The sequence below is a fragment of the Vidua chalybeata genome, chromosome 2 (genome assembly GCF_026979565.1).
Source record: "Vidua chalybeata isolate OUT-0048 chromosome 2, bVidCha1 merged haplotype, whole genome shotgun sequence".
NCBI classification, from domain to species: domain Eukaryota; kingdom Metazoa; phylum Chordata; class Aves; order Passeriformes; family Viduidae; genus Vidua; species Vidua chalybeata.
This window is the reverse complement of record NC_071531.1, coordinates 26,474,352-26,905,215: the sequence shown is the minus strand read 5'-3', so window position 1 is coordinate 26,905,215 and position 430,864 is coordinate 26,474,352. Positions and strand designations below refer to the sequence as shown.

General features: G+C 41.1%; 6 protein-coding genes and 2 long non-coding RNA genes across 16 annotated transcripts; 2 read left to right on the top strand and 6 right to left on the bottom strand.

Annotated features, from left to right (window-relative positions):
* The first annotated feature begins 26,566 nt into the window (after positions 1-26,566).
* Positions 26,567-272,665, top strand: SH3RF3 (SH3 domain containing ring finger 3). Of its 2 annotated transcripts, none has more exons than XM_053935671.1 (10): positions 26,567-26,962; positions 180,363-180,638; positions 187,320-187,415; positions 209,987-210,355; positions 225,295-225,395; positions 229,460-229,630; positions 232,825-233,075; positions 237,184-237,488; positions 259,384-259,721; positions 269,428-272,665. In XM_053935671.1, exons 1-10 carry the CDS (start codon positions 26,567-26,569, stop codon positions 269,594-269,596), a joined length of 2,472 nt encoding a protein of 823 aa, XP_053791646.1. In that variant the 3' UTR covers positions 269,597-272,665. The 2 variants fall into 2 exon arrangements, with proteins under 2 accessions (XP_053791646.1, XP_053791647.1); XM_053935672.1 differs by lacking the exon at positions 26,567-26,962 and adding an exon at positions 151,867-152,691.
* LOC128784254 (uncharacterized) lies at positions 236,122-237,440 on the bottom strand. Its single transcript, XR_008429409.1, has 2 exons — positions 237,356-237,440; positions 236,122-236,747 (listed from the first exon to the last, which is right to left on the bottom strand). It is a non-coding gene; the product is annotated as an uncharacterized LOC128784254 (long non-coding RNA).
* Positions 272,666-293,133: 20,468 nt separating the features above from the next.
* Positions 293,134-317,009, bottom strand: SEPTIN10 (septin 10). The gene is given in 12 exon segments (XM_053934149.1): positions 293,134-294,953; positions 295,174-295,362; positions 297,708-297,840; positions 304,859-305,021; positions 305,580-305,676; positions 307,174-307,335; positions 310,892-311,078; positions 312,151-312,346; positions 313,037-313,154; positions 316,669-316,709; positions 316,712-316,811; positions 316,813-317,009. Coding segments are annotated over 12 exon segments (1,626 nt in total). The 5' UTR covers positions 316,909-317,009; the 3' UTR covers positions 293,134-294,809.
* SOWAHC (sosondowah ankyrin repeat domain family member C) lies at positions 316,953-333,478 on the top strand. 2 transcript variants are annotated; one of them, XR_008429165.1, is made up of 2 exons: positions 316,953-318,617; positions 331,827-333,478. XR_008429165.1 is itself a non-coding variant. In XM_053934150.1 (1 exon), the coding sequence occupies exon 1, from the start codon at positions 317,033-317,035 to the stop codon at positions 318,539-318,541; it is 1,509 nt and encodes a 502-aa protein (XP_053790125.1). In that variant the 5' UTR covers positions 316,954-317,032; the 3' UTR covers positions 318,542-321,928. The 2 variants fall into 2 exon arrangements, 1 of the variants encoding a protein (XP_053790125.1); XM_053934150.1 differs by lacking the exon at positions 331,827-333,478 and having other exon boundaries at positions 316,954-321,928.
* A 2,791-nt stretch (positions 333,479-336,269) lies between these two features.
* On the bottom strand, positions 336,270-352,928 carry LOC128783451 (uncharacterized). Of its 2 annotated transcripts, none has more exons than XR_008429166.1 (3): positions 352,775-352,928; positions 344,799-344,947; positions 336,270-336,375 (listed from the first exon to the last, which is right to left on the bottom strand). It is a non-coding gene; the product is annotated as an uncharacterized LOC128783451 (long non-coding RNA). The 2 variants fall into 2 exon arrangements; XR_008429167.1 differs by lacking the exon at positions 336,270-336,375 and adding an exon at positions 342,600-342,665.
* An 8,573-nt stretch (positions 352,929-361,501) lies between these two features.
* On the bottom strand, positions 361,502-373,197 carry CHAMP1 (chromosome alignment maintaining phosphoprotein 1). Of its 2 annotated transcripts, none has more exons than XM_053935970.1 (2): positions 373,141-373,197; positions 361,502-365,179 (listed from the first exon to the last, which is right to left on the bottom strand). In XM_053935970.1, the coding sequence occupies exon 2, from the start codon at positions 365,116-365,118 to the stop codon at positions 362,281-362,283; it is 2,838 nt and encodes a 945-aa protein (XP_053791945.1). In that variant the 5' UTR covers positions 365,119-365,179; positions 373,141-373,197; the 3' UTR covers positions 361,502-362,280. The 2 variants fall into 2 exon arrangements, with proteins under 2 accessions (XP_053791945.1, XP_053791944.1); XM_053935969.1 differs by lacking the exon at positions 373,141-373,197 and adding an exon at positions 372,252-372,851.
* A 6,989-nt stretch (positions 373,198-380,186) lies between these two features.
* Positions 380,187-406,717, bottom strand: UPF3A (UPF3A regulator of nonsense mediated mRNA decay). Of its 5 annotated transcripts, none has more exons than XM_053935515.1 (10): positions 406,493-406,657; positions 404,195-404,301; positions 395,600-395,706; positions 393,692-393,790; positions 393,495-393,605; positions 390,046-390,101; positions 389,795-389,953; positions 387,945-388,105; positions 384,803-384,877; positions 380,187-381,681 (listed from the first exon to the last, which is right to left on the bottom strand). In XM_053935515.1, the coding sequence occupies exons 1-10, from the start codon at positions 406,631-406,633 to the stop codon at positions 381,396-381,398; spliced, it is 1,302 nt and encodes a 433-aa protein (XP_053791490.1). In that variant the 5' UTR covers positions 406,634-406,657; the 3' UTR covers positions 380,187-381,395. The 5 variants fall into 5 exon arrangements, with proteins under 5 accessions (XP_053791490.1, XP_053791495.1, XP_053791493.1 ...); XM_053935520.1 differs by having other exon boundaries at positions 381,410-381,681; positions 384,583-384,877; positions 406,493-406,717; XM_053935516.1 differs by having other exon boundaries at positions 381,515-381,681; positions 384,639-384,877.
* A 3,774-nt stretch (positions 406,718-410,491) lies between these two features.
* CDC16 (cell division cycle 16) lies at positions 410,492-430,548 on the bottom strand. The gene is made up of 18 exons (XM_053935813.1): positions 430,453-430,548; positions 427,755-427,809; positions 426,773-426,870; positions 426,221-426,259; positions 425,262-425,402; positions 423,730-423,889; positions 422,964-423,058; positions 422,204-422,337; positions 421,091-421,170; positions 419,468-419,517; positions 418,723-418,796; positions 416,785-416,910; positions 415,867-416,019; positions 415,223-415,286; positions 414,717-414,778; positions 412,532-412,667; positions 411,879-411,969; positions 410,492-410,781 (listed from the first exon to the last, which is right to left on the bottom strand). The coding sequence occupies exons 1-18, from the start codon at positions 430,498-430,500 to the stop codon at positions 410,516-410,518; spliced, it is 1,872 nt and encodes a 623-aa protein (XP_053791788.1). The 5' UTR covers positions 430,501-430,548; the 3' UTR covers positions 410,492-410,515.
* Between the last annotated feature and the right edge of the window lie 316 nt (positions 430,549-430,864).

The following is a 430,864-nucleotide window of genomic DNA, read 5'->3' as shown; positions in this document are numbered from 1 at the left end:
AAACTAAAGGGTGAAGACAGAGAAAAATGGATCCAGGTGTTGGCAGCCGCCAAAGATTTTGTTTTAAACTGATGCATTTTCCTGTACGTTCTCTGGCCCAGGGTACTGACTGCTGGCAAGACTCCTCAGTAACATCAGTGAGCATGCACAGAGTGTCTGTGAAGTCAATGAGCCACTGTTGGAGCAGCTCCTGTTCAACAACAGTGGAAAGCATCTCTGTGCAGGAGGCTTGTATGGATGTTTTAAGAGCTTGTGCCTTCAGAGAAAGATATGGGAGCCAAATGAGTTGAATTGACTTTAAAGTTATATTCACATTGGAGATACATTTGCCACAGCAAACTCACACCAGCACTTAGGTGTACCTAACGAAGATCCTCCGACAGCTGAAGAGACTATGCAAAGTGCAGGGAGAGCAGCAGGAATGGAGATAGTGGCCAGGATGTGCTGTGGAGGTGCCTCACCCTACACGCCCACAGCAACAGCACAGCCTGGTCTGTAAAAACACAAACTTGTCTCTAAAATTACAAATAATTGAAAACTTTTAAAACTTTTTTTTTCTCTCCCCTCTGCTAATACCACTTTTGCTTCTATAATGCATCCAGATGATCTTAATTTGTAATTTAGGAGAGACTTAATTACTGTAATTGTTAAGAAAAGTTAATATAAATGCTTACAGAGTCAGTGACCCAACATGCTCAATGAACTGCTAAGGTTGGGCAAAGAAGAATGTAATCTTAGTGTACTGAATTCCTTTCCTTCAGGCAAATACAGGACCAAATGTTCAAAGCTGCTTCTTAAATTACACATGCAACATCTGAGGAGACTTCTGCCTACGTGTAAGAAACATGATTTGCATGCACAAATACAGAATTTAATTTAAACATATCTATATATTATATTCACACTAAGGGAACAAGCAAAAAAAAAACACCCAGGTAAACACTGCAGGCAGTTTTCTCTGCTCTTTCACATGAATAAAAATACTAAGTACTGTACCATAATATTTCTGAGTTAATCCTTTAGAGTACCCTGTGAAATACAAACTTTGGTTTCTGCATCTATCTCTGCAGCTTGTGATCTGCTAGTTTGATGGAGCCTGTGCTTTCCTTCCAGCAGTGCTGTTAGGCTTATTGACTGGCATATTTTGAGATTCTTGATTCCTAGGAATATTTGGAACATTGCTCCTTCTTTAAATGCAGTTACAAATCACTCCCAGTCTGTGAATTTTCTTAAAATCTTAGGAGCCTTCTTTGGTCTTGGCTTTTTTGGTCTTCCTGTATATTTTTTACCTTCTTTCTTTATGCTAAAGTAGGCATTTCCATCCCCTCCAGGGCAACACACTTCAAATCCTGTTCTCCAGGTGGGTAATAAGAATAAGAGTGTTCCGGCACCAGAAGACCACACTTAGCAATTTCAACAACTTTACCAGTTCTTGGGAAGACTAGAAAAAGAATTGTTTGAATTCAAAGTGGGCAAGGGGTAGGCATGCCAAGCAGATTAGGAGAAAAACCTTGTGAGGACACCTTGGAGTCCAAGGAGGAAGATAAAAACTGGGACTAGGAGCTGGATAGTGAGACTGCGAACTGAAGTTGTGAAGCAAGACGAAAACTGAACAAGATTGCAGTGGAGGGGACAGGGGGGCAAGACATTGGCTGCAGGTACTCGTTGTGGGGTGGGGGTAGGGGACTAGGGAGGTGCAGGGGTTTGGGAAGGGGTGCAGAGGGCTGTGCTGAAGACTGAAATTCAGTAAGTCGTTCAGATAATGACTGCAGACAATGCCAAAAGAGGGAGAACTGAGGTGGCACTGGGAACTGTAATGCTGGCCCAGCATCAGCAGAGTTCACAGCAGAATTGGGTTGTCTCTGTAGGTTTTATCTACATATTACCAGAAGCAAAAATGGTGTTACAAGACACATAAAAGCCCCAGAAGTCCTAGTTTATATTGTGAGCAGTTTGAACTGCCCTTAATGTCTCTATTTTATCAGAGTTATACTGTAGTACAACAAGCTGAAATGTAAACAGTTTGAATACAAGTAGCAATGATTAATTAGTCATTTTCTCAGAAGTGCCTCATCCAAACAGCACGAGCTGTATTCCCATTAAATGCACAAAGAAATCTACTCTTCATTTAAAAAGCTGAATTTTCCAAAAAGCTCCCTGAATTTTCCCCAGAGATCTAAATATCCTCCCTTCCCTCACATCACAAATGCAGCAGACACAGCTACTCCAATGAAATTCATGAACCATCAGAGGATTGTCCAAGAAAGTGAATTTGGTGAAAGCAAGACTGATGGGCACCAGCTATTGGGGCTGCCTGGGCCTGGGCCAGGCTGTGTAGCTGTGAAGGTGCCCTGACACCCTGGGGCTGTGCAAGGCACTCAAAAGGGGCATGGCAGACCCTACATTCTGGCAGTAAATCAGCTTCTGCATGGTAAGGTTTTGACATACATGTATAGCCACTTGGAACTGTGAAGAGACTTCTCCTGCCTGACAAGTGGTAAATACTTGATGCTTTAAACATGCCTTAAAGAACTTGATATTATCAAACACAAGGTATTTTTCTCAGTTTTCCGTACATGCTGTTCACTGACATCAGCTAGACTCTTATCTTCACGCAGGCAGAAAGGACAGCTAGCATCACCCATGTTTCTTGATCTCTAGTCACTGATGGGTCGGTCTTTTTTAGCCTTTGCAAATTTCTACATGTTCTTATTATCTCTTAAACACTATTTCCACCACATTTATTCAAGGTGAAATTACCACAAGCAGCAAATCTTAATTTTTTTCCCTTACCACGCTAAAGGTATAGACTGATAAATACACAGCCACATTAAGTCCCTGCTCCACATAGGCTGATGATTAAAACACTCTTGGGACCTTTCCCAGTGACCAAAACACCTGGGTCCTTTAGCTGGCACTGGATCAAACTGTGCAGCTCAATAACCCTGCAAGGAAAAAAACCAAATTACTAAATCCTGATGAGTCTAGAGTAATTTCAGACCTTGCTATGCCCCCTGCCTTCAGCTGCTCTTTCATGGAGGAGCAGACCTCTCACAAGTCTTGTGTCGTTCCTGCCAGCCCCACTCAGAAGCCCCAGATATTGAGGGCATGTCTGATGGCAGTAAGCCACCTATTGTTAGACAAGATAAACCCACAATCAGTCCCATTCTTTCCTTGTGAACTTGTGGTAAATTTAAAAATAGATACAGTTTGTAGACTTGCAATTCCATGGTGAGTGCTGGAGGCAAAGTCTGGGCCATACATACAATATTATGTCACTGTGACCCATCTCTATTTGTAAAGATGAAAACATTAGTCAGTGTGGACAGATTTCATATCTAAAGAAATGCAGATGTTTTACTGGTGAGTGGCTAAAAGTCAAGGTTCTGTGAAATACCTGCTAATTTCCTGTACTTTAAATTGGTATTTCATTGTATGACATTAGCTTCATCTGTAAATCTGCCGGTCTGTTGGTAGATAGGTTGCCCTTTTTCACTTGGTGTGATTTATTTATTCACTCTCCAGAGTCTAATTACATCTCCACTTTTATATGGTAAGTTTGAACTCTTTCCCTGCAGACTTAACCTGCAAGATCTGGGGGCATAAAACTTAATAATCTTTGATAATTACATGATGGCACCCCTGAAAATTAAGTTAGAGCAGCTGCAAAACATGTGAAACAATGAGACTTATCTATATTATAGTCCTGATGAAATCTTGTAGAAACTTTACAATATGCTTTATTGACCTTCTCTAGGGTACTATAATGATACATCCTATGTCAGATCCACACCACTGTAATTGAATTTTAGAGAATTTCTATGATGACTCAAAAATTGAATCTGCTCCCCGATGCCTTTTCTTTCAATAAAATCTAAATCCTTTTTTCATTCCTCCTTTTAATTATGAAGGTGGGGAGACTAGAGAAAGTGTTATCAGTCTTCCTTGGCTTAGAGCCCTTTGCTTGTGCCAACATTTTCCCATCAGAGACCAAATAGTGACTGCATTTTGTGCAGGATGGGCTCAGGAAGTTTTATACTACTTTACATACAGCAGGCAGGAGACTGGTACCAGCACACAGATAATTTCAACATTCAAGCCCTAGCACTGCTCTGTATTATCCAATTGTCTGTCCCTAGCTGGACTCCATTGTGCCTTATGCAGCACATTCCTGTGAGGCGACATGGATGGTCATCCTCCCTGTGCAATGCCAGGGAGGGCTGACTTCCACAGGGCAGCCTCTCCTGGCATGGCTTAGCCCAGGTGCATATCTGTGAATTAACTTTAGACATATCTACTGGACTTGGAACATATCAGAGGTTTTGGGACAGCCTGCAATACACCTTCAGTTTTGGCACATCTCTACTTTGAGGAATGTCATAAAGATGTTTGAACTTGGTGGTGTTCTACAAGTGGCTGTTGCAGCTCCCTCTCTCTTCATCTCAATATACTTGTTAATGTATTTTGTTAATAAGTACAGACACAAAAAGATGAAGAGGGAGTACCAATATGGCTCTTAGAAAGCCAACTTCAAGAACCTAATTGACTGGAGTTCATGCCGAAATGTGCAGCCAAACCACTTGCTCTCTCCAGGTTAATAATGCCTTTCCGTAACAGCGAGTGAGAGCACATTCAACAATGAGTACATGGCATTTCTCCTGCTGGCACATCAAGTTAGATAGCTTTCTCTGAACAATGACTCGAGATGCCATCTTCTTTCCTGTCTCCAGCTATGCTGGGTTTCTCCTTACTTCTCCACATTCAAGAACACTCTAAGTGTATTTATAAAATGACTTTGCATGATAGGAAGAAATTGCCTCAGTAGGATTCTTTAACTGGAGCAAATGTGTGTTACTCGTCTCCTATGCAGTGAAATCATTCAAAGGCACAAGCTCTTCCTCCTTCCCTCTGTGTGAAATCCTCAAGGGACAGTGCCACTGCCAGGGCTGTGGCATTTCCCAGCAGTGCACACACTATTTACTTTCAAGGCTCTCCACTAAAATCCATTTACTTCTGGTGTAGAGCACAACAGATCTGTACAGAATAAAACATAAGGAGAACAGTTGCTTAATATGGTGGGATATTGGACTTTTCCTTGCACTCTTGTGCCCTGGTTCTGTTGTTCCACAGAGTCTATTTTGTACCTGTTCGTGTCAAATCAATATTCAGTGGCCTTGTGAATTCCCATACATGCTCAGGAACTGTCTGGCTGCAAGTTAGTCTGCTCACTTATCTCTCCTCTCTCATGAAGAGTGGCAGAACTGTGTAATAAAACCTTTAAAACTGGATCTGGTTGAATTAATTTGCAACAATTCTTAAGTGAAACTAGAGTCCTCCTCTTTCTGCCTTTCTGATTTTTCCTTTCCTCTGGACCTGTAAAGACAAATAATGATACTAAAATCTGTCACTTTCTATAAACTTTTTACTTTATACAGAACCACAATAACACAATAACAATGTTGGGGGAAAAAAAAATCTCTATTTAAAACAATACCATTTTTTGCACTCTTTTGGGCACCTCTGATCCTCTGCAGGCTACTTTTCCTCAGACCTCCTCTTCCCTTTTTTGTTCTTAAAATGCAAAACACAGAAGCCTTTGTCATCTCTGTATTTGAAGGAAAAGATCCTATTTCTGAGAAGAAGAGCTATTTCTGTAGCTGAACAAAGCATGGTTATGTCTTGAGTAGAGTGGGAAATGGCAGCTGGCAAAGGAAACCAGAAAGGGTATGGCAAGTTTATTTGCAAAAGCAGTAAATACAGGCCAAAAATGCACATGGTAATTATAAACAATTTTTAAAGAAGCTGTGTTTTCACTTCATTCTCATCCTAAACAGTTTGTGATAGCTATAATTATGCTACGGATCTATTCATTGCAACTATAACCATATACACTATGCCAAAATGTATGACTTAAGTAAATGTTCAGTACATTTGATAAAATCAGGCACTTGGAGTACCTGCTGGTCTTCCACCATGAAAAGCAAATTTCTACATGTTCCAGAAATGAAGCAAATACCTCATTTCATAAATATTTCAGTGAATTTTACATTGTACATATTGTATCAGAGTTTGCCCACATGAGGACTGCCTTTGCCTCTGGTAAAGGCAGATTATCAGTCATTAAAATGATTGATAAAGAACTTCAAATAAATAAATAAATCTTTGATGAAGGTTGCATAATCAATCTTCAAACTAGAAATCAAATTAAATAACTATTTCTAAACCAGTTCATTCTACTGTTCTATTATAAGTAAGCCAGCACTGTAATCTATATTAATTTTCTTGGCCTTTTATCCAAGACAAATCAAGAGAAGTTAATGTGCTAGATAATGGGTTTCAGCAGTCTGGCTTTTGATTTTGGTTGGTTTGGTTTTAATTGGTCTGTTGATACCTTCCAGAGGCTAAGGATTCTGGCAGTATAAAATAAGCATTTTGTGCACTTTAGGTTTGCATCTTGTTAAGGATTTAGTGGGCTTAGAAATTAAGAATCAGAGAACAATATGTTCATGTGGCCTAAGGCTTGTATTAGTACAAAGAAATAATGTTGGGTGTGTGGTTATGCATCGTGTTAACCAGTGACAAGTTCTGTGGTACCCACACTAGATAGCTCCTTGTAGGTCTCTGCTCTTCCATATCATCACAGTGCCTGCAGGAAGGGCAGGAATATGGGGCAGGATAAAGGGCAGGCTTTTGGTTAGACCAGCTGTCCAAAACTCTGTCCTAAGTGGTTCTGGAGTAGGAGCTGCTTAAGGGGAAAACAGTGTGGATACTCACTGTGGATGCTGTGCCATTTCTCTGAGCCTCTTCCCATGGGAAGTTGCCCTGTGTGCAAAGAGTCAAACAAGCACGACATGAGCTATACATCCCCTGCTGTTGTCAAGGCACTTCCATGCTCAGAAGGGGATATGGGAAAGAGAAGTGTGGCTGGTGCTCAGAGGCAACTTCTTCCCTCACTCTCTGGGGCATTTCCAGTGGCCTTTTAGCTGTTACTTTTAACAAGAGCACACCATAATACTGTGGTACAGTAATGTGTTTTTCCAGTTTCATGGATTACTTTTTGTGAAAACTGCTTCCATAGGTATGGAAATGGGCTGAAACCGCTCTGCCAAATCCAATGCCCTGAGTGATGGGAAAGCTGATTAGTGCTCTAGCTTTCATATTCATGATTCAGGCCATCCCTCATTAACCAAATGAAATAAAGAAAATATCTGTTCTGGGAGAAGGCAACAGTATTGTGCAGTACTTCAGCAATAAAGTGCAAACCAGCTTGGTGGCCAACTAAACATCTCTATGTTTCTAAACATATTCTATAGAGGGAATATGTGCTATTGCAAAGTTCATTGATGGCATACATGGACTTCCTGGGATGCACTCTATTTCTGGGTCATGCTGGAATGCAGGATTTTGGCCCATACCACAGTTTCTTATGATCCCTTCTCAGTATTTCTTTAGAGAGGAAAATGGGTTTACCGTCATTTGTTGAGTTTCAGTGCAAGAGATGGCTGTGAAAACAAACAAGCCATATTCTGTAATAGTATTTAGGTTGGTTTTGTGATACTTGACTAAAATACTACCCAATGTCCTATTTCTATAAATCATTCATAGCTTGATTTCAGCAGATTCCATGCAGGATGAAAAAAAAATCAGGATTAGGGCCTGAAAGTACATTTTCTCTAGGTTAACATTTTAGGTTGATTTTGCTTAAATAAGTATCAGAATTACTAGATTACTGCATTAGGTCTAGCCTATGGAAACGGCTCATAATAATGATTTTGCCTTTCATAATGATTTTCTCCCAAGCACAGAGTTATTAAAAGGCAGGCAAAGTATATTACAAGTCTCATTACATTTCCTGTAAAGCCAGCATTATATATCAGATATGGAGAGATAGACTGTAATATAATTTGCTACGGGTAGCCTCAGTAAGAATTTGCTGGATCTGCTCCTCTCTCCAGAGAGCCCTGCCTGCACAGCAGCAGCCGTACACGACGGCTGCCACTCAGAAGTCCGTTCCCTCTGTGATTAGACTTTTTACCTTGCAATTCCTACTCTTACAATATTAGCTGGAAAGGCATTTATAATGCATAACAAGATTTAATTAGGTTACTTCAATAAATCTTCATTGCCTCCCATAATTCTAGTAGATCCAAGTCTTCTGAAATCATTAGTGTTTTTCAGAAAGAGGTCGATGTATTTATTAATTTGCCATGTAGGAGCCAGTGAATGATAAAATAAGAAATTAGAGGTACAAATTCTACATTCTTTAGATGATGTTGTGATTGTTCTTTTCCTGATGAACTCTAAGATTTTTAGAATATCAAATATGTATGAAAAGAAGGGTGGGAGGCTTTTAAACAGAAAAGTAGAGAAATTTCCAGATTCTCATAAAAGGCATACTTTTCATCAAGTTTTTTTTTAATTACATAAATAATTTTCAATTATACAGCTTTTTTATTACCTCATCCAACCATGGAAAGATTTCTTGTTAAATTAAATAATCTCCTTTGCAGGATGTAAATTTAGTCTCCTTTACTAAATGAAATACCCAACTATGGGGAAAAGGTAGACCATAATTTGAACAGTAAAAAATGTATTAATGTCACTAATTCTAGTTCAGGAGACACTAATTTCAGAATGGATTACTGAAAGAAATAACTGTAGAAGAAAGAAGACATAACTTAAATTATGAAGAATTCTTAATGTCACTAATTCTTTTGCAATCGCTTTTTGTGTAACAAGCCATTTATCATTAGGATCATTTCAGTCAGCTGTGGTGATACATGGGTGCTGATTAAATGAGTGGATAAAGCAAGGTTTCTAGTACTGGGTGTAAAAACAGGAACTAAAACCATCAATGTTCCTTTTGAGTTTGGGGGCCAAAAATGGTGTTCTTTTTCTTTCTTAGATGTTAGTTCCTTGAGCATGTGGAAGTCTGAAGTCTCCTGGCAAACACAGGTCTCTCATGCAAACTCAGGGACTCTCTTCACCAGCAGTGTACTCTGTGTCTGCACTTGTAGATGCTGTTTAATTCCACTGGAGGATATATTTTCATATATAAGGAATAATCTAAGTACTGTGTCCTACTTCAGAGGAGAAGAAGTATTAAGTTATTTTCTATTGTTTGGCATATCAAGTGTGTCAGGAATTTTTTTTTTTTTCTGTCTAAAAGCTATGTGTAGAGAGGGCTTTGCAATACAGGTTCCAGCCCATGAAAGCTGGGTGTGGTTTACCTCAGCCTATATCACATCTCTGAAAGATGCAGGGCCAATTTCTCTTCTCTCAAAATAAGATGGAGGAGACGTGTACAAGTTCATTTCCCTGAAGTCTGGCATCTGATGGAGTCCTCTGAGTCTGAAAGGAGAGGGGTTTGTCAAGACTCAGCTATTACAAGCATTGAGAGCTTTTTTGAACTACTCAGAGCTCTCAGGTTTGTTCTTCTTCAAAGAGCTCCACATTCCTCCTAGCCAATTCTCACAGCAAGAACTGCAAAAAGAAAGGGAGAATGACTGGAGACAGGTCTGTGATACACTGATAGCGGAAGAGGAGCTGATGCTTTTCTGCTGCTTCTCTGCACCATCACTTCACCTAATATTATTCCCTTCTGGGTGTCCACTGATCATCTGTAAGGCATAAGGAGGAACTCCTTTCTATAATCTAAATGCCTAATTTGCCACCAGCGGTTTCCTACACACACTTTTCTTTGAGTGGCTGGAAGAGAGGGCACAGACAGTTCTTGATGATGTAAAATCCTCAGGTAAAACATTAGCAAGTACATCCACATCAGCATTTTAACCCAGACCAGGACTGTAGTTTTGAAGTGGTGGTCTTGGTGGTCCCCACTCACTGCAGTGTGGGTTGTGTCACAGCAATGCCACTGGGTATGTGGATGGGGTTCCCTGAAAGAGATTAAACCAAGTGTGTCTCAGTTGCACACCCAACATGCCCCAATGTGGTCGTGGGGATCAGACTAGCTATTATCACCCCTAAATTGTGTAACATCAATGGCAGGTTTCCAACATCAGTGGTTTTGCTCTAGAAATCCATATTTATTGAGTTTCTTACTTGTTAAGGTAGACATAGTCTGTCCAGTTCACATATTGAAAGTTAAGGCAGTTTGTGATCTGCAGTCAGAAAGATATTATCCTGCTGGGTGGTTTGGCAGGGAGGAGCAGAATGTGACCCTCATTCACAATACAGTGATCTACCTTGAAGCATCTGTGGGATATCCTATGACTGCGGGAATTGAAAATCACAGAATCACAGAATAGGCTGAGTTGGAAAGAACCCATGAGAATCATAGAGTCCAACACCTGGCTCTGCACAGCACCATTCCCAAGAATTACACCCTGTGCCCAAGACATTGTCCAAATGGCTCCTTGAACTCTGTCAGGCTGGTGCTGTGACCACTTCTCTGGGGTGAAAAATCCTTTTCTAATATCCAACCCAAACCTTCCCTGACACAACTTCAGGCCATTCCCTTGGGTCCTGTCACTGGTCACCACAGAGAAGGGATCAGTGTCTGCCCCTCCTTTTCCCCTCATGAGGAAGTTGTAACTGCAATGAGGTCTCTCCTCAGTCTCCTCCAAGCTGAACAGACCAAGTGACCTCAGCTGTTCCTCAAAAGACTTCCTATTAAGGCTCTTCACCATCTTTGTTGCCCTTCTTTGGACTCTCTCTAATACTTTAGTATCTTTTTTTATATTGTGGTGACCAAAACGTTCTCAATTTCTCCTAATTTTTCCTCTGCTGCATTAAAGATATCACAGCTGGTCTTTCTGTGGCAGGAGAAATGGCACTTTGATTGAAGCCTCTGTTGCAGACAACGGGGACTGGATTCAATGACCCTGCAGATCCCATCCAGCTCTGTTCTTCTCCGCCTACACCTGGCCAAATGTTAGAGAAGAGCAGATGAAAACACTCTGGGAGCATAGATCAAGAAGTAATGTTGAGGCAGGGTGCTGGATTCCCAATCAATTCAATACCCTTTTTCACAAATTTCTTTGTATGGTTGTCTTCAGCTACCTTAGAAAGCAGACACTGCTGACATGAACTCTGCTTTGCTGGCATTTTAAGGAGCTGATCTTGAGACATGATCAGTCCATCTCCCTGGTGCTTGGGGCATTTAACAAGTTTGTAGCTCTGCAATTTCCATGAATTTTGTCGAAAAAAAAAAAAAATGCCACTCCGACTCAATGCTACTGGGTTGTTACTCTTACTGTCTTCAGCCTCATGATTTTCACCAGTACCATATAATATATCACAAAGAGATTTTTTTTAGCCAGCAAAGATACTTCTGGAATTTAGCTCCCCACAAAATGCTGCCTGAAGAGAGTAGCATTTGCTAGTGTTATGAAATGGCTTTCCCCCTGCACTTTTTGAAAGTGGAAAACAAAGCCCTGTCTCCATCAACTGTAATGACTTAATTTCTCTCTTCCTTAAAAAAAGCCTTATTTCTCCATCAAAGCACAGCTGTATTTTTATGCAACACGACAAAACACATTGATGGATCTTAAGTGATACAATATTGCTAGAAACTTTCATAGACCTTCTGTATTTATCTGACTTTATAGGATAGAAATTACATTCAATTTCCCTCAACATGAACATTCCCTCAGCTATGAACATGCCAATCAGCTATGGGATGTCCCTGTGAGCCCCTGGTGGCACTCAGCCATACTTTGAGAATCCATGGAGATGCCCAGATGGCTCAGAAGCCACCCATCCCACTTAGTTTGTCCCCAGGTACACCCCTGCCCCAAAGCCTGCTGGTTCTGGCTCTGACACCACTTGAATTGGGGTATATCCAGCCTGGTAGGTTCAATCTCCCTTTACAAACCAGTCCTGCAAGTTGGGGAATTGAAATGGGGCCATTTCCAACAACTTTCTGGTGACAGCAACCCAAGGATAATTTTGCATCTTTCAGTTCCTCCCCACAGCTTTTGCAGCATGCATGTGTGGGTCTGCCCCTCAGATGTGGATCTGTGGTGATTTCTTTCCAAAATTCTTGATTGTCATCCAATAGTTGCATCTTGCCTGTCCTGCAGTGGGGTACTCTCCAGTCTGACTACAAACCAGCTCCTCCCATCTAGAGCAGACCATCCTGTCCACTTGCTGGTGTGATAAACAGGTCTCCTCAATGCAGTGCAATGGCAGAACATTGTTCCCTTCTCTCTATTTGCTTCTATTTCTGCTAGTGCAAACCCACTCTTGCTTCCTTAGTATTTATCTAGGAAACCTCCATCTATTTTCCTTTTATTCTCCACAGCCCTGTGGATATTATAAACTTTCAAAATTCTATCATTTCATTATTTAGCTGGGTATTAACACAGAAAACAAGACCAGACTAGGCCTTGGGAGGTGATTTACTCCATCACTCTGCCTGAGGCAGGATGATCTGTACTCATGTTGTTCCTGGGATATATTTGTCTAACCTGTTCTTAAAGGAAACTTTTATTCTCCTGGGACCTTATTCCTCAGCATATGGGAGATTGCCAGTAGCCATATCACCCTGCCTGTATTTAGCCCTGTGGTGTGCTGACAACTGTACCTAATTCCCCTGACAGCCCTGAAACCCAGGTTTACATAGCACACCTAAGACATCACAGTTTTGTCACTGCTGGGTTTTGCACTGGTGGATGCATCCTGTGTTTCCCTGGGCTATGGTACCTCTGAGATCCTACCTCCCCATTTGGCACACTCTTTGCACTGAGATTTGCTAACACAAAATTGATTTTGACAAAATGGTGTCTCCGACCATGCCCCTGCCTCTTTTCTTTGGGCTGTGGAAAGAGGTCCCACCTAAGCTGAGTTCTGCTCTTCTCCTCCCTGGCAGATGCTCCTCTCTTCTTGTCTGCCATTTAAAAAATGTGGCAAATTTAGCTTTGAGGAGTGAAATAATAAAGCTGCTTTAGTCTCTCCATGTGATGGTGATTCCTTCTTATGCAAGGTTTTTAAATAACCCTCATTTCTCTTTTTGTACAAGGGAGTTTACCCCAAAACCTTACTGATGTCTCTTTCAGCAAGCAACAGACAGCACTTACTAGCCTTCAAAAGTCTCATAGTTGTTTTCTAAGTCAGAATGCACTTGATTCTGATTAAGAAAAAAATACTTGGACTTTGCCTGTATCAGCTGTTCACAGGGATACACAAACATTCCCTTCTCCATAGCAGGGAATTTATTCAAGTTGTTGTTGTTGTTGTTGTACATGTTGGAAAACATCCCTCTTTCTCACTGTTGTGGGAACTGGTTACATAGGTGTCCATAGCATCTTTTGACAGGATGCTTCCAAAGGAGCATCAGACTGTGCTGCTTAAGCCGTTGATTTAGCCAAAGTAGATGGAACTGCTGCAGACCTTCTCTTTGATTTTTCTTGGCATCCAAGTCCTCTTAATAAGTTTTCTCTATTACACAATGCCACAAAAGACAGTTTAAAAAATCCCAACAACACAAATCTGTTTCTGTGAAAGTAGACACCAATGCTTTCTTCAAATTTGAAGCTCCCAGGCATCTGGAATTAAAATAGGTAACAGAAGGACACAAATTGAACCCCACTTGTCATGGAAAGCCCTTCCTGGACGCATATATCTTGTTCTGCCTTTGCCAGGAAGAAATTCAACTGTTTAGACCTCTTTTTCAAAGACAGGTGGAAGCTGATTTGTCAGTCTACTTCAGGCACTTATGATGTATTGATGGCAGTGTCAGTCCATGCTGTTATTCAACACCTCTCCACAGCTAAGAATTCATGTTCGAGTGCCTGCTTGGGAGAAATGCCTCGCTGGTGTGCCCAGTCAGCATTTCAGGAATGTTTACTGATTTCTGTGTGAACATAAACTAGGCTGGAATAGCTGCATGCTTGAAATGCCTCCTTTTCATCTCTACTTCTAAAGGTTTGTGCCAGTAGCTCCTGAGATCTGTTTTAGCTACTGCCTCCTGCCTTCAGACTCTGCAGTGGTGAAGGATGCAGTTCATGAATCACAGAATTGTTTGGTTTGAAAGGGACCTTAAAGACTATCTAGTTCCAACTCCACTGCCATGGGCAGGGATACCTTCCACCAGACCAGGTTGCTCAAAGCCCCATCCAAGTCTCCTTGCATTTTCTCTCACAGGCCTGGAGATCATCAGCATATACACATATGTGGACAGTGCATCTTCAAGAGTCACAGTCTTTGATAGAAAATTGTCCTTCTCCTGTCTATTAGAGAGCTAATAGAACACCTTTATATTTCAAGATCTGCATTCTGGCATATTAACATTTGTTAGCATGTTAAAGTCAAAGGAAAATCAAGAAGCAGTAAAGCTTTATATCTTTTCCTGGCTCATTTTTTAAAAATAATTATGGTAATTTGGTCCATGTTATTAATATTACAAGTCTTGGTGATCCATTTGCACAAACAGGAAGTGATTAAATCAGTCTTAGCCCCATTGTCATGGAGGTCACATTACACTGCCTTCCCAACTTTTTGTTGTGTCACTTACTAAAAAAGCATTTGACAGTATTGCTTCTTAACTGCCCGACTTTTGGCCAAAATGTATAATTTTCCAGTAATCTTTATTAGTTGCTATTACTTACATGGCCATTGTAAACTAGCATTTGGTTATAAAAACCTCTATTTTGTCCTGCATTACCCCAGGATAGGTGAGTTCCTAGACAATTTTTTTCTGAGAAAAGAGTTTATGATATATTTTGTCTGGGGAAAAGAAGATCTCATCTCAAATTTATTTGCATCAGCATTTCTTCTGTGTGCAGATTTTTACAATACACAGTAGTCCTGACATCATGCAAACATAGTCTGGAAGGGCAACACTGTAGAGTCTGTAGTTTTATTGATTATGTTCAGTTTTAAATTATGGGGTGAAAAACCTAATGTGCAATACCCTGGACTATATAATTTACACTCTGCAAATGGGTTATAAATGCTATTCTGCTGGGCCACATTAATGATTTTTGCACAAGGGTGAATTATTACAGAAGGGTCAAGACACCATGAGCTGGCCTTCCAGTTATAGGCTATTAAAATTTGGTTTCTCAGCTGGGAAATAAAGAGAGGAAAATTAGCACAGGAGAAAGAAATACATAATTTTTGTAGTTTTTTTTTTTTTAATAGGATAAATAGGAAGCTGGGTACGTATTAGCATTTCTGCAAATAAAGAAAATGTGCTTTGATTATATTCTTATATTCAAGACCTTTTGTGTTTCCTTTCCATAAGTGGTCTAGCAGATAAACACTCTGATTGTAACGCTCATGAGGAAGGTAAATCCCAGAGAAGTGTATGAAGACTGCAACTGATTTGTGGAGGGGTACTCACACAGAAAACCCTGCGTGGAGATTGCTCTTCTCTGTCCAAAAATACACAAATGTCTCCACATAAGCATTGCCCATAGGAAAAACACCCTGAATGCTGGTTGAATAATTGAGCACTGAATAATTGATTAATTAGTGATTTCCAGGCAATGCATTTTTTACATATTTTCTCCAGCTAACATTTCTGATGAAAGAGAAATAGCATTTTTAAGATTGTGCTATTAGTGCCTTTGGAAGCATACTGCTCTGACAAAACCCCAAACCCTTCATATGTATCCTGGATTGTTTAATGGTGAAAATTGCAATATTTCAATTTGGCAAGTCACTTGAAGCTTAACAATGATATCTAAATTGGTATCAAAACTAATTTAAAGTTAAAAAAATAAGCACAGGTCACATGAACAAAAGTGGAAAATTCTATTGCCTCTTTTGTTGAATCCTACAAATCTCAGAATCTGCAATTGTGCTTTCTGTAGAAGCAAAAGCTAAAGATACAAAATCTGAAATACTTCCTAATACATTTTCTATATACAGAGGCAGAAGTGCACCCCTCCTGTTTACTGAGGCCAGAGGTGATTTGGAGCTGCCACAACAAAGCACCTCCTCTTTGGCAGCTATTTGTGAGGCAAGAAGCGGAAGCTGCACCAAAACTGAACTTCAGGATCATTTTTGGCTCCTTGCCTTCCGCAAAACGTGTAGGCAGCATCTCACTACTGCTGAGGGTGACTTTCTCTTCATGGCTTAAGTGTGTATTGGGGAATAGGTATTGTTCTACAGGGAATTTCATTGCAGTGGTCTCTGCTAGGGGGAAAAAACCTCCTTTTTCCACTTTATTGAGACGGCTCAAGTTGGATGAATTTACTATTTCCTCAAGAGAGACTGTGCCCTTTCACCATGTGATTAATTTCCTCTGCCATTTTTGTGGAGTTTGTTGGCTTCTGCAACCTCATTTACAAATTGCAGTAGACCCCAGCAAAACTATGAAGTGTTCAGCTTTTCTAAAGAAAAATACAAAGCAGGTAATTAGAGGGCATTATGAGGACAGATTATGTCTTGCCACCAAATTTTGCATGCAACGGGATGTATCAAACTGGGTTATCATATCTGGCTGAGTTCTCATATTTATTATTTCTGTGTAGAATCTTTGCTGCTTTGCTTTAGAGAGCAAATCCGCCTGTTTAATTTTGTATGCATCCAGAGAAGTGGATAGTTAGTGAAATAGAAGTAAATAACTAATTTTCTACCTAGACTGAATTTGGAAAAAGTATTTCTTCAGAAAACTTGGCAACCTATAAAGAGGGTTATTTTTTTTTTCTTTCTTTCCTTCTTTCCTCTCCTCCTAGTTCCACCTGGTGTTTCTGTGTGGTATTGTTTTCCTCAGCTACCCTCAATGTTAAATAATTCATAAATTATATCTATGGTGCTAGATACTTACAGGCCTCCCCTCAGACCAGTTTTCTTTGAATATTTCAGACTGACTTTTTCCGTCCACACAGCTAGAAAATATGAGTTAGTCTGTAGAAGCGCCTAATGTTGGAGCATGATGTATAAGATTGGCATCAGGAGGACTAGGGCACAAGGTTCCCTGGGAAGGTGAATCCTAGCGTGAACTGGAAACATTGCTGCATTTCTTGAGCCATTTCTTGGTATTTCCAAACTTAAGGATACCATTTATGTTATTTTAAAAAATCTTGTTTCGTGCATTAAATAACAGCACTTCTTTATATATTGATTTTTTCCTTTTACAACTTCTCAATATTTGCCTACTACAAACTTAGTGTTGATGTGTTAGAACTGTTATTACCAGGCACTTAGAGAATGCAAATACTACAGCTTTTCTAGAGAGAGGAGTCTGACTTTTAAAGATAAATATACAGAGGAGAAGCATAAAAACATAGGAAGAAACTAAATACCATGTTTCTTATTCCTCTTTTCTGGTGCTGGGGAAGCAGTTATGCTAAATTTCAGAGAGGAAGAGTTATAGCTGCAGTGAGTGAAATTCTGAAAGCTCCTCTGCAGGACATAATGTGGCTTTGGAGACCTGGCTGATTCCTTCTCTTCCTTGATGTGACATTAAAGTGAAGACACCACAAAACCGGTTTTGGTCACATCAAAATGGACTGTGGAGACAGACATTGAACTGTGGAGAAGAAAATGTTAAGCCATGCCTACTGTCCTTCCAAGAAATAAGTGCTGTACAAATCTTTTAAGTCCTGTATTGAAGGCTGGCTGATACTTATTCTAGAAATCAAGTCCTCACAAGGTGTCCAAATGCTTCCTATGATAGAAACATCAAAAGCTGTCTCCCTATGTAACAGACTACAGTATAATCCTGACAAGCGTGCCCTTATTATAGCAGAATTTACCTATTTATTTATTATTCATGATTACATTAGAGCATCTTCAGAAATATATTCTGCAGCAGGTAATCCAGTATGGAAAAACAAAAATGCGTACGTCTAATTATAAGTGACATTGAAAAGATCCTGTAGCAGCATACTTCCTTGGCACTGGCAAAGTACTGCATTATAGATTAAAACAACACAAACATATTACAGTTTGTATAGTGTTTCACTGTTGCTGGATGTATGTTGCTAAGAAACAAAATTGAAACATCTCTTTTGAACCTGAGCCTCTTGTGAGTGTGGTGTTGTGTATGTCGTAAATGTTTTTCACTTTAGGATGGATTAAATGCCAGACCAGGAAAAATAGGGAGGGTTCATTAGTCTTGCATGTTTTCCAATCTACTGCCAATGAACCCAACTATTACAGTAGTAAAAACTATGTAAGGAGCTTCAGTGTGTTCTGAGATGAAGTGTTGACAGCTGCTTGTTTGAATATTAATAAAGTCTATTGAGCTATTCCTCGCCTGTATTGTCTGTAGCTTGAAACTGTGAAGATTTCTCTGTATATTACATCTCTACATTTCTAAGTACATGCCTGTCTGTGGAGATGGTACCCATTTCATCCCTATAAAGAAAATTACAACTTTGTGCTCCATTAAACATTTATTTTGGCAGCATTGTTGGTTGCTGTTTCCCCTCTTCAATGTAAAGAAGTCAATGACTGATTGAAAGAACACATGTCCTCTCTCACATATGGTAATTAATCCTCATTCTTCCAAAGTTTTACAAATAAAAGTCAAAGTTATTCCTAAACCACTTGCAAGAAAAGTTAATCCTTTAAAAAAAATAAAATTACAAAGTCAAAAGTGTGATAGAGAAAGGAAGAATTTTACAGTGCACAGTATTGTTCCATGTGTTAACTGCAGATGGTTTGTTAAGTCGATCATGCATTGATTAGCTGATAGTGAAGCAGCAGTTTCTGCTGGCTGGATGTGCTGGTTAAAGTTTAAGGAAAACACTGACAACACAATGGCTCAGTTCCTGCTGAGGAGGGGAGTCCTGGGTTTTTCATTTGCAGAGCTGAGAACCAGCCACCCGAGGACATGAACACAACTGCTGTGCCTACGCAGCACAGGGCAGATAGGCAAATGGGCCTCCAGGAAAAAAACTGGACTCCTGGAAAATAAGTTTTCTTGGCTGGTTGCTGCAAGTGGAGTAATCTTGATTAAATATTCATGGAGTAGTGTTTGACTAAAATTAGAAGTACTGACTATCCCCAGTTGAACACAACCCAGTCCCTATGAGGGCACACAAATTCAAGGAATTCAGGTGTCAAGTGCAAGTTTACTTCAACTTAGCTTTTCAAAACAACTGCAACACAAGAAGATTAAACAGCAAATTTTAAACTGTTAAAAACCTGGCAATTTGAAATGCGTAGGTTAACCACAGCAATCCCTTCTTACTCCCTGCAAGGGATTTCTCTAAAGCAACATTGCAGGCACCTCATTAGTGGCAGGACAGTGATGAAATAGTTTATCCTCTCACAGTTAGGACAAGTAAAACATAACAGAGGATTAACCATGATGCAGCAGGGAGAAAATACAAGGAAAGGCTCATGAGCTGAGATAAGGACAGAAGGAAATCATTCACCAGTTACCATCATGGACAAAACAGACCTGACTGGGGGAAATTAATTAGATTTCTTACCAATCAAATCAGAGTAAGATAATGAGAAATAAAATCAAATCTTAAAACCATCTTCCCCTCGCCCCTCTCTTCTTCCTGGCCTTAACTTCATCCCCAGTTTTCTCCTTTCCCCCTTCAAATGATGCAGGGGGACAAGGAATGGGGTCTGTGGTCAGTTCATCACATCTCTGCCTCTCCCTCCTCTGGGAGATGACTCTTCACATTCTTCCCTGCTCCAGTGTGGGTGTCTTCCAGAGGGTGCAGTCCTTCAGGAACAGGCTGTTGCAGCATGAGTCTCCTGTAGGTTCACAAATCCTGCCTGCAAACCTGCTCCAATGTGAGCTCCTCTCTCCACATGTCCACGGGATCTGCCAGAAGCATGCTCCAATGTGGGCTTCCCACAGGGTCACACACTCCTTCAGACATCCACTAGCTCTGACATGGATTCCTCCAGGGATATCTTCTATCTGTAAGTGGATAACTTCTCCACTGTGGATCAAAATCAGCTGCAGGGGTCTAGCCTGTCTCTCCACAGTGTTCTCCAGGAGCTCCAGGAGCACCTCCTCCCCTTCCTTATCCACTGACCTTGGTGTCTGCAAGGCTGCCCCTCTCCCATAATCTCACTCTCCTCTCCAGCTGCAGTGTCTCCCAGGCCAGGGTCTCTCCCTTCCCCTTCTTAAATGTTATCCCAAAAGCTCTGCCACCCTTGCCTTGGCCAGCAGTGGGTCCATCTTGGAGCCCAGTGGCAATGACTTCACGAGACAGAGGGGAGCCGTCTAGCAGCCTCTCACAGGAGGCACCCCTGTAGCCCCCCTGCTACCAAAACCTGGCCATGCAAGCCCAATACAGAGACTTTGTCAGATATCCTCAAAGCTGCTGTTAATTTTACATGTGATTTAGTGGGAAGAAATCAACTACATGGAAAAAGTATTTTGATAAATGGGGTAAACTAATTAATCACTAACTGAAGTATCTTCCTCTCCGTGGTTTTTTTTTTTTTTTTTTTGGTTTTTTTTTTTTTTTTTTTTTTTAATCTGTTTTGCTACAGGAAGAAAATTCAATAATTGACAAAAACAAAAGAAATAGAATTTGGGGGGTTATCATCTTACATCTGACTCCTAGAGAGGGCAAGGAAATATAGTTCTGTATACTGTATTCATGACTGGAAAAAGTTCCTCAGGACTAGGATAATATTCCTCTTCAGCCTTTGATGCCATCAAGCTCATTCCCACAAAGATTGAAAGCTCCTTGCAGCATTCATGTCAAATTCACTGCAAAGAAGGTAGTATCATAAATGCTCGAGGCCCTAAAAAAAGTTGCAGAAAAAGTTGAAGTTTATTCTTTATAAAAGCCCAAAGTGCATCTTGAAAGCCATGCCCAAGGAAGGTTCTGCAATCACATTGGAAGGGATATGCCTTCCAGAAGGGCTGGATGTGTTGTAAGAGCTACACAACAGACAATGTCTCTGTCCATATCTTTAAAAAAGTCTTGAACTACCAGGAATGAGATAAACTTGTCAGAAAACTGCAGTGATTTGATAGGCTGTCATACTGAGACTGGTCATGGACATGTATTGTCAGAGGACATGCCATTTTAATTCATAAGTTCATTGAAACAAAACCACAGTATAATGCAGGAATTTTCCTAATGTCTAGAGTATTAACATTTATTTATCATTTTTATGGTCAAAATTATTTGATTTTTTTTTCTGGGTTATTTTTTGCCTGTAGGAGTTTCATAAAGACACACATTATACAGGCAAGGTGCAAGGGAGGGGACAGAAGAGCCAGTCAGGGCTGTTGGGGAAGATAAGGCAGGACAGCTGATGTGTCTGCTTGAACATCTGCTGCCATTCCACTGCACTGCCACACACATATCTCAGTGACCTGTGGCCTACATGACCAACATACATGTAAGGAGACAGTAGAGGTACATGGATATCATTCTCTTTCCTGCTGTCAGTGTTGTGGTCAAACACAAGGCGAGGAACTATTTTCTCCTCAGTATTAAAATACTTTCAAGAGCAATTAAAGTAACATGTCCTCCTTAAAGAGTCTTTTAAGTTGGCACTGAAAATAATCCAGAGCCCAAATGAGTGGATTTTCTGTGACTGTCTCATATGGGGGAATCTCAGCTACCCTCTCCAGACCTTGATGCTAGGGCAGGCTGTCACACACATGCTGCCAGGACAGGTATTGTAACAGGCAATGTACTTTGGGGCAGTGGTCCTGCTGTAGCTTCTGTAAGCATTTTCAGCCACCAGTTTTGTACGGTCTGGTTTTTGACACGTTACCCTCTCCACATCTAAGAAAAAACTCTTTACAGTTGTCCTGGTTTTGGACAAATTAGGGGAAAACACCTCCAAAGGAGCCCCCTATAGGAAACCAAACCCTCCGCAACCTCCCCCCCACCACCGGGTTCGGGAGGAATTCCGTCAGAGGGGAAAGTGGAAAAAACTTGTTTATTAAGGCACAACAAAAAAACACTCCCCAGCACAAGAGAGATAGCCCAAGACGACCACAGATGTTTTCACCAGTCCAAGGGGGTTGAGCTCTATCTCTCTTCGCCGCAGAGGGTACGCAGCTTCTTTCGCAGACCCCGGGGGAGCTCCTGCCCGGAGTAGGTCCGATGTCTTCGGGGGGGGGGGGGGGAAGGGAACAACGGAAACTGGGAAAAAGGGAAAAAAAAATGGCCAAAAAGCAAGCCAGCGAAAAGCAGAGGAAAAAGAGAGGAAAGCAGAGCCAGCAAAGCATGCAGCCAGCAGCAAGCAAAGCAGCAAGCAAGCTAAGCGGCAAGCCAGCAGCCAGCCGGGGGGGGGGGGGGGGGAAGGAAGACAAAACAAACTGAGGACAGGGAACAAAAACCACGATTGGGATAATGAGCATGAAAATGTCCTGTCCCCACGACAACAGTATTTATTGCTAGGTTTCTACACTGGAGGGGAATATATGTGTATATGCACATGGAGGGATGGATGGATGGATGGATGGATGGATGGATGGATGGATGGATGGATGGATGGATGGATGAAAAGATCAGCTGATCTTGACCAAAAATCTTATCTCCAGTCAAAGGAGCAGAGAGAAGATCCCATAATCAAATTTGTCTGTTTTGCAGTATTATTACCATGGTCTGAAATTTGGTATTTTTTGTTAGATATACCTGATTTTTTTAGGTCAAATAAATGGAAGAAAAGGCAGAGTTGACAGGTTCCCCTCTTTCCCCATGCTCGGTATTAATAGAACTCACTTCAGAAATCCAAGAATGCTTTAACTTTTTGAATATAGGTGTAAATAAAGTAAGCAATGTAAGTATAACTGAATGATCATTTAAACATATAGAGAAAATGTAGTAGTAAAAATGAACTGCTGTGAATTTCACCATAAGTTTAATCACATTGAATAATCTAAAATAATAATGCCTATCATTCATATAATGTTTTCCAGGTTTGGGAAGAACCATAAAAATAGAGCAACTCGTTATTTAGTAGGCAAATGTTCCCTCACTATGCAAATTGATAGTTATTGTGCTGTTGACTCTTAAAGCAGAGCAAGCATACAAGCAAGAATTGAGAACGATTTCTGTATAATCAAATCCCATTTGGCAGAAGACTGCAAAAGAGTTGGGCATTTTCAAGAGCAGCATGCAAATACATGAAGGCAATGCTGAAGGTGTAATGTTCATTTTCTGTCCTGAGAAAATGCCTTCAAAACCAACATAGATATAGCTGCAGACAGAAAAATCTGTCAAGTCTCTCCCGATCTGAATGAAATAGCAAGAGAGATCGTGCAGGAAAAAGAACCAGGAAAGCAGAACAACTTTTTTAATTTTGAATTGAGACACCAAGTAATACTTAGTACATTGTAATTTAAGGACAACTACAAATGAACTCTTGGAATGCTTCAGCATCACCCTACTCTCCTGTAACAGTATTTTCCTTTTTTGAATCTCTTCTTGTCTCTGGGTACTTCTTCACTCCTATCCACCATGGGAGTGAAGCCACTTCCACAGCCTGAAACAGAAGTTGCTTATCGACTGCCTTGTCAAACATATTCACCAAGGAATGTGCGGCAAAATGTGCAGCTACATCCCTGTGTGTAAAGCAGCACCTCTGCTTGAGAACTGTGTTAATCACATTACTTAATTAGTTCACAAATAATCACTTCACACTTATAATCTGTAGCTAGATGTTTTGGCAGCTGAGACAGGGAAATTAATCAAATCCACATTTGTTTAAAGTAAACCTGTTACATCTTCTTTACCTTTTTCCTTTTTTTCCATATGTTTTATCTCAGGCTTCTGAGAATTTAATCTTTTTTTCTATTTTCAAACATAATACTCTGAGTATTTAATTTCCTAATATCTAATGCAATTTTTCCCATGGTCTCTTTGGCAAGAAGAAAAAAGTGTGATGATATTTTTTTCTTTCATTTCCTTTAGGCCTGGCCTGGCCTGGCCTAACTTTCATTAAGTCCCAGGTACAGGGAGGTGCACAAACACACACTAAACTTGTAAGTCTGAAAATGCTTCTCTTGACATCAAAGAATTCGAAGCTGTTTTTTCTAGTTGGAGCCCAACCTGCAAGTGTCTTCCTCCTTTCATAATAATGTGCTTTTATTGTCTCCTGTCCTTTGTGCCATTTCTGTATAAACCTTTCACTCTCCTAATCTTTGCTTCCCTTCCTTTTTCATCTCATGTCTCCTTTTCTCTCTCCTTCTCTGGTTCCCCATTTCTTCCATCCTCCTCAGTGTCTCTCATCAATTCCTTCCCTCACTTGCAGTCCTCTGGGGTGGTCGGAGAGCTCCCTGACTTCCTCTCCCTTGCAGGGACCTGATGTAGCTTTGCTTCTGCTTCTGTGATGGCACTCAGCTCCAGTTTAAGAGGGAATTTTTCAGGTGGATTACAGCAGATTCTCATTTTAAGTGCGTCAGCAATTTCTTCTATTGAATAATAAGTGCTTTGCACACCTGCACCTATTTTAAGCCGTCCCAATATCAAGGCACTCTCTCATCACCTTTGGGTGCTGGCTCTCCAGAGTGCTTTGCCTGCTCTGGGGCTGTGTAACCAGGCAACTCTGGTGACAGGGTAGTTTGGTGGTAACTCTGGAGCAACCAGAAGGAAGGAGTGATGAAAAGTGCCCCTCTAATCACTGAAGGCATTCTGGTGTGCAACACAGCACTTTTGGCTTTTATGTTTTGATGGTGATATTTAAGTTTCCACCTCTGAAGGAAGCAATATGAGGTGCTGAAACAATTAGGCAGTTCATTGCAGACTTTCCAGTATTTCTCTCTCTTTGCTGAAACAACACCTTTTATCATTAAAGGTTCTCCACTACTTCTTTTTCTTAAATTAACAGTTTTACTCCAGAGAAAGTCAAAGTCCTTGATACTATGTTCCACATTTCTCCAGGAATCGGTATTATTTATAGTTTAAAACTGTTGTGCTTGGTATTTCTTTCTGCAAGGGCATAGGTTGTAACCTTACTGGACATTACTCAGCAACAAATAATGATCTGAGTTCTGCTTTTATTTGGCTTTACACATATTCCTTCGAGAGTAGCAAAAGAGTGGCAAGAGATTAGTTGCTTTTCACACACTGAAATTTAGTAAATTTTATTATACAGTGTCTAGATTACCCTTATCACAACAGGTTCAACTCTGTGTGCATTGGAAGTTAACTGTAGAGTCATGAAGCTGACAGAAAGATTTTGTGCAGTCATTATGACATGGCTATCACAAAAACCCAATTTTAAAAGTGTCACTTAAGAGAAGGATGGGAGGGCTTCTGCAAACACTTGGATTGCAATCCTCAATTCCAAAAGTGCTGTGTTGCAGCACAGGCACAGGTATAGAAAAAAAAAGACTCAGTTAGGGGTTGGACCACAAATGAAGAATCTCTTTGGCAAGACTACAACGTATTTCAGTTGTAGTGTCTGGGTTAAGCAGGGCTCTAAATCGTATTAATAGTCGGAAGTTAGACAAAAAGGGACTTGTCAAATGAAATATTTATATGAAGAATAGAGTTTCGTCGGCAGCTTCTCTTAGGAGAAACTCTGTGCATAGTCCACACGTGAAACGGCTGTATGTCATATTTTTAAACTTCCTGCGGTTAATAAACACCACGGATGTCTAACTCCAAAATGACAGGGTCTCTCCCCTTACCGCAGGGATTGACCACCAGCTCACACAAGACCCGGGCACATCCTGCTGCAGCCTTCGGGACACGGGTACCACGACAGACTGGACGGCAGGCAGCTGGCTGGAGCACAGGACACCCGGCAGGAAGAGAAGGGGCGATCTTCGCTCTTATTTTCACCCCTTCGGACCCCTCAGGGGTTGGGTACGATACGTTAATAATTAAATTACAATTATTTGGGGACGCCCTGGGGCACCGGGGGTGACGGGCTGAGGCCCCGCGCCGCCTCCAGCCGCGCCCGCCAGGGGGCGCCGCGCCGCCAGGGATGGCGCGGCCCGCGGGCCGAGCGCTGCTCCCCGCGGGGATGCCGTGCCCGCCGGCCCTGCCCGCCCGGCCGCCACCACCCAGACCGCTCTCCGCAGGTCGCCGGGCCCTCAGGGGCTCCCCTCTGCCCCCGCCTTGGTGCCTTTGGCTTCCCCGAAGGGTCTCCTCCGCCTGTACCCGCCTGTCCAGGAGCCTCCGCCGGGAGGAGAAGGAGGAGGGAGTAGCGGCGGCGGCAAGCGGGCGGCGAGCCCTGGTGGGTCGGGTTACAGGGAGCCACGGAGCGGCGGCGAGGCGGGCGGGGACCGCCTGCGGGGCGGCCGCCGTGCTGCGGGCGCCCCCCCGGGGCTCCCCGCCGCTCCCCGCCCCGCGCGGAGGCGCGGCGGGCGCCTCGCCGGGCCCCGCCGTAGCTGCCGAGCCGCGCCGGGCGGCGGGAGGAGGCGCGGGCAGACAGGTGCCCTCCTCCCGAACCGCTGCGCTCCCCGCCGCTGGCATCGCCGCCGCGCCGCACGGCGCTGGGCAGCGTCGCCCAGGCAGCCCCCGAGGTCGCCGCCGCCCGCCGCCGGGGGCAGACCCGCCGCCCCGATGGCCCCCGCCGCCCCGCCGCCGCCCCTCCCTCGCCGCCGCCGGCCGCGGCGGCCCTAGGGGCGTCGGGGCCCTGCGCTGCCCCGCGGAGGGGAGGCGGAGGCGGCGGCGGCGGGGCGGGGGCGGAGGCGGAGGCGAAGGGGCGGCGGAGCGGCGGCGGAACGCCGGCGGAGCGGGAGCCGGCGGCGGCGATGGACGAGTCGTCGCTGCTGGATCTTCTGGAGTGCTCCGTGTGCCTGGAGCGTCTGGACACCACGGCCAAGGTGCTGCCGTGCCAGCACACCTTCTGCCGCCGTTGTCTGGAGAGCATCGTCAGCTCCCGCCACGAGCTGCGCTGCCCCGAGTGCCGCATCCTGGTGGGCTGCGGCGTGGACGAGCTGCCCGCCAACATCCTCCTCGTCCGCCTCCTGGACGGCATCCGGCAGCGGCCCCGCGCCGCCGGGGGCGCCAGCGGCAGCCCCAGCTCCGCGGCCCCCACGTACCCCCAGCCCGCAGCCGCCCCCAGCGCCGTCGCCGCCGCCGCCGCCTCGGCCGCCGCCAGCCTGCGGGAACTGGCGGCCGCCAGCCGCAGCGCCCTGCTGGGAAAGGTGGGTGCCGGGCCGGGGGAGGACGGGCCGGGAGGGCGGCCGGGCGAGCGCGCGTCCCCGCGGAGCGCCGGGCGGCCCCGGTTTGGCGGCGGGACGTCCCGCGGCTGGTGGAGGGTGCCTGCCCGCGGGCACCGGCGTGAGCCTGCTCCGCACTTGCGGCCCGCTGTTGTGGTAGCTCCCTCGATCTAACGACGGGAGGATTGGACGGGGATGTCCTCAAAGTACTCTGGGCGGCCGCGGGCGGCGGGAGCGGCCGGGACCGCCCCGGGACACCCCCCTTTGGGTGGGTTTATACCGGCTGTGGGGCAGCTGCTGCACCGGCGGGACCCGGGGCCGCCCCCGGTGTAGGAGAGCTGGACGTGGAGTTACGAACCACAGAGTGCCTCGAAAGCGCTCTTAGCCGGCGTGTCGGGCTGCGCCAGGTGCCTGTCAGGTGCGGGCAGGAGCCGGCTCCCACTCCCGCGCTGCCTGCGGGGGGAAGTCTCTGGGAACGCTCGGCCGGTCCGAGCCCGACGAGTTCCTCCAACCCTGGAATTCTCCCTCCGCTCTCCGGGCGCCGCCGGTGCTGCTACAACCGCGCAGAGCCCTCCTGACAGGCGGAACGGAGCGGGGTTTGAAGCTGAAGCTTCCCCCTCTCAAGGGAACGTAATTACATTTTTATGTATAAGGTGTGTGATTTATCGAAGGCGAGTACTGCAGCGTGTGCATTTATTTATTGAACTCTTCAATGGAGTGCCCCATCTTGTGCCCTTTAAAGTCCATGACAAAGGTTTTCTTGGCTCGGATGGGACAAGATCAGTTCCTTCCACTGTTCTGTATTGCTCTTTCATGCGATCTGATAAAATATACTATTGGACCTCTTCAGGAAACTTGGGAATGGAGACAGTCTTAAAACTGTGAACTTAATCTCACTTTTAATGTCATATATATGCTGGATATGTTTAATTGTCTTTGATTTTTTACTTGAGCTGTAATCCACTTGAGCTGTAGTTTAGTGTACAGGCTTTTGATTTTAAAAGGTCAGTGTAGAGATTCCTTGTGATGTTGTATTGCTATAGTAAATGTTTCAATTAATTAATTTTCTACTTTTTTTCCTTTTTTTTTTTTTTTCCCTGAAAAAAAGGAATTGATCTGTACCGCTGTTTTGAAGTTTTCCATACAGGAAATGATGGCAAATGCCATACATTGTTCCATAAAATTCTGTCCTGGAGTTGGAATTGAAATATGCTAGGCAGTATTTCTGGAAGTGTAGATCCTTTATTATTGAGCCATAGTCTTCAATGAGCTTCAGGTATTTAATAATGACTTGTCCAATTTAAAGAAGAAAGGCAATGGAATTCTGCCTTCTGCTTTTTTTCCTTGTTTTTCAGCTAAGCTTAGTGCTGTAGCTTGGTCACAGCAGACAACCCCTGTCTTCTTAGTTTCAGCATTATAGAAATGGAAGTTTGCATTCATTAGGTAAAGTACAATATCCCATGGTCTGGTTTGAAGTCCAGTCAGGCAGTCTCTTGTGGGAGGCAGGGTCTGCTGATTACACCTGCAGTGCAAGACCTGCAGGGTCTTGCACCCTCACTAGGCTTTTGTGACCATCCAACAAGAAGACAATCTCTGGTTATCAAATCTTTAAGTCCTAGTCAAGCTTGTATATTACAGTGGTGTGCATATGTAACAAAATGCTTGATAGGGAAAGCTATTTGCAAATTTTTAGGGAAATTGAATTTTTGTTATTTTACCATAAATTGTCAGGCTTTTAAAAGGTTGCTTCCCTAGCCATTATTGCAGATATCACATAGTAAATAAAAACACATTGCACTTTATCATTTTTTGTCTTTGATTGCATAGCACTTTGGTGAGCGTTGGCAGTTCTGTTGTCCATTTCTGTGAGGGTTGTTACCCATCTGAATTTGACAGAAAGCAAAATTAAACAACTTGATAATCACGTTTTGGCTATTATGGTTAACAACTGCGATTCTTTTCCCTTTGCTGGGGTTAATGGGTAATTCTGGGGCAGTGGGTCTGCTGGGACAGAGTGGGTCTGTGGAAGTGTTTGCTTGGCCTTTTGACTGATGGCACAATTTTATCCTGGAAATCAATGCAATGTGCTTGATCCTTACAAGGTTCATTACAGTGAAAGAAAGTCTGAACTAATCTGCTTTTTAAAAAAGCAGCAGGGGAGAATAATCCTCCTTGGAGCTGCTGATACAGCTGATTGCTGAGCAGTCCTGGAGACAAGAGTGCAGAACCTCTCTCTGTACTAAACAATAGATGGTACAATCCAGGCTAGAATCAAGCTTTTTGAGGCTGATACGGAAAAGAAGAATTACACCCCTTTCTCTCTTGCATTGGTCTTTGACAGCTCAGCTGCCTTGAAGAAAGCAGAAGTGATTCTTTGTGATATATATATTTCAGAAATTGCTGTAGATTTGCTGCCTGGGGCTTAAATGCAAATTACACTATTTTACTAATTATTACCTTTCATTTTAGATAATGCAGTATATAAAATAGGACATACCATTACGGGCTTTTTGGTTAGGAAGGAAACTGCTGATTGTGAAGTATAATGGCAGAGAGCCAAGGTCACTTCTATCAGACTTCAATCTTGCCCAGTTCCTTGGACCAATATGTTAGAATCACACCAGGGATCTGTTTCTGTGAGAGTTTTAATTAACCTTAGAAGACAGAGCAGGTTCAGCCTCTTTGTTGATATCATGCCTGTATTTTGCTTCTGCACCTTATACTTTGGAGAAATCTTCTTTGCATAGATGCTATTTTCTGAAATCAACACATGTTGTTTATCTCTTGGGCAAAACTCTGTGGGGTTTGTATTTCTTTATTGGGTCTCTGGCCTTTCTTTTTCCATAATTTTCACAGACTTGGTCTGTACAGACTGCTGAAAGACCACATAAGAGGGGCTGAGCTGGGGGTGAACTGGCACTGGTGCTGTTTCTAAAGTTGTCCAAGACCATTCTTCAGAAACATTCCTGAAATACTGTAGGTGTTTGGAGATACATGGTACAGTATGAGAGATGTGGAAGTGGCACATACCTACTAATATATGATTGAACAATATTTGGGATTCTATGAATGTATAATGGTGTAACCCAATGCCTCTGTTTCAGCCTATTAAAAAAAAAAAAAACCCAAACAGTCCTGTTCTAAATGATATTGCATATTTTGAGATGTTCACATTAAAGCTGTTTAAATGCAGAGTATGGTATTAAACATTATAAAAGGGTCCAACTACTGAAAGAGCACACTGGAAGAATGGAGGAAAGGAAATCCAACAACTGTGTGCCCTCCCGCTCCGGGAATAGACAGGAGGCTAAGAGTGGTTTATAATGGTAGGCACATTACTCACAAGGTTATAATTTATTGGCTCCTCTGTTTCCATTACCACTGACGAATTGCTTGGGGATTTCAGGTTCTGTCAAAGTAAATGGCTCCTTTAGATTGTTGAGGCATTATGGTAAATCTGCTTTCTTTACTGAGTGTGGAGTTTGGGGGCTTTTTTTAACAATTATTGCAGTTTATCACTTAATTTTTTTTTCAGGAATTCTTAAGATCTAATAGCCAGCTAAGTGCATGAAGTCTTCAGTAATTTCCTCCCAAACCAGGTGTCTTCCACTCCAGGTGCAAGGCTTATTGCTTGTTTGCTCATAATACAAACTGAGAACAACATTTGCATGAAAAAGAAACAACCCAGTAAAACAAAACATGTCCTTTTTCCCAGAAGAGAGAACATGGCTGAAGTGATGGATAGGGATGTGGTGTGTTACCAGATGGGTTGTAGGTACTGGTGAAGAGTAAGATGTGCACATAAGGAAAATGATGTGTCAGCGTGCCTGAGCAAAGTGACGGATGGGCTGCACGCCCATGTTGCACGGGATGCATCTCATGTGTGTCAGCTTTGCAGAGCTATTTCCCTGTTTCAGGAGGAAGGCTGCCATTTGCTAGCCCTTGGCTTCACGCAGGCAAAGGGAACAGCGCTAATTTGCTAAATAAGCTTTTCAGCTACTCTGCAGAAATTCTCCAAAAGAGACATTCTGTCACTTTTTTAAGAGTTCCACCTCATCCTAGACTGGGTACTGTGGATTAAAGGAGTAGGCCTCACAGTATTTATCTGCTCCCCTGTTTCTTTCCTTTGTGGTTACATTGTCTATCAGGTGAAGATCCGACCCTGGGTTACGCAAGAGGAAGCAGACAGAGTCTGGCGTTTATATGCATTTCTATATATTACAGCAGGAGAGGACTGTGTAGGGGACACACTTTGTCTTGGGCAGAGGGTAGTGTTCAGCTTGCCTTTTTAATGGTCAGGCTTGCACAGATTGGAGTGCTGTTCAGCAGTGTGCCATGTACATAAACCCAGGGACTTACCTTACTTTTGTTCATTCTCTTTGATTTATTTGCTTCTGATGCTGTAGTTTCACTGATCAGCACTTGAACTTTGTCATAAAGCTATCCAAAAAGGAGTGATGTTCCACGTGTCAAAGGCTCTGATCTTGAGGATTTCCTTTTTGTCTGGCAGATGGCTAAAAATGTGTTTTGACACAGGAGATTAACTACCATACTAAAGGGTATTGTGAAGAATATAGCCAGAAGTATTTAAAACCCCAGCAGCTGAAGCTGTCTCCACAGAAATGAGTGAGCAAAGGAGAAGGGATTGCTGAGGGGCTGTGTCAGAAAAATTCATCATTCACTGAGCACTTAGACTTTCCAGAAAGTGTGCTATTTGAAGGTGTCATCTTTATGTCCATCATGTTTTCCAGAAACAGAGTATTTTTACTCATGATTTTTTTCTGTGTGATGATGTTATTTTACTTGCAAGCTAGAAAAATGTGTGATGGACCTGGTGTGACCAAAGGGTGCCAGTGCTGTCAGTGGACTTTTTCTTCTGAATTGGGGTGGCCAGCAGTGGCTCAGTCACACCTAAAACAGTTGTGGGACAGTGGAGAGGGCTTTGTGTCATTAGCCCCAAACCCTCCCTATTAGTTTGTGTCAGTGTGACATGCCTCTGTAGGACTCCTCTTGATGTCAAATGTGAATGCTAAGTTTAATCCCTGCTCGTCATCCTTCTGAATGATTCATGAAGAATGCTGGTAACGTTTAGCATATGACAGGGTTCTGTGCTCGGTAGCTGGCTACTCAAAGACAGATGGATAGGCTTGCTCAACTCAGCCCTAAAGATCTTGTGCACATTTCAACCCTGGCAATTTTTGCCCAGCTGCCCTAAAGCTCTGCTGTGGTTTCAAGTCATATGCAGAACATGGTCCTCGGTGTCTAGCAAGCTGCATGACCTTTCTGGGCTTCACATTTCTCAGCTGGAAATCTGCCCCAGTAGCACTAGCCCACCCTCATCTGCTTCTTAGCCTTGCAAAGGAAGCTGCCCTACGAACACAGAATTATTACTAGAGAAGCTGGGTTTTGGGAAAATTGAAAAGTGCTGGCTGTATACATTGAAGTTACGATGGTTGTTTTCTGCTGTTGTGTGGGGTTTGGCAGAGATGCTGCATTTGGTTTGCAGGGAGCGTCGGCGCAGGGATGCAGCGATGTATGCTGCACATGGACTGTAATAGTACACTGTATTCCTTGTTTCTAATCTTATCACTTCATGTTCAGGCAGACTCCTGGTTCTGGCTGGGTGCCCAACAGGTCAGACAGGCTGCAGGCACTGGTTGGTGATGCTGGGTGCCTGTACTTGCAGGTCAGGGGGAGGCTACACATGCTCCTTCTAGATGAAGCTGTGTCCATACGGTCAATAAGCTGCCCCATAAAGTGCTGCAACATTTTTTTATTTATGCCATAGAGGATTTCTTTCTCTGAGAAGGTATTTTCTTATACTTATTTTTTTTCTGCTGTCTCATAATTTTGGTTTAGTAATCCCATTGCAATTTCATCTTGAAAAGGATGGGTAGTTCTTGAGTTTTGCACTGTTGTCTTTATACTGTCCTCTCTAATCTCACAATTCTGTTCAATATTTCATGTTGTTTCTCTTAAGAAACAGTGCTTAAATTTCAGCTAAAAACCATAGTTTACTCTTGCACTTCAATGACCCACCTGAAATATCTTCAGCTGTGAGATGACGCTTGTTTTCAAAGCTGTAGATCATTCTTTCTTGGAAGCCTTTCCTTGAGCTTCAGGAGGCATTATAACTAATATTTCACTCTGGTTAATGTCTTTAAGCATTGCAACATTGTAATTGATGACCTCTAGAGCACTGGATTCATTCAGTGTTCAGGGACTTTGTGACTTCTACAGACCAAAACTGCTGGGGGTGAACATGGTTTCAGCTTTCCTGCGTTCATTCATCACATATCAAGCTAAATTTTGCAAACCTGTTCATTGCAGTCCTGTTAAAATCTGATATTTTACAGCAGGTTTTCCCAATCTGCCATGAGCTGTCATGGGAGAACCCAAGATTAGTTCTAATAGGACATGAGCGCCTGGACACAGATAAACTACAGGATTTGAGAAAGTTGCGTGACCTTGGCATTGCCCAGCTCCCACAGCAGCTGTGCTTCTGCAGCAGGGGAGGGAGTGACAGGGAAATATAGTGCCAGCTGAAAGCTACCTATTTATCCCTAGTCTTGCACCAAAACAAACTGCTCCTAATGACAGAAACCTCTTGCTTGGAGCAGCCTGGTACTTTGGCTAGAAAATTACTGGTCTGACCATTATGCACCACAAAAGAAAAAAAAAAAAAGAAAAAAAAATTAATGAGAAAAATTTCTTTCTAGTGCATGATGCAGATGAGCATGGTAACGGGTTCTCCCCATATACCAGCCCCATATCCTCTTTCTTTTGCTAATTTGGAGTCCTCTGACAGCTTGAGCCATGCCTTTTCCTGACTGTTTGTGGTGGTGGGGGGGTTGCTGATGTGCTAGTTTTACTCACTTGGCTCCATTACTGTCTTCCTCAGCAGTAATGTTAAACTTGTTACCTCCTCTTTGTGGGAAGTTTTGCTTATGTTGCTAGAGGATAGCTGAAAAACCTTTAAAATTATTTGAATAGCTTTGAAAAGAAAAACCCAGAGCATGCACCTAATAATTTAATCTAATTGTCTTTGTATGTAATTTGAATGGTTTTATTCCGTTAGACAGAACAAACATTAATTTAATGATGCATGTACATGAGATGGCTCTTAGGGGAAGAACAGAAAGAGAGAGTATTACTTTTGGTATTAAAAAGACATTTTGTTTTCAAAAGCAGAGACAAAAATGTAAAACATCTGGAATCAAGAGCACTTTGTGACCAGTGTTTTGTGCATATGTTCCACTGGTTCCACAGAACTTGCTGCTCACTGATTGCTATCAGCTGGGGTGACCTGTGAGCTCAGGTGATGGGCAGCTGAATATCTGCCCAAAGGAGCTGATGGAGCTCTTTGGGTGTCAGTGGAAGGACTCATCGCCTGGCACTGGGCTAAGTCTTTCACATCTACAGGCCAGCTATTGAGGGGTTAAACAGTGAAAAACTTGCTTGGCTTTGTCTTACAACTGGTTTCTGGCACTTTCAAAGCATGGATTTACCCCTGCTGAATTTTGGCTTCTTGTCCTGTCGGAGTGGTTGGAATTTTTGGTGTGACTGGTCTGTTTGCATGTGGTTGACCGAGGCCAGGGGTTTCTGAGGGACACAGATCCTCATGAACAATTTAAAGCTGTTTCTGCAGCAGGTCTCCATCTTGTCCCATTTTGGAAACAGGAGGGCTTAGCTGTCTGGTTCACGGCACTGGGTGCCAGGAGGAGAAGGAAGGCTGTGGGATTTGCTAATTTAAAAAAGGGAGAGATGGAACTGTTTTCTTTCACCATGGTGTTTGCATAATATAATTTGACTCAGGAATGCTGAGGAATTTTTGTCCACTTGCAGTGGCAATGGGAAAAAGGTGCAAAACTCTTTCCTGCTTTGCAGCATTCAGCCTTTTTCTTTTCTTTTTTTTTTTTTTTTTTTGAAGATACCTAAAGGATTTATGGTAGGGAGGAATTTGTCCCTCATGTTGGCTGTCAGCAGGAATATGATTTATCAGACAAGCGAAACTAGTGCTGTATATGGTTAAGGAGTGCTTTTCTGCTTTTCTGTGCACAAAAATGGTATTTATGGGAAGAGATTGCTTCTTAGTCAGTGCTTAGAGTGTCTTTCCACTGCTACAGCAACCAGCACAAGAGTCTGATTATTCAGGCAAGTTAGCATTCATTTTTTTCCAAGTTTTTTTAAAATCTGATGCAAACCAATATGAATTGCATTGCTAATTTTAGAGTGGTCTGCTTGTATAAGATAACAAATCCCAGTTTTACTTTAAAGAGAAAGTATTTTACCAGAAGGCTGGCAAGATTTTTATCAAAATGCTAATGATAATTTCTCCTACAGTCTCAGTTATTTTCAGAGGGAGGACTAGAATAGATACATAATCTGAATAATATTGATTTTAATATGTATTACTGTCTCATTAAGCTGTTACAGTCTTTCCCCTTCTGGACAAAGATTCATTAATTGCTGCAGTTGATGTGTCATTGAAGTGGGTTTAGGTGCAAGAAGCATAGAGGGAAAGAGAGATCTCAAATGTTGACAGTGCAGTACTGGATGGACCTTTGGGTTAAGATATTACAGCCCTAACCAAAGGAAGGGGACACTGCTGTGTTTGATGTGCTGCCTCCTGATTGCCTTCCCTGCAACAGCCAAGGAGTCAGCCAAACACAGGCACTATTGTATTTATTTTCCTAAATGATCATTTCAGTAAATATTATTGGACATGTTTATTTGTGGATTACTTTCAGGCCAATACCAATTAAAAACTCCTCTGTGACTTACTATAAAAAGACATGATTTTATAAATTTACTTTTTAATTTCTGAATTAATTTTGAAACAGCTTTAACAGCTTTTAGTAGGCTTCCTCTTTACTGGCTGCCTTCATATGTGTTTTGAAATGCTTTTATTTCAGCTTGTACCAGGTTTACAATATTGTTGTCCTTATAAACAAATCAATATGTTTCATTTCCAATAACAGCAATAATTTATGAATTTGTAATTATTTTAATGCAGTGAAGTAGAAGGAATTAGAAAGAAGTAGAAGGAAGATTTTGTTTTGATTGTTTTGATTGACTTCAACTTAGTTGTCTGTAAACACTCAAATATATGTATGTATACTATACATATCTATATCTATCTGTATATCTATCTCCCTGAATGTATATTTTCTTGTCAGGTTGGCCTGTTCCGTGCATGCTCATGTCCATATGTAGTAAACTGTGCATTATTGTCAGAGACAGGTGTGGCTGTTCCGGCCACATCTCTCGACATGTGCTCATGGGTAACCCCTGTTGCAGAGTACATGTCCTCAAGGGATCATAGGAGTGCACACACACAGCCTCCTGTTGCACCCCGAAAACACTGACCTGTGCTTGTTGTGTGAGGGAGAAGGGATGTCCAGCAAGGGAGAGGAGGAGGGGGAATGGGTCCTGGTGTGCTGCAAGGTGCCTGTTCCTCGAGGATGCTGGGACAAGTTGTGACGGGCTCTTCTGATGCTCATTGTGAGCCTCCTTGTAATTTCGTGCTAAAATGTCACGAGATGAGGCACAGAAATAGCACAGACTTTCCTGACAGAAGTGGGATCTGTAGCATGTTGAGTGGGCATGTTGAAGAGGCAGGCGAGGACATCTTTGTGTTCAGTCCAGAACATCTTGCATTTCAACCAAGAGTTTTTGTGTGGAGAGCCTCATTCCTTTGCATATGCTCTTTCTAAAACAAATCATAACCCCCCCGGGAGAATACAGTCATACAGTCATAAAATACAGTAAAATAGTAGCTGACAACCATGAGATGAAATTTTTTGCTTAGTCTCTTCTTCTGTATAGGTAATTATGGTGTTAGATCTTAGTGGGAAACATCTGACTATTTATATTTCACAGTCATGCAGCAATGTAAAATCTGAACCAATTACACCATTTAAAAAATTAGTAATTTTTTTATAAAAGGAAAGCCTGTTACCTTTGATCTGTATTGCAGAAGAGAAAATTCATTTTTTCCTAGAGTTTTATCTATTCTTTTGATAAACACAGGACTTCCTTTTATGTGCAGTTAGTCTCACTTCTGTCTGAGTGTAAACTTCCATGATGGTTGCTACTGTTAAAAATAATTCAGCACATTTTAAAGAAGGGACTGTGGAGGTTTCATCATCTGTAATTATACTGTTCAGCCAGGGAGAGGTCATTTTCTGCTTCCTAATAAACAAGAACTCAATGTCCAGGATTGAATGGCCATCTCCCCTTCATCCCTGGCTTCTAAAATCAAGAAGCAAGTAGCTAAAGGGAAGGTTGGTGCCTTCCTCCCTTTGTCTTGTCAGCAGCACACTACAAGAAGTACAGAGGTGTTCAGAGCCACAAGATGGTCAAAAGCCAGTCCTTTTCCTTTTCCTTTTCCTTTTCCTTTTCCTTTTCCTTTTCCTTTTCCTTTTCCTTTTCCTTTTCCTTTCCTTTCCCTTTCCCTTTTCCCTTTCCCTTTCCCTTTCCCTTTCCCTTCCCTTCCTTTTCCTTTTCCTTTCCTCCTTCCGAACTTCCTTCCAAGAGCCAGTTTGCTTTCCCATTTCTCCACTTGTGATGTTCATTTCATATGAGTTTTATTCTGTTAAATCGCCGTTGCTAAGAATTGGGTTTACCTTTTGTATTAAAAAAAAACCCACAAAACAACAACATATAGCATTTAATTTGCTGCCTTGTGCAGTGTGTAGAGCAGAGAAACAAGCCCTGTCTACCACCATAAATGAGAGCAGGAAATAGGTTTGGTGCCTCAAGCACTGTGATTATCTGGGGGACTGGGGGGGGTTTGTTGTGCTGTTTAATGCATCTCCTCTGCCAACTGTTTCACCCACCTTTAAAAAGATACAAAAAAATAGGAATACCAGAAGCAAAGTGCTTTGTTGGTAGTGGTAACAGAAGATCCAGCAAAGGATCTGTGTCGTTGTGTCCTTCCTGCAGTTCTTCATCACATTTGAAGGCATCCAGCAGTCAGTAGTGTGCAGGAACAGTCTGTCCAGGAGCTGGGCTCTGGTTCTCCTGTCCTCTTTCTCTACATGAATCCTCACTTTTCATTGGGCTAGGGCATCTGCCTGTGCCTTCACTCCTGCTTGTTGAATTTTTAACCTTCCAAATTAGCACATCCTCTCTAGTCTATATTGCAGAACCCAGCTTTCAGGATGAGCATCCTCACTTTTTTTTCTGTGTGATGAGCTCAGAGAAGGACCCAGAAGATGAGCTCCTTGATGTGGGTGATTAAGTGCTTCATGAGTCACTGGTGGTGCTAGTGGTCAGGGGCCCTGGGAGAGGGGGATGCCTGGTGGTAGCTAATGATAGAATGACTGTACCAAGTAGAGTCATACTGAAAGGCAGCACGGGGCTGGGCAGAAAATGAGAGAGGAACATTTTGGATGCTCCGTTTCCTGTGGGAGTAGAGCTTGTGTAATAGCCTAATCTTAAAAAAAATATGACGGGATTATTTAGGGAGAGTTTGCCCTGACAGCATTGTAGGTTGGTTTTCAAGTGCAGTCAATAATAAGATTTGGAGACCACACTGAACTTTCTAAGTCTTTGTACCCTGTTCTCTGAGCTCAGAAACCTGTGCTGCACCGAGGACGTGATCAGCTGTTGCTGATGAGCAACTTCCTCATTGCTACAGCAAGAAAGGAGTTGGTGGGCTTGTGTTTTGTCATCAAATTAACACTCCCAAGACTCAGCTTGCTTTGACCACTCTTCACATAGGCCACCACCAACTTAGAAAACAGAGGCAGGGGCAGCTGTCTCTGGCCAGTGAACATGGGAGGAGAATTCAGGGTGCACAGAGGTGACAATAAAAGGGGCACAGTACCGAGGAAAAGAGGGGATGTTCCCAATGGCTGATGTTCTTCAATTCTTTGTAGTTCTTTGTTCTTCATCAAATGAGGCTTAAAAATTCCAGGAGGTGTTCCATTTGTTCCAGCCTCATTTATGTGTTTTGGCTTTTTGTTAGTTTGATTTTATACAAAATAGAAGTTTAAATTCTTCCTTTCTCAAGTGAAGAGATTAAAGGAAATTACCTTAAGTTGCACTAGGAGAGGTTCAGATTAGATATTAGAAAAAAAAAATCACTGAAAGAGTGGTTAGGCATTGGAGTGAATGGAGTCACCATCTCTGGAAGTGTTCAAGAAGCATCTGAATGTGTCACTTGGGAATATGGTTTAGGGGTGATTATGGTGGTGCTGGGTGGATAATCTTGAAGGTCCCTTCTAACCTTGATGATTCTGTGATTCCCTCAGCAATATTCTTCATATAGTGAGTAGTTTGTACGCTAGAATGCTGCCCTGACAGACAGGGTTTTCCTATTTATCATTTGAGAATTAATTAATCTGGTTCTGAAAATTGTGGTGAAAGAGGGGTGGTTTTTTTAGGATCTTGGATGTAGGAGAAGTGTATTTCCTTTATACTCTCCATAGTTAATATTTGGTAGGCTTTTTGTTGATGCAGGGGTGAAAAAATTCTGAGCTCATTCTGAGTTGAATTAATAGATAGCAGGAAATAGGATAGATTTGAGGTTCCTCAGCTGGTCTGATGCTTTTGATGAATATGTGCTTCTTTGATTGAGTCAGCTCATGAGTTTTGGGTAGTGTTGCCGATTCCCCAAATCAGTGATTTCTGTTCAGTGCTGGTGAAATAAATAGAAGCTAAATACTGAGCACAAACTGTGGTCAGCCTGCAGTTGTCTCATTAGTGTGTAAACTCAGAGCAATTGGCAGCGAGCAGATAAGGACCAGAATGAATCTCAGGTAAAACAGTAAAGGTTACTTCATGTTTTTTTTTTGGTATTTTTTTTTTGGTGGGGTTTTTTCCCTCCCCTGAAGGGTTTAAAAGAGCATTAAATGATGTCTCTATAGCAGTATTTCATTTTTTGATGCCATGCAGCTGCAGACCCAAGAAAGTAATAGTATGAGGAGATTCTGATCCTTGTAATGTTCAGTATCCTAGCTGTTTAGTAGCTTTGTCTGAGTGAGCTTAAATATACACTCTTCTGGTTTTTGTGGCTTTTTTCAGTAATTAATGAAGGAATGTGAGTAATCTGCTACTTGACAGATCTGCTCTTTAGGACTCTGACTCTGTTTGGTGGGAGGTGTGAGAAATCACTACATAGTAAGTAGCAGTATCGTAGCACCTCAGTAGAACCATTTTGGAGAGTGTTGCTGGAAGGCAATAGTGTCCTTCCTAGGAATAGAAGCTTGAGAAACATCATTCAAATAGCTTTGCTTCATTGACTTGGTGAAAATATTCAAGATAATGGTTTGCACAGATGGAGTTGCTGTATTACTTCACTGTAGGTCTGTCAGGTGTTACTATTTTCTGCTCTGCATGACATGAATAGATTTGCTTTTTCCCTCTTATTTAATGTATTTTCTTCCTTAGCACATGCAAGAAGCAAAAGGAAACAATATTGCCAGGAATAAAGGTCTCATATGGAGGCTGTGTCGTCCTCACCAAGTTCCCCATGGGTTCAGGCCACGGAGGGGTTTGCTTCTGTTGGGGTGTGGGAGGATGCATTATGTTTTCACTCAGGCTTGGTGGGAGATGACAGCTCAGGAAGCCCCCATGGCCCACCCCGTGCCCCTGTCACGTCCCGTGCTTCTAGTGGCCCTTGCTGCTTACAGCTGCCTGGGCAGCAGCAGCTCAATGTCCCCATTGCCATCTCCCTTTGACATTGTCTCTGCCCCGTTGCCATCACCCCTTTGTCCCAGGATCCTCTCTGTGTGGGGTAGCAGACAGCCTGTGGAGCAGATCTGTTTCTGAGCTTTGACACTCCCTATTCATTTTGCATGTGAGCAGCATTGGAGCAGAGATGGACCAAACGAATGGCTGATGTCCAAATGGAGATGTGGACACCATGTGGTGTTCCTTAGGTTCTTTACTGGGACCAGTACTGTTCAGTATCTTTATTAATAGCATAGACATAGGATTTGAGTTCACCCTCAGCAAACGTGCTGATGACACGTGTCAAGTGGTGCCATTGATATGCTTGAGAGAAGGAAACATGGCAGGTTTAAGGACTGGGTCCATGTGAACCTCATGGAGTTCAGCCAGGCCAGGTGCAAGGTGCTGCCCCTCTGGCAAATACCACTATCACTACAGACCAGGTTACAAATAGACTGGGAACCACTCTGCCTAGAAGGACTTCAGGATACTGGTGCATGGAAAGCTAGGCACGAGCTGACCATGTGCGCTCGCAGCCTGGAAGTTCAGATGTGTCCTGGCCTGCATCCAAAGCAGCATGGCCAGCAGATTGAGGGAGGTCATTCTACCCTACTTGACTCTCAAAAGACCCCACCTTGAGTACTCCAGCTCTGGGGTGCCCCATACAAGACAGATGTGGACCTGTTAGAGTGGGTCCAGAGGAAGGCTGGAGCACTTCTCTTAGCAAGACAGGCTGAGAGACTTGGGTTTGTTCAGCCTGGAGAAGAGAACATTCCAAGGAGACCTTATTACAGTCCTACAGTACTTAAAAGGGGCTTATAAGAAATATGTATAGAGGTTTTTTTTTACCAGGGCCTGCAGTTACAGGACAAGGGTTAACAGCTTTTAAGTGAAAGAGGGTAGATTTAGATTAGATATAAGGAACAAATTCTTTGCTGTGAGGGCTGATGAGGCACTGGAACAGGTTTCCCTGAGAAGTTGTGGATACCCCATCCCTGGAAGTGTTCAAGGCCGGATTGGATGGGGCCTGGAGCAATCTGGTCAGTAGAAGGTGTCCCTGCCATTGGTAGGGGGGTTGGAACTAGATGATCTTTAAGGTCTCTTCCATCTCAAACTGTTCTGTGATTTTGTGACTCCATGCCCAGAGAATGAGCTCAGAAAATAGGACATGGCAGACACAGCTGTGACAGCCACTCTCTGGCCACAGAGAGCAACACATAATTTTCCCAGGCCTTTCTGGGAAAGGCTGTGAGAAGATCAGAGAAAAGAATGAGAAACAATTCTTATCTTCACTTGCTGCACCTGTTATTGTGAACATGTGGAATGTGTTATGGAGATTTGTTTACCAAAGGATGGTTTCTTAATTAGCCAATGGTGATGGTGTTTGGACTGATGGACCAGTTAGGTCCAGGTGTATCATAACTGTCTATAAAAGCTTTGGGTTTCTTAATAATGATATAATATAGTAAAGGGACTGATCAGCCTTCTGTGAATCGTGGAGTCAATGCTAATTATTACCCGGCCAGGGGCTGGTTGCAGCGACGCACCGCTATAGACAGTGAAAAGTAAATATTGTAAAATGCATGTGTATGTGTTTCGTGAGGTTGAGTAGTTCACATTTCTACCATTGATTCTTTAAACATCGTGATGTAGTATGAAGATGCTACAAGGAAAATTGTATTTTTGTGCTGAAAGGTTTCTTTGGATGTAATGCTTCCAAATTGAATATAGAATTGAATAAAAATAGAGTCATTCTCTTATCTTTATTCCATCACAGCTTTGCTGGAGGAATTCCTTTGATTTGCAGAAAAAAATTATAGTGGAAAAATCATTTGACATTCATAACAAATATAGTCTCATCTTTAATGGCTTGTTTATATTTTGCAATGGGTGTTCTTTTTCTGAACAATAACAATAAATTCTTGACCTTATGTTACAGTTTCCAGTTCTTCAATAAATACAGGAATCTTTAGTTAGTGTTTCTTAACTCCATAGAATCCTTCATAGAAAACAGTAAATATCAGTGCTTCCTTTGTGGATGAGAAGTGAAAGCACAACCAAAGGGACCCACTACCAGCACGGCAGAACCAGGGAGTGATCACACGCCTCCAGACTTGAGCACTGTGCTGTTGTGGCACTTGATTCACTCAAGGTCTTGTCATCATCCTCATGTTTGGAAGGAGCGTGACAGACATTTCACAGGAGTTCCACCTCCTTTGCTGTGTGCTACAGCTCTGTTTGGCTTATAGTCAAGTTTAGTTACTTTAGTTGCTGAAATTGTTTTCCTGTTCTATTTCCTAGTATTAAATTGCTGTAAAATTAACTGGAAAAGTGCTATTATGTACCCTGTTTCTTTCTTTTGTCTTCACATTCTGTTTTTTTTTTTTTTTTGTTTGCATATGTTTAGTTTTCCTTTATTTTCTCTTTTATTGCATCTGTGAAGCTTTTGTTCTCAATTTTCATGTCATTTGACATATGAGAGAAGCCAAATAAAATATTTCCCTTTTCTGTTTCAAGTTAAAAACCAGTTTTTATGCTGAACAATAACTGTATTACAAGGAAGCCTGATATGCCCTCAGTGCCATTACAATATGCTGAATAAAAGGTAATTTAATGGAAACAGCGGAGTATTTGAAAGTTCACTGCATGAAAATTGGATTTTTTCCTTTTATTATTTACATAGCACCTTATTCATATTTAAGGCCACAGGGATTATCATCCTTCTTAATGGCTTTATTTAATAAAGACTTTGCATTTCACAGTATAGGATCGAGCACAGGCTTCAATCTGTTATCAGGATTTCAATTAACTAGCTTTAGCTTCAGTTGACCTATAAATCCGATAAATATATCTAAATAATTAATTTGCTTTCACTGGCTGATAATGGCTACTTTTAAATACAGCTGCTATGTACTTAGCTGCTGAATGGTACAACAGTGCTCATAACTTGCTTTTATTCTTATGATTCTAAACATGACATATATCTGTTAAAGCAACTGGCTAGGCCAGGGCTGGTCTCTCAGTTTAAAAGACCTTGTAGAGGGGCTGCAGTTATGGCTGAGGACCATTGCAGCTGGGATGCTAGTGCACCTTGAATTTTGGAAACAGAGGCTAGGAACGAGTAGATGTTATGGATCAACACATCCCTTAACTGGACTGAATCATCCTCTGGCTGTGATTATGTATTTTGTAAACGAAGGGTTGGATGTAGTCAATTCCAGGGTGGAGGAGTGGTGATAAATACAGGAGACTGAATGAAATTCTGTTGCTCTTACATTTGAATTCTGTTGCTCTTCACCTAAGAAGAGTCATACACCCATGTAATTTTGCAGTCAAGGTTGGGTTTTTTTTTTTTTTTGAGTGACATTTAAATCTTGGTAAGCACAGAAAACAAATAATGATGTTAATTCTTTACTGCACCCTTTTGGGTATTGAGAGAGGCTGAAATTTGACTTTAAATGAGCATTAGACAGGCTTGCAAAGGAGTGCCTCAAAAGTACAGAGAGAGGGTCTATCACTTCCAATATTTCCTCTTGTAAATTCACTCCCTGCTGATACCCTGAAATGAGGAATCAGCCTTGTGCCAAGCTCTGGGCACAGAACAAGTACCAAATAATTAGTTTGGTGGGACTCATGAAGCATGCCCACTAAAGCTGCCACCCTCCCCAGAAGAGAGGAGCAGTCCATACCCCTGAGCTCGATGCTGCACTGGGGGGCTCAGCCATTCACCCACGAGCAGCAGGATGGCATCCAGATTGGCAGCTGTGGAAAAGCACTGCTGATGTAAGGTTCTTGGTCTTTTCAAAGTTTTTCCAGCTGGCTCATGTCTTGAGGACCAAAGATTTGAGCCCTTCAGGAACCTGCAAAGACCAGAACACCAGTCAAATTGAAAATGCTTAAATTACAATACCTCAAGCTTTAAAGATATTTTCTGCCTATCAATGCATGTTTAACTGAGTGTATGTACTCAAAGAGAAATGTAATATTTATTAAACACTGTTAATTTAGGTATTTTGGCATTTGGTATGCAAAGATGATGCATTTTCCCCAGGAGTTATGTTAATTATTCCACCATGCTAAGTTTAATTTTAAAAGGGTTTTTTGTTGCTAAAGGGAGGGTTATATGTGCATGTGTACAAGGAGAACTTTAATTAAAATTTCTGTTCTCCATTGTTTCAGGAGTTTAGAATGCACTTTCTCCTCTGTGAGTCAAAAAGACTGCTTAAATTTACAGAGCTCAAAGGGTTAATGTATGAAAATGAAGACATTCAAGGTTATATTGCTGACAGTGCCGTTGTGTTGGCAAAGGAAAAAGATGAAACACAGCCTCAATTTACTTCTCATGCTAAATAGTATTTTGTTCTGTATTGTTAGAAGAAATCATTCCATATCTGGAGAAGATGGAAAACATGGAAATCATGATGCTGCCTCTGCTGACCTTAATATGATTTTATTTTTAACTATTTCTCTCCCAGACATCCTGAAAGGCTTGAAATAAAACCAGATCTGTTTTTCTGAGGAAGGTCTAAGAATTTGAAATATGATCTTCATTTTTGGTGCCTGCTGCAACAGATAAAATATGGGAAGTTCTCCTAATGTTTGTCAGTAAATCTGGACACCGGTAAACTGATGCTCTTAGAAACATATTCCATGGGAAAATAGGATATGTTCAGTAATATTGTAAAATATTAATCAGTTGGTTCATTTAATTTAGCCATGGTATAGGAGATTGTTGCTAATGTTAGAGAATTGATTAATAAACTGGGGTGGAGGGGGGCAGGATGGGGAAAAAGGCAAGGTAAGAGTTTGTGTCAAAGCTGTCTATTTCTTGTAGGTTCCTAAAAGTTCTTCTGAAAACCTCTATGAATTTCAATGGAAAACGAGAAATCCTTAAAAAAAAAATCAATTTATTTTCTCTTAGCGGATGTTGTTTATAAGACAATTCTAATAAAATTACAGCTGCTGTAAATCAGTACTTGTCCAGAGCAAGCTCCAGCCATGGGGTACAACAGAGAATCCAGAAGGGATCCAGAGAATCCAGAAAGGACACCAAGGGTAGCTTCTCTCCTTGAAACCTATGATCAAGAGGCTGTAATCATTCACTGGGAGACGTTCACTTGTGCCTGCACCGCCCTCTCCTGTTGAAATTCTCCCAGAAAAGTCAGGAGAGAGTCATAAATGCCTCTGCTGCTGCAGCTGTCACAGGTTTCCTTTGGTGGTGCTCTTGACAGGGTTGTCACCTGTCCTGAAAGGATTTGTCACCCAGATGTTATTTGCTGAACCAGTAGCCCTTAAATATCATGTACATCAGCAACACCGGTCAGAGAACCACATCACTGGAACCTGCTCATCTGCTAACCACCATCTGGCAAAGCAGCTCCTGTAACAACAAGAAAATCAAATAAAGAAGAATATAAATGTTTTGATTCAGGAGCTGTATTTTCCCTTGAAGGTTGATAGCAAGGGGTCAGTCTATTAAGAAGGAAACTTTGGTCCCACTTCAACTCACTGCCTCAGTGAACCTTTGTTTTGTTATTTTATTTCAAAATAAACGTTGCTATTTTTACCTTAAAAATAACAAATGTTACTGATTGAAAATGGTTTGCTAAGACAAATGTTCATCTGTAGCTTGTAGAGCACTGTCGTTCCTTCTGTACAACACACACACTTGGGTGTTGTGATCAATCTGTTTTTCTGCTATTTGTCAGTGGAAAGGCCCTGGCTCATTTCTTTCTAGTGAATCATATTTTGATTGTCTCATTTCCTACTGAAGTGAGTGAAGTTGATTTGGGCATACACAGACTGTAACTTCTACACATACCTCTGCTAAGCTGCAATGCATATCAATAACATTTCTAAAATTATCTTCTACTATGAACTTATTTAATGCACTAAAGCCTTCTAAATTACTTCAGAATAAATGATAGGGTTATCCACATTCAATACTTCTTACCAGATGGAGGAAACATGCCCTGGGTTTTTAGCCCAGGCTGTGGGCCAGGGGACCAGGACTCCCAGGTGCACAGAGGAACAAGCACACCTGGTAGGATGAAAACAGCCCAAAGGGTCATTAACAGGTACCTCCAAAGAAGTACTGAAACAGGGCTGATGTGCCTCACGGGCTGTGTAGAATAGTCTGGGTCTGAATATGAGGAGTGTGTCCTTGCACATTACTGGTAGATCACAGAGTGACGGTGTGTTCGGCAGGGCCCTCTGCAGGGAATCTAATCCAACTCCCCATCTCCCCTGCCACTAGCTGTCAAGGAACATGAACAGAGGTACTGAACAGCACATGAATGATGCAGAGACTGTGCCAAGTCATGGCAGTGAGGATCGTGGATTTGGAAGTAAGCAGTGCTTAAAACTGTAGACCTGTGGTTCTTGCATTGTTAGGCTCCCTCTTTGTTAATCTTTAAAGGATGCTTTTGGCTAGTTTCTTGACTGGGTGTGTGTTTTAATGTTCATATATGTGCTATCACCAATTGGAAGCAGAGCTGGAAGGTGCAGCCACTTCAGATATTTAGATGTGAGAGTCCTTCTTTCCTTCAGACTTTAGAAATTGTCACCTGTCCTGAAAATTTACAGTTTGTCTTTGCTTTGGTGGCTACTGTGAGTTAATCTGAAGTATTTATAGTTATTATAGTTATTTGATAAACAGGTTCTGCCTAATAAGAGAGAAATCAGAAGGGCAGATTAGTAGCAGGCAGTCCTTTGTTTAACTTGGCAAGGCTCATAACAAGCCATCAAAGGAAGCAGTCACTTTTTCAGCAGTATTGAATGGATGAATATTATAAACAAAGAGGTCACCAAGTCTTACAGCCTAGTTTTTCTAAGAAACAGAAGGGCTTGCCAAACAGCTTTAAGACTAGAATATAGGTGGTTTATATATTCAAAGCATATGGGGTTCATAACTGCTGTTCCCTTTGGTATTGGTGAGTTTTCTGAAAATACAGGAAGGAAACAGGTTTTGAAGGAGCCCAGACGTGACATGCAACCCATCTGTTTTTCTGAACCATTTCTCTAAATTAATTCCATTGCTTCCCAAGTAGAGTTGATAATAGGATGTTGAAAACAAGAGTATGTCAGAACCAATTTTGAAAGGAGTTCCCAGTAGCCTGTTAGAGATGCAGGTATTCTGACAATAATTCCCCATTCCCAAGTGAGGTATTCACTTAAGGCCCTAGTTCAACAGAGGCTTTAAAAGTATGCTTGTGTTAATCTCTGTTACTACAGTTTTGCCTGTGGTTAGCTCTAGTAGTGTGTTCTCAATTAAACATGTTTCTGATGTGTCCTCTGCAGAAATAAAGGGCTGACTTGAGGTTAGAGATAATTTCCTCTAAGTAGCTACTGAACTCTGTTCAGGCTGTACCTGTCTGCATCTATTTAGCGCAAGGCAAGGTGGTGACTTACATCCTCCTATCAAGAATTGTTTAAGAAAACAGCTGAAATCTTCCACTTGATTAATTCATAAGAGAGGAGCTGAAGGAGCTATGCAAAAAGCAGGACAATAAAATGTAGTTTTGGGGTTACTGCTCTTTGTCAGTTGTTGCAGGAACAATGAGCATTGCAAGTGTCATAGGCATCTTTAATTATATATGGCCTACTTCCTGAAATATTCATAAGGAATGGAGATACAAAGTGACAGTTCTGGTTGGAAGGTATAAAGGTTATTCTTAAGTATCAACAAGGTGATTTCCCCTACCAAGTTCTCCATCTAGCAAAATAACTGAATTGCTGTGTTTACAGGAAAAAATGCCAAAGCTGTTCTTTCACCCATGCCTTCTTTGCCATTCCACAGTAATGATTGATGTAGATGTGTCTGAAAGTCCTAAGCATTTCAGATGTGAAAAAATCCTGGCTCCTGATGAGGAGCCAGGGAGTGAAGACAGTGATTTATAGGACAAGATAAGCATTGCAGAATTCAGAAGCAAGTATACTCTTCAGTTTTAGGTTTGATGAATCCTGTGAGCCCTGCAGGACTGGTGAGCCCCATAAACCATATGGTTAGCAAGTTGTGCGGATTCCAGTCTGAAACAAATGCAAAACCAGAAGAATGGGTTTAGCACTTTGTTTTTTACTGCCTGTGCTTACATTAGGATTGTGTTAGAAACAGAAGCGCAAACTTTTACAGCTGGCAACAGGTGGAGGAGGATGAACAGAAGGACTGTGTTCTGGATGTGCAAGATGCAGATTGTGGGACTTAAAGGTGCTGCTGTTTTAACGACATAACTCATTTAAGTGTGGCCCAGCAGTAACCCCCTAGGGGCAGTCATCAGTCATTTCTGCACACTTGAGACTGCCACCGGCTCGATGTCTGTCCCACTCCCATCCCTCACTCTGCTGGTCACAAGTCTGTGCTGGAAGGGGAGGAAGGGTGAAACAGACAACTGCAGTGTCATCCTAGTCTCCCTCATCTCTCAAAGGGGAGTGCCTTTCACTGAATTTCGTTTCTCATCTCTTATGCAAGCAGGGAACAACCTCTCTGCACTGCACACTAGCTGTTCAGACATGGCAGCATTTGTCTGAACCACTGCTGCCCTGTCCCCTGCTGTCTCTGCAGGTTGCTAATGTGTTTCTCTGTCCCTGACACTGGCTCAGCTATATGTGACCCTGCAGTGCTTCCTCCCTGTCTGCTCAATTATGTTGTGCACTGCAGGTGCCCTTATTCACAGACACATTTAGCTGCAGTCATACCAAGCCTCATTTGGCCCTCTTGACTGGTATTTTGAGCCAGTTAATGGCGATTTTCAGGAGAAGATCCCAAACTTAAGCCTTGCTTTAACCAGATTACTTGCTTGGAAATCTACTTGCAGGATGCCCGGTGTTTACTAATTCTGCCTAGTGGCTGCTGTTGTCTTACCAGCAAATACCTTGGTGCATGTGATGCTTTGGATGGTCTTAGAGACCACTCCTTCCTCAGGGGTGACACACCGTGACCCAGCAGGACCCTGATCACTTTTGGTGCCTCCTACTAATTCACATGACCCTCCTAAAAGTGGGGCAAGGCAGTAGAGCACTCTTGGCCTATGCTTGCCAGCACTATATACGTGAATGGAACCATGTGGTCGTTGCCTTCAGCCTTCTCTTATGGGACACAACTGCAACAAAGAAGTCATTCTGGAAAGATCCACAAAGCACCTGTCTCCTGATGGCTGGATTCAGCACAGCCTACAAGTCACTTACCAGCATTTTTTAAATTAAGAATAAGATCAAAACTCAAAGGAAACAGTAGGAGCAAGATGAGCCCTGCTAGTGTTTCTAGATCTCTAGGATAGAATGGAAAAATCTAGTACAATATACCCAGATATCCAGGAAAACATCTCCCCCAGCTGGGACTCCATTGGACGTGAGCATGGGAACAGAGCATGTCAGCCCAACATGTGAGGGGTTTTAGTGCCAGGGTGTGCTGAGCTGTGCCCTGCCCAGCACCATCACTCCAGCTGTGATCCGTATTTTAAAAAATCCGTATTTTAAAATTGTCGCAAGCTGGCATTTTGAGAGTTGCCTCCTCCCATGACTTGGAAGAGCAGCTGATTCCTGAGCAAGCCTCAGCACTAGGCAAATTGCTGCTTTCTTACCCATTTGCAGCCCTTGGAGGTCAAATTGCTCAACCACACTCTTCCTCCTGCACCTCCCCCAGGCCTCATTTTAGGTAAGTCCTTGCTGGCATGAAGGGCTGCAGAAGTAGTCTCAGGAAAAGAGTAATCCTGAGCATAGGTCCTGCCTGGCTGCATGGCATGTGAGCACTTGGTTACAGCTCTTAATTAAAGCCTGGATGATGATGAGCCATAAGGGATTTTTAGTAGGCCTCTTGGGATTTTTTTTTTTTTTTTTTTTTTAATGACAAGGACAATAGGAAATAATTGCCAGTAATCCACATCAACAAAGTCTGGAACAGATGATAGGGACAAGCTGCTGGATCTCTAATTTGTTCTTTATCTCAGCAGTGCTCCAGGCGTCTGGTAATGGAGCAGTCAACATATTAAGTGTTGTCTGATCAGCAAAATGTGAAGGAATGCTGGTGGTTTATCCCAGATATCATTCTTCTGCCTGCTTTATGTGGCTTTAAGTATATATGTACATATATAGGGACAATATAGTTAAAATAATTTTAAAAGGTATGAATTCTCTGACCTACCATGAAAGTTCAGCCTGGAGTCTGGCTGTTTCATTTGTACAGATACATTTAAGGTGAGGGAGGCTGATGTTATTTTCAGGTAAATGGGGTGCTCTGCTGTTGTTGGTACCAGGTAGTTTGACAAGGGATAAAGGGCTTTTAATTTTGTGACCAAAGCTATGCTTCATAGAGAAGTTGAGATGAGTTGTGGAGCCAGAAAAGATTGTGATCCTTCTATATGCTTCTGCAGTAGTGAGTGTTTAACATTTATGCTGGTAAGTAAATCTCTCTTACAAAAAGCAAGCTTTGAAGGAAAAAGAAAAGTCTAACTGTTTGCAGCCTCAGACCTGACAGCACTTTGGTTTTCATTATTATTTATCTGCAGGCACCAGTCTCTGTAAGAGATCCGAGTTTCTCTCACACCTGGCAACACGACACTGTCAGGAGTCTGTAGGATATGTGTGTTTTAAAAAATTATGTGTATTGAAGTTTTACAGTAAAAGCATCACGTGTTGTATTTCAGAGGTATCAACCAAGGGGAAAAACATTAAAAAGAAGGAAGGAAGAAAAAATTACATCAGAGCTGAATAATTTTTGTACTCGATTGTTTCACATTAAAATGTACTACAGCGAGTGTGCGTAATTTACCTCTTCTTGTTGACTCCCTTTGCAGAACTGTATCTGAATCATTTCCTGTTAGTGAATAAAATCAAGAGGTTTTCAGGGTTGTTTAGTCTGGGCAACTGGGAGTTGGTGTAGCTAATGTGTTCCAGGAGGTTAACCACTGTGAACTCTCTTGTCTGAGCTGTTTCCCTTTTTCGGCTAGTTTTCTACCCATACAGTTGCCTTTCAGGTAGCAAGTTATCAGCTGTCTCGCCTGTAATGTGAAATAAATGAATCTGTGGCAATGTAAAATCTCAAAAACATGTATTGTCTGTCTCTGCTATAGCCAGGGAGGGCGTGAAAGGAGAGAGATTCTTCTGCAGCAATGATTTTTACTCCCAGAATAAAGACATTCATGCTTTATGTGCAGTAGTTTTTGAAAGCCTCATTTTGTATTCACATAAAATCATGGTAACAGGCAGGGTATTTATCTGTGATTCACATCTTTAACTCATGGGAATGTGTTTCCTCTGAGGCATTTTAATGGAAATTTTTATTTACAGATAGAATCCAAAAATGAATAGAATTTTAGGTGATGCCAACAATGGGGACTAATTAATACAGACTCCTTCTGACCTCTGTGGTGCTCTTGCTGTGGAAAACTGGGTGCAAGAAGTGTGGCTTTATGCTTTCAGGACCATCTGGAACGGGTGATTACACAGTTTGCATTTGGCTCCTGGTGTCAAGATCCTCAGGTCAGAGGGTTTCTTCAGCAGAGCAGTTTCTGTGGCATCAAGTCGCTAATCACGCGCGGGATGCCTGCGGGCGACTGCTGCTGGTAATGCTTTCTTCAGCATTTAACCTGGGCGGTGTGCAACACCAGTGCTTCTTGTACTTTTTTATTAGCTGCACTTGTAAGCTTTTCATTGATTTCCCCCCTCCCTTCCTTTTTTTTTTTTTTTTTCTTTTAACTGCAACTGATGTGTTTGTAATTAATTATTTAGTGGGCATAGTATGACATAAAAGGGAATATTGTACAAATGATTATATTTTTCTCCTTCGTGTGGCTTTTTTCCCTGCTCTCTTGTGATCTCCCCACAGCTGATCTCATGGATGATGACAGTAACTGCTAATGGGCTTCCACTTGTCCGCAGTTATAGGTGTGCTACATTTCAGTCCCTGTATGAAGAATAAATTCTCAGGTTCCTTAACAGATATTTGGAGAGTATTTTTCATGTGTAACAGAAACATGCTAATGGATAGCAAAAGCTGATTCTACTCTTGAGTTTCAAATTAATTTGTATAAAAGCTCTAGGTTTAATTCAGTTCAGAATGTAGTCTTAAATCAAAAGAGGAAGAATAGTGAATATGGTGAATACTAGAAAGCTGATGTTCATTATATTAATGTTTAGCAAAGAAATGCATTCTTATTTGTCATACAGTTCACACTAACAGGATGGCTGCAAACCATGGAACTCCATTCTAAGTACCTTCCAAACAATTTCTTTACAAATTTCTCTTTGACTTAAAACAGTAATCAACCTTTTTGCAGCCTTTTAACAATGCTACATAAACCCATCCAGTGGTAGGCTCTTTTAATTAGGCTCAAAGTGGACCTTAGATCTGTAGAACTAAATGAAGGTGAAAACCTCTTAAAAATTTTGTTATTTGTGTGTTTAACTAATATTGTACCAGGTTTTACTAGCCTGAGAGTCCAAAAGAAGCACTGACTGAATAATTTTATTTCTAAATACATGTACCTTGACAATGACAGTTTTTAATGGCAAAGTTTCATTCTTTATGTATGCTGGTATGATATAAGAGTGCTTCAAAGCACTCTTAACCTAGCTTAACAAAGGTTAATGAAAATATGCTGACAGTGATCTGTCTGTGGTGTTTACAGAAATTTTCAGTTAGCTTCTGTACTAATTTGCACCCTGTAAAGCCGGAGAGGTCATTGGATTTGAATAATATATTGGATTTTATTAACACATCTTCTATGAGTTTACTTTCGCATGTAGGATTTACATGCACCCAACAGGCAAAAGAAAACATGGGAAGTTGTGTGGCAAATGGCTGTCTCTCATCATTGCTTAGGAGTCGATGGTCTCGGTGGGAGGGTGAGGTTGCAAGGTGGGACCATGCTGTCCATCACATGGGGCTGTGGCCATACCTGTTCCTGGGACCTCTGCCATCTCTGTTTGCTTCTCCCCACTTCAGATGAATTGAAAGTGGATGCCTACAGCTTCAGATAGAGGCAGAATTTATTGCAGGAGTTGAGCAGGTTGTCTGGGGGAAAGGGAGGAATGAGAAGAGACCCCAAAGCCTCCTGGTGCAACTGCCTTCTGTTGTTTCCCTTCTGTAACTTCTGGTTAGGCTGGGAAAAAGGAGACATCAATAGCATTACTTCAGCTTTGAGAACCCTACCTGAATGTTTATTAATTAGAGCTCCTCTAATACCTTCTGTTTTCTCTGAACATCTTTGGACAGTAGTAAGGGAGATGCATCCTCACTCAAAATCTTGTTGTCTTGTGTGCTGTTTCTAAAAGTTTGCTTTGACTGCCTTTTTTGGGCTCTTGCAAAAAACCCAAATGAAGAGCACTTCACAATTATGTGAAGTGTATTTCTGAGAAATAAGTTTTAAAATTGGTCTGTTTTAATGATTGAGAAATGTACCTAGTGATGATTCTCCAGAAGCAGAACGTGGTGTGTCCTTTGCTGGCTGTGCTGAGGGCTCTGCTCATCAGCTTTCCAGTGTTTACAGGACACATACCATTTTTTCTTGCAACTTAGACCATAAATTCCTGAAAGCCAGGTTTCTGATTTAACCTGCAATGTCCCCTGTTAGAAGGCTGTTTGCAAAAAAGTATTACCAGTAACAACAGCTAGTTGTAGTGCAGTTGTGCTGTTTCCCAGTGCTGCCAGGTCATTCAGGTGACCTCGCCTTACCTCAGTTTCTCTGTCTGTGAAGTTAATATTACTTTGCTTTCTTATCAAGAGGAGATTCTCTGAAGGTTTCTTCATGTTTGCAGCTTTCCATGTAACATTTTTCTATCATGGTCTTGCTACTTGTGGGTTGGGCTTTTTGAGAAGTCTCTAAAAAAAAAGTGGGCATATGGTTCTAAATGAGCTTTTCCTGCAATAGTGTTTGGTTTTTTTTGTTTTTGTTTTTGTTTTGTTTTGTTTTTGTTTTGTTTCTTTGCTTTGTTTTTGTTTGTTTATTTAGGTTTTTTAGTGGTGTGGTGGTTTTTTTTTTTCTCTAGGTAATTTTTTTGTTCAGAAATTGGCTTAAAAACCAGAAAAACAGCAGGCATGGGGACAGAGTTTTTTTTTTTTTCCTTTTACTTATGTAACCACTGCTTTCCAGAAACCTGTCATAGGATGTTTTTAGGAAGCAGTTAAGACTTCAGATTTTCACTCTTCTGCCATGTTTGTTTCATACAGGCTCATAGGATTCCCTGGGAATAGTTACAAATTCAGGTGTGAAGTTAGGTATATTGTTGAAAATATGCAGACGGGTGTTCATGCAGTCTCGAGGGAGCAGGCCTGCCTGCTCTGTTTGCAGTGCACAGAGCACTTCAGCAGCCAGAGTTTTGCAGCAAACTGATGACACATTGGGTAAGGCTAATGGAATCACTCTTGCATGAACACACCTGCTTCAGGTATGCTGGGGGTCAAGGAATACAGTGTATTGCAAAGATGCATCAACAGGATTACATCAGTAGATAGAAAACATGATTTTTTCAAATGCTTATTCTTAGGTTTGTAAGATGAAATTTTGTTCTTCCAGCCATGACATACTATTGATTTCCTAAGGTCTTAAAAGAATATGAGAAGTGGAAGTGTACTGAATACTGCCAGGTCCTGCAGTTGTTTTCCAGATTGTTCTCTAGCCCTCTTCATTTTCTGTGATACTTTAACACAGCTCTTAATCTCTGGTACCTATGAATCTGGGAAGTGGTGGAGCTTGAATTAGAGCTTTAAAGGTGAATAGTTTTTTTACTGTCTACTGTAAATGCTCAGCAATTTAATGATGGGAACACTACTATTTGGGGACTTGTGGGTATGCTGCAGTTAGCTGGAGCTAAATTCCTTTGACACCTATGGAAAACACATGATGTTGCTAACACTCAAGGAATGTGGAGTGTTTAAATTAGCTGTAAAGGGAGCTCAGTGCTCAGCACACTTGCAGGCTGTAGTCAGAATCAACAGGTTTCCATGTGTGTCACCACAGAAAGGTGCACTGTTGGGTTCTGGGGTGCTGCAGCCTTTGGGGGTCTGACCTGACTGTAGTGCAGCCTCCTGCAGTGGGAGTGGGCATGCCATGATTAGAGACACACAGGAAAAGGTCTTCAGGTCCCTGGGACCTGGCATTTCATTCCTTGGCACCAAATTCCCAGGTAGCCAAGAAGGCCAGCGACATCTTGACTTGTGTTAGATGAAGTGTGGCCAGCAGGACAACCGATGTGGTTGGTCCCCTGTCTGCACTGCTCTGCACTGATGAGGCCACACCTCAAATACCAGGTTCAGTTTAGGGCCCTTCACTACAAGAAAGACATTGAGCTGCTGGGATGTGTTCAGAGAAGGAGCTGGTGAAGGGTTTGGAGCATGAGTTTGCTGAGGAGGAGATGAGGGAGCTGGGATTGTTTAGCCTGGAGAAAAGAAGGCTCAGGGGAGACCCATCAGTCTCTACAATCACTTGAAAGGAGGTGTATTGAGGTCGATCTTTCTCCCAAGTAACAAGTGATAGGACAAGAGGAAATAGCCTCAAGCTGTGCCAGGGAAGGTTTATTTTAGATATTAGGAAAGACTTCTTCACTGAAAGGGTTGCCAGGCATTGTAACCAGGGAAGTGGTGGAGTTGCCCTTCCTGAAAGTGTTCAAAAAATGTGTAGATGTGGCACTTGAGGACATGGATTCATGATTAACATGGTGGTGGTGGTAGGCTGACAACTGGACTTGATGACCTTAAAGGTCTTTTTCTGTCTTAATGATTGTATGATTCAACAATCTGTCCCCTCCTGCCTGGGCAGTGACAACAGCACTTGAGCCAGATACTAGAAACTGCTGCTTTGCAGTGTTAGAAGACATGGATTTTGTTTTCTGTTCTGCATCAAATCATGGTGAGGGCCATGTTTATTATTTTGTGTCATGGCCTTTGTTAATCCTGATGTGCAGTTTCAACAGAAAAAAGCATGTATGAAACATCAGTAGTTTCAACAGATGTTTTAAACATGGAAATGGTGTATCAGAGAGATTATAGAATCACAGAATGGTTTGGTGGGGACCTTGGAAGTGGCCTCAAAGATCATCTAGTTCCACATTCCCTGCCATGGGTGCCAGGGATACCTTCCATTAGACCAGGTTTCTCAGAGACTCATCCAGCCTGGTGTTGAACACTGCTGCTGCTGCTGGGGACCTCAAGCCTTGCAAGGGTACATTGAGGTACCTTCCATTTCAAACTGCATTGTTGAAAACTGGAGCAGTAAGATGCTTAATGAATGGTTCATTCAAACCACTTCAGCAATTACAGATTGGCAATGGCATGTCTAAGTGATTGCTTTGTTAGTAGGAGCAAAAGTTTACAAAGTGTTCTTTTGGTTGTGGAAACTTGCATTGCTGACTTACAGAACAGGCTGGCCAGGTTTTTGTGCTCTGCAGACTGGATTAAATGGTAGAAGATTGCTCAAAGGTTACTCATTACCTTGTAATGTTACATGATGGTGGAAAATACTTTAAGGGTTAGATAAAATTGTCTTGTGGTCTTGAAGGCTGCAGGAATTGTGGAAGAAAGAAGTAAAGTGAATGAAATTTGATATAGTTCTTGTGTGTTTGGTGTAAAAGGCATTTTTAGTGTACAGTGAATTGTTGTACCATTCATCTTTCCAGAGGTATAGATGGAATTTCTATAGAAAGGATAATGTTGATGCCAACAACATGTACATTCACTAACCCATGTACTGTGATCCTTGTTAAATAAGCCTGAGGAATAGTGGGAATTCTTCTGTGTAAAAGTAGACGCACTTTTCCTCATCTGTTCTGTTTTCTCTGGAAGACACAGTTGGGCTCTGTAGCATAATGTGGTTATCAGTATCACTGTGCTGCCAGGACTAGAAATTAGTCTTGTGGTGTGCTTTAAATAGGACTTAATTCAAGTTTGAAGCAAGCTGTTTGTGTTTGCTTTTGGTGAGAATGTTTTTGTTTTTAAATAAATGGAAGCAAATAAAAGAAAAAATAAGTAAACAATTTATGTCTTTGTGCTTGGAACTGGTTTTACAAAGACTGCTGTGATTTTAGAACAAAGCCATATAGAAAGCAAATGTGCATTCAGCTTCAGTTAAACTTATCTTTTCCAACTATAGTAGGCATTATAACAGAAGGAATACTTATAATGAAATTTATGATACAGTCAAACCTTATGGAAATGCTTTTTCTTCAGATAGAATTAAAAAAATGAAAATCACAGAAGCAGAATCTAAACATACCTCATCTGTCGAACATCTCTTGGAGGCTATTAGAAGTAATGAGAATAATTCTTGCAAACAGCTCTGTCTACTTCAGGCTATTTAAAAAGACTCGGCTTTTCCTACAGTCTTTATGTTTCGATATCCGTTACGGGATAAGATGCTTTTCTTCTCTTCACTGCCCTTAACTTGTGTGCTGTGGGTTTCTCTTCACAGTACACATCATGCCAACACATTCACACCATTCTTGTAGGGATCTCCAGTGACAACCTCTCAGCTATGTCATGCCAAAGCTGCCTCGACCAGACAGATTATTTACCAGAAAGACATGGGGATCAGCTTGAGGTCTGCAGTTGTGTATGCACTGCTTTGTGTGAGCAGCCATGGAAAGGGGCCCAGTGCCAACCTTGTCTCTTATCTATGTTGTTGTTCCTTGGGAGGGCACTGGTGGGAACACTGTGGGTGATGTAGCCAGAGTGTGGGGCTCCTTGCCTCTTCCAGCTGTCCCCTTGTATTCCATCCTTCTTAAATGGGTACCACAAGACTTGAGTTTTAGCACACAGAACAGCACAGGATCCTCCCCAGAAGGATCTGTCTTTCTTAAAGCAAAGATAGATGGTATTTGTGATTATCTGGAGCACAAGCTAAATTGTGTTCAAAGTGTCAGTGCAGAAAAACATAAGCCTGCAGCTCAGGTAAGTTGAGATGTTGCCATTGAGACTAATGAAACAGTGCAACTCAGAGCCACTGACGTGGAAATGTGTGTTAAGAGAGATGTGCCTCAGAGGCTTGCATGCAGCAGAGGTGAGATATGCAGTAAGCAGCTTTTGAGAAATAAAATTTCCAGTTCAGTTGCTGCAGTCCTAACTTTCTTATCAGGATGGCAACATGCCACACTCACACCTCAGCGTGGATGGGAACAGCAGCCCTGCCAGTGGAGATGAGAGGGAGTGAAACTGAAGTCCCAACACAGAAAGCAAAAGCACAACAGATATAGTGTTGTAAACTGCTGTTGTCCTGGAAATAACTGTGTAAAGCCGTAGTTATGACAGTGCATTATGTTACTTTGTCAATAGAAGTTCCTGATACAGGATCATTTGTAAATGTTGGGTTGAGTCCCTGCTTAAATAGCAAGGAGCTTGGAAACACCTCCATGTGCCTTCTTGGAAATACCTCCATGTATTCTTCTGACCTGCATGACAGTTGTAGAAAGCTGAAGTCTCGCTGCCATGGAACTCTGCAGAGCATCATCCCATACAGGTGTATTTTGAAGGTCAGTAAACATGGCTTTCCATCAGTTCTGCTGGCTTAAGTAATTGTGATTTGATAGTACACTATGTTAAGATTTCTCCAAATTTAGAGAAGCATTTTCTTGCAAAAAGGAACATGGACTGTGATCTTGTGGTGCACTGGTGACAGTATAGACAAAACTTTCAGTGCTGGGAACTTTCTGTACTGAGACCGCACCTCTGTTAAAGGTAGTACCAGGCTTCACCTTTTGCATATGGCACCTGTGTGGAGGGAAAGAAAAAAGCAAGCAACTGCGATGTCTTCAACCAGAAAACTATTAAAAAGCGCCATTTTGATAACAAGCCCACCATTATGTAGTAAAGCAGGCATCACACTTCTCTTTTGCCCAGTATACTTGTTCCCGAACTTCTTCTGTCCATTCCCATGTCATGCTCCGTGAGAGATTTCACAGCATCAGCTTTAGAGTCACCAGGTTAGAGCTCACCTTATCTCCTTTCCTATGTCATAAATCTCATTTCTATGGGAATTCACTTTTTTTGTTTTAACTGCTGGCACTTTAGGATGATTTGATAGGAATATTTGTGAGATAAATGTTCCTCCTGCAGATAAGGATAAATGTAGGTGTGTTACGGAAATAACTAATAGTGAGCATTGTAAAGCAGTGGGGAAGGAGTGAGGACAGATGGGTTTGTTTTTCCGCAGGGAATCTAAAATAAACTTGATCTGTCTTCTTTAAATCCTTACACTCAGTTGACAAAAATATAGGAAGTGATGTTTATTCATGTAATAGAAATATCTTTAAAAACAGTTTACATGGGCTAAGGAGTCAGGGATTTATTTATGTATGTATATATGTAACTGGGTTTAAGGGAGGGCTGATGCTTCCCTGTACTCTCTCTGATAGTAACATAATCTGTTTTATTTTCATAGATGAATCCAAAATCTGTATTTGGCATTCTGTGTGTTCTGCAAAGGATATTTCTCTCTCAATTTAGGTCAGAGATTTTCAAAGGCATGTACAGCAGATAGGCACTTAATTTGCACTCATGTTAATAGAATTTGACCAATTTCTTCTTTCTTGCTTTTTGGCATTTTTCATGTCACAGTTTTTATCTCAATTGCATCTGCCTAGTAAAAAGGTGTAGGCAAAAGAGGCACATGTCTGCCAGCTCTGCTGCTTCTTGTACTCTTGATAGACTATTGCTTTACACAATGCTTTTACACATTACTGTACCTTTTTTGTTGTTGTTTTTGTCTTGTTTTGTTTTTTGTTACTTGCCACATTTCTGGGTGCCCAGTAAGTAGGGTGAGCAGTTGCTCAGACTGGCAAACTGGAAATCCAACAACCCAGAGCCAACAGCTGCTGGGTGCTGGCTGCCAGTCTGAGAGGCTCCAGACACATCATGCTCCCTGCATCTGCAGGATGAATTGCTCCTGACCCACATGATAAATCTGACATGTGCAATGCATGGCAGGACCTGTTGTGCATGTGTGGATCAGGTACACAGAATACCAAAGACATTGCCATGATTTTGAATTTATGGTAGAACACAGACCAGCTATCACCTAAGTCTTCCTTGCTCTCTTTAGATAGATTTTTCTTGTACACGTGTAAGGGTTCATATCTAAAATTGCCATAAAAGCCTACATTGTAGTTAAGTTTCTTAACCACACTTTTCCTTTAGATGTGCTACTTGCAGAGATACCAAATTACTCACACCGTTTTTATCTTTTTTTTTTGGCTATTTTAGTTTAAAAAATAATTTCTGTGGTTGTCCAGATTGTGGTTAGCCATCATGCCTGTCAGCAGTGTGCTGTGGCGATCAGCGCTATGCCTTGCCTGAGGGAGTGTTCATTTGGATGTGCAACTTTGGCAGTATGGAACACATTCTGGGCAGGATGCGAGCTCCCAGCCCCAGGGCCACGGCAGATGTCTCAATTGCTTTGGACTGAAATTGGCTCATTATTGCCAGTGTCCTATTTAGACCAGTTAGAAATAAGCAGTAAAAGAGTAAATTGCTTGAACTGTGTTGCAGTGAGGGTAAGTGAATTTTTACAGACATTGGTGTTAATAATGCATTGTTTAATAATTAATAATTTTGATGCACAAGTAGACATTGCATGGCTATAAGTGATTAAATGCTTTTCACATATGCTTACTTTATGTGACAAAACACTCAATTAGCTGCCTCAGTCATGTGTCATTGTTACTAACATGCGGATCATATATCAGCATATGGGAAAACACAAAGTATTTTCAGTGAGAACCAAAGCTTCTCATCTATCAAATGCTGCACTTGTGTATTTATGGTGCAATTTTCCAGTAGTTATTCCATAAAGGACGTGTCATAATCTCAGACCAAATTAGTAAATTAGTTCACTTCAAATATATCTGTCATGTCTTCAAAAATAATAAAAAAGTCAAGAGTTCGACAGGCACTGTTGTTTGCCCTTAAAGGAAAATTAGGAAAATGGAAAATAGATGCATTTAAAGGCGTAGTATGTGCAGATTTGCGTAAGGATATACAGGTATTACCCGCAGTTAACTCTGGCTCTTGCTAGAGCATGAGAAGCCCAGTGCAGAGGAGCTCAATGGTTGCACTTGCTGCCAGTGGCCAAGTCCCCTCGCTGCAGACAAGGTTTGCTGTGTGGTTGGTCTCTGGTGGCTTCTGACATGCTGAGCACCACTTGTACATCGCAAAGGATTTGAGATGAAATTCCTATTCTTATCCATTGAATAAGCTGAGTGTCCAATAGCCTTTCTGTGAGGCCAGTACAGCAGTAACCTGGGTCACTGTCCTCTTCTGTGTGAGGGGCTGGGGCAACTCACCTCAGGCTGGACCTCTTGTCATCCCAGCGTCCTTCCCAGAGTCCATCCCAGAGAGGACAGCACTTGCTTTGACTTACATCCACAAAATGGTAGTGCCCACCCTGGAGCCAGTCACTAGGCACAGGCTGTCCTTCCTCCTGTCCTTCCTTGGAAACCTGCCTGCTGTCCTGCCTGCAGCCTCAGAGATGCTTGGGCAGATCTCCTGGAATGGTCAGACTTCAAGCAAACCTTTTTGTTAACTCATTGCAAAACACTGCTGGATTCCTTTTCCTGTGGGTAAGATGGAAATGATACAAAAATTGCCCTCTCACATCATATTCCTTTTTTTCTGCTTCAAATTGAACACAAAACAAAGGGTTAACAGTGAAGAAGGCTATGGTTGCTTTTGGAAATCCAGCCAACAAACAAAGATGCAAACTGCATTTGCTTACATTATTGTTTAATATACAAAGGTTCAATTCTCTGTGTCCTTAGCCTGAAACCCAATAATAGGCTAAATCTGATTTGAACTGAACATGTTGTCTCCAGTTTATTTGTCCATTAAAGTTTACTGATAAATTGATCTTTCTGTAATGGTTTTAGTGTAAGAGGTAGCCTATAAATCACTATTTTAATGGAAACAAATACAATATTGATGCTAAGTTCTTACAAGCAAAGCAATGGAAGATAATTATCACAATTTATTAATAAACCAAAACAAACAAGGATCTGGTGTACTATCCAAGAAACTTGATTTCTTTTGTTTAATCAGACGTTTAAATATGTTTTCATCATTGTTTTATAATAAGGTTTTGTATTTCTGAAATAGTTTTCCGTTTGATGTATTCATCAAGCAAGCCAATATACAGCTTGACTCCTATGCTGCCTTTTTAACTTTGGCTTTTGTGCCCAAGAACAGAAAATTACGTCATTTTTTAAAGATACATTTGCGCCAAAAGTAACAAGGTGTCTGGGTTGGAGCAGACTGTACTGGGCAAGTGAGGGACCCTCCCTGCCCATGCTCTTAGCAGGTCCCCCTGCAGTGCTGCCTGGGAGGTAAGGGTGGCTCCCCAGCCAGAGTGAGCCCAGGGGCAGCAAAAGGAGCAGAACTATGTAAAAGAGTGATTCAGACCCCATAAGGCACTTTTTGTCTTCCTACCCTGGGAGGTTTCAGTGCCTTACCTGAGTTTCTTATGTATATTTGAACCTCACACATATATAATGTGTGGGATAGCAGAGCCTTTATTATAAAGGACCAGTAAGTCAATGGATTTTGTTTCTGTTATAGCAGAGCTTGTACTTCAGATTGCAACTCCACTATTCAGTTTTACAAATGCTTTACAGCTTCCATCTTGTTGTCTGAAAGTATCAGGAATTTTCTCATGATTCTTTCATGTTACCCAAAGTGTACTAGAAAGGCTTGTCCTCTCTCAGAAACAGATATGAGTGTCAAAATCACATCCACTTGCCTGATAATAGCTTTTTGAGGAAGCCTGCATAACCAAAGAAAAATATGTTTAATAATTTCCATCTTTACACAATAGCAGTTGAGTTAAGCTATTTTCCACATTTGTGGAAGTTACTCAGAATTTCTGTTTTGTTAAATGCAATTCAAAATTCCTGTTTGTCTTGACTGCATAGTCCCCAATGTTGTACTTTAACCAACCCAGACTGGTGTGTTATAGTACACAAATGATTAAAAAATGGGGTTTGTAGCCATAGCCACACATAAATGTGCACAGAAACCAGAGAAAAATGTCAAGCTTTGTTTCTTCTGCATCAAACTACATTGCATCCCTCATTAACTTTAATTGCTGTTTTTCCTCTTCTGTCTTTGCTTTTCTTGAAACACCTTTTCTGAGCTCATGTAGCTCTCAGCCTCTCATTTACAGATGTACTCTGTGTGTGGAAAAAGGAAGATAGGAACTTACACTGCTAAATCTAAAAGAAACTGATAAAGCCTGAAAGAAGAGATGACTTTGGAAGGGGATAGAATCCTTAAGTTTCCACCACTGCCATAAATGAATTAAGAAGATGATGCTTAAAAGTCATGAAAGCAGATTGCAAAACGTCCAAAGAAAGTAACCAGGGCGGTCAGCATGAGTCTGGAGCTGATGTCCATTGCAGTTCCCACTAGCAGCTGTCTCTGCTGGGTGGTGGTGCTTTCAGGGACACTGGAGCTGGGGTGGTGACCAATACTGCACACTGGCACAACCCTCTACCCCAGATACCCACTCTTGCCCTGTCATTCCCAGTAGCTGGGTGGGTTGCAGGTTTAGGTTTCAAAGCTGCTAAAATGCCTAGGAAAAAATTAAAAAGAAGTCCCCCACTTTTTGCTTCCTCTTTCTTCCCCCAACTTAATATGGTCTGGAATATCCCTCTGGTCAGTTGGGGCCAGCTGTCCTGCCTGTCTACTCCCAACTCTCTGTGCACCCCCAGCCCCCTCACTGGTGGGGTGGGGTGAGAGGCAGAACAAGTCTTGACTCTGCAATAAGCCCTGCTCATCCATAGCTAAAACATCCCCGAGTTATGCCCATAGTTTCCAGCACAAATAATAAAAAAAAATTAACTCTATCCCTGCCAAAAACCAGCACAGGGTGGTTGTGGGTTTTAATGCTGTGACACAAAACAAATAGTTTTTTAACAAATAGTTAAGGCACTCTAGAAGTGAGTTTGATGATTTGGATACTGGGAAAGGGCATCTCCTTGCTTTTTTTTACCTCCATTTTTGGAGTGAAGTTCTTTAATTTTTTATTAGTGTAGGACTTCTCATTTCCAAACTCAGCAAGTCTTTAACAGTGTTTGGTTACGCTACAAGTCCTCCATTTCTGAATTACAGCTGTTTTTTTTCAGTGACATTAATACATCAACAGGGTGTAGCAAAGCTGTCTGGCAAGGGTGAGACGCTGTCTTTGTACCCACTGCTCTCCTATTGTAGAGTTTATGATGTCTGTTGTAAGTCCCTTGAAAACTAAAAGCTTTTGAGAAATGTTGAAATGTCTGTTCTTTTCTTTTGTACCCTGCACACAAATCACCCACCCTAAGATAAAACTGGAGTCTAAGGAATCATAATGTAATCTTCTCTTGAGATGGCAATCTGCTTCAGCAAGTCCTTCAAATGTCTCTTGCAGGAGCCTGCTAACCTTCTCTGAATGACATATTAAAGAACAATAGAGCCAGCAACGATACCTCTGGAGCTGCTGCAACTTTGAGGTCAATTAATTGTCACTTAGGATGATATATCTGAATTCACCATTAGTTTCTCAGCCTGCAAGGGATTGGGGGCAGGCATGCTTGCCTTGCACACGGCTTAAAGGCCTTGATGTCCTTGGTGCTGAAGCAAAGACGAAGGACAGTATCACACAGTCAACTTTATAAACAGAGTCTCTTATTGATTTCAAGGAACTTTATGCTTCTTTCCTGATGGTGAGAGAGCCTGTTCATGGTGCTGTGTGGGCAAGCAGCAGTCTGTTGTCCTGACCATTTAGCCAGGTAATGGGCTGCAAGCTATAAATTGAGGATCCAACTAAAGATGGCCATTTCCCCCAGGTTTTCCTTAGCAAGTGTTTAGAAACTCAAAAAAGCAAATACACAGCCCAGTCTGAACAAATAAGTTTGTTCTCAGGGATTTCTCAATGCTGGTTAATGCCTAAAAATGGTTGAAAAACACTTCTTGGAGACACAGGCTCATATATAAATAAGCTGAGGGGTTGGTGATTTTTTTTCCCCACAAGAAAAGTAGAATTTATTAGGTCCATAGAGCAAATGGGTGAACCTGCACTGTCTCACAGCTTGTCTCCCTAAACTGCTTCTGGGTTCTGTCTCTAGACAGAGAGGGGCTGCTCCATGTGTACTGTTCTTCTTCTAAGCTGCCTGACTGACCCAGCTGGCTTCCTTTGAGAAAAGAGCTTTAACATGGCCTGGGTACAGGCCCCCAAGGCTGTTTGCCTGCTGGCAGCTGTACACTTGGGCTCTGGCATCCTCCTTTTTGTGCTGTGCCATCACCTTTCTCTGCAGCTCTTGAAGCCTGCCATGAGCCCAGGTCCTGGCTGAGCCTTGCTGACTTTCCCAGTAAACGTAGCAGAGGAAAAGTAGACATTACTGTGATTTGGAGACTCCTATGTAGGAACTGAGTTGGGAGGACGAGATACAGAATCCAGTCAGCTGTGTCCCCCAAAGGTTTATCCATCTGACTACTTGCTATGCAGAAGGAGCCTGAAAGAAATTTTACCTTTACTCAGCTGTTTAATTTCTGTGGAATGCTGGGACACTGATGCTGGAGTAACAGCTCTGGAAGTTTCAGCGACTACTTACAGCTTTTCTTCAGAGGGTTTATTTAATTACATCAGGTTTTTAACTGCTATATTTTCAATACTTGTAATGTCTTAGTATCACAGTGTATATATATTGAAGAAAAAAGCCCAAGTTTTATGGGGTGCAGAAAAATGGAGAAGGATCTAGGAGCCATCTGCTTGTTGGAAGTCAATCAGTTATTTTTAACATTATTTTGGAGTAGATGTAGATTATCTAATACAGAAGGGGATTGCAATGGTGATTGACTGAAATGTGACAATAGGCATTGCAGAGGAATTCACAGTTCACTGTCCATGGTGTCTCTGCAGTGGTGGGTACTGCAGCCTGTGGCAACTCCAAGAGGCTGCTGGGGACCAGCGGCATTGGATTAGCCATCCCTTAGGGTTTCCTCTCCTTACTGCCTTACCAGAGGCCAGCAGCTCAGCCAGCTCTCTCTGACACAGAAGTACTTCCAGGCTTCAAAATTGTCACTAACAGTTTGTTGTCACACGCTTGTCTCATCTGCTGCTACAGCCTTCAGAGGTTAGACTGGGGAGAGCCAGAAAACAAAGCATCTGCTTCACTAACTAGTGAGTAAATGGCTCATGGTGGAGCTGTGCCAGATACATCTATTTTTCCTACCCCCAGAAGTGCTGTGGCTGCTCGGTTACCCTCCAGGTCAAGAAGAGGAAAACTGGCTTAATGGCCACTGATCCCTTGCTGCCCCAGGGAGGGGCGTGACACCAGGGATGCCACCCATCAGGCAGGAGGTCATGCTTGTGTTCTGTAACCAACACCAGATAACTATCTCTGATTGTGAGACTTGTTCTGGTTGTCCAATGAAACAGGCAGTGGATGGTGATTTTGTCAATATTGATGCAAAATGATATTTTGAGACATTTGGCAAGAGCTAAGTGCCACTTGTGAAGGGTGTATCAAAATGAAAGATGAGAAACCTTTGGGCTTTTATTTTTTAAAAAAGTGGTGAAATAGAGCAGTTGGAGTTCTCTGAAATATTTTGCAATGTAACACATATCAAATATTTACCAGATTTTTTTTTAAATTCAAGTGGAAGTTGTGAATCCTACTAATGCTTCTGAAACTGCTTGTTTGACAAATAAACTCTTCATCCAAAAACTTCACTTGACCATCTTGTTAGCACTGTAGTATGTTTGCACTGCTAACAAAATCATCCCACTCACTAATCCTGATACTTGCACTCTGCCATTTTCTAAAGTGGCAGCTCAGTTTGAGAGAGGAGCAGAAGTGAACATAGTTCAAGTTAAATCTGCAGCAAGGACAGAGCTGCACAAAACCAAATCCAGGCTAGAGCTCTGCAAAAATTTGCTGTCCTACCAGCTTGTTATTCTCCAGAAGTCTTAGGGCATCTGAATCTGCTTGCTGAACCATTTTGGCGGAATATAAAATAAAAGTAATAATTTTGCATTGCTTGAAACATTTCCTTTTGACATTTTCAAAACAAGATCAACTTAAATTCTTATTTTGAAAACGACATTCTAATTGAATTAATGTGAGTTTAAACTGAAGCCAAGTCAACACCCCCAGATAAATTTCTATAACTGGAAGATACCCATCCTTGCTCCCTGCCTGGGGAATCTGAAGGGTTATTACTGTCTCGATGGGACATCTGATGGCAGCATATCCCTCCCTGGTGTGATGATGTTGCTGTTCCCACAGCTGCTCCTTATCAGTGTGGACAGGTGGGGCAGGTGTCATTTGTGGGCCCTGGGGAAGGGTCAAACAAACCCCAAGCAGTAGCTGGACCAGAGCTTGTGTTTTCAGCCAGCATACTTACGCAAAGGGAGCTTCCAATTTCCTGAGGAAACACAAGGGTGAGGATGCTGAGGGTGCCCACACAACCTGGGCAAGCCTCTGTAGGTGGCGGTGTCACCCAGGTGCTCAAGAGGAAAAGGTTTGAAGAGGTTCCACCACAAGAGGTGCCCTCAGGAGAAGTTCTGACTTAGAAGGGCCTTTCTCCCCCTGGAGCCAGATTGGGCAGGGGGGAGCTGCATCTGACAGTGTCTTCCTGCATTTTGTAGCTTTTTTTCCTGTATCTTATTGTAGCACTAGTGCTGCTGCAGCATTCAATGTTGGAAACAAACCCACCAGCCTCCCAAGCCCTGTCCCTGGGTACTCCTGCCTTTCCCAGAGAGCAGGATCACTCTCTGGGATGTGATGTGACATATGTGATCATATCCATTAATCACATGTTCAGAGGCCAATCATCTTTCCTTAATGTCATTCTTTCTGCAGATATTTCTCCATGCTGTTCCATAGTGGTTTCAGCCAGGCCACAGCACAACAAGGAGTCAAAAAATATAGCTGTTCTCACTCAAAAATTTCCATTTTTGAGTAGTAGGACCATTTAAAATTCATATGCAAGCAGACATGATATGGGAAAGATTTTTTATGCAACACCACACTGAAATTTTTGTGGTGTTTGCCCAGACACGATCGTAATTCAAGGAAACAGATGGGACCTGTACTGGGTGCAGGAGCCTCTCTATCCACTGCTGCCAGCCACCAACCCGTGTCCCTTTGCCCTCAGCCTGCAAAACAGGTACAAGTTCAGTTGCAACTACCCCAGCAAACCTTTGCATTGGAATTAAGAAAATTTTCTAAGGAGCTGTACAAATTTTTCCCCAGTCTCTGTGTTAGGAATAATGGGAATACCATGGTAACAGCTTTCCCTTTCAAGAAGGAAGTGATGTTTTGATGAGGACTGCTATAGAAAATGGAAACAAAACTGATACAAAGGCTGTGATTTTGAAATGAACTTAGTAAATTATAGATAAATCTTCTCTGGAATGCATTATATAGTTATCTCTCTGCAACATATTTTATCCTTTTATAGATTTTTATAAAAGGAATGAAAAAGTCAGGATTCATGGGACAAATATAACAGGTAAAGCAATAATAAAAAATAGTCGTTGATAATTTTCATCTACAGAAGAACCAGATTCAAGGATTCTGCAAAAGACACTGAGATTGTTAAAAAGAAATTAAGAACAACCCAATCTTACTGTAATCCCTAGCTATTGTAAATCTCTTGCAGTTTGAGAAAATAGATGACAAAGTCTCTTCACAGATAAGAAAAGCTTATTTGAAAACAAAGAATACAGACAAATGACAGACATTAAAGGTTTTTAATTATTCTGGTACCCAACTAAAGAAAATAACTGAGAAAAAATATAAAGGAGGTTTATTTTCTGTAAAAACAGTGAAGAACTGTTTTCCTACGTAATTTGAATAAAAATCCTGCAGAGGCTAGCGAAGACATCATTGAAGGAAGTAACAAAGCTCCAGTTACTAATGGTTCCTCACCGTTCTGGCACAAACTTCTCATTCTCATTCATACTGAGCTCTTTTACCATCTGTAATTCTTCCCTCCCAGTTGAGGGCTTAGGACTATCTACTTTGCAGCTGGAAGGACTGAAGAGTGGAGACATGTTGTCACTGGGGTACATGGTGACAGTTCTAGGGGTGTATGAAGTCAGGCCCACAAAGCTGTGTCCAGTTTTGGTACGTGTTCTCATCGTAATGTATAAAAAGGGAAGGGATGCAGATGTTTTCATCCTCAGAATCTTTGTGAGTAATGGAGTATATTAAGAGAATAGTTGTTTAGGTATTTTTTTCACTTTCATACCTAATGAACTGAGGCACAGACAGGCTTTCACAAAACCTGAAAGTTGGCCTGCTGTGCTAACCATTGCGTTCTCTGCAGAGAAAAGGATTTTACAGTTGCTTTGTAAGGGTTGGTATTGTTAAAAGTTCAGTGTTAGCGACAAAGAAGTACTAGAAGAGGTCAGATAAGAAAGGCAATGCAGTCTGGAGTTGCTACAGGACTCCTGACAAGCAGCAAGGAACAATGCTTTCCAAGAAGTATGAAAAAGGATGCTAGGAGTTACTAGCTGGACAGTGTGCTTTGAAATACTGAATGTCTGTCTTGCTGGCAGACAAAACAAAGGAGTCTTTTATCTCTTAAACCCACTGGACTAATGTAGAAGAAAGACAGGGACTGACCTTTAGCCCTGAGGCCAAGTCACAGATTGGTTTGCACCTGTATTGCTTATGGTGAGCTCTACCCAGAGCATGCCCAGTGCATCCAGCCCACATAAAACTTAACCATTAATCTCTTTGGGGCCCCTTGTGGTGTTCTAGTAGCCCTGAGGTATAAGCATAGTGGGTTTTATGTTTTTCTTTTCTATTTGGAGTTTTTTTTCTTTTCTCTCGGAGAGATGGTTTTATTTCATGAAGCTGAAGGTGCATGTTGCATGACCTGGGGCATGGCATGAGGCTGTAAGACCCAAACTGAGCATACAAAAACTGTTGGGATAACATTACAAAACTGGATGGAGCATAGACAGCCATGCCTGTTGTCTTCTCCATTCTTTGGGGGAGAACTCCCCAGAGTGAGTTATTCCCAGGAGGGTGCTGAGGCACTGGCTCAGGAAGAGCTTACTGGAGCAAACAAAGCCAGAACCAGACAGAGCAAAAAGTAAGCACTGGGGATCAAGACTCTCATGACTGACTTCACTCTAAGTTAATCCAGAAAAAGGGGGAATAGATTGTAAATAGTTAAACATACATGATCAGGAAAGAACAGCTGCCTTCATCAGATAATTTGCTTCTTTATCACAGAAGTGGTAAAGAAGTGCTTCTCATCAGAAGAGGCTGGGATCACTCAGTGCTGGTCTGGAAGCATCTGATATGTACTAGGGATGACCACTGCCACGCCAGCCCCAGCCTCAAGCCTCAGAGCCCAGCCCCAGCTAGTTTTGCAGGGAAAGAGTGGGGCTGCCATCACCCCAGGGCTGAGTACAGATCCCAGATTGAGACCTGTGAAAACACATGTGAGCACATGAGCCTTGGACAGGCAGCACGTGGGTGCAAGGGGCATCCTGGGGGTGCGAGTGGGAGGTGGAGTCAGCCCAGTCCACCAACACGTGCCTTCACCACCCAGTCTCACCCTGGGCCTGCATTTACACCTGCTTTGGGAAAGGGAATGGCTAGAAATGGCTGTTGGGTGCCTGACATGGATTATCCCTATGGCTGCTTCCTGACAACTTGGAAAATACCCCTGCTCTAGGCAGACAAGTGGTCGTGGGGCCAACACAGCCAGCTGGCCTCTCTGTCTTCTTCTCAGTGCCCAAGTCAGGCTTTGAGGATTAGGAGATTGCAAGATAGAAATAAAATTTCTGATGGAATGCCAGTTATTTGTGCATTCCTATGCAGCTCTTAAATTTATACTTGCCCTGGTTTGGTATGGTTGCAATGCAATGAGAAAGTACAATGTCCAACACAATGAGAAGGTACAATGTCCAACAATTTTCTTCCTTCTTTGCTTCAAATACAGTGCTGTGAGCTTCATGGCAGAAAAGCAAAAGCCAGAAGGAAAGCAAATCCACTACCTTAAGAATTAAAAAAAAAAAATAAAAAAAAAGAAAAAAAGGATCGATAAATTATAAACAGCCTTAAAGCAGATTTCTAGTGAGCAGATGGTAAGAGACAGTTTTTGTCACTCAGAATGGTAGTGGTTAATTGAACACAAAAGATAAGAAAATAACAGATGCATTTATCAGTTAATTTGCTTTTCTATTCAAAGGCAAGAAAAATTATAGTGACTTTAAGTAGGAGTTGTATCCCTCTTACAATAGGAAAGGGCTTATTTAGAAGACAGCAAGAATAGAAGGAGGTATTAAAGGTGTCTCTTAAGTGGATGTCAGAAAGCAATAACTGGCTATATCTGCTGAAGTTTCCATTTTTGTTGTTCTATCATGAAAAGTCAGATCCCTGTTGATGCAAGAGGATGAAATGTGTTTGTTGATTATGTTTGAATAAGATAACAAACTGTGATCTCAAAGCCATCTGTAAATGTAAAACCAGGTGGCTGAGCAGCAGAATGAAGATCACAAATAGAGGATCATAAAAATTTGGGGTGTAAGAACCACTTGTATATCTGGTCTGTTTATGAAAAAATGCAGCAAAGAGTTTCTATATTTGTAGGCTCTACCTTGAGAACAGAATTTCTCAGGAGTCCCTTTTGCTCTTTGGCCCTTCTTTTTATTGAGAAAATTAAGTTTTGTGCCGGCTGCACTATGAGCGAATTCTCCCTGAGCTGACCTTTCTTCAGTACAGCCAGGTATGTTATTACCCCCACGTGACCTCCCGTGCTTCACCAAAGATGCCACTTGAGCCCCTTTGTGGAACATTCCTGTGGCTCCTCTCCCAAGTAGTGGCACATAGGCACAAGTGTGCCAGGAGATGAGACCTTCACACAATCAGTTGTGAGGCTCATGAAAAACGGTGCTTCATATTTCTCTGGTTTCTTCCTCTGACCTAGATTTTAAGATTTACTCCCCCTCCCGCTTTGGTTTGTTTTACTTGTTCCTGGAAACCTGCTGCGATGATCTGAGCTACGGAGGAATGCTTGTCCTTCCAAATCTGAAGTCAAAACTCCTTTTCTGCACTGAGTGTGTCTTTTCAGTGTTTACCTGTCCCTCTTTTTAAAGACACCAAAATTAACTAATTGAGATGAGACTTTACACACCATAGTCTTTCATAATACAGAATTCTTTTCTGGAACAAGTGGGCAAATCACATAGAATGGGAAGAAGTACTTAAAAAAGTGAAAAAGACTGTTTTTCAGGAACATTTGTATATTTTTTAATATGAAGTACAGATTCACATTTTTTAGAAATCCATAAATCTTGACCCTAGATATTTCTAGTAAGCAAAAACCATTTCCATACACTTGCCAAACTTGCATTCAGTTGATATGTGCTTAAGGCATGGATATGTGAAGTATAAGAATGCTACCAAAATAAGTGTATACATGTTCCCCTTGTGAATATGATGTGCATGTCTGTTAAAGATCTGTTATCTTTGTTACATGAAGTATGTTGCTGCAAACCTTTCCTCAGGGTTATTACTTTAACTAGTAAACAAACGTGTAAAACTAGGTAAAATTGTGTTGCAGTCAGAGCAGAATAAGATAGAAGTCAGTGTCATTTAATTGAACTTCTTGGCTTTGGAAACAAAAAGCGTTCCTCTGCAGCATTTTAACACATGCTTTGGAAAATAATCTGTCTTCATGAGTGCTGAGAGGCAGTGATATCCAGACATAACTTGCAAGAATCTTGCTCTGTGAATTGCAGGCATCTGCAAAGCTTATATTATTGCAGCCTCTCCCTGAAATGAGGAGACATTTAACATTGCCATGGTTAATGTTAAATAAACAGTGCTGGAAAGCAGCTTTCAGAGTGAGCTCTGGAGTTTGATATGGAGGAGTTGTAACTCTGTAGGAAACTTCAGGTCATTTCTAATATAGCATTCATTGTACTCTTAACCACAGTGGGAGCATGTATCACTGGATCATGTACATGGCTTTAGCTCTGTGTCAAAAGTAACCAGAAAATTGGAGCTAATTGCATCATCATGTGAAAGGGTTACAGGAAAAGCGTGAAGGTTTGAGATGGAGTAAAACATGAAACTTTGGAGAGATTTGATTTTTGCCTCATTGTGGAAAGTCTAGCCTTTCCAAAATTTATCATAGTTTCTTGGAGTTATATAAGGTGTTTTCCCTTCTGAAATGCATGAATTAATTGATCAACCCAAATTTCAGTTTAATTAAGCTTTCACTTGTGACTTACTCTTTGATGTGTATAAATATATGCTGTATAATATCAGCTTTTTTTCATGCTGATTTGGAAGTCCTTTTAAAGTGAGATGGGGATGCCTCTAATTGAGGCATTGGCTCTGTATCTCCAAAGTATCCTGCCTCCTAATTATTTATTACTTCCCTCTAGAGAACTATCAAAGTGATATTTTGAAATTCTGAAATTCTGAATTCTCAGAATACACACTTTATAAAAAAAAGTTGGAAAGCTATTTTGCAAGATTTCTTAAGCAATCAGAGCCCTTTAGGATGATTTCTGAGTTGGCCATTACAGTACACGACATGCACAATGAAGTTAAATTGTCATTATTAAAAATTAGCAAGTAAAAATGAGGCAGAAGCATCTATGTGGAGTGTCTCATTGCTGCAGATTCAGAATCTGAAATGCCTGTCACATCTGCAGCTCATTATGACCCGAAATGGGAGAATGCCTGGTACATCTGCGAGAACAATGCCTGGTGACTGCTGGCGCAAGTGGACATAGCTGGTGCAGGGTGTGCAGGGTGCCAGCAAGTCTTTATCCTTGATGTCACGTCCCACATTGCCTCCTGACAGCTGGCACAGAAGGTCATCATTGCCTTTGCAGCACTATGTTTCCATTTGTATTGAAAGCACTGAGAAGCCCCATTATTTTTGAGGAGGGCATTTTCACGGGCGGCTGGTTGTTGCCCACGCGCTGCCTGTGGGACCAGGGTCTTGTTTTTCATGCCTGTGGCCAGTAGCTGCTTAGTGTCTGCATCAGGAAGGCGTGGGCACAAGGCCAGGGAGCATCTAGCATTGTTAGGGATGTGTGCAGTGTCTTGGTGGGACCCCTTTCCCTGGGTTTTCATTCCAGTGTCACAGACGTCGTGCGCGTGTTAGCATCCACCAGTATGGGTGATGGTCTTCATTCCATGTGGGTGGTGGGGCTTGGAGGGATTTGAATACTCAAACTCAGTGGAAAGTTCACAGGAACAAAGAGAGGTACATCTTACTCATACAAACACATATGCCCCTTTCCTCCTGTTTTCAACTCTGAAACAAAGAAAAATTGTGAAGATCTTGGGTTTAGTACCCACAAAAATGGTATTTTCCCCAGCCTTGTTTTCAGGAGTAGAAGAATCATTTTAACGAGCACATCCAATGAAACCAAAGTGCTTCCTTGGTATAAGCCAAACACCTGGCAGGGACACTGAAAGCCTGTTAATTTAAGTTTGGCACAGCACTAAGCAACTGAGGGCGGGTGGGAGGCAGCACCCGGCTGCTTTTCCCAGGAAGGACTTGTGCCAGACCCGGTCCACAAACCTCCTGCAGCCGAGGTGATGCTTGCAAGACAAGTAAAACTTCTGTGAAGGTTTCCACTTACCTGGGTTACAAATCCCAGACCTTGCTTCTCTTGTCTGTAGTGTGCCACATGTGAAAGGCTGCCTACAGGACACAGGTATTTACTTCAACCTGTTGCTCACCAGACAATTTAGGACTCAGCAGTACAGGTGGACTCAAACTGAGCTCACCTCCATTCATCCGTGCACATGTAAACAGGAAAATAATGGCTAAATGGAACAAAAAATACCACCCAGCTTGACTTGACAGAGTTTGCCTGAGCATGTGTAGGGAAGTGGAGGTGGAGGAGAGGATAGGGGGGTTGTTTTGCAGGGATGATACTGGGCAGAAAGCAGACAGCCTATTTGCAGCAGCTCACATCAGTGAGCACAATGCACACAATTGTACACTGCAAAATGCACGCTGAAGTAAGAGATGTCAGTGAACAAATGCACTTGGCAAACTATTTGTGCTTAATGTATGCTGATCGGTGAAGTCTCTGGTGGTTTTCTTTGTCCCTTGGGAAAAAGGAGGGGGGGAAGAGAGAAAGTGTCCGGTTGCCATGACAACAGAGCAGTGCTGAGGAGAGATGAGACTTATCATATTTTCATTTTTGATGCTCTGTATAAAACTATGTAGGTAATTACACATTTACTTATTTGCCATGCAGCAGAGCAACTTCTTTTTAGGACACTGCATATCATGCAACACCATGCTGATCTCCTTTTAGAGCAGAGACACAAATTTATTGACATTTTGCTGGGAATATTGCTGGAGAAATTACAGCAGCAGGAATGAAAGAGGGCGTGACAGCAGCCCTGCTTTCCTTTAAGAAACAGAATAAGAATCAATTAACAAGTTGCCACTGGAAACCTGGCTATAATTATAGCTCTATTATGCTGGTCGTGTTGTTTTCCCATAGAAAATACAATTTTTAATTAACTTGTGGATTTGGCACTGACACCTACGCACTCCCTGGCAGGAACAAAGTCGGTGTTTCCCTGCTCAGGATTGGCACTTTGTCGTAACTGAAGGTGCCAGTAGCACCCACAGAGCTGCCCTGAAGCTGGATGATCTGGGTATGGTTTTTCCCAGTCTGGAGGGAAGCAGGTGTAACTCTTTTCCCCACATTGTATTGTGCAGATAAGAAAGCAAAAGATGTTTTCCTCCATGGAAATGTTATCCTTCCAGGAGGGTACCTGAACTGACTGGTCAGTGGAGGGATGGAGGGAAGGAGCAGCTGGTGATCCTGGGGGAAGAGTGGGGTGGAAGTGGATCTCTCAGTGCCCAAAGGCCGTGTCCTTCATGCAGTCCGTGAGATGCTTGGTGCAGGAGCTGGGGACTACAAATTCTGGCCAATAACCTGAACAGGACTGATTTTGCATTGTCAGGAGAGGTAGGGAGGAAGCCTCTGCCACCTAGACCTCACCAAGATACCCATAGGTTAAGTCTGTTGGGATTTTTTTTCTTCCACTTCTTTGCTTGCCACTTTTTCTTAAAGGCAATGCTGAATTACTTGAGGGAAGTAAGAATATTTTGGCTGTGGCAAACATACTGCTTTTAAAATGCAAATGTGTTATACATGTATACACCAGGCACTGCTGCTGCTTTTCTTCTGGCACAATTGCCTTGAGAGCAGTTCAGTTTTTGAGTGTAATGCAAAACCAGGAGGGGTTTTCCTACAGAAATACATTTCACTGAGTAGCGTGTTTCTAACGGTGACCTGTGTGGGGTGCTCAGGGAATGAGTCTAAAATGGAGGATGTTTTTAAAGCAATTTTTCTCAGTGGTATATTCTGCCTGCTGCTGGCAGCCAGCAGCTTGGGAGTTTCCCAAGCTGGGTGTTGTGTGTAGTTTGGAGGTCAGTAATGGATTTCTCTCTGAAACCCTCTGAGAAACCTTTTATTTTTTTTTTTTCTACTTTTCACATACAATTTTGGCTATTACCACATCCTGTAGCATTCAGATTCAGTTCTAATTATGCTTTCAGGAAAAATATAATCCTCTGATTTATATCAGGCCTGCTGACTGATAATTTTTCACTGAACAATTTTTGTGCAGTAAGAAACTGTGAATACTCATGCTGCCCAGGCTGAGTCTGTTCTGTGTCTTCTTGTGTGGAAGGATTTCCAAACCCCAGCCTGTCCTTATTCTTCTCAGCCCTTTTCTCATTCCACTGTGTCCTGTCATTGCTTGGAAGCTCAGTAAACTCTGACTCACCATGCAGGAATTAATGGAACCAAAACGTATTTTGAATTGTGTGATGCTTAGATGGCATTTTTAAGTGAAGTTAGAGGAAGCAGGTTTATCCATGTATATACAGTTTGAAACAGCAAGCTAAGAAGGATAATAAATGATACTGTAAAAATAGTTCCTGAAACATTTCCTCAGTTTTCTTTGTGTGGCCAGTGAACTACAAAATCATGAGTCAGAGCAAGCCAGTAGATATAAAAGGTGATATGGAACTAGATGATCTTCAAGATGCCTTCCAATCCAGACCATTCTGGGATAAAAAAGCTGATGGGTAACTTACTCTGTATTGAATGTTTCTCCACCTGGAAACCATTGTTTTCTTAATTTAATATGTTTTCACCACGTGTCTTTGAGTTGTTGGTGTTACTTTATCATCTGTCTGTGAAAGAGATTACAGCACTAATAAACAATAACATGAATATTGAGCTGTGGCCACACAGCAGGGAGATCCCTGTGTCCCTGCGGACTCATAAACAGTCCAAGGGTGTTTTTCCCTTTTGTAGAATCAGAAAACATGCAAAATGCAGAATATGCACCATGGTCATTCTAGGCAGGCGGAAGCTGTACTGTGCTTAAGGGATTCTCTGAAGCACTCACAAGCCTTGAGCCTTGAATGAGCAATGAGGATGGCCTGGAAAGAGGCAGAGACACTGCTCTAGCTACCTTCCTGATTCTGGAGTGGGTGGGTAATCAGACCAGCCCAGGAATAAAATGCAGTAGGATGAAATAATGCAAGTTTATTTTCCCTCCTTCAGAATATCTCAGGAAGAAGTCCTTGCAAGGTGAACCTCAGCTGCACTAGACCACTGCCTTTCCTGTCAAGGCTTTGAGATTTGCTGTTTACAAACCTGGATGTGCTGTTGCTGGGTCAGGACTGGCCAGGGAAGGAACATACTGTGGAGCGCTTTTATGGGACTCCATGTGGGATCACAGGACATCACCAGGAGTGCCAAGTGACAATTTCAGGTGTTACTTCTTCTGATTTCAAGTTAATAGTTGGGGCAGCCCTGAGAGACGTCCCTCTAGCACGGGAAAGGAGTCCTGGGGAAAAAACGCCTTGGGTTTCGGTTTCATTGGGGGTTTTTTGGGTTGGTTGTTGGTTTTTTGTTTTTTTTTTTTGGTTTTTTTTTTTTTTCTCTTTTTCATTCTAGTACCTGGAAATGAAAACTCACATTTTACAAGCAGCTAGCTGCCTGTAGATTGCATTTTGGTAAACCACCTGTAGCGCTGTATTTATCATACTTTTGCTGTGCTGATTTTTGTTCTCACAAAGGTCAGAGGTGCTTTCAGAGCCTCAAGGTGATTTGTGAGCAGCAGGGTTGGGGTGCTTGGCCTCAGCAGCTCCCCAGGTTTTTCTGAGCCTGGCAAGGCTCATGAGAGTGATGGCAGCATGCTGCTGAAGGTCTGTTTTCTTAAGGCATGCCATCGCCCTGATGCTGTTTGGATGGGAATGGAAAATTGTGGTGAATGAAGTGACTGTGGCTGGGAGGAATGGGTCGGGTTTTTATTTACAGCAGTCAAAGAAATTAAAAAGGAAAAAAGTTTCCTGGTTCTGATCACCTTGTTAGGGTAAATGCAGTGTGCCAGAGCAAAATACAGAGCTTTTGCAGAAATTGTTTTCCACCTGGTAGAATCACTTCAATTCTTTTAAGCCAAGGAAATCCTGTGTTTCCTCAGCAACTGCTGCAGTAAAGATGACTGGTCACTTTGCATATATATTTATATTGCTGGAGGTTCTTTTTCACTTTATCACTGAATGGCCCTTTACAAATAACAGATATTCAACTGCTTTAAGTGGCTGGACATTTGATATCATGTTTCCTGAAATCTTGCATGAAAAGATATTTTCATCAGAGATGCATGACCATTATTACATGGCTAGAAAATTTACTAAAACAGCAGAAATGGTGAATAGAAATGGCAGCATAGAGGCTGTAAGAAAAGAGACTAGGATTCCAGAAAAGTTTGATGTCTGGGACATTTTGGCATAAGACATAGAAGCAGTCTAAAAACAGACCACACGTTCTTACTCTGAAACAAGGCACTAAAGAGGGTGATCACAAATATACCAATAATGTTACAAAAGTGTATAAAAAAGAACAATCCTAATTTTGCTTGGAATATGGAAAAGTGGGATGAGGCTTAGAAAGGAAGGGAAGGGAAATAATATGAAAGAAAAGAAAAGAAAAATACTGAGAGGTGGAAGAATTAGCCTAGTGATTTTACGTTTTAAAGTTGCAAAATCCTCCCTCTCTCCTGTGTCTCTGGAGGGTACATGTCAGCAGATCTGTGTTTGTCACATGGTGGGGGACATGTGACATGTTGTGCATGACAGGCACAACCTTTACGTTAAGCATCAGTAGAGAAACTGTTTTGGCTGTAAGGTGTTCGCTGTATTTTTTAAATCCTGTTGATAACAAGAAAAAGGGCAAAGTAGACCTTGTCTTTTGGGCAGTATGTCTTTTTAACAGGAATGGCACTGACAGAGTTCGTGTACTTTTCTGCCATTAAACAGGGCCATTAATTCTGAGCTTCTGCTTCAGACCTTTTGTTAAATTTGAGATGCTCCAGCCCTTGTGTGTTGTACAGTTGTGAAGAAAGCTTGTGCTTTGCTTGTCGTTTTTCTGAACTTTTGACTCCAGATAAGTGATTTCTAGAGACATGCCTTAGTGCTTGTTATTGTATTTACCATGGGCCAGTGAGCTTTAGGGCTGCCAGTGATTTTCAAAGTTATTTCTGTCCTCATATTTGACACTTTTCCAAAGGCTTTGGAGACTAAGCAAAGGTGACCCACCACTTTTGTAATTCCACTTCAGGAATAGAAGATGATCTACTAGTAAAATACCTAGTAATTATCTAAGCAGCTGTGTAATTCATCTTGCTTGTCTTCATATGACAGAACTACATTTTTGTGGGATTTTTTTTGTTGCATGGATTTTTTTGTTGTTGTTGTGGTTTTTTGTTTTGTTTGGTTTGGTTTTTTGTTTGTTTTTTTTTAATTGGTTCTTTGTTTTGGGTTTTTTTTTGGGTTTTTTTGTTGTGTTTGGTTTGGTTTGGTTTTGTTGTGGATTTTGTTTGTTTATTTTTGTTTGGTTGGGGTTTTGGGGGGTTTCTTGGGATTTTTTTTGTTTTTTGGGGTTTTTTTAGCAGTGAATGATAAAAGTTCAAATTTTCTTGTGGTTCCTTGCGTGAGATTTCTGCCTTTTGACACGCAGTTTCAGGTGTTACCATAATAAGGTATAGGAAAGTTACTTAATTACTGTCATTTAATTTGAAATTGTCAAGGTTTTTTGCTCTTCATTGCCTCTTTAGTTGGTGTACTTTAATGAACTTCAATGGTAGGATAAATGTCTTTTGGGTCATTGCAATATTAAGTGTGTGAACCCTGTATGCAGTAAGGTACGTTGTAATTATTTTTTGCTCCTGTTATGTGATGGATTTTGTACCTTCAATTAGGAAACAGAAGAAGCTGAATTACATCTGTGACCAGATGGAATTAGAGCTCCTCAAGCTGCTGTGTTCTCTGGGAAGACACAGCAACAACATACCAGAGAGAAGAGGGTTGGTGAAAAAGTGCCTTTCAAGGAGACAGGAGAGATAAATGCCAGGAAAGAAGGCAGCTAGCCTTTTTACTCTGGGGGATTTTCCAAATGGGTCAAGTTTGCAATGATCATCCAGAAATTTAGACATCAAGCTCAAGTAAATTGGTTTAGTTCATTATTTACCAAAACCTGCAGCTCAAGGTAAGACAGAGCTACAGAACTGGTTCAGTGTTTTCAAAACTGTTTATGTGGCTATAAACAAAATTATGCAAAAAGGTAAAAATATAAAAAGAAAGTAAATAGAATAATTTTTTTATTCAAATGAAGGACTTGAATAACGTGGAAATTTCTTTTTTTTACTTCTTTTTTTTTTTATTTGGTTGATTGGTTGGTTGGGTTGGTTTTGTGGGTTTTTTGGGGGTTTGTTTTTTTTTGTTTGTTTTTTTGGGTTTTTTTTGTTGGGGTTTTTTTTGGTTGGTTTGTTTTGGGGTTTTTTTGGTTTTTTTTTTGTTGTTTTTTTTTTTTTTTTTTTTTTTTTTTTGTTTGGTTTTTTTGTTTTTTTCTGTTTGTTTTAGTTCGATTTGGTTTGCCTGTTTGTTTGGGCAGGGAAGGTTCAGCCAGAAAAGAAGACAGTAAGACTCCGTTTAGCTGTTTTGGTTTCTTTTTCCCCCAAGATATTCTCCCTTTCAGGAGAAGGTTGGGTAACCTGTCTACCTGGAAGACCAATGAACACAAATGTATTACAAATGTAGTACCTGGATCCATCAGTCTTATTCCACTCTGGCACTTTGTTGTTGTTAAGGGAAGGGCTCATGATCTCGTTCTTTCTGCCTGTCTTCTGACTTTTCTTTCTCAGTTGAAATAGCCTTTCTCAAATCATACTAATATCAAAATTGAGACATTCTGTTGCTTTACATGTATAGTACTGTCAGCTGATCAACATGAAATTTTCTTCTATAAATCTAGCTACAAGTAAATGTATAGGAATTCCTGGAAAACACTGTACTGTAACAGTGGAGCACTGTAACACACCATGAAAGTTCCTCAGGACTGTGCAAACTAGAGGAGGGACGCTGTCTTAGACTGAAGCTGTCTGATCTGGATGTTATCAGAAAAAAAAGTTGTTAACAAATGGCTAACCAGAGATATGGAGATACAGAGATATGGTATTTTGCTGTGCAGAGAGGTACTTTGTATGCATTCTTCTCAAAAATCTGGCTCAGGGTCAAAATACCTTCCTGCTCTTTCGTAATAGAAACTCAAACAGGAGTAGCACAAGTCTGTGACAATCTCTTGGAGGCTTTACTCCTAGGAAATGTTTTGCTCTCCAAAGGTTAGTAGTTACTTCTGAGGTAGGGCGCTGTTTCAGAGGTCCTTGTATACCCTTTCTCTGCTCAAGTGATGTTCAGAGTCAGGAGCCCAGTGATCTCTAACATGATTCTGATTGTGAACAATTGGTTGTGCTGCAAGTTTTAAACATTTCATGTAAGCAATCAGCTGCTGAAAAACAAGCTTCTATTTTCCATATCACAAAATTAAAGAGTAGTTGGCTTTCTGTCCTATTTTTGTTTTCCTTTCCACAGTTATGTATTTGTGTTTTGTCCACAGGCCAAGTCTGTGTGGTTCTTGGCAGGCTGCTTGGACATTTTTCTACTGAGCTTTTATCAGAGCATCTTAGTCTGGGTTATACATGAAATAATGCAGAAAGGCTCAAAAAAGGAAACCGGTACTACAGCCTTTAATTAACGCTGTGTGCGTGTGATCGGCGATAGGCGAGCCACAGATGCAGTTTCATTTTGATGCTCTATTGCTTTTTGCTCTGCAGTGACATTAATAAATAGATGCAGGCGAGCATTTTAGATTTCATTACTGCCTGAAACGCCTTTACTTTTTGGCTTGCCCGAGTTCTTTTATGAGGCATCATCGTGCTCAAATTAGAAAGAAACTAAGCTGTATGTCGCTGCTGAGAATGATTGGATTATTCAATTACTGTGAACGGTGCTCACAGAATAAAATATTCAAGAAATATTGAAGGAAAAATCCCTAGATAACCTAGCTACATAAAGGTTACATGGTCAGGCATGGTTATAGTCCAAATGTAAGGCGGGGGGCGAGATTAGGGCAAGGGACAGCTGCAGGGTTGTGCATTGTGGCTGGTGTTACTTGGAGTGACGAATGCTGCCCTGGCTCTTCTGGTGAACTGTCAGTGTGATTTAACAGAGGAGGGAAAAGAGGTTCGTGAGGCATTTGGGGCTGAGATCTCCCCAACAGTTTACAGGGATGCTGATGGGTGCAAGGTGGTGTTCCCAGCCAGCCAGGCCTGGGGACCAGGAAAAATCCCATAAGACTACACTGATTTCTTTGTCACCTGGCAGTTCAGGGAATTGGAAAACAAATGGCATGTGTATACCTTCACTGTGCTTCTCTTTAGAAAATGAACCTTTTTCTTTAGCTGAATTACTTAAGGCAGGAGCTATTCACAGTTGCCATGATGAACTGAGCTCTGGGATACCTAAAGATGAATATCTAAATTATTTATATTGCCAAGCCTGCATTGGCATCAAGCATGGGATTAGGCTGTTTTGTTCATGTGTAGGGTAGAGTCACTGGTTTGAACCAAACATAACCTTATTAGGATTATGTCTGTACTTGCACTTCAAACTCTGGCCATCTTTCTCCCAGGAAATCTGTGTTTGTTTTATTTTAACCACAACTCCTTCATGGTAATAAACATTCCTATTTAGTGAAGAATTTTAGATAACTGAGAATATTCTGGATGGTGAAAATTTGCTTTCTGTTGTCTAATGGACAGTACAGAAGTAGATAAGTCAGTCAACAGCAAAATAAGTATTACAAAAAAACAAAGCATGAATTCATTAATTTTAACGATAATGTTGCTGTTTTACACCAAGCTTAAGTGAATATAAATGTAACTTATTGAAGAGTCACTGGCAAAAACCATCTGTGCAGGTTTTTTGAATCACATCTGTGCTTAAACTAGCTCTGCATTCTAAGAAGAAGCAGCAGCAGCAGCAGCAGCAGCCGCCGACCTTCAGCTGACTCCCAGCAGCATTTCCCCTTTCAGCAGCAGCAAGGAGCGGCCAGCAGCTCTGCCGTGGTGATTTGGGATGGTGGTAAAAAGTCAGACCTTTTATTTTTACCACTAACATGGTCTTCCATGTTTGTTATCAGCAGGTGGTTTGGCAGGACAGTTCAGATTTGATGCTTTGAGCAGAGAAATGGTGAATTGAGCTAATTCTTAATAAGGCTAGTTATCCCTTCACTGTTATTTGCAGTACTGTGGTTAATAGGGCATCAGGACTCAGTCCAAGAAGTTGAAAGAATGAAACAAAAAGCCCATTGTCTCTGTAGTGATGAAGGTAATTAAAAGAGAGTGGGACTGAGGGGTTGTGTATGATACAAATCATCATTTTTGAGCTTTTCTTACACCTCACACCTTTTGACTCAGATGAAGTTGACAAGTATTTCTGCTCTATAAATTTGGTTATCACATCTCAGTGATGGCTTTCTTGCTCATCAAGGGATGCAAAAGGGTTTTGTTATGGTCATTGATTTTCCAAGAAATCTTAATAATTTGCAGAAATCTGCATTCATTTAGATGCACAGAAGGAAAAAAGACGATTTCATCTTGCTTCTTTATTTGTGACAGATCTCTGGTTTTGTTTAAAAAAAAATGCACCCAGGGAACAGATCCTTAGGGAAATCACCGGAAACAGTTCCATATTACATTTATAGATCAAAATATGTTATCCTTGGCCTTTCTTGAAATGCTCCAGTGGGATGTCTACATGAATATCTCAAAGGCAACAATATTGATGAAGTTAAAGTGATATGGAAAACTGGCTGGTGTAATTATTCATTAAAAAAATTTAAAGCTGCTGTGAGCATCGAATCCCGAGTCATGCTAGCAGCTGCAAGACAAAGCAGGAGACATGCCAGTTTCCAGAGGTATTGTATAAATTTATTTATATTGACTGAGATATTTGACTGGCATTTATTTGACTGAGAATGACATAAGTCAGAGCTGTCAGCATCTTCTGAAGGATCTTGAAGTCATACCACTTGTAATTTTTGTTGCAGTTATTACTAAACTTGACTCAAAGGGGAAAAGATCATTAAATATGTTTTTAATGCTGCTCCCACCCCCACACACTTCCAAGCCAAGGTCAGAGGCCAGCCAGATAGCTGATTATTTCATCTCCTACCCTGCTGCACAGACAGCGTATTAGAGCGGCACTAATGTCTGTGCTAAGATTAGTAGCAAGCCACTTTTAATCTTAACTTGCAGTTGGACACATCTGACCTATAAAGTGTAGGTGATGAGAAGTGATGTCAGATTTAGTGGCTTTCCTCTGCTAGAGTGGAGATTGTCAATTTTGTGGCATTTAAAACTGTTTCTTCTCTGCTGGGAGCGATGACTTAAGGCAGCAACTAAAATCTATGAAAATGCAAACTGACCTGCAAATACTCGTCAGCAACCTGGCAGTTCCCAGCCTTAGAAGTGAGCACATTAAAGGAGGAGGCAGTCCACATTCTCCAGGGCAAGGAAGTGACTTTCTCTACATGTAAGGATTAAGTTTCTCAGGGTCATTAAATTCTGATGTCAAATGTGACTTTTAAGACATGATTTTTTGAATCAGCATGTCTGTGGAAAACTTTAAAGCTTTTTTTTTTTTCTAGTTTCATACCACTTTCATAACACATTTCTTTGCTCAAATGGTTACACAAAATAGTACATTTGAGGCCAATGAGATCTTTAGATTAATGCTTTCTTTTATATTCTTTGTGTCCATAAACTCCAGGCTGCAGCATCTCAGATTCAAGAAAAAATGCAGAAAGTGTGTTTTGACATGACTGGCTTACAAAAGTCATGTGTCACCAAAGTAATAATTACATTAGATACAATTTTTAATGTTCATTTTGCAAAATATTGCTGTATATTCCTACTACCTTGCTTCTTTTCCAAAATACCACCATGGAACACATGATAGAATTTCATCCTGTTACTTGTTTATTGGCATCACTTGAGTGATATGGGAATGTTTCTCAGTGTGCTACTGGGACTGAATAGTTTGCCAATAATATATCCACTCTTTAGTTCAATCTTGCAGTGATCTTAATCTTGTTACATTCTGATTTTGAGGTAGCTTCAAGATTCACAGCCCAGGCCTCTCTGTAGTGAGATGTGTGTTAGTGCAGATACACCTTTCACAGGTATGCACAAGTCTGCACATGTGTTATTGAGAATTTTACACAGGAAGCCTTTTAAGTTGTCAGTGGCTCACATGGTATCATCCACTAAAAGATGGTCTCCTGTCAAATACTTATCTTGCCTTTTTTAAAGCCTGAATATAGAGTCAGATTCCTAGCCTGTCTCAAACGTGATCCTGGTTCCCATGTAAAGATGCTGGCTGCAGGTAATCCCCTTCTGAGCAAGGAATTCCAGAGCATGTGGTGCTGGAAAGGTCAAACTCATTTGCAGGGAGTTGTGTTTAACTGTGCGATGCAGAAGTGAGCTTCATTACTCGTAATTAATCCTCACGGTTCCTGTATGTCAGTTTACAGACACAGCCATGAAGGTAGTCTGTGGAAGATAATTAATATTTGTTATTCCTGACTTTGAAAAGACTCTGGATAGCAGTGTTTATAAGTCCTTCCTACTGGGAGAGCCTATGAGGAAATTCCCTGATTAAATCATCAGTGCAGTTGTCTCTGCCTTAAACTGTTGTTTTACAGTAATTACTGCCCTTTCACAACAGAAGGGCATGGGGTGATATGGTGGAAGACACACATTGGCAGATTTTCACAGTTTCAGAAAAAATGTCCTTTGGGGAAAGGTTAATGCAGTTATTGGGCAGGTTAATGCTCTGGCGCTCCCTGAGGGCTGTTCACTGATATGAGTATGGGGGGGGGGTGGTGTTCCTTTATAGTATTTTTATTTTAAAACTATTAGGCTGCTCAAAGAGAGTGAATGAAATCTAAAAATACATGTTTTATTAAAAGAAGAAATTTCTTTTAGAAAATATAGGTCAAATTCTCCACAGTTGTCAGTGGGAAGTTAGAACTGCTAGTTGTAGCTGAAAGTAGAAAATATTCTCAATTCTGTGAATTTCACCTTGGGTTCAGACGAGATTTTGGCTCCCTATTTGCATAGCAGCCTCTGCATACAATCTTACAATTCTTTTTCTGTATTGTATTGTAGAGTTAACTGAAAGATTAAAGAGGAGTGATTTTTGTGCTTTGTAGGTCCATTATCAAACAGAATACATAATCTTATTTTGTGTTTTGATGTTGATGTGAAGCATTTTTCAATTTTGTGTAAACTCTGCATCTTAAAAATATGAAGACAAAAATATGATTTTTATGCAATTTGTGGTCTGCAAACTGAGAGATTATTTAATACCTCATACAAAATTTTACTCTCTACAATCCAGCTCTTTCATTTCTTCCTTTTTGCCATTTCTGTAGGAGAAACAAATACACAAAAGGCTTCTTCACATGCTAGAGTTTTTAGAAAATATTTCTAGATTAATGTAGGTACTCACTGGTTTTTGGCCAGTTCTTAAAATGTAGAGTTTTCTGGTTTGAATCACAACTTTCTCTCATTAGAGTGACTCTAAATTACTGTGGAAAGAAGGAAATTAAGTTTTGGGAAAATACTTCTGTTAGTGAAAGGGCTTCTTGAATATGAAATAGTCTATTTGATATATGCTGGTATTTTATTGGTTTATGAACTAGGGTCAAACTTCTTGGCTATGAATTAGAAAACTTAACTGCCTGGATTTTAGTGCCATCTTTCTGGCAAGTGTTCAGTGATCCAGTGAAAAAATTTAATCTTTTTTCTACTTCACTGGTTTGGCCATCATAAGCAATGTTATTATGGACTCTAAAGTAGCAGCTTTTTGTCTTTTGTGACCTAGTATTCACATTGTGAGAAGTGCTGCATTTGCCACCTTCATGGTACTAATTAGTATGTTTATAATGAGCCTCCAGTACTGTAATCCTCATCAGTCTGCACACCTGACAGCAGCTTGCATATCTCAATGGCAGACAAAGTCAAGGAGTTAAATTCTCTGCCATATGGAAGTTGGCTATGAAAATCCACTTCTCTCTAATTCTATCTCAAATGTATTGGTGTTTTGGAATGTACCCTTTCTTTGTGGATAATGGGTTACAAACATTGGAGAGTTTTTATGCAGAGGTTTTAAGAAGAAAGGAATAATATTTTAGAGCAAGAAAATAAATAAATGGATAGATAGGATTATAGTCCTAAAAGCTAGTGAATGGAAGGATTTGATTTTCAAGGTTTGCTGTAAAGTTTGCTTTCAGAGTCATATGACAGCCATAAATGGCACAGGGTGCAGAGCTGTAATTTCTGCAGGGAAGTCATGTTTATCGGGAGTGGCTTGTTTGCCAAAGTGTCAAAAAAAGCTGACAAACTAAAACATCATGTTGTCACACAAGGGATATGGTTGGGAAAAGTGCGTGGTGGAAAGTGACTGAAAAGCAGAGGAGAGAGAAGGAAAAATGTTTTACCTGCAGTATACTGGGGTACTTCCATCCAGTGGTAGCATTATGGCTTTGACAGTCCTCGTTACAGGGTGGGTTGTTTTGCAATGAATGCAGCATCACCCAAGCAAGGTGGAGCAGGTGTGCTGAGCATTTGGGATCAAACAACAGTTGAACTTCTGGGGTCCCCCTGGGTGTTGACACATGCCACTGGCTCTCCCAAGTGCTGTGGTGGTGTGGTGCTGTGTCCTCTGTGTCAGCAGGATTTTTTTGGATCCACAGAGGTGACTTGACTAGTCCTACTCACCACCAGCCTCCCTTCTCCTGCTACCTATCAGAAATTTGTTTCCGCTAAGTTTGGGGCAGTGATGTAAAAGATAAACTTCTCATCCGATTTATTTCTGTCTAAGGATTTAGAGGCATAGGACTTGAATATTTTTTTGCCTCTGGCTTAAACATGTTTATGCTTGTCCCACCAGACTGCTTCTAGGCAGGGGGTCCCCATCTCCTTACCCCATGTATTGCTCTCAGTGCTTTTTCTCCCTCTCCTTTCCCTCTCCTGCCACTGCTGGGGTTTGCCCAGCTGCATGAAGGAGCAAAACCAAAGGAAAATAAATTGTACTTCATCTTGGGTTAATTTTCCTATGGGTTAGTTCCTTGACCCAGCTCACTGCACAGCATCCAAATATTCATGCTGGCAGGAGCAGACGGGAGAGGAAAGAGCAGGTGCAGGTGATGAAGGCCAGAACATCCTCTCCAGCAGCAACGCTGCTTTACACTGGGGCTTTGTGCTCCTCTGTCACAGCATGTTGGACAGAACTACCTCAGGAGGGGTGTTTGTCACTGGGATGTTGCACCGAGGACTGGGACAGCCAAGCCACAGAGGTGACAACTGTTCACAGAAGGCTGGCACTGTCCCAGCCTACCTCACCAAGGATTGCCATGATCACCTTCCTTCCCAATTTACACTGATTTCTGGTGTTTTGAGTCATGGAAGGTATAGATAAATTCTTACTCTCACGGATTTTTAAAAGGAGCTGCACTTGGGAGAAACTTTTCTTAATAAGGTCCTGTCACTTTTCAGAATTTTCCAAATCCATAGTAAAAAGAAAATCTGTGATTTCCCCTAACAATAACTTCTATATGTACTTAATACTTGGTTATTATTCATGGTTTTATGTTCTTATACTGTGTGAATTACACTTTACTGTGTGTCACCTTTTATAAGAAAAACTACTTTTTCCTTCCTTTTTTTGTGAAATAACGCACTGTAGTTCTTGAGTTTTATAATTCCCCGGGGACTTTTTGAATATTTAAAAGATGAGCTTGCTGTCAACCTTCATACCTCTGCCTTTTTATTTGAAGAAGCTATTGGCATCTTTATGTCTAAGCTCAGGTAGAGGAATACATTCATACAAATTTCATACAAAGGTTATGTTAATGTACATTGGATATGTAATAGTAATACAATTTCTTTAGGTAAATAATACATTTACCACTTGCAAAGCACAGACTTTGGGGGAGTTTCTTAAGGAATAGCTATAATATTGAGTTCTTGGGATTAGCTTGCTATTTTTATTCCTGTCAAAAAAGTAGGGTGTTTTGTTTCAGCACCAGGGATGCAATGTGCACGAGGTGCTGTGCCTGTTTTATGTGCTGGACCCAGCACTCTGATATGTGGGGTCTGCCCCAGAGCACTCTTCAGTTTTGACTGGTTGCCAGCCCCAGCACTGGTAAATGATCACCCTGGGGCAATGGAGGAGAGCAGAGGGCTCTCAGAAGTCCCAGTGCCCAGTGAACTGGGGATGGGTTTATGCAGTGGCTGGTGGGGCAGGGAGCTGGAATGAGCTTGTGTAGCAACTTGGTGGGCATGGCTGGAGTGGAAGGAGGACCCCCAGGAGAAGGGACTGTGTTGGCCACCTCCTGTTGCTTCTAATGGGTGGCGCCTCTTTGCTAGTCCTCCTGCAATCTGTGTTTGTGCTATCTCCTCATGGGTTTGTGTACACACACACCTTAAAGCCAGACTGGTTTCATGGAACTCTCTAACTTATTATTTCCTGACCAGCAGTTCGTTAATGCAAAGTGCATGCGTGGGAACGCAGAGGGCTCTTGACCTGCCTGGTGCCTGGCAGCGAAGTTAAGCGAGCATGAAATCATTAACACAAGACTGCATTTGTTTGGAATTGCAGTATAACACAACCCTCTTGCAGTGACCATAATGTTAGTGGACATAAAGAGGTTGCAAGTGCTCAGTGGAGTGGCATTTTTGGGTACGTGTTATGCCCAGTGCAGGCAGGGCTGGTCCCTCAAACCAGGGCAGTTGGTATCAGAGGATTTTTATGATGAATCTCCTTTTCACCCACATCCACCCTGGCAGTTTTTCACTAGGTCTTTGCTGCTTTTATTCACAGATGAATTTGAAACTGACTTTTTGTTGAGAATCCACTTTTTTATGCAATTAAAAATAATGCCATTAAAATAAAAAGTCTTCATCATGTTTTCTGTTGGTGTTTGCTCTGGGAGAAGCCTCGTTTAAAGCAAATCCTACAGAGGGTTTTGCAGAGGTTTGAAGAATTAAAAGTACTTAGTGAATGTTTTCCTCATTTAAAAAAAAAATTCTGTTGGCTAGGTATAACTCTGTGACTTGGCGTGAAAACTCTGAATTTATTTGGCTCTGTTGGTCTTGGCTACGGTGTGCATCTTCTGCTAATCTTGGAGAGTTAATGAATTAAGTGCAGTTACTTATTAAAGCAGCTGCACGGTGCTGACTTTGCAGGGTGCCTTGCAACCCTGATGCTGGCCTCAGGAGCCTGTGGGGCAGGGGGAGCTGGTGCTGGGGTTGCAGGAGCCAGTGTGGGGCAAGGGGAAGCTGTACCAAGGCCAGTGAGGACCATTCCCTGGCATCCATCTCTTTTTCACCACCACCACCTCCTTTTTCATCATTATTCCTCTGGTTTTCATCCTGTTCAACTTGCACCTGTGAAAGGGGGTTGTGTGTGCCCAAAAGTGTGCATGCTTTTTTCCCAAAGGTGCATCTCTCTACCAATCCTGCCTGCCCCATATCCTTAGATGGTCATGATTACAAACAGATGTGTTAGTACTCAAAAAGATAATAATTAAAAAAGATTAATAATTAAAAAAGATAATTTACCTGCAAGTCTTGTATTACAACTGATGAGGTTTTGCAGGAGCAGCAGCTGAGGGCTGCAGGACATCCCCCTGCATGCCTTTTTTATCTCTGCTGTACCCCTTCAAGGCCTTACTATATGATGCTTGCTTGTTCTTAGGAAATTGATCTTTCAGCGGGATGGTTTAGTCAGCATTGTCTCTTCAGTGAAGCCTCAAAGAACTTTGTATGTCTATAGAAGGGGATTTGGTTTATTTTTAATTTTAGTATCAGTTTTTTCATGTCTAACAGATATGTGCCCCCTGTATTGGTGCAGCCCCCCCATTTTTGTTGATAACAGCAAAGCAAACAAGAAATTCTTTTACCTAGGAAAAGGTCTTGATATGTTAAATACAGCCTTTTAGTCTGAATCTAGATTTGCCATTAGATATTTCTATGTCTTTTCCCCCTAGGTTAAAGTACACTTTGTGACTGTAAACCTCTTTCCTCTGTAACAACCTAAATGTTGTTAACAAGTCACCTCTGAGCTCTCTTGGCCAAATAAGAAAGTCTTTTGGTACTGTTTCATTTCCTCAATCTCAGATAAATTTTCTATCATTTTTCTGAATCCCAGCCCTCTCTAATCTGTCAGTGTTTTCCCCTGATGGATGGGCAGCTGTTGGGACAGGGTACAGTACCTGCCTAAGGACTTCACTGCTGCCACAGACCCTCATCCTTTATTCCTTAATCCTTGTCAGTACACCTGTGCTTTTTCGTTGAGCTGCAGGGGTTTACTGTAGTTCAGAAGAACCTTCTTGTCAGGCAAGATGACTTAAATAATTGGCAGATCCACAGTTGTGTTTATCCACCCCCTCCAACCCCAAATTTTGACTCTTCTCCAGCTGTTACTGAAAATTGATTGGTATTTTCTTTCAGATCATTCATGAAGACATGAAGCAGTTTTGTAACCAGATCCCTGTAGGCCCCATTAAAAAAGCTACTCTCAGATGATGAAGCCCATTTATGATTAGAGGGGTTTCATTCATGTGTATGAACTCATTGTCAGCTTCTTTTTAATCGATTTGGCATCAGCTGCATTGATTTTGTGTAAGTGCTTTTAAAAACAGTCAGGGTTGCTAGTTATGCATGAGTCTGGGTGCTGCACAGAAGTCTGTCCTGGGATTGTAGATTGCTTCTGTCAGAAAACAGCAGCAAGTTTGCTTGACCAGACCTGTTTTCTGTAAAACCATGTTGATTAGTGTTAATTAATGTTGCTATCATCTTTTCATTATGTATATAACTTGGACTGCTGTGTTTAGAAAGTAATGTTTCATTTGTTTTACAAAATACTTAGGATCCTGAGTCCAGCCTGCAATTTTTATATATAGGAAATACAGTTTATTTGTTTCTCACAGGCTTTCATCCGTAAATTCAAGAGTGTGTGGAATGATGAGCTGTGATTTGCCAGCCGGGCCATTCCCGTGTGTCTGTCTTTTCTTTATTTCTCAATTCATGTCCTAAAAAAAAAAAAAAAAAAAAAGTCATGATACATTATGGGTTTTAAAAGGGTGGTTTCGTGTGTTCGTTCCCCTTAGTTCTCTCTGCTGTCATCTCTCTACTTGAGAGCTTGACAGACTGTTTTGGCATTACTGATTGCAATAACACACCAACCAGAATTCATCCATGAAACAGAACTATAGTGCTGATTTCAAAAGCTTTAACAAAAGCATCCCATCTGGATCATTTAAAGCTCTCGTATGGTTTGTTTCAGAGTGTGAAAATTGAAATGCTCCATTCTGAGGACCCAGAAGTAAAATTGGGTTTGATGTATAGCGAACTCAACAGTTGTTTTCCAACATGCTTGTTTTTTCTGTTCTTCCTCATTTTGTTTAGTGTTATAATTCATAAACAATTGAAGATGCCATTCCATTCCCTGCAATTTTTATTTTTGTTACCTTGTTTATGCTGTATTAAACCTTGAATGAGACCAACATTTATGTGGTGACGATAACACTGGATTTGATACTGCTCCAGACTATTTTATTTTATTGATTGAGGCATTTATTGTTTCTATTTCTTTGATAGTTTTTATGATTACCAAAGATATTTTCTTTTTAAAAGGCTAACAAAGCGCATTGGTATGGCACTTTCCATCCACTGATATGGAAGAACTTTCCTGACATTCCTCATGGATGGAGGAGACATTGTTTTCCTGATCCTAGCACAAGTGAAAATTAGGCACAGATAGGATAGATATGGGACTCAGCAGCAGAGGAAAGTGCTTCAGTACCCTTGCTCTTACCTTACTTATCCAAGTCTGTGACCTAGCACAGGGGAGCTGGAGAGAACAGACCTTGCATCACACTAATGTCAGATAATTTTTTATATATTTTTTACCATAGAAAATATTTAAACAATTGGATTTTCTGTGCTTTATTCAGTCCAATGGCATGTATTTCAACCTGAAGGAGTAACTCCCTGAGCTAAAACAAATCAGGGATGTTGCTGCAGGCTGAAATGGTGTTTTGGTCATTGAGTGGTATGCTTTGTGACTTTGGTTGACAGTAAAACACAACAAAAAGAACAGTTTTATATTTGAAGTGTTCCAAGCTTGTGTTCCCAGCATGTGGATACATTGAAATGGCAGCCACCCTTCTCTCCCTAAGTTTACAGGGTCTGTTTTGGGAAATAGTCACGAGAACACTGAAAGAGCCAGTCAGTGATGTTTAGTAGAGAAGTCTCAGATGGCTCAAATTCAGGTGACAGTAAAGAACGTGAATATTGAAACAATTAAATAGTTGTACATTTTTGTTAAACTTACAGTAGCAAAACGCTTCACCAGTCTGGGACATGAACCCTGTAATTTAGTTTTCAGAGAGAAGAGAAATGGGAAGGTCACTTGACAGTGCAAAACTATCTAAAAGCTAATTTTTTGGGTTCTATGTGCTTGTAATGAGTGAGTTTCCTTTAAAGCTCTGCTTAAGGCAGGGGCTTGGGGACGATGTAATTGGGCAGCATGGCTTGTCCCAGAACCGATGAAGGTAAGCAACAGCAAGGCACTAGCATTTTCCTACAGCCAGTGCTGCAGCAACTCAATCTCAGAGCAAATTTGTGCTGTGTCTCTCATTTCTTAATGCAGCCCCAAAACAGAGGGAAGAGACCTGTGATGTGGCAAATGTAGACCTGGTATGAGTGGGAACAGCACTCATTTCAGCAGTACAGAAGTATTTCTGCCAGCTCCACATCTTTCCCTGCTGAGCTTTACAGTTTTGTTTTGCTGTGCACGTGGCTTCATGCCCTGTTGAAAAGCTTTTCTCCCTGCAGAAACATCCTCCCTGCTGATGCTTGCTGGAAGCATATTGTGGTGCCTTAGGGACACCCTTGCTTTTCAGTATGGTGGTAATGCACAGATAGCACAGGAAAGCAGGAAAGAGTTTATCTGAGTGTGCATTGCTGACTAGTTTTCTTGTCCAGTTTCTTCTTTGCCACTACAAAAGAGGTATGGTGACAGTAGTTTCTAAATTTTTTGCTCTCATTCTAAAAGGAGAACATTAGGTAAATTTGTGTCAATATGCAATCCTCCTGTGCATATCTCCTTTTTAAAATGTTAAGAGCACAGATTCCCTTAAACAATGCATCTAGTTCTATTAAGGCAGAATTTCAAGGTATTTTATCTTGGACAACACTGAGGGAAGTGTGCCCAAAGAAGAGATGACTTGCAGTGTCATTTGCATTGATGTCTGTCTTAGTAGACACCCTGAAGAGAATATCTTTTTTGTGTTAAGGATAGTTGCTCCCATATAGTGACATGGTGAGTTCAGTGTTTTTCATGTTTTCTGCAAATACAGCAATGTTGTTAATACCATTCTTGATTAAGGAAGAAGCTGGTATTACTCACTTATGCACAGATGACTCTCCTTTCTTCACCTCATGTTTACCAGAAGAAGTATATGAAGTACCACCTGGGTGTTTTTTAAATACAAACTTTCACATGGTCTTAAAAGGTGGGGTATTTCAAATTGATATCTTTTCATCTATGGATATCAATGAAAGGATAACACTGTGGGTTTTTCCCTAGCAGCTAGCAGAGAAAAGAAATTGAGGGGAAGAAAGGTCAGCGATTAGAGAGGAATGCCTTGACCTCTATTCCAAACTTAAGTGGAAAAATATGAGAAACATCCCCTAAATGGCCAAAACCACCTGTGGATAAGTGGTGGCTGTGGTAGTTAAGCTGTCATTCATGAAAACTGAAGAAAAGCAGAGAGATGGCTGTTTACTTTAAACATCTTGGGGAAGAGAGGATTTCCATGACAACACAGAGTTAAATGCTAGCACTGTATAATAGCAACAAAAAAGTCTCTTTCAAGATATTTTGCCGAGTCTCCTGATGGAGTTCCTCTGTCACCTAAACAGTTTAAGTTTAGGATGCTGAACAGGGCATGTATGAAAGGAGTTAGCAGAAAATCTTTGAACCTGTGGAAATGTGCTACGGCATGAGTACCTTGCCTTTACGGTTAACTGCTAGTACAGAAAGATCAAGAATTTTTGCCAATGATTTACTGTCTGATGTGGGCATTTCTGTTCTAAGATTTAGCCCTCTGCAGAATGTGTTAAATGCTTCTTTACAGAGATGTTGTGCAAGCGGTGATCAGGCATTGGAACAGGGAACAGGCTTCCCAGGGAAGTGGTGGAATCACTGCCCCTGGAAGTGTTCAAAAAGCATGTAGATGGCACTAGCTGCACTAGGGAATGGTGTACTGCTGGACTTGGCAGTGTTAGGTTAATGACTGGACTTTATGGATCTTAGAGGTCATTTCAACTCGTAATGATGAATGATTCTCTGATTTGTGTCCCACACAAATCATAGGCACTCTGTGAAATGACCACTGTTTTAAAAAGTAAGAAATTCCCAGACATTTTTGTATAGTGGTTTTGAAGACATCAAAGCCATATCTTTGGGGGCAAATAATGCTGAGATAGGCAAGGGAGTTAAAATCCACACAGTGCAAAGTAGTCTGTACATGCTGTCCCTCCTGTGTCATTCCAGCTGTATCTATCATGAGCTGTATGGGAACAGTTCCTTTATAGAGAGTGACAATAGCCTGACCTGTGACATATAGCTTCATTTTCCTATGACAAATTTAATTATCAACATGGTAAGTTTGGTGCATTTACATGTTTTGGAATCCTGGTAAGAAAAAGGCAAGATATGGCTATTACTGATCAAGGCAAAAGAGTTTTCCTGCCAATATTTTTGCATGCTGTTGTTGTCAGGTCCCAGAGTGAAGGAGTTAGGGAAAAGATCTGTATTAGACCTTGATGAACATCTTTCATTCACATATTAGCTGTGGGAGAGGTAGTGAGACCTAGAGACTTTGGACGAATATGTGTGTGATCAAACTTCATCCATGTGCAGGGTACCTTCCTCCTTCCCAGCGATCCCAGGCTCTGTCTGTAGAGCCCTTTACCCTGCAGTTGCTCTCCTGACACAACCATGGTTTCAGCTTCCCATCTGTGAAGATGAAGACTGTTAAGCTGGGTCAAATACATCAGAGAACTGCTCTTTTGTAACGCATTTAACCACCACCATACCATTACAGTGTTTGGACAACTGGATATTAAAAATATTGTCAGCTGCGAGTTTTTCTGTCTGCCAGTTGTTCTGGTCCCCTTTTTCTTAGAGAAAGATTTCCTGGAGAGTGAGGGGTGGTTTTACTTTTGCAGGTGGTTGTGGGGCTGTACAGCCACTTAACTCCTTTTTTGCCTGTCAGATGGATGCTGCATCTGACCCTGTTCTCTGCTCTCTTCTTCTCCTCTTTTTTTTCCTCTCCTCTTTCCTATTTGCTACTTTATTTTAATAGTCCGGTGTAACTTGCCAAGACCAGCAATGTGACTGGAATACAAGGACAAATTAGAAGCAGTGCTTTCAACTTTCTGCTCGTGAAGTTTGCCAGGTCTTGCTGAGACAGATAAGGCCATATTAACTCTCTTTAATGACATTTGCTAAATAGTAATTTTCAAGAGAGAAAGGTGCTCAAGGAAAAGCAAGTATTCCTCTTCCTGGGGATTTTTTCCCCTTTGTGCTTTAACTTAAAGGACTTTCAAAAACAACCTAAGATCAACTACAACTCTTTATTTGTTCCCCAAAAGAATCGTAATATCCTTAAACACCACTTGAACTAACTGTGGTCAATGGATACGTAGATATATGGATATATGATTTCTCCATTTAAAACAGTGTCATTAAAAAGAAGATATTTAGCATTTTAACTTGTGCTTTTAATAGAATATACTTATTTTATGTGACATTTATTTGTTAATATACTAAAAGTTTTGTGTGTGCATTGCTAGTTTAGTAGTGGAAAAAAAAACCAAAGAGAGCTTGGTATAAAATTCCAAACTGCGATTAATAGCATATTTTTTATGCTATTAATACATTTATGCTATTTATACATTCGTTAGTTCTCTGACAAAGAGCAATCAGTTGTGAAAAAAATGGTTTAAATCAAGACAAAGAAATTCTTTCTTGCCCCAAAAGAAAGAAAAAAACCCCATGCATCTTGTTCCAGTGTTTTCTCTTTCTCTGTGTCACATTTCATCTTTAAGCTCTGAAATAAAATCAGATGAGATAAAAGCCTGGATTAGAAAACCAAAGAGGAAGGGTGAACCCATTGCCTTTTTACTCAGTTGAAGATAATTATACCACTAACCCAAGACATGAGAGGCTCAATTCCCTTTACTGCCTGGGGGAACTTGAACCCATTTCCAGGAACAGTTCCTATAAACGTGAATGGGAGCGGCTGATCCCAGAATACCTTTTTGCTTTGCCAATGGTGTTCCCACTTCACACAGCTTACTTAAATATTCATTAAATGAGGAAAAAAGCAAGCTCTCTGCAGCAGAGGCGGATGTAGAGAGGTGCTCAGGGATCTGTGGTCCTTGGCTCACCAGCTGCTGCCAAACAGCCACCACTATTGCATGGGGGCTGCAGCATCACCCAGACCCCAAAGCTGTCCCACTCTGGGGACTGGAGGTAATGCACTTCCCTGTGCCCACAGACTGCTCTATTCCATCCAAGAAAATCTGTGGTCTGTAGCACACAACCATATTCCTGTGAAAGGATACTGCAGGAGTAGTGGTCATGTATTCACCCATTTCCTGTCAAGAGGGGCAGCGGTGCTTTGGTGACGTGCAGCAGGCTCTGCAGATGGAGAAGGCTGAGGTCTGCTCCCTGCCCAAGAGCTTCCTCCCGTGTGCTGCCAGGCCATAGGGCCTTCAGCACGGGGATGGAAGGTCCTGACCAAGTCCTGCTCAAAGGCGCGACATTTGCCATTGCTGCTGAGAAACCCAGCTCTTGTATAGAAAGTGCATTTCCCTCTCTGGCCTTTTCCCACAGCATTTCAGGAATCTGTATCTTTGCTGTCTTTGTTTTTATTAAATGTATCTGAACATCAAAGCATTCTAGAAACAGTGCTGTGAAAACTTGGGTGGGTTTTTTTGTAATTTTAGGTACAGCACCTTGAAACTTCATTTCTCAGTAAATTGCTGCATGTCCCAACACTAATTAACTGGCTAGTATTGCAGCAGTGGTCAAGGGCTTTAAAACACTCTGGGTAGGAAACATCTCATCTCTCCCAGCTTTATCAGCACATTATATCATCCAAGTCTAACCTTATCTTTGCACTGCTCTTATTAACTTATCTGCTTTACCCATAAATACACAACCCTTTCGATTTATACAGTCCCTTTTACTTGAAAAAAAAAAAAAAAAACCAGTGAAAGTAGCATGTTGTTACTTTGTAAGTCCTTAATGGGAGTGAGACCTGCAAATTATTAAAGCTGGCTTCTCTCTCGATCTGGACAGGTGGTCTCTTCTGGGTCCAGGGAATGCAATTCTATATGGGTACCTTGTCTCACCATATCATTTTCCTCATCTCTGTCCATTTGCCTCCTGCTTTCCTTGACATATTTTAATCTTGCTTCTTGCTCTGATTCTGTAGCTAAGAGGAACTCAATGCCTCCTTTGGAGTTCCAGATGTTACATCAGTAAAAATATTTTCTAATGTGTTTTCTATTCTGAGAACACAGGGAGTTGTTTCTTAGCTTTGTGTTTACATGCAATCTGTAATCCCTCTGGAAATAACAATGGCTGCTAATGTCATTTATAGATAAAATGAAAGCATTACCAAAGTTCATAAGCAGTTTTGCTAGTATAAATTATGTAAATTCATTATTTACATGCAAATATCATGGGGATGTTTCTGTTTCTTATAGTACTATCAGTACTATGTATACTTCCAGGTGTCCTATCCTCTGTTTTATCATTGCTGTCTTGGTGATGTTAAAAAAAATAACTATTGCAAAGCATTTTGTGATTTTTTTGCAAACAAAATGTATTGTTTACATCTAGAACTTTTTTATCTTCTTTTGAAACCCATAGAATCAAAAACCTGGTACAGAAACAAAAATCTAGTCTACGGCAATCCATACTGTATACAATGATGCTTTTAAAATAAGTTTGATACTGGATTCAAGTCAGATGAATGTAAACTAAATGCACCAGCTCATAAAATAAGTAATTAGCAGTTCTCTGTGAAGTGAAACATTTTAGTTCAATAGAGTCACTCTCCTCTCAGTCAGCTGTATTTAAAATAAAATATATCAAAATCAGATTTAGGATCTTTGGAAACTGAAGTCGATTTATTCAAGTCAATAGAGCCACCTACAGATTTGACCCTGAATATCTGATGAGATATACAACCCAAATTTTCACAAGCACGTATATAAGAAATGTGTGTGCAGTACAAATAACGTTTTGTAATAAAATTTATTTACTGGTAGAGTGGATTTTTATAAATGCAACTTTCAAGGACGTAATACCTACTCCTATGTTTTGTCACCCTTCACTTCTCAGAGCTGGCTCTTTTACAGCCACAGGCCTTTATACGCAGTACTTGGCTTGACAGTGAAAGGTGGCACTGAGACAAACCTGGACCTGTCACACCTGAAGGCATTTCACTCACTAAGAAATAAGTTCTATTGCTTTTCCTGATACCTGGCTGCAGGTAGGATACTCTTTAAAAAAAGCAAACAGCCAAAAAAAGCCAGACCCGAAAACCAACCAACCAACCAACCAACCAACCAAGTTAATGTTCTAACAGCTTTGTGGAGTGTAGAGATTGACATGATAATTCACTCTGGAGGTTAAAAACTCGGGGATAGCCATGGAGAGGTAAGTGTAGATTTAAAAAGCCTTAGCTGCTTTTTGCAATTACAGATGTGAACAAATAATTGCTGCTCATTTTTATGAGGAATCTGTGGATCTACGGAGACTCCTGGTTATCAGCAGATGAAATCAGAGCTAAACCTACCCAGCAGCCATCTCAGACTGATGTCCTGCCCTTCATCTCTTCAGACTGGCTCCTCTATCGTGTGCCAGAGGCAGTTTGAGCACTTTGGGACTTTGATGAATCCTAAATACATAGTCAATACACTAACTCTGCTCAGCCACCAGCACTATGTTTTCATTAGAAAGAGCTTTCTTAGCCAAAAGTGTGATGCTTTGACAGTGCATCACCTAATCAATTTCTCGTTTTTCAAAGTAAAACATGCAGGCTATGTTCTTAGTTGCTTCCCACTTTGCATAAATACTGTCAGTTGTCAAAAAAAAAAAAAAAGAAAAGAAAAAGAGAAAGCTATAAAATGCTAATGCCTTGATTAGCGTTTTTCACTGACCTATCTCTAGTGGCATGAACAGCAGAGGAGCTGAGGAGTGGAGATCAGGGCTCAGTGTGCTCACCTCCTGGAGCACCTCCTCTCCATTGTGCTTGAATTCTTTCCACTGAGCCCCAACAGGGTTTTGCTCTTTAGTACAGTTTAGGCTTCTGTCCAATCGGTCCAGATTGGCAGATTTCAGTCCAGATGGTTATGATAGATATGGTACCCTCTCTTTTAATCTCAACTAAGAAGTTTTGACAAAGGCCTGTGAATTAAGTGGGCTATGAGTAGCAATGACTGAGTGAATTTCACATTTTTGCCTAGTCCATCTGCCAGGATAAAAAGAGGGAAGGCAAGCAAGTGGTTTCAGTATAAATTAGTGTGCCTGAATTGCACAAATCCAATTAGTTAACAGGCAGGAGATTTCTCTGCTATTACTACTATTTAAAAAAAAAAAATCTCCTTGGCAAAATGCACACTGAGTAGTAAATCTTTCCTTTTCAGTCTTGCCATCCATTTGGTACCTTTGTCCCACATTTACATGGAAATTTACTCCCCTTGAACACAAAGCTTCTCCTCTCAGCATGCAAGCTGCATTAATTGTCAGTAATGTGGGCAGAAATATATTCCATAGCATTATATCATCAAAACTGAATGTGATTAATAGCCTGTCCTGTTGTTATAAGGAGTTTGGCACCATGTGTTTTATCTGTCAGCGAGATGACTATTTATATTGTTTTGGGGTAACTGGCATAATAGCCTTTAGTATAATTGCTTATCTGAATGCACACAATTAAAACTATTTTCTGAGGGGACTTTGTGCATGAAACTCACTAGGGTGGACGCTTTTTTTGCCAGGAGGGAGAGGACAGCAAATTGCGCTTCATGTGACGCCTTTGCACAGCTCTGCCTTCTGAATGTGACCCTTTCTCAGTGACAGTTGCCTTTCATAATAACAGGTTGCCTTTCTTTTAACACTGCCCTACCAGTCCTTCCTTCTTCCTCATGAGGAGCTGGTTTGCAGCCCTCTAAGCTGGTGAAGTTCCCATGTCTTTGAGTCACGCCAGGAGCCCCGATCCTTCACTTCTTGCTGCCTCCTCTTAAGCACAAACATCCAGAGCCCCTAGTCTTATCCCCCAAAAGATTTTGGCACTTGGTTCCCAGAAGCACTACTATGGACCTTCACTTTTGTTCTTCTGATGTCATTTTATTTAACTTCTTTCATAGAACTGTAAGGGCTGATGGAAGTGTTTTCTTCAGGCATGGTCTGTGTGTGGATCCTCCTCCATGAAAACATGTAGAATCTGAGTTTCAGCAGATGAATTCAACTGGCCTCTGCATGGTGGAGAAAAAAAATCAGTAATACATTCTGGTATTTATGCATATTTAAAAACATTAGTTCAAATGGGTATATAATAAGTTGTAAGTGCTTCATTAGGAGAATGAAAGCAGGGAAGCAATTTACATTCTGCATTCAGCAGTAACATTGCAGCTGAAATGCCAAAGAGATTTCATGTTGGAGGTCCATTTTCACACTTCAGGAATACTGAGGTCATACTAATAAAGCATGAAGTTGGATATGCTGTAAATATGATAAGTTTATTGCAAGTCTTCAAAAATTCATGTGTGTCCCAGTGTCCGTACTGAAGCTTATTTACCATATAAGGGTTTTCAAATAGAGAGTGAATTAATTTGACTGCTTAAAATTTCTTAATCCCCTTCCATCAAATGCTTTAAGAAAGTATCAACTTGAAAATATCTACATTCAAAAACGTGTATTTTGTCAGCCCTTAAGATGAACTGTTGGTTTTAAATAACTGAATCTCCTAGTTTGACAAATATTGTCTAATGGAGATTATTTTTAGTTTCAAAGAGAAAAATATTGATTCTTTGTTGTCTCCTCTATTCCTCAGTCATGCACAAAAATCACAGAAATATGAGTATTAAATAGTCTTTTAAGCTGTCACACATTAATACAGAGCTTTTTAAAATTAAATTGGAGATCAATAAGAAACTTAATTTTAAGAACATTTCTTGGCCATGTCAAACTATTTGAGTTTGTTGATATCTTAATGGACCTTAATGGAGACATTTAAAAAAAAAATAACTTGCTGAAGTAGTTGGTTATTTTTAACGCACACATGCACTAGTTGCAATTGTTTTTTATTCCTATGGGAATAACAGACAACAGTAACAACAATAAAAGATCAAGATTCAATGTATTTGTTAAAAAAGGAGGTCATTTTGAAAATAGAATTAGGAGATGGCAGAGTCTAACTATACATTTCCTGTAGAGTAATTATTCTTCAATTACTTAATGCAGTTTTGTTTCTCTGAATGTTTTTTGTTGAAAGCACATGATTATCTTTTTGAATTAAAGTTGATAAAAGTTTTAGAACATGTAATTATTTGTTCTTGATACTGCATGCTGCTTTCATGTGTAGTTTCTAATAGTAAGGTACTATTTACTATGTTTACAAATCCACGCTTGGAAAAGCATCCAAATGAGTGGATAGGTTTTCAGAAGGATTTACAGACAAGCCAAGGTGTGTTCTTGGACCGTGACATTTCTGCTCACAGGAGAGCCTCTCCTTTCACAGAAATGGTGACTGATGTGGGTTTCTGCAAGTGTCAAGCCAGGCGAGGCAGTGCTGGGTCAGTGGTGTGGGGACACTCAGCTTTACGGACCAGTGGCAGCATCTGCATGAGCCAAACACCTTCAGTTTAGAGAGTGCTTGCTCTCTCTTGTCCCCTGTCCCCCAAACCTGAGCGGTCCTTTAGAAGCAGACTGGCCACACTGACAACACACAGCCCTCAGCCCTAAATCTCCTTGAGCCCCAAATAGTTGGTGGTAGTCCTGAAACACAATTATTATTTGTTGTGCATGTTTTTAGTTCCAGATTTCTGGAAGCATCAGAATGCTGGTTTGCTAACATGGAATTGAGGACCTGTGTTCAGTACCTGGGGACATGGAAGGAAAGCACATGCAGCTCCTACCACGATGATGTGCTGATATAATGTTGGATGGGGGATGCTATAAGAAAGACACAGAAAAATGTAGGGTAGTCTTCATCATGTCAGCCGTAGGGGATGAATCAACGTATCCCAGGACCACGTCCAGAGACTGTCTTGAGGAAGCAAAACAGCAGGCAGCAAAGGGAAGTAAGCCATCAGGAGCCAGCAGGCACCAAAGGGGAGTGAGGCATCAGGAGCCATCTCTTGGCCTCACTCCCTGGCCTGATTTTCTTTAAAATTATAGTCAGACAGCTCTGAACGACAGCAAAGCAAATGTACGTAAGTTCTACTCTCTACAAAGAGGGAAGCAGGAGAGTGCAAGAAGCAGAGGACGTTTGACATCTGCATGTTTAGGTAGTGGAAAAGTTTGAGTAAATGTGTGACAGGTTAAATTAATTTAGGTTTCTTCTATCAACATGTCTGGTCAAAATTGCTGAGCTAATGAGGCTAGTTCTTTTATCTCTGGTTAAAGTAAAGAATCACATGGTTGACAGCTGGGTATTGCTTTAATGTTGTATTGCAAGGTGAATGTGTGCACTTAATTAAAAAGGCTGAAAAAGTGCCTTCAGAATGATTTTAATGAAAACAATTGAATTTGTAAGGATAACATTTGCTTTCACAAGAAAATGAAGAAAGATGGGAAAATTGGAGCTCTGCAATGCTGCAGAGCAGTGGTAGTTTGGGTGCTTCATGTTCCCAACCCCTTGGTGAGCTTTATTCCTGGCAGGGCTGTATTTCCCAAGAGGTAGCACAACTCTTACGATGTGCAGGATTACACTTCTTTTAAGGACAGGACTTCTTTTGAATACCAGGTGATAATGATGGTGTGAGGTGAGTTTTGGTGCTCTCAGTCCACAAAGACTAGTCAATTCACAAGTTTTAGTGCTTTTAAGCACCCGAGATATACAGTCTAATAGCACAACTCCCTAACAAGACTTGGCCCGTTCTACCCTGGGACTTTGTGCCAGCATAACTTTGTTGAGCTGAGCCATGATAAGGTACATGTAGCTGGCAGGTCTTTGCCAGCCAGAGCTCCTGGAGAGGGCACAGCAACCCTGCCAAACCAGCTGTTGGAGGAAGCTTGCCTGGCACTAAGGCAGCTTGGCCCCAGTGCTGACCGCATCTGGGAGAGAAGGTTGTTAGTTTGGGAGAACAGTGCATTCTACACCCAGCTTTCCACACAGTACTGCAGAGACCCTGATCTGTTGTATTTAATTTATCACATCAAATCATGGGCTGTTCTGGCCTCCTTGATCATACTCCCTTTTAAGACATCACCAGCACTAGCTAGTGCAACACCCAAGTGCAGTACTTGAGGTAGAGGCAGGAACGTTAACAACTTGGTTGTAATTTGCAGTCTTATAATGCTTTTTTGGCTCAGCAGTGTTCCTGACAGGTCCCATACACTGTGTACAGCTGGCCATTTTGGTTCTATGCCAAATGAGAATTTTCTGGTGTTAAGAGAATTCTCAGTTGTCTACTTTCTGGGTTTCCAGAATAGAACAAATCATGTTTAACTTGGCTGTAGAGCTTAACACTGAATACCTTGAAACAAACCCATAAATTAGTAAGTGAAAACTGGGTCTTATTGTCCACAAAATACAAAATTTCAATTCAAATTACTCTTTAATTGAGCCATATTGCAAGGATGATCACTATTCCTGAATGGGGTGCTAACATATTTTTTTCCTCAGGCACAAAATGGTCATGCTTCCCTATCTAATTCCCTCAGTGGAAGAGCAGAAACAGGTGAGAATCTCTCTCCTGCATCACTGTAAATCCGAACAAACTTCATTTGCTGGAGCAGAATTAATCTACTCTGTACTGACTCAACCCTAGTCATGGTCCAGCCTCTTATCTACAATAAAAGCTACTATGTAATAGCTTGTGGAGAAGTAGAATAGAGGAAGAGGGCTTGACAAACAAAACCTCAAATCAGAAAAGTCTTTGTTTATGTCCTTCTAAAACCTTCCCTGCACCTGTGCTGGGGAAAAAAAAAAAAAAGTAAACTGGTTTGCAAGCACAATTTTCCAATTGCAGCAGTTCAGAGGCACTTCCACATTGGATTTTGCTCCTCCATTACATTTTGGCAGCATCTCTGAGCAAAGGTGCCTATTTCCTAAACAGATAAAGCTGTACTGCCAACTACAGGGTTTGTGGCTTGGCAAGTCCCATTCTGGCTGCAAGCTGCCCTAATGAAACTAATTGGAGGTTCATTTGCAAGGTGGAGAGTCCTGTGATGGGAGAAGTTTTTCCTTTAAATGTTGACTTGCAGCAGGCTGAATTTAGATGGCTCTTAGGCATTATTAAGTGCTTTTTGTTGACTGTGTTGTACTGTCATGTCCTGTATCCATGATGCTGTATATCCCCCTGCACTGGAAGATGTCCCATCTTTACAAAGGATGTGCCACTAGGCAGCCTTGCCAGTGTGAAGTCTTGGTCACAGATTATGTCATACAGGAGTCTGTGTTACACCTGCTGAGGGGCCATGAAACAACAGCAGCAAGCCCAGACATCCCTGAATTTAAATATTTTGGATACAAAATCAAAAACCATCTATGGTTTCCTTGATGCTTGAAAGGTGAATGTGAGCCCAGCTGCACCTCAGCCCCACTGCACCTCAGCCCCGCTCCTTGATAAGCACTTCACAAAGTGCTTTGTGGTCTGTGTCAGAGCACCTGGACCCCTGCCAAACAGGTGCTTTCAGGGGTATTCTGTAATCCCTGCAGCCATCTGACCAAGGTGATTAAATGTTGTCATTTATCCTTTCATTACCATTATACAGATCAGCAAGGGGAAAGCAGAACATTTTTCTCCCGGCACCCAGTGTTGCATCAAACCTTTCTTTAGGATTGCCTTACAGTCAGACTGGCATGTTCTGCTTGTGAATGAAATAGAAAGTGAGTACTGGGAGGCCCTGCTGTGCACCCTGGCCTTGTCTAGAATGGCCAGCAAACCCTTCAATTTTCCCAATCTGAAATCCTGTAGCTGGAAAAGTACTGCCAGTCACTGAAACATCTTACTACAAACAGAGAGAGAGTGTCACAGTAATGATGCTAAGGGAGAACTTGTGGATAAAGGAGACAATGTCCAGACCCACCTGTTAGAAGGGGTGGAACAACATGCCATAGTCTGATGAGTGAGATTTGAAAGACCTGACTTTTCACCCTCTTTTTAAGGCCTTCATTCCTTAATCCATCTCTCTAGATCTCCTTCAAATGGCATCCCAGACTACACTGCTAGATATCAAAACACTTCAATGTGATCTGGAGTCCTGAAGGTCCCTATCATCACTTCTTTGTGTGAGAGGGTACCGCATGCTTGCCTGTAATGACCACTGCTGGATGATACAGACAGGTGGGTCCTGATGGAACAGCATGGTTAAAGGAGACAGCACAGTCAGCTGCTATGGGAAAATGGTTAAGGGATTGGCAAATCATATAGGATTATCATACTCAGGAGATGTCTGTTGATTCATACTTTCTCCCCCACTCCCCATGATCAATATGCTGTTCCTCTTCAGATGTCTTTTCAGTGTCTTCTGCTGCAGCTCTTCCACTTCTTTCTAAGGTATTATATTCTCCTGGCCTGAACCACGAGGTTTGATCTCCCAGGGTCCTGTGTGGGTCCTGTCTCCACAACGTAATGCTGGACTCACCTTAGCACAGCCAATATCAGGTTTTATAGAACACTAAACAGTTTGGTAAGAAACAGTTTGGAAATTTTTTGGTAGTATATTATGTTTAGGACCCTTCCTCACACCTGGGAGACTGATACTCAAATGCCTGGGCTGAGTTAGTCAATGCAGGCAACTATACCTGGCTGTCCCTGTTCTGACTTAACACCCTGACTACTGAGTTGTGGAAAACACAAAGCTCCTCAGTTTTGCTTTAAAACAGCATGGAGGGAAAGGTAGATGCTGCCTGCTTTCCTAAAGAGGCAGAGTTTCCCCAACAGCACTCTGCTGATCTTACTGTGAGCAAGGGTGGGAACATTTGCTTCCAAGTTGGCTCCTGTGCTCAGATCCCTGAAGATTTTAGACAGCCCTTACTATGCATAAACAAAATTTGCCTAAACATAATCCCTCCCTCGTCATCCTAACTTCATCTACACATGCAGCTTTAGCAGTGTGACTTTTCTCTTGGCTATAGCAGAAAAAAATGTTACCTGTGTCCTTGGACAGAACAGAGAAATGTTTTGAAATTTATTGATCAGCATGGAGTATTTGAGATCTCTGCAGTGATTTTTCATGTGTGTGTATATGCACAGAACTTTAGAGATCATGAAAATAAACAAAATGAGAAAGGATCTAGAGGCATCAAGCAAAAGGTACATAAGCTGCAAAATTTCTCACACCAAGCCTCATGACATGGATTTCCTTGTTGCAGTCCTTTCTCCCAATACATTTTAAGTGATGAGTGGATAATGTTTCCAGCTGGTGACAGGGGCATTTTTTCATCATAAACCAATACGCATTTAGTTTCAGGCCACCTTATGTTTTTACGAGATACAGTTTTTCTTCTCAGAAGTCTATTTGATAGTGAATTTGAATAAGGGTGTTTTAATAGTACATGAAGCATGTGGTTGGCTTTGCTTGCTGTGTTTTAGGAGAAGTTGCACCTTCAATTTAAGGGACAATGCTGCGCTTCAGTAGACCATTAGATTAGTCCACTATTCCTAACATAGCAGTCATATTGAAATTGTATTGCTACATTATACAGGTATGGTTAATTAAACCCAGTTATCAGCCCAAGTTCACACAATAGCTGTGAGTGGGTAAAGGAGAAGCAATGAGTAAGAAAAAGAAGTATATGTTCTAGTGAAAAATAGAGCGAAAAAGAGAGGGAAGGAATGGGCACAGTTGAAGAGAGACCATGGATGTCAGGAGAGCAATTGGATGGTGGCTGCCTGTGCTGCAGCCTGACCTGTGCTCTCTGCCCTGCAGCCATGCTGAGTAATTAGGGAGTCTGTTAATTTTTTGTATCATTATTACAGTAAAAGACATACCTTACCACATGGAACTAAAGAGGGATAGTACAAATGAAGTGTAACTGACAGTTTTTAAAATAGATGTTCATCAAAGGCTTACTTAATGTCTCTGAAGTACAAAGCATAATAAGGCTGTGGGTTTAATGTGTCTGGAGTAAAAAATATGTATATCCTCTGCACTATCCTTCTTTCCTGCTCCAGCTGGCTTTTAATGCACTGTTGAAAACAATCAAGTATAAATAGTAGTGCTGGAAAGAAAAGCTGATATTCAGACTGTGACTGTGTGGGACTACAAAAATTACTTGTTGGGTTTTTGGTCATATTCCAGGGAGGCATGAGAAACCACAGCAACAGTGCCTCTTCCTGTTGAGCAGGGCACCCTCAAACATAAGAAGGGCAAAGCAATGTGGGAATCCTCTGCAAACCTTTGCAGTAATCAGGGTCCCAGTATGTTGCCTGATGTGGAGTTGCCTGCTGTCGATCAGCACACTGTTGTCATTTGAGTTTTCTTTTTATTTGACTCATTTAAGTCTAGTACCTGAGCTTCAGGGAATAGCTGATACTTTTAAGTGGCAGTTAAAAAAAACCACATTCTTTTGTACTCTTTTTATTTGGGCCTGTTGACCATAAACCTAAAAGGGAGAGTTTGGTTTTCCACCAGTCTGTTCTTTAATACCCTATTCCTAGCATGACATATTCATACTGAAAATGAATCCAAAGAAATCCCAAAGGCACAGATAATCTTTTTGGGGGAAGAAAAAAAAAAAAGCTTTAGTATACTGAACTGTTTCATGAAAGGACTAACGTCGGCTGAATCATAAAACCAAATGAGTGTAGCTGTGATGCCAGCAGTTAGCATTGAAGTGCATTTATTCATGGCAGGCACTGCCAATTTAAACTCAGCTGTAGGTTGGTGGGCTTTCATTTACTGCAAAAGGCTTGTCATTGTTTACATGGCATTAATCCTTGAACTTCTGTCTTTGGAGTACCTGTTTAATGTAAGTTTTACTAATACACCGAGGAGGTGAGTTTATAAATGAACTTGTTGCTGCATGACCTGTCTAGTTTGCTCAAGTGGGTGCTGGGCATTGTGTGGGGTGAGCTGTGGGTGTGCAGGGAGGAGGCTGTGCAAGTAGGAGCCATCATGTCTAGCATAGCTTGGACCTGGGCCATGCTGCTTCATGTCCTCTGTGGGGCTGGGTCTCCTTGTTCCAGTAGCCTGCATTGATGTACCTCTTCGTAGGTCATGTCGTATGGGTGTGGCAAGAAACAAAAGGGAAGAAACTCATTTTTAAGGAAGGACACTGTATTTTGCAGCCTGGTTGCCTCAAAGGCAGACCACAGGATAGACGATTTTCAATGTCTGTTCATAGGTTTTAGACAACAGGGCAAAAATGAGCAGTTAAAACTTACATGGATGGCAAAGACCTGTAAAAGATATTGCTAAGCATGTTGGGAAACTCTCATGGGTTAATTTCACCTGTTACCAAGAACATTGCAGTCTTTGATTAGCTGGATTTTGGTTTTTTCATTAATTACCTTCCAAAGTAGGACACATGCAAAGTAGGCTATGCATTTTTATTTTAGAAAAAGCTTTTTCTGACTTCTAGTTTTCTTTAAAACATGAATATGGGACTATTTTATATTTTATATTTTTTATATTTTCTTGTTCATTAAGTGCTCCCCACTAAATTGTTGATGATGTTAACCACTGATGACAGATTCATTTCTTACTTTCTTTTGTTCATAACGGAAAATCTTTTTACTAGGCAAAGTTTCAGAAATTCACTAGCAAATTTGCTTGTCACAAAGGCTTCCAGATAAATTAAGAAACTTCACACACAGGATACATCAAAATACACTAAATAAAAGGTTCTTCCACAATAATTCTATCAACCTTTATAAAACATGTACCACATCCTGGGTAATTCAATACATGTCTATATTTTGTCAAAGCAGGTGTAATTTAAACAATTTTTGTGATAAATTCTCTCTGCTTTTCTTAATTCCACTGACAGAACAATAACCTCTGACATAAATATCCTGAATCCTGGAATAAGTGCCTTATAGATAGAGCCTATAGCAACATGTTTTGTGCTCAGATCTCAGCTTACCTGACAGTAAAATTGTTCAGATTCACATTTGAATTTAATTTTCATTGATTGAGACACTCTCCAAATTTTTTTTACAGTATTTGGATCAAAGTAATATTTTTTCTACTCTTCAGCTTCACTTCCCCTCTTCTCCCCACCTCCCTGCCCCCCCCCTCAGTTTATTTTCTTTTCCTTCTGTATCAAAAATTCAAAAGTACAGTAGATTTTAGTGCATTTCTTTATATACCTGTCCAGCATGCTTTTTGACTAGCCTATACTGATTGGTGAACTACTTGGAACCAAGCAGTCAGCAGTTCTGTCTTGCTCCCCACAAGTCCTGAAGTTGTTTTTATTCCCTCTGTGAAAATGGCTAGGTCAGCAGGGAGTACAAAAGGAATCAAATTTTACTTCATCTTATTAGAAAACCACCTGGAAGCCAATGGAGACATCCCACTCCTCTTTGCCTTCCAGGTCTTTGATCCACTTGAAAAGCCTCATCCACTGTCAGGAGGGCTTACCTCCCTGCATACTCAGCACTACATGGAAGTGTATTTAAACTGAAGGCTGGTATTGAAAATGCCTAAGAGAGTTTTCCCCACATTTCACCTTTTCCCCAACGCTTGATTTGGTTCTTCTAGTCATGGTCCTAATATTGCCAACTTCAAGTCTTGTGAATCCAAGATGCAGCTTCCTTCTTCCTTCCTCCTCTCTAGAAAAACCTACAAGATTTACTTAAATTACAGGGGTCAGCAAGCAACCAGTATCGCTCCATCACTGGATCTCAAAAAAATCTCCATAACTGGGAGGGTTGGTACCACTGCTATTTCTAACGTGTCACGTTGCTTGTAGGACTTAGGGGCTTGGACTCCTTCTGGAGCAAGTCCAGAGGAGGGTCATAAGGGTGATCAGAGGGATGTCCTTCTATGAGGACAGGCTGGGAGAACTGGAGCTGTTCAGCCTGGAGAAGATTCCAGGGAGAACCTCATTGAGGCCTTTTAGTACCAAAAGGGGGTCTAGAGAAGAGGTGGAGAGTGACTTTTTGCAAGGGCTTGTACTGATAAGAATGCCTTTAAACCAAAAGAAGGTAGATTTAGATTAGATATTAGGAATAAATATAAATATTTACTGTGAGGGTGGTGAGGCACTGGAAAATGATGCTCAGACAAGTTGTGGATGTCCCATCCCAAGAAGTGTTGAAGGCTGGGTCAGAGCTACCTGGGCTGGTGGCAGATGTCCCTGCCCATAGCATTGGAACTAGATGGTCTTTGAGGTCCCTTCCAAACCCAAATAATTCTTTCATTCTGTGATAAACAGCCCATCCCTGACAGTTCCTTTACTTCATCAGCAGAGTGGCTGCAAACAGCGCTTGACCCAATTCTTTCCCCTCCTGCTTCAGGCTCCTTACTCCTGGGGCAACTGGGAATGATGGGAATGTAACACAGGGAGAGGAGCTGTATGGGTTTATTTACTGACCTTCAGGATGCACCCTGCTGTGAAGAGTCTCTTGCTCACATACACAGAGGCACATGCACGCACACGTGCACATTAAGGCTGCCGCGCAGTGATCATACAACCCCCTTTCAGAGCCCGTGCTCATCTCTTTAATATTTGATAGCTATTTGGCAGTCAGCAGAGAGGAGCAGAGCTTTGTGTTATGTAACTCCTATTAGAAGTTTGGGGTTGATAAAGCATAAGTCGCATTTCTCATTATGAGAAATAAAGTGCGTTTCTCACTTCTGTGCATCCAAATGCCAGCCTTTGATGTTTGTACTTGGCCCTCACTGCAGCTAGAATCTCTTGTGGCATGTACTTCACAGCCATGTAAAATAGCAGTGTGTTCTTTGCCCCGCTAGTTAAGGAGATGCCAAATGATGTCAAGTTTAGGCTGAAAGTGCTTTTCCGCTCTACAGTCAAATAGCTGAGCTCTGGAAGCTTATTACTGCTTTTTTAAGGATCTCCAACCCCAGTTGCAATGAGATTACTCCATTCCTATTTCTTCTTCTGCCTCCCTCATAAACTTACAACTCGCTGTTTTCTTGCTCTTAGTGCAGTGCAACAGAGGGATTAAATAGACTTCATCTTCCCTTTTTGCCTTCATGCTTTAGTGCATTTCAAAATGAAATAGGACTGTGATAAATTGCACCTTGAAGAAACCAGAAGCTTAGAAGGAGGTTTAAGTTTTAGGAAAAAATTAAAGTGGCTAAAGCAGCAGGCAAATAAAACACAATTTGAAAGCTTATAACTCCCTCTACTTCTGCACATCTGAGATTGTCTCCTGGACCTTTCCCCCTCCTCATCTATGTTCTTAAAGAAAATCTCTTGACAGCTATTATGCCCTGTGTTACCACAACACTACATTCGGTGCTTTAAGCTTTACAGGGTAGGAGAAATGTCTAGTATGACCTTCAATCTTAGATGTGTCCTTCTTTCTTTATCTTTTAGAATTACTTCCCCAAGTAGTCTTTATTTAAGCTCTTTGTTTCATGTGGTGTTGAAGCCAATGATTTTACATAAATATGTGATTTCACATATTTTTAAGTTGATAGATTGAAGTGCAGATGATAAAATCTCTACTTTATCCTGTAAACCAAACTGCTTTTATTAATACCCCAAGCTTATCATGAGGTCCCATACTTTTTTTTCTTCCCTCCTAGAAGTGAGCCTCTTGTTTGAGAGAAGCAGCTAATTGATGGTGGAAAATGTCTGTCTCTCCCCTTGCCGGGTCGAGCCCAGATGTGCTCAGGAGGAAGGGGCTTCCTGGGAGAAGGGGGCAGCTGGCTCTTCCTGCCCATGCAGCACTCAGTGGTTTCTGTGACGTGGCCACCTGTGCTGAGTGAACCGAGCTGAGACCATGCAATCATTGCCTAAAGGCCGCTGCACAGCAATTACCTACGCTAATGGCTTTTTGTGTTATTGATGTAGGCTGGAGTGAACCCTTTATGGGTGTTGTGTCTGGGGATAATGGATAAGTGTGGCAACCAGTTTCCAGCTTACCCAATTTAAAGGTCTTGCTATATCAGCAAGTGCTTGCTTTTTACAAACCTGCTTGGTGGAGCTTCTGTTTGCCAAGAGCCATTCTCACTTAGCTCTATGAGGAAGACTGTGAAGACACATAATTTTGAATAGCTATTACCAATATTGCAAAGTGCATAACCTGTTGTACACTGGGGAAGTTTACGTCCTTGTTTGGACTTGGTGGAGGATGTAATTTTGGAAAATAGAAAGGCAATATTATTTTAAGGTACTACATTAGATATGAGATGTGCCTAATTTTATGTGTTAATAAGCATTAACTAATCAAAACTGAAATTAATTTGTTCATAAGAATAACATTTCTACAACTTCTCTTTTCAGGTGCCAAATTACAAATGTCTTAAATTGTCAGATCTCTGGAGGTTTCTTGTTGCCTAATCTTTGAAAATCAGTGTTGAGATACCCTAAAAGTGAGGCTTTTAAAAACCAATTTTGACACATTACTGATTATGCATTAGAAAATAAAGCTATATTTTGAAGAGGTAGGAGTTGATACATCCCCCCTCCGCCATTCATTGCAAATCAAAACTACATGCAAGATAATTAATTTCTAGTTTCTACAGCTAAGAGAATTTTTTCACAACAAAAAGCCCATTTTTTCCAAGAATATGACAATACTGTGCTTTTAGAAGTGGCAGTTTTTGTGACTTACAAACATAGGTAGAGGTTGTTTTGAAGGTAGTGTCATACACAGTGGGTTATGATACAGGATTGGTGTCACAAAGAATAAACCCATGCAATTTGTCATGGGATATAATTGAAACCATGTCTTTAGCAACATCAAAAAGGGGATTAGAAGTTTATAAGAAATCCAGCAAGATCAATCCAGAATTTTTGTAGTACCTGCCAAAACAGGTCTGAAGTTCTTGTTGAACTGCATCCTAAGACCTCAAGGAATATAATACCAAACTAGTTAAAAGTACTAAAGTTCTCAAAATTGTAGTAACCTATTTTGCATGATTTGCAGAATATACCAGTATCAGGCATAAAAAGCCACCATAAATTAGGTACATATTTTTATGTGGTGTCTAATATATTAGGCAGAATATGCTTTATCAATTACATTAAACATCTCCAGCATCAAAAATTTAAGCTTAAGCTGAAAGATGAAAGTGGCCCACATGTGCACTTCCTACGCTGCTCTCATGAGAATAGGTGAGCCACCAAGTCAGGCACAGCAATTCCTCTCCCCCTAAAGATTGCAGGATTCTACTAAAGATTTTAAGATGAATTAATGGATATTTTAAGGGTAGTCTTGGGTATTCAAACTAACAACGCAACTGATGAATATGCACTTGACTCAAGTCAAGCGAGCAATAACACAAAAAATGTAATGACTCCAAAATCATCTTGTAATCTCTGGGAGTGGGTGATGTTTGGATATAGAAACCTGGAAGGAAACCCCATCTGGGATACCATCCTCCTCTGAATAAGTGAAATTGAATAAACATTCATAGCATATAACATGGAGTGGGTGGAAAAACAGATGAATGTCATAAGACTAAATTTCTGAAAGAAATAAGAAAAATACAGATGTGGCAAAAGGTTATTGAAAAGCAAGTGATTGTTAAAATAAGCCATGAAGAGACTGCCTCGGTCAGGTCTTTGTAGCTCTGACTCTCTGAAGAGGTAAGAAAGGAGGTAAAAAGTCTATAGCAAAATATTTTTTTAAAAAAAAAGTTAAAATTATGTCCATCCCTTTCAATTCTATCTGGGAGTCTAATAAAAGATATTATCTCTCAATACAAACCTTGTCTTTTGTGGCAAGATTTACATGCCTCTGTGACATGAAATCCATTAAGCAGATCTAATTAGACATCCATGCCAGAATGTCCTTTGAATTAATGAAATACATTGCAGTCAAAAGGAAATCTCAGAGGAGCACCTAAACGGGAATAATGCCTGCCAAGTTATCTTTGGTTACCTCCTTTTCCTCTGATAATGAAAATGTTCAGGCAGCCAGAATTAATAACATTGTGAATGGCAAATAATGAGTCCCAGAATGCTGCAAGTAAAAAGAGAGTTGGACTTGTAGTCCTTTTACAAAGCAACTAAAGGAGTAAAACTGAGCATCTCAACCAAAATGATTGAAACCTAACTGTCTGGTACATAAATATCATCCTTCTATTTTCCTATAGCTTTATTTTTTCTCCAGTATTTTAATATTCAAGGTTATAGCATGTCAAATATAACTAATGTAGCAATTTAATCAGGAGTTGCATCTCATTTAAGGCTGAGTTATTTCTTCATTTGTGGGAGATAGATGGATGGATAGATAGATAGATAGATAGATAGATAGATAGATGGCTTTTTATAGATGTTATCCTCCTATGCCGTATAGAAAATTAATGTCAAAGCAGTTAACAAACCAGACATCACTTCCTCTTGAAATAATGAAAGGAGGGACAGGTGGGAGAAAAAGCATTCAGCACTGGAGAGTGGAACATGGGTTGGACAGGTACAGTGTTCACTGGTACAAACTGGCTGGATAGCCAGGCCCAGAGAACAGGGGTAATGCAGTTGCATCCAGCTGGTGACCAGTCACTAGTGGACTTGCCCAGGGCTCAAAACTGGGGCCAGTCTGGATTAATATATTTATCAATGATTTGGATGAGGGGATTGAGCCCACTCTCAGTCAGATGACACCAGGCTGGGCAGGAGTGTTGATCTGCTGGAAGGCTCTGCAGAGGGATCTGGATAGGCTGGGTTGATGGGACAAAGCCAATTGCATAAGGTTCATCAAGACAAAGTGCTAGGTCCTGCCTTTAGATCGCAATAACCCCAAGTGTTTCTACTGGCTGGGGGCAGAGTGCCTGGGAAGCTGCCCAGGGACATTCTGATTCTCTTAGAGCAATCATAAAGGAGGTTGCATCCAGGTGGGTATCAGTCTCCTCCACAGTGACAGGACATGGGACAAGAGGAAATGGCCTCAAGTTACACCAGAGGAGGTTTAGATTGAATATTAGGAAAAATTTCTTCACTGAAAGCGTTGTCAAGCATTTGGACAGGCTGCCCAGAGAAGTGGTGGAGTCACCATCCTTGAGATAATCAAAAGATGTGTGGATATGGGGATATGGTTTAGTGTTGAACTTTGGCAGTGACAGGTTAATGCTTAGACTTGATAATCTGAAAGGCCTTTCCAAATCAAATGATTCTATGAAAATCAGTGTGATGAGGAACAGAAGAATCATGAGGAAGATTCCTCTCTGTTTGGTGCACACATAAGCCCCTCTGCATTGAGGTCCTTGCACTTGAGGACAATGCTGTCCCTGGGACCTGCCACCCCAGTCTGAGCCAGCAGCTCCTTCACCCCATATTCAGTGCGTGTCCCTGGGGGAACAAGTCTGCCTTGGATCTGCCTTGCTTACTTTCACCTGTCTACTGCATTGCAGTGGGCTGTTCTAGAGCTGGTTTGGAGATGTGAGCCCTGAGGAGCACAGAGGGGGAGTCCCTACTGCCCCAAGGGGCTCAGTGCCATGGGTGACAGCCTCTGTGCAGACACGTGGATGGTTTGCAAGGCTGGCTTCCAGTCACAAGCACCCACAGGTTTTCATCGCTCGCTCAGTTGGTCATGCTCCTGACCATAGCCAGCACCCTGCTGTGTATGGTTGTGGACATTTATTTAAGAGCTCCTGTTCTGAGTTTAACTTTCCTGCGCATGATGAAAGAGGAGTTTCTGCCAGATACTATAGCAACACAGAACACAATCTGTATTGCTTTGATTATTTTTTTTATTCCTGTCAGAAGAAGCCACATCTGCTCTAGCATCAACAAATATGCAGTTTTTTATGGCTTTATTCCCTTGTAATATTTGACCTAGATAAGGTCTGGTTGCTAATTATTCTGGCCCTGGTCCTTCCTTCCTCACCCCTGCTGAAACATCCCCCCGGTCACAGCTTTAGTCAGCACACAGAAAAGAAGCAGTGTCAGACCTTCTACCACTTCCATTATTTTTGACTGACAGCCTAAATTAAAATCCTTTACTTTGCTGACTTTCATTAAAAAGCAACAACAATTGGTGTTTGGGTGGAGGAGAGGAGTAAAAAAAAAATAAAGTCAGCCTCCAAACATGAACTTTGCCATGCTTTTTACACTGCATAAATAGCATTGTCCCTTCAAATCTGTGGCTTATGCTGCAGAGATTACAGCACAGACAGAACTACACCATTGCATGCCAGCTGCCCCATCCTTCCCAGTTTGCACTGCCTCTGGCCACCAGGACTATGATGCCTGTCGGATAAGCAAAATAGCTAAGCCTGGGGAATGTTAGTCTTTAGGGACTCATGCCATTTAATTTTATTTTACCATGGGAAGCAGGAGATGAAGACCATACTTTGAAGTTTTCTGCGTAACTCTATGTGTGCGTGTGCAAGCGAGCATCTGGGTATGTGCTTTTTCTGTGCAGTTCTCAACCAAATACAATGCCAGCTTTCCCTGACCCTTCAGAAGTCTCCAGAAGGACCTGGTTAAAAGATCCCACAGCAGCATCTGGCCTTAGCCAAGGTCTTTTCTTTGAGAAAGTTATTTTTCTGCCTAAAAATATTCAAAAGGGACAAAATTGCTTCTTGCTATCAAAAATAATCCATAAAGCAAAATGCCTAGCATGCACAATTAGTTGCAATGTGCAAGGCTTCATATACATTTCTGTTGTTAAACTAGGGGGTTAATTTAGGCTTGGCATGTAATGAATGGAGGAGATTTATAAATAATTGCCTTCGAGATAAGTCATACAAAATCTTACATCTGCTTCTTTGTTAGTGCTTCTGGAGTGTAGTCATTTTGGGAAAGACTAAAACTAGCTGATATAGATATATTCCCCCCTCCATAACTGATCTTGTTCTGGGCAGTTTGTTTCAGAGCAGAGAATGCAGGAATTAGGATTTGCATGTGATCCTGTTGTCTGAGGGATGTCCAGCCCCTATGATTCACTATTGGGGTTTCCCTTGAAGTACTGGCAACTGTGGATCTGGCTTTGAAGGCCAACCCTGTCCTGACATTAGAAAATAACTTGCTTCCAACTCCCAGAACTGGGTAGCATTCTCCAAGCCCAGTTTGTAAGGGCAATAAATGCACCTATAGCAAATTTTCAGTGTCTGATAAGAATATTTTTCCCTTCAAACTAGAAGCATGGGCTAACAGGCACTGACTGTCCCTACTTCTCTCCAGAGTGAAGTGACTGTAGCTGGAGCAAAACCCTGGCTGGAGGGTGGAGGAGTGGCTGTAAATGCACCAAATTCTTTGTTCTCCTCCTGGGCATGTTCTGAGGTCTCTGCAGAGTCTCTCATAAATCCTAAGCAGCAGCCCCAGGGCCATGAGGGACCCATTGACATGAAGCCTTTTAAATCTGCCCTTTGGAGATGTAGGAGGGACAACAGGAAAACCACCAGAATAATAGAGCCACCAGAAACTGCTAATGTTTGCTCAGTCCAGCTTCTGCTCATTCCAGATGAGACTAAGGTGTTTTCCTTTCTATTTTTATTTAATTATTTTTTCTTGGTTCTCAGTGTTTCCAGAGATTACTTTGTCCTTTTTTCATAAGCCATCAATTCACACTGTGATCTGAAACACCGAGGGAACAGAGGATCTGATGCCAAAATGTTAACAGATTTAAGGTATCAAGAGGCAAGTCACAGGAAATAACTCATTTGTTCAGGCATTCAGAGCAAATATTTATAAATTTCTTCAGAAATAATTCCCACTTCCCAAAGCCAAAAGGCAAAAGGCAGTTTTTTTTCTGGATGTATTGAGACTCGTATGGGTAACTAAGAATAGCCTGGAGAGCAGGAAAGGAAAAAGCAATCTGCTTTGAATTTGTAAAATATCTACCTTAGACATTAAGTAAAGTAGGATGCATTATGTCTAGGCAGAAGGACCTGGATTATAAGGACTCTGGAAAAAAATATGAGGGCCTTTTTTGACTGGGTAAGTTTACACTGAAGTGAATGAAATGCCAGAATCAGGAAATGGAAAGCTGAATGCTTTGGAAATAGTCTTCATCATAGATCTCTTAGGAAACACTGGTTCCTAGGCCTAATCAAAAAATATTTGTTCTGCTGGAAAGGTGTGATAAGAAAGAGAAATGTTTAACTGAAAACAGGAAATCAACATTTTTTTTTTCTATAACAGTTGAGATTGTCATGAGTTTAAATCTTATTGCACTAACTGTCGTCTGTCAGAAGTATTTGAAATCAGGTGTTTAAACTTTTGTTTTGATTGGTGCAATTACATTTATTAAATGAAGTTAGGCCTGATTTGCACAGATGCAAATGACAGCTGAACCACTCACATTCTTTTTATAGTGACTGTTATATTGATCAGTATACAATGGGAGTAAACTTCAAGCACTCTTAGACAAAAATAGTAAAAAAGCAAACCTAATCAACTTATTTTTATGCAAAAGTTGTTTGGGGTCTTTCTCAGTTTGGAACAAGAGTGGGTGGAATTGACAAAAGCTCAGCGAATTTACACTAAATCCAGCACACAGCTTGTGTGCCATTTGTGAATGGACTAGGAGACTCCATGGGAAATGGACATTTTGCAGCTCCCATCCTGTCCTGTGGTGTCTGGCTGTAGCTGACTGGTTGGAGCTGTGATGTGCTGGCAAGGTGCACCTTGCACTGAGGTTCTGGGGAGAGAGGGACCCAGTGGTAGGGTGTGGGCTGTCCCTAGAGCCCTATCATTTAGTGTACCCCTGCTCCTCTTGGTTCGTGCAATCAGACAAATACCCATTACATTGTCCCATGTATGGGACATGCAGACACTCACCATCAGAAGGGACTTGAATGCCATGCATGAAGGAAGCTGAGAGACTTGAATGACAGGTTAAGACAATGATTTATCTAGGTCATCATGGGTCTTTCCATCAGCATTCATCTTTTCCTGGAGGAGCCATTTGTTTTGGTGTAGCTGGGTCCTGAAGAAAAACCCAAACACTATCCACTAGTCTCTCTGATGGCATTGCACAAAAATAAGCTGCTTCCAGATTGCATTAATTTTTTCCTAAAACCAATTTGGAGTAAATATGGTTAAATCAATGCATGTATTGATGAAGCATTATTGTCTTGCAATTGACAGGATTTAGGCCAGTTTCTCACGTATTTCCAGTTTGAATTACTTTTGCATTTCTGGATTAGCAAAGGCACACTCTTTGCCAGTTTCAAACTAGGTAGGATCCTGGTGCTGGGGTCTTTTTGAGCAATTAATGCTGAGGTACTTTAAATTTGCCCTGCTGAAGGCAAGCTTAGGTTAATGCCTTAATGTGGTTTTGAGTATTGCTGTCTTATGCTTTTGGCATGGATTATGGTGGTTATTTTAGCAGTGTGGAGGGACATAAAATGATAGTTAAGGGCAGAAAAGTAATGAAGTTACAATACTCTGTTGAAACTGCTGTAGAAGTAGAGGTAGCAGACAGGGTCTGACTGTTTGCACTGAAATCTGGCCAAACAACCAGAAGCTGAGCAGAGGCAAACATGTAGTTTGGTCCTCTGGGCAGAGCTGCATGGTGACCCCAGGAACAGGCTGAGGTGTGCGTGTGCTGCTGACTCAGAGGCAGAGGTGCCAGGAACATTTTGGGCATCACGTTTGGTTTCATTTCAACGCTTCCTGTTCAAAGACCGCACCGCCTCAATGTGCTTATGTTCTCAGATGTGATACAGTCACAGTCCAATGTGGATGGCTCCAGGCAGTGAAAGCTGTAACTGCTTTGCTGGTGAAGTGGAAAGTATGTATAACGCACATGGTATCAGTGACTAGTGTTTTATTCATTAAAGGCATCCTAGTTTTGTACCGCTATGTCCTCGGCAGAGCAGGCAGAACATACTCTTTGAATTGTGATGCAGAGGTTTAGCATCTATTTCAGAAGGTCTGACATCATCTCCAACTGCACAGAGTATTAAAATATTTTACAATTGGTGCACAGTATCAATAGCCATGTGCATGAAAATAATTCCATCATTTAGAGGCACTTGTACTCTATTGAGATGCTAATTAAGGGAAGAATACAGTACACACCCAGTGTCAGAGGTTATGACATTACTGAGATTTTGCTGATCAAGTTGCTGGTCTTGAAAAAGCTTCACGGTGCTTCCCATTTCTTTCACAACCAGTTCTGCTGTCAGTGGCAATACTTGACAATAGTAAACATGCCTTTACCAAGTCAAGTTCATATATATTAAAGTATCTGTCTCTCTCCATCCTAGCCTTTCTGGAAGCCTGAGTCTGCAATGTCAGCAGATAAAATAGAGATGGAAAACTAGAAACAAAACAGAAAAACACAAATGCTTTCCAAAAATCCTCTCTTACTGCTGCTAGCATTTCTATTTTGCCTATGATCACTTTAAAAATAACCAAATTGAACTGTTTGTGCTTTCCCTGTATATTTTGGTGCAACCTTTTCCATGGTTTCCTTTGAAACCATATCTCCAGCTACAGAGGCTCCAACCACATCTGAGCTCTTGAAGCCCAGACTATCTTTTTGTTTAACCCTTTTATTTTTCCCTCCAGCCTTTTATTTTTCCCTCCAGCTTCGCTGGCCAGTATTTGTATAGCATGTTGCTAGGCATATGTGTAATTGTATCCTTTATGATACTTGATATCTGAGTGCTAAAGAAGGACTACACTATAGTTAAGTACTGTAAATATTATTATGATCAAATAGTAATACCTGGTTTAGATCCAAATCTTTTAGGTCCCACCTGTGTTGCTGCCCCCTTTCCAGCCCATGTTGGTGGGATAGGTCCTGCTAGCAGAGCCAAACCTATTGCAGAAGTGTGATGGTCTGATTCAGAACTTGCAAATAAACTTGTCACACCTTCACTGAGTCCCAAAGGAATATTGCTCCTGGAAGAACTGATGGCATGCTGGCTCTGTGCATACAGGGAGGAAATTTCTGTGGATTGTTTCTCCAGGTGCTCTTTCAGTTTGGGGAGAAAAGTAATTGAGGCAGAATGTAATGTATGGATGTGATTCCTTTTTTTGTAATGACCAAAGCTCTTCCTTCCTGCAATCCACCAAGGCAACCAGCCTTATATATTGTTCTCAACACTGAGGCATTTGAAGAAAAAGTTTTCCTGACAGATCACAAAGATAAATGCTGTCTGTTTACTTTCAGTATGCCTTTAAGACAGAGTACCTCAAGTGCCAGAGCAAGCTGTGGGAGGTCTCCTTCATTGGTTTTAATTAACATTACTTTGCATCATTAACATTGCTAAGCACTTTGTTCCACCTAAACAAAATGTGCATTTCCAAAAAGGAATTAGCACAAATTTTAAATGAAAGTTATGCAAATCTGTATTAAATTTAGATATTCTAACTTGACTGTGTAACAAAAGTCTGACGTTACCCTTGTAGATGTCCGCTTTGTAGACTTTTCTGCCTCCATACTTGCATTTAGGAATAATATTATCTCTTTTTGTTGTCACTTATAACTCCCCAGACATCCTTCTTACCTCATCTCACCTGCCTTGTGGCTGGTCTCTAAGAGTGGCCTTTTCTCTCCCCACCCACTTACTCTAATACCCATTCCAGCTCTCAGTGGCTGAAGAATGTCTCCTGGACATAATCTTTACGTACCTTCCTTAGAGGACAAAGTACAATTTTTCCCCAAAAATGTGTAGAGTGATTTATGTGGTGAACTGCCAAACAATTGCTTCCAGTTCACCATTAGCAAGGGACTTTGCTTTCATGTTTTTAACACGTGATCTCCACATATGAAAATAACCTTTTCAGACATTGGAAAGCTCAACAAGATGTGAAAAGAAGTCAAAGGGAAAGCCCAGGAGTCTGTCATAATGACACTTAAAAACTGGCCTCATTGCAGTGCTCCTCAGGAAAAGCAGATTGAGATGGGAACACCACACATCCTCAACATTTGTACAACGTTACAACATTTTGTAATCTTAACTTCCTTTAGTACTACTGAGGTGTCATTAATGTATGGTATCACTGGTTGTTTCTGAACAGGAACAGAAATGCTGCCTGTTAGAAAAATTCACAACTAAAATAGCTCTTTGGAAGGAAGCTGACCCATCTATTTTGGGAAAATACTGTAATTAAAAGGAAGCAAATATTGTCAATTTTGTTTGGTATTTGCTAGCCATTGACCTTTGTGAGGGACTAGCACACCTAACTCTTGTTGCAGAGGCATCCTCCATACAGTGAGGGGAGAGGAATAATTAGTTTCTGGAAGGCAGTTTGATTTCAAGAGAAACTCAATCCATCTATCATTCTTCATTGCCTAAATATGGAGTCAAAGGTGACTGTGCTTTCTGTTTGGGAGCCTCAAGTAGGTTTCTGAAGTCAGGAGGGATGATTCTAAGCCCATGTACATAACTGTAGCTAGACCCCTTGTGGTTTTTTCCCTTTTGACTGCTGAAGTTGTGAATCCAGACATAGTTTACCATGACATATCTGTGCTAATCTGCATAAATCTTCACATAATAACCCAAATGAAGTATCATTTATTCTCCAGCAGTCCTAAATGAACAAGTTGTGGTCTCACAGGGTGATACAGTTTATAAAGGAGAATGGTCAAAGACTACGTAAAATGCAGGCAGGGATGTGACAGTGGTTATGCAAAGGAGAGCTCACCTGGACATGGTAGAAATTGCAGGCTGCTTCTGAGTGAAGAGGTGAAAAGGTCTGTCTGGTGTTTTGCCAAAACATTTGCATTTGTACCTTTTCCTTATTCTTTGTTCAGTCGTTTCTATTGGACAGGGCTTGCTGTTCTCTCCGTGATTGGCTAAGCAAGGTTCTTTTGAGCCTGCTGAAGACAGCTGAATGTTTTTGCAGTGACAGGTTCAGTGGCCCTCTGGTGATACTCAGAGTTTGGAGTTACTTTGGACTGAGTTTTCTTGATAAAAAATGAAATTTCTGGTATATGAGTGCCAGCTAATAATCAGCAAAGGAGAACCTATGTGACTTTACAATCTTGGGTTCTGATAATGAGCAGTATTTGAAAGAAACACACTTGGACAACCAGATGTTGTTGAAATACCAAAGGGAGGGATGTGTGAAAAGGAGAAAAAGAAAAAATTAGAAATCTAAGAAATATGATGAGGTGATGGAAGCAAACCAGAAGACATGCAGCCTTGCTAGAAATTTTCAGATACCCACTGAAAAAAAATTGCGGGAGAAACTTCCTCTTGTAGAGCAGAAGTGAGAGCCACTGAAGGGATACTTGAGGGGTTACAGCTTGTGGAATTGAGGATTTAGTCTGCTGCTATGAGGTTCTTCAATCATCCTAAAATTCAAGTAATACAAGCAGCGCTATGTTTAGGCTATGAATAGAGAATTCAGCAAGAAATCTGTCAGCTGTCTCCCTAGCAGAAAAAAGTTGAATGAAACTGTAAGATTGGCAAGTTTCCACCAATGGTTACTAGCAATAGAGGAAATTATTTAGATAAATGTAGAATTAGGCAAATTATAGAAGATTTTGGGGAAGGACATGGAGAAAAGCCAGTTTAATTTTCTTAGATATCATTTCAAGAGGAGGGGAAAAAACACAGAAGTTAGGAGACCCAGGGTTTGGATAGATCAGACTGCCCTTCTGATGTGAAACTGGAAGTTAAGGTTATATGGAAAATTATGCATCATTTCCCACCCAAATCATAGATTCCTATACATACAAAGTGCAAGGAAAAGGAACTAGATAATTCATCAAAGGAGACATAAAACAAAAGAGAGAGCAGTAAAGAATTCAAACTTAGACATTTTTTTGCAAAATGAGTCAATGTGATATAGAATGTCAGATAAAGAGATAATCTTAGTGCTTAGAAATTACATTCATACTTCAGATAAGGAAGTATGGAATGAAACATTATCCCTAAAGAAAACATGCAATTATGGTACAAATGCCATTTTTAAAAACTAATGGGTTGGTTTCCAACACTGAAATATTAAGGTCATTGGTTTCTATCTTGCTTATAAAAGACAGAGAAGGCAAGAAGGGTGAGGAGAGAGTGGGGTGAATCTACAGTACAGTCTGCATAAAGGCAGTGCTGCATGTTGTATGAATATGGATAACATTGGGATCTTGAAAGCATGTGGGTCAATGTTAATCAGCAGAGCCTCAGTGAACAGTGTGGTGGTGGATGTCCTCAGATCGCTCACAAGGTTAACAGAAAGGGTGAAATCTGTAAGGTGCTGCTTACATTTCTGTCTGTGATGGGTGGAAGGAAGAATGGCAGGGATGTAGGGCATCACAGTGGGAGACATGCTGCCTCCTGAAGACAATGCTAACACGTTATTAAAGTTTGAATAAAAGATGGATGAGAATGTCCTACCTCAGGAAGCAACTGCTTTCTAAAATTTTCTTACAATGGATAAAGAAGTTTTGCCTGAGTGACTGGTGAGGACCCTGTGATCACAGCCTGGTTACATTCAATATGGGCCTACAAGGTGCCTGGCACTAAAGAACAAGTAATATATCTGCTTTGCTCCTCAAAAGGATCAATACACAAAGATGAGGAAAACTAGTAGTAAAATAAACGGTGGGAAAATCTTTTGCTATAAAAATGCAAAGAGTTTTTAAAATGGATTTTATTGGATGAGGGGGTATAGATTCTCTTACAGAGTAAGACATTTTTTGTCTAAAAGCCCATTCTGTTTCAGGATTATGAAAAAGGCAGTAATTAGAAATGAAGAAGCAATATTATAGCTAAATTTTAAAAAAAGCTTAGGAGATGGTAATCAATATAAGTTAGAAGTTACAATGTGTAGATAATTGATGGGGGAAGCTAAAGATATCAGGGAAAAAATCAATGGTTAGCAGAGCTGGGGACAGTAAAGATTATTTAAGTATTTTAGAAAAAAAAAAGATATCCTAGCAACAGTATAAGGCGTTACTTGATGGAGATGGCAAAATTGTTAATGATGCAGAAAAGAGAGTTCATCAATAAACATGAATGTTCTGTTTTTTCTGGAAAAAAGCAAGGTTACCTGTATGAAGCAGATGATGATGGTAAAGTACTTTCCAGCTCAGTGGTGACAAAAAAGAACATAATATGCCTTCTGGGTTTGGGTTAGGGCAGACTTTCAAAGCAATTACTATGACTTGCTGAACTGGCCCATTCATTAGGAAAGCCTCCTCATTCAAAGAAACTATGTAAATTAAGGTAGCGAATTCCCTATATGAGTGGAATTTTAGGGTATCAACAGTATTTTAGATTATGTAGGAGGTAATAGTTACTAGATTGCAAGACATTTAGGAAAGGACTGACTTCCAGATTCCATACTGAGTTCTCATGCTTAGTGTGTTTGTATCATCTTGAAGGTGTCCTTTTTGTGTTGCAAGAGCAGTGAGAAGTGGACATGCTGTGCCTGAGGACCAGTCTGGAGGAGCACAGCCTCTGATAGCCTTACCTTGGTTGAGTTATATGAGTAGAGGTAGAAAAGGGCTTTGCTCTGAGTGTGGGAGATGTACACACGGCCACATCAGAATAGTTAAGGGGCCAGATTATACTGAGAAGTTATGTGAAGAATAAGATGACATAAAACTCTGAGATGGCATTATCAGAAGTTCTCAGTTTTTGTCTTTTTCACCCACTGGTTTTCACATGAATAATGGTTTCAACAGTGAATATAATATATTGCATAAGCTCATCAGTACTAATGCTCTTGTTTTGATAACATTTAGGAAGGTGAAATAGTGGTAACAGAGATGAAAACTACTAGCAACAATCCCTTTTCAGTGATAGATCTCTTCAACTTTCTCATAATCATCTGTACTTCACCAGAGAGCTCTTGATATCGTAGCACGGAGGGAAATTCTCTTTCCTGGTTGTGAAGGTGGCACAAAAAACTCGGCTGCCTTTGTTGTGTTTCATATTAAATAATGTCAGGACAAAAATAAAAACCTGTTAATAGCTGAGGTAAATTAACAGGTATGAATATTTATAGTTTTTGACCCTCCTAGGGGCTCCATTTTAGAAGAATTATTTTGTGAGAAGAAAATTGTTCTTTTGCTGGGTCTTTTCATATCCTGCAGCAAACCATGAAGAGCCAACACTGGCTTCCCAGCTCCTCCTTCTGTTTGATATGGCTTTGCAGCCACCAAAACCTTATGGCTTTCTCTTCTGAACCTGTTTCCAGCAGAGCCTTATTCCAGAAGGACACTGCATATTGCACACCTGCCTTGCAGGCCTTGTGCTTTTGCTAACCCCACCCTTTGGAACTCAAGATGACTTGTGAATTCTTGAATCAAGACACCATCATGGCAAGATCTATTGTAAAGTCTTCTGATTTGGGGTTTTTGGTCTTCTTGTTTGGGGATATTAGTGTGCAATTACATCATGTTCTGAAGCTCTGTTGTTCAGTGACAGCTTCTAAAAATTAATTTATATGATTCTTTATCCATAACTGCTGTTTATTATATATAAAGGAAGCAATTAAAGTAAAGTGGTTATTTCAGGTAGCTCTCATTAACCTTAAACCCCATATTATAACTACACGTAGCTTAAATTGTTGGGGCTTTCCCCTTAACTTAGCTTCCTTTTCTGTTATTTTGCACTCTTCTTGTAGACATTTCTTATATAAATCCATGTTCTGCCAATACACAGAAGGATTTTCTGATCAAGATTCAATTGTAATGCCATTTACATATGTATTCCTAAAGTAATTATGAAAAGGATTGCTACCTTTTATGTCTCCACAACTGAGTGTGTCTTACCAGTGAATGAGTAATTTTCAAATTGTACAAATGGGTGGTCTGGAAGATTATTTCCCATATTGACACGTTATTTCAGTCTTTTCCCTCCATATGTGTTTTCTTTTTATGCATTTTCAAAACATTTTATTCCCCTTCAAAATGGGTATAGTCTTGATGAGTCTCAAGATCTCAGAAATTGATAGACTTTTCACGTGGAGCTCTCTCATTTGCATGTCATGTGGTGATAGTAATGAGAGCAGTGGTGAAATGCCAGTGTGACAGCTGTGGGTGACTCTGAGGAGGCTGGACAGGCACATGCCATTCCTTTGCAGCAGGTACAGCATCTGCAGAGAAAATGAGCATAGAGCTAATAATACCTGTGATCTGAAATAAGACAAGCATTACCTATCGATTGACAAATCAGAATGAGTCTGCTTGTGCTCCTGCTAATTTCATGCCCATGCGTTTACAGTTAGACACAAATTATAAATCTTCTGGGCTGGTTTTTATTCATTCTTTCATATTATATTGTGAACTCCACTAAAAGGTGATTTTATGCCTGGGATACAAACATGTGGAAAATTAACAGAGCTTGAGAAAGGCACTAAAGCTCTGCCAGTGCATTAATTATCTGGCAAGTGTATCTAAAATCTGGTAAATCACCCATAACATCAGCAGACAGAAGAGGGATTCAGACTAAATTAGCAACTAACATTTTAGATGTGATTCTTACTTAGACACATAAGTAAGGAGAATAATTTCTGTACTAATCATCAGAATTCTGCTAGCTGACAATTAGTCCCAAAAGAGATGGTTCTGTTTGCTGCAGCTTGTCCTCTTTGACACACTACTCAGAATGTATGTAAAGTGCAGAACATAGAATGACTTGACTCTTCTCAGCAAACTGTACATCTGTTCAATAAAATAAACCCCTGCATTTTAGTGTACTTCCCTAAAAGGAAATTCGAACATCATAAAAAATTTCTAGAATATACCATGTATAAATGACACAGAATATATGTTTTCTAGTAGAAGATAGAACTTAGACGAGATCTTTCCCAGTGCCTTCATTTCAGTTATTTTTCTTGCTTCAGCTTACAGAGAAGTCATTGTAGTGGTTGGGTGACAGCACAATTTTCTTGGAGAGCACTGGATCCAGCGCAATTCTGTGTAGAATTCTGAGTATACTCTGGTAAAAACACAGAAGAATGAGAATTAGACACAAATAATCCACAATAATACTACTGAAAATAAGAGGAAAACAGAAAAAGTATTTTACTTCACAGTAATGGTCTTTTTATTCAAGTTTTCCACGAACTAAGATTCTTCTCTAAGTGACGTATTAGGATGATTTTTCTTTACAGAAGAACATATTCCTTGCTCATCTTTGGCTCTAGAAAAACAATTTTCTCTATATTTCTTTTAGTAAATGGAATTGTGCACAGACACACTCTCAGTGAGAAAGCACTAAGTAATATATGCATTTTTTTTTTTACTAAAGTGTCCTGCAGTCAGGCTGGATGATACTATTCTGCCTCGTGCCAAGGTTTAAATCACTGGAATGTCTAAAGATAAGCCAATAGGGAAAAAAAAATCTCAGAAGTAATAATTTGTTAGGAAAACTGTCCTCAGGGAGACAGTGGATAACATGTCAGTGTCTGGTAATATGGCTCCTCCTTGCCTGGTTCTAGATGGCCCTGGTGGTGTTTCTTTTCCCCAGGCTTGATGATGGAATGGAAGGGATTCTAACCATGAGCAGACTCCCAGGTGGGTTGTCAAGAACAAGCATGGGTACCTGTCAGGCAGGTGCAAGACCTTTTGGCATTTTGGTGCATGCAGGCAGGGCAGCAGGCAGGCAGGCTTGCCCCCACAGACATCAGAAGTGGCCAGCACCCTTGGAAGAGGTGTGCTTGCAGACAAACACAAATATCTTCTCTCCTGTTGCTTCTGCTCTACTTCTTGAAGACAGTGGTGGTGAGGAGGTTTATTGAGATTTCTTGCTCAGGTTTTGGGAGGGGAGGAAAGTTGGCTGTTCAGCAGGAACATACTGTGAATATGGAGGGTGTGGGGCAGGCAAACTCTGTTATACAGACTAACAGACTTCATTGCACAGCCTTTAAATGCTCTGTGAAAGGCGACTAAGAAAAACAAGCAATAGCTGCAGGAACATCTGCTCCTCAGGTAGAAAACCGGAGGTGAAGCACAGAGAGCTTGATAACTGCTCCTTTTGCTGAGCTTTGGCTGGGAACAAGTACTGTGTTTAAGGCTTTGGGACTCAGACACACAAAAATAAATGCAATTCTTCTTGTCTGGATTCTTCTGGTGTTCATGATGGAGACAAGGGTGAGGAGCTATAGTAAATCAACATTTCGATGGTGATGCTCACTTGGCCATGAAATGGGAGCTGCTTCTCTGTGGGGACTTGAGGATGATGCACAGAGCTGGCAAAGTACAATGCAGATATGGCCAGTGTTTCCCAGTTAAGGGCTATGCGAGTTTTTGGTCTGTGCTGGCTGCCAGGGCCAGACTCATTTTAAAACTAGACGTCTACCCTGAAATGCAGCCAGCAAACACTCCCTTATAGTCACTTGCTGGTGGTAGAACTTCCAGGGGTCTGTTCTCCTCCTTGTTTGAAACTCCTCTTTCTCTCCATTGCCTAGAGTGGAAGCCCCTACACTGCCAGAAAAGCCAGATGCCTGCTTTTCAGGGTGGATGAGATACTTCTGGTGTTCAGAATCTGCATTATGCTGAAAAATCACCCTATGTGATGATACCACAGCTGCTACAACTCTGAATTTGGGTGATTTTAAAGGCTCGTTGAATCCCATTGTTATTCATGAATTAACACGATAAAGGCTGAGTTCCTAGGCCTTGGAGTAAGGGTTTCTAAGGAAGCTTTTCTAAATTGGAAGAAAACATGATCTGGGTATTTCTGTTGCTATTACACTGGGTTTTATACTTACCAGTAAAAAAGTATTTGAAGTACTGAGTACACCTTCCCTATATTAAAAGCATTTTGTAGAAGCGTGGATGCTGAATATGAAAAATGCCCACTGAGCAGAGGATGGAGAACAACAGGCATTTATGTTTCACAGTGCCAGTGAGGAAAAAAGGATGGTTTCATGTCAGAGTGAGAGTGAATTAGATGAAAATTTCAGTGAATTGAGAGCTAATAACCACTGTACCCCACAGATTCCGAAATGCTTTGAGTTGAGTGAAACATTTTGTTCGACGTGGAATGGAAGATTTTATTTTGGTTTCAAACAAATTCAAATATTCTATGAAATAAGGAAAATTTGTATATGGAAGTAACTTCAAATGAGAAAATCAAAACCTTTCATTTTCAAAATGTCAAAATGAAGCCTTTCCATTTTTCACTGATTTCTTTTGTCTGAAGCTAACAATTCAGCAAATTTGATACGAATTCATGAAATATTTATGTGATGATGAGTCTTCATTTTATTTCAATAAATAGCTTACAGTTAAAAACTATGCACAGCCTAAGCATTGCCTCATGTTGTCCAGCCAGCCCTTTAACAACACCAGGTTCTTCTCTCAAATGTTTTAAAACCTAAATAGAGGCTGTTACAAACACTAATAAAAATGACAAATATGTATCTTTCCTCATAAAAATATAGATTCTCTGTTAAAATGTAGAGTAAGATACCTTAACTCATTGTAAAAGACTTAAATTACAAAAATGGGTGAAATAAATAATTGAAATTATGGGGCATGTCACATAAAGCTTAATCCATTTACTGATAACTCAGTATTTTTAAAATCTGCTTCTGAATGTATTTCTTTACAGCTTTTTCTGCAGTTTCACTATGTATGTCCTTTGATTTGGTCCTGCTTTGCTAGAGCTCTTCTACCACAGTTTCACCAAAGAGGCTGGCTAAACACTGAGCACATAAATTGCAAATATATATGCATGACTTGCCCTCAATTTGCATGATTATTGCAGCAAATATAAACCTGACATAAGGCAAAGCAACAACCTTTTGACAAGGCTGGTTGAGGCAGGCTTGGGTGCCTAACTCTTTTTGGACAGCGTCTTGATTTATGCTATAAATAATCTGGTTAGGATTTGATGTTGAAGCCTTTGTGTGGGAGTTAAATGAGATGTCCTAACCCTTGAACTATCTTTGGGCTCCAGTTCAGAGGGATGGCACTGTGTTCAATGTCACAGAAAACATGAAAGGGACTCCAAGGGATAGGAAGAGTGATGCAGTACACCCCTATTCCTGTTGATTTTTCTTTGGGGATCCTTCTCACGTTTCTTTTTGCTGATAGGCTTCAACTTTTTTGTGAAGCATTTTCAGAAAAAGATTGGGAGAGCATATGCACATACAAAATTTATAAGTAGCAAAGAACATTTTCAGGAGGGGGAGAAGAGGCGCTGTTAACATAATACATGCTGGTTTTGTTTGTACATGCATAGTCATACACAGAAAGAGGAAATGTTATTTGTTCATAGCATAGGTGGAGTACCTATGTGGAAACTTTATGTTATGGTTGGAGGGCAGATTTAATACCTAATGCAATTAAATAAGTAGAATCTATAGAGAGTGTAAGATAGTATTACAGTAATTGGAGCACTTTTTCTCTTTGCTAAAAAGGTTACACGAGAAGCGTGTCTGTGCCAAATCTAACATGTTTTTCATCTGTGTAATCCTACTTGGTTTTGGGGACAGTTTGAAGGAGTCCCTTTGTATATGTCTGCCACATCATTCTGAGTACTGAGGAGAAAACCTCAGTATGAAGCATGTGCTTCTGTGGTTTCTGATAAAATTGCACTGCAGCCATGGCTTTGGTCTTTTTGTTTCCCCTTCTGGCTTCCTTAATACACTGGGAATTCTGGCTTTGCAGTATTAAAAATAAGCACAATATAGAAAGCACCTACAAGACTCAATGCATATTGTTCTTGGACTTTACAAGTGGCATCAAAATGCAGTCAGAATTCACTCATCCCATAATTGGAACAAGAAAAAAGCAAGGTACACAAGTAACTCCTCTCCATTGATGGACAAGGTCTGAGCTGGGGGGAGGGATGGCAAAACATGGAAAGTAGATACATGGAGCAAAGCCTTCTGGACTTGGCATGCCTCTTGGTCCTTCTGTGGACTGATGAGGTCTCTCAAATGTGGATGCAAATTTTGATGTCACACCTTGCTACCGAGTGCAAATTGAGTCTTATGTGAGGGTGGCTAAAATAAACAGTTAGAAGGTGTATTAAATAGTCTTTGGGTTCCATATCACATCTGGGGAAGACAGGCATACTAATGCTTTCTTTGGAATTAAACCACATGCAGCTGATAGTCTTCAAATTTTCATTTTGGTGGCTTGCTTTTTTCTTTTTCCCTTAGAAATGTAAAGCTATAATCAGCTGGAATAGTAGGTCACAGGGTTTCATTTTCATGGAGGAGGAAAAGGGTGATAAAGACATTTTTTATTCACAGAGAATGTTATCATGCAGCATGAATGGGGACTTGGAGCTCATTTAGCCTTTCTCTGCAGCCTCTCAGAGCTGTGCTTTACAGAAGAACACGTTAGAATTTATGAAAGTTTCATTACTAGATTTGTCAAGCAACATTTGTCTGTTGTGAAAAAGACAAACCCACTTAAATTCTGGAGATCAAAAGTCATGTCTCCTTACTCTTAGGTGACAGACCTTTGTGTCTGCAGTCTGCTTGAGGTAACAGACTCAGGCCTCACTTCTGAAATTAGGTGTGGATTTCCTGCTGGCTGTGGGGAAACAGGGCTGAGGTCTCCTACACAGGGATGTATCGCCTGATGCATACTCCCTGTGTGGAGCTGCCTACCATAGATAGCAGAACCCTGAGTTTTAGCTTTTCTTGCCTTTTTTTCACACTACCAGAGACGTTGCCTGCTGCCACCGTGTAAGAAATGCAGCAACTTGAGGTGTCAGCCCTGTGGCAGATGTTTCTTGCTCCCCTGGCTTTGGAGATGCCACTAACTAAACCAAGAGTATCAATTCTCAGGTGGCAGCCTGACAAGAAGTTTTAGGGTGTAACTCAGAGGGCCTTGTACAGCAAAAGTGTCCAAGGCTTAGCCCCAGTTTCCAAATCCTAACCCTCAAAGCCAAAGCCAGTGTGCCCAAATGTCAATGGGTACGTTAACATGCCCCAGAGGATTGGAGGAACTCCAGTGGCTGGTGAAATAGGTTCTTCACCTGGTAAAGGAAAAACTCACCAATTTTTACCTTGCTTAGAAAATAATGTATGTCAAAAATAAGATAAAATCTTGCCTTTGCTCAGCAGCTGACATTTTGAAATTAGGTCTTTCATTCTCTTGGGGAAAAAAAGAAAGGTTTGCAAGAGGAGTTGTGGAGAGATCTGCCTCTAAGTGATGAATGGGTCAGAGTGCTGAGGCAGCTTGAACTCCTGAAGAAATTTAGGAGGCTACACTCAATGCAGGGGGTATGAACACAACTTCCAGTAATTTGGCTCCTGTTGTGTTCCCTCTGGAAGTGATACTGAAAGATGGGGTCAAAGCAGGAATATAGGACACACTGAAAGACTGAGGAACAGGAAAGAGGTACTCATTTTCCCCAGTTTCCCACATGCCCACATTTGAAAAATTCTATTGTGGTCCCCATATAATTATGTCTCTACTCTCTGTGAGATATATGATGTAGGATCCATGAAGTATTTGAGAACCTCCCAGTAGAGACCATTCTGTGGGCACACAGGATTAGGCCTATATTAGATTTCTGCACCATTTGGAAGATGGCATTTGAGCTAAATGTATTGCATTTAGGTCTCTGTTGAGACTGCAGGATGTTTTTCCCCTGCGGTGCGACGATGTCTGCAGTGGCTACACTCTGCAGCTCTGCAGCCTGAGCCCACCAGTAAAACTGGGTCCCAGGATGGCTGCACACCAGTGAATCCTGTGTACATCCTCCTAACATGATCATCGGGTTGGTATGCACAAGCCACCAGTTAAATTTAAATGTGTCAATCAGGAAAATTCTAGAAGTGTAAGATACAAGCAAGGGCAAGCTTTATTTAAAAAACATGTAGGTTGGCTGTGGTTAGATCACTGGGGAAGCCTGTGGCTTGTCCACATTTAATGTTAAGTCAGGCTTAAAATCACATTAGTTAAAACAAGTTAGCTAACACATTTGCACATGGAAACACTTTGCCTATTCTGATGTGTCTAGAGGAAACAGTTTCTTGTCTGCAGTAGTGAATAATGCTTTGCATTTATTTGCTCATGCTACTTATTCTTATAATAAGAATAAGCATCTTGGGTTATCACATAACTGGGTTATCACATCCCTGTGAGGCACTTGCACTCAGATGATCAGGTTAATCACTGCAACAAAACAAAACTGAGGGGAGAAAAAGGGTTATGTTTTCAGAATACCTAAACCCTTGAATGAACTGATTGCACTTGTGTCCCATATGGGACATTCACTTGAGGGTTGGACTCAATGATCCTTGTGGGTCCCTTCCAACTCAGAATATTCTCTCTCTCTCTCTCTCTCTCTCTCTGTGTGTGTGTGTGTGTGTGTGTGTGTGTGTGTGTGTGTGTATGTGTGTATGAAAGAGACAAGGCTGGAGGAAAGAAAGACGGTCCGTCAGGAAGGTGGGGACCATCTCCTTTGGCACAGACATAGATGGCTTTTGGCAAGCATGAACCTGGCCAGGTGCACCAGGTCTGCCCAGCTGGCATCAGTCTCCTGGGCCTGGTCCTCTGCTGAGCCTGGGGGACCGTTCCCAGGAGGGAGCTGGTGTGCAAAAGTATGGCTGCAATCCTCTGCAGCTGCCATTTTTATGGTGTACTTTGAGATGGCTCTTTTCAAGTTTGATCTCTTGGGTGATCCGTGTAGCTTGGCAGCACTGTAAAACCTGGAGGGGCAGCAACTGGCAGTGCAAGGGGGCAGTGGTGGTTGTGGGTCACAGAGTGAGGTTGTGGGTCAGCAGAGTGAGCTTCTGCAGCCAGCACTGTCCCAAAGGTAGTGTGTTCTCCAGCGGTTCCTATCCATTCTTCTGTCACACTGTATAATAAACAGCACAGACATTAGGGAAATTATGTTGCCTAAGTCAAAAAATTACTAGGGTTTTCCAATCAATTAAGCAAAGCATGTGTTAAACTACTTATCTGGGGAATTGAATTGCCTTTCTTAGCCTTTCTTTTTAAAAGGACTTGATCTATGTCTAGCACAAGAAAAAGAAATGGCCTAGCAATATAAAGCAAAAAGGTATTGGGAAGCTGGAAGCCAATAAGCATATGTAAGAACTCTCACCAGTTTGAATTACCTGTATATCATACTGATGAGAAATTTGGAGAAGCTTTCAAATTTTACCATAAAGTCCTGTCTATGTCTTAATGCATTGGCTGCCCAGACAGGGGCACCATTTTCTCTAATCTGATTTGCACAGACAATGTTTATATGAGTATATTCAGATGGTACACTGAAAATCTTACTTCCCAGAGAGTAGTGGGATCTTTTCTTGCTATAATCTTACTTGTACCATTGCTTGCCTGGATTTTGTTCTCAGGAATATACTCCATGTGTTTTTTATGTCTTTGTTTTCCCCTTCCCAACTGTTTGATTTGTGTGTTGATAGCAAATTATTCTTATTTTCAGGTTACACGGTTTATCAAGTGGGGAAACTCTGTTGTTTCAGGAGGCTAAGATGACATTAAAAAACAAGTACTGGCGATAAACATGCATGTCATACCAACTTATGTGTACAATATTCAAAGCTTGAAAACTAAGCCAGTACATGCACAGCATCAACATTTGGGTCAGCTGTTTCAGGGCTGATATCTGCTGGAGCAAAATGGGGTTATTCTTGAGATAGGCATTGTCTAACCACTGCCTCTGCCTCTCCAGCCAAGGTGTCATGAGAGTTTACAAAGGACTAAAAATGATCCAGGCTCCTCTGTAAGCAGGCAAGTGGAGCAGGGCTGTGGTGGTGCTAGTGCTGCAGGGCAGGAGGGAGGCTCTGTGACTGACACACATGGAGTCCCTAGATCCTGCAAGTTTTTTTGTGTGTGGCACTTCTGGGCACTCGGCAGGGTGCCAATAACCGGCTCTTCTGTTATATTTAAATATAAGTTAAACTGAGCTGCCCCTGAAGGTACCCTCTTAACTGCAGGCATCGATTGTATGGTTGGAAGATGCTGTGGTGACTGCTTCACCTTTAAAATGAGGCTGCTTATAAACCATTCATAAATTTTTTGGTATTTGTTAAAAGTAGTTTGCAGCATCTCCATAGCTCAGGGCAGTTGTGTTTCCATCTGTTCTGCCTGCTGTAAGTTGTCAGTTCTGGATTTGGCACTGTGGAGGAAAACTGGCATAGGACAAAGAGGAAGCAGGACCCACGTTGATTGACAGAATATTTTCTCAGTGGGAATGTGCAGTGAACTCAGGCATAAAAACGGGTAATCCAAAAAATATTTATCTCTAGGGATCTAAATTATATTAGAAAGTATACAAACAAAAATCTCATTTCTCTCTAGATGCTGTGGGCTCTACACATTCTTGTGCTATCCTTTAAGATAGATCATTGCTAAAGGAATGAATAAGAGAAAAAGCCTTTGTTGATAAATTCCCTGGGAATTCATTATAATTCTGTTTTGAGCCTTTGCATGCATTCCTGGAGGCATCACGTATCACATTACCCTTATGTGTAGTTGTGAAAATGTGGAATTTAAACACAGTTTGTCCAAGAAAATTTGGACTGTTGTAATTGTACCATTGAACCAGTATGTGCTGGAGGGTGCGCAGTCCTTGCTCAGGAGGTTTTGGTTTTTTCTTCTGGTCCTTAGTTTAGGTAAACACTATATAAAGTAGGTAAATAGGTAGAGAAACCTTTGGGATGAAGAAGCAGATGGTCCAAAGCTATAAGGAAGTTTAATGGCTAAGTGCTTTACTGGCCTTCTGGAAGCTGTAATGCCTGTACATGGCAAAACAGATGGTGGCACTGTACAAGTGACTGGCACTTCTGCATGCAAAGCTTGGGATATGGCATTTTTTCCTCTCAACTTTGTCTTTGGATACATTGATGAACTTGCCATGGACTTACCAAGGGCATAAAGAAAATTATTCTGAGTGGCAAATGGTGGTGTTATTGTTTGTGTCAATGCCATCCTGGGTTATGGAAAGCTCATTGAATTGCTGTTAAATTGCACTGTAGCAAAATAACTTTCATAAGGCTGTGGGGGATTTTCTGAACCATCGTAAAAAGTGGAAATGTGAAAACTAAAATTACTGAGTCCATTTAATATCACTGAGAGAACATACCCAGTGAGTGCACTCTGAGCTGACACACATGGCACACTGCTCTCGTCTTATCTTCATAGACTGAGAAAAGAACCTCTTAGAAACAATCATTGTCTCTCCTTTCCCCCTGCCCCCACCCTCAGTGTTAGTTTCTGCTGGAGTGTTTCATTGCTGTCACTGTAAACACACTGGGAGCTCAGCACCACCAGTCCTGCTCAACACTGAACCAGTGTAGCTTCTGAGGGATTTGGAGAGTGGACACAATCAACCTCTGTCCCACGTGATAAACAAAAGGGACCCAATTGGCAGGATGAACAGAAAGTTATGATTCTTTTTTGTGGTCATCTGCCTCTGGTCACCCTTCAGGGCTTTTTGAAAAGGTTCCTGGGATTTTATTTGGTGTTTTCATTGACTGACAGACATTTATTTACCTCTCCTGAGGTCTTACACTGAATGTTCATTCTTTGCCCTCTATCATATAGCTCTCTGCTTGGTCATGTTGTCCAGGCTGGCAGGTTTCCCCATGGCAGGAAGACAGTAAACTTGGTGTTCCACTTTCTGTCCATCACCTTTCTCCTGAATCTCATGGTGCTCGGGAGCTGTCTTCACCTGCTTCTTGGAAGGATGCAGGGCTTTGCAGCACCTCTGACATGGAGGGCTATCACCTAAGAGTGCCTCTCTCCCTCCAGCTGGACCTTTTGCTCTGCTGACACCAGACTGGCTTTGCTGCTCACTTTTGGGTTGTGGTTGCATGACACAGCTGAGCCAGTGCACTCCTCTGAACACTCACCCAAAGCACAGCCAGTAGTTTTCCAGTGGGATTCAAGCTCCCAGTCCCATACTAAGATGGCTACAGAGGAGGCAAGGGTTAAAAGAGAGGTAGAGCAGCTGAGGAGGAAGGGGACTGTGCCTGGCCACAACACTGAGACATAGCATGACCAGCAGGTTGAGTGGGATGATTCTCCCCCTCATTTCCACTCTCATGAGACTACACCTGAGTGCTGCATGCAGCTCTGGGAGCCCTGACATACGGATGTGGATATGGAACTGTTGAAGTGAGTCCAGAGGAGGGCCATGAAGGTGATCAGAAGGATGGAACACCTCTCCTATCAGGACAGGTTGAGAGAGCTGAGGGTGTTCAGACTGGAGAAGGCTCCAGGGAGACCTTATAGCAACTTCCTGTACCTGAAAGGAGCCCACAGAAAATCTTGGGCTTTTGGGGGATTTTTCCAAGGGCATGTAGTGACAGGACAAGGGACTAATGGCTTTAAACTGAAAGAGGGCAGGTTTAGATTAGATACTAGGAAGAAATTCTTTACTGTGAGGGTGGTGAGGCACAGGAGCAGGGTGCCCAGAGAAGCTGTGGATGCCACATCCCTGGAGGTGTTCAAGGCCAGGCTGGATGGGGCTCAGAGCAACCTGGTCTAGTGGAAGGTGTTTTTTTTAAAGGTCCAGGAATTAATTTCAGGGAGTGGAAATATCCATACTCATAAATAAAGCACTGGCCTGAATTTGTGCCCAAATTTAATCAGAACCAAACCCATGTTTCTAAGATGAAATACCTTTACAGCGGAGGAGGAAATACCATAATGTCCCAGTATTCACTGACTCATGACATTCTAGCTCAGCTTTGTATACTGAAAAAATTCAAAGTGTTTGACATAGACTTAAATAAACATTTACCCTTTTGGTGCTCCATCCAAGTACAGCCCAAGGCAGTACTTGAGACTTACCCATTCATAACTGTGAGAGGAATGTGGGACCGTCCTTCAGTCATTCCAGTTTGATCAGCTGTGGTTTGTAGTGCTAGGAATAAAAAAGGCTTTTTTTTTTTTAACTTGCTTTCAGGTTTTTACCTTCCAAAATATTTCTGTCATTCTGGCTTTTTTTTTTTTCCTCCATTTTCAAGGTTTTTAAGCTTAGTAATGTGAAAACCAAGCAAATGTCTCAGCTAGACATGAACTTGTGCATGAGCTTTTCTGTTACAACCCAAAGTGCAGCTTGGTCTTGATGATTTCAAATTCCTGAAGTATGAGAAATTCAGATTGAGCTACGTGCTTGCATATATGCAAGTCATATTTTGCCAAGAGGAAAGGAGATTTCCCTCAGCAATGTATAGCTGAATATCTGAATTTCTCAGGCTAAACCTCTGTAATTTCTAAATTAGAAACTTTGGCAACTTGGAGGAGTTAGTGAGTGCTAGGCATACAGTGTGCTCCAGGGGGGAAAAACCATTGTTTTATCATGAGCTTTTGCTGCACTCTTAGAGAACAAAGCTGGGGAAACAAAGAGGCTTGTTTATGGTTGCACTGAGTAACCAGTTATCAGGGAACACTGTATTATCTGCACAGAAAGTATTGCTGTGGATATTTAGGTTCCCTTCATAATGTTTGTTGATGCTTTCAGACTTTAATAAAGTTATGATTCATTTGTGGAAACAGATCTCCCATGTTTCTCACAGCTGCGCTAATTTCTCTGTCTAATGTTTAAAGTCATCTCCCCCACTGATTTTAAGGGTAGATTTTACTTTCTTAAAATACCTTCCCGTATGCATATTTGTGTAGAGAGTGCTCTATCAATTTTTAATCTGAAAGGACCAGATCCCTATTCTTTGCAAATTTTTAGAGTTCTTTACTTCTGCTAAGAAGTTTGAAATTATAAAGGACTGAAGTTAATTTCAGTTAACTTCACCAGAAGCTTCACTAGAAGTACAGTCTGTCTGTGAACCTTAGAACAGAGAAAGGTTAGACAAAATGAGATGCTGGAGTATAAATTTCCCTTGTGTAAAAAAAAAGGTGGTTTAAATATAAATCAACATACTAATATCTTTAAAGTGAGCAATTAAAATCCAGTTCATATAACTCCTGCAATTGCCTGTGCATCAGTATTAGAAGCAGAACAGAAAATACTTTATTTTTATTTTTAAGAAATCCTTAAAAGGCCTTTAACATTGTACTATAAAGCATTGGCAGATAAAATCCCATAACTTAAACACTGAGACATTAAATTAAGCTTTTAATGGTGATTTTTTCAGAAATCAGATGGTATTTAGAACCCTGCAAAACAGAAAAAATACATTTTTGCATGGAAAAGGAAGATGCAGATGCCTTATATTTGGGTTTTATTTTTTTGGCACAGTGAACTAGATGAGTTCAGTTTTTGGCTTGTGAAGTCAACTCTTCCCACTATTGTTTCATTTCAGTTTTAATTGTGGAAAAGACATACTAAATTTGTAGTCTTCTACTCATTATATTTGCTTCTCAGGTTATGCTTTCCTACTAACCCTAAGTGTCCCCATATTCTGTTTCAAGTTGGATTAATTTTTCCCTCAGTGTACCATTGAGAGAGGTGCTGTCTCAGCTAATAAGCAAATTGCTCCACGAGCAGCCAAAGTAACAATGCCTGCTTTCCAATGGATGGCTGTCTCTTGGTTGATTGACTTTTAACTGAATTAAGCTGCAGCTGCAATGTGTGTACATCCCTTGGTGGGCTCTCCAGCCAAAGTTGTTCCCCCATGAGGTTGCTCTGTTGTTTAGAAATACATTGTCCAACTGTAGCTTTTCCACTATGCAAGAGCCCAGACTGTTGCTCTCTTCTCTTTCCTCTCTCCGGCTCTCCTGGCTGGTGTGGATTTACCACCATCTCCTCTGCGTGGCCATCGTGCTACCTTGGAACTCTACTCTGCTGCCTCAGGTTTGGCTGAAAGTGCCCAGCAGGCTCCAAGTCCCTAGGGCAGCTGGAGAAGCAGGCAATTTGTAGCATCACACAATCTTAGAAAACCAGGCTAAAAACTGAAAAAAGCTCCAAGAAAATTGGGTTGGGGAAATACTGGGAATAGTTCCTGTTTGGGTTTTTTTTCCTGAGAGTGGGTGCTTTATGGGACTTAAGCACTGTTTGCCAACCCAGCAGAGAAGGCAATGAGTGTGACAGCAGGAACAGGAAGACATCCATGTCTGCTTAATTCAAGGCAAGTTTACACCCCAACTAGGACTATGCCTTAAGCATCAGCATGGTTGCTTTCAGCCATTAGTCCTGAAGGTGTTTTTTTATGAAGTACGAAATGTACTCACCAGAGCAGAAACAGTATTCATCCTGCCAGTAGTAGAGCTGGGAAGGGAGCAATGTGGATTCCTGCTCCAGTGAGCATGTGCCTTATAGAAAAGTGGAACTGTTCCAGTACATAAGCAAATAAATAAATAGCATCCACCTCTGTGTGCTCACAATTATCCAGAGACAGGGGAGATGTGAACTTGGGTCATCTGATTTTCAAACATATGTTCTGCTCTGGAGCGATTTAACCCTCCGTCTCTTTTCATTCTGGAAGTGATGCCCAATTTCCCCCCTGAATATGGCCTTTTGCTTAAGTATGCCACAAATAAAATTAAAAACTATGTATTTGATCCTAAAAATGGTACATGTACTTGCTGGAATTTCTCCACAGCCTCACTCTCAGAGAAGAATGTATTTTTTATGCATATATATATATATATATACACATACATATAAAAGCAAACCAAAAAGCCTCCTTGATTTTGGTGGGTTTTCTTCCTTTTAAAATCCTTTTGAACCAAGTTCTTACATAGTTATTATATACCATTTCAGGACACATTTTTCCCTGCTGTTTTGAGAAGAAAGAAATTTTTAAATATTAGCATTAATGGCATTCAAGTTTCATAATGCATACAATGTTAATATTGCTGAACACGCCCTGGATTTCATAAGTGATTTGCACAAGACTAAAGTGCAAAAAAAAAAAAAAAAAAAAAAAAAAAAAAAAAAAAAAAAAAAAAAGAATGTAGTGGTGAAGCCAATATATAGCTATTAGGCATAGAATCACAGAATCAAACAATGGTTTGAGTTGGAAGGGACTTTAAAGACCACCTAATTCCAACTCCCCTGCCACAGCAGGGATACTTCCCCCAGACCAGGTTGCTCAGAGCCTCATTTGTCCTGGCCTTGAACCCTGAGAGGGTTGGGGCATCCACAGCTTCTCTGGGCAACTTGTTCCAGTACCTCACCTACCTCACAGTAAATCATTTTTTCTTGCTATCTATTCAAAACCTACCCTGTTTCAGTTTAAAGCCATTAGTCCCTTGTCCCGGCATGCCCTTGTGAGAAGCTCCTCTCCAGATTTCCTGTAGCCCCCTTGTAGGTATGGAAGGTGTTATAAGGTGCCTATGGAGCCTTTTTCCTCCCAGCAGAACAACACCAGTTTTTTCAGCCTGTCTTCAGTAGGATGTTATCAATTGTGGTCCTACCCTTTTTGTGACAGTTCCTAAGAATGCAGTTAATTTTCAGCTCACTTGTTTGAACAACTGCTGAGTTTAGAAAGGTTGTTGTTGTTCTTTTAAATGCGCACTGCTCTGGCAGAACTTCTCCTAACCCATAAACTGGAATAATACCTTTGAGATCAGCAAGCTTCTTTAGATTTACAATCAGACAACCGAGTCTGGCCCAAATACTCAGTCCCCCAGGACTTTACAAACCAGATAGTAACCATGCAGTGAACTACTTTAGGAAGAAGGAAAACATTGAGCACAGTTTAAGTTTTGAGCTAAGGAGTGTATGAGCACTGTATATCTTCTTTTAGGACTACATTTTTACCTATTTTGGTCCACTACTATTTCATTTACTGTTTTTACATGCTCAGATATTAGTGAATGAGACTGCTAGGGAAATTGTTTAAATTGTGGTTTACTTACCAAAAGGCTGTAGGAGAAAATTATACTTTGTAAATGCCATAAATTCAGATTTTTTTTTCAGATTGCCATGATAAAATTGCTGTTAGTAGGTCTGGTAGCTCTTTTAATTATATATTTTAAAGAAAGCATTTTAAATGACCAGTATCTCATAATTTCTTCCTCTAGTTTATAATTTGAATAATATAAAGGAATTAAATTCCTCTGAGGTTACAGGCAGACAAGGATTTGAAATATTGCCTGGAGATCGGTTGGGCTTTCCTGTTAATGGGACTCATTTTTATGCAGGGAATTGCCACATTCAAACAGACACCCTTTCATTTTAATGCTCCTTTTTGTTCTTCAGTCTCTGAGTGACAACATCCTAAAAGAGCAATGTGTGGCAGATGATTAAAAAGGACAAATATTCCAGACAGCATCCTGAATTACCTTCTGAGCAGCACTGATGGTTGCCTGAGCCCTCTCTGTGGCTGCAGAGAATTCAATAAGCTGTAATTGAAACAAATATGTGAAAAAGAAAAAAATACGCTTTGTTGATTATCGTTACTTAGAGCTGGATCCAAAGCCTTGCTTTCCTGTGGGCATTTCTGGATGCATGTGCTCACCTGATGGTGGCTTAGTAGAGGAATTTCCTTTTGCTGTCAAGAATCAGCAGACACATGCAGACAGAGTGAGTGGGTGGCAGCAGAGGAGATGCACCAAGACACGTTGGTCTAATGTGTTGCATTATCTAGATCACATTTTGAAAGGCCATTACAAAGTAATTCTGTATGGTCTGTGCATTGTGGATAACAAAAAAATGGCTACTAGTGGGATTCATTAAGGAGCAACTAAATTTCTTCCTTTGTGAAAACAGTCAAGAAAATTTTTAATAAAATATTTCCCCTAAAAATCTGGAAGAGATCTGCAGAGATAAGGAAGAGATGTGCAAGAAGGCATTGTGTGACTTACATCTATTTAGTGCTTGTTTTTATCTCATTTTTTCCTTGCTCAAAAAAAAATTGTCCCCTATGAATTTCAGTGGAATCACTCCTGGAGCAAAGTATTATGGTGAATGGCGTCCAGCAGAATTCGACCATCCCAGCATGAAATTTTATCAGGCCTGTCATATCTGTTAATCTTTTTTGCCTATTACAGAAGGCATCAGGAAGTTGACCTGTGGTGCAGGGGTGGGGGCACCTTGGCCTGTTTTGACCACTGAGAAAAACTGTCCTTGAGAGCAAATTCACAGAAGACAAGAACAGTAATTCTTCAGATGGTGCAAGCCCTGTGCCACCATCACTGCTGGTTTCTGAAGGCTGGTAGAGGGTTCTGTATCCCTCTCTCTTCACAATGGATTTGTTTCAATTATTAGGTCTGCAATGTCTGTGTTATGTGAAAGAAAGGACAAACTTGTTTTGGGAGTCAAGCTTGGTATTGCTGCCTGTTCCTCTGTGTTGTACGTGTATACAGTCCCCTGGGATCTCCCAGGTGATGCTTGGCAGGCCACAGGGATGTAGTAAATGGCTCAGGAAGTACATTCAGGAGGCACAACATGCCCTGGTAGGGATTTTTACCTGCAGGAGAACAATTGTGTTTGGATGGGGCAACATTGATGCTTTACAGGCTTTTACCCTGACTTTGATGGGAAAATGCTTTAATGTGGAGATGTAACTGTAATTTTATCTGAGCACTTAAATTAAAAAGGCAAACGTACCCTGAAGCCTTTTGCAAATATTTGAGGCACCTGGGATATAATCTGAAAATTCCCCCATCAAAAGTGGCACTTAGGCAATTGAAGCGCAGAAGTGACCTTTGCAATAACTCAGCAAACGAGACAAATAGAAAGCTAAAACTCCTGTCTTGCTGGCAACTCACCTCTCTCTCCACAAATAAACTATTCATAAAATGCTGCCGGGAGGATAAATTGTGTGGCACATATTTAATTTCCTCTGTCTTCAGTATATCTTACCAGATGCCCTGTAGTTTCAAATAGATAATTTTTTTTCAGATTAAGCACTTCTAAAAGTAATGGTCCTTCATAGCAAAACTGAAGAATGATTTGCTGCTTGATTAGGGACCAAGTCCATGAAAATAACCCTTTTGATAGATGTACTGTGTTACAGTGAGTGATCCTTCCCTGCCTGGTCTTTGCATTACTTGATTTGGCAAATAACACTGATTGTGGGTGGACTATGACAGTCCAACAAGTGGCACATCCACTAGAATAAATCATAGCCCAGAAGCATAAGTTTAGCTAAAACCCACTTGACCAATTCTGATATTTTCTATCTTTCTTACATTTCTTTACATTAATTGCCTTGCCTGCAAAATCCTTTTATTTTGTAATGGGTTATAAGTAGGAAATGTTGATGTAGTTCTTCTTGGGTTATGAAAGTCCTTGCTTTCAGCTTTAGTAGATTTCTGGTCTCTTCCAGACTTTCAGTATATTGCTGTTCATTAGTGGCAGTCAAATTAAATGGGGTGTTTGGCCCTTGAGAATTCAAAATATGGGCAATTTAAGTAAATCACTTTATTAAACTCTGACTCTTGGAACTTAAGATGTGTGCACTTCAAAGAGTCAGGCTGGATGTACAACTAGTAGTTCAGCAACCTACGCAATATTCTTTAAGCTGCCAAAGGCAGCTGGAAATACTGTGAGATCAAGCTTTCTTTTATGCAATTTCCATATTTTCCTTTTTTTCACCTTACCTTGCAGTAACCTAGAGAAATTTATGTATTGGGGGAAAAGAGAAGGAAATATTTCTTTCAGTATTTCTGAAACTCAGCATTAGTTCATATCTACCTTGAATCTAGCAGTGTCTGAAGAAATCTTTATTTTTCCTAACCTTTCTTATTTAGACCTTTCTTATTTAGATCTTTCAAGTTTCTGGATCTCAATAAATCCGAGGGAAATTGCTGAAAGGCACGGCTGCAGGACTTACAAACACCAATCCAAGCCAATGTTCTTGCTATCTCCAGGCTTCTCCCAGCAGAGCCAGGACTTGGAGATGGCCAGTCATTAGATGCTGACTGAAATAGATAAGTCTCTGGGGGGAGAAGCCCCAAATCTGCTTCGGTTGATAAGTCCTGAGATGGAACATTTTCCTTTTGAGGGTGAGAAGGATTTAATCTTTTGTGGCCTGTAGCAATCTGGCACAAATCCATTCCACAATTCCCATACACCAAACACACCTTCTTTTCTCTCCACCCCAGCCAAAGAGTTTTGCTCAGCTCCATTAAACAATTCATTATAAATTGCCATATTGACATACTTCTCATTTATGTCAGCTGGAGTTTTTTATTTGAGCTATATATTTGGAAGAACTCAGGTCTTCTCAAAAGTATTGGTCACCCGGATTGAGTGATTCTTTGGGCACTGTCTGATGAGCAGGATAGTAAGTTAATTTTCATGCTGTCGGCTCACAATGTTTGATAACCTAACCTGTGACAATTTCAGAAGCCTAATAAATGGTGCTTCAGTTTTATTTACTGATATTTCACTCAAATATGAATGGAATCTGACCATGGAAATATTAAATTAGCTCTATCATGCCCTTCTCTGTCAGAAGGAGGTGAATTATGAACAATAAATAAGTGCTGAATGAAATACTCTCAGAGCACTTTGCACTATGCCTATGGTTTATTAAAAATTAAGCAATTCCACTTCATCTGCCCTGTCCAGGTTCTCCAGGTCCCTGAGACATTATTAAGGGAAAATTGGTCTTCGGTATATCAAATGAATGACACACAAAACAGAAGGTTTTTAAAAAACATGAGGTTTTTAAAGATCAAGTTCCCTCTCTTAGTTCCTTAGGACACAAGAGGCAGATAAATATTTGTTATATAAAAGACACAGATAAATTCAAAACATTATATTGGCAAAACTGGAAGATGTAGATCTGCATGAACTGGAACAGTCTTTTTGGAAGAGAAACTGGACAGGAGGAGGAGGGGCTGATAAAAAAAGCACTGCTTTGAGTAGATTGCGGTTAATAGGGGAATGGAATTCAAGCAGCTGAAGGATAAACAAGCCAGAGGGTTGTGTATTCATTCATTCATTCATTCATTCATTCATTCATTCATTCATTCATTCATTCAGGAGTTTGGGGCAGAGAGGCTATTATGCTGGAGGCTATATATGCAGCTTTTCTGCTGGAGATAAGGAAGCACATGGCAGGAAGATGTCTGGTCTGAACAGACTTTACTGCAGTGCTTCTGTTGCCCAGGTAGGAGGTGCCTCAGGGCCTGCTGTCCTCCCCATCTTGCAATAGCTCTGCCTCCCACTGCAGGAAAAATCAGCTTGGCTTGCGGCTTCCCCTAAAGTGACCAAATCTCCATGGCTCTTCAAAAAGGACCAGGTTCCTCATCTCCATTTGTCAAAGGCAGTCAGATTGGTGAGTCAGATGAGTCAGTCCTCTGGTTCTTCTCTACATTGTTCTGCATCAGGGTAGTTATAACATTTCATGGGGCAGCATAAATGGTGAGGAAAGCATGATGAACTGCTGCTCATGTTACAAGGGGTGTGAGGGTGGCAGAATGAGTGCTGGTGGGGGAAATGCTGGACTTGATATGGGGCAACCCCAGCTGACTCCAGAAGGTCTCTCATCAATGGGGCACTGTTGACACAGTGGCTCACACACGCCTTGTTCACACTGTTCTAAATCTACCAATCCTGTTTCACCTATGTCCAGTGCAAGTTACCAGAATTTAAAGACTATGAGCTTTGTGAATGACTAGTTCTTTCATATAGTGGGCCCATACTACCTCTTTTTAAGCCAACTGATGCAAGTACAGAAGAAAGAACGCCAGGGAAAGAAGAGGTGTGACAGCCTCCTTCCGCTACACGAGGGTAGAAAGTTGCAATAGGGCTGTGGAGAGGTGACACTTTGTTCTGTCACGTTTCCTGGGGCAGAAGGAGATGCCACTCATTGGCTTTGTCTGGTCACCGTCCATTTGTCTCCATAGGTGTTGTTTGGACCAGGAGCGTATGTTTGAAATGTTTCATCCAAGCATCCTGTTTGACTGTGCTTCGGCTCTGTCACAGGGTGGTTTTGAAGCACACAAATTTGGTACTTTTCAGAGGAAACTCAGTGGGAAGATGCAGCCCACCACATGTCATGCCCCCCAGCTGGTAATGGACATTTAGTACATGGCTGTGGAGTAGAGACTTGTGTGAGGTAAGGCTCACAAAGCTCCTACAGCATGGTCCTTAGGTCCTCAGCACCTGCTCTTCCACTCTGACAATCCACTTCTGTGACTCCAAGCCACGTGCTGATGTAGGCAAACACATCCTCTTGCAAAGTGTCCCCATGAACTTTTGGATCATGCAACAGAGTAGGCTGAGTCTTGCTTTTCCACGGGGTGAAAATTAGTTCCTTCCAACTTCTTGAAGAGTCAGAGAATTATAAACCCAGGAATGGGGAAGTTGATCTGCATTTTTCAAAACCCTTTGGTTTCTCCTGTTGAATTTTTTTTAATCACCCAAATATATACATGTGACATTCGAGACTACAAAGTAGAATTGATGGGTACATAGCCCTTGTCTGTTACTTTTCAAAAGCCTGTGCTATTTAATTCTTCTTAAAATAAAAATAGAAGTGGCAAATTTTGCACTAGCTGACAGAGACTATTTTTTCTGTCCAAGTCAAGTCAAGAACATAAATGTTAATTGCATTCATGTATGTTTCCCTGCTATGACGTTAAGTGAGGGCGGAATAGGAAGAACTTCTCTGGCAGAAAGAGAATTTTAAGCCTGTGATTAACATAAATCAGGAATTCAAATCTGGGTGGCTCCCAAGTGAACCAATTAAAGCATCAGAGAGCCCTAGATCACCCTGTCTTTCAGACTTCCAAATGGAAATGCAAATAAAACCGTAGTTGGTTGTATGGGTTAAGGCACAGCTTTTAGGAGAGGACTGAACAAGAGAGATTGGCATTTTGGTCCAGCTGAAGAGCTAATTCTTGTCACTGTCACACTGAGCTTCACCTCACTTCCTCAGTAAAGCTCCCTTCGAATGTCTTGGCCTACTTCCATGAGGACAGCCAAGTCAACCCTGCTCTGATGAGCAGATCACCAGCTAGTCCTCTTTGCCAGGGAATGTCCATCATTCTGAAAATGTCTTTACTGTTTTGATTTCCCCTACCTCTCCCTAACTTTTGTGATACACTTCAAAACTTATGTTGGAAATCCATCCTGTCCAAAAGAGTGGCTTTCTAAACCAAGTCTCATTCAGCATGGAAAATTGAGTGTACTCTCAAAGAAGTATTTTAAGTTCAGCTCTGATGGAAATGGATCATGGTGAAGGTCATCACCTTAAGGAGATTTTAAACCTCAAATTGGTTGAAAATATGTTGTAAATGTTTCCTTAAAGTGGAGAGATCTACTGCAGTGTGAGTGAAAACAACACTTAAAACCTTGAGTCTGATTTCAAAATTAGGACAAATGTGTTTGCTGTATCCCCGAATTAATGCTGTGTGGAAGTAAGAAGTAACTTTGAAACTGAAACAGAGCCAAGGCTGGCTTTGGAGTAATTTTATTCCAAAGCTAGCTATAGGCCTTCCAGTTACTGAAAAACAAATGTGGCATGCTTACCACCTTTTATGTGATCGGGAAAGTGACCACCAGGAGGAATCTAAAGCTGGAAGCACTCAAAGATGTGGAAATAATTACTGAAGTAAAAAAAAAACAAAAAAAAAAACCAAAAAAACAAAAAAAAAAAAAAAAAAAAAACCCAACAACAACAAAAAAAAAAACAAACCAAAAAAAAAAAAACAAAAAAAAACAAAAAAAAAAAAAAAAAAAAAAAGAAAGCTTGGAATACTCTCAAGGAATTAATATAATCTTTCTCAAAACTACAACAACAACCAAAAGAACCAGGAATGAGGAAAATTTGGATCCTACATATCAAGAGACAGCCAAAGCCCTCCAAGCACATTGGCTGCCCTGAAAACATATTTATTCAGCTTTCAGCAGATGATTAGCAGAAATGAGACTTAATAGGGCAAAGATCCTCTATGTAGGATCTGCCAGGAGAGTTTGGAATTTGATGTTAAACTGGAATAAAAGGAACTATGCTTGGTTTAGTATGTCATTGAACCATTAAAAAGTTCGTGCTTTGAGATATGTTGAAATTTTTCAGATTTTGAATCTGAAAAACATTTGCTATTCTTTTAGTATGACTCATAAGAACAAGTCAGATGGATAAAGAGGAGTTGATTTCATATTAGTGTGTTGGTTTTGTGCGGAAGTGTATTCAGTAGATTAAATTCTTGGAATGGATACAATAACTCCATACCCTTTTTATTTTAGGCTTGTAGTGTTATCTTCAGAAAAACAAGATTACTTTATTCCCTGGGAAAATGTCTCTACTATCATCTTAGACTGGTACAAATATTTCTAGGAAAGGAACAAGGAGTTCCTTTTTGCTTGACTGCAGAGTGCTCCTTTGTTCAGCTAATTGTATTTTTTGTGCTGCATTTGAGATTTTTTTCTTGCTGCTGCTCATGGGATGTGCTGTGCCTATGGTAGTGCAGGGCTGGCAGTTCTGGGGAGCACCTGCTCCACCAAAGCAGAAGCCAGCCTGTTGTCCTCCTTGGGATGCTCCTACTGTCTCAGCTTGCATGTAGCGATGGGAAAGGTAAGCCAGCAAATCTCCATAGAGAAGTAGCAGTTAAAAGTACTTATTGATGGCTGCTTTATTTACAAGTGCCTTCAATGCCACAGGTTAAATATCAAAATTAATTTTAGGAGAGGGAAAATCTTAAATTTTAAAATTTTAGGAGATGGAATTTTAAAATTCTTTACGTTCAAAATTTAAAGAATTTTAGTGAGAGTATTGCTTGCTGTAGTCATTTTAACTATTTTTCAGACAGTTCATGTAATCTGGGGCCTCTAAAGTGGTTAATTTGGTTTTGTGATGTTCTCCACTCTGTACACATACCAAATTCTTAAATTGTTCCAATCTGTACCTCATAGCTCTTCTTTTTTGTCATTGCTGCTGGTCTTGTGTTTAGGAGAAGTGGTGATGCGCACTACAGAAGTGCAGCACTGTTGCCAATGTTGTTAAAAAGCTCCACAGCCTCGCCATGTCACACGTGGCATCTCACAAGGCTCTGGCTGGGCATTAGCACGTCCTTTCAGGTGCACTCTTCTGAAAGCCCTTGCAGTGGACAATTCCAACCAGCAACTGACAATGCCTGTCCTCACTGCTTCCCAGAAAGGGGTGTGACCATGTTCACAAGTGAGCCCTCACGCTTGAATTTCTTGTGAGCAGTACAGGCAAACTGCTTTCTTTTTAGAAAAAGGATGTGTGGCTGTGAAGTTGTCAGTTTTATCATCCTGACAGAGCCAGCTGCCTCGCAGATATCAGTAATGTGAAGTAGAAATGAGAAAACCAAGGTAAACAAACACAAAGGAGCAAAGAATTTCCTCTGTGGAAATGTAGAGTCTGCTATGGATAATACAGCTAGGAAAGGTCTGTCACAGGATTCATAGTCCCTGGGCGTATTTCATTCATATGAGTGGTGCTTACACAGCAGATAATTCGAGCTGGTTTTACCTTCACAGCGTTGACAGAGAAATATTTTCATCCCCTAAAACAGGTCTTAAACAATAGCCCGATCACATTTCGTGCACAGGGTGATCTGCTCAGGGCTCTGCGGGGTTTCTCGGGTTTCTTGCTGCCATACGTGTTTGTTATCACAGCAGACGACAGAGTCTCTAATGTAATGGGTACATGACTCCATTCCATCTACAGACACATTTTTGAATTTGTACATTTTTCCTTTCCCTCTTCCTGCTAGTAAAATAACCACAGATGAATAATAATACAGGGCATTTAGTATGTGGAAGCAGAAGGCGGGTAACATTTCTTCGCTGGGTACAAAATCTTGTTTTGCTTTCAAGGAAATGCAAACCCAAGCCTGATAATTTTAGACCATTTCTATAGCATGAAGAGGCTTCCTGAAAAGTGCCACTAATAGGAGGTGTTGATCTGTAAACCACAGGCCTTGCCCTCAGTGTTCTCTCTGTGAAGTGCTGAAGCCCTGGTATCAAGTGCTCCTTACATCCACCACATTTTTGCTCACTGCTGTTGTACTTAGAGTATTCCTTAAAAAAAACAAACAAACAAACAAACAAACAAAAAAAACACACATACACACACACCCCAAATTAACAAAAAACAAAACCAAATTGCCCAAAACAAACAAAAAACCATCACCACACCACAGTATAGTTAGATCAAAGGGGAAAAAAGTCTAAACTTTAAATTCATGTTACTTGAAAAACAGATTACAGAAGTGCCCCAGTTATGATTATCATCTGCCTCACAATGTGCTTTCTTTTGGAACTATTCTAAGCCTCTCTTCCCACATAAGGGCTCTCTTCCCCATCCTCCTCTTTGCCATTTAATTTAATAAATCATCAGAGCAAATGTGCCATGTAAATTGAAATATGCAGGAGAGTCATATAGGATGAGAAATGATGGGGATTATCACAAGAGAAGGAAATTCTGTAAGTAAATACTGGCCTCTCTAATACTGACCATTTTTGGTGTGTTTTGAAAAATCAGATTGTGCTTTTTTCTTTCAGTAAAGAGAATCTCTTGGACTGAAAATGAAAATTGTTTACTTCATGGGATGAGACTTATTAGCACTTATAAATAGTAAACAGCAATATTTATCTCCCAGTATTTTCTTGATTAGAGCATAAGATGAGTAGCTGGGGTTTTTAACTATTTCTGTTAACCAAATAAATTTTTACAATTAATGCATGCACTGCTATATAATTTATTTTTCAGCAAAATTTGCCTTCTTGTTAGACAGGAAAATAACCTGGTGGTGTTTCACCACTAAAGCAGATAAGCTTTATCTACTCATATCCCTGAAGATGTGAGTTAAAACCTTCTTGATTTGTAAAACTACGTTTGTATTTTTAAAATTACACTTAAAAAATTAATTTGATTAAAGAGGGAATTTGCCACTGGCTTTTGCCTGTGCCTGTGGAGAAGAAATGGCCAATGGACATACCTGTGTCATGGCCTGCACTGGATTTTCCTCTTCACCAGAGCAGGAGCAGAAGGCTGCACTAGCCTCCAAGAGCTTAGTCTTTTATGGAAGTTGAAAACCTGGAGACTCCTGATGGATTTATGAGACATGGCACTAGCTGGGAGGAGGGTAGCATTTATGTGAGGAATAGTTTGCACTATCAATCTCGTAATTTTCAGATTTTCAGATATGTGTGAGCAAAATGCACACTGTGCTAATCTGTTTCTAAGTGGATAAGGAGGCATGGGGGCTTGGCATGTGGTCAAATCATATCATCTCAGCAAGTGATTGCCCTTCCTTGAGATGTCAAATGGTGCCTTAATCCCATGACTGGGTGGGCTTGGAGCTGGCAGGGAGGACCAGGGAGGCTTCACCAACCCAACTGACTCTTCAGCACCAGCCCCTGGCAGCACCTGGTCCAGTCCCATAGCTGTACCTCAAGGAACCAAGAGCAGCTCATTTTCTTAAGCAAGTCAGAAAGCTGATGTCTAACCAGTTATGAAAGGTGAAGCAAAATAGTCCTTCTTCCTTGGGCGACAATTTAGGGAAACAAAAGGGTCTAAAAGGACTTGTCCTCTGTGCATTTCCCTTTTTAAATAAAACTTGTGTTCAATGGCATACCCATGGCATAAACAAAAGACGGTGGTAAAGATTTATAACCGATTTTTACAAACATTATTAAAAAATTATTGCTAGATACTGTACACAGAACATTGAAAAGGAAATCTATTTTTATTAAAGTTTGGAATTTGAAAGTGGGAGATGCTGCCAATAATTTTTCTAAAGCCTGATTTATAAATGAAGTGTTAATGAATAATTCCACAAATTGAACTACATGGAGTAAACCAATGAGGCAGATTTTCGCTGCTGCTGGTACAAGAATAAATCTGAGTGAGTAAATCTGCTGTGCATTGCCAATTTTTATCATAGCTGGATGTGGAAATATAATTTTGTGCAGTATTTAAAGAATGTAAAAACTCAGTACACAAGGGCCAAGTGCTCTCCCAGTTGTAGGAGCATCCTTGACAGTGCCAGTCCTCCAGGCAGAGTCTCACAGGGCATGCAGTGGTCTACACTCTGCTGCTGGAGAGCCTTATTAGCATTCAGTATTAGCAGGGCATAGCAAAATTGTACCTAAATTCCCTTTCCCAGCCCTATGGAAGAGATGTTTGTACGAGTGCCTCTCCCTCTGTCTTTGCTCCTGGAGAAGGTTAGAGCTGCCTGGCCTTGAAGGTAGCAGGTATAGGCAGTGCTGGCTGCCACAGAGGAACCAGGGCTGGAGGACAGCACCTTTCTGACACACAGAGGGGCCAGAAGGTATCTCCTCTTAATGCCAATTAGAGCTACACAGTGTTTGCTGTGGGAGGGGTTTATTACCATTGGTTAGGTTGTTAGCTTAATGAGATTAGACAAGATCTAATGGAAGAAGACAAGTACCTAACGAGTTTGAAGTAGTTAAACTGCTCTGCTCTGGGATTTTCTGGGACTGTGACATAGCATGCTCTAATAGCCTCTTCCCTGTCACATTGTCCCATTCCCACAGGTGCCTGACTGAAAGCTGTCATATTGTCAGCACTGGTATTTCCCCTTGTACTGAGCTGGCAACGGGTTGTCAATCCGATTTAACAGGGAGTCCTACACATACATGATCAAATGATGGAATCCTTTAATAAATCCTGAGCTGTGCAGCCAGTGATTCATTCCTGGCAAATGGGTCAGCACAGCCCCACTACCCAGTTTACCCAACTCAGCTGCCTACCAGGGCTGTTTAGCCAGGGAAGGGGCAGCAGCAAAGTGACAACTGCCCATCACACAAATAACAGTGGGAAAAACTCAATGGAAACCTGTATGGCTAATGATGGCAGAAATGCTGCCTGGGAGGGGTAGGCAAAATTCTGCAGCTGAGATGGGGGATTGGTTAGGAAGTCCAAAAAACAGCAAATGCCTCCTGGATAACTGAGCATTTGCCACCACATTGTGGAGGACAAGAAAAAAAACTTGCTCATCTTCAGCATCTCCAATGCACTTATCAAATAATCTTCCAGACTTGGCTTCCTGAGACATTTAAAAAAGAGGGAAGGTGAAGCTGTAACTGTGGCGTTCTGTTGTAACTATAGAGATTGGGAATAATTTGGTAGCTATGAGAATTCTAGAGCAGGTTACCCTGAGTTGCTGTATTTTTAGGGAGTTTGGTCTCAAAGGCACCTCTGGTTTATGACTAGATGATGACAGAATCACAGAATCATTCAGATTGGTAAAGACCTCTAAGATCATCAAGTCCAACCATTTTCGTAGTACTACCATGTTCACCACTAAACCATATTCCCCAGTGCCACATCCAATTCTAATTCTAATATTTGACCACACTTTCAGTGAAGACCTTTTTCCTAATATCTAATCTAAACCTCCCTTGGCACAACTTGAGGCCATTTCCTCTCATTCTGGAGGAATTCACAATAAATTAAAACTAAATGCAGAGGGGAGTTTTAATATCGTTATGTATTTCTTTTTTCAGGAGGAACAAATCATTACTGTGTTGGGCCAACCAAAGATAGAATTCTTTGAACCTTTTTTAAAAGAGACTGGGGAACTGATAGGTGCCCCATGTGCTTAGAATCCCTTGGAGAACTGCATTAAAATAGTGACAAGACATTGCAAGAAGATAGAGTATTTTCTGCTATGCCGAGGGATCACCACAGCTTAATTAATTAGAGTTTCTCATTTCTCAAACACAGAGTGTCCAGCTGTCTCATGCCCTCCCCTCTGCAGATGTCATATGTGTCATGTACTCAGAATTTATGTCAACATTTGTCATCTCATTGAGTGCCTCCATCCTCTAGCCATGTGATAGGCCATTGTTATTTGCTGCCTCATATTACCAGTCTTTCCCATTAGCACTATTAACACAAGAGCAGGGGGAGATTTTGTTTTGCATAAACACCTTGTGCTGACCTTCCTTGGAGAATTTTTCCATCAAGGAAAGACTCTTACAGATGTCACACTACTGTAAGGATGTATGTTGAGGAAGTGGGGAAAGGATGTGAATCATCTAGGCATTCACACTGTACAAAATCTTTTATTTTTCTTCCTTTCAATGTGCAGTCCTTTATCTTTTTCCTTAATGGTATTTTTGCTGGAATACTTTTTGCAGAACAGAAGACTGGAACTCTTCAAAGCTGCAGTGCCAAGTGTCTCCTCTCCCTCCTATTTCAAAATAAATCATTCTCTGGTGGTAACGAGCAATACAGAAAATTGCAGGCAGTAAGGATTTTGCCAGGGAGAGAGATTTGTAGTGCTGTGCTTTGGCTTCTATGCAAAGTTCTATTTAATGACACTGCCACAGAAGGAGTATTATATTATCAGTCCCACTGCTCAAGCCTTCAGTCTCAGCATTGTATAAGCACACTACTTTTTTACATTTATAAGCAGCAAGTGATTCCAGAGAAATTCCTGTTCCAGCTACACAACTCAACAGACCACAACTGTGTCATTACCTCACCCTGCCAGGGCAAGTCCTGCTTCTGCAGCTGCAGAGGGTCTCTGCCAGCTGCCCTGGGAGGCTCCAGCTGCCCAGCTCACAGAACGAGGGAGCTGTTCCTCCCGCTCGCAGCAAACTCAGCATCATGGGGGCAGCAGCAGGGCTACAGGCACTCTTCAGCATCTCTGGAAGCCCTACAGGGAAGAGGAATTGTGGGGACATGGCTGGCCCTTGGCTCTCAGTGGGTTCAGGGGGAACCTAGACCCATTAAACTGTCACTACTGATACAGTGAGACAACCTGCACCCAAAGCAGTCTGCTGATCCCTAATGTTTGGTGTGTTTTCCTACTAAATTTTTCTTGATTTTGGAGGGAAAGTTAGGGGATTGCTTTTTCTGTGGGATTAACCAGGTTATTTTGACATTCAGACACAGTATAAACAGGTTTTTACCTTGGAAATCTGGAGCTTAGTAGAGCTAAGCTGTTGTTTGAACAAAATTAATTTTACTGTCAGAACAAAATATTTCTGAAGATTTCTGTTTCTCACAAATTGCTTGAAAATGTCAGCTTTCATTTGGGCGGACTGTGCTGAACTAGTAATTTTCATAAATAATCTCTAAAGCCCCGTCTAGTTAGAAGAACGCCATGCCTGTCCCACCAGTATACCTTGACCTCATTCTGGGGGACAGATGAGACCATTTAACTGCGTTCCCAGCAGTCTCTCCCTGGTAAGATAACCAAGCTGTGCTGGGCTTTACTTCCATGGTGCAGAAGCACATCTGCTGGGAGCACAAGGAGAGCACATCAGCTGTGTCCCACTCTTGGCACAGCCATTCATTCACAAAAATCAGTGTAAACCTGGGCTGAACTGCAGCCAGGAGTGGGGATGGAAGTGCCTCTATCCTGTTACCAAGTTCCTGAGCTGCTTAATCCCTCCAGCTGAAAGCTGACCTGCAGCAGATGCTGTCTCAGCAGCTTCCAAGAGTCAGAGATGTCCAGGCATGGTATATTCAACTTATAGGGCCACTTTCTCTGCTGCTGTTAAGTAGCCCCAGCTCTAGTGACAGCACCAGCATTATACTGAATCATGCCATGAATAAGATCAGGCCCTAATTATCTGAATTTGCCACGGCTCATGTTTCGTGTGACACAGAGGCAGATTTTTGAGTCAAGAGGCCCTTTGTTAACACATTCCTGCATTTCTCAGTATCTGATGTGCCAAAAGTAAAGTGGCTCTTGACAATTATTTCCTCTGAGCTGCCTTTTCAACAATGGCTTAACCTTGATTTACAGTACTGTCAGTGGATCACAAAGCCCATCTACCTGGGAGTTTCAGGGTGCTGTTATTTTTTGAGAAAATTGCCAGCTCTGTTCTTGGTCAAGTGTCTGTGGTTGACACTGTAGTGACTAACATGTTTATTCTGGGGACACTTGCCTGAGGCTGTGGCAGGACAGAGGGATTCTTTCAGCCTTATTCACAGTGCCCAGGAGAAGATACTGGCCAATGTGGCCTCACAGCGCCCCCCCCCCCGCCCCCATCTCAAATGAATATTCACATTTCTCCCACCATTATAATTTTGGACTTTTTAGCAGATGGAGATGAATGCACCTTAATGCTCTAATAAATGAATATACTATCCTTAGAATCTGGCAGGAGGGAGGACAGCTTTATACGTGAGGAAAGTGGTGTTTATATTAATGGTCTTCCAATTAGCAAAAAGCAATTGTAGTTGTCCTTGATTTTTGCAATTCCTCATTTGGGATTAAAGGCGCTTCATTTTCCCAGCAGGAGACCTGGAAAATGTGGCTTGCTTTGGCATTTCAGCAGCACTTTCTGGCACATGTGGGATTTATGGCTGGTTTGATGAAGTTAAAGCTGGCACAGCTTTTCTGCAGGTGGAACATTTGAGCAGACAGGTTTATACAACTATGAAGAAGTGCATCAGACTGGAGCAGAACTTGATTTAGAGGAAATCTGGGGAAGGTGGAGTGTTATGAGAGAAGAGAGAAAAATAAATATAAAACAAATTCAAGCACTAGATTAGATGCCATCCTCTCTTTGCTGCTTGCTCACACTTTGGGAGTCTCTGGCATCCCCTAAATAGAAGGCAGGCACTCTAAATCAAAGCAAATGTTTTATCTGTCATTTCTGACACGACTCAATGTTTTCTTGGATGGGCTGGCAAATCAGGTGGGCTGTAACCATCCTTCTCACCCACAGTGCTGTACTGAGGTTCCTGCAGTGTGGTGGCTGCTCGTGTTTCAGAGGCACTGCCAGAAGGTGGGGGCGGCGTGAGGGAGACCCATGTTCTCACCAGCATGAGACATCACTCTCACATCCACCTTCCATGATAGCTCAGATGTTATCAGTGTCCAGACCTTCCCTGAAAGCTGGAAGAGTGCCATTGCATTATTTCCAGTGTAAATGGGAGCTCTTTAATTGTTGGCTGCGTGTCCCAGGGCATGGTGAACATAAACTGACTGGTGTTTGTTTATGAGTAACATCATGCTCTACCATGGCTTCTCTTCAATGAAGTTTTATTCATAAGCTTTCTTGGTTGTGGCAGGGAGAGTTTTCTGGTTTTCTGTGATTCATAGCAAGTGAACTTTATCTTTTTATTCATAAAATTCCCAAATGATCACACAGAAATGCCTCATTCCTGCCACTATCCCCCCCCAAGAGGTCTATGTGCCAAAAAAAAAACCTTGGAATTGGCTGACAAGTAATTTCCTGATTTGCAACCATTCCAGATTTACTCAGCTACCAGTCATCCCCACAATGAGAGTTGTTCTGTTGGAATGGCAGCAGAGTTACTTCTTTTGTGGGTTTTTTTTTTATTCTTCTGTTCTACAGGTTTAAACCTGCCAGGTGCTGAACATTAATTCCTGCAAAAGCTATCAATGAATTCTGACTTTTGTCATACAACTGGGTGATGAAGTGACATCTGGATTTCCTATTTTCTGGAAATGTTAACCCCTTTTGAACCTTAATCTGTAGCAGATGGCTATAGCCCATGAATCAGGTTTATTTCTACTGGAATATGTCAAGGAAAGGATCCAGATTGCTTTCTATCCCTTACCTAAATGATGTAGACACCTCAGCCCAGAAAATAATGAAGAACACCTTTTGTCCTTAAGAATCTAAATCTCCTGATACACCTCAGTGTTTTGGCCCCAGATTTCCAAGATCCATAGGTGCAGGAGTGCACAACCAATCCTGCCTGCTTGGGCTCTGGGTGTATAGCACCCACACGTGCTATCCTAATGCAGAGACAAGGCAAAGTCTGCTTTTCTCTTCCCAAATCCTGGGATGCACACTGTGTTCAGAGCTCATAGATCTATTAGACAGAGGCCCAGGGGAAGGAGATTGCCAGACTTGTAAAAATATCATAGCAGTTATATACCCACCTACAGGTATCATCCATGAAAGACCCAATCTGGTCTTCACGTGGTTGTGCCACCAGTCTAGAGGACATCTATAGAATCTTGCCTGTGCCTCCTGTTGAATCTGAGGCACAGTCAGCTAAATTAGGGTGAAAAGAAGATCAGCTGGCAGTAGCCTTAGGATAAGTGACTATTTTTGCCAAATCCACCCATTGCAAGAAGTTCAAGCCTGAAATTTTTAGCCAGTGTGACATAGCAGTGTTACTGGTACTTGCAATGGGTAACATACTTTTTTTATGGAGTTTTGTGAACATACAAGTTTCAATTGTCATTTTGTTTAAATGAGACTTTGTAAGCATTGTGTTTGCATAGAAAGCCCTAGCAATGCCAACCCTGTAGTGTTTCATGTCAATAGGTAAGCAAAAGTTACTACTATGTAACTTTTTATATATATATAAAGTTATATACATACATATATATATATATAAATATATATTTTTCTATATATAAGCTATATATATATTTTATGTCCCTTTTTTCCCCCCAGCTTTAATTGTGTTTTATTATTTCTTGGGTACAATAAGTACTGAAAAAGTATGCATTAAAGTACTGATTAAAGTAGCCTTGAATTGTGTGCTGAGTTTGAGAGCAGGGACATAGGTTGTGTTTCTTTGTGTGTCTGCAGGTTCAGATTGCACCTGCATGGCTGTGCACTGGGCTGTGTCAGTACAGACAGTGGAATGGACAGGCTGAAAAACCTGCACGGTTCTCCTGACCTCCAGCAGAACTGCACAAAGGAGGGGTTTGGTGCAGTGATGTGCGGGAGGCTGCATTGTGTCAGTCATTTGAGCAATTGGCCCCTGGTCTTATCCTTAGCACATACTTAACACATCTTGCCAAATTATGCGGTTGCTTAGTAATGCGAACAAATATCCCCTGGAGATTCAATAACCAAACTCATTATCACTTGTCCTGCAGGCCAGGAACTGAATCCAGATCTCCAGGAGTGAATGACTGGTGTGTTAACCTAGTCTCCTACTGCTAAAATAGGAGAATGAATATATGCAAAGTCAGCTCCACACAGTGGGTAAAAATATGTCCATGGTAGAAACACAGAGAATGTCTATTAAAAATTATTCTCATTACGTAGATTCCATTATCAGAAATAAGTAGGGAGGAATTTAGTGTTTGTTAATGTTCTGAAGAGAGACATAAATGAAGACTGATTTTTTTTTTTAATTTATTTACTTTAAATTTTTGCAAACTAAGCAATAGCTGCTCTGGTTAAGTGTTACAAAGGAAGAGGTTGTTGCACGTGCCATCTTCTGCACCTCAAGAGGCCACTAAACCCCTTTGGAAGCAAGAACTTCATCCAGTGTCACTTGTGGATGCAGTTAGGTGGATCTACAACACTCACCTCAGCTATGTGCAGAGGCCCCTGATCTTGCTCCACAGAGGTTGCTTTGCAAGAATATGGCCACACTATCAGGGCTCATCAGAATGTTGCTGACACTTCCCCAGGACCTACGTTCATATCCCAGTCAGAAATTGCTCTGCTGCAGGGACATACCTGCTCATCTGGGACTAGCTGGATCACACTGCATTGTCCACACTATAAATCCATGATCTGAAATTTTTGCAAGTACTCTACCTTTCTTCAGCAAGTTCCTTCTGGTTCATCAGGAAAATGCAGCGAGTCAGCCAGTTTGCTTAACAATGATTTTTGGCAGTGAATCCAATATTTGTAGATCTGCATACTGAATACATATGCTGTTGGCTATAAAGATACCACATTTTTTCACTCATAAGCAATCCCAGCTGCATATATGGTTTTTGGACATTAAAAAAAAAAAAATTATTCCGGAGTAAATTTCAGGCCAGCTGCTCAATGTACAAATGCAAATTGGTTTAATTCATGTGGATAATGTATGCACGTCAGACACTGAGGGTGTGTGTGCACTCATAATGATGGAAGTTCAGAGGAGATGCAGACTGATAATTTGCCTGAACAAGGTCGATACTGGCAAACATGGAAGGGAAAATCATAAACTTTTGTTGTCCTTTCATGTAGTATCTACTCAAAGGTAAAATGGGCATGATCTCCCTTAAAAAGCATTTTCTGTCACTTCTGCTGAACATTGTTAGTGTAGATAAATTATTTTCTAGAGTTCGTTCTACAGGATCTTTCCACAGACATCAGCACTTTTCAACTTCTACTGAAATAACCCTGTGAGACAGCAAGTTTGCAAAGTTCTGTGCAATTTTTTGTGGTAAAATAGCCAACAATTGTTATAATAGAGACCAAATTGAGGGGATGACAGCCTCACAGTAGAATGTTTTGGAACTGGGTTTGATTTTTCCCCCCTTTTTGTTCTATGGAGAAATTTGTGTCTTTGAACTATGGAACACATAATTTTTCATTTCCTACCTGTGTGAGAAGACATTGATCTAGTAGCTACAGGATCATATTGGCTGAACAGTCCTTCTATAAATCTGAGGATTTTTACAGTTACCAGGTTCTTGCAGGAGTAATGGCATGTTTAGTGCTCTAGAAGTATGAATCACTAGGTATGTGCTACACTGATATGCCCAAAGGGCTTTTAAAGCTACTGTCACACTGCATCATGCTTACATTTGCCTTCATCTCACGCCGTAGAACTTTTGCAGGTTGCGTGAAAAAGCTTAATTGGGGTTGGAATTCTTGCAAGGATTTGGGTGTTGTCCATATCCAGATCCGGAACGCAGGTCAGGGTGCACTGGGGCACAGAGTCATACCAAGGATCATTCTTTGCATCTGTGGACAGAAAGAAGTTTTCTCTTCCACTCAGCTTACAAGGTACATTGGTGATAAGTTTTTCAATTCTTCTTGGTACTTATCATCTCGTGGTGACCCAGCACTCTGACTACAATTCGCTGAGCTCCCTTCTTTATCAGGAGTGGGACACTGACATTGCTTCTGCTATGTCCTGCTGTCTTCATTTACCATGTGAAAGTTGCAGGTTCTGGTCATTCCTGCTTGGTGTTTAGTTCACAAGAGGGATTTGAAGGTGCTTTGCTGCCTGTGGTGAAGTGCAGCATGTAGAAAAAAAATGGCTGAGAACCTGAGAAATAAATCTATTACAACATTTCTTTTTGATTGCAGAGGACTAGACTCAGAGGCCATGTGGGAGTCCAGCAGTCTCAAAGAGGTCTCTGTCCATCATTTCTTGACTTTTCTCATATTTGCTCAGATTCTGGATTTGCTCACACTTGCTTTGTTCCAGCCTGCACTGCTAGGCAATTACAGCTGAGTTATTGTTGTGCTGTAATGGACTTATGCATAATTTCTGAGCACAGATATAATCTTTCAAGTTCTAAATCCATAGAAACATTCAAACGAGGATATGGACAATTCCTTAGTTGAGATTCTGGCAGGCAGGGGGATAAGGTGGTGAAAAGAAAGCACTGCATGATATGGAAATTAAATTCCCATCCTTTGAAATACAGCATGGTAATTCCCATCTGCCCAAGTGAAAGATCCAGTGCGCTTTCCCAGACTTGGAGCTATCATTTACTATCATACTGAAACTGTGTGTTTAGGGTAGCAATGAGCCTATGGAGCCCATCTGGGGGCTGCTGCTCTAAAAGGATGCTCTGGTTCCCTTCTGAGCCCTCCCATTAGATGTGAAGTCCCATTACACTCCTTGTGCAGCAGCACATTGTCCTCATCTCGGAGCTGGAGGAGGCAGCTCAGGGAGCTAAATCCAGGCACACTAACCAACAAGGATTTGCCTGAAGATGGGCTCACATATCATAAAATTGCACCCTTGGCCACTTCTTTCTCAAAGTCTTTCTTCTAGGTCCCACTGCTGAGAGAGTCCAGGGAGTTGCAGCTTTCTCCAGCAGTTCAGAGAGAGACGACTTGACCATAGAGCACTCACTGCTGTTTCACAGAATGCACTTGCAAACCCTTGGTCTTCAGATGTGCTGAGGTCATATGTCACACATAACTATAGGTAGCTTTTTGAAGACAGTATGATGGAATAATTAGGCATAATGAGCAGAGAAACAAAGCTGAATTGGTTTTGACGTCATGGAAATACAAGATGTAGTCTTTTTCAGAGTATCTTTATATTTTTTCCAAGCAACACTGAACTCCATACTTCACCTGTGTTTTGCAGATGGAAATACCAGAGTCACTGTCCTGAAATAGGGACCTAATCCCAGTGAGAAGAGTTAGGGCAGGCTGGGAGCCTGAGGTGCTAGCTGAAGGTGGGGTGAGGTAAAGCTAGTGTGCTGATTTAGTTTCTAGGGAAGTGTTGAGGATTGTATGTCTTACTTCTGTCCCTCTCAGGGGCCAAAGTCTCTTCTTCCTTTTGTGAGATATACCCTAATCCTTCCCAAAGTTGTGTCTAAAACCTGTCTTTGAAAAGCAAAATACTTTTCAGTTTTATAACACAGACAGACAAGAAGCCTGTTTCATACAATATCTCTGCGATTGTAGCATTAACCCAAGGCAGAGGCACAGGGGTTCAATTCTATTCTGAAGGGATTTGAAACCATACAGAGATGAATAAATAATAAAAAATGTATACACTACACTATTTTACTTTGTTGTTAAGTTTTTAAGTCTTTTTCTATTGCTAATATGCAGTGTGTCTAATTGAAAATAGTTTCTTTATCAGTAGAGAAAACTATTTCAGTAAAAGCAGTTTCTTTCACCAAGTTAGACAGTTACCTTCTTAAACCTGAAAAAGAAATGCCCAGACATCCTGTTATTATTGGTTTGAATTATTTACAACCTATAGCATTTCACAAGACACTGGAAAAGCAAATGGATCCCATATTTTAAGTATTATTTGGTGGTAAAACATGCATGCAATACAGTATAGGATTGCTATCATAGCATTTCCCCTGGTGTCATTTGCCACAGAACTTGAGTGTTCTGCCACAACAGTGACAATCAGGAATACTGTCATTATGAGCAGTGGGAGAGCACTTGATTTATTTACATTCATGTAAGCAAAGTCAAAAGCTGGCCTTGGAAAAAAGTAAGGTCATTGCATCTAGCAAGGTGTAGCTGCAGTTTTCAAAATGACTGCACAGCTTGGCAAGATCGGGTTTATGAGCTGACTTTGTATCAATAACACACCTATGTGAAATATTTTCCCCTCTGAGCTTTACAGCCCCATATCTTCTCACGGAAAAGCAGGGGTATTAGCTTTGTTGTGCAGCCTTGTTGATGTCAAATGCAGGTGCTGATGATGCAGATGTCTAACTAACTGGGGTGAGATTTCAGCACTGGTTGTCTCCCCCCTGGTGCTTGGGTCCCGAGATTTCCTGAGGCAGGTAAAGGTGACCAACATCTCAAAAATTGTACCTGAAGTGAAGCAGTTTTATCCAGGAATCAAGTATTTATCACCAAGACACAGAGAGACCAGAAAACTGGGAGGGAAATGGTGGGTAGGGAAGTGTGGGAATAGTGCTGACACTCATGTACCTGTGCCTTTTTCCTCAAAAATCTCTGAGCATCAGGCAGCCCTGATTATGATGGGGGTTTTCTAGCTGGTTTTTCTTTTTTATTTATTGTACTTCATTAGTGCCAGTGCTAAACACTGGATACTATATACTCTAGGTTAGCCAGAAATTCAAACACTTCTGTCATTAATATCAATCTCTCTGCCAGAGGGCTGGTTACAGCACTGGCCTTTTCTTTTCCCTTTCCTAATGACATTTTTCACCCAGATCAACGACTGGTGATTATCCAGTCTAAATCAGGATCCTATTATGTGAGGTAGAGGAGACTCTTTTGACTACTGCTGAAATGTATGTAATAATAATAGCCTTAGAGAGGAGTGAAATGTAGCACAAGCATCCTGTGTGTGTCTCTTTAATTAGAAACCATGCAGAGTTTGAAATCTGAGGTGCTTCCTAACATGTGCAGTATTCATTTTAATCATTCCTCAGAGTGCAGGAGGAAGCATCAATTAAGTTCAGCATGAGAGAAACTCCTGGGAGTGGGTGCAGGAAATTAATTTTTTTAGTAATATTATGAAATTGAGGATGATGATGATGATGATGCCCAGGGACAGCACTTCGAAAGCATTAACCTGAAAAGGCAGCGAGGAGCCCCATACTATGTCAGCAAGCAGCCAAAGCACTGAAAGATCCTTAAGGCATAAATTTGACCCATATTCTGTAGATAATCAACTTTCCTCTCCCCAAAGGGGATATGGGAGAATGATATAAAAGCATGATTTGCATTACGAAGCCTTGTATCTTCCTTGATGTTTTCCTTGTCTCCTCCAACTGCTATTGCTTCCGAACATCAAAGTGCACAGAGGTTTGCTCCATGCAGGGGAGAAGCTGAACTGCTCCTAATGGGAGCCCAGCACAGCAGTGGAGGGGCCTTTTCTACACCAGAGGAGATGAGGACTGGCAGCACTAGAGTGCAAAGTGCTCTTTGACCTCTTCAGCACAGTGGGCACCCCTGCCCAGAGTGCCCAGCACACGTCAAAGTCAGAGCTGATTAAAGCCCCCCTGGCAGTCAGCTGGCTGATGTGCAGGAAGGTGCCAGCCTGTTCTGGCAGCGGGACTGAGGCCTGAAAACAATTCCTAATCATCTGCATGAAGAAAGCGTGCGTCAGTAAATTGTAGCTAATGAATCATTTCAGGGCACGGGATCTGGGTAGGAGAACAAAGTGGAAGCAGGGTGTGGGATGTCAGGGAGCCTGCAGTCCCACCAAAGAGTGGGCAGGGATTCTGAAAAATAAGGTCCTCTTTGAGGGAGAATAACAACCACGGGGATACTTCTGATAAACAGGGATGAAATGCTGTGATTTAAAAAGCACACCTTTTTTATTTTTACTGCATAGCAGATATTTTCATCTTGCTAATCACAGCAAACAGAGGGGAAATAATCTCTCCAAATTCCTGGCAGTTGGTCATCATGTAGGTTTCTTCAGACAATGAGAGGATGGACACTCCCGAAGGGCTCTCACTTGAGAAGTTCTCCACCAGCAAGGGGACGAGGAGGCTGCTCACACAGTGCAGATGTGCATGAGCTAGCTCCTCTCACACTGACATTTTGTGCCAAGAATATTTCAACATTAGCATCGCCTAATGCAGTTTTTTCTCACTGGCTATAAAACCTGTCCTGGTGCAAAAGAAACCTCTGTGATTTTCATTTAACTATGAGAAAAGAGCCATAGCCATTTTTGTATAACAGGATTTGTGTGGGCTGTTGGTAAGGGCACGCTGCTGATAAATAAGGTTCAGTTGTAAATATTCTCTAGTGACATGGGAATTTATCCACCTATTGAAGTTTACAACTGAGCTACCAAGGAAACATGTTCTTTAGCTCCACTGTGTATGCAGTCCACGGTGCATTTATCAAACGCCCTGTCAGTTCAGGGAAGGCACAGTTCAGGTAATACAGTATTTATGAAACTGTGAATGCCACCTCAGAAAGTTCTCTTAGAGTACATTTTTAAAAGCTGTCTTACGAAAACTTTGGACAAGTGGAAAGCAGAGGATATATTTTCGGTTTTATAGTGCAAAAATCTGTTCTGTGGTCACATGCAGTGAAAAAGATACAACAGAAAGAGGTGCTTCCTAGGCACCACAGTTATTTATCATAAAGCAAAAAGTAAAAGCTGCATAAGTAAATCAAATGTGATCTTTTTGCAAAGTTGGGGCTTAAATAGGAATTTCAGATCCTCCCCTTCATCAGAAATAAAAATCAAGGCTGGCTTCTCATCCTTCACCCGTTTATCCATTTCAGTTTAGAGGCCACCCTGACACCACAGGCAGGTTCTTTGGGTGGGCACTTTTCATTCCCTTCCCATATCAGAGGGCCTTAATGATCTTTTATCTTATACTGCCTCTCCCATACTCCTTTGAAACCCTGGCAGTGACCCTGCTCAATCCCCTGCAAAAAACCATCCCTGCTTCACCCTTCAGGCCTTGCAATACTCTGCCTCAGAGACTCCTCAGTAAATGCAGGCGTCCATATGGAGAAGTAATCCCCACATGTGTCACCTCAGAAAGCTAATTTTTAAAAATCCTTAATTTTAAATTTTTTCTAGGTTGTTTTCTTTGGGCGCTGCAGCCTGTGAGCTGAGGCTGCCAAAGTGGCTTTTGTTGTTTGAGGCGCCAGTTTTCTTGATTCTCAGTGGTTGAAATTATGGAAGAAGCTTTTGTGTAATCTTTAAATTAACATTTGTGGGAAGGGAGGGAGAAAGAGAGGAGAAATATTTGCCTGGTGTGAATTTATTTATGCTAAAAAAAAGAAAGGGGAAAAAAAAAAGAAATAATGAAGTATCTTCTCTACTGGTAGCAATCCCGGCAAGATTCACCGGAGTGGGGCTCCCTCTGTTGAGCTATGGGAGCTTTGCCAGATGGTAAATAACAGCTGCCCACTCCATTTTTGGGGCAGCTTCATCTCCAGGCCCTTTCTTACCCCTCTCCCCTGCTTGTGGTCCAGCTGAGAGAGAAAAAATTGCAATAGAAAAGTCCCAAAAAAAGCAGGGTCTGGGAGTAGAACCTCTGAGCTGTGACCTGCCTGGTCTCTGTCAGGAGGAAATCCAGCTCTGATGAGTTGTAGCAGGACTGCACCATAAAGTCTCTTCTGGGGTGGGAGAGGGTTTCTGCTTAGGAAACACTTGAGTCACAAGGCAAAGAGCCAAAAAGAAAGATGTGGAAGGGCTGGAAAGTAAACCAGAGGTATTGGGCTGGCTAGCAGAGTTACAAAGACACTGCTGGAAAATGTAAGCTACCCCGTGCTTCATCAGCTTCCACCAGGAAAGATCAAATGAAGCAGTTACAGCAGAGATTCATGTTATGGGCTTTTATGCAATACTTCTTGTATTTTCCCCAAAGTGTTCTTTTTTTTTTTTTTTCTTGCTGTGACCTACAGCAGAAGGAATTGTGGAAAATTCCAGAGCTGTAAATGCTTCATTGTGGAAATGAAGAAGCCTGAAAAAACTTCAGGCTCTCAAAATTGCACAGGGAACTGACTTTCAACTCATCTCTTTTATTAAAAAGCAAGCAAGGACTGTTTCTGTAAGGTGGCTGGGAAAACTGGGTCATGCTTCCAACCAAAGTGGTATCATCTGGGGAGTAATCAATGAGAGATTTCATGTTTATTTAAAGGTTTTAAGACACTTTGAATTGAGAACACAAGGCAACCTTAAAGATATAATGTTGTAGTGCCTCGAATATAAGTAGGTTTTTTTGTGTTTCTCTGCAGTTTCAAGGGAGCTGCTATTTGATTTGTCTCTATTGGTGGCTCTGGCAGGCTAAATGTAGCCAACTGTGCTGTCTTTCCTCTTTGAACTGCTCAAATAGCACATGGCTGTCAGTTTGCTTAGTAGAGTTGCACTGGAAAAATTTTGTACTGTTTGTGTTTTTTTCTGTGTTAACCCACCAACAGTTCCTGAAGCTCAGGAAGTGTTTGGTTGCTCTTGCCCTTGTGAGGCAGTCATCTGAAGCATATTTTGTCTGATGGTTTCTCAGGAAGCCACACTGCATACTTGGGTTAGAACTTGTGTCGGTTATTTGTTGGGATGTTTTGTAGACCAGCTTCTGCTCTCAAGTGTCTGTGCACGACAGCCAGTCCTTTCACTGAGATCCCTGAACAGGATTATAAGGGTCATATTTGGCCCTTAGGATCCAGTGAATGTTTTCTGCCTGAAAGGTGAAGGACAGACTCTTAGAACATACCTAGCTCTTGTAAAGGCTATGGCCAGCACAAGACATCACTAAATATTTTCCTCGGTAGAGGCTGCCAGACATTCAGCTTTGTTTCAGAGAAGATTACTTGTAAGGTAAAGCTTTATATCAGGTAGGAATTTTCTATACATCCACACCACTTCATGAAGATCAATGGAATTAAAGCGGTTCAACTGAAACCAGAAACTGACCTACAATTTCAGCAGTGTGTTCGTGGTACCACATATTAAAGAGCAGAGAGTTTGGAAGCATTTGGGTTTTGCAGAACTGCAAGGATTTTGCACTGACATGGTTAAACAGCTGGCTGGTGTTACACACTAATTCTCTGGGCAGCCGTAGCTGTGAACTCACTGCTGGAAATCCAACCTGACCCTGCATATCACATGTTTAATAGGAGAGCATGTAGTTTGAAAATACTTCATTTAAACAACAGGTTACTAAGAAATAGAGATCTTTGAATGTATAAATACTGATAGATAGTGAGTGAGGGGCTGAAGCAATGTGAGCTGTGCAGAGGACATGAAGCTATTAGCTGCAATTATGAGATCAGATGCACTCTTCCATTCAAGTTGTGGATCTTTCTAAGAGAAATGGCATTGGACTGTAAAACTAACTCAGCTCTAATATTGGTAAAGTGGAGAATCCCAGACAGACCTATGTGAAAAGCTGTGCAGTGGAAAGCCTGCTGTTTTTTTCTCAGTTGTGCTGCATGCATCAACTGCATTTGCTAGGAGAAACTTTGAAACATTCATTAATATTGCTATGTACAAAAATGGACCTTATACGGTGAAATGCAAGTTGTGCCTGTTTGCCAGATAAACTGCAAGATAACTTTGGCAGACAGTGTTCTCTTGGAAGATCAGTTTGTGCTCCATTGGCCTATTGCTGAAGAGGATGAACACCATCCTGTGCTGTTCTGGGGTGGTGAGCACTGTTGTTCCCTGTTCATTGGAGAGCAATGTCAGTGTGCTAGAATGATGCTGTACCTGCCTGCCTTCATGCTCCATCTGTTGAGCAATTCCCCTGGTATCTTCATGCTAATTGCAGAAGTCATTTCTGGAAATGGCAGATAAGGTCCTAATCTATTTGGACACTTCCTCTCCATGTATAAAGGCTACCTCTTTCAAATGTGTAGAGACATTCCCCAGACCTTTTAGTTTTGGAAAAGCGTTTTCCCTTCTACTCCAGGTGGGAGCCATGTGCACCTCAAGCGTGCATTGTCTGCATGTGTCTTCAGGTGTCACAAGGACTGCAGCCAGTCTGCAGCACCATCAGCGATGGTCAGGGCCTAAATATAATGTAACCATTTCATCAAATAAAACAGGAAAGCTTTAGTTAAGAACTTTTATTTTTATTGTGATTAATTAATACCTATATGGCACTATCAATAAACATGCCACTTTCCAAAGTATATAAATGATTACATTCAGTTTTCATTCCCCATGTTGCTGTTTCTATTGTCATCTCAAATATTTTTCTTCTTGAAGTTGATTTCAAAAAGGTTGTACATGCAAAGCATGACTTCTTAGGCTTTTACTGATGTCACATAGAGCTGACTAATAGCATATATCCAGGTTTTGTCTTTGCTTCTTTGTGCAAATTTAGATTGATTAATTTTCCTGTAATCAACTTTCTGTGAAAGCAAATGCTGCAGTGTCACCATTGAGATATGTTGGACAGGTGACCTGTACTTCTGAATCACTGCACATAAGACAAACCATCTTTCACAGAAGACAAAGCACTTTTGAGAGTTTTTGCTGTGAGATATGATGATGATTTACGATCTGTCACCCTGAAAGTTCCTGTTGAGGACAAAAGCGACTGAAAACTCTGCAGGTCACAGATCTGGTGGTAGTATACATTTTTTGTTTTAAATGCAACAGCTAAAGTTTGCCTCCACCCCTTCTGCTGAAGAAACATGTGCAAGTGCTCTCTCCTGCTTCCTAGGGCTGACTATGCAACATGTTTTAATTTAGGTTTAATTTTGCTCTGGAAAGGTGTTAAATAGAGCGAGTGCAGCAGGCAGGGTGGCGAGGAGCAAGCAGGCAGTGCACAGTCCCTGCTGCCCTGCCAAGTCCGGCAGACATGGCTGTCACTGCCACCACAATGGAGTAGTTTGTTGTGCCAGACTGCCTTCCACTTTTCTGTCTTAAAGGGATCCGAGCAGGCTTGTGATTTAAATTGCTCTCAGCTGATTTGAATGGGAGTTTTAGATGCCATGATCCCAGTAATAGGGTAGTTATAGGAAGTAGCCCGTCTCCTCCTCAGCAGTCCTGCTGATGGATGCTCCATCACGCAGCCCTTGTCCTCTCCAGCGCAGCTGCTGGGATTTCTGCAGAGCTCTTATGGGTGTCAGGAAACCATATGCTGAAGTGCTACCCAGCCTGCTTGTGGGGAATTTCCTACCAGTTGGAAAACGTAAATTCAGTCCAAACTGTCGCTGCTGAATCTTTGCTTGTGTAGACTGGGAAATTCAGAGTAATGTGTGATGCTTCAGAGTAATGGAGCAAAAAATTAGCAGTATGTGTTTTAATTATTATTTATGCTCTATAGTAATAGCTTGTGTTTAACTGTATTTTACCACTGAGATGTGCATGCTTTTAATTACTTTTCATTACTTTTTCCTTTTCTTCTTTATCGACTTTTAATTTACTTAGGATGTTTATACTTGATAGTGTTTGATGAAAGAGATAAATGTATATACATTCACGCTGAGGAACAGACTCTTCAGAAATATATTTAGAGTATGGGGGTTATGAAGATGGATCTTGGAGAATTTTGAAGGACTGCAACAAGCAACATGCCAGTGTGTTTTGCTAGTAACTTATTACAGGCTTTAAAAAAAAAAAATTATTGTCCCTAGCAGTGGTCTTATCAGGCTGTTCCAGCAGTGTGTTCTGAGGTTGTTTGGCTTTATCCCCTCCTGCTTCACCTCTAGCTCAGATGATGATCAAGACTCATGGAGAAAAGGGAAAGAGGAGTTAAATACTCCTCCACCTTTTGCATTTCTCCACTTCTTTGATTCTTTCATCCCCCTGGCATAGGAGTCAGGTGACGCTGCTGCCCCATGGGGCAGGCAGCATCACACCTGCCTTTTGTGGGGGATTTCCATGTGCAAGGGAACCCCTTGAAGCAGTGAAGTTGAGGTTCTTGCACAGCTTGAGCTGCACAAGGCAAGAGCTTGGGCAAGAGAAATTGCCCTTCAGCATTAACATGGCTTTCACACTGCAGAAAAACAATCTTCTGCTTTGCTGTTGTAGAGAGGAGTTGTAGCTGGAGCCTCAACAGGTTTCTTGGCTTTCAAGGATCTAAACACAAACTTAGTTTGAGAGAAGGGTTGGATCATAGCATTTCTGTCTGGGTTTAGTAGATGTATGCCTTGCCCTATTTATTTTATTTTTGATTTCTTGTTTTATAGGTACCTGCATGGTACTTTGGGCAAGCATTAGACTTTTTTTTGAATTAGTGACTTCCTACACCAAGTCCTGCATGCAAAAGGACTGCTGGGCAGGCTCTGACCCCTCCTGGAGCCTGTGTTGCTTTTGAGCACATTGGGAAACTGTTTATTTTCTATAACTTTTGAAAACTGAAGACCTACTCTATCTGGGCAGCTCACATTCTACTAAGCTTTCTACAGGGAGAATTTATTGGAAGCAAGCATGTTTGGGTTTTTTTCCCATTCCTTTTGTTCTTCAGGATACATAATGAAGAATGCTCCAGCTTTGCCAGTTAATTGCTTCATGGCTGTTATTTGTCAATTTGCCAGCAGGTTTCTGCTTAACTGCTGCTATTTGACATTGCTGAAACACAAATGCAGAATGATTGAGTTGCCAACATATCATTGAGTCTTCTGCAAGGGGGATTTTCAGCATATTAACGCTTCAGGCTTTCACGTCAGTATTGGTTGCTGAAATAGAAAAGAAACCTTTGGCAGTATTCAGCATCGTGCCAGCATGGATTTAGTGGCAGGAAAAAGAAACTGGCTGTTGCCATTGATGGTGACTTCATCCCTTCCTTTCTTCCTTTCTTAATTTTTTGTATTTCTATACACACCCACACGGAGTTTTGAAATTTAGTACACATCATAGGTAAATGCCAGTTAGCCTCACAATAAACCAGCAGGGCAAATCAACTACTGATGCAGTCAGATGTCGAGGCTGTTTAATTTTGCAGTCACCTGCATTATGCTCAACCAGATTTCATGGCAGCTGGGGAGGGGGTTGATGGCAGGGGTTCCTCACAGTGAAGCACAGGTCAAGAGCTGACTTGGAGGAAGGCAGTGGGGTGATGGTCTCTGCTGAGCTTCTCATGGGACAGCCAGGCTGCCACCACATTGGTCCCTGGATGCAGGAGTGGCCATTGTGAAGCTGAGTGGCATGGGGAGAGAAGCAGCATGATGCTGCTGGGGACAGGCTTGGAAAGGGAGTTCCCCTCCATGAATGTAGTGAGGCAGAAGATGCCAAAATGGGGCCCCACGGATGATCAGGGACTTAGGTGGTGGAGCAGGGGATGAAGTACATGCTGAGGGTGTAGTGCAGAGGCTCAGTGTTGTCCACCAGCAGTTGCTGTGGCAGTTCTCATGCATGGCATGGGCACAGGAGGGGTAAGGAGGTTTTGCTCTGCTGAAGCAGGGAGCAAGAAGAACGTGTGAGCCTCCTGCAGTTGCTGGAGAAACACCTCTAGGTGCTTTGCCTCGCCTGAACCTTGCCTGTCTCTGCTTTGCTGTAGTCTGATCTCTGGGATGATACTTTGTATCCTGGTTTAGATTAGAAGGTTTTGTAGGAAGGACCACCGAGGCATTCTGAAGGTGATGATTTCTGACTGAAATGCTGCTGCATGGAACAAAGACCTGAGAGGAAATAGGACAGGGCATGAGCCGAGGTTTTGAACATAAAATGGGAAGGACATGCTCACCAGCAGGGCTTGGGGAGTTTGAAAGTCAGTCGGATATCAGTCCTGGCCGACCTCTTTTCCTTTGAATTGGGAAAGCCAAGTGAGGAAGAGGGGAGTGGATAGGCCAGAATTGTCTGCACAAAGATTGGCAGTGAGGAAGATAATCAGGATCAGAAGAAGATTTCTAAGAACCACATTACAACTAGCAACAGCAGCAGAGATTGTTTTTATTCTATTTCTGAAAGATGCTTAATGATCTCTCCTTTCAGATGTAGTTCAGAGGAACTTTGTGAATCTGATCTGCTTCTCACTTATGAATTAACCAAAAATAGGAATAATAAAGGGAAACTTCCAAAAATATGCTTCTTAGGAGCTATTAATAAAATATGACCATGAAAAGTCCACTGAAAGCTAGATCTTTTGGCCAGAATATATAATCAAAGAAGCTTCAAGAGTTTATCTTGAGTGTTTGGGGTTGGTTGGTTGGTTGGTTAGGGATATTTTGGTTTCTTTGTGTTTTGTTTTGTTGGGGTTTTTTAATTGTAATTGTGATATTAATTGTCTCTCTTTGATTGATTTGAGCAGACAGTTAATGCTTTAGAACGGCACAAGTAGTTTTATTTGAAAATTATTAGAGTACACTGGTACCTGGGCCACAGTAAATGCAAGGTTTACATAGGATGCTCAAATCAAAATGGGTACACAGAGCCTTACAGAAAGGCTGGCAAATGTCTTGATTTTTTCAGTAGGAGAGTATCTTTTCCAGTAAATAACAAGTTCACCTTAAAAATGCCTCTACAGAGTTTTTACTTTAAAAGCTGTGATTGAGAATTAGAAAAGCTGTAGCTGATAATTGGAACAGTTTGTTTTAGAGGTTCTTCCCACTGTCAGTTGCCCAGATCTCTGTGTAGGACAGCTCCTAGATGGTCCACAGAAAAGCCCATGAAAGAGAAGCGAACACAAGCACCTAAACTGCAAATTCCCATATTAAGGTCTCCAGATAAAACAGTGCCAGATTTCAAATTTATGTCTGGCAGTTGGTTGGTTTTTCTCAAAAGTATTCATTTGCATCAGGTGAAGGTAAAAACAGGGACCTGATTCATCTTCTAGCCAGACCAGTTAATTATCAATAAAAACCCAGCTTGTATTGCAGAAGAATTACATTGATGAAGTGTGCAATGGAGTAAAATCCACTTTCTTTTCTGTAGCACTGGGGGCTGTTGCCTTTTTACACAGTAAAATGAGGCTTGGGAAGAGAAAGTGGCTAAAAAGTAAAGAAAGTAATCTGGCCTTGAATTGCTACAAAGGTCTTGGGAATAGGAAGGTCCCATCTAGGGTAAGTGATACAGAGCGTGTTTGCCAGGCATGTTTCTGGATCAGCAGTGTGCACCTGGCAGAAGTCTTGCTCTTACTTTGATAAATTGTCTTCTCCCATCATGAATTAAAGTAATGGTTCTTTTATTTCTAAATTACTACAAGGCTCTGTAGTCTTTCAGCTTAGTGTGGGGTTTTTTTCCTAGTTTCAAATGAGTAATGCAATCTATGCCTTACCTAAGGAGTTTGATGGTACTGTATGCTTAATCTTTAAAATGCTGTGTAGGGGGGCAAAGCTTTGCTTTCAAGGGAAATAACCATCCTGGCAGAGAGAAAAATATCTGTAGGATGCTGCCACTGATTTGGCAGAGACTGTTTGATGCTTTGTTAGCTGGCTGTTTATTGTATGCTTTTTTAGTTATGTTTGAAAGAGCTTCCAAAATAACTTGTCTTTTAAGCGGGTAGCTCCATTCATATACAGCAAAATCCAGAAGAATACAGAGGATTTGCAGAGGAACTGCAAATTGCTAATGAAAAAAGTTAGAACTGGGGACACATCTGAATGAAATGAAATCCCCCTCCAGACAACATGGATAGTGCTCTGAAGAGCTGTGCCTCTTTGCCTGTCTCCTTCACTGTGTGCTGTAGGCAAAAAGATCTGTCACACGGCATTCCAAGACCTGCACAGCTACTAAAGCCTTTCCTAATAAAAATGAGTAAGTTAACGCCTGTGTGTGAAGGTGCATTGAAGAAAGTTACTCTTTGATCAGTGTGGAGTGTGCCTGCCGCAGTGACCATCTGGCGCCCAGAAGCGGGTGGAGGCACCGGCAGGCAGTGCTGGCAGCGGGCTGTGCTTCACCTCCTGCCGAAAGATGCAGGTGTAAGAGCATGAAACCCACCCCACCAGAGCAGATCCATTTAATACACCCATCAGAATTGAAAAATGCCTCTGCTTGTGGCTTTAACGAATACCATGAAAAGTCATCCCAGCATCTCATTTTCTGGAAGTGCAGTGTTTCTGCCGGGCCACTCCACCTTCCCCCTGGGGAAAGCATCTGAGTGTTATTGGAGGCACAGGAATGTCATCCAGAAGTACAGACATCAGAAGCACCTGGGGGAATACCAAGGTGTTTTATTAAATATAGCTTTACTTTTTCCTTGTCTCTATAGGACACCCCATTGACAAGCATGATGCACAGCAGCGAACAGACTACTCAAAGGCATGTGTATGCAAAGAAAAATGTGTCATTTTTGTAACTACAAATCTGGAAAAAAAAGATTCTTACAGAAAGTTAATTTTAAAGGACCCCTCTAACACCCCTTGTGTTATGTGCTGCTATATATTTGCAAGCTGACTCTTAGTCAAGTTAATAAAATGAAAAATGGTATAGGATAATACAGCAATACACCTTTCCACTCCAGTATGGGTTAAAGAACTGTTCTAGGACCAAAGCAGCAGGAAGCTGTGTCCAACACAAATACCCTCTGCTCTGTGGGACTCAGCAAGGAGATGGGGAGGACAGGGGCTGCATAAACCAGTACTTCCACCAAAACGTTGTCCAGCTGTTCCACAGAGTCCCAGCCTGGATGAGATAACCTATCTTTCACTGGGACAAAATGAACTCTGGGAAGAATTCTTCACACTCACAAACCTATTTGACTTCCATCAAATAGGTTTCACTCTTTTATCATACCAAACAATGAACTTCTTAGGCTTTTTTTTTTTTTTTTCTCATGGGCCATGATTTTTTATTAAGTTTGTTTAATTTTTTTAATGACAGTGAAAGGTTCAGAGTTCTTTTTAGTTCTAAAAGAAAAATTTAGGGCATTCTACCTATTCCACTTTTCCACAAGGACATTAATTCATAAGCAACAAAGAATATTATAACTGTTTACAGTAGCCCTCAGTGACTAGCATGAGACTGGGGGATTTTGAAAGACATAAGATTATTTGGTTACAGAATCAAAAGCTAAATAAAAGGATTCAAACTCAAAAATGTTTGGAGTTGCTCAAACAAATGCAATGAAAAATTACCAATTTGCCACCAGTGAATGATCAAGCATGTATTGTTTTGTCTCTCTTCTGAACTTCAGAAACCAAAGCAACCCTGAAGGTCAAAGTGTCTAATATTTTACCTTTTGACATGTCTAAGTTTAGTTGTTCAAACATATAGTTCTGCTTGCACAGAATATTTTGCAAATTAAGCAAGACTGCTTGGTGGTGTAAGAAGTACTGCAGGTTTCATCTGAGCTACATGAGATGGACAGTGCCTGCTCTGATGTAACACACCTACCTTCTCAGGCTTATCATCACATGCATCCTAGGTTTCCTGAGATCCAGGGTATAGCATTATGTGGCAGTCATTAGGGTAATTTGGTAAATGATTGTGGTGATCAGTTTTCTTGCAGCTCAATAATGACTCTAAGAATGATATTGGTGCTGGCTGGAGATTGCTTAAAGGTGTTTGTTTTGTTTCCCCAGAGTGTTTCTCAGCTTCCCTATGGCAAAGCCCTGTACACGTATGAGGGAAAGGAGCCTGGTGACCTCAAGTTTAACAAGGGGGACATCATCATCCTGCGGCGCAAGGTGGATGAGAACTGGTACCATGGGGAGCTCAATGGCAACCACGGCTTCTTCCCCGCCAGCTACATCCAGTGCATCAAGCCCCTCCCACAAGCTCCACCTCAGGGCAAAGCACTTTACGACTTTGAAATAAAGGATAAAGATCAAGACAAGGATTGTCTGACCTTCACCAAGGTAGGGGAATAGGTTTTTAAAAAATGTTCAGAAGTCTGCTTTGGTAGGGAGCGATGGGGCACGTGCCGTGCTGGCAGCTGAGCCAGGAGCACAGGGGTGGTGGGACTGGTGGGACACCTTCCTGGTCTGCCTGGCCTCCCTGGCCTATCCTGCACTCTGTGAGATTGTGCCATGAATAGCAAGGCTGGTGTAAAGCTAGTGAAGCTCAACAAGTAGAACTGGCTACACGCTTTCTGAGAATATTTTTCCCTCTAAAAAGCATGCATTTCATCTGCATTGAAATGTTCCCCAAGAATTACTCAAATTTCAGAAAAAAAACCCTAATGGAAAAGTGTCTTTTAATGTTCCTTATTGAATCAGATGTTCCAGTGTTTTAAAATTGCATTCAGCTTCAAAATGTGTATTGCATCATACCATATACCAATTAGCAGTTGAAATACACTATCATCATAATAGTATTTCCTATTTTAAGAACATAAGGACAGTAAAAAGCAGACATTTAAAAAACAGTCTTTGGTGTTTTTTTTAAACCAAAATGTTTAATAAATTCGCATTGGAATGAGAGAAAACCAAGATATTGTAATTTCCTTTGGATTTAAAATGTCACATTTTCCCTTTCACCCTCACCTCCCCACCTGCTTTTTGCCTCTCACTCCCCTCCCTAGTAATTTGTGTTGACCTTAGATGGGTTTCATGGATATCAAGAAACTCACAGTAAAATAAAGCCTATCCTCTATTGTTAATTTATGGCAGTGAATGCCATGGAGAACCTGTTCATTGTCATTTTCTGTTTTATTTCAGCTGTCTGCGGCTGTTACAGTATCACATAAAGTAATAACAGTTATGCTGCAAATGAATATGAAATAGACGATAAAAATATCCTTCACCAGGATTTTACTGACCTCCTCTTTTAAAGCTACTTATTATAGCTGAATGAATTATTTGCAGCATATAATTTTCTCACCGAATGTAACATCTTTTTCCCTCATGCAGTGTTTCTCAGCAGAATGCAATTTCCTAGACTGTATACTTTCTCATATTTATTTAACAAAGGATTTGTAAGCACTTTTGTTCCATAGCAAGTGAAGTGTTTGATTGCAAACACTGCAAACCCTGCGACTAGCCAGCCTCCCTGGAGCCATGAATCTCTGCGAGAAAGTGGGCTGCTTAGTGAGAAGTAACAGCCCTGCACTAACAGAAAGTTAGCCAGAAGTTACCTCTGAGACCTTATCAGTAAATGTATATTTTCTGGTGCGTTGTTTTTCTCACTGCCTGCCCAGAGGTACACTGGTGACTTCTCTGAGATGCAGTCTTCCTTGTCTGCTTAAAGTATTCTTTGCTTGCTCAGTCTTAAGAAATTTAATAGGTATGCCAGGCAGTTGTGGTCTTTTTTGTTACAGCTGGTTCTTTCCTAGACACTTTTTTATTTGGTATATTTGGTGCCATATATTAGAAAACCTCCTTTATAATAACTGTCTTTGTATAGTGATAGTTCTCATTTTCTCGGCTGTCCAATATCATTCTCACATGGAGCATTTCTTCCTGCTGTACAGCTCTACTCTCAATCTCTCAATTTTCCTTGTTTTCACCTCTCATGTTACCATCGGCATCTTTTATCCCTGATGACTGTGTTTTCCCCAAGGGGGTTTGGTTTCTCTCCTGTTGCTATTTTCTTCTTTAGCTCCTTCCACTACACACACTGTCACCTTGTAACAGTTTTTATGTCCTGCCTATTGTTCTCCCTGACAGTGAATAATCTATTTTTCATCCTGGGACTTCACCATCATGTTTTCATCAGTTTTCTCAATGCTAATTTTAGCTGTCACCTGTGCTGATGAAGGTTCCTGTTTAGCCCAGATTATAGATCATCTGCTGATGCAGTCAGTTCCTCTGCACAGAGTCCTGAGCACTGCAGTGCTGTAGATGTGATTTGTCACTTTGAGCAATATGCATCACTTGAATGTCTCAGTTTGCATCTGAAGATGCTGGACCAGGTCTCAGTTTCATTTACACTATTTGTTCTTTCCTCTGGCAGAGGGGTTACATTGGCATAACATTTATACAAACTAATATAACCTCTTTGTGTACTGCAACTCATTTAAGGCTACCAGACACTTGTGATTGGATTTTACCTATAAACATATAATAAAGAAGAGTTTTCCTCCAAAGAGAAGCTATAAGAAGGAAACTCAAACATAGGGATATTCTGTATCATTTTGGTTTGTTGTTCGATTGCTGGGCTTTGCTTTTTCCCATCCCCCTTGTCACTATGCACTCAGAATATCTACTGGTACAGTAAAAGAAAACAAAAGAAGGATATTTGGTGTTTCCTCTTACTAATTTGTTTTGTTGCATTTTTCAAAATGAAAATGTTTCATTGTTCCAGATGTGTATTGCAAGGAAATGAAGACTACACAAATCTTCATGAGGAGTGCTGCAGGGTGTTTCTGCCATTTACGTATTTTCATCTCCTATAGATAAAACACTCTCCAAATAAAAGGCCAAAGATGTAAATGTAATCATTTTTATGTGTAAGAATAAAATCAGGAGGGGCAGAGAAAAATCTGTCTTGAGTACCCAGTGCAAAAAAACAAAGCTCCCACATTCTTTTACACCACTTGGACTGCTCCCTCAAGTCCTCTTCCCAGAGAAGCCATACATACAGGCATAGGGTCTCACCTCTGTTCTCTCCTCTGTGCTGTCTGTAATATGATAGAACTTACCCAGATTTCCTACTTAATATGTTTTCCCTCAGTGTTTGGTAGTGATTAGCCAAATCAGGCAGTTATTTTTTCTCTGTAACAACTATGTTCCAGCCTTGCATCAACTGTGCACCAATTTAATGCCAGTAGTTTCAGAAGTTCTACTCCTAATGTTCTCTGGTGTGCTTGGGATCATGCTGTGGCCTACAGAGCCTAATTGCATGCTCTTGGGATATACTTACTGGCTCAGCTTTCTAATCTCTCCTAACGTGGTACCACAGTATGGACATGGGATCCTGCTGTCTCTGTTTTAAAAAATAATCTATCCTTCTCTGGGCTGTGAATGCTGGTACAAACCAGCATTCTGCAAGAGGATTCTGCTCTCAGGTATAGCAGTGCAAATCTGAAGTAGTTGCATGGTTGTCTGTGTAGCTGCTCCAGACTTACACAGAGTCCAGTTTCAGCCCACATGTTTGTTTTGGCGTTCGACCACCCTTTGCATGCATCTTCACATGGCCATCGGAAGGCTGAGTGATGCTGGTCGATGAGTCTCAAACCTGTCAAGGTAGCATCAACTGTTCCCCATGCTTCATTGCTCATCACATTTTTAATAACATCAACTGTTTCCATCATTTTCCACCACTTTCGTTCACAGCCCACAGTGGTGTTTAACAAGAACCGTGCCAATCTTAGAACCATCACATCCAATACTTGTTCCTGGCTGTGGAGCAGCCCCTTAGCACTCAGTTCCAGCAGCATTTGCTGTTCACAGAGGGACCATCCCAGCAATAGCCGGTGACAGGGATTCTCGTGCCAGCTGGCAAGCGCTGTCGCAGGACTCAACAAGCACCACGTGGTGCCATCCTGCCATCGCTGCGATCTCCCCAGTGCTCTAGATGGAGTAGTTATCTCTGCAGAATAGCAGGCACAGCTGCTCTGTATTGCTTCGTTAATGGCCATTAATGACTGGAATAAAAATCAGGCTGTGAATCATGACTGTTATTGGATACAATTTTGTGCTGTTTTCTCAGCAAAAGGATTCATTTCTCTGCCCATCAGACAGCTTTCTACATGATTTATCTTTGACTTCTTTTCTGATAATGATTATAAACTGGAACTGCAGGTCCCACATGCCTGTTGCAAGGCTGATCCAGCCCTGATGAATAGAGAGAAACTCAAGCGAAAAGGAGAGAGCAAATAATTAAAGGGTCTAGCAACAGGCATAAAAGGAGCATGACATATCTTTGTCCAAACTACAGTGGATACCATTGCCTTTTGAAATGAGTTTTGAGGCTTGGATTCTTTTTTGCTGCCTGGAAATCAATTTAGTCAATTTGAAATAGTGAAGTGGTATGCCAAGAGATCTGTGGTATTTTGCTATTCATGATCCTTTTGGGAACCTTTCTAGGAATTTATAAGTAGCACGGCTATCCAACTAATATAAGGTTCTAAAATAGTTCATGCTGAAGCTTTCACCCGTTCACAGTATAGAATGATGTCGTTGGCTGCAAATTCAAAGAAACTTTCTAGTAATTAAAAAATTTTAAAAGATTTTTTGGGATTTGCTATAATTCTGAAGATTTTCAACACCCTTCTTAAAACTAATTATGTAATGGAATTCTCAAGAATTTGCACTTTGCTCTCCCACAAAGATACTAATTTTGAATGTCAGCATATCTCAGGATGCATTTCTCATATATGACCATATTCAGCAGCCAGACTTCGCTGAGCTGAACGAAGTTCAGTGTATGGAAATGCTTCCAGATTTCATACATCCATGGAAGGTAAAGTTGAAAGGGATCTTCAAAGGTCAGATATTCCCCACCCCATTCTTGAGCAAAGTCAACATAGGATAAACCTTTCCTGCCAGGTGTCTGTGCAGCCTGCTCCAGAGATGCGATTGCACAGTGCCTCTAGCAAAATCTGGTCAAAACCTTCTGGAGTTTTACAATTTAAATTTTTTTCTTAATTTCTTACATGTGTAAATAGTTGCAAATATATATACATTTATATGCAGTGCTGGGTTAACGGTTGGACTCAGTTGTCTTAGAGGTCCTTTGTAACCTGAGCAAACTATGACTCTATTCATACCCATGTGTATGCACTTACACACACAAAGGATTATATATGTGCATGTAGTGTAGACTGCATCACATCTTGTGTTCTTAAAAAACTCTTTTAGGGAAATAGCTGAGCAAATATAAAAAGTAGGAACACTCATAGCAGGTCCCTGAAGTGATGCAGTCTTTTCTTTTCCTCGTTTGCACCCTTTACCTAGATTCTAAATTTATGCTAATCGGTCTTTTGTAAGAGTGTGGGGAAGCTTTGCAGAGATGCGTTACTGTCAGTTCTTTAAACAGATCAAAAATAGTCTGTGCAGACAGGGCTTTGGAAGGGAATGATATCTGTTTCTTCAGGAAATTAAATGCACAAATTCTTTTTGCATCCTTCCAGCTGTAATAAATAGCTGAAGGACTCAGTTTGTAGCCATTTCTATGAGCTTTCCCCTAATGGATCATTCAGATGAATAATGCAAAGGAAACATTTAAACTATTTCAGAGTGCATGTATTCAAAATGCACATGTTCAAAATCTACAAAGTACATCACATCACATGTCTGTTCTGGTCATTTTTCTATCAAGGCAAGTCCGTGGTCTGAACATCCTGGATCAGGAATTTGTGGGACTTTTTTCTATGTGAGAAGTATCTGCAAGAAAAAACAGCTGCCCATTGCCTGGCCATTTGACATCAGTATCTTGTTACATGGAGTGTAGTAGACCATACATAGCTCTTATTTTCACAGAGCGAGTAGTGGAAATAAAGCAAGACCAGCAGGGAACTCTGTCTCAGCTTTCTGGAGGAAGAGATTTTCTTCTTTTTTGTAAATTTCTGCACAGGAGCAGAGGAAGAATGGATGCCATGAGGGAACAAAGTTGATTTCCCAGCTTCTCTCAGCCGACTCCTTCCTTTTCTCATAGGAGATCTGGGCATCCAGACAGAGCCCCGTTGAGAGGGTCACCTTCCACAGCTGTTGTAGAAAGTGGTGCTGGTTTAAGCCTGGGTTTAGTATGATGACCCCAGAAGAAAGGGATGGTAGCAGAAATCCATTGACAAACTGAGTACTTCAAACTGGGAAGTCAGGGTTTTGTTCTACTCACTTGAGCTTTCCTAATGACTTGTACATTCTGGGTGTGAACTATACCAAGTGAAAATTTGAGCAATATGAATCTGGTTTGTACTTTGCTTTATCTCTTGCTTTATAATCACATCTGCTGAAATTCTTATAAGGTCCCCTAGATTAAATATAATATCAAAATGCCATTGGTTTTAGGAGATTAACTTGTATCTAAACTGAATCTGATCCAACAGGTGAATGCAATTTGTTTTTTTGATGTGTTATCTTTGGCTTTTTATTTGCTTTGCAGTTTTACCTTATAATATTTTTTTAAAGAAAAACTGACATTCGGTGTGCCAGCAGTGTAGGCTTGTTGCTGAGCACCTTGTACTATTCCTCGTTGGAAGTGTTTCCAGGACTACCTGTGCTGTACTGTGCTTCCCTTTGAATTGTGTTCCAGAGGAGACAAGCATCACAACAGACTCTTGGATGCACAGGGACAACTTCATGCTGAGGAGTTTTCATCTATGATTTGTAGGTGACCTCTTGGGTCAGACATTCTTCTCTCCCCCTAATGAAGCCAGGAGTTACCTATTCCCACCTGCTGTGCCCAGACCCTTGCAGCTGCTGACAGCCAGCATGAGCTGCACCAGTCTGCAGGGTGCTTCAGTGCACTTTGAGTGGGATACCTGGGATAAGATGCTGGGCCAGGGATGCTGCTAGCCCAGGATTCAGGAAACACTTTCACCTGGCTTATGACCTCCTCTGTGTACTCACTCTCTAAGCTATCGTGTGGGTATACAAAAATTGGCATCTTTCTATTGAAAATATTTGATTATGTATTTTCTCTATCTCTGATTTTAGGATGAAATTTTGACAGTCATCAGGAGGGTGGATGACAACTGGGCAGAAGGAATGCTGGGTGACAAGATTGGCATTTTCCCTATCCTCTATGTTGAGGTAAGTTTATAACACATGGTGGTGGATGCTGGTCTTGAAATCTTGTGGGGGTTTTGTGGCTACAAGGGTAGGATAACCTGAAACATTCTTATATGAGAAGGATAAACTAAAACACAATTACTGAAAAGGGAGTGTTTTGGTTGCTGTCTGCTAAGGCACTATGGGGGTACACCCAATTCAATTTAAAGTGGTCAGCAAAATATGCTCCATGAACTCCTTCTCAAGGCTTCCCCTTTGGTGTAATCTCCACAGTGCACAGGGGAAATACGGGAGGATGATTGTAGTTGGGATACCTTGCACACACCTGTGGAGAGATGTGAGTTTTGGGCTGGTGGAGAGAAGCAGTGCAGGTTCAGCTGTGATCTAAATGCATAGACCTTCAGAGTGGTGCTGAGGGTGTCCTCTGCCTCAGCAGGGACTCAGGCACCTCTACCCATGTGCCAAAGGGCTCTCATTTCATGTCTGCCAGACCCATCTTTATCTTGAGCTCTTTCCTGTTGTAATTTCCACAGGATTCTTATTTCAGAGTAAATGCTGAGACTTCACTTCCTCTGTGCACACCTGTGGTTCCACCTCTTCCCACTGCTGCCCTCCTCCTGCTGGTGGTGCCCTTCCCGTTAGATGTTGCTTGAGACCAGGGCTGCAGCCAGCAGTGGTGGCCTTCCTGGTGCAGCTCTGTTATCCAGGTGCCAGGCAGTGTCTTTGAGGCTCTTTCCTCCCTCATGGGTGAACCAGGGGTGCAAGGGGCAGATGGGCACCACATGCATGTGTATTTTTCCAAGGTGCTGCCCCTCTGCACCCAGTACTCAGAGCAGTATCATCCTAACTCTGCTTCCAGACGTTGTCTGGTGCCTCTCTGCAGTGAAGAATCTCTGTGCCCACAGCAGAGCCTGCTTTACTGTGTGTGGTTCTGGTGCCTGCCTCTGAAATTACTTCTCCAGTTTTCTTAGTTAGTGACTGGAGACAAAATAGAGATAATTAGTGCCTGACTACCTAATTATTAACTCTGACAATGACCAATTTGGAATAAACGGTCATTAATATACATTGCGTTCCCACAGTTGACAAGAACAATAATATTAACACCAGAATGTGTAGGAGCCATTATTGGGAAACCAGCTGCCTCACATAAGTTAATGACTAGTTTTCTTCTGTTCTGAATGTGTGAGACGTGTTCAGTTTGTTGTGATTAAATGAGAAAGCTGGGTTTCTCCCAGATTTCATCCTTTTCCCCTTCTTTTTCTTGTCCCGGGAAAGTGCAATGTTACTGTCCTGAATTTTGCTGCAGAAGGAGTGAACTGGGGATCTCTGCACAGCCAGCCACCATTGCACCTCACCACCTTTCCCCCCTCTAGTTCCACCTGTAGGCTGGCACTGCCTACGCACTGTGCAACATCCTGATCCTTCTCCCACTCCTAGGTATCTGTTCTCCATAATTACTGCTCTTGAAGGGTGAAGGGCTCATAGCCTCACACGAACAGTCTGTAGGGAAGACTTGCTGAAGTCTTGCTGAAGTTCTCCAAGCACTAGCACATCCTGAGTGGCCATGGAGGAGCAGGAGGTAGAGCTGTACAGGGTCAGAACAGTGATGCTTGCAGATTCTAAAGAGGTGCAAACAGCCAGGGAGCCAGCACCAGGGGCCAAGAACACGTGTAGGAAGGTCTGCATGCATATACACTCATACCAGACACACACACAGAGTAGGTAAAATAAGTACAATTGTATACAGTTATATATATATATTCATGTGTATACACACATGAATATTCTATCTGTAGAATCACATTCAAACATATTTCACATTCAAATTTGAAATCTGGAGACTTGAAAGGCCTATTCAAATGAGATGTTTGGGTGCCATGGCCATAATATTTGTGCAGTGGTTTGTAAAACCAAAGGGAAGTGATCCTCCAGACTACAATATTGGACACCTATTTCATCCACATAGTGGATGAAGGCCTTGTTCTGTGAGATGAGCTTATGCAAGCATTCAAGTTATACAATTATGTTGTTGTTGCCAGCTTCAGATGTTACTTTGCATTAAAAATTAAAAGGAATCAGCAGGTCAAGTCCCAAAGAAGTTTTGAAAATCTCAGTGCTGAAATTTATAAAATAAATCCATTAAACAAGTAGTACTTGAATCTAAAAACACTCCTCAAGTCTGTCTAAATCCATTAAGTGGTTTTCAAAATCTTGGCAAAATGTGTAGAATAAGCAAAGTTTAATTCTCACAGTAGCCTTCCATTTGTGTCAGTTGATATGCTGAAGTGTGTGGGATTTCACATGGCATCCTAAGCCCTGCACTCTGGACAGAGTGAATTCCAGCTTGGCAGGCTCTGATGTCCCCAGTTGCTCCCACGGCCCAGACAAGAGCTCTTACCCTTGCTATGCAAGCCAGAGCTTTGGAAAACAAGCCGGTCACTTTGAGATCTCAGGGTTTAGCATGCCAGGGCTACAAACAGTGCATATAATCCTTGTTGTAGCTCCCTGTGGCAACACTTTGTCCTGGCAATGTGCTGCCATACCCTTCACACAGGTGCTTACACAAAAGGCTTTTGCAGGGCTTACAAATCTTTTGCAATGGATGGTGAGGAGGGGTGGTTAGCAAATTCCTCATCAGGATCACCTCTTTCTGTAAAGGAAGCCCAGAATGACAGCTTTTAGAGCCAGACCGTGGTGGCAGAAAGAGTCACAAAAAACAGGAGACATCAAAATATACCTTGCCCCTGCAGTGTTTTAGAAAGTCTCTATCTCAGCATTGTGCTTGGTTGTCTGTACAGCCATATGAGTGTAATGTAGCATGGATCTTATTCTTGATTCCTTACAAGTGTTTAACAAAAGTGCTTGCACATCTGCAGAGAGGCTTTTTCCTGCCTCTGTAGTATCATCTCTGACCCAACCTCAGAGCAGCTACAAGTGGATAAGGAACAAATATTCACAGCTCACAATGATTACTTTTACAGCACGAGTCACAAACAATATGTTCTGTCAGGGAGAGTTGGCACTATTGTTTCTTCTTACTTTGTTGCTGTCCTTCTTCTTCAGTAGAAGGCATTTGGGCTGATAACTTATGTTTTAATTTGCCTACAGAAAAAGCCCCACAACATAATGAAATTGATCCTCGATGTACCTTCTGTCCTGAAATAAACATCTTGTTAATGTATGGTTTGAAGTCATATTCTTGCTATGAGGAGTTTTGGACCTCTAAGGAATTCAAACCTTTACAAAATTTATTTTATTTTACTGTTTTCAAGCTAGCTCCTTCATTCTTAATAACTTCTGTTATTATCTCTGATTGAAAGTTGTGTTCTGCTGCTATGTGTAAAATTGATAATAATGAAGAATAAAGTGTATCCTAATAGATTTAAGTATCTGGGAGTGAAATTTGAGGGCAATGGTGTGCCGAGCATTTGGAGAGAGGCATCCTTCTTGGATGGGCAGGGACTAGAAATTCAAAAATCTGAGCTGTTAGAGCAAAATTTCTACCTGCAACCCCCAGAGCAAAGAAGAAGATTGACCAAGATCAAGAAGCCTTATGAGTCAGTGGTAGAGCACGGCAATTATGTTGGGTGCTACTGTGACTGTAATATCAGCAAATTACAATTGATGAAGTGCCAACCCATTGTTATAATGTTTTATGGCAGCAGGAGCACTGAAAGCTGTGATTAAGTAATATTAGGAGCTTTAAAATTCTTTTTACAGAGCAGTGAAGCAGGGTAATGAGGATCTTCTCCTGTTCTTCACAGTCAAAAAGGAAAGAAAAAAGTAGAAAGGAGGTCTAGGAGAAAGAGGGAGGAGGGGAATGGGCAGAGTCGATGGTTTCAATGTCCTGCAGCATAGGTCCAGAAGACTCCCCAGGGAAAATAATTCTTGCAAGTCAGTGTTTAAAAACAGTTCAAGAAGTGAAAATAAAATCCAAAGGCAAATGCATTTCTTAAAGAAAACAATTATTTTTCATTCCAAAATTATCTTTGCAGAGCAAACTATCCATTTAGGTTTTGTGCTGTACTGCAGGATCTAGCAGGCATCCTAAAACAGCTTAACCCCTACAGGGCAACCCAAGCACATTTACCAGGATGCCAGCTGAAGTTGTTGAGTAGTGTCACAGAGGCCCATCTCCCAGCAGAAGAAGGTCCTTCGCTGTGTAACCATGAACTGTGCTGAGGGTAGCCTTTAGCTGGCTGCAAATGAATGCAGACGGTTTACCCTTTCAGTCTGGATGGCAGCTTGTGTCCTTTTTTTCTCTGTATACAGATTCCCATCAGCAATTTCCCACTGTGCTGGTGTCCCCAGTGACAGTCATCACAGTTACATTATTGAAAACTCAGATGTGTCTGTGTGTGTGTTTCTAGCTCTAATAACCATTTTAGCTATTTTTTTGACCATTTTCAACACATAATTGTTGCCCGGTCCACTTGTTGTCTATGTTTTTTCCTCTCCTCAATCTGTTTGGTTTCTCCTTTCAGCTGCAGGACAGATGGGTCCCTATGGGACTCTCATAATTAATTCAACCTTGATGTCTGACCCATCATTTATTTTTGTGTGGTCTTGGTGGCAGCACACTCTGAATCTTTCTGAGTATCTTTTATGAAAGCCTTCCAAAAAACCTGAAGCATTAGATGTTCATTAAATACTAACATTTGTTTGGTGCCCTTTTCAAAAAGAATGTGCAATCTCTGTTTTTAAGGACTGTGAAAATGGTCACTTTAGCCTGGCAAGTATCATTTAATGTGAATTAAAATGGAAGCTTTTGGAAGGTGGGTAGATGGAAAGTAATGTAGATTATTTTAGAAAAGCTGACTTACTAAATCTCAGAGGAGCAAATTCATCCCAGTAGTAAGTAGGTGTAACACTAATGAGTTAAGAATTATACCCATTAACATCACAATTGATTTTTTTCTGTTCTCTCTCCTTTTGTATGTCAGATAAAAATGGAATAAGAACCTTGTAAAGCTGACAATAATGTAAGCTCTAAGACATGTTCAGCCAATTTCTGTTGAAAAGCTTTATTGATATGCATTTTCAAGTTTTGTGCATATATTGTTTTAAGAATTTCATTCCTGCACCTTCATAGCTTCTAAAAAGTTGGTCCCACTTGTTTTTATCCTGTATAGAATATTATAGAATATTCCAAGATACTTCTTGGAATGGAGTGTCCGTGTGAATGGAGTACAAAATACAGTTCTCATATTTCACATTCAAACTAAAACATGCAGGATTTGTGTTGTAGGCTGCAAGAGGGACCTCTATTTTCACATCAATCCATGAATAAAACTTATTGATTTTACTTTGTATGCGTGTAAGAGTACATGCATACAAAGTAAAATTATCTATGGAAGTTCAAATAAAAATTATGTTAGTCAGGAAAACTAAGAGTATTAGCTGTCAGAGGTGAGAAAAAGATTAAATATACAACATATTACAATATATAAATATGTATTTGTCTATTATGTATATATTATTTATATATATACACATTATTTTTAATCTGTGGCCCATTTTTCTGCATAACAGCTTGATTTCTTATGTTCTCTTGCCTCTAAAAATAAAGAACCTTGTGCTCTTTGATTTAATTTTCTATGTAAAATGTAAATTAGCATGACATTGGGCAGAAAATTTGTTTTCTTTAAATTTGACTAGTTTCTTTTAAGTTCTCTTGATTTCTAGCACCCTTCATAAAGTGATTGTTCATACAGATTCTCTAACACTTTCCTCCATCTTCAGGATACAAAACTGAGTTGCACTCTCACCTTTTGACTTAAATGTCAGGTTTCCCCTGGACTAGCTGAGCACCTCAGCTCTGTAGACCTTTTTGTGTCACTCAGTCCCCTCAGGCTGTGTCTGGACAAGTCAAAGCAGGGCTGGTTTCTGGTTTCTTTGTCAGGGAACACCACGTTTACACTGAAGTTCATCTCAGGTGGGTGCCACAGAGGGGAAGCCTGCATACAGAAATAGGTAGGAGTACTATCATATTTGAGTCATCCTCCAGCCCAGACAATTATGAGATCTGTGTGAGCCTTGGTGAGAGCCAGCATGTAAATTTAGACACAGCTGTAGGTTGTGAAAATTTGCCTTTTGAGAACTGACAGTTTTAGTTACAGGTCTTCTCTTGATTTTACTCTTGCCTACTTCCATTTGAATGAACTCAAAATTATTTGGATTTATATATTATGACCAATATTTCTATTCATCAAAACCAGATCCAAGTTGTTATCACCTCTTATTGTTTCAGGGCCTGTTAAACCAGAGATTTGTCAGCTGTCATATCCAAAAATATCTTTCCCACCCACCCCTCCTAATTACAAGTAACATCTGAATTTCCTAGACTGTCTTGTAAAAATAACTCTCTGGAGCAATTTATAGCAAAAAAAAAAAAAAAAAAAAAAAAAAAAAAAAAAAAAAAGGTTTCCTGCACAACCAACTTAAGCACACAACCTTTGCAAATAAGCCAGTTTCCTGAATCTTTCAGAGTCATATATATCAATTCTATATCTGTACATGGCATTTTTGAAGTGCTGCTTCCTAGATGCCAAAAATTAGGTTCCTTAGGTATCTAAGCTGATCTGATAACAAGACGTTGGTCTTTAGCCACAATCTACTGAAGGACTTCTGGCACTTCCCCTGCAAAATCCTGTTTGTCATCCTGCCTGGTGCAAATTGAATGGGGTCTGGCCTACTGTGTTTTCCATCTGCTGCCACTTCCCCATGCTCTCAGCACATCAGCCCTTCCCTTCACCTCCAGATCACCTGAACCATGCTTGTGCTTTAATACATGTTTTCTGGGCCTGGGTGCAATTCTCTCTCATTTCTGTTACTTCCATACTGAGTTTTGGGTTGTGCCTCAAAGCTTTTGTTCTTCTGTTACAGTTGCAGGGTTGCTTGTGTTACTAAACAATCACTATTGATGATCTCTGAAGGACAAAGTAAATAGATAGCACATCTCTTAGAGAGAACTTCTGCCTGTGCAACAAATGTGCTGGACTTGCCAGCGGTGCTCAGAAGCCTCACAGCACACAACCATGTTGGACAAACTCCAGCAATGGTGCAGTTTTCCAGGCACTAGAAATTAGCATTCCCATTTGAACATACCCACTGTCCCACAGGGCTTTGAGTGGGGTCTAGAGCATATCATCAGTAGTCCATGCTCTCTAGAGAACATACTGAAGAGATCTTTTGTCTTTTCCAGACATTGATCACCTCTGAAAGCTTCTAAAGATTGTTTCAGCACTAATTACTTCCTGGGATCTTTTTCCTTTTGAAAAGAAAGTATATCTCAGTCTAACTTACCTAGAGCTAATGCATGAATGTATATTAAGAAGCTATATGTCAACAAATACACTGCCTAGAAGTTAATTAAACATAAAATCCTAGAGGATTTCATTCTTTCTCACACAAGCATTCTTCATCTTTTTTTCGTAGTGTCCTTAGTTAGTGCATGTTGCACATCTTAATTAGCTTCATTCTTGGGAAATTAGCTCCCTTCTTGGAGAGCTTTCCTAATGCCTTAAAACTCTGAGTGGGGATCTTAAATCCAAATATAGACACGGAGAGTCAGTAGGAGGGTTTTGGGAGATGCCCCTGGCAAACTGGCTGCCTTCTCTGCCCCTTTACTGGTGGCCACAGCCCCATGAGCAAAGAGCAAAATGTTTCTATGTGTCTGCCACAGCACTGATGCTGGGAGTGATGAAGAAAAGTGGGTCCTAAATTAAAATCCCAGACTGTGAAAGGACCTGGCAGAGTTGGAAGCACATGTTATCCTTTGTGCCAGTGGTGGGTAAGATGCTCTCCATCAGAGGGACAGTAGGGACAGTTGATGAGAGTGACACCAAAAAGGAATTACCAAGGAGTGCTTGTTAGAGCCCCCTCTGATCTTTGTTTTCAGAAAATAGCATGTTGCATAAGTATGATGGAGAGACATAGATTTGACAGATGAACCGTTCAGTGGATAAGGAATGGCCTGGGTGGTCACATTCAAAGAGTGACAGTCAACATCTTGATGTCGAAGTGGAGAGCAGTGGCATTCCTTAGGGGCCAGTTTTGGGACCAATGCTGTTTAAAATGTTTGTTGGTGACATGGAGAGTGGAATCAAGTTCACCCTCTGTAAGTTTGCTGGTGACACCAAGCTCTTTGGTGTGATCAACACACTGGAGGGAAGGGATGGCATCCAGAGGGGCCTGGAAAGGCCTGAGAGGTGGGACCATGCAAACCTCAGGAAGGTCAACAAGGCCAAGTGCCAAGGTCCTGCACCTGGGTCAGGGCAATCCCAAGCACAGGTACAGATTGCATGAAGAATGGATTGAGAGCAGCCCTTAAAAGAAAGTCTTGGAGGTGCTGGTGGGTGAGAAGCTCAACATGACTCTGTAGCCCAGAAATCCAGACACATTCCTGGGCTGCATCCAAAGCAGCATGGCAGGTGGGGCAAGGAAAATGAGTCTCCCCCTCTACTCTGCTCTCATGAGGCCCCCACCTGCAGTGCTGCATCCAGCTCTGGGGACCCGAACATAAGGAAGATGTGAACCTGCCAGAACAAGTCCACAGAAGGGCCACAAAGTTGATCAGAGGGCTGGGACACCTCTCCTGTGACAGGGGGGCTGGAACTAAATCATGTTTAAGGTCCTTTCTAACCCAAACCATTCTGTGCTTTCATGATTATTCTACCATGGTAAATAGTCACAAATATGTCTGAGCTTGACCTTTTGAACTTTTAAAGAAGAGTAGTGTGAAGAATAACAGTTTCCTGATAGAATGTAGTGATGAATCGGTTTTACCTCTTTTTTTTACTTCTTATTGTCGCACATGCTGGAATGGTCAAACTGTTTTTATTCTAGGCACAAAAGGATCTGTTAGTGTATGTTTATGTTGAATGCATGCTTCAAATAATAAAAATAACAGATGAAGTTGGTTTTTTGCCTAAAAATGTCATTAACTGTGCCAAAACCAGATGCTGAAGTCTGAAATCCTCTGACATTTTGTTAGGTGTTAGGGCTGAACATTGAAAAAACCAAATTCAAAGGACTAGAGGAAGAATCTGCAAATTAAAAACAAAAATCAGAAACAGGGGAAGATAGTTGGAATTAATTTGGGAATCTCTATCTTTTCCAGATTTTCTCTAGAACACACAGGACTCTTGAAGGCTGACCCTTTTGTGTTTAGTCTATCCTGTAGAAGAAATTGCATTGGTTTTGGTTACTTTATTCCTTTACATAGTAGACCAGCCATTGTTTAGTTTATCTCCTGCTGCACCGTTTTTTGAGTGTAATACTGGCATTATTTTAATCTGACAAAAGCAAGGGCTGCTGCCAAAGGGATTGTCCTGCTTTTACCTCATGTGTGACAATTCTTTCCTTCTGCCCTCCATGTTCCAGGACTACCAGATATATCTACGTGCCGAGATGAATCAGGGAAGTCACTCTGTTGAAAGCTATTCCTTTAAGTTGTTTTAGTTTCCAGTTGTATCTGTTACTTTTACTGCATAGTCACATGATGTAGGGCAGAAAGAGGGAAGATGGGAAAAGAGGCCGTGTGGTACCTCACACTTCAGGAAAACACATCTATGAGGGCAGCAATTCCCACCCACAGTTACCCTGCAGCAATTGCTGCCATTGCAGTGTGCTGTAAGCCAGCACGCAAAAATGGTGAGGTGAGGAATGTGGGGCTTTGTGCAAGCAACCTCTTCCACCTCCTGGTTGTCCCTTGACTTATCTAATTATTTTATTAAGTTATAATTTTATGACAAGCATACTAGCTACTACATAAACCAGGTTAATAGTATTAGTTTTTGCTTAAGTGAGGCTGGAGGGAGTGTCCTGCTCTAAATCTGACTTTGAAGTCTTCCGATCTGTTTGGACACAATTGAATCAAATTGACAGGAAATTTCATGAGAGAGCTTTCTATAATAGAATTTTTCTGGAAACCTTGGGACAAAGCAGCAGACCTGCCAGACCATTGAGACAGTGATAGACTCATGCTAGAGATATTCTTCTCTTACCACATGGCTAAAGGGATAGCACTGAGGGAACAGGCAGCTCTGTTTCTCAAGAAGAAAGCAGCTTTGCAGAAGGAGGGAGAGCACTCCCTGATGGTCATCTCCTTGATCCCTTTCTCTGATCTGCTTCAGCCCCAAAAACATAGTAAGGAATTTACAGTCATGACTTCCTCTTGTATCCTTTTTCTTTTCTTTTCCTAGCCGAGGAGGAAGGACTATGACTGTAATCTTTGAGAAATAATTTCCTCAGCATCTTCCCTCCTTGCTTCAGTCTAGTGCTTAGATTTCCCTCTTCCCAGCCAAAGCCTTTCACTTCCATAAGTGCATGGCTTAGGAAAGAGATGTGTGTGATTATATTGATTTGGTGGATGCAAGATTTTACTCTCCGTTAATATATGGACTATGGGAGTGGAAGAAGAGCTATAGAGATGATTAATACTGAATTCCTGGAAATCTCCCAGGCCAAATGAGATCTGAGAGCTCCTGGCACTGAGCTTCTCTGCCTTAAAGCACCTGGGAGGCTGCCATGGTTTAACCCTGGCCGGTTACTGCTTAGGGTCATACTCTGTCTCAGGCACAAGGTTTTGTCCTATGGGGGCCCTTGAAGGCACAAAAGCTCTCCTGAGGGATGAGTTTAAGGTCAAAGCAAAGGCAGCTCCACACCATTCCAGTGACACAAAGGTCTGCCTTTGCTGGAGGAACTCTCACTAAGCACATACCTGAGTTTTCAGTGCAGTACACAGTACACAGTTAAGTGTGTTACTTTCTCTTTGGTTAAAGACAGAAAAATGAGCTTTCTTGGCAAGTAATAAAGACATTGCCGGTGGGAATCACATCCCCATGAGTGGTTTCATTCATTTGGCTGGCAGTTCTACCAGTCTTTGTCCAACCTGATTGCTGAACCTTCACAAAGATCAAACTCTCATCAGGTCAATGCCCTGATTTTGGCTACATCCTTTTTGAATCCTTAGCAAATGCAGACTTGCCTCATTCTTGACAGTCTGATGCTGTGTCTGATGACATCTGTTGCTACCCCTTTCTTTCCCTCTGGAGACTTTTTCTGTTCCCTAGAGCTCATACAACTCACCCTTACCTGCAGCCCTTTGCTTACTCATTACTCTCTCTGCCTATTGGCCTTTATTTATTACTGAATGCCAGCTATGACAATCACTTTGTCAGTTTTTTAAATCCCAATTTTCTTCCATAGTGCTCTGTTCTTCACTGTTGAGATGAATGCTTCAAACACCTGCATCAGAACTGCTCCTCCAGATTCTTCTCTAAAATTTCTCTTGGCTGTGATGGCTAGAGAAGATGTATGTTGTGCAATCCTCTGTCCATCTTGCTGATTAGACTATTGCATTGAATATTTTCTCTATAACTATACACTGTCTCTTGTCCCCATCCTAAACTGTACTTTCTTTGGGCCAAGAGCTGTCTTGTTTTTTTATGTTTACATGATGCTTCTCACAATGGAGTTCTGTGGTAGGAGCTTTTCAGCATTTAATGGCAAAAATAAGTATAAATAAATGTCTCTGTGTGACTGCATCACACAATGTGGTCACAGTTTACAAAATTTCAGTTTCCTTGGGACAACTTGTCTCTCTGCCTACGGAATGTAGGTGCAATGCAGGGAAGACTGTTTTCAGAAAGGAATGTGTTAGGAAAATATTTGCAGTTGAGTAATTCCACAAACAGGAAAAAAACCCAGTGTTCTGCAGTTTCAGAAAGATATCCTACTGTGCAGATTTTTTTGCTAGCCCATTCCTTTTGCCATCTCAGAGCTCAAACAGCATGGCCTAGAGCAGTGGTTTTCCAAATTCCTTCCACTTGTAGCATACTAGCATAAACAGTATTTGCATATGGATGTCATAAAAGTGACTAATGCTGGCAATCATCATACTTTATTGCAGTAATGTGACACATGTGCCTAAGCATCCTAAATTATCTGCTCCAAGCTCATTGGGGCTGAAGAAATGGCACACCTCTTATCTATCAGTGACACCTGTGGGAGAGCAGGCTTGGACAGAAACCAGAACATTGATCCAGCTCCAGATGAGTGTACAAGAGGCAAAGGCACTAGCTGCTTCACTGGATGATTCCATTGCACTGGGTATGTGTCCTTTACCCGAAACCAGAAATTAAACTGAAAAAGTTGAACAAGTAGCATTTCTAGTTTGACAGCCAGAGAGCTCAGTGTACTTTTGACTGCAGCTGTTGGCAAGTCAATGAAGAGACCTCCCACTCTGAACTCAACCTTGCCCCCAATCATGTTTTAACATCTCAGATTCTCCAAAGAAGTCTATAAATGGTTCTTTGAGGTGAGGGGCAGTGAGTCATGCCATGAGTGTGAGGTTGAGTGCTGCCATTTTCAGTCAAGAATTTGAGGAGTTTAGGGAATTTATCGCAGTTCACCCTTGTCAGATTTTTCTTCCACAAGGCGAGGGGGGAGGGTTGTGAACCCAATTGCATCATAATATAGCACAGAAAGCTTATTTTCACATCTTACAAACTGGCTTTCAGTTACTGGTCAGGCTTCCAAAAAAACTGAGATGTGCCTGTTGTGCAGTGTGCAATATGCCATGTGCACCCGTAATGCCATCCCAATCCATTGTCTTCCTTTTAGCAGTATGACAGAAGTATAGAGGTCTCCAAGGTGAGACAGGGCTATGTAAAAATCATTTTAAAATAACTGGTCACTGCATAGAGCAAAAAAGGATGCAAATTAATGTTCCCACTGAGGACAAAGAGCCATGCTGCTGTACCAGGCATCAGCACATCTATGAGGGAAGAAGGTGCTTTAAATGTATAGATTATTCAAAGCAGAGTTTGCACTGTAATAACCACAGGGGACACAAACTCAGTCTGTCAAGTCTCCCTCAGCCCAATTCCTTTTTTTTCATCTGTGTGCATAGTTAAGAGGACCAGTCTCCCTGTCACATAAACGATTCATGTATCCTGGTGCAGCTGCCCTTTTCAAACACATATAATTCATCTCCCATTTCAGAGAAACTCTCAGAACTCTCCTTCTAGGGAGTCATCCCATAATTTGGTGAAACACCAGCACAATCTCTCCTGACTCATATTTTCACCCCAACTGGCAAATAGGAAACCCAAAGGCTGGATGCATCTCTCCAAAGATGCAGCAGTGACAGATGGCTGACATCCATTGGCTGCTTCCAGAGAAACATGCAGTGTGACCCTGGAGCTGGAGCAGGAACCCTCCACCACAACCAGCAACCCTGCTTTATAGCCAGCTGTAGCAGGAGCTCCATGCACACAGAATCTAACTATACAGCCACATGGGATGTCACACTATTGCAAATGCCCTGTACCACATCCAGCAGTCTTTTTCTTTCTTGTATTTGGGAAGCAGAAGCCAGAACACTATATAGAAAAAAGGTCTCTAAATATCGTACACACAGGGCAAAGGCTGTTTATCACAACCCTTTAGTGCTAATATCTGCTTGAATTGTGCATGCCTTGGTTCCTTTTTCAAGCAATTGAACCAAAACATTTTCTTGGCATTTGCTTTCATTCTTCATTTCGGCTTTATCAGAGATAGAGAGTACAGTGCATTTATTTGTATGTGATTCCCCACAGGTAATCTTCAGTTGCAGAACATAAAACTTAATTTTCCTTCATTGCACAAGATTTCTTATTCTACACAAAGTTGTAAATCACTGCAACAAAGCCTCCTTGCTTGCTCAGTGTAGACAAAGCCTTGCATTACTTGAAAAATTACTTTGGCTTTCCCATGGGCTCCTTGTGCTGCAATTCCAAGAGCTTCCAAGACCTCCAAAGATTTATCCAACTTCATGCTTTCTGCAGGTAGCATTGATCATATGAGGTGATGGCGTAGGTCTTTTTCTCATTACCCACCAGAACACTTTTCTTACCAAATTTATAAAGGACTTCAGCAAATACATGTCTTTTTTGTTTCCTCCTTATGTCTCATTAAGCTGGAAGCAAGTGTTTTCCCTAAAAAAATGATGTGGTATTGTTGCTTCTTTCACACAACTCTGATCATTCCAAAACTAGCCTTTTCAAGAACTATATTTCCAGGAACAAATCTGAGAGTATGAGCAAAAGGGTACAATGTGTTGTCTGGTAGCATGTGTGCACAGTGCAGCTATCAGGAAGAGAAGGGCCTCTGCAACAACATGAGCATGATGTTCCTGGTTCACGGTCCCATTTATAGTTACTCGGGGCCACACACTGTAATTTGGAAGCCATTTGCTTTAAGACTCCCAGGCTTGATGTATGCATTAACTCTGAAGACATCCTCTGCCCTTAGCTGGTGGTATTTAACTTCCTTAGTTGGTGGTATTTAACTTGTCAATTTTCAGTTAATTCATGATTTTATGGCTATTGTTGATCACTTGAGTAAGCAATAGCACCAGGAGCCTTGTGAAATATTAAGGAAGGAAGGAGGAGAAAATTGCCTGAAAACTCTGAAAACACAAAACTTGTCTGTTTTTAAAGATACTGCATAGAGTTTACATGTGATCTGTACAGGTCTGCTCCAGGATCTAAACAATCTTTCCTAGCCTGTGCTGAAGTTTTTAGGTACAGCTGGCTCACAGTGGAAGTTTTCACAAGTGAAGGGCTTTGTAGATTCAGCACAAAGCTCCTTCAGAGGGCTTCCCTTCTTTGCAGTAACTGGCTGTAATGATACAGAGCTCATAGAGCTGCCAAGTTTTGGTAAGGAATGAGGCCATCATCTGAACTGATTCTGAAAGCCTCCTGATACATCCAGGTCCCTAGCCAAGGCTGCTGCCCAGCGTAAGGCTGCTCACACTTCTGCTAGCACCAACCACTTTCCTCATGATGCAGGCAGACACTTGGACTCAGGAGGGGAGTCACAAAGGTTTTCCAGTTTACAAGAACAAGTGAAGGATACTCAGCATAGCCAGAAAGCTGGTGGCTTTCTATTTGGAAAGTGTGTTAACACACTTTAGTGTGTTAGTGTTGTTTCAGGTCTCCCATGGCTATTCCCCCACACAGGGACATTCAGCCAGGAGTCCAAGTACCCTGTTGAACTCCTAAACCATGGTGGCTTTGGTAAGTTCTTGTCTTAGCTGAGAAACATCATCTGCAAAACAATTTCCTGATGGACATCTTGTCAAAACAAGCAAGTTCCTGGGAAATACTTAAGTTCCAATATGTTTCATCTTTTGATGAAAAAATAGTTTGTCAGCAAAATCTACACAAGCTTCAACAGGGACTTTTCTGGTACTGAAATTGGTGCCAGATGGGCACCAGTCCTTCCACTGTTGAAGGCAGCTGGAGTTTTGCCACTGACTTCAAAGGAATTAGGATCAAGCCCATGAATTCATGACTGCACTTTTTATTTAGCATTCTGAATAATTTATAAGTAAAAATAGGCTGTATTCTCCCACTCTTTCTGATGTTGAGCAAAGCTGTATTTGGTTACATTCCTTGCTTTCAAAGTAGCTTTGGTGTAGTCATGAGTGTCTCATTATGGAAAAAGGTGTCCATAGGGGACAGATAGAAGGAAAAAGGAAATCCTTAGGCATACCAAAGGCACACAGCAGATCAGACATTCAGAGTTGACAGATCAGAGCAAGAGAGTCCTCATACTTGGAGCTGAAGGCTAAATAGATAGCATTGTTTCAGGAAGTGGAGGGAGATCTAGAAGGCATACTTCTTTTTGGTGAGGTAATCTATTTTTAACAATATTGCATTTAGTTTTATTTTCTTTCTTCTCAGTTCTTCAGACATTAGTTTCCATAAGATTTCCTGCCGTGCTTAACTCCTGAACAGACTTTGCAGCAGATAATGCATTTCTCTGGGATACACCAAACTTGTTCTCCACCACTGCAAGCCATTTTTCTTCTTAAAACTATTTGGAAAAAAAGGGGAAAGAAAAAAAATTCCCAGTTCACCACCCAGGGCTTAGTGTTTACTTCTGCTGCACGCATCATTTATTTTCATTCTGCAAGATCATGATGACACGCTCGTCCAAGCACATGCTGTTCTAATATGCTACATTCCTTCAGCCCCTCAGTGCGTTAGAAGTGACATTGCTGCTAAATGAGAAAGATCTTGTAGGACAGGCAAATAAATTGCTAAGTACTGCTGCCTTTCAAAGACCCATGTTGTAGACAAAAATTATTGGCTTGCTTTTTCCAGACTATACATTGTTGTGTATGTGGATGACCCTGGTTAGGAAGGCTGTCTGCTGTAGGGTTTTAGGGACTTTGTTCCTTGAGAACATGCTGACATATTTAGCATGCTTTTGGAAAAGAGAATGACACATATGCCTCGACCTATGGCTGGAGGAACAGAACACTTGAAGTTTGAGATGTGTCCTAGGAAAGTATTTCTGCAGCTATCATTTCATTTGAATCTGTTCAAGCAAGCACATGTACTGCACTTCTTCTATTTTCTGGGTGCATGGAACAACTCTGCTCTCAATCACAGTGTGGGTTTCAGAAATCTATCTTCCATGATGGATAAACCACTTGCAGAAAATCTGTTCCAAATTTGCTTGTTCCTCTCTGGCAATAAATTAGAAAAGGCAATAGTGGATTGTTAGAGATTAACACAAAACCATTAAGTACTGCTTTGGTTTGTCTATAATATTTTCTTCTAAACTGTGCCTTACTAATTACTCTTCATAAGATGGTGCCTAAATGAATAATTGAGGTAGGACTTTGTAGGTTTTGCCAAATGAATTTAAATTGTCCATGGAGAACTTTGGAGGTTTTCTCTAAACACTTTTATATCTGAATTAACAAAACATATAAAAGATTAAAATTCTAGATACATTCAATACGACTTGGTTAAAGAGCCTTTGGCACAAATTTGTCTGCTAATATCCCACTAGTAAGCTCTAGGAATTGCTGTGTGTTCTCTGTACTAACCTACCAAAGAACATGTAAAGTATTAGGCAAAGAAAGTATTACGTACTTCCTCCTGATGTCCATTTGAGTCAAAGGCTGTCTTGTTACTTGGCTACAGCAGAAGAAAATTGTATCCTGCATTTGCCAATAGGGATAATAGTAAGAAAAAGCTGTTTTAGCTTTCTGAAAGACTACTTTTTGGGTCTGAAAATGCTTTTACAGATGCAGTCCTCTCAGGAACCCAGCAGAGACAGAAGAATCTTGTATAGTTATGCCCTTAGTTACTTAATAATCTCACTGTGCTTCAGAACATAAATTACAATACTAGCAAACTAGTTTAATGAGGGCATATGAACTTAATATTTCTTGAAAGTACCTACTCTGAAGTGAAAATTTAGTAATAAATTCATACTGTTTATTTTAATCACACAATCAGATATGGAACTGCAAGTTGCCAAAATCTCCGCAAGGCATAAAATAGGGATGTGCATGATCTTCTCAATATTTATGAACAATAAAGTATAAAAATCAGCAGTCCCTAGGTGAAAATATTTTCAGTCTTTCAGGGGGACATTGTGAAGATGTTTTATTAATAATTTTAATTTTGTTTTCTGCTCTACTCAGTGGTTCCTTTCTAAAAACTTGAGCATTACATTTTTTTTCTTTCCAATTTGTTCTTTTGTATTAGATATGTAGAGATTTGAAGGGATTTTTGCTTTTAAAACTGGTTTGAGTCTTATACCTGTATTTGAACAGCACCATTCTTTAGCTAATAGTTTCCATAAAGACAGAAAAAAAAGATTTTGTAAGAAGTGAAAGTCTTGATGAAGTGTACTTTCTGGTCCAAATTGGCTCCAATTTATCAAAATACTGAATCACATGTGCAAAACTGAGAATTTAAGCAATCTTTTCTTATTTAGAGAAGAATGACATTTTAGTCACACATTAGTAACACTTTGGTCTGCACAGTATCAAGTACATACTGAAGTATATTTGTAAGCCACGCAGTGAGGTCCTGTCTTTGGTAGGGCAGATGCCAGTCAGAAATTAATCCCTTACCCAGACCTAAATTACTAGAACGTAAGAGTATTCAATAGCAGAATAGTCCTCCTTCTTACAGAAGACAGTACTATCAGGGAAACGCCACAACCCAGGAGCTGCTGTTGTGACCATGGTGTATCAAAGTGTCCCTTGCAAGTCTAAACTGGGATAGAATAATTTTGCCACTAACATGGATTAGTAAATGCACCGGCATATTTGTCAAGGGAGATGTAGTAAGGATTAATTATTTAAATCTAACCTAAATTTCCCATGTTTCTCTCTTGTTCCATAATAATAACAACAATAAATTACAAAGTAATAATTTGCTCTTTGAATTAAACCTGAGTTAATTGTCACCCACACTGGACAAGAAGTAGATTTTCCTTACTCTTCATTCCATCTGGGGTATGTAAGTAGGTGCATAACGTTGCCCATTGAAACTGTAGTTCATTAAGTCATATTGGGATATAAAGAACATATTTGGTCCCACATGGGACAGTCAATGTATATGACAGTTTCTCTCCTGTACTCGTTCATTCTTAAAAGAGAAATGTGTTGAAAGCATTTACAGGTGGTCCCTTTTAAATCCACATGTATTAGAAATTAGAAGTGTGTGTGTGTGTGTGTGTGTATCTGTGCATGCAAGCACATGCAACAGAGACTGAGAGAAACTCACCATAATATATTCTGCAGAAAAAAAAAGAGATTTATGTGGAGACTAATAATAAATAATTTTGGAAGTGGAGAAATCCTGTATGATGTAGCTTAATATTTGTCACCTATGTGGTAAAGTCACAAGTAAAGTATCTAAGACAGTCATATCTAAAAGCGAGAAGAAAGAAAAAACCTCTCCTTTAGTTCATATTGCATGGGCTCTCTGCTTGGACACTAATGTCATGTCAGCTTGCATTGTGGCAGGGTGGAGAGTATAGCTTCCTGATCAAGGCCACCAAATTTTTAATGAAGAGCACTTGATTACTGCTCCCATTGTAGGAAAAGGTTGTTTGGAGGTGAACAAGGCTCTGTGCACAGAGGTATTCTGCTCCCACCCTTCTTCACTCCCGAAACCAGATGAGCTGGAGCTGTCTCCAGTATGATTACTCACAGCTGAGGAAGGGCTTCCTGAGAAATAGGCACAGTAGCTCCATGAACTGAGACTGGTGCATCCTTACCTCAGCCTGCAGAGCCTCACAGCCAATAGTCACTGAGACACTGTGAACAGTTTTACTGCACCATCTCAACACATCTCTTGCATGATAAAGTCCCTCAGATTAAGGCTTGCTGTTGCAAGATTTTGCATTTCTAGACAGGATTTCAGGGCTGCTGGGAATGTTTGACTGGTTTGGCATTCAAATCCAAGCCTTATCCCTCTAAATCCTATGTCAAGTTTCCTAGGACATCCCCTTCATAAAGAATGGATTTGGGGTAAAATCAGTCTCTCAGCATAAGTCAGTCTCAAGGGCATAAGTCTCATGTCACTTTGGGCTTAGCAGGACCACATATTCAAATATAGGATCTTTCTAGAGAAGGGATCAAAACTGAGTGAGAAAGTTGAGTTCTGGTATTCGAGATTGTCATAAGAGCTACAGGCTTCCAGAAATGTCAAATTCCTGACACTGACTGTGGGTCAGAACTTTCCATTAAACTTCTCATCTGGAAGCAAATCTGCCTGAAGATCAGATGACAGACACCAGAAAGCAATGCTTGTTTACATATTCAGAGTTTAAAATAAGAAATTTGCAATCGTGTTTATGTTTAAAAAAGGGTTTCTAGAAGTTTTTTTGTGAAGAGGAAGAGCTGTTTGCTTTTACAAAGTAATAAGCAGACTTTTCTCTGCATTCATAGCCTGTTTGGGAAGTACTTTCCAGCATCTGTGGGCAAAGCTGTTTAAAAACAATTCTCTACAAAAATAAAATTGTAAGGCTGTAATGCATTTTTTATCTTGGCAGACCAAAATAGTTTTTCCCCAGTATTTCAAGAAGCCTCTGACATTCTCAAAAGTTCATTAGCTTGACTGTTTGGGGGGGAGTTTTCTTTCTGTCTTCAATCTTCTACTGATATAGATATTTACTTTGTTTATATCAATACAGGGTTATTTTTTATCACTTCATGTTTAGATGCTTGCTTTCTTATTGACATTTCAACTAGGTGCCACTTTGAACAAAAAAGTAAGGGATTTTGTTGTTTTAAAAAGAACAGCTGCAGTGTTAAATTGGATTCCAGACAGTGGGATTTATAATCTAATTCTTACAAGAGATTCAGAGCTTGATATCAAGAGCTGGAGCACTTCACTGTCCACATGTAGCATGTTGTAAAATCAGAAGTTCTAAATTCTTTTTTTTAAACTCTATTTTTTCCTATCTCAGAGAGTTAAAATATATTGTTTTTCTTCTTGCTGTTGATTAAAAATTTCCTCACCCTCTGCTGTCAGAGAGTCATACATATTTGATAGCTTTATCCTTTTCTCCTTAATATTTCAAGTAATTCAGCTAGACTATCTTCATCAATGGGGTAAGCAGAGCTGTAACACCTACTTAAGGGAGGGAAGCCATCTGGTTTCCTTGCAACTTGGAGCCTGCTGGCAAATATTAGGTTGTACCAATTTAGAGCATGATGAAGTGGGAAATAATGGACGTTTCTGAACAATCTGAAATAGGATCAGCTGTTATCGGCAAAAATTGGCAGGTGCAGTGCACTACACTGGCTGTAAGCGTGGTCTCAAGTTGGACAGTGCAGCTGGGAAAATGACTTGCTAATTGAATGGTTGCAGGACTCCCAGCAGCTCTGAAAGCAGTGGAGCATCATTAATTGGAGGCTCTTGGTTGACTTAGTGGAAGCTGTCACAGAAAGAAGGATCCTGCAAGTTGAAGTTTACTTCATAGGTGTTAGTGTGGTTTTTGCCTGTTACACTGAATGAGTCCTCGTGGAGTCAGGAGTGCTTTCAAACTTAGAAGGACTGGCCTAAGGCTAGCAACATCTATTCTTTTATTTACAGCATGGTGACAGTGGTTGGGAATTATAAAAGCTACACAATTACATATTTGTTTAGCTGTATGTTTCTGTTGTTATCTTTCCTTTCCCTCTCTTTTTCCCTTTTATTTCCACTTGTGCTAGGTTTCAAAATTGGCTTGACTTGGAGCAGAAATAATTCTTTATTTTAATTTAGAGCCTTGGAAGACCTTGTCCTCAACTGTTTCTTGGATGCTGCCATAATTCATAAAAATAATTATATTTTTAAAAATGGCCTAACTTTGGTCCAGAATAGTATTACATACCCCTCTGGTTTATGTGGGTCTCAGAATAGCAGTGAATGCAAAAGCACGTGTTCATTAGCTGTGGCTCCCTTTTTCATATGTTGTTTTTATTCATTAAATGCAAACATATTGCGATGCATCCTCATTTAATATAAAGGTCTGATGGCAAAATGTGGAATTTTCCATCAGCTGTTAACATCCCTTGAGGGAAGATATATTGGCAATGAGTGCTGTGCAGAAAGCCCTGCTGACTTCAGAGTGCACTTCACGTATCATTAGTGACGGTAGCATCCCTGTGTGCCTGAAATCTCTGCAGCCGTGTACAGTGTAGCTTTCCTGGATGAGTTACGAAGGCTGGGAGGTAAGAGACTTCAGTGACAGGGTTGTGCCACCCAGCATGCCTCTGGCCTGCATAGACACGAGGTTATTTGTGAATGTGGATTGGATGAGGAACAGTGGGCTGAAAGCTGGCCTGAGCCTCCTAGTGCAGTGTTCATGGGTGGTAGGTCAAGTGTTAAACCCTTCAAAAGAACTGATGAAACCATGTTTTTAAACTGGACCCTGAGCAAATCTTCCAGTGGCCATCAAGCTCTTCCAAAGTTTAGGTGATACAGCTAGGGAAAATGCATTCAGTTTGCATCTGCATTTGGATAACCTGTGTTAGGTGGGAAGCAGGGAGATGAAACTGGGAAGATTTGGAAGCTGTAGCCTTGGATCAAAACCCTGTCTGGCAAACATCAAGCACAAGCCTGTGATGGAACTGAGAATAGCAAAACATTGATGAAGAGGCTCCTCCCTCCTTCCCCAGGCTCTGACTCAGCAGACTGGAACAAGCTGTTTTGGGGAATGCTGTGTTTTTAAAAGTTGTAGCTTCATGTGGACCAATTAATGGTGCCTAGTTCTAGCTTAACTCTTCTGGATGATTACTTTGCCTCTTTTGATTTTCCTGGCATTAACAAGTGGATGGAAATAATTCATCTGGCCTCATAAATCAAACAAAATCATAGAATCATAGAATCATTTATGTTGGAAAATACCTCTAAGGCCATCCAGTCCAACTGTTAGTTCAGCACTGCTAAGCCCACCCCTAAACCACGGCCTTGAAGTGCCATGTCTTTTAAGTCTTTGAAATATCTCCAGGGGCAGTGATTCCACCACTTTCCTGTTCCAGTGCTTGACAATCCTTTCAGTGAAGAAATTTTTCCTAATATCCTATTCTAAACCTCCCCTGGCACAACATGAGGCTATTTCCTCTTGTCCTGTCAGTTGTTACCTGGAGGAGAGGCTAAATCTCATCATGCTACAACCTCCTTTCAGGTGGTTGTAGAGAGAGATGAGGTCCCACTGAGCCTCCTTTTCTGCAGTGGAGGGAACCTCATCACTCTCTACAACATTTTTATCTTTCCCTTTTCCTCCCCACGCAGCTGAATGAATCTGCCAAGCAGCTCATGGAGATGGACAAGACGTGCTCGGCTGCCGCCTCTGGCTGTGACATGCCGCTGGCGACGGAGACGGTGGCAGTGGCAGCGGCAGCGGCGGTGGGTCTGGCTCCGTGCTCCACGCTGGCCGGTGCGGGGGCTGCCGGAGCGGCCCAGAGGCAGGTGGAAGGCAAGAAGAACGCCAAGAAGCGCCACTCCTTCACCGCCCTCAGCATGACACACAAGTCCTCCCAGGCCGCCAGCAACCGGCACTCCATGGAGATCAGTGCCCCTGTCCTCATCAGCTCCAGTGACCCACGGGCAGCTGCCAGGATCGGGGACCTGACCCACCTCTCCTCCAGTGCCCCAGCCCAGGTAAGGTGGGGTGCGAGGTGGGGGGGGTTGGGCATCCTTAGCAGGTGGCATGCCCTTGGGTCACCTCTTCCAAAATGGCTCACCCTCACATGAAGCAGTCACATGGTGCTGTCATCCTGGTGTGACAGTACTTGGCATCTGCCATTCCTATCCTTGCATTAATCACTGGGCAGGGATGGGAAGCCAGAGGATAAGGCTAAATTAGATTCACAGTACTTTTTGTTAAGAAACAAAAAGTAATCCTACAATTTGTTAGAAGCAATGCAACTGTTGCACCAGTTTCTGTTGTAGAAAGGAATAATTTTGAGTGATCCTGTTACCATGAACGCATCTGTTACTCTGCAGGGTAGCAATGTCAGTATGAAATTCACACACTGGGGATAAAAAAAGATTTTTTGAATAATTATTTCTGTACAAATCGCTGGAGGATGAGCAAATGTGCTGCACTTTGACAAGTGCTGTACCCAGCAAGTAGCTGCTGGGTTCAGAAAAACCTAAGGAATTTTTAAACCATCACACATGCTGAGGGTGCATCCCTCTCCATCCTTCCCCCTCTCAAAGGAGGATGCAGAAAAGCATCCTCCCAGACATCCCCAGAGGTCCCAAAAGGAGCTTCCAAGAGGCTACTTCTGGAGCCCTGGCAGAAACAGGAGCCAAACTCACTAGGGGTACACTGAAACCCTTTGCAATTGCCCACTGTTTTTATGGATAATGAAATCCAACTGGCAATTTGAAGTTTGAAGGTGTGGAAGAGACGGGAGAATAGTCACAGTCCCAAAGCTCTTCTGCCTCAGCCTTCCTGCCCAGTCATCCACACAGTGTGTGTGCAGATTAGCACCCACTGGTGGTTTATAGACCAGTTCCTCATAGTCTGTGCTGCTTCTTAGTGCCAAGATAACCTCAGCATGACAGGGTCTTCCCACACATCATGTCTCTGCTGAAAAAAGCCATCCTTGCCCTTTTCCTCTCCCTGGACATGCCTTCTGGCCCCTCACATCCACATCCCCATACAGGGACAAACATAGATCACTTGCCAACCTTGTGGTAGCCCAGAGCAGGAAGCAATCCATGTTACAGCCACTGCCCATGCTGGTATGCATGTAGATGGCTGGGAGAGGGACAAGCAGCAAACTGTAGGGGCTGCTTTGGGCAGAAATGCCTGTTTATGGCCATCTGTAGTGCTGGTGGGTCTCCCCTGTGAGGCCAGTGTGCTGCACCAGACCATGGGGTCACTCCTGATAGCTGTGCCCTGCTGTGACCCATGATATGAGCCCAGGCCCCTGCAGCACAGGTTTGCAAGGACTCTGGGGGAGGCAAGGGGCCTGAATGTACACCATGTGCAATGCAGGGCCAGCCAAAACTGTACTGAGAAGACACTGCCACAGTGGAGCAGTACTCTCTATTCCTGCCTCAGCTGCTCACCTCCCTCCACTGCCCATCCACATGTAGGAGTCAGAGAGGCAGCTCAGTCCAGCTGTAATAGCACTTGGTTTCTTCCACATGCCTTGTCCAGGAAGGGTTTCTGTGCTGTAAGGTCTTCCCCCCCTTTCAGTCCCCAGCAGGAGGGTGAAGGTGAGGATATGGCTCCCACACAAAGCAGCAGTGTGTCAAGATGTACTGGGATATCTGTGAAGTACTACAAGCACTACACATGAGGGAGGGTCTCAAACTTGTCAAGTAAATGACACCCAGGTTTTTGGCACTGAGAGTGACACATTTGGACTCTACAGAGATGTGATAGTGGCTTTTCTGGTCCTGTGCTAGTCAAGAGAAACACAACACACACCCTTTTTTGTTAGAGTCATGTTGAAGACTCATTCTGACCTAGGAAACCACAAAAGTTATACCACGAAATAAAAAGTGCCTTGATTATTCTCCCCTGTTTTAACAGAACAACTGGTATGCGAGACCCCACTCATTTCTCAAACATTTTTGTCATTTGCACACCAGTGGTAGAGGACAATAAGGGCCTGATGTTCCCGGTGACAAGATATGATTATCAAAATCCAGCCCACAGGAAGCTTGGTTGGGCCCTTTGCAGCAGATGGGAAGACATGTACTTGGTGCCATGGTCAAAAACTCATCCAAGGCTGGGGTGTAATGAAACCCACGGTGGGAACAGGTTTGGGGAGTGGTTCTGCCTCAGGGTATAGAGCCAGTTTGGAGAGAAGGCAGCTGAGCACATGCCTCTATCACTGATGGTCAAAAGTGTCTTGGCCAAAATCCAGGCAGGGAAGTAGAGTCTTGGTGTCAGATCAACCTAAGTGAAAAGAGGCTTCCCTCTGTCAAAAAGTGTCATTGCACACTGTCACCCCAAGTGTGGCATTTACATGTATTAATATGTATCTCTGCTTTTGGGAACCTTGCTTTCTTATTTGAGGGATTTAAACATTTTCCTTTGAAAACTTTCAATGAATGTGGATCTATAGGGGGAAAAAACGTGGGGCTGAAATTTTCACTGCATTCTCTTGACTGTAGGAGCAACCTTCAGAAAAATGCTTGTAAGATTAGCAATGAAATCACAGGAGAAACAAACATGCATTCACCTGTTTTTAAGCCTTCTTAGGTCTACAAAAAGTACAGAATTTGGCTCTTACCAAATGTCTATTAAAATTGCACAGCTATATAACTATTAATCCCATAATAATACAGGTTACATGTTAATTAAAAATGTCAGAAATTCAGTCTCTTCTCTGCCATCTGCTAAGACCTGACATGGCTCTGAAGCAATTAATGATGCTTCAGCCTTAGACAGACTATCAGTTCAGCACTTTTCTTTTATTCACATGGCTGAATGCCAGCCAGAGTAGCATAAACAATGGTCCCCATGAGCTCTTACATCAAGGCATTCAGGGCAGTGAGAATCTTGTCTTCAGATTTTTTTGCTCTAAAATGCATTTGGCATTTCTAAGGTAAATGCCCTGTATGTCTTGTTCAGCATTTGACATCTTGGCAAATCTGCAAACTGATTCTACTGCTGCTTCAGAAGTGCTCAGGGGCGTTGCTGAGAGCATGGGCAGGTTGTAGGAAGGCTGTGCATGTAGCTGCTGCATGCAAAATGCCTCACCTTGTCTTTCCTCACTTGAAGAGGAACCTCTCTGTCCTGCATGTCATTGTCACAGCCCTTGAGTGGTTGTCTCTGTAACCATCTCAGGCCCTTACTGGTTTGCAAGAGCAAATTCAGCCAAAGCTTATTTCTTATAAGGGAAACAACAAATTTACAGTTTCAGTATCAAGCAAATTTATGCCATTTTTAAACTAGAATGTAAATTTGGTTTATTGTGTCATTATATCCTGTCCTTGAAATTTCCAGGCACTTTTTCATTGCTTAGATCTCTTAATAAAAAGAAATAAAGTAATTTTGTTCAGTTTAGTAGGTATGAGTTTCTCTGGAACGTATCAGGATTGGTATTTAGCTTGCAGGGGGATTCTACATTTTGAAAAAGTTCAACAGAGTTTTTCTTATAGCCTGTCCTTTGAACAAGCAGAATTCAATTACAGGAGTTCTTGAATGGCATCCAGTCCCCTACCTCAAGGCAACCGGCTGGTGCCCAGCGAAACAGTCTCCTCTAAACAAGCATCAGTTTTCCCTGTAGACCTGAGGCACCTACATCTGGAGCATCTGCTTTCTCTCTGCTGACATGGGAAGAAACAGAGACATCTAGGGCTTACTGCCTAAGTTACTGCAGGAACTTAAAATTTAGGTGCAAATTTTACATGTTACAGTAAATGTAGCATATATTCCACCCCTTAGAAGTTTTTTCATGCGTAGTGCTTTATTCTTGTAGCTTTTGTCAATTCTTGTGAATTAAAACCAGACTTCCACACTGAACTGACATGCGTTTTTTTTTTTGTTTGTTTTTATGAGTCGTTAGACTATTATAAGCCTCCAGGAGGGCACAGATTTCTACATATTGTGCACTGACATGCAGACCAGACTATGAAATCACATGTTTTGAAAGCAGCTCTGCATATCATTAATTTAATAATCAAAGACTGCTGGTCTTCCATAGTGTGTTCGTTGTTCTTTAAGCAGAACCAACTCAGCTGTTTTCCAAAAGCCAAGATGTATTTTGAAATGAATGATTGTCTTAAAAAATGTCTTCACTGACTACAAACTTTGGGATGCTTGAAAGGTAAAAGAATCAACTTGAAGTCACCTCAGCTGGATAAAATATAGTGACTGGAATTCCACAACAGCCAGGATATAAAGCATTTAATTTAAAAGAGGCAATGCTGGAATCCTAGTTTTGCCTGCAACTAAACTTGCTTGTATGCTTTTTGCTGCATGCTGAGCATCACTCATTAAATGTAAGATCTCCATCTGAAAGGTAATAGTGTCTTTCCATCATGCAGAATGTCCTATCATACTGGCAAAATGGATTTTTATTGAAGATGTGAGTGGTGCTTCAGGCCTGTGATGGAGCTGAAGCTGAATTAGGTTACGGGTGCAGAGGAGTGGTTCGTAACTGACACTCCTTGGGGAATGGGGAAGGTCCCCCTGGAAAGTAATCATGCCCAGGCCTCAGATGGCTTGTCTTGCTTCCATTTTCACCCCTTATGAATTATTCGTCCCTGCTAGTTGAAAAGGTCATGGGTCAGGACTGCTCCAAATCCCCTGGTTTTTGACAGAAAAAGCATCTCATGAATAATGAAGCATGGCTTTGTGCACACCAGGGTAACAGCTGAGTGAGGAAAAAAGGACCCTCCCCACAGAAGGAACTTCTGTGTGTGTTTTGAACAACTCATCACCATGCACAAGAAGTCAATTTGTATCTGCAAGTATTAGTTCAAGCTCCTAACCAGAAGACACATGTTCAGGAAAAGCTGAGAACAATGTCCTGCACGCTCCCAATCCCAAAGAGTGACAGTATTTGAAATGAAAAATGTTCCTTGAAGTGTCTTGCTATATAAATCATTTGGAAGTGTGTCCTTATCAGTTATTTAGAAGTGCTGAATTTTAGCTGGGAAAATATAATAGCAGAACCCTAGTTGAGCCTTGGCTGATAACCTAAATGTGCTGACCATGAGAGGCATACCTAAAATGCAGAGACTAAAAATAAATCTTGAATTTTCAAGTGCACAGCAAGCTCTGAGAAAATAAGTCAAATTCAAGTATTTTTCAGCTTTGGCTGGGAGTCCAAATTCTATCCAACCTGCTCTGTTGCTGACTGTGAATGACAACTGACTGGATATAAGCGTGAGACAGGTGAAACCAAGGGCAGCTATTTCAGGAGGTTGCACCAGTCAAAATGGCAAAAAAAGAGAAATACTCGTCCAACCTGTCTTTAGAGCAAATTTGTAATTTAGAGCAAATTATGTCACAAAAAAATGCATAAGAGCTTTTGCTAAGGTCTAAACAAATTATTTGTCTTTGTACATTTCCAGTTCTATTCATAGTTATTTATAATTGATTCCAGACATTGCCTATTCTAAATAACTTTATCTTGTTGGTGGGGGGGTGGTTGTAGGTGGGAAGGAGTTAACTTCTTTTAAACAGAAAGTTTTAGGCAGGAATCTAAGCAGCTTTGTTTGGGGGGGCTACCAATAGGTCTCTGAATATACTCTGTGCATATTGGGATATATTACATTATTTGTCAAAACTGTTGCAAATGAGGCTCATGAGCTGACTCAATCTATGGACTGATTACATAAGCTACCAGGAATCCAGGTCAAGGCAAAATTGCCTTCAGGGAACTACCAGGTTAGAGACGGTGTCTTCTCTTTTTCCTACAATATGCCTTATCACAAGTATATTTTGAAAGATTTTTCAAGAACCACATAAAACTTAATTTTTTACAGGATCTAGGAAGAGAAAGTTGTGCTTTAAAAGGGTTATTCAGCTGTGCATGAAATCCCATTGCCAGTAAAAGAAAAACAATATCTTTTTTTTCCAAATGCTCCTCAGGGTAGTAACCTGAAAACATTTTGCCACTAAAATAATTTTTGCACACAGCTAATCTTGAGGCTTTGCAGTAGCTGCCAGTCAACTACTGGTTTGGAAGTCTCAGGAGCAAGTGAGACACTGTCTTGGTATTTGCCCCATACATTTGCCCCATACTGTAAAATCCTGTTCATCCAGCACACACTATGTGTACATGCATGACATTTGAGCAGAAATTACTAAAGTGTATGGGTTTTTTTTTTCCTTTTTTTTTCTTTTTTTTCTTTTTTTTTTTTTTTTTGCTTGGAGGGTTTGTTTATTTGTTTACCACTATTTTCTCCCTGGAGGGGAACTTCCTACAGGAGGCATTGCACAGGATCCTGATGAGTTTGTTGTATAGTTATCAAAAGGACAATTATGAGTGTGGGATTAAATTAACATCTTTTACAGGTCTTTCACTTGAAGCTTTCTTGTGTTTCTGTGTTTGATTTTTCGTGTTCTTTGATCCCAGAATTTCAAGAAACTATTTACTGCAATCCTATTTAAAACCTTGTGATGGAGAGCTATACCCTGAGTATAGTCTGAGAGAAACAAGGCTGAATAAAATATAATTCTCATGATGCTCATCCACATGATGCTTAATTAGTCGTCATTTGGGAGAGCTGAGAAGCTGTGAGCCAGAATAATCAGTGCTTTTATGGATGGTAATGTCAGATGAATCTTCAGAAGAAAATGACAAAAATATTTGGTTTTTTTTTTTCTTCTACCTTTCAGGCATCATTAGATTGCAGGATAGGGGAAATAGAAGCTCAGGAAATTAATTTACTTGACTTCTCCAGCTCTCTGCATAGCTCTATCAGGTACTGACAGAAGACATGATCTAGAGTTTTTTGTCTATTACAAACCAAAAATAATCAGGGCCAACCTGGTCCTAGAAAAAGCTGGCATAATACTCTGCCTCAGCTTCATCCACAGCCACAGATACTTCCAGGTTGTAAGAACTCCTCAGTAAATCGTATAAATTTATCTCCAGTCCTTGCAGGAAGGAACTGGATATTTATGCAGCTATTTATGCAGCTGCAGCTGTTATCCTGCACGTTTGTTTGTTTTTCTCACACACCATTATGGAAAAAAAATTCTTCCTTTAGAATTGATAAGTCCATTTCAGCCCCCACTTTGATAATTAGCATTTGATGTGGCTACTTGATCTTGCATGTAACACTTTTCATCAATACTTGGTGTCACTACCATGCATTAAGTGCTAATACATTATTTCTAGGAACATTAAGGTTCAGAATGATTGCCACAGTCATTGTTTTATGGAGTCAGCAAATTAGAGAAACGAGTCACAGGAATCTTAAAGACCATTAGCCTGTTTTTATGATTTTTCCAGAGGATGGTATGTCAACTTATGTGAGCTGAATGCATGTTTTTCTCTTATTTTCAAGTAATATTAAAGAGAAATTTAAAGTAAGCTGTAAATATGCATTCAAGACATTAAAAGAATTTTTCCTGAGAATTAATGAATGTGATAAGTGCCCTGTGGTGAGAGAGGATTTTCTTTGAAGTCAAAACTGAGAATTTTGGTTGGTGATTTTCTAGATGATAAGAACATTCATCTGATAGCAACAATTATTTTTCAGTGAAGGCTACTGCAGCCTGCAATATCATTGTACTCTGCTCCTAGTTTTATCACTGTCTTCTAGACTTCTATTCTGCTCGAAGACTGAGTCCCTTGCTTTTGCAAGGCACTTCACTAATCCCTACAGGCACCATGTCTTTTCAAATTAAACCACAAATGTGGCTTTAAAGTACTGGTGAAAATCTAAAGTAAATCTGCAAGGGAAAGAAAAATGTAATTTATGCTGGAAGTCTAAACAAGTCATTCTTATGCTTCCATAAAGATGTGGATGGGAAAAGAGAAAGGGAATGAATTTAAAAAGATGTTTCAGCACAGCTGAGTAGTTGTTACCTTTAATTGCCTAATGTCTCTGGGCTTGTCAGTAATATTGGGGGGGGGGCAGTAGTGTTTCAGTGGTCATAAGGAAGCTGTTGTGTTTACAGGAAAAAAAAAAGCAAAAAGTCCTTTTAATATTATTCTCCAGTCCATGAGTACATAATCACCTACTACACCAGAGTAGCTGGTGATAAAAACAGAGGGCACAGCATGAGCTGGGAGTGAAATACCTGTCATGCAGCACCGTTGTGCCTATGTGTATAGTCTGGGAGTTTTACTCAAGATTTAGCCTTGCACAGTACAGGTGGTGCTGCTGTGCTACCAATGGTCACAAAGAAGCAGAAATTAGTACAGAAAGATCTGGAGGTGGTTTTCAGCACGCCTTTGTGCAGCTGCTTTTCCCTGCTAGCTGGCATCTGGATCTGTAGTGTCCAGAGGAAAAGAGCTGGTGCTGTTGAGCTGAAACAGTGGTAAGTGGTGCTTGGAGGATGCCAAATTGAAGTGGGAGCATGAAGAAGTTGGATTTGGCAGTTCACGGCCCTAAGTAAATGGGATCAGAGCTGGCAGTGTCTGGTTCAGAAAACTGCATGCCACCTTTAAACAGCCTCCTCATCAAGAGGTATGCACGTGTGATCACCCAGGAGATCACGTCTGGAAATTCAATGGCCAAATGTTTAAAGGCATTAGAGGCTCATAAGGATAGAGAGAAGCACCAAATGGTATTTTCAGAAGTGACTCCTATTACTTAAATTGCAATAAAATCTGTGGGAATCAGGCAGTGAAGTACTTAATGCCACCCTGAGAAAACTCTGCAAGGTGCCTGTTTTTATCAGTAAGTGCCTATGTGCCTCTTAAAATCCTGCCTGTCAGTGACATCTCCTACCCGTAAGGCTTTAGCAATGCTGAGTAGCAGAGATTGAAGAATGATTAAGACACAAATGCTGCAGTGTTTGAGCCCTCCCTGTGTAATGTCTGTGCATGGCTCTATTTGTGTGTCTGGTGCCACACAAGGAAGATGGATCATGTAGGGACGTGCTATCAGAAAGCAAGGATGTGGCACACAGACTTCCTAAAAGGTATCAAAGCAGAGAACAAGAAAATCAGAGCATTGTATTGGATCCCATTCCCCTGAGCAGATGAAGAGGAAAGGAGGACATGTTTAGTACCTTGTTCTTTAGATCACAGTAGCAAAAGTACAACCTGGCTCCAGGGCTAAATAAAGAAGGAAAATGTCCTAAGTCCTGCTACCAGCTGTGATGGAGAAAGGCCTGCTATGTTCTCCAGGAGGATTATTGGTATTACTGGTAACTGGAGAGATGCACATAAAATTGAGTGAAGAGTAGAAAGATAAACTTCCAACACAGGTAATCAGAAGTATAAAGAAATAGGAGATTATTCTTTTGCAAAAAACAGTCTCTTCAAAATCTTATTGCAAATACTATCTTGAAAAATAATCTTAGCAAGACTGTATTTTATAATTTGAGCTAATAAATGATACATACAGAACACAACAAGTCCTTGAAAGAGTCAACTTAGAAGAGTTCACCAACTGTGTCAGGGACTGTAGTTTAAATGCAAAACTGGTGAACATTCAGATGCATAGTAGCAATCAAGCAGCCACCACGATAATACAGCAAGGAGCACAAGAGACACATGAAGCTGAAGAGCAGAATACTTCTATGACAGTAAATGACAAGATGTGAACAGAGGAGCTGAATTCAATGTGTGGAAGGCCAGCAGGTCCTGTGGAGTAAAACCTGATGATGAAAAGCAGGGTCATAGATAGACTGGAAAGTACACAGTCATGTCAAAGCCTGTAGGGAGACCAGCTAAAGAAAAATCAGAGCACAATCAGGAAGCAGTCACTGATTTAGAGTTTGGATGTATAGGATACTAAGCTGTACAAAGTGGCAAAAATTAATGGTTTGTAGGTGCCAGGCTGGCACCAGATGCAGTAATATTGGAGTAACCAGATACAGACAAGAAACTGCATGTCAGGTAGATAGATATATACAGAACTGTGGAGACATCTTTGGGATTATTCAAGGGAAGAAAGCAAAATTTTCATCCAGCAATGGTGAATGGCAGTTACATGATTTCTTAATCCCTTGGACTTTATGTTAGTACAAGCCTAATAGAAAGCACTTGAGATCATGCTTTCAGTAATACAGAAGACACAGAAGGCCCCATTGTCAGTGGAAACAGGCAAATAGTTGATGCTTTGACTGCTGCTCTGCTCTCTTGGCTTGAACTCATCACTCTGCAGTCAGTCAGGCTCAGCCCAGGATGCCTGCAGTGGCCACTTCAGGCTGGGGTAGCTGCACCTCTGCAAACTGACTTTGCTGCAGCGTGCAGAGGGAGGATCATAGGAGCTAACGAAGGCTTAGCATGTGTCTTACAAGAAAGATGAAGCATTGGTCAGCTCCCAGAGCTGGATATCACTGCTACTGGTGGAATGAGTCCTGTGATTTGGAGTGCTGGCACCAAGGGCTACAGGCTTCAGGAGTAGGCTGGACAGGTGAGGGGGAGGTGTGGCACTGTAAGTAAGGGAGAAGTTTGCACAGCCCTTAGAGTTAGTGATGATGTAGTGAAAAGCCTCTGGATGAAGGCTGGGGGGAAGGAAAACAAAGCAGGTATTGTAGAGGCTGTTTATTACTGATTGCCCAGTCAGGATGTAAGCACCAATGAGTTATTCTGTAGGCAATTAGAACTCTGGATCAGTAGCCCTTGTCCTTATGGGAGATTTCAACTTCCCAGACATCAACTGGAAATATCATACTTCTGTGACAAGTCTTGGAAATTCTTGAGGCTTTTAGGAGGAAACTGCTTGTCATTCATACTTAGTGAGATAGCTAGGAAAGATGCCCTCCTGGACTTGCTATTTGTGAATAGAGAAGGACTACTCATGAGGGATGTGACAGTAGGTGGCTGTCTTGGATACAGTGTTCATGAAATGGCTGAGTTTAGGATTTTCACTGTAAAGACAAAAAAGGATGGCAGAGTTGCTTCCCTGGACTTCATGAGAGCAACCTTTATGCTGTTCAGGGCATTACTTAGCAGAGTGCCCTGGGAATCTGCTTTTAAGGACTTTGGAGTCCACATGTGCTTGTCAGTATTTTAGATTCACCTTTCAGAAGCACAGGAGCAGACAACTTCACCATGCTGTGAGTAAAGCAAGCAGAGCAGAAGACCAGCTTGTCTGAACAGGGAACTCCTTGTGTAGGTCAGGAGGAAAAAGAATGACCTCTGGAAGCAAGGTGAGGCTTCTCAGGAACCTGAGTACAGAGCTGTGGTTCATTTACACAGAGAGAAGACATGAAAAGCCAAAGCTCAATTAGAGTTGAAACTGACCAGTGTTGTTTCAAATAACAAGAAGGGCTCCTTTTTTCAGATGAGGTCTAAAGAAAGTATTGGGCTGATACTTGGTGAAGGTGGTGAATACTTGATAGTACTTGGTCAATCTGACTAACAGGAACGAAGAAAAAGCAGATGCATTCTATGTACTTTTTGTCTCAGTCTTTATTAGATCTTCAGCTTCCCAGTCCCCTGAGTTGGAGGACCACAAATGTGGGAACAGTGACTTTCTATTTGTGGACACTGGAATTGTAAGGGACCAGCTGTATCAGTTAAATGTTCACAAGTCCATGGGGCCTCATGGGATTCATCCAAGTGTTCTGAAGGAGCCAATGAATGTTATGGCAGAACCCCTCTCAATCATCTGTCAAAGATCTTGCAGGTTCAGGGAGGTCCTGCTATTGGAAGCTTGACAATGTTACTCTAGTCTCCAAAAAAACCAGCATGAGGAAAGACCCACAGAATTACAGACCTGTTAGTTTAGCCTCAGTTGCTGGAAAAATTATGGAGATTATTATACTGAGTACTACTGAAAGGCATTTAAAAAATGATACAGTCATAAGGAACAGTCAATATGGGTTCATAAAAGGGAAGTCCCATTTAACTGATTTGATATCCTTCTATAATAAGGTCACCTGCTTAGTGGATGAAGGGAAAGAAGTGAATACAGTTTTTTTCAGGATTTTAGTAGGCTTTTGATACTGTACCTCAGCATCTTTCTGGACAGGTTGCTCAGCCATGGAATGAGTGGAATTGTGATGCACTGGGTGAAGAACTGGCCAAAGGCCAGATCTCAAAGGATTGCAGTGAATGGGGCTACAGCTGGCTGTTGACAGGTCAGCAGTGATGTTCTTTGGGGCTCAGTTTTAGGGCCAGTTCTGTCATATATATATATGTGTGTATATATATATACACATATGCATATATATCAATGATCAGGATGCAGGAGTTGAATGCACCACTGGCAAGTTTGCTGATGATACCAAAGTGGGAGGTGCTTTTGACTCTCTTGAGGTGGGACAAGATGCCTTGCAGAGCATTAGATACACTGGAGCATTGGCCAATGAGTAGCAGGAAGAAATGTAAGATTCAAAATGTTGGATTCTCATCCCCCTGGGATGGGGTAATGTCAAGCATAAATATGGATTAGGAGAGGAGTGGCTGAAGAGCAGCCCCGCAGAGAGGGATCTGGGGGTGCTGGTGGACAGCAAGATCAGTGTGGGTCGCCAGAGGGCAAACCCCATCCTGGGGTGCATCAAACAGAGCATCACCAATCACTCAAAATTATCCTGCTGTATTCAGTGCTGGTGTGGCCTCTCCTGGAGCACAGTGTGCAGTTCTGGGCCCCACCATGGAAGGAGGATGTGAAAATCCTTGAATGCATCCAGAGGAGGACAACAAATCTTGTGAAAGGACTGCAAGGAATGTCCTAAAAGGAGCAGCTGAGGACACTGTGCTTCTCTAGTTTGGAGAGAAGGAGGCTGAGGGGTGACCTCATTGCTCTCTACAGTTTCCTGAGGAGGGGAAACTGAGAGGGAGGTGCTGAGCTCTTCTCCATGGTGTCCACTGACAGGATGCATGGGAGTGGTCCTGTGGGAATGCCCCACAGGACATTCAGACCGGACATTAGGAAGCATTTTACTGAGAGGGTGGTTGAACTCTGGAACAGGCTTCATAGAAAAGTGGTTGATGCCCCAAACCTGTCAGTGTTTAAGAGGCATTTGGACAATATCCTTAATTGGTCAACCTTGAAGTGGTCAGGCAGTTGGATTACATACTTGTTGCAGGTCACTTCCAATATAAATATTCTATTCTACTCTACTCCATTCTGTCCTATTCTATCCTTTCCTGCTGTGATCTTCTCTGCCTTTACAGTTGCACCCTGAGGCTGTTCATTAAGGTCTGTTTTTTCATGAGATAAAATCTAACTTTTTTTTCCTAGCAAGGAAGGGTGGGGACTGATGCATTTTCTGTTTTCTTAGAGACAGTTTCTCTAGTCCAGAGCAGGCATACAGTGGTAGAACAACATGAAGAAGTTTGAACTGGTTGATTTCTCACTTACTTCTTGGAGAAGGCAGCTGCCAGGTGTCTCAGCCCAATATCTTCCACAATCCCTAGCCCCATTAACCAGCTCAACATAACAAATGAAGGATCATTCTCCAGCTATCTCTAAATTTTTTAGTGGGCTGGTGTGTTTTCCTGTTAGTTGATACTAGCTCACTGACGTGACAGGCAGTATTAATAAAGTCTTAGTCACAGAGCTGAAAAGAATGCTTTTTACACATAGGACCAAGAGCTGCCTGGATCCTTCTTTGTTTGAGCAGGCAGCCAGAAAGTTTGAGGAAATAATGAGAAAAAGGAGATGTACTTGTCAATACATTTTAATGATTGAGTGTAGATGTTGGTGAGAGATGAGACATCTTGCTGCTTTTTGCCAAAAGCTATGGAATCACAGTGCAGTGTTTCCATGTTTTGCTGCATGATTTCCTAATGATAATGTGTTCATACACAACAAAGCAACATAGCCCAGCAATGCTATTCTGTCAAGACAGAACACTAATAATTATGTGGATTCTTTGGAATGAGGTAACCTTGAAATCCAGTAATTAAGTAACAATGTGTGTCTTGGTTTAACTTTGTGTCTTAGTTTTATTCAGTGTCATTTTTAAGTGCAAAAATTGTCCCCATGTTTGTGTTCCAAAAATCAATATTTACTGTTTGTTAGATAGAATTTTGAAACAGAAAAGCTGTAGTGGATGCCTGTGAATTGCTCAGAATCTTTGCTGATTATAACACACCCTGCCTGAACCTGCAATTTGTGGGTATTGGTTCCTACTTTGTAGAGCCATTCTGCATATGCACGTGCAAACAGCATATGGTTAGACTTATTAAAAAACTTTTTTTTTTGTTCAAGTAAACCACTACAAGTCCCATCAGCCCAGCTCTGCCCTGTCTGCAATAAAGATCTGTTGCTACAGGCTTTGGCATTAGTTCAGGAGACGTTTCCAGTCAGGATTCATTTTTGACATAGATGAATGAGGACTTTGGTGAGACTACTCAAAAAGAGATTGCCCTATATAATTTGGCTGAGCATTAGGCTTTGAGAAATGAATGATTACATTTAGAATTGCCTTTCACATGAATAGCTGGAGAAGATCTGTCCACCTGTCTATATGAGAGTGGAGATTTATTCTCTGAGGTAAAAGTGGAGTGAACTACTTTCTCCATTCAGAGAAAGTTTTGGGTTGGGTAGTCACCTTCTTTTGAAGGAGAAGAATATTCCTGATGATAAAAAGAGTACATAGAAATGAGACTGCATTTTGGAAATTGAATAGTATCTTCTTCTCCAGAGATCCATAACCACATAACCAAAAGAGTACCAATTTAAAAACAAGTTTTTGAGGGGAAAAGGTTACTTTTATCAGAGAAGGTACTATTGCAGATGCACATGCTGAGCTGACTTTACAAAGCAGTTAAGTAGTTTTACATTGTAAAACTTTTAGTTGCATACAACTAAAATTTCTCTGACAGGTACATGGAAATTCTGCTAATCCTTTGTGTCAGAAATGTATTTTTGGAATGTGTAAGGTTAGAATAAGCCTTTTTTTAAGGCAATATAATGAAGTTAGAAAATCTAAGAATTTAAAAAATATGTGGTTAATTCTTATATGCCTTCACCCCATACCAATTTAGGAAATGATGGGTTTCATCTTAAATCCTTGTATGTTCTTTGTGTATTTTCAGGATTCCTCTTTGATTGGAACAGCCACAGTGGCTGGTCCCAGGACAAGTGCAATAATTGGAGATCAGGGAACACCATCGAAGGTCCAGCTCCCCCTCAATATGTAAGCAGCTCATTTCAGTCACTGTGTATTCTTTGTTTCCAATTGTGTGTGTACGTGCATGTGTATGCTTGAAACCTGAATGCCCAAATCTCAGCTCAGGTGCATTCTGAGAGATTGCAATTTCAAACATGAGGCAGCCCCTCCTAAAACTGAAAAATTAATAGAGAAGGGCAAGACTTCTCCCTTTCTTTGTGAGCCCTTTTAGACTTTGTTTATGATAGCTGTATGGATCACTGTGAAGCAAACTGAGTACCTCTGAGAAAATCTTCTTTCATTTAAAGCTTTTAAAAGGTGTAGTCCCACGCAATCAAACACCTGATACATTCACCAGTTGCACCAAAAAATGGCCCAGTCACACTTTTTTGGTGCCATCAACAATGAATGAGCAAGGCAATGAATGAACTTCACACCTTTGGCATATGGTCGTGTTGAAGAGTGCGTAGAATAACAGAAAGAGTAGATTTCATTTTAGCAAGTCTCTTCTAGCCTGGTTGGTTTATCCGATACTTGTCTAATTAAGTACTGAATCCTTTCCTCTTAACACATATACCTCATAAAAGCAGGACAACTACACACACACACACACACATGCACATCCATATTTTTGGGTTTTATGATATGGCTAAAACAAAGTCTGAATTCACAAAATCCTAAAGAGACCTTAAAGAGATCTCCTTTAAGAACAATAGGGGTGTTGGATCAGAACCAAACAAATTTTTTCTTAGCTATTTATTTGAGATCTTTATACCTGAGGGATGCCACACATCACTGAGTGCCCCACAGAGAGGTCTCATCATCACCCTGTGTGCACTCTGCATGGACTGTGTGGCACATAGTGGGGCACACGTTTATTTCAAGCCTTGCCCTGACTAGGAAGTGGTAACTGGCAATATTTGAAGTACCTGGTTGTTGAATTAGGACATTTTCCAGCTCTCTGGCAATGTCCCGACTCCATGCCTCAGCAAGCCTCCCCTTCTCCCTCCCATGCTTCTCCTGTCATCTCCCTTGTGAAGCAGCCTTGTAATCCAGTCTGTCATTCTGCATTTGCGAGCCAAGTTCCAGTCAAAGAGGATGCATTATTTGAAAGCTGTAGCAGTAGTGGGGAGGTGAAACTCTAGACAAAGCCCTGGGGCTTCTGTGTTGTAAGCAGAGTCACGGGCAGCTACCCAAGGCCAAGAACACTTCACACTTCAACCTTTTTTCAGGGAACTTCTAATAAACATTTTGGGTTCTTCTAGGTCCCAGTTCCAAGCCTTAGCTTCACTGTTTCACATAGCCCAGAATAATCTGATACTACATTTTGCAAGATTTCAGATTGTTGTTTTAACACTTTCTTCTAGGCTGTACAGAGTTAGCTGGTGAAGTTTCACACCTAAAATCTAGAGAACAGTGAAATGTGTCCAAATCCAAAGACTTTGCCTTAAGGCAAATCATCCTCAGCAAATGGGACCACTAGACCTGTTTTTCTGCCAGAGGAAAAACCAAGAAACAAATTCTGGGGAGGGAAGCCACCTGCAATCAAATTGTTTTCAGCTATGGATGAGAGCAGGCATCCCCCCCAGCTCTCCCACAACCACCTCCCTGCCAAGAATGGAGTTTATGCCTGGCCACAGGGTGGGCTGCAGACCCAGGCTGGGCCTATCACTGGGTTTGGAGAACCCTGTGCTTCTGGAACAAAAGAGAAGACCCCCAGGGATGGGCATCCTCACTACCCTCCCACACAGGAGGTGGGATTGCTGGTCCACAAAGAAAGTGCTGATCACATGTGTTTTGCCAGGGTCACCCTACATGGTTGTCACACACAAGCTTTCATCACTTTAGCTATACAGAGATTGGTCTTTTTGGTGTGGCGTCTGCGCTGGGCTGTTGTACACCTTCTTTTAGTCTCTGCAAGGATTTCAATACTCTATCCAGAGGATGTTTAGGCTCATTGTGATATTGGATATTCAGACTTACTGGTAGCTGGTCTGGGTGAATTTGCTGGGTGAAGCTAGTAGGAGAGAACAAAAAGAAACTAATAGAAGATCTGGAGATAGCTGCAAGGCACAACAGCCTATGATCCACTTAGGGTAATTTTCCTTGCACCTGCTTCCAGAATCTCCATCTGTAAGTTACATTATTACATGTAGCCTACTGGGGGAAAAGGCTAAGTGAGTCTATCTAAAATGCTCTATCCCTGACCCCCTGTTTTACCCATAGCTTCTGAATCTGAACCCTGTGTAAGCAGCAATTTCAAAAGGGACAGTCAAAGCCACACGTTCTGCTCCCTCAAGTGAGTGCAGTCTGGCACTTTCTGTTATGTCCTTGCAGAGCACAGTGCTGAAGGATTAGCACTGAAGCATGAAACCTTATTTCTTGTCAGGTTGACGCATTTTAATGTTCTTCAGATCATATGTAGCCTCATGTTTTCTGTCAGGTGAACAGCTACAGACCTACTCAAGACCACCCGATTATATAGGCTAAAAAAAGGATGCACAGGGTGGTTTCTCCCATCTGTTGACTAATGAATTACAGTTTCTGATTAGGTCTTTGTACCCCATGCACGTGGTAAACAGAGCCAGGCACATCAGCCTAAGATTCCCCAAGGGGCTGTTACCAAATATTTCGTATTCTGCTCATTACTGCTCTTCATTTACTACCTTCAGAACAAAAATAAGGAAATCTACGGTACAATAAAGAAATAGAATCAAGAAAAATAACAGGATTTATTCCTCAATTATATTTCCTGGAGAGCAGAAGTAAAAAGTCATGTATCATTTTTACTGGCTGAAAATCTACAATTACAACTGCTATAGTTTTGGGTTTTTCTCTTGTTCACTGCTATAAGGTGGGCAGCAAGCCTCTTCTCACTCACCCCTGAGCCTAAGAGCATTCTGCTGCACTTTGTAGTGTAAATGCACCTTCTCTGTTTTCCCATTTCTCTCAGTCTATGTTCACTGCCTGTAAATCACAAATAAATAAAAAAACGCAGGAAGACAGAACCTTGATCAAGAATTACCAGAAATCCCTTTTTATATCTGGAGAAAAGCGACAATACAAAAAAAATCTGGTATTTACAAAGTGTTGTTCTGTGTGTGCACTCTTGCTATTCTATCCCGACTTTCCATTATTTCCCAAAGTGCAAGCAATCATTCTTAATTTTCAACAAGAATCTCTCTCTGTTTAGAGAGTCTCTGTAGGGATTTTAAGCTGTAGTCATTTCACAACACTAGACACATCCCTAAAGTCGTAACAGAAGAAGAAAAGACAGATAAATAGAAAGATTCTAAACAAAGGGAATAAATAAAAGCTGTAATTAAATAAATAAAATGTTCTACATGTTGGATCCTGTATTAAAGATTTATTAGAATACTTGCATGCAAAACATACATGCATGCAAAACATTAGAATACTTGCATGCAAACCAAATTCTACCACTTCACTTACTTAAGTAAAAAACCCCTTGCAGAATGTGGCCCTTTCTCACTTTTTGTTTTACCAACATAGTACAAGAGTTACTGTACCAGATCAGAACAGTTTGGTGTGTTGTTTCTAAATTTGGCCAGCATAAATAGCATTGAGAAAGCTGTAAGAAAAGCTCTTGAAATAGCCTACCTACCCGCAAGAAAATTTTCTTCTTAAACTCCACAACAGAGGTGGATCCCACCCTGAAGCATATGAATGTATACTTCTTCCAGATGTCAGGATTTGCAAAGCCCTCTTACTCGAGCCCTTGTTACTCTGGCTGTCACTGTAATTGTCATGTTTTTCTGAAACTGCTGCTACGTCCCTAACTTCAGTGCTGCTTTGGGGCACTGCTTTGCTTTGGTTATGCCCTCTGTGAGAAGCACGTCTCATCAACTTCTAAATTACCTTTTACTCTGATTAGTTATCCCCTTATTGTCTTAGAATCCAGTCTCTGCCCTTCCTTGTTTGTGAAGCAGCCTGTAATGATGTACCTTTTTAACTACAACTTCTGAACAGTGCTTCTGGTCGCTTTCTGCTCTTTGGGGCTGAAGTTGGAGCATGACAGGTGATGGTTGATGTCATTTGTTTGCTTTCTCCTGTGTGACCTCTGCCCACAGCTACCTAGCCCTGTATGCCTACAAGCCTCAGAAGAATGACGAGCTGGAGCTGCGCAAAGGGGAGATGTACCGGGTCATTGAGAAGTGCCAGGACGGCTGGTTCAAGGGCACGTCTCTGAGGAGTGGGATGTCCGGTGTCTTCCCAGGCAACTACGTGACACCTGTTTCAAGGTGAGGACCACTGGTCTGTACTGGGGCTGAGAGGGATTCTGGATGGCACTGAAAACAATGTAGCTCTGCTTTTAAATCACATTCCCCTTCCAGAAATTCTCTGGTAGCACTGTGGACTTCAGTAATGAGACTTGCTGGTTGCAGCATTTGAGTTAACCATGTCCTCAGGAGATTGCACTAGTTGTATTAGACGATGGCATTTATAACCTCTGATAGGCCCAGGTTTTACAATTGTAAAGAATCTGTTGGCTAATGATTTTATTGCTATACTACTGGACATGTAACAAAATAAGAAATGCTTGTGTCTTGCTTTTCAGTAGCTCCTCATGTCAATTTTGTTCTTAAAGCAGAGATCTGGGATGGTTTGGATCTGGACTAACGTTTGAATAGTTAAAATTCTGAAGTGGTAGGAGAGTTAAGTAAATTGTCTGATTTTACCTACCCTCACCTCAGTTGCAGCAGAAAAGGAAAAAAAGGCATTTTGGGGAGAGGAATGCCCTTTGTCTGAGTTCAGTATTGGACAAAGCTGAGAAGAAAGTCCATCTCTGTGTCCCAGACTGTTTGCCCTACGTGTTCCTTGCAGGTGAATGGTGGCATATGTATGCCCATATCTCCTTTAGAGCAACTGTGGATTTACAAACTGAATTCATTCCTTCTCATGTGGTCTCAGTCTCTCCTCCCACATGCACACTGTCTCCACCATCTTTGACTCCTCTCCAGAAAAGGGCACTTCACAATTCAGACACTGTTGGTCTTGAAAAATTGATCCAGCTTTGTTGCATCTAAAGTTTATGTCAAGTCTGTAGCATGTGTTCTGAGTAACACCAGAAGTTAAGAACAGATCAGAAGGCAATATCTAAGCCTGCTGACAGTCCTAATATTGCATTTCAGTAAGGAAACCTCAAATATTAATTCATTGGTTCTTCACTGTTCATCAACCTAATGTATTTATTTTATAGAGCCCCTTGGCTGCCTTCACTCCTTACCTCTTCAGCTCTTAATTAGTAAGGAGGCTTGTGCTGAAGGGTCGGTTATCTGAATCAGCAAGACTTTATTAAATGCAGCATGTCACAGCTAGAACAAGACACAGAAGTGCTAAAGGGCAAAAGTTCTTTCCACAAAACCTGAAAGCAGCATTATGATTATATTTATGATCCTGTGGGCTAATTAAGTTCCTCTATAAATCACCCTCAGTGAGAATAGCAATAAAAATCTGATAGCAACAAAATCTCCTATTTGCATTACATTCAACATACTTTGTTCCCCTTTGACAGAAAAGCAGAGGATTAGATTCATACATGTTTTTCTGCCACACCCTACAAAACCCAAGGAAAAGAAGTTGTGAATTTAATAACACTGAACTAGATTTATATGCTGCCAAAACACGTGTGTGAGTGGAGCATTACGGAAAAAGAACAAAACTCTTTAGATGGGCAGACAAGCACAGGGCAGCAGAGAATATTTGCCACATCCAACATCTATGCATCATCTGCATGGAGTCACTGTTGGAGTCACAGATAGTTGCTGTACTTGTTGGTGTGCATGTTTGCCTGAACACAGCTCTCAGTGGACTGTTAGATACGCTTTTCTGGCAAACTGAATCTAGTGCAGATGGCCAAGCCAGCTCCAGCTGAACCTTCCTGCCACCCTGCCAGCTCTTCACAGCAGATGACAGACAGGCAAGATTTCCATCTGGTGGGATTCCCAGCTTTTCCCAACCTGGGGACTTATTAAAAAAAATGAAGAAAATTAAAAAATCAGATTTATTTAGCAAAATGTAATCCAGGCAAACCTTGCACCATGAGACAAGTCAAGTCAATGACACCACAGTGTTGTCTTTCCTCTTGTGACTTTAGGGGGAGGGAGGATTGGGCAGAAGGAATAGCTATTTTTTGCCCTTTTGGACCATATCCTCCAGCCTGTGCTTTGGTCTTTTTCCATCAGAATTCCACTCTTTTGGCTTTTCACTCTTTTCTTAGGGTTATTTCTTCTGTCACCCATGTCCTTTGAACCAAACCAGGCTGTTCATACTCCTTTCTGCTCTTCTCCTCTCTGTCTTCCCAAACAATCTTGGAGGCCCAGAGTTTCTCCCAGCTCCATTCCCCACAGCTGACTCTTACACTTTTTCTGTTATTCTCTCCTCTCTTGCTAAACTCTTGCACTGTCTCATTTCTATTTCCTCCACCTTACTCTGTTCTGCCACATATTCCTGTGCTGTTCTTTCCTGGAAGAGCACCTTAGTGCAAGAAGCAGCCCAGGAGAAGAAAACAGCACAAAATGATCCGTTTCATGGCATCTACAGCTAGGGAAGGAAATTATTCAGGAACTTGAGTAAGAAACACAGAGAAAGGCTGCTCAACAGAAGCTGAGTTTGTCATTGATGTCTTTCTGTCTTCCTAAGTGTCCTTCTGTCCTAGTCAGAGTTTTACCTGAGTGGTAAGAGGATCAAGACATGCTGTAATCTGAATTCATAGGAGAAAAAGCCTTGTCCCTTCCCTCTGAGGTCTACTTGGCCACTCAGGTGAAATACAAATTATGTGTGCACTTAAAAGTGAGGAGTGAGAGAGGTGTCAACAACTGTTTGGACTTCTTTTCATTCAGGTCAGCTGCACTCCTGTCCCTGTTGCATTCCCTTAGCAAGACTAAGCTGGTTATATCATAGGATGAGTGTTAGCTAAGCCAAGCCTAGTCAAGTCTGCAGCTTCTCAGTCCCCTTCCATAGCCACACACAGATTTAGTGTTATCCACCTCTGTTTCTCCCCGTAGGGCTGTATGCAGGTTTGGTCCAAAGAAAAGATCTCTGAGTCTGTTTTAATTATCACTCCATGTGAAATAGCCTCTGGCACACAAAATGACATCTGAGAGATACCCATTTTCTCTGAATTAAGATTTGTGATTTTACTAGAAACTATTCAGACAGAAATGTAGGGTAATAAAAGACATGATGAGAAAAATTATCTTTTCTATTTTTACCCTGCACTCCTTCCTGTAGAATAAAGGGGTGAAAATATCCCCCAGTGTGCTTATAAATGGGTCCTATAAAGATAGGTATCTATCAATACCTCAGTTCACTTTAACAACTGATAGGGTATCATGTTAAACCCCCTAAGTAACTGGGGGTACTTATCACCACTGTGGTTGGGTATTGGGGTCTCTGCAGCATGCTAACACAGCACTTGTCTGTCTCCATGCAGGGTGCCAGTAGGAGCTGGGCAGCCCAGGAACAGCGGAGCTGTAGGAGCTCCAACAACAAAAGTAGCCCCAGGAGCCATCCACCCCATTGTGGCTGGTCACAGCAACGCCACCACGGCTGTCAGACCAGTTGTTCCCATCACTGCTCCCCCGACGCATCCCCAGCTGCAGGCGGCCTCTCCGCAGCTGAGTAACTGCCTGCGGTACTCGGCTCAGCAAGCAGCCAGCCAGCCCCGCAGCGCCATGCAGATGGGTAAGTGCTCACCCTGGGCCTCCTGCACCGGCAGGATTGATGGGTACCCTTCCAGTACAGCCCTCTAGAATGTGCCCGTCCCCACAGCTTTCTTTTTCTTTCTCACTTTAACCCAGTCATTGTGGAGCTTGTCCATTGGTGATAGAGTATGTTTTCTTTGCTTGTAATATTTATGGGTTTCTATTGATCTCTGGGAACCATGTTGTGTTTATCAGATTGTTCTGTTGCTACAGCTGAAATAGATTGTAGTGTTTACAAATATTTATTCAATTTATCTGAGTGAAAGCAAGCACTCTATATACTAAGGAGATTAACAGTTCTGAGTCCGGTTGGCTTCCTCATAAAAAAATACTGCTCTTATTGCAGAGCAAGTAATACATGCCTTGAAATTAAGAAGCATTTCATTGGGCTTCAGGGATGAAAGGTATTTATTAGGCAGAATGGGACCCCATGTTAGTGGTAAAGCAAAAGATCTGAAAAATGCTGCCACCTTTTTGAAGTGAGAATAAGAGCTTCTTGCACCAGGGGGCCTCTGTTCTTTCTAGGTTCCCTTTCTGATGTACAGCACAATTTTCTAGAGTACAATTTATTCCCCCTTTCCCTGATGTTAAACAGCTTCTGATGTTGAATAAAGTAAAAGTAAATCGTGTGGTGGAACTCCATAGAGCAAAATTTAAAACATTTTGTTTCTGATATTTTATAGGGATGTAAGCCATTGTATTTACAAATATCAGTAATGACTGTGACTGCTCAAAACTGAGGTCTTAGATACAAAACAGAGCAAACACAAAGGAGAAATAGCCTGCAGAGTAAGTCATGAATTCATACCTTTTGAAGCCAGAAGGCACAATGATGACCATCTAATCTCACCTCCTACACAGTCCAGACCAAAGGGAAGAAGACGTAATCAAATACTTGAGAATCTCAGTCTCAAACAGTGGAGACTCCTCTGCTCAACAAACAGTGCAGGGCTTTACATGGCATCCATGTCACACTGGGGAATAATCAGTTTATCCTCTTTTTCTCTACTTCAGAAAGTCCTGCTTTCCTCTCAAGTCACACCCTTCCAAAAGGTCTCCTGCTCCCACAGTGCAAAGGCAAAAATGTCCCCCTTTGGGTGCAGTGCTCAGGAAGTGTTCAGGTGCTCCTGGTGCCTCCTGTGCCCATGTCAACAGGCAGGTGACTCCCCTGAAACTAAGGTGACAGATTGCTCTGCCCCACAGGCCTGGCATGCCCCACACCTTCTTTTCACACCTCCAGCAGCTTCCCTGATTTAAGATTGTTCCTTAGGTCACTCTGACATCTCTAAAGTGCCAAAGTGTTGGCAGGCAGGGTGATCCAGGGACCACAGAGCTGTTCCAAAACCTCCCAAGCAGAGAGTTTTCCAACCTTTCCAGAAGGTTCATGAGACTGTTGTTTTAATTTAATAAATCTTTGCCAGGATAAATAAAGGAAGTTTTCACAATTATCAGTAATTATCTCCATAATGGCTGTCCTCACCAGCTTCCTGTGGACCAGAGCCCATGCAGGATAGGTCAATGCACTGACTTTTGAAAAAGCTTTCCAAGAGAGGCAAGCTGGCACAGTATTCAAATCACGTTTCTGTTGGCTTGCAATATACATGAGTAACAAATCAATTTTCTACAAGGCCACTAATGTAGGAATACACCCAGAATGAAATACGAGTAGTGTAAAATAAAAATAGCCTTCAGTGAGCATTGCTAATTAATAGCACGTTTGATGCAGCACAGTCCAGATCCAGAGATCCCAGAGCAAAGGCATACATTGTAACAGTAAGCAGATGAAACTACAGAATAAAATGTGAGAGCTCTGCTCAGAGTTGATTTTTCCCAGGCCATTTCTTTTACTCTATCTCATGTTTTATGTTTCCTTTGTATCTGGAAACACCAAGTCCTACATGAAAGAGGTGATGTACCTAGTATGATTATCAAACTGGTGTTCTGCATCCAGGCACGTGCAGAGAAATTCCATTAGTATGCTTTCTCTCTAAATGTAGGAAAGCCATTGCTCCCTACAGTAGTTCAAAACCTAGATCCTAGAAGCTTAACCATCCCCAAAAAATTAGATTTCTCATAGCAAAATTGCTTACCACTCAGGTTCCAAATGGGAAAATCAGGAGGGAATAATTTCCAGGTAACTAGTGGGTACCTTGCCTGGCTTTCTGGAAGTGAATTGCACTTTCATTGCATGTTCTTGGTAGTCCTGGGAGGGGATGATGATTAACTAATAGTAAAAATAGTCTTGAAGGCATCTGTAATAACAACTTTTAGGGCCTTCCTCATGCTACGTGGTAAAGTGGTATCATTACAGACTGGCTAAAGATAGTGTAGCTGATTTGCTATAAACATGAGTAAAAAAAAATATGTTCTAGAGTCAAGGAGCTTCTGTAAGGGAGAATCATATAAACTTTGGAGGTGCTAGTCTGATGATGACTGGCCCATCATGTTTATTATCACATCAGACAATAGGGCAGAAGGCTGGGAGATGAAATCCCCTCCTGGCAGGAGTGCTCAGCTGGTGTAGTGAGTGTGATTAATGGCACTCTATCAATCTAATCCCTATAATGGGTGCCATTGATAACCATAAGAATAGAAACTAGTGGTTTGAGTTGTTCTAGCATTGTTGTTTAGTTATAGATTGAACTCCAGCTGCATAAAAGTTTGTCCTTCAGATGAATTTGTCAGAAAATGACAGATCAAAGTCAGTCAGAAATTTTCCAGAAAAATGCAACTTGGTCAAAGAAAAGCTGATTTGCTGGACTCAAGGTTTTTTTGTCAGGAATGGATGTACTTCAACCAGACCAACCATGAAGCTGTACTGGCTCATGTTGCTAAGGGAATTGATGGCTTTCCAGAGCTGTTCTCCACATAAGAGAACAATGCAATGATCACATTCTATGTTTTCACATCCCAGGTGAATAACCAGACCAAAATAGAGTCTATTGTGGGGTGAGTGAGCATGTTGTGCTCAGAAAAATGTTCAGAGGTTCAAATTTTGCACCGAGACAGAACTAAACAAGATCATGAAACCTTGAAACCATTTATGAAATGGGCACTTTCCAGCCAGTCCTATTATTGAATCATTTATGTGAGGGAATGTCTGAGTATGGACTCTGCTTTTAGGCTGCACATACTTTAAGTGGAGCTGTATTTAGGCAACACCTAAGTAATCAACCAAGCTGGAAGTCATAGACAACATCATTGTGGAAATGGACCCAGAGCTTTGTCACATGTTTTGCATCCTGAAGCATGCAACATGCTCTGGAATCCCTGGGGAGCAGACCTCATCAGTGTGTCACAGTCACCGTTAAATGGGCAAGCTTTAATTCCTGGTTCCCACTGCTTGCAGGCAGGGTTTGCTTAGCAGGAGCAGCCAGACTAAAAGGCACTGCATAGTCCCTTAGGGACTTTGCTGGCAGAGAGGAGGCTGAGCTCAGAAATCCTCCGGTGAATTTCTGCTTAATTTATCCTGTGCAGCACAGTGATGTGATGTTGATGATTTTGTTAGGGCTGAAACAAGACACCTCCTTTTGTAATTGCTGTCTGCAGGGTCAGCGTGGATCATCTGGGCTAACCCCTTAGGTCCCGTGTCGCATTGCTCCAGAACCGATCACCTTAGGAGGAGGGCCCGGGGGTGCAGGAAACAGCTGAGCTGGAACGAGATAATGTATTTTTAAAAGGCAGCAGGTTAGGTATTTATTTCCAGGCATGGGCAGGGATAGTGAATGCCATTCCCCAGTGGCATCACTGGGGGGAACAAGCCAATTTTGGTAACTTCGGACAGAGCTTTGCAGCCAGGAGAGGAATTAGCCAGAAAACACTTGCAGGGTGAGATATCCTGAGCAAAGGCTCAGAGCTTATATCCCCATCGGGCCCTTGGCACCTTCACAGACAGAATCACAGAACATTCAGACTTGGAAGGGACCCACAAGGATCATCGACGCCAACCCTTCAAGTGAACGGTCCCTAAGGGGATCGAACCCACGGTGTTGTTGACACCGTGCTCTGCCCAAGTGAGCTATGGCCACTGAAGGGCCCATCAAGGCAGTGCGAGGGCAATTTAACCGTGCTCTGTGCTCTTCCCGCAGCGCACCCGGCAGTGCCGGGCCCGGAGCGACCCACGGCCACGGTCTCGCCTCTGCGGACGCCCAGCTCGCCCTCCCGCCTGCCCGCCGCGGCCATTCGGCCTCACCCCGCCGTGTCCCCGCAGCACGGCCACCAGCCGCCCGCCCCGGGGGCCCGGCCCCTCATCCCGCTCACCTCCGCCGCCGCCGCCATCACCCCGCCCAACGTCAGCGCCGCGCACCTCAACGGCGACGTGGGCGGCGGGCCCCTGGGCGGCCCCGCCGCGCCCGGGCCTGCCGGCAAGCCCGAGGAGAGGAAGAACGAGAAGGTAAGGGCCGCCGTGCCTCTGCTGTGCCTCTGCTGCTGCCGCGTCGCCCTCCCGCAGGGCTGTTGAGGAGGCACCCTGCGAAAACTGGTTTCCATCGCCAGACAGCTTGGGCATCCTCATCTCACACTATTTCCACGCTTCATCTTTCCTCCCCCCCGCCCCCACCATATTCAACGCTGCTCTCGTGTTACCTGCTCGCGGATGGGAAACGAGGCTGGATGGGCTGAATTTTTGTGTTTCTGCCAATGATCAGCGCCGAGATCTGCAAATTTGCAGTGGTGCGGCAAGATGTTGTAGCGGGCTCTTGGCCATCAGAGCCGGATGGCCAAGTCAGAATCCGTCTGCCTCCCTACGTCAAAGAGGCTGATGGTGGCACCAGCCACACAGCGGGTGCCTCGGGCACAGTAAAACGTTGGCTCCTGAGTGGTAGGAGCTGTTTTGCTCTTCCAGAAACATCTCAATTTCTTCAAGAAACTTCCATTGCAGTGGCACAGCCAAAAGAGGAGAAGGCAGTGGGATACTGCTCGATGGGATGTAGGTACAGTGTACTTTAGGGTCAATTTTTTAGGAGCCAGCAGTGGGACTGATAGCTGGCTACGTGTTCTCTGGCACACCTTGCTAAGGAAAGCCAGCGAGGAGAGCTGCTTTAAGCACCCAGCCTTTTAGGTTCTTGGCAGATATTTTGCTTTTACCAAATGTTTACATTTTGTCAGCAGTTCCCATATATCAGTGCTGAAGATTATCTCTGTACTGGCTAGCAGAGCAAGATCCTGGTTTGTATCTGAGTAGGAGGAAGAGATGTGGGGGCCTGCTTTTCCTTTGAACCTGAAAAAAAATCCTTTCCATATGTTCCCATGGTGACAGACACATATGGAGTAAACAGTTTCTTTGTACATGGTAATACTGAGGTGGCAGGACTCATGTGTCCTCAGGGCCACAGACAACCCCTAGTTGCACAAAATGAGGAATACAAGTTTTAAAATGCTTTCCTTAATCCTGTCTTGAATTTTCTCTGAATGCATTTTGGTGAAAGAAGAAGAGTGCAGAAATTCTGCCCTGGATGTGACATTTAGGTACTTGATTACAAAGAACAACTCTCAGGTGTGCATCAAGAAGCAGAACACCTACTAGTTCTGCAAGTCCAAGGAAGGGAACAGCATTAGGCAGGAGGTGGTAGAGCTGCACATTGCCTCAGAGCATTGTGTACTGGCTTATTTATTGCTTCCTAAAATGCATTAAGTGATAGGTCCATATATTTTAATTCATGTGATACTGCACACTGAAAGTCTGTAGACAAAATTATATTGAGCACAGTCCTAAGATACTGGTTAATCTTTCCCAAGCTGTTACAGCTTAAAGTGACTGTATTGGGATGCAAAGAAGTCAAGTTAAGAGGTTTTTGATCTCCGTGCATGAAGGGGAGAAGGAAATAATATACAACATCATTGCAATGGGCATTGCCAAAGACCAGTTCACTATCAGGGAAGTATCAGAAACTGACAGTAAAAATTGTCATTTCTGACTCGATTGAGTAATATATAAATGCCTGGGCTGAATAACATATTCCTGAATCTTGTCCATGTTATAGTTCACTTTCATTTTAGAAAGATCTGAATTAGCAATGTTTCCCTTCCTTTTAGAATAGTAACTGATGTTTGGCCAGATAAGTTGTGTTTTTACTCTTTGCCAAGCCCAAATATTTCTTTGAAGCAATTGAGAGCTTAGATAATGCCAGAATGAAAGCCATATAACTATTCAGAAAGGCATCTGTGAGTCAGAACTGGAACCATATCTGTAATAGAGCTTGATATTTTCAGAGTGAATGCTGTTTGGGCAGTTTTTTTGGTAAATAGGAAAGTGTCATAACAGTCAGAGGAAATATCAGTGGAGAAAGGCACTATCTGTTATCAGTACACGTAGTAGGAAAAAATCAGACAAAATTGAGGAGCAAAAAACAGGAGGGACATAACTAGCAAGCTGCCAGATAAGCAAAGATCAGAAGCAATTTTTCTGAGTTTAGTTTCATTATATTAATCAATCAGGTATTTTGAGATGAAAGGAACAGAGGGGAAGTTAGTAAGAGGAGAGGTAATAAGGTCTTCAGCTCTATTGAACACAGGATGGAAGAAATGCACAGGTAATTATCTCCTGAGAAACTGAGATTAGCAAGTCATATGTGATGTAAGTTGTAGTGTGTCATAAAATTAGCGTTGTCGTTAGAATCAGCAATTTTTGATGTTCCATGAAATTGTTAACTTTAATCTTAGTCTTTCCAGTGTCTTTTGTAGGATACCGTTGAGGAAAAAGGCTGAATGATCAGAGAATAACAGTTTTAGGAGACATTTTCTTGTTATTAGCCATGGTTTTCTTTCATGCAGGAATTGTCAGTGTGAGTTCACTATGGTACAGAGGGCACATAGTTCATAAGAAGTAGTTTGCATTCAGGGATGGACATGATGAGGATCCATTGTTTTCCATGGTTCTTTTGAGGGCCGTGGAGATAAATTGCATTTTTTGCATTTATCATTCTAATATGGTGAGATACATTGATCCTTGGGGAATTTTCTTCAGATTATAACTTTAATAATGTTGATTGTCTGCTTGAAGGCTGGGTTGGGAGATAGTGGGGAAAAGTGTTTTAAGATATGATCTTCTAAAAAATTTATGATTTCCCATGTTGATTCCACTCAGGGATACTAAATGTGACACCAAGGGGCAGCTTCTGCAGTGAGTCCATGTATGCTATTTGTGTAGCTTCTTCCAAGATGGACTGGACTTCACCTCAGGAATAGCCTAGCTGAGTGTATGTTGCAGTCATCACTGTTAATGCTTTCCTCTGTGCAAACATTTATATGCCAATGTCACAGGTTCCTGTTGGTGTGCAGCAGTCACATATAGGCAAATCCCAAGATTTCTCTAAAATCAAGGGACTCCAATTCCAACTTTCACTCATCTCCTTGCGGTTTAAAGGCAACTGGCAGAAATAATCCTAAGGATTATGGTTTTCAGATGAGCATGAATGATTTTCTTGCTCACTTTCTATTTATATAGCAAAAAAGTCCTTAGGTCTATTTTTTGACATCTCTAGTTCTTTGCTTCAGCTTATTTCTTGAAGATCTTGATCTAAATTTCCAAAGCTGCAGTTGAACCTTGGTACTTATATTCATTTAGGTACCCTAATAATAGTGTCTTACTGTCATATTCCTGCTGACTTAATCAGAAGGTAAAATTCTGCCTCCGTGCCAGTCTTCACTTATTGGTATGCATCTAATCCTAATGGAGTATGCCATCTGCAGCTGGGCTTGGGCTCCACATCTCAGCTCCTTGACCAGCCTCCTGTCTGCTTAAGGAACAGTTTTGAGCATGGTCTCCTTTGCCAGCTGCTGATAGTAGCTGATGAAAAACTGTGCCATAGACAGTGCTGAAATCCACTGTGTAACAGTACTTAGAAAGTACTAGTAGCCAAGCAGGCTGAGAAGTAGAGCACTTGAAAATCAAAGACGTTTCAGTGCTCTACGGGCGCAGTAGGAAGCAGCAGGAAAGGCGGCTCCCGCAGGGGCAGCACAGACACTGCAGGAATGACAAGTGGCCTGAATAAAGGTGAGGGAGCACGGCAGAAGTCAAAGAGGTAAAGGTGGTCAGGGCAGCATAGGAGAGAGAAGAGCATTGGCAGCTGCTGGGAGATAGAGCAGGGAGCACCAGAGAAGGGGTGCCAGTGGGGGATCCAGGTGAAGGGTGCTGTGCAAAGCTCAGAGGAAAGGGTCTTGAAACAAGGAAATTGAAATATAGGGTGTGAAATGTATCTAAAGAAGGCAGTGGAAGTGAGGGAAGTGTGAAGGAGACTCTTTCTTCTTTTTCTCAAATACTTCCCACTTGAGGCATTTTTTTTTCTTTTTCCAAAAAGGAGGTTCCATTCCCCAGAAGTAAAATGCTATTTTTTCCTCAGAGTCGCTGTATGCCAGGTTAGGGATGGGAGCATCCCTAAGATATCACAGAGTCGGGAGAGAGATAAAACAAAGAGCAAATGGACAACATCCATTTCCTTTAGGGGTGTAGAGTGGTAGCAGGGTTCCTTTGAACTCTTCGTCATTTGTTACTAATATCTGCACGTGTAGTGCAGATCTGAAAGACAAAAAATTCAGACCCACTTCCCAAATCTTCCAAACATCTGAAAGAAAAAGATGGAGATCTCAGCTGTTGAATTGGAGCAAAACTGTTTGGTTTGGGGGCTTTTAAAAATAGGGATCCTGCTTTTTTGGGCAGGAATACTACCCGGTTCAACTGGTAGATTACAGTTGAGTGCTTGTAATTATGGTATGACTACTGCTTTGACCTTGCTCAATTTTTGCTATAATAATTTCTGCTGTACATAATCTGGGTTGATGCTTAATACCACTGATAAAACCACTTGTTTGAATGAATTAATGCATTTCTCATTAAATGAGCTCCTCATTATGTTAATCAAATCAAGCTGGGTGGTTTGACCACTGTAATTAAACTTTCTTTAAAATCCAGTCATTTGGCTTTTGATGAGGATTTTGATTAAACTCTTCCAAAATGTCTGGCCCAAGAGCTCACAGAGAGGAAAATAAGAGCTTGCACTATCAAGCAAGTCATTAATTCGTCACTGTGTTACAGCAATGCCTTACTGTTTTACCTAGCCAGAATATATTGAAATGTTTGAAAATTGGCAATGTAAAATTAAACATTTCTTACAAGTATGCTGAGAGAACAAGTCTGTTTGCAGCTTTAAATTTAGGAGCTGTGTCCCTGGAATATGTAGTGGATCTAGATTAACAAGTCACAAGAAATACACTAGGCTGCTGTTTCCTGATGTTAAGATAAGAAGAGATACATCTTCAGAAAATTACTTTGAACACACACCAACAGTTCTGCATGTGAAGACTAAATCAGTAAACATCTGTCTGTTTTCACCAGTGTCACTCACTTTGTCAAGTATCAGTCCTGCTCAAAATAAATGCATTCCTCAAATGATACAGTATGTTTGGCATGATGCTGGTGTGAAAACTACATTGCAAAACAAAACAAGCCAAGGCCTGTTTTCTGGCCCTGCAAATGTCCCTGCATGACTTGTATCCATGCTTCTAAGCTTTTTTTTTTTTTCTGCCCAAAATAGGATGGCTACATCCAGACTGCTCATTAAGAACAGTCCTGGTAAGTGGTGTGGCACCACCATGCTCCTGTGTTGTCCTGGGAGAGTGTTAGTTCATAGGATCATAAAATACCCTGAGTTGGAAGGGACCCATAAGGATCATCAAGTTCAACTCCTGGCCCTGCACAGGACATCCCCAAGATGCACACCATGTACTCGGTAGCATTGTCCAAATGCTTCTTGAACTCTGTCATGCTGGTTCTGTGACCAGTTCCCTGGGGAGCCTGTTCCAGTGCCCAGCCACTCTCTGGGTGAAGAACTTTTTCCTGATATCCAACCTAGACCTCTCCTGGCACAACTTCAGGCCATTGCCTCAGGTCCTGTCACTGGGCACCAGAGAGAAGAGATCAGTGCCCCTGCACTGCTCCTCATGAGGAAGTTGTAGATTGCTGTGAGGTCTCCTCTCATTCTCTAGGATGAGATAAGTTACTTCAGCAGCTCCTCACATGACTTCCCCTCAAGGCTCTTTACCATCTTCATAGCCCTTCTTTGGATGCTCTCTAATAGCTTTACATGTTTCTTATATTTTGGGCCCAAAACTGCACACAGGACTTCAGGTGAGGCTGCCCCAGTGGAGCGTAGAGAAGGAAGTCAATATAAGCCAAAGCCACAGAGGTTAATGGATGCACACATAGGTTTGTTGCTAAATCCTGACATTGTCTTTTATGCCAGAGTAGACATGACCAGAGAGACTTCCCTCTCCACCACTCCCTCTTCCTGTCAGTGCCTTTCTCATCTTCCTCCTAAATTGTAGCCCAGTGCCCAGTCCTACCTGGCAGTATCCCTCGGTACAGGCCTCCTGCCTACACACTTAGTTGCCCACCCTGGCTTTATGAAGCGTTGGAGACTAGATCAAAGGCCCTTTAGAAATTTGGCTTCATAAACTCTTGAGATGCTCTTTGACCTTGGTTCCCATTACAGCTGTCCAGTTAAGCTATCAGATGGTCAACCTGAAACTGCCTGAAGAACCAGATCCCACACAGTTATGCGCTTTCAGTTTTTACTTACACTTAGTCTCTGCATTGCAGCTTCTCATATTAACTTATCCCTGACTGAAAGGGATTTGTTATCACTTCATATCCCCAAAGACATTTTAATTCCTTATCCAGAAAATGAAAGATCCGTCTAAAAGCGAAGTGTTGAGCGCTTGCAAGGACTTTGTAGATATAGAATTGTGTGACAAAAATAGTGGTCACCTGTGACAAGTAGAGGAAGCTAAGGACAGAGTTGATGCAAGCAGGTTTTTTAGATACCAAATCTGTAAGGCTGACCCCGAGTTTCTGGAAGAGCAATTCAGTCTTCCTAGCAGATATGAAATTATTTAACATTTTTCAGTTTGGGAAAAGCCCACTAAGTTGCACAGGTATGAAATGGAACGATAACAACCAAGTGATTAAATGAAAACAGTGCAAGACATAGCAATAAAAAAATTACACAAGACCAGAAGAGCCTGATTTGAATTCTTAGAATAAATGTAGGATGCATTAAGAGGGAGCAATATTGGAATAGTAATCTAAAGGTTTGCATCAAAAAAAAAAAAAAAAAAAAAACCAAAAAAAAAAAACTTCTGTGACACTAATTTTCCTGAGTACTCTGTCAGACATCTGAATTGATCCAGGAGCCACCAACACCAGCATTTCATTGATCATTTTCAGAATCAGCTATGACTTTTCAGTGTAACATGTCCCAGCCTGGAATATTTTCATTCAGTTCTCTCAAGATTTGTGCACAGAATACGTACTGTTAATCCATTTCCTCTCAACAAAGGCAAGGGGACTGTCTTCATCACAAATGAGCCACTGCTTCCTATGCTCCAGAAAGTGAATCTTGGCTCAGTGACCAGCAAGTGATTCACCAGAAACTTGGCCAGGGAGTGGAAACCTCTTTTTCTGGTCATGTGAACTCAGGCCACAAAGTTCTGTTTTAGGGAGAAAACTCATGCTTAAAATCTTTCCAGCACCTTCTCCTTTATCGTTAGAGCTCAGTTTTAAAGGACAAAAACCTGGCAACTCAGTGATGAATATTTTAAAGCTGGCAAATTACCCAGCCAAAAGCATGAGCCACAGCTGTCAAAACATAGAAAACTTAAGCTTTACAATAAAACAGATTTCTGTTATTTCTGACTGGCTAGGATTCTTTTGCTTAGATCAAGGGCAATAAGTCATTGATCAAAATTTCTTTTTCTTCTTCACATTTTTGATGTTAGGAAATGCTTTCAAACTCCCCACAGATATTTCAGGCGCTGACTTTGCTGCCAAGCAGTCTCCGAAAGCTATTCCTTTTTTCTCTCCTCTCCCCCCGCCTCTTCTTATCTGCCTCACAGTGCTGTCACAGGATTTCTCAAGTGTCCGCAGTGGATTTCTCTAACACTCTTTTGAGTGGTTCTGTGCTGCATTCTACAGCCTTAAGGGGAAGTGGATCCCAGGGAAGAGAAGATGGAGAGTGCTTTAACTTCAAGAGGAAATTCAGTTTATCTACTAACTGGAGATGAAGCTGTTTGGATGCCAAGGCACAAAATTCTCCTGGTACCTGTAGAGACCTAATTTTGCAGCACAGAGGACCCATGAGCTTTTGCTAAATCCTTAGCACGGCTTGAGGAAGAAAGTAGAACTGACAAAAGAAAGAGCATGCAAGGGAGCACTGGAAGCAGAAGGCTGGAGGCGTATGTGTGTGCGAGTGTGTGTCTGCGTGTGAGCATCCCGGCACTGGCGTTCCCATGGCATTCCCCTGCCTGCAGAAGAAATCATGCAGGACCAGATGGCTGGATGGGGCCAGGCTGTGGGTGAGGATGGCAAGTACGTCCTTGGATTAGTTGGGTGAAATATAAGTGCTCTTGTGCTCTAAGTGGGAGACATTGACACATTCTGCCTGTTGTGGGATCATAGGGGCCAACCCCAGACCACACAGCTCTGCAGCTGAGCCTCCCATCATGGCTTCTGCCCTCTCTCTGTCCTGTTCCTGAAGACCATGTTTTGGTCTCTCATTCTCTCATGGCATCAAGGTCCCAGTCCCCATGCATGGGTTAAAAAGCCCAGAGTGTGAATGTTCTTCCTGTCCCCATAGTTCTCCTTTCTGTTTGAAGCAGTAACACACAGAGCTGACATGAGCTGACACTACCCCACCACTCCCGGGAAGGAAGAAATGCAGGATGAAACCATTCCGGCAGAAAAACAGAGTAGGAAGCTGGATGCCTTGAAAACAATTAAACAACTCGCAGTGTGTCAGAGTTGGTGGCATCTTGGTATCCCACACATTCAAGACTCGTTTGTTTTCTTCAGTGGTTTTCCAACTGTGAATTCACAAGCCACTAAGTCTTAAACCACCAAGAGGCAACAGAGATTACTCACTGAGCTACAAGAAATTTAAGTGCCAATGCAGTTTTTAAATGGAGACAAAGCCTGAACTTTCCTGTGAAAATTGTCTCTACTCAACTTTTCAGTGCCCAGGTTTCTGTTTCCTAGGTGGGTTAAAATACCTACAATCAATGCAGAAATCTTTCAGCAAGCTCTACTAAAAGAATTACGTAAACTGAAAGAAATTGCTGTTTCTGACAAAACATCAATACTGTGGGAATAGCATGTTGAAATAGTCAACAAATATCTGTGGCATGTTTCTATTTTTGTTATGTAACTCAATGGCATAACCAAGTTATAGCAAAGGGATATTTATTTTATTTTGTACAGTTTTGTTTATTATTCATATTGCAGAAGCAGCATAAAAATGCACAACCCCTTGGCATTTCTTTTGCCAAATGGTAAAGCTACTTTCATTAAAAAAAAAACCAACCCAGACTGACTCTAATGTCTTAAGCATCTAGTAATTCTCTTTGGACCAAGTGAAGATGTGGAGTCAGTGATCGTCTCTGAAGGACTGAAAAAAAAAGTTACTATTTTGCCCTCTGGAGAAAAGATCAGTCTCAGGAATTCAAAAAGTACAGCATGCAAAAGTCACTTTTCTGACACTACATCTGCAGGCTGCCCGTAATTGATTAATATAGTGTGTCAAGCAGTCAACCTTCTAAAAAGCAATTTATTATAAAGGCAGAACTCAACCTGTTGCTTTGCCTTTTTTGCATATATTTTGTTTGGTTCATATTCACTGACATGTTTCTGTAAGTTAATACTACAGAAGCTGTAATGCTAACCTTCAGTCTCAGATCACTGTATTCAGCAGACTAGAAGCAGATTGGCATTGGGCTTCATCACCAGATGCCTCAGGGAGAGAAGAAGTAATTTAATGCAAGTCCATGGCCAACTTATTTTGCAGTAAAGTAGATTTCCTGTGCTTTAGTTTTTTTGTCCCAATTCATGATCAGTCGAGAACTAGTATATTTTTAAATGGAACTAGGTGGCTTTTTTTATGACCTCAGAGATCTCTATTCCCTCCTGTACAACGTCATGTTATTTTTCATATCCTTAGTTTTGAAACAGAAAAGGGAGGAGGTCAGGCAGGCAGATCCTATCAACACAATGGTCCCTGCTGTGGCAAGGGAAATGCATAAGCTAGGTTTTGACCAGGACATAAAACAGGGAGCTGATTTTCCAACTTTTAAAATTTTTCTGGACAGGTTTTATATCTAAGCCAGATACTCCTTGTTGGCAGACTTAGAGTGAACCTGGCTGAGAGATAGAACTGGCCAGCAGAGACAATGGCACAGGAGAGGTAGTAAGGATGGTGGCCCCGAAACCTGGAATGGATTTCCATTCATCAGCCATGAGGAAGTCAGGTGGATGCCAACTTCCCACCACAGATGTCTAACTTTTCTTGAAATTGTTCCATTAAGACAGTTCCGTAACTTCCCTGAACAATCCATTCCTGTCCTTTCATATTCCTCAGGTCAGGAAATTCCCTATTACCCCTCACAAATCTTTCATGGTTATAACTCAATCTTGCTTCTTCATGTCTTGCTCCAGATGGAACTGCTGAGCAGCTTTCTCTTGACAGCCTTTCACATGTTAGAGAACTTATAATGTGTTTAGTCCTTGAGAATTCTCTTCTTTCAACCTCACTGAGCCCAGTTCCTTCCCTTTCTTCACAGTAATGTTTTCTAGACCTCTGATTACACTTTCCTCTCTCCTCTGGGCAGTCTTCAGCTTGCTGGAGTCTTTTTAAAGAGTAGTGTCCCAGAATGCAGTTGTGCTGAGATCTTGTTAGTGCAAATTAGGGTGGAATAAGCACTTCCCATTACTTATATCTACATTGTATATGGATAAAGCTTGTCTTTTTCACAACAGCATCTTGACTCACTCCCACTTTGTGACCCAGTGTAACTGCTATGTCCCTTTGGAGAACTGCTGGCTGGCCAGTCACTTCTCATATTGCACTGTGCATTTGATTTCTCATTCCTAGCAGTTGCATATCATGCTTGTCTTTGCATATTTCATTATGGTGATTTGGGATAATTTCTCCATTTTAGGAAAATTGTTTTGAATTCTTACCCTGTTAATCGTGCTGTTATGGATGAACCCTGGCAGGCAGCTTAGCCTTACACAGCCACTCATTCACCCCCTGCCACAGTGGGAAGGGGGAAAGAATCAGTAAAAGTGAGAAAACTCATGGAATGAAATAAAGACACTTCAATAGGTACAAAAGCAAAAACTGCACACACAAGCAAAGCGAAACAGGGAATTCACTCACCATTTCCCACTAACAGGCAGATCTTCAGCTCTGTTACAGTAATGGTGACTGGGGATGACAAACACCATCACCCTGAATGTGCCCCACTTTCTACCTCTTCCCCAGGCTTTTAATTGCTGATCATGACACCATATGGTCTGGGGTATCCCTTTGGTCACTTAGGGTCAGCTGCCCTGGCTGTGTCCCTTCCCAACTCCTTATGCACCCCGAGTTCCCTTGTTGGTAGGGTGAGTGAGAGACAGAAAAGGCCTTAACAATGTGCAAGGGCTGCTTGTTAACTGAAACAGGTGTGTTATTATGATTGTGTGGTCACAAATCCAAAATACAGCACCATACAAGCCACTATGAAGAAAATTAACTCTGTCCCAGGTAAAACCAGGACACTGTTTGTGGACTCAATCATCTCAGTGCCTGCTGCTGCTGCTTTTAGAAGTACACTCAGTAGCTCACATAGCAAGTAATTAATGGAAAGATTGACTAGCACTGGGACTGAGACCAGCCCTGGTGGTACATACTTGAAATGTCCTCATGGTTTGACAGAAAATCATTAACTGGAAAACATTGCAAAGCAACTGGTAGCATCTGGTTATCTGTAGTTGGAATTCTGAAGCAGCATGAATACTGCTGAGTTAAAAAGAGGGAGACTGGAAGGGGGTCTTCAAACACATTGCTGTTCTGGCAGGAAGAGGAGTGCAAGATATTCATCATATTGCCTACTCTGCTCTGGGAAGATTGTCAGATACAGCAAAGTAATCATAGTACAGGACCTTGAATAGAAGTCTTGATTGCTTAACTGATGGGCTACTAATTCTGTTATCTTTATAGGCAGAGACATTCCAATCAACCAGGATCAAATTGAGAATAGGACAATTATAAGTTGATGTTTGCCCACTCTGTTCTGCTAAAATGAAAATCAGAAAACCTGCCAGTCTGTCGATCAACCCCTGCAGTTTTGCACCATTATCTGACTTGTGTAAAGGGTTTTTCGTCTTCATCTGTGGTAGGCAGACTCAGAGATGGAATGACAAAGCTGTCATTTCTGCTCCAGTGCAGTAGTGATTTTATCTTTATATAGTTTCCATCATTTTCAGATGTGAGATACATTTGCCCAACATCTTCACAGAAGCATTTTTAACTTACATGTTAAAATTGACCATTTCTTTCTATTGGTTGGCAGGATTCACCATTTATTTCAGGTCATGCTGGCCTCTTCTGCATCAGTCAACTAGCTGGCAGAGTGAAAAGGAATATGCTGTATTTGTGCTGTCATTGGTAATTATTTCTGCAGTAGTTGCAGATGAAAACACCAACCAGATGTCACTGCCTTATTGCATAGCACAATCCAGACATGCAACAAATTTGTGTTCAGAGAGCACTTGAGGTTACAGATGTGAGTCTGTGTGCAGTCTGTGTGAGATGCTTCTCACTGGCTGCATCACTGATATTACCCTATTTCAGCTCTGGCATAAAGCATATCCTCACACATCTTGGGTTACCCAGATCAGTTTAAGGCTGACGTTTGAGCTAACATGTTTTATCTCACAGTTGGGACAGAATGACACAATGGAGAACATTGGCTTGGGTAGCACACGTGACAAGTGGTAATTAGTTAAATCAGTGTAACTCAGTTGCATTTCATTACATGGTCATATCTGCAGGTCATGTGGCAGGGAAAAAGAAGAGGGCTAAACAGACAAATGAAGGGAAGGTAAATGGAGGGTCAGGATAGCAAAGTAAAACCAGGGTTAGTATAAAAGTGGAGAAAAAAAAGCCACAGCACTATTGGCTCCCCTTCCCTGCTTATGCCCTAGTTACTCCCTTCAGTTAGCCCTGTTTCTCATTGCTGATCCTTCTTGCTCTGCACTTTAATTTAACAAAGAGGAATTTTATATTCCTAAAGACCTGTCTTTAGCATAGGGTATTTTAAGCAAATGGGGGAGGGTGTAATTTTTAAGCAGAAAAAAGATGAAACTAGTAAAAAAATGAAATATTATGAAATATTTTTGCTGAAGAGAGGGTTCTCTTACGACATGTGCTGCCAAGACTTGAGAAAGCAAGTTTTTGCCATAGCAAAGTTCTCTAGTAATTAAAACCCAAGTGTTGTGGCATTTGGAAAGTGACAGTTCCTTGGTGACTTTACCAAAGAAATTGTCATTTGCATGCCTGGTCATTCCTCTGACACTGACAGCCACTTTCTTTGCAATACTTTAAAATTATTCTGTTTCTTTCTTCATTTTTTTAAAGAGTATACTTGATCAATTGATCTTCATAAGAGAAAATTACTTCAACCATCTTAGTGTGTGCTAGGAGTAATTCACAGGGCTGCTTGGAAATACAGTAAGAGTGAAAATGCCTGTAACACTGCTGACAGGGGAGGTTACAGAAATGTCAGCTGCTTTGCCTGCAAAGCTTATGCACTTCAGTAATTGATCAGACATCAATGTGCAGTTCTGTCCCTGTGCAAAAGACATCCCAGCAGGGCCTGTGATGCCCATGGAAAAGTAGCACCTGTGACTCCCTGCACGCCCCTGTGTGTTCAGAGGCTGAGCTTCTCTTACACCCAGAACAGAAGCCATCAGCTTGAGCGTGTTAGTAGTATCACTTGCTTTGTTTGAAATATGCTGTCATGATGGTAGGAGGGAGTAGGGACAAGGCCTGATGTTTTTAATGCATGAAATAAATCAGAAATGTTTGGGGAATGGTCAGATTTGATGCTGTGATAGCTGACAAAACTGGAGGTCAGCCTTCAGAGAGAGCAAAATTTTCATGGTTGTGGCTTTGATGGTGTCAGGGACCTGTTTCTAAAATGTCAGACCCTCTGAGGACCATCTGGGTCCCTCTCATTCCTGTCCCTCACTCAGTCCAGGCTGCCCAAGCAGCAGTGCAAAGCCCAGATAATTTTCAGAAATACAGGCAAGAGGAGCTTCTGCTTTGATCCCCTCTAGGCCGTAGTCCATGCAAGTGTGATGTATTCTGTCAGTCTCAGCTGACTACTCTGTCTCTCACTAAATGCATCTTTTAGGAGCTGTTTAATCCTTGGAAGGAATTATTTCACCATAATAGTATACACACAAATTCTGGTAATTTTGTACTGTCCACTGACAGGCCTTTTTTTTTCTTCCAATGAGGAATTGATTTTGAGAGAAGAATATACCTCCTGTGTTACCTGATTTTTCCACAAGCAGTCTTCCCACTTAGTGCAGGCCAGCCCAATACCCTGTGGTTTATTGGAAGTGCTGAAATTACAGCCTGAGGTGACACAGCTGCTGGAACAAGATCAACCAAGCGGGAATAGATACATCAGGGATAAAACATAAGATGGCCTCCACTAATCCAAACCATTTACCCTCATGTTTCTGCTTTCCATAAAAGTACAAGTGTCACTTGCCTGTCATTTAACAAGATTACAAAGGAAGGCCAAGCAATTTTAACTGTTTGCTTCTGAAACAAAATCTATCCCTTATGAATGGGTAGAGCCAGAGCCAACTACGTGTAAGACTAAAGTATGTCGAAGCACATTGTGACTTCTGTCATTGATTCTCTTCCATACAGGTGTTCGATGAGTGAGGTTGCTCTGGCTTACTGCAGAATCTGAGTGTTGCTCCCAATGCTTCTCAGGACCCATAAATCGTTTTCACTTCCTTCCAAGGAGCAGCAAGCTAACCAGTCAGTCTAAATCATCTTATTTAGAAACATTAATTTTAAGTAGTTCATCTAGCAGTTAGTTTAATTGTACATCTTTTTCTCATTTAAGAATCCTGTGCTGTCAGTCAAGCTGTGATAGATTATCCTCTAGCTTGAATAAATGAACCTAAAGTTTCACAAGAACACTCATGCTCTGTCCAGCTGTTTTGCTTCAATTCTTAAGAAAATACAGTTAGTCCACCACAGTTGCCTAAATCATTTAGGCACCCTGATTTGTATTAAAACAAAGGTGTAACATTTCTAGGCTCCAGATTAGGTTAGGTCCTCAAGACACAGTGTATCATAGTGTAGGAGACCCCCAGGGTAGCTGCAAGGAAGCCCTTGGCATGTACAAAGACTGTGCAGTGTCAGATTAGGAAGCAAACTGGTATCCAAGAAGGAATAGGACCTTGTCAGCCCTGTCACCAGTCCTTTTGTTGCTCTTTGGTGCAGTGTGAGTGCAACAGCCATTGATCGTTGGTTTGCACAGCAGAGATGGAGCTGAGGAATCCAAATAGCAGATGCAGGGCTGTGAAAGTGCTCTGGGGCTGTGGTTCCCAACCCTCTGTGTCTGTTCCTTGGCTGACACTGCATCCTGATGGCTGCCTTTTGCCCTCTCTCAGACCCTTGCAGCTGAGGAAGTCCCTAAAACAGCTGATTTCCCAAAGCTGAGAGGGCACAGGGGAGGGCTCATTCCTGGTTTTGTCCTGTTTCCTAAGCTTTTGCCAAAATACCTATTTTTTTACCATAGCAGTAATTCTGAGAATGTTACTGTTTTTACAGTCTCTTTATAGCGAGGTGGAGTTACCCTTTGTATGCTCTAAGTACTGTTTCATTTACCTGTTGGGATTTACTGAAGCAGAGTTTGGATTCATACCACTTTTTAGTAGCCCTTGCTAGGTCTGTTCTCCATTAATTTGTCTAATCCCCTTTGAACCTCTTCATACTTTTGGCTTCCATAATACTATGTGCATGAAGTCTCCATTTAATTATGTGTTGTGTGAAAAAGTGCTTCCTATTTTTTCGTTTCAACCATTTGCCTGATAATCTCATTTAGGTTCCCCCTAATTCCTGTACTGTGGGAAAAAAAACCAATCCCTTTCCCAAGTACCATCTCCACAGGAAGGGATTTTGTGGGTCAGTGTTTCCTGTCAATTTTCTGCTTTCCAAGCATGCCCAAAGTATATACTTAACGCCTCTCTATGTAGACAGTGTGGTGAGCAGGAGACTGGAGCAGAGAGAGGAGATCTCCATGCTTTGAACTGAATTTCCTTTACTTGTTGTAGGATAATTAAAATCCAGTAGATTGCTGAGCAAAGAAAGAAGCTGAATGTCAAATGTACAAGGATATCAGGCCTACTCCTTTATTTTGTGTACCAAAGAGGTTGCTCACACTTCAAAGGAAGAGGTGGACTAAAATTAGGACTAAAACACATCCATCTGACCTTAGTTCTAGAGAGGATGGCTGCTTGGAAGTAAGTGGAAATGTCACAGTCTTCTTGAGAATCCTGTTTCATCACTTCTTTGATGGTGTTCTTGCATTTCAGTTTATCTGTACACAATTTTGAGTTAACTCATCACAGCAGTAGTTTTCAACTCCCTGTGCTGTTTCAGCTGTTCCCATGAAAAAGTAGCGCTAAAACTGCTACAGTATCAGTGGAGCAGGTCATCCATCCCTCATTCACCCTTAACCCTGTCAGAGTCCCTTACCTTGTACCTCTTCTGAATTCGCCAGCCTCCAGGAAGCTTTAATGATAGCTGAGACTCTCTGCTTCCTCTTCAGTTGGTTTTGGGATTTTTTTTTTTTTCTTTGAGCTAGCCTTTAACTTTGCTTCAGTGTTTGAAAGATCTAATATTCCATCTAAATTGAATATTGAAATATATTTTTAGATTCCCTCTTTATCTCTTTTTGTAGTCTCTAGAGCCTTGCGTCTGCCTCAGTTCCACAGAAGCACATGATGAAGTGCCTATGTGCTTTGCTGTACTGGGACCTGAACACTAATTTCTTATTCTCAGTTTTGTTTTCAAAACATTTCAAATTCCCAGTCAGGTCTAGCAAGACATTTTACTTATTTTCCCCTGTTTTTAATAGTATCTATCTTCACATTAATTATAAATAAATATAGTATTTTGTGCACATCTGTATGCATGTTACTGTCACTGGAATTTAAAAACTAAAGATATTATGATCCTAAAATCCTTTTTGCTTCTTGGCATGTAACATGTATACTGAGATTATAATAAAAGACTTGTGGCCAGGAGCAGTTGTCTCCATTAAAAACTAAGTCTTTGGCAAATATTTCCATACTATATATGATACCAGACTAGTCTTTCCCTAAAATTAGAAGAAAGTGTGTAGTAAGTAATTGCTATTGTCTTGTTCAGTATGTCATCAAAGCCTCATGAGAAATAGTGGCAAATTGCACATGATAAATACATATCCAAAGATATTTCAGACCTGAAGCTTCCCTTTGAGATTATATTTGTTTGGGGGTTTTGGCAGGGCTTTTTGAATGATTATCAAAATCTCAACTCAAATAATTTTACAGATTTTAAAAACCCAGGTAGCTTTTTTCCTCAGAGACATAATCTAAAATATGACCTACTGTTTCAATGCAAGCATCAATCACCAGAAGCCACGTTGGAATCAGAATAAAAATGCACTGTTCTCCAGCCACTAACTTACATTTACTCAATAGGCACTGACCAAGTTAAACGAGCAATAAAAGTGGTGTTTTTTACTGACTGATACATGAGTTCCTGATTTGTGAGGGCTTTTGAGCCCTCGCAGGGCTCAGGGCAGCATTTAAGTAGTCTTGTTTCTTTTTTCTTCATTTTTAAATGAAACCTCTTCTTCTCCCTCTGGCTGTCTTATCTATTGATGTAACTGGTGTTGCATGAGAAATTACCTCATTTCAATGACCGGAGACAGCTTTTCTATCAGCTGCAGTAAGGTTTCTTCATTTGTTTAATGAACCTGGATAGGCAGAAAATTAAGTATCAGGAGCTGCAGAGGAAGAAAACTAAACCAGAATGTTCTGTGTATTTGGGTGGCTTAAAAAAATATATCTGTATTAATATAGCCAGTACATGTAATTGGTATTTAGATTATGGCATGATTATTGCTTTGCAGACAGGGGACTATGTTATCACTCAGTCATCAATGAGGTAGCTGCATTCTGTGCTCATCTCATCTCTGAAGCTGAAAGAAGAGCTAGTTATTATCTTCAAGTGAGTTATTAATGAGGGGAAAAATCATCCCCAATTACTGTGAAGCAAAATATTTCAACATTTACATATCTCAGACTTTAATTTTGATCTGATCCTTCGTGAGTTCTTAAGCTCAGACAGTATTCACTTTCCCAAAAATTCTCACACTGGCATATCAAGAGGAACTTACACCTGTCCAAGTGCTGGCTTCCCTAAGGGTATGCTCCAGGGTCACAGAAGTGCTGCCCATCCCATCCTTGTGCTGCTAGAGACTGATATCCTCTGAGATTCCTTCATACTACACCATAGGAACAGAGCTTCCACTGTCAGCTGTGCCAGAGAAAAAATTCTGAGTTGTCTTATACTGTCTGTATTCCCAGTCAGGTTTTTTTTTTTCCTTAACTAGAAACAGCCTGGAATTTATTTGTAAGGGCTAATTTTGTTCTTCTGCTTTCCTTTGAATCCTTTTGAGATTAATGGTTTGGAAGTTTTGACTCTGAACGTCCTAGACAACACAAAGGTGATGATTTAAATTCATATAAACATGTGGGGAGTAACCAGGAGATGGGAGAAGTGCTGTCCACACTGTGAATCCATCTATCAACACAGATGTGAAGGTCTGACCTTGGCAGATTCAGGGGGTAGGGATGTCAAACACAGTTTGCAGTCAATTGGAAATGTAGCTACTAGACAAAGAAAACTCAGTAATTGCACAGCTGTTTCAGTAGATTACAGATTTCCTAGAAAACAATAAAACAACCATCTGTGAATGGAAAATAAACTATTTTTATTTAATTCAAAAACATTTCTGAAAGTCATCAGATATCTCCCCTGTAAACTTCTTACCTCTTTTCAAAAGCGACAGTCTATAACCAATCGGTGTAGATTTCTCTACAGCATTTATGTCTGTTAATACTTCATTGATTTACAGTGAAACTGCTGAAGGACTGTCTTGAATAGACATATAAATATTAATTTCTTGTGAAGGATGGCTGCTATTACACTAAATATTAAATGAATTCATAATACTTGGACATTTTCAATAAATCACTGCTGGGACTGCATACTAACATCCCATTCCCTTTTTTTTAATATTAAAGCCAAGGAAAAGAGCTGGTAGAGCTTTGTAACACTAGAATCATGAACGAATTCCCACAGCACAAGGAGGAGTTTCAACTTAGTCCCATTTTACAGACAGAGGGAGGCATGAAGTGGTTTAGGTTGAACTGCTGATCACAGAAGGTTCAAACCAAATCTGTTTCTCATGGGTGACATCACTGTAAATTATCAGTTCCTGACAGTGCTTCTTCTGCTTGAAATGCTGTGAGCAGCGTCAGCAGAGGATCTGGCCATGTGATACCAGAAGGCTGAGAGCCAGACTCAAAGGGAGAAAGAGCTGGGCATATAGTCTAATCTCTACACACACGAAATGGTTGGTATCAGGTCACCTCTAGGTATCTTTCCCAAGGCCACTACTGGAAGGGTGGTACTGCTCAGGTTTTCACTAGGCTTAGCAATTGAATTAAGTCATCTTCTCTCTTCCAAGACCACAGATCTTAGTTTCAAAAGTTTAGTAAAATGCTCAGCAGGGGCTAAAAATCAATTCTTTATTTTTCCTTTTATTAAAGTAGAACAAATGATAGATCAGCAAATTCATTATAGCTTTCTGTTTTCTAAGGGATAGTAGCTTAAGAGTAGAAATTTATGCCAGGGCTAACCCTGTAGAGTGGAAGCTGTTCTTGAAAACAAAACTGAATAACTGTCAGGCTCATCTGCTTTTTAATGTGTAGATGGGTGTGAGTATATGCACCTCTTTCATTCCAAATATTTTTGTTTCTGGGCCTCAAATGGTCTAAGTTGCATGAGGTTTTTCTAATGAAATTTTGCCAAGGTGTTTAAATTAGAAGCAAAAATTAGAAATGCTGCCACATAGGAATATTAATTGTTTGTTATACAGGGCTTTAGTTCACATGGTTACTTTGCATTTGCAGACTGCCAATTAAAGAGGCTCAAAGTGCTCACTGCTGCATAATAGCCATTTCTCCAGAGCCCCACAATGGCTATTGTATTCTGTCACTGACCTTTGGACACCTTCAAATGCATATTGACACAGGATGCTGGGATCATTAGAGCTATTGTTTCAGTGTGCCACAGGGAAAGAAGAGTTTTGCAATTTCATGAAGAGCTTTAAAATTTTATATAATGATGACAGCAACAATATTTCTTAATTAGACAGCAAGAGAAAAACTGAAGCATTTTTTTCTGGTGTTTCAGGTGAATTCCAAAATGCACACTTTCCATACAGTCCCTACCCATCAGGAAAAAAAAGATATTTATCAGGGGCATTTGGTCTGCTTTTTTATTGTTTCCAGGGGAATTGATTTAATTTTTTTGACCTGGTGGTGCCATATGGCCAACCTCCCTTAGCTTCCATGGATTCTGCCTGGGTGAACATCTTGACAGGATGGATCCTTTCATCCTGTAAGTGCAAAACACTTTTTTAAAACATGACCAGTGGTATGCAGGAGACCAGGATCTGGATGCACAGATCACCCTAGGGCAACAGTTCAGACTCTGCTCTTCAAAAATCAGTGGACGTTGGCTCTATGACAACAACTGTGCTTCGTTTTAAGTCTTCTGTGTCTTGACATCTAAGGAATTTCTGTTTTCTTACCAATCCATGACAATTAAAGTGTGCAAACAAGAATTTTGGAAGCAGAGATACCAGGTACTCCCAAGTACATTTACTGTAGTAAACCCAAGCATCTTCTAAAATCTTATATTTATTTTATTGTAGCCTTTCTATTCTTTAAAGCTGCTTTGAGAAATTACTTCAGCAGTCAGAACATAAAAGAACATCATTTTAAACCCTGCATGGGACATTTTGTCTACAGAGAATAAATAAATTACTGGCTTGTACTTCCAAGTGTTCCTACTTGAATATATAGAGAGAGTTTCTGTTCCATAAGTCTTGCTGTTTCTGGGTTTGATTTTATCCCCTGGGATCCTATTATTGAACAAATTATCAAATAAAGCTAAACTTCACAGCCATGAGCCTCTGAAGATAGTTTGGGTAATGGCTTGCACTTCTGACAAAAGAGGAAGAAATTTAATAAACCTTTGCAAAACTTCTTGTATCATTTTTTAAAAATTGAAAAATTTACTGCACAGCACTGCTGGTTGCAACTCTAACCTAGTGTTGTGGAGCATGTGCCAGAGGATGGCTGGTTTCTACATATAAACCTCTAGCCAAAAAACTTCCAAGATGAAGGACATAGTATTTGGTATTTGTGTGTGCTTGAGGTAAATGTGCAGTAGGATTTCTCACACTGTTACAAAATCCAAAAGGTCAGATGTAGTTCCTCAGGAATGCAGACTAAACTTTTTTCTTCCCATTAATTGAAAGGATGCTATTATCATCTTTTGATTTCTCTGTGTCAGAAACCCTTGTAGAACATTGAAACCTCCCATGCACTACCACTGCAATTGCCAGTTGTGAATTTTGTGGTCTATCTTCAAACATCAAGGTGATACCTTTACCTTAACACATGAGGGGAAGTGACCCCCTTATAGGAGGGAGACATGAATAGTTATTGCTGTGTGATGCAGGATGTGAAGGGGAACATGTTCTGGAAAGAGCTGTTAAACCAGATTCTCATGCCTTCATTCTCCCTACTGTAAATCTGCATCAGGTAGTAAAAGAGGCAGTAATGGTGAATGCTTCTCTTGCAGTGGGCTCGGATCTGAAACCTCTCCTAAGCCCATTGTGCTTCCCAGCAGAGGTTTTTAGCCGTAAGAGGTATCGCTGTTGAGGGACAAGATTCTCCTTGAATAGAGAGGGCAGCACTCTGCTTGCTGTCTTCTCTGCACGGAAAGTTTGTATCTTTGCTGTACCAGTGTAGCTGCACTCTTTCTTTGAAAAGGCACATGATCACTGCCTGAATAGATTTGAAAATGGGGATAATCTTTGCAGTATGTTTGGTCCTTACTCTACTGAATTAGTTGAAGCCCTTCTCAATGGAAAGAGATTTTCATAGGATCTTTATTGTAGAAAGTTCAAGTTCTACCTGGATCCACCTCTGTGGCAGTTTTGAGAGGTTTCCTGCCTCACACATTGAGGTTTTCCAAAATAAAAGCAAAGGGACTTGGTATGTCTGCTCACTGCCCATGTTTTGTTTGGTTCCTTTGCAGAAGGAGAAGAAGAGCGGGCTGTTGAAACTTCTAGCAGGAGCATCAACAAAAAAGAAGTCACGCTCCCCACCATCTGTGTCCCCCACGCACGACCCCCAGGCAGCCATTGAAGGAGTTCTGCAAGGGGCAGTGGGGCCTGAGCTGTCCTCCCTCTCCAGTCACGGCAGAGCCGGCTCATGCCCCATCGAGAGTGAAATGCAAGGAGCCATGGGGCTGGAGCCTCTGCACAGGAAAACGGGCTCCTTGGATTTGAATTTTTCCATCCCTTCACCTGCCAGGCCACCCCTCTCTTCTATGGCAGCTATTCGGCCAGAGCCCAAGCCTTTGCCCCGGGAAAGGTAAGTTGTGTTTCTCCTGAGGTTGCCTGCATCTACAGGGAGCAATTGGAGGAGGGATGAAAGTTTAGCTTGTTCAAGAGTTGTTGCAGTTTTGGTGTTCTGTGGATTGACTGTACGTGGCTCAGCTGTCTTTTAGGAAGACAGGGCTTATATGCATCTGCCCATTGAAAATCATTTGGTACACCGTGTAGGTTTAAAGTGTTTAAGAGCACCTGTCCATGACACTCCACAGCTCTAGTCTAAATATGGAGAACAGCAGTGCTTTCTCAGCCCAAATGATGTAAATGCTGTTGGCATATGTCACATTTTAAATGAGATTCCAGTATTTTCACTTAAGTAATAAGTTAAAGGAATTGGCATATTATGTCCCATCTGGACATGTCCTGTTCTGCAATACCAAAGACTATTGCAAATTCCTCTTGTTTAGAATACATACAGATACGGCCATCTTCATTGACCTGTTACCAAAAATGTAGCTCGTTTCTAGAGAGGGATGTACTGGTGATTCTGGAGTTCATTTCAGCAGCCTGCTCTCCACCTTGGTACCTCAGAGTAACTGACTTCACAAACCTGAAAAAAGAAGAATAGGAATACCAAAATACAAAGCAGGTTGAGAGAGAGATAACTGACCAGAAAAGAGCTGGGGGTTGCAGAAAAGAGATAGGTCTCCATGTGCAGAGTCACACTGGCTTCAGGTAAATTTTTTCTACAAGTCTGCAGCTTGAGAACTGGGAAAGGAATAAATAATACACAGCTACAGTGCTGTTGAAATGCTTTCCACTCAGAAGGTGATTGAGAAAAACAGGTTTTTTACAAAAGCATTGAAGAATTTTCAAAAAGCTGTTCAGGGACAAACACTCTTGAATTGGTATTTAAAACAATTTTGAAATAACATTAAAATCAGAAGTTGAAAAGAAACTAGTTTTATCTGAGTGTATGAAAGAGGCTGAAGGGAATGGATTGGCACGGCACCTGACCCTGAATCCTGTTGGGATCATGAAACAGATGTGTAATAAGGGACACTACAGGACCATCCATACCTTATACAGTGTTTTACTGAATGCAGGTTGGAATTCAGTTGAGAAGGTGACAGTGACACCATAACAAACTTTTCTAAGGCATCTGGTTTGTTACCATAAAACCCCTTGTTGAGTAAACTGTACATAACCAACCCAGCAGATACTAAGTGGACTGAAAACTGGCATCAAATCTAACTCTACATAAGAAATCACTAGAAAATGGGGATTAATATATGTAGTGCAGCCCAACAGGAGTGGGGTCCTGAACCTAAACGGTTTACATAAAACCTTTGCTGTTGCAGAATGAGGACTGAAGTGGAAGGTGGTGATGGGTAGGGCAAATCCGTTAGTGCAGAACTAAATCAGCTCCTGGTCAGGTGAAAACAGTAACAATATATTTCAGAAGAGGCAAATCTGATGCAAAGTGAAGTGGACTCAGAGAAACATCATAAGAAAAAATGGAAGATTTAAAACTATACACTTGCAATGAGAGACACAGGGAGCTCTGGCACACCTGGTAAAGGGTGTAGGGATGGCATGGCAACAGTTTGTAAGAGACTGCAGTCAGGACAGACATGGGAATATTTTTACATTAGATTTGGCATTTTTTCTAAGAGAGATGCTTTCGTTCAGGTGCAGCTGTTAGACTTGAAGCAGAAATAAATACAGGCAAGTCCTTCAGCATTGTAATGAAGGCAGTGGGAACAGACTATCACAGTAGTCTCTTGCCCTTAAAATCCATGAAAAAGTAATTTAGTAAAAGGAGTGAAAAACCAATCCCTATTTAGGCACACTTAATTTGGTCTACATCAGTTCAGATTAATGCTATAAGAAAAGTTAAATCAATATAAACCAGATTTAGCACCAGTGTAACTGAATCAGTGGGCTGCTACACCTTTAGTTAAATGTAACCATGAAGAGAAGCTAGGGAGTACAGCCCCTGATGTCTCCAGAGCTGGATGTTAATGTGCTGCTCTCAAAGCTTTACTACAGAGAACTCCAGACGCATTATGTAATATGCCAGGGCTAGTCCCGTACCCTACAACTTTCTCAGTCCACTTCAGGGTGGTCTAGGTAGGGAAACATTTAACTGATGACTAAGTTGCAGAATAGAACCAAAGAGACAAAGATTACCTGAATCCTCTTAGCTGTGCTGGAATCAGGAGCAAATAGATTTAGAGTGCTAAAACTAAGTAAATACTTCCAGCTGCAGTATATGGTGATAAGGAACGTTCTCTGATTTTACGTATTTTAATTCCTGAGTCTTAAATCTGAAAATAAGCTGTAATTGAAGTAACCATAATTATACACAGCAGGCAAGATTCTTTAATTGATTTATGAATTAAATTCCATATCATTGGTGTATCTGCATTCCTTAACTGATCATATGGGTTTTTTCATGTCCATAATGGGAAATATTAATTACCTTCATGCACTAGGAAGGATAATACTTAGTCCTGGAATAATCTGAGCAGATACATTAAACACTTGTCTGCTAGAAATTCATCCCACATCCATCTGTGCTCATTAAATCATCAGATTTCTCAGAAGTACCAAATTATTTTTTTTTTAAAGAAATTATGGTTTTTCAAACCACTTGTTCTTTTCACATCTGGCAGTGGAGCAACTTGCATTCAACGTCACTCAGCTCCATATTTTGCTTGTTTGCATTTTGGTGCATTTCATACACACAGTAGGAGCAATTCTCTGAGAAAGAAAAGGGAGGAGAGGAAAAAAAAGGTTAGATAAACAGATTCAGATGCTGGAAGAAATTTTAAAAAGCTGCAAAGCATTTCAGTACACTTAGCTGTACTTGGCTTTCTGTCTCCCAACGCCCATCTGTGCACACAGAAACAGAGCACTGAAAGGTTGGAAGAAGTAGCACATTCCTTAATATTTACGGCATTCAAAAATAGGCTCATGCAGGCAGCAAAGCACCGCTACTTTTCCTATAGAGGTTGGCTTGCAGCTCCAGCACTCACCACATCCAGGTTACTGATCAAACCCAGTGCACCAAGAGGTGCATTAAAGGGCTCTGATTGCTTGCAGCTCACTCACTATTTAAGGGATGAATTGCCTATTCTGCTACCTGACAGTGCAGACCTTTCTGGGAGTTGCAGCCAGACAGCAGGTAAACAGAAACATGAAGCAAGCTTCACCCTCTTGGAGGTGCTGTTAATGTTTATACTCTTAGTGGTTTTTTTTTTTTTGTTTTGTTTTGTTTTATTGTTTGTTTATTTGTTTGTTGTGTTTTTTTTGTTTTTTGGGGTTTTTTTGTACATAGAGAGGAAAACAATTATCTTCTTCTTGATATTCCGAAGCCTGGCTATGGATGACTGGATTAGGAAGGAAATTGCTCTTAGCTTGCCTGTATTTAGCCTTCATATTTGTCTAGTTTGCTAGGATAGTCAGAGCCCATCTCTGCCTTCTTGGTGTAGTTTCCACTACCAGTTTATAAAACCACATTCCTTCAGATGCTCTTTGCCATAAAGCATCCAGCAATCCAAGCAGCAGAGCAGAGAAATTTCCCAGGTGGTGTCCTTGTCACTTCATGTGGTAGTGATTGACTGCCAAGTGAATACCCCATCAGGCTGTGTGTGCCCCACACACACTTTTCCACCTAATGCTCCATCCAGTTTCTGCTGGTATGCTGAACAGGACCAGTACAAGGACACGCTGTGGTGAGGCAGGCACTGGGCCAGAGCCTTGCCCACATCCCACCACGCTGTTGGCTTACAGGAGGGATGTGCTGTATGCCTGGCAGCACCAAAACAAAATACTTCCCTTGCCACCCCCTTCAAGAAAATGTGACTGTACATTAAGCAAAACGGGAGAGTTGAGTGTGCATGTGTGTGTGCGTGAGTCATGTTCCCCTCGCTGCCTGGCACTGTTCCCAGAGGCAAACCTGAGTAAAACATGTCACGCGTTGTTGACTCTTTTATAGTAGCTGGCACTAACTCTGCTATGTTATATTGTGATAAAGCAGCTGTGGCCAGACTTATTGTCACGACTGGCATATCTATGCTGTGTTTCTATGGTTTTTGTGCAGCCTTCAACCAAGTTATAACCACAACAGTGCTGCAGAATAAGATGGGAGCAGTAAGTTTGACCTTTAAAATAGATCCCTCCATGTTTCCATGTATCTTTCTACAAATCACTGCCACATTAGAAATTGAGCTCCCAATTCAAGGAAGCATTCAAGCATGTGCTTAACGCCCATTGACTTCAATTTTGCTGTGCTCATATGTCTTCTTTGCCAAAAAGGGAAGCAGAAGAAGGGTTCTTTTCATTCCTAGAAAGTGATACTAGAGAAATGGCCCAAGGAGTAATTTCTAACTGAACAGTGACATGTATTCACATGGTTAAGTGCTTCTTTGAGCAGGGATACCTGCCTTAGGACTGGGAACCAACCATCAACCATCTCAGAAATTGAATCCTGAGGTATTTCCAGCAGAAAGGTAAAAGACCCAACTGAGACTTGTTCTTCTAAGGCTGCTGATTCAGTCACCATACTATGGAGAAGCAGGTTTTGGCTTGTAGTGTGCAGAGGTGCCTTGCCTTTCCCTGCAATTTGCCAGTGAAAGGATGAAAAAACAGAGCTCCACTGGTAAACAAGAGCAATGGTTAACTGGGCTAGATGGTCCATCGGCAGTGATGATCCATTGCCTCCAAAACTGCGTATCCCTAATGCAAAAGAGACCTGTTGGAGTCACAGGACTGCAACCTGTCCCTACTGCATGATACTTTGAGAAACAGGAACTTGCATTAAGCATCAATATTCAAGCACTCTAAATGGGATCAGATTGGAGGTTAGCCCTGCAGACCTAATTTGCGTCATTGCACATTTTCTTAATTTGCTCTAGTTCCATCAGTGTCCTGGATACACATATTTACTCAGTGAGTATTTTTGGGATTTTTTAGAGTGTCCATGGCTGTCCATGTCATTCAGACCAGACAGGACTCCTACACAGCCAGTGTGCGTGAGATGAGTCTCTCTGTGGAAAGTGTGGCATGAGGCTTTACAGCTGAAGGAGTCAGAGAAGCCACTTTCCCCACATCTGCACTACTCAGTGCATTTCATCATGGTCACTTGCTAGAGATATTCCAATCTCTGCAAAAGGTGGGGTGGCTCCTATGTCAGAGCCTTGACTCACATCCAGAGCAGCATCTTGTGCACTAAATGAGGCAGGCATCCTACAAGAAAAATAGTATGCACTCATATAATGAAAGATTATATTGCAAGACAGCAGAAGTAAAGTCATGGACAATTTTATTTGCCTTTTTCTTCATCTCAGATGCATAGGTGTGAAGCACTTGTGTTCTTTTAAGGTTGTAGATGTCTTTATGTGTATGTACACATGATATTTTTAATCATTTTGCTTCTTTGAAAGAAGCGAGACCAGAACTTCCATCATGTGACATCTGTTTGAGGTTAGGAGTCTTACTTGCACCTTCCAGATTTCAGTAGGAGGAGCAAAGGGAGGGCTGGGTGGGAGAGGTGTTTCTTTTGGCTGTGAAAACAAGTGCTATGAAGACAGGGGACAGGGGGATTGCAAGGTCTTTGCTGACAGCAGAGGATGGACCTATTCCCAGCTCAGTGAGATAACTGCTGCCAGGGTGCCCATCCCACCCTCAGCACCAGTGCCAGCCTCTACCAATGCAGTCTCCTACTTCTTGGGAGATGCCCAAGGCTCCTTCCCACCAAGGCTTTTTGCTCTCCCAGACTCAGCTCAGCAGAACTTTCCCCCTCAGCAGCCATACCCACACCTTCTATCAGGGCTTCCAGTTTTCATCACAGTCGCATTTCTTCCTCTGCTCCCAGTTTTTCTCTCATCAGCTTCCCTCTTCCTCCACCTCTTCTCTTACTTTACCCCACTCTCCAGTTCCCTGGGGTTTCCCTGCCCAGGAAAAGCTCATTCCCTGTCTTTGCTGATATTACTTGAAGCCTCTCCTCATGTATTATCTCTTGTGCACCAAGGGCCCTTCCCAGGCCACTGCCCATCCTGGACAGTAGCCTCCAGGGATGAAGTGCCCAATCCAAGGATGCCACAGCAGCCAGCAGTGGGGATGTCCAACATCAAGTCTGTCCTCTAAGAGAAAAATACAAGAGGGGCCCAGTACTAAGAAAGAAAGAGAAATGCAACCTCTGAGGTCCCACAGAGCTAGGACAGCTTGGGGCATGAATCAGCAGAGATTTTACTTTCAGTGCTCATACAAGCCTAAACATGTGCTATTTTGGGGGGGTTTGAATGTTTTTAAACCTGGCTGTGAGTGATTTGCTGAAGGAACACCATCCCTTACAGAGCAGTGGGACTACAGGATAGGTCTTCGCTCTCAAATATAGGACCTGAGAGCAGTTTATAGAAGTGCTCATATGGGTCCTGCTGGTGCTGCAAAACCCCTCATGTTATTCTTGGAAGTGATGAAGCCATTGGGCTGTATGTTGGACCGTCAGCCTGATACAGCCAACTGCTGTGGAGAATTTGGGCCAAAATTATTAATATTTGTCAGAATTGTAACGTATGTAAGACAGATTTACACAATTTACAACAGAAAATACCAGATATTGTTAATGATGGTCAGAGGTGCCTGCCACACTTGTCACCATAATTGTTGCCCAGCTAATTAGCATTTTTGAAAGTTGGTAATTTAGAGGTGGAATGTGACACAGACAAAATTGAGAAGACTGAGATCCATCTAAAATGCCAAGCGACAGTTTGGTATAGGAAAACCTACAATTTTATAGCATCTTCTCGAGAAGGGGAAATTAAAAGTGAAGATATAAATGAAAGTATCCCGGACTGCCTTTTTGGGAGTGAGGGAGCATGTCTGGGAAAAGAGACCCTTTCTGCCAACAAAATACGGCTAATAGCTATCCTTACGAGTCCATTCCAGAGGATAAGCGAGGCTGAGGTGCCACCTGGAGGTGTGGAGGGGCGGCACAGCTCCCTGTGCCAGCGCAGCGCCGGGATGCTGCCCCTGCAGCCCCCACCGGGCTGCCTTTCCCTGCTTCAAACCTCTCGTGGGAAAAGGCATCACATCTTTTTCCATCTCTCACAGAGGAGTTCTTAACTGTTTGCAAGGTCTTTCGTAGATAGTATTTTGTTATTCTATCAAAAACCTCTTTGGTACTATCTTGTGAGGTACTGTAGTTAATTAAATTTAAACCATAGCATTTAGCATTTACAGTTTCCCGAATGGGGAAAAGTGCCTCATTTTTGTAATGCAATGATTAAGATTTATTTCTCTAAATTGCTAAGAAGATGCTGTGTAGAACCCCTTTTATGACAGTGGGCGCATTCTTGTTGAGTGTGGTCACCTGCCTCCTCATGTGAACCATTTAGGGACTAGCAGCTCATCACTCTGAGGACGTAGTTTTGCTTTAAAAGGAAATCTCTGTGCTTTTGGTATAACATGAGGTGCTGGCAGTCCCAGCTGGGTCTTCAGAGTGACCCTGCCCAAGACACCACCTTTTTCCGACTTTCTGTTTCCTGACTTGCCAGAACTGTCTGTGAGTACCTCCACAGGACTCAACTAATGTTGAGGTCCAACCTTTTTTCATTTGAGTTCTTGATGCAGAGCTCCAGTGTGTTGTGATTGTGTGTAAGAGTAGTGAGATCTGAAACTTGGCATCATCTTAGCTGAAATTGTTCCACTCTGATAATTTAATTAATCAACACTGCAGCAGAGTGTTTGAAATAATGTGTGCATTCATTTGCATAATGAGTGTAATTGGCAAAGCTTCATATTATAAGTGTAGCAGTTCCACAGATGATAGCTTGATAGACCGTTTTCCTGCACACGTTTCAACCCCTGTTATTTGCTTTTCCACAGAGGAAGGAAGTGACAACTAGATTTATTAACCAAGGTACAGAGAGAATCAGCAAATTTTTGATGGCTCTTGAACACATATATTTTCCACAACCGTGTTGCTCTGTCAAGATAAAAAAGCCATAGTCAGGTATTAGAACAGAACCCCTGCTTCAAATGGAGTTTAATGCTTTTCCAGGCAATGGGCTGTTTGGCTGCGGAGAGGTCCAAATATAGAGTCAAAGCTGATATTTCCAGTGTCATGCCAAAGTGGAGTGCCCAGTTTGAGAGCTGAAGTCACTAGGCACCTGAGCAAAATCTGCAAAGAAAATGGGTGACTGCCACTGGAGACCCCCTGGCTTTAGTACTGTGTCACTGGGGATGGCCTCAGGGCATGGTCCACAGCCTCCAGGGCATGTTAAAGTCCCCAGGGACGGGATATTATCTTAGATAAGTACTCACCTTGTTACAAACAGGACTCAGGCATTGGTGGCCAGGCAGCAGTTGTGAATATGTTCTCAGGAGATGGGCTTTAGGTAATCAATTGGCAACTTTTAACTATCTTACTATATTCATTACTTTGCAATTAGCAAGACAGTTACTGACTGTTAACCAAATGCCAGATGACTGCAGAAGTGCTGAAGGAAAAACAACCGTGCAGTAGAAATCTATGCCCTGCTCTGCGCACAAGTGTGTTGATATAAAATGGTCTGTGCTCTCAGAAGGACGCCTGCTGATAAGCTCTGAGTGCAGAATAGCTGTATCAGGCTCAGACACATCATTAGTTCATTGAAATGAAGTGACACTTGACAACAAAGTTCCCAGAGAGCCCTGGGAATGGTTCAGGACTGGGGCTCCCCGTTGGTTTGGAGAGTGCTTTGCAAGTCACTTGATACCTCTCCATTTTAGCTTCTCTTCCAGGTTTGAGGGACTCAAAGTACATTCTCAAGACACATTATAAGAAGAAAAATGTGAACTGCTTTAGCTAACATCTGCTGGTGTCACAGGCAGTGGGAGCATTGCAAACCCCATTTTTCATCATCAGTGGGCAAGGGAAGAGACCCTCTCATATATCTGGACTTCTGTAAGGTCTTTGACATGGTCCCTCACAATATCTCTCTTTAAACTGGAGAAGGATGGACTTCATGGACTGTTTGGTGGATCAGGAATTGGTCCAGAGAGTAGTGGTCAATGGCTCAATGTCCTATTGGACACTGGTGACAAGTGGTGTCCCTCAGGGGTCCACACTGAGACCAGTGCTGTTTAATATCTTCATCAATAATATAGATGGTGGGATTGAGGGCACCCTCAGGAAGTTTGCAGATGACACCAAGATGATTTATGCAGTTGACACATGGGCTCTGAGCAACTTGCTTGAGTTGAAAATGTCCCTGCCTCTGGCAGAGGGGTTGAACCAGATGACCTTTTAAAGTCCCTTCCAGCCCAAACTGTTCTATCATTCTATGATGCTATGATTTTTGGATGGAGCAAATGCAGAGCTGAATAAGACATGTTACAGCAAAGATGCAGCACTAGGATAAAGCAGCCAAGTCCTGGCACAGGCTCAGCACACAGCTGGGAGCAGAGATAACATGAGTGGTCCATCCATTAGACAACACACGTTTCTGCTTTCAAGGACTGGCTCCAGAGTACATCCTGGTCAATTGTCCAGCCATGCTGGCCAGAAATTTCTGTCTTACTCAGTTTTAGTAGAAAATGTAGCTGCATTGTGGAGCTACATTTTCATACAACTAGTGTGTGAAAATGTAACTGATTGATATTTCCAAAAGATTTTTCCCAAGATCTCTGATACTGGTTCCCAGCTGCTGCCATCAAGTGCAGATTAACCAAGTCTTTTCACATTTTTCTCTCCAAAGGTACCGCGTTGTGGTCCCATACCCACCGCAGAGCGAGGCGGAGATCGAACTGAAGGAAGGTGACATTGTGTTTGTGCACAAGAAACGGGAGGACGGCTGGTACAAAGGGACGTTGCAGAGGAACGGCAGGACGGGCCTCTTCCCCGGGAGCTTTGTCGAAAGCTTCTGAGGACGAATCGCCGCTCTCTCAACTGAGGAGCTTTCAGGGGAAACTGCATAGCACAAGAAGAGACAGCAAAGAGAAACTGGACTGATAACCACTGCCATTTTTATTTCCAAAGACTTCCCCCAGGCCCTTCAGTCTGCAGCTCCGGAGACACAGTGTCCTGCTGTGCTCCTGAGACCATGTGCGGTGCATACAGTGGTATGTTGAAGTAGTGCCTTCCACCTGGAATCACAGACTGAAAGGATGCCCATCTGGACTGTAGTAACCTAAACTCTGGCTGTTAATCTTTTGTGTAAATTATAGAGAAGATATCTTTAAAAAAAATTAAGAGGAAAGCTGTTATATTGCTGTAACTTATTTGTCAGAGCTGCAGTGTTCTTATTACTGGCCTATGCAAGATGGATTTGAGAGTTCAAGGAGGTGTGCTAGAAGCTCTTAAACTGGGATTTTGATTTTACCAAGGGAAGAAGAGGGGAGGGTGGAGAAAACCCCAGCTAAAGATCAGTGCATCATTTTGCAAGTAAGAATGAGGAGTCAAAATGTTAATGTCATGCTTTCTATATACCTCAAAGATATGCTGCGCAGGTTTGTTAGTGCGTGTCGGTGTTCAGTACTCAGAGTGCCACACCACCCCGTGTCCTGGCACTGCTGCCAGGGAGGTCCTGGAGGAAGCACGGCTCCACCATTAAACTGTGGTTATTTGAGGAGAATCCCTTTTGCCTGTCTTCTGCCCGTATTATATGCAGCATGGATTTTTGTCCTTTGGTATCACTTTCCATTGCTTTTTTGTACAACGTACCTTTTTACTGTAATAATTGCTCTACTTTATATATATTCCTACTAGATCAGACATTTCCTCTTTTTCATACATCTGGTGCTATTTTTTTTAATTGTTAAAGATTTGGTTAAACAGAGAGGCTGCAACAAGATTTGCATTCAACATATGAAATTAGAAACGTACCTGAAGATTGAGATCAGACTGCTTGTTCTTGCATCATAGAGGAAAAGAGAAAAAGCTGCATGGTCACCGATAAATATACCTGGGGGGGCTGCCTGTGGAACACACACATGCTTGCTCTCTCCTACATATTTAGAGTGGCTGAAGACCCATGCTGAAGCACAGCGTTCTGTCTGGAGAGTGATAATGACTCCAGAATTGGAAGTAATTCCCAGAGGAGTCATTTTAATTGACTTTTTCATGGCAATAAGAAGAACACTGCAGGTTCTAGCACACACAGGGACCATGGAGTTTTCCTCTGTTGTTGCATGACGGAGACAAGAGCTGATCTGCGACAGCAGTAATTAGTGTTATGGAAATGTGATTTCTTACTGTAGAAATGTACAGTTCTGGAGACTGTTGGATTTCTTAACGTCGTCAAGCTACAATACAAACTGTATCAGGCAATATAAGCTTCCATCTACCAGGGACTTAAAGGTGCAATAAATGTGAGTTTAGCCAGTAATTTGTACGAAAAAGAATGAGAAAAAAAGTCATAATGCAGTTGTTGAGAGTATTTAAAAAGACATCGGTTCTTGAGGAGTGAATTGTGTTGAAAGGCCTTTCATAGCTGTATCCATACCTTGCCTCTGACAGCAGCTGGCTGTTTGCCAAAGCCCACATGTGGTGGGTGTTTAGAAGCATGTCAGAGGCACTGTAACCTGGAGATGATCTTACTAAAACAAAGAGGCCTGGTGGGTGAACATCATCACTGCGTTACCAGTATTTCATATGCGAAGGTGTAAGTTTTGTTTTCATTCAAGCCGTGTGTACTAGTACATATCAAACCCATGTAAGTGAGCATTCATGTTTAAGTTCAGCTCTGTGACTTTGTTCTCTGTAAAATAAGTTATTCTTGCTGTCACTTGTTAACAAACAAATTCCAGAAACACAGTTCATGGCCAAGTATAGCACCTTCAAACCAGGAAGCGTCACTTTCAGGGTGTTTCTTTTTATACTTGATGTTGCCGCATTTGTTGATATTCCAGATTGTAATGAGTCAGTCACTAAAAATTTAGTTACTGTCAGGAGGAAATTGCCTTTTTATAACCAATAAGAGACTGAAGAAACGTCTTCTGGAAAGACTTGCTTGAGATTAGAGCCATATCTGTTCCACTTATTTGGTCCAGGTCAGAACTGGTGTCACTGCACTTCAAACAGTAAACTGCACAGTTAGGCAGTCAGCAATGCCAAAATGTGTGTTATTGATTCCAATAAAAATTCTGGGTGAGATCTGTCAGAGATGAGATTTTTTCTGACAACTTACAGTGGTTAAAACGCTCTTAAAATTCTGTTCCATGGTGCATTTACTACACTCAGAAAAACAAAACAGGATGACAACTTGCATGCTGCTTATTCTGTTTAGCCAGATCTAAAATGGTTCCAGATTTCCACCGTTTTATGCTTAACTCTAAGAGGACAAAAGTTGGTGTGTGAGAGGATCAAGAAAAACGTGCAGATGTCATATCATTAAATCAGTGCTTTAAAATATATTTTGCAAGGAGGATGATGGTTTTTTGAATGGCCGACAACCCTTCCAGTCATATTTTTCTTCTAGGAAAAATATGGGGGGAAGGAGGAGGAGGTGTTCTATTTTGATAGCAGCTGTTTCTGGGCCCGCTTTATTGCTTATCACAGTTTGGGTTACTGAGTAATCTTCTTGGACAAATCACTTCCATGCCAGGAGCACAAGTATTAAGGTGAACTTAATACAGCCCAGTGATACAAAAACATGACCCAGTGCCATTCAGAAAGTCCTAGACTGAGAGAGGTTTGACTAGTACTGTGGTCTAGTTTTGACCTGTCATGCCAGGAAAAGAGGGAGTAGAGGGCATCTCCATCTCCTGCAACAGGGCGGGGAAAAGATTCCTTCTGGTGGCCTCAGTTTGTAAAATGCCAGGTTTGTTCTTCTAGAAATGGGTTCAAGTAATTGAACAGTTCCTTTGAACTTTGCACAGCTCAGAAAATGTTTTTGTTATACATGAATGTTAACGTGGTTTAGGAAATGTTGGCAGATATGAGTACAAATGAACTACAATGACTGTGTTTCTGATTCTTTAAATAAAATAAGTATTAAGGCAACTTGACTAAGGTTTCTCTCTCTATTAGACAACAAGGTGAACAAGCAGTGTAGGCAGCTCTGAGGCTTGCAAAGAAAATAGGGAAGACTGGTCTGCAAACCCTGTAGTAATTCCCACATAAATAAAAACCTGTTAGGGGTAAGAAATACCTGAACAGGAGTCAGAATCTCTGGTCTTCTTTTGGCATATCTGGGATTTCTTCAAAATCTTGAGAAGTTAACAACTTAGCTGTGGAGAAGAGGTGTGTAGGTCCAGAGGAAGAGAGTGGGTACAGGCCAGGAAGAGGCAGCAAGGTGGCAAGGGTAAGGCTGTGGCAGAGAGGCTAGGAGGGGATGTGGAAGCAAAAAATGGCAAGGAAAAGAGCAGCCTCTAATAGGGTGCTCTGAGGTCACCTGGTGGATTGTAGGCAGAGGAGAACCCCTTTCCTCATGCCCTGGGTAGGCTTGGGTGTGGTGTCAGCAGGGTCCATGTGTGCTCTAGGCAGCATACAGCCAAGGAACTGCCAGAGAGGGAAGGAGCAGGTTGTACCCTGGGCAACTGAATGCCCTTTAACTCAGGTGAGGGGGGTAAGCCTGTTTTTGGACAAGGCTTGAGATTCCCATTCAGCAGCACAGTGCAGAGCATCTGGAGGGGGAACATGAGTGCATGAGTGAATCTGGATGTGTTTGCCTTGATTTGGCTGAGAGACACCTCTGGAAAAGGTGCCTACTGGTGGTGGTGATTCTTTGCACAGTTAGGGAGCACATAGGGCAGGGATGAGTGAGGCACAGATAACTCACCAGGTCATCTCCATGGGAGGTGACACCAGTCTCTTCTTGCTCCAGCTGGATCCTGAGTCAAAATTCTGAAATGTGGGATACACTAGAATTTAAATGTGGGCAGGCAACACCTCTCCCTCTGCTGAGCCTTGCTGGCTGTCTGACAAGTAGCATGGTGCAAAACGCTGCACAGAGGAGCCTGCCAGCTACTTCCAAGCTGGTCTGGCGTGCCAGTCCCCTCCACACTTTGCCAGGTCCTGCTCCTCTGGCATTTCTCTGTGCCCTGCTGCCAGCATATACCACATACCTCACACTGCCTTCATACTGCATGTCACCCTGTGCTTCTGCTCCAGTGCCTGATAGAAATTTAGGCCACGTTTTGAAAGAAAAATAATCATTGTAAAATTGTTACACAGTTTGACTGTTTCTAAATGCTCATGGAGAGCAGAACCACCTGGACAACATCAGCAGGGCTTTCCTGCAGCCAAAAGCTCTTCCTGACATCAGCAGCTCCTTATACATGGTGAACCTGGCAGCTACATGGCTTGGTTAGTTGGTGCCAAACCAAATAAATGAGCTGTACTGGAAGGAAAGCCAAGAGGTGCTACAGTCTGGAGAAGGCCCTGTCCTCACACCCCAGCCTTTCATGTGGCAAAAATAACTTTCTTAGTGGTCACAGATGTATTTCCAGTCACTGGGGCATGGGTGTCTATCCTCCCTTCAGAAAACCACTTGATTTTTCTCAGCCACTAAGCAGCACCACCTGTCCCACGGTGCCACAAAGGGGCCACGAGCCAGAACACTGAAGAGCTTGTACCAAGGTGGTCCCCTTGCAGCATGTGCCTGACAGCCTGTGTGAGTCCCCTACGTTTACAGTACATCTCAGTTGCAGGTGAGCCCACCTCTACTTGGGTCTCTTCTTTACTCCCTGTGGAGACCCCAGCAGCCCCAGGGAAGGACAGCCAGCATCCTACTGACTTGGCCAGAGAGTCACTGAAAGCTGTTTCCAACACAAATGGCTCTTTTGCACCAGGCAAGATGCAATGCAGTGTTTTTGCAAAGGCAACAGGAATAGTCTTGTGCACAGGATTCTGAGCTTGTGACCTCCTGTGTGACACACACGTGTGTGTGCAGAAAAGCCCATGAGCAAGGAGTGCTGCCAGGGAGTGGGGCTGCACCAGTGCTACCTGCCCACCCCTCTGAGAAAGGGCACTGGAAAGGAGAGGACTGGCTTCTTAGTTAAGGGTGAGCATCCTTGGGGGAAATGCCTGGCCTGGAGAAACCTTGGGTTGGTCAATGCCATCCATGCTGTGCTCCAGTCAACAACAGGGGTGAGCCATGGGGGAGCTGCCTTTGGTGGAGGGGTTGCTGTCATGCATGGAATCCTCATGGGGAACACAGGACTGATGGGGGCACAGCTAAGTAAGGGGGCAGAGGAAAAATGAAGTCATTAAGACAGGAGGGAAGGGAGAAGCGTCTTTAACTTACTGTCAGAGAAGGAAAGCATATTACATTTGTCTTCTGCATCTGCACAAGGGCTTGGTGGAGCTGCTGTCAGTCATGCCAGTGTGTGCAACCCCTGCTGGCCCCAGGAGTGCAGCTGTGGGGTGTGCGTGGCAGGAGTGCAGGGCGATCCCATCGCCAGGAGGGCATGTCCTCTGCCATCCCACCTGGCCAAGGAGGACCACAATGAGTGCTTAAGGGCCAGGGTCCCCAGGGATGGCACTGGCACAGGACTCTGGAGACAGGGCAGTGTCTGACAGTGCATCTCCAGCTGCTGAGTGGACACATGCCCAAGGAAACCCACAGGGACCCCCGGCTTTGCCATTGAATCAGGCTGGGAGTCAAAGTCCGACACATCCCTGGCCCAGGGCTGGCGACCCTGCCCCACATCGCTGCTGCCTCCATGAGGCACTTGGCTCTCATGTGTGATACTGCACAGCCAAGGGAGCTACCCCCCCACCTTTCTCCCCAGCAACAGCAGAAAGGCATTCCCTTTCTCCTCCTCATGGGTGTGTCAAACTTGCCCTACAGCTGCCCACTGGAAAATCAGCCTTGAAGACAGGAGGGCAATTTGTTAAGGTTCTTCCCTCTCCCCTCCCCAGATAATTGTCTGGGATCTGCGTTAATGGAAACATAAATTGACTGCCACTCTGCTAAATGACAATCAGGTTTTGTTTGACAGAGCTAGGAAGTATCTTATCCTGAACATTGGCATCAAACAATCTAAATGCAAATTGCAAAGTGTTTGGGGGTAAGGAGGCTGTTTATCTTCTGATGAGGTTATATAATAATGCAGAGCGGGGAGAGAACTGCCTTTCAATTCCTAAAGGCTATCAAAAAGCATGATGGTTAAACCGTGGGGCTAGTGTTTACATTTTTTTTTTAATGGAGCAGATTCAGTTATTTGGCATGGATTTTCTTTTAACAAATCACTTTTTAAACAAGATGCATCACGGCAGCATTTCAACCACATTTCAGCAATTCTCAGGCACCCAGGTTAGCGTGGAAAATGACAGAGCAGCCATCATTTTAATCCTGTTATGTCTATTGCTCCCAGCTTGTTCTCCTCTGATGAAACACACTGCTGTGCCTCAGAGAGATAGGAAAACATTTGCTGCACTCATGGCCTGTTTCTCTTGTTAGATTACCAGGTTTACACATGCCAGGACTGCCCAGGTATCTCCAACGCTCCTACACAGGAACAGTTACAGGACACAGCTGAAAACATGAAATGCAACCATGACCAGCTGCTTCCTGAGACACCACCATGTGCTGGGGTTACTTCTCATGCTGGATGCCCCACGCTGGATGTGCAGCAGCTTTTGTCCCAGTTGGTTGTGAAAAAAAGTTACTGCAAAAGTCAAAACTTTCAGACCTGCTCAGCACAGCACTCCAGCACAACGCTCCGCAGTACCAGAGCACTGTGCCACGCAGGCAGTGTGCCAGGCTGGCATCTGCAGCAGTGCCTGTGCTGGAATCTGTGCCCTGTGGCATTTTCCACAGGGAAATAGTTTTCTTTAGTCTTGTCCTGGGAGGGAAGAGGTGTCCACGGCAGCTCAGGGGGCTCAATAACTCGAAGCTTTCAGCAGCTTGTGGAACTGGTCTCCTTGAAGTTTTTCCACTCCAAGTTTGTAATCTAATCTTCTTGGAGCTTGATTTAGACTTCTGCATTTCTCCATAAATTAAGAAGCAGGCTTGAGTTTACTCCAAGAGTTTTGCTCATCTGGGAGGCAAAGGAAGGAAAGGATTAATGTGTCATTTTTGTTTTCCCATTTAAATATGTCTCGTACAGAAAAATGAACATGAATCTCTGCAAGGCAGGAAAAAAGCAATAGATCTGTGAAAGTGACACAAGCTGTGTGTGTATAAATTGTTGGGCCTTTAGACCACTTGGTGTAGACCAGCCAAATAACTCACACAAATCTATGAATAAAAGGACATTTGAATATAAGATACCACTGGAAAGGCCACGATAATCTGGAATTGTAGAAAGGGAAATCAGTGAGTAGTGATTGTAGCCCCATTTAGGAGGGGGATGTTGGTTTCACCCACTGCCTCTGTGATGGAGACCTTTAGGGACCAGCCAGGGCATCCCTTGAAAGGGACCCACTGAACCACAGGAGAAGAAGAACCATGGGCAGTTTAGCATATTAAATCAATTTTAGAACACCTGTTTAACTTACTGCTGTTAGAAAACACAGCAGGTGTTTTTCCAAAGGCTTTGATGACGTGGCTGACAACCTGCAGCTCTTGGGAGCGGCCGAGATGAGGGTTATTGCTCCAGATGGTGGTTATTGCTCCACAAGTTGAGCACAGGGTGTGACTCTTGGGGTGTCCTGTGCAGGGCCTGGAGTTGGACTCGATGATCCTTATGGGTCCCTTCCAACTCAGCTTATTCTGTGAACTTATGACAGACTTTGCCTTCACTACTGTGATAAATAAATATATATAATACATAAACCACACACATGTATATATGCATTTACATACAAATCTCTTTATGCATATCACCACCACTCCTTTAGTATCAGAAAAGAGCCAAGTGTTCTTACTGAGCTGCATGCCATCTTGATTGATGTCATTTAAGCAGGTCCAGGGCTACCTGTGCTTGCAACTAGAGCATGGGATACATCAGAACAGTTTTAGATGTCAGCTGTAAAGCAACACCAGGAAGTTGAGGAAAACCACCCTGAGGTCTGAGCTCTGACTCCCTTGTCTGAAGGGCATGGCCAAATTCTGGCAGTTTCTGAATTTCCTCTGATGACCTCCCACCAGATTGGAAATGCAGCAATAGGATCCATTAAAGAAATGATCCAATGCCCAAACTTTCTATTATAGTCAGAGGACTCTCGAAACAGGTATTTTAAAAGGAAACTGAAGCAAAAAATGAAGTCCTCCTTCCTTCAATTCTCCAATCCTCACAGAAGAGCCCTTAATTAAATAGAGCAGCACTCATTCAGATTTAAAGGCAGTAAAACGCATTCTTGAGCATTTCCCATGGCTTAATAAGAAGAGCAGCTGCCATATTGTAACTCCATCCATGTACCCTGACCATAGGACAGTAAATTACTCTGGAAACTCATATGAAATTAATGCTAGATTTTGCCCAAGACAGTTTGCTAAAAGCACTGTTTTGCTTTGTCTAAATAAATATTCACCAGCTGAGAGAGGGGAATGACTCTCCGCCTACGCTGCGGGTCTGCTGGCCATGGCCTCATGTTGGGCGCCACCTGCGACGATGCGTTATTTTTCCTGGTCCTGGGCAGCTCCGAAGTTCCTAGCTTGAGCGCTCCTTCTTGGCGGGACCAAGGCTTGTCGCGATTCCTGGGCGCTTCTGCTGCCGTGCACCGGGGCGGGCTGGCCACATTCTGCTGTCAGAGTGAGGGACAAGACAAAGAGGCGAAGGAATTGTCCACCTCGTCCGTGTGGATGGCTGGAAAGCTTTAATGGCCGTGGGAGCTGTGGTGGAGAAGCTGCGAACCGCTCCCAACACCGCGTGGACGAAAATGGCGCTGGGACCGGGAAGGCGCAGGATGTTATAGGGGGCGGGACAAGGAGGGCAGGAGCCCTCCCGCACAATGGGGACAGGCGTCGTGGCAGCGACGTGGACCACGGCAACCAACGGGAACGTGACAGGGGCAGACATGGGCTCCGGGGCAAATGGGGTTGCGGGAACGGGGTGACGGGCACAGAACTCTCCAGGGTGGACAGGGGGGTGGTTACAGGACTGGCAGGGTGAGCTCCAATGGTAAGAGACCCGGAGCGGGTCACCGCGGGGAGGGAAAACACGGGGGGTGCACAGGGGTACACAGAACCGGCTAACTAACACATATCAGAACCCCTAATCTGAACACAGCCCGAGATGCAACAGGGGAGCACAAGAAAGCCAGGGAGAGTAACTAGGGCAGGGAGGATCGGGTCTGGCAGTGTCTGGTTATTGATATGAAGCAGAGAGCTGGTGAGTGCTCCAAGGCACCTCCCAGCCCCCACATTCCCCATCCTGGGGGTCAGACACTGTGCTGGGAGGGGAGCCAGCAGCTCCAGAGGTTGTCCCAAGGATATGGAAAATCATGTAACAGCCTCAATACTGGCTGGTGCCTGAAGCAAAGACACCTTAGACATGGCTGGATACTCCAGCAGCGGGTGGGGCAGCATCTCCCACCACCCCTTGTGCACTGCCAGGCAACTCCTGAGGTTCAGTACAAGCAGGAAGGGATGAAGCAACCCACAGCATTTTGGCCCAGCCCCAGGAGTGCTGGGATGGCGCTCATCTATCAGTAATATGACCCCTTCCCTGTGCCAGCTCAGGCAGCAGCAGCATGCAGGTCAGGTCAGGTCAGTGTTTGAGACCCCTGGGCAGTGCTGGGTCAGACACCAACCTGCTGGCACCCGCCAGCCCAGGCACAGCCGCCACTGCTACTGAACCATGTGATCCCTGGGGGGCTCAGGCCAAAATTAGGACTGCTAAATGTGGGCATCCAAACCCCCTCTGGGCTTTAGGGTGGGTGTGGGCAAGGGCCACTGCTGGCATGGCTGAAGCTTGAGAAGGAGCTCCCCAGGTCAGCCAATTTTCTCATCAACTACTTCAGGTTCACATAGGTGCAGAGAAGCTTTTATTGTGCTGCTCTTCTCAGCAGTGAGGAGAGGAAACTGCACTCTGGAACCCCTCTACTGAAGTGTCCTGCTGATTTCAGTGCTGGTGAGGCTGGCAGCAGTGCAGACTGGTCCTGCAGCAATGCAGGCTGGTCCCACAGCCCTGCAGCCTGCAGCTGATGATGCCCAGCACTGCATCCCCCCTTTTCAGCACAGCCCTAGCAGGATGCAAAGATGCAAACTCACTGGGTGATGGTGGGACAAGGGAGCTGCTGCTCCACCCTTGCAGGGGCCGGGGCACAGCTCAGAAAGGGACACACACCTAGTACCTCATTAGTCATGAGCCACTCTTGGTAGACGGTTATAAAGTGATTTATTTTGTCATTAGCCTTATCTTACTTTCTAAAGCTTAATTTCTAAACTATATCCATTTTTGCACTTCCATTAATCTCCTTGGTTTGATAGTCTAAATTAACCGTTTTGAGGACAAATCAAATTTCTTTAACTTTTTTTTGTGGTCAAACAAATTCAGAGGATTTTTTCCCCTCAGTTATATTTTACTGAAATATCAGAATTATACTTGTGTGTGTCACTGTAACCCAAGCACTGGGGATTTTTTTTGCTGAGGCCTCTGCTAATTTTTATACTGAAGCCTTCCTGCCACATCCCAGATGTTAATAAAATTGGAAATGAGCTGCACCAAGAATGCAAGGGAGACAGAAAAAACATGATGAGGGACGGTCCCTCATATCAATAAAATCTGCCGCATTTCTCCAGGCAGTGTGTAAAATATAGCGGGCACATAATCCACGCGGCAATAAAAGGCTGCCACATGCCTCCCAGCACCCGGGGAGCTATCATTTTCAATTAGGAACAAAAGCCTCTGGCATGTGACAGCAGCAGCAGCAAAAGAACTGAACACAGTTAAGGCAAAATTTAGTTTCATTACAGCTTGACGCCGATTACAGTTTTTTCTTTGTTTTCTCATTGAGTCCCTCTGTCATCGTATGGGAGGTAGCATGGCAGTACAGGCTTTTCTAGTGGCTTGAGCACAACAAGAAGTGGGTCGAGGAGACCCCAAAATGATATTTTTAAGACGACTGCAGCTTTGATTTTAGCTCCTTTAAGCCATCACTTTTCCTTGGGCCAAACTGTGATAATATGCATTTGAAAATCCACTCTTGGTGCCTGCTCCTTTCCCTCTGTTGACAGCATCAAGTGCTCATATGATGCAGCAATAAAATGAAGGAAGGCACACTGCCAGGCATGCCCCAGACTTAATAAAATCACAGCAAATCCAATATATTAGTCAGAACATATCTCTTTCATGTCTCACTTAAACCTCCATTGTACACTAATAAGTATAACTCAGTTTTTACCTCAGGTTTTCAGAAGCTGATCAGTTACAATATTGTTTTGCATTTATTAAAGTATTTCTTATGTTTTTAAATTAATACATTCTGCAACCTAGTTCTATATAGTTCAATTTTTTAAGTGTGTCAAATTCATATTTTCTCCTTCTCTTTTCCTTTTTCCAAATATTTAAAAAGTCTTTTCAACACAGGGAGAGAGATGTGAACTCAGATCAGCCTGACCCTGGCTGAGGCCACCCCATAGTTTTGTATGCTTTTCTTGGGTTTTAGTCTGGGCTCAGCAGGAGCTGAGGGACACAGGGAGAAATGGATTGGCTGGCAGGGCTGCTCCAGCACCTGGGGGATGCCCAGTGAGGGTGCAGCTCTGGCCCAAGGCCAACGCACTGGCAACCACAGAACCATGAGTGCCAGCCATGGGGAGGGCAGAGGCCACCCCTCTGCCACCAGACCCAGAGCCCCAACAAGGTCTGCAAGTAAGCCCATGGTTATTCTTCATCCACTGGTGGGTCCTGCTGTGCTCTGCTTCTGCACCACTGGATTTTTCCTTCCTCCTGTTCAGCACATTTCTATCCCCCATCCCTTGTGGTCCCAAAGTTACTGCAACTCCAAGCCTTATTGAAGACCATGGGACCTGTGAAGCCTGTACAGACACAAAGCAGACCAGCATGTCCACCAGAAACAAGGACAGAAGAGCTCCTGGCTGCTAATGTTTTTACCCAGCTCTTGTGAAAATATAAGGATAGAAAAACATTAAATAAGTGCTCTTCCTGCTCTAATCTGCCATTTGGAGAATGATAATATTTTATGCATCCAGTGCAAAATGCTTTACCTCTGAAGCAATGGATATGTATGCACAGACTCACCCATGTAAAATTGCCCACAGCCCTGGCTCTTATCACCTGCTCAATTTTTGTGCAAGCCTAAAGGGAGCTCCAGCCCTGAGACAGCAATTACCATACTTATCCCATGGCTTACAAAATGACAGAAATTGAGTTTTTGATAGGTGCTCACATTAGGCCCAGAAAGATTATTTTCTAGCACTCCTGGCCACAGGGAAATGTCCTTGTTTCACAGCTAAACCATGAACAGAGATCCCAGGGCCCATGTGGATCATAGAATCACAAAATATCCTGAGTTGGAAGACACCCATAGGAATCATCAAATCCACCTCCTGGCCTCACATAGGACAGCCCAAGAATGACTCCCTGTGCTTGAAAGTGTTGTCCAGTAACTCTGTCAGGCTAGGTGCTGTAACCACTTCCCTGGGAAGCCTATTCCAGTGCCCAACCATCCTCTGGGTGAAGAACCTTTTTCTAACATCCAACCTAAACCTCCCCTGACATAATTTCAGGTCATTCCCTCAGATCCTGTCACTGATCACCAGAGAGAAAAGATCAATGCCTGCCCCTCTGCTTCCCCTTGTGAACATGCTGCAGGAAGCTATCAGGTCTCCCCTCAGTCTCCTCTTCACTAGGCTGAACAAACCAAGTGACCTCAGCCAGGGAAGAGCAGGGAATAAGGTTTAAATCCCCTCCCCCTCCATACTACAGCTTCTTCCACTTTGAAGTTTTAATCACTGAGGCTTTTTGGTAAGTGTCCCTGGCTGGGCTGTTACCATGCCACTAAATAAATACACTACCATACAGATAGTCTGGAATCTCCAAGCACCAGAAAAGGCTAAAAGTTCTCTCTGATATCAACAGTTCCAGTAGAGCTCTCTACCCATTGCATCAGGGTTCCAGGCTGGGTCAGGAGGGATTGGAGAGCCCCCATTCCTCAGGGGTCCATGGGGCTAATCCAGCTGTTCACACCAGTGGCATGCAGAATGAGCCAGCTGTGCCACACTCACCAGCAGGAGCACAAGGCACAACCTCGCACCCTTGGCTGTCAGACAAGCACCCGCCACTTGTCACTGCTTCATTCCTTCAGGGCACACAGCAGAGGAGCAGTCTAGTGGAGAGCACGTGCCCTGGCGCACATCCGAGCTGATGTCAAGCTGGTGTCTTCTCATTAGTCTTTATAGGAAACAGCATGCTGCATTTGGAGCCAATATGGAGCCAGGAGGTGTTACAGCCACGAGCACAGAGAAATGATACAACGGGGCCTGAAAAGTTTACAAATCCTGCACAGTCAAAAGATAAGAATAACATGGAGAAGGTGCAAGCCAGTATTCCTGAGGAAAATAATCAAACCTCAAGACATTTCATGGAAGAGGCACTCAGAAAGCAAGGGCCAAAAAAGCAAGAAATTAAGAATGAGCATGTGCATGTGTGAAAGAGACCAAACAGAAGCCTGGAAGAGCTTTTCTCAGTGGGAATTACACAGCACTAAAAGCATGGGGTCATATTGCAGTTTTAAGGACACTCAGAGCCATATTTAATTTCCTCACAGTTGATCCTGGGATAGCACTGTCTGTGGGGATGGATGAAGAAATCCCTCCCTGCCCCCGGGCAAGAGCCTCTGCCTTGCTAAGGACCGCTGTGCAGGGGGCCACAGGCAGCCTCATCACAGCCACGTACCCCCAGAAAGGTGCCACTAGCACTGCAGAGCTTCCACCCTCCTGCTGCTTTCCTTTGGGTGCCATGGCACACAGTCCTGTGCTGCAGATATGACAGACTGTGCAGCAGTGCCTAAAAAAGTTGTGATTTGATAAAATAATGAGCAAACCCTCCCAAGCAGGACTCAGCAAACTCTTATGTTCAAAACTTTTGCAAAAGGATGGCAAATGTTACTTCTTGTCCAGGCTGCATTTGCATTACATGAACCAAAAGCTTGCAGTTAATCACCATGAGCCTGCACTGCATTCCCAGGGAAGAGGCCCACCCCTCCAGGGCAGACTGCACAGCTGCATCAGCCCTGCTGCCAGCAGCTCCCTGGCAGGCTGCAGACACTAAGGCAAGGGGATAAGACCCTTATGACCTACAAAAGAAATCACAGAGAAGCATGGAAATAAAAAGCAAGCTGGTGCTGGAATGGGAACCAACAGAGAAAGAGACACAGGTTATTTTTCTCTTTGCTAAAATGCTCAGGTTTAATCCCCAAATTCTCTGAAAATTAGCCCCAAAGTAAAAGCATCCTTTGAAAATCAGCCCATTCCCTGCTACCACCAGCTGAGCAATTGGGGCATTTATCTGAAGAGCAGAGAGGTAGTGACAGCCCTCATTTCTTTCCGTGTGAAGATGGACCAGTTCCATCAGGTCTGAAGAGGTTCCTCCAGCCACTAAGCACAGCTGAGGCTCAGGCATCCTGCAGAGCACTTGGCATGAGCAGGATGCCTTGCTGCCTAGCCCAGATCCTGTTCAGCCCAGAGCACCATCAGGATGCCCCAGGCATTAACACACAAGCCCTGAACAAATCCTCCCCAGCAGTTTGAAGGATAAACTTCACACAGCAGATGAGTGTTGAGACCACACTGACCCTCTTGTGCCAGAGAACAAAATGTTTCATTGTGTCCAGAGGAGCAGTTTGTAAAGAATGAAATGAAATTACATGTTTTATTTCACTGCGTTTTCTTCAGAAAGGAGAAAAAAAAGCTTTCTCTTCAGGGCTCTGTAGGAGCCAGGACTCAAGTCTTGCCTTTGACAGAAAGAGGAAATACTATTCCTGCCACTGCTGAATCTCAGCTGGTGAACTTTTTTCTTCCATTGTCTCTAATATTCACTGCAACAGAACTACTCTTGTCCTACTGTCCCTCCTCAAGAGGATCAGACATCACCCACTCCAATACCAAAAGAAATCACATCGGAAATCCCAGATGGAAGTTCTTTCTTTTAAATAGGGAGTTTCTTGTTGTCTTACCTGGTTATAGCTGCACTTTTAATCTCTACTTTGATCTACTTCCAAACCCATCCTCAGACACCACAGGAAGCAGTGAGCATCTGCACAGTGCCTGACAGAGCCAAGGTGCCTTCCAGCTCTAGTGTCAACACAGCAGGACAGGGACATCAGCTGTGCACTTTTTACTTTGAAGGGTACTTTTTGGATGTAAACCACTGAGTATATTACCAAAGAGCATTCTTTTCAACCTAGGTAATGCACATTTTCAGCTTTAAGGCTGAGAACCTTCACCAGATTTAGTGAGCAAGCGGCTAAAATCAAAGAGGAAGGATATACTGTTATGTCTAGAATTAAAAGAAAACAAAAATCTGCAACGATAAAATACACTGTTAAACTGGTTTAAATCAAAATAATCTCTTGTGTGTTTGACAACTAAGATGAGACAGAAAAATCTCAAGTCTTCTACATCCAAGCTTTAGAACATACTGTATCAAACTCCCCACCTTAGGAAGGTCAGGGTTTTCCACGCCCACCCCAGCCGCTCTCCTCTTTGCCCCTGGGTTGCTCATGCTGAAAACCTCATCCCTGCCAGACAGCTTTTACATCCCACGCTGCTGAATCCTTCCTGCCACTCCACTCTCACGGAGTACAAACTGCCTGAGGATTTCCATTCTGGCTGCTTCTGAGGAGTAAAATCCTGACAATCCTTTAATGTTCGCTTTATAAAGTGAGGCTTTCACAGCTTTCCTTTGCTTGGGGGTTTGTTTTTATGGTTAAACATAATTTTTGGCTGGCAGCAGGACATACATTCAGGAGCTCCATCATCTCTGGGGTGATCACGTAGCACCCCTCACTGGCAGCCTCCATAAAAGAGCCTGTAAAATACAAAGAGAAGAAATAAACCCAAAAATGTACCAAATAGAAGATCCAGAGAAACCCAGACTGACAGCAACCACAATATACCTTCCCCTCCTAATTTCAAAGAAATTACATTTCCAAGACAATTGTAATCTTTTTTAAAAACCATTCTTTCCTGCAAACAGATCTGGTTTTTCAAAACACAGAAGTCCCAAATATCTTATCTACTTTTTTTTTTCTGTGAAGCTACATGAAAACACTTTATTTAAAGAATCCTTTTAGTAAGTCATTAACTGGGTTCCAACTATCAAAGGTGAGCAGATTAAGGATGATACGAAAATACACATTCAGAGGACACTTCAGTTGGTATGTCTCTTACATTTGCCATATTTACAAGATGAGGGATAATTTTGTAGTCTTCGTGCAGTCTTGACTAAATGCTGGCCAGAGTAAAATTAATTTTTTTGAAATCACACACATCTGTAAATTCCTCTGCAGTTTTGGATGGCCTGCTTGCCATTTTTAGTAATTTCAACTTCATGTCATATCAAGCACGAAATACTTTCTTTTTCCTATCCAGTTAAAATCACCGATGCACCTGCAACCTCCGAGGCTGCACAAGGCAGCGCCCAGAAACTTCTGCATGTGGGTTTTGTCTTTCTTTTAAGAGAGCAGAGAATTTATTGCTTCAGGTATTACATTCTGAGATATGACATCTGTATTATTGCACCTTATAAAAATTTTAAAGCTATAAATAATCTTTTAGAAGTACATAGGGATTCTATGGGCTTTTTTTAAAAACATCCTATCCAGGCAAATTTCCAAACAAGGCTTTCAGCAACAGGCATATTAGGCTGTAATTCCTTTATCTGCCTACTTAAAGTGACAGCAACCTCAACCAACCGTTTGCAGCAATTGTTAACTCACAGCTTGCAATACACTATCTTTACTTTTTGATCCAGTAAGTTCTGCCAATATACAAACTCCACTACATCATCCCACAGAACTCTCAAGGAACACTCCTGACCTTGCAGGCACAGAACAGCACATTCAAAACGCACAACTGACATGCAAGCCCTTACTGGGGCAATCTGCTGTGCCACCCACCATAACTGCATTTCACTTACCAAGAATGTTATCAGCAGTGCCCTTTAGTTTCTGTGATCATATTTTCAATTACTAGATTAATAAACTGAACTATTTTTAGCCCTACCAAAACCAGAGCAGTGAGGTCAAAGATGAGCCTGAGGTCTGATTGAGACAGGAGGTTACAAAAGGCTTTCTGGCAAGCACCAGTTCCCAGGGCCAGAGTTCTGCCTCCCAGAAACAGAGGTTTGCGGTGGAGTTTGTTAGAAGTGTTTTTTCTATTGTATTTTTTTAACTTCTGACTACTCCAGAGCCTCCAAGAAGTCACACATAAAACAATTGCCTTCCCAAAGATCACTGTCATTCAGCAACCAGAGAAAGCCCTGACCTGTAGGAAACTACAGGAAATATATTCACAAATTATTTCAGAATGTGAAGAGTTTTAAACCCAGCCCCTTGCTCTGCCAAACTTGGAGAAGCAATTTGAAATGAGCTTTCTCACATTTCAGCCAATGAACTTGTCCACCAGGCTAAGGAATTTTTGAGAAACTATATTCATACTGGAGCAATGGAGCAAAATCTGACATGAACTTAAACTTGGAATTTTTTTTTTCTTTCACAATCTTTTTTTTTTCTTTACCATCTCAATAAAGCTGGAGAAGGCCAGCAAGATGGACTGACAACTCAGTACAAATTACGTATCAGGGAAGCCTCTCCTCTGATGAGGGCACACCCATATACTTCAGGTTTTGAAGATGTTAAATATGTATGTGAGCTCCTCTCTAAAACCCAAATGGCTGGGAAATCAAGATGCTACAGCATAGAGCATTGAAATTTTGCATTTAGGGAAACCAAGGTCTCATATAAACCTAATCCAAAGTAGTCAGAATTCAGAATGCATTCTCTTCCTAATGTAGATCACTTTCCACAAAAGCTCTTTTGTTTTATTTATCAGTCAAAACAACAGTAGGATTGAGATCCATGTATAAGTTTGGTGAGCAGAGGCTTGTGCTTTTCACCAGCAAAGGATGTTAGCCCAAGTACCTAGTCCATCATAGATTTCCTGCAGGACTGTAATTACACATTAAAAACTATGATGTATTTACTTCCATGGCTTATCTTCACTGAGTGGGTCCAAATTAAAAAAAAAAAAAAAATCTAAATATGCTTAAAAATCTGAGCCCTACCCACTGTGGATCTCATTTTCCAATGCAGTATCTTTTAACTTCTTAGTGTATTTTGTAAGAATAAATACAATGAAGATTGAGAAGCAGTCAGAAGATATTCTGACTTGTCTAAGAGATTTTTTCCCTTGAGAAGTAAGCATAGGCAAGAAGAACTTTGGAGACAAAATACACATGCCAATCTCAAACTCCACCAGGAGAGGCAATGGAATTATTTCTCACATGTAGGTATTCACACTGCATATTTGTACATTTTAAATTATTAGGGGTATATATTGATTTGACCTTGGGGCAAAGCTTGGATGTCATTCATCTGCTGTGAACACAGCCATAAAGCAGCACTGGTATTTTGCATTCCTCTGCACAGTGCATCAGTACTGCCTGCTGTGTTTCTAACCTGGTATGCATTCTTCAGCAGAGCCTGCAAGTCAAATGAGTCCTGTCATGTCCCATGATGTGATGGGGGTAACAAACACTTAAGGAAAGCCTGTGACAGAGTTCTGTGTGTCCTGTCTGCCTGCACACCTTGTCAGCTGGATTGGCCAAAATGCACAGGGATCGTTGTTTCCCCAGAAGCTCAAAGGACTGACCATCTTCACACTGCCAACACAAGTGGGAATGGAAGTCAGTCTCTGACTTTCCCCAGACTTACCAATGAAACCGAAGTAGAAGCCATGAAAAACAGCTGTGCAGACACCAGCACCTTCTCATCATCTTTCTAAACATGCCAATTATTCTCTCTTCTCTCCAAAGGGGTGACAACTGCTGCTTTTAAGTCGCGGGTGAAGGAGTTAAACATCTTCCAAAGAAAGGAGTAGGTCCACATCTCCACTCTGCGAGGGCACAGGTGTAAAATCTGCAGAGAGCTCTGCCCTGCTGCCTCTTCTCAGCAGGAACAATCATCCCCCCAGAAGTACGTGGACTAGTGGGGTAGTAAAGATTTCCGACTCCCAGCACAAGGGAATGCAGACACTGCAGGCAGGCACCCAGACCAAGTGATAAGCACTGAAAGAGTCTCCTGAACTGATCAGGAACCACACAGCCCAAGGCCCACTCTTAGCTAGCCTCTGTCACTTGCCATGAGTGATCTATATATCCATAGGCACCAGCAGGTGTGAGACACATCTCTCTACACTTACAAAAAAGTATGGATTTGTATATAGGAATATATCAAAATCCTTCACACTTGGATATGAAAATCAGAGAAAGGCAAATGTCTGCCAGAAGCCAGAATTTAATTTTAAAATAATTGGTTTGGTGGGCTGCTCATTTATGAAAATTGCACTTATAAACTGTGATACCCTTAAGTGCCCAGAGAGATTATTTCTTAATGATTGCAAGTACAGGTATGCCCAAAATAAAGAGATACTTAGAGATCTGTTCCCAAGACATTTGTGTAGCTCCATAAATAGTCTTTTTCAGAAAGTCTAAAGCTCACATAGTAGTCACCCAGAAATCATCCTGACACATCTCACTTGTAGTTCTCAAGAAGAAAAATATGCTATTTTCTCACACCTTTCCAGGAAGTCATTTAAAAAGACTTTGGCTCAGAATGAGGTGCAATGGTACTCTTAGGTTTTCAAATTATAAAGACTGATTCCAGCATTTTAATGCCCTAGCACATAATCAACCACATCAGCTCAGAGCTCTCACTGCACTTACTTTAATGCTGCCTTCTGTGCTTTCACCTTTGTTTCTACAGAAAATAAGTTAGTATTTTCATAATATTTGAAGAAAAAAAAAATTGTTTCTGACAAAAGAGCTACAGAATTATGGAACTGCTGATGTTGGAAGGGGCCTCTGGAGCCCACCTACACCAACCCCTCGACAAAACCAGGTTTAACTGGATGGGGCTGTTCAGGGCCAGTGACAGCTGCTCCGTGCCACGGTCCTGTCCCCAAAAGCAAGCACCACGTGCTTCGAGCGCACCCTAGCGAACATCCTGTTGAAGCTTTTTTTGTCCGCTTTAAGATCCTGCACGTTTCTGTATTAACTATCAGGGCTTTGCTGCCTTGATGCTGGGGTCTGGATTTTTAAAAATACATTTATTAAAGAAAACGTGGAGACGTAGATACCTCAGTACTTCATAAATATGCAGCTGAGTATTTTAATCATCCATGAATTACACTAAAATACTTTTTGCAGTGATTCACTGAATGTGAATTACAGAAGTCTTCACAAAGGTCTTGAAAAATTACTCATTTTTCTTTTGAGTATTCTTCCTTCTATATAAATATTATGTTGCTGCTGTTACAAGAGACTTGTGTTTCCATAAGTTAAAATCATAGATCACAGAATATCTCAAGTTGGAAGGGATCCATAAGGACTGAGCCCAAGTCTCTGCTCCTTGTAAGACTACCTAAAATTAAACTATATGACTAAGATCATATTCCAGATGCTTCTTGAACTCTGACAGGCTTGGTGCTGTTACCACTGTCCTGGGGAGCCTGTTCCAACCATGCTCCCAGCGAAGTCTTTTCCTAATATCCAATCTGAACTTCCTCTGAATTTCTGGCACTTGCTCCTGTTAATTTCCATCAGCTGGGGACTCCACAGCTCTGTAGCATATCCAGATGTCTCTGTAAGGCCTCTCTATCCTAGAGGGAGTTCACAGCTTCCCAAATTTAGTATAATCAGTAAACTTCCTTAATGTGCATTCAACTCCTACCTACGGTTCATTTATAAAAATATTAAAGAGCACTGACCCTAAAAGTGAGCCTTGGGGTGACTGACTGCCAGTCTGATGTAACCCCATTCACTGCAACTCTGTGAGCCCAACCTGTCAGCCAGATTTAAGATAAAACTCCTTACTGGTTGTGTCTTGTTACTGACAAAGTAACTTCAAATATACAGTTGTGAATAAATATAAAAAATAACCTAAAGGATTCAAAAAAACCAAAGCCTTCAGATTTGTACAGGGCATAAGTAATCTTGCAGCAGCCACTTGCAGAAAGTACCGTAACAATAAAAAGACCTTAATAAGTGGTCCTGAAACCATTACACATGTAGGATAAACCTCTCTGAAGTGTCCAATTGAAAAGCACATGGCTAAGGTAAACCACAAGGAGGCATACATGTTTTTATTTACCACCATTATTAATTCTCCACTTCCAGACAATATTGTTAGTTGCTCCTTTATAATTCTTTGAATTACATTTGACTGTCAGGCTGTGATGTGCACTTGTGCTCTTAGCTGGTATCTCATCAGTTGAGCAAACTTAAACAAAATAACAGTGGAATCTTCCCCACTGTTGATGATGATTCTCCACTGCTTAAAGGAAGCGAAAAGGAAAACCCACCTGCTCTCTTACTTTGTGCTACGTTGTTTTTGTGCTACAACTGAACAATCCCCCTTTGACTGTCACCTGCTCCAAAGACCTGCACAGGTGCCTGAACCAGTTTTGTTTTCCTGCTGAATCCTGTAGGGCCAGCACGTGCAAGTGCACAGAAACCCATCTGACCAAGACATGTGGTACCACATGTCCCTATTCATGGTTCCCAGCTGTCAAAGCACAGCACATCCTCTAGCACTAGCCAGGCACAGAGCTATCTAGGTCAAACAGTACTTAACTATTCTCAGTCTTTGTCCTCAAAGTGGCCAGACTATAGACAGCTAAATCTGTCTTTTGATGCAGTTTTGTAACACTCATCAAGAGCTGTGCTTGAGCTAACTAACATCAGCAGCTGGGATAGGACACTGGGAGATAACTGAGTGCTGACAACACGCATCATTCAATTATTACTACATTCTGTTCAAGATCACTTCATAACACTTCCAAATCACTGTAAAAATATCTTTTCCTTTCGCTATTACCTCCTTTAAGAAAAGCATATCCGTGCTTTCTAATCCAGCAAATGCAAAAAGCCCAGTCAACGGTACAAAGTCAAACAAAAAATAGTCATTCATCAAGCTACAGTTTGGTCAGGAAGAAGCAATCACAGAGCCTGGCCCTGTCTCATTTTCTTCTCTTGAACAAAGTCATATGTTGCCTGAGTGTGTGTGCTAAATGAGTGTCTCCTCTTAACCCTTTCCCTCCTATGTAACAGCTTGTTCTGTCTGTAGGGACAACTGAATTAGCAGTTTGACTCTTTCCTGGTCAATGAAGGGTTTATGTCTCACTATCTATTCCTTCTCACTGCTACTGAAGGAAAACAATCTTTTATGTATAGGTTGGGCAGAGAATTGATTGAGAGCAGCCCTGCAGAAGACTTGGGGGTGATGGTACATGGAAAATTCAACACGAGCAGGCAATGTGCACTTGAGTTCAGAAAGCCAACCACGTCCTGGGCTGCATCCCAAGCAGGGCAAGGGAGGGGATTCTGCCCCTCTACTCTGCTCTTGTGAGACCCCACCCAGAGTCCTGCATCCAGCTCTGGATGGAACATGGAACTGCTGGAACAAGTCCAAAGGAGGGCCACAAAATTGATAAGGGGACTGGAACACCTACCCTACAAAGACAGGCTGAGAAAGTTGGGGCTGTTCAGTCCAGAGAAGAGAAGGTTGTGTGGAACAAACCTTCCAGTATTTGGAGGAGGCCTACAGGGAAGCCAGAGAGGGACTCTGTCAGGAACTGTAGTAATAGGAAAAGGAGCAATGGGTACAAATTAAAAGAGGGGAAATTTAGGTTAGATATTAGGAAGAAATTCTTTACTGTGAGGGTGGTGAGGACTGGAAGAGGTTGCCCCCAGGGAGGTTGTGGATGTCCCATCCCCAGCAGTGTTCAAAGCCAGGGTGGATGAAACGTTGAGCAGCCTGGTGTAATAGGAGGTGTCCTTGTCCATGTCAGGGGCTTGGGACTAGATGATCTTTAAGGTCTATTCCACCCCTCTAAAACTATATGGTATGCATCACTGTGTGAGTATAATAGAAGGTGAGGTTGGTGATGGAACAGCTCCCCAGGGCAGTGGTCATGACACCAGGTCTGTCAGAGTTCAAGGAGTGTCTGGACAATGTTCTTAGTCACAGTTTGGATTTTATGGTAGTCCTGCAAGGAACAGAGAGCTGGAATTAATGAATCTAAGGGTCTCCAACTTCTTCAGTTCTTAGACCTTGACTTCTTAGACCTTAAGGGTCTTCCAACTCCTTATGGTCTTCTTCCAACTTGAGATATTCCATGACTATATGGTAAGTACAGTAGTATAAGACAAGTGTATCACAAGTCACACTGCCCTTCTGGTACAGTTCACACAAATCAACTATTTTTTCCAATCAATAAATTACTTAAGATATTTAAAACAGATGTAAAACCTTTGTATTTTTCAGTTAGATGTGAAATCTTACTCCTTTTTTAATAGCATATGAGAGACAAGAAGCAGAACAAGAGTAATACTTAAGCAAAACCAATCTATTTTATTTCTGTCAAATTAGTATTTCATTTTTAAACAGTCAAACAACACAACTCCAGAGAATTGTACCTCTTATAGTTTCCCATTAGTTATCATGACTACTGAAAACATACAAAGCACTTAGAACTTGTTTTAACCAACCTGGAGTTTTCATAAATCTTCAACTGTAACTAAATACCACACTCAAAACCATCAAATATAGGTACTTTCCATACTGAGTTAGTAGTATCAGATTAACTATCCTGCAACAGTACAGCATTGCAAAAATATCTCAGTAAATTTTGATTAAAGACTGTATCTGAAATTCAGAACACTGCTTGTACATAAAAGCCTATAAGCAAAAATCTATTAGCAAAATGAGTAAATGGTTCAAATATGTCAATAGCTGTATTAAATAACACTTAATGGTCTAATAAACAATACCATTTGAAAAGAACTCTTCAGGAAGCTTGCAGTGGATATATTCCCAGAATACTTTTATACTAAACTGTTCATTGTCTGAATAGAACTGTTTATGGCAGGGACACCTTCTTTGGCATAATGCATTTAAAATTAAAGCAAGTTGACCATACTTATGTAAGGCAAATATATATCAAGGCAGAGCTGTAACAGAAACCCTGTGATGACAATGACAGTAACCACCACACTGTGTGGCATACAGATCATGCTTAAAAATTATTATTTTGCAGAATGCAGCAACAAGAGATATTAGCCAAACATTTTAGTAAGAAACTGGAACTCCTATACCTTCAAGAGTACACCATGAATCACTGCTTCCTCATGAGAAATTACCAATATTGTGTCTTCTGTCATCAGTACTACATAAAGCTGGAACTGAAAAACCACAGCAAGGATATAAACTTAGCATACTCTGAAGAAATAAAACTAAACCAGAGGAGTTACTCGTAGTAGTGCAGATAATGACTTCTGTTACCAAGAATTCCACTTTCATATGCAAATCCAGAAAGAAAGGAATCTAGGAAATGGAATTTGGTAACAGTAGTTGAAATGCAATAAACTTTGGCCAAATTAGGCTTCTAGCATACACCCCAAAAATGTCAAAGCTTGATGATATCTGTAGAAATATGTGCACCAAGGTAGCTTCTAAAATTCTTCAGAATATAGCCGTTATAAATAAATTCAGAACCAAGAAATCTGTTTTCAACTGCAGGAAGTTATTAATTAACAAAATGTTACATAGATAACAAAAGTTAGTTAGTTATCATAGATAACAAAATGTTATCTGCAGTAAATTTGTAAATTATCAGGAAAGAAAATTAGTAAGTTAATTGACTTACGGTTTTGGAGGAGAAAAACATTTAAGTCACTTTAATTTAATATATGAGTATTTAATTCAATGTTTTTAATATAAATCAGTTGAGCATGTTATTCTGGACACTACTTTTGAAAGTATTTCTGAATTTTCACAATTTTTCAAGTTTTTATTTTGAGAGTGGTGAAAGAAAGAAGTGTGTGGTTGGGAAGAAATTGAAATCTTTATTGGGTCATATTCTGCACTTCATGTTTTTACAGCCAATTTTATTAATCTCTTCTCTCAAAAACCTGTACTAGGAAGACACATCTAGTAAGTGCCAACAGCAGTTAGACCGCTTCATAAAACTTCTAACATACCCTAGCATTCAAAACCTGAGTGCTGCAATCAAATACTATTCCTGAAATTCCCTGGGTGAATTTCTCTCTCTAACTCCTCCTTCTCACTCGCCCTCTCGCTCTGCTCTCCAACATTCATAGTTCCTTCATCTCTGGTATGAAAGCATTGGACTTCAAGTTGAAAATCTTGGTTCTTTCATGGAAAAAAGAAAAGAAAGATAAAACAATGCTCATAGAACATACAGCAATTACTCTAAAAGTAAATCCAAGCATGAGGGTATTTTATACACTTCTGTCTTCTTATCACAGAATAGGAGCATCTGTCTTTTCTAAAAGATTACTGAAATTTGAGTTATAAAAGTGAATGTGAAGAACTTTCTCTTTGCTCTCTGATGACTGGCATCAGCACTTACTTTTCGCAGACCTTGTGTCTTCAAACTAACACCAGGGGTAAAGACAGACACTTGTGACTGAATAGATTCAGTGACAGTTTTCTTCTCAATAAACTGAGCTATTTCATCTTCTAGAAGTTTTTTCTTTTCCCCTAATTTCAGCTCCTCTTCTTGATGCATTAGCATAAGATGTTCAAATTTAGTCAGTACCTATTCAAAGAAAGCACAAAAACTAAAATTTCCAACTGGCAACACAAGGTGGTGATATTACAATATAAGAACCCTCAGCAAAATAACACTAAAACCCATGTCAGCTTGTGTTAATGGTCATTAGAAATTGCAGTGATTTCCCTGAACTGTTAAGATTAAAAAGCAGCAACACAGAAAAACAATAACTTTTATCAGACTGTTCTCATGATCCTGGCTACTACACTCAAAGTACAGGTGGGAAACATGGAAGGCACTAAGTGAATACTAGATTCCCTACTACATTTTATTATATCTTTATTGTCTCAAAAAAGGAAGCCTTTAGAGACAAACCAATTATCAACAGACAGATTAAATCAAGATGACTCAAGTAGAATATAGTGGGGAAGTGTATATTTAAATATTAGTAAGTACACAGAGTTAGTCTGGCTGGGGAGTTACTAGTGGGCTGCAATAAGCTACCTACTTTTCAGCTCTTTGATTGGTTTTTTTGACATATTAATGCATTTTAGTTTCCAGATCTATTTTAACCAGTTTAAACCTACTGTAAGGTTGTATGTGACAACAATCACCCTTCCTCATCTCCCATTTTCCCCAGGATTCTCCTAGAATCCTGCTTTTGCAAAGAAACTAAGACTATAAACATAACAGTACACCTGCTGTACACAGCAGATCTGACAAATTTTATAGGTGCACCTGCAAGTTTCCTCTAAATGAAGGATGTGAAAGAAATCTGAAGTTGAACAGAAATTCCTGGTTTTCTTTAGTTTCCAGATACAAATACAGCAGTAAGACTACATGACAAATGTTCTTTAGGAGTGATTGCATGATCCCTTTCCCACATCAGGAACTTGGAAAACTAATATCCGTAATTCTGCAATATGCAGAGTTAACAAACCACTTGGTATAAATTATACAAGGAAAATATCAAAGGGTTAGCACAGATACTGTGTAAGACCTTGCTGAACCTGCTTTGAACATGGCTAAGCATTCTTCCAACTGGACAGCCTCATACTGAGAAGGACTAAATTTGATTATTTCTCTACAAGTAGCATGGGGGTCTTAACAGATTCAGAAAACAAATATTAAGCTGCCTTCTTATTTAAAACATACACCTGAACACCTCAAAAAAACCTGCTACAGCTTTGCTGGGGGACTGACATACAGAAAAGAAAATTCATAAAAATACACAGGTTTCCAATTTCAAATAAACCAGTGTTTGAATATAAATACGCATGACCATGATAAGAGCCTGGCAGAAAGCAGATGAGAAGATCCTATCTTGCTAGTCCATCTTGACAGGACTAAATCTTCAAAAACAGAGCTGAGATACAGTCTACATTTTCAAACAGTCTTAAGGCAGCTGGGAATAGATGAGATTTTGAAAGCAGAACCAAAACAAACCAACAGAATACCAGACATACACACGTTCAAACCTCTCAGCATGAGGGCTAAGTTTAGATTTAATAATTTAATCTGGAAGTCATGCAAATCCACATGGCCCACTCTGAAAAGCCTCAGGAAAGACTTTTTCCTAAAATCTTGGTTTTTACAGCACAATCTATGCACGAAAAGCACCTGCTGTGTTGTTATGGCATGCCAATGTTTCTCAGCACGCTGCTAGAGAAGACAAAGGAACACAACCATTATATTCATCACTCTCTTACTTCACCATATCAACTCCTACTCAACAGGTGCTTACCAAGCCACCCATTAAAGCTTTTAGACCATAAGCTCCTGCCTTCCCAAAACAAGATCCATTTATAGAATCACAGAATCATGCACACTGGGAAACATCTTTAAGATCATCAAGTCCAAGCATGAATCCAGTACTGCCAAGTCCACCACTAAACCATGTCCCCAAGCGCCACATCTACACATATTTTATATACCTCAAGGCATGGTGACTCATGGCAGGGCAGTCTGTTCTCCAACACTTAACAACCCTTTCAGTGAAGATGTTTTTCTAATATCCAGTCTAAACTTCCCATGACACAACTTTAAGTCCACTTCCTCTCATGCTGTCACTTTGCACTTGGGAGAAAATACAAGCCCCAAATCACTATACTCCTTTCAGGTAGTTGTAGAGAGCAATAAAGTCTCTCTCCCCTGAGTCTTCTTTACTTCAGGCCAAACAACCCCAGCTCTGTCAGCTGCTCCTCATAAGACATATTCTCTTGTTTGCTGGTGTCTAATTAATCTGCTAATCCAATCAACTTGTGTAATCAAACTGCTTTTGATTTAAAGCATTACTTTCCTCGAAATATTAGGAAATTAAAAATATCAACCGGTGATTTTGTTAAGAACTTAGCTCAGAAAACAAACTCAAGACAGACAGGCATGCTTGCCTGTTGCTCTGCCTCTTCCAACATTGCTGCTTTCTCCTTCACTCTCTGCACAAATCGTTGCTTAATCTCCTCTTCTTTTCTTTCCACTTCAAGGCAGAACTCGAGCCTCTTTGCCTCAACGACTTCCTGTAGACTGAAGTCCAAAAATGTAAGCAACTCTGCAACACGCTGCTTTATTCAGTGTGGAAAACCAACAATCTAGAAAATCATTGAAACAATTAATACTCATCTGAAATATTAATTTCTACAGCTTTCCACATAAAAATTCAAGCAGAAACCTAAACAGAAGCAAGCATCTTATCTTTCTATTTTTTTATTTACATAAACAACCCTGAGTAAAATTACTTATGCTAACAGCTCCTGGGCAATTTATATTTCAAAGTAAATACAACACTTTAGGCATCTCACATTCTAAAGACTTGATTTATACCTGACTCCAACATGCATAAGCTTCTTCTTTAAGTTGCTTACTACTGAGACACTGAAATTGCCAGAAAAATCTCCCCAAATTTCCACACTGTGAAACCTTAGTCTTCAAGTAGGACCACACAAAAACAATTAATCTGGAGCACTAATGTAACAAAAAACTGATTGTTCCTATATAAAAATGGAAGAAAATAACAGGATCTTCAAAACATATAGCACTCTTTTTTTAATGTCAAAATTTAAATATAGCAGAATTATATTAATATAGAATGAATTCAATTTCCTTAATAGTTCAACATCCAAAACACAGGGTTACTTTCCAACATGCAACAGCCAAAACCTCAAGACTGCTTGTTTTTTCCTGAACCCTCTTTTCCAGAAGTAAATAAACTGCACATATACTGTCTTATATTTGAAACTATATAGGAGGAGCAAATTAGTTCAGATCACTGAGCAAATCTCTGGCAAAAAAAAAAAACAAGTCAGCAGGTAAATCAAACATTATTTTTAAATCTATGCCTCCCTTCTCTTTTCAGTACACAAGATAATTTTTTTTCCCTCCAAACAACAGGTACTTGAAATTGAAATACTTCTTTCATGCCAAAGCATATCATGGCAAATTAAAAGATGCTAGTAATTTATTCATATGAATAAACTACTAGAGGTTTGACATTTTCAGAGCCTATACTACCACTGCCAGGCAGTGCTGGTGGGAAATGTTGCGCTTTTCAAGAAATACAAATGGAGCTTGTACACAGACGTACCTCATACACCAAACTTCTTTTGAAAAGAAAACCTGCTTAATGACACGAGTTCTTCCATCAAAACATTTACCATAAAACTAAGTCACATGATTTCAGAGAGCACAACTGGAGGACCACAGCTGTTTTAATGGTTACTGGAAACTCAAAAGCATTGTCTTCTACGACATTTGGCTTAAGAACAGATAAAACTGTGGATAATATTCTAGCCTTTTTTCTGGGCTGTTCTTTACACTTTTCATCTCTTCTAGCACTTGCTGAGTGCTGACTGGTCAACCTTTCCCAGCTGAGTTACTGTCCCTTTGCCAGGTAACTCAGGCCTTCCACTCTCATGAAAAACAAAATAGGTATGTATATTAAGTATTTCATTTTGATTTCTATTTTTAATATACATACACACTTATGTTTTTGTCCTATCTTTTACTGTTTCTATTTAAACCATTTATAAATGAAAAAACTTACCAAAAAAACATAAAGAGTTAATTATTTAGAGCAACACTAAGCTTAAAAAGCTGTATCTTTAAATTTATGGTGACTGTGCAGTTTCTCAATCCTAAAGTTTCTAATTTGTATTCAAAATATCATGTAAAGAGAGAAGAAACATCTTGAAATTGCACATGCAGACAATGTTCTTAAGATATCAAGGTCAGAGCACTCCTCCTATTCTATCTTATTTGAGCACTACATGGCAACAAAATTAATTCAGAACAATTACCCTTTTTTGTTTGGGTTTGTTTTGGGGGCTTTTAATCAGCTGTGAAATAATTTAGATCACCCTGAAATTGTAAATCCCTAAATCCACAAGAAACAGGGGCATGATTTTCACACAGATGTATTAATTCACACTATCTCTAAGTTTAGATAATAATGCTACAGCACAGGTTTTTCAACTGCTGGCAATCTCACACTATACACACTTCTGCACACACTGTAAGTTCTGATGGATAAAATGCTGCCTTTGGGAATGATAAAGCTGCTAGAGCAAATGCTAGACTAAGTTAACATGCTACAGTCACACCTTCATTTCTTTATGTGGACATCTTTAGACCCAGACTAGGTTACTTTATCAGGCAAAAGCAATTTTGTGTTGAAATTTAAAATATTAACTCTGAAGACACTCAACTCAGTAAATAATCATATTACACATAAAAATAAGAGGATAAATAAAAGTGTATTTTTTAAATTTACTTTGCAGGTGGTTGTGGATGCCAGTACATGTTCAAGTGGAAGTGTGGAAGTGTTCAAGGTCAGGCTGGATGGGGCTTTGAACAACCTGGTCTGGTGGAAGTTGTTCCTGTCCATGGTAAGTGGGCTGGAACTAGATGGTCTTTAAGGTCCTTTCAATCCCAGCCATTCTATGACTCCATGAAATACCCCCTCCCCCTGGACTGAATTGTTCTGGGAATCACCAAGAAAGAACTAAACCAAAATTTCCTCTTCTGCATGCAGCATACCAGCAACACAATAACCCAAACACTCTTAAGTGTTAGGAGATTTGGGGAGGAAGGAAAAACATTTCACCACATCTTAAGCCAATCCTTTCAACATTACTTCATCCACTGCTCATAGCAAAATATTTTTTGGTTTATCTGAAGACTGGTTTCGCTGCTTTTCTTTTAGCACATTATGAAAATCAAGTTCACAGGTACTCTCATTCTTCTGGCTTAGACATCCAGAATGTAATACTCTGTACAAAGACACAAAATTTAAATGTCATAACTAATTATTTAAATAATGTATTCTTACTGAGGTTTTGTAGTAAGGGATTGTGAAGAAAGTCTAAACTAATCATACATACCAGCACTACCACATGCCTTTCTACAGAAGCACAGCTGTGACAGTTTTTTCTGTCTGCATGAGACTGAAAGCATGGAAGCCTAAAATTGCAAATTAGACACATTATGTTCATAAATAAAGACTCTTCAGTTAAATTCACTCTGAAGTGAATTTAACTCTCAGTGGAACACAATGTGCACTTTGAACAAAACAAGTATTTAAAGTTCATTAAATTATACTTTTAAAAGCTTTCAAATTTGAAAGTAACACTTGTAACTTTTTGCAGAACATTTGACTATTAATTAAGGTATATCAGAAAACAAACAAAAAAAATTAACTAGTGGCAGGTATTTCTAGCACTGTGCTTCGACTCAGTTATCTAACTCAGTTGATATTGAGCAATAATAAGGATGTGGTAGACCTCAAGAATTATCAATTTTTCAGTAGGGGCAAGAAAACCAGGTATTTTGGGTGTGGTCCAATCTCATTCTAAGATGGTTAAAATATTTAGCTCAAATGCAAAGGTCTGCAGCTGGTCAGATGAATCCATTGCCAAGGACTTCTTAAGGAAAAGGTCTAACAGGTTTTCAAATGTTAGGTTTATTTTCCTAGACATGACAAGCGTCACATCAACCTTTCTCTACATATAAACTTCTTCATGTCACTGAATCCTTCCTGGTTTTATGTAATCATCTTCAAAACAGACTGAAAAATAAACAAGTTCAAGAACTGCAAGGTCTGAATATCCCAGTTTCGGGGACGAAAAAAGCAAGGAATTAATCCCCACATACTGAGAAACCAAGATGCTTATGCTACAACAATGTTTAATTGCAATTATAATGGAGAACAAACTGTAATCACAGTGACAGAAAAACAACTAACCCAGAGAATTATTAACATCAGCAAATCTAAACACACAAGCATATGGCCTGAATATCAATCCTCAGCTTTTTTCAACAGACTCTGGTCTTCCAGTTTTCTTCTTTCAAAACAAAAATGTGCCCATAGGCAACAACTTAAATTGAAAAATGGACTTAACAAAATGTTCAACTTCAAAACACTAGCAATCCTCTCCTCCCTTGCAAATGCTTAGGCTAACTAGGTATGTGTGTGTGTATATTTAGAAGTTTGTTTTCCTGGAAGCACTCTTCATGTCTAGATTTCTGTTTTCAACTATTCCAAATTTTACCATTCAAAACATCTCATCAATTATCTCTTGCTGAGAATGACCTGAGACTAGGAATTCCTGTTCCTAACGAACATAATTGGACCATCAAAAAGGCAGGACCAGACTATCTGCACAGACACACACAAAAGCTTATATTTACTTTTCAACAACAAAGAAATACAAATGCCAATTTTAAGCAGCAAAAATTGAAAAAAAATTTAAAAATTCACTTCTGAATTTTATATCCAACAGATACTGCATAAAATGTATAAACCACACTCTAAATACTCTGCTATCCATTGACTTCATTACTTCATTCTTAGAATGCAATTGCAAACTAAAAAATTTAAAAAGTTATTATGAAATAGCTTCACCAAAAATACAGAAATAGGTGTTTTTAAAAGTGTGCACAAGACAGTCACTTCAGACTACCTTTCTTTTCCCTTCTCAGCCCCAGTAATAAAGATGCAAATATATTTTTCTGTTGTATGCTGAAACCACATCTCCCATAAAAAAAGTAAAACTTGCCAACAGGTTTTTACACACATGTAAAAGCTTAAGTGTTTTACACACATAGAAGAGTGAAAGACTTTACAGATGTCTGCCCACAACCTAAGGTAGCTGGACATCCAAGAATTACTGGTTTTGCCTTGCAGTGGCATACAATTTTGGATGAATAAACTACTGTCCTACTTCTAAATCCAAAAGGGTAGTACAGGAACTTCACAGGCAGCTTCTTCCCAATATGCCAAAAGGCAGGGCACTTTGCTACTCAAGTGTCAGTGTTCAAATGCTACAAACAGCCAATTACTCAAGTCTAGCAAAGGTTTTCTAAATTTACATTATTATCAAATTTAATATGTAGACAGCTACATCACAGGCACAAAATATGAATTCTCAACATGCATTTTGATCATTATTTATACAAATAGCATGAAATTTTAATCTTCAGGCAAATACTGCTATGCAATATTAATTATAGTCTAAAACTACAGCTCTTAGAATCCGCAAGAATATATTGTAAACATCTTTAAGGACAAAGAGGATGACAATTTAATAACACATTTTTGCCCAAAACAACTGGATAGTCCCTATTCTAAAAATTATTTAAATGTACAAGCAAACTGGGAAGCACTGAACTTCCTCGATGTAAATAGACACTTTCTATCACATTGCTGAGGATGACACTTTTCATTGTTTCCTCAGTAACTTGATAAAACATCTTATGGGTAAGGCTGCATTAGTCTGCTAATTACACTGCATACACATCCTCTAAATTCTCTTCCTTTTTTATAGTATCATAAAATGTCTCTCAAAACACCAAACACCTTCTCTCGCAGACATCAGCGTCATTCACTATGCCACATTACTGCGGGACAGCCACATCCTAGTCTTGCTTTTCTCTTCCTGTTGCAGTAAATCTGGGAAAAAGTTCATTTTTCTAGATTCTTATGGGATATCTATTCTTACCCTTCCAAAACAAAGACATTTTCAATAAAACTGATTTACCAAAACTAATTACTAAGTGTACTTTCTTGCCAGAACTCTCTCAATAAAACTGACATCTAGCGGGCCATACGTAAAATCTACACACCAGAGAGAACTCAGCTCTTCTGTATAACCAAGAAGCAGACAACTTCTAAATGAGCTCTGAAGTGTAAAATACTGGGACAGTCTGATGTGAACCTGCCACTTCAGGCTGTTTACAAAACACTAACAGTGTAGGGGTTTTACAAAGATAATTCCTTTGTTTGTAAAAGAAAGCACTTCTGTGGATGATGGTTTTTATAATTTAACTCTTATCCTGAGATGGCTGTACACCATGAAACAGAGCTTCAGAAAAGCTGAAGGAACTGGAGTCAATATTGTCATGAAAAAATCTCTAAAAAAAAAAATCTTCCCTAGACAAGGATAACAAGACATCAGCTATTAACACACGTTCTTAAACTTAAATGTAAACCAAATGAAAATGCTACGGTTAATTTCAGTTGGTTTTAAACCTCTTTCACCTTTGGTTCTCTTTTTATGAAAAGGATGGATTACATTCTTGTTAAGTGAAGAGAAATGTCAAGAGACCACTGATTCAAGGTCAGCTCAACATCATCTCAGTGAATTAATCTGCAAATGTGCCTCGGTTCAAACAATGAAAAACTGGTTTTAATGCAAAGTCTTATTCTGTTTTTATGCCTGGTTTAAGTCAGTATTTCCCACCATGACTATGCAGTAATGGTGCTTCACTAACACTAACAATTCACAAAGCATCAGATCTTCCCCAGCAGGATTCTGACCAGTTAAAAGTACAGTCCCATGCATTAAAAAAACAAAACAAAAACAAGGGAAGCTGGAAGAGGGAGATGAGAGAACTGGAAATAAATGATTAAACAAAATAGATATAAAATTTTAAATGCTTCCAGTAGAAAGCAGCTTCACTACATGAAACAACTGAGTGTCTATAACCTTCTGTTTAACTTTCCTTTGGAAGCCTTTTTTAACTCCCTACAGTCCAGCAAGAGATTTCTTAACCTGAAAATGCTAAGACATTTGTTATTATGGCAGATAATGTGGGAAGTCAACAGTGTAACCACTTATTTTATAAAAGTTTTTGTTTCAGTTCCTTCTGAACCTGGAGTCCAACCAAATTATTATTTAGAATCAGATATTCTTAGGAAAGAAAGTAAAACATAATACTAATATACAATGAAAATAATTTAGAAGTTCATAAAGCACAAGTATCTAAAGAAAACAGACATGCTTCCTGAGAAAAATTAAAATCCTCAGGTGTATTATAGAAGAGAAAGATTTCAGAAAAAAACCTGGCTTTCATGTTTTTAAAAAGAATGCTCATTTAAACTCACAGACTTCTCCATGAAGGTAACTGAATGAAGAGCTACATCCTTCGATTAAAAAAAAATATTCTTTCCTTCTCAGAAAATTTATTTTATGTATCAAAGCTGCTCTGCACTGGGATGATGTGAAGTGAATGGATGCTGAAAGCAAGCACTGCACACCAAGTCCTTTACCTGACCGGTTTGTTCTCAGGGCCAATGTCTCTGCAACCCAACTTTTCGAGCCTGCAGCGTCTGTATGACTCATAATATGCTCGAGTCTTCTCCTTTAAGTCTTCCATATTTGTGCAAAGCATCCTGCGAAGTTTTATAGTGTCACAGTGGTTCTCATTTTCCACTAATCAGTAAAAAGGAGATTTTATTATTATGCAGAAGTAGCAAAATAGTCAAAATACTTTTTCAACATCATCACTTACTTTGTTCACTAAATATACTTCTAGGAAAAGGTATCTTGTTGTTTATTATACCTCTTATGCTTCCTTATAATTTCTAATATACACACTGAAGTACTGAAGACCTGTAAGTACTGGTGAACATATTTCAACTGTGCTAATTTCCTGATTGAGCTGAACACAACCACATTTCTCTCCTTTTTAACCCTCTTTACTGACAATCACAAATGTTTGAAATTTGGTAATGCTAGAGGTACTGCCACTATCCTAACCTGCCCAAATACTACACACACAATGTCATACCTTGATCCCAAGAATGCATCAGTGTGGATGATACTACAGGTTAGTGCATGCCTCAAGTATTAATTGCTAAATTCCTTATAAGTGTTGATCCAAAATATAATCAGCCTGGCATCAGTGAAATAGCCCCTTTTATTACTGGTGAATTTTATACTTCAACAACTGCAAAAATCTCATAAAAATACTTTTAAGAATTCTTTTACCTTTTACAATGCCCCAAGGGTATTGACGAGCTCTCACCATTTTGTTTCCAATTTTCACCTTCTCCATACTTCCTACCACAGCAAATGGCAAATAACCCTGTCGGAGTGGTACCAGTTAAGTCTTATCTGTCAGCACTCTTATGTAAAAACATAAAAACACTTCAGAAATAAATTAGGGAGGAAAACACCATTTCAGAAACAGCCAACAGGCAGTTTAAAACCAGGTATCACCCCCCAGGAGATCAGCAGCTGGGTAGTATCTACTGATAAAAAAAATCAAACTACAATAGAAGAAGAAGGAGCAGTTGACAGACCCAGATGGGTGTGTTGACAACTCAGAGGAACCTCAACAGGCTGGAGAAATGGGCCAACAGGCACCTCATGAAACAGAAATGAGAGCAATGCTAAGTCCTGCATGTCAGGAGGAATAAGCCCGTGCCCCAGCACATGCTGGGAGCCAACTGTCTGGAAAGGGACTTTGCAGAATAAGACATGGGGGCAATAACTTGGTGAACAGCAGGTTGTTCCTGATTCAGCAGGTCTGTCCCAGTGGCAAAGGCAGACAACTACATCCTGAGCTGCACTAGGAAATGCCAGCCCCAAACAGAAAACTGCTCTACAACATATGACTCACATTCAATCAGAGCTCAGATCCCAGTAACACATGACAATCACATGTTGGAACCTGTGCTGTGGTTACTGCTGTGGGCTTGGCACAAAGATAGCCTGGGCACTGAATGCCTGTGTGCTGACCCACAACAGCTGACCAAATAAAGAAACGCCATTACCTGGAAAATAAATCACTAGCAGAGCATGGAAGTGGTAAGTAACAAACCACCACATTTCCCCACAGCAAAAGGTCCTGCTACTGATGGACAGCTGCACATTCTCACTCCTTGGTCAGGTAACACAGGTTGGGAATGCACAGCCATGGGTTCCAGCACCCTGGCGCCTGTTCCCTACTTTCAAACCCCCGTACACACAAACATGTACCTACAAACATGTGCACGAGAGCAGCAAATACAGAGTGCTCAAGGCAAAGCCATCTAGCTTCACAGCCTTAGCTGAGAGCTGGCAGCTACCACTGGGACAGTCAGAAGGACAACAGAAAATGAGACAGAGTTGCATCTGACTTCTTCATCCTCAGAGAAAATCTGTCCTAATTTCAAAAGAAATTACTAAATAAAAGAAAAAAAGCAGGCGCAAGACTTGCTGTTGTAGAAAGTTGTAGACATGAGGCACCTAAATAGCTTTGCTACCAGATGTAAAATTCTATCTGTTGAGGAAAAGATCAAAGTCAATTTCTCCATCTATAATAGTAATTTTGTATTAATTAACCAGGTACTAGAAAAACCATTTATGCAAGAGAACCTCTTTTCTGGTATCAACAGGTATCAACAGCAGAGGGGCAGGAAGATTTGCAAATAGGGAAAAAAAGCCCCCAACACATAAGAGCTTTTTAAGGAGAAGAATAAACAAAATCATGACATGCAAACTTGCAAACTTAAAGACAATGGTGGCAGCAGTGACATTAATCAGCATTAGAGAATGATGCTTTAGTACTGAAATATCAATATTTCTGTCATTTACTTACATTTGTGATGGCATTTATCTCAGATACAGTTTCATCATCAGTAGGAAACTGGTATATCCGGATGCCATTGCTAACTAATTCACTCATTATTTTCTTCTTGAACTCTTGTAGCTCAGATTTAGAAATGCTGTCCGCTTTGCCTATAACTGGTATAATGTTCACCTGTGAATGACATAAATTATATGAAATGTGTGAGACTTTTGAGAATTTTGAGGTGGCAACTTTTGTAAATCAAATTGTTTTTTAATTAGCTGTTTAAAGCCTCCTCCACAGTCCAAATCTTTCCATCAATTGATAACAATTTTTGACAAACAATGAAAAATATTCTCATGGGCATCATTTAACTAACTAGCAGGCAATTATTTAATATACTCCCTTAAAAGTAATTGATTCCAAGAACAAGGAAGGAGGTCTCATAGAGCAAAGTACTCAAACACAAGCAATGCCTACTTATTAACTAAACGCCATTAAGTATTTATATCTCTGTTAAAAAAAAAAAATAGATTGTTTAGGTTATATCAGCAGAGGACATGGCTCAGGTGTTAAATGAAAGCTGTCAGTCTAAATACAGAAAGAAAAGGAAGCTGACTACCAAACCCTGCCTACCCCTGAGCCTCTTCCTTGGGTTCCTTTCAGCTACATCTTCTCCACCTCACCACTGCAGCACAGTTTCTCCAGTATCTGACATGAGCAGAGAAATAACAAAGGCTAAAGCTTCTTGCTTACCAGTTTTTACACTAATTATTCAGAACACAGAATTCAGTTCTATTAAACTGCCCTATTTCCTAAAACAGTGATGGCAGTAACTTGGAAGCAATAGATGCCAATTTTTTCTTACAAATATTATCACCACTCCCAAAACACACATTTTTCAGAACTAAATGGAAATAATGAATGCCCAAATGGAACAAAATGGAAATAATGAATATCCAAATATTTTGAAAGAACAACATAAATAATTCTTCCAGATTTCAGAAGATGAAGTGTTTTACAGAGTTCCTTGATCACAGATGCAAAAAGGAAGGAGAGGAAAAGAAAAAAAAAACAAAACAACATACACACTTTCTATTCCTCTGAATATTCTGCCTGAATGGCAGAATGCCTAAATGTCACTAAGAGATTCAAAATGGATATTTTTCAAATAAGACTTCTGTCTTAAACAAAATGTCCCAAATAAAAAGAAGCAAGCCGGCTCTGAAGTATGACTTCCAAGATTACCTGATGATAGTCCTTAATTGTGCAGCATACATGATCTAAGCATATATGGGGTAAAATATCTAAAATCAAATAGAATTATGAAATATATTTTTCTAATAATTGAACTCATTTAGAATTGTATAAACAATCTGTTGCAATAGGAGTAATTAATGCCTTCAATCAAATGAGCTGAGGGACAACATAGGTTTTCTCCAATATAGGTCTAAAAATGGATGGAATACAGAGTCCTCAGAATTAAATTAACCTCTACTCTTTTTCAACATGAAAGTTGTCTTTTCAACGTGAATGTTTTTCAAGCACTCACTGATTAGGAGAGAACTTCTTAGAAAACAAATAGCAGAGAGAGTCTACCAAGAAGAAGAGTAAAACGCAAAATCAGAAACTGAGATTACAGCTATCAACATTGACATTAAACCACCACAACTGCATAAAAATTGAAAAACATAAAATTAACTCTGGCTTTAGATAAGCAACAAAGAAGGAAAAGAAATACATGTAATTGAAATCACTGTTGGTTGCAAGAGCAGGCTGATTTAAGTGTACCTCTGTGAATCAGTATAAACATTTCTGAAGATTCTTTCTGAAGGGAAAAAATCCAAACTAAATCCCCATGATACTTTACTGACTTGGCCATAAGCTGCATACAATTCTGTGAGAAGGAATTAGAACTGCAGAGCTCTTAGTTGAATAATCACTATTTCCAGCAAGAAAGAGTACAGGAAAACATCCCCTTTGTCTGTGAATGAAACCTGGCTGGTCTGTAGTGATGCCATCCTAAGCAAAACTAGAGGATTTTCCAGTGTCTAAATGCTAGAGTCCAAATTCTTAGCTAGTCATCCAATTCATAATAGAGAAAAGTAAATTGACCATAGATACTCTGTTTTTTTCTTCAAGGCCTGCAAAGTACAGGATGAACCTAATCTATTCCCAGAACCCTCTCTACCTCTGAGCTGTATAATCTGCTATTGTTTTGTAGCAGCAGACTGTAACAAGAGTACACAGTGTACACTGCAGTGGATTTAGGAAGAAACTCAAGACAGCTTTTGACATAGATTTACACATTTGATGGATGCATGTGGCTGTACCATCTTCTCTTTATGGAATCCTGTACTCAGGGAATACACCCAGGGACTCCCACATCCTGGGAAATTTCAAGTTCTTAATTGCCACTAGGAGAATGCAGTACTACTAAAAGCACCACAAACATGCTCCACAACAAGATGGAAACAAAACTACAGTTAAAGCATACAACTCTTTCTGTGTGTACATGGATATTTCTGTAGTAAGAGTAGAAAGAAGCCATTGCAAAGGGATAAAACACCAGAGTTACATGTGGTTTATGCTCTCTGTGCCAAAGCAGAATTAAAAATTTTTGCAGTAGATGGCTAGAAGCCAAAATTCCCCAAAGCAGAATTATTTTTTGTTTATCCTGATGGAAGTATTTTCTTAGGATGCTGGAATTTGAAGATCTGTATCTTTTTCTTTTGAAAGAAACACCGTTTTAAAGAAAGTTCAGTGAAGAGCAGGCACAACCCAGAAACCAACGACATAGCACACAGAAATCTGCTCTCCCCTACCTTTGTACCACCATACCTTCCCTTCTCTGCTATTGAGAATTTCAGAATGCAAAATACATCCACAAAGTAACAAAAACTCCAAATGTGCTTATCAACCACAAATGTTGGTTTGATCCTTGCTATCTTGGAAAAACTTCTCAGAAACAAGAAAATGCAGGAAGAAAATGTAGCGGGAGGGGCTCTAGTACAGCACAAAGAAAAAGCTGAAAAGCACAGCAAATACATTTAAGTTTTCAAAATGCTCAACATTTCAACAAATTAAATCCAAATAATATAAGGTTTCTTAAAATAGGTTAAACATTTAGCTTCACACAGCCCTATTACAGGAAGAAAGTTAAGGATTTAGAAAATGCAAGTAATTTCACTAGAAACTGTTATTTGAAAGCTTTCTAAACAAATAAATATGTTAAAACACTACTGCAGCCTATCACAGAAAAAGCCACATTTGGCAGGGTCTTCTGTTCATAGCTCTTCATGCTTCTTCAGTTATCTATAACGAAGATCTTCACAGTGTTGCAGAGCTTTTTATATGCCAGCAGTCCCAAAACTAGAAACAATCATAATTAAAAATAGTACAGAACTTATAGAAGGTTACCCTATCCAATCTCACTACAATGTTTAGGGTTTAATAAAAGTAAAGTTGGTGTGGTTCTACTTTTTTTAGTATTTTTTTTAACTTTGTTGTGCTTCTTTTTTCAACATTCTTGCTATAAGTCTCTCTCTTTTTAATTTTTAAATAAACAAGTGATGAACTGCAAACTACTTGCAGAGCCCATTTATTCTGACCTTAAAGTATATCAGTACCAAAAAAACACTGCAAAACCAAATGCATCAATATAGAACTGAAAGATGGTCGTGGACCTAAAAGCTACAAGATGCTTTAGAAAGTAAGACAAATTCTTGGAACTGTTTCCAAGTCTTACCTTACTGTCTAGGCTTCTCATAGTTAACAAATCTATGGTTTTTAGAGAACGGCCTGTAGGTGAAATGAAATAGAGGCAGACATGGATGCGAGTATCATGGTAGTTAAATAAAGAACGTATAACTTTCAGTTCTTCCTCAAGATAGGCTTCAAATTGTGCATCTACATAATCCACTATTGGCTGATAGCTGTAGGAAATAAAATTTAACAACCAGATATTAGCTACTCCTAAACAGAGACAGGCTAAGAAGGGAATTCTCTTGGATTGTTCTACAGATTTTTGCTTTACATGTCAAAAGGCTGCTCAAGTAGGGCAGAAAATTACATGTACAAACTAATCCTAATTTCTGAAAAGCAACTCAAAAAAGAATTGTGCATCTAATACAAACAAAATATTTCCTAGCTACCATCAGTGAAAAAAGCTACATAAATTTAATTATGATTATAACCAAACTTCCCAAGTGATGTTTTTAAATTTTTGCAATTAAGTTGTGCAAATGCAGAACTCTTAAATATAAGGAAGATACAACAACCTCTTAGGTACAATACAGGAAAAGAAAGAATATGCAACTAAGAGTACCAAGAAACAGGATGAACTTTATCTTCTGAAGTACTGTACGTGAGAGAGCTCTTAAACAATAGACAAAAACTAACATGAGAAATGTTAGAGAATAAAAATCCAATTTATACTAAGTATAGTTTAAGTATACTTTATCCTACTTAAAACCAAATTCTAATGTGCTTTCAAAAAGAAAGTTTTGCTAGATGTAGAAGCAGTGCTTAGGGAGGACTCTTACATTTCTCCTGCTCCACAAAGTTTACAAACCAGATCAAATGCTTCGGTAATCCACATGATGTTATTTCCAGTTTAAGGTCTTCAACAAGTTACAATCAAATTGTTAAAAACCCTGTAGATCTAATCTATATAATACAGTACTTTATAATGTGCTTGACTGTTTAAAAACCTGCCTGTTGAACTCCCTGCTTTTCTCCACCCCAAAAGAAACTACTGCATGTACACACATTTATAAAAGATTAAGAAAGAAAAGATTTCATAAAGAAAGGAGCAGAGTTCATCTGAATTATAAAATAATTTCTTACAAGAGAAGAACAATGTGTTTACTTTGGCACACAGGGAAAACAGTTAACCATCTATTTGGAATACATGTAAGACAATCACTTACTACAAAGCCCAAAATAAAATCAACTTGCACTTAAGACCAAAACTCCAGCATAACATAGTGACAAGAGGACACTTACCTATCTGCTTTGTTGACCTGGTCACCAAATCCCACTGTTTTTACAACTGTCAGCTTTAAAAGAACATTACTTTCCTGGAGTTCAAAAGTCTGGGCTCTAAGTCGCACACTTGACAGAAAATGTGTTGACGGAGAGTCCGCAAAATCAGTGTTAAACAAACTGCTCACCAAGGCTGATTTCCCAATTCCAGTTTCCCCTAAAGTTAAACAGAAGGGTTGGAGAAGACACTTTTCACATCAAATAAATACATAATAATCACAGAAAGTGTACACAAAAACTCAACTGATTTTTTCTGTGTAAAATTGTGCATTTGTGCATTATTTTAGTGAACACTAAATATATTTTCATTATTTTTTTCATCCTAAATATAAGGGTAAATTATCAGCTAATGAGTAATGAGCAGAACAGTGTCTTGACACTTTGGTTTCTTTAAAAGTCTGAATTAAATTCCTACAGATTTTTAAAAGTTAAGTGGCTAGCTGTGAAACCAGAGATTCAACAAACATCTTTTAAGAATAAGGGTAAAATACTGAGCAAAACATTTGATAAGTATAGAAACACTTCAGTAATACCAACATGGAATTTTAGAATTATTTTAATCTGAAGCTCTTTGTTACAGGTGTAAGCCCCATTTACTCAAAAAAATCCAAAAGGCTGCTGATAAATGAATAAATGACTGGCATACATTTTCAACATTTTTTGGTCTTCACATTGTTTATGAAAATGCTACATACAAACCCTAATAAACAAAGCTGGGAGAAGGGGTGGAATTACAGTTCATGTTTAACATTAAAGAACTGTTTAACACCACAAATGTATTTAAATTCCAGTCACTTCCTAAGATGGGTATACCACTAAAGCCTTTAGGCATCCAGATATTACTCACCAATGCAAAGAATGTTGAAGCAGAAGCCATGCTTGATGGATTTCCTAATCAGTTGGTCAGGTAAGCTGTCAAACCCAACATGCGCAGACAAGGACAAAGTTCGACAGCCAACATTTTGCTACAGAAAAATAATTTCAAAATATCAGTTAACAATGGCAATAAAAATTCTACTAGAAAGCTAGAACTCATTCCTTATGATTTCACACACAATGAGGAAAAGCCAAAGTCTGAAAGAAAAACCTGTCAAATGAGCTTTATTCCATGATTTGAGAAAACAAAAAAAGCCCCAAACCAAACAACCTTATGAAATGTGAATGAAATAAAGTTGACTAGTCCAACTGAAAATGTAAACTGAAAACTGTAGGGAGAAAATAGACCACAGTTGGTTCGCTCTTAGAAAATAGGAAAAAATACTAAAAAAAGATCTAAGCATCAGAATTCAAAATAGAAAGCATAATCAGAGGAAGGTGTGCGTTACCGAACGGAACTCACTCTGAGGAGCTGGAACTGAAATTGCTATTTATGTCAACTAAAACATTATCTACACTCATTTTATGCACCAGAACTCTGAGATAGCATTACATCTATTTCATTACAAATATCTAAAGGTGCACATTCCTTTTCAAACATCAGCTAGCAATCTAGAATCATGACATCATGGCAATGAGCACACTAAAATGCATAAGGCTAAAAGAAAATATCTTGATTCATACAAATGAACTGTATTTTTAAACAAACATTACCTATCAGAAGTAGAAATGGTGACAGGTCCATGCTATTCTTTCTCTTATATTTCCAATCCACACGGAATTGGAAATTATTATTGTTTCCCACGAACATGCACATGGTCAACAGCAGGAATTTTTTTTAATTTAACACTTAAAAGCCCATTAAAGTGACACCTTTTTTAATAGGTATGCATAGCAAGTCTCAGAATTCTTGTAGCTAGAAGGATATGGATATTCCTCATGGCATATACTCATCCTCTTCTTTATTTGCACAGGACTTCCTGGTATGGATTTACAGACTGCACTGCACTAACTGCACCAACTCTCATTTTACACTCCTCTAATTAGATAATTCCATTTTAGACTAATATGAGGGAAAATGCATATGCAAAGTGAACAATTTAAAGAGAAAATATGACATCTTTGGGCTATTAAAAAAATGTACATTCAAAGCATGTCAGAAAACAAAATTTCTCAAGGCATTCTACCAGAAGAAAATTACTATTAAAAAGTGCTGAGAAACATTGAGACCTGTCAGTTTCCTGTCCATTTAAAGACAAGTGGCTGCAGCCTAAGAACTCTAGAACATCTAAGAACTCTAGCTACTCAGTCTGATACTCAAAGGACCTCTATTACCACTAGGATAAGACAGTTACCAAAGACAAACCATTCAGCTTCCACACCAAAAGCCAGTGCAAGCGGCTCAGCGTGACTGAAGAAAGGAGGCCTTTCACCTTCACGTCACCAGCCTAAATCCCAACCTCTGCACTGCCATTTGTAACTCTCCAACCAAAAAAAACCCTCACAGGAATAAATTTATTTCCTTCTGATGTCCAGATGTTAGAAAGATAAATTATTTTGTCAGCAGAGTTGCCTTGTTAGGGCTTGACATGCCTCGATGATCTCAGACCTGGAGGAGGTTAACAAAGCCTTGGGAGAAGGATGTGCTAATGATAGTGGACACAAAAAAATTAAAATTTACAGGCCACAAGGACATTTGGCAGAACACCCAATATAAGGAAGAAACTAACAAAGCCAACTCAGCAACTATGCTGAAACCAACTGACTCAGCTCCAAGGAAATTTTAGCAGGAGGAGATTGTGACCACCAACTCACAGACCACCAACTCAAGAAACCCACAGACTCAAAAGAAGAGAAAAACTGTGAATGTGGACTAATTAGCATGACAAATGAGAGAATCACTAACCAACAGAAGGTAGAACACTAATTAAGAAAATTATGCAACTAGTAGCCAATGACCCTTGATCTCCTTATTTGCTAAAATCTATAAACGTAGTTTTGATGACTAGGCAGCTAGCATTTTGTGGCTTATCACCTAGCACCCCACTTTGCACGAACTAGAATAAAGAAATAGAGGTAGCTTGTCTTAGTGTGTAAATTGCTGCTGCCTACCAAGCAGAAAGCCCTCTTTCAGGACAACACCTTCCTTCCTTACACAAGAATCACTGTCTAAACCTATTCCACCTGACAGCAACTGAAGCATTCTCTTAATAGAAAAGCAGTAGCTTACATTTTTCCTTCTGAAATTTTCCAAGGACATTGGGTGTTTGTCCCTCTGCTATTGTCTAACAAATAAGCAGAGAAATTAAGTCCACAAAATGACCATATGGTATCTGCATTCTTACTACTTCTAAAAGAAGTATCACCTCCTTGATTACCTAATTGATATCACCTAAATATCACCTAACTCACAGCTCATTCCTTCCCTCAACCCCATTTTTAAAGGTTGGTGGCATAACTCATGTGTCTGGATTTCTCCAGATTCGTTACATTGGATGCGGCTCTGAGCAACACAATCTAATGAAAACTGTCCCTGCTCAGAGCAAGAGGGTTGGAACCAATCTTTTTGAGATCCCTTCCAACCCAAACCATTCTAAGATTCTATTATTTAATAAAATATTTTGGTTTATATAAAGTTGTCTTGACCATTAAAAACAGCATGAAAAAAAACTATAGCCTGAGATGGTGTAACATTTAAAAATTATTATTTCTTTCAGAAAGAAACTTGAAAAAATAGTAGTCTTTTAAATTTACCACATATTTTTGACCAAAACTGCACAACGCCATGCTATACCAAAGCAAAAGCTAAGTCTCAGGCTACATGCATTACTTTGCATAAACCTCGGCAGAACGAGATTAGTAGTCTAAGCAAGAAACTAGCTGGCTGCTGGATTTGAAGATGTGACTGAAATTTGCCCTCCAAAACTCGAAGAAAACCGTAACCAGTGTTTGATTATGCAGGGAGTGAGGGTCCCGCCAGCCCCAGGCGGCTACGCGGAGGTCCTGGGAAGGATGCCGCGCCCCCAGCCGCGAGGGGGGGCATCCCATTAACGCGCCCATAGGCACCCCAAATCTGACTCTTCCTGAGCCCGAGTCTTCCACTGCTATCTCCAGGCATAGGAACTACGCCCAGCACCGTCGTGTGGAGGGGTTCAATCTTCAGAATAAAAAGCTGACAGCTTTGCCATTACACAGAAGTAATTCTTCAGTAGAGAAGATTCAACTTATTACCTGAAATACGCGATACGCCATGGGAGCGCTAGGAAGAGTGACATCTGAAAACAAGTTCCTTTAACAAGTTCTAAAAGCCTGGCAGTTCAGGGGACCAGACGGCGTGAGGAAGGAGCCTTCATCTCCCCCGCTAACTCGACCTTACCCTGACGCGGCCCTCACCGGCGCCCGGCACAGAGCGGGGGCAGCGCCCGGTGCCCCGCAGCGAGGGCAGCGAGGTACAGGCGGCATTTCCACCTCTTTGCACGGTGCAACCGCCACCCTCCTTCCCCTCCCGGTGCCGGAGCTGCCGGGCCCCTCCGTCCCCTCAGCCGCGCCTCAGGCACAGGGGGCTGCTGACCAGCCGCTCCCTGCACCGCGGAGGGGACTTACCAGGTGCCCGTCGGCATCGGAAGCGGCCATAGCCCCGCCAGAGAGATACAGAAGGATGGAGGAGAGCCGGGAGAGAAGGACACAACCAAAACTGCCGCCGAAGGGGAGAGCCACGCGGCGGGGAGGAGCGCGGGGAGGGGACGCGGCCGTGGCTCCGCCGACGGGGCGGGCGCTGTTGGCAGGCGCCTCCCGGCCGGAGGGCGGCGCGGTGCCGCCGCCGCGGCAGTGATTGCTGGGCATGCTGCCGCCGGGAGGAGGGGCTCGGGCAGCGGCGGCTCTACCGCGCCCGCACCACCACTGCCACCACCATCACCAGCAGCGGCAGTAGCAGTAGCGCCGGCGGCGCGATGGGGTAGCGGCGGCGATGGCGGAGCCGGCGGAGCTGCAGCAGGAATCAGTGGTGCGATTCCTGGCGGCGCGGGGCGGGCGGGCACGCAACGCGGAGCTGCTGGAGCATTTCCGGGACTGGCTGAACCCCTCGGAGCCCTCCCGCCGCGCCGCCGCCCGGCATCGCTTCAAGGAGCTGGTCAACGCAGTGGCCACCGTGCGCCAGGAGCCCGGCACCGGCGTCAAGTACGTGCACCTCCGCCGCCGGTACTGCGCCCCCGAGCCCCCCGCCGCCGCCCCCCTGACCCCCGGGGAGCAGGAGCCGGCGGCGGAGAACAGCGCGAAGCAGCTGAGTCCGCCGCCCTCCCCACGGGCAGGCGCTGAGGAGACGCCGCTGGCAACAGGCGAGGATGCCGGCAGCCGCCCGCAGCCCCCGGGGCAGCGGGGCGAGCCGCCCCGGCCGAGCCCGGCGGTGGCTGGAGGCCAGCGGAGGGGCTCCCGGCGGGGGCCACCGCCCGGGCGCGGCGAAAGCGGCGGCGGAGGCGAGGAGACCGCGATAGCGACGGGCCCGGGGCGGCCCCCGGCGACGGACGAGGCGGGGGCGCCGGAGGGAGCGCCCGGGGCGGCCGCGCAGGGCGGCGGCCGGCGGAGCCTGCGGGAGGCGGCGCGGGGCAGCTCCCCCCAGCTGAAGCGCGGCGCCCTCCCCGGCGGGAGCCGCGGCCGGGACTCGGACAGCGCCTCGGTGGCCTCGTCCTCCGCCGAGGAGGAGGGGAGTACCACCGGCTCCGTGGCACTGGACCCCCTGGAGCACGCCTGGATGCTGTCGGCCTCGGACGGGCGGTGGGAGAGCCTGGAGGGGCTGCTGAGCTGCGAGCCGGCGCTGCTCTGCAAGCGGGACTTTATCACCGGCTTCACAGTGCTGCACTGGGCCGCCAAGCACGGGCGGCAGGAGCTGCTGGCCACGCTGGTCAACTTCGCCCAGCGGCACGGGCTGCCCGTGGACATCAACGCCCGCACGAGCGGCGGGCACACGGCGCTGCACATCGCCGCCATGCACGGCCACGCCGAGGTCGTGAAGCTGCTGGTGGGAGCCTACGACGCCGACGTGGACATCCGCGACTACAGCGGGCGTAAGGCTGCGCAGTACCTGCAGCAGGGCACCTCGGGGGACATGCGGAACCTCGTGGGGGCCCTGGAGGAGGAGGAGGAGGAGGAAGGGAATGCTGGCAATGGGAGCGGGCGCTGGAGGCTCTCCAAGGTGTTGCCATCAAATCTCATGAACTACCGGCTCTCCCACCACCATCACGGCACTGGGGAGGAAGCTGAAGGTACGGATGGGGCAGCGGTGCCGGGCAAAGGCAAGGAGATGACCAGGAAAGCATCTGGCAGCGGACGGATGAAGCCTCGGCTTAATAAGATCCGCTTCAGGACTCAGATCATCCACAACACGCCCTCCTTTCGTGGTGACGCTGAGGAGGAAGAGCATGAGGAGAAATCCCTGAAATCATCATTCAAGCTCAGGCCGAAATCCAATGTGTTTGGATAAGGCCAGGGAGCAGGAGGTCTGGGAGGTGGATGCACGGACCAAAGTGCCCTCAGGTGTAGCACGGAAGGTGAGGCAGGTACGAGTGGGTGCTCATCTACACTCGTGGACTCTGGCCAGAAGGGTCCTGAGTATCTTGCTTCAACTCCCAGCTCGGTGTGGTCAGTGAGCCCAGCAGGTCAGCAGGGCTCTGGGAGCTCACAGCTCCTGGGAGCAGCTGCTTCAGCCGGGCCCTCAGTGCTGAAATGGGAGGCGGTGGGTGTGTTGAGAAACACTGTTTAAAAGCTGTGCTCCTTTCTCTCTAAAAGCAGGCTTTGGGATCGTAAACCTGTGTTAGTGGATCTACTAGGATTAGTGAGGTGAGTGGGGGAAAGAAAAGTGCAAATGCTTTACTCTTACGTTATTAACTGGTACAATAAACTATCAGCAAACAACTTGCTATGTCAGAAGAACACCTCAGTAATATACAAGTATACCTTAAGTTTCTCTTTAACAGCAATACCACTTGGCACAATGTGGATTTGGGTACACAAAATCGGTACAGAACAGTTTCCTGTCAGAATCCAAGCTTCAGTCCATCAAAGAGTTGAGCCTGTGTTGACTTTATGCATTGAAAATTGCTTGATTTGACAACATAACTATATTACTAAAAAAAAAAAAAATCCATTGCACTGCAAGCAATGAATAAAGTTAACCATGTGCAGAAGTCTTTGCTGTCTGAGTACTACTGAGCTTGCTTATCGCTGTTGGAATACTAATACAAGATAATAGAAACAAAGCGTTTTTATATATATTTGGTATCTTATGTTTTGTCTTAGGCAAAGCAATTTTATTTTAATCACTGTGAATTCTCAAGTGCCAGACCTAGCACAGTTCCCATTACTAAGTCTGGTCAATTCTTGTTAATGTTCTTTGTGTAACTCACTGCATTTAAAATCAGAAGATTGTGTTGTATGTTACCTGTGAAAGTTCTATTTTAGAATAAAAGAGCACAGACACCACTGCATGAAATCTTCATGAAACTCTAATATGGTTCTGTAATGTAATAGCTACAGGTCTGTATTCACTGGTAACTTGTATGCCAATCCCTTCAACTTACACTGTGTGGAAACAGAAAAAATAAAAGGGGAAGAAAAAAAAAAGGCAGGTTTGTGAATTCATAGGTAGAGTGAAAAACTAGAACTCCAAAACTCAATCCCTGTTTATCATTCTGAATGAAGCAGCATAATTACATATCTAGTTAAGTGGTGGCAGTGGTGTTTGAGTTCTTTTAAACCTGTATTTCTAGAGAAGTGATAGCCAAGGCTTTGAACTGTTGTTTGACAGCCTAGTAAGTCTTAATCTGATTGATGAGCCTATCCGTCTGCTAAAGCTTTCGGGAACCTTGAATCTTGTTTCTCTACTTTAAAGGCAGCAGTTCCAGTCAAATCTAGGAGGCAGATTTATATCCATATTCAGCTTTCCTTAAGAGCTGAGGTATTGAACTGACCCTGGATCCTGAATGCTACTCAGTGTAGCAGCTCATCTGTGTAAAGTATGGCCAGTTTCAATGCAGCATCTGTCAAAGCATGCTTCGAGTTGGCTTCCTTAAGATGCATGTGCGTGCCTGGCCTGTAGCTAACCAAAAGTAGATAGGCTTTGACATGTTAAAATCCGAATTTGAGACACTGATTAAATGCATGCCACAAGCTGTAAAACACCTCACAGGAAAACTGCTGCTGGGAGTGTGCACTTTTGAGGTAACAGCCAGGTCTCTCTGGCTGTTGCTAGTGACTTGTATTTCTTGTAGCAACGGGAAGGAAGTGCTACTGATGTATTGGCATCAGACTTTCCATGCAGATAAACAACCAGTTTCTGCACTTCATGTCAAAACCTAATAAATAACAATGTTTTCACAGGCATGCAAGTGACACTTAACTATTTCTGGAAAAAGCTGCATTAAAAATAATAAAGAACCTCTGCGTAGGTGCTGGTCATTACTTCTGTGCAAAAAGACTAGAAATTATAGAGAGGTTCAGCTTTAGTTTACAATTTATAAGCTATAATGTTATAGATTTCATGTGCCTTCATTTTGGGTTGGTTGCCACAAATGCAATGAATAAAATCAGTCTTGCAAAGTGCTTCTTTTTTATGTCTGTGGGACAGGACCATAAATTTTCCCTCAGTCCTCCCTGTTTAAACTGTACACCTGTACAGTGGGGTGTCTGAAAAAGGGAGGATTAATCACACATATTATGATGTAGAGCTAATTCTGTTGTAACGGAAAAGATAATTAGATGCCGAAGTCTTAAACTTTTCTCTGCAAGATACTTAGGTTTTTAGACTTCTGTAGGAGGGAAGTTTTCTGACTGAACACTTAAAACATGAGTATTCTTCAGTATGGGCACATCTGAATTGAGCACATATTCCATGCGACTACTGATGTCCAAACCTTATTAATGTTGTTTTCTGCTTTGAGAGTTTATAGTTCTTTCATACAGGCTGTTGGGTGAAGTGTTTCTCTCTTCACATGCAAATAGCGAGGAATTGCACAAAAATACCAAGTCTTAGACAGCTGTTGGGTTACAGGGAAATAATTTTAGGGTTTTGAATAGAGCGTACCTTGGATTTTAAGAGATTAACTGGAATATAATGTTACATAATACAGTAGAACTTTGCAAATTATTAAGGGAACTTGAAAAATGATGAAAAGATGCCTCATATATAACTCATTTGAAGTATTAAAGTGAAATTGCTGGTCCACTGATACTGTTTAGCTGTCAGTTAATGAAATTCACCATAATGGTCCAAAGGTTTTTGCAAGGTGGAGTGCAACAGAGCAAATATCTCTTTTGGTGTTTGAAATGTACAAAAGAATGGCTGGATAACCACTTGTGTCTCTCTGCATTATGGAGTAAAGCACTTTGATTTCACATTATGACTTGTCACATTCCACATGGTTACTTTTTATAATATGACCTAAAACTTAATGGGTTTTTTTTTTTTTGAGGTAGGAAAGACTTGATGCCCTATTTCAGTATATTTGCAGTCTAAAGGTATGCTTGAGTCAAATATTCTGGATACGTTGCCTAGAAAGACGTGACTGAAATGTGACTGAAATAAAGTTGTATGGTACAGAAAACTGGAGCACTTACTGGTATCTTTTTAATGGTATGCCTGAAGTTACTGAATGTGTTTGTTCACTTTTTATGATGGTGTGTAAGGCAGCAAGACTATAATGTAACATATGGTATCTTTTTTTTTGTACTTTATGTTCGAAAAATTTTAGAGGCCTGGAAGCCTGTTGGGTTTTATTAATACACTTTTTGTGGTTGTCTCTCTGAATGGTTATGAGTTGAGAATCTGTAAGCTTTAGTTTTACAAAATAAAAAGAGCCCATGAATGCTCTGACTTGGCTCCTGTATGCTACATACTTAGGTGCATATTGGCTGTTAAAACTATCTACTGGTTTGTGTTGGGTTTTTTTCATTATCAGGATCTTTGATGCTGTCTAGCACTCAAGCAATAAGACATGGAAAAAATATAGTAAAGTTGTTTGCAAGACAGTAACATTTTTCTTTGGCAGCTACTTTGTAATCACTCATGTCAATTTAAATGAAGACACAACAGTTTTTGTTGTAGACAAATATGTCTAAATAAGGGCCTGGAAGAGCCCTGGCATTGCTTAACTTAAAATAGTATACTGACCTTACTTCTGTGCAGCTTAATATCTCTGACTCTGGAAAGACTAATACTAGTTTTAGTCACTGTGTAAAGGTCAACACCTAATTAAAAAGGGTTTAGGATTAAGGTATTTTGTAATGCATGTTAAATACAGCTGGTGGCTACTGAAAAGGGAAGTTTCATCAGCAAGCTAGACTGTGGGATTTTGGTGTATCTAAAAATTGTTTGAAGCTGTTGCCTTACCAGAAGATATGTTAAAACCTCATGTGGCCAGTAGCTCCTAACAGACATCCAGATTTTTGCTTAAACTGAAAAAAGTCTCAGCTGTTACCATGCTTGTGGATCAGGATGCATGCAGCTCCAAGCCAAGCAAACCTAAATCAGTAGTATGGTGACACAAGTGAGAGAAGGGAGGAGGAAGTGTTCTTGGAAACTTAGGAAAGAACGGAGGCATGTGAAAGCAGCTGAGGTTATGGAGGAAGTGGAGAATTTTGTAGAAGAGCAGTCTCCATGAGGCTTGCTGATCATGCAATGGCTTGACTAGTTCTTTAGAAAATTGTATCTCAACATACATCCCTTCTCCTAAAGAGTAATAGTTGACAGAGACAGCTTGCTGAGAGCTCTTAACATAAATTAATGTCTGATGCTAAGTATTTTAGTTGGACCTCTTACCAACATTTCTTTGTGTGGCTAGTACTGTTTGCAAAAGCACAAACAACTCTTGTGTTTGCATGTAGCTACAGCTGTTGCAGCACAGTCCTGGTACATCAGAATAGCCCAACTTCAGGCTTCTCACTGGAAGAGAAGCTGTTCAGTATTGCATTGCTAACTTTATTTTTCCATTAGCTAGAAATGAGGGCTAAGGAGATTACTGTCCTGACTTAATACACCTTGAGTTATATGGAATGCATGTGAACCTGAAGGCAATGGGCTAAACTTCAGACACTTCATCTAGAAAAAAAGTAGTTGAGTTATGCATTTTGTTTCCTTGTTGGCATTGGAGATAAAAAAATATACGTGCTTTCATTTTTTCATGTCCTCATCTGAGTGTGCAAAGGAAGAAGAAGTCTGAGATTAATAGAAGGGATTAGGAGAGGGGCTAACTTTTTCGTTTGGGCTAAACTGTGAACAGTTTGACAGAAAAAATGAAACATTATTTTGAATTCCTAGTTTTGTTATAACGAAACATCATTTTACAGCTGTTCACAATTTATCTTCTATGATTTTTCAGTTTAGCCAAATTTAGTGTTGACATGTCCTAATGTGCACTCATTATTGGAAAAACTGACCCAACCTACCAGGTTTTGTGTCTGCTTTTAATACAACTGTGTTACAAGTTAGGTACTTCATTTCCTGTGGTAAAACCTTGAAGAAGCCATATTCTGAGACTTTCACAAGGAGTGAAGCTTTTAGTGGCGCATGAGATGCCCTTAGAGCAGGTAATACTTAGGTCAAGGTGCAAAAGCATTCTGTGTTCTTTCAGCTAGAGTAGCCATGCCAAATGAATCACTGTAGTGTATTTAGGTGCACCTGCCCTTCTGCATAAACAGCTGTAAACTGTCCCCTCCCCTGGGCTGCTGGGGGCAAGTCACATTAATCGATTTTAACCTGCCCTTATTTAATTAAGAGGCATTTGGCAAACCCACAGTGGGACTGGTGAGAGTGACGGAAGTGAACAGATCCATGTCCATGCATGGCTTGGCATCCATTTCACAGCTGGAAAATTATTGAAGCTGACTGCTATCAGTCTAAAGCAGAAAGCCTTAGGATGTATTCTTGCATCAACCCTTGGCCATGAAAAGAGACTTTGTAAACCTAATCTCAAATGCTACTAACTACCAGAATAATTCAGTCATGTGGGTTGTATCTGGGCATTTCCTCAGTACTCTGCTGAAGCCAGAAGCCTTTCACTTTTTCTGGTTGGCTGTTGAGCTCTCCCAGTTATTTCACTTTGCAGTTCCTTAAGAGCGCCTGAGAAACTGGTAGTAGGGTGGGCATAAATAATGTCTTTTTTAAAGCTGGGTGGGGTGATGGTTGTTTGGGTGGAGTGGTTGACTATTCTGGAAGTGTGTCAGGGGGGTTTCCTTTTAAAAGAGAGATAAAGTATGTCTGCAATATATGTTGAGGCACAGAAATCCCTTGGGACTTTTCATACTAAAGAGGTGCTGTCCCTTTTACTGCTTTAAATACAGAAAGACAAAATTAACTGTACAGACTTAGGAAGGTGTCTCTGTTCTCTGGACATACACTTGGACGATATAAAGCATCCAATTACCAGAAAACATGTTTGTAACACTTGAATATATAAGGACATCTGTATTTGCTATTTCTTTACCTTGTTACCTGTGGCATAGTATCTTACTATAGATCTATCTTATGGAAATGTCTGTGACAGTTTGGAACAGTATAATTAAAAGAATGCAGGTATGTCCTGCTGGTTCAGCTGCTTCCCACAGCAGGACCATTAGCTACCAACCTCACACTTGTCTTCTGCATCTTGAAACATCCCCTTCTGCCACAGCTGGGCTGAGTGAAACAGACTGTGGGTGTCATAGATGCCACCCCTGCAGTCTACACAGCTGCACAGTGTGGGCTCCAGCACTGGTAAGCCTGAGGCCTTTTGAAGCTGCTGGCAGTTCTTTGGATGGGGATGGAAGCAGAGATGCTACATCATTTCGACATTTACACAGCTATTATGCTTTCACATGTGAATAAATGACATGAACTGAACTATGGGTGAAACTGGAGGGCTGAGAAGACTTTTGGTGTTAAATGGTGCCAAGCACCTCATATAGCTGACATTGCTAATTAACAGTCTGTTATTTATCTCTAGCTACTGACAGAAATCAACTGGATCAACACTGAACAGTAGCTACAGGAAACTAAAGAGTTGCTGCAAGATTATCATATCTGCTCATAAGATACATCATTGTTCTTAAAGATATTAAGGATATTTTTCCTTTGCAAAATGAATTACTTGTAGCATGGGTAAGAGCTTGCAGTGCTACATCCCTAGTATGTCTTTTAAGGGCTGTATAGTAAGTCACTGACAGCTGTCAGCATGCTTGGCAGTGTTAGGCTTTTGGGTATTAACTTGAAATTTTCTCAACTTTGAAAGTCTGCTTCAAGTTCCTGCAGTAATCTCAACTTCCTTGTGGCCAATTTTTTTTCCTGGCATAATTAAAGAGCTGGGCAGTTCTTGAACTTGTGTATGCAAGAGAAATGTGGTAGTGGCCTTTATCCAGTGTTTACATTTGTGGGGCTTAAACAAAATGAGAACCCAAACCTTTTCCCGGATCTGGAGTAAATTTATCTGAAGCAATGTTTGCAAACAGGCAAATATTTGAGCAGAGACTTCTGCTTGTATGCACTGAGGGACTGCTTTTTTCTCTCTGATATATCAGTGGTACAGAATAGCAGTTATTATTTTTTACATCATTGCAAAGTTTATGTTTTAGCTCAGAAGAGATAACAAATCAGAGAATTCTAAATTAAAGTGTGATTCCTTCTAGACTGAAACCTTGGCTAAAAACAAAGCAACTGATTTTCCACTAGGTAGCAAAGTCCTGCTATGAAAAAGTCTGCTGATGGTGCTTGGCAAAGCATAGAGCTCTTGGGATCACAGTGCTATGCATCTTTATCCTCTTCTTTCCTAGCTACTTCCCATACATCCCCTTTTTTTTTCTCTCTATTTTTAGTGGGTTGAATTCTATAAATATTGATTAATAGATCTATAAAGCTCAGAAAATGGGAATGCTTCAAATAAAGAAATCTCTATATTAGGAATTAAATTGAAAAAGTAAATATAAGCTTTCCTTTTCCACTTGAAATTTTAGGAGTGGAAAGAACAAAAATTGTGTTGATGATAAAGGTCTCCACATGCATCATTTTAATTATAACAGAGACAAAACTAATAGTTGGTGGGCAAATGTGGGAAAAGACCACATTTCTCCTTGAGGTTTTAGTGTTGTGTACCTTAAAGTCAACACTGTGAATCATATTCTGCTTTGAATAAGAAACACTGCACATAATTCACAGGATTTCCAATGATTATTTCATTAATCATATCAAAAGTAGTATCTTTTACAGGGGTCCTTAATGGGATTTCTGGCTAACTGGAATGCCCACATCATTCTCTTACAGATGAGTCCCTTTTGATCCCTGTGTAACTGAATCTACATTCTGGAAAACTTTTCTTCACATCCTGTTGAAAGTAAAATACTGTAACTTTTCAGATGACTAACATTTTGAAAGTTCACTTTCCTACACACCCTTCAAACTGAAATGCCTATTGTAAAGACAATGGAAAAAAAAAGCAACCCAACTCAGACGTGCCAGTACACACAGTGAGAAAGCAGTACAGGGCAACAGCTCCTGTCTTTGTAACTACTGAATGATTTTAATATTCCACATTCCACACTAGTGCTTTTCTGGTTTAAATCACTCTGACCTGTTACAGTAGTAGGTCAGTAATGAAGAATTACCTACTCTCAGAATACTGCTTTTTCACCAATGTTCTTTTTGGAAAGGAACTGTTGCCGTAAGCTGTGGAGTTCTTGTTGCCAATGTTGCCAGTGTGGCTTTTTTTAGTGGTCCTTTGCAGGTTTATGAAAGTTTGCCTTCTTGTTTGACTTGAGATTGAATGAAACAACAGAGAAATGATACTGAACAAGTGAAAATTGATTGACTGGGAGAGGAGGAGGAAATGCATTAAGCTGTCAAAACTTGTGCTGATGATGTTGTACAGTCAGTATCCCAAAATATCAGATGTTGTTCAAATACAGGAAAGGATGTAGCTCCTCACCTACAGTCCCTAGAATTTTTGTAGCCAGCTTAAATGGTGGCAGCCAGGCAGGGATCACACCTGCAATATAGAGAAAATGTATGCAGACACATACAAAAAGAAAAAAAAACACAGTCATAACGCTTTTGGCTAGATGCTTTCCTACTTAGCACCTCACTATGACTTTCCTGGGAGCCAGTCAACTAATTTCAAAATGAGAACACTTCTAGAACATTTGACATTCATGAAATTTCAAATAAGATCAAAGGGATATCATCAAATCTTCAAATCTTTATCCTTAAAACTCAGTTTAAAGGACACAGTTGCATTCAGGCTTAACTGATAAAATATTCTTAGGAAGGAACTTAAGCCCAGCCTAGTCAATGGATGTTTGTGGAAATCAGTGTGTGACTGCGACTGGCTGCAAGGCTTTAGCTGACAACTTGCATTTATTTCCTGGCATGGATAGCTAACTGCCCTAATGATGAGTGCTACAGAAAACCTACTATGTGTGTCTAAGAAACTAATTGTTGAAAAAAATACCTCTGTTGAAAAATTGGTTTTTGAAATTTTGTCTAATTTTTCAGTGTAATTTTAACTATCCACCAGTTAAGAATCAAATTAACCCTGCTGTTCCCTGCAATCTGTTTTCTTGTGTGAAGAAAAAGAAGCCAATTGTTATGACAGGATCTTCAGGTTCCCATGTTTCATCCAAACAGCAGAATTTCCCTACCCATACAGAGCATCTGTAAATTCTCTGCAGACACTACTAAACTGCTTCCAATAAGAATGGGAAATGCTGCCTAAAATATACCCCAAAAATTAAAAGCCTGAGAAAATATGAGTCACACAAATACCGTGTAAGTTGCCTAAGTTAACACAGGAAGACTGTGAATAAGAAGTACTGTACCCAAAAAAAACCTCTTTCACCAAATTCTCATTAAATGTTCAATCCTACAATCTTAAATATGGAATTTTGGTGTAATTCAAATATTTCCTCATTTTAGAGTTTTTGTCTAGCATCTTTAAATAGTCACAGTTTCTTCACTCCCACAAATGATAACTTTGCATTTGCTGGTTGTCTCCTTTTTTTTCCCTCCACCCTGTGGCTTGCTGTGACAATGTGGCAATTCACAAATGAGTGGGTGACATAAAAATGTCACTGTTAATCCTCACTGGTATTGATGCAAAAGGTCTATTTATGTTTGCTGGCTAAATCCTGCATCTAACAGAAGGCATTTATTAGTCTGTTCTTAGAATAATTGTTTCTTTAATGATATGTGATGTTATATCTGATTATGCACAGAAGCAGAAAAGACAGCTGATGGAATTATAGTGCAAATTGCAAATTGCAGTCTCACAGGGAGATAATAATAAAATCTGAGGGTTTCTTTTCCTGCTAATTGCTCTGCATTACACTAATTTATGTCCATTGCTTCTACTTCACTCCAGAACTGTGATTAACTAGAACTTCCTTATGTTTGACCTTAGCTACACTTTGTTCATGTCAAGTGCAGGAATAAATTTGGGGCAGGTGTCTATCAGACAATTTGTATTTTATCAGCAGCAGTATCAGCATCTTGATTGAGCAGGATCTACAGGACTGATATGGTCATCAAGAAGTTAAATTACAGTGTCAGTTACTCTTTTTAATCTCTGTAAAGTCAAAAGAGGGAACAAGGACTGAGGATAAGTACTTTTAAGCCAAAATAAATTCTTATGGTAATTATGCAATAGAGAGCCAGGGTTCTCCATTATTTGAATACCACAAGCTATGTTACAGCAAATTATGGCATTGCAAACCAATTGTAAGTCCACAGATTAGGGTAAGTTCAAGGAGTTACTCCATCCAACTTTTATTTCTTTCGTTATGTTCTGGTAATTAGCTTCAAAAAAGCCACATTAATGTACAAGCTACATTAATGTACACTGTGTGAATAACCAGCTGCTTCTCTGAGCTCTGCCACAGAATGCTCTGTGCTTCAAAGCTTAAGAGCTGCTGCTCTGGGGTAAAAAGTGTTTCCTCATTTTGGAAACGCTAAAATAGTCAATAAGCAAGTTGGTGGTTTGGAATCCTGGCCATCAGAAAAGCTCTGGAGTAGCAAACCAGCACCTGGAGGTGACTTTCTGCAGGATTCTTGATCCTATACTGTGGTTTGATGTTACACCTCTGCAGGCCCACCTGGCTTACACAGGAAAGACTTTGATTCCCCCTGTTCCATCCCCAGCCCACTCCCAGATATATGCACCCACACCTCTTAGAAGGGACCATGGAGGGAGAGGTCCTTTAGCCTGCTACTGCAGCTGAAAGCTGAGCTGCCATTGCCATTAGAATTAATTATATTCTCCCTGAGGACTTTGATGCTTGGGGACTTTAGTTTTGCCTCAGGATGAAAACCAGATGAAGAAGGATTTTATGAAAGAACTTTTTGATTTGGACAGTGGGGAATATTTCAAAACCAAAAGCTACAAAGGTAATTGGTTTTTACTTGTTTTCTCGAAGGGACTTGGTTCGTACTCATTTCCTCAAAAGATATTGGGAAGGTTGCAGGCAAGGATATAGAGCCTGTTCTTTCAGTGGGGGCAGCAGGCTGATGGATCTTGTATGACTAGCTAAATTAATTTTCTATGTAACTCTGCAATAATTCTCATTGGATCTCTTTTCAGATCAATTCCTTTTTCCTCTTCTAAGAGTTCTACAGATTTGCTTCCTCACCTCCTATTACAGTATAACCTGTTAGGCTCTCTGTACAGATAGGTAATGGTGTTCACACCAGGGAGCTTCCACAGGCAGAGGAATGGAACACTTTGCAGCACACAAGACTGGTCATCTGCAACATTCTTTGCAAACCATTCAGCAGTCATTAATGTGGGAAAAAAAAAAAAAAGGAACATTGACAAACAGAAGAGATGACTTAAAAAGAAATCTAATACCTTCCTAGTTTTTAGTTTGAGTATTATATCAAGCTGCAGTTCTCCCATTTTTGGATTGTCAAAGAATGGGACCTTAAGCTCCAAACTCATCAAGCTATCTCTGCTTATGTAAGATTTAAAAGAAACAATGGCCAGAAAGCGAGCAATGGAAATTTGCACTGAACTGATCAAGTCCTCCTTAACAAATTTTTGTGGGTTTGACAAAAAAAAAAAAATGAAACCAGAAGTAGTCAGAAGTTTAAGAGAACAACATAATAAGAGCTCCCTTTAAATAAATAGGATAAACTCTAGCACAACTGGCTCCTGCTTTACCAGAAAAAGAATAATAGCAATAACCTTTGGTTAGTGCTCCTTTTCCTGCCAAGCTTCCTAGATTGTTGTAGCCCCTAAATGCCAGCTTGAATTTAAGAACTTGTTGGGTTTTGGGGTTTTTTTTAATCATCATGGAAAGTATTAAATTTTTCAGCATTTTTGTATGTGTAACAGCTTCTCTGTGTTTGTTTTCTGTCATTATATTCTCTGAGCTTGGTACTTATAAAGGGTCAGAGCTGGAACTAGTACTGCTCAGGAAGACTCTGTCATTCTGCAACTAAGTAATTTATATCAAAATTTTCCAAGCTGGACATGGGGATTTCCTCATACTATTTAATGAAAGATATGTGGTGAAATCTCCTTTCCTATTCTAAGAGTCTCAAATTAATCTTTTCTACAGAATCTTGACCTCCCAAATACATTTGCAGTTTAAGCTGTTCTCCTTACAAGCTTTACTTGGACTCCAGAAAGTCCCTTCCCATCCACATTCCTCAGCCTTTCAGTTCTGCTGCTGTTTAGCAGCACTGGCTGTCAAGTTGGGATAGCAGCACAAGAGGCAGGAACTGCAACTGGTGTTGTAGTGTTCTTAGGAATAGGCTGTGTACTGAAACCAACTCAAAACCAAAACACTTACACAGAGAAAAAGAAATTATGCCAGCAATAACCTGTACTGATGTGATTGCATCTGAATGATGCTTTCAGCTCTCTTCACATTATTTATCTTTTTGGACTTTGTTGGTAGGGACAAACTCTGGGTATTTGATTTGTCGACATGATAAGAAACAATGATGCTGTAAATTCACAGGAACTAGGAGGGGAGAAACAAGACAAACTTTGAGCAATCCTAAGTCCAAAGCCATAGCTTTCTCTGGCACTGTTTAGAACATGCCTACTAACTACTCAAGGCTTCTGCTTCTCAGAGTAAAGGTTACATACTCCATGCCCCCAAACAAACTGGTTTTTCGTCTAAGCTCAGAAGCTCTACACAGAGAAAAAGATATTGCAGCACTGTGAATCCTGGAGAAAGGTGGTGGGCTCTTATAGCCCAGGAACAGACTCCTTAGAGTTTTACAGAGTACAGTTGAAGTACATGAGCTCTAAGGTGCTGCAATCTGAGCTCTGTCCTGCTCACACTTGGTGAGAGACCTTGATCTCTTCCAAGTGCTGGAATGAAGCACCAACTGAAACTGCTTGTCCTGACCAAAAATAACCCTACCAAAAGTAAAAGGTGAGCAGTTCCTGCCAAGTGAGAATTGGTTCACAGGTTCTCATCTGAGGGACAGGGATGGGGCAAAGCTAAGTCTAGTGGAGAATGGCTGGGCTGCCACTTCTGGCAGTGGCAAACTGCTGGTAACCCTCAGATGTGCTGTGTGGGTACACCCCGATGATTGCACATGTCCTTGGTGCATCCTAAACACCACATCATGTAGTTCAGTTTAAACCTGCTTTACTGTCATTCCCAGGCTAATGGCAGTTATTTTCTTTGTGGTTTCCAGGGTTCCCTTAATGCCAGAATTCACAGAGGTGTATTTTGCAATTACAATTTCTGCACCTTAAATTTTTAATCTTACTTATTCTAATGCATTTTTCATCTAGCTTGACTTTTCCTGCCTGTGAGGACTTCTGTCTTCTTCTTCCCAACACAATGAGGCATCACCTCTCCTGAGACCAGCAAATGCTTCCAAATGCAGTACTTGGCAAATGGCAACTCACAGAAGAGTGACCTGATGAAAAAATTATTGTGCAACTGAATATGCAGATTAAGGGGTTGGTCCCTTAAGTGTGCTCAGAGAGAATGAGTACAAGGAGACCAGCCAAATCAGAACAAAATGGAATGAAGATATCCTAACCACTTAAATATGCTTGCTTGTAAATGACAATGGAGTCTCACTAGCCAGAACCTGCTGTACCAGAAGACTGGTTTAGCTGAATACAAGCCCCCTGCTGTGCAGGGTGATTACCATCAGAATTTGTGCTGTGTTTTATAGTTACTGTATACTTTGCTTTGTCTTATGCCAAAATACTTTTTTTTTTTTTTTTTTTAAATCCGTGGAGTACATAGTGTATGCAGAAAGCAAACAAACACTACATTGCAGCAATTTGTCCTTTCAAATAATGACATAGAGCCAAAATAGTCCAGTTGGGAAGTTTCCACTGAGTTATATATGAAGATGAGGCTTTATCCTTACAGGTTCACTTATGCCTCACACACCTTACAGTCCCATCTTCCATCAGATTAATATAAATATGCCTCTGCAGATGGATTCTTCTTCCTAGAAATAAGCACTTCCACCTCAAGATGGTTAAGCCATTATCAGGCAGTACAGTTCACGTGCAGATTGGGTTTTAGAGCTGAGACATCCTGCCCTTAGCAGTAGGAATCTCTCTCATGTTTTTGGCAGAAATGTTTTTCCCTTCTCTGTATTAGCAGCAGGAAATAGCTGTTTAATAATGCCTTTGCAAATACAGCAAATACAACTTTTAGGAAGATCAAGAAGAAGACATAAATTGAAAATCAGACAGAAAGTGATTTGAAAATTTGGGGTGAAATTGAAGGGCAAACAACAGAGCTGCACTGGGCTACCAATTCCAAGGCAATATTCATGTTTTCCCAGCAGAATCACTCAAAGTGTGAACTCAGGGTGTCCCTCTGTCCCACTGCCTTTGCTTGTAGCAGCGAGGGGCTGGTGCATCAACAGCTGACCCAGAGGGAGGGAGAGAGGAGGGCTCCTCCCTCTGGAATCTCCTCTGAGTCAGGATGGCATCTCAGGTGCCACACACAAACAGGGAAGGGGGTCACAAAGATCAGTGTTCTAGTGTCTTCCTCAAATCCGTATATACAGGAAATCTAAATGGGTTACACTGTCAGTAAGAATTTCTGTTTCTTTTAGCATCCATATGGAGGTCTCTCACCAGATTAAAGTCGTTTCAGAACAAGAGGTTTTGATTTTCTTCCATTGGCTCAAGACTTCTCCATCTGTGCAGAGTGTAGGCTGGGAGTCCCAGGCAGATTAGTTTTCTCTGAGTCCTGCCAGCAAACCGGGACTGGGGCCCTCAGGACGCTCAGCAGAGGAGATGGGCAGCAGGGGCTGCACCTCCTGTCTCCCTATGGCTGTTTGCATCCCCCTCCTCTTGTCTCCTCTTCCCACCTGGAAAGCAACTTACATGCACAAATGTGGGATTATTTCTCAGAAGCTTCACTAATGCTGTGAGCTTTTGTGATTTGATGCTGGGCTATAATTATCTGTTAAGAGAAAAAAATAAAATTCTTTTTAAGAAAATGGTTTGTTTCACTTCTACTTTTTTCAAAATGAAATTGATTTCTTTTGAACTTCCTGCCTTGGTAGCTCCTTGAAGTTACTTTCTACTATGTTTCATATGTGTGGAAGTGCTCAAAGCAGAAAGAATAATGCCTTTTACTCAAATCAAGTATTTAATTTATCCTGAAATTATTTTTCTGAAACCTTTTAATTTCACCAGCCATTTCTGAAAGGTTTCTGTTTTGATTGAATTCAAAATTATTTTTCCCTGTAATTTCTTTCAGAACTAGCTGTGATTCAAAATAGCCATTATCTTCATTATCCTATTTCTAGGTAACATGAATAACCAGGACCTGGTTTCAGAGAAAGATATTTTCCTTATTGATAATTTTATGCAGAAATTCTTAACTTTCTCATAAAAGAAATGGAAATATTTGAGATCCCTCATAATAATAGCCAGAACAAACTGCTTGTGATAAGTTCTGTAGAAACTGTGGCTCCTACATATTGTCTGAAGCTGAGCCAGAAAGCAAAAGGACATGAGAAGAGATGAGGCATCTTGATAAATGCATTCATTTCAGATCTGGCTTCAGAGCATTTTCTCTGTCTGTTAAAGAGTATTGGAATTTGTGTTTCAGAAATCCTTAGTAGACAAATTTTAGACATCCAAATTCATGGCATTCCACGTGGATTTAATGTTTAGCTTATTTAATTTTTTTTCTATGAACTCAGTCCTTGTCACTATGCAGGTCTGATACTCCAGTCCTTCCAGCTATTTAAAAAAAATCTGTTAATCAGAGACAACATATCTTCCTCACATGGTTCCTTTCTCTCATAAAGTTCATAGAGACACAGGATTTGTGCTGTCCCTAGGCTGGCCACAGGAGATGGTGGTTGATCCAGCATAAAGCTCGAGCAGCACAAACAGATGATACTAAAGCTCCTATAAAAAAAAAAAACCCAACCCTGCCAGCACAACAGATTAACAGCAAAAACTTGACTCAGCAGCAAGGGTTTGGTGTAAGTCAGCACTTTACATTGTGTGGCTGCAGTGATTTTGACCTCAGAGCCCTAATGCTGGATTTATTGCACTGTGAAATCATGGGCACAGGAAAGGCAAATGAACAAGTGAGGCCAAAGCACCCAGCACCTCAGGGATAGCAGCTGGTAGGACTAAGCCTGCAGAAAAATAGATCTGTTGGATCTGGCAGTGCTCAGACCTCTCAGCTCTATTGTAAGCACTCATCAGAGCAGATAAAGAGCTTGCAAAGTCCAGTGTCTATATGAAAAGTTGGGAATAAGGAATATGAATTATCTTTGCATATCCTAATTGCATCTAATTTGGTATCTGACCATCTGTCTACTTTTTTTTTAGCTTCTTTTTAAGTCTGTGATGTGTGCTTGTTTTCAAAATCACTTCCACATATAAAATTCTTTTAGATACCAATCCCTTTTTAATTCTTTCACGTTAGATATTTGGGTGTAATGGGTATTGGTGAAATTATTTTTTTACCATTGCCTTGTTCATAAACTCTTCTTTTTTAAAGTGTGCCATACTCCAGAATAAGAATGCTCTGCCAGCCCTCTCAAGTAAGTAGCCCCACCCTACAATATACACACTGACATCAAAAGTTGCATCTACAAACTCTTCTGCACAAAATAAAGGTCCTTTAAACTAGCAGAGAACCTACCCAGCTCCTTGGCTCACAGAAGGGTCAGAGAAGCACCACTGTCCAGCCAAATGACATGGCAGTAGGAAATATTTGAGAGACTGAGAAAGAAGGCAGTGGTGGCAATGGCACAGCAGCAGCAGCACCTTCTTCAGCTGGCTTTAGTCTGTGCTGGCTAACCAGCAATACTATTTCCTAAAATCACTATGTCACAAACACCATAAGGCAAATATGACCTATGAAGCCCAAACCCAGGATGTAACACTGGATTGGTGAAAGGTGAGAGAAACAAGTTTATGGTCATGTCCATGCTTGTCCCCGTCCTGTGACCTGTGCCACTGGCAAAGGAACCATGTTAATGTTTAACTAACATGTTTTTCCAAGAGGCAGGATAGAAATTTTCAATGCATTTTAACCACTCAAAACATTACTCCTCTCTGCCCATGGAGCCCTCTGACAGGAGCCTATTAAAGTTCCATTGCTCTGTCTGACCCTGGTCCAGAACTGTTTATCTCACTAGGTATCCAGGAAGGACAGATTTCATCCTGCCATATTGTGACATTTTTCTATTTTATTTCCTTCTCAGTGAGATTTAAGCTGTCAGAGATTTCTTAATTTCCATGGTGATGCAAGAGCCTATACTGTAGATCTACATCTACAGTAGACAGCTTTTTTTGGAGATTATTTCTGGTTTTTCCATTTCTGCAAATAAGGTGGAGAATCTGGCACTCAGTTTGATACCCTAACAAAAAGGAAAATAACCCAACTGCTCTTCAGAGCTGCAGTAAGTTCTTTGGGCACTGCCAGATCTTCCAGAGGTACTTTGAAAGAGTATTATACTTGTACTCCCTCAGCCATGGAGCCCATGGACTCTTTCACCAGCACAGGGCCTGGGTGCTGCAAGCTGACCCCCTACCAAACCACAGGGCTCGTTTTGAGTCCCCTTCTCCCACCACCTTCCCCTCTGGAAGGAATCTGTCTTGAGGGGGTGTTGCTGTCCTCCTTGATCTTCACTCAAAACTGCAGTTTGTGGAAGTACCATCTCAAGCTTTTTTCCAAGGCTTAGTTAATATTTTTAATTTTATCAAACTTTTGGCAGATCCCTGGCTTTTTCCTGCAAAACTGCCTTGAGAAACCCAGATGATTTCCTTTTCAGTTACAGGCATGACAATGCCCCACAATTTCTGGTGAAATCTTTGTCATTTCACCTCATGTCTGTGAAATGAAAAAAAAGCAATTAGTGCAGATATTAAAATAGACCAAAGCACTTTCCCTTGAGCTTATTTTAGAGGGTACCTGATGCAGTACAGAGTTACTGCCATACAATCAGGCAGGGGATTCTCTGTAACTCTTTTCATCTACAGGTGTTGATGGGATGGAGCCCCAGCTCAAAAGAAAGACACAGAGGATAACCATTTGCCAACCATGTAGTGTTGCAGGACACAATTTACAAGTAGAGCCCAGTTGCTCCAGCCCAGCCTCCTGCTGATGGACATGGGACCCTTGCCAGCACATCTTCTCCTAGGTCATCTAACAAGGCAGCTCCTAGGTTGGCAAATTGCTTTTGAAGCTGTAAACCAGGGTACTAGGAAAGCTTATCAAGACCACTTCCTGCTTGGAATAAGTCACACAGTTCAATTCACTTGAGTATTGCTCTCCTTGAGATACTGCATGTTCTGTGAAACCTCCTCCAGATAAAAATAGATTGAGAAGATAGAAAATGCTTGAAATGGTCCTAATCATCAGGATGAAAGCCAGGAGAAACAGATTGTCCCCTGTCTACTATCAACATAATTAATGGCCTCAAGTTATGCCAGGGGAGGTTTAGATTGGATTCTAGGAAACATTTCTTCACTGAAGTGTTGTCAAGCATTGAATCAGGCTGCCCAGGGAAGTGGTGAGTCACCACCACAGCTGGACTAACAGTTGGACTCAATGACCTCAAAGGTCTTTTCCAATCTGAATTTTTCTGTGCTTGTGATTCAGATTAGCTTGGGTTTCAGACTGGCAAACTTCATAGCTAGATGTCCTTTGCTTCAGGAATGTCATGGCAGAATGGCTGGGACACTTCTGTCCTGTGGCAAGACTACAGTTACTGGCACCAGCACTTCTGGTGGGGCAGTAAACACAGGCTTATGGATCTCATCAGAGCTGCCCAATCAATGTGAGTAGTGAAAACCTAAGTCTTACATCTGTCCTGATACCTCTGGCACATTTTCTTGTCCTGCTAGCAAGTTTTCTTATAATGTGTTGGTCTCTCTTCAGCTTTTCTATATTGTGAGGTTGCAAAATTAAATTTTAAGTGTCTGATACTTGCTTTATTCAAGGACTTGGCATCATCCTGGTGGCAAAATCCATCCTTTTTTTTCTGTCAAAGTGGGGGAAGTGAAAAGAAAGAGCAGCAGATACCAAGCACCTCTGCTAAATGCCCCCAGACTTGCACAAGAGCATTATTGTATCTTGAGCTGCACAGAGAACAGCACTGCAGGGGCATATACCAGTTCCTACAGGCCTGCCCACCCCTCTTACTCATCCCCTCCCAGCACTTTCTATGGAGAAATTTTAGATTATGTGAAAGCAGCTATTTTGGCCAATTCAGTGTTTGCAAAACATGTTGGCATGGTTACAAGAAGGGCACCTGGGAAGGGCTATGAAAGCTTTGCCAGCTTTCTGTTAACTCAGGAAGGCCATAGAAAAAACTACCTCACTTTAATTACACACCTTGTACAGACATGTTCACACAGCAAACATGGCAATAAAGATGGATCACCCCTTGAAAAGAATTCCCCACAGCTGAAGCATTACATCTGGTCAACACACAGCCATGGGGTCCTGCCACCTGAGCTTCACACTTACAGATACTTTAATTTAGGTCTGGATCTGCCCCTTCATGCCCACAGGCAGGGTGAGATGGGGAAAACAGCAAAAGGTTGTGGAGTTTTAAAATCAAAATTCTCTGAAAAGGGACACTTTTTAAATATAAACGCCCAAAACACAGCTGGAACAAAATCCAGTTCCTATCAGTGCTTGTTGTATGGAGGTGAGGCCTCCTTCTTTGATACAGCTTCAGCTGCCATCTGTCACTTTTCCTCCCTAGCCCTCTTCTCTGTCTGGAGCCATCTGAGCAGACACAGCACCCTGGGCCAGCACAACCAGGCAGGGGGGAGGACAAGCAAGGAGCCAAGTTCAGACCTCCAGACATTGCTGCTGGAAGATTTTCCACCTGCCCAAATGCGCTCTGATTCACCATCTGCTGCAGGCTGAACAAAAGAAGAATTACAGCTGAAACAGCCACTGAAGGATACAGCTAAATGTGACTGCGGTGCCTTTTGCCTACTTGGCTGCCTGGCTCCTTGTGACGGGTTTGTGGCACCTACCCAAACCTGACTCAGAACTGCTCCAAGAAATACTGGGGATTTGTTAGCTGTGAAAAGCGAGGAGAGTTGGACCCTGCAAGTTTTGCAAATGGGTAGCTGACCTCTGAAACAGAGATGGGAATCACTCACCTTGGTGTCAAACAGGACAGCTAGGGGAGAAAGTGATTGCCTTTATCCCTTCCCGAGGGCAGAGAGCAAAGTGAAATGTCATGTAGCCACCTGCAGAAGTTTTAATAAATAAGACTAGGGTGAAAGTTTAAAAGCTTGCTGCTTTCTACTGAGCAGACTGTCTTCTGGGGCTGTGGCTGCCTGGCTCCAAGGAAGAAGTCTGTGGTTGATACTGACACCCCAGCTGTTTACTGCAGAAAAGAGGTGGTTGCCATCCCACAAAGGAAAAGCTGAAATCTTAATGCCATCAGTAAGAAATTGGAGGAAGGAATTCTTTTACCACATATAGTGAGTGGTAAAATGAAAAGGAAGTTGCCACCTTCAGGTCTGAAGCTGAGTCCCAGTTTTACAGCTGCAGACTGGCACACAATTTTTTCTGGCCAATAACCAAGTCACTTCAGAGGTCAGAGGTTTGCTGGTACCTGCCCATTGCAACCATCCATAATCTGATGGTGACTACTGGCCCATGTACCAAACAGTAGATGAGGATATACTTAATCCATCTGTGTCACATTAAGACTGCTAGCTAATTAAAAATGGAAACTCAACCCCAGATCTGCAGTGATAATGTCAGATGAGGATATTATTGGCATTAAATTGCTTCACTCTCACATCCCATCCCTTCCAGATGGGAATTATTTGTACTTGGATATGTACAAAGTCTTTAATTAGCATGTTCAGAGAGTCATAGATTAAAAAATCTACACAAGACAAAAATAGTAATAATTATTATTCCTATGGTGATCTTTTCCATCACTGTTTCAAAAAACATATAGTATCCTAAATACAGGTACTTATTACTTCCGTTGTTATCTCTTCATTATCTTAATTATTTGCAATTTTTTTTTTCTACTTTTGCTTTAGCTCCTCAATATCCTTATCATGAACCTGATCCTGTTGGGGTAAGAGGTCCAGAGAAAAGGAGGAGATAGTCATCACCCCAGATTTTACAGTTTGATTGCAGTACAAGACAAGAGAGTAATCAAGTGCTGAGGAGTGCAGAAGAGACACAACTGCCTTTGTGAAATGCTGTGTAAGTTACCCTTTGCGTAGGAGAAAATCATAGAAATTGAGAGGTGTCAATTCCAGTGTTCCTCAACAGTTTTTGTCAAAGAAGGACATGAGACCATTTGTACAGCAGTGTCACAGAGATTTGCACTTACAACCACGGAAAAGGGCCAAAGTCTGAAGGTTTCTCGCTCACCACTTCTTCTTTTTGTTGTACTTCAGTCATATCCGTGAGTGACTGTGTGGGAAATTGTTTACAAATATCATTCTGCAGTCTTTTCCTGGATCAAATTCTTATGTTTCATGGAGTGATCACAGACTGCAGAATGCTGATTTTACCTATCTTTTTGGCTCACCACATTTTGGTTTGACCACATTATCTTTGGGAAGAAAATGGTGAGACATCACCACTTTTTTATTTTGCTAGTTTTTATATTGTGTATGCCCTACACTGGAGACAGTAATTCCTTCTAAATAACATTGTATAGTACATCCTGTGACTCAGGTATAGAAAATCTGTTGCTAAACCCTGCTGTCTATGCTACCTGCCAGTGTACTGGAAATGAGTAATTCTCAGAAGTAGAAGCAGAAGTAGAACAAACACCCTTAAAGAGGAAAAAGGCCCCTCCTTTCCTAAGAATGGAAAGTTTGAAAACTAACATTATTTAACAGGCTTATCTTATTCATAAGTAAAGAAAAAAAGGGCATCCCAAGAGAAATACAACTAATACTAAGGACATTGTCTTCTTAAAGGTCAGGCTGGCATGCCAGACTACTTTGACACCAGACAAATTGCCCTGCTTGAAAAGCTAATGTAAGCTAAGGAACTTTCACAACATTTCAAAGCTACAAAAATAATCATATTAATATTACTGACCAGACACAATGAGAAAACACTTCTCTCCTTTTTTAAGATGTATGCACATTTTAGAGATTCCAACACTGACAAAAGTTTCATATGCAGAAACACCAGGGCATTTTACTTTGAACACGGTTGCAGGACAGAGACTCAAGTTCTTGCTTTAACTCCCTCACTTCCACTTACAAAAAATTGAAACCCAACTTCAGTCTTCTCACCATGAGCCCACAGGCAAACAGGAAGAAGTTTCAGTCTCATAGCCTCAAAGAGTGCAAAATACATTGAATCAGACCCCCTAAAACACCTCTTAAAAATGAGATTTGGTTTGTTTCTTTGGTTGCTATTTTTTTTGGACAACAATCTTATTTTAGTTCAAATATAGCAGGGTAGAAATAAAGCTTTTTATTTTCCACTTTTTGATCCTTAAGGCTATAAATAAGTAAAATTTTGCAACTTTTAATTCATTACCATTTTTAAAGAAGCTTTCCTCTCTAAAACTGGGGAAAAAAACTTTCAGAATGAAAACACCCAGTATGTAGTTTTGGTAAAAAAACCATAAAATTCTACAGTCCTGGAGTATTATAAAAAGTATATGCAGTAATTAATGCTGCAGTACAATATTCTGTGGTATGTCATAACATAAAGAACCCACTTTCAGTGAAGGTGAAGACTGAAGGCCTTTGATGAGAAGTAATAGATAATTTCCCATTTGATGGAGAGAATGGTTGATGGTGTCTTCCTAAGGATATGTTTTCCTTTTAGACACATCTTTGTTTCTCATGCTTGTCTAAATTAGTACAATAGCAGAGTCTAAATTAGTACAATAGATGCTGCAGGAAAATAAGATGTGTATTAATGGTCATTAATAGTAGAACAAGCACTCGGAATTTTTTTTTGGTGGGACAATGATTACAAGCAAAACCCACCTTCCCTACATTGTACACATGATTAAAATATCAAAGCACTTAGAATATCATTAAACATTTTGTTTATTTGACAGATATCAGCCATCTTCAGGCAGATTTCTGGAGCAGATTGGGCTGCAATGCCAATGCATTAGAGGAGACACCTTTTGGAGGGAAAGGAAGCCTCAGCAAAATGAATGGGGACAGACAAAGCAGGACTGAGAATTCAAGTGCCCAGCTGGTCAGCCTGCTCAGTGGTAGATAAAGAGGCTGGGAGTGAGAAGCTTGGGAGGAGCCTGGGCTGGCCAGTCTGGAGATCAAAGCAAAATATTTCCCTTGATGCAGGTCAGCATAAGGCCTTGCCATCTGGCCACAAACACAGACAAAGTACACTTGAGCCATGTCTTAATAAAGACTTAACTGGTACTTATTGACGTGCTGCTACCGGGGCTAAACCATAAAACTATTTCCTGCTGGGACGAATGCTAACCTTCATTGAACCAAACAGACTGTTCCTGAGGGAAACTCCCAGCACTTTTCCATGAGCTGAGTCTAATACTTAAGACTGGCATAACTTCTGGGAGAGTAGTCATCAAGTTTATGATATATTTGAATGTTGCTTTACCTCTTCAGGGAATGTGCTTGCAGACACGACAGGTCCAGTGAAGGCACCTGGAAGAGGCTCTTCTTTGCAATAGAAAGGAATTACTTTCTGCAGCTGTAAGTAACAGTGTTGCAGACATAATATAAAATACAGTGCACTCTTCAAAAATAACTCTCAGGCCCTGAAATAACTCAGAGCTCCAGGCTGTACAGTCAGTAATTCCTGTTCCCATCACATTTCTCAACAGTCTGATGACAGACCCTGAGACTACACATACACAGAGTATTCAACCACACGCATAGGCAGGTTATGTCTGGGTGACAAGGAATGGTGCTGGGACAGATGGAATCAAGTGAAAATGCAGAGATGCCTATTACTGCAGATAGAGGGCTGCATGCATGTTTCTGAAATACAGCATTCTATGAGCTTGATCCAAAAATGGTTGCTTGGGTTTCCTGTACAGTTGAGAGTGTCTGAAACAAGACAGATGAAATACCTGCTGGAGATGTGGCTGTTGTTCCCTGGCCACAGAAGGAGTCCAGGCCCTGTGCTGGGAGGATGCACCAGTGCTCAGACAGCCACAGCTGAAGGGGGGATCCCACACAAAATGATTAATTGTTGTGTGTGCAGTGCTCAGAGCAGGGCATCATGCCCCATTTCTTCTTGTAGGCAAATAGTCCTGTGACTACAAGAATGTCTCCAGGAGCAGGATTTCATGGGAACTGAGTATTTTACTGCTCTGGAGAGACACTGGCATCCAGCTGATGCCCCTATAAGAAACACACATTCAAGAAAAACACATTTTGACACACACATTTTGAACTAACCCAACTAAAAACATCTCCTACTCTGGGAGCTAAATGGAGGGCAAAGTCCTTGGGGCTGCACAGGGAAAACTTTCATTTGTGAAAAAACTAAGGGAGAGACACTGTCTGAAGTCATACAGGAATGGTGCTTTCCTTCACATTCCTACTGTCAGCCCCGGCTTTTCTGCTCTCCCAGTGCCAGTCAGTGTGGAATGAATCACTACAGCAGCTTATGAAGCAGCAAGCCATGAATGCATTTCCTTGTGTTATCTAATGGTGAAACGCAGAGGATGTGGCTAATTAGGGAATCATCCTCACCCTGGCAGATTTTCTCAAATGGAAATGGGTTTTGAGGTTTGCTGACTGCTGAGGGTGAAGCTGCTGAGTAGGTAGTCACAGAAGCATTTAAGTGTCCATACTCCTCTGCAGGTTACCTGCTATGCAGCAATAGCCACAAATATGTCAAAAATGTAAAAAAACGCAAGAGATTAAAAATACTACATTTTTTTTCCCCTTAGGAAAGTTTGGAGACTGTATGCTGTTAACTCATCTGAAACCATGATAAAGCCGTGGATGGTCATGTCAAAGAGCTATGGATGGGGGATGAAAGTAATTTGCTGCCAAGGGTGGCAACAAACCCACATGCCATCTGAGTGTAAGCCATTTCTCTAAGCAGATACAGCTATGGCTTTTTTTTTTTTTTTTCTGTAAACAGTATCCTTGTTTCTGACTTGAATGCTATTTTTTGTCTGTTCATCTTCTCAGGAAGAGGATTTTTGTGTTTGTTTGTTTTGCCTTTTCCAGGGTATTTGGAGCTCTAGATCACAGATGTATTTGTATGGGGATAAAAAGGAACATGGTTTAAAGAAACATAACTAGAACTAATCATTATAGATATGGTTGATATTCTGGCTAGAAAAATACCTTGGTTTCAATTGTTTATAACTTTGAACATATGGTCTGAAATTTTCCATTTTCCAACTTCAGTTTGATTTAATCAAGGGCTTTGGGCAGGGGGAAGCTTGTTTCTTTCCAAGTCAGCTGAGGGAGATAAGGCACTGCAGAATAACACCAAAGTGAGGTTTTTCACATAGAAAATTGTGTAAAGGTTGTGATATCACCATCCTCGTGAGGAAAAAATTGCAGTTTGGCATGAAATGTGCTTTTTCCTGTTTCCAGGTTACAAATGTGAGAAAAAATTGAGTCGCATATGCTCAGTAGAGACAAGGTAACAACTTCTACATTTATTTTCTGAAAACATGGTCAAGTTTAGAGTTGCATAGGACCTTCTCTTTAAATGCATTTTCCCTACTCTCTTGAGGGCTAGACAGAGGACCTGAGACTAGGAATCACAGAATCACACAGAATCACAAGGTTGGAAGAGACCTTCAAGATCATCGAGTCCAACCTGTGCCCTAACACCTCAACTAAACCATGGCACCAAGTGCCACATCCAATCTTTTTTCAAACACATCACACATCCAGGGATGGTGACTCCACCACCTCTCCAGGCAGACAATTCCAATGCTTTATCACACTTCTTGGTGTTTTTTTTTTTTTTTTGTTTGGTTTTTTTTTTTTTGGTTTTTTTTTTTTTTGGTTTTTTTTTTTTTGTTTTTTTGTTTTTTTTTTTTGTTTTTGTTTTTTTAAAGAAGTCTTTCTCTTCTATACATTCAGTCCCAGAAGGAATTTGAGAATGAACCCTTTCCACCAGGCTTGCCTTCGGTTATACTGAATAATGCCCCAAAACAATCCAAGCAAACTTAGATTTTGGTCCAGTATCCAAAACTGGACTAGAAATTGGTGATGACATTTTCAAAGGGTCTAAGTACCATTTGCTTTGGTAGTTTGAAGTTACAGCCTTAGGAAGTGTCAGCCTCGCGTTTATCATACCTGGGTGTGCTCCCTTACCTGTTTCTGCCTTCTCTGCAGCAGGAGCTGGTCTGACTGTCCCAGTGGTGACCCTTGGCAGTGATGGTTAGAAGAGAATCAGGCACCTTGCAGAGATGACATCCCCTTGATATACTCCTGTCTAACAGCAGTGATTCCAGTGCCTACCACTGCAGTGGGGAAGGAGCCTGATTTAATAACTGAAGAAATACAAGTGCTTGTGCCAACACAAAACCAAAACAAAACAAAACAGAACAAAGAAAAAGCACACAAACTAACCCCCAAAATATCAAAAGCAACAAGGCTAGCTATTTAGTACTAATTGTGTTGCAGTAGCTGGAATTAAATGTAAATATCTATCTAAAATCTACTGGGGAAATGCAATGTGAAAGAAAGTTGTCAGCATATATGTGGTTGAAATATTAATAAATACATTGTTTGTTGTGTGAGTAAACGTACAAGAAGAGAACAGGATCCACAAAAATACTCATCATTCACATGGCCAGGGGAGCATGTCTCCTGCCTGGGTAAGCTGGTATCTCATTCTACCTAAATTTTCACTCTCTGTGACCATCAGTTCACATAAGTGCCAACCTGCTTGATGGGGGAAGAATGGGGCACTCTCAGGGATATGGGCTTGATCTCAAATTCAAAAAAAAAAAAAAAAAAAAGTGCTGTTTTAGCACTGTTTCCAACAATGCCTGTGCAGAAATGAATACAAGAAAATGGTCTTGTTCATATCCCAGTACTGTAAGTCCCCAAAGCAGTGACAGGCTGTTGGCTTCTCTTTCATATAGAGTTGCAAAGACTGAGGCATCTGTAACACATCTTTGGGGTTTTTTTTTACAACTCCCTGTGGTGCTTGTGGCAATGGACTGGAATGATTGCAGAAATGTGCAGAGCAACCAGCTCCCTGGCCAAAAGCCAGCCAACTTGCATCCTCTCTGGTAACCAGATAGCAAGCATCAAGGAAATGATGTAGCTGCAAGAACTGCTGAGGTCAACAGCTGAAATCTGTTCTTTGTTGGGTTTTAAAGTATTTCCCTCCAGGCCCCAGACAGAAGCTGCCAAGACAGATTGAAGTGAGAACATTTTAGGGAGCAGCATATTGGGTATTAAAGCCCAGCTCTGCAGGTAGAAGAGGATCTGAGCAGTGTGGCAGTGAGGGGGAAGAGCAGTAAGGGAAGGAAACATCTGGTGCAGGTTCCTGCCAGAGCACCATGGACAGGAGCAAACACTGCATCACTAAGGTAGGAGCTGTTCTGCATCAAAACCAAGGAATGAAGGGACAGTTTTCCGATTTCTGACTATGCACAGCCAAAACATCTCAGGAACTCCTTCAAAATTTCACCCACAAACCTATGAAATATGATCACCAGGGATTTAATGGGATTTCCAGCATTGTCAGGGACAATTACACTGAGAAGTTTTTTTTTTTGGAAAGACAGTGTTATTATAGGAGAATTTAAATTTAAGGCAGAAAAGTAATTCAAATGCAAATACTGTCTCCTCAACTAATTCTGATCAGAAATCTTCCCTTAGCAAGAGATAAAAATGCATGTTAAATCCTTTCCTGTTTAGAGTGAGGACATTTTGGAAGTTGTTACTGTTGAACAACTGTAATCACTTGTTACTGATTAGATCCAAACAACACTTAAAATATGGCAGAAGTTTTAATAAGTATCTGTTGGCTTAACTTAAAATCACAGTGAAAAGACATTCAAGGATCACATATCAGGCAGTGTTGTTTCTACTCTCAGAAGGAAGTTTTCTCATCTGCAGAACCTGAAGTTCTCTCTCCTCTTTCTTGAGCAAGGTCATCTGTGAGCAAACCTGGGCCCAGAAAGTCACCATTAAAATCAAATGGCAGCTTCATTCCTATCCTCACTGCAAAGCACATCAAATCTTGACACCACACTGTACTTGCCAATAACACTTTAAGGTGGAAGGACAAACCAATGTAGGTTCATCAACTAGCAGTCAAGAATAAATTGTGTAATCAGTGAGTCTGAAGTTCTACAAAACACAGGCTCTAGGAGTGTCCCAAAAGAGATTCAATTGAGTCAAAGTTACTCCTACAAACCAGAATTCATGCAGGTCTTTTGTCTTAATGCTGTGTGTTTGGAAACAGGTGGGATTTTTTAATCATAACAGCTTGCTATAAGACAAAAAAAGAAAAAAAATATTTTGAAGGAAAACTTGCTTTTGAAAATGTCAGTGGCAATAAAAACATTCCATATGGTCCAATAAATTTAGCATCCAAAAAAGAAGCTTTAAGGCTATCTCTTTTTTTTAATGCTGAACTTGCATGGTCCCTCTCCTCTCCTCTCCTCTCCTCTCCTCTCCTCTCCTCTCCTCTCCTCTCCTCTCCTCTCCTCTCCTCTCCTCTCCTCTCCTCTCCTCTCCTCTCCTCTCCTCTCCTCTCCTCTCCTCTCCTCTCCTCTCCTCTCCTCTCCTCTCCTCTCCTCTCCTCTCCTCTCCTCTCCTCTCCTCTCCTCTCCTCTCCTCTCCTCTCCTCTCCTCTCCTCTCCTCTCCTCTCCTCTCCTCTCCTCTCCTCTCCTCTCCTCTCCTCTCCTCTCCTCTCCTCTCCTCTCCTCTCCTCTCCTCTCCTCTCCTCTCCTCTCCTCTCCTCTCCTCTCCTCTCCTCTCCTCTCCTCTCCTCTCCTCTCCTCTCCTCTCCTCTCCTCTCCTCTCCTCGTGTTCACTGCTCTCATCAGAGTGGAATGTGAATGCCTTCTAACCACACATTAAATGGTGCCTGCAGGTGCTGTCATACCTGGTTTGCTGTCTTCCTTATCATCTCCCCAAGGCAAGATGGGTATCTGTGGTGTTTCTGAAGAGGCTTTTTTTAGATCTACCTGCTGCTCTATGTTTATATTAGATTAGACAGATTGAAGAAATACACGTGATGCTCACAGTAGATGACAACACACTTGTGTAATTCCAAATGTCATCTTAGTTGTTTAGTCTATTTATTTCAACACTTGTTTTTCACAGGTTTTGTAGCTTTAACATCCTTGTCCCTAACACAAGCTGCTTCCTACTTCTTTTGCAGACTATATGAAATACTTTTTTAATGATGTATTTTAAAGTTACTTGTCCTCTGCAGTGCATTCCTGTCCCAATCACAAGTCAGTGTCCTCCTTGCAACTGTGAATGTTGGGGATTTTTTGTTGAAAGTTACTTTTTAACATTGTTATTTCTCTGTCCTGGCTTGTCCTACCCACATGCAAACAGTCAGCACAACCAAGAGGAACAGGGTGAACAGCTGGGCTGGGGGAAGAAGTGGGAAATTATTCAGCTGCTTTCACTGCCAAAGCAAACACATTGTGTACCTGCACCATCAGCACATGGTAGTCAGGCTTAAAAAAAAAAAAAAAAAAAAAAAAAGGAACAAAGAAAACTCCCACAATATAGAAGATGTGTCATGCACAGTACAAGATGTGGTAAAGGACAACTACCCTCAGTCTGGCCCTGTGGTGAGGTTTCTTCATGGTGAGCCCCTTGCATGAGCTTCTGTATCAGAAGAATGTTTGCTGCCCTGAGGTAAGTGGCAAAGGGTGTGTTTCCTGCACCCAGTCATTTAGTGTGAGATTAACAAAAGTTCCCTGTGTTGTGTTGCTCCCTATAACCAATTGTAGCCTCAGAGTTCAGGCTCTTAATTCCCAAATCTGAAAGGAGGCAGAGGGAAAAATCTCATATTTTTGGTGAATGGCATGATGCCCAATTTCTTGTCCTAAGAATTCTTTCTAAAATATCACACTTATATTGTCAGAAAAAAATGTTCTGGGAACGCTGGCACGGTGGTGGATGTTGTGATACTGTCTCAGCCAGTCCATGTTCTCCAGAGCAGTTATTCTAACATAGACTGCTTGTTGCACTGAATTCAGATAAGCTGTACTGACTTTAACAGGAATGCAGTTTCACCCATGCTTGGGGGATGCATTGCTTTGACTTGAACTTGTCTAATTGCACCCATGGAAAAACCATGTACAGGCGAGCCCTAGGATCCTCAATTCCCAGTGACTTGTTTTTGACTCACGGCCATGCTGAGAAAAGGCAAGACTGTGCTTGTTTAATCAGCAGATGAAAGTTGTCATACTAGAAATACCATTATGGCAAGATTAGCACTGTGTGGAATTGTAATAATTAGTTAACACACCAGCATATAAATAAAAAGACAAATTGCTGACAAAAATGTTTTTTTACATTGATTGCAAATAAAAGTTGAGAGGATGGGTGCTTTCAAAATAAGGAGGAGGTATGACAGCTTTTGTTTGACCTATGACACATCCCTTGGGATGAATACTATTTTCCTCAGGAGGGTTTTGTTAGAATTCCCATGGTGGCACACTCTGGCTGCTTTATTAAAATTTAGCCAAACATCCACGGGATATTAAACAACAATATATACAGATTAAATCAGTTCTGAAAAACAGATCAGCATTTTCCAGTAGAGCGTTAAAAAGGAGATGTTCTTTATGAACTTGACAAAACAGCACAAAGCATTGAATAAATTATTGTAATTCAGGGAAGGGGGGGGGTGTTATTTTTCTCTAATTTTTTCTCTTTTTAGATAGAATTGAAGATCAAGAAATGCACTTGGTAAGTGGCACAAGGGCTGTCCTACCTCCTGCTCGGGGCAGATGAAGGGCATGGAGGGTACTTTGTCACACACGCTGCAGCTTTACCCCCGTGCTGTGAGTGTGAGCTCCCCAGGGCTGTGTGTTGGAGGTGCAGCCCTCTCATGGCTTCAGCTGGCCCTGGAGCCTGTGCACCAGCACTGGCCTGCAGAGCATCTGCTCCCCTCTCCTCCTGACAAACTTAATTTTAGCTCCAAGCCAAAGGATAACACAGAGGCCACATTTTCTTGTTTGTTGCTCCTGCACAGATATTTCCTAACCCAGTATCTTGAAGAGTATTTCAGCCTCAACTGAGTGATTTGGCAGACAACCTAAGAGGTGTACATACCCAAGGACACAGAGTGGGGCAGCAAATGGAATCAAAGCACAGCTGGTAAGCAATGCATACTCCTACTCATGGCAAAAGTATGGCACACAACGAGGCTTCTACCAGGACAAGAAAACTGGATGGCAGATGGGAATTTCAGAAGCATGACCACACATGCACAACTCTTTCAGCAAGCCACACTGCCCATGACATGGCTCAGATGGGATAGGCCCTTTGTTGTAAATTATGCCTGTGCCCAATGCATTGCATGGATAATCTCCTCTAGTCTGAAGCCTGCCATCAGTGGGATGGGCTTTCTGCAATCTTGCATATGACTTTCCAAATTATATACCCCAGAAAGTCTATCTGTCATGTCTCCACAAGATTTGTAGGTGTTTTCTTCCAAAGGCACACAGGGCTGTACGTAACCACAAGCACGAATCATATGTACATTTTTTGTGTCTATTTTAAAAATAAGCAGACTCCAGAATTACCTTCAATGAGACTGTATGATGAAGAGTTTGAGCACCATGTTGTAAATGTAACAGGGATTAATATTATACTGTAAAGATGCTGTAATTTTTATGAGTTTGCCATTATTCACTTGGTTGTATGTTAAATCAGAAGCAGGGGAATTGGAGAGGGGAAACAATTGGAAACAATTGGGAAAGGCAATGATGGCAAGGCAAGGTGAGGTTCAGCCAATACTATAAGCCTATTGCAAAACAGCAGTGAGATGGAGAATGCCCTGGTGAGTGTCTGGCTGGAGAGAACCCAGATCTGGAGCTAGGACAAAAGGGGAGACCAAAAGCTGAAAGGTGCTGATCTACCAAAGAAGCCAGGTGGAGGGTGTGTGCATCTGTGTGTCTGTGTAAAGGGAACAGTCAACACCATCTGGCTGAAACACCCATAATAAAGGGTGACCTTGAACTCAAGAATGAGAGCAGCCCAACTAAAACCTACAGTTAATGGGGAAATGTGTGCATGGGCTTCACTCTCTTCATCCCATCTTCTGCTCTTCACCTCCCTTAAAAGGAATAAACAGTGTTTTATTTCAGTGAATTTGTGTTTGGATGACTTGACAGTCAATCATCTCCCTTCCTTTCTTACACATTTGGGTCAGGTCTTGGCTGGACACCTGTGTCCTGTCTGCAGCCAGGGGAGGGGAGGTAGAGTCTGTGGGAGGCAGGCATCCCCAAGGTGTCACAAGAGCCCCTGAGCCATTCCCTGGTGGTTCCCACCACATGCCACCAGCTGGTGGAGGAACCTGGGCAGCAGGCTCAGGCCAGACAGGTAAAGGTAAACAAGATGTCATCTGCTCTTGGCATCAGCCACACTCTCCATAGACAGAGGCTGTGGGGTGCCCAGAAGAGCTGAGACTCTTGGATCAACAGACCTGGTAATGGCTGTGGGCAGGAGAGGCTGGAGAGTGCCCCAAAGGTACAGATTTACCCCACCGAGCACCCTAAAGAGAGGCACTTGTGAAGCAGGGATGTCCCTGAACACACCTTCTTCCAGGGCCTTGGCTGGTTTTAGGAGAAATAAGTGACTGTTTAGAAATACACCTTAAACCATAAGCCAATAAATATGGTGGGTTTTTTTCCTGCTAGAGTATCTTGCAGTGGTTTTCAGTACACAAATAAATGCTACCTGAACCCTGAGTAAGTTTGGTGTTGCCTGCAGTGAAGTGATTAAATTCACTCACATCATCTTTGTTTAAATGATTGTGACACCATAATCAAATATGTAGAAATGATTCATGCCAATTTAAATTAGTGTATTAAGAAAGCACCATAGTTTCCAAGCATAAAAGAGACAGGCTGATGCTTTTAAAATAAAAATATGTTGCAATGTGAGGTAGAGGACTATACAGCAGAAAAATAAAAACAAGTAATATAAAGCAATTCAAGACTTAAAATTCTTAAAAAAATTCTCAAGATTCTTCCTGGACACAATCAATGTAATCAAACTGCTCATAGGTGACACTGCCTTTCCTTGGGTTCAGCTCAGCTGCTCCCACAACAGGGCTTGGCTATGTGTGTCCTGCAGCATGGATGAACAGAGGTGTTTTGAATTTCTCCTCCACCTGAGATCCACATTCTTGAGAACTGGTTTATCATCAGGACCCACCAATGTGCCAGCCTGACTGCCCCAGCCCACATCTCTCACATACTCCTTTCACACTTCCTGTACAACCAGTGACTCTTGGCAGAGTCAATGCTGTCAGTCTCAGCTGTTAATGCCAGAAATCATGTCCCACCAGAAATAATCTGAAAATACAAGGACCTTGTGAACTCAGCTTGCCTGCAGGGGTTTGAATTCCTTATGCATCACATGTGATGGCAAAACCAATTCTAACTGAATTGCTGAAGTACAGCCACAGTGACATTTAAGAACCGCCAAACACATTAACAATTGCAGTTGGAGACCAGCAATTTTACTCTGCACTCCACCCAAGAAACTGGAACAGCACTATTTGCAGTCATGATTATTCTTAGCTAAGTTGCCATGGAACAAAGCCTGGTTAATCCTAATGGACTGATTCAGGAACAATCTCTCTTTCTAATCTTATTGCCTAATTCTCTATCACTCCCATTAGGTTAGTATTTATTTAAGATGCAAGAGGAGCAAGATTTTCAAGGAATCATCATTTCACTATGTAGAGTGGGAGCAGCAGCACAGTCCTCTCACTAAGAATAATAAAGGATGTTTTTGTTTCTCTTTGAAGGAGACATGGTAAAGAATTTTTCCTTCTAGAAGCAGATCAAATCTCCATTGAATTTTCCTTGAATTCATAGGATTTAGTACACATGAGTCCATGTGTTCTTTTGAGCCTTGGAAATTACAAATGTTTGGTCAGTGATACCTTTGCCAGAGAAATGAATATTTTGGGGAATGTGTATATAATAAGACAGACGTGCTGTTAAAAGAAGTTATTGTACTTTGCTATTTTTCTTTCTTCACAGGCATCTTTCTTCTATCAGCTAAGCAATAGTCTGGCCTCTTCAATTTGCTAATAGTAATATGTAACATTGATTTCAAATACCTCACAAGCCTCCTGGAAACCAGTCAAGAAGTGGTGTACATCCCCTAGGGACTGCAGGCAGCCCAGCAGTACAGCAGGAGCCTGCTATAAATGGCCTCGTGCTGCAATCAAGTTCACAGGGGAGAAGCTCATGCAATGTCCAGTCACTCAGCTCCTCCAGACTCTCCCTTACAAGTGTATTGCAAGACTCTCAAGGTAGCTGACTCATATATTGTGACATGGCTCTTAGCAACAAGGTGTGTGCAGAACTACCACGCAGAGAGGTGAACTCTTCGTGGGTTTTTTGAGAATTGATATATCAGAAATTAAATCACGGTCAGGTAGTGAAAAGGAGATACTGGGGAAAAGAATGCCATTCATGTCTGCAATATGCCTCCCACAGAAACACACATATCTCCTTTAATAAATCCCTGGAAAAAGCCATGCAAGCTTTCTGCTTGCAGAGCTAAGCTTGCAGTGATTAAAGCCACAGTAATATTTTCTTTACAAGAAATAGCACCACAAGGTCACTGCAGACATCACGACTCTGCTCAGGGTTATGGAGAATAAGGTAATTTAATTTTAAAGTGCCTCGTCACTGGAATAAATTTGAGAAAGATATTAAAACCAGTCCTGACCTGAAAATAGAGGTATCCAAAGCAAATAAAGGTTTTGATGAAACAGATGGTAACCATAATTAACTTTGGCATTTTCTGCCGTAAACCACACAGTTTTAACTCAATTTGTTGGCCATTTTTTTTTTTTCCTTTTTTTTCTTTTTTTAATTAAACAAACCCACTTCCATCTAATCAGCAATGCGTTCACAGCCAAACAATAAAATAGCCTGTTTTAAGAAATCTGGATAGGACACAGCCCAGGCCAACAGCCATCAAAGGCTCCAGTGCCTGCTTTCTCTTGGCCAGGAGGTCATGGAGCTGCTGTGCCAGAGCCTGGCAGGAGCCCTGCCCTGTGCTGGGATCATATCTGTTTGTTTATACAAAATGTAAAAAACCCATCCTGCAGCTGCTACAAAGCAATGTGAACTATGCTGCGCAAGCCAGGGGTGGTGGGTTAATTTTCTGTTATTTATCAGCAGAACTGGAATCTTTACTTCAGCTGTTCGCACATAAATGTGCCGACATAAACCAGTTTAGATAAATAGCTCTGATTCTGTTGTAAACACATAGGTATTTGAATCTTTCCTTGCTGTTTCAAAACCACAATGAAGGCTATGCCAACAATCCTGCCTAAGACCATTCATCTTATTTTGTCAGTTCATCTTGCAGTGGGAGACCATTACTCAAAAGAGGCATTTGCTTCCAAGTGATGTGTCCATTCCTGCTGATCATTTCAATACTATTAAGACATCCCTACAACTTTACTTCTGTTGCATTAGTAGGAAGTTAAAATTAAAAAAAAAAACAATCTCACTGACAGGATGGAAAGATCAAATTATGAAAGTCTTCTGACTTTTTTGTCTCTGATGTTTTTTGCAACACCTAAGAGTGGATGTGTGCCAAAGAATTCTGAAATTGACTATGAAATTGAGGGAATTAAGGATTTCTGGTATTTTTTTTTTTACTATAAAAGAAGCAGGAAGGTTCCCATGGCCAAGGCAGTATGTTTGTATTTTTCCCCATTACAACAACATTTTGACCATGTCAAGGCTAAGTTCGTCATTTCACTTAGTCAGTTTCATTATTGCCTGGAGTAATGAGAGCAGAGAGGAAAAAATGCTGGAGATGGCCCAGACCACAGCAAGTCAATGCAAAATGATGAAGGACAGACATTTCAGGCCTTGTTTTTATATTGTATCTGCAAACTGCTTTTGCCTCTGTAAGACAAGTTGTGCATAGCCTTACTCAGGCAAAATTCCTTTGGATTTCAAGGGGAAATATAACTGCAGATGGGCAGGCTGCAGCTGAAGGCAATGTCCCAGAGCACAGATGTAACAGAGAATCATAGAATGGTTTGGAAAGGACCTCAAGGATGATCTCATGCCCCCTGCCATAGACACCTTCCACTAGGCCAGGTTGCTCAAAGATCCATCCAACCTGGCCTGGACCAAATCCAGGGATGGAGCATCCACAAATTTTCTGAGCAACCTGTTCCAGTGCCTTGCCACCTGCACAGTAAAGAACTTCTTCTTTATATCTAATTTAATATTAGATAAGATATAAAGAATAAATAAATATGTCACCAACATGGTGAAAGCAAGTCAGTCACTATCTTGCTGTGCATCAATAACAAATAAGTGCTGTCAGTGGAAGTGCAAACATACTAAACCCAGCCAGTGCTACCACTGCTTTGCAGGCAGACTTCCTATGACACCACCAGCTACACCTGGATTCATATGTTCAGATTTCTTACTTGGAGATTGTCCTTTCTCTGCCCAAACCTGGGAGAGTTTTACCTGGATCTAAATGTGGTTTCTCACATTTCTTCTCTTTTCCGTCTCACTAGTTCCCTCCAGTGCATTTCTGTGCGACTCTGAATCACTGTGTGATTTCTGTGTGTCCTTCTCAGTGCAAAACTTGGGTGAGAAACTCTGCTGGGGTCTTCCACAAAAGCAGTGGGAGCTGCAGCTGCTGTGAGCAAGACTTGAGGGGAGTGCTTGTGGCCCTGCTTCATCCCCTCATCTTCTGACAGTCAACAGGTCAGAGATTTTTAAACCCTCTTGTCAGGCACAGGCTGTCTCTCACTTGTGTGCACCAGCTGCTGTGGACTGCACTGAAATCCTCTTTGCACTTACAGAGCTTATGCCCAGCACGGGTCCTGGGCACGGCAGCTGGCACTGGGGGGCCTCGAGCGCAGCCCAGCACTCCAACGCCTCCATGGCAGGCGCAGAACTCCTCTGAAACTCCCTTAGAGCTTTTTCTTACCGAGATGAGTAGTGGTCTAAAGAACAAAAGAGAGGTCATTTTTTGGTGATTACATAAATGTTTTGAGCACCTTTGTAAATAATGCATATGCTGAGGGAGTGGGAATACTGCACAGCAGGGAGGGGTGTCAAAGAAAACAGACAAGTGCTTTAAAACAAAAGACTCGGAATACAGTGGCGAGGAAATCAGTCATAGGAGGGACAAAATTAATTCACCAGAACAAGGACAAAAGCCCAGAGCCATTTCTGAACCAATCGTTGGTGTTTTATTATTATTATTATTGTGTGTGTGTATTTAGCATGTTTAAAGCTGATCGGCTCATAAATTGCTCTGTAGCTCCCTCTAATGACAACTTTACCGAAACGGGGCTCCGGGAGGCAGAGAACAATAAAACTTCTGTGCTCTTGATGTAGCACAGAATCGTACAATCACTGAATGGTTTGGGCTAGAAGGGGCCTTAAAAATCCTCTAGTTACAACCCTTCTGCCGTGGGCAGGGACAACTTCCACTAGACAGCTGGCCTTGAACACTTCCAGGGATGGGGCATCTACAATTTCTCTGGGCAAGGGAGCAAAAAATAAAAAATGGCTGATACAGTCAATCCTCAGGCAGATTTCTTTGCAGCTACAACAGAGGTACTGCCTAATCAAGAAATGTGCTGCTGATTCCACAGCAAATTAAAAGAATCGGATAATAGGGAGACTAAAAAAATAATTACATGATCTAGCAATGCACAAACAGCAATGTCAGAGGATAGTATCATTTAAAATATAACATCCATACTGAATTAGTTGAAAATTAATTATAGAAGTCCATATATTACAATTCAATGAGAAGCCATAATTCCTCCTGTGCAGATTAAAATGTACACCAAATCTTGTTTAACACATCAGTGAGAATTTCCACACTAATATTTTCTGACACTTTGCACTCCTGTAGTCACTGTGAACACTCTGGAGATCAGCACAGCCCAAAGGGGGTAAAGTCTGTTCGGTTTCCAGTTCTGAAAATTATTTTAGTTGTAAAATCTTTGGGAAGTTAGATATGAGAGAAAGCTGTAACAAAACAATCTCTTACATGTGAACAAGTGGTACTAGTAAAAGCCATGCTGTATTTGCACACACATACCCCTTTCTGTCCAATGTGTATTTCTCCCATATGCATATCAGGAACATTTAGTTTGTTTAAGGGTTTATTTGCATCAACTCCAACCTGCCTTTAGCCATAGCAATTATTTTTTTTAGGCAAAATTAATATTCCATACTGTCAGTTATTTTTAATGCTGACTTTGAGACAAAAACACTTGTTTCAGAGTACAGAGGAAGAGTCTTAATGAACAATAGGTTGGGTACAGAGCAGAACAGCATCTGGAAACTAGAGGAAAACAGTATTTCATAGATCATTTGGTATAATTCCCACATAAATAATTGATTTATGCAGCAAAATACTTCAAGAAAACTATTTAACATTCTAATACACATTGATTTGCCTCACAGTGAGGCAGAAAGCATTTCATTTAACTGGGAGGTTTGTGGCTCAGCTGATACAAGTCCCAGAGTACTCAGTGGCAGGGCATTGGAAGGAACCTGAAGTGACATGTAGTGAAGGACTCATTCAAATAGGAATATTTTGGTCCACATAGGCTACATGTAGAATCACAGAATCATAGAACTCTTTAGGTTGGAAGGTCTGTTAGTTCATCGAGTCCAACTGTTAATGTAGCACTGCAAGCTCCACCACTAAACCATATCCCCAAGTGCCACACCTACATGTCTTTCAAACACCTCCAGGATGGTGCCTCCCTGAGCTGCCTACTCTAGCCTGTCTGGCCTAGCACTCCTTTGGTGAAGAAATTTTCCCTACCATGTGCATGCGTTTTCGCCAAGAAATATGTAATTAGTACTTATCATTCACCTCCAGGTGACTTTTTTTTGCCCCTTTTGGATGTTAACACCCCATTTGCACCATAGTGGGATCTTCATTTAACCATAAATGTAGTCAGTTAGAAATCATTCTGGTTTTGAAAAAAAAAAAATATTATAGTCAAGACATTTTAAGAGACTAATTTCAGCTTCAGAAATCACACAGGTGAACAGTTCAACAAAAAGGGGCTAAGGAACAGAGCACAGACAAAAGGAGTCAGGCAGCTGAGAGCAGTAACCCATAAAGCCAAAGCCACAGCAGAAAGGTCATTACATTATCTCTTTAGTGCACATATGGTCCTCATGTAAAAAGCTTCTGTCCCATCTGTGAGGTTGCTCTACCAATATGTGTTAATGACATGCTGAGACATCATTTCAACTGCAGAGTTGATTTTCTCCAAACTCTTCATTTGGTCATTACCAGCTCTCCTCTTCTCCAAAGTAAAACAGCATGGGGTATCACTGAGCCAATTCAGGTCTGTAGCAACTGCATTGATGAGTCCTTATAAAGTTACATATTTGGAAACTGCAGAATGAGGGAAAACAGAAGTAGCTTTAAGATTTCTTTAATTGCACATCCCTCTCCTTTCCTTTAATTTTCAGGAAGATTCTGTCCTTAGAGTCAGCATAAGTATTAACGTTTATAGAACACCAGTGATAACCGAAGTGTTCACCTTTAATATGTTTTCATCATTTTTTATCAGAATTATAGAAATTAAATATTTGCCAGCAGGGAAATCTGGACCATCTTTCTGTACTTTTTTGAAAATGAGTGAAGCATTTGTTCTTCTCCAATGACAGGGAACTTTTCCCAAACTCCATCAAAGATGATGTTCAATAGCCATGGGAGTCAGCCAATTCTCACAGCACACTGGACACCACCCCTAGGGTGTCAGGGATGTGCATGAGTTGAGTTCTCTTGAGTCACTCCTAACTCAACCCTCTCTGATGGTAGTTCTTCCACTACTTCCACCCTTTGACTAAACAAAGAGGCATGGGAGACCTTGCTGGTGAAGAAAAGACAAAGGTGGCACTGGATACATCAGACTTCTGTGCGCCTGCAGCCACCAATCCACCCACTCCACTTGGTTACAATCCTTTGCTCAGATTTTTTCCACTAATGTAGCAGTAAGTACTGGCTTTGTGTGGCCAGGCTTGGGTAGCGGGGAGCTATGGGGAGAGGGGGGGTCTTCTGTGAGAAGCTGCCAGAAACTTCACCCTCTTGTGTCTGTGAACCTCTGACCACTGCTAACTAGAAGTACATAGCATGGATGCTGGAACTGATAAAACCTTCAGTCTTCTGCAAAGTCAGGATGACATATACCTATGTTACGTACCTTTTTCTTAATGCAAGTATTTAATTTTCCCCATGGGGTTTAAAGAATTTATTTTTATTTTCACTTTTAAAATGCAGGAGGTTTGGGAGGTATTTAAAAGTTGTTTTTCCTCAATATGTTTCAAGTTTTAAGGCTGTGCATGGAGGAAGAATAAGGAATAAAACGAAACGCTGAGTGTAAAAAGAGCAGAACAACTGTTTTTAATTTTTCCTCTTGCAGCACTGGAGGAAGCCTCTGGGAATAAATGCCTGCTTTTCCACTGAGTTTCACTTAAACTCTGGAGTTTGTGGTTTTGGGTTTCAGAAGGTTGTACACTTTGATGAGTCAATATTAGTATAAGCATTTGAGACAGGGAATCAGAACATCTGGTTTTGATACCTGCACAAACCTCTGCTGCAGTCATGGAGTGTCTAGGTACAATGAGGGCTATCTTGCAGCTTCAACAGAACAGCAAGTCTCAACTACAACACCAAAGCTTAGCTCAGCTAAAGAAACACTAAGCACAAACAAACAGAGTTTATCCATTTTGTTAGGGGGTAGCACTTGTGGCTTTCACGTGGTGTAAGAAAAATCTTGCCTAAGCATTCAGTAAAACAGAGTAAAAAGGTAGAGAGGCAGTGAAAAAAAAAAAAAAAAACAAAAAAACAACAAACCAAAACAAAAACAAAAAAAAACAACCCAGCAGACAACTGACAGATAAGAGGCAGATGTGAGGAAATAATGCAACTGAGTTGTCAGGACATCATCGATAAGCAACTCAGCCAGCATGTCTGCGATTGAGGGTGCAGTTTTAGAGTTACCATAAACCTGTATGAACTCACTGTCCCTTGTGCCCAAAGAAAGTAAGACAGCGAGCCTACACTTTTGATTGTACAGCTCAGAAGAAATACCTGGTCAACTATGCCAGACATTACAAATTAGCAACAATTCCTTTGACGTGACTTCCACTAAATTTTAATACTAAAATTTAATACTTCTTTTATAGAATCTTTCTCAGAACAGACAATTGTGAAGCACAGAATTCTTATTTTAAAACACCGAATCCTAAATGGTCCTCAGGGGTGTTTTTACACAATTAATTCACTCATTAATGTAAGACCAAACAGTACCAATAATGTTATATGTGTTCATATTCTAGTGGTTACATTCCATATTTCTCTGATCTAGAGATAAGCAACATACTGATATACCAAGACAGCTAGACACTTTTAGCTATGCTGAAGATAAATTACTGAAATTAGTCATTCTTGCAAGAATCTTTCCCCAAATATCAAATGAAATGAAGTGTAACTAGAGACAAAAATGGCCTTTTCTGACAAACACCTCCAAGTTCTCTGCAGAAGAGTACTTTTAGTTTGATTGAATGAAAGCTCATGAAAATGCACTTTAAAAACATGACTGAGCATTCCATACAATCAATCACTTTTTGCTATAAAAAGATGAAGGTAAGTTTGTATTGCACATATGGCCACAGCTAACATCCTTTAACATCCTCCTCTGATGTTTGTTTATTGTTTCCCTTTTGTACTTTCCGTTGAGCATTCTTCACAAAAAGGATTGAAACCAGTGTCCTTCCAAGAGTACACAGAAGAGGTTCTTCTCCAAGGACAGGGATGATAAAAAATAACTGCCTAAAAGTTCATATAGAAGCATTTTTTCAGTCATATATATGATCTATTAATGTAACAGCCTTTAAAAAGTTAGAGAACCTGAAAGTTTAATATTGTGAGTATTACCCCAAGTGTAATGAAGACATGCTGCAAAGTCAGGAAATTATTTCGCTATGCTGACCTTCATTATTAAATATTTGCCATTGCAAGAAATAATATTTTCTAACACTTGGGAAGTAAAGAATGACTGTGTCACTCTGTGCTGTCCTGAGTCACTTTTACTGGCTTTTACATAATGCCACTATTTCTACACTGAACTGCAGCCATAGCACATACATAATAAGTCACAAAATGGAATTGAATTATTCATATAGACATATAGGTAGGCAACTCTTTCACTTAATAAACAGCACTAAGAAGTCACCTGAGTGCAGAGCTTTAAATATCTTTGCCATTCCTTCAGAAATCCTCTTGAAAGACAACAAAGATAAAAACACAAGCTTCAGTAAACCAATCTGAAGCTCTTTGGTTGGAGATTACACCTGGCGACTTTTTTATTATTAATTTAACACTAACACATTCATATCCTAAACCCATATTTAAAACAGCTTGTCTAGGCATAATTCAGCTGGAGAGGAATTCCTTCTTCCTTGTGCTGCCTCCACATGAAATCTACATTCCTTCTGAATTATAAAGTACTTACGTGTTTTTAACAAGTAATACACAAATCACACAAAGGCCATCATCCTAAATAACAGTGCATAAATTCTTGTTTTCCTTCATTTACATCTGACATGTTCTTCTGAAAGAGACGGGAAATTTAGACTAACCTTGCTTAGTGATGACTGAGGCTGATGACTGCAAAGTTGAAGCTTTCAAAGCAGACCTCCCAGGTAATTTTGCATCTCTTCTTGCCAAAGATACTTAAAAGATACTGCATTGAATACAAAGGTTTTGTTCTTGACGTAACAAAAAAAAAAAAAAATTATGGCCAACGCCAGGTTGGATTTCTTTTTATTGTTAAAACATTAAAGCATAACATTTCACCAATTACAGGAAATTTAGGGGTTGTCTGACATTACAAACATCTGGATCATCAAGAGAAAGTGTTGAGCTATACATAGTCTGATGTTAATCTATCAATTTAATGGATATTAGTAAATAATTAAAACATGGCCAAAATACAGAATCACAAAATAAGTACCTTGATGCTTCTAAATCTGAGACAAGTCAGAGAACTGAGTGCAATAAATTTCCAGCAAATGTCTATACACTCAATTACAACCTCAGGGCAGAATTATTCCAGGAATATTGGTAGTTCCTCATATTCTTGCTCATTCACATTCAATTTAGTGAGAATTTTGATTTGAGAACTTGATAAAAACATTTTAAAAAATACAACATTTAACAAATGTGGAAAAAGAAGTTGTCTTCACAGGAAAATACAGATTGTTTGCCACTCCAGTCCTTAATTGCCTATATGTTTTACAAATCTTTACAAAACTAATTTGTATCCATTTTGGTTTCAAAAACATAGTACATCTGAAAAATAAAATATGACTCTACTGATGGGTAATACAAAGACATGAACACGCATTTAAAATTACTTTCAAAAGTAAATCTTTTCAGTAATACAGCTATAAGACAAGTTAAACATAGTACAATAAACCATGCATCTTCTGACTTGTCAGATCAGCTAAACTACTCGGTTAACATACAATAACACTTTTGAACACTTCGTAAATTCAGCTTTTCTAGCACAAGGGGAAAAAAAGATTAAATTTGTTCTTCGAGTGGTTCAAGGCTGTCCAAGTGTTTTTTAGGTGTATCATCACTATGACGGCTTTGGCAATGGGTTAAATGTTTCTTAAAGCCTCGGGGAAAATTTGATTCAAAATTACAACGGGGACACTTCAACAGACTTTGACCATGAGCAGCAACATGATTTTTAAGAAGAGACTCCAAGAGAAAAGCTTTGCCACATATTTTACATTTGTATGGGCTTTGAACATTATGCTTGTTAACTAAATGGTGCAAGACAGCACCTTTTTTCATTGCACGACAGCAACAAATTTTGCAGTAATACTTTCCCTTGCCACGCTTCATGTATTTTGCTATTTCTTCCTCAGAGATGAAAGCCTCTTTCTCTTCAGTAAACTGAAGCACACACTGTGGCTGCGTAGGCGTAGTTGCATCCATTTTGCTCTCTTTGCTGTAATCAGATGACTCCATATCATACTGCTCCTGGTCACTGTTGGATTCTTGTTCCTTTATCTCCATTGAGTCCACCACTGGTTTTCCACACTCACTGCTATTTAGTTCAGAATCTGAGTTCTCCTGGTTTTCCTTCTTGGGCTTCTTTTTTGGGCATGAATATAACATGTGTTCAGGTGATTCTTTGGCTAATAGTGATTGTTCATCCTGTGAGAATAAATCATCCAGTGGTTTCTGATCATCTAAACTGTGTGAGAGAAAGTCACTCTCACCCGACTCACTAGGTGTTTGGAGCTCAGAGAAAAAGCCCGAAGCAGGCTTGTGAGGCTCGGAAAACAGGATGTTCTTCTGGATTTCAGAAGGTACAGTAGTTTCAGCATGTCTCTGGACATCAGAGGATAGAGCAGCAGCAGGCTTCTGCATCTCAGAAAATACAGCATGCTTTTGAACATCAGGGGAAACAGCAGATTTCTGGCAGTCTGTGAAAACAGCTTGCTTAAGTGTCTCAGGAGAAACAGGAGTAGGTTTCTGGGACTCAGTAAAGAGGCCATGTTTCTGAACTTCAGGAGATGTGGATTTCTGTGACTCTAGAAAGGAAGTAGACTCCTGAACTTCAGAGGAAATGGAAGTGAGTTTTTGGGCTTCAGAAAACAGGGCATGCTTCTGGACTTCAGAAGAAACAAGAGCGGATTTTTGGGCTTCAGAACACAGAGCTTGCTTTTGACCTTCAGCAGAAATAGCAGAAGCAGACATCTGATTCTGGGGCTCAGAAAAGACAGCACGTTTCTGGACATCAGTAGAAGCAGTAGGATTAGATTTACGAGTCTCTGGGAACAACACTCTTTTCCGAGGTTCAGGGAAATGAGACCGTTTCTGAATCTCAGATGAAGCAGCAGAGGTGGATTTCTGAGTTTCAGAAAAATACATAGATTTCCGTGACTCAGAGAGTTTCCAAGATTCAGGAGATACTGAAACACCAGGCTTACGGACCTCAGGAAAGAAAGAAGGCTTCCAAGAGTCAGAGGAAACAGTGTGACTGGACTTTCGAAGATCAGGAGAAACAGGGGGAGAATGCTTCCATGTGTCAGGGGACAGAACAGGTTTCCAGCCTTCAGGGTAAACAGATGAGATGGGTTTCCAGGGCTCAGAAGAAACAAGAGTAGACTTCTGAGATTCAGAAAAGGACGTAGACTTACACGAATCAGAAACAAGCCTCCTAGGTTCTGGCAACACAACCGAACCAGGCCTTCGGGACTCGGGGGCAGACCTCCGGGATTCTACGGACACCGACATGGCAGGCTTTGAAGCCCAGGGAGAAACTGTGGAAGACTTCTGCACTTCATGAGGTGAAGACCTCCAGGGCTCAGGGGAAACAGTGGGACCAGGTCTCCATGACTCTGGTGAAACTGCAGAAGCAGGCCTCCGGCTTTCAGGAGAAGAAGCAGAAGCGGGCCTACGCATTTGAGAGGGATGCCTCCGTGGCTCAGGAGACCCAGCTGGGGCATACCTCCGTGGCTCAGGGGACACTGCTGGAGGAGGTTTCTTTGGCTCTGGTGACACAGCTGGGGAGTATCTGCGGGGTTCTGGAGACACAGCAGGAGAATGGCGCCGGGGCTCAGGTGATATGGCGGGGGAATGCCGACGGGGCTCTGGAGACGTTGCTGGGGAGTGCCGACGGGGCTCTGGCGACACGGCTGGGGCTGGCTTCTGTGGGTCGGGGGACACAGCAGGAGATGGCTTCTGTGGGTCAGGAGACATGACAGGAGATGGCTTCTGTGGGTCAGGAGACACAGCAGGAGGTGGCATCTGTGGGTCAGGGGACATAGATGAGGCTAACTTCTCTGGATCGGGAGATGTGGCCTGGGCTGACTTTTCTGGATCTGGGGACACAGTCTGGACTGACTTCTCTGGCTCTGGGGAAGTCACCTGAACAGACTTCTGGGGCTCCGGGGACACAGAAGATTTCTGAAGCTTGGGGGAAACAACAGGTTCAGATTTGGGGAGGTCAGGAGAAAGGGCAGGTTTGCGTGACTCAGGGGAAAGGGTAGGTTTCTGTGGCTCCAATGTGACACTTTTCTTGGATGAATCTGAATCTCCTTCTACCTGTTGCTCTTTCTGCTCTTCGTTCCACTTCTCAGGTGCTGCATGCTGTGCTTTGATGTGGTAATATACGTTGCAATACATCTTGCTGGTAAAGAAACATTTATGGCAGTGAAACAGTTTTGCACTTTTTTGATAAAAGATAAGTTTACCCAAACCAGCAGCATCCATTTCATCACAATACTCTGGGTGAACAGTGCCCATATGAATTTGTATGTTTTCATAATCAGTTCCCCTGAAGCTGCAGTAGTCACATTCCAAGCGCTCTGTGGTTTTACGTAGTATCTGCAACATGTCCATTTTTCTATAGGCAGTAACAGCTTCCAGAGCACTGCACCTTTTAAAGAGGATTTTTCGAGTCCTGCAATAAAGGAAAAAGATCTGTATAGTTATCCAACCATGTTAATTTCAACTCTGTCATTCCTAAATAACCACATGGGCTTTTCCCTGCTCATCCCCCCTCCCTTTTTAGAAAGCATAAATTTTGTACAGATACTGACTACTTCATAGAGAAATCCATACATAGGTGTCACCAACTCCTGGAAGTAATTTTGCATCAGTAAAACTTGAAAAAACAAAGCTTATATTTAACAACAGGCCTTCCTACCTTTGTAAAAAATCTGGAAACAAACGATAAAAAAAGAACCCAGGTGATGAAGAGCAAAGTTTGAATTTCATTTGATAAATGTGACTTGTTTTCTCCATTGTCTTCTCTTCCCAGATTTGATGTGCTTTTATTGGTATTGTATTATTTACATTACACATGTAAACTGAAAACAAAAAGTACTTTGGAAAGTACTTGAAACACTGCCACTGAGATAAGGCCATTTAAAAAAAGCATCTCCATCATTAAATTTCAAAACAAATCAGCAGTTTTTGACAAAGACAAAAAAAAATTCCAGAAAACAGCAGCCTAAAGCCTAGGCTGTTTTCATCTGTCAAATACTGACTTTCTTTCACTAATTACATGAAAAAAAGATAATGCTGATCATAAAAACTTCATCTATTATGAAAAGGACTTTTCCTGTTCCATTATTTCATCTGTTGCCACAATAACAACAAAAATACTATTCAAGAAAAACAGCAGGGGTTTTTTTTTCCCAGTTGGTAGTTAACAGTCTGCTGTATCTAGAACATTGTTTTCTTCACCCCAAAAATGGAAATTTCTCAAAATTAATATTTTTTGCAAGACTTAAAAAAACCCGACATAACAACAACAAAAAAAAAGAAAAAAAAAAGCACCCCAAAAAACAACTAAAAACGCCCCCAAACGTAAATAGCTTTTAATGATTTGGCTAGACTCCATTTCTTCCAGCAGAATTTAACCAGATTAGCTACTACAATAAGCAGAAAACCAAGTCTAGCCATATTCTGTAAGTTATATTGACATAAAAGTGGAAGGTAAAAAGGACATTTAAGTGAAATGCACACACTTTTTTCTTGTAGGTTGAAATTAAACAGTTGTTACATTATTAATCATGCTAAGCTATCAACCTAATTTTGGGGGGGCCTTGTAAAACACACTGCTTCAAAACACTCAAAATTGTTGTTTAATTTTAACATTAATTTACCTGTCTAAATATATATTAGACTAACAAGTCTAAAAATATGCATTCAAAGCAAGTTTTCTTAATTTATTCCTAAAGCACTTTCCCCCCTGGTTTCTTATGGAAATGAGGCTTACACAAACACACTGCCCCACAGTCAATGCCAATCAAGCCGGACAAAGCAATCCAGCCTTACTTTGCATTTCTACACCTTTCATGAAAATCAGGAACTAGAGAATGCAAGCAATGTCTCCACTGAGGCAGAATATGTCACTTAGCAGCGACTTCTCTTTAGCCTCTCTACAAATAGTCTTGAAACATTCAGAGCAAGCAGTATCTGATTCAGCTTGTAATTAAGAAAAAGGGGAAGGAATTCAAAATACTACAGCAGTGAGTTGCTTTGGGCTTGGGGTAGAAACAGAATGAAAGCAAATTAGCAGCACTGCTAAAGGATGAGATGGATACAGCAAAAAAACAGGAAAGAAGGATTGGATGAGGAGCAGAAGGGCACAAATCCTTAAGAAATAAATGTTCACTAGTTCAGCTGTTTACAGAGCAACTCCTTTGCGTGCACTGTGCATACACACTTCACATTAAGTCACAGGAACAGGTAGATTTCCAATTGGGAAGCATGGTGGAACCACATATGGAGCTTCAAGAAGGAACCTGCTTTACAACCATGAGGCAAATGAACAGCATCCGACCACAGCCAAGCTACAAATGAGAAGTAATTACTCTGCTCTACAAACACTGATGCCTTTGGGATATAAGTTGCAGTTTCCCAGCACTGCTGGCAGCCATACAAAAGACACCCCAAATTGTTGCCCACACCACATTCAGTGTTGACCCAAAACACTTCCCAACACTTATAACAAATTTTTTATGTCTGTAAAAGATGAAAACAAAACAGAAAGATGACAGCAGTGTTCAGTGGGCTGTATCTCTGCAACAGAAAATAACTTGGCAATTATAAAAACCCACAGCACATCATGTCTTAGTACTCTAAAAGACCTTCAAATCTTTATGAACTACAGTTTATATTTTGTTTGCAGGACTCAGGACAATGGGAGGAAAGGAAAATTTAAATTTGAAAGCAAAAATTTCTGAATTGCTGATATGAGCAAAATAAAAAGGTTTTGGTTTTCTTTTAATCAAATCACAGCAGAACATAATTAGGACAATGAAGACATACTGCAGCAATCATGTTTTTAGACTTGAAAGGGAATTTGTCAATTCCAAAATTGGCTGTAATCCTGAATTATCCATTTTCTTTTCACTAGAAAACCAAAAAAGGGCTTTTCTAATTTGAATATATCACAGTTTATAACAAAGTTTACCAGACAATCTTTTCTACTCTCTTCATAATTTCCCATCTCTTCACATGTCACTTGTTGCCCTTGCTGAAGTATTTTGTTATTCACTGAAATACACTTCCCCCCACCTCCCATCCTCTTCCTTCCAACCAGGAATCCTTTTATTCAGTTCTACCTTACTTTATGATGAAAATTCCCACTTTTTTTTCCAAATACAACAGATAGAAGAAGTCAGTGGCTCCCAAATTCCACAAATTGTCCACATTGCTCCTAAGCTTTTTTGACCATGAGATCATTTTGGAACCAAAGAAGTTACAGGCACAGTCCAGACACCCAAAAGTCTTGACAGTCAAGCCTTTTGCATAAGAAATAACATTAAAGAGCTGAGGGCACTTTGTCTCACACTGCCATCATTCACCATTTTTAGTTTTGTAACTCAACCCAGTGTATCTGGCAGTCACTGAAGAATCTGTGACTTTGCTGAAATCTCTACTTAACTGAGGCATCCTACTGAGCAAGACAAGTCTTCATTATTGCAGCACCTTAGGCCACAAGCCCATGGAACAGTAAATCTAGTTTTAGAATAGTTACTGAGATCAGTAACAAACTTAAACAGCTCTGAGCCCCTGCTAACTCATGTTGTCAATTTAGATTTTTTGAAATACTTCTGGAAGAATAAACTCTGAGATGTTGCTGGTTCACTTAGCACAGATCTAAACAGCTAGTTTGAAAGATTTTCCTGTCAATCCCTCCAGATTCCTTCTCAATATTGAGCTCCAGTGCCACTGTCTCTACATGGTTTTGGTTGCTGTCCTCCTCTGTAGTCAGGTTTATCACACAGATGACTCTGCTTTACACTGCTCTTTGCCATCAGCTCCTGCATCAGAACTTGTTCTGCACTGGATCCTGGCTTGCCTAGTTGGGTGAAAGTACGAGGAACAACATGTCACTGCTTTCTAAAGAGTCCCACACCAGCAGAACTAGCCAGCCTAGAAACCATATGCTCAGTAACCAGGTCCCCATGGCCTTGGTCCTGCATGAACTGTGATGTAATCTGTGCTCAGCAGCATCTTTTTGGCAACACTGAGAGAGATAGACCATGCTCCTCCTGTGTAAATGCATTATTACAGACGTTAAAGGGAACTAGCTCTGTGCTGCTGCAGATCGAACCCATAAAAAGGTTTTATTAAATAAATGGTGTGATTTTGTCAGGCTGCTCCATGTGCACTGCAGAGACCTAGACCAAGTATTAAATCAACAAATCATTCAAGTCCTCTGAAGCTCTTTGAGGAAAAGTATGAATTTCAGGACAAAGATCAAATGGTCATGAGCAACAGCTTCACCATTAAACAAAGCAGAAGACAGAGGGCCACTGGAGTATCTCTCAAGACTTCTCGAATACTCCTAGGAGGACAAAGAAGCTGCCACCACTGCAAGTACAAATAACTGCTGTGCAGGCCTCAGGCCACTTTGTTTAGTTGAACAGTCTGCCAGGCCATAACTGTTTTGTAAAAAGGACACCTGAGCATTCCCCTATTCAAACTCAGGTAACAGCATGTGCAGTGCAGCGGTGGTTGTAACTGAGGCTGTGCTGCATGGTACTGTAACACTACAAAGCACAACACATTCCTTAATTGCTCTTTCTGCATTCCCTCCTACTTTTCTCACTTTCCATGGCTGCAACACTGAGAAAACAAATACACATGCAGCCAAACAGAACACACTACAACCGAAGCAGAAGCCTGAAGCCCAGCATTTATGCCTGTCCTGTATCCACATGCTGCCTTCAAGACAAAATACTGTGATTCAACTAAGATTCTGGGGCTTGCAATACTAAATTTTAACTTAAGGCAGCCAAGACTCATTCAGAGTCTTCCTAAGTCATGACATTTCCCACTGAAATCTACCTGAACAGGTAAGTGCTTCTGGCTAAAAGCTCACTATATCCTCAGATATCAAGCATAGTAACAGCATCAGTAGGAACTCAGCTCTTAGCTGACTTGAAGTGACACAGATCAATGTCCATCACTCAGTTTAAAGCTGCCTGAAGAGACACAAATCTCAGCAGTGGACCACCAGTCCCTTCTGCTGCTCCATCAGCCACCTCCCCAACCCCTCTTCTTTCAGGCATGTTTAGAACCTACATCCAGAGGTTCCTACCACCAACTCTCCTCTCTCCACTGAGATGCTGAAGATCCTTACATCAGTTCCTGCCCCCTACATTGCAGTTCTGGCCATAATCTCCTCCACCAGAGGAAAAACTGCAAAACAGCATGAGGAAAGGATTGGTAATGAGGGCATGTATCTACCTGAGAAAAGAACAACCATCACTGTTTTTCTTGATTTGTTTTTAGCAGCCAAGAGGCTAAAGTCATGATTTGGCAGAAAGAAGAAGTATCCAGGAAGTCAGAGGCAGCAAGATAACCACAAATTCAACCAAAAGTTGGCTATGAGTATCGCAAGGCAGCCACAGAGTGGAGTCAAACAGCATCAGAAGTTTCTGCTGAGCTCATGTTAAACTGAGCAATAGGAGTGTCCTAAGCTAATGCACAGAGAGGAGAGACCTCCTGATGTCTTCCCAGCCAACACATCCAGCCATGTCAGAGATGGTTCCTGGATTCTGTACCCCATCTTCCACAAGGATCCCACTTACGATTAAGCCATACTTCCTCCAGCCTCTCAAAAACATCCCAGTGGAAGAGAAGCGGAAAAATGCAGAGGAGATACCTACATATAAGAGGGAATCCATGCAAGTATTGGCACAACAGGACTCTGGCAGCAAACAAGATGTCTCTATTTTTTAACTCATTCCAATTTCATAGCTACAAGTCTTCCAATCATTCCTGGTAATTTTTAATAAACACATTCTACACTTAGCATTGCAACAGTTAATATATACTGGTTTTATATATACTGCATTTTTCCTCTACTGAAGATAAGCTGCAACTGTCCAAGGGACGCAATGAAGGGCTCAAAGCTGAAGATCTAGACTGTCTGTGAGCACAGAAAATTAGATTTCTTTTAACATTACATGAAGAAATTCAGAGCACAGCAACAAGTAGTCTGCCACATCATTGTTCAAAATCAGACTGTCTTGGTTCTCAGCAGCAAAAGAATCTATAACTCTTTTCCTCTCAATGAACAATCAAGCCTGGTGAAAAACAAGCAGACAGAGAACATGCAGCATACTTTAAATGACACCAACACAGCTGGGAAAATGATCCAGAAGAAAGCCCTGTGATTTTCTGCAATGTGCTACAACCACACATAAGATTCCCTATACCAGTCACTGCACAGGAAGGATCACTGCTGATTTTCATCAGCCTTGGAAGTTTCTTGCAGACTAACAGCTCAGTCATAACCTCTGTCAGTGAGGAGGGTCAATGGCAAATTTGTTCCCAGCAAAAAAAAGCTGAGTAAGTGACATACAGCAGCATCATTGCCTCTGCTAGCAGGAACAGATCCAGACTTTTGCTGGGTTTAAGCAAAAGGAAAAATTACATGTTCTTGCAGTGCCAAAAAGTAAATGGCAGTCTGGTGGCAGCATGATGCTTCTCTTGAAGCTACATCCCTGTGTTGTGACTAACAAAGAGAAGTTTAGCTCCCAGAGGAAGCTGCACACAAACACCCCACAGTGGGGCAGAGCAGGCACTTCACAACGAACTAGGCAGGTAAGGGCATCACTTCCAAGGCACCATGAACAAGGCAGGCAGCCCTGTGCTCCTGCTAGTCCACAAGTGTCCACAGTATCTGACTACAACCTCACATCTGAACTCCCAGGTACCAGCCAGTCTACTCAGGCTAAGTTCCACCAGCAACAATTGCTGAACAAGGTCTTTAAAATTACACAGCTACACAAGGCCACAAACACTCTGACCCAACCAGCCACTGAAACAGCAAGATATGCTAAGAACATGGGAGGCACCAGATCCAGGCAGGAAATGCTGCATTATGAAGTTCCATGTTTCCAGGAAAGGTTCAAGTCAGGGGAGATCTACAAAGTGACAATACTTGATGCACATACAGATCTCTACAGTTGACTTAAGAAAAACAAAGCACCCAAAACTGCAACAATTTTGCAATATTTCAATCTTTGTTAAGAGAATAACAAATCTACACAACATTAACTCTCACTAAAAGATCTAACAGCAGTCAAAATTGCAGAGTAAAATCAATGCACCTTTGACAGATTCAAGACAGAAGAAATTAATTCCATGTACTGCTTCTACAGCTTTCTAACTCCAAGTTCACAATTCCACTTCCAGTTGGCTTCCAAAAATGGCCCCAAAAACCTTATTGCTGCAGTGCTGTACCTGAGCTAATGAAGTGCCACTAGACCCACTAGAGCATTACAAGCTAGTCAAGAACTGAATTAGGGTTGTGAAACTTGGTAACATGCTAAGAATTCCATTAACACTACCCTGAAAGAATATGGGGTTCAAGGGAAGATTACAGAAGAGAAATGTGAAATCCAAAGTTTCTATATTCCTCACTTGCAAAAAAATTCATAGAATCATTTAGGCTGGAAAAGACCTCTGAGATCATCGAGCTCCAACCTGTGACTGAACCCCACCTTGTCAAGTAGACCAGGGCACTCAGTGCCACGTCCAGTCTTTCCTTAAACAGCTTCGGGGACAGTGACTCCAACACCACTCTGGAGAGTCCATTCCAATGTCCAATCACTTCCACAGTGAAGAAATTCTTCCTAATGTCCAATTTAAACGTCCGTTGGTGCAATTTAGGATTATGTCCTCTCGTCCTGTCACTTGTTGCCTGGGAGGAGAGGCCGACCCCCACCTGGCTACACCCTCCTTTCACGCGGCTGTAGAGTGATAAGGTCCCCCCTGAACCTCCTGCTCTCCAGGCTGAACAACCCCAGCTCCCTCAGCCGCTCCTCACAGGACATGCTCTCCAGAATTGCTGTGAGCCTTGGCTCTGCACCTGCTTCTCTGCTCCCACGTGCGACGCAGTCGCTCCCGGCAGCTATTTCTGTCACCGGGGAAGGGCCCGGTCCCGGCGGGGACACGTCCCGTGCCGAACTCGCTATCCCAGCACAACACACCGGCAGCGTGCTCCTCCTGCTCCTCGCTCCGCCGGCATCACTTTAACTTTCCTGCGGGAAGGGGGTGCCTGCGGGTTCGGCTTTCCCGGGGCCGCCGGCTCCCTGCTGCCCGGCCCTCCCGGGGGCCGCACCCCCGGGGCCGGGGGCCACGCCGCCCGCCCATTCATCCTGCCCCTGCGGGCGCTCTCCCTCGCCGCCTCCCCTCTCCCTCTTCCCTCCCGTGCGCGGCCCCAACGGTTTTGTTCCCCCCGCGCCGGCACCGGCAGCCGCCGCCGCCCCCCGCGCGGCGGGGGCTGGACAAGGGGAAGGCCCAGGCCCGATGCCCAGGGGGAGGGAGGGAAGCGCGCCGGGCCCGGCCGGCGGGAGCGGGGGGCGGGCGGGACCGGGCGCCCGCACTCACCGTTCGGCACCTCCGGGACGGCGGGCGCGGGGCCGGGGGGGCCGGGCCGGGCTCCCCCCGCCAATGGCGGCGGCGGCGGCGGCGGGAGGCGGGGCCGGGTCACGTGCCGCGGCCGCGGCGGCGGGGACGGGGGCGGGGCCGGGCCGCACCGCCCTCCGCGCCCGCCGGCAGGGGGCGCTGCCGCACAGGGGGCCCGGCCCTGCCTGGGCGCCCGCAGGGGGTTTGTCCAGCGCGGAGAGAATTCCAGAGTGGCAGAAAGAGAGCCACAAAGTCACAAACTAGGCTGCAAAAGACCTCTGTATCCTCGACTTGATCAAACACCACCGTGTCAACAAGACCATGGGCTCGGTGCCATGTCCAGTTTTCCAAACACCTCCTGGGACGGTGACTCCACCACGTTGCTGGGCAGCCCATTCCAATAACCAATCACCCCTCTGAGTAAAGAAATTCTTCCTAATATCCAGCCTAAAAATCCCTTGATGGCGTTTAAGACTGTGTCCTCTCATCCTGTCGCTGGTTGCCTGGGAGAAGGGCCTGACCCCAACCTGCTGCAGCCTCCTTCCAGGTGATTGTAGGGAGTGGTAAGGTCTCCCCTGAGCCTCCTCTTCTCCAGGCTGAAGAGCCCCAGCTCCCTCAGCTGCTCCCTATAGGACACCCACTCTATCGCTCTTCTCTGGATCTGCCCATCAATGTCCTTCCCGAACTGAGGGGCCAGAAATGTATGCAGGATTTTAGGTGTAGGCTCACCAGTGCCAAATAGGCCACACCTCAGGTACTGTGCGTCCAGTTCTGGAGCCCTCAATTCAGGAATTGCTTTTTGTCTTTTGGGTTTAGCCGTGCTTTTTGTCCAGTATGGAAAGAATGACAGACTCACAGAATCACTGAACCAATTAAGTTGGAAAAGACCTCTGAAATCAACCTGTGAGTGAGCACCCCCATGTTAACCAGACCACAGCACTGGGTATCATGTCCAGTTTTTCCTTAAACAACTCCAGGGACAGTTACTCCTGGAGGTGTTTAAGGAAAGACTCTCTGGAGGCTGAAGGGCATTTTGTTAGGACAGAAGGTGGGGGTAACCCACGTTCTTGTTACTAGATCCCTTGGGGCAAATTAGTGTGAAACGACACTGAATGATCAGTATTTGTAAATAAACAATGTAGGGTTTATTATAGAACAACTTGGCTACAAAGGAGAACAGGTATTATCTATAGTATTATCTATAGTATCTATAGTAATACAACATGAAATTATCTATAGTATTATCTATAGTATCTATAGTAATACAACATGAAAGGGAAAGGGAAAGGGAAAGGGGAAGGGGAAGGGGAAGGGGAAGGGGAAGGGGAAGGGGAAGGGGAAGGGGAAGGGGAAGGGGAAGGGGAAGGGGAAGGGGAAGGGAAGGGGAAGGGGAAGGGGAAGGGGAAGGGGAAGGAAAGGAAAGGAAAGGAAAGGAAAGGAAAGGAAAGGAAAGGAAAGGAAAGGAAAGGAAAGGAAAGGAAAGGAAAGGAAAGGAAAGGAAAGGAAAGGAAAGGAAAGGAAAGGAAAGGAAAGGAAAGGAAAGGAAAGGAAAGGAAAGGAAAGGAAAGGAAAGGAAAGGAAAGGAAAGGAAAGGAAGAGTGTGAGGATCTCCTGTGCCTTATCAGATCAGAGGTTTAGCCATTACACAACTAAAAGTTCACCTACTCCCTGTCAACCAAGCACCCTGGCATCTCCACAAATGAAGAATGTTTTGAGTCATTGTCTCTTAATAGTTCCGTCTCTCACATGTCCTCATTGCTCTCTACATCTTCCAGAGGAGAGAAGCAGAGGGAAAGATGCTAAGCTTTTCTCCCTGGTACCCACTGAGAGGATAGGTAGGAATGGCCCAGATCTCCATCAGGCAAGGTTCGGGCTGTAGGTTCAGTAGCATTTCCTTACCAAGAGGGCAGTCTCTGTGACAGGCAGCATTCAGCAGTGATCTGTTGCATCCCCTGGCTGCTTGGTTAGAAACAGTATTTTTTGCCAGTCATATCTAAGTTACCAACAAAATAAATCCTGCTCATGCTCTGAAAAGGTAGAGGAAGTGTAGTGATTAACAACAATTACTGATTGATGAGGAATTTATTTCTTTTTTCCACATCTAGATGACATGGAGAAATCTAGCACTGCAGGCTAGATACTCTCCAGGTCTTCTGTGTAGTCATGTCCCAGGCTCATATCTCTTTGACTACAGGTTATACATTCATCATTGGGGATTGTGGTTTTCCCATGACTAACAAAACCCAGCTGGTTGTTTCCATCCAAGTCTTCAGCTAAGAATATTATTGCTACTCATCCCCTTGTACTTGCATTTTATCTGGTTTTTATTGCTCAAAATGCTGACTCCTGCTTTGTTCATTCATGGAAATAGCTGTAAAGTCAACCCAAGGCCAACTAATAACCTGTCATTTTCACTTGATCCTGAGCTTGTTATCTCTTTCTGGTTTGCCAGTGCTTTCATTCATCTTACAGTTTTAAAATTAATTTCCAGCTACGGTAGTTAATAATTTCCACTGAGAATGGAATCAAACACTTAATTAAATTCCAGATAAACCAGGTGTACCCCATTTATTAGGTTTCTTCTTAGACAGACTAAGTAAACTTTTTCCATGCTATTGTTACCTGTAAGTGATTTGGAGTACTTGAAGGATTTCCTTTCAACCTAGTGAAGAAGTTTTCTCAAAGGAGGTAAAGAAATCCCAGAGAGATTTTTTTGCTGGATTAGCAATTACAGAGCATAGGTAAAGAACACATCTCAACTAACCACAATGAATAACTTTCTTTTAATAGACTTATTTGTACTGTATGGTTAAACTTTCTTTTCTAACTTGTTTAGAATTTTTTTTCCTTTATATCTAGGGATTAAATTTGATTTATGAAATCATGCTAAAGTTTCATAAGTCTCCTCCCTTTCAGTTATATATTATATATATTATATATATTAATAATAATACTATAGTATAGTAATAATATACTATAATACTATAGTAATAGTATAATATAATAATAATAGAAATAGTATAATAATATAGTAGTATAATATTATTATATAATAATAATATAGTTGAATATAGTTTGCAGTCCTAGATTATTTTTTTTATAAGCAACATGTAAAAAATTACCATATTCACCTGTGAAGTCTCTCAGTAAAAATGCCAGCAGGCTTTTCAAGGCATGGAGTTTAATCATCCAAGATAGCTATTTTTTCATTCAATTCCTTCCCTTAGGCCTCTAAATTACTTTCTGCAATGGCCTTTTTCTTATTATGCATTAGAAACTGTAACAAATACAGCAATGAATGTTACCTAACACTGTAGCTATGGAGAGCTCACAATTCATTGGAGATATATCTAAATACCCCTGATTATATTTTTACCTTATGTAACATATTCCCAAATGTTTACCTCCTTGTATTTGATCCCTAATTTCGGAACTTAAAAGTTTCCAATATACAAGCAGCTTTAATCTTTGTATTTCAGGATGTTGTTAAATGTTAAGGAAACAAGACTGAGCCTATTCAGCCCTGAAAGTGTTTCCATTTCTCCTTTGATATCTTGACTTTCTAGACTGAATGCCAGAGAACATAATTGTACACATACTCTTGTTTCTGGATGCTGATGACCTTCAACAGCTGTCAAAACTGTGCAAGAACTTCCTTCCAGCAGGTAATGTCATATATTGGTGCCCATATTCAAGTTTATTGTTAAGAAACAAGGTGAGATGGAACTTCCCTTCAGCTTCATCCAGCAGAACCATCTGAGTTTCTGCACAGCCAGGTATAGGGAGCAGCACAACACACACATGCCTGAGCACAGATCAGTAGTAACAGGCCAAGTCCTCCATATTTGGAGGACAATCTAAAGCCAAACCCGCTGTCTGGCCAGCTGGAGCCTACCAGAATTACTTTTCAATCTGTTCACTAGTGTTGGCAACTGAGATCCTGGCAGAAGGAAAAACACTAAAACACCAATATCATGAAAGACCCAGCCCCTGCCCACCCCCTTTCAACTTCTATGCAGAATCTTCATATTTGATTCTAGACTATATCAACATTTTTAAGAGAAGGGGCAAAAAAAATTGCCTATTTCTGCATGTTTTGTATCTTCTGCCTTCTGCATATGCTGGGAGCTATTTATGGATCATGCATGGACCATGAGTCTATGTGCCATTTTAGCTAATCTTTACCCTTTTGGAGTGTGTTGGACATTTTTTTTTTTTTTAATAATCCAGGCTTAATTGGAATTGAATAAAGAGCACTGCAGTCCAATGTATTGTGTGTTTGTGTCAATTTGAATCAAAATACTGTAATATTTATGGGATAGTAATGAGCCTCTGATAGTATTTATGTAATTGTAGATGGGATATGAAAATTGGGCATATTCAGGAGATCAGGTGTGGCCTAATGCAGTGGAAATCACAAAACATATCTGGAAAATATTTTTTTAGTTATATAACAATGAAGATGTTTGGGAGAGGGTTTAACTGCTAAGAGGGAAACCAGCACCTGGTAAGATGACATTTTCAGTCTTGAAGAACTTCAATGAAAGCTCAAGTAGAGACACAAAAGACAGAGTGAATGCCTCTAAGTCACTTAGAAATTATCAGATAAGATTCTGGTTTCCCATTTTTTTCAGATATTTTTTCTTTCTAATGAAACAGTTATAAATAAGTAACTTGAGAATTTTAAGTCTCTCCTTTCATCATATAATACTCAAACAGCACCACCAACTCATAAATCATTTTCCCCAGGTTTTCAACATTCCATCAGGTTTGGGGTTTCCTTTTTTGGCATATTTTATTCTGATGTTCAATATTATTTTGTGTCCAATGAGTGGGTTTTGTCATGTTCGTATTTCAGGCTTTTGTTTGGGCTGTTCAGGACTAATACTGCAAAATATGCCAGCAGAGAAACTGCCTTCAGCATGAAGAGTAGTGTTGGCTTATCCATGGATGGACCTCCAAAGACTCTCCAAAAACAACTTTCAGCCATTTGGTTTTAAATGAAAAGAAGCAACAGAATGTATTTATAAACTGAATGTGAAGTTGTCAGTACAATGTTTGGAGTTGAATAAGCTTCTCTTTAGAGCAGCAACAAGCAAAAATGCAGGGATTTTTACAGAATATTTACATTCCACATCAGTTTCCAGTAACACAATAGATCACGATAGAATGAAGCCCAATCTCCATTTGACAGACAGAGTGATTTGCATTTTCCTACATGTCAATGACCTTGGAATTCAATAAGAAACAGGGCAACAGAAATTTGGTGAAGCTCTCTATATGTAGAACATTATATTTGAAAAGCAAGAAAACAGATGGCACTGAAGTCAGCTGTGATGTAACCAGACACAATTCCCATTCTGTGGGGATGCTGTCTCTACTTTCAGCTAAGCTGAATTTGCAAAACAAAGTTACTATTGTGGCAATGAAGCTCTCATGCCACGATGAGTTTGCACAAAGGCAGGCAGCAAGCCTGCATTTATTTGATGTCATTGGGAGAAGCATAAAAGAACAAGTGAGCACAGAGCAGGTGGCAGCTCCTCCAGCAAGGGAAGCAAGCTCAGGCCCTGCTGCATTCCTGTGTAGGACACACTGGAGCAGGGACTTGGAAATGTATTTGCTGCTTTAGCCATTGTACTTTGCAGCATTCCCATGAGGTGCATGCTCGATTCCAGTGGGCAGTCTTCCCTGCAGATATGGCTGCACAAGCTCCCAACCCAAACCTGATTCCTGTTTCCACAGGCACAGTCTGTCCTGCTGGCACTGCCCAAGATGACCATGAGCGCAGAGAGGGGAAGCTCAGTGATGATGTTTCTCTGTTTTAGGAGGGGTCACACTGTAGCAGAGAGCCTGCAGGCAGCACTCCCATGCACCCTGGGCTCCCAGTGTTCCTGGGGCTGCCTTGCTGCTCCTGTCTCTCCTGAGCTGCTTGTGGCAGGTGTAGTTTGCCATAGCAATGCTCAGATCCTGCTGATGGTGGCAGCGGATCCTGCTGATACTGCCCTTCTCAGATGTGGCAAGAAAAGATGCCAGTACCTGCTGCATAAGAGAGGTTGTCCCAAGGGTTCCAAGAGTGGCACTGCCAAGCCATCAGGCAGCTTGGGATGCAGCTCAGGCTGCAGCTGCATGCAGATGTTGACTAATGCACTCTCCACATCCAAATTTGCATGTCCTGAATATTCCTTCCATGTGAATATCTAAGTCAAAGGGCAGATTCTCTGTCTCTGCCCCTTTGGGCAGGAGCCTGCATTCACAAGAACACAAAAATTTGTTAAAAGGCTGCAAGAATTTCTGTCTTGTCCTGGATCTCCAGCTCGATCTGATGGACACAAGTGTTTAAGCACTGACAGTTTTTACTGAGATGAGGTTTGAATATGAAGACCCAAATGGAAAAATACTGCAAAATTCCTGTGTTTAGTTAGTTGTCTGTAACACTGTCAAGAGGTGCTCATAACCAAGGAACTCGGGTGCAAATGGAGAAGCCCAAAAACCAAACGATATCAAACTCAACTTGTGAGCATGTGCAAAATCTCAGCTCCTTTGTCCTGCTGGTCCCTCTCAAAGGTGAAACACACCCCCTGCTCCAGTCACCCACAGGGCATCCAAAAAGGTGGGAAATGCTTTTGAGCAGATCCTCATCTGGTGAAAATCCCAGCTCTGCCCAGCTCTACTGCAGAATTTCCCTGATGAGTTTCCTTGGATCAAGCCGGGATTTTTCACTGAGGGGAAAGGCTGCCCTCCCAGTGCTCAGCCAGGACACCGCAACAAAATCCCTTCTCCTGCAGTAAGGATAAACTTGGCAAATGAGATAAACTTTAGGTTGAGCTAAACCCAGATGATTCTCTAGCAGCAGTTTTACTTAATCTTGAAGTAATTTTAGTTGGCAGCTGACTTATGTAGCCTGATACTAAAATTCTTCTCAACTGTATTTTTATCTGCTTCTGAAGCACACAAAGCAGTATAATAGCATCTTACTTATTTTTTTCTGGAAATAGATGAAAAAATAGCACAGTATCACATCTCAAAAGCATAGTCAAAATCTTTTTTTGCTTTTATTCTATTTAATGCTTAATATCTGGTAAAATACAATAAATAATTTTCAGTCTAGGACAATTAGATGTTATGCTTAATAATAAAATGTTCAGAGAGGATGTAAAAATAATATCTTACTATTTAACTTCAACAACAAATCAGGTCTCAGTTTTAGACAACTGAGAAATTTTCAGCCATGAAAGATAAAAGAACATATCTCGCCCTTTCATAAACACACATCTATCATTGAAACCAGCAGAAGACACAAACACCCACACCCACACCCACGCATGTATATGTGCCTGCCTTAGAGGGCAGAATTTGGCCTGGATCTTACAAAATGGTAGTTTGCAAGTGACATTCATGTGTGTTTAATTTTTTAACAAACAAAACTGAAGAATGCTCATGTATTTTACATTTTCCAAATCCTGTTACTGCCACTTACATGAAACATTAGCATATAAAAAGTCATCACTGTACAACCACACTTTTGTCCAAAAGTCAGCATCAGAACGATAAAAACCAGCTAATTAATTAAAAACAGATTTATTGTTAATGTGCTGATGTTTGCATTAGCTGTCTTCTGTTTTAAGCACAAGGAATCTATTAAAACATAAAAGGCAAAAGTGGCTCAGAAAATGACAAATTCTCCAACAACATAGTTGGAGCTTTACTAACACTTATCTGACACTACAGTTAATTGAAAACCAATGTAAACACCAGGAGGTACAGACACCACTGGACATTCCTCACAACTGTGCAAACTGTGGGCCTCATCCTGCAAACACCACTGGCTCCAGAGCTTCGTCTCAGGGCTGGTCCCACTGAATTGTCTGCAACACCCTGCAGCAGCCCCCACCCCTGCCATTTGCAGGAAGGGGTCCTGTGGACCCTCATGTCACGCACCAAATACATGTAAAATGCCTCAGATTTCAAACTGATGCAAATTTACATTTAATTTCTTTAGACTCAAGAAGATGACATAGCTTCTCTAAAGTCTTACATAAATATTCCCTTAAAATTGTTAGATGGTCATCTATTTCAAAGTAAATCTAATAAAATATTTGAACTGCTTTTAAATTAGGCAAAGAGTGCTTGAGCTGCTTTTTGTAAAAAAGCAACAATATTCCTTTGCTGTAATATATTTTACATATCTCCAGTCACTCTTCCCTTTATTTTACAGAAAGTAAGAGGCAGAGCTATTATTATTTTGTTGATGCAATTGCCTGTGGAATTCTGAAACAGCCTAATGGATTTTTGTGATGATGCTGAATCTTAAATTCATTCCTTTCCACAAGACTTTTCCCCCAGACTGTTTTATTCTGCTTCTTCAGTCTTTTCAGAACTAGCTCCAGCTGAATTATCCACCTCATACTTTTTATCAAGAGCATCTTCAAAGGATTTCCCACTGCAGTCATAGGATTTACTTGTAGGTCCCATATGTGTTCGGATGCGAGCTCCTGGCTGGTACAACTGCATGGCTGGACGATCCTAGAAGGAAGGAGATAATGGTTAATGCTCTGAGAAACCCATGTGGGAAACATATGTGGAATTTTAAAGATTTGAATCTTTATGAAGAAAGTAGATTTTGTGTTAAATTACTTTATATTTCATAAGAACCAGGAAAAAATGGTATGTAATGAATGTAATGTAATGGGTATTCAGTATCTAGTATTCAATATGTGTTGTTTATAACACTATTCTTGGGAGCCAAACATTTTGAATAAATGAAAAATGCTGTAAAAATTAAAGATTCTATGATACATTTGACATAAACAAGAAGAAATACTGCAGTCAATTATCAAACATTATTTACAAGTAAAACGAAAGAAATGTTGCTACCTTCACTAACATTAGCTGAGAAGAACAATAGCCTGTGCACTTGCAACTCTGCAGATGAATGTCAAATATTACATATAAGCATAAAAATCCAAGGCAGACCAGAGAATAGCTCAGCAGGTAGCAGCAAGAAAATTATCCTGAACTGAACATCAATCATTACCCAATCCTTAAGAGAATTTAAACATGCAATGCACATTTGAATTATACACATAAAAATAAAATTGCACAGTTTTTACTTCACTTCATCTTGCCTTCCATACTGAGTATGAGAACAGGGGAATTTATGCACTGGTAATAAACAAAGTAAGTACAATTTTAGCATGTGCAGGCTCTTGAGTGACCCAATCATACACGTGCTGCTCTGACCCTGAGAAAATGGAAAGAGCCAGTTTACATGGTAAAGACACATCAAACCAGAAAATGGTGATGCTCTTCAGAGCACTCTTTATCTTTGAAATTTCATGAGTAAAACACACCAGTTAGAAACTCTCCTTAAGAAGTCTTTTCCTGGTAAGGGTATTTTACTTTCACATAATGTTATGAAGCAACTGAAAGCTCACCAATACCTGAGCTTTTTGATCAGTCTTGTGTTAAGTTTAGCAAACAGCCAGCAGCCTACTTAAAGACAGTGGCAGAGCACTGAAATTGTCCTATATCAAATTATACTAATTTTCAATTGCCTTCATAATGAAGTAAGCAATATAATAAGTAATAATAAGTAACTCTGAAGTAATTCTGGATTTTTGTTCTTTCATTTTTTTTTCTTATTCCCAATATGCATTTCCCCTTTTCTTTTTCCATCATCATTTTTGACCCACTTGTCTATTTTTCACCCACTTTTTTTTTCCTTCTCTTTAGACCAGATGTCAAGAATCACTACTGAGCCTTATAACTAGATCATTCCAGTTTATGCTTTGCAGTGTGGTATGAAATGCATAACACATCTTTCTATATCCCAAACAGCTGCATAAAAGTAGATCTTCAAGCAGTGCCCTTTAGAAAGTTTAAGATAAAGGGTCCAAATGACTTTTCCTACCACAGCCTCTGTAGCCTGTGGTTTGTATAAAAGCTATCATGTTACATACACTGGAAATTTCCCATTTTCTAATTAATTCCTACGAACTGCAGAAACAGGTTCCATCTCTGACTAAAACTTTGTGCTGGCATTGTCAATGCTATACCTAAGTTGTAAAACTGAGCCCCTAATCACCTATGTAATAAATACTCTAAGGAAAAAAGTCACCACACTGCAAAATACCTTACTGATGGTGCTTAATTTTTTAGGGAGCAAATCTAGTATTTTAGTCCTAAGTGTGGACTAATCCAGGGACTCAGCAAGCTACCAGAAGTGTGATGCAAAGAAATAGAAAGCAGGAAGCTTCTTAACACTTGCCAAAAGGCCCCCAAGACCCACCATCCAATTCCAAGGTTGGAGATTATTTTGACATATTTCAAGACAAGCATGGCAAGAATGAGAAATAATATTTCTCCCATCTTCCTGTTTCTGAACTAGCCATTTTTCTGACTATTCTACAGCAAAATGTAGAGCCACTGATGAGGCAAGTGGCTAATGTGTAAATTAAGATAAATCTTAGCCATCCTGCCCAGCTGACCTCTGCATAAAAAAGCCCCGGGGCACACCAGCCTTTCTGTGTTGGCAGAAGATGACTTCCTTGACATGCACAGTGAGTCCATCTGAACTTGCTCCCTGCACACTCCATGCAGGCTCACTCTACATGTGACCAGTTTACTCTTGTCAGCCTTAGCTCACAGTACAGATCAGTCACTTGCTTTGAAAGAAGAGTTTCACATGCAGAATAAATTTCTACGCTAACAGTGTTTTGGTCATCTTTTGTGGAAAATCTAGGATTAAGAAAGAGAGAGAAAAAGGGGCTGACAAGGAGAGCCACATCCTGAAAAGACTCTGGCACATCCGTGAAATCAGCCAGCCTGAGAAAAACGATACCCATATCTCTGGGAGACAATGGTTTTGCATCTGCTCTTTCCCTGACAACAGCTATGAGGATAAATTTATCCTGATGAAGTGACAGCCTTTTCATATTGGCAGGTATGTAATACTGAAGAATCCATACATTCACGCTCTCTGAATTAGCTATTTATTTAAGTCCTTGTTGTTGCTCTACCAAACAATGCCTGGCAAATCCATAATATAATTATTTTATGAGAGTAATAGAAGTACATTTTTAAAAGACTAACATGCCACAGTTTTTAAATTTAAAAAAAGTTGTAATGATTTTTAATATACTTATAAAATGTAAGGCTTCCAAGAATAGTATTCTTAAAATGACAAGGTTGAAATGAAGACAGAAAGTCTTCGATATATTGTGATTATGAATGAGCCTGTAACCTTAACTTATTTTAACTGCTGTTGTCCTTTGACAACAACCCAGAAAGAAATCTGAGTTTTACTGAAAATGAGATAAAGAATTCTTTTGAAAAAGCATCTTTATGCTGAATTTGCAGAAGTTAAAACCTGTGATCTTGAACCATATTAACTAATGAAAGATTATCCTAAATGAATAAAAGAACCTTATTTCTTATGCGCTCCTTTTTGGATGCCATGTCATCACACTTGTCCTCTTTACCCAGTTTGTCTACTGCCTCCACAGTGAAGCTGTAGTTGTAGTTCCCTTTCTTTCCTCTGTCTTGGTTGTATCCTTTCCCCCATTTCAGCTCTTCTTCATTCCTTCTCATAAACTTGTCAAACTCATAGTGAGTTCTATGCTTTCTGCCATCATCCAATCGATACCTTTGTCTTTCAGGTTCTTTTTCTCGAAATCTTCTCTCCAAATCTCTTTGCTCTTTGTCACTATCATTTTGTGACCTGTGTGTATACATGAAAAGAAAGAAAATCCAAGTAATTAACAGTAAAAAGGAGCTACAGAAAGGTACAAGTCAAAGCCTTCCTTTGACTTCAGAAGTGTGTAGATAAGTTATATAGCAAGGTTGTTTTCTTCTCATTACAAAGGGTTAAATGCTCAATGTCTCACCTGTGTATGTCCACCTATGCATTTAGTTCAGAATAGCAGACAAAACTTTACCAAGCTTTTGTGCAACTGTTGTGGAAGGCCCATTCTTCATCTTCTATCCCTCTTTGAAATCCTATCAGTAGTTCCCCAATCCCCTTCATATAAACACATGCTGCACTATTAGCTCTTGTAGCCTGGTGTTGAGGTGAGTCATGCATGGAAGTATTCCCTTGAACAGGAACATTCAGGATGTGAAGGAATTGTGCAGGTATCATGTATCAATTTGTAAATTTTATGTCTCTGTACAACAAAAGTTATTTACTGACATCATAACTTGCAGAAGATATTTGTGAAAATACTTATGTTCCAGGCTTTTGTTTGTTGTGTTTCCAAATAATCTACCCTGCCTTTGCATATTTTATTTCAGCAAAGACCGTTACCTTACCACAACATGATACTTAATTTCTGCTATGCTGTAAATGGTTTATATTATAAAGACTACTGGCAATATTTTGCTGCCTGTCTGATAAAATTCTCAGCTCTTATTTACTTCATTGCTCCAGTTCAGCAAATGGGTGTTTTTCTCATAGGGCAAGACTGCAAATAATGAAGAAAGATTACAAAATAGATTGAACTTCAAAAGGAACAAATACAGGCAGTTTCCTTTCATTACATATGTATAAATACTTAAAATTGAAACAGCAAGTTACTTTTCGTAGTCTCCTCATATTTTGGGAAACTGCAGATAGAATCAGAGAGGATGGAGATTTTACAATTGTATGGTGATCAAATAGTGATATGCTTCTCATTCACAATTATTTAATACAAATAAAAGTGTATCTATATATACAACTTTTTTATATAACAAAAATGTGAAATTGGTAGCATCTGTCATGAACTTGGGCATTAGTGGGGCTGCCAAAAGAGAGTCCCTGTCTCAGGAAGAGCTGAAAGTCAGAGCAGAACCTGAATGAGAAGTTAAGTTATTCAGCATTTCGCAAGACTGAGCTCGTATCAGCATAACACATTCACCAAGTGGAAGCAACGTCCCAGCTGTCACAGACACCTGAACCAACCACAATTACACAGACGCTGTACCTGTAGCATGGATACATTTACATAAAATACTATGTTAGATAAGGGTATGTGCTGTAAGTTGCTTTGTTTCATGTTTAATATGTTATTCCAGAACCTAACTCCAAGCCCTAGCAAGGCTCAGGGCAAGACCTTCCAAAAAGCCAAAAAGACCCTCTCAATTTCTTGCTGCAGTATTGCCTGATAATCGTCTCTTCCCTTGTCTGTTACCGTCAGGGAGGAAGTGCTGTGTCTGAAGGCAGGCAGGTGACAGGGATACAAACTCCTATTCCCAGAGTGGTTAAAGTAGATTCCTAAAATTCAGTCACAGTGAACAGACAGGCAAGAGTGGAAATGGCAGGGTAAGCAATTTCAGAGTATAGGTAGAAGACGAAGTTACACTGTCAGAGAAAGCAGAAATGAATAGAAGTAAAGGGAATGGAAGCACACTTTTGTTTGGTGAAGTTTCAAATCCATATTTGACCATTAACTTATGCACCTACTGAGATTTTGATTTGTGGTAGGAAGCTATTGCTACCAAGCCTTTGATATGGTTTCAAACAGGCAATTCAGTCTCCTGCAGGTAGAGTTGGCAGTTACAGCTTATTACCAATTTCTGAGTCAGTGACAAAGTAGTTTCAACTTTAAACCTCCATCCAGCTGAAATAGCTCATAGCTTGCTACCTACCCACTAAAAATCAAGATGAAATCAGCACTTGGAAACACAAAGTAATGCTTACTGTACCTGTGCAGCCAAACAGATTCTGTTTTACAAGAGCAAATTTTACATTAATGTCTTATTAAACTTACTGCATCAATAGCAAACAATGTTACATGGCACCACCAAAAGTTTAATCCATAAAAAGCCAGGGAAGTAGTGGGGTCAGAATCCCTGGAAGTATTTAAAACACATGTAGACGTGGCACTTAAGGACACAGTTTATAATGGCAGTTTGGCAGGGCTGGGTTAACAGTTGGACTCAATGATCTTAAAGGTCCATTCCAACCTGAAAGATTCTATGAGGAGCAAACAACTGATTTGCCCCTGCAAGTGTTTCTTTTGAGCCTGTTCTGATTCCTTTCATGAAGACCATCAATAAAGAAGTTGCTGAATATTTTCAGTTTCAACAGGACATGGAAGTTTTCAGGAACATTCAGAACATACATATTTTTCTTCGTTATTTATCTTACATATCTTATGAGTAGATCCTGCTTGCGATGGGACTCCCGTGCCAAAGGACAAGAAAGAACCAACTGCTGAAAACACTTGTAGGATGAGTCATTTCCAGACTACAGCAGTAATAGAACTGAGCTATGCCTTTTGTTCCTACCACTGCAGATGTAACATAAAAGGCAGCAGGAGACAGAGACAGCCTACAGCATGTATCTATCATAAGGCTTTCATTCACACCTTCAATATTTTGCCATTGTCCCACTTACCTAAATATTTATATGTTTATTGCAGCCAACCTATATGTGAAGGAAAAGTATGGCATTGTGGACAATTTAGTCTTCAACATGAGTAATGGAAGGAGAGCCTTACCTGAGTTCTTGATGGGGAACAGGTGAAATAACAACAAAATTACTTGAATTTTCATGCAGAAATCCTTCCAATCAGGGATTTCATAGCATTTCATCAATAACAAATTGCATCCACTAATACTGCCACCAGGTCAGTAAATTGTTACAAAACACCTTTTACCAAAACAATAGGAGAGATTTGTTCACATACAAAATGAAATTGGTTCTTTGGTGACAGAACATCTCGTCAATGCATCACTTATATTTAAGTCTTGTGATGAAAGAATTTAAGATCTAAATTAAAGACTAAAAGATAAATATTACTTACTTTTCTTTAAGTTCTTTTAGTGAACTCTCCAAAGATTTTGATTTTATACTGCCAGATCCAGGTGATTTATCCCATTTGTTTTCCTCAATGTCAGCTTCTTCCCCTTTTTCTTTGTGCTTTTCAATGGCCAGTTCATCTCCTTTTTCAGGCTTCTTGAGAAGCTAAGAGATATTTGTTTATATTATGATGGAAAATTATTCCCCTCTATTGTACAGACATTTTAGTAAGTACTAAATGTATCAGTAACCTGCTAAGATTGGAGATACCTTATTTACATGCTAGGAATATATTTTACAAAGTATGAAATTTAAAGTTATTTTAAAAGGGTGGTTTATATTTGCTAAGGAGTGACAGTCATTAATAGGCATTCAACTGCACACTTTCAAATATGTGGAGAATACTAGAGAAAGCACTTACCTATTCTTCTCAGAGCACTTACCTACTCTTCTCTCCTGAGTTATAAATATAAAGACATTATTATGGTCTATGGTTTCTTAGAAATCATGTAACAGAGCTCAATGTCATTGCCCATAAAATAAGAAGCAGAACCTCTACAATACTACAAAGAGAGCAAGATTAATACTTCACTCCTTGAAATATCATATATAAAATATGTGTCACATGAATTGGGCTAGACAGGCATGTAGAAGTAGGTGCTTAGTACATCCTGACACAAATACAGATGAGGAAAAACTTGTGATATTAGCAGAAAAGAAGTCATTACATTTTCACCTTGAAGATTAGGATTTTCAAGAAGTCTGTTCCTTTCATAGCAACCCATACAGGGTTTCAGCAGAGTATAGTATTACAGGCATAATCTTTATAGAAGGACCAACTGTCTCAAATTATTACCGTACCATATCAATTCTAGGCAGAACATCTCTGTCTTTCCATTCCACCATTTTGTTTCTGAAATGAGCACAGGTTACTCTTCTCCAATATTTGAAATTTCTATAATGTTTCTCTCAGGTAATATTTTCCTTTTCATTCAGAGACAGAAATAGCTTTCAGGGTCATATCACCACAGATATGTCATGAATACTGAGGCTTTTTGGGTAAGTATTTTTAGGTAATATATTTTAAGGATTAAGTCCCTTTTCTTATGAACTTCTAGAGTATTTTTTTTTTATGCTCAGATATGAAAAACATATAATTCAGCTTCAGAATTTACTATTTTTATGCTTTTAGGTGAAGAAAACTGTTTTCCAAGAAGAAACAAGGAAGGATGTTCACAATTCTGTGGCTTCTCACCACCACTACATCTGAGTCAAGTCTCTGTGTTCTTGCTTTATGCTACAAATTCTTATACCAAATTTCCTCTTCAAAACAGCCTAAAAAGCCTTTCCAATAATAAAAAATTTGGTTCAGATGAACAGTTTTACCTATGTCATCTTACAGAAATAAGATGATTTTATATGGCCTGACTTCATAGCACAAGATACACCCTCCTGAGTGATGTCATTAAAATCTGTTCAGATTGCTGAAAGGATCATCAAGTCCAACTCTTAAGTGAATGGCCCATATGGGGATCAAACCCACCATAATCTTCCAACAGGCTGGCACAGAACAATTTGGTTCTGTCAGGTAATGCTGGCATAGAATACAGCAGAGTTGTATGAAGATATCTGAGTTACCTGCTCTAACTGCACCAGCACACCATGGTAGGCAAGGCCATCAGTCACACTTCCAAACAACACATTGTCAAAGTCCTACATTACTTCCCCTTCCAGTCAAAACTGGTTTGGTGTCGCCACACTGTGCTGTAGTAGCCTAAATAAACATTGAGATACCAGAGAACTTCTGGATAACTTTAAAAGAAGAATAATTTTTTTTTCAGTGATCTTAGTTACCTTGATCCTTATTTCTTTTTCAGAAATCTTCTTTTGCTTCTCCACTTCTTTTCTTTTACGTCTTTCCTCTTCTCTGCGCTTCCTTTTCTCTTCCTCCCGCAAACGTTTCTTCTCCAATTCTCTCCGCCTTCGTTCTTCTCTTTTCTCTTCTCGTATTCTCTGAAGAGTTCAATAATGATTAATTGTAAATTGTCCAACAGAAAACCATATGAAACATAAATATAGAACTTCAGGCAAAAGTCTGAACGTACCTGCTTTTCTAATTTTCTATTTTTAATATATTCCAAAAGGGGTGTTGTTCTTCTAGCTAAAACACAAAAAATTTGTGATATAGTGTTCAACTCCTAAAATGTACTCATTTCTTTACTTTAGTAATAACCCCCTTTTTCTAGCTTTATCTGAAAGGGAGCTAAGTCATTGATAAACCTATTTGTTTCATGTATTTTTGAAGGCATTCCCATCATTTAGAAACACTTCATTGCTTTTTTGCTGTTAGCATTAGAAGCAACAGAAATATGTTGCACAATTATTTGATATTTAATTAAAGATCATAGCCTTTCAGTTCAAGAGAATGGCTTTTCTCTCCTGCTTATTGAATGGTTATTTCACCAAAAAAATAAAGAAATGTGTTCAGAATCTATTCTTACTTTTTACTTTTGTACATCAAAACCTAGCTATATTGTTGCTCATATACAGCCCACATTACTGCAATCTCATATAGCACTTTTCAATCCCAGTTTTCAAAGTACATCATGAAGGAAACATTTTCAGTCTCATATAACATTTTAATTTACCTGACATTTAGTATTCACCTTTCCACAGGAAAACAGGAGGAATAACAGATAAGCAGTTTGTCCCAGGTTACATAGCAAAGTATGAGCAGATCCAATAAAACTCTGGCTTCCAAAATTGCTAATAAAAGGTCTCGTCTACTGGATCAGTCATTCTTTTATTACAGAGCTGTCTCCATGCTCTGAAATCAAGTCATCTGCCTGAACCATCCTCAAATTCTATAAAATCTTGGAGAGCATCATCAAATTCTTTATCATGTTCCTTATCAAATTCTTTATTCATAACTGTCAGTACTGAATTCAGACTTCAATTCAGCCTGTACTTACAGCTCTGAGTAGTTACAACAAATTTTGTCAGTTTTAGATATCCCAGAATAGAAAATGTTTACTACTTGAAATTGCTCTACAGTTATGTATCGGATTCTCCCTCAAACCACAGAAAAACATTCCCTATTGAAATGCATGACAAAATTTGAAAGAAAAGAAAGAAAAAAAATTAATTAGGAAAGTCTTCAACAAATTTGAAATTACATGGCCAAAATCTAGACACAATTCATATCCCAAAAACATTTAAATGTTTTTGCATTGAAAGTTGGACTATACTGGGGGCAACCCATTCATTAATAGCAAAATTTTGTTACACAGTTATGAGTGAGAAGGCTGATAGGATTCACTGTTTCTTTTTAGCAAATATCAGCGGTAGGAATCAACAACCAATAAAGATTGTTGATTTGGTATTTTCCTCCTTCTATTCCAAGATTTTCCATGCCTCCCCATCCTCCTCACCTGCCCATCATTTTGACAAGTTTTAGGTCCCCAGAGCCCACTTCCAGCCCCTCAGATCTGAGTTTTGCCTCTTTCTCCTCCTCCCTAAATTCCCATGCCTGAGCAGTGGCTGGCTGCCTCTGGGCACCTTTACATGCTGAAAGAGATCACAAATTTTAACTGGAAGGTCTGGGGAAAGGATAAGCTGCACTGAGAGTTCAGAACTTGACCCTAGTCATGACTACGACTGTAGTGCAAGAGGTTTAACGAGACATTATAACTTGAAGTTCAAGGGAGAGAAGCAGTGTGATGAGTACTACCAAAAGAGGAAGGGGGGAAAAAAAAGTTTATCAGACTTGAATCTTACCCATCTTATTTATAGGCCTTACTGCAAATACAAACCTAAGAGCAATTTCTTAAAATGTTTAAGAATGTTTAACTGAAAATAAATTACTAAATGAAGAGCTGTGTCTGCAAAACTTTACATTTTATCTTGCTGTCTACAAACAAACCAGAAAAAAGAGCTTATCTTCATCTTGCAACAGAGAAAATCTCTTTCATATCTCTCTGTCACATGGAAACTGATCAACCATGATCATGCAAACACATGATGCATAAAACATGTTGGTTTGCAGTAACTTTACATGGAGAAATTCTGAGCATGTGAGGCTCAATTCTGCCAGCAAAGTCTTGGGCACACCCTTTATTGACATCAGTAGGAGTAACACCTTTGAAACTGGACACACAGCTAAACCCTTACATAATTTTGCTATAAACATGCTAGCTGCTGAAGAAATTTTTGGTTTTATGTTGATATCAATGGCCAGAACTTTGAATGGCAGGAAAAATAAAGCAACTTGTTTGATTTCCTCTGATTTAACAGAAATGAAACATTAAAAGTCTTAATGTAAAGCTGCCTTCAGTTAATGTTGTTACTCAGAAATCTGCAACTCTCAAGATTAATCATCTTCACTGATAGAATACTTTCAAGTTAATAAATCTTCTTGAAACTGTAAACTTTTTGCAAATTGCAAACTTATTAAAACATTTTACTGCCTTTACTCTGCTGTCAACCAGAGAACCATGGAAGATTAGGGGTAAATAAAAATTATTGGGTGACTTCCCCATCTAAAACAGCAACAAACAAGTTTTATCCATAACAGAGTTACCTAATGTCAATTTCCATTTCCTCTAAATTATTAGAGTTCCAAATCTCTCCAGTCAACTCTCAAACAGCAGTAACAAGTGACAGGAAAGGGGAAATGGCCTCAAGATGTAATTGAGCAGGTTTATACTGGATACTAAGAAAAATTTCTTCACAAAAGACTGTCAAGCACTGAAACAGGCTGCCCAGGGAAATGGAGTGCTGTCCCTGTAGGTATTTAAAAGATGTGCAGTTGTGGCATTTGGGGGCATGGTTTAGTGGTGGACTTTGCACTGTTGAGTTAATGGTTGTACTTGATGTTCTTGAACAGCAAGTTTCCAACCTAAATGATTCTATGATTCTAATCAAAAGAGGTGGCTACTTTTTCACTGTAAAGATGTAACAGGAAAGGTCATTTTTTTTTTTCCTACTCAATTGTCACACCTAACTGTTCTGCATGTTATCACTTGAAGATACACCAAAATTCTATGTCATCCTGCATACTAGCACTGAAGATTTCAGTGCTGACCTTTTTTAAAATCCCCCCAGGACTGTGGAAGCCATGCTGCATGCATACAGAAAACAAGGTGTTGCCTTACTTTCAGAGCTTTTCCAGAATCTTGACCATGAGAACAGAGAGAGATCATTTCATGTTTCTTAATAAAAGCAGCTAATATCAGGGATCAATGGTTAAGTATTCAGCTACTTTGTATTTTAAAAATTAATCTTCCATCTACTAATACATCTGTTAGTATTCAGAATTACTAGGGGCCTATTTCTGAAGCAAATGTGTGTGCATGCAAAAGTTCAAGTGAAACCAAGTTATTTCATGCATAGAGACTTAAAGGTTTACTGCTACAACTTGCCTGGAAAACAAATATTTAACTGTAGTAATATAAATCTGTTACATTGAACAGGTCAGCTCCTGCAGGTAGTATCATAAAGATATAAAGTAAGATATTGAATATTCTCAATAATAAGAAAAATCAAGAAAACAGACCAATGAGTTCCCTTGTTTTGGCCTCAATCTCTCCCAAAAGAATCTCAGGATTAGCACAGATCTTGTCTTCATCAGCACAATAATTCTCTAAAAATTTCCTATATTCTGGATCTGTGAAGAAAAAATTTTTAATTATGTTAATACTTTGCTATGCATAACAGAAATTTCCCACTGTGATATCAAGAAAAGATGCTTACCATCTTCAATGCTCCCAGCTTTGGCATCTTTCTTCTTCAGCTTCTTTTTTGAAATCTTCTGGAATGGAGCAAACTCAACCACTGCAGGATATTCCAAACCTTAAAAGAAATCAATCCTTAATTTTTTTGAAGGGGAGAAACATTCCCTACCTTCAAGTAAGATTTTCCAAACTCTTGAACACGTGTTGGGAAGTCTTATGAGAAAACAAAAATGTTTCTACAACTCACTCCTAAACTTCTAATGAAAAGTTACATGTAGAGGTATTTAAAATTAAAAGAAAAGTAAATCTTTTATTTGGATGTGCTGACCAGACTGTGAAAATGAGGATGACTACTGTTGCAAAATAAAATTCTTGCATTATTATTTATAGCTCCCTTTTAATTATTCACAGACATTGATTAGAAAAATCTATCACAAAATCTCAATCTGACAAGTGATTAAGTACTATTGGGAAATCAATCTGAAGCTGTTGAGTTGCTTTTCTAAGGCTTTGTTGCCTAAAAAAGAAATAAATTACGGGTAATATGCAATAAAACAACAAACCATCTCCTTTCAGAACCACAACTGTAAAGCTCAGCAGGCAAAATTGTGTGTAAGTTCTCTGTTTACGATGGACTGTGCAACTCCTGCCTGTGTTTTTACTGGCAGGGATTCTTTGCTTTGAGTTGTGCCTTAAACGCTGGCTTCTTCTGTGGACTGGAGTCAGAACTGTGTGTGGATTTTGAATTTCACTTGGTTTCCACTTGCAGCAGGTTCAAGACTACACTTTACTCAAGTCCATGGAAAACTTGTCTTCAGTCTGCTAGAACATTTGTTAACCTTATTGAACCTGCTAATCTTAGTTTCAGTTTTAGCCTCATAATGCAATGCTGCCACAAGCCTCACCAGAGAGCACTTCTGATCAAACCTTGTGCTCTTTAATTGTACAATTGTGTTTTAAATCTTAAAACACCCAGAATTTTAAATCTGGGAAATACACACTGCTGGGGATGTGTTGTTCTTAATCTCTACAACAACCATCTAAATCTGAGGGATATTGGAAGCAAATAAAACAACTCAGGTAAGAAATGCTGAAGAGGAGTTCATTAGTTTGACAGCTTCTTTAGAGATCAGTTTCTAGTAAGAGTGGGCAGGATTCCTTTTCACAGGACCTCTGCAACACTGAGTATACCGAATAGAAAATGTCTGTACAAGAGAGCCACAAACCTATGTCTATTTTACATAACCTATGAAATTTTTTACAGAAGGTATGCCTGAATGAGGCAAGGAACTGCTAAAGTTCTGCTAAACCATTTCTTAATGATGGCAGTTTCATACTCCTGCAGAAGACCTGGATTTATCCACATCTACATTACAGACTTTTTCTTTACTGTTGGACAAACATTTGCAGACTGAACATTTTAAAACTGGAAATAATTTTTGCCATTCTTGTTCTCAGAACTCAACTCAGGATGTCGGCAAAGGCCCTAAAAATTCAATCTCTACATGTCTTAAAAGTGGGCAACCAAAATGTTGAAGGTTTCCTCTTGCTTTTTCCAAACAGGAGTAAATGGCAAAACTTTACCTCAGAAACACTGAAGATGTTAAAATCTGTGCTCACAATGTGTTCAGTTACTATTGTAATGAACTGTGAAGGTTGCATAAGGTAATTTTCTTAGTATGATCTTGATAGTGCATTGCAAGTATAAGAATGCACATAAAGCATGCACACCACATAGACAAGCAAAACTGCATGGACAAATATATTTCACAGTTTATTACATTTTAAGTGATAAATGTTGACATATTTTAATGTCATTAACTGCATAGAGAGGAAATAATGGCATAACTAGCAAAAAGAAAGGAAATCGATGCTCTAAACTGCTATATGTATACATACACATTTAGTATTTTATAAATAGTCCAACCTTTATTATCAATGAAGACATAGCCATCAAAGCGATCTCTAAAAAGAAGGATGTCCTCAGGATTTCTAAAGTTAATGTATGCTCTTGAGTAGAGATGAGGATAAAGGCTGCAACAAGAAACAATTTTATTTTCTGTTACTTATTATTCTTTTCAGGGCTAGGGAAAACATAAAACCAGAAGGATCACATCATAATTCTCCTCTTCTTTGAGAAACTACTACCTTAAACAGCCTTTACATTTACATGTCTAATGATATATATATATATGACAAAATGTAAGAGAACATCAGAGTTCTGTATGCAACTATGAAATTTATTCTGAACTGACACAAATATTTCCAGTTTATTTTGTCCCCCTAAATTGCAGAGCATACATTTCCAATTGTGCAGGATCAAAACTTTAATATTTCCCAATTAAAGAGATATGAATAACAGCAGTGCTTTTGGGGAACTTCTTGGGCATACTAAGAAAAGTCTTGTGTCACTGAAAATGAAAGGTTAAGTAAAAGACTGAAGTGAAGGGGCAGCTTCCAGGCTGTCACTGTATTTAAATAGATTTCCATCTTTAGGAAAGAATAAAAAACCTAATAGTTTGCAATATAATCCACTGAATTATACACAAATAAATAAACTCTATCAGACATCCCTGTGTTATCAACGTACATGCAATGTCTAGTTGTGACCAACAGTTACTGTGAAAATCCAAAGCATAGCAAAAGAAACAGGTACTTAAAATAATTCTGATTCTTCAAGATTTTATTGGCATAGATCCCACTCCATGGGTAAATGTTTCATGTGCCTGATAAAAACCTCAGGGCTGGCACACCACAACCATGAAGAAAGTGAGGTAATTTAATGAATTAGAACCCATCAGCTAAGTTATTGTGAGTCATGGCATGTACATGCTTTAAAATCCTGCAACTGTTATATATGTCAGTTTGTATTAAACTGACTTAATGATGACTACATATTACATCAAGTTTCTGAACAAATCTTAACACAAGCCCATATCTTTAAAAAACCTATAATTCCATAATTCCATTGTCACCTATGGCCTGTCTTCACACCAACTAGCCACTGCCACCAGCCGACAATAAACACACACAGCTAAAATTGTATCTCAATCCCATAGATCTTTCAAAATCAGATTTCATAATGAGTGACAAAAAGCAAAAATATGGATTGAATCACAGGACCCATGCATGTGGCAGCTCAAAGCAACACTGCTCCCAAGTAATTTTTTCTTTTTAAAATATGCATCCATATGGATCCACTTACAGTGTTAGGAGGAGACAATAAAGAGCAGTGCTGTCAATCACCAATGGTGTTGTACACCCATCAATTTTGTGTTTGATCCTGTAGCCAGAAGAAATGTTAAAAAACCAAAACAACCTAGAGGGCTTTTTTCATTTAGCTGCTTTGCAAATACCAGCTATGAAGTGTTTGTACAACTTGAAGAGGATAACCTATTTCCAAGGAAGAAAGGAAGAGCCATTTTATCCATATATACCCGGTATGTTTTGACATTCCAGGATAGGAACAGCATCGTGTCAATGGTAAGTGGGTAACTGCTAGGGCATGCCAGGGCTGAAAGATGCTATGGCATGGCTGTAGAGTTACCACCAAGATGCCAAGCAGATATAAAAAGTCAGATTTCTTCTCATCGATTTCAAAGAAGACAAAATTTAACACTTTCCATAACTACACAAAGTTAAAAGATGTATTTTAAAATGTGAAAGTAAAGGAGGGAATTTTATTGTGGCAATCTATAGCTGTACTGGAAACAATGTATCTGTGCTACCTAATGGCTACAACAGTAGAAGTCTCAAGATAACTGAGGCTCCCGTGAAGAAGGAAATTTCCTTCGCTGTCATATCAACAGCACTATTCTTATGTTTCATGTGCTTTGAGGTTTAAATTGAATAAGGCCTGACATTAGACTGATATGATTGCACACTTGAAGTGCTAAATATTCATCAGATAAAACCAGGAATCTTGAGGGAGCATCATTTTTCATTCTAGTTATTATTACCTGAGATTGAGGAAGTGAGTTTTAGTCCCTAGTCTAAATAACTACTCCACTGTTCTTTCCATCTTCAGCTTTTGTAAAATACTAAAACTTTCTACAGATTAAAGACTGTTACTTGGACAAGGGTCCACTCCTACATTACTGTGGCACTTCTCTGCCTCAGTGCACAGTGGACAGCTTCATCATACAGTTGTTTTTTTTTTTTTCCCTGTAGGAACTTAGAAACTTATGGTTAGACACATTCTGAAACAGAACTGAAAATACAAAGGCTTGCTCCTTCCTTGTTTCCTTTAGCTGGTATATCAATGCCATCACTTTCACCTTCTTTGGCAACATAATCTTTTCTTGGTACACAACATAATATTTTTCTAGCTTTTTCAGCTTAAACAGAGTGAATATCTTTCAAAATGGAGGAACATCTGATATGGTTATCAAGCACTCATTAGTAAGAAAGGACGGAGTGTGTGTAAACAGGACGCTGGAAAACAGATATTCAGAATTTACCTTGCAAATAAGGGATCTAGTGTTGCTGATATACATTATCAACATCTTCAAGAACTTCACACGCACCAGCAGAAACGCAGAACAATATAAAAGCATGGTTGAGCACAGCAGGATATTGATGTGCAGCACAATAACACAGCACTGTCTGTCCATTACTGTAGCTGTGTATCGGGGTAGAAGGTTGCAGAAACAGAGCTGTGACAATGCTTCTCTGATGGAGCCTCTTCCACAAGAGTTCGTTCTCATATGTGAGTGAGTTAGCTATCAAGAGTGCTTAGTGCACAAAACCCACCCAACTGAGTGTTTCAAACCCTTGTCTTAGGCTTCTTACTCAGCAAAGTGTACAGTGTGCCTAAAAAAGCGAGTAAAATTAACATCCTAGGTGGGAAGCTAACTAAACCTAGCAAATTTGAAATACTTAGCAGTGGCTTGCATATATATCACTTTTACTCTAGGTTTCACATATATGACTTCCAGCAGCTACTCCCCACCCTGGATTGTCCATTCAGAACTCAACAGCATGGTCATGCAGCAAAGAATGCACAGGGCTTCACAAGGCTACAGGCACTCTGAGGCTAACAACCCCTCCTAGGAAGAAACACTCTTGCTTGACTTTTGCACTTAGTATCTAGCAGTTACTGGCTAAAATACTCTTTACTCTTCAAGATTTTGTCTTCCAGCTGAGTCCTACAGAAGTGAACTCTGTGCATCTCCTCCTTTTTTCAAGTATTTACTACCACAGATTTCATTCAGGAGCTGAAATTCAGTTTTATCATCCAAGAGCTGGTTCCATTTTGCCATATGTTTGCTGTCTATAATGCTGCTTTCCACACGTATAATGTTTTGGACAGATGCACTGCACATGTCGGCACTTGGAGCAATCTCTATGGAAATAACCCAGATGAGTCTGAGTGTACACATTTATTCATTCCAACACACTGTTTCTTTTTTCTTTTTCTGCTTTGCATTCAAGGGTATTCAGTCTTTCAGGGTACATTTATTTCTGTAACACTTAGTCTATCATCTCTTTAAGTCCTTATTTTTCTAGCAACTTTAATAAAAAACACATTCTAAATGTTTACTACTTCTACAAAGTACCTTTTAACACAATTGTGTAAAAAGATTGATATACAGGAACACAATTTTAAATAGTTATTTACAGTCTAAACAGCAACATATGAACTATAAAAACAGCAATCTCATCTTAGTAAAATAATTATCAACTCTCGAATCATGGTGGGCATTTATAAAATATATACTTACATGTATATAGAGCTCTACAACTAAGTTTTGGAGAGTCAAGTAACTCCTCCACCCATTTGTACAGTAATTGATAACCCATCATCATCGACATTGTCATGTCAAGTTAAAATCCCCTGGCTGTCATCCTTATCATCTTCTGTGGTCATTCACATTATGGGTGGAACTGGCACAATTTCAAATAAGCTTAGTATTTCCTTTTTAGAGCCATAAATGAGCAGTTTGCCTGGCAGAGAAAGGAGAAACACTAGCATTGTGCCAATCAAAGCCTGTCAATTATTTCACCCAAAACACAGTAGTGGTGGCTCACTTGAAGCACAAAAGGCACTGCCCCTTCAGTGCTGCAGTTCCTGGGTGCAAACCTACATCCTACAGTGTTAATGCTGTTTAGCTACAATAATCCTGAGCACAATGTTGGGAAGAAGTTATGGAGGGAAAAGGAGGAGTGCTCTGTGGAAAAGCTTTATCACTCCCTGTGATACATGGCATGGCACTGACTATTTGAACTGTTTTCATGCAAGCAAGGCTCGTGTTCAGATTTCTTTCCTTTCATAACCTCACAACACTATCAACAATTCCTGGCACTCAGCACTCAATGCCAGACCAGAGAGATTACCCAAACCCTGAAGGGCCAGAGATCAATCTCTTGACTAGTGATTAGTCAAATCTTTAGAATAGGCCCAGAAACCTTTACTAGCAGACAAACAGGAAAGAGTGTCTGGAAAAAATAGTTAATATTTGAAGTCTGAGTACACAACAGCCTGTCAGGAAAGCAGAGTCTTTATTATCATCTATAAAGAGTGTTTTGTTTGCATTTTGATGTCAATATGCAAGAGAAATAAAATATAATGCAGTGAATCAGATGAATCTGAAAAAGGCACGAAACACAAGTCACTTTCTGAAATTATTTTACTGAAATGGATGTAACTGAAAAACTGAAAATTACATTAATCACATGAAATTTGAAAAAGTTTTATAGGTTGCCTATAACAGGACATTGTAAACTTAAAGATAACACTTATAAAGATATTATAAAGATTACAAAAAAACCTGGAGTTGATAGGCATATCTTTGTTTTGTCCTCTAGGATGAATTATCTTGGAAATAAAAATGTAGAAACAGCTATAGTTAGACCTCTCTAGTGCCCTTACCAACAGCAACTAATGGAGAATGCCAAGAGAAAATGTATTAAAAAGAGGAAAATGTACAAATACTCAGTTCATAACTGCAAGTATCTGCAGCCTAGGGACTTTGTAATACCAAAGTTGTAACTTATGTTTAATAGGTTTGCATAGATAAATATTTGTCTAGAGTAAATATTTGTCAAACTGCTCCTGACCCATTTGTGGCATGAATTCATCATTTGTGGCATGAATTTCTGACAAGTTCTAAAATCTGAATGAGCTTATAGAAATTTCTGTGATGTAGCTACACAGGATGTGATTAAATTGAGATGTTCCAGCTCTTAAGGAAACTTGTCTGCTTCTGCATCAAAGCATCTCTACGCCCCTTTCCCTTTCCACCAGATCCTCTTCACAGAGTAGCTTCTTCAAATCCTTCTCATTGGGTGACATTTCTTTTCATCCTCACATGTTTTTGTTATCACTGAATTCTCTGGATCGCTTGCCACTACGCACATGATACAGGATCTAGAAAAAAACTATTCAATGAAAGACAGAAAACATGCCAACCTTGTCCTGTAGCTTTTCCTGTTAGCTGGAATGACATGAAGCCACATGCACAGAGTTTGCTGAAATCATGTGAACTGTCCATAACATGACAGACTACAGCAATATAATGCCTTATACTCAAAAAGTATTCTCTGCTGGGTAAGACAAGACTGAGATTAACCTTGATTAAACTTTTACTTTCTGGAAGTTTCTTGTATATTCCTGAGTGGGTAATGTAAAGAGATGACTCATAAAAATATATACATGGTATATGTCAGCATTTGAACAAAGGGGACAAAAGAGGCAAGGAGATCTTGAGCCAGTCAAAAAACAATCAGTCAAGCCAACACTGCAGAAGGGCAGTGAAATGCCCACGTAAGCTGTGTTGTTTGCTGAAAGAAGCTGTAGCCATACAAACCTGGTAAAGACAAACCTATTCCAAAAAAGACCATCTTTTGTCTGAAAACACATTTTTTGAAAAGCAGGATGAAGAAAAATGGAGCAAGCACAAAACATTTAATGCTGAAAAATTCAAACTTAATTGAATTATTTTTTAGTGAGTTTAGATTTGTGAAGGCAGAAGAGAATAACATTACAAATGACAGTGTGAGAGAAAAAAAGAGTATCTTTCATTGATAACCTGCCATAGATGCAATTAAACAAGTGAACAGCAAGATTTTTGGGTAATCCAAATTTCATCACATAGGAGAGAAAATGAAACTTTATATATGCAACAATTGTCAGTGCCTTCTCTTTTCTAAAGAGGCTGACTTCCTAAATTATTATGCAAACTTTTCTGGAAAATTAAAATTGGAATTTTTTAAACTGTTAATTGTCATTTGTGCATCTAAACACAGTGAGAACTGACACTCTTCTGCAGAGAATTTTTGGTTTGCCATTGGTATTTTCCTCTTATCAAATGAACAACTTGGACAGAAACATTGAAGATGCCCATGTGGAAACAGAGATGACAAAGTTCAGAAGAGCAATGTAAGGTACAAAGATTTCCAATCAGAATAAATTCTCCTTCTTCTTCACTTCATATCTTTATGGTTTTAACAGAAAATCTGAAGCATCTACAATTTTCTTGCTGCACTCACGTGCAACTACCTAGGTCAGAAACGGTCATAATTTCTCTAAATAAACATTTATTTCTTCTTGATTGCAAAACTGACTCTGAGAGAACCCTTAACTTCAAAATTTAGTCAGCAATAAAGAGTTGGCATCCCTCTACAGTCAGTGGAAAGAATCTCAAGCCAGTGGAGGGGTGATTAATCACACACTAAGATATGATAAGATGGATCTTATACTTCAGTTTTTCAGAACACATGAAGATTAAGCAAACACGGTGTTTTGTTTCTCTTCTGGAAACTGATTTATTCAAAAGGGAATTGCATTTTACCACTATGATACTGAGTAAATTATGTAACTACACAAGCAATTCTGATTTAATTTAAATCAGCCAATATTTCTTCTTTTTTACTTTTGCATGAGACAAAAATGAATAAAACTAGAATAAAAAAACTAGAATAAAATTTAAAAATTTGTATGAAGCACATAAAAATACATGCAGGTAAACAAAGAAACTAAAGTCAAATGGAACTCATGAAAACATTCTGTCATTGTTTGCCCCAGACTGAATCTTGCTCACTGACGCTGTTGAGCAGGACGGGAACAGAGAACTCCAGATCAGAAGGCAAAGAAAATGAACTCTCCCTTTATTTCAAATGTACTGCTCTGTATATAGAGAACATTGAGAAGACTAATTTCATTGGTCTTATAGTAAAAACATCCCACACCATTGGTGTGCAGTGAATGACGCACAGTAGCAGAACATATCTATAAACAATGTGAATAACAAGATAGATTAGAGAATTATTTACATTCTTTTCCAACTGCTTCCCAGGCTCTTGCCTGGTTAGAAAACCTTTCTCTTTCTCTCTGACTGAGCTGAGAATACCCACAGCTCACAGCCAATTAAACAGGCTGTTACAGTTTATCAATGCAGGTTAAAAGAAACATCAGAGTTTCAAACTATATTATGGCCTATTCATAAAAAAAAAAAATACACTTTAAAATCTCCAGTGTAAAGGAAAAGAGCAGGAATGCCATTGTGTCTGCATATGCAGCCAGCTTTCAGAAATATTTTAAGAAATAGACTGAACTATTCAGAGACAATCAAAACATTCCTCATTTGTGGAGATGCCAGGGTGCTTGGTTGAGATGGAGTAGGTGAACTTTTAGTTGTGTAATGGCTAAACCTCTGATCTGATAAGGCACAGGGTGAATGATGGGCTGAGTGAGATAAGAGCTGGATCCTGTGGAGAGAATTGTGCCCCTTGTCATGCTAAGCTTGCTTCCTTGCACAAACCACTAGGCTGTGGGGCTTGCCCTCCTCCCCCTGGGAAATGCCGGGGAACTCAAGTGGGACCTGAGCGGGTTCATCTCTGCTGATGGGACATAATGGGGCACAACTGACTCAACTGCGCTGCTAGCATGGGCAGCTGTGCTGTCTTAGAAGGTGTCCCCTGATCCACATTCTTACATCAAGCTCTGGTACCACCCTGAAGGAGGTACCTGATTTATATTCACCTGCATCTGAGTGAATATAGACTCAAGAGATGCTGTGTTCCACCATATTCTCCCCATCACTTATTCAGGACTTCCCCTCCACTCCTCCTGCCTTATTGCAGGACCTATGGGTGGTGAGAGCCTCACACTCTTGTACTTTGTTTTTCTTTCTTTTGTGCTTCACACTCTTCTTTCTTCCTCTTTCTTTCTTTCCCCTTGTGTGTCCTTGGGTGATGTTGTTGCACTTTCACATTGCAATGCTTTCATGTTGTATTACTATAGATAATAACCACCAAAACAGCTCCATACCTGTTCTCCTTTGTAGCCAAGTTGTTCTATAATAAACCCTACATTGTTTATTTACAAACACTGATCATTCACACTAATGTACCCCGAGGGATCTAGTAACAAGAACCTGGGTTATCCCCACCTTCTGAGTCAGGCCATCACAGTAACTCAACAAAACTAATAAAAAGAGGAAAAACATGTCATTTGCAATGTCCCACATACCTTGATTAGGTTTTCAGCACCTGAAAACCTACAGAAACAGCTCATCCTCACCTGGGATCAGCAGTGCAAAACTCAAAATAATCATGGGCAGGTAGAGGATGCAGCTGTTCCTCCAGTTGCTCCTTGGTTAGACAAGGAGGAAGCCTTCGAATAACCACCTGCATATATAAAAAGAAATGGAGATTTATATTTGATCTAAATACTGTAGAAACAGATGGCACAAATTCCCTGACTCGGTTCCTGCAATTGTTTTGAAATTGTAGGATAATTGACATATTGTGATAAACAGGCTGAGAACCATTGCAATTTAGTCATCAACCTAAAAATTAGATATTGATTACATAAAAATTTTAAAGTATCTCTAAAAAATGATTTAAACTAGCTTTTAAGTCTTGTTACAGCAGTATTTCAGTGTTATAGGTCTCTGTGTCCAGCTGCTCCTGGCAGGGCTTTTTCAGGGCAGCCTCTGAGAGGATGCTGGGGCTGCCCAGTGCCGAGTGCAGCCAGCTCCAGTGGATCCACCCCAGGGCAAAGCTGAGCCCCTTAAGCCAAGTCAGTGGTGACACTGGGAAAGGTATTTAAGAATGGACAGGAAAGGTAGCACAGCAGTGGGCGAGACAGAGGAGTAAAGGGGGAAAAAATGCAAGACACAACCCTGCAGACAAACAGGAAAGGAGAAGGAGGCGAGGAGGTGCTCCAAGTGCCAAAGCAGAGAGTCCCTTGAAGGAGATCACGGTGAGGCACACTGTTCCTCCACGTGCCATGAAGGACCACAGTGGAGAAGACATCCACTGCAGCCCATAGGGAACCCCATGCCACAGCAAGTGGAGATGCCCTGAACGGTCCTGCAGCCTGTGCAGAGGAACCCACGCTAGACCAGGTTTACCCTGAAGGCCTGCAGCCCATGAAGGAGACTCATGCTGCAGCAGGTCATGAACAACTGCAGCATGTGGGAGGGACACTCCTGCAGCACTTCATGAAGGACTGTATCCTGTTGTGTCCCATGTCAGGTCCCCCATGCTGGAGGAGGGAAGGAGTGTGAGGGAGAAGGAGCAGCAGAGGGGAGCTGTTATGTCCTGTCTGCAACCCCCATTCCTCATCCTTCTGCAGTCCTTCCAAGCAGAGGAGGTTGAGCCTGGGAAGGAAGAGGGGAGGTGGGAACATGTTTTAGTTGCAATCTTTTTTTTTTTTACAGTCTTCTCTAATTTTTAATTAGCCATTAATTAAATTAATTCTCTCCACGTTAGAACATACTGTATCCTGAGTTAGAAGGGACCCACAAGGACCACTGAAGTCCCACTCCTGGCCCTGCCCCAAGAATCACAGTGTGTGCCTGAGAGCTTCTTCAATTCTGTCAGGCTTAGTGCTGACTATTTTCCTGGGGAGCCTGTTCCAGTGCCTAACCACCCTCTGGGTGAAGAACCTTTTTCTATATGCAATCTAAACCTCCCCAGACACAGCTTTGTGCCATTCCTTCACATCCTGTCACTGGCCACCAGAGAGAAAGTATCAGTGCCTGCCCCTCCATTTTCCTTTATGAGAAAGCTGTAAGAAGCTGCTATGAGGTCTTCCCTCAGCTGTGTTTTTCCTGTAATGACACTTTGTTTTTTCCATCATACCTTATTCCTGGGTCTTGCTGAGGGAGGAGTGCAAGAGCACCTGGCTGGAGCTCAGCCACCCAGAGTCAACCCACTACACCAAGCTCTACTAATAACAATGTCCAGGAAACTGTGTAGAAACCTCTGGCTGAATGATGCTAGCACACAAAGCAGCAAAATGGCCATCAAGCTTCAGGCAACCTGTTTTAATTTCTGAGTACTTTAATATCTGAATTTAATTTTACTGAGTTGTAGTCATTTTCAGTGCTTCAGTTTTCCAATTAAAAAAATCCCGGGAATAAATAAAATCTCACAGTACTCAAAGACTCACAGAATTGGCAGGGCCACCTAGAGCAGATGCCACAGAACTTGTCCAGGCGGGTTCTGTATGTCTCTAGCCAGAAAGACTCCGTGACATCCCTGGACAACCTGCTATATAGTCTACAAGTATTATTTGAAAGGTGCTCGAATAAAGACGGAGAAGAGAGATGTGCTCTTGCCCTTGTCAGAAGCTGCTTTGCCACAGCAAAATTGACTTCACAATTAAAGGTGAAATGATTTTCAGCGCTGACGCTGGGGGTCTCCCAATACTCCAGGGAATGAACACTCTCATTCTGCAGATGAAGAAATTCCCATTATAAACACACGAGCCTCCTGAGTTCAGGCTCGGTCTGTCTCCTCACTGCAGCCTCCCTCCCACCCTCTCCCATCTCCTACCGGAGCCGCCCCCGCCGCGCTCGCGCCCCCTCACTTTGCTCAGCGCCGTTTTCTTCTCCTCCCGTTGTTTCCCTGGCGCCGGGTGAAGCGGCGGCGGCAGCGGGGACGGCGGCGGCGGGTTCGGCGGAGCGTCGGTGTCGCGGCGCGGCGACTCCTGCGGCAGCGGGGCGTCCATGGGCCGCGAGTCGCGGCCGCCGCCCCGGCCCGGCCCCGGCCCCGGCCCTGCCTCCCGCTCCGAGCGCATGCAGCCGCCGCGCCCGCAGCCCGGCGGAAACCTCGCGAGAACGGCCGCAGGGCCGGCGGGATCTCGCGAGGCTCCCGCGCCATCCGTGGCGGGGAGCGGCGGCTCCGTGCCCGTCCTCGTCCCTCCGGGAAAGCCGCAAGGCGCCCACCGTGCCGCTGCGAGGGGAACACACTGAAACGTGCCCCTTTCCTTCCTCTCACGGCCTCGTTCACGGGTGCCTCGTCGCCCCGGCCTCAGAGCGGCTCGTAGGGCGGGAAGGGCACAGACACCGCGGGGTGTGTTATTCAGTCTTTGGATGCAGGGTCTAAGGGGTAGCCAAATCCTGGGGAGTAAGCAGTGGGAAAAAGGAAATAAAAGGCCATTAATCGTTACTTGTGTGAGGCCAGGAGTCTTATGCCTGCAGGGAGGTTCTGTGTTAATTAAGAAGCAGTGCGTACACTTCGGCAATGCACGCCAGCGTGAGCCCCCACGGCCACGCAGCAGCAGGCGAGAGCTCTTCAAAGGTGCCTCCGGGCCTTTCCACCTGGCTTCCTCAGGAGCTGTGATGGTAGGACAAGGGAGAGTGGGTGCAAACTGAGAGAGGGGAAATTTAAGCTAGATGTTAGCAAGAAAGTTACTGTCAGGCTGGTGAGGCACTGGAATAGGTTGCCCGAGGGAGATTGTAGATGCCCATCCCTGCAAGTGGTCAAAGCCAGGTTGGACAGGGCCTTAAGTAACCTGGCAGGGAGGTGTCCCTGCCTGCTGAAGCAGGGTTAGGACTACAGGATCTTTAGGTCCTTTCCAACCCACACCATTGTATGATTCCATGATTATTCTAAGTACTGACCCATCAATCAGAGCACGGCTTTTTAGTCCTGGTTTGCAATCAACTAATTTTGCAATATCTAGATCCAAAAAGTTTCTTGAAATTCCTGTGTGAGTTGGAACATCTTGGACTAAATCTCCTAGAATTGGCGGCAGAAGTACAGCAAACTCCAAAGTAAGGACATGTCACACATTTAAGGACAGACTTGTCTGGAGCTATGGAAATTAGACAGAAGGAGCAAAAATGCCTGCAATTTAATCAGAATACACAGGGTCATTGCAAATCTTCAGATCCTGCTGCATTGATAGTCCTCAAACAGCTGTCCACAGCATGAAGGAAATACATGATCTGATGTGGAATAATAAAAGTAGATGGCGTTGGCTGCAAAAAACTGAAATCACAGAATATTCGGAGTTGGAAGGCACCCACAAGGAACATCGAGTCAACTCTTAAGTGAATGGCCCACATGGGGTTTAAGCTTGCAACACTGGCGTTATTAGCACCAGGCTCTGATCAATTGAGCTAACACATTATTTGTTTTCAAATCTTTTGAGCAGAAGTACCTATGAAGAAACTTTTGGAGCCATTTGCAGCACAGTTATCTTGTGGGTTTTCATATCTGTTCTGAAAACCTTTAAGGCAACATTCAGATCTCCCCCCTCTGGGACAAAACTAATCCTTGGAAGAGAAAGATGAAGTTATGAGACAGAGTCAAAATGTCCCCTTTGGGGGTATATTTTTCAGCCACTCAACCTGACAGTCTTGGACCTTTGTACTCAGCAGCCAAAGCCAAGTGAGGCAATGGCAATGGCTCACAGCATGAATCAAAAATCTGAGGTCAAGTCAGGCCGAAACCAATAACCAAAGTCCTCATGAGGACAAGGACAATACTCAATTTAACTAGAGCCAGGGTGAATGTCATAATAACCCAGAAAGGCAGAAAGCACTCTCCAGTAAGAGCAGGACAGGTGATGGGAAGTGCAGAAGACCAGGGCAAGCAGATGCTGCCAGTACAAAGGCAGGGATTTGGACAGAACAAGAGCAGGTCCAAACATTGAACAGAAGATAAATGAGGAGAGAAAAACTTCCCTAAAGTCCTGTCTGAGACATACATCATTAACCAGCTCACAAGCTCTAACCCAACTGTAGCTGCCTAAGAGGCTTGGAGCCAAGCCAAGCTGTCTCAAGAATTCCTCTGACATCCAAGAGTCTTCACAATCTAGGACACTTTGCATACATTTCTTTCTGGGCAATTTTTAATACCAATAAACGAAGGTTAGCAATAGCCAGCCAAAAAACCTCCAACAGATATCTGCCAAGGCACAGTGTCATGACAGCCTGCTGTTATAGCAATGCCCATTCTCGCTATTCCATCTGTTTCCTCCCACTCCAACCACTCTGCCCCACTGACAACAAGTAATACAGCAGTGGCTTGCTCTCCTTGAACCTGAGAATTGATCAGATCTAGAAAATATTTTAAAATGCTGTTCCAGTTCCCTGGTTTCATTCACAATGTAACCACACAAGGATTTGTACTACCACAGCTGAGGAAGTGGCACAGTAGATTCCTACAGGCAGGAATAATGTAAACCGGTGTTGCCATCACAGCTGACACGGCATCAGATCATAACTGGGGAGTGCAGGAAGAAAGATGAACTTCTATCAAATATTTAAAACTATTTTGCCAATGAAAAATATTAGTAATAGAGCAAAACAATGCAAAATTTATATCCATGTCTGACAGTAGTCAAAAGGTCTGATTCTCTAGAAGATTATTTTGCCACCTTCCATTTAGAAGTTGTCATGATGTCTTACTAGAAAACTAGATTGACATATGCTGGATTAAAAATAATGATATAGAGAAAAAGGAGTTTGGGCCCTTGAGAATCTTTGAGAATCTATTTGCAATATCCTTCTGTGTGCAGCAACAGGCCATTGCTCTCGTATTATCCATGAGATAGTCTTGGTTACAATCATTCAGGATACATGAGCACAGATGTAAAAATAACTTTCAAAAGATCCTTTAAAGGAAGAGACCTGCTAATAGAGCAGCTGTTGAGACATACATTATAGATTCTTCCAGAGTGTTCAGGAAAAATCCCCATTTTACCTCAGAGAAGTCACCTGCACCACACACAAATCACCAGGTTCCAAATGAAAATAAAGCCCTTTGTACTAACTCTTTTTTGCCAGTCACACTGAAGAAGAGAGACCTGGCTTTGCCCAGGAGATGCATATGCCTCCTAAATTATTAATTTTTCCTATACTCTGCTTGGATACTTTTTCATTTAAGACTCATGGCTCATACTATGTTTTTCAGGAGAATGTGTAACTATTGGTGAATTGTTTTAGAACTAGGAAGCAAAACATTTTTGTTCACCTCATTTTCTTGTTTAAGAATATACGGGATTGGTATTGAATTCTGCACTCAATGCAAAGTCCAATCTATATTTTCTAATAAATGGAAGGGAAATTTGGGCATCTCCCATTCCCTTTGTGGAGCCACAGCACAATTCCCATTGTCACTGAGACAGAACCAGACTTCTCTACACTACTGTGCTGGTCCTCATAGTAAAGCAATGGGATCACCTGGACCCAACAGATTTCCACAGTGAGAGTGCATGCAATTGCTGATAAAATACAGACTCCTCCCCAAGCTTTTCCTCCCTTGATAACCTTGAATTCCAAAGTGCAGTCTTGTCTAAATCTTGAACTCATCTTCAGTAATGCACAGGCATGTGCAAAATAGCCAATCCTCTGGATTCAAACTATGTATATGGCCTGCATCAATGCAATGAGGTCTTCTTGATTCACATGGGGATTCATGAGAGTGCTATCAGGAAAGGAATATTTATAAAGTAGGAACTATAAAACTCCCGGTGTTAAGTACACAGTAGTTTGAATTCATATAAAAAATAGCAAATTCATGAAAGTACAACACCATAACAAAAATGCTAAAACAAACATACTACACTTAGACAAAATGAGCTCTCTACCAGTCTTTATGGTCACGTACTATGGTCTGACATTGATGTTTCTAACATCATATCACTTTCATTCATTTCAATCTCAAATGTTTCTTCCAATGGGCGACTGGTATCTGTACTTTTCCTTTGATTTGATGTCTCTAGTGTTACTATGCCACTTTCATCCAGAGTTTGTCTTTCTATGTCGAATTCTCTGAAATCCCAGGGAGGTGAAATTATGTTCTTTAATGTCTTCACTGTGTGTACATCGAAGTCATAACATCTTAATTTGTCTTTGATCTCTGTTCCTAGGAAAACAGACAAATCAGTAGTTTATTTCAAATGAATACTCCCAAAAATGTAATCTCAAAGAAACTATCATTCAGAAACTACTATAATTCTCTGCTTTCAGACCATAAAAGAGCTGCTGCTGCTTAATGACTGAAGCTGAATGAGTTGTTCTGAAAAAATCCAGCAGCCTCCTTTCTCAAAAAAGCACAATACAAGAAACACAACTCAGATTCAAAAGTGTGTTTTGAGAAGTAATTGCCAATTCCCTTCCCAATTCTCCAAGGGGCTTTTTTCTTGTTTAAGTTACACACAGCTTGGTTTGCATTAATGCGTATCACATGGCTGCATGGTTCTTCCAGATGTGTTAAGTGACTACATATGAAGCAAGACAATATTGAGAAGAAACATCTGTTTCCATTGTGTGAAAAATCTGCAGGAAAAGCACTAGAACACACAGATGGCTTTTACTTTTAAGGATTCAGCCTTCTTAACATGCTTGACAAGACATCAACTGTGTTCACTACAGATAAATCACTAAGTTCAATGAAGCAAGAATGTATTAAAAAATGTAGAATTTTTTTTGCGGGGAAAGTCTTTAATAGAAAATTTAAACCTACACCAATATAATGTATTCCTGTTATGAAAGACTTTTTTAACCATATATAAAGATGTATTTTTGGAGTCAGAAGAACCTACCCTCTCTCCACAAAGACAAGTTTTGACAAGGTGAAAATACCTTGCTCTACAACAACATTAGCATTAGTGCTCTGATTTCCTAACTCCATACCTCTGTTTAATTTTTCCCCCATTCGCTTTGCGATCTAAGATGCCATAAATCAATATTTTATATAAAGAAACCATTGACACCTTTAATGACAGTGTTTCCTTTCTTTATGCTGGTAAGAGTACTGTCATGATGCTTACAAAAATCAGTGGTCATCTGCAATTGCTGCTAAGTTCTGACTCATTTAGCCATTAAAAAAAAACAAACAAAAAACCCAAACAAAAACGTCCTCTACTTTGTGAGGTGATTAGTGGTAGGCAGTCCTTCTTGACATAACACTCCTCTCAAAGGACTCAATGACTTCAAGAGACACATAAGTTAGAGACTTACCAATATAGGCTTCAGAATCACCAATGTACATTTCTATGCAGTGTCCAAGCATTGTGACCGAAAATGTGTCATCCCGCCTGAGACCAAGGGCCTAATGAAAAAAACCAGTAAAAAGTATTTAGCATCAAATAAAAACATTTACATCGTAAGTCTGCACTGGTCCAGTTTGTTGGTTTGTTGTTCCATGATGCTATCTGAGCATAGTCTTCCCTGTAAAAGCAAAACATTGCACAACCAAAATAACACCATCATACGAACTGGCTGAAGCAGTAACCAAGGAAAGCACAAAAACAAAAGCAGAAAAGAACATATATACAGACAGGAAATCATTCACATATGAGCTACAACATATGCTGCTGTTTACTTACTGTAAAATTTATAGGTTGGAAGTATTTAAAATTATTTCAGGTGCATGAGAAGCTTACGTACATAAAATGTAAATTGCAATTCAAAGTTTACCAAAGAGGTAATTTTTTACCTAACCAATAAAATACAGAAGATTTAAGAAAAAAAAAAACAAATTAAGATTATAAAATAAACACTCATTTGGAGACTGGAAAAAAATGCTGGTTTTCTGCTCCAAACCCAAACCAGAGTGGAACGGTAAATAACAGAATGTGTGACCAGCCCTTCAGCTGAAGGCAGTTACGTACCGTGTGGAAATAGTCAATGGCACTTTCAAAATTGCCCATGAGGCTGTGTATGTAGCCAATGGCAGAGTAAGTAGAAGCATTCTGAGGGATTAATACCAGAGCCTGGCGATGGTATTCCAGTGCTTCTTCATACTTCCTGTTAGGGTTAAGTACAGGTGATCTATTAGTAAGCTTCATGGTGAAAGATGCTTTTACAGGACCCTGTGGGTATTTTCCTTAGCAAAGTGGAACACAGTTGTGCCAGAACTTAAAAATTATTGCTTTGAACTCTGAACATAGTAATAGAATGTAATTGAGAAATCATTGTTCTCCTTACGTAGCAAAACAGCTGCCTACAGCTAGGTCCCATTTGGAGATATTAGCTGTTTGATATGGTAAATTGCTTTAGATATTTAATGTTGCTCATTGTAGCACTGGCTTTCTTTCTGTAACTTTCATTTGTCTTCCTGAGGGAGAGAAGGAGCAGTATGAGACTAAATCACACATGATTCAAACTGAGAAAAGCTCTCTGGGCAGAAATCTCACAACCCTTAAGTGCTGCATACACTGGTACCTTCATCATTTTGCAACACGCTCTATCAGAAAAGGAGGTTTACACATATCCATGATATCTATCAAATACCAACCTGTCTTTGAAAATTGTCTATTAATTACACTGATTATTGTATTTGTTATTTTATAAAACAAGGATTAAATGTACACTACAGCATTACTCTTGAGAAATTAAAATTGTCACATTTGACATCCTAGTTCTACATTGTTAAAAATAAAGATAGATATAATCTGTTTAGAAGAAATTTTAACATCTAAACTGATAATGAAATTATGCAATGAGCAACACACAAAGTTGTTAGAGGGCATCAAGTAACAACTGAGGCAGAAAAATTATGCAACTGTCTGCTTGCTGCACAAACCTTTCACATGATTTCAATTTCATTTTCACTCATAGTATTTATACATCCAATTGACTACCACTGTATTTGAATATGTTGCTTTCAAATTTCAACCACATACTAGTGAGTAGACATATATCAAATAAGTTTTTCATAATAGCCATATTATGTATTACAGACATTACTAAATTAGTTACTACAGAGTTTTTTAAGATGCCAAAGCATATGTACAGCTGCCTAAATTCTCAAGTTGATTTTCTTGGAAGATAGTTTGCAAGGATGCAAAAATATTTTAGCTGTGATTTCTGAACCTGAGCAAATATTAGAAGTTGTACAAAGCATGCTGTAAGCAGTTAGTAACTTACTATAGAAATTTAAAAAAGACAAAAGTAATTATAAACAAAACAAGCATTTGAAAAAACCCTGCAATTATACTTATGAACAGATTTCAGAAGCAGTGCCTTTTGTTTGATCTTGGCACAAGGAGTAACTGTTATATGTCCTTATTTCATAATGAAAATGAAGACTAATTGGCAATTAAAGCACAAAGCAATTACTACCAAAGCCAAAGCAGAAGTACAGCTTCCATCTACAATAATCACATTCTCATTAGCAGCTTTGAAACAAAAATTACAGTGTACACCAATTGAGCAATTAAAACCACTAAAAATCTTTTTTAAAAATTGCATTGATTGAACAAAAGAAAGGACTGGGTAAAGTCAGATTAAGGTAATTAATAAGAAAACGTCTCTATGTTAAAACTGTTAATGCTTGTTTGTATATGTATGCTTTGCACTTTTTCTATTCATTGAATAGAAACATGAAATGAAATATTAAATAGTTTTGTTCTAAAAAGCATAAAGACCCCCTTGCTGTGTTATAATGCCACTGAATATTTCACTTCAGTAAAAAAAAAAGTGCTAATCCAATTAATTGGCATAAACCCACTTTTATGTTAACTAACTCAGTGGACATATTTCAGTATGTGAGGACTGGGATGGTGAAGAGTTAAAATTCACAACCATACAAGCATCTAAAAGCCTACAACTAATTCCTAATAAGAATCAATAGTTAAAGAAAGGCTTTTACATAAATTACTTTAACTTTTGTGTAATAGATGGGATATTAGGGGTGATTAATGTAGTTATGTTCACAAGCTGATTTAGAGAATCTTGTTCTTACAGGGTAATTCTACACTGCTCTCATGTGGTACACAATCTTGATATAAAGGAGAGAGAAAATACATTTGTGCAGCATTATAGAGAAATGGAGCTCCAGTACTCTCTGCTTACTTGAGTTTTCTGCAGACATGTCCTAAGTTGTTCAATAAAGGCTCCCACTTATCAACTGTTACCTGCAAAATAATGCAACAATTCAAATAACTGCAGCTTCCTAGACTACTTAAAAAAACCCAAAACATACAAATGAATAGGGAATTTTGTTTATTAACAAGAAAAATACCACAAGCATTTTAAACTCTTAACAAAACACACAAGCTGAAAACATTTATTCAATAACTAATTTTTCTATTTTTTACATTCCCCAAAGCTAATAATATTTCTTTAGAGGATCAGTGTTATTAAAACTTGATGCCAACCAAACAAAACTTGTTTTCTACTTAACTAGAGAAAGTAAAGTGAAGTCTCAACCTAGGAGCACTGAAGGCACAGCTTTAAAATAAAATTTATACTATATTACTTTTATCTTAAAATAAGCACAACATGTTTTGTCACAAGCTATTACAGAATTTGCTGGAGTTCTACGAATTTATGATCTTGCATGTTATTAGAATAAATACCTCATTTCCAATAGCTTTGATTTTCTCCAGTGCATCAAGGAACCACTTTTCTGCAGTTTTCCAGCTAAGGATTGAAGAGGTAGGGGGAAAGAAAAGTAAATTAGTGAAGAGTTTTCATTAGCAGTATGAGAAAACTGTATTCAAGAAAGATTTCTATGACATTATTTCATCATATGAGTGAAATTAGATATAAAACCAGTAATTTACATTTGGCTATATTTTGCATTGTGGTCCTAAGAGCTAACAAGACAAAACTAAAAAAACATCAGAATCAAACCAAAAATATTGACTAAACACTTCTTATATAGGTTAGGGTTTTTCCCAGAATATATTTGGAACCTCCTGAGCTGACAAAATGTTTTGCTGTACAAAATTTTATAGTATGTGTGCAAATAGATGCCTTTTCAGGCATTCAACTACACAATGACATCTCTGGATGTTCCTTGAGCATTAAATTCTTGTTCAATCTTACACAAGGAAGAACAATGTAGAAAGCAAGGGTTTAAGGTGAACACCATCTAAACTATGACCAAAAGACACTATAGTGCAATATAAATACTTTAGATACTTTATATATATTGGCACATTACAATTCAGAATAATCCATGTCTAAGATAGTATTTGATCATATTTTGCAAGCTTACTCTCCATTTTGAAATGCTACCACTCCAACTTCATGCATAACAAAAGGATCTTCAGGTGCAATGCTCAAAGCTTGGCTGAAAAACCGTTCAGCCAACTTGGAGTTGTTGGTCAACCCATATTCCAGTCCAATATAGAGCATAGGCAAATGACACCTAAAAAACCATAAAACAAAGTGCATGTTTGTTTCTGTGTGGTTGTCAAGAATGGAGTCACAAACTATAAAGACATGCCAACTGTTTGCATATGGATGTTTATGCACATCCAAGTAAAAGCTGATTTAAACGGACTACTAACCTAAGGGGAAGTTTAAAAGACTTTACATCTCTATTTAACAAGAGACTGAATTCCAACAGGTAATTGTAACCTGCTCTGCAATCACATGCATTTTCTCAGTGCTTAAGTTTAGTTCTGATGGTTTTTCCCCTAATTTCATTCATACATTTAATTTACAAATGGAATATGGAGAAGTAATTGATAAAAGAATTACTTTTGCCAGTAACCACAATCAAATACAATATGTTTTATATGCTATATGACACAATTAGTTCACGACTCATTTTACAACCCCCTTCCACAGAAAGAGCTGTTCAAGCTATTACTATACAGCAGTTGATGAGCTGGTATGACAATGATGATTCACAAATTTCAGAAGATGTTCAGGTAGAGCTCAGATTACCTATATATAAAACTTGACTTTAGAACTTACCAAGTCAGAACAACAATTGCAAACAATGCAGTTAAATGTAGATGGTTAAATTATTGGGGTTTTTTTCCTCCCTTGTTCTCTACCAGATAATTGTTGCAAATGCATTGCTATGTTTTAAGGCACTGACAGTAGCAAATGCATTGCTACTGTCAATATTCCACAGTACTTATGGATTCATTTGAATCTTCCCAAATACGATGTTTGTACTGACCCTTTCATGAGCTGTGCAGCTGTGAAGTACGCAGCCATTGCTTGGTCATGCTCACTCTCCACTGCGAATGAATGTCCATATGCTATCCATGCAGGGCCATAGGTTCGCTCCAGTGTAGTAGCTTTGCTAAAATCAAGAGCAAACACATCTGGAATTAAATTTCATCTGCTTCAGATGACTACTCAGATAGCAATGCTATGCCACATGGTTAGGTATCTATTAAGATAATTGTAACGACCAGTGGTAAATAAAGTTCATTTTAAAAGTTCAAACTATTTCACACTTAGAAGCATCACACATTCTTATGAATTGATTTTATTATTTCTGCTACTGTTCACAGACAGGAGGAATTATTTGATATTACTGAACATAAACAATTATATAGTAGGTGAATTGAATAAAATATAGGAAACATTACTAGTGACTCAAAACTCTTTGCAAAACCCTAGCTATACATTTTGAAATAAATATATTTTATCAAATCCAAGTTTAAGAAGCTGGATATTAATATACCACGTGAACACCTAGGTTGAAATTTTGCCATCTAATTGCGCTAGCTTTGAAGAAGATGAGCATCTGTCACATCACAGGCATCAGGGAAGTATACAAAATGTCACTCAAGTCTTGAGCTGAAAACTGCAACCTGAGCATCAAGATATCAACCTGGAGACTTTACAGAAAGGTGGACTTGACAGGAACATTAAAAAGCTGCGTAGATTATTTTCTGAATTTGAAGGCAAGTGCATTCATAACTAAACAGGTCATAACAAGTGTGCCCAATCTTTTCTTAAAAGCTTCTGACATGGAAATAATATATGTTCCATAAGTATTCTATCATATTGCTTAACTATCCTTAAACACTTACTTTTTTACTAACATATAATCTAAATTTTGTCCGTCACAGTTAAACTCATTATTTCTCATCACAGATCCTAGAGAATGGTTTGTTCTCTGTCTTCTGAGACAAAACTTGACTTATTCAAACACTTGTATCTTGCCACCCCTGACAGCAGTGAAAGATATGTAGATATTTGACTGTGTCTTCAAGTTTCTTTTCTGGAAACCACTATGTAGCCCACAGTTGTCCCTAGCCTTGTTAGCTTTACACTATCATTCTTCTCCAAGATATTTATGCATCTTGTTACTATTTCACTTTTAGCAGACCTCTTTTCCCTTTTACCAGAACTACTCTGAATTTTGATATTATTGTTTCTTGGTTTGTTTGTTTTTCTCTTCAACACATCTACAGATACTTTCCTGCTATCTAGAGGTGCTTGTACATTTAAAGATGTTTTTTATTTCAGCAACAAAATCAGCCAGGCTTTTGAAAAGTCTAAATTACTAACCCATCTTTACATATATTGTCTGTAAAAGTCTAAGGAAAAATTAGTCTTACAGGTTGATTTATGCCTTCTCACTTTGAGCTTACAGCACCAGAACAAATGCCCTACTTCACAGTAAGGTCCTGCTCCCCAGTGCTGATATTCACTACCCATACAGAACACCTACAGGAAACAGCATTGACCAATCTAAAAAGCCCACTGTAGCTTGTGCACAGAAATAACTGGACAGCCAAATGTCAGAATTTTCCGTATAATTCTTCCCTTTCAGATATGAAACCTGAACCTGGGAGAATGCCTGAGTGACCCTCAACTTAGAACTGAGGTCTGATCACCTACAGCTGTAGTTAGCTCAGCAGCATGAGTGACTGCAGGGACTACACCTGCCCAGAACATGAAGGTGACTGCCTAGAGAGACACCACATAAGTCTTCCTCATTTTTAAAGTATCTCTATGGATGAGGTCTAAACGGCTATACCAAAAAAAAAGGGTGGCAACAAAAGTATTTAAATAGTAACCAGTTTATTGAGGCTTCTCTTTATGAGCTTACAAACAATCATGAATAATAAATGTTTACTTAGCAAGTGAATAACATTACCTGAGATATCTTCTAGCATGTTCATTTTTGTGGCCAACCATGAGATAATAGCATCCTACTGCAAACCATGACACCTGCACATTAAAATCAAAACAGAATATTATTAGATACATCACACTCATTGTAGTGAAGCATCAAAAGAGAGGAAGACATAATAATTAGAGAAGCTAGGAACGTTTTCACTGAAATCACAGTCAGCTCTTCAAATAACTTGGTATTACAGACAAGCTGGAACTGCTGGCATGTACCTTTCTAACTGGGGCTTACTCAGCCTCATGAAGAGAGCTAAGTAGAAAACTTTCTGCTGTCCTCCATTATTTAATGGTAGGGAATACAAGACAGAGCCAGATTCTTTTCAGGGTGCAGTGATAGGACGGGAAGCAATGGGTACAAGTTGCAACATAGGAATTTAAGATCAAGTCAAAGAAAAACAATTTTTACTGTGAAGGTGGATCAAACACTGGAAAAGGATGCTCAGAGACATGCAGACATTTATTAGTGTAGCATTTGTTTTAAATTATAAATCAAAGTAAATAACTTGCACTGAATACCTTTTACAGGTACTTAATCTTATAAAAAGAACCTTGGCATAAGGAAATTACAATGCAGAGGAAATAAGAGGAGAGAACAAACTTCATCCAGAAACAGTTTTTGAATTCTGTAGCTCAAACTAATACATTAAAACTTTTATGTGCTTTCACCTAAAAAAGAAACTACCTGACAACAAAAACTTAGAACAACTTACAGGATTATTTGGGTACAAGTCCACCAATTTGTGAGAAAGATAGAAAAGCTCTACAAAGTGGGAAGAAACAAGAGAAGAAAATTAAAACACACCAGAACATTTAGATGTTTCAAGTCTTTTAGCTTTCCATACAAAATATAGAGAACATCTAACATTATTAATCCACAAGTGAACAAAATGTTTTCTTTTAGTGGCAACGCTTCTAACTGCCTCAAAATAGATTCAATTTTGCAATTAGCTAAAGAAAACCCAACCAAAACAACACATAAGTCTTTACAAGACACAATAAGCAGTTCTACTTCCCACCCTTTAAGAATTCTGCAACAACTTAGGTCATTACCATACATTAAAATAAATGCCAGTAGTATTACACTTGAATATACCTTGTCAAGGTTAAACACTATTCAACTTCCTACATCTAAAAGGTGTAACATACTGGCTAGATCCATTTCAAAGTAGAGTCTTGTGCATTAATATGCTGAAAATAGGACAAAAGCAAATAAATTATTATATTATTTGGAATAATTCCAAGTGATTACTTTTTTAGTAAAAATAGTAATTCTAGTTACTGGAATAACTTACTACAGATTTTCTAATCATAGCAGCAGTAATCAGCTACAGGATAACAATTCTATTGCCTATGCAATTTCAAAGGAAATAGCATTACAGCAGGTAAATTTTCTATTTTTCCAGAGCACAGGGCTCCTAAACTAGTGAGATTGTCCTGGAGCACTTTGTATCTCAGCTCAGAAAAAAAAAATATTACAACTGGCTTACAAAATATTAACTTCTGTACATAATGCTTCTCAAAGCAATTTAGAAGAAAAATCAGAGTACTGGCTCCATTTTCAGATGTACTTAACTGCAAAATAACTGCAAAATAACATTCACTAATTCCCAAGAAGTACCAGTACATCTAATGACCTATTTGTGTACATATAATGCACCATCCCGAGAGGCTGCACAGCATAAGAGTTCCTTATTCTATTTTCCAATTGATTTTAAAGATATTCAAGCTCCTAATTTGTTTTATATGCATTCTGGAATGAGAAAAAGCCACCCCAGCTGCAAGTAAGTTATTACTGTAATTCCAATGAAAGTTTTGCATGATTATTAATTTGTTTGAACTAAAGAGAGACCTTCACAACAGCAAAGGCAAGGAGAGTCTAGATTTTTTTCTATCACAGAATAATCATGTCCACCTAAGCATACACAATTGCTGAAGATTACTTTCTAGTTTAATTTATGATAATTTACTGTTGAGCAGAAAAAGTGCAGCCAGATACTGTACAAAGATCACCTGGAAACAGAAATCACAATGACAGGGATGAGGCAGTATAGCTCATGGGCCTCCTGGCTACACAGTGCAGCGGTTAAAAGATAGCTGCACTCATGACCATGAACTCTTTGCACATCTACTTCCCCTAACCCCCAGTCCTGCTGTCAGCTCTGATATTCCCTTCTTTACCAGTTGCCACTGTTTTCTTGAAGTGGCAGGTTTCAAAGGGAGGAAAAATATTTTTCATATGGTATATAAGGGGGTTTCTTGGCGTCTTTAATTCTTCGTTAAAATTGGGGCTTTACAGCCTTCTGTTGAGTTGTATTAAATGCTGTGTTCCTTACCATTTGCTTTGTTAAGCTCCACAAGTGTCCCTATATGCACAGGTAAACAATTTGCATGAAAGGGATCTTTTTCCATCACTCTAAAAAAAAAAAATTAAAAAACTGTAATGCACATTTCAAAAACTTTAATGTGTTAAAAGCAAACTGCTTGTATAGCATGTAATGTTCCAGTTAGTTACTACTTTAGGCATTAGAAAACTATTTTTGATTAAAGGACAACTATTATCAGCATAATAAAGGTTCTCTTCAGACCAGAAATACAACAGTTAATTTAGCTTAACAAAAGAGGATAACAGAAAATTCTTTCAAGCTGAATATACAATTAGAAAATCAGAATAAAACACACTTTTGTTTTGCAGGTCACTTCAAATTTAACCAGCAGACAGCAAACAACAACATTTCTGCTCATCTTTTTCATACATTTGACAGCAACTTTCAAGCAATAATTCCCAACTTCCTGAGGTTAACACCAGGCAGTATGCCTTCGGTGTCACATTTAGCTCAGTTGTAAAATTTTGTTTCCTGTGGCATTCACAAACACATCCACGAGTGCAGACCTAGAGGACCTGAGAAGCAAACCATGGCAGCATTCTGACCTCTCTGACCCCAGCAGCAGCGCACGCCTGTAACAACCGATACACGATACTCGGCCATCAAAATTAGAAATAACCTGCTGGCTTTTAAATTAATAATATCTTTTGATCATTGTCAATAACACTATAACTACTATTGGCCAGAGAAATCAAACTTCCTAAGTAACCAATTGATTCATACCAGTTCATTCTGAAGGCCAAACAAGAAGTAAGTAGAGTGCACACAAAATTGAAGGTACCAGAATAAGGAAGAGGATGGATGAGGGGAAGTTCAGCACAGTGGTGATTAAGCTGAGTTTACCTAGGATACTTCTGATATGTATTATAAAAATACCATGTCTTGCCAAACACAAATTACACATTTTAAATACCTGAGACATATATAACACATGACACGTATACTGCAATACATATCGTTATGTGTGTTCACCCATTGAACAACAATATTTTTGTAAGTCCAGGCAAAATTATTACACTCCACCATATGAGAAAAAACCTGAAAGTTGCTTTGCACACTTACACTGAAGTAAGCTTGTAACACATTTTGAAGTCACAGTTGTAATAATGCCTTTCTGCTAAGGATACTACCACATCCAGGTTTTCCTGAAGACCATCTACTGATTCAGGAATCAGCGTTTCACTGGGTTTATTATACTGAAAGAAAAAAGACACAACATTTGAAACAAAAACTAAACTAAAATCAGATGGTATAAGTATTAATATTATTAGTCCTAAAAGAATATTTAAGAAGCCTTAAAGTTCTTAAAATTTTTAATTTTAAACTAAAAGTCCATAAAACCTGTATTTGATAAAATGTTTCTTTAAAATGTACTTAAAAGCTCATTTAGAACACAAAAGATGCTTGCCATAGTCAATATGTTTAGTGTAGGCTGTAGAAATTAAAACTGAGCAATACGTATTTTTAGTGCTCCTTATCACCTTATCTTTGGATAAGAATAATCTGGAATGATGTTCTTACAGCCTAATATTTTCAGGTAACTGACGTTTTGTCTATGTTATTAATATTCCTTTTCCCCACCTAGAAGTTTCTCAATAAATAAATTTTCAAAAACGTAAATCAGAATTTCAAGTTGTTACCACAGCAGAAAACAATTAACATAAAATGGTTACACTATTGCATAAAGTGGGATTTACTGCATCAAAAATTTTAAAAATTACAAAGTCCATATTTATTTCCATGTTCAGAATAAATGGGACCCAAGAAAATTTACACCTGAAGTCAAGACTTTCAATGAATTCTCCAGATTTTTGGGACTTACCTTTTTCAATTTATTCTCAAATAAAAAGTGAAGCAACTCCTTTTCTTCTTCCGTACATTGTCTATTAAGAGGTAGAGATTCAAGGAGTTCTTTTTCTATATGTGTTAAAAAAACATTGAAATGGTCATATTACAGAAGAAACAGCACGATCCAACATTTCAAGAACTTAGAGATATAAAGGATTTTATATCCTTTATAAAAGGATATAAAAAAAGGATGACCTAAAGGATGGACATCCCAACTGCAAAGACTATAACAGCACAGATACACTGAAACAGATAATACTACTAATTTTGGAAATTAAGGATTGATTAGTTATTCCTTCTGCACTTTCAAAATGTAATAGAGATGAAATAACATACCATTATTTTTATTTACTCCACATGTCAAATGTTATCACTTGGAATGCTCTATTAACTAATGCCTAAGCAAACCCCAGGAGGGTTTCATTGGTTCAAAGCCTGTGAAATTGAGAACACAGGACAAAACTTTGTTTGGGCTGGGCAGAACAGAAGAGCTTCAGGAGCTAACAAGCAGGACAGCTGGGTTACTGTGTTTCTTTCAACCCTTAGCACTGCAGGACTGAAAAATAAAACTTCAAGTGCAAATTTGTTCAAATTGTAATTTTCACTTATTTCATACATTTTCTATTCTTAACATTTTGGAATCTGTTACTTGTTTTATTGCCTTAACTTTTATCTAGGAAAACACATCTTGAGAAAGCAGGTGAATTTTACTTGTGTTTGAGAAATACTTCTCTCCAGACCTTCTTGTGCTGTCAGCATATGGTGTGACGTTAAAAGATCAAATGCTTCAAAGCAGTAAACATCAAGCTTCAAGGCCTCTTTGTAGCTGTAAGTTGCCAGGGTTCTATTGTCCAAAGCATCATAGATCTTCCCTCGTAAAAGGCATATAGAGCTCTTGATCTGGTGGAAAAGCAGGACTGGAGGTTAAAGACTGAATCATTGTTTGCAATTTAGTTTTCAGCACAAATCAAATGTGCTCCCTGGAAAGTAGAAAGTATTTCATGTATGATAGAACCTGGTTTTCTAGTGCTGTCTTTAAATAAAAAGTTGTTTCTACTATCTCAAAGAAAAATCCAGAGAATTCTCTCAGGTTACCTAATGCCAAACAAACAGATGCTCAAAATAAACAACAGGAGGACAGAGTTTATCTCTTCTAATTCTGGCATCCAGCTTAAGTTGTAACCTAATTATACTAAATTCCCTTCATATCCAACATAGAGAAATTGTCCCTTCCAAAGGCAATACACTTCTTTGCTGACCATTTAACCACATAGCTCATGCAAGACAAGAATGAAGTCAAATCACAGTAGAGATGAAAAAGGCCAAATCAATGGACTCAATTGTTCTGAACAGAAAAATATATCCTTGTTTTCAATCCAAAACATAGACAGTTCACAAAAGAAAACAGTGAAAGCCCATAATTACCAGTTGTGCCACAATGTTTATTAACTAACATGCTCTTTCCAAATTCCCTTGACAGGTATTCAGTTCAGTTGTAAAGCCACAAAAGTGTCAGCAAAAGAGAAAGTGAACACATTACCCAACTCTATCATCAAACTAAACAGTCCTTTAATCCCATTTTACCAGCATTCAAAATCAGTTCACATCAGCAATGTAACCCACTTTGCTACTTCAGTCTTACAGGGAAAATGCCTTCCATACTGTAATTTCAGCTAATAAATTTTAATTTGTACCTCTGAAATGAATGACTCTTCAAAGACCCTTCAGCCTACACATCATACCAATCTCTTTAAATTCAGATTCTACACAGAATTTTTTCACTGAGCTTCAAAAATTTCACCTTCACCTCACATAATTTTCACAAATGTGATCAAAGAATATCCCACTGAGAACAACACTTGAGTGATTATGAAGTATTTCATTAAAAATAACTGGAGGAGCAAAAAAACTTGCTTTGTTATCTCAGAACCTGCAGCCCAACTGAAAGCAACATTAGGATACATTCCCAAGAAAGAGCTAAAAGACTGTAAAAACCAATACTAGATCATGAAGTTCCTGCAAAGCATCTGCAAATAATTTATAAGAAATTGTTGAAAAGCACTGTTTATTTTTGCATACCGAGTTATTTTCATACAGGCAAGCTAACACACAATGTGTGATTGAAAGAAGAATGATTCAGCATTTCCGTAAATTACATTATCTGAAAAAGAAAGCTTTAATGTACTTTCAGATTCACAGAGGTGTGAAACCACTTTCTGACTTCACAGGTTTTTTTCCTACAAAACTATTTTTTTAAAATAATGTCACTTACTGAGGACTGTGACATCTCCCAGTCTGTAGCAGAATCTTTCAATCCAGTTTCATCCTTCAAGTACTTTTCAAAAAGCCGTTTGTTGATTGGCTCCTCCATATCAAGAATATCCAAGGCCTGTTGATGCTCTTTTGCAGCATACTATCCAAACACGTGCATGCAAAAAACAAGGTTTTGAAAAAATTGTACATAAAGCACCAATAAACACAGCATCATGTTTCAAAGGCATAGATTACAACAACTAGTGTTTATCAGCAGGTTTTTCATGCATGCATTTTCTTATTTGGCCATTTTTATACTCTCAGTTAGCTCTTTTACTTCTTATCTGTAATATGCAAAATGACAGAATTATAAAAATATGCAAAAATTATAAAATAAAGCATGTACAGAAAAATGTATTATTCAGAATTATGCAGAGAAACAGGTATGGCTCTAAAACTAGTTAACACAGGTTTTAATAAAATACCATCATCTTATTCTACAAGCAGCACATTATTCTGTTTCAAATGTCTGTATTTAATCTACCAATTGATTCAGTTGTGTCTCTGAAAGCACTGCATTTTACCTTTTATGTATGACCTCTTATACAGAAGTACAAAGCTGCTAACTATAGTTATGCCACCATAAATCACATCTCCTCTGGTCAGATTACAGCTAACCAAATAAAAGTGTAAACATGAAGACATGAGACAAAAATAGTTCACATTCTTTGCCCACAAAATATTAGAGGAGTATTTCCTGGGAAAAAAGGCCAGTTGGGTTTCTTCCAATTAGTGCCACAATGGATACGCCAGTGACCCAACTGAAAGTTAAAGAACAAAATCAACTGCCAGAAAATTTAAATCTGTTGTTCCAATGAACATATATATCTACACTGCCTAACAAGTACCTAATCTTCCCAAAATGTGTCTTTTGTTTAGATTAGCGTGTTTCCAGTAGGGGTTAAAATGTGTACTCACATGACATCTAGCTGCAAGGTAGCGACATGCCTCATACAACTGAAAGAAAAGTTTCATACACATCAATTATAAAGAGAGAACATTTTTGCTTACACTGCCTGAGTCCCTTTTGCTCTCTCTTTTTTCAGTACTTTGCTTTTGCTCTCTCCTTTTTCAGTACTTTGGCTTCTTCACCCCTTTCACCACCAAAAGTCCTTCCTGACCAAGCCTGTAACACTTTCTCTACTGCTAAATTCTCAAAGGACACTTACTTGACTCTTGTCTTTACCACTCATTATCAGAGTGGAAGGAAAATTGAAACAACTACATCTGAAGTGACAATCCACCTTTCTGTACCTGCTGCAGTTATATCCTCAGACCCCTTCTCTTTTCTGTGACCCTGTCTGGGGACAATGCTTTAAACCTGACAAATTAAACACAGGGCCTTATAAACCAAATAATGCAGCTGTTTAAATTACTTTTCTTACTGTCATGGTGAAGAAGTCACTGTGGCTAGCAGCAGAGCCTTAAGAGAGGGGTAACAGTAGCCTGTTTTTGACTAAAATTACTTACCTTATCCAACTTCCGTGATCGAAGGGCGTGTGCTGCCCTGTGATACTGAGCTGTTAGGTAAAGACATTGAGCCAACCAGTAGATATCCTGTGGTTCCTCTAAAGTAAAAGAACAAATTGTAAACCATTGCTTTACAATATAGCTTCAAATATTTTAATACAAAATGTTCACTTTTGCTTCACTAAAGAAGTATCTTCCCCCTACTCTAGCATCTGACTGAGTTACAAAATTTTATTTATAAATATGTATAAAGTACTTACTGTATCTATCAGTGAGAGATTAAAATGAAAGGATAATCAGATTTTAACTTTAAAGACCTCACTGGACAGTGAATACAAAGAATGTCATAATAGAGGTGTGTCATGAGAAGGAGACAACAATGATACAGATTAAAAAAGCAGCAGTTGCAGCTTACCCCTGCTCTTGGACATAGGGCAGAAAAAAACAACACATAAATGTCTCCCTCAATAAATTGATCAGTGGGAACCTAAGAAGAGTAAAAGCACTAGACTTCCACAGCTTGGAGTTGCAATTTCAGAAGCACAGTTTAGTACCGTCCTACCTCAGTGGCAACCAAAGCCTTTGTGGGATCAAGTCCCTGGAATCACTTTAAGAAGTGTAAGTGCTGGTGGCTGTGGGCAGCATCAGCTCCCTCTCAATTGTAAACACACTCTGTACTTGTCACCCAGGGCAACCCTGAGTCCTGTGGGAAACCACCATGGTCTCTTGCTAATCTTGTTTTTTTGTTTCTTAAGGAAGGCAAACCTTAAGGTTTGTTCAAACATGAATTTTAACACAAGTTCAAAAGGCAAGGAAGATAAGCTCTGCTCTATTTAGGAGAATGGCATTCCAAAGATCACAAAAATGCACTTAAACCAAACTCAAAACGTCAGTATTTGGCCATACAGCATTAAAACCCCACCAAAACACAACACTATCAGAAAGAAGTTAATAAAATCCAATGTAAAAAGCAACCACTTACCATGAGAGAGTGAGGCTACTTTGTCAGCCCAAAACAGGGCACTTTGATACTGTTGCTGTAAAAGCATGATAGAAATAATTAGTATTCCTTTGGCGTTGGCTTCTCTGAATAATTTTGAAATACACTGTACATCAGTCAGATCTAATATCTTGTGCATGTAGTCTCTAATGAATGGTGATGCACATTTCAGATGCTACGTTTTAGAAGAAAGAGAATACTACATATAGAAAAGGGCACCAAAATTATTTCAGGTAGCTTCAGCAGCACCATCTCTGATCAAGAAATGTTCATTTTCCAGTCATGATGCTTCAACTTCACATAAATTCATAGTGCCTGCATGCATTTCCCCTTATTCTTGGATACACATTTTCACTCTTGAGACTCCAGTTTGGCAAAAGTGAGTGAAATAGGTAAGAGTGGTGGCAACCAGAGGTTACACAGAAGTAGAATTTGCAGGTATATCCCACTAACCCAGACAAAGTTGCCACCAGATTTGGGTGCCAGGAAAAATCTCAGGGAACTGGCTGAGGTTATCTCCTGAGAAGATCACCAGGCATTCCTGCTGCTCCTTTTTATGCCAGTCCATGCAATGAAGCCTAATATGATTCCCAGGATATGCTGGACACTTAACAAATACCCTGTCATTGCAAGGATTTGTAAGACTTTACAAGAGCATGTAGCAAGAGGACAAGGGGGAACAGATTAAAACTGAAAAAGAGAGTAGGTTTAGATTAGATGTTAGGAGGAAGTTCTTTGCTGTGAGGCACTGGAAGAGGTTGCTCAGATAAACTGTGGATGCCCCATTAGTGGAAGTGTTCAAGGCCAGGTTGGATGACGCTTTGAGCAGCCTGGTCCAGTGGAAGGTGTCCCAGCCCCTGGCAGGGGTCTGGAACCAGATCAACCCAAACCACTCTGTGGTTCTCTAAAGACTAAGCAGCATTGATGGCTTTTCTCCTGCACCATTGCAGTTGTGGAGTTTGCTCAGAACCTCAGAGACTGGTTTATGCTTCTGGAGTACAGGTCTGGCAGGCTGTTCTGAGATGCACACACTGATGGTTTCCCAGTCCTCATAAAGCACTACATTCCATGACCTCAGTGGTCTCTTCTATCATGTGCTCCTACATTTCCTACTTGATGGGGATTAATAATACCCAGCAAATTTGTCAAGAGAATAGTTTGGTTTCAATCTGCACTCCCAAGGGGGAAAAAATATCCACAAAAACCCACAAACCAACCCCACACACATTTAATAACTGTCTACAAGAAAAGAGATTTTAATTATTACCTCAACACCACAAAAGAAAGGTATAATCCAGGCCTACAAGGCACTGCATGACTTCTGCTGAGCACTTTTACAGTACTATAGGATGACACATTATTACACAAAAAAGCGACTTCATGTTCCTCCCGATGCCCCTTCCTCAGAAGTGCACAGCTGTGTGGCAAAACAACTTGGTGAAACAGTTTAATAAATGAGAACAGCAAACCAAACCAATTAAACCCAACAAATTAACTTAGGTCCCTAATCAGCCTTTCAGTCAGACTTGCTGGCCACACAGAGAAATGCCTTTGCTAATTTAATGGGTGTGCTTTTCTCAGCAGTGATGCCTACACCAAGTCTGAACTGGAAGAAGAGCAGAACAGTTTGATGCTACATTTAACCTAATTTATTTATGCTTTTTTCCTCTTGTATCTTTTTTTTTTTTTCTTTTTTGCCCTGCAGCAACATAATTGCTGAATCCATCAACAAATGAAAACAACCCTGCCCTCCTACCAGCCTGTCTGCAGCACAGCAGGAGTGTGATGGGCAGCTTAATCACCAGGTAGAGAACCACAGAATGGTCTAGCTCAGAAGAGACCTTAAAAATTGTTTAGTTCTAACCTGCCAGGAGCAGATACACCTCCCACTAGACCAGGCTGCTCAAAGCCTCATCCAACCAAGCCTTGGACACTTCCAAGGATGGGGCATCCACAGCTTCTCTGGGCATCCTGTTTCAAGTTCCACCCTCACCCTCACAGTAAAGAATTTCTTCCTAATATCTAATCTAAACCTAACTCCTCTTAGTTTGAATCCATTCCCCCTTGTAATGATCATAGAATCATTAAGGCTGGAAAAGACACCCAAGATAATCCGACCTTTGCAAGAACCCACCATACTCACTAAACCATATCACCAAGAGCCATGTCCACTTCCAAGAAGGGTGACTCCACCACTGCCCTGGGAAGTCGGTTCCAGTGCCTAATCACCATTTTAGCGAAGAGCTTTTTTTTCTGATGTCCAACCTGAACCTGCCCTGGTGCCACAGAGGCCCTTTCCCCCTTGCACAACCCGAGAGGGCGGGATCCTGCAAACACGCCTTCGCTACACAGCGGCCCCACGGCGGCTCCCCTCCTCCTTCTCTACACGCGGGAGAAACCAGGAAAACCCACCGGGAGGCCCCGGCTCCCGCTGGAGACCCACAGGCGGCGCTTCCGGCCCGCCGCAGCCCTCTGTGACCGCCGCTCCTTCCCCTTCCAGGGAGAACGGGGCACAATTACAAAATTACTGCCCCTCCGCCGGTGCAGAGGCCGGCACCGCTCCCCACCCCGCCCCGCCCCGGCCTCCCTCTCTGCGGGAGCCACGCCGAGCGCGGTTCTTCCTCGAGGAAAACCCGTGGGCCTGGCGCCCCTTCCCCAGCAGCCCCCGCTGGGCGCTCACCTGGTCGATGTAGTGGCGCACTCGCTTCCTGAGCCGCTCCAGGTTCATCCTCCCTCCCTCCCGCGCCGCCCTGGATGCCGGAGCCGCCGAGGGACCGCGGGCCGCCCGCCGGTGCAGCGCCCAAACCCGCCCCCCGCCTTCTCTCCCGCCCTCCCGGAAACAGCGCCCCGAGCGCGGCGTTCCGGGAGCGCTGAGGCCGCCGGGGGCATCCCCCCACGCCTCCACACGCCCCTAAATCAACATGTCCTGGGACTTTTCTCTACAGTCCATACTGGAGAGAGAGAGAAATTTGTGGTGAGGGGCTTCTTCACAGGTTCGAAGTGAAAGATTGTCCGTGGAATGTGGTCCGAGGGAATGGCCTGAAGCTGAGTCAGGAGAGGTTTAGGTTGGATGTCAGGAGAAGGTTCTTCAT

What these genes read in the sequence shown, in the direction of transcription:
- SH3RF3 (XM_053935671.1), top strand. Translation starts at nt 26,567, where the DNA reads ATGGACGAGTCGTCGCTGCTGGATCTTCTGGAGTGCTCCGTGTGCCTG. An exon ending in GCAGCGCCCTGCTGGGAAAG is followed by an intron (nt 26,963 to 180,362) that starts GTGGGTGCCGGG and finishes TTGTTTCCCCAG; the next exon opens with AGTGTTTCTCAGCTTCCCTA. An exon ending in ATTGTCTGACCTTCACCAAG is followed by an intron (nt 180,639 to 187,319) that starts GTAGGGGAATAG and finishes CTCTGATTTTAG; the next exon opens with GATGAAATTTTGACAGTCAT.
- SOWAHC (XM_053934150.1), top strand. Translation starts at nt 317,033, where the DNA reads ATGGCGGAGCCGGCGGAGCTGCAGCAGGAATCAGTGGTGCGATTCCTG.
- CHAMP1 (XM_053935970.1), bottom strand. Translation starts at nt 365,118, where the DNA reads ATGGACATGTTGCAGATACTACGTAAAACCACAGAGCGCTTGGAATGT.
- UPF3A (XM_053935520.1), bottom strand. Translation starts at nt 406,702, where the DNA reads ATGCGCTCGGAGCGGGAGGCAGGGCCGGGGCCGGGGCCGGGCCGGGGC. An exon ending in TTTTGCACTGCTGATCCCAG is followed by an intron (nt 395,707 to 404,194) that starts GTGAGGATGAGC and finishes TTCTTGTTGCAG; the next exon opens with CCTTTATCCTCATCTCTACT. An exon ending in CTAAAAGAACTTAAAGAAAA is followed by an intron (nt 384,878 to 387,944) that starts GTAAGTAATATT and finishes GTATACACACAG; the next exon opens with GTCACAAAATGATAGTGACA.
- CDC16 (XM_053935813.1), bottom strand. Translation starts at nt 430,500, where the DNA reads ATGAACCTGGAGCGGCTCAGGAAGCGAGTGCGCCACTACATCGACCAG. An exon ending in ACTTGTACCCAAATAATCCT is followed by an intron (nt 418,797 to 419,467) that starts GTAAGTTGTTCT and finishes TTTAATGTGCAG; the next exon opens with GTGTCATGGTTTGCAGTAGG. An exon ending in GCTGCACAGCTCATGAAAGG is followed by an intron (nt 416,020 to 416,784) that starts GTCAGTACAAAC and finishes ATGGTTTTTTAG; the next exon opens with GTGTCATTTGCCTATGCTCT.